General features: G+C 43.6%; 2 protein-coding genes and 1 long non-coding RNA gene across 11 annotated transcripts in view; 2 read left to right on the forward strand and 1 right to left on the reverse strand.

The window, feature by feature from the left end:
- Positions 1-3,548, forward strand: part of LOC141572840 (uncharacterized) — a 10,524-nt gene extending 6,976 nt beyond the window's left edge. The window contains exon 3 of the long non-coding RNA XR_012498333.2: positions 3,467-3,548. This is a non-coding gene — a long non-coding RNA (uncharacterized LOC141572840). The remainder of the gene's footprint in view (positions 1-3,466) is intronic.
- A 156,940-nt stretch (positions 3,549-160,488) lies between these two features.
- On the forward strand, positions 160,489-442,261 carry LOC109460175 (N-heparan sulfate sulfotransferase 4). 6 transcript variants are annotated; one of them, XM_088792633.1, is made up of 16 exons: positions 247,446-248,654; positions 252,747-252,893; positions 271,267-271,384; positions 275,775-276,977; positions 334,794-334,881; positions 341,093-341,247; positions 362,825-363,010; positions 365,165-365,293; positions 399,945-400,127; positions 416,187-416,283; positions 420,364-420,487; positions 422,181-422,355; positions 425,539-425,709; positions 426,627-426,736; positions 431,867-431,969; positions 434,736-442,261. In XM_088792633.1, the coding sequence occupies exons 4-16, from the start codon at positions 276,000-276,002 to the stop codon at positions 434,853-434,855; spliced, it is 2,619 nt and encodes an 872-aa protein (XP_088648759.1). In that variant the 5' UTR covers positions 247,446-248,654; positions 252,747-252,893; positions 271,267-271,384; positions 275,775-275,999; the 3' UTR covers positions 434,856-442,261. The 6 variants fall into 6 exon arrangements, with proteins under 6 accessions (XP_074194672.2, XP_074194674.2, XP_074194675.2 ...); XM_074338571.2 differs by lacking the exons at positions 247,446-248,654; positions 252,747-252,893 and adding an exon at positions 160,489-160,567; XM_074338570.2 differs by lacking the exon at positions 252,747-252,893.
- A 66,374-nt stretch (positions 442,262-508,635) lies between these two features.
- UGT8 (UDP glycosyltransferase 8) lies at positions 508,636-566,707 on the reverse strand. Of its 4 annotated transcripts, none has more exons than XM_088792635.1 (7): positions 566,554-566,707; positions 546,443-546,471; positions 544,655-545,478; positions 517,477-517,619; positions 515,896-515,972; positions 513,356-513,575; positions 508,636-510,897 (listed from the first exon to the last, which is right to left on the reverse strand). In XM_088792635.1, exons 3-7 carry the CDS (start codon positions 545,474-545,476, stop codon positions 510,534-510,536), a joined length of 1,626 nt encoding a protein of 541 aa, XP_088648761.1. In that variant the 5' UTR covers positions 545,477-545,478; positions 546,443-546,471; positions 566,554-566,707; the 3' UTR covers positions 508,636-510,533. The 4 variants fall into 4 exon arrangements, with proteins under 4 accessions (XP_088648761.1, XP_088648760.1, XP_088648762.1 ...); XM_088792634.1 differs by lacking the exon at positions 566,554-566,707 and adding an exon at positions 566,156-566,362; XM_088792636.1 differs by lacking the exon at positions 566,554-566,707 and adding an exon at positions 563,540-563,696.
- Positions 566,708-576,716: the final 10,009 nt, after the last annotated feature.

Here is a 576,716-nt window from a genome sequence, read left to right on the forward strand (position 1 = left end):
ATAAACGAAAACTTCCATTTCACTTTCAAAGGAGATGTGAGGGTGGCGAGTTTATGTTGAGGCTTGGGGAAGCCCCCAGGGAGACTGGCTGAGACAGCGCTGCAGCGTGGACGGCGGCCTCCCTGAAGGGCTGGCCCGCGCCCTGCCCCAGAGCAGGGCCCTGTGTGCCCTGTGTGCCGTCTGGGCTGCTGCTGCCATCTCAGTGAGCCAGCCCACAGCCGCGGTGGTGGGGGGTCCTGACCGGCAGCGGGTGTCGGGGGCTGAGGCCGCTGACAGCAAGTGACACAAGTGGTCAGCAGCTGATGCTCTGCTAATAGGGGTTTTGGTTTGGAAGTGAGTCACAATCTGCTGACATTTCAGTTTTAAAACCCACAAAGTATCTGAAGGAAATAATAAATTATTTCACAGATTTATTTTCATCTGGTGGAGTTACTGCAATGAGAATATCACTTACAAGTCACATTGGGGAAAAAAAAAATCCATATCCAATTTAGTGAAGTTGCCACAGAGCCACTACTAGTTAAGGATATCAAAGAAATTATAAAATATTTAGTCCAATATGGAAAGTTTTGTGGAAGGAATACCACACCTTGTGAAAAACAGAAGAATTTCCAGAAGCTATTTGAATTGTCTACTAAAGTAGATTATTTTAGTTCATCTTTAGCAGCTTTCATATGTTAATTTAATTCTGTGGAAATATCATTTTGACTTAAATGGTCAAATTTTTAGAATGAGAGTCAGCATATGGATTGTATATTTAGCAATAAAGATGTAAAGTTATAACTTGGATATCCCAGAAGCATGAAAAAGAAAGAAAACACTAGATGAAACAGGATATGTTCTTGGATTTACCCAAGAATAAGAGGAAGAAGAAGAAAACAAAACAAACAAAAAACCCTTTGGCCGTTTGAGAGTAGCTAGGAGCCCTCACCAGGAGAGGCACAGGAATGGGGAGTGCTGGTCTCCGTAGGTGATGTTTCCTGTCTCTGAAAGCCAGTGCTCAGGGCGCTGACAGGGTTGCTGAGTACAGACACGTGGCAGAGACGGGCAGCTTGAGACAAGGCTTTGGAGCTGACCGTGAACTTGAAGCGTAAACTGAAAGTGGGAAACTCGTGCTGCAGACACAGGGAAAGGGATCAAGATACAAATTGGTAACAGTTGGGTAGAAACTGCTCTTTCAGAAAAAAATGGTTGTCTTTATGAGAACACCGTTTCAGCCTTTTATTACTGTCAACTGAACAACAAATTGGGACTTTCTTCAACAAGACTTGTAACAGAAGGAATAATCTGAACACAAGATCTGGAAATGTGTCCACATTACATAGGAAGGGCTCTCCTTGGACAGGGCCGCATGGGCAGGGCTGGCGGGAGCCTGGGGGCAGCGGGCGAGGAGATGGAGGTGCGCAGGTGCCCAACCGGGGTGCCAGGCTGTGCCTGGGAGGAGGTGCCTGCGTCTTAGTGACGCTTCAGCTGAGCACTGAGCTCAAGTTCAGGGGCCTGTGAAGAGCCAAAAGCCAGACAAAACTGGATCGTGTCAAGTCACGTAATGGGTCCATGTGAGTGTGTGATCTTTGATGCCGACCGTGTGTGTGCAGGTGGGCAGGGAGGTGTGCAGGGAGGCAGAATTAAGGCACATGCAGAGAAGGACGACTTCTTAACATTTTGTTTCTGAAGAATCAAATGCATGCAAGTTCCATACACAAGAAAGCTTCCAACCATCATCTTGAAGCTTGTGTGATTTTCACTTCCTTCTGTCTTTTGATAAAGTAAACGGTTTCCAGCAAAGGCAGGCCTGCTGCTTCCTGCCCCGCGGCCATGGATTGCGCTGCCACTGCAAACCTCCTTCCAGCCCCTGGGTCATCGTTTCCGGTGTGTTTGATCATCCAGCTATGCACTTAGCTTCCTGCCTGCTTGTCAGAAAGCTCAAAATGCCTCTCAGTGCAGGGGGTGCAGGAGGCCAAGTGTCATCTGCACCCCAAGGAAGGGTTTGGGGTGCCTGGCCCCTCCAATCCCAGGTCAGGCGTTACCCTGTGTGGTGATCTCTCTTAGTTAGGAGGGCCTGAAGGCCACAGCGCAGTGACAGGCTGCTCTACTTTGTACCCTGAGTGCGAGCAGCAGGTAGTCTGCATATTGTGCTTTTAAAGATTTAACGATTAGGACTGAGGTTCAGTCTGAGGGGAGATGGATGGATTTGAGTGTATTGGTGAACTCTCGCTTCAGGCTAGGAATAAAAACCTTACTTCTCAAGTCTGACGTTATTACTTTTCATTTGTTTTTATTGATTAGCTGTCAGCGGTAAGATCTTGCCTCAAAACGAGACAGGTGCTGGTGGCCATTTTTCCTTTTTAAAAAGCTTTTGTAGGAGCAACTTATAGTAAATAGAAACACAGGACATAGAAGTGAAAACAAATACTCATGCCAATTTGGACATAGCAGTTAGATATAAAATATTAAAATATTAGCATTTATTGACTCAGTAAGATAAATTTAAGGGAAAATAACGAAACATGCTTTTCATGGGTAACCCACATATTTTATCTTATTTAAGTGCATAATATATATTAAATGAAAATATATTATGAAATATATATTTTTTAAGAAACCTTTCTACCATCTCCCCTTCATAGCTTGACTTTCTTAGGGAAACAGGAGCAAGGCATGACAGACACTTTTGTTACTAGATCATTTGTAATCAGCCTCTCGACTAATGAGCGTGGAAAAAGACACATAATGACAATGTCCAGAAAGAGGAAAGCAGGGACATTTTCTTTATGTAAATAATCAGGCAAGTAAAAATAAAATGAATATGTAAATTCAAATATATCAGTATCTATATCTATATATATGTAAGTATAATTAAAAGTAAAGAAATGTTACATGAAATGGGAAAACGTAAAGGGTTAATGTTTTTTTTTTTACAATAACGTATTTTTTTAAAGCATTTAAATACAAAATGAAAGTGCCCTGCACAAGGTCCCATGGTGCTGTGCACACCCAAGGTCTCGCTGACAGGCGGAATGGAGCCGGTTCTCCCGCCTGGCCTTCAGTGTGTTGTGCTGTGTTTATCCAGACAACAGTGTGGCACGCAGAGTCCCCCACTGTGCAGGGCTGTGGAAATGCCCTGGACCCCACGGAACTCAGTGATTCTGAACCTGAGGACTACTTCTCCATGGGGACTCACATGGCAAGCCCTGGCATGTCAGGGCTCACCCTGCTACTGAGAGTTCCCCAAACTAATATTCACATGGGATACAACCTTTACTAAAGCATAAGAAGCATAAATGCACCAATCAGAGGCTTACTACTGTATACACAATCAGCGAAACCCAGCAGTTTTCTAGAACACCGACCAAAATAAGATTTTATTCAGGGAAGAATGTTTAATCATTGCCAACACAAAACGATTTTAAAAAATATAGCCGGCTATGTTGAAATCACTTGATTGTTATTTATAAATTTTCTACAGATGATACACGTCCTTCGTTCCTGCACCCTGGAAAAGCCACGCTCACCACCCTGCTGTCAGTCCACCATGGAAGGAAGACTGGTAAGTACTTTGCACAGTGTGCAACATGATATTTACATTTCAAAACACTTTCTGACGTGGAGGTTACACTAAGTAGAACCCTCTACATGGTGTTTGGCAGAAAGACTTACTATAAGAAGAGATTTATTATTAATGGACTATCGTAGCTCATAGAATTGCGATGAAACTCTCAAGACTCAAGATTGTCCCAGGTAACTCAGGCTGTGGAACAAGCAGTTGAGGTATTTCTGCTGCTTTTCTTACTCTCGCACTCTTCCACATGTTGGATGGCAGCACATGGAGGGTCTTACCTGGAACTGACGTTCTCTGTCGTAATTTTGCTGTGTCAACATAACCGCTGCCTTTGGGGTGACGTTTGTAACCTCTGACGGAGAAACGAGGGGGTGCTGTTCCTTACTACTGTTTCTTAGAAGCCCCTAGGAAGGAACTGGGTTGTCCAGCTGACTCTGAGTACACCTTTCATCATGACTATGAGCGGGTTTAGACGATGGAAGTGAAGACTTTTGCTTGACTATGCGTTTTTGTATTATAATGCATTATAGTTTACGTATGTGAGTGTGTTCCCCAGTTGCCATGGAAATCTTGACAGTGCTGCAGTATGACCGTTAGCTTAGGTTCACGAAACTCCAGTAGAACTCGAATATTAAGTGGAATTAGGATCTTCTCAGACAGTAACTAAGAGTAAAATATTAGGGTGGAGAGGAAAGTTGTCAGATGCTATATTATACATCTGTTTAACTGCATTAAACAAATAAAAACTGGTGAAAGGCTATTTAGATACATATATATTTAGGCCTCAGCGCTCAGACCAAGACAGATGTGTTGGTTGTTATTAATATGGGCGATGAGGTGTGCAGATCTCACGAGATACTTCCTGTTGTTGAGGTATTTGGGGAGATAAGGAACATGTTAAATTCCCTAGCAATACAAAGTTGTGGCTGATTGATTTAAAACGAGTATCATCATCAATTGGTATGTCATGTTACGTTATGTCATGTTATGATATGTCATGTTATGATATGTTATGTTATGTTATGTTATGTTATGTTATGTTATGTTATGTTATGTTATGTTATATATAAACCTGTCGAGGAAGAAAATTCCTGGTATACAAAGGTGCTCACCTGCATGAAGGTGAGTTCTCTGAGCAAGGAAACAATCACTGGTCGGTATTTGGAGCTGGGTGCAGAATGAGATAAGGAACACTTCCCTGGACAAAGACGTGGAAACCAGATGAACTTGAGTAGACTGTTGTCACGGGAACAACTTATTTACATTGGGAAATAGCAGGAAGAAATGGAAAATTATGATGCAGCCAAATTGAAGAGATGTGTGTGTGTGTGTGTGTGACAATACAAAGCTAATCAAGTATTTTTACAGAACAATCAAATGGTGAAAGCGGATTGGTTTGACAGTAGAGTGCAGGGCTGTTGGGAGTATAAGAAAATAAGGAACTGGAAGTGAGGAAGGCTGCGCTGGCGGCCATCTGGGCATAGTCCTGAGAGCGTGGACGAGGTGGGAGCTGGGAGAAGAGGAGGCAGAGCCATTGGCAGGACAAGGTCAGTGACAACTGATGATGACGCAAGGGGACAATAAGCATGTATGTCTGAGGCTTTGCTTCTTCCAGTCTCTACCCTCTTTAAGGAGCCTTTTTGAATTTCACCCAGCTATCACAGGTTTCATGTCTGGTGAAGTCTAATTGCAAGGAAGGATGAGAAAATTACTGTAGCTTGACATTGCCAGGCTGGATATAATTGGAATTCCGTTACTAAGGGAGAAAGGAAACATGGATAAACATGGATACAAAAAGGCAATATTACCTCCCTGTAAAGCTATGACCAGCAGTCTCTGTTTTTAAATTGGTAGGGCACAGAATTTTAATTGTTTATCTCCTAAATAAATAACACTGAAAGTAAATTTAGTTTCCAATATGTAGTTAAGGACCCAAGCTATTCTGACTTTACTTGAAATAGCCTGAAAAAAAAAGTTTGAATTTAACCAAGCATGTTTGTTATACTATCTCTACTTCATCATATATTTAGTAAGAAAATAAATGTGTATAAGATTGCCTGATGGTTGGTATTTTGAGCAAATATAGATGGTATAACATTAAAAAGGCATATGCATGCCTGTATCAGGATCCAGTCACGCACTTTGAAATGTTCAGAGAATAAACAAACCTCCTGGGATGGGAGAGTATTCCAGATATATGTATAAATCCATAAATTAGGGAAGGCTACGACAAGAGTTATGCAGAAGGTGGTGAAGGCTTTTCTCTTACGTGAGATATGCTGTATTATTGGTAGACCCCTTTCGCAAACATGAATTAATGCAAATGACTGATTGCATTCTGTACAAGAGCAGGGACATAAAGAGTAATGATGTGCTAGGTGGTCGCTACTGCGGGGCGTGCTTGTGCTGGGACGTGGTCGTCCTCTGAGTAGAGGTCCAGCAGAGACCTTCTCGTTCATTCTCCGAGGGACCCAGCTTTTGTGCTGCTGTGGCGTCTGGCTGCCTGCCCGAGTGTCGTCGGGCCTGCCGACTGCACATGCGCTCCTGGTCACTGCGGCCACGTGCCCAGCTCAGTTTAGAATTGTGACACAGTAATCGGCGCTCGGAGGCAGTAAGGCAGGGGACGGACGCTCCACCACGGCACCAGGTGGCATGATTGGGCATATGCGCTGGGCTTAGGAGAACGGCAGACATCAAGGGAAATGGCCAGAGTCATGTTTTTAGCCTTAACAGCATGTCCAAAAGAAACTAGAGCAAAATTATCTCGAGATATTTGACCTAGACTGGAGGAAAAACATTGGGAAATAAAATAAGTAAAGTTGTACTTAGAGTGTGAAATTAAATGAATGACTTGAACCTCTAGTTCCCTTATCAGAAATCCGATTACACTACGACCCCGGAAAGTGGCAGTCACTGAGTTTAAAAGTGGATCTACTGCCTCAAACAAACAAACAAACAAACAAACAAAAAAACCCACTGTAAAAATAAAGATAGATACTGCATAATGGTATTTATTTTAAGTATACATAGAATAAAGAGAGGCTTTATTCATTAGTCTGTTTGCTTCTATTCTCAAAAAATAACAGCTTTGTTTCGTGGCTTCAATTCCAATCAGGGAAGTTGGGTTTCCATTGTTTCATCCAACTCATTTGCAAGAAAAGAAAGGTGCAAAGTTCTCAAGAGTTCCGTTATGACAGACACACTGAGCTCCTCACCACAGACCCATGGAGCCAGTATTTCTGAGCATGGTTTCCCTGTCGCCTTCCCTGGGGGAGTCTGAGGCATGCTAGTTTTCGAAAGCACTGGGTTACACACTAATACAGACGTTACCCTGGAGACTTCTGGGCTCAGGGCAAGAGGGGGATGGAAGAGAGTGGAGAGGCCAAGAGTCATGCTGATGTACGAGGTGTGTGTTCACGATTGTGTGCTATTAATGTGTACTGTGTTCTAATACATGTTGTATGTGTCTATGTAAAACGCATTCCTGTGTCTGTCAACATGCACAGACAAACTCAATCAAAATATCACATAGAAGGAAATTTGAAATATGCCTTGCAAATGAAATCATTTCTAGTTATTCAAACATATTTATTTGTCCAGTTAATAATACTCCTTAGACTTGGCAGTTGCTCATGCACCGTATTCTGTTTACATTGTGCCTTGTTGTAAGCTAATGAAAGCAGTGTAACTGCCTGATGCATCTTCTGCCATCTTCCCTAACACCCGTGGTTTACATTTAGGATTCCAAGTATGCAGGTTGTAAACACAGTGGCCCGTACCTGTGAGAACACACACTCAGAAGTAAGAAGAGACATAAGGACTACGTCCTGACTTGTATGTTGATGGTCCTTAAATATGAAGTGCCACGTGGTCTTGTGTGAGCACAACTCATCCAGTACTATCTTTTCTTTTCAGTTTGTGACCAAGACAGAACTCTGAGAACTCAAGGCTATTTACAACCACTCTCCGTGGTGCAGCTGAGTTTCTTAGAGTAACAGCAGTTAGGATAACTTGTGTGTCTTGAGGGTAAGGGAGGTGACTCATGAGTAGGTTGACTGACCAGCACGTGAGCGGATATAGAAAGGCGTCTGTGACAATTATGGCAAAACGTAGAAACACATGTCCTCAGTGTAGGCTGCAGACGTGTGGCCAGAATCTGCTTCTCCTGACTCCTTTTGATTCCGCCTGTTCCCCCCCCCCCCCCGCGCTGCCTTCACAGACCCCCTGCCATTCACTCAGCTGCTTGTTCACCAGGCAGATCAGACGCCACCCCCACCCCAAGTGGCTGTCGGTGTGTGTAACGTGGCACCCAACATGGCTCAGGTGGCCAGATGTCATGCATGATGAGTAGTATGGAAAATCCACCAGGTTCTTTAGCAATGGTAATAAAACAGTGAAACGCTGGCGTTACAACGACTTCTGTGTTGAGTAAAGGAACAAGCGTGATGCAGAGAAGGATCAGACGGGAAACCAGGAGTGAATGCAGGCAGCTCTGTGTCAAGTAATAAGACGATAGAGCTGTGCTCACACGGACATGTGGCCCCCTGCATTGGACCCACACACACGTTTTCTAACTTTCGTCGGTATCTGCCCTTATAAGAAGAAAAAACAAGGTCCTTTGAAGTTCTGCTTGCGCTGTGACAAAAGGGGGAGCTTCAGCCGCGCGCTCTCCGGTGAAACTTGTTAAAATGGTTTAAAAACACAAACCGAAACAACCAGTTAAGGTCTGTGGAAATGTCCCACGGGCATAGAAAAGGGAAGAAACATCGTTCAAGAAAAGACACAAAAATTGTTAACAACCGAAAGTCTGTGGCATTCAAAGCACAACCCACTCCTTCGTCTCTGCTCTGAGATCGTCATGACAGAACCTCTAATCTGCAGGCCAGAACTCAGGGCTGTCCCCTCCCCTGGCTCCTGGGAGCAGGGCTGTGACATCTGCCCAGTGGGGACGAATGTCACCTTTCTCCTCATTCCCAGCTGCCTGCAGAAGTAGCTGGTTCTGAGTGAGTGAGACCCATAGGGGTGTGTGTGAGTGTGTGTGTGATGTATGTGTGTGCATGTATGTGAGTGTGTTTGTATGTGACAGCGTGTGTGCGTGTGTGTGTGTGTGTGTGTGTTTGGGCTGTTGTCCGTCCTTCTGCCCAGCCTGCATTCCTAGAATAGAAACTCAGCCTCGGGCTCCACCCACTGAGAACCCTTGGGACTTACTTGGCCCTGTCCTGGCCCTCGGCTGAGGTTCCACACCCACAGGGGCCAGTTCCGAAGACCTGACCACAGCTCCTAGAGCACACAGGCCACTCGGGTGCGGGGGCTGCCCCGCTCCGGGGCCAGGGTCTGAGACTCTGCTGGAGGAGAAGGCTGTGAAGCAGACAGCTCCAAGCTCTGCACAAACTGCAACAGAAGGAAACCTGACTTATTTTCAACAGAGTGTGGGGAAGTTCAAGCCACTTAAAATCTACTGCTGAACTCATCTAATGAATTTTTCATTTCAGTTCTTTAGTAACCATTATAAATATGTTAAAGGAAACCACACAGCAAGAAGTAAAGGAAGAGGTGATAAAAATGTTGCGTCAAATAGAGAACATTGATAAAGATAAGTTATTTTGAGATAAACTAAAATAAACTAAACAATGGAAATGAAAAATTCACTAGATTAGTTCAACAGTGGATTTTAAATGGTGGGGGAAAGGCTGCTGACCTGCAGATAGATCATTTACACTGTGCAAATTGAGGAGCAGAGAAGATGAAGAAAAATGAACACAGCCTGAGAGAAATGCCAGAACCACTGAGCACGACACACACATGTGATGTGAGTGCCAGCGTGAGAGGATAATATGCCAAGAAGTAATGTCTGAAAGTTTCCGAAATGATGAAAACTGTTAATCTACACATCCAATCAACTCACAAGAATCAAAGTGGGATAAACACAAAATGACCCACAAACAGACACGTGACAGTTAAAATGCTGACAGCCAAGACAAGGAGAAATCTGAAAATAGCAAAAGAAAAAGAGAAAGTGAGTCTATAACTAACTCATAAATATTACCTGTACATCAGGAAAGATGGAGTCCAGTGCATTAATGATTTACCGTTATTCTCCAGACCACAAAGCATTTGAAACAGGAAGCATAAGAACTATCATAAAATTAGATTGTTTCAGAGGAAATTTATGGATAAGTGGAGATGAAGTGGGGTTTCAATGCACATGATATGCATGCATATATTTTATATTATATACACACAAATGTAACATATAAGATGCATGAAGTATTGTAAGCAGAAACAATGAAATGAAGTCAAAATTGTCAAATATAATCATTACAAGGCTTCAGTGGAATCAACAATCAAACTTATGAATTAATCTTTCACTCTTTACATTTGCTTCTAGATAACGGAGTGTAATTAGGACTAGAAGATTTTGCAGAAAAGACATCAAGTTCATGATAATCAAATGAAAACAAAATGTAGTGGACTTATGTTAGTGAAATGCTGGCAAAAGCTTAGTTGATGAATCTGGAAAATGATCACATAAGGAGAGAGAGGAGAAAGTCATGCCAGCTGATTTCCAGAACAAATTAAGAGTAGAGGCACACGATAAATCTTAGAACGGTCGGCAAGAGTACAGCAGTTACATAACCTCAGAAGACATGTAAATCCAGTCAGCCTGTACATATTGTCGCTGTCCACTCCTGGAATGACCCGCAATGACAACATACAGAAGGCGGGACAAGGGCACACATCGGCAGTGAGCCGGTGGGAAGGATTTATTCTTCCGTCATTCGTATTAACCGTCATTAGTAATCACTCATTTGGAAACGTCTATGAAAGTATCCCATCACTTACAACGTCTTCACAACTAATGCAATTGACAAGCAAACAAGAACAATGTGTGTCCAATATCACACTTCGTTTTTTCACCAGCGATTCTCCAGTGCTGGCCTTTGAACAGGGGTGCGAAGTGTTGTACCAACTCCTGATCACGGTCTAAGCCACGAGAACCACTGCTTGACTTCTGTGTTCTGCTCCCCTCCACGCTGTCTCGTATTTGGTCTTGAATTTGAAATCAAGTCAAGAGTGATAGTGGGTCTGAGCAATGTAGTCAATGAATCTATATGCTAAATGTTAATTTCTCAATATTTTAGTCTTCAACCTCCACAGAATGCAACAATAGACACCTTTTCAAAAAATGAGTTGACATTTGCACACATTCAAACCTCTAAATATGTTTTTAAAATATGGACATTTATTACACCTCAAATTTTAAAAATAACTTTTTAAAAGTTATATTAAATTGATGCTGTCTTAAAAGTGTGTTTCAGTCCATACACACTGTTGCCAGAAGTTTTTAATGTTAACAATAATTGCTACTATGAGTATTGGCATTTATATCCCAGAACCTCTAAAAAAGGATTTAGATTAATTATTTAATTTAGTTTTTGAGGTATCTATAATGACACTTTTTCAAACATTATTTCCTATGCTGTGGACTTTTCAAAATCTTTGCAAGGACTATGTGTGACTATCCCCATTTTACAGGTGGATCTAGTGAGGCAGAGAGCCTCTTGGATTACATAGGATGTGTGAACTCTGAACTGCTGTACAGTGTGTTTTGAGGTTTTGTTTCTTTTCTTTGAAGACAAACCTAACTTTCATCCAATTTTCTATGGTTTCCACAACCAACGTAAAAGCACTCACTCTAAACTACAACTTTAAAATGTCCAAGTTGTTTCAAAGTTTCTTGTATTTTTTTGTTAGGAGACCAAATAGTAAGTAGCCTGTAGGTGTAGATATGTACTTGTGTGCAAACAAAAGACAGGAGGGGTAATCTGGGAGAACGTGGTTTTGTACAGCCTTGAGGAAACCCTCAGGCCTGAGGGCCGGGAACTCACAGGACGGCTGTGGCTCCGGCAGCTGCTCACTGTGGACAGGCCTGTGCTTATATCAGGTAAAAATTAGATGTTATCTGACCAATGAAAGTATAGTGTTTTAGTGAATTAGACACCATTCTTATGGACATGTTTCTAAAGCACTGATAAAATTGCAGTATCTTCTTCACACAGTTGAGTCATATTGAGATTGAACTAAGTTAAGTATCCTCTACTTTTTCACAAGCAATACTATTAAGGAATCTATTTCTTACTTAGTTCTTGTGCTTTTGGCAGTTTGTGACCCAATGTACATGGCTTTACATTCCTGATATTTCATTTTATCCTAGTATACTCAATACTTACTTTTCACATTTTTTTTGCATTTTATACCTAAAATATTGCTATTTCTTTCTCAGTCAGTGTTTCTTCATCAACATCACAGCAAAATGCCTTTTCAACCTACTGGCAAAAGGGAAAAGGTCAAAGTCTTTGCCCTCCAGAGGTGAATATCTATGTGGCTCCAAGTCTGAGTGTGAGCAGCACAGAGAGATGCCTGAGAAAGCGCCAGGCTCGGGAAGGAGGCGTGTGTGGTGTGTGTGCCCAGCAGAGGTGCCCCCGAGGGCGGGGTGATGGGGAGACAATGTCTGAGCTCTTGCCAAGGATGGGCAGGAATTTGCCCAGAGAAGTGGGAACTCCCACCCAAGAAAGAGCACGTGTGACCACACAGTGGCATGTAATTTCCATCCTGCCCACCCTGCTCAGTGACCAGTAAGAAACGCGCTCTCCGAGGTGGTTCAGTCAGCTGCGGTTTCACACACGAGTTGTGTTAGAGCCAGCGTGTGTCTCCTTGAGTGGCTTCAGCAGAGATCCTCAATTCCACTTGTGGGTCCATCAGAGCACAAGTGACTTCTAGGACTATTTATTGCTGTTGTTTCTATGGATAATCACTTATTTCTTTTTTAAGTTTCAAGAGTCCAGTTACGTTTTTTAAGATGCAAAATTTATCCCTTTAACAATGTGCTTGATAATCTTTCTTGGAATAGATTGTTTTTACACTGAGATTTTTTTACCGTTGTGGAGTCACGAGTTCATTTACTTCATATGAACTCGTGGTACTTCCGGGTTGATAACTTCTGGCACCCTAAGACATCATTCACAGAGATCAAGAGATTTAGAGTCCTTTCGGGCAACTATCTGTTTTCCAAAAATCTCATTTATTTCGAGCCTCAATTTTCTATTTCAAATATTTGTTCTCTGTCTATAAGACATTTCCAAATCAATGTATTATCAACGTGCCTAACTTAGCAAAACCAAAAATAAATTTCTCGTCTTCGTTGCCTCCCCAGCACACAGACATAGAAACTGCTCATTTCCTAGTCTTCAATAATTTGTTTTTGTAATGAAATTATAAAATAATTATGATGTATTTGACTTCATTGTCTCCATATATTTGCAAACAAAACTACATCTATTCTCATCATAATGTCAAGCTGAACAGGCAACTCAAGTCTGGTTTAATAAAACGCTAATTGTATTATATCCCAAGGCTTCTCTGGATCGTGACTCGGGACACAGTCCCCTGGGTGGCTCCATTTGGGGCACACCCATAGGTGCATCTGACAGTGCCCAAGGCTGCAGCGTTGGTGGGGTGCGGGCGCGGGGTCCTCGGGGGGGGTTAGTTCAGCCTCTCTCTCTCTCTGGAAATGCTAGTTTGGTCTTCCTAAGAGCATGGTGACATTATGGCGATTGGACTATTTTCATGACACCTGAAGGTTTGGAAACACGAGTACCCCAGGTTTCTAGCCAAAAGGCGGAAGCTACATTGTCTCACATGACCTCTCCTTGGAAGTTGTCTGACAGATGGTGACAGTTACAAGTGATTTAAAAACCTTTTCAGATTCAAGGGGAGGAGGATTTTATAGTACTCCGTGAAGGGAAGTGGGAAGATTCTGGAAATTCACTTTAAACGAGAGATTATATTGTTGTCATCTTGGGAAAGTACAATCTTTCAAAGTATTATATTTGAAATTCAATAAACCCACATTCTAAGATATGGCAAGCAAAAGCAAAAACAAATAAAAGGGATGCAAAGCAATTGTGGAGAAAATACTGCACTATGAAGTAATTCAAAGCAAACAAATGGTAATATATGACAAAAATAATCAATTTAAAGGCGGGCGTCCCATTTATAGATGCTGTGAAAATCACTGAAGTGTGGCCTGCTGCGTCACCTGTCCTTCTCTGGCTGACTTCTTTCACTCAGCGTCACGTCCTCCAGGTCCATCCGCCTTCTTACCAGGTAGAGGCTCCCTTCTTTGTTGCGGCAGGATAGCACTCTGTGGTCTGCAGATGAAGGTCGCAGGGAGCCGGAGAGGGATAGACACGTGCCACGTGTGCTCCCTCCGTCTGTCTGTTAATGGCCCTTTGGGTCGTTCCCATGTTTTGACCATTGTCAATAATGCCGCAGTGAACACAGGAGTGCAGGGGTCCTTTGAGATCCCAATTCCATTTCTTCAGGGTGCATGTCCAGGAGTGGCATTGCGGGATCACATGGCAGCTCGATGGTGACTGTTCTGAGGACCCGCGCGCTGTTTTCCACTGTGGCTGTGTCATTACATCCCCACCAGGGTTCCAGTTGCCGTCCATCCTCGCCAACACTTGTTATCTTTTGACTAGAAGCCATTCACACAGGTGTGTGGTGTTAGCCAAACCTGTATAAGTGTACAGTAGAATTGCTGTTGCCAGGAGACGGGGACAGGGAGAAATGGGCAGTTTTGCTCGATGGGTAAAAAGTTAAAGTTACACAAGATGAGTAAGGTCTAGCGGGGGGCCCTGCACCTCGCCCACAGTGAGCAGCACGGAGCTGTGTGCTCAGAAGTCCGTCAGGCCTGTAGGTCTCACGTTACGGTAAGTGCTCTCACCACAAAAACAAGGGCCGGGAATTTGGGAGGTGATAGCGATGTATACGTTGATTCTGGGGGTGGAATCACGACTGATGCATACGTCCCAACTCATCAAATTGTGTACATTGCATATATGCAGTTTTTTGGTATATCTACTAACCTCAATAAAACTGAAAAATATCACGGAAGTGTGATATTGCTATTGAATAGATAGAAGGGACTAACAGATGTAGAAATTTGAAAAAGAAGACAAGGGCATGCAATGACAACAAATATTGATGTGAACTGAATATTAATACGATTTGTATAATACATATTATATGCACATATATACATCAGTTGGGGAAGGATAGATTTTTAGTATACCATATTGTCATATTGGTATGACTATCTTACAACTGTGCACAATAATAAAATTAAACCTGACCATGTCCTATATCATCAATAGAAATAAATCAACATGGTTTAATCATAAAACATAAACCATATAATTATGAAAGAACTAAAGCAAAAAAGTAAATTTTTATATAATCTCAAAGAGGGAAAGTCCTAAATTTGTACCAAAGGCAAATATAATGAAATATTTTTGAGATGTATGACTGCCTGGAAAATATAAACTTTATGTCCAAAATATAAATGCAATGAAAACCAAATAACTGATTAAGGATGGTAATTTCATTATATAAAAATTAAAAAGAAACAAAATAACATATTTAAATACAATTCCAAATTAAATAAATAAAAAACACCAGAATCCAAACTAATTTCAGAAATTCTACCAAATATTGTATCTATGCAAGCTCAACTATAGTTATTATTCACCCTGAATATATGTTCTAACCTCCTAACTTTCAATTTTTGGGTATTTTTTAATTTTCAGGTGTGCGATTTAGAACCTATTTTTGTACGTTTTGCTCACCTTTGTAAATGTTGGGTCAAAGTGCTTATTTTCCAGGTCAAAATATTCTTTGCAAATTATAACAATTTACATAATAAACTAGAGCATTTGTACCATTTACATCAATTGTGATAACCGACATGACAAGGTTTATAGCTGTTATCAGTGGCTTTTCTCACTAAACAGATCAGTCATTTCAGGTAGAAGATAGTAAAGTATTACTAAGGGGACAGTAAAGTGTTACTAAGCTCGTATGTGAGATCTAAAATCAGGTACTCAAGAATAATTAAGATGGAACCTATTTACTCTCCAAAAAACAAATTCAAATTGATGAGAATTTTAAATCCCTGCCAATAAGAATCAAGTTTTAAAGATATACATGTGTCTATATGCTCAGTCTTATCGGGATGTCAGCACCATGGATCGCAACAGGAGGCACGTTAACCTTCTAGCACCGCTGACCAGGCTGACGAGGCATCGAGGTGCATAAGGACCATTTCCATTACTACTAAACTGCCTCCACTTCACGTCCTGTCACTTCCGATGATGGACAGAAATGCAATTGCATTGGCGATCAACTAATGAGCAATAAAGTGTAAAGACCATTTAAGAGGAAAAAAAAAAACAACTTAACATTTATAGCTTATGTAACTAGAAGACAGACAGAAAGAGAACCACCCAGCCACATACAAAATTCCAAATATTTAAATGTACCTCACATCTTTTAAAAAGTAGATATTGTGTCTCTGTCATTGGCAGGAGATGATAATGTGGAGGAATAATGTGATGTGGAATTTGTTCTTTCTGCATTCCTACAGTTATCCTAAGTGCTTTGTATGTACTCAGTACTTTTCATCTCCTGCCTCCCTATGAGGATACGTTATTTCCACTTTATGGTGAGGCACAGAAATGTTACATAATTTTCACCGTGTAACACAGTATGTCAGGAGTGGAACTGTGATTCCAGCCCAGGTGGTCTCGTGCCGTGGGCCCCAGCCTTGGGCATCATCACGCTGCCCTGGGAAAGGCAGGCTATGCCGGAGAGAAGGGGGAGGAAACGGAATCTCTGGGAAGACGCCAGGTGCACACGGACCACAACCTCAGACACAGGAAACGGAACGGGAGCCCAAGATTTCATTCCTAATATGTAACATTAGGTCAGGACCAGGCAGGATAAACAGCACACCCCACGTTTTAGTTTTTACATAAAGATTTACATTTGTGTGACTCAAGTGCAGGTATAAATAAGTGTTTGTACGTGATCTAATAGAAAGGAAATACTGAAAATCTTTGCTATCAAGGAATGAAAAAAACATTGTACCATCAGGGTTTTCTTTTTTGCATGTCTAAAAAAAATCATAAGGAAGGAAAGAAGAAAACAATAGAATGAAAGAACTGAAGGAAAAAAGAAAGAGAGTAAGAGAAGAAAGAGTAAGGGAAGGAGGGAGGAAGGAAGGAGAAAGGACAAACCCTCCAAGGATTTGCATCACGTTAGCTCTCATCTGTCAGTCCCAGTGCACATTTCAAGCTGTTTAGCTACAAGCATCATCTCTCAAACAAACAGGTTAGTCTCTTTCTTCTGTGCTTTTTACTTGTGTCTGTTCCTTTTTGCATGATGTTGCTTGAATCAAAAGCTTCTCTCTTCAGCACCAACTCAAACAGTATATATGCTTAAGGCCAAGTCTATTCCACTCTTAGATTAAACCAAACCACATATCAAGAAGGCAGTTAATCCTTCCATCACCCTATTAGGCACCTGTTTTGTCACTTTTGTGGTCTGGGAAGTATGATAGGGTTTACAAACAAATGAAAATCGAGTTCCTAGAGCTCTAATGTGTCCTACAGCACACTTGTGAACCTAACTGTAAAATGATCAAAGAAATCGATTACAGTGCAGAGCTAAGGTGGTTTCGTAGGAGTACCGAATGTGAAAGGAAACACACACCACAGATTTCTCTAATTCATCAAGATGGGCTCAGAGACAGCTTTCTGGAGTAAACCGTGTTTGAACTGAGAAAGATGGAAGGAATAAACACGGCAGTGAGGAACTGCACTGGACAGTTTGTATGCAGCAAGGGAGGATTGCATGAAAGAGTGTTTATAATAAGTAGAAAATTAGTCGAAAGAGAGAAAATGAGGCGGCTTTGTATGCTAAGCTGTTTGAACTTTATACTGAAAGCTTTGGGAAAGCACTAAAGGCTTTTGCTCAGGGAAGTGCCTGATCAAATTTGCTTTTCAGAAAGGTCATTGTAGAATTAGTGTGGAAGAGATTGCACAGGGGCTACCTGAGAAGTGGGAGAAGTAGTTATGAGGCTTTTTCTGATGAGTCCACGTGAGAAGTGGTGAGAGTTTGACTGTAGCTGTGGGTGATACATTGGCTCCAAGATTCTAACTTAAGTATATGAAGGAATGGCTGCTTAGTCACTGAGCTAGAAAACATTGGAGAAGAACGTTTTCTGAAGAAGTGGCAGAGCCTGACTTGGGCATAATGGATTTGAGGTACTCGTCAGTGGGACACCCAAACTTCTTGGGAGCAGGCGCTCATCTCTGTGGTCCCAGAGCCAACACCTGTGCCTGCCACCCCATGTACCTCTGTAAAATGTATTGCCAGGATGAGTATGGAATGAAATAATTTTAATGGATATGAAAGAGAATTGTGTTGCAGCTTGCTAAAGGTGTCTGAATCAGTAGGCGAGGCCAGAAAAATGTGGTTGACCAGAAATTGGTTATCAAGTGGTGGAGATATCAGGCCAAGGATAGAGCTTCAAGAATAATGTTACAAGTTAAGTAGCAGAAAAAACAAGTCTAAGGAAGGGTCCAGAAAGTGGGATAAACTCCAGCACACAGTGGTGTCCCAGACGCTCAGGGAAAACATCCAAGAAGGAGCAAAATTCCAGGAGTAGGAAATGTTTCAAAATAGTTATTTAACTTCAGGACAAAAACACAAAAGAGAACAAAGTAGCTTTTCTATTTGCTAATATGGATGAAATTTAGGAATTCAGCAAGATCAAGTTCAGGGATTTTGATTTTTTTTTTTAGTTTGTATTTACACTCCAATATAATATTTTATAATGTATGGTACTTAAGAAATGTATACTTGGTCTTCAAAATAATGCTGTAACATCCAGTACGGCAGAGGTAGTACTCAGATCTGATTTGGTGTGTGTGTGTGTGTGAACAGAAAGGGCTTTGGAGCTAGAGAAACCTCAATTTACCTTCCATTCCAGCTGTGTAAACTTGAATAGCTCTGAGCAACTGTCCTATTTAATAAAATTGGCAAAATAGTACCTTCCAGAGAAGTTTTAAGCAGGAAATGAAAAAATTATATACACACACACACACACATATATAAAGTACTCAGAATACTTTGGAACTTAGTAGATGCAGAATAAAGGGCAGCTGTTCCTATCTCCAGAGTTTAGAATCTTCTCAGTGAAATACATTCAGTGAGAATTAAATCTGAGTACACATCTATTCTGTCACAGATTCTGATTACCTTATGTACTGTTCTGAGAAAGGGAGGAGAAAGAGGAAAATGAGAAGCACTATTTCCTACTTTGAATTCTTTATGGCACTGGCTGCCATTGCAGTGGAGCCTTACTCACAACATGAACGAAGACCTCGTTAGCAGAGAGAGCATACGACTTCTGTAGGCAAATGGGAACATAGTCAGAGTCCAGGATTCAGCTATAAGGGTAGATGACACTTCCTTCTCCCCTGGTCTTTCTCCTTCTTCCGTGAATGTCTGTTCCTCCCCACCTGAATCTTAGTTCAATCTCCCAGCATTCACTGCCAATCTCATTACTTCCTGTGGTGAGAGTCCAAAAGACCATCCTCTCTCTCTCCCTTTTTCCACAGGTGATGGCAGATCTTGCTATTTGATGTAAATCAGGTTATGTCATCTCCTTTCTTCAGAATGAATTCCCTGTAAGACAAAAGCACAATTATTTGGTTCATATGTGCCTGTTAAAGATTATTATGTTAAAAGACCCTATCACAAAAAAGGTTACTTGAAAATCAGCACCATGGACAGAGACTGACATCCTGTCACACCAAAAAACCTAAAAAGGAAAAAAAAAATCGTATAAAGATCTTTGAAAAGATTACTTTAGAATATCTCAGCCCTTACTACTAAACAAAACTTACTAAATCATATAATACAGGTAAATATAATGATGTACAACAAACTACGATTGTCTTTTGCTAACCCTCATCCGAATATTAAATAGTAAGTTGGAATCTTTATTTCTGTTTGTAAAGCAAATTCTCATTATCTGTTATGTGGTAAATCATAGTTCTTTTTAAATGCCGTCTTTTTCAGTCGCCTTCCTCAGACATTCTGTTTCCTCTAATCCTTTGTGCAGCAGCCCTGCCGCTCACACCCCAGTGGCCGGTAGCCAGGAGCCTGGAGCCACTCTCTCCTCACCTCCCTGAGCAGCTCTGGTTTCTGACTTAAATGCTGTACTTCGTGACCCATATTCTCTGTGGGTTCTTTTCTTTTTTAAGGTCTATCTCCCTCATTAGGCAACGAGCTAAAAATGGACGTGGCATTTGGGCAGTAATATGGGTGCACGGTGTCAGTCGCCTGGCACGGCAGCGTGAGTCCTTACGTTCCCTGTGATGATGTGTCCCCACTGGTCTCCCTTTAACACAGTATTGACGGGCAGAAAACAAGGAATCAATTATTTTTAACACAGGCAAGACCAGAACAATTTTTAATGGATAAAGGGTAGAAAATAACCTAAAATTTAAAAGTTACAGGACATATTTTTGGTATTTTATGTTTGAAAATGTGTGATTTTTCCTGCTGGCTTAAAAAGATGCTTTGAAAAGTGACTTCTGTGTTACCATACGTTACCATACAGTGCAAACCGCATCATTTAACCTTGTAGAAATAACCGCAAATATTTATTTGGTGTCAATGAATCACCAAGACGTGAACATGACGTAGAGCCAGACCATGGCGTCCCTCTCCTGAGTGTTCTGACATCCCAGCAGGGGATTTCACCGCTGAACTTCTAGGATTCTTTATTTTCTACATCCGTCTTCCTGGTCGGGTGGTGGTGTTTATGTCCTCTGTTTCTGTTTGCTGTCCTGGAGATTTTAATTGTGTGCTGGGGTTTTCAGAGTTTGCAAGCTATTTGATTGAAATGAAATCCAACTTCATCTATAATGAAGCTACTAAAAATAGATGTGTTTAGGTGACATAAAATCTGCCTCTGAACAAAGGAACTGTGCTGGCAGTCACGGCAACCTGGCCCCCAAGCATCTCTGCAAGTTGCACATTTAATTAGTATGAAAACTCATTCTAGGAGCTGGGATATTAAGATGAAGCTGTGACTAAATGGCTGTGTGCACCTCAGTGGGCTGAGCCGGCCAGGCGCTGTCTCCGTCGTAGCCACAGACACAGCGTTCAGAAGCAGCCTGTGTGACACTTAATTATTAAGAAAAGCCTCTGTTAAATTACATGTCTTCTACTCAGCCTCATTTAGAACAGCATGTTGTAAGAAGAAACTATATGAAGCAATGCATATTTGTGTTCAGGCAATGCACCTACGGCAGAACAAATAGATTGTATTGATATTAGAAAGTTGCTCGTAAAGGCTCCTCTGTGGAGCCAGTGAAGAAAGCAATCATTGCCAAACTTCAGTGTTTCATAGGGAAATCTCTGTAGGCCAGCTTGGGAGGCCGGGTTATCATCGCAGGGTTATTACGACTTTGGAGTAGACTGAAACAACTCACATATATGAATAAAATCGTGAGTACTTGCAGCTATTTAATGAAGTATTGTTCCTTCTAAACTGACAAAATGAATCAAAATAACTAAACATCCATGTGGAAAGCATAATAAAATTCCATTTTTATTTAAAAATAACTGACCTCTATAGTTCAGGCTGTATTAATAAACTATATACTGCTATTCTGAAATACATGGAGAGAAACAAAAACATCAGACATTTTTCTAGAATATCAGTGTAGTCATTGACACACCAATTTTGTAAAATTTAGAAATATATATTTTTTCTACTATCACACAAATTTGAATTCTAAGAGTCTGAGATTTTAAAGAGAAGGTTGGCACCAAATAAACATGTCCTTAAATATATTAGGTTGGTGCAAAAGTAATTGCGGCTTAAAAGGTTAAAAATTGCAGAAATCGCAATTTTCTTGCACCAACCTAATAATTTTATTTTTTACAACAAAAATTAGAAAACATCTGCTCAATAATATCTCCACTCATCGGAATACATTTCAATGAAAAAAATGTTCAGTATGGAAATGATTGACAATGTCACAAAAATGCTGTGAGGTGATAGGAACACCTGAGCCTTACGCGGCAGCACGTCTTACTGCTGCTGTTCAGCAACTTGCTACACCGCTTCTCCATGAGAGTTGCAAACTGCCTCGCATAAATTACTAACCAACAAGTAGGATGAAGTAGCTTTTCTCATAGCAAGAGAGCACTGAACTAGGAATAGGAAATGGTCTGTATTACATTTTTAATTCCACCACCCATCATGGCTTAGATAAGTCATTCAACTTTTTAACTTCTCATTTTCTCCTCTGTAAAATACAGATAAAGCCAATTTTCAAAAATATTTAACAAAGATTTTGTTAATTCACAGTCAATCCAGAATGAGTACAAGATTCCCAGGTACGTTGTACACTACTGTACAAGCCAGCAGGTCTTCCCTCAGTGCTTGGCTTTAGTTTGTTCTCTGGAATGGCAGTGCCACCATTGGAATAGCAAAGCTGTTACTTATAGTAACTCCCGTTTTACCTGCCAGGAACTTCATACCCAGCATACTCTTTGAGCTTTACATCATTTAAAATCACATTGTGAAGCATATGTTCTGATTCCCATCTTACATGATTAGAAAAAGGTAACGAGCTCAGGAAGGTGCGTGTCCAGCTCTTACAGCTGGAAAGAGCTGGAGTCAGGTACAGACTCACATCCATCTCCTCGAACCCAGCAAAGTTTTCTCTAATACGTTGGAATTAATGCTACATTTACCCAGTAACATCTAGAGTGTCCCTGGGTCTCTGTTGTCAGATGTGTGGTCAGGTGTGTCACTGGTCCTTCCGGGCATGGCCGTGGTGACAGTGGATCGTGTTACTACCGATTGTCCTGCATGCTAGTGTTTGAGCAGTGCCAGCTCTTGACGGAATTTTCTTGTAGGTATCTTGACATGTTCCAAGCTCACTGAAAGAAATGTATTTTTTATGCTATCCCTAGCTCCATACAGAAGTAGACGGAGGGAGAGTTGGCCATAGGATGCGTTTACTTTTGAATTTCAGTGAACTGCCAGCTCACATGGGGGTGACCTGGTATGTGAACACCTGGTGACTGTCAAAGAGCTTAGCAAGATGGACCCAGGGCAAGGTCACCAGCAGAAGTCAGATTCAGGACATTGGCGAGAGCCGTGTGTAAATGCGGGTGAGTGGCTGGTACCTTGAAATGTGAGCCTCACCACGTGGTAAGAAAGGACGGGCAGAGCTTTGCAGCATTGCGCTCTGGACTCCAGCACAGCTGCACAGTGACGCCCTGCGGAAACAGGGTGTGGAAGTGTTCCTGCCGCATCAGAATGATTGTTCCCGCTGATAAAAAACTCACTGTGCAGCACATGTACAGAGTGCCCCTTAGTTCATTTCAAGGTACTCAGTCTGACTTCTCTGTACTTTCTATCTGTCATTTGGCTTAATTTCAATGAGTTTCTATTTTGTTTTTTTAATGAGTCACCTATTTCATAGCACATTACCTAAATTGTAAGCCTTAATATCTTCTACACGAGGAATGTACTCACAACACTATGAAGCTAATAGGAATAAAAGCCTGTTTTCTAGTTATCAGAGCACAATGATTGATGGCATATGGGAATAATTATATCTGTAGATACAAATGTACTATTGCAATGTTACTTTTCGCTAGGAATTTTTATTTCAATTATATCATCGTGGAACACTTGGCATCAAAATATGAAAAATGTACCATTTAAAGAATGAAATGTATGAGGAATTAGGTCTGAGTCCTTTATGACATCAAGGAATGACAGTGGCCCTATGACTTATTATGGCCTCATGAGTTGTCTTTTTTTTTAATGGAAATTTTAACTGAAGCTATTTTCCTGTTTATACGGAGCACAGGATTAATTTGAGAGATTATTATTTAGAAAGGTAGTAATGACGATTGATCACTTTTTTCAAATATTTTAAGTTTTTTTTGAGCAACACTGGCAAAATTAATGCTTCTCCAAATTAAAACCACAACAACAATAAAAAAGCTTTTATAGTGATGAAACTGTTAAATACTTTGTCCCTACTGCTATTAACTTGGCATAAGTGCATAGTATGTGCATATATCTATACCTGTATTATAGTTATATCTGTATCTATATACTTTCTAATTTTAAGTAATAAGCAAATGAATCGTTGTTAGAGGAGGGCTCTAGGCAGGGACGTGCCACTGCAGGGCAACTTGTGCAAATCCCAGTTCCAGCTTGGGGTGGGGGGTGGGGGGTGGGGGGCCCCCCAGCAGTAAGGAGGGCGTGGACACCAGCCATGCGCATCTAAGGAGTCAGCTCAGTCTTGTGCTCTCCACCCAGAGAGAACGTCACACCCCACAGGATAAGGTTTCAGTCCTCCCAGACTCCCCCCCCACCTCAGAGGCCAGTCACAATCCCAGGGTGTCACCTGCATTTCTGACTGCCTATAAATCAGAGGTTCTTGTGACCCCTTAATTTGCCAGAGCGGCTCACAGAACTCAGAGAAACGTTTTACAGACTGGACTGCAGGTTTGCTCTAAAGGGATAAGACTCAGGAATGTCCCGAGGGAAGAGAGGCACAGGGCAAGGGTGGGCGAGGGGATGTCACATCATTGCTCCTTTGTGTGCCATCGGGAAGTGAGGGCATTTAGAAACCTGTACCTTCTGCCTCTCCGTTCTTCTCCTGGAGCAAGACCACAATGCTTGTGAACATCGAACATTGTCACAATGCTGCTACTAATGTACTCGATTGCCATCGTGTCCCCAAATAGCCCTTCCTATGTTTGCATCCATTCAGTTATAGACAGTGAATCTTCAAAACACCCTGGAGTGGGTTATCTTTAAATGTGGTACTTTCAAGCAACCCCATATCTGTGAGGTAAATACAAGAAAAGCTCTGTAAAAACATAATTTGCAGGCTGACTAATTTTACTTCTGAGAATATAACTGTAGCAATAGTCTAATACAGATGTAAAGGTAAAAAACAGTGATATGTGTTCAGTATAATTATGTGCACAAAACTACAAAAAATGTTTAAATCACTTATTGGATTTCCGTGGCATAAAATGATATAAACATTTAAATTGTGTTATTATAATATATCATGATTTCAGGACACACTCAGGAGATAACATCATAAAAAATATATATGAAGCTATGTATGTGATGAAATTTACCTGTGATTGTGTGTTTATATGAGTTAAGTCTACATCAATCGGAGTGGGAATTCTAATGTAGATAAATCATATATATATATATATATCTCCCCATGAAAATATTGATACGTAATTACTTCTTACCCTACAGTTAAATATGAATTATCTTTAAAAATACTATTAGCTTCTTACTGGCTTGCTTTAACTCATGTGGGTGTCCTAACTTTATGCAGAATAAATCCGTACATTTTGTGATTCACCCACACTTGAGTTCCCCGTGGCAGGTGTAGATTGTTCCTATGTCCCCTCGTCACCCCGGGGAACCCTTCTTTCTCTCTGTTCCCTGTGCTCCATTCATAGTTTTCATTTCCTTCTGTCATTGCTGTGCTGTGGTGGTTTTTGTCGCATCCGTAGATAAAATCTCCTGCTGCCTCCTTTGCTCCCATACTAGAGGGCTTAGGGGTGGAGGAAAGCTGAGGACCTGGACCTTCGGGTGTCTTCCCTGGCCCCATGCATGCCTGGACCTCGTGGGTGTGGTCAGCTGTCTGTCGCACATCTGTCTCCGTTACCTTGCACTCAATGCTGTGTCTAAGGACAGTGGGACAGGGTCTGGGGTCTCCTCAGTGGTCCTTGGAATCTGAGAAGACAGCTCATCTTTCATCTTCCATCTGCGATGATTCTTACACTGGTGTTACACTGTCCAAAGGTGCTGAGGACTTGTTGTCCTGTAGCAGCAGCTGCAAAGATGAAAAGACTCAGGAATGACGTGGATGTAGCCGAATCACCCAGGGTCCATGCTCACAGCATTGCAGGGTGTCTGAGGAGCTGCCTTTTGCATTGCTAAGCTGTGGCTATGGTGCCTCTTTCCTGTGACTTCTCTGCAGTCCATGCCTCATGTATAGGCTGGAGCGATCAGCTGACATCCGTTGCAAGTGTAGGTATTTTTACGCTACGTAAATGTGCTTCACTGCAGCAGTACGCTGTGGCAGACAGGCTGGCGATGGCTCCCAGCGTGCCCGCTTCCTGGTGTCAGCTGTCATCCTTGCCCCTTGAGTGGAGGTCCAGCCTGTGACTTACACCAAACTAATAGCACATAGGCAAGTCGATGGGCTGTCATTCCCACACGTGTGTGTCATTGGACAGGCCTCCCTTTTGCTGGCTTGGCGATGTATGTCACCAAGGCAAGGGACCCTGGGTGGCTTCTGGGAGCTCAGTGATGACTCTAGGAACTGAGAGTGAGACCTCTAGCCACCAGCCAGCACGAAGCCAGGATCCTCGGTCCCACAGCTGCTGGGAGGTTGAGGGGGGCCAATCCCAAAGACGTTACCGGCGGTTATGTTTCCTTTTGACCCCACGTTGAAATTAGGATTATTTTTCTGGTCCAGAGTATGTTGTAACAAGCACTAGCCTTGTTCATTTGTTTGTTTTAGTAAATATCTTTCACTAATGGAAACATGCATTAAACATTGGGCATTAAAATGGGAGCCGAATGACTGTCAATGCAGTCAATCTCACCTCTCCACAGTGAAGGCATTAGATGGACTCGTTGGAAATATATCCATCGAGTCACAGTATGGCAAGGCTCTTGTCAGTTTTGAAAAGTTTGGATGAATTCCAGTGATCAATGTAGAAATTAATTACTTACAGCTTCTGGCACAAGGCTTCTCATCAGCACTGATTTTTTGAACAGCCGCTGGAATAGGGCACTGCGTGCTGACAGGTTTGCAATTAGAGCGGCCTGGAGCTGATCCGTGGGTCTGACGAGGAGAGATGCCCGTGTACAAATTACACGTAAAGGCGAATTCCCAGCTTTAAAAAGAATTGTTTAATATTCTATCATTTAGCTTCTCGATCATTCATTTCATTTCTCCCAGAAGGGACAGGCTTGAAAATAATTAGACATAAATATTTGAGCTTAGCAGTTTTGTGTGTGTGTGTTTTCACCATATCGTTCATATAATTTAATCTTTCCAGAAATTATGGAAAATTGATTTTTGAAAATAAGCATCTGGTGGCATAAATAATGTTTGCTGAATTGAGTAATTTCTAACACTTGTAAAACTGCATGTGCTGAACTTTAACTCAAAGTGACAATGGAAGACATGCCCCACCCTCCGCAGGTTTTAGAAAGTGCTCCGTGCTATGAAGGAGCACACGGAGCTGGTTCATGTTATGAACTAGATTTAAATTATTTAGGAAATGTTATCTTTCCCACCTCATTATCCAACGTGAACTTACAATGTATTTATTAGCCACTAATCCTGATTATATAACTAAATGACCTTTGCGAAATATAAATATTTTCAAATAGTTGAATTTACTTAATGTACATTCCCCACCCTCCATCTCTCTCTAGTTTTCAGTCTTCATTCTGATGTGCGTAATTGTTCACATTCTTGTAAAACGCACAGTTCTACAAGAAAATGTGAAGATGCCTGAGGAGATTCAGCAAGGGTGTTTGTAACTGTGGAGGCATGGATGTGTGTGTGTTGGTGGACGTTATCATGTATGTACACGTGTTCATGGATCGACTTGTAGATACAGGCGCACGTGAATTCTTTGTGTGGACGAGGTGGTTTCATGTAAACAGCACTGTGTGTGCTTTGCGTTTCCTCTTCCTTCTCAAATCCAACTCGAGCGGGATGACAGGAAGTGCTTCTGTCCCTCTCAAGCCAGTTGAGGGCTGTAGAGACTTCACTTTTAGGTTTAACATGGTTGTAAGAATGTCACTGGTAACTAACTGTGTGGCTTAAAATATTAAGGTAAATTGTAGTCTGATTGAAAGAAAGCTACTGTGTAGCCCTAAAAATAAGACCTAGCCAGACAATCAGCTCTAATGCGTCTTTTGGAGCAAAAATTAATGTAAGACCCGGTCTTATTTTACTATAATATAAGACCCGATCTTATATCATATGCTATCATATATCATATGATATAAGATCAGGTCTCATATTAATTTTTGCTCCAAAAAACGCATTAGAGCTGATTGTCCGGCTGGGTCTTATTTGGGGGGAGACCCAGTATGTATCCAGGCGTCTCGGTTCTAGACAATATTGGGGCCTAAATAGTTTATATAGTTAGGAAAAATAATAGAATAAAAACAAAAGGGAATCCAAGAAGTCATAAAATAAATGATAAATGCAAATATAATAGTTATGAAACTGAATTAAAAAGGATATGCTTACTTTTAAAGGGAGACATTTAAAAATCCAGCTTCAGTGTAAGAAATGAACCCCATTGTTTGCTTGATACTCATAGTGATCCAAGAAATACTTAAAACTAGATGACATAAAAGTGTATATTAAAAAAAAAAACATGAATAGTGACCATTAAATAAAACAGAAATAAGTAAAACTCAGTAAATAAATAGCATATAAAACAGAATCCTCAGCAATAAATTAAATATTTATTTAAACAAATTACTAATGGAAATGATTTTCACAAAAATGAATTTAATTGTCATTATAATTGTAAAAACTGTACTAAGCGGGTTGGAAGTCGTAGGAAGGTCTTGGTTAACACACACTAGCATCGATGATTTAGGGATCAGAGCAGGACAGAGCTTCCAGGAGAAACCTGGGCTTCACTTGGATTAGTTTGAATAGACTCAGTCTTGGAAACTTCATACCAACAATAATATTTGTATGGTTTGGTGACTTTATTTTTTAATTTTATCTTCTATTAATTTTTATAGATCAGGCTTCACTTTAGAGATTAGTAAAATGTGGCTCAAAAGGTTAGAAGACTGTTGAAGATGGGCGGGGTTAGGACTAAAAGCAGAAATCACGACTTCCTGCCAAACACACCTTTTCCTTTTTTCCTCTTTATATTCATGTTTTACATAACTTTACATGTGTGAATAAGAGAGCATTACATTTATTTTGAATTGTTATAATTATGATACAGGAAGTAAGAATTCATATTAAAAATAGGGCTATAGTTTATTGTGCCAGATTTCCTCAGTAACCATGGGATTGGGTCTCTGACAGATTTTCGCAAAAATATATTTTAGCTAGAACTACATGTCAGTTTGCTGACAGGCTTACATACAGTAACGTTTTTTCTTCAGGAGAAAGTGTAAGGGCTACTCAGAGGAGATAGCTAATAATCTGTTTAAACTAGCGACGTGTTTTCCAATTATTGATCAAGAAATGTTAAATTATAATTACTTAAATGGTAATTAGTTTGAATAAAAATATAAATTGACTTATGACTGATGTCAGGCAAGTGGTGATTAGTCATTTATTATCCAAAAACACTTTTCTGCAAATATTTTACAAAAGGAAGAGTCTTAAATGATATTTGGATTGCATGAAGTCAGCTGAATCAGTGTGACACAAAGGAAGTGATTATGTCAAAATGAAAATAACCTTTAAAGTAGGACAGTGGGGAGCTGTGCGTGTCCCTTACCCATTCGTCTTTGTTCTGTGATGGAACCACGCTAGTTTATCTTTGTAGTTTACGTAGCAATGGCTGTAGTAGAACAGCCGACTCACCTCTCAGTGTGTCTAGTATTTTGTTGCTGTTGTTGTCTTCTCAAATTAACCCAGTCACGTGTTATTAAATGCTGTCGTCTTCTATTTTCCAAGAAAACATTTTGTAAAGTTTAAATATTTCATTAGTGCTTACTGCTATAATAAAGTGGCTTACAATCACAAAGTGATTTTATTTATATCAAACTTTAAGTTGAAAAAAATAACTGGGTTTTTTTTGTTTTGTTTTTTTCGTATCTTTGTAATACTTTAGAGACAAAAATCACAATGCCAGGTAGATTTTGGACAGATTAAGCAAGTCAAAATCTACAATCTAGCAAGCACACTTGAGGTACTTTCTGGCTGACACAATACAGTTGACCCCCCTTATCTGCAGAGCATATAGCGTAAGACCCCCTGTGGAGGTCTGAAACTGTGGGTAGTACTGAGCCCTACGTGTACTGAGTTTCTTACTATTCGCACACACATGGGGTAAAGGCCAGTTCATCAAGTAGGCACTGTGAGAGCTTAACAACACACTGTAATAAAAGTTATATAAATGTGCTCTCCCGCTCTCACAGGGTCATCTTGTCCTGTGCCCACCCTGTTCTCTTCTGTGATGATGAGATGATACAACGCCTTCATGATGAGATGAGGGGAGGTGGATACACAGGGCAAAGGGATGATTGACGTCCGGCACAGGGGAGCTGGACAGCGGGGGATTTCATCACACTACTCAGAACAGCACACAATTTCAATCTGATAAACCATTTATTTCTGGAATTTTCCATTTAATATTTTTGGACCATGGCTGACCAGAGGAACTTATTCCATGGAAAGCAAAACTGCAGATAAAGGGGGGACTCTGTTCTGTGACTGGCAGCTGAGTGCTCGAGGGTTTGGATGCCAGGTTGGGCAGGACATGTTACAGCACTTTCGGCAGTTTTCCCTTCTGTCAACACAGACAGTAAAAGGGAGTTGCTTTTCTTGAAATAAGAATAGCTCGTGCATTTGATCGTAAAGTGGGACCCCAACACGATGACTGGCTCTGGGAATTTTGGTTTTCATCTATTTCAGGAAGAGTTGGATCCTTTCTCGGGAGGGCCGTCAGACACTTAGGCCAACACCAATCAGACTCATTGATTTTTGAGCTCTCTGACTCCTGCAATCTGAGATTTGAAAGTTCACAACAAAGATAGAGCCAAGAATAAGCCTAGATAATATAAAACATGTTCCAAAAATCTGTTCAGTTTATGGTTAAAGTTCCGTTTCAGTGTGATTTTTTTTTTTTTAGATAGAAGTCTTTTTCTAGTTATCAGACACAGTGATTGATGGCATATGTGAATAATTATATCTGTAAATACAAATGTACTATTGCAATGTTACCTTTTGCTAGGAATTTTTATTTGAATTATATCATCATGGAACACTTGCATCAAAATATGAAAAATGTACCATTTGAAAAGTGGAATGTATGAGGAATTGGGTCTGAGTCCTTCATGACATCAAGGAATGACAGTGGGTCATGTGACTTATTATGGCCTCATGATATGAGTGTTCTTTAAAAAGGGAAATACTAGCTGAAGCTATTTTCCTGTTTATATGAATCACAGGATTAATTTAAAACATTATTATTTGGAAAGATAATAATAGTGACAATTGATCAATTTTTTCATATTTTTAAGTTTTTTTAAACTTTTGCCAGCAGTACTGTCAAAACAAATGCTTCTCCAAATTATAAATAAATAAATAAGCGTTTATAGTGATGAAACTGTTAGATACTTGGTCGCTACTGCTATTAACTTGGCAGAAGTATATGTATATATGTCTATATCATATCTACATGTGTATCTTTCTGAGTCTGACTGTGTCTTTCATATCCAGTGTTACTCTGTTAGCAATAAGATTTTTTCTGGAGTGTTATTTTAACAACAAAAAAGTATAAAATAAAAATTGTTTAATTTTTATTATAACAAGGACATATTTTAATACCAAATTGTTATGTATTATAATTATCTGGTCACTCCATTCTTTCTGAAATGAAAAGCGAGCCCGATTCCTTAGTATTGTCTCTGCTTCTATAAGAACTACGGACAGCCGTAGACTTCCCACTTCATGGCCCAGTCCAGTACCCCCAGGGCACAGGTCTCAGCAGAACTGGCCCTGGGCAAGCAGGTTGCTTGCATTGTTTTGGCCCTGCTTTCTTCTTTCATGAAGCAGGGATGACTGGCTCGCTCAGGGCCCCCCTCCACGTCCCACGGGTGGTACTCACGCTGCACTAGCCCAGGGCCCAGGTAACGGAACTTCACAATCAGCTCCGGCTTGACCGGCACCTGAGGAAAGCGCAGGACCGCATCTCTTCCTCTCAAGCCCACTCTCCTCGACCTGGCCCAGGTCCGTTTCTGATTCTCAGGGGAATTTCTGTGACAGTAGCCAGGAATCCCCAGGAGCAGGTGTGCGGTGTCCACACAGGATGTGCTCTGGTAACTTGTAGCCCGTCCCTTCTTCCCCCAAACAACCTACAGGGAGCGCTTCCCTGAGTCAGGTGTGCACCCCTGAACCCGTGGGGCCCTTCACTCTGAACAACACTCTGTATTCCTGGTTCTTTCTGGCCTGACTCAGTGCAGGACCCATTCAGAGCCTCTGCATCTGCTTAGCTGCTCTAGAGCAAGGGGGTGGAGTGAGGAAGTAAACACAACTGGACACCGGAGATCTTCGTGTGCCACAGACACGGGGTGTCCTGACCTATTGTGCTGAATTTAGCAGAGAAGTCTGGGCAGGAGACACACGAGATGGGATCAAAAAATATGGTGAATGTTTAAATAAAACAAAAATAAATCCAGTAAAAGACACATTGCCGTTGATCTCCTTCAAAATACTCCCCCTTGCTTCAAACACACTTACCCCATCGTTCTTCCCACGTTCTGAAGCAGCTCTGGACGTCCTCATTCATCAGTCTCTTTACTTCATCCTCCATCATGACAACTCTCCATGTCACACATTGCTTCTGCTACAGCAAATTCTGTCAAGTAAAAACATTGTGGTGTGTCCTCATCCACCTTATTCACTGGATCTGGCACCGTGTGACTTCTGGTTCTTCCCCAAAGTCACAATGACCGTGAAAGGTAAACGTTTTTCATTGATTCAGGACACTGAGGCAGCCACGTCAGTGCAACGAACAGCAGACCTATTTGAAGGTCAAATAAGATGGTCCCTACTCAGAACCTCAGCACACTCTCTCCAGAAAACAAGTGTTCCACAAATATCTATTCTTATTTTGTTATATTTGTGGTATGTTTTTAATTTTAATAATTTATTGTGTGTTGTTTTGTTTCATTATTGTTTTACTTTGGACTGAAACATGAACCTCTTCAAAATGCAGAGGGTGTGAAAAAATGTACATACATTTTAAGAAGGGAACAAACTGTATTAAAATTGTAATACTCAATATATACCAATAACAAAAGATGAAATGCAAGTCATGTGTGTACATTTTTTGGCACCCCCGGTACAATGTAGTGTGAAAAAGCAAGCTTACAAAGGACGTGAGATGCAGTGGCTGGGGAAGTAGGAGAAATGAGAGGGTGTGTTGCCATGGAGTGTAAGGGACTATGTATAAAGGAAATCACTTATGAAGTGAGCTAATTGCTAATGAGAGGTATTACAGGGTAAAAACTGAAAAGAATGTGCTGTGTTTTGCAATATGTATCAATGGTGAATTTATAATGCAATTTTAGTAGCAGTTGAGGGGGAGAGCACAGTGCAGTAAGTTGAAAAATGAATGGAAGATACGAAATCAGGTCACAATATTTGCATCATTCCTTGCAGTGAGCATGAGCAGGTACCAGTAGCTTTAAGGAGTAGGGGCCAAGAGATGCAGTTCATTTATGTGTGTGTGTGTGTTTAAAGGGAGTACCTACATCATATTTTTATGATTATAAGTATAATTGCATTATAATTGAGCTGATTAGATAAATTAAGTAGTGAAATAGAAACAAGATATCAAATGATAGACTATTGAGAAAAATGGATTTTGATGGTAAGGATTCTGCATGTATGTACTTTCAGTGAAAAGAAAAAGTGAGTTGGAGTCCATTTTCTGTTTTTCAAATGAAACAGATTAGCTGGTCAATAACTGCGGAATGGTGACATGGACTAAGGAAAAGTGACAGATTTGAGAAAGGAGATTTAATTATGAAACCATCAATGGTAAGATCCATGGAGTGTGCTAGGGGGAGTTGCGTTTGGTGATCTGTAAGGGATAGTTACCTCAGTCAGCTTGGACACTGCATTACCTCTAATTAGGCTTAGTCTATTGGCATTGGAATAGTATGCGTAAGGATCAGTAAAGAATGGGATCTTGCCAGGCAGGTGGAACAAAAGAGAAGAAAAGGTGGAGATGAATTGATGGTACCCACAACAGGATAAAAATAATGATGAATGAGGGAAATTAAATAGGGTGCTAGGTTATCACCATCAGCGTGTTGAAAGCTATAATGAGGTTAGAAATCGTTCTGTAAGGAAAGGAGTTTGTTGTTAAGGATGAGATTCTTGCGAGTGCTCAGCACATGGCAGTTTTTCACTCATCCTCACATTTGCAGAGTGTGACCATGGAAATGAATATTTTAGCAAGAGAGGAAGAAAAGTTCACTGGAGATTAGAAAGTCATAAACTGGTATAATTCCGAGTATATCAGAAACTGAACGGTTTAGTCAAGTGCACGGAAGCTTCGTAGAGTGACAGAACAGGCCATCAGAGACGAAGTCCCTCATGACTTCCATGCAGTAATCGATCAGAACAGGAATCTTGTGGACTGATGAGGTAGGTGGTTAGAAGACACCATTATCTGTTTACTCAAAGAACTAACGATGTACTGTAGTCGCGAGACAGTGGTTGACTTTATACAGTTAAGCTTCTCTTATATCAACTGGCTTCCCTAATATGAATGAAATGGTATGCCCCTGTTTTTAAAAATTCCAATAAAATGGGAAAATAATCCGACCAGTACTTCAAATTTGACCCTATTTAATCAGTTGGCCAGGAGGTCTTATCTAATACATCTAAACCAGAAAGCCAGTGCAGGACTTAATTGAATACTTTCTCAGTTAGTTTAGTATTTAAAACTCTCTGACATAAAATTAATTATACTGAGGGGAGAAAACAAAACAAAATATTTTTCAAAAGAAGATAAGAATATTTTACATAATCAAATACATTATTTAAAAACATCCTACAGGAGCATTTAAGGCATTTGGGGAATAAAATGGTGAATGTTGACTGTCACCGTTGCTCTTATACAATGGGAGATACAAAAAGATATTTTTTTAAAATCAGTTAACAGCACAAAATGCTTAATAACCATTTTATCAGAACAGGATCCTGATGAGAAAATGAGTAAGAATGACGTAATGAGTAGGAAAAAGGAGAGCTGCCTGCCTGTGTGTTTGTCAACCCCATAGACTTTAGGATTTAAAAAAAATAAAGAAAAACTTGTATCACATGAGAAGATGTTACCTTCCAGTTAGAAAAAAAATCGTGGGGATTTAATGTACAGCATAGGGAATATAGTGGGTACTATTGTAGAAACTTTGCATGGTGATGGATGATAATTAGACTTGTCTCGGGCCTGATGTCGTAATGTCTGTACATATTGAATCAGTGTTATGTGCACCTGAAACTAATAGGGTTGTATGTCAGTTACACATCAATAAAAACAAACAAACAGACAAATGAATAAAATCCGGGGTGTGTAGGTCTAGCAATAAACTGCTCATCTGTGAAGACAATCAGTAGTGTGTCTACTGAGCAGTGACAGTGTGACAGTCGGAAGGAATGCGAGTGTCTACAGGAGCATTCTGAGCAATGGATGGCCGTGGAATAAGTCAAAATATATACGTAATGTTTGTGTAGAATGCCACAAAGTTGCTAAAAGACATGAAATAGAAGGAAAACCTGTTCAGGCTAGGGAAACTGAATGATACCATCCCTTTGATTCTTCTCTCATGTATGTACCTGTTCAAAACAAATCCTGGCCCCAACTTCAACAGTGTTACTTGGGTAATTTGGAAAGCTGATTCTAAAATGAGCATCGAAGAATAAATGCACAAAATAAAGCAAATCAATACGGAAAAGGAGATTTCCTGAAAGTCAACAGAATCTATTTACAAAGGATTAGCTAAGTATCCCCATTGTATCCGTATCAATTAGAGAAGGATATGCATTGATAGGTTAGATAAGTCTATCCATCGTATAGAGTAGAGAATCTAGGAATTCACGCGGGTGCAATGTCCTGTGATTTTGTCCAATGATAAGAGCTGCTTTTCAGATAAGTGTGGAATGAAGAGATAGTGAAAACAACATTAGACAATTTTTGGAAAATTATATCTCTTTCTTGGAGCATTCACAAAAATAAGCGCCATTAAAATGATCTAAAGCATTACTGTAAAATGTAAGATAATATGTTTATAATTTTAAACAAATCTTTTAAAATCAGACGTGATCATCAAAAGTACAAAGACAAATGTGTGTGGGCAATTTACGCTTCCTAATCACATACTCTGAACACATACAAGTGAGGTCATGCAGTATTTACCTTTCTCCGTCTGACTTATTTCACTTAGCATAATATTCTCTAGGTCCATCCATGTCATTGTAAATGGTAAGATTTCATTCTTCTCTATGGGCAAGTAGCACTCCATTGTATAAATGTACCACAGTTTCTTTATCCAGTCGGCTACAGATGGGCATTTCGGTTGTTTCTATGTCTTGGCTATTGTGAATAGCGCTGCAATAAACATGTTTTTTTCGAATTAGCATTTTGGATTTCTCTGGATAGATACCCTGAACAGCAGAAATACATTGAGATACAGTAGTGAATCAAGTGGACAGTCTTATGGAAATTAAAATGTAGTGAGGGGAGACTTCCAGTAAAGAAAACAAGTTTGTAACATATCCAGTGATGAAAAAGCAATATAAATAGAAAAAATCATCGTATGTGGTGATGGGGGTATGAGGGAGCTTCCGTTGCAGTATCAAGTGGTCAGCAAAGAGCCATGTGTCACAGAGAATCTGTGCCAGTGTGATCTGGAGGTGGACTGAGTCCTGTACCTCCTGAAGGAGCCAAGAAGTGCCACTGTGGCCAGCACCCCGCTCAGTGTGTCTGAGGGTTAGCCAGGAGCCGGTGATGCTTAAGTGGGTGTGGGGGAATTTCCCCACTGTGTTTTCACAGTTCACATCCTTTGTAATCAGTATACACTTACGATGTAAAATTCCGTTGGACGTGTAAAGTATTGGACGTAGGCAGTAGGACCCTTGACCCATTTCTGCTGCTCTCTAGAGGCTGAGACCTAAGACCAGTCGTGTGGGTTTTCTAGGCCCTCTGTTTATCTTCTATTCACGAACAGCACCACATCATTGCCTCAGACCTGTGAGTGTGAGAATAAGCAAAATTCTTGTGTAATGTTTCCCTATGAATCCAAGAACACTCTGTCTCTACATATTAACATTTCAATAGCTCATGTCTTTGTGTCTCTTTGTACATTGTTTGTTAGAACTTCCCATTGCTTTTTAGAGACTTAGTCCAAAAACAGATTTATATAAATTTAATCTTTTCTTCACAATGTAAATTAACATGGCAGCTTAAAAAGCAAATGAAAGTGATAGTAAATTTATGTAAACCGTAATTTATGTGAAATCAATATATTTTATTTAAGCAAGTCCAAATCCTGACTGATAGGAACTTTAGTTTGTATTTTTATACCTATGGTATCATATTCTTACCTATATCATATTCTTCGGTCACTGTGTAAAGACCACCAGTAAATGAAATTTTCTAACAGGATTTTGCAACATTACAAAAAATACGGTTTCTTTTGTGATGTTCTGTGTTTGGTGTACTTTTTTATTAAAAATATTAAATATAAATCAGTGATATCAGAAAAGAATGTCAAACTTCATTAAGCTAGTATATCATGAAAATGATACATTTTTATTAAATTTCAGATTTTCTGTATTTCAGGATAACATGTATATTTAGGCTTATTTTTTTAGTTACCTTTTAAGTTTGTTTATTCTAGAATAGTACGTTTTCAATACAATGTTTATAAATTCTCCTGTGAGACTTCACCTCTGATGAAGCTTTGAATGAAATGTATATAGAACGTGTTTTCTTCACCATAAATATTAAAAAGATTAAGTGGGGAATTCAGACACCGTGAGCTTCTACCCCGTCTTCTAACCTAAGTGGATCTTTTAAAAAGAAGTCCAGAGCAAATAGAGCTATTGGGCCTCTCACAAACTGCTCTGAACTCGCATTTCCCGCTCTGCTGAGCACGGAGATTTGATGCCCAAAGACGTAACTGTGCAGCAGGTTGCACACTGGACAGGCGTGACTGCTTTCTGAGAGGTTGATGCAAAGGCACTCCTGTGTAGTGTTCTTGATGAGTAAAAATAAGCATTCCTCCAGTGCTAAGTGCTGTACTCCATGGTACATTATTGAATATATCAATTGCAGTAAGTAGTGTGGTTTTGATGTATATTTTCTTTCTTTCTTCACACAGTAAGTTCATATATTATAGTGCCTTCTCAGAAGCTAAAATAATTAAGTCTGATTGTTTTAATTATAGAGATTATGGTGCATATACTTGGGGAATTCCTGGGGAATGTTTTTTTTTCATGTATAATCTAAGAAAATAGCTTATTTTGAATGGCAGTATTGTGCGTTAATAATATGCAATTTCTACTAAAATGTACTGTACCATATATGAAAAATTATGAATTTTATAATAACAGCAGAGTCAAAAATAAAGTAAGGCAAAAAACTGTTTTTTGAAATTGAATGTACAAATATGATTGAAGTGAATCCTGAAAGATACATCATTTCCCTGTGCTACTCAGTTTCGATATCTAAATGGATCCCACCATTGATACTTTATAAGAGGTGAAACTGGACAATAAAATTTTAATATTCATGTTACATTAAACCAATCATTTGACAAGTTGAAATGTGCCATTCACTGAGCATTTAAGAAATGTAATGTTTTATGCTTATACAAATTACACAAATACACAATATGTAGCAAGTATTGTCAAATTCAAATTTAAGTGATAAATTGATGTGTGATATTATTCTTTCTTTAGCTGTGGTAGTTTGTTTTTTTTATTTTTCAATTACTGTTGACAATATTATTTTATATTAGTTTTTGGTATACAGCATAGTAGCTAGACATTTATATAATTTACAAAGTGGTCACCCCAATAAATCTAGTCCCCACCTGGCACCATGCATAGTTACTACAGTACTATTGACTATATTCCCTATGCTGTACTTTATATCACATGATGGTTTTGTAACTACCAATGTGTACTTCTTAGTCCCCTCCCCTTCTTCAACCTCCCCTCCCCCGCCGTGTCCCCCCCTGGCAGCCATCACTTTGTTCTCTGTACACATGGTGTTATTCTGGGTAATCGACGTTACCGAGAATGCTTGTGATATTCATCAGCAAAAAATATTAATAATTGATTTTATGTCAGAAAGTAAAGTAATGTTTGTAGATAAGCCATTGATCTCCTTCTGTTAAATTAATTCATTCACCATAAAATTATTGGTATTATTTTTAATCATTTCAAGTTATTGGGGATAACTTGACAAGTTATAAATGGACACTTAAGAAATATATGAGTAATATGGCCAATCCTGGTTTTCATGGAACTTATACTTACTGGGAAGACACCAGTAGGGAATGGAACAATTATTTAATTCCAGTTATAAAAACTTATTGTAGGAAGTAGAATATAATAAAGGGTTTATAATGGGACCAGTCTGTTAGGGATCGCAGGGATACCTCTTCTTAGTTTAGGACATTGAAGATGAAGTAGAAATTGACCTGGAGCAGCGGGAGGGGGAAGGACACAGCTCTAGCTGTCACTTTGTTCCCTCAGTTGGCTTCAGAACTTGGGGCGCTGAGGACGGCTGTGAACTCTGTTGTCTCCACATGTCAGTGAACGCGAGTGAATCACTTTTCCTTCCCATGAGAGAGCGTGTTGGTTAGCCATTCACCAGGTGAGGAACGCCTGGGGAAAACAAACCCTGGTGTGACTGGCCCACGTGGAAAAGACACTGCGTTTACTCCACGATTCTTTCTTCCATTAGCACAGAGCATATGTGCTGAGCAGGCGCTGTGCCCCCTGCACCCCACCCTCAGGTCTCTGTCACCTCATTTTCCAAAGGGAGGGAACGGTTGATAGATGACCAGTGTAATGTGTGAGGTGGTGATACAAGACCAGGCTGTGGGGTATTCACAAGAAGAAGAGGGAGGTTTGTGCCGTTTACACAGGGAGCTCTGTCAACTGAGAGGACGCTGTCTGGGAAAAGGCTTAAACAATCTGAGAATATGGGTCTGCCTATAACTTAGGAAAGAGTGTGCCAGGCAGAGGGACAATCCCGGGCAGAGCTGAGGCCGGCATGTGCCTGGAATGTTCCTGGATTGCCAAAGAGACAGGGCAGCCAGAGGAGGGGAGGGAGGGGTTGGAAACGCAGGCGGATGACAGAGGCAGAGAGTCTGAGGAGCTGGCTGCAACACACACCACGGGCTGAGCTTTCAGGCTGAGGGAAGCGGAAGCCATTTATTTATTTTAAGCAGACACTTAATATAGCCTGGAGTGTGTCTGAGAAACATCTGTCTAGCTGGGGTGTAGGAGACAGATTTTCAGTGCGCAAGGCCGACTCAGGAAAGCCTTTTGGTGGACATTGCTATACTCTGAGTGGGAGAGGATGGCCACTGCAACCTGGGCTGCCGGCCCAGATGCTGAGAAACGGGCAGCTTCTCAGCCTGCTCTGATGGTAGCGGTTGGAAGATTCTTCCTGGGATCGATAGATGTGGCATGGGAAAGAAAGAACATCAACGATAGCGCATACGTTTGGGCCTAGGATTTAGATGAGAGCAGGTGGTAGGGATTTTGAGGAGGGAGGCTGCAAGAAGAGCAGGCTTGGGGTAAATATCAAGAGACCAGTTTTCAACATTCAAAGCTTGAGATGTCTGCAGCTGCTGGGAGAAGTGTATGATTTTGGTGTTTAGAACTATCTGAGCTGAAGAAATAAATGACCTAAATGTGGGTGTTTAGTACTTAAGCTGTGAGACAGGCAGCATCCCAGGGAGAAGACACCGTGCCAAAGAAAGGTACTACAGACTGCGCATCTGGGAGAGGAGAAAACACCAGAAAAAGAGGCCAAGATGCATGATCCAAAAGACATGAGGAAAACCAAGACAGCTGTGATATGAGGGAGGCATGACTGGGCCTGGGTGTGGTCTTAGCAAAGGGTGGTTGAGATTATTGGAGGGGGACCCGGGATGTTGAAGATATCAGCCATTGAATTATGGAAATCTCCAGACATTCACATGTGATCACTGTTGGAGAAAATCATAACGAGCCAGGAGTTAAAGTCAGACCGAAGTTAGACGGACCATGCTCGTGGGTTGTTTGATTAGGCTGCTCATGAGCAGTAGGCGATGATGTAATGTGATGACACGTATTTCAAAACTGACGGGCTTCAAAGGGGCAGAAGGGCTTGAAATTAACAGTGAGGAACATGGATGATGCCTACTAACCTCCATTCCCATGAGCACTCTGGGAGGAAAAACAGTCACTGCGTGAAAGGGCTGTCAGTGAGGCAGTGTCTCAGACAAGCTACCTATAGGTTTCTGTTAGAATGAGGATGGCAGAGACGATTCAGAGAAAAGGCTGATGATATACGTGGTTTTGCTGATGATGGAGCAGAGTTGGGAGGGCATTTGGGCATTTTTACAATAAAAATTATTCGTTGTTGCTCTAAACTTCAGATTTAACTGAATGTACCTGCATTTTACCTGTGTGTACGCCACAGAAATGCATGCCGGGAATGTAAGGGAACATTCCCTGTATCATTAGTAAGCTCAGCCTGAAAACGACGCGACACCCCTCCATAGCAGGATTGGAAAGGCGGTGGGTGGTATTTGTGGCTCTGCTGGGTTTTATGGCGGTTAGATTGTAATAGTACATGCTGGGGCTTTCTCATGGTGAACAACAAAAGCGCAGAAAAGGTAGATTGCAGCTAGTTATCCTAGGTTCAGGACAGGTGGTGGGTGCAGAGGAGAGGTGTCAGCGAGGCCAGGGATTTGGGGAAGCTGTGACCGAGTTCCACAGCGAGAACCCCGCTGGCGTCTGATGGCAGGAAGAACGCCTCGGGGAGGCGAGGCTTAGACCCAGGGTGAATATTGTGGTTCTGTCATTTTCACTAGAGTTAGTGTCTTTACACTGTTCTACTTACTATTACATGAAGGCTACTAGTGAAGTATATACATACTATATGTGGCTACGCCTGAATATGCATACCTCTCCAGTGGCTTATAAAAATCAACAATTAGTCACCTTTGTCAAAATTGTAGCACTCCGTGCTTTCATGGTGGCATCCTGAAAATGTTAGCCGGTTCTCTGCAGTCCGTTTAAACAACAGATGTTTTTTAGTCATTTGTTTAAATGTAAGTAGCATGATCCATATATTCTGGAAGAGTCAGATTTCTCAATGAATGTACATTTTGTTCATTTAACACATTTTTAAAGAGATCAGAAAAGAGCCATCAATGCCAGTGAGGGGTTGAGAGCATTGCTTTTCTTCACTATTTTCAATAACGCATAAATGAGATTTCAAAACACTTATAATTTATTCTAAAGTGATCTACAGTACACGGCATATTTTCAAAGAGTTTGCTTTTTTAAAAAAGCAATCTGTTTACTGCATAATTTGCTTTTATACTGAAGTAGATTTTCTGATACTGAATGTTAGAAGTGCCATACTTCACATCCATAAATAGGTTTTGTTTATATGAGACATTCTTGTTGGTATCTGCAAGATGAAACACCTCGTACCGGATTATACATAAAATATAAACAATAAAGTACAAATATTGAATGATATGCATACATTCAATATATATGTACATTCAGTTTTACTCCCCCAAAATATTGTATTTAATTTAAAACATTTTTACTAAATGTATATATATTTTATATGCATCTTTTCCAGTTTGTTTTACAAGATCTAATTTTGGGAAGTTTTGGTATTATGAAATCTAGGTAAATAAAAATAGTATTTTAGTATATAAATGTTTTGCTGACCCTTGAACAACATGGGTTTAAACTTGGTGGTGGGTCCACTTCTATGCAGACTTTTTCAGTAAATTGTTTTCAGTTGTGATTGGGAGTGCGTGGATGTGACGGCTGACTGTATGCATTGAAATTTGCCGTTTCTGTAATAGTCAGCTCAGGCTGACATAAGAATATACCACGGACCGGGAGGCTTAAACAACAGACACTTATTTTCTCCTAGTTCTGGAGGCTGAACGGCCAAGATGACGGTGCCAGCAGAGTTGGTTTCTGGGGAGGACTCTCTTCCTGGCTTGGAGACGGACACCTTCTCACTGAGCCCTGATATGGTCTTCCCTCTGTGCGTATGTGGAGAGAGGGAGACCTCTGCTGTCTCTTTCTGTTCTTATATGGACACCAGTCATATGGGATTAGGGCCCCCCACCCTTATGATTTGAACTATTATTTCATTAAAAACCCTGTCTCTAAATTCAGCTATCATTGGGATATGAATTTGAATTTACTGGAATATGAATTTACTGGAGGGGAGATACAATCCAGACCATAGCAGTCCTTATGAAAAGTATTTCCCTTTCCTGTGCGAGTGTAATAACAGCACTGGAGACCTGACGCAGTGCACGAGACTTAAGACGGGTTCCCACTTCTGCTGGAGCAGACACTATGGTTGCTGCTGCTGTTACTCTAACTGCCATGGTGATACGCATTTATCGGACCTGTACCAGCCCTGGGCAGGGGACGTGTTTATTTGCCTTGGATTCTCATTAGTAAGCACTTTAACACATGCACACACACACACACACACACACACACGCACACAGACTCACTCTCACTCACCTGCCACGGGTCCTGCAGTTGACGAGGCCCCTGCAAACATGGAACCCACCCCACTCTCACTTCTCATCTGGGGGACTTCTTCATAAACACACAGTATCACTGTGTGTCCCATCCTGCTCCATCTCCCTGACGAATCTCTGTCAGTGGATGGAGTCTCCCATAGGACAGCTTGGAGAAGGATAGTCTTCAGGTGCCATTAGCTTCTCTTTCAGACTCTGAAACATAAAATCCACTGGTATAACGTAGAGGCAAATGAGGACCATACAATACACAAAGGTGTCCATTGCACTTATTAATTTATTTTGAGATTCTTGTCCAGCTGCCAGAATAAAACAAAGGAATGCAGTAAGGTATGCCACTGCAGTCACATTCCTCTGGCTGGCAGAAGCACATGCTCAGAGAATCTCAGAGCTGGAAAGATCGAAAAGGTGATTGGCCCCAAACCCCTTATTTCGCATAAGAAGAAACCAAGTCTTGGAGGAGTTAAAAGACTTCTCAAGCTCACACAGCAGTGAGTTCCTGGAACTTCATCTCAGTGAGATGCCTTTGTTATATTAATTCATGTTTACACCATATTGTCAGGTGAATTATTCAGAACAACTTGCCAGTATTTAAAACAAAAGGAGGGTGAGAGAGCGAGAGAAAGAAAAGAAAAGGGAGGGAAGGGAGATGGGGAGGAAAAGGAAAGTAAGGTAGATTGTCAACAATATCACCTCAGAGGAATTAGATAAAGTAACAAATATTTTGATAAACTCCACTTGCTATCCAAAACTCTATATTTCTCTTTTAGAAATTTTCTGATGAAAGATGGAGTCTCTTTCTGCCATTCTCTTCCACGTTAAAAGAAAATGAGCACCGTGCTAATTTCGCAGTTACACGCGCTGCAGAACCTGCAGTGCACTCCAAAGAGATCTGAAATCTTGTGACGGAAACTTAATGTGATCAGTTAATAATAATAATAAACTGAAAAATTGCCTGTGCACAAAAGTTCCCATTTTGGTTTCTTAGAGAATGGTCAAGTTCACTGTAAAAACTGCATAATGGTAACATCAGCGTGACCCAACGTGCATTTATTGGTTCCACTAATTTTGTTTAAAAAATTCTACTTGTAATAGGAGTAGATTCTAATGGTTTCCTGGAAAAATAGGTCACCATCATTAGACCTTTCTTACTTTCCCTGCTGTCCAGAAATTATATTTCTATTTTTATCAGAAGAATGAATGGTAAAATGAAGTTAGCATAGTATTAAGGTTTGAGCATTAAGTGGCATACTAATGAAGCAGACATCATCTAAGCAGTGTCATGAAGTAGTTTGTAAAAATTAAAGAACTTGGTCAAAAGCAATTAATTTAAGAATAATTAAAGGTATTCAGTCCAGGATTTTTTTGATCAGAAATAATAACATTTAAATTAATTGGCACCATTCAGTTAATAGAAGAACCATGAAGTTGTGGGGGGTTTTTTTGTTGTTGTTTTTTTTTAATGTCACTACTTTTCCTGTTATTTCTCTGTTTTTTTCTATGTACAGCTAGTACACAGTAAGTGTTTTCCTGGAGTTCAAACACTGCCTTTGTATAGTTCAAGGCCGTCTCACCCTATCCTTCTTCATATTGACTTCAGTGCAAGTAAATTCACCTTAAAGTAGAAATGTATATTGAGCAGACATAACCCACCTGATTTAATTTGTTTAACCATGAGAAATTTGTCAGCATTTGATATTTTACACAATAATTCATTTCAGGTGGCACCAGAAGACTCAACTTCAAATGCCTTCATTAATAAATTCCTAAGATTATTCTATATTTGGGTTTCCAGCTACAGAGGAAGAGCAGTGCAGATGTGGATTACAATGACAACGGTGGCTCAGGCACTTTAAGGTTGCTTGTCACATGGGAAAGCAACAGTCAGCTTTTGCCTTCAGATGCGGTGCAGCAGGAATTGAACAGTGTGTGCTCATTCTTGCACATTGATATGTGTTTCTCAGCTCTTTAAACAACAGTTCCTGTAAATCCTGAAGTAATAGTCCAAATGCCGAGGGGAAGAAACACATCTCCTTCTCAGTGAAGTTTCTTTTTGATGTCATGTCATCCGGTTACAAAATTTCAGCCACTTCAGTTAGTTTTATCCCTTTAATTGCAGAGCCAATGCTGCACCTAGTGAGGTTTTCCAAGCTCCGTCAGTGTTGTCCAGAACGTCACCCTTTTCATTAGTTTCATTAGTTTTTCTCTTGGGAGCTAGTTCAGGTCCCTGATCAGGAGCTCAGGCTCGTGTGTCACGTGCGTGGGTGTGAGTTCTTGGTCTGGCCCTTAGTAGTGGTGTGGTCTGAGGGATTTACGGAACCTCGCTCTCTCTCTTGCTCTCTCTCTCATATTTTCTACATGCAAGATCATGTCACGTGTGAATACAGATAGTTTGTTTTACTTCTTTCCTTCTAGTCTGAATGCCGTGTTTTGATTAAATATATATTATAGTCAATTCTATTACAAGCCCTAATATAAGCCCTTCTGACAGTGATGAGCTTTTAATTTATTGACCATTATTCTAAATTTAATTTTAAAATCCTACATAGCACTTTTCCTTCAATTTTTCTTTGTTTTGCTTTAGACATTTTTCTCCATGTTGGTAGTTAAGCCTAGAGAGCTGATGATTGGTTTGTGTTTTGCTAGTTATAAGCCTTTCACTTGTGGTAAAACTTGAGGCAGCCAATAAACCCATCAGTGATGCTGGAGCTTCTAGATATTCATAGTATTTTAAAATAGCCCATGACACTCTGCCAGTTCCTGATGACTCCATTTAAGAACAAAAATACAGCCATTGATTTTTAGCATTAACCTCTTGCATTTACTTTAAAATTATGTTTTAACTGTTTTTCCATCAGAAACCTTTAGCCGTCTTATGGAAACTTTTGTTTTTCTTCTCCTTGTGTCTGATCTTGAGTGCCTCTAGTTGCACAGGAGACAGAGTGGGGTGCAGTGAAACAAGGTGCTGTAAATGGGGAACCACAGGCTAATCAGGCTCCGTAGGATGCTCAGCGAGGCACCAGGCGCACGTCACACGTTTAATAATTAATTATGACCACGCTGTTTTATGCTTGCTCTTGGATTCCTTTGTCATTGAACTCCTGTAATCACTTTTCTGTGAGCATTGTGTTCTCAAATACATGTGTGCAGCATTTCAGGAATCATTTTAAAGCTTGAAAAAATTTACTCTGTAAATTCTTACTGGTAAAAACTAGCCTGTCAAGACTGCTGTTAACTACAGCACAGATACATTTACCAAACTATACTTCGTATAAAGAAAGGGGTTTGGCCAAAGTGGAACAGTAGTTATTTTTCCTGTTTTCCCTTCTAAATAGTGGGTCTTTGAATAATATGACCTTTTCTCATTGTACAGTAGCCTTTGCTAGACCACTGGACTCACACAACACGAGACTACTGGACTCATGCAACACGAGTGCCCAGTTTCAGTGGCCAATCTCAATTCCGATCCACTGCTTTGGTTCTGAGAAGGAATAGATTCAGCGTATTAGCGATCTTTTTTTAATCTACTGATTTGCTAAACATTCTCATAGAAGACAATTATGAGCTAAAAGAGTAGCCTCATTTTTCTCATAAATCATTCCACATTTAAGACTTCCACTGGCTGCTAACTTTATTGAAATTTACTTCGATGTTCCTTATCTTGAGTGTTTCTAGGCCAGTTTATGGCATACAGTTAGCCTGTCCTGGCAGTTATTCTGGTGACAACGCTGGCGTCCTCGTCTCCACACTCCTCTGCAGGTCGGTGAGCTGTGTCATCAGAGACGGTGACTTACGCGGGGTTACACAGTCAATAGCCACAAAATTAGGATTCCATATCAGGCTATCTGATTCCATAGCCAGTTATTTGCTAACGTCAGTGTATAAAAAATGGAAAAAACAAACAACAACAACAACAACAACAAAAAACTACTTCTATCTCTGATTTTCAAACAAGGAAATGAGGTCCAGAGTATGAATCAATTAATTCACCATAAAGCATTCGATTTATCTAAGTGTCTATTTTGCACTTAGCATTTCTTGGTTTCTGAGGGATGTAAGGAAAGAGAATGTATACCCACACATACACAAATAAATAGGGACTTAACAGAAATTAGATAGTAAGAAAAAATGTAAGACGTAAGAAGTAATTAAGTAGCGGTTCCAAATGCTGTGCACTTGAGACAGCGAGCATGTGTGTCCTTGACTGGAAAAGGCTTTGGGGAAAAGGAAGACACTTGGTGGGCAGTCAGAAACACACTGTGAGTAGAACGGATACAGTCCTGGGATGCCAGTGGTGAAAATGTGTCTAACTGAAGCTCGTGTTAGGTGCTTGAGGAATACTGGGGAATATCACTGTTTAAGTATAGCAAAATCGTATTACACTAGATTACAAAGCCAAGTGACAGTATTAGATTTAATAAATTAAATCACAGAGTCCAATTGTGTACATCAGTGAACAATAGGCAGAAGGTAGTGATTTATCAATGTCGCTGTGTGAACAGACTACAGGCTGAAGTGAAACGAGAATCACCCTGGGTTGAGTTAGTGCGTGTTTACAGCCATTCCCACAGGAGAAAACGGTCTCGTGGGGAAGGCAGCACGTGGGCAGGAGAGACTAAGCCGGATCAGGCAGGGGCATGCACACGTGAGCAGCAGCGTCTGGGAAAGGCCAGCCCTCTGCCAGGGGCACCCGGCCTGGCACGGGCCCAGCTGGAGCTCAGCCAGCAAGGGGCAGAGGGGAAGAGGCTGCAGGCACTTGGGACCAGCGCCTAAGGGCACCCCTTGCACTGCAGCAGGAGAAAGTGTAAGAATTCAAGGGGTGGACGCTTCACAGCACACAGTTCTGCATCATGTCAGGATAAGACTTCCCATGTGGCCTGCGGCCCCTGGAGTTACCTACCGGAGGAATCTGACTCCTGGGGCAGGAGCGGGGCTCACCGATGACACCGTGAGATTGAAATGCTCTTATTTCCAGCGCGGAGGGGGTGTGCGGGCACCCACGTGCACCCGGACATGATTGGTCTCCTTGAGGGCTCCTGGCATCAGCCTGCGGCTGGTAGGACTGTGCTCCACACGCACAGCGGTCAGTCAGCTTGGACGAGAGGCCGTCAGCGCTGTTACATGCGCGGGGTGCGGTAGGAATGCCTGATAGAGAAATGTGAAAGTCAGCTTCAGGAGAGTATACAGCCTAAAACATATGACTACATGGGAGTAATCATATAGGTATGTGTGCACATGGTGCATATATGTGTGTATGCATGTATACTGCATACGTACGTATGTGTGTGTGTGGTTAGTTGAGGGATGCACAAGCCTGTAGTGAAACAACAAAGAAATTCATGGAAATTATATAAACCACACGTGTCAGAAGGCTGGGAAACAAACAAAAGTGCTGAGCGGAAACTTCCGATACACTGGTAACTGTATATAATGTAACATGTGCATTAAGTTTGGGGGCATTTTATATGTCACTATTCATACCTCTTTATTTATGAAATAGTTCACAATATTCGAAAGAGATGTTGCTTAATCAGCCATTGCCAATTTAGATAGCTATTCTGTCGGCCGGGTTTTGTTCTGAGTGGTCTAATTTTTATTTCTTTATTATTGAGCCTATTAGTAATGCATTAAATTTAATTAGAACTTACCATCTTTATATTTTCATATGTAAAATCTGGATGGAACCATTGAAGTCACATATACCAGATTTTCAGATCTAAAGAAGCGAGGAATAACAGTAAATTATTTTAATGGAAATATTAGAATCCAAAATGATCCCAGTAGGCTGGAATAGTGAGCTGTAGCAAAAATAATTCAGTACTGGATTTAAAGGTAAAGAACATACCTGCACAAAGAAAGCATCATTATGCAACTAAATATTCCCTGTGGAAATGGAAACTATTTTACAGCAGACTATCTGTTTATCATCTGTATCTATCTATCCATCATCAATCTATGTATCTATCATCTCTGTCTATCATCTATATCTATCATGTATTTATCCATCTATTTACCATCTATTTATCCATCTATCTATGTATCTGTTATATCTACTATATTTATATCATCTACCTATCTATCTATCTATCTGTCATCTATCTATCCATCATCTATCTATCTGTCTGTCTGTCTGTCTATCTATCTACCTATCTATCCATCTATCCATCCATCCATCCATCCATCCTCATGTCTTACAGGACATAATGGCTTGGAGTGAACGATGAATTCCTAGCAGGAGGCCTGTTTGGTAGGGACGGGAGTGGGGAGAGTTATCAGCCCTTCATAAACAGTGAAGTTCCGAACTCCTGTCTCTCTGACACAGATGGGGAAATATGCACCTAGAACTGGCGTTGAATTGAGATGTGTGTGGTGTTTCGTGATGAATAGTGTTGGTTTCTAGGGAGATGGGCCTGAAAGAAAAGTGCCTTAAAATACGGCTGACGTTTCCTGCAGGTGGTCCCGGGCAGCGTGTGTGGTAGTGTCCCGAAGGGACTGGGGTCCTTCCATCTGCCTGATCCCATCTTTAGTATGAAGGTAGTTTTTTCAATAGCTGAATGTATTCCTACCTCTACTGATATACTGATATTGTCACTAACGAAAAACGGAGAGCGTGAGTTTTCAATAAGCAATTGGCAGTCTCTGCCACATTTCCAGCATAAAGAAGTTTTAAATGCCTGTGGTTGGAAATGACTTGAAAACTTTGGGAAGCAAGATTTGAATTCATTAATATATTTGAAAAATTCTTTTCAAAGTTACTCATATTAACATTTTCAATTTTTCTTGAATGCAAAAATTGAGATTTTAATGATGTATCATTACATAATGTATCATTTTATGTATGCCATAATAAGAAATGTTCATTTCAATTCAAATTAGAATAATAGGCCCTTGAATAATGAGCTTGACATATTTGAAATAATCTTTTATAAAAACGATTTTATGTAATCAATAGTAATTTTAGGAAAATAATTGCATTTATGCCTCTTAGAAGGAATTGTTAAATGTAGCCTTTAATATTTGGGTTTAAATGCTGTTACCAAGGAAATAATATGAAAAGAATGTATTTTCTTCTAAAATCACTATAATTGTTTAAATTGCTATAATGGTATTTATTTTTATATTTTTATGTTACATATCTAAGTTTAGTGAACTGGACCAAAGAAACATAACTGAATTGCATACGTTTGGTACAAGGATGCCATCTTAGTTGTGTCAAGCTTTTTATAAAATGTATTTTATTCATGCAAGCTTTCGTTAAGGCTTTATATTGCTGTCCTTTTTAACTCTATCAGAACTTCCTCAGTGTAAATACTAACCTTCCTCTTAAAACATTAGAATAGTGAAGTCAGCACTTTCAGCGTGTCTTAATCCTCCAATTATGAGGGACTCTGCACCCGGACTGCGCAGGCTACCATCGGTGACACTTCCCTGGCCACCCTTTGCCCATCCCCAGGTCCCAGCCTGTCTCCTGTGACCACAGTCACCCCCTGCTGTGAGAAAACAAAGGACTTGGAACGTTTGGGAAAGCAGGAGTTGACAAATGAGTGAGAAGAATAGCAGTCGCGTAAAAGGAAGAAAAGATGAAGAAACAGCGAAAAAGGGAAAAGTTTTGAGTAGAATACATTACTTTGACCACCTTTACGGATCTCATGAATCCATCAAATAATTTCCCAAAGGCTTTAATGCTGTCCTCAAGATTTATTGCTAATGAACATCAACTCAACTTTTCCTGTTGGAAAATGAAACACAACCAAGAAAGACAGCGTGGGAGTCTTTTTTTGTTTTCTTCTCAGAATGATACACAGCCATTATTATTCATAACTCAGCCAAGTAGCTGGTGGGACCACAGCCAGTGGGAGAGAGTGAAACCACAGCCTAAAATGCTGCTGCAAAGGGCTTGCTTGTCACCTAGAGGCGGCAGGAGGAAAGAAACACCCGGATGAGTATCAGGCTCGGGAGACCCATTCCCTGCGCCACCACTCCTCCCAAGGCGGCTGTGAAGTCAGTGCTGGTTCCCAAAGATGGCGGAGCCGCTGCTCTAGGCATTGAGTGCCCAGCACCTGCTGAGTTCATCCCAAAATGTCCCTTTGCTGCCCCTTTGCTGTAGCAGCCGCCTCTCCTGCCCTAAGAACCCCGCACTACACACCCCTTCTTTTCTTCAGCTTCTCGCTTTTCAGCCATGGCTGCTGCCCTTTGATTTCAATTCTTAGCCGGTAATTTCAAGCACATTCTCATTTCTGCTTTTTCAGTCAAGATGTTACATGGAAAAGTGTGCTGCTTAAAGTAAGTAATTTACAGAAAATTAACCAGAAAAGTTCACAGAGAACCCATGCTTTTAAAAGCCCTGAAATTTCTCATGCTGTTTCTCTGCCTCACTTTGGTCTTCGTTTTGAATGAATATTTTTTCATGGCTTTTGATTATGCATTCAGCTGCAATTCCCTTTCAACACAGACCCATTCACTGACATGATGATTGCTCATCTGGAAAATGGAAAGAACACTAATGAGTAGTCTCCATCTAATAGGAAAAGCAAAAATATAAAAATCGAAAAGAACAAGATTTTTTTTTTTTTTTTTCAAATCACAGATTTCAATAGTGTTTGATTCTTGATTTTTACCAGGCTGTAGTAATACAGGAATTACGCTGACTTAGAGCTCTTTGCTATTTTATATAGTAGATAAATACTGACAGATTTAAATATTCAGTGCTCTTCCCTCCTAGGGTCTTTTCTTTATATAGTCTTCAGCCTACTCTACTTGATAAATGTCTTTTTTTTTTTTCTAAGTTGCTTTTTGGCTCATTGCTGGGAAGAGAAAAATTACGTTAGTATAATAATTATTAAAATATAATCACTTTTAAATAAAGTTAGGTTGTATCCTGTCACTGAATGCATCTAGTTTTAGAAGAGAAGGATTATTATTTCAAGAAAGCAGTAGAAAGTGAAAATCGCTTGCAGCCACCTCACTTACAGGACTTTTAGAAGAAGCATTCGCTCTCTGAGAAGTTAAGTGTCACCAGCAGAACGACCTGAGACATTTTACATAATGTCAGCTCTCAGTTATTCAGATTTCCACACCAATATCCCATCTGTGGTTTTAAATGACATTACTGCTTCTATGGGAAACGTGGAAAAACTTCTACCCAGAGAAATCTAAAAGAAGTTTTGTTTCTGAGAATTTTATGCAGATGAAAATTTTGAAATCATACTTTATTTTGAGGGCATGCAGATATCATTTTAGTTACACAAAACCTGTTAAATGTATATTCTTTAATAATGGGAAGATATATATGTATGCATACACATACATATATTTTCATGACTCAACTATTGGATCTTTAAAGACATGTATTATTTATGTTTATTGCACACAGAAATTAGGTTGAAGACAGTTTCTCAAAAAATGTTCTATCTCCAACAAGCCCTGTGTAAGGCAATTCTTACTTTGCTTGTCTAAATGTTTATGTGCCAGATGCAAGCCCTTCATTAAGTAGTCTTGCCCACACATATTGTAAGGCAGAGATTCTCCCCTTGGCTGAGCCTTAGAACCACTTAACGGAACTTCTAAGGGCTCTGATGCCAATTACATCTCTATTTGGGGGGCAGTTACCCACAGGGAGGTAGGTAAGCTCCCAGGTGATTGCAGTGTGCTGCCAGATGGCAGAGCCTCTGAACTGGAAAATGATCTACATGAGTCCTAACTAAGGGCTGTGTTCTGTATCAGAATATTCTGCAAGGCAAGGTCCTCTGCCAGCCCCATGGTCAGGGAACCCTGATGTGAGACATTCTCATGAGGGACTCAAACAAATAATGGAAACAAAATGTATGTATGAAGAAAGTAAGCCAGGATAAGGAAATGCTAGGACAGAGCGTATTCGGTTGAGTAGGTTGCTTTGTGAAGAGCTTTCTGAAAACAGGACATTTCAGCAAATGAAATGAAACAAAGAAGGATTTGATACATGCATCTTAGAGAAGACTTCTTGTTCAAGGGAGGACAAGATGGCATAAAGTCCCTGCCATTTGAATGGAATCCAGAAGGAGTGCACCCGGCTCAGCTGTAGTGAAGGGAGCACAGAGTGACAGGAAGTGAGAGAAAAGGCCACAAAGGGTAGATTACATGAAATTATAATACATTTGTGTGGGAGGCAGCATAACGGTCCCCAAAGATGACCACATCCTAATCCCCAGATTCTGCAAATATTTTGTGTTGCATCGCATGGGGAAATGACTATTTCAGGTTGAATTCAGGTTACTAATCACATGACATTCAAATAAGATTTCCCTGGGTTTTCTGAGTGGGTCCATTGTAATGACAGGATCTCTGAACATGGAAGATGAGGCAGAACAGTCAGTGTCGGAGTGCTACAGTGTGAAAGAGACTGACTGGCCATTGCCGGCTTTGCAGATGGAAGGAGCCCACCGGCAAATGAGTGTGGGCAGCCTCTGGAAGCTGGAAAAGCCAAAGAAACAGATTCTCCCTGTGAACCCCCGCAAGGAGCCTGCCTGCTCACACCTCGATCTAAGCCCGTGAAGCCCATTTCAGACTTAGGAGTTCTACAACTTAGTATCATTAATAGGAGCTGTTTTAAACTGCTACCATGTTTCCCCAACAATCAGACCTCGCTGGACCATCAGCTCTAATGCGTCGTTTGGAGCAAAAATTAATATAAGACCCAGTGTTATATTACATTACATTACATTATACTTATACCCAATCTTATAGTAAAATAAGACCAGGTCTTATGTTAATATTTGCTCCGAAAGGTGCATTAGAACTGATGGTCTGGCCAGGTCTTATTGTCGGGGAAACACGATAAGGAAATCCGTGTTCAGTTGAGAGACAATGGGCGCTTGACCTCCGGTGGCAGAGGGTACGGTGAGAAGGACTCAAATGCAGGACACATTGTGATGACAAACGCCATGGAATTTGCTTACGGATTTGATGCAGGCATGGCAGCACAGGCCGCTGAGGCCAGGCCACAGGCTCTCGTCGGCACAATGAGCTGTGAGGCGGAGCTGACAGGGATTGGGACTCAGACGTCCTGTGGCACCGACGGCACCTGACACCTTCGCAGAACGCTGAGCGTTCAGGACACGGGATGAAAACAAGAGTCTGAGGAAAGTGTGGTGATAAGGGCAATAGTAAGGATGCGAAAGGCTGTGCAGATGACGGAAGAGATGAGGAGAAAAACAGCCTCACAGGCCACTACGGAACATTCCAGACGCGTACATTCCACGCCGCTGTTTAATCTTCCCTGAGATTGTGGTTAGAATTCTAGGGAGTCAGCCGGGTGAGACAACAACAGAATGGACCATGCGCTCCATATAGAGTTTGTTCCACACTGATACGTAGAATTTTTCTCTCAATTTGTCTTTTTTTTATAACTTCATTATCATGTTACCTGTATTCAAGTAACTAAACCTTAATTTCTGTGACCTTCCTTATAAACCTATTATGCCACCCTGTCACATAGAAAAACCCTAGCAAGGCCTGTACATTTAAACCTTGTCAGGATTTAATTATGGGAGGTGTTGTCCGTGAGGGTGGGACGTTGCTTTGCTTACTGCAGTGTCCCTACCACCAAGAACAGCAAGCTGCACGCACAGTTCTCAAGAAAGACTTGGCTGATAAAAGGAACAAGTGGACACGTCTTGTCTAATCTTGTCTTCTTCAGCGTTGCCTGAGTGATGAAGACCCTAGAGTGATTCAGTTCACCAGAACGTCCAGTAAATTAAGTTTGGTTCGCATTCTGCCTGCCTAATCCCAGAAATGCTTATGAGGACAACATAGATCAAATTCACTGCCCACCCCAAGTTCAGGCTTTATTAAAAAGGAAATTGCTTTTGTGTGGGATGATGCGTTTATTGTAGGCACGCCACACAAGAAAATAAAATAAGGCTCAGGGTGAATATAGTGCTTAGTAATACAGCACTAATTGTATCTCTAATCTCATGTAAAAAAACATGTTGTTAAACAATAATTCATTTCTTTCACTGGAAGAATTACAGAGAAAAAAATGACCAGACATTTGGGTATGCAGGATACAGTCTGATCTGTTAGTGAATCTTTAGATGTATAATGCTCATTTGCCTTCCATATTTCCAGTCTCCACATTTATAGTCTGAGGACGAGTCCCAACAAAAACCACCAAATACTTAGAAATATTTTTCAAAACATGGCATTTTGACTATCAAAAAAAAAGGGGGGGTTTCAAGAAAGAAATATACCATATTTAATATAAAAATGGGAAGAACATGTTGAACAAATTGAATAACTGACTAATTTAGAATTTTATTTGAATTTAAATTCCTCATTTTAATTTTTGAGTTACTTATATTTACAACTATCCAGAGGTCACTTATTATAGGCAATATTTATTTTCAATTATTAGTGAAACTTAAAAAATTAATGTGTAATAAATATCAAATTACATATGATTGAAAGGAATTTAAACTGTAACAAACCACCACTTATTTATGTGCCAAGCAAAGCAAGTGAAACTGCTCAGCTTCTAAATATGTTGGCGTTTCTATTACTGAATAGTATTTCCTGCCAAACTTGCATAAAAGTTCAATTTTTAAATTTTTTAAATGCTCAAATAATACTGAATTTAAAATAAAAATAGTATATTAATCTGAAAATCTTACTGAGGTAACATATATAATGCTGCAAATGTTTAGAAATTGAGAATATCAGTTAATACATATGACTGAATTGACTCTTCATGCACACGTGTAAAGATATAAAAATCTATTAATATCACTATTACTGAAGAAATGGTGGGATATAATGTGATTATAATATGTAGCCTATTGAAAGTCCGTATTTGTTTTTGATCGTATAGGATTGGGAGATGTCCACTTAGGCGTTTATGTTTTCCACTGATACATTCATCACAAATTATGGGGTCAAATCTAAGATATAACCAAACAGTATGGAAACGTCAAGACACAGTGTTTAGAAACGTATTACTATCGCTAGTGTACTAGTCAGCTCGGAAGGCCAGACAGAATACCACAGACTATGTGGTTTAAACAACATAAATGTATTTCCCCTGAGTTCTGGAGGTTGGAAAGTCCAAGATGGAGCTTTCAGCAGGGTTCAGTTCCTGGTGAGGACTCACTTCCGGACTTTGGTATAGAATTCTCGGTTGACACTTTTTGTTTGCTTTGTTCTTTCTTTCAGGGATTGAAAGGTGTCACCCTTGTCTTCTTGCTTCCGTGGTTTCTGAGAAGAAGGTTGCTGTTGCGGTTGTCCTCATTCCTTTCTCAATAATGTGTACTTTTCTCTGCCTGCCCTCAAAATTTTCTCTTTGCCCTGCATTTTCATCAATTGGAAAATATGCATTGGTTTAGGTTCTTTTTTTTTGTTTTGTTTGTTTTGTTTTGTTCTGTTATTTACCCTGCTTGATGTTCTGTGAGCTTCTTGGTTTTATAAATGGTGTCTGTAAAATAAGTGCCAGCCATTATTTCTTCAAATATGTTCTTCCCATTTTTGTCTTTCTGCTTTTGAGATTTCAATTATGTGTATGTTGGACCTCTTGCTTGGTCACACAGCTGTTGGACAGTCTATACCTATTTTCCCTCCTCTTTTCTTTTCTCTTAGCATCTCAGTTTGAGTAATTTCCAGTAACCTATTTTTGAGCTTACTGATTCTTTCCCTGGGTGTCTTAAACCTACTAATGAGCTCATCAAAGGTATTCTTAATGTCTGTTACCATGTCTTTGATTTCTAACAGTTTTGTTTGATATTTTCTAATAGTTTCTATCTCTCTGCTGAAATTACCTGTCTGATCTTGCATACTTGTCCATTATATCCTTTACACATCTATTCTATTTATTTTAAATGATCTGCCTGATAATTTAAAAATCTGTGTCATATCTGAGCCTGGGTCTAATTATTATTTTTTCTGACATTATTATTATTATTAATTATTATCATAGTTTTACTTTTCGTATGTCTAGTAAAGTTTGGTTGAAAGCTAGACATATTGTATGAAATAGGAAGAAATTGAGATAAATATTATTTTTATGCATAGAGATGAGTTTGTCCTTCCTTCTGGTTAGCCTTTAGTCTGTTTAGTGTTTATGGAGTCAGAACTTGAGCTGGGTGTGAATGTTGCTTTCTGATTGGCTTTAGATCTTCCCATTTACCTCTAGGTTTTCCCTGTATGGTTCTTACCAGAGAAACTCTCACTTGCAACTATCCCAAATGTATTCTGCTTTTATTTTTACTTGATGTTTGTTAGCATGATTGCAGGTATGAGGTAAGGAGGGCGTTCTCTGATGTCCTGATTCTTGCTCAGTCCTAAGTAGGCAGTGAAAAGAGTTTCGCCTTTATACATGTTCCCACGCATTATCCAGAAGTAATCCTGGGCATGGAAGGTATGTCTGAAACTTCTCCAAGTGTAATGTCTTCCTTCTTCCCTCCCTCCTCCCTCCCCCCCCCTCCCTCCCTTCCTTCCATCCCCCTCTCTCTCCTTCTCTTTGGTTTGTTTGCTGTGCCACTCCATGCAGATGCATGGGGTCCCACAGTCACCCCCAAACCAAGTTACCGTTTTGTTTCCATTCTCCCTGCAGCACAATGCTTCTGTTATGTAGGATGGAAGGGGAGGTGAGCAGACAGATTTTCCGTGGGGGCTGCTGTTCTGCCCCCTCCCGTGTGTGTCCACCAGTGCCCCAGACTACCTGCTTCCCTTGGCCTCTTCCTATAAACAAAGGCCACCATTCCGTGAGACACAGGGAAGATGTTTGTAGTGTTATTTTGGCAGTGGGTGTTAATTCTCTCCCCAGCCCCACAGGGAAAGCTTTTTCAGGATTCTCACTTATATTTCCTGTGAGTCCCTTGGGGTTCTTGAAGAAAAGCTTTCAAGAAGGTGTAAACTTTCCTACTTCTGTGACTCCCAGGGGCTTTATACACTCAGCTAGCCCACACTCAGTCTTCAGCAATTTTTAAAAACATTTCTAGCTGAATCTTGCTTATATCACACCCAATAGAATCTGTCCCAGGCAGGCAAATGCTCAGGCCCGCTTTCTCTCTGCAGGCACCTGTACCCCTGCGGGTTTAATGTCAGTTCTTTATCTTGTGACTTCAGTTCTCTAATGACTTTAGGGGCAGTTTGTGTGTCGTTTTCCTTACTGTGTGGAACAGCCCCTCTTTCTAGCAATTTCCATCTGCAAGCTAAAACTGTGTGTCCCTTCTGAGACTTTTGATTGGGTTTTGTTCAACCAGTACATTAAAAATTAATTTAGTAAATATTCAGAACACCTTCTTCAGGTTAAAAGACAACACTTGTTAACAACATATCGACAAGTTTTATAGAGATTTTAGGCTGAGAATATGGCACTCTCCAGTTGCAAAGACGTGATGTCAGAGTGTTTTCTACAGTTGGAAAATCCTGCAGGGAAAGCTGCTCAGCTGTTTCCAAGCTGCATGACATTTGAGCATGAAAGGACGGCGGTCACGCTGACGTGAGTGTGGACGAAGCTCATGTATGAAGCGCGGGGCGTGAGGCCTGCCATGTACTGTCTCGGAAACATTAGACACGGATCTCATCATGCTCTTCTGCAAAGGTTTCCAGTGCAAACACCCACAAGAACCTTCCTGAATAGTGAGTTCTAAGACTACTGAGGTGGATGGTTGCATTTTATATTGGAGTCAGGCCAATGACTATTCTGAAAAGGCTTATAACAGCAACAGTCTAAAGACAGACATGGAGTGACTATTTAATAAATGTGCCTATTGTGTCCTCACCGCGGTGCTGGCACATACAGTTGACCCCTATTGTTAGTGGACTCCTACTAGATGCAGTTTATTTGTAATAATAATTAATGCTCACGGGGCTTCCACAGCCATTTGCAAATACGCACAGGGCAGCACAAACAGGAGTCGCCCCATGGCCTGTTCCCAGCTGCCGTGGCCCAAGGCGGCGGGCTGCCTTATGTTGCAGCTGCTGCAGGAAGGCGCAGAGGGCAGGGCCGCGGGGCAGCGTGGGGGCGGCCGGCTGTGGGGTGTGCCTGCTGGGGCCCTGCTTAACGGCAGGCTGCAGGCTGTCACTGACATGTACGCACCCCCTTTCTGTTTTGTGTAGCAGCGAGGATGGAATCTACCCGGGAGAGTTAAGACCGTGACCTGTGTGACAAGTGTGTGGGGGGTACACAGGGACAGTTTCCCCTCGGAGGCCTGGCCGGTGTTGGCAGCCCTGGTCCTGGGTGTTGGCAGCCATGCTGCAGGCACAGCTCCTGGAGGCAACGGGAACTCCCTGTGTGTCACTGTGAAGGCACAGATGTGGGGCTTATATCGGCACATGGAAAGATGACCCGGCTCTCGGATGAGACGTCACAGCCGAGAAAGAGCTGTGCGCGTCGAGACAGGGGCATGGGAAGTGAGGGCGGGGAGGCCCAATGACAGGCACAAGTGTCGGACGCCCCGGTGCCCAGTGGGGCCATGTTAACCCCGCGTGCTGGGCATGTCAGGCTCAGCCGTCGTTCTGATGGAGGGGATGGGATGGAGCTGAAAGCCAGGGCTGTAGCCTGTTAACCTGGAAACAGTGTGCCAGTTACCGTCTGACAAGCAGACAGAAGGGACATGGAGAATCTCCTTGGGACAGGTCACGCACATAGAAAGATGATCTTGAGGGTCGTTAGCAAAGAAAAATTGATACCCAACGTGATCAGAGGTGAAGCGGTGATAGGAATCGAAGTGGTGCTGAGAACGAGACCCAGACACATGGAAGGACTAGTAATGATCTTGACAGGACTGTGAGTTTTGGACGCAGAGAGCTGAGGAGACAGATGTGAAGCACGGCATTCGAACAGCTGGTGTTTTTCCTTTTAAATGAAGGCAGAAGCAACACTGTCAGGATGCTCCCACACACGCTGCCATCTCCAGGAGTGGACGCGGGAAACAGGAATGCAGTAGAAAACCACCCAATCCCCCACCACCCCGCGAAGGGGAATGGGGGCTGCTTTCCAGCAACCACTCAGTTAGCAGAGGTTGCTAACCTGCCGAATCACTGCTGCAAAAGCTGAACTGTGCAAAAATAATGCCAGACAGCCAGGAAGCTTGTGAGCAGCATGTGGGTACGCGGGGAATAGTTTTTCTCCTGATAGAGTCACAAGATGACTAGTGTTGATTCATTGTAATGAGGCAGCTGGGTGTCAGCCCCAAAATTTCATCTCGTGTGTTCCGGCTGGTTCTCCTTCTTTCTGGGAAACCACATGACATGGGTCTGATTAGACTGCACAGGCCCCTCTGCTTTCCTCTGAGAAGAATAAGGGTACACCGCCCATGCTCACGAGAAGTGCCCCCTTCCCCACTCTGTTGATTTCCTCCTGTCACTGGATAAGGTTCCCCGCCAGGCCACCACCTCACACAGGGTATGCAAAGGCTTGTGTGGCATCAGTTTCAGATGGGAAGGGGTGTCTTAGAAACCTCTGGCACTGTCACTGGGCAGGTGGCCCACAGATCAAAGCAGGGGGGCTCAGAGGTAGTTTATCTTCAGGGTCCCTTCCTGCAGCTCCAAGACCCTCTGTGGTGGCCTCTGCCTTCTGGTAATTTCTTCTCTCCACCAGTCTATCCAAGCCAGGCTTCTCTCTCTCATCTCCCTTTTCAGGCACCTAAAGGTGAAATACTGCCTCACAAGCCAGAATTGTTGTTACACTAAGATTTGTGTTTCCTTTGAATCATTGCTTTTGATCTACTGTGTCTGGGAAAGACTGTGTCCTGGAAAAAACAAGAGGGAAAAGAAACAAGCAGAGAATGCGCTTTTGGTCATGGTTCTGCTGTCAAGCTTTCCATGCAGTGGCAGGGAATGGCTTTTCACCCGTTCCTTTACAAATCAGTAAACCGTGGATGCTGGGATAATGCAAGGCCGAAAGTCAAAATGACAACCAATAAGAAACTGTTACCAAATTACATAACAAATTTCACATATTTTCTTTGTGGGAAGTAAACGCTTATTTGCTCTGAAATATATTTAGATTTCAAAAGTTCACAGAAGCACTATATGTACAAATAATGAATGGACTGTATGTGTTTTATATAGACAGGTAATGAGGCAACTCATGGGCATTTTTAATGATCCGGCTAACATTTATTGATCACCTATTATGTGCCAGGTACAGCAGAGGAGTCAGGTAAAAATTAGGTACATCTCTTGCCTAGTTGGTCTTGCATTCTGATGAAGCCACTCATTCATTGTATTTCCCTCAGCTTTACTGATGAATAGTCACACGAAATACGTTTCAACTATTTTAAATAAACAGTTTGATACATTTTGGCACTTGTACATTATGTAAGCATCATCACAATCAAAATATAAAACGTTTCCATCAACGTACAAAACACCCCACGCTGTTTGTCAACCTGCACCCCACCCCAGCTGCCCACCTGGTGCCCATGGACTGCGTTTCTCCTCTAATTGTCCTTCTCTGGTACGCATACGTCCCAAGTCACACAGTGCGTTGTTTTCTGTGATGCACATAACATAGCATTTGTGATGTTGATCCCTGTGTGTTCGGCCATCAGCGTCTCCTCTGTTCAGTCGCAGAGCACAGCAGCACAGAGTGATGTGACCCTGGCTTTTCACTCGCCAGTAGGTGGACGGCCGAGTTCTGTCACATTCTGACTAATACAGGCATCACTGCCAGCATTGCTTGTTTACAGATCTTTCTTTGAAAACATGTTTTTACTTCCGTTGAGGGAATTCTAAAGAAGGAGATTTCTGGGTCCTGTGATGCGTGTGTGTTTAATCTCATAAGACACCACCATGGTCTTACCCAAAGGCCATCTTACACTTCACCGGCGACGTGTAAGTTCCGTGAGGTCCAGATCTTGGTCAGCACTCCACATCGTTGCCCTTTTGACGTTGCGCGACGCCAGGGAGATTGTAGTAAAATGTCACTGCGGCTTTAAGTTGCATCCTGAAACCCTAAATAGATGTCTTCCATCAATTTTAGAATGTTTTGCTGATTATCTCTTGAAATAATTTTTGGCTACATTTTTTCTCTTCTTTCACACTGAGACTCTACATCCGTGATTTGCTCATCACTTTCATCTTGTCTAAGAGTTCCCCAATTTGCTGTCCTATTCCCCCCCTCTGTACTTCAAGCTATACGTCTCATTTACTTGTTCTCACCTTCACTTACTCTTTTCCTCTGTTATCCCCATTTGGGTGTTAAGACTGTTCATTGATTTGCTTTAAAAAAGATAAAGAATTATTCCGTTCACAATCTCCACTTCTTTTTTGTCATCCAGTCTTTTTTATCATCCAGTTTGATTGTCTGCTGAGATATATCTTTTCATTTATTACAAACATTCTTTGTTTTATATCACTGAAAATATTTGAAAGGAATCCCTTTAAGATTATCATCTTAAGTTTCAAATATTAGGTCATTTCAGGGTTGGAGTCAGTTAATTTTCTTTTCACAATGAAATCCGTTTTGGGGAGTTTTCATATTTCAGTTAATTTTATATTGAATTGTATTGGATTGTAAGTGATGAAAATTCTAGAGGCTGTTGTTTTTTCTGATAAATGTTTCTTTTGTTTTAATGGGTTAGATTTGGTTAGACCTGGTGGCAAACTGTTTCTTTCCCCCCCTCCAACTTTATTGATGCATAATTGACAAAGAAATATTTAAGGTATAGAAAGTGATGTTTTGACATACATATACATTGTGAAATGATTGCCACAATCAAGCTAAACATATCGAATACCTCACATAATTAACTTTTTTGTGTGAGAAAAATTAAGTTTTACTCTCTTAGTCCATTTCTAGTATATAATACAATATTATTAGCTATAGGAACCTAGCTGTACATTAGATCTCCAAAACTTACTCAGCCCACGTAACTGAAACTATACTCTTTGACCAACATCTCCCATTTCCCCCACACCCAACTTCTGATAACCACCATTCAAGCCTCTGCATCTAAGAGTTTGATTCTTCAGTTTCCACGTACATGTGAGATCATACAATATCTGTCTTTCTGGTCTGGCTTTTTTCACTTAGCATAAAATCCTCTAGGTCCATCCATGTTGTCACAAATGATAAGATTGCCTTCTTTTGCAAGGGTGAATAATGTTCCATGGTATATTTACAATTTCTTTATCAATTCATCTGATGACAGACACTCAGGTTTTCTCTATATCCTGGCTAATGTAAATAGGGCTGCCAAGAATATTATTTATTTGAGGTATTGATTTTATTCCCTTTAGGTATATATCCAGAAGTAGGTTGATGGATTATATTTTTAATTTTTGAGAAACTTCCACACTTTTCCACAATGGCTGTACCAATTTACATTCCCACCAACAGTGTATACAGGAGTCCCCTTTTCTACACATCCTCGCCAACAGTTGTTGTCTTTTTGATAACAGCCATTCCAAAAGATGTGAGGTGACATTTCATTGTGGTTTTAATTTGCATTTTGCTGATGATTAGTAATTGAGCACATTTTTATATACCTGTTCACCATTTGTATGTTTTCTTTTGAGAAGTATCTATGCGGTTCCTTTGGCCATTTTTTAATTGGGTTATTTGTTTTCTTGCTACTGAGTTGTTTAAGTTGCACATATATTTTGGAGGTCTCCCATTTGTCTCTTTGCTTTTGTTGCCTGTGCTTTTGGTGTTATGACCAAACAAATCATCACCAACTTTAATATCAAGAAATTTTTTCTCTATATTTTACAGTTACAGGTCTGATGTTTAAGTCAGTCTGTTTTGAGTTGACTTTTGTATATGCTGTGAGAGAAGGGTCCAATTTCATGCTTTTGCATGTGATATCATTTTCCCAGCCTCATCTTTTGAAGAGACTGTCCTTTCTCTGTTTTCCTTTTCTTGGCATTTTTGTCAAAGTTCAGTTGACCATAAATACATGGATTTATTCCCAGCCTCTGGATTCTGTTCCATCAGCCTATATGTCTGTTTTTATGCCAACCATAGTGTCTTCATGATTATACCTTTGTAGTATATTTTGTAATCAGTCACTGCTATTCCTGGATACTTGTTCCAGTTGTTCAAGAGTAATTGGATATTGGAGTCTTTTGTGGTTCCATATGAATTTTAAAATTGCTTTTTTTTTTTTTTTGCCTTTTTGTTTTTTTTCCTCTGAAAAGTGTCATTGGAATTTTGATAGGGATTGCATTGAATCTGTAAATCACTTTGGGTAATATGGGCATTTTAACAATATTGATTCTTTCTATCCATGAACACAGGATAATTTCTATTTATTCGTGTCTTCTTCAATTTCTTTCATCGATGTATAATTTCAGTGTACAAAAATTTTGCCTCCTTGATTAAATGTATTCCTAAGTATTTTATTATTTTTGATGCTATTATAAATGGTATTGTTTACATTAATTTCTTTTTCAGATAGTTTATTCTTAGTGTATAAAAATGCAGCTGGTTTCTGTATGTTGATTTGGTGTCTTGCAATTTTACTGAATTCATACATTAGTTCTAATTAGTTCTAATTGTTTTTGGGTAGAGTCTTTAGTTTTCTGTACATAGGATCATGCCACCTGCAAACAGACAATTAGACTTCTTCTTTTCTGATTTTGATGCTTTTTATTTGTTTGTCTTGCCTGATTACCCTGGCCAGGACTTCTGGCACTGTGTTAAATAGAAATGGTCAAAGTCGGCATCCTTGTCACTGATCGTCTGGGGAAATCTTTTCGTTTGTTTACTGGTGAGTATTGTGGGTTGGTCATTTGTCCTTTATTATGTGGAGATATAGTCCATCTATAGGTAATTTGTTGTGGTTCTTTATCATGAAAGGATGTTGTATTTTGTCAGGTGTTTCTTCTGCATCTATTGAGATGAGCATAGAGAAACATTTTAATCTTTCATGCTGTTAATGTGGTGTATCACATTTATAATTTGCATATGTGGAACCATCCTTGAATTCCAGGAATACGTCCCACTTGATCACGGTGTTCGATCTTTTTGATGTGCTGTTGAATACACTTTGCTAGAATTGTGTGAAGGTTTTTTGCTTCTGTGTTCATCAGTGATACTGGCTGGTACTTTTCTTGCCGTGTCCTCATCTGGCTTTGGTACAGAGTAATGTAAAATATGTTTAGAAGTGTTTCTTCCTCTTCCATTTTTGGGAAGAGGTGAAGCACTGTTGATAATCCTTTCCTAAATGTGTGGTGACATTCACCAATGAAGCCAAGTGGTCCTGGCTTATTTGTGGGAAGGTTCTCTCTCTGGTTCCTCTTGGCAGTCCCTTCCCAAATCCAGACTTTATATTAATGGTTGTTTTCTGCAGAGGAATCAGTCCTGTAGGAACGTGGACATCAGTAGAGGCTTGTTGTGCTTTCCTATATGGAGATTTTCCTGTTTGTCTCATCCATATAGACGTCAACTTATTGCTTTTTCAGGAAATGTTAATGAACTGTATTTATTCAAGTAAAAAATTAATAATCACAGCAAACTCTTTTCAGAAAAGAGTATATACTACTTAATTTTGCATCCCTAGCGTTTAGTGTAGTGCCTACTAAATTGTATTTCTTGTAGAGCCTTTAATTAATGGACAAACTTTTTAATCAATTATTTTATTAATCAGTCAGTTTAATAATATTGCAGCACTAATTTACTGTGACAATTTATAAGAAATAGATGTTTTCTCTCACAGAGTATAATGCATTAGGGTGACTGATGATGAAATATCTAACGTGTGTCCTATGAGGCGTCAGTTACAAACATTCTTCAGGGCCAGACAGAAAGCATTTGTAATGAAATGCTAATTATTATATATTTTGTCTTTTGGTGATTTACAGTCTAATTAAAATATTTCATAAAATTACTTTATATATAATGGAAACCCATCTCTTCTCACTGTGCCTTTATACTGTTTTAATTTCTATTATAGTATTAATCTCTCAGTGATATGTTGTGTGAGAGTCTCTATGAAATTTGTTTTGTTGTCTTTCTCTTTAAGGATGTAAAAATCCATGGCAGGAAAATTCCATGTGTTCTTGTGCCTGCTCTATCCCAATTCTTAGGAGAGCACTTGGCACAAAGGAGCAGTAAATGAATGGCAGTATCCCTTATAAATTTCTTCAGAAGACGTAATAAATACCAGTTAGATGTGAGGCCTCATTCTAAGCTCTGGGTTTAGAGAAAAGAATAAAACACAGTATCTTCCCTAATGAGTTGATATTTTTGGTAATTTCTGAAGAAATAAAGATAGCAATTATAAGTTATATATATATATATATATATATATATATATATATATATATATATACACATATATGTATGTATGTATGTATGTATATGTGTGTGTGTACACACACACACACACACACACTGAAGAACATAAAATTATTATGAATTAGTGTCATGTATGACTAAATTGAAAACAGAATAGTTTGTCTGGCAGTAATTTAAATATCCTCAGAAAACTAAATGGGAAACACATTTGGCTTCTAAATAAAATGAAGTTTATTTTCCATGTGTCAAGATAGTATACTACTTTCTTTACAATCTATTAATTGTATTAAACATTAAAAGGCAATGCTTTTCTGCAAAATAAACTAAAAGAAAACATTTCACTGTTTTTAAAACATGACTGTTTTCTTACTCATTTTAATAGAAACCTGTGTAGGCGTGATTTCCTGGTGTCATTGCCATAAAGAAAAATGAGAGGGGGTGTGGTCACATAGCATAGGTAGTCCTTTAATGCATGAACTGCCACACGGGATTTGTATTATTTTTATTCATAGACGATATCTTTTTTATGGATTTCATTATCAAATGTCTCTATAATACACATACGTTAACTATAATTACTTTCATAAGAGACACAATAGAGAAAATTTATTGAATTATTTTAAGAATGAAGAGAAAATCTTGAGTCTTCCCATTTGTCGCTAATTTTGCAAAACCCCACCACACATGAGTTTAATTAAGAGGCACCCTTGCCCCATTTACCACTCAATGGGCTGTGACAGGTGGAGGAGTGGCTGTCAGTTTTCTGAGTTCAATCAATATTGAAATTAATGACATTCATGGATAATATATGGAACTTCTAAACTGAGTGGATATGAGAAAATGTTACCTAGTATACAGTTTTGTATTCACACGGAAAGGTATCCCTGCATTTCTCCTTTGAAGAAACGCAGACTGAAATACACACAAAATAATGCAGATTTTATAATCTTACTGATTCACATATCCCTGTTTCTCCTAAATGTCACATACTGATGGCGGTAAGTGTCTTCCTGATCACGTCGTCTGACCATTGTCATCTTCTAATGAAGTTTCTGTAGAACGTGTATCGGAAGTTCTGCTGCTCCGCACACCTGATTCCTGTGCTGTGACTTTAGTGTGTACTTGAGCTCTAGCTACGCCTGCCTCATTCTAAGAAGCTGTGTAACTTCTTTGCATTACTCTTTGACTTGTAAGGTAAAAAGTACACATCTTAGAGTACATGATAATTATATAGCAATACTTGAATCATGTTCCGTGTGTACTTCCATAGTTCCCTACAGTTCAATACAGTATTTTTTTTTTTTTTTTGCCTGCTTGATAATCATCAAATAATTTAAAACATCAGTTAAAATGCAGAATAAATAGTTTTGGCAATCATACTGTAACAATGATACTTTTTATCTAACCAGAATGGAATAAATTGAAAGGGTTTGCCTTGGAAAATTATTTATTGTATTTTTGATGGTATCTGATTTTTATAAATTTTTGAGTGAAATGCCGTATTTTTTCTTAAAAAGAAAACATGTTCAGAGAGTCAATAGTTCTTTTAAGTCAATAAATTTTAAGACATAAATTATTAAAACTTTTATATTTATTAAAATCTATTGTTTAACGTATGAATACAATATTCACTTTCTTCTATATGAGATAACTATATAATGATTACATTTGATTTTAAATATGATGAGTAATAAGGCAATACAGTGCTATTTTTGCCAGCCGAAACCTAATGTCAGTATAGTGCAAACATTCATTAACTATATATTTAATATATCTTAAATTCTGTGATCATTATTTACACAATTGAAAAGTATATAGTATAATTCATGTGAATTACAACGTAAAAGCTATGGCATTTGTCTTTACTAAGCTCCTCAGGTAAAGTAGTAAAACACACTCTTAGTTAGATTGCTGGACACGCCTCAGGATACCTGGATCCTAGCACTCACCATGTATGCGGATCTTGTTAAAGTTTATAATGCTGGATTGTGTAACCTTTGTTAAAATAATAATCAGTGATAATACTGTGTATTCCTTCATTTTAAATAGGTTACTGCCCTGTTTAATAATATAGTCATTCTAAAAGGAAACATGTTTTATTATTTTGGTATGATATATTTTGTAGATTTTAGAAGCAGATCTGTATGTACCCAGAAACTTCATAAGTATGTTATATTATAAAATGTGTCAGAGATAAAATTTCTGGGTCCTGGTGAAAGAAATGGTCTCTGAGGAGGAGACTGACTATACTGCATCAGGAGAAAAAAATGGTCCTAAGACATCATGCTGCAGGTTCTCTGTTTTTCCATACTTCTGGGAAACTAAGCATTACAGTTATGACTTAGGGATATTTTTAATAAAGAAAAATAATTTTAGTAAAAGATGAAAATCACCTAAGATATTTTGAAAGTATAAGACACCTTTAAAAATCTTGGTAAAGGCAAAATTTGAGTTAAATATAATACTGGAATTTTTTATGTTATAATAACAAGATTAATTATGTAAAAATATTAATATGCATATGTATGAGATGAAATGTTTGATGGCTTCCAAAATGTGGTACTTAAAATTGTGATGAGTGTGATCAATTTGCCATCTGTGTGATATAAATCTTCTGTTTCCCAAGAATCTTTAATGATTAAGCAAAGTATTTGGAAGTATGATAGAGATGGTTTTGCAATTTTATGTGTTATAACCTGTGGTAATTGTATTATTTTGATATTAATTTCACACAGATAATACAAGCTTATATTTGTAGTTAAATGTAAATTTCATGAAAAAATGACTCGATTTAGGTTTTTTGCTTTTTTTTAAGTTTTATAACTGTACATTTGCTTCGGTTCTTTTGTCTATTGAATTATTTCTCCAAAACATTTAAACCAAACAAAATTGAATATAAAAAAATCATGATAGTGTAATACATCTCCTCAGCATCTTACTTTTTCTCACCTTAAAATTTGTTAGTAAACACAATCTGAAATAATGATAAATATTGAATGGTACTCACCTTACCATCAATATTAAGAATTGAAAAGAATAAAAAGGAGGTCTATTAATCTTTATATCATCTGCCATTCCTGAATTAACATATTCCTTTTATTACAAATCAGTAAACTATTTGTTTCTGTGTTAAGATATGGAGATCAACTGTGCTAAAACACCATTAGATGTTTATTTTAGAAGTATGTACTCAGCCTATACATTTTTATTTTAGTAAAATATTAACTGTGCCTGACACAATAGTTAATGTTATCCTTCAATTTATCATTTCATATCATTTCAAAATATGAAATGCCGATTTCCATTTGTGTTCTAATAATGTCTTTTCTTTCTAATGGATGCTTTTCAAATATGTTTTTCATGATATACCTAATACATTTTATATTTACCTCCCAATACAAGTACGAGCATAATTTAATATAATTTCTAAATGTATTTTAATAATTACTATAGCAATAGTTATTAATTTAAAAGTCTTCCTTAATTTTGCCACATAGGGTTTTTGTACATTTCAGACCTTTTATTGGCAGAGCCATGGGTTGAAAGGGAAGGGAATTGGGAAAAAATAAATGCTCCTTTTTTAATACCATTTAACTTTCTTCTGTGCTTTAAAATGTTTTTCCTCAAATATTTCAAAATACCAGGTAAAATTATCATCACTTCTTTTAAATACTTGTCACTATTTCTTTAAAATAAGCAAACACATACATCGACAACCTGCATGAATTTCTCCCTGTTCAGGATAAAGCATAAGCAGCGATCCCCAAGAACAAAGCCTGTTATACAAGGCAGCCTGGCAGAGGGAACAGAGGCGTAACCCCTTGGTCTCTGCCAGGGCAGTGCTGGTTTAGGGACCGCTCTTCCTTGCTCACTGCCTGCTTTCTCCTGTCAAAATGCTGCTCCTTCGCTGGCAGGATTACCCTGCCTCCCCACTGTGTGTTGCAGTCCCGCTGTTAGGGAACTCCCACCTAACTAGTTCCGGGAGGTCTCAGTGTCCTTACTTACTGTGGCATGTCATCACCCCACTGACACTTCTCGGGAAGGACACATGGATGAGTTAGAGCTAAAGAAACACGAAGTTCCAAGGAGGCTTAGCATTAAAAACTTGACTCTGCTCATCCATGGGAGATGCAGCTCAGACACTGTGTGTTTCTCTAAGGGGGTGAGATTTCTGCTCTCACAACGATGACTCCGCTGAAGCACACAGCAGAAGTCAAGGTGGCGTTTACTGCCGTGAGACGGAGCAGGAAGGCCGCTGATATCAAGAGTCTTTTGATCACGTGAACTTGAATGTGAAGTGTTCTAGAATTCCTCATCAAAGCAGAAGTCTAGACCGAAACCATTCCTTCAGCCAAGTCATGCCTACATTATTTTTCTTTAACTGATGTGTATCTTTCTAATTGGAAATATCAAATGTAATAAGTGAACAATGATGGCTAGCATTGCACTTCTCATAGGTGACACTAGAACATAGTAAACTGCTGAGTAGTGGATAAGTGGGGTGAGAAGTGAAAAAGAGTGATCGTCAAAGGGCCCTCTGCAGCCAAGACAACCTTCATGGAGCAGGCAGAGAATGAGGTTATCGGAATGTGTGGATTCAGCTGGAAACTGCTCTGAGTTCTGTCTGAGGTCAGCACCTGAAGAAATAGTCTGACACAACTGTTGAACCGGAGAGGTATCTCCGCACAGGAGAATGTACCACACAGATGAGATGAATCTGGATATTTACATAGTTATTAAATAAGTTATTACAGTGTTTCTGGGGATTCTTAAAAACAGAGGCATTAAGTCAGGAACTGTGAAGTGTCTGTTGCCACCTGTCTCGGGCCAGATGGTCACCTGAGTTTTACATATAAGTTAGGACAGAACACGAGACCCTGGGTCAGAGATGGAGACCCAAAATGAGCACCCGAGCAATGCCTGGCGTCACGTCTCCACGCCCCAGTTCCCCAGAGTGACATGACAAGGGCCACGCATACTTGTGCACGCAGTGGGCTGCCAGTCCACCACCCCAGGCGAGGAATACCACTATTCCAAGACTCAGGGCTTCCGGGGATGGCTCCCACATCTGCACGGCCTCCCTTTTGGAGAGACAGCTGACTTTCAAGAAAGGGAGGAGCAAGTGTCCTGTTATGACCACGGAAGGCAAGCAGGTATCTCGGGGAAGAAGAAGACTTCCTGCCAGAATGTCAGGGAGACACTGGCTGGCTGCTAAGCCCTGTTTGCTGTTCATACTTCCCATTGCTTAGAAGGCCCAGAGCATGCAGGAATGCAAGGGTCTATGAAAAATGGTCTTCCAACAGACATTCTATAAGATAAGTAACATAACGATATTGTTTCAATTGCCTCGGCAAAACCCAGAAGTGGAGAGGAGGAAGGAGGATGAGGGAGCAGGAGACAAAAGTGTTCTAGAGGACTTGTCTCGGAGGAGGAGGGAGAGAGAAACAGAAATCCGTTCCGGAGAAATACACCGCTTTGGCTTACTTTGATAATTTCCATATTTAACATATAACTATGTAATAACTGAGAGGCAGTGATACAAGCTAGCGGAGCAACCAGGAACTTGATACACTCAGCAGAGATACAGAAATAGAAAAACAAAACAACAATATTGCGTTGAAAGTGAACTGGTAATGTTCCATTTCCATAAAATAGAGTCAGCCAGCGTGAGTTAAGCAAGAACAAAATCCTGCCAAGTAGTGTTATTTCTATTCCAGAAATATCAAATGTATTCCAGTATAATAAAAAGATATAAAAATTATGTCTGAAAACATTAATATCAAAGTAGAAATTAAGACTGAAAGTATCATGAAGTAAGAAAAAAATAAAATTACAATGATTATGTAAAATAAAAAATAACACTGAAATTCAGAGAGCAAAAACTTATTTAAGAACAAAATATGAAAACAAGTTTAGCGGGGGCATAAATGAAGTAGGAAAATTGGTATATCTTTATCCTTATATTCAAGCAACATGGCATTTTTTCATATCTCTTTGGAATAGCATCTAAATTTTGCACTAATAGTTATAGGCTAAAAGCCAAATTTTATGATTATATATCAATAACATAACATGTTACGTAAATAATAAAAACTTACCCCGTTTCCTTGACAACTTGTCCATTAAGTTTAAGAACATAAAAACTGAAATTATATATTACCTATATACAATAAGAATGCAAACACTTCTTTCTAAAATGTATACTGTTAAATGTATGCTGATATTTAAATGTTCATTGAAAATATAATGCCTGAATGTTAATAAGTTCAACTTACTAAATAATAAATATAAAACAAACTAAATAATAAGCACATAGAAAGAACTTAATTAAAATGATGAAATAAATAGGTGGAAATCTTCTGAATAGTGAGGAGAATCGATATACGTCAAAGCTGTTGCTTTTTCATAGCCTAATAAGGACCAGAGAGGATGCCATTGAGTCCAGCTGTGGCCAACCTTACACCTGGGGGGGGGGGGCGAGGAGAATTCCGTGTTCCACTAATTCTTTGAATTTGTTTTCCGTAATAGAGCGTATTTTGCATTTATTCAACATGACGTTAGTCTTATGTATCTCTGTGCTGGTTTTGTGTGACTCAGCTACAACAATGCGACCATAGTGCAGAGGCTTAATGACAAATAAACATAAATGCTTGTTCTTCTCGCATGTCACAGCCTCCGGGGCAGGTGACTCTGGTCCAAGTGGTCATTTGTAGATGGAGGTCCCACCCACCTTCTTTTGACCATCCCCTAGACTGTCTCACTTGCATGGATGAGACTGTTTCACAGGTATTTCCATGTTCTAGCGTGTGGAAAGGGGAAGGACTGTGAAGAAGCAAACCGGAAACGGTGTTTTAGGCCCAGTGTAGACATATACGTGTCTTGTTCTCGACTTCTGTTGGGAAGAAGTGACTCAGATCTCCACACCTAGCTTTCAGGAGAGCTGGAGAGCCCACAGCCAGGGAGCCGTCTCAGCTGCAGCTCTGTTACCAGGAAACGGGGGACAGGTCTCCATAGGCTGGCCACCATCGCACCAAAACTGGAACAGGAGCACTGCAGGTTCTAAAAGGTTATGATTCTTATAGTAAATAAGATGTATGCAATCTCTTTATTGCTTATTTTAAAATATGAGACATCTACATGCTGTTTTAGGTTCAGAAAATAATACTTTCTACCTATGATATCGTTTAACTTTGGGGAGCTAAGAAAATGCTCAATATGAAAATTAGACAATAATTTACAGAGGCTTTACTTGAGGTTTACACAGTTTAATTTTCAGAAGAATGTGTGTATATATATTAGAAGAATCCTATGCATCCTACCATAAGAACTATTGCAAAACGTGCAAAGCTTTTAGCTTCCTTTCTGTTCAGAAAACTCACATACTTGGGTTTGTCATGGATTTTGGAGGGAATACTAAAACTTTGGAAGATGAAACAACTGGTTTTTCCAAATAAAACAATATCATAGGGAAATTTTGTTAAAGTCCTTCTGGATGCAGTGGTGCTGAGTTTGCACACACAGGCCTTTCCTTGGCATCAGCTACACACAGCAGTGCTAACTGTTCTGGGTTTTCATAAACCTTGCATTCACCCACCAGCCCTTCTCTCCAATCAGTGACAGAGCTCCCCCTGCCAGCCTGACTTTTGCTCTGACTGTAGTTACTGATTTGCATGCGATTTAAGGTCCTTAAGAGGATCATGTGTATAAGTGAAGCAGTGATAGTCCTGATTTACTAACAATAAGTGTTATATGGTTTATATAATTGGTCCTAGTATAGTTAGAAAAACACTATTTTTTAAATGTGTATGCATGTCAAGAGCCATATCCTCCACTCAGTAAAGGCCAGTGTTTGATAATTAAAGGAAAGCTCTTTAAACATGTGAAGCACATGTTCCTCTGGCAGCAGTTCCCAATTCATGCTAATAAACTGAAAGTCCAGCTAACCACTTCCTATTGCCCCCATTTTTAAATGGCATTTGCAGTGGGGAGAAGAGGCGCGCTTCCCAAGCTTCCTGCGCGGCTCATTCTCAGGCTGTTTCCCTTTCTGAGCTCAGATCTCAGGTTCTAGAGCTGCTTCTGTTGCTCAGAGTGGTAAATCCAGGTGTCAGGTTGGCCAATTGGGACAGTAAGCCAGTGTGAAAGTAACAGTCAAACCTTGTTCATTCCTGCAACAGGGTGAGCAAGTGGCAAACAGGAGGGGGCCAGCTGCCCCCACCCCACTGGAATCCCCTGTAGAATGGATGGGAGGCAAACAGGAGGGGGCCAGCTGCCCCCACCCCACTGGAGTCCCCCATAGAATGGATGGCACCAGGGGAGGGTCAGATCGTACAGCACTGACCTGGGGAATCTTCCCAGGAGCCCCCAGCAGAAGGTGATTGCCTCTTTGGGGTGATATATTTCCATGCAAAATTATCAGAATAGTTAGTAAACAGAAGATATGGGCAGTGATGAACCTAAGTTTGTATCATAAGCAACGTAATTAATACTGATCAGATAATTTTAAAACAACTTAATTCAACTTATTTGACTAAAGACCTTTAATTGAAATAGCTCTATACATAGTCATTAATATCTTCTAGTTACCAGAATAAATTTTGGAATAAATTCTATTCTTGTATGAATTTATATGATATAAAAGCAATTTAAATCAGTATATTTGACACTACAGAAAATGACATCAAAATTAAATATAATAATGAAACATCAAGACTTTTTCTTTGTTTTCTTTATTGCTTAAATCTGCATTAAACATAACAAAATTAGAAACGAGTTTGGTAGTCTCATCTTCTGAAAACAGATGTTTTTGTATATATGTTTTGTTTATTGTTGCTAAGGAAATTTATTTCAAGACATCTGTTATGAAAAAAGAAAGGAAATGTACCCTATTAAAAAGGAGATTTTTTTCAACATATAAAGACAAAAATGAATGTTTAAATTCTAATTAATGAAGCAAAAAGGACTATAACTTTCTTTTCAACATTGCTACCTCTTATGAATTAATAATAAAGCTATTCATATATTCCAAAACATTTTGCAGTAAAACAACAATGTACCTATTTTTTTCAGCCAGCAATATTATGCATAAAAAGCTGGTTTACCAACTAGAATTCTTCCCCGTTGGGTATACATTGTTTACAGAGCCAAACAAAACTGAAGTAAAAGCTAAAAAAAAGACTTGGGAGACTGTATTTCTCCCCAGGGCATCATTATGCAAAACTCTCAGGAACAGAAATGTTCCTGGGGACAGAAGCTCAGGGCCTTTCTCTAATCCTCAGGAGTACTAGAGGGAAGTATTGGATGGAAGAGGGAAACCAGAAATCCTCACCCAATTTTCAGTAACTTTTTTCATACAATTTGACTAAAAACTCACTGGGAATTTTTCAAAATATGTTATTCATGTCAAAGGTGTATAATTTTTAGATTATCTTAATTCTATCTTTACTTTCTTTATGTATATATTTTAAAAATATATACATTTATGGTTCATTTACTGAGTATTGTTGGCGCTATTACCCTGTTTCCCTGAAAATAAGACCTAGCTGGACCATTAGCTCTAATGTGTCTTTTGGAACAAAAATTAATATAAGACCAGTATTATATTATATTATATTATATTATATTATATTATATTATATTATATTATATTATATTATATTATATTCCCAGTCTTATTTTATTATAACCTTATTTATTAATATCTTATATTAACATTAATTTTTGTTCCAAAAGACGCGTTAGAGCTGATGGTCCAGCTAGGTCTTATTTTCGGGGAAACACGGTATTAACTTGAAGTAATAAATTGAAAGTGGGACAGGCATGACAGCAGGACAGAGGTACCATTTCCCGTGCACAGCCCTGGTGTTGGCTGTGGGCGCCACAATGAGTGGTGTCCACACCAGACACTCCTGAAAGGGCCCTGCGTGCCGTGGTCACTGACGACGAGATGGGCTCTGCAACAGTAAGACAATTATATATGTCACTTGGTCAGGAAATCTCCTGTAAAAGGTTTATCAAGAAAGAAATTCCCTGCAATATGTTAGCTGAAAAAGCTCTAGCAACCCTGAATGTTTTCCTTCCATCGGCAGTATGATCTTTTCATAAGTAAATTAACTATTTTACAAGTAAAAGACTCTGACCCACTCCAAGTATATTATTATATTGAGCACCTATTTCAAAAAGACTTTCTTTTTTTTATTGTAAAGTTGGAAGATACCCCTTCTCCTCTCCTACCTCTGTGTCCCCCACTCACCCCACGTCCACGTCACAGACCCCACATTCCTGCTGACCACAGGAAATTCTCAGGACTGTGAATGTGCTTTTGAAAGGAAAGGCCTGAGGAAGGAAAGACTTTCCCTGCGTTGAAGGACCAGATAAGTGAACGTGACTGGCCTCCATCTGATACACATTTTCCTCCTTCCTGCAGGAAGTGCTCTTAGAGGGTCAAGTCTCTTAAAATTTCTGGGAGTTTGATGTCCGTGTACTGGAAAAACAAGTGCTCGATGACTTTTCATAATCTATGACTCAGTTTTCACTATTCCCCTACACAATAAATGGCCACTGTTGCCATAAAGCTGTCCCCGACAGCTGAAGACAGAGTTCCAGTCCGTCGCAGGAAATGGACTAGATTTTGCTCCCTGACGTACCTACATGATGCAATGAGTTTCCATGGCAAAGAGTCTACTAGAATAATCTATGTAAGGAAACACCTCCCATTTAAAGGTGCATCATCAGAGTTATTTGTGATGTGTGGTCCAGCCGAGACTGATGAAGATAAGGTCCCAGGAGGGCTTTTAAATGAAATCCAGCTCACCCCAACTCCTTTGAAAGGAACCAGACTGTTCAAGTGAATGAGAGTAACAACCCAACCTCAGCCAGAGCATCTGCTCTGATAACCCTTTGTCTGTTGGTTCAGCCCCTCCTCACTGTACTTTAGGGCAGACTCCAATCCCACAGGACGATGTCCTGATGAAACAGGGAAGTTTGTACACGGAGTGGGCATGCACAGAGGGGACCAGGTGAGGGGACGAGGAGGAGAGCCGTCCACAGACCAAGGACACAGGCCTGCACACACCCTGCCCTCAGCCTGTCCGGGACCAGGCCCGCTGACCCCTGGCTGGCTGGCTGTCAGCTTCACTGGAGACCGTACGTTCCTGTGGCCTGAGCCACCAGTCTGGGGTTCCTTGTCACAGCAGTCCTGGCAGACTAATTACTAACAAGACTGTTATAATGACGAAGGCAGTGCTTACTTTGTAAGCCGTTTTTCTCCATGAAACTGGCATGGTGAAGAACCATAAGAATCTGTAATACGATGTGTACATGTTCAAAGCTGTACTTCTGTGTGTGTAGAAACTGTAAACTTCAGTGTATTTCACTCCCTGCTGCTTGCTTTCCCCGTGTTTTCAGTTTCTTAGGTAGTCCATTGTTTTAACACAAAATTCAAGGCTCTGAGACACTTCTTTGGTGAGATGGCAGTTCCGCCGTGGAAGACATTCCACAGACAGTGTCGTGGTTCATGGAACCCAAATGCACTGCTGACAGATGTGCCTGAGATGGAGCGTGCCCATGAGACCTGCACACTCATTCCAGTCTCGCACGACAAGTCTATACACAGCAGACTGGTATTCAGAAGAGCCAGGTGTAAAGTCTTAGTACATATGGGGGTTTCAAAAGATACTCTCAAGACAAAATACTGGGTATTTTATTAAACCTGTAATCATTCTGCTTAATCATCTAAAGTGAATGGGGTTTTATTGCCTTTCTTATAAGTGAAACTGCCCTAATCGTGAAATCTAAGACTGTAAGTTGGAAATAAACGTAGGAAGGGATTATAGAATGTCAGAGAGTTACAAATTATTTGTTTTGATGCGGTGAGAATAAGAATTTGAGGGCAAAAGCATTGAAAGATACAAATTAGAATTGGGAAGGAAGAATCGGACGCCAAATCAAAAAGAGCACGGACTGGAGGACCGATTGCAGTGTGATTGTAATCCGTGTAACACTTCCTAAAGCAGTCACTCATATTGTAGTTGAATTGCTTCAAGGTTTCTCTTCTAAAATTTTGTTCATAACCCCCCCCCCATCAACCAAACACAAAAGCTCCTATATTTAAATCGTATCTTACTCTTTTCACTTTAGAGTTTTTGATTCTGCTTTACTTATTGTCACACTGCCATGAGCCTGTCTCTGCCATGTTTGTCTCCCACAGCACATGACACCAGCCACTGCCTGTAGTGACACACGCAGGAGAGGGTTCCTAAAGGGTGGCAGGGTTTCCGATGCCAGAATGTATATTTGTGCTGCTCAGGAATAAGTAAGTCTAAGTGTTACTTTTATGGTCGTCAGCATTTTAGAATCTGCACATTGTGACTTGAAGAATAAGAAGACTGAATACATGGTGTTGCTGTGTAGGTTTTCTCCTTAGCAGAGGACTTGATTTCTCTAGCCTCTCCTTCCTGAAATCACCGTCCATCGAGAAGTACAAAGAGAGGCAAGAAAGACAAATATGGGGGGATCGCAATAAGAAGAACAAAAGCTGGTCCAAAGCCAAGGTGAAGTTAAACGTGACAGGAGTCCCCGGAGGGGATCTGGCCCTCTGCAGAAGAGGGGTCCTGGGCGATAGGTACGGCGAGTGAGCAGAAACAGAGAATGGAAGGTTTATTGAAGTTCCTCGGTGATAACCAGTCATGACTGAGTGAAACAAAGGTTTACCATGGTCCGTAAGTTCTAATGAGCAAAGCAGAAAGGACAGAGATGTTAAAGTAGTTATGGCTTGACGCGTCTCGGCTGGCTGGCGGCATTTTGGAGGCATGTGTGTGGGCGCGTGCGTTTGTGCTCAGGTGCAGGAGCAGGGGGTTTGTGCCTGTGAATGGATCTTCTCCTGCCACTCCTGTCAGTTTGCAGTCGCCTGGAGACAGGACATGGAGTTCTGAACCCCCAGCTCCTAGGACGCACCGGGTGGTTGGTTGTCAACCTTGAACATTTGGTCACACTTGCAGTACTGGTTCTCACCTGGGGGAGACATTGTGGGTCCTGGGGTGACATTGGGGCCCCACAGGACATCTGTCACTGTCTAGCGATATTCTGGTTGTCACGATGGGCCGAGGGTCGCCGCTGGCAGGTAGTGACGCAGTGGCAGTGAGCAGAGGCCTGCTGTTGGACATCCTACCGCGGCCAAGCAGGTTTGATAACAGCGTGCCCCCACCCCGTTATCCAGTGCCAAGGCGGGGAGCCCTGACGGAGCCTCGTTGACTTTGACCTGACATTTCAGCTTGTGCACGCCTGCGTTCTACCATTCATAAACTCTCTGACACCTTTGTGGAACCTACTTACATGCTCTGTCTAACATGTTGTGATAATGCGTCTCTTACGGTAGCTACACACTTTATAAAGCCGTCCTCATGTGTATGTGAGCTAGCCTTCCCTTTTGCGAGCATGTTACAAGTAAGGATTGTTTGCGGTCGGGCTGTCACCTGGCTCACTAAGAGTACTGCCCCCTGTGTTGCTGTGTGTGTTTTGTTCTTTGTTAAGGCCCCGTTTTTATCCCTATGAAAACCATGAGGTTTTTATCCCTATGAAGGCCTGTGTGCCATTACATCCTCCAGAGTCCCGAAGACGCATCTGTATTGGGAATGATGGATGGCAGCATCTGGAAGACAGAGGTGTTAGCCAATTCCAGGATCCGAGGTCTGTAAAGCTCACACCCACCTGTTTCCTTCACACATGAGCATGACTGGACTAAGAATTCTATGGCAAAGCTTAAGACTTGGGTAGTAGTTTGAGGTCCTAACAAGATCAAGGATAAATGTCCCTTTTAGGACTTCTTGAAAATGTTGGTAGCCAGAGGTGACAGTACCAGGAGGAAGATGCAATAATTCATAGAGGTAAAGTAAGAATAAGGCTCCTAAAGGTGCTGTAGAAAATAGTCAGGATGACAGGGTGAGCTCATACTTGGGACAAGAATAAACTCAGTTTTCCTCAGTGATTCCTTGAAAAAGAAATAGACGTTTTTCAGAGAAAGTTAAAGGAAGTTTCCTGCATGGTCTTTGTCATCTGTCATATATATATATATAATACAAGGTATTCTGCTGAGCGCTAGTGACGGACGCGAAGTTGGAAACTTTCGTAGCCTGGAAATATCTAGAAAAAATGTGGGGAATGTGACAGAAAATTGAAAATGAACTAGTGGCTAAAGAGAAGTGAGTAGCCGAAGGTAATAATTGCTTTATAACAGAAATAGCAAAAGACGAAGCTGATTCTGATCTCCACACCCAAGTAATGAATGGAGGGTATAAGTCTGTTTAATGCAAGTTTATCCAGACACAAAGGGAAAGCACGGGAATTGTCTCAAGGAAGACATGAATTTAGAGGCCTGGAGACAGGGAACGGGTCCATAATGACGACGTGAAGACAGTCAGTACATGAGGGGATGCGATAGTTGTTGAAGAAAACAGACGTGATCAGCGTGGGTATTTGAAGTGTGCATGCTTTTCTTTTCTCTTTGTCTCTGCCCATGAATGTGTTTACTCAACAAATACGCTGTGACACCATTGTGAAAGATGCACACACTCAAAGGCAGATTTTGCAGAAACAAAACAAAACAACCCAGGATACTCAGCATGGCTTATTGCTTATTATCCCTGACTTTATTTGACTGTGTTAAATAAAATCTTTACTTGACAACAAGCGTTGTATTTAATTGTGAATTTATTGTAAACTGTATTTTATGTAACCAGATTCTATATCTTAGACACGTTGACTCAAAAACTCATAGCTGTTTTTTTCTGAATGCTGCAAAGCTATCACTAGCTGTTTTATTTTGTATTCTCTGACAGTTAGAATTGTTTTTCCCATCTAAACATCCACTTGCAAGTAGTGCTATGAAACTAAACAAGTAATCAATTTTTTAAAACATTTTGTGGTATAATCTAACTAATCGAGCTTCAAAGAGTACGTACCATTAGTGTCTCTTCAAGGGTGGGATAATAAATGCTCACGTGACCCAAGTATTCTGCTCCCAAGTCATCTCAGAGGCACAGGCTGATGGCCAGTGAACAACCGTTTGTTTTCCTCTTGTCCTTATTTTTGAAGAATTCATTTAAGACTTCATTGTAAAGGAGCAAGCTTTTAAAGCACTAAAATTATATGTCCTGACATTTGGTTTTGAAGAAAAGAACTCCATCCCGACACAGCAGATGGACTGGGTAGCTATCCCCTGGAGTGCGCCTTCCAAAACAGCCTTTGTCTCGTGATCTGTAAGGAGTGGCCGGGCCCCCTTCTCATTCCACGTTCAGTGTCATCAGCAAACAGAGATGTGATGGAAAGGTAGGACGGGATGGGCTTCAGGTAACCGTCCAGCCGTGGTGTTTGCAATGTGTACACACAACTGTGGTGTAGGAAAAACATTTCCAGTCAGGTCTTTGTACGTTAGTTAGCACATGTATAATATGAAGTTAATTGCAGTGTTCTCAGAATAACCTTGAGGGTCGCATACGATACTGAAGATTCTCTGTGAACTCTACGAACCTGGTGATACCTGGTCACACCTGTAGAACGTGCATCAGCCTGGATCTGTCTGCGATCCTGTGACCGGGATACCACCCCTCTCACTGCAGGGCCGCCCCTGTGGGCAGTGGTCCCTTTCCCGTCCTGGCAAGGCCTTCTCCAGTGTGTCCTCTCCTTACTAAAGTTGGATCTGATTTTTGTTTCACATCCTAAAGTCAGTCTCACCTTGTTTTTCTGTCTGTCTCTCCCTCTCATTGTTCAAATTGCCACCTCTCTCTTCTAATAATTCTCCTTCACTATGAGTTGCCTGTTGGATATGTTCAGTTTGCCTTTTCCGCTCCGGCTGCTAGAGCCCATTGCTCCGTTGTAAGCATTTTTGATTCCTCCTTGGAGCTTGGCTTCAGGTACTGACTTAAATGGGTCCCCAGAGAGGTGAGCATTAGATCTTCCTGTCTGTGAGCTTCACCAGCTTAGAAGTTGTCGGTCCCTTGGGTCAGGAACTAAGAGGAGCTTTTCCCCTCCCAGTGTGGGTTACAGGCTTCACAGCTTCCCCGGCTTTCAGGTGCGAAAGGCTGTAGTCCACCTGATTCTCTATGTTCAGTCTCGTAGGAGTCAGGGCGAATGCCACCTTTCCTCTCCACACTCACCGAATGCACAAGGCCTGGACCTCCAGAGTTTCCGTCAGGAACGCGTGCCCTGGGCAGGTCCACCGGCGTCTCCCAGATCTCATTTGAGCTAAGGGAAAACTTCTTGTAACTGTCCTTTCCACGGGATCACATGTTTTATCCCAACACTCAGACCCCAAAGAGCGATTCGGTCATGGAGACGTTAGCAGTTGGTATGGCGTCGGCAGTGTAGTTGGTAGCGATGCCTGGTCCTGCTGTGTTCCAGGATTCCAGTTACCTTCTCCTCGCTGGGTTGCTGTCAACACTGTGTGATGTCAGGCTTCCTTCCCTAACACACAGACGTGATCCCAGTGACGTCAGGACAGAGAGGTTGGCTGTGATCTCAGAAACCTCGTAAAAAGCACAGGAGGGGCCACTCTGCTGATGAACAAAGGAAGGGGATCCAAGCCAATAGCTACAGCCAGGGTTACAGCAGGCCATCCCTCAGTGACAGAAGCGGTGACAAATTGATGTCATTGCCTGAAGGCGGCAGGAAGGAAGACCTTTGGCCGTGTCTATAGCATCAAATATGCCATTGCTGATGTGTATGCAGAATGTGCAAAGAAATATCGGTCATTATGTCACTTCTACTGAGAACTTCTGGAAGAATTTGGTATGGGTATTTGTGAATACGCAGGAAAAAAATTTTAAGTGACTATGTCTGATACTTAAAAACTAGCCAAATTATTTGATCCTGTGAAATATCAGGCTATTGAGCACTAACTGAGTTTTGACTTTTGATTCTGTGGCACCGTGAATTTAAAATAAGTAAAAATACAAAACCTACACATTTGTGCAGGACACTTACGCCAAGTGAAAATCACATTGGTCTCAATAGAATTCATAACAAGGAGAGTCGAAAGTTTAGGGAACATCAGTCTATGAAATTCTATTATAATCAAACCTTATCAAAGAGCAAAGGAATAAAAACGACTTTCAGTCAGTATAGAGGAGAATCAGTAAGTCGGCAAAGAAGAAAAAGGAAGGAAAGTACAGCTGCCCTGAAATGGAAACTGACCCTATCGACTGGCCCCAAGGCAGTAAATGACGGCATCAGGAACTTGAGAAAGAAGAGAGTCTAACTCTTTCGAGTGTAAGGTGGATTTTGCTGGAAGTTACCTGGGGGAAATCAACATTTGGTTCCCCAGATAAGATAGTAGGGACCCATATTGATCTGCTTCCTTTGATAGTTAATATTTGCACCCAGGGTGGAGGAGGAAAAATGCAGTGAGGCTCAGGGAAACAGCCAGGGCTCTGACTGGCGCTGACTCCGTCACGTGCTTTCTTGCCTGTGCTGAATTCCATCTAATAGAAAATCATGTCTGCTGCTCAGTTGGGGATGATAAAACTGTTTGGGCTAATTATGTCTATTAATATGCTAAAGTAGAGATGATTCAATGATTGAAACTTGACCCAGCCTCAAGATTGACACTCTCTCTGTCCATATTGATGAGCAGAAACTGTGGCCTCCTTGAGACCCATCAGTCCAGGAGTCAAAGACACATACGTTCTAGAGAAAACAATACGTAAATTGAATTCAGAGGATCACAATAAAAATTCACAGTGCCACAGAATAGACAAAACAGGAAATCAAATGCTTAATTCTGTAATAATTTTGAAATGAAAAATATGTTTACAAAAACTAGAAAATGGATTTAAAGTTAGAGTGAAAATGAGTGGATCAATAATGGTTGTAGAAAACTTTTTAATTGTTGAGGAATATGTTTGAGAAAGTGACTGAATCCGGACATGTCCATTCATTCATTCATTCATTCATTCATTCATACCTATTAATCTCCTGCTCTGTGCTGGGCCCTGAATGGTGAGCAAACCCTGTGTGGTGGTGTCTTCAGAGGAAGGAGGGGGACAGACAACTAAAGATTAAAAGTATTGATAGGAGATGAGACTTAGAAAGAAGAGATACCACTTTGATCTCATTTTGGAAAACCTACTGGAGAAGGTGTCAGAAATGAGAATGGGCAAAGTAGTTAGAATTTTTTTCCAAAGAAAAATGATAAGACAATACAGGTGGATATCTGACCTTAGTTTACAGGTGAAATATCAGATGAACATCTGATCTACAGTCCAACAGCAAAGGAAACAACCATGAAAGAAAAGGCAGTTGGATATTAACCAACGTTTCTTCCTATGGAAGTATGATGAAGGCAACATAAAGACAAATGAGAAAACATAAAATCGAAATACTGAAGAATATATAAGCTGTTACATGACAGTCTACTATTTTAATATGTAAATTAGCCTATAAGCAAGCAAGGAAAGCCAATACTCTTCAAGTAGAAAATGTTCAACATGCGTGCACAGGCCACTCACAAATTATTATTGGGAAACATGGTGTTGCTAGTAAAAAACTGTAAATTCAAATAATAGTGTCTAATTGTCGGCAAATTACTGACAATCAATGCAAAAAGATAATAATAAATGTTTAAAACTAAATAGACATTTAAAAATTGCTGGTGAGACAACATTTTGATTCGATTTTATTTGATTTGACAAAAACCATAGAAACTGTCAGCATATTTGACAAAGTAATTCTACTTTAAGGAATTCCTATTAAAAATACAATACAATAGTTAATTGAGATAGGTATTCAACAAATAATTATTACAATACTTCAGAATTTAAAAAGAAATGTTTCAGTCATCAGGGATGTTAAAAATTTTTCTATTCTTGTTTACTGAGTATGTGGTAATTGTTATGGTTTGAATCATGTTTTCTCAAAAAAAGATATGTTGAAGCCCTAACCCCCAGTACCTCACAATTTGACCTTATTTAGGAAATAGAGTCTTTGGATATCTCTATCTGTCGAGAGAGAGAGAGAGAGAGAGAGAGAGAGAGAGACAGACAGACAGACAGACAGACAGACAGACATATGGATATATAGAGATAGATAATTATCTACCTAGTTACTTTCTTAGCGGTTGCTCTAGGGCATGCATATATTTGCGGTGAGGACTTAGCTACACCATCAACAACTGAAGCCATTTTCCAGCATCATCCACAGACTTGAACTGTGAGTTCCATGCTGTGTCTGGATAGGACTTTTAAATTGTCTTCCTTTAGGAGGTGACTTTGGGTGGAAGGGGGGAGAGTAAACTGACTATTTGAGGACTAGGGGTTGGTTAATACTAGTTTTCAGGGTTGTTCACAAATGTTTCACTTCTCAGCTTCTTACAGAAACAAGTTAGGTTTGTAATTATTGCCTTTTCATTGAGTGCACTTCGTCAGCTACACTTAGCCCTGGCCAAATGTAACTAAGGCACTGCATACGGTTGGCCAAGTCAATGGGGGTAGAAACAGCTTGCATGTGCAACTGCTCAGGGAACACTGTAGGAGCTAGTGCATGGCTCCTCGTGCGCCCCTCCCCTCCGGCAGTGCCACACGAGGCGTGAGAGATCTCAGCTCCTGCATCTGCCTGGATGCCAGATGCTAGGTGAGATGACCAGAGGCCCCAGTTACCCCCTGTTGGACATGCCACAGATGTGCATGATGTATTTCACTACTGGAGCCATTAAGATTCTGGAGCTGCTGGCGTGCACGTTACCTGGTGCACACTGGATCATATAACGGTTATCACTGTCCAACAATTGATATTACGTAAATGGGATGGTTAAAATCATGCTTAAGAGAATCGGCTGACAATAAAAATATATAAAATACCATGTTAAGTAATTAAGTAAAAAATATATAATATGATTAGTAAAAGAATGTGTTTGATATGTTCTATATGTATATGTTTCTATTAACATATGTATGTATGTACTGTCATAAATATACAGATGATATACACCAAAGTATAAATATAATCATGTATGTGAGATGAGATAATTCATTGTAGTTGTTCTTTTCTTTAACTTCTGTATTATCTGAAGTATTTCAAAAAAAGTGACAATCAGAAAAGTAAAACATATATACTTTTTCTATAAACTTATATTGTATTCAATTGTTATGCAAATTAATTTTTTTTATTTTTCTCTAGGTTTATAAATGTTTGGTTTAACTTAACACATAGGAAAATTACAGTCTACTTTTTATGGCTACTTTTCAAAATGAGTTAAAAATGCTATTGATTTTATTAGACAACAATTGCTTTGATAAGGAAATATGTCTCCAAAGACTGAAAGTGTAAATGAGCTGATCCAATTTTTAACAGCGAAAGTCTAGTTCTCAAAAACACTCTTGGCTTGTAGTAGGAATTTATGTTGTCTGTATAATTTCACTGAAGAAAATGTTAAACTTCTTGGCAATCCTATACTCTTATCAAAATTGTCTAGACTGGGGAAAAACTACAGTACAGACGTGAAAGGAATACGTTCTGTGCCTTGTTACATGACTAGTGCGGCTGTGAAGTGCCGCTAAAGGTCGTGATGTGGGGGCGCATGGATGCTGTGAGTGACTGCACGACGCTAAAACGGCTCAGAGGACAGGTGTTTGCTTCTGAAACAGAACACGCGTTTCAGAAGACACGGTGTTGGAAGAACAAGCGTAAGTGTATGCGTCTGTATGAAGGTGGCTTAGCTCTAAATCAGAACCATGGAGTGCTTGCTCTGAGGCGTGCAAAGCGCTGTCCCAGTTCTGGTCAGGAGAGTAAACTAGCCGAGTCTGCCGGTTCCCTGCTCCGCAGCAATTGGGGAAAAGTCAGTGACGAGAGCAGGAAAGATGTATAAGAGGAACTAACAAGACGGTTAGGAGAAACTTGCAGAAACCGAAGGCAGCCTTGGAGTGGAATGTGTGTCGGGTCGTGGCTGCATCTTGAAGCCAGGGGCAGATGGATGCAGTAGTCAAGGTCAGAAGGAGAAGTTTAAATGTCTGCCCATGACCCTTCTTCGCATTGTCTTTGGAACTAGTGACTGTCCCTTAGCCAACAGGTGGGGTAAAAGCAAAGCCCAGAGTGAGAGAGAAGCCCTCTGGTTCTCTCACGTTCCCCCGCCTCCAACCCCCTCCCGCTGACCTGAGGCAGTCATTTCAACGTGAGTTCTTAGGTGAATGACCTTTTGCTCACATAGCATAGCCCACACTTGGTGCTCCATATATGCTAAGACTTCAGCTCAGTTATTCCCTGAGAGGCGATGAAAGCAGGAGGTAACGATGATGAGGAAAACTGTCACAGATGCTTCGATAGGTAAGCCATCGTGGCCTCACCTCAGGCAGTGCAGCCCCTCCCTCCTACAGCAAGAGGCAGGGCGCCAGGCACCAGGTGAGAGGGCTCAGGAGAATCTGGGGTTCAGAGTCGTCAAGTGACTCTATGCAGCCCCCAGGCCTCCTCCACCCAAGGCCTAAGTTTTGCCATGGACAAGCCCTGGGCCTGTGGGTTTATCACCTTTCCATGGTCCTGTGAGGTGGCCCTTACAATCGAACATGGCCTTGGTTTTCCACACAGTTGGAGTGTTGGCAGCTGAGGACATGGGTCTCCGAATTCTCCCAGGAAGGCTTTCTGGCTGCACCGTGTGCCTGGAATTCATAGCCAATGGCCTGAACCTGCCGTCCTCTTTCTTCAATGTTTCTACGTCGGTACCTGCGCCTCCAGTATCCGTATAGACACTGTTGCTCCGGTGTGTTAAATGCTTGAGCTATTGCATAAACGACTGCTTTCCTTTCCCTGTCCCCTCGTCTCCTTCTCCACGAAGGAGGGTCTGCATCGTGGTGAAGCTTCAGCTCAGCACACACTGTCAGCCTGTCACTGTCACCCGCTTGTCACCGGCATTGGGGTACGTTGTGCCCCCCCCCCGAGTAATCTGGTATCTCATCACGTGGGCCACTGCTCTTGCCATCTCGGTCTGGATTCCCTTAAAAGTAAACCTTTGGGATGTAAGCCATTCCGCTGGGAAGTAATCACAGGCAGCACAGGTGAGAAAAGGGGAAGGTGACATGGGAGGCGCGCAGGGTTTCACGGGGCACCGCACAGAGTTTAGGGCACTGCTGGCTCCTTCATGAACTTCTTAGTAACTTCACCTCTTCACTTGCGTTTGGGCAGTGAAGGCTGATGGGACAACAAAGCATCGCTGTAAGCGGGGAGGGGACGTGCCATATGCATGCCCAGCTCTGGCATCTGCCATGTCCCCCGTGTACAAATACTAGTACGTGGGAGTTCAGCTAGCCTCCCAACGTGTCATGAGAGGCCTGAGAGGAAAGCGATACAAACGAACGAATGAAAGGGGCTGCAGTGACTTCTGCCAGCAGCCTGGATTGGCAGCCACCGTGTTGTCCCTGCATCTGCACAAAGGAGCACAACCTACCACTGCCTCAATGTCTCTCCTGTGACACCGTACTGGGCACCTGACCTAGAGAACTGTGAGATAATCAATGTGTGTTGTTTTCAGCCACTTGACTTATAGGGCTTTGTGTCAGTAGCAGCAGGAAACTAGTACTCACGTCACTTAACTTATCTTTGTCTTCCCAACTCTCCATAAACTATTGATTTGCTAAGCAAAATTTGGGTTGTAACTTTGATAATATTTTGTTTCCTGTTTTATTTACCTTGCACTGTGTTGTGACTACCTGTTACAAGAAGCGGTATAGTGGTTGAGAGAACACGGCCACAGTTCAAGTCCGTGACCTGCCTCATTCCTCTGCCCTCTGTTTCTTCCTGTGTAAAATGGGGATAAAAATAGGAAAAAATAGGACTACTCCATCAAGTTGACGTGCAGACATAATGGGCTGATGCGTCTAAACCACGGCAACAGCATTCATGACTCTGAGTGAACAAGAATAATGGTTCTTATGTCACATGATTATAGCCCATCCTCCCGACCATAGATCTCTACAAATGTTGAAGTTGCTGTATAACCTTCTATTTCATGCATGTTGCATAATATAGTTAATCCCTAGCGTACCATATTTGGTTCATGCTTTTGTCTGTGCGTAGCTTTTGCTGTGTAACAAGTCGCCCTCAAATAAGCTGGCTGGAACTGCAGTCATGTCCCAGCTCAGGCTTTGCTGGTCATCTGGACGGTCCTTCTGAGTGGGGCCTAGTGCATCTGTGCTCAGCCAGTCGATATTTGCTGTCCCAGCACGGCCTCGCCCACATGTGTGGTTTGCAGACTGTCCGGTCGGCGGTGTGAGCAGGCTGTGTCTCACCATCTGGAGGCCAGCAGGGCTTCTTCTCTTGGGGGCTGGAGCCCCAAGGGCTGGCAGTGAGGGGAAGCCTCTGTGCAGGTGCGTGTGGGCCTTCCCCCATCACGTCTAACCTGGGGTGTCCCAAACAGGACCCAAGGCCAGCCCAGATTCAGAGTGAGAGGGTCAGGGGGGAAATGCGTGGCCGTGTTTGGAGTATAGTTTGCCTCTACTTTTTTTTCTTTTTTAAGACGATGAATGGAGCCAAACGAATTTACTGTCTTAACTTGTCTGGAAACACTCAGATGTGCTTTGTCTAAGTAAGTATTCTTCTCTGGCTCCTGTTTGTTCAAAAAATATTTTTACTAATCGGTGTCTAATCGTGGTAACTCAGGGATGATGTAGATGCCTGATCACTGCACTGTACACCTGAAGCTGAAGCTGAACAATAACGAATGTCAACTACAATTTTATATATGTATAAATTTCATATATATATATATATATATATATATATATATATATATGTGTGTGTGTGTGTGTGTGTGTATATATATATACTACAATTTCATATATATATATATATGTGTGTATATATATGGTTACAAGAAGCAGAGTACAGCATTAGGAACAGAGACAGTGGAAATGTCATGACTGTGTGCGATGTCAGAGGGGTAGTGGATGGGGGGAGGGGGGTTGTCACTGTGTGAGGGATATAAATGATAAATGTCTATTACATTGTTTTGTGCACCTGAAACTAATAAAAAAAAAAGAGTCTTCGAAACAATAAATAAATAAATAAAATATTATATGATGTTTTACATGCAGTGCACTACTTAGCTAATGTCTTACTAATATGAGAATTTATGTAATAGTAATATTTATTGCAGCATACCAAATAATGTGTATAACATCCAGGTATAATTTTCAAATTATTCTCCTCAGTGATTTTTTGAGACCCACATATATTTTAGAGTCTACTACATTTTTGTAATGGAACAACATTTTGTTATGGCTTTAATTTCCTTAGTCCTCAGTTGCAAGGATAAAATGTCTGAACTTAATGTAAATGCTGTGGACCATCCTGCCCTTAAGAGAATGAAATAGAAACCATATGGGAAGCTGTGTGTGTGTGTGTGTGTGTGTGTGTGTGTGTGTGTGTGTCTGTGTCTCTCTCCGTGTATGTGTGTATGTGTCTGTGTGTCTATGTGTGTGAGTGTGTGTGTGTCTGTGTGTATGCGAGTGTGTGTCTGTGTGTGTGGTGTGTCTGTGTGTATGTCTCTGTGTGTGTGAGTGTGTGTGTGTCTCTGTGTGTTTGTGTGTGAGTCTGTGAGTGAGTGTGTGTGTGTGAGTGTGAGCGTGTATGTGTGTGAGTGTGTGTGTGTGTGTGTGTGGAGTAGCCAGGTCATAGACTGACCATTACACTGTGACTACTGAGAGGATTCTGCACAGGGTTCTGTTATCCTCTGCTGGAACTTCCTGTGTGAAGCCCCTGACCTGTTGCCTAGTTCTTCACAGCTTAATGCAAGGATGGATAAAAAAAGAGATAGTGAGCAGGGGCCAGCTAGCTACACCTGGAGGGCGAAATCCAGACAGACACTTGTTTTGTAAATAAAACGTTACTGGAACACAGTCACACTCGTGGGTCATGTGTTGTCTGTGGCTTGTGCGTGGCTTTTTCTGTGGCGACTTTTGTGCTACAGCTGCAGTGTCAAGAAGTTGAACAGAGACTGTATGATTGCAAAGCTTGAAAGATTTGCTATCTAGTCCTTCATAGAACAGTTTTGCAGAGCCCTAGACTGAGGGGAAAGGTGGGGACAGCCTCAGGCCCTTCCCTTAGCTGCAGCAGGGTTCCGAGCACCAACTCCGTCCTTGCTTTCATTCTGTACAGAGTGTCAAAACTCAACATGTGCACACATCAGACGCGAGTAGACTCACCAGTGATGATGGTAAGCAGCTCAGCAGTGTCCTGAGCGTGTCTGCATACAAAACATTCAGCAAACAACCTTGACTTTCAAGTGTGCAATATCTGTTTGCTTAAAGGATGAGGGATTTTTTTTTTTTTTTGAGTATTTAGTCTTGTCCTTTGCTTCCAACCTTGATATATCTGCTTACATTCAACTCACTCTTGATATATAACCAACCTGAATAATGACATGAAATCTCAAAAATAAACCTTAGTTTTCAGAAGTAATTTACATTCATTCAATTGGTTAATAAAAGCATGATAAAACTGTTTAAGTAACAATCATTAACACAGTCAAGGACAATCCAAAATTAATTGAAATTTGGCAATGAGCCAAAGAAAAATTGGTGATCTGCATAAATAAATTTTATGTTTCCCTGTTTTCTTTTCATTTGTAATAATGGAAACTTAGTTAATGCGTAAATCAAATATTGTGTCACCTAAAACAGTTGTGAGGAAATTTATTAATGGCATTCAAGAATCATTGTAGAATTAATTTATACAAATTAATTTTCACTTTATAGACATTTTCAACATATGTTTGCGTAAAATAATAAGTACATATAATTTGGGCATAACATAAAATTGTAGTATTAATTTAGTGAAAATTTACCATAAGAAAAGCGACAAGAGATTGCTAGGACACAAAGCAGTTAATTCTTGTCATGTGTACAATAATTGTACTCCTAATAGACTAGTAAAAGTTAAAAATTTTAAATTCACTGTTGCCTTTGTATCCAATGAATCTATATTCCATCCTTCTAACCTAGGACCATTTAAAAATTACAGTATAACATAGGTTCAGTGTAGAAATGTAAAATAAATAGTAAAACATATAAAATTATTAGCTACTTCTCTTTGCTTTCATTAAGGCTTAATATTAAATGGCAGTGATTTTTGTTATATAATACAAATTATAACAAAACACAGCATGTGAATATTTTAAACACTTTGAAGAAGTTAACAGCCAACTTAAACCAACTTCAACCTGATAGAGAGAAAGCACTTCTTATGTGGATTAACAGATGTCAAATGATTAATTTTCTCACATACGATAATGTCATTGGGGTTATGTAAAAATATGTCCTAGAATGCGGAGTGAAATGATGAGGTAATAAGGTCTAGGATGTGTTGTAAAATACATCCGTTACAACAAACAGATATTTGTAGCATCTAAGGTAAAATGCGGTGGTTATTATAGATGGGTGATGTAATATGGGGATTTATGGCAATTTGTTTTTGTTCTTGGCTGTATTTGAAAACATTCATTGTAATAGCTAAAATGGGAGGAAAAAAATAGTTTGTGGACATTATATTTTCCATTCTTGAGTCACAAGGAGTATTAGAAACCAAACCCCTATCACGTCAAGTTATGTTTGAAGCTGTTTGTACCACAAATTCCCTAAATTATAAATGAGCTTAGTCCTTCAAGTGTTGCAGTGAGACTTTCGGTTCCCCACCTGCTTTTAGCACCATCTCAGGGATGGCAGCAGGTTTGTTCCAGACTCTGCCCTCACAAGTGTGTGAGGACACAGTGTCCTGGGCCGGTCACCCACGGGGACCAAGGATTGTCTGGCTGGCTCCATGGCACTGCTGGGCCGTGTGCACCATTTCATCCCAAAGCTCCAATGTTTTGGGGGAATGGGGGGGAGGGACCTTTGCGATCTTCTAGCCCCAGCTTCTCAAAATCAACTGCATAGAACCACCTGGGGCTCTGGCTAACATGCAGCGTTTCATTTTGGCCTGGAGTCAGTCCTAGGACCGAATTTCTTAGGCGCTTTCTCACCAAGCTGCCCAGCCCTGCTGCTGCATGGACCAAGGGTCCACCCTCTTTTTTCTCTAAATGCTTTCCAGGATCAACTACCAAAAGGATGCTGCAGAAATGAGTGTTTTCAATCAACCATCCCCCCAAAATACAAATGAAGTTTAGTGCAAATGAATACATGTTTATCAACCATAATATTGGGGACCTTTTCTTGACTAGAGCATTAAAATAAATCAAGGTCTGAATAAAACAAATAAGTGACAAGTACAAGAAAACAATGATTTTATTTCTTAGTTAAATGGGAGGAAAATCCATTTCTAGTTTTAATTACAGATTTTACTCAGCTGGTCCCACTGTATTCTTGATTAAAGTTTGATGAAAGTAAGTCATCAGCGTCTGTTTATGGAGGAGACCTGTTTCACCTGTTTCTGACTCAATGACATCTATTTCAAATAATGTGTAGGGAATTGGTCAAATCAGGTATTTTAAATCCATCTAATTTAAACAGGTTAATTTTATTCTCGGTTGTAGAGTATATTCTAGGATAGTTATTTTTAAGTAGCTGGTGACTGGTATATAAATTAGTTTTGATTGACGGTAGGGTAACATGAATAGGGAGGTGTGCGATTTTCTTAGCGCTGGAATAACAAATTACTACCACCTGGGTGACTTCTAACAACAGCAATTTATTCCCTAAACAGTCTAGAGAGTACAAGTCCAAACTGAAGGGCTTGGTGGGCCTGTCTGATGGCTGTGGTGACATCTGTTGGTTCTGGAGACCCTGGGCTTTTACATTACATGTACGTGGCTTTACCCATGCTTGTGTGTGTGTGTGTGTGTGTGTGTGCGCGTTTGCCTGTATGTGTATGTGCACCCGTGTGTGCACGTGTGTGTGCCTGTGTGTATTTGCACACGTGCGTGACTGTGTGTGTTATGCGTGCATGTGTGGGTGTGTATGTGTGTATGTGTGTGTGGGTGCGTACAGGTGTGTGACTCCTAAGGATTCCCCTCATATTGGATTTAGGGCACACTATTAACTAATTACATCTACAAACATGCTATTTTCAAATAAAGTCACATTTACAGATATTGGGGATCAATACTTCAAGAATCTTTGGGGAGAAGCAATTTAACCCATGACAACAGGTATCATTCCAAATGAGATGAAGAATCCTTGAAACTGAGAAAAAAGGAATCATGACAAATGGAAAATGTGACAGGCTTACTTGCAATTGGAACCTTCAGAAAAATAATTGGTGCAAAACAAACAAAAAAATCATGGAAGATTCTTAATGTTTAAAAATTACATAGCATAGTCAATATGGGCATTTTAACTATATTCTTTTATACATGAGGATGGTAATGTTTCTGTTTATTTCTATCTCCTTTAGTTTCTCTCTTCAATGTCTTATAATCAAATTAAAAAGTTTTTTCACTGCAAACGAAACCATCAATAAAACCAAAAGGCATCCTACTGAAAGGGAGAAGATATTTGCCAGTGATACGTCTGATAAGGGGTTAATATCCAAAATTTATAAAAAAGTTACACAACTCAACACTAAAAAAACAACCCAGTTAAAAAATGGGCAGAGGACACGAAGAGGCATTTCTCTGAAGAGGACATACAGATGACCCACAGACCTATGAAAAGATGCTCAACCTCACTAACCATCAGAGAAATGCAAATAAAAACCACAATGAGATACCACCTCACCCCTGTCAGGATGGCTATCATCAATAAATCAACAAACAACAAGTGCTGGCGAGGATGTGGAGAAAAGGGAACCCTTGTGCACTGTTGGTGGGATTGCAGATTGGTGCAGCCACTATGGAAACAGTATGGAGATCCTCAAAAAATTGAAAATAGAACCATATGACCCAGCAATTCCACTCCTGGATATCTGTCCAAAGAAACCCAAAACACTAATCTGAAAAAAATGCATATGCACCCCTATGTTTATTGTAGTGCTATTCACGATAGCCAAGACTAGGAAACAACCAAAATGCCCATTAATGGATAATTGGATAAAGAAACTGGTACATTTATAAAATGGAGTTATTACTGGGCTGTAAAGAAGAATGAAATCTTACCATTTGTGATGACATGGATGGACCTAAAGAACTTTATGCCAAGTGAAATAAGTGAGATGGAGAAAGACAAACCATATGATTTCACTTATATGTGGAATCTAAAGAACAGAATAAACAAACAAACAAAACAGAAATAGACTCAGAGATATAGGGGAGAAATCTGGTTTCTAGACAGGAAAAGAGGGTCGGGGAGAAGGTGAAGGGATTAGAAGCACAAATTAGTAATCAGACTATTGTCACGGGGATGTGAACTACAGTTTGAGGAATATAATTGTAAAGATTATGTGGGGTGCCAGATGGGCCCTGGACTTATTAGGGAGACCACTTCATAGATTGTGTAGATGCCTGAGCACTACGCTGTACACCTGAAGCTGAAGCCAAAAATTATTGAATGTCAACTATGATTAAATATATATGGAGAGAGTTACTGGGTATGGAGTACAGCATAGGGAATATAGGTAATGGAACTGCAACAGCTAACGTTTATACAATGTTAGATGGGTAGTAGATTGGGGGTTGTTATTTTGTGAGGAGTGTAAATGTCTATTGTTTTGTACACCTGAAACTAATAAAAATTCATATTACATTATCATAAAAAATTATGTATATAGTGAAAAGATAGGAGTTAAAGAGAAATTAATTAAATATGTGTTTTCCATATAATAGGCTCTATTAATTCCGAAATTCTGACAATTCCCTTCGACAATGATACAATATCCTTATGCAATATTTTTCTTTATTTTCAAACTAACACCAGGTATCTAAGGAGTTCCTCACAGCAATACTTTGCTGAGTTCATTTAGATCAGCTAATATACATGACACCCCGGCTCCGTACTGGCTCACAGCGTAAGGGAAGAAGAGGAGGTCATGTTGTTTCCTTTTAAAACTTTATGGCCAGTCTTGAAAACTGTGTTTTCACACTGCTGAATCTTTCAGAATCCAGGAGGGTGTGCTGATAACCCAATGATGGCTTCTGTCTTTTAAAGTGGCGAGATGGAATGTGGTGTGATGGCTGCAGCTTTTCTCCCAAATATTGTGGTGATGAATACAATAGGTTTCTTCCAAAAAGTCTTAAATCATTTTCACAACTAAAATGACAACAGAAAGCAAGAATAGATGATGGACTGTTCTAGAAGGTAAAAAGTGGTAGGAGGCAGGTTATTTCTTATAGGAGAATCTTTTTCGATATTGTTGCTTTCCTACTAAAAGTTGCATATTTAAAATGGACAGTTAATTGAGTGTATAGTCATAAAATTCCCTGGGACCTAAAATAGAACATGTATAAAATTGTATGTTCGTACCACAGCCGAGAATTATCACTGTCCCCTCCTAGACCCCTCTGGTGGCATAACACTTGGCTTCCAGATTCCCCCGGGAATCTCGTACGTACAGTTCACTGGTTCTTGTCTTTGGGGGTTTCCAGTGGTTGTAAACTGTCACCCAACAGGTAGATAAGAGTTGCTTGTTTCTTTAATCACATAGATTTACTTATTATTCGGAGCTTCAAAGAGCGATGTGTGTTTTTACAAACCCACTTTCGATGCCAATTGTGCCGCTGCACTGAGGGGTGTTTAGTTGTATGTATTTCTCTGTTCTTTAGCTCCTTCATCCCTGTGGTAGAAAACTATGTACCTGTTCATTAGCATTTTGTGAGAATTAAAAGATTAAAATAAAGCTTAAAATCGTTTATAAACATAAGGCACTTAAAACGGTTCAAGGCACACAGCAGGTGCTCGGCAACAGCTTGTTATTCCTGATAGTGCGATTCAGGAGGCGGTGACTTCTCCGTAAACATCAGCTGGCTGTGCTCAGAGTTGTATTTGTAATGATGATGGGAGTAGTGGGGGCAGGAGTCAATTCAACATTGTGTTTTAAATGGCAGACATTTTTAATGATTGGCCATGATAACTAATTATAGTTACAAGTCAGATGTGTAAAATGGTGGAATTTACTACAGTGGTTACCCAAGCAGCTCTGAAGTGTCACTCAGGTGTGCTGACACGCCCATCCTGCAGTGACTTAAAGGACAGAGCAAGGCCAACTGTACCACAGGCCCTTCCCGGACTCCAGAACACACAGAACCCTTTTGATAATAGTCGTCTGTTCACACGTCTTTCTTCTGTAAGACTGAGTCCCCTTGAGAGCAGGGGCTTTTCTGATTCAATGTGTGTTATTTGTTTGTTTGATTTTTAGTCAGGTAAAGAAATGGCAGCTGCCCATTGATTGAACTAACTCTTCCTTTAGTGGACTCTTGGGGCCACACTGTTGTCCCCACTCCTGAGGGCGAGAGGCCACTTGCCACTGTTAGTAGTTCCCACTCTGAAGGGGCCCTGGGCTTTGGCCTCCCCGCCCAGCCCCTCCCCTTAGCCAGCCCAGGCCTTTGTTACAGGAATTTACTTCCACTTTAGCTGAGTTTTGTAATCTCACTTAAGATGTCTCACTTGAGCAGAAAAAGATACAAACCATATACCCACAAAACAATAAATTGTCACAAACTGAACTCCACTCAGTCCTAGAAAGAAACTCTCCAGAAACCCAGAAAGCTGCCATGTTGCCCCTTCTCTGGTCCTTAAACATCTGGAAAGCCGAAGCTAGGAAGACGAGCTTTTTTTTTGTTTTTTTTTTATCTGCCCTACGCTTATCCTGAGAAAACTAAATCTGGAGACAGCTAACTTCATAAGAAAACACAGTAACAGAAAACTGGAAAATTTCAGAAACTATAAGAGTAAAAGCCCCAAAGTTACTCATCCTGTCTCAGTCACATCTCCTCCTGTCTGAGAAGAAACACCTGACTGTATTATTTCTGAGTGACACCACACTGTCACCTGAGCCCCCCCCATGCCAGTTGGGGTAGTTGCAGTAGACAGATGTGGTAGCAGAAGAGCTTCCCATGGCCGGGACATCATCAGACCTGGTGCCATGCGGAACTGGGCTCGCCACTTGTACCCAGCCTGTGTTTGACACGACACTGCCCCTCACCCCCGAGAACGTCCAATCAGAGTTGGATTCATAGGCAGAGCAGTAGCCCCTACGATTCTTCATTATGTTGCTGCATTTCAGTTCGAATGGCACAGTGTTTTATTGTCCTTCTTTAGGTAGGTCTGGGGGGGGGGGGCGGGCTGGGGGGGGCAGGAGCGGCATTTCCATGGTTTCTCTGAGGGCTCTGTGCCTGCTTTGCGTGCTGTTTTGATTTTGGAAGTTGGACGCACGCTGCACCATGTCCATCTGCAGTGCTCTGACTGGGTGGGTCCTTAGTCACTGTAATCCTGAACCCGGCAGGAGTGAGGGTCACTCACCAAAACCCAATTAAAATTTAAACTTTGTGTTAATAATGTGTTCCAGAGAAATCCCCACGTTTCCTGCAGTTACTTCCCTCACGTGTGTTCAGATAACTAACAAGCAGGAAATGCAGTTTTCCATTAATGAGACTGTGTCTCCCTCTGTCTCCCAGCCTGTCCCCCTGCCACCTCACCTAATCATGCCCCGTGGCGAACTGGGGAGAAAGTCAATTAAAACCGAGGGGGAAGAAGACAGGGTTTTCATTCTCTCACGAGAAGCTGAACAATTGCTTTTAGAATTTGAATGTATGTACTGGGCCAGTTGGTGTCCTCCCGTGAAGACTGCTACTAGCAGAAGAATGGGACCCACTAATGAGAGTTTGTGAGGCACCATCTAACTCCAGTGCCTCAGGGAAGCAGTGAAAGTACAGAGCACTCATTATCTGAAACCTGTCTGAGACACGCGCGGCTTCTGCAGCACGTGCTGTGGGGAGACACTCCCAGGCATCTGGGAGGTGGGTGAGAAACAGTGTGGCCTGGAGGAGGAGGCACCTGGACACCTTTCTGACAGAAGGAACTTGTGAAAACAGGAAGTGTCTACTAGTGATTTTCAAAGAATAAAGGGCTTTATCCTAGTTCTTGACTAAGAGTGTGGTGCATTTATACAATTTTGAATAAATAATTTCTTCACAGCTCTTTCTACATGTATAGTTACAGTGACAGTTCTGTCCTACCCTAAGTTTCTCAGAAACCATTTCTGCATAACTGCTGATTTTAGCACATTGCTGTCCCAGCTTATTCCTCCAAACACTGACCACCCAGGACAAAAATTCTCATTCATAGTCAGGCAGTTCTAAAGCTCTTCAGTGAGGCAGGCTAGGTCTTTCCGGGAAGTCTGGGCGCCCCGGTGGCCAGACCCAGAGAGCTCGGCAGAAAGCAGCGCCCATGTCACTCAGAACGTGGAGCTCATTGGATTTTCAGCAAGACAATGACAGTGTGTCATTATTAAACCACATTTTCCAAAACTGTCACAATCGGGAGGCAGGCCTTTCAGAGGGTCGCAGCTTCCTCTACAATCTCTACAAAGATTTCCCACCTCTCATGAGTAATCCGGGGAAGTCTCAAAAATCCACGTTTTTCTTCATGTGTCACGTTAATTGTCCACGCAATAATCAGAAGCTGTTGCTACACTTAGTAACCATCCTTTTGTCATTTGGTTTGCATCGCAAATACTATTAACAGGGACTGTTACAAAGTATACATTTATTTTATTTTTAATCTATAATCTGGATATCTCAGTACAGTACACAGTCTGTACCAGCATTGGGCAGGGGAGGTTTTATTTTCCTTGGATTCTCATTAGTAAGCATTTTAACACACACACACACACACACACACACACACACACACGGTGGAACTCTGACGGCAAATAAAGTAATATGCCACAAGTAATGAATGGGAGTGGGAGGGAGTTTACTTTGCTGAAAAATTAGGCTAAATATAACGAAGTTTAATAAAATCCTAGATCTTCACTTTCCATCAACAAATTCAAAATGGAAATACAGTGAATAATTGGCTGTAATGGTCTAAGAGGTACAGTCCATTTTTTAGGTGGAGAAATAAAATGTTAAACCCCAAACACTAAGAATAATTTATGTTGTGGCTTTTTATGTAAGTGATGTTGAACAAAATTTAAGTAATGCCCTCAGGAATAGATTTATAAAATCTACAGAAAGCTTTTTCATGTGAACATTTCTAATATCTATCCTTGATAGGATCTGAGTTTGTAATATCAAAACATAGAGCTATGAAACCACATCTGACTTTGAAATATCCACAAGTCCTGCTAGGAGGACACAGTCAAGAAGTGCAGTCCAGGGTGGAAATGAATTGAAACTGAAACTAAATAGACCAGAATGGAAGAGTGGATTCAAATACCGATTGATTGAATTACTGGTGTTTGATAGGGGTTATTCATCACAACTGGGCTCTCAGTACAATAATATTTTGCTTCTCCATCTAAGCATTATCCATGATTTTTAAAAAAAAGAAAAGAAAAGAAAAAAGAAATGTAGCAAATTCACAGCAGAGAAGCACGTGGCAATAATGATTAATTCTTTAGTATTTTTATGTCGGCAAATCAGCACATTTCTAATGATTATTGTACTTTCTTATTTCCATAAAAATTCATTTTTTGAGAGCTTAAAGTGTTCTCCTGATGCTGTTTCCCTTTGACAAATCTGGATAATGACAATTGCAATGATTAAAATATTTTGCAATGAGAATCAAAATGCCAGAAATGTAAATATTTTCCCCAAGACAAGAAAATGTGCAATGCCATAAGAAAATACTACACTGCCATCTTTTTGTAAATCTCCTATTATTAGTTATTAATGACTAGATTAAAAAATAAACATTTTCTATACACTAGATATTAACATGTTCCTGACATTAGAGTCGTATTAAAAAATGTTGTGTTTAATATATTGATGATGCCAAAATTGTACAACTGTGTCACCTTTGTTGTCACATTTTGATGTTTCCATGTGAAACTGAGAAGGAAAGGAGCCAAGGGAAACTGACGCTGGAATTCAACATCGGCACAGATTTTAGTTATAAAAAATTGTTCCCATTGCAAAGAAAGTGTACGTCAGGAAATTAAAGAACTGAGTCAGAATCCCATTTTAAGAACTAGGTAAGCATTTTCCAAGTCCACACCTGTGCTCTTTCAACAACAGTGCAGATAAGAGTGGGTCTGAAAAATTCTTAGAGAAGCTGTGCCGAGTGCTTAGGTATCCACTATGAGGTCCTAATTTCTGTTGAGCGTTTGGTATCAATTCATCACAGTTGATGTTTCCTTTGCCTAAGAATTGTGGAAACATTAAAATTGAGTATCAATGGCCACCAAAGGTCCTAGAAATAAGAAGCCAGTTGAAGGCATTTAGAGATGGAAAAATTTATCTGATCCAACAAAAAGACAGAGGCTGACAGTGGTAGGGAGGCAGGGGTGAGGTGTGGGGCAGGCGCAGGGTCCTCCATGGGGCAGAAGCATCCGGCATTGCTGGGTGGTGTGGATCCAGAAGTTGGCTCTGAGGAATCCGTTAGCCACCAGAAATCACAGGTGTTTGCACACTTCACAAACCTGTCTACACATGACCACAAATCAGCGCGAATTGTAGAGAAATGACTTCAAAAGCACTAAGCGTTTGTATGTCCTTTTCAGTGAAGTTCATTGTTTCCTTCTCCACTTTTGGAGGCTTGGAGTAACTTAAAAGATAAATAAGAGTATTTTAGGGAAAGAAAAATATCCAACTGTTCTCCATATCTCCATTACCAAGTGAAAGAAGATCTAGAAAGTTGGTAATAACATTACAACCCTGTTGCCTCTTTATTTCTTCTGTGTTTATTAGTCATTGAAGCACCTATATTTTGTCTCTCTCAAAATCTTCAGGTCCTAATGCATGGTTTTCTATATTAACTATCATCAAATTTTCTTATGCAGTAGGCCTAATAAATGCTCAGTCTCTGGAATTAATTTTAGGAAAGGTTTCATCTCAGACGTGGCGTGCTAAAGTACATCATAGACATTACATCACAGATGTGGCTTAGGTATTTTGTATGTCGTAGATGTGGTTTGGGTTCTTTGTAAGTTATAGATGTGGTTTAGATACATTACAGATAGTTCTTAATCTATGCATATAGAGACAATTGGTGTCATTGATCTTTCTGATTTTAAGCCCTGTTTTTGGTAATTTTTCAATATAATGCAATGCTTAAGGCAAGTTCATTTTTTCCTGATGTTGCATTGATGTCTTAGGAAGACCAACCGACATAATATGACTGCAGGAAAAAAACAGAGGCTCCATTTACTGCCCATTTCTCCTGTTGTCTTCCTGGGGTGCCCTCTAACAGCAGAGGGTGACAACCCCTATTTCCACATCAAAATCATTTCTACTTCCTTGTTACAAACCATAAATTCCACCTGCCTTCAGATGTCAGTTATTGAGCTGTTATTTTCTGACACATCACAAGGTTCTGCGCGCTCATGCTCGCACGCGTACACACACACACACACACACACACTCACAATCTGTAGGTTACACACACTGAGATGTGACATAAGCTTCCTCCACAGCCCCTGGGGATTGGGAGGACATCTTGCAGAGAAAGGTGACACCCCCACAGGGGTGAGAATTGCAGTTTCCCCACCCTCTGTGTAAATCTGTGGATGGGAAAATTAGGCTTGTAATGTGCAAAATTAAAAGAACAGTAGGAAGGAAAAGGCATGTTTTAAAGAGCATTTTCGATAGAATGCAAGCTTATTTGATGACACATGTGAGGATTAAAGTTTAATGTTAGTAAAAGGAACAACAGAATGCCTGATTCTAGCATTGTTCAGGTTGTGGGAAAGAACAAAGGAGACACTTTACTTTGTGCTGTATTTTTAAATAGATTTGGTTCCCTGTGAAACTGATGTCTATGACTAATCATCGTGGCAGTTAGGAATCAGAGAAAAAGGAGGTTTAGAATTGTGATTTCCAATTTTAATCTAAAATTGCGGCACAGAAAAAAAACCATTCCTACTTAACCCGCAATTTTCCAAGCTGTAGGTATCAGCATTTTGGGAAAGATACAGATGAAGAAAATTATAATAGACATCCAAACAGCTTTTAGAATCAAAGAACCCTGCCTGTGTGTGTATGTGTGAGTGAATATTTTAAAGAATGAAAAAGAGCAATGACCTTTCCTCATTCAGATCCAATGAATAGAATAATTAGCCATCAGTCTTATTATTGGAATGTAAATCTAGACAAATTGCTTCTTCTAATATTGCCTTTTCCCAGAATTTCCTTCTACTCTTTTACTCTTAAAATTGAGCTAGAATTGCATTTTTGTCGTTCTTTATATTAAGTGTATGTGTATTTGCTTGTGCAGTATGTACAGGTATGGTTAAGTGTAAATATGTTATATACTGTATATATCTTATATGTTATCTGTATGTATGTATGTATGTATGAAATGGAATTATGCTTTTCCTTTTTTAATTTTAATTTATATTCATATAATTATCTATACAGAAGTTTGGTTCATGCTTTGGGAAATATTACCCAGAAAAAGCAAAACCAAAAATTATATTCTAAATTCATTCATTTAAAAATGAAAGATTTTGAAATGGGCTTCTCATTTTTGATATACAGTAATATTAAGCCATCACTATATAATACAGTTGCCATAAAGATATGTGGATAAATTTTATATTTTTTGCATTTGGAATTTTTGACAAGGATGTGCAATTAGTAGTTACATTAATTCATATCCACAAAATGTATTCTTCCAAAATGTAAGCTGCAAGAGCACACAATCTTAAAAATGACCCCACACATGCAGTGAATTACATAATTTATTCTCTCTTAATGTTAATCTAGTAAATTGCCGGTATAGATGTTAAAAATATGAACAATTGAATATCTCACAACTTTCTCATGAAAAGAACTTTTAAAGTCTTACCCAAGTCACATATTTTAAAAATTGGAATGATCAGTAAAGCATTATTGAAAGAATCTACTGAAACAATTACATCCCTTCATAGTATATGAAGTTAATTAATAGTATATGAATTTTGTTTATGCTAACATTTTTTCTCATTTTCTATACATGCATTTGGAAAAAGACTAGCTCCGAATAAGTAGAAAAACACTTCTCTAGCTGACTAATATGTCTGAGAGCCAAACTATTTGTCAAAACTACTTTCAGTAGATAAAATACAGGTTCTTCAAAGAAAGTGGTTGGCGGTAGTTCCATTGAAAGCCAGTTGCTTAAATGTGACGACAAGATCTAATGTCACCATTTCCTCTGGCAGCCACGCCACCTGACCCTGTCTTATTCTGTGTCCTCTGGTCATCCCTACTGATGCAGGCGTGAGGGACAATTTTGAAGGCCCAATTCTAGTTATTTAAAGAAACCCCAATTGTCATAATGGGGAGTTAGAATAACTCGCTAGGTGCAGAAAGAGTACAGCCCTGTGGTTTTCCTAGAATCCAGCCTCTGGCAAGCAAGGCTCCAAATTGAATTTCATAGAATCAGGGATTCCTTCTGCTGTGTCTATGAATGTCAACGGCATGCCAGAGAACAGCTGGCTGAAGGAAGAAATCACTGACTAACTAGTCAAAATATTCAGAGTAATATTTGTCATCTAAGCAGATATGGTTTGACCCAAGTTCTTTACTTTTATAATTTTGTTAGCGTAGCTGGCACATGAAGTCATTAAAATAACATAAGAAAATAATTGAGGAAGTCTAGTTGACTGTGTCAGTTGTATACTGTTCAATCCCCCAACCTTGAGTTCCAAGGAAGCTAAGAAGCCATTAATGTTGAGGCATTAATGGTGATTTTATACCCAGCGATTTTATGCACGTAGGTAAAATATGTGACACAGAATCAATTTCCAACATGTGTAAACTGTGCTGACTATCTAGGTGGCATCTCCTGGATCCTGATTCTGAAACTACTTAGAGCACTCAATATTTTTTCTATGATGTAACTTCATTCATCTCCTAGTTCAGGATCCTTTTTGAATGATATTAGGAACAAATCCGTAAAGTCCTTTTAATCATTACATATGTGCATTCAATTGACACGTTAGTCACAGCTTACATATATTATGATCTGGAAAATTACATGGTTTGATGTGGATGATATAGTTTCTGTGAAAATATTTGTGAAATATTTTGTGTACAGATTATCACGAATTATTATTGTGTCATTTATTTTTTTCCTGGTAACTTTATAATTTTTCCAGGCTTGAACTGAGATAAGACTGGGATCAACAAGTCTTTGTTATAATTTCTTCCTATATATTCATTATTCTAGTCTTTCCATAGTTTCCGGTGAGAATTGGTGTCCTGTTTCTTGCATTTTCTTTCCACAATTTTCTTTGGGCTGTATTCACTGTGGCTTCTCTTATGTTACTTGATTACAACTTAACTAAGTCAACTAGGGTGGACCTTTTATTCAAATCATTACTTATTAGGGTTCAGTTCTCCCCTTTCTCCTTTAATTCACATTTGATAATTTAGCATGTCTTTTTAATCACCCCCCCTTGATTTCTGTGTCAAAGCAGTCTCGTGTTCTCAGTTACATCTCTGAAGATTCCTTATCCACGTCCTTCACAGATTTCTTGGGGGAATATTATTTGTATTTCCCAAATTCTTTCTAACATTTTGACCTATGATATTTTGTATCTCCACTCAATCCCCACGCATGGACAATTTTTGTTGTTGTTTCAACTGTAAGCTCTCCTCTAAGTATTCCTGAGCAGTCTTTGGATAGAAAAGCCGCCGTGTCTCCATTCCAAAATTCTCATTTAAACTACAATCCTGCACCATCACCAGGAAGTGCAGGAAAAAATGTATCTCAGATGGAATATGTTTATAAATAATAGCATTTCCCTCTCTTTACACTTCAATCGTCTGTAAAAACAATAACAGTACTTCCCTAATAAGCTATTTGTTTTAGAGGGAATATCATTCCAGTGTCCATTATTTGTTATCTAGAAGATATTTTTAAATCTTTTATCTTCATACAGCATTAACATTCAGGCTCCAAATCTCTTTGGTTATTTCACTGTCTTTTCCTCTTTATTATTACCATAATCACAATAGCATAACTTGAGAAATAGTTACTGAGGAGTTAGGAATGGTGATGTTAGTGTCAGACAACAGACACTGAACTTTAATTTGAAGTAAAACAAAGTAGAAACTGGACAGTATGTTAGGGTCTTGGGAAATGATTAGCATAAAATATTCATCTGTGAAATTACGCAGATTGGTGTCTCTTCAATACAAACATTTCACAGTGCTTGCAATGGTCTGTTCCTCATTTCAGCTCGGTCTATGTAGTAATTCCTTTTTAAAAACATAAGTGAGGGCTTCAGAATTATATATGGCACAATTTTTTTTTTTTTTCTGAAGATTTCAAATCAGTAGTTTTGGGTACATGTATTTAAAGCCAGAAAAAGTGATCTGAACATTTAGCTTAAATCTTGAATTCATAACAGTCAATAGTAGCTTTGCAATATGGTGTGTCTGCAATATTTCTACAAATATTTCCCAGGGAAAGAACCACGGTCCTGAATTGTTTTATCCCTTTGATAGAATTAAGTCTACAATAGACACAATATTGCAGGTAAAAAAATACTGAAAATGACATGGATATAGAAACATTTTTTGAGCTGCCAGAACAGAGACAATGTCTACACGTATAAGAAACAGACAAAAAGTTACCCAATTAAAGAAAAGCAAGGAAACAGAAGTAGAGCCAGAAATTTTTGTAACACAAATATTGCAAAAGGTAGGAAGTTTGGGGGAAAATATTTAGACCTGACATATCATCGTCACTGTTATCTTTTGTCTGTGAATATATAGAGAGTTTTAAATAATCTGAAAATGTATGTGCAACTCATCTACTTGTTCTTGAAAAAAAATGCTGAACGGTGTACTACGACTGACAGAATGAAACGTAACAAAATGCATAATTAAAAATGAAGAATCGTTTGGCTAAAGTTATTGGTGGTGAGCAGTATACCAGTTACATTTAGAATTTCCTAAATCACTGAAAAGTTGGGTACCAGAGCAATGCAAAGGTCAGAAATTGTGCTGTAAAGAGTAGATCAATAATGCTAGTAACAATATCTTAATTTTAAACTCTTGTACTAAAAACAGATTTCATTCTCAAAGGAAGGTAAGTGCTGATGGAGGGATGAAAATAGGGAATTGATGTGTGTTCATCTCTTCATCATTCATCACAGACAATGATAATAAAATAACATAAATTAACTATTTAGGAGGAATATACTAGTAAAACTATAAGTACATAAAGAAAATATCTAAAATTAAACAGTCGTTATGCTTGAGGTATCGGAATTGATATTCTTGCATTAACATATATATATATATATATATATATATATATATATATATATATATATATTTGAAATAATTCTAAGAAAAACACAGAGAACTTTATAATTAGAAAAAAACGTTTTTGAAACTAAGTGCAAATTTTAATAACTGCTAAGAAACAGTTATATTGGAAATCTACTAATGGAAAAATTGTCTATTTAAAAGTTTATATACTTGTACAGATTAAGTTTAAAGCAAGCTAGCCTGAGCAAAAAGGTGTGAACTACTCCACGTGCTCCCATAGAAATCCACCACCACAGTGTTCAAATGACGAAGCCAAGCTGTCCCGTGGTCAGTGTCAAAGGAAGGCCAATCCTGCAGTGACCGTCCATGCGATTACAGCCTACCTGGCAGGTGCCGAAACCAGCCCTGAAAAGATACATCAGTGGAGAATGGAAAACCACTGTCTGGGCACTGAGTTGGAAGGAGATTTCTTCAGAACAGACTTTCCAGCAGGTGTCACAGTGGAAAGTCTGTTCAGTGATAGTTGACTCATTTCAAACTGAGGGTGAAGACAGTGGCAAGAAAATCAGGAGATGGTTCTACGATGTCCTCAGATTATAACCCTTCTATAAAAAACAAAATGAACCTATAAACCCTAACAACTTACTTTGAGAAGCAGGCAAGAAAGGGGTCATGGAAAATAAAAACACAATTTTCTGGGGGAAAAATCTGTATGTGTACGAGAAAATATAGCCTAGGAAATCTACCAACGTCTGTCTAACATAAGTGTCTGAAGAAGAGAATGCTAGTGGAATGAAGGAAATAACCGAAATAATAATGGGATACATTCTGACCCTGCTAAAGAGGGGCTCTGGGTTTCATTGAAAAGGCTCTGCGAAATGTTGCAATAAGTGACACCCAGCTGTGTGCACACATTCTCCTGAAATGTGGGGATTCAGAGAATAAAGGTAAAATCATAAAATCTTCGAGGGGGGGAACAGGTACCAGCACATGCTGTGTGTAGAGACGTACGATGTAGCCAGCGCGGGGGGACCGTGTGTTGTCACACTCACCACTGCCACACGCAGCCCCAGGCCAGCTTCCCACCACCAGCACCCACTGGCTTTGCCTGGAAACTTCCCTCGCTCATTGGCGCCTGTGCCAGGGAGTTCAGTTTCCCATTCTGTGAGTTCCCCGTCCATCCGTGGCAGCACTCAGGTGTCCTCACCCCTCAGGTGGCATAACCTGGAGGTGGTCAGCCTCCTGAGTCCGGGGATTCTCTGCTTGGTATTCAGACCCTGCCTCCACTGTGGCCTCTGCTGCCACCTGCCCCAGTCTGTTCCCTTCCTCCCTTCTGCCCCTCCAGGGAGTTTGTAGGTTCACCTCCCACATCAGCTGTTTGGAATTAAATCCTTGCCTCAAAGGCCACTTTGAAGAAACCAAAACTAAGAAAAATGTCTACAGATTTTTATCAGGATTTTCATTAGTAATTGTAGAAAAAGAATGCTTGAAAAGTTCTCAGGAAAACCAATTTTCCATCTAAAGTATTATTCCCATCAATTGGTATAAGGAAAAATAAACAACTGACAATATGCAAGCATCCAGATACATTTGTAAAGTGCTGAAATGTAACTGGGGGGGTGGGGGGGAAGGAAGTAAATAGAGGGAAAAAATATCGGAATTAAAGACTAGCCCAGATGTGCAGAGATTGAGAAAAGACCCCGGGGTGGGGGGCCACGTAGCTCATTTCAGTGAAGTCAGCACAGTGGAGACTTACTTGTTTTACTGAAGATGTAATGATTTATCCATTTCCTTTTAAATAACAAGATAATAGGAAATCACTAGGAAAGTCCGGTGAAGGAGGGATTTGGGGGAAGAATATGTTCAAGAAAGTGAGTATTTAAATGAGGTAAATTAAAACATACAGATTGGTGGGAAAGTATAAGAAAAAATACTTCATTGGCTCTTGAAATTTGAAACAGTATACTTAGTGACTTACAGAAATAATTCCTTGTCTGTGATTGAATCGTACTAGTTGGTTTAGAGGGAATGATGTTTCTATTATAGGGAATGAGCTCTGAGACTGTGACGACCTCACCAAGGTCACAAGCTATAGTGTGAAGGGTGAATGCCTGACCCTGGAAACACCACGGAGCAGCGGCCAGAGGCCGGGCCGGGAAAGGCGGAGGGAGAGCCGGAGAGGAGTGGTTGGTTCACTTTATGTAACGGGGGAGCAGAAATAATGCCTGAAGTTGGATGATCAGGAAATAGAGGTCTGAATGCAGTACTCAGAAACAAAGCTCACCGATAAAAATATAAATTGAAAAGCAAGTAATAAGCATTGGAGGTTACGGTTAGATTATTTTACCTGAAATAAGTTCCGCAGCCTTCCCAGGGGGAAGTTAAGTAGAGGTAGTTGAATCTTTATGAATCAAGAAATTGACAAAATGTTGGCATGGGGAGGCCACCTCCCCTGGGGTCACCCTGGCCGTGACCTTGGGAAGAACCTTCCCTCCCCTGGTTCTCTTTCATCTGCATGAAGCACGTGGGCGGCGGGACGGGGAGTAGTAGGTGCACAGTAGGGCCATGTGGAGAGTCAGTGAAATCGCAGGTTTAGAGAACTGGAGTGTCCTGCATGTAATGAGAAATCAGTAAACACCACACATCACACATCGGGCCTTAGTTTGCGAAGCTGCTATAAGGAAGTGCCACCAACTGAGGGGCCCCAGGACAAGCACAGCTGCCTCACAAGCTGGAGCCTGGATGTCCAGGTTCCAGGTATGGGGCGGGGGGGGGGGCCCTCTGAAGGCATTGGGCCCAGGCCCCTGACTCCCACCAGTTCTGGGTTGTGGAAGCCGGACTGCAGGCTTGTCTCTGTGTCGTGGGGACACCATCTGTAACAAAGCACCACGAAGGAACCCACGGCATATTAGTTAGTTACAGGCTTCAGGGTCAGACAACCTGGAGACAGGAAAGGACAGAGTGAGCAGAGTTGTGGGAATGGTAGGGACACCGTAGTAATTGTTACTCCATTCAGATGTTTGCAATTTCAGTTCCATGTATGGGTGCCTTTTAGTTAACACTGAGGAATAAAATGAGAAAGTATTCATTTTCAACAACTAAAGATGAGTGGTAATTATAAGACAATCTTAAACTAACCGCGATCTTAAGATTTTAGCTGTATTTGTTCAGTCAGTGAAGTGGTTTGCTTTGTGATTTGATGTGAAAATCTTGTTATACTAAATCTCATACTGTAATCGGTGGCATTCCCAAGCTCCCAGCATAATTCATATTTTGTTTTAAATTTTGACAAATGGCTTTGGCACAGAAGCACCAGAATACAAGCATCAGCCTTTTCTACTTGGAAATTTGACGGAACCGTTTACTAGATAAGTTCAATTTACCTGTCAGATATGATATATATTTGGAACATAATTTTTGAAATTGCTACATGGTATTTTTATCAGTGATGCCAGTCAAAAGCGTGTGTCAGGAGGCGGCCTCGTTTTTGAACGGTCTCAGCCCACTGGCTTTTCTCCTCCTCACGGGGCTGCCCTGAGCTGAACTGACCCCTCATCTGCGATGCCACCCCTCCATCCGCCGCCGACACTTTCTTCCCATTATCCTTAGTTTATGTCTTATTTTATTTCTTTTCTTACATAGCACTTATCACTATTTTAAATTATGTTAGGTGTTTTCCTTAAGTGTCATTTACTATCTGCACTAAAATTTAAATGCGGAGAGAGAAAGCAACTAGCTCGTGATGTTTCTGTTGATGTCCCCTGATCTCAGAGTGGCAGGTGACGCGTACCAGAAAGGCTATAAAACACAGTACTTAGCTGTTGGAGAGATGAAAGTCATGCCAAAGGACAAACATTGTAAGGAGGGTTTTAACTAGCTTTTCATTTAACATCCCTATTTTCCTTTCAATTTTCAACATGGATAGAAGAGACAAAGAGATATATAAGCAAACATCTTGCTCAGTCTCTAATCATACGTGGATTATTTAGGTTATTTCAATGATAATTCTAAGTAAACCAAAATCTTTCTACATAAGAATACAATTTCTGTTGCTTCAATTGATTAATTTTAAGCTGATCTTTTTTTCAACCTTTTAAACTGTTAAAAACAACCACCCAGAAACTTGACGATGAGGCAGACATCTGAGTGGTGCAGCTTTTCCATATCATGTGGGGCAAAGACCCAGCAAAGCTCACGCTGTGTTTCCCTGCAGGCCCTGATCTAAGTGTGCATCTCCTCGGCAATCTCAAAACTTCCCTTTGTTAAATTGCTTCTCAAACACCCTTTGAATGGGTCTGAACATTTTTCTGTGTCTCTCCTTTATTAGTGAGTTGAATAAAATCTTCGACACATTTTCAGATGTTATAGTTGCATGAAAGTCATGATTTTAGCTTTTTTGAAAATTATACTTCAATATCATATATAAGAATATGTGTAATATTTGCATTAATTTTGACAAAGAAGTAATGAACACCTATTAAGCCATTACCAGTTGAAGCAGGAAGAACAGTACCACGCGTGTGAAAACCTCTCACATGCCTCTAAACAGTGTGCTCTCTCCATTGCAGAAGTGCACCCCAGTCTCAATTTTGATTTATGTATTTTCCCTATAATTTCTATTATTTAAATTTTTGGATGTCATAAAGTTTATGCAGATGAACTCAAAACACTTCTTCATACAATGTTTGTTTTAAATACATTGAACAATGTTGCAAATAAGGCCTTTCTTTCACTGCTGCACAGCTTTCCCAAGCCCCTCAAAAAATGCAAAATACGAAATAGCCTAGATTTGTAAAGGAATTCAGTGCTTTAAGAAAATCTTACTAGTATGGACTTTATTGGGAAGTGAATCATCTGAGATGAGACACCATGACACAGGTGACCTTAGACTGCCTTCACACATCATCAGCGGGGCGGGGTGACGCCCACCTGTGCTGGTGTCTTCAGTGTAACTCGCCAAGTTTTCCCTGGAACAAGGAAAGTAGAGCCCGTCCGGGAGCAGTGGCGATCTCTGTGACTCAGGAAGTGGAACTTGGAACCTTTACAAGGGAACACAATCTCTATAAAAGCAGCAGCTACAGAACTGCAAGGCTAGAGGGCAGTTAGATTTCTCAAGTAAGAACAGAGAACAGAGCTGGGAGAAATGGCAGGTAGATTTGGGGCCAATGTGGAGGGGAACCATCGAGTAGTGAAAAAGTGCCGACAATGGAACTGCTTGCCTGGGGTGTAAAGAATTTCCTCTCTCCAGATGTTTCCTGGCAGAAGGCAGGACTCACATGGCTAAGGTTAATGGTTCCATGGCCGTTCCTCTAGCAGCTCTCAGGGACCATGAGTTGGCCATTTACGATGATGCAATAAAATAAAAGGGATGGGAATCTGAACCGACCACTTCAGGAATTCCAAATCACGAGGGGAAAAAAGTTTATCTTTTCATCCACTGTTATTTTGGCTTAATCTATAAAATGCAGCCAAACCTAATCTTAAATAATATAAAAATATTTTTTTAATACCAGATGCAAGTGATAGTTGAGGATTAGTACTCCGTCACCATGTAGGGTTTGTCCCAGAAGAGATGGAAAGTAGAGCCTAAGACTATCCATCAATCTGTAGCACCTTATTAATAGGGTAGCGATTGCCCCAAACGGCCTTGGTCCGGAGCTTCCTGACATGCTGGGTTTTCAGTGCTGAGGCCGGGCTCGGCCTGTGCACACCAGGTGGTTTGCTTTGTCCGTTTAGTCTGTATGATGCATGAAAGGAGGAATCGGTGACCGATGCAGTGTACTTAGAAATAGCCCCTAAGAGTGTAAAACCCGCCCCTGCCTTCCTCCCCTTCTCTCCTTCCATCCCGCTCCCCTCCTCTCCCTCCCCTCCCCTCCTCTCCCTCCCCTCCCCTCCCCTCCCCTCCCCTCCTCTCCCTCCCCTCCCCTCCCCTCCTTCTCTGTCTCCTTTTTAAGCATGGTGTTAACAGGATGGCTGTCACATTTTGCCATGTATCAGAATCATCTGGAGGGATTATTAAAATACAGAATATTTGGCTTTTTCCCCCGAGTTTCTGATTCAGTTGATCTGGAGTAGGGATGGAGAATTTGCCATTCCAGGAAGTTTCTAGGTGATTCTAATTGTGTTAGACTAGGCACCACACTCAGAGAAGTGCAGTGTAAAGACATTATCATCTGTTAAATTCTATTTTTGGAATTTATTGTCTTTGCTGATTACTTTTATCATCAATTTTTATGAATATTTTGAGTGAAATAATATTTTATTTGATTAAAGCACACATTTAAATATAAATATGTAAATATATATAGCATAAAATCATAGGTACATATTTTATTTGAAAAAATAATTCATTTTGTCACTGAAATATTTCTAAACCTTTAAATATATTTGCTTTTTATTAACTGCCTTTTTCTGAGAGAAAATTTCGTACCAATATTGTGCTTTTATCAATTTCATGTTACATTTTCTGTGGTGTGACTTATTTCAAAATTAATTTCATAGGTTGAGAAAGTCTAATGATATGTTTGCTGAGCAGATTATGCCCTTTCTCAACATAAAATATTTATCTGTCCTTTCTAAGTTTTCACCTTGACTTCCGTGTTATCTGATGTTGATGTTTACACACCTGCCCTGTTTCTTAATATTTGCCTGGTATAGATTTTTCTGGTTCTGTATTCTTAACCTTTCTGGGTCATTTTGTTGGTCGTATATTCCCTACACATAGCACACAGCTGGATGCTGTCTGTTCAGTTATTTTTTATTTTATTCCTAACTTCATCTTATCATCTCATAACATAATGTAAAAGGTAAGCCATTCACACGTATTAAGTTTTTAAAATCATTTTGATATCATTTTTCTTACTTTGTCATGTTAGTCTTCCACCCCTCCCACACATATCCTTAGAATTGTTCAAGATATGCCCCCTTACTTCTCTCTCTCTCTCTCTTGAAATCTGTATGCATTCCTATTCTTTGAGTTATGCATTACAACACATTTACCCCTGTGTTCTCGTTCAGTATGAATAACTGTAAACTCCAGCATCCTTCCATCCCAGGCCCTCTCCCTCAGCCCCGTCTTCCTAAAGCCCAGCATCATAGGGAAGAGGTTAAGCCATCCCAGATGTCAGTGGGGGGCAGCTTCCGGTCACAGGGCAGAGGTGACATATGGGGTTGAGCAGCGTGCTGCCCACCTCTCATAGTGACCGTAAGCTACCTAAGTGCTTGTCTTCAGGTCTGCGTGTCGGTACAAACTCTGAAGAGAGCGGAGTTTTATTCTTCCTGTATGCATGGGCTGTGGGAAGTCACATCCAAGTGTGCGCTTCTGTTTTCTGTGCACACGAATCATACGACAACACTTCGCGGGAAGCCTGACCTGGGTTTCACCCAGGACGGATGTCATTCTGCCTTTGCTCGGTTAACAGAGGAAGAAGAGTAGTTTGAGTGACTGTGTAGCCTGCTTTCCTCCACTTTCTTTAATTGATGACTTGTGGATGCAGACATTTTCAGGGTATCCTTTGGAAACAAATCTGTTATCTTTGTCTTTTATCTTAGGAATGTGGCTACACCCCTTCCCATCCTCATCCTCTTATTGGATATTTAGTTCCGTGTAATCAGCCGTTCTTGACAACACCTTACAAATATAACACACACATGCACACATATTAAAATAGGAATGGATTTCACGAGGAGGGAAAGTAGCCACTTTGATTCGGATCATCATCTTAATGCGTCTTCACTTTTCTTTAACTTGAAACCATAAACCTCTTGTAGCTACAGAATTTCTCTGAATCAACAGTGATGAGTAGACTTTACCCGTAAGAGCCCAGAGATGATGGACGACAGCTGTTTGTATCGTGGAATATTGTAGATTATGTTGGGTTAGTTGGGTTCTCGATAGAAATGAAAGCTTAAATTGAAAAAGTAAACTCAAACTCAAGCAGACATCTGAGAATAAAATAAGCCTGTTTGCAGGTGTATTTTTAACTGCCTAGGGCTTCTAATGCTTTAAACTGGTTTTTATGCAATAAATTTTCAAGACTACATCTCATAAAAGAGCTTGTCTTCTATGACACATGAGACAGAGGCTAGAAATAGCCCAAAAAAAAGTTAACTTTTTTTGTTTTGGTTTGTTTTGTTTTGTTTTCATTGAATAAAAGCCATGATAATTTAGGCCTTTGAGAGCGTGAAGCCAGTGGTTCTCATATTTCCTGCATCCTAACAGCCTGGAGGGCTTGTTGACACACTCATCGCTGGGCACCTCTCCTGGGTTTCCCATTCCATTCTGAGGTCTTGGTGGCACTGAAGGATTGGATTTCTAGAAAGTTCCCTGGCAAGTGCTGGTGCCGCTGTCTAGGTTCTCCACACTGAGACCCATAGCTGTAAACTAATCTTGCAAGATCTACAAGGTCTGACAATTACATTTGTGAACTCATCCTAGAAAAAGTGCCGCATACCTCAGTGCTGAATATCACTATGGTCTCCTTCAAAGTACTCCCTTTGGGAAGCTATATACTGACACCAGCGCCTAGTCCATCCTTCAAAGCAATTTTGGAACTCTTTTTCTGGAATGGCCATCAGAGCTGTCATTGTATTACCCTTGATATCCTGAATGCCATCCAAATGTCTTCCTTTAAATATTTCCTTTATATTTGGGTAAAGAAAGAAGTCATTAGGGGCCAGATCAGGTGAGTAGGGAGGGTGTTCCAATACAGTTATTTGTTGACTGGCTTAAAACTCCCTCACAGACAGTGCTGTGTGAGCTGGTGCATTGTCGTGATGCAAGAGCCATGAATTGTTGGCAAAAAGTTCAGGTCGTCTAACTTTTTCATGCAGCCTTTTCAGCACTTCCAAATAGTAAGCTTGGTTAACTGTTTGTCCAGTTGGTACAAATTCATAATGAATAATCCCTCTGGTATCAAAAAAGGTGAGCAACATCATTGCAACAAGTTCGTGAACTTAATTGTCAGACCTCATATACTGTATCAAATAAAAAGAGAAGCATTACCCAGTTAGCAATAGAATCTATAGTCTAAATTATGTAAGAGGGTTTTGTATATTTTGAAATGTATTAGATATTATATCATCTGTCTTACTATTACCCTCACCTAATGCACAACCATGGGCCTGTTCTCTAATTCTACGAACCTGGCACCTCAGGACGATTTCATGATGGCCATTTACATGTCAACCTGTAGAAAGCATCTAAGGGACACCTAATGACATAGTAAGTATACTGAATAATGAAAAAGACACAATGCATATACTCTAAAAACATGGAAAATATAGTGAATCAAAAAAGATAAAACAAAATTATTTCATTTATATGCAATCGTTTTTCCTTACATGCAAAGTTTGTTCAAAAAATACAGTGAATGTTTAAATTTTAAAAATGTATTACAGTAAAAGACACATTTCCATTAATTCCCCTCAAAATACTCCCCCTTGCTTTAAACACACTTATCGCATCGTGCTTCCCACTTTCTGAAGCAGCTCTGGACGTCCTCTTCCGTGAGTGTCTTTACTTCATCCTCCATCGTGACAATGCTCCGTGTCACCCATCACTTCTGGTATATGAGAATTTCTGTCAAATAAAAACATTACTGTGTGTCCTCATCCACTGTATTCACCAGATCTGGCACCATGTGACTTCTGGCTGTTTCCCAAAGTCAAATTGATTCAGGACATGGAGGCAGCCATGACAGCGCAACTAAAGACCCTCATGAAAGAGGAAGTGCTTGGGAGCTTCTTTTCGGTCCAACCACTGAGCTGGTCATCACAGGTGGTTATGTGGAGTCCACTTTTCATCGCACACCATACTCTGATTGAGAAATTGTTTGTTGTTGTTGGGTAGAATAAGAGCAGACAACACTTCAAAATGACAATTTTTTTTTTATTTGTGGTCAGCTCATGAGGCACCATCTTATCAAGCTTTTTCACATTTCCAACTTGCTTCAAATGCTGAACAACCGTAGAATGGCTGACATTCAGTTCTTCAGCAACTTCTCGTGTAGTTTTAAGAGGATCAGCTTTGATGATCGCTCTCAACTGGTCGCTGTCACCTTCCGATGGCCACTATCCTCCTCATCTTCAAGGCTCTCATCTCCTTTGCAAAACCTCTTGAACCACCACTGCACTGCACATTCGTTAGCAGCCCCGGGGCCAAATGCGTTGCTGATGTTGTGAGTTGCCTCCACTGCTGTATGACACATTTTGAACTCAAATAAGAAAATCGCTTGAATTTGCTTTTTGTCTACCATCATTTCCATAGTCTACAATAAATATAAAATAAACAGCAAGTAATTAATCATTAGCAAAAAAAAAATAAAGCGAGAAATGCACATTAAAATGATGTGTAACATAACCACATTTATTTAAGAATGTATTCCAATATCTAACGGCAAATTTCAGCAATGCAAAAACTGCAATTACATTTGTCATTATTCTTGTGACAAAGAATGTCACCATCACAAACTGTGAAGCTCTTTTTGTGTTCTTGTCAACCTTAGAAAGAGCAGGGAGGAACGAAACCCAGTAAAATAAATGTGGTGTTCTTGGTGTGAGGGCAGTGTTACCAATGGGAGAAATTGGTTTTTCTTAATTTACTAGCCGTTTTTCTGCAGGAGAAAAGGAATGTGTGGTTTTAATCGTTCAACTCATGAAGAGGTTTGGAGGGTCTTGGTTGTCCTTGGTAGGACACTGGGAAATGCCACAGGCGGAAGCATTCTAATCCCAGCCCTGCACCAGAGCATGACACCCCCACCCTCTCCTGTGTCTGTCAGTGTCCCCACACCCGACCTCTCTAACTACCAGTGACACAAGGTGACTGTGATTCGTTTGCGGTGAAGACAACATGACAATGACTGGGACTTTGTTGGGAGACGGAGAGTGGGCTCAGAGGACGAGTAGCTTCCTATAGGACAGGGCGGTTTCCCCGAGGAGGGCAGTGGGCCTGGGCCTCAGAACTGAGACATGGTTCTGTGGTTCTCGGGGAGGCAGGAACTGATGGAGGAGACGCTCTGGGACCTTCTCAGGGTGTCGTGTAGGCTCTCACCTGGGTTCATGTGTAGATGCCGGTGGGAGCCCAACACGCCCTGTGCGAAACTGAGCTTCCTGCCTGAGAGCTGTTCCTTTGCCTTTGGACAGACGTGGGCTGGGCTAGGCCTGGGCAGGCCCCGGGGAGGGGGGTGGCGGAGAAAGGGGGATGCAAGCATCAGTTCTCCCAGCTCCTGGGACCCAGAGGGAGGCCTGTGGCTCTGTGATTGTCACAGACTGTGACACCAAGAGTGGGAGGACCAAGAAAGATCCACTGAGAACAAGCCACAGTCCTGAGGGAAAGCATTCATGGGAAATGGGAAGAGCGAGTCCTGTGATAGCCCAGGGCCCCAAGACAAGAATGTCCTGACGAAATAAATGGGATTTTGGAAGGGGTGTGCATGTGTGTGTGTGTGTGTGTGTGTGTGTGTGTCCTGCATTCTTTCCTGGACCTGGGGTGTTTCTCAAGGATTCGACTCTAATTGGATAAATACAGAAATAGAGGTTAGGGAACTGCCATGCAGAAACATGACAGTTAGCTTTTGGATTAAAAAGAACTTGGAAGCATTTTGTTTCTATTGTTTGAAGCACAGCTGGGTGTACAGAAAAGCAAACCTAACACATTAAGGAAGAAGTTTAGGCCTGAATTGTGAGCAGTGAGCAAAGTGAAACTAGGATGCAGCCAGGGGGAGACCAATGTGGGGCCAGACTGTGGGGCCAGAAGCGGTGTGTCCCAGCCAGCCGAGGACGCCCACATTAAACTGGGACCTATGTCACATGCTCAGATGACCGTGCACTGCTTGTTCAATCCTGTTCATAGCAAATCTAAATTACTCTGGGGAGAACGTTAGCCTCAGCATTGCCGCAAATTGGGTACAATCTAATATATGATACCAGTTAAAGCAAAATAAAACAAAAGCAAACATTTAAAATCAACCTTATAAATGAGCTTTAACAAAAACTGCATATTGAGACCTTCAGAGACTCTTAAGTTTTGTAATTATACAAAGAATATTTTAAAAAGCCGTATCTGGTCATTTCAAAAGAAAGGTAGACTGTATGAAGTGAGCTTAGCAGTGCGATGTGGGTAAACAGCGAGGGGACGTAGGACTGGGGGGGGCATCTGCTGGGCTTCCAGGTCTTACACTGACGGGAGGGCTCGCAAAGGTGCACTTTCATGGCAGTATGTTATCTGAGCCGCAACAGCACAGCACCTGTTTTCTCCTTCTGTCTGTTTATTTTGCTCTCTTTCTCTGGTTGTTGTTGTTTTGTTTTATGTTTGTTTTTGTTTTTCTTATTGTTGAATTGTAAGGGTTCTCTGTAAAGTTTAGATACCAGTTATTTATCAGATGTGTGTTTTGCAAATATATTCTCTCAGATTATGGCTTGTCTTATTCTTACCAGTGTCTTTTGCAGGGTAGAAATTTTCAATTTTAATGAAATCTGAGCTGTCGATTTTTTTTTCTATCATGGTTTGTGTTTTTAGCATTGTAGCTAAGAAATCATCACCAAACCCATCTAGATTTTCCAAATGTACTTTTATTAATGAATCTGTAGATTAAAAATGTAAATAAGTTTTTTTCTGTCTTGAAAACTTTTGAGTTTTTCTGTGCCATTTCTTTTTGGACTTTGCATTATACGTGTTTAGATTGAATTGAGAAGTTTGTGCATAAAAAGCTGCTGGAGATGATTTGAAAATATTTTAACTAAAATTTTGGGAACATTCTTACCAAAATATCAGAGAGAAGTGGTTTATATTGAAGGACTGAGCAAAACACAAAAGATTCAAAAGCACTATGTTAAGATATCATGGTTCTGTTTCTCTAGAGGACTGTTTACCAAGCTACATAAATGAGTGCTTTTCCTGGTATATTATAATCTTGGGTGTGTATTAGGAAGAATATCACATTTCCATACTCTACTGGCTTGGTGTCTATAGCCTATGTTAACTTTAAGTGCGTTTCTTGTTGTTTTTATTTTTTTTTTCAGTTAGAATTGACATTCAACATTATTTTATATTAGTTTCAGGTGTCCAGTATAGTGATTAGACATTTATATAATTTATGCAGTGACCCCCCCCCATCAGTCTAGCCCCCACCTGGCACCATACACAGTCATTACCACGTCACTGACCATATTCCTTCAGCTGTATTTACAGTCTCGTGACTATTTTGTAACTACCAGTTTGTGCTTCTTAATCCCTTCCCCTTTCTCACCCAGCTCCTCAACCCCCAGCCCTCTGGCAACCATCATTTTGTTCCCTGTGTCTATAATTCTGTTTCTATACATGAATTTCAGACAAGCACGTGGCGAGTTGATCCCAGCATATGTTCACTTTTTTGGATGCTCACAGCTGTCTGCGGCACTCCACCATAAAAGGGGAAAAAAAAACTTCGGCCCCCTACTCCATCATGTAAACAGCACAGATATGCCATGAGCATCCCCAAAAGATAAACGACTAAGTTCCAGTCCAAACTATGTTCAAAGGAACAGAAAAAGAGGTGACTACGCATGGAGGCGATTATCCCTAAGGAGAAGCTGAACATTCCTCAGAGTGAGCACACTTTATTCAATTACCAGACTGTTCCTCACAAAACAAAGAAGTACTAGGAGATAATTACATACTTGTGGTTTTGCAATACAGTTTGAAGCATCCTCTAGGTTTTCAAATCATTTTCTCCGTAAGAAGAAACAGTCTTCTCTAGTGTTCAAGTCGAGAGCACTCTTCACATATCACATGCTGTACTGTTTAGAATTTGTGTAACATTTAAGGATCTTACTGAGCTGGAAAATAGAGAGATGCTCTTTTTTTCCAATTTGTTCTTCACTCATTTTCCAGCCTAGTAGCAAAATACAGCTCAGCAAGTAAAAGTCAGAAAAAATACTGTAGGCTGATCATGGTTTCCATTGGGAAGAACTAGTAGAAATACTTGATAAAATTTATAAAGGGCTGAGGTGCGGGCATTTTTGGTGTCAGAAGTAAAATATTCTTTAAGCTGCTTTCACAGAGTTACTGTAAATATGCTCTGTCTAGATTGAAAACATGTCAGACACATTGCACAAATTGATTGAAAAAGCACACTATTATGCAAATTTTTCTACAGTAAGTTCATGGTTCAGTAGTCTAAGCACCCTACCGAAAAATTAAAAGATGTCCTAAAGAATTCTGAATCGAATTATTTATCAGCAGTAACTGCTGGATAAGGCCTTGGACAAGTCCAATAATCTTTCCAGGACCTAGTGTCTTTACGGCTCAATTTCTTTTCAGCTAGTGTTGCTCTGAGTTAATGAACATCTTAGCGACAGTTCTGGGGAGTAGCAGAGGATGCTTCTCAAACAAAGCAGCCTCTCTGGGGGTGCTGTTGCCCACACCCCATGTCCTGTAGCACAGCCTTCTGCTGCAGACCACAAGGCTCTGCTCTCCAACCCAGACGTCTCCACTGCTGGTGTCAGGACCACCGTGCAGAGTGCCCTCTGCGGTCCGGGCTGCTGCATGCTGTGCACTGCAGTCGTTATTTCTCCGAGAGGAGCTATTCTATTTTATAAGGCCGAGTTCAATAGCATCTCATTGATGGAAAGAGTTACAAGAGCTAGGAAAATCACTTAATTTACACTCATGGGGAAGCTTGCATTAAACAAAGACCAACACCTTTAGAAGTCATTAATTTTTACATAGCTTGTACTTATTGCATCTTTCCACCCAGCTCATGTATGCCACTGTATTTTCATAAGTTTAAATAGTTTGATGGGTACTCGTGTTTTGATTCATTTTGATTTCTATTGTTAGGAGGTTTTCTTCTAAGGCATATTTTTATGACATAATTAAACAGAAAGGTTTGAGAATAATAGTGATTCCAGTTTCAGAACCATTTGGTCATCAATCCAGACCTCAAAATTATATCCCTTTATAAACCCTCTTACCCACCCTCACAAAAACAACAACAACAACAAACAAACAAAAAAAAAACAGCAGGAAGAAATCTTGTTGCTCTGCAAACAAACTGCAGTACACTAGCAGTCACTGTAAATGTTCTTCGGCAATTGAAATGACGGGTCCCCACCACCTGTGAGGAGACTGAACACGTCGCTCTCAGTAATCCTGGACGTACGAGCAGTGCCACTCACAGTGCTAAATGTCACTCTGTGAATTAGCTAAGACTTATTAACAAGCACGTTTTCTGCTTACACACAGCAATGACGTATGATACTATTAGCAGCACCAATTAAGACAGATAAAGTGATAGCCTGATGCACGAGGAGACTAATGGCTCTGCCTCCCCTGGTGATGGATTGCACAGTAAGCCAGACCCAGGATCTATAGAGCTTTATGCTCAGAAACACTACAAGCCTGAAGGACACTGATACCAAATTTAGGCCTCATCACACAGATTTTTAACTTCATTACTGAAAAACATGCATAAAATTAAATAGTCATTTCTGAAAACCCAAGTTCATGTCATTTCACCACAAAACACTGGGGCTTTAAAATGTTTTCTTTCTATATATGAACAGTCCACTTCATAGTTCTAATATTCAATTAAATTTCTTTCATCTTTTTCTGTTTTGTGTTTGGCTATTTTTGACACTTTCATGTTACACGAAACGGGCATGGTAGGGCTAGTGCGCCAACACTCCCCCAGTTGAGTAACTCAGTTACCCAGCACAAGGTCTGGGGACGTGCAGACTTACTGGAACTCGCCTGAGCACTGTCAAGGTGAAGGGTAAACTTGTTTGGGGGGAGAGACAAATCTTTACTTTGCAGAGCTTGTGAGAATGTCTGTGTCATACCAACCGCTACCTTTCACTGAGGTGTAAGCAGTCTTAGGAAAGTGTCAGGCACTAGGTATCTCCCAATAATTTCGATGGAAGTGGTTTGGGGAGAACAGGAGGGATGGCAGATAGAATTCCAGTGAGGCTTATGTCCCCTAACCCGCTCAGACAGAGGTAGAGTGTTTTTTAAAAAACTGTAGAGTGAACGAGTTTTGCCCAAATCCACACTTTACCCAAAGCTTTGTAAAACTCGGAACCTTACTTCTTACACTTCCATCTTAATGAATAACAGGAGATACCACAATGGTAGCTATTGCAGCGAAAGGAAGGAGAAGAGGTTTGTCATGAGAACATGTTTCATTAGCAGTCACAGTCCACAGGCGTGTCGAATAAAGACACAGGGCCTGTTGGTCTCCAAGCACAGCACTGGTGCCCTCATTTAGTACCATGTCATTTCAACGTAAATATTCATATTGCCGTAGAAAGGGAGGCAGTGGACATAGTCAGTACAATGAGGTGGGAGTGAAAGTTGTTACAAACTTTCCGTAGAGCAATTTGGGCCGTCTAGTAACATGTACAATGCATGTAACTGCTGACACAGCAGTTCTAGTGCAAGGACGTTACATTATGGGAATGTACTCATAAAAGTTTTCCAACATGTATTGCAATCAGCTTGAACAGCAAAATTAGGATCTATTCAAAATGCTAGCAAATTAATTGATGGTTAAATAATCTGTCATACATACATGTACACAAGGTACTCTGTACTGACATGGGAAATTCTCACGATATATTGTTATACTTAAAAACTGAAATACAGACAAGATATAGCGTAGGATTCTGTTGTACAAATAATAGTTAAGAGGAAAAAATAAAAACAGTAGAGGGTGGAAGGATATGGTTTATCTTTCTGGAGTTAGATGCAGGAATCATTTAAAACATGTCACTTTATTGTTAAGAATTATATTGCTCTTTTTTGGCTAACCTTTTAATCACATCTACATGCAACTTTTATTTTTTAACAGTATTACAAAAATATTCCCAAAGGTTATGGGCTAGTATTTTTAATAAACACATCTTTTTAAATATAATAACTAGTATATATGTATATCATTATTCATAAAGTAACATATAAGATAGACGTTCATTCTCACATAAAATTATGAAATGTGTTTTTATTTATTTAGTGTTTTTGGTGGCAAAACCGTCTTTAATTGTGTAAGCATCTTTGTCAAAATGATTCTTTCCTGGATTAGAGATTTTTCAATCCCGAGACCAATGTGAGTTTTTGAAAATGGTAAAAAAAAAATGTATGTTTATCAAAAATACTATAATATTAAGATTATTTTGTTAATTTAGTAAAAATCAATATATACAATTAAGTTACATTAATCCAATATTTATTTAGATCCCTACTGCTTATAAAATATATAGAGCCATGGAATGGGTTTAAAGGTATATGTGTCAAATGCGTATTAAAATTGCTCTAAAATGATCACTAGTAACTTTGAATGCCCCACCCATAAAAATGCATTAAAGTAAAATAACGATACTGCTACTCAGGAAAAGCGGGGTTAAGCATGTATTGAGCTGGCAGCCAGACACTGAGCGAAGCGCCTTACACGCAGCCCTACCTGGGCTGAGGTCTCACGCATCCTCAGAGCAACCTGCCCAGGGAAGCCGAGGACGAGGAACGCTGGCCCTGAAGCTCGGAGAACAACCTGGGGACTCGCGTTCTCCTGGGGGCGAGCTCCGCGTGGGCAGCGAGCGCTCTTTCCACGCGTGGCGCGTGGCGGAGGCGCCGAGTCGGCCGTGAGGGTCGGCTGTCTGCGCTCGTCACCCCGCGTGACAGGCAGGGTGCGTCACAGGCCGAGGTGCACACAGTGGCGCCCCCACCACCCCACCGTGCGCGGCATTGCGAGGCCCCACGACGGAAACTGGTTCTATGCTGTGTGACGCAGAGATGAAAGCTGACGGCTGGGGTGTCGGGGGCCAAAGCCGCAGCCCCGGGGAGCCCTCTGCCAAGGCCCGGGGTCTCAGTTCCAGGCACTTAACCGGGTCACTGTCTAAGAAGCTAATCAGACAGACTCCGTGGCCACTCAGGGAAAGTAAGACGGCTTCACAGAATTAGTCCAAAAGTCTCTAAATGAACAAGCATCAAGAATTATTAATGCCCACTTTGGTATTTTCCTGAGTGACGATACGTTTACTGTGTCACCAGGCCCAGTGCACTGCTCGGTCTGGCCCGTCACTGCCTCTTAACACCTCCCAGACCCCGCTCTTTAGACTCCTGTTCTTAGCAGTCAGCCCTTCGTTCACCGGAATAAACGGGCTTTTGCCAGCCCTGCTACTCTTGCCTTTTCTTTAAGTAGAAGGATGTATCTTCCAGAATATGTGAACGAGTCTGAGCTTTTCCTCTGCGGTCAAGCAGGGCACTGAAAGGGGCTCTTCCCGAATCAGGCTTCTCCCTCAGCTGCCACTCCAGCAGTGCCTTTGGGTGGCACTTTCCAAGGTGCCCAGTCCTGGAGTCCGGCTGTGCAGCTGTGACCTGGGTAGAGCTGCAGCTCCTGGTTGGATGACAAGAGGATGGCATTTGATAAGGGAAAGAAAGGCGAGGTGAGAAAAGCTCGGGAAATGACACCATCCCAGGGACTCGAGAAAGACTGCTAGATTCGGCACGGTGGCACATTTTGCACTTTTTCCTCACAATCTTCATGTTAAGGCTGGAAAAAAAGGTAGTTGAGGCTGACATTTTATTATATTTGTACTTCCAGTGTAATAATGCTGATATCAGAGAACCGTGTATACATGTCCAACAGGGTTTCACAGTTCAAATCCTTCATCACTGTAACTGAAAGAGAGTTGCTGCCCAATCTTACTATTTTCAGTGGAATTAAGGGTATCTTTGTCTATAGTTGTGTTGTGCTCGAGGGCACTGTGATGAGAAAACAGAACAGTTAAGTCAGGAGCTGCGGTCTGACACTGTCCGCTCAGAACGCGAGGCACATCTCTAAAGGAATAGAAGACATGTGTCAAGATCTTTCATAAAGTGTGTTATGCAGATCAGGTGCATGATTGATTAAGTCATTCCTTTTATATGCAAACAGGAGCCAGATTTCATTTGTCTTTTAAAAGACTCATTTTACTTAATAGCCCATTATTTTGATATGTTTATTGCTCTAGAAAATGTCATCACTGTAGTGGAGTCAGGCAGATAAGCAGAAATTAATTGAAAATCTATCATGTACTGACAAAGCATATTAACACAGGAAAACTTTTAGGAGACATAGAGAAATGGAAGTTTGGATATTCTTCTCCATGATAGTACAATATTGGGCAGTAATTTCACAAGTATCTCAATAGGGAATTGATGTTATCTATTAACAACAAGACAAAGTGGGAGAAAAGAGGCCGGGTGTGAATGAATGCATGAATAACTGTAGAGCGGAAGTCTGACGTGAAACCAAAAATACGTCTGTGCCTATCCCTGTATGTATTCAGTACAACAGACAAAAGCTGTGTCCTGACGCATTGCCGTCTGAGAGCAGTGTGTCAATACTATTATTATTTTATAGTAATGAAAACATGTCAAGTGATTGGGACAGGTGGTCCTGGCACAAATGATGCGAAGGTTTCTAACGTTAGGGCCAGGCATAAGCAGAAAACACCAATGGGCCAGCCCCTTCCAGACTGCTGGGTCACATAGCCTGACATTTTAATGTTATTCATGGAACTCGGCAGATGTAGGTACCTAACTTTGTATATTCCAGTAACTTCAGTGAATTCCTTTTCGATTGTCTTTTAAATAAACTGATTTAGAATGTATGCATTTTGGAAAAATATCTGATAAAATGTTGACATCTGTGTAGGCAGTATGACACTCGGCTGGAGCTGCTGACGGCAGGATACCTCATCACTGTGTAGCATTCAGCTGCTTCAAATGGTGTCAGTGCTCCAAGAACCTGTGCACACACACATATTAATTTCTGCAGGCCGTGAATGATAGATTCTGATGAATGTGTTAGGCATGCAAACTAAAAGAGCAAAACGAGCTGGTAGTTGAAGCCTACTAATTTTATCACATCTAAATAGTGTGTGTTAAGTGTTCCAATTTACAGCTCAGTTACTCAGTATGTCAAAGATAACGAAACGAGAATCTGCTTGTACGGTATGTAAAATCTTAATAAATCTAGTTTTCTTTTACATATTTAGGCAGGTGATAACGTCTCATTCTCCACACTTTTTGTTGCCTGGCTAAGTCATCATAGGAGAATGTTGTAATATCAATATTCTGCATTTTTCTTACCAAATTCTGTCATTGTGACAGAGATTGCTTGCTTTTCACCCAAATCCTTTCTCCACTCTCTTCATTAAAAAGGGGTGGGAAGCAAAGAATGAAACCCTAATAAAATGTTAAACCAAACTCCAACCATATAAGGAAATAAATGAAATAGAAGAGAGTTCTAGTTTCTCACTAAGCATATATTTACAACAGGATATAGAAATGCCATTTCTAAGTATTTCACTGAGAGACATAAAAACTGTGTTCACAAAAACCTTTGTGCAACTGCTATTAGTAGCTTTCTGCATAATTGCCCCAAACTGGAAACAATTCAAATCTATACAAAGCTATTTTTAAAAGTCAGTTAATCCCTACAATGGAATACTACTCAGATAAAAATGAAGGATCAATAAGCGACAACAGAATTTATTATGCTTAGTGAAAGAAGCCACACTCAAAAGACTGTATGTTGTATGAGTGCATGTCTGTGACATCCTGGGAAAGTAAAGCTGTGGGACCAATGGGTGGTCCCCATGGGTTAGGAGTGCAGGGGTGGGGTGACTACAGAGGGATCAAGAGGAATCTTGGAGGGTTTAAAATAATCTGTATCTTCAGTGCGGTGCTCATTACCAGCCTCTGCATTGGTCAAAGCTTAATGAAATATATGCCGAAATAAGTGACTTTTACAGCGTGTGCAGTAAAAATAATTTTTTAAAAAAGTACCCTGCAGAAATGTTGAGTAAACGTCAGCAGTAACAGCTGTTGTTATCCCCATAATAACAGTACACTGAGGACGGACTGACGTGTACGTCCAACCTTGCCAATGCATTTACCTCCATTTCAAATTATGTTCTTCTCTCCTTTGTCTGCTTCCCAAGCCCAGCCCCACATCTCCTTGTGCACATCTTGTGTGTGTAAACGAGAAGTCTCGAAACGCGTTTCTGAGGCTAGCCTTCCTCTTGACCCTGTCACTTCCCCATCGGAGCCCTGAGGTCCCAAGTCCAGTTTCTGTGCAGAAGGCATGAGCAGCGTGGGAAAAGGAAAGGGAGAAAGGGAGAGGTTTCGGAGGGGGTAAAAGTGGCTTTCCCTCACCTGTAATCTGCTTGCGGGAAGTCCTTGCACAAACTGCAGGAAGTGGGGGAGACCACGGCTGAATAGTGAGGACCCAACTCCAAGGGGGGGGCAGCCCCACGGGGATGGGGAGATGCATTACCAGGAGCCCCCATGCTAATTCTTAGTGTCCCTCTGTCTTGTTAAATACCCTCAATTTCATTTTAAAAACCTACTAACACTACAAATTGGCAACGGACCAATTCGGACTTTGCGTGTGGATTTGGGCTGCCTCGGACCTATGGCTACATAAACTGAGAGATTCCAGAAGTCTCTGGGATGTGGTCTGTGCCTTGAGATTAAACTGTGGGTGACTGAGCTTGTCTTTCTCTTCTCATTGTTGATAAATATGACAGGCATCCAATCCACCCCGAACCTTGTATTCTCATCAAACAGTTGTGTTGTGTGATTGTTGTTTTATTGTTTAACCGTTTTAATCAACGGCCATGTGAAGTGTCACAGCCTTTCCTTATTTTGCCCTCAATTCCAGATGGCATACACAATTGTTTCATTAGTTGTTGTACTGCTGCGTGCCGCGTGCTGCCCCATTCTAACTGTATGACTTCCTGGATTTTTAATGCCTCTCAGGGTCTAATGACTAGATCAACAGACTAGAGTCAAATGATCAACATCATATTATCGCCTTTTTTTAATCTTCTGTCTGAGATCAGCGACCATTCCTGGTACCTACGACTCTACGTCTTTTTTGGAAAGTTCAAGAAATGCAATCTGATTCTGATTTGAAGCAGAAAAAAACAATTCAGTGAGTCTCGGGAAAATCTGGAGAAGTGGCTGGGCTGCCCTATTTTTCAGAGCTGAGAAAAAAATTAGAAAATGTGTACTAAATACCCAAGATGTACAAAGTACAGGCAAACTAGAGAAATGAAATATGAAGAAAATAGCAACATGCAAATTTGATCAAAGTCAAGAAAGTATTTCAGTCCTGATTTTGCAACTTCTCTACTAGTAATTCACATAATACAGGGAGAAAAATACATATATGTATAGTTTTGAGACTTTTTACATACTAATGCTTAAGTAGTGCTTAATCTGCTTTCATTTTATATCCCATTTTATTTAAATAGATTTTGTAAAGCTTTTCTATTTAGAAAAATTAATCTAGGTGTAAGTATTAGCGGGTGGAGAAGGTAGGAAGGGTCCCAAGAAAGACTTTCAAATTTGTAAATATTGCTGCTACTTGGTTACGACAGAGGTGAATGACAATGACTAGTTTATTTCACTTACAGAAAAATTACAATAAAAATCTCAATTATTATAAGAGCCAAAATAGGAATTCCAAGGGGGTAAGCAGTGCAGAGAAAGGAAGAGGGTTCTTTGTCCATAAGGAGTCAGGATCTTTCCAGAAAGATCATTCTCACGCTGGGGCTGGCAGTTCGAGACAGGCTGGTGGTTAAGAATACAGGTCCTGGACGCTTGCTGTGCGGGGACACGTCTGTCCCTGGGACGCACCGCATGTGTGTGCATCCCTGCGTTGAGATCCTAACCGCCAGGGTAACGGGACGCGACGGCGGCGCCTGCGGGAGCTGGTTAGGTGGTGAGGGTGGGCCCTGATGATCGGATCAGTGTGCTCGTGAAAGACCCCACGTGGCTCTGTCTGGCCCCTTCTGCCCTGTAAGGACAGCCAGGACGTGGCCACCTGTGAAGCAGGAACTGGGCTCAGCAGACACCAAAGCTGCTGGCACCTTGAACTTGGACTTGGCAGTCTCCAGAAGCGAGGGAAGAAGTGCTGTTTCAGCCACACCCTGTCTGTGGTACTTTTGTTGCAGCAGCGCCGCAGACTAAGACCGCCACTAACCAGCTGGGCGGCCACCAGCTGTCACTTTATTGTGCCTCAGTTTCCTCATCCACGGAATGACGGTGGGGGTAATAACTATTTCATCAGTTTCTTCAGGACTAAATGACCTAAACACAGCAGGTACAGCAGTGCTGGGAACAGAGATAGGGGCAAACAGTTATTGTCAAACTGCAGAGGGACTTGTGTTGCCACATAGACAGTGGGGGACACGCTCAGCCATACGGCACGCTGGAAAGCATGCCAGGTGGAAGGGAGGACTCTGCTGACTTTCTGGGGTCAAGTGCAGGTTAGTAATGGATGAGCCTGGGGATGCAGGCAGCATGGGGACCCACTGCGTACAGTGGGAAGCCGACGAAGGTCCTTACGCCTGCAAATTATGAGGTGTCACTTGTGATTGTCATAAGGTTTTAACCTCTTTCAGAAAATGTAATTATAAACACACAGTTTCCAGTCACACCATTTAAGCATGACATGAAGTGATTCTTCTATATACAAAGGCATCTAAAATGTAGGGTACCTTGCCAATAAACCAGCAGAGTCACAAATAGGAGAAAATAATACACTTTTTATTGATATTAAAATCACCAGCTCAGAAAGAAGTCAGTCAACTTTCTGACAATACAAAATGCAAAGGTACCCAATACACACGCACACACGCCACTAAATGCTTCCAATAGGTAGAACCTAAATTTAAAAGATGGTATCATTTCAAGGGACATGGAAGACCTAGCCTTTTGGAGATTCCAAGTTTATAGGCAAGAAGATAATATGAGTTATTTGAGACAAATACAGAAAACATCTTAGAGAATTATATATTTGTTAACAATAGAGCTCCTAAGATTGACTGAGAAACCTGAAAGACTGTTTATTTCTTGAATGTCATTTTAAAATTAATAATTGAGTGTTTTCCGTGTCCTGAAGGAGGACTGGGTCCCCATTAGCCACAGTCAATAGCAACATCAATTATTTATCAGGCATATTGGATGCTCCAATTACTCGGTAGCCTTCAGGCACATTTCTAATGGAAAGAACGATACTGTAGGCTTTCCAAGCCGCCTCCATTTAGACAGAAATGCAAAGGCTGAGTTGCGTACAAAGACAGCGTTTTTAGTTACATATTCATCTAATACTACTTAAAGTGCAACTTGCAAAAATGCATGTATTTCTGTTATTCCCATCATATGGCCCCATTTCATAGTAATATGAGTCACCAAATTCAAGGACCAATTACATCCTGAATGTCACTCACCTGGGAAAGCTGAACGTTACAGGCCTGCAGGGTGAATGTCAAGTGACTGTGTTTGGAACGTGGCCATATCTGATTAGCAAAGCTGTTTTCAGCATATTCAGTTGCTAGGCATATGAAACATAATGAGAAAATAGGGGCTCTGAAAACCCTGGACAGTTAAGGCAGTGGGGTGGGGACTCAATGCCAATTAATAAACAGTTTTTAGATATCTAAAATTGTCGAATGGGCTAAATGTTGTCAAACCCTTTTATAAAAGGGCCTTTTTAAAATAGCTGCTTCAACTATTTAAATATTTGAATTTTTCACATATACTGGCTATGTTTATGATCAGGTACTTGTCATAGTGACTTACGTTACAAATTGTTAATTGATGTACATCTTCTCTCCTTGACTGGATTTGAAGCATATTTGCCAGGGAGGTCCTGTATGGCTAGGTCATCGCGTTTCCCTGTGCCCTGTGCAGTGTAACCTGTAGAGTAGACACTGAAAGAACTCTTCATTACCTGAAGGAACGGATAAGTCATAGAGCCCTCATTCTCGCTCCTGAGTAGGAAACAGCATGTGCACCCTAGACAACTCCTGAGAACCGCCTGGAGACTTTGCTAGGCTAGAAACGGAGAATAGGGTTGGGGTGTATTGAAGGAATGCATATTATTAGGCTGTTCAAAGGAACCAAGGTGAGACGATGCATAAGACCACTGTGGCCCAAAAGTGACGTCGTTCATTTGGCTGAGCAAGCTTGATGGGCCTCAGTGAGCGGTAGACAGCTGGCTCTCCCAGGAACCACGACAGTGAGGAATGCAAACTCCAAGAGTCAAAGCGGAAGGACTCACGTGTTGTGCTGCACAGTGACCTTTGATGCCGTGTCTTCAGGGACGTCTTAGACTTGTAAAGAGACGGCTGTCACCCCAAGAAATCTACTTATCTATGTGGGATTGGCCTAAATGAATTCCAAACAGTTATGTAATTCCTGACATTAAACACTCTCATGGATACTATGTCATGTTACTCTTTCTCCAAAAGCTAGTGAGTTTGTAATCTGATACTTACAGCTTAAAGAAAGAAAAAAAAAAAGAATGCACCAAATGTATTTTGCATGACCATAACCTGTTTTTATACTGAAACATGTTCATTATTTTTGCATAATGTAATTATTTACAAACGGCATTTGTTAGGGTGTTCCACATACACGCAACACACGCGCGCACACACACGGGCGAGAGGAGGAAGAGGAAAAAGGGAAATGCAATACCAGTGGCATTTCTAGGGCTTCATCTTCAATGCCCACTAAAAGGTTGCCCCTTATCTGGAAGTCAGGGTTGGGCCCATGAATCCATGCTTGTGTTGCAACTAACATTTACCCTAAAATAGAGTGTTACACTGCATCTGTACAGTACTTTGCTCAGAATTTCCCCTGACTTAGAGAAAGTGAATTTAATTTAGGTAGTCTTCTACTTCTCCCAAATAAAAAGTAGTTTTGAAATAAAATATATCCAAAAGTTCCTCTTTTTTCTCTAGAAAATCTATCCTTTCAGTATTTTAAGGAGAAAAGTCCATGTGGCTATATCAGTAGTAACATCAGTAGTGCCCTTTATGATTACAGAAGCCACATCCCAGTGGTGAAAGAGGGTGGCTACCCCTAATTTACAATATAACACACTGACTTGAAATATCTATATAATCAATACAACTTCCTAAAATATATACGGAAACTAGCAAATAGCATTCATGGAAGAAACACCAAGCTAAATATAATGAGTAAGATCTACTGATGAGTCAGGAAAAATCAAATTCAACCTTAGCAATCCCATCTATGACTGGTTTTAGGTCTCAGAGATAATATTTAAAAATTAATCCTGCCCAGATTCTAGCACACGATGAGAAAAAATATACAGCTTTACCTCAGGGAGGCATAGACAGAGGAACATAGATTTAAAAAGTATCATTCAAAAGTCTAAGAAAAAACAAAATAACATTGAATAACAGTATTCTAATCATATATTTTAAATAAAAGAGTTTTAAGAATTAAAAAGGAACCGCAAACATTGTCTTGCCTTTTCTTCTATTAGTAGACCTAGCATTGTCACAAACAAGTCATTTTTTAAGAATAAAAGTGATGTAATTTCTCACTTAAAAAAAAAATTCAGAGAAATCTTATATGTTTATTCAACCTTTTCATGGCTGTCAGGATATGCTTTCATATATCATGAAGTAATATTTACAATTTAATTTAAAAGTAAAATTAAAGAAATGTAAATCTCTTCTTTTTTTCTCTAAGAGGTGGATGCTTTATCTATCATTTTTTGTTGACTAAAGGCAGTTTAATCCCTGCAGGACTAACATATTTTTAGAATGCCCTTGAATTTTCTGTGCTCTGAGTGGTGTGAAAAGGGGATTTCCTAGAGCAATGATCTCTTTATAACTTTACTGGCTGAAAATTAGCTTACATTGAAATATATGTTTAGTTATTTATTTACAAATTTACCTGTATTATGTTAATATATGTTTGTTATGCATATTACATCTAGATAATGATGGATATAATAGTAGAATGAGAGAAAATGAATGTAATAGAAGTTCTAATGTTTTTTGTCATTACAAGATTGAAACCTGTTTTGGGTGCACCTGTTTGCGAGTCAATAGGTCATGAATATTCATCTACTAGGATGCATGAATCACCCTACCATCTTTTCTTGGTGCTTTTTCTGTAATTGATGAACCACCCTATTCAGAAATTAAATGTTCAAATATAGGCATCAGTATTACTCTCCTTCAAATGTGACCAATTTTCTACATGTCTTCCTATGTTGAACAGTCCCAAAACTAGTGGTAATATTTTAAGTAGTATCATGTCAGTGGTCAGAGGAACCTAACAAAATTAAAATGGATCTTAATTTTATTTGGGGAATCAAGGTTCTTGCTTTTTAAACAGACATACATACCTGAAATGTAAGACAAAATCTTTTTAACAGCTAGATTTCTTTTTTAATTCTCACATCTTCATCCATTAACAATCACATTTATGATGGAAATAGTTTTAATGTTCTTTTTCTATTCACAATGAACTGCCTATAGACTTTCATTTCTTGCAACCTGCGTAAATACATTTTTAGTGGCTAAATGTGAGTGGGATATCTAATTCTTAAAAAGGAATAGCTAACTAAAGAAAAAGCAGAGTGACCGGTGTCTCCGAGTGTCTGTTCCCCATCCACTCACTGTATTTACACAATTTGCATCATACGTGTGTTTTTAATTTATATTACCAAAAATAAGACCTAGCTGGACAATCAGCTCTAATGCATCTTTTGGAGCAAAAATTAATATAAGACCTGGTCTTATTTTACTATAATATAAGACCAGGTCTATATAATATAATATAATATAATATAATATAATATAATATAATATAATATAATATAATATAATATAATATAATATAATATAATATAATATAATATAATTATATAAGTATATAATATAATAATATCATATAATATAATACAATATAATATAATGTAATATAGTGTAATATAATAAATGTAATATACCCGGCCTAATATGATATGATATGATATAATACCAGGTCTTATATTAATTTTTGCTCCAAAGGACGCCCTACTGCTGATTATCCGGCTAGGTCTTATTTTGGGGGAAACACAGTATGTCATATTAAGTGTGTGTGATATTTTGAAACAAAGAACTTTAGTGGCCAGATTTCAAGACCATTGGATGGCCAACAGTCACCTGGCACAGGTTTTTGTGGTTTTGTTGCTTTTTGACTTTTTAGTTAAGGATATAGGGAACCAAAATTCTCACATTAAGTTTTAAAACTATATCTATATAACACCTTTAACCTGTGACTCAAAGCATAGTATGCGTGTTAATTAGGAGAGCCTGGGGACGATGAGTGACACACAGGCAGATATCATCCGACACAGTGCAAAGACAGTGAACCAGGCCTGCCTGCAGCTGTAAAGGTCAGGATAGGTCCCCATGCAGAGGAAGCTGTGTCTGGTTTCCAGACCTGCGAATTCAAGAAGAAAAGGGGGACAAATGACGATCACAAGTTCCAAGGAGATTTTACAGATAAATATTCTGAGCTTCACCCAATCATTAAGCTTCTCAGTGTTTGCTCAGGATTTAAGTAATGATGGAAACTCAATCACCTAGTGGCTAAGCCCTCCCCCAGAGGCTCTGTCCTCTGTCCTGCCCCTTCACTGCCTGGCAATAACGAATGAAATACACAGCGTGCATTTAGCTGTTGCCTCCGGCATGCTGGTCTGCAAGCACCCTGGTGGCATTACTGAATATCAGTGTTTGAAGGGTTCTTGGAACCGGAATAAGTGTGCAGAGTTTCTGCTTAAAAGCAAGAAAATGATACAGCAGCAAATGCTGTCACTTTTAATTACAATCCTGAATTTATTAAGAAAATGTCTCTTGAAATGTTCGTGTGTGTATATATGAGTGTGTGAATGTGTGAGTGTGTGTGTGAGTGTGTGTGTGGGTGAAATGTAAAAACAAGTAGGGAGGTGAATGGCTATGAAGCCAGTCAGGGGAAGGAAGGCATAGTTAGGTCTTTTTATGTCATTCCAATTTTATAAAGTATAAATTTGGGGAGTTAATTATAAGGTAGAATTTTACCTACTTGGAGAGTATCTTTAAAGGGCACTTCTGCAGTCTCCTTTGTGTTGTTGCCCTTGACAAAGCAGGTGGAAGAACTGTATTTTGTATTCACATGTCAACCGACAGTGTCCTCCCGGCAGAGTCCTGTGCACCCCTGCTCCCACCCCGCCCTTCCTCGGCCACCGCTGCCCTGACAATGCTGCTGTCCTTTCCATTCCCAGAGCCCCTCTTCCCTGACCTCTGCTTCCTTAAAACCTCTAGGTCTCCTATTTCTATACCAGAAATAACAGCAAAATGCCTGAGAACCTTGTTTTAAGTTTTTAATTTGTTTTTTCCATATGTTTTCCTTTAAGTAAAATTGAAGCTCTTTAAAGGTGAAAATGCTGTCTTATATTTGCTTATGTGTGTGTGTGTGTGTGTGTGTGTGTGTGTATACCAGAGAACACTGACTACGTCTGTAATTTGCTCAATTAAATTTTAATTTTCTTTTATTGGTTATGAGCTTTTGACAAATCATTCCACATCTTGCAGTTCCAGTTTCCCATCTATAATCAGAGTCTGTGTAGCTGCCTGGTTTTCCGGATTGTGAAGGGACAATGAGGACACAGTGTCACCTTAGTATTAGTGCATCCCCACTAATTATTTCTGAAGCCACAATTCACAGCCAGAGTGAGTGCATCTAGAACGTGGCAGGTGATGCCTATGTCAGTGGAAATACATACATCACAGGACATTTACTTCCTGGACATTTGGACTAGCAGTATCACTGTTTCATGTCTGTATCTGACTGACATCAACCTTCATAACAGAGGTGACCACGGCTGTGTTCTCCACGCCACATGGTGCAGCTGTGCGTCCTGTGATGCACTGATTTCCTCACACTCTTGTACAATCTGATCTTGATTCTAAGTCTTCTCATTTGTAACTTCAACTTTGTCTGACTTGGGTCAGACAACTATGAGTTGTTAACCGCGTAGAAATGTCCCATTGCCTCGGTCGAGAAGCCCCATGGATGCAGAGCCCTCTGGCCTCACCAGCGTGTCCCCAGCCCACACTCGGCTCCGTCTCAGTGTTATGGTATCATTACATACTGTCGTGCTGTTAGTTGGTTTAGAAGGAAAAAGTGAAGAGAACTGTTTGTTCTTGTTTTCCTATTTGCACATACTAACAGAACGAAATATATTAGCAAAGTAAAGCCTTGTCTAGATGCCAAACTCTCCTCATAAAAGGCTGCTTTGACCACTCCTGTATCCTTAACTGAAAAAAAAAGAAAACAAAACAATTCAGCTATTTTTCTTGTGAGTTAAACATAATGGATAGTACTTCTGCGTCGTCAGAAGGTGAGCCGTCTGAATGGCACAGCTGGGTGGTGTGTAGGATGTATGATGCGATTTTAAGAAGCCTGGAAGTTTGTTCCCGGGGCCTACTGGTCATTCCCTCACTTGGTCGCAAACGTGGCATGACAGCCTCCTAACGAGAGACAAGGGGAGGGCACCCACGCGCGGCCAGCAGTGCCATAGGAAGGGAGGCTGGGGGGGCCTGGCGGGGGCTGCGGTCCTGAAGATATTAGGTTGGTGCAAAAGTAATCACGGTTTAAAAGCTTAAAAATAATTTCAAAAACCGCGATTACTTTTGCACCAACCTAATAAAAAAGATGTATGAGGTAAAACTATGCCTTATTTTTATAATTTAAGGACAGTATTATGTCTTCAAAAATGTAATAAGACATGGCGGATGTTAAGTTATACGTGGTTAAAGACAATACTTCTGATGCGAACTCGCAAGTCCGTAATGATGGTGCCGCCGTCACGCAGAGTCTGGCTCCCATGAACACGCGTGTACGGTCCAGCCCTGCTCCGTGGAGACGCGCGACGCTGTGCCGCGTGGTGCACAGTGCGGAACACGCCGCTGCTCCTTAGTACTCGCCGTGCCCACCTGGTCGCCCTCACGTCCCTGAGCAGCCGGGGTCCTGCGTTCTGGTCACCGCGCGTTTTCTTCTCTCCGTCCGCGCCCCCGGGTGATGCGCGCAGCACTTACAGTGGGTTCTCTCAAATTAAAGGTGCTGATTGAAATGCGCTATCCCAGCCCCGAGTGCACGGCGACGGCCTCTGACCTTGACCTTGACTTCCGCACCTGCATGTCCAACACTGCGTTGCACGCGCGGTTCTCCACGGTCCGCTGCTCGGGGCCTCGGGTTCACCAACAGCGGCCGGTGCACACAGCTCACTGCCCAGGGCTCATCCTGCTGCGTGTGGACCACGGCAATGGCCGCCTCCAGTGGGAGGCTGATAGCTGATGAATTTGACAGTCACCTCTGCAGAGCAGGGCAGGGGGTGGGCCGTGATCTGTAGTGTAAGCTGGTTGTTCTGGGGCAGCACTCCCACCACAGAGTACTGTCAGCTGCACCGAATGCGGAGCTGGAAATCGATGCCACCGTCAGCTCTCAGGCACTGCTTCAAGCCCTGCGCAGCTGAGCATCTCGCACACAGGCACTGCACTCTGACACACGGGTCCTAGCTCTGGCTGATGAAGCGCAGTGTGAGGTTCCCCTTAACCACCCTGCAGCCTCACTCACCTTCGCAGAAACGTCCAGAGTGAACTGCTCCATGTGCATTTGTCCAGGCCATTGTGAAGATAGATGCACAGGTGTTAGATACATACATGATAGATAGATACTGATAGATGATTGATAGATTAATAACTTGCATTTAAACATGCATTTAAAACGTGCATACTCATAATTGTGTGGGCTTATGCTACAGATCTACTCACTCAACTGAGAGCTATTCCTGTGAACTCGATTTTTTGAAATTCAGAATACAGCTGGAATATTGAAGAGTCTTCCATAACTGGCTAGCCGATATTTTAAAAAATCTTATGTTGAAAACTTGCATGACTTTGAATATCTTCTTTTTATTGCCCATAAATCTTCATTTTTCTTTCTTTTTGTGAAATTGACGGTGCATATTTGTTTTCTATTTGCTAGTGTGTTCTGATTCCTTTAAGTTATAAGCACTATTATTATACAAAGAATATAAGCCCTCTGATATATACAGCAAATATTTTCACCCAGTTTATCTTTTAAAAAGCTACAATGATTAAATGCTACATTTTTTTCTCTTCTTAGATTTCTAGCTTTTATGAAGGTTCTTCCAACAGAAACGTTCTTCCCTCACTAAAATAACAAAAACAGTCACTCCCACATCCTAGGGAGAGAACAGGGAGGCGCCGGGATGGGCTGAGGGCATCGGAAATCGCCTGCGTTTGCACCGCTGTCTTCCATCGTGATTCGTCCTGTGCACCCGACGGGCACCTCGCCTTGAATCCATCTCACTGGCGGTGACCCACGGTTCCTTTCCATGCCAGTGTGTAGTAGCGAGGGGCATTTAGACGCACACCGGGGAGGCTGAGACCTTGGGAGCCAAGCTCGCCTTCTTCAGAGTTTTGGGTAAGCTTCACATTGAATTGTAGTTTGAGACGGACACCCCAATAAAGACTGTTTTCTCCAGGGAAGGTGAGCTCAAGACATCCGTTCTCTGTCCATTTAAAGACGCCGTGGTCGCTGATTCTCCCGCAGTTTCACCGGCAGGTAGAGCTCGCGCGCCAGCCCGAATGGCCGGCTCACCTGGGCTGACGCTGCGGTGCCTCCGCGTCAGACGCCACACGCACGTGGCTGCACGAAGGCACGGTCAGCTGTGGCTGCTGCTGCTCACCCACGAGAAGTCGGTGAGACTGTTCCGGAATGAAACTTCCGCAATGTCCTTTTGCGCGCCATGAAGTTTCTAGATTCATTTTAAGTAAAATCTCTCCAGGACGCCATTCTTGACAGACCCAGTGGATGATGCGATCTCCATATTCTGAGTTCTGGCGACGTTTAGAACCCGCACCGCCGGTGCCCAGAACACAGCAGACCGTTCTGCCTGCCTGCTCCTGTCACACACCTGTCAGCCTGGGTCACAGGTGCAGACAGACGCCGACCACGGGCCCTCACACTGCACCGTGTGCTGTGCTTTTTCACTCGTACAACCTGAAGGTTTTAACTGCTCTCTGTGGGGATATGCACCGTCCCTAAGTGGATCCTACGATGGCCCATTCTTCTTGGATGTTCAGAAAGGCAACTAAAAGACACTGCGAGATGGGGGTCCCCAAGGCAGAGACAGCATCTGCTCTTAGTTCCCGAACACCTAGCACTCTGCTTAGCACCCATGTGCAGGCCAACATTCAGTGAATGTTAGTAAAGTGAAGGAGCATAGATTGGCTGGTGGACTATAAATGCTCCATTCCTCAGCCACATAAAACAACACCAGTTCGTGCAGGGCTTTGTAATGGTGTCCTTGGAGATCTTTTAAATAAAGCTTCAGTGGTTTGTGGCTGGAAAAAGTGATCCAGCCAGTGAACAGATTTATGAGGCTAGAGTGGGAGGGTGTTGTAAAGAGAAAGAGCAAAACAGTAGGGAAGTTAATAGCTGGAGAGATTAAAGCAAAGACTCAAGAGCACAGCATGTCCACGTACAAGGCTCAGCCAGGTGCTGAGGCCCCAGACCCAGGCAGACAGCAGCTGGACTCAGCGGGAGGAGGTGGCCCCGAGGGACCCGGGAGTCTGTGGCACTCCAAACGTCCGCCATGCTTGGCTTACCTGCGTGATCCCACACACCTGTCTCTTCCGCCTCCTCCCAACTTCCTGTCTACTCAGGAGAAAGCTGATGGAACAGGGGAAGCAAATTGGAAGAGAATTAATATATACTGCTTACACTGCAGTTTCCCCCAGAATTCAAGGAAATTTACCTAGGAAGTCAGTCTTTTTTCTCTGGTTCCCTGTTCCATGTCACTGCACAGAGCTGGCTCTGGAAACAAACGTGCGATGACATTGCGAGGCGACGTGGGGAGTAACTCAGGGAGAGCTGAAGGAGGCCAACACGTAAATACTTGCTCTTCCCATCACCGCCAGGGAAAGGGAGCTGGGCTCTCCCTACTGAATCTCCCTTTCAATCTTTCCCTGGCCTGTCACAGAACACACGGTGTTAGCTTACTTATAAATGTATTATTCCCTTCACATGAGAACCAGGTATATCACAGAGATTTAGAACAGTGCTTCAAATGAGAGCCTTGCTGAAATTTTCTCTCTGCCTCCAGCTCTGAAAAGCAATGAATGTTCTTAAAGCCCCAGTTAGGGTCTTCTGGCAGCCAGGGATCGATTTCCAAAGAGGGAGAGAAATGAGGCTGCTAGTGTGTGCACATTAAGCCGTCTGGGAGTGGGGCATCTGGGGAAAACCTTTGTATTAATAATAGTTTTCAAGCCTAATGCCAGAGAAGAATGCATGTGAGCAAATGTGTTACACAGCATACAGCATAGGAATAGTCAACAAAGCAGATACAGGAAGCAGAATTTCTCCCTTTTCTTCTGTTTATGAATAAAGCTTATCATCATCATAGGTAGTGGATAACTTGTTTGTGTCTTTCCCTAAAGGAGCCACTAATAATGACATCTGAGCAAATATTGATAAAATATTTCTTAACATAAAAGTACATAAGCAAAGAATGAAACTAGAGATTGTCAAACTGAACAATTAAAATGTGTCCAGATGCTTTAATTCTAGATTCAAAAACATCAACCAAATATGCCATATATCTACATCAGGGGTGTCCAAACTTTTTTCCACGTTTTTCACCAAGGGCCATATGCGGTAAAATACACAAACAGCCGGGCCACTCACTTGAGGTGAAGTACGGGTTACCTCACCTGGTTTATTTAAGTAAACTAAATATATTTTGGAATTTGCTGCGGGCCAATAAAAAATGGGTTGCGGACCGCAGTTGGCCCATGGGCCGCAGTTTGGACACCCCTGATCTACATGCAGTGGTCCTTATTTAAATTCTGGAAATTCTTACCTAGATGACGTGTTAGGCAAGATACTTAATCACTCTGATCCCACCTTAGTCCACGCATGGAAAAATGAAGTATTTGAGCCAGATTATCTGAGAGACTTCTCCCAGCCCCCCAGTTTTAGGGTTCACCTTGTCTTCCCTCTCTGTGGGTTTCCCAGTGTGTCGGGTGCCCTGGTGCAGGAAAGGTGGTTGTGTGCAGTGGTTAGGAGGGCGAGCAGGCTCAGCCCTGCTGCTTCTAGGTTGTGGAGATGGGCCACCACCTAAACTTTACATGTCTAATTTGAAAAACATGGAAGTAATGGAATACCTATTCCTGATGAGAATGAATTAAAGAATTCACACATTACTGAACAGAATGGCTGCCATTCATTGTGTGTGTGATAGGTGTTAATTATAAAGCTACTGTGAATATTATAGGGAAGCCAAAGTCAGAACAGTGTCAGAAGATATTAAGGTTTTTGAGCCTCAAATTCGCAATAATATAATGCCCTATGCAGGCCAAATTAGAATTGTAAATATTCATATTATGTGAACTATAGAAACAAAAGTTCATCAACTTACAGACTGACAGACTAGACTGAGCAGTACACACGCGCACACACATACACACGCAAACACGCACACATTCACACCATACACAACTCCTATGAAGAGAAAATTAAAAGGAAAAAAAAGTCAAGGCAAGTAAAGTAAACTATAAAAAGAAGGTGTAAAATATGCTGCAGAAAAAAGTTTAATATGTTAGTCATGAATGGAAACAGTATCTCATAGAAAGATCCCTAAACACAAGCAGTCCAAAGGAAAATAAAGTGTTTACCTTAAAATCACATTCACTGTGAAACTGAGGACAACACTGATTTGCTGTTTGTGCAGCAAACTGAGTCAGGTGAACAAGTTGTCGTAATATGTGCTGTTAGCTGGATGTAGAGAAGACCACTGACTACCCGAAGATGACAATACAGTGTGTTGTTTATCAGAGTAGAGACCAAACGAGAACTCCATAAAGAACCTAGAAACTCGATGATGTGCTATGAACATTAGCTTCATAACTTCTGAAATAAATTTTGACACATTGCATGTCAGGTTTGACCCTAAACTCTGGATCTGGAAATAGAACTGATTTTATTATTAGATAGGTGGATAGATGGACAGGTAGGTAGACACATAATCTCTATATGTGTATTCCAGTGCATGAACCTCGGCAGCTGCTTGAGAGGCATCAGAAGTTCTAAAAATTATACACCGTCTTTGACTCAGAACGCCCCCTTCTGGGCAGCACCCCAGCATGATTACCACCTTTACAACAGTTACGATTTATTGAGCAGTTGTGTGTTCCATTCACGGTGCTTCAAAAGTATTAACTCACCCCGCCTTCACAACGACTCCATGAAAAAAACAAATGCTTTCATCTACATGTTCAGTTAGGAAAATGGAGGTACAGTGAGCTTAAGTCACGTGGCCCAGGCCACTCAGCTTGTGAGAGAGGCTGACCCCCTACCCCGCAGCCTGTGCCTCGTCCCCTCTGTCCTGTGGTGACATCTAACAATAAGCTCCTCAGTTTATTATCATGTTTTACATCCCCCTTAGGGGATAGAATAATGCTGTTAAAGCAGTTACACCAGACTATTTCATGACATGGAAGAGACAAGACAGATTGTCGGTGAGGGATCAACTTCATCAGATTCACAGGACTGTGACCCCAGGCCTTGGGGGGGGGGGGGGCAGGGGTTGCGGCATGCCCACCGAACAGTGACGGTCAAGTCTGCGTGGTAGGCTCTAGGTGACGTTTACTTTTGTTCTTTGGCTTGTATATACGATACATAATGCATTCTACAGTGAACCTCTTCATTCTTCTAATATAAAAATTGGTCGGTTGATTGGTTGGTTCTGAAAGCTTTAAGAAGTAAAGCAAATTAGTCTTTATTTACTGTGGCTGGAGCGTTCACACAGTGGGGAGTAGTTATTTGATTGCTCTGGTGGGTGGGTAAAACGAATAGCTTATTATTTTAAGTATGATGCATATGACCAATTATTATTTTCATTAAATTTATTGTGGTGTGGTATTGGTTAGTAAAATTATATCGGTTTCAAGTGTACAATTCTGTAACCCATCACCTATACGTTGCATTGTGCGCTTACCACCCAGAGTCAGTTCTCCTTCCATCACCATATATTTGACCCCCTTTACCCTCTTTTTATTTTCACCTCATTTTTTTGTTGTTGTTTTGTGTCTTTTTGTTTTTAAAGTGTGACTTCCATCTTTAAAAAAGTCACTGACATTGAAGCTACCATAAATTACCCAATATTACTTGGCTTATTCAATAAGCCAAAATTCAGTGATTTGACTGAAGCTGTTTAAAAAGCTGAAACACACCAAATGTTTCTTTCATCCATATTCCAAACACTGAACTTTGAATTCCTGCTTTAATACCTCTCAGATTTTAATTTCTTTTAATTTTAAATAGATCAGTTTTCTGGGTTTGTTTTTAATACCAAATGATGAACAAAACTTCTTTCATTTAAATATCAAATACCTTAAATGAACATATTTGTTTCACCTATTATAACTGCTGAAACCCAGGAAAGGAGGGCTGATATTAAAGGAATTCCAGTTGTGACTGCAAACTCTCCCTGATGTAGTCATTGAAAAAAGGGCACCTGTAAAGCCCCTTAATGCAGACTAAGGGAGCAGCCACCTTAACTGGGGACCCCTTGGACTTCGTCAGCTCATGCTGGGGTTCCTTCTAACATTCCCTCTCGCTCGGAGGGTGGGCAGCTTGTTGAGTAAAGCACAAGTGCCCAAAGGCACATTCCAAGGTCAAGGAGAACTCGTTCCAAACTGGAAAGGCAAGCCCAACAAAAGCTCTGTCAACGGCTTCACCTCTATGTGTCATTGAAAATAGGCCATTTTCTACTCAAACAGGCAGTTTGTCTTCACTCTACTATTGGGCTCTCTGCAGTGAATGACATCCACAATTAGTTATTTACTGATATTTCTTGTGTCCTGCAAGCTACCATCTGTAGAAATGGGATGTCTGGTGCAGACATTCTGAGTCAGTCAGTCTGAAGCCGAGGCTCCAAGACAGCACTTCCCAGAGAAGTTGTTCTGAGAACACGGGTCTGAAGCCACAAAGACCTGACGTGGTCTAACAGCAAATGTGACTTTGACCTACTTACGGAATCTGTTTAAATCTCCAATTTCTCACTGTTAAGTGGTGTACTGACAGTACCTATCTCACCTGGTAGTTATGAAGCTTAGCTGAAGGACCTAAGAGTGGTTTAAAGCACTTGTAGACAGTGAGATCTTTTCCCTTCAGTTCTTAAAGTTTTGACTATATTTTGATTTACATTATTCTAAGCTCAAAGTTCAATTCGGATTCAGGTAACGATGACAAAAGGTCAGATTTTATGTTATTTTACTATGTGTAATTCTCATTTAACTTGGAAAGGCTTGTTTCGAACCCTGTGATAAATTTTATTTTTGTCTCTACGCATAAAAAAAAGTTTCATGCAAGGACAGCTCTGCTCTGAATTTTCTTCTATCTAGAAAATGAGCATTTTAATTTAGTAAAATAAATAAATAAATAAATACATAAACAAATAAAAGCAGGAAAATCTGGATTATCTGAAATATAATCCTAAGGACAAGAAAAAGTATGAGGCCAACATTAATACGAGAATTACAAGAAAGATAATAACGTGCATTTTAAAATAGCAAAGCCTATAAAACAGCACTGTATTGAACGTAGTGGATATTACAAACTTCATTATACATCACAGACTAACTTTGTGACTCTGCCTGGTAAAGATGTGTCTTCTGTGCTGGAGGCACGCAGTCTGTAAAATGAGGGCAGCATCGCAGCAGATCAGAATGGCAAAGAGAAAACTCATCCTGCACCATAATTAGTTATGATTTCTCATTATGCAGACGTTCCTTGAATTTCCCCATTACTGGAGGGTTATTACACCCCATAACTACTGACCTCTGGGTCACAGATTAAAACCAACCAGATCGACAACTCCATATAAATTATAATGTGTCTCGTTTTCTGGAAGAATCTCATCATGAAGGTCACGATTGCAGACGGGCCACCAGGCACATGAGAAGTTCTTAGACTTACGTTAAATTAAAAAGTAGCATCCAGTCCATTCCATCAACAGAACGTGTCTGTAACACATTTAGAAGAACTAAGTTTAGCACTTACCTAATCTTAAAAGAATAGAAGGTACATATTTAAGCGAATAGCATGGAAGCCTTTTTAGTTGACAGTACAGAGAAAACAAGTAGTGTAATAAACACAGCTCTCCTTTCCTTGCTTTCCATGGATTCTTAACTAAAATGTAGTAATCATAATAGATCTCTTTCTATAAAATCTGTCTTTGGCCAAAAGGAAATAAATAAGTCAAAACAAATGTTATGAAAGAAGAAGAACAATAAATGAGGCCTTATCATGCCCTTACTTACTAATGAAAGTCAAGGTGAATAACTTTCTTCAGTAACAGCATTTTAAATCCAAAATAGTTACTTCTCCTAGCTAAGCAAACAAATGGACAAGATTCATAGTAATGTTCTAGAAACATCATTTCCAGGTGGGAAATTAATGTGACTAAGTGACTTTAAGAGATTAGAAGGAGCCATTTATGGTCTCCTGCATCACAGCATTGCATAAGAAACATCCAGTGAGGGCATTTGCTGCCGCTGTCTGAAATACCTTCAACATGGAGACCTTTTATCTGTTGTAATCTTAGTCTGGGCTCATGTCATATTCCACTTGGGATTTCCTAACGCACATCCATGTGTGGGAATGTGATGTATTGGTGTTTACTGTAACCTTGCTGGGAACAGAAATTGGTGATTTTACCAGCTACTCAGCCCAACCTGGCTATTTGCGTGGCTCAGTCTCCTTAGACTATCACTGTGACATGACCATGGTTCCTAATATGTCCACGTTCCTAGTGAATTTAACTTCCATAACTGGTATCAGGGTCACATACACAGCTTGCTAAATGAGGTTAGCGGTTTGTTTTTAATCTAAAGCTCAAGATAAGATAAAGGTAAATCCTAAAAAAATAAATAAATAAAATAAAATAAAAACTTTTAATAAGTGATTTGATGATGTTGGTTATTTTAGATTTAAAGTGTAATATATCATCAATTGCAATAAAACCAACTTGTAGTTTTTCTGTAGTATATTATTTTGTTTAAATAAAGAACTTATAATTTAAAGATCAAGGGAAAAACACTGAATGATAAGATTGCTATGGGATGTCATATATTGTATGTTCTTACAAGTTTTTAAATTCTTCATTTTAAACACTTAGATTCGTTTTCTGGAAAAGATGTCGTTCTTTAATGGGTATTTTGTAATGATGGCCCTGTTGGTTAAAGGTAAAGTGCTGTCATGGTAGGTCCGTCGCAGTCGCTCCTCACTTGTGAGTTACAGAATTAAGAAGTGTTAGCATTTCCAGCGTCATTCACTGCAATTCTCTTTACTACTAAATCTTGCCTGTAGGCATTTAGACATACCTTAGTTGTTCCTATCTTTCAATTAAATGTATATGCAGAGGGTGCCAAAAACATGTACACACATTTTAAGAAAGAAAGAAACTGTATTAAAATTGTAATACAATGAATGACACTGGCATTCATTTGATTAACGCCATCTTTTGAGCGAACGTCATACCGCACATCGCTACCATAATTCAGTTCAACTTTGAAAAGTAATACATAGATAACATCTCTTAAAATGTGTGCATTTTTTTTGGTACCCCCAGTGAATTTAATATATAACCACATAGATGGAAAAAAAAAAAAAAGAAAAGTAATCTTTCTAAGCCCTAACCCACCCTCTGCCCCTGCAACGGTGATTCCATGCATTTAGTCCTCTGCATATTTTGACTTCTTGAAAATGCATGTTGGGATAGAGTTAGCATAAGCCAATCAAGAAAACATATTGGCTTTCTACAAAATCAGCTGTGAGAAAGGGGACCCCACATCCTCAGTGCCATCAGGACTGTCTTTCCTCTTTCTGCCCTCATCTGTCTGCTGGGTTCTCTCCCATCGCCGCCTTGCTCTCTGGACACAGAGCTGAATCTGTCATCATCTGGTCCCAGCTGGTCCCAGCTCAGGAGAGCAGAAAAGAACACCTGTTCACCAGCTCCAGTTTTACTCTGGTCACCCTCGTCGGGCCACCTGCCTTCCCTTAGCACCATGTTTCCCCAAAAATAAGATCTAGCCGGACAATCAGCTCTAATGCGTCTTTGGAGCAAAAATTAATATAAGACCCAGTCTTATTTTACTATAATGTAAGACCGGGTCATTATAAAATATAAATAATATAATATAATATAATATAATATAATATAATATAATATAATATAATATTAGTATAATATAGTATAAATAGTATAATATAATATAATACCAGGTCTTGTATAATATAATATAATATAATATAATATAATATAATATAATACCCTGTTTTATTTTACTACAATATAAGACCGGGTCTTATATAAGATAAGAACCGGGTATAATATAATATATAATATAGTATAATATGATATAATATAATATAATATAATATAATATAATATAATATAATATAATACAATACTGGGTATAGTACAATATAATATAATATAATGTAATGTAATGTAATGTAATGTAATATAATATAATATAATATAAAATAATATAATATACCAGGTCTTATATTAATTTTTGCTCCCAAAGACGCATTCTAGCTGATTGTCCGGCTAGGTCTTATTTTCGGGGAAACAGGGTACCAATAGCTGTGACTGATGGATACTTAGGAGGGACCCAGTTTGGGTCAAGTGCACAGCCTTGGGCTAGAAGAAGGAGGGGACAGAGATGGGAAGACTGAGATGATGGTTTCCACAGTGAGCCATCTTACAAGCCTTTTTCTCTCCTCTGCAATCTTTTGCAACAATTTGTCTGCGTTAAATATCACCCCTACATTAGAGATCACATCCCAAATCTGTACCCCTGGTTCACCTTTCACCACGAAGCTTCAGATCAATAGTTAAGTGACGCGTGTGCATCTAGATGAGGAGGTCCCCAGTATCTCAGGAGGAGGTCCCCTCCTCCACCCCCACTTGCTTCTACATCAGTTTTCTCTAGCTCAGTTGTGACACGGAGTCACCTCTTTCACTGAACTTGAAGCCCACTGATCCTGTTTGGAAGTTGCATTTCCCTACCCCTTCCATTGTTAAGTCCTGTTGAATCAAACTTCTCTAATATTTCTTGTCACTCTATTTATTCATTAAAATTTATCGGAGTGACAATGGTTAGTAGAATTACTTAGATTTCAGGTGTACAATTCTGTAATACATCATCTATATATCACAGTGTGTGTTCACCACCCAGAGTCAGTTCTCCTTCCATCACCATATATTTGACCCCATTTACCCTCATCTACCTCCCCCCTCCCCCCTTACCAGAGTTACCAGTGGTAACTATGGTAACCACTGACTATTGTCTGTGTCTATGAGTTTCCGGTTTTGTCTTGTTCCTTGGCTGCTTTCAGTTTTATGTCCCACAGTGAAGTCGTGTGGCCAGTCTCTTGACTAAATCCCTGTGGTCGGACTCGGACCCCTCTGGGTTAGGCTACTCGAGTGGCCCATTTACTGATTTCACCACCCAGGTTTCATCACCTCTAATTCTTTTCACAAATGGACAATTTGCTAAAGTAATCATTATAAAATGTCTAGCAGACAGCACTTCTTTACTAACACAAGGTAACTTTATAAATAAATACAGATATTTAATAGTCCCCACACGACACCCCACACAGCAAAATGAAAAGCAGCATCTGTGTCTCGGGCATGGTGTAAATTGTTCAGGCTTTGGTCAGCCAGCACGTTCTTTCAAAGGTGGCCCAAAGGGTTTAACTTTTTAAATGGATTTTCCCGTTCACCGTTCATCCTTTTTGCTTATGCATCATTCAGCTAGGAAACTACCTCCCTGCTTCCTGCCATTCCCCGCCCAAATCTATCATTCACATCTGTGGAAAGGGTCAGGCTTCTGTTAGGGAGGTGACACATTCAACATAGTATCTTTTCAAAGCAGATAATTTACATAATTGCCCTTGACTTTGAGTTGTTTTGTCAACTCCAGAAATGCATCAGAATTATTTTCAGTATGAAGATCCTGAGATTTCTGAACAAAAATTCTGAGATGAACAAAATATGCAGGTCTCAGAGAACAAACATTGCTGTTTAGATTATTGATAGTTCAAAGAAAAACATTGGAAAAGTTGATTTACTACCATGCTCTCATGTCTAGTTGGCATAGGTACTAATTGTAATTCATTAGACTGAAATTTTACTTTATCTTAAATAATTAGGTAAATAACTGGTAAGATTACCTTTCACATATATTCTGTGAAATATACAATTTTAACGACAAAGAAGTAAGCACTAATGATCAGTCAATTTTCTTACCTAAATTCACCAATTTTCCTGACATATGACAAAGTAATTACGATATTAAATTTGAAGTATAAATGGGATCAAATATATGGTGATGGAAGGAGAACTGACTCTGGGTGGTGAACACACACTGTGATATATAGATGATGTAATACAGAATTGTACACCTGAAACCTACGTAACTTCACAAACCATTGTCACCCCAATAAATTTTAATTTAAAAAAGATTTGAAGTATAAAGGATATATTAAAAAGATCAGAAATGTATTGTTTTATCTTTTAAAAAGACTTTATGAAAGCAGTATAATTATCAGTTTGCTAATGAGAGTATCACCATTTTTTATCACTTGCTTCTTTCTTAGAAAAAAAGAAGTATGTGAAAATTCTTTCAATAAAGTGCAGTTCGATGAAAGTGATATTTTAACTGATTCTTTTGTAATCCCCAAAGCTAATATGATTCAAATGTATAGTTGTCTTATATTTAGCTTTATCCAAGAGGATGAATGCACTGAGAAGTGAATGGGTGACAAATTTTTCATTCTTCCTTAATATCACTTTCAACCAATTGAGTTTTTTCAAAGTTGAGAAAAAATTAAATAAATGGGCATTAAGAAAAAAATCAGAGTTATTATGCTTGTCCCATCTAGTACTTCTCGTAACCAAGTATAAAGCAGTTATCATCTAACATTTGGAAGAGAAATAGTTAAATATCATTAAATATTTTAAGTTGTCACTCAGTCATATAATTTGTAACCTATTAGATTCAAAATACTTTTTCATATTTTTCATATATGCAAATTATGGATTTATCTATCAATAAAATGGATAGCTTTCTGTCCTAACAGTGTTTATATTATGATAAGTTACTGGAAACAATACTATTCATTATTAAAATGATGATAATGATGGTATATTATTCTATTGTTTAAACTTTTTCTGTATTCAAATTCTCTCCTGATTAACACGAGCTGCAAAACTTTAAATTCTATAGTAAGTGATGGATCATTAAGTGTATACTTAAATTTTGAAACTTGTAATTTGTTTTTGTGTCAAACCTAAAATACAATAGAAAAATAGTGGTTTCAGTGTGTATCAAGCAAATCAAGAAGAGAATCCCAGCGACTAATGAAATAGCTTGGAGATATGCGAGGTGTTTGATTTTGTGTAGAATTTTACTTAGAGATTTAACATATAGTTTCTGTACTATAAAATTAAGAGTATGAAATTAGAGACATCTCTCACTGACAGATACAGAATACTAAGCAGCTGTATTATCTACTTTCGCAAGGGTTTATCTTTTCCTGAGATGAAACTGCAGCACTTATCAGGCATCAAAGCCTTTTGTGTAGCCTTCAGGACTGTGTCACCAGCAGGCCAGGGTTTTGATTAAGGTACATGTGCTGTTGTTTGCTATCTCGGTGCAATTTCCCTCTATGCAGATCGGCAGAAGGCATATAGCCTCATGTCAAAACTGTAGTGTAGTTTGCTCTTTCAAATGCAACCACCACAGGCTGAAGACTTGACAGGGAAATGCATTACACACAGGCTGTTGAGTTGTGTCCTCCACTGAGGTTACAAAGCTCAGAATTGGTTTTTTTTTTTTACTCTTCTCCTAATGCCCTTTGACCTTCACATATCATTTTATTGATCTTTTCTTTAACCATTTAAACTTTTATTTTCTTTTGATAGGGGACGTTCGCATACTAATGTGAATCAAACAGATGAATTATGTATTGGTAATCATAATACTGAATGGATATAATTATTGAAAAATGCATTGTTGGCCCACAGTAATAATTATTATTCATTGACATGCTATGTGCTGGCCACTTTAATAGATGTGCTGTGTCTACTACCGATCGTCCCTTCTAACAGGGATCGCCCCCTCATCTCTTAGATGAGACTAAGAATGAAATTAAAAGATGTCATAAGGTCATTGAGGAAGCTAAGGTTTGACTATTGTGCCTGATATAAAATCTATACGTTGCCGTCTAATCCTTCACTATATTTTTCTTTCTTTTTTAGTAGTCTTAGATTTCACTACTAATCCACACATGCAATTGAAATATACACATACTGACACTGGGGGGTGATGGGCCTGGTATCATTTTATTAAAGGATACAATTAAAAATGAGAAAATTTAGGTTCTCAAACTTTTAGGTAAGCACAGTAACATGAAATTTATTTTGCTAGTTTTAAAAGGTAAAATCAACCTTACATGCCAACCTAATTACCCTCCTAAAACATATTGCTGAAGTATTTTTGACACGTACAAAGAGGGATGATGAAGCAGCATAAATTATAAGATGTGACAGTCCCAGAACCCTAGTGCTGAGAAACTGAGGCTGCACACCAGTCGGGCTGTCACCAGAGTTATGAGTGTAGTCACGTGAAATTCTTGGTAATTGCTTATAATTTTCAGTGTTTGGAAAACTATTTCCTGGGCAGATGTTTTTGCATTGTCCTAAATGTTCCTATCGCTACCAAGTGTTGAACATTTTCTCTGGACGATGCTCCAGTGTGTTAACCATTCTCAGTCTTTCAAGGTGGTTACCTGGTCACGTTAACATACAAATGCATAGCGATCACAGTGCTGTTACAAATTCCTTGCACTCGGCACACTTGGGAAAATCAAATTACTCTTAGTTATTTGATGTGGTGCTTTGTTCACAAAAATTATTTATCATTAAATTGTTGGTCTTAAAAAAAGCATTAATTGAGATTGGGCTATTAGAAAATTATCTCAGAAAAATATCATTTAATATGTGATTCCTTTAAATGTGTGACATTATGAATGAGGTTCCTGGGCCATAAGTCTGTTTATGCCAATGGCATAAGTTACCGTCATTTCTATTTCTAAGAGCAGTGAACGCGTATCAAACCTCCTTTTCTCAAATTTTATTTTAAATTACCTTTCAAACAAATGTTAACTAGTTAGGAGCTAATTATCCAGTTTATGGCTTCTCTATAGCTTTAATTTTGTTCATTTCTAGTATTGTGTGTGTGTGTGTGTGTGTGTGTGTGTGTGTGTGTAACAATCAAAATTCCAAAACCTATTGGGAACAGGAAAAGGAGTAATATTGATTATTCCGTTTTATTAATTCTACCTAATCCTAATGAAAAGTTAGAGATTGTTGATGCTTTCAATAAAATAAGGCTGGAAACTTGTAAATTTAACTCATTCTGGTTATTTATGTGCCAGAATAATGAAGGATTGTGTGGAATAATCTGAACTAAAAAGAAAGGAACCCCTAAAGGAGTAAATACTAGTCAATTCAGAAGGAATAGTAAATAATCTTAAAAACTTAATACCATTCTATGAGTGATTTTCTCTTCACCACTGAATTCAAAACATAACTCAAATCGGTGTAAACAGTAGAAAATGTAGGTTTCCTATGTAAATATTTTTATAAGGTAACTGAATTGCATCAATGATTTAGTCTCCAAAGTAGTTTTAAGTGTTAAATTATAATTTTCAAATGTTAACAGCATGACTCCCATACATTAGTCAAATGAGTGTGTATTATTTTTTCAACTCATTGATTGTGAACTAGTAAAATGGTGGCTCCAAAGAACCAGAATATATAGTCCATTGTAAAAGGCATTTTTAAGAAAAGAATATTATGAAAAGTTTGCTGAGTTTGATACAAACCAAATGTTCATAGTTCTAGGAGATATATTTTCTACCAAAAAGAAATTTCTAAGTTAACATGCAACTTTACGGTGACTGAGCTCTAATCAAATAGAAAGTAACAGGTAAATTCTCATGAAGAAATAAATATTTTTCAGGTGGGCTTCTTAAAACTGCCATTTTATCTTTTTTTCACCCCCATAGGTTTTATAGTTTTTCTTAACAGATTTTCAGTCTTGACCATAAATAATCTTAAACAGTACTAAAGTTACCAAGAAGGCTGGTCTCCTTCTGTTTGGTTGGAATGTTTACAACTGAAGGTATTAAGTGGCTGTAAAGCTCCTTGAGCAGCTGCCAAGGCCATGAAATTGATTTCCATCGTGAACTCTCACCAAAGAACTCCAATCAGACCTTGAAAGCCATCATTGTGCCTGCCTGCTTGTAGATGTTGGAGCATTTCTCTCTACTCAAGGTCCCCAAAATACACTGAGGTTTTTGGTTTGCCGGGAAGAGAGTCCAAGGTCTTTTAGGTGTAAAACAGGGAGCAAGCCAGTTTTGCTGGATTTTTTTTTTCACACGTTCCCTTTACATATAAAATATAACCCTTGTTATTTAATAGAGGGGTTTCAGTTTTGAGTCAAAGAGATTTATTCTCAAATATGACACCCTGTACGTCTTGATAGGATGATGGATGCTGGTTAACTGAGGGCAGTGACAGTCTTACTGAATGTATGCAGACTACTACCTTGACATAAAAATTAAGGAAACAATAAAATATGTGTTTCTGACATCTGAAATCAAACACAATGGTTCATCTGCAAATGAACGATAGACTGAGTAGTTGCAAAACAAATATGCCTGTAATTTTTCTATCAATACTGTTTTTTTCCCTCCTTGTAAGGTCAAGACACTTTTTGGAAGGGAAAAAAAGCTGACGTGTTAAAAGGCAAATTCAATACAATTGACTCAGTTGTACAAGAAAACCAGGAAGTTAACTTAATGAATAACTTCCCATTGTAGTGGAACTTGAATCTTTCTGTGAGCTGCCTGCAGGGACGATACAGCTTGGTAAAACATGGGTTTATAACCAGCTGTGAGTTTTCAAGACAATGTTTTTGGCTACATGACTTAGCAGGACCCTTCATCCAGACAGGCAGATGCACGTGTCTAGGAAGAGCGCAGCATGCTTGGCATTCCTTTTCTCTATGTGCAGACGGTGCCGAAAAATGGATATACATTCTAAGACAGGAAAACACTGTATTAAAATTGTAATACTCAATCTGGACCGATAACAAAAGACCAATGCAAGTCATGTGTATACATTTTTTGGCACTCTTGGTATTTTGCTTGTTTCAGTGCACCTGACTTTTCTGATTGGAAGAAAAAAATGCACTTCTGAATTAGATGCACTTCTAATTAGAATAGTGATATGAGACGAAGATACGCTTTCCAACCCTCCAATGTAAACATGCGATGATCCCCATAATTTTTGTTGAATGATATTCTCTGGGTATTCCGATGCTTTGTTTCAAACTAACTATATATGTTTATGTGATTTTTATGTGACCCTATACAAAGTAGATTTAGTAGCTGAGTGTAGTGAAACATAGCCATCGGTTTCCGAGATTTACCTATTGTCCCAGTTAATGACGTTTTATACCCTCCTCCGAGCCATTTATTTGGTCTGCATAGACTGACAGAATTTTAGAACTAAAAGTACTTTATACATCAGAAAACCCAGCATCTCTCTTGTACATAGGATGGAACAGACCCAAGATTCGGTGGGACTCACTCAGTCCGGGTCCTGTAGCTGGTGTAGGGATTCAGCCGGACCCCCAGTTCCCACCCCAATGTTCTCGCCCCTGCGTCTGTCTGTCTGTCTGCTATGACGGGAAGATTTAATTTGGAAAGTTTGCTCAGGTCCATTCAAGGAGGGTGTCTTGGCATCGCGTAATTTTGCGTTCATAGCCATTTTGTGAGTTTGATGAAGCAGTGGGATGAAAGCGGGCGTTGTTTTTCACTCTGTGCCCTGCGGAGGCCGCTAGCGACCTGCAGGCCCAGAGCAGTGAGGACAAGTCCGGCCCCGGCCGCGACCACGTGCGCAGAGAGTACAGGATGCGGCGCTGGAGGGCTCAGCACAAAGAAGTGACAGGGCCAGTGGTCAGTAGTTCTGTCCCGTGGCGTAACATAAATAACTACATGGTGGGCATGTGGGCTTGCGTTTTCAAAGGAACGAGAATTGCTGTCACCTCTTTCTATGTTTAATGTGCCTACTAGAACTTTCTAAATTGCATATGAAGTTCATGTTATTTATCTGCTGGACAGTGCTGTTCTCAAGTGATATTGAGGCCAAATCGACAAATGTAACTAATTCTGTTGACATATGAAGACTGCGCCTTTATGTTCATGTAAATTAAAGCTCCATTTCAGTAACTTTGTTAGGAGGGATGGTCCATTTGCGTCCGTTTTCAGTCCTTGTCTGGATGAAAGGACTCTACGTGGCCCTAATGCACTGTGACGTAATGGCCCTAATGCACTGTGACGTAATGGCCCTAACGCACTGTGACGTGATGGCCCTAACGCACTGTGACGTGATGACCCTAATGCACTGTGACGTGATGACCCTAATGCACTGTGACGTGATGGCCCTAATGCACTGTGACGTAATGGCCCTAATGCACTGTGACGTGATGGCCCTAATGCACTGTGACGTAATGACCCTGATGCACTGTGACGTAATGGCCCTAATGCACTGTGACGTAATGACCCTGATGCACTGTGACGTAATGGCCCTGATGCACTGTGACGTAATGGCCCTAATGCAGTGTGACGTAATGGCCCTGATGCACTGTGACGTAATGGCCCTGATGCACTGTGACGTAATGGCCCTAATGCACTGTGACGTGATGGCCCTAATGCACTGTGACGTAATGGCCCTAATGCGCGGTGACGTAATGGCCCTAATGCGCTGTGACGTGATGGCCCTAATGCGCTGTGACGTAATGGCCCTAATGCGCTGTGACGTTATGGCCCTAATGCACTGTGACGTAATGGCCCTAATGCGCTGTGATGTAATGGCCCTTGCCTCTGTTCACGTTCCTTTTTCCTCACATTGTACTCTCACGCACACACCTGCCGTCTTACCGTCACAGTTGTGACCTATAACCCTTCATAAAAGGTCCGGGAATCACTGGTTCCGTGGCCACGTGACTCCTGCGATGGAGCAGCTGTGGACCCGTACACAGGCCGCTGTGAGCTGTTGTGAGCAGTGCAGAGAAGCGGCTGGTCCGGGATGCATCACAGCCCAGTGGGGGAAACACACCTCGGCCCTGACTAGAATCTACACATTACTCTTTAGTTAAATAGAGGAGAATAACTCTGCTGTCGTGGTAGCAGGTGGATGGTGACGGAGCTCGCGGGTGTTCAGTTCAGACAGGGCATCGTGGACATGGGGCTACGGGCTGGGGTCAGAGGCAGCTCCCCACTGGTCCCTGGTTCTGCGCATCTCACAAGCCTGGCCTCTGACTACCTTTGTCTGAACTGTCTTCCAACCTTGCGTTTATACTGAATAGCTCGGAAAACACCCGGAGCGCCTCCCCTGGAGGGAAGGGCAGGCACCCCTACCACCAGGTGTACCCACGTGCCCTAAGATCAGGTCCCTCTCGGGGAAGTCGAGGTGCCACCGGGTCCTCTCCGTGTTGCCTCATGAGAACTGGGTCCTGCAGGTTCACACGAGCACATGGCGATGCATCAGCTAATGTCACTGTGACCAGTGACCCCTTTCTTTCTGATCCAGTGCTCCTATTTTCTTCTGGAATCTAGGAAATGTATGCAGATTCACTTGTTAGTTTACAAGTAGAGTGATTTCTCAAACCTTTCGCAGTTATTGTCCGGGAGTTAGGACATACACTCTGCTTTTTGAAAAGATGATATCGGATAACCTAATATGCCAAACAATACATGCACTTCAAATAGATTCTGTACTTCAGCAAAGACTCAACTACTTCTGCAAAAACTATGAAGATCTTTTATAAAAAGACAACGTCCCAGCACAGGTTGGACTAACATGAATATAACACAAGAGGACCTCCCCAAAACCAAAGAATGTAACAAGAATGTAAACAGCACTGGCAAAATGATAGCTCCAAATTTCTCCCACGTGAAATCTTTTAAATTCATATCAAATCTTCAAGTGTAATATTTGTACCCCTAGGTTAATTGAATAGTGAATGTGTAATATATATTTGTATAAATATAATCATATAACAAACTTAAGTAAATATTAAATAAAGCATACTAAACTACATAATAAATATAAGTATACGTGCTTATGGACATCTATGTAATTGCATGTGATAATATGAATTATGTAATTCAGATAAGTATTTCTGTTATATCTGCTATTATTTTTTGGTCCTAAGAGAAAGAATTTTTTGCAATATGCTTAAATAAATATATGAGAATTCTGCGGACCTGCAATCAACACGACAGTCAAAATCCTGCTGTATAGAATCGGCAAAACATTCAAATACTGCTTCCCACAGTTGGGCAGCTTTTCTTGTCGTGCTGCCCAGCATATCTCAGTAGCACTGAAACGACAACTAATAGCAAAGTACGCCTGTGGTGGTCATGCTAAGTGTTATTATTATTAATAATTATTATTAATTATTAACTATTATTATTAAAAGGACATCTCCAGTATCTCCACAACAAATGCAATCAGTTGGCTCACCGTATGCTTCAGTGACATCTGGCCATTAGGGGACTCTGTCCACTTCTCCGAGTTATTCTCAGATCCAGGCTGTTCCCTTATGTGGCTTCTCAAACACCTTGTTATGGTCCACTAGATCATCTGCACCTCACCTTGCCAGCAAAACAAGAAGATGAGAGAATTCAGGAGATGATGTGAGAAGCTTTGCCTTTCTAGGATCAGGCCTGGCTGCTGTCCGCTTCTCCTGCCAGTGCACTGGCCACGGCTCTGTCCTGGGTCTCCAGGTGACAGCAGAAGGCCTGAGCAGTGTCGTCCAGCCGAGTGCCAAGGAGGAAGAGAAGGCAGTTCCTGTCTCACAACTGACCAGATGTGTGGGCAGCACCCTGGAATGCAGGAAGCAGAAAAGCCGCACATGCTGGTAACGCATTTACCAAACGTGAGAAAGAACCTTGTCTCATGCACGTGACGACCACGTGCCCTCACATTTTCTGCACTGATTTGCAAGTGATTCCCCCTACAGTGTTTCCCCTTTCTTTCTTCTGCCACTTCCATGCGACGTAGAGAGATAATCCTAGAACTGAACCTGCTGCTTTCTCAGTCTTCACCCTGCAGAAGCAACCCAGGGGTCGTGTCACTGGGACGGCACTGGGGACCACAGTAGCTGCAGGTCAGGAGCAGACCACCATGGGAGTTAGACAGAGACAGTGCAACGTAGAGGACAGATGATTTCATAAGTCTGTGACTTGGTGGGTCTATAATACCATGTTTATAAAGGATGTGTGGAAACCAGGAAGTGCTGTATAGTTCAGAAACAAAGCCTTTAACATAATTCCACAAAGAAAGCTTATTTTTTTCTTTGTTTTTCTTTAAAAGCTATGACTAGTTCTTACATTAAAGTCCTATGAGAGCCAGAGGATTTCAACTATGTGTATTTATTTGTTCTAAAAATATATGGATATTTGATGAAACTTTAGAAAGTAAATATTTGAAATATTGTAGAATGAGAGGTACTTCAGTAGTCTCAGATATACAAAATGATTTTAAAAGTCAGTAGTTTATAGTTTTATATTATTTGATTTATCAATGAAGAAAAACTATTTTACACTTGAAGTAGTATAGTTCTGTAGAAATCATTGAAACACTGCTTATTTTGCATTTACTTATGATATAAAGTATAAGTATAAAACAAGTTCATACAAAATAAATTGTACTAGGATCTCTGTTTTGATTTCTTATACGCAAAAGTGTGAAATTTGGAAGTCACACCTTGACAGGCAGATGGAGGACAGCGTACTAGGGGGCAGGAAGTCCATGACTAAGAACAAAACAGGAAGTGGTGTTTTCTGTAACAGTATGCAAAACCACCAAGTGTCAGCGGATCTCTGAGCAGGGGGCAATCAACATGCAAAAGGTAATTTTAAGATTTCTTTCCATGTTTTCGTTGCTAATGATAAATGTGCATTGTTTTAATAGTGATGAAATATACTCATTGCACATAAGGCAAATAAGCTGAAATATTTTATTATTATCATTTGACTATAACACTAAATTAGAGTAACTAAGAAATTATCTGTGGTCCAGAGGGAGTCATTGCTTTTGGGTTTCATTTATAGTCAGAAGAAACTAAATTTATCAGGTCTAGCTTATAAAAACTAACCAGTAATTAGACTCATTTCAAGCACATTAGCTACTGAAAGCAGTTGATATTGATTGAATTTTGAAATCTTGAAAAACGTTATCCCTGTGGATTAATGTATATTTATATTGAAATTATAGGGATATGTATTTGGATATTAATATAATATAATAAATCCTTATTTGTTGTTATAACTCTGCCTAAGTAGGAATCAGGGTAAAGGTCAATTTTCATGCTCAAGTCATAACTGAGTATATGGTTATTTTGTTTTTGGCGGGGTGAGGAGGGATTACTGGATTAAAAATACAAAGGTCTTTCTAAACATGACTCTTTGTATGTAAACAAATATTTAAAATTGACCGAGAGGGCCCTAACATCCCCTCACCTTGGCCAAACGTTAGACAGGTTTCTTCCTGACTAGTCCCCTGACTTCCCTTTTCTTAGAGCTTTTAGACAATTTGTCATTGAAAAATCTTCCTCTGCCCATTAGAAAGACACAAAAATATCTTTCTCAAGGACCTGGAGGTCATCCCTTTGAAATGTAATCATCAAGAAAGATGGGGCCCCTCTCTTCCAGTCTCTGGGAGGGGAGGAACCCAACTGTGTTAAGCCAGTTGTCAAACACAGTTGGCCTAATCATGTGGACCAATCTCCATCCCTAAAGTCCTCCGGTATTTTTCCATTAGCTCGAGCCATCCTTTAGAAACCCTCTCACCTTTTGTTTCAGTGGTGTTGAGTTTAATCTCTCTCCCCTATTGCAATAGCCTAGAATAAAATCTCTTGCCTGTTTCACTCTGTGTGGTGAAATTTCTCTTTATAGTCCCTGTAATAATCTCAAGAATAGTTCATTATCAATTCACTATTCTCAAATGTCCTTTCTGCTGTTTTTATTTCCAGAATTAAAATATACCAATTTATCACATCAATCATTGCTTTCTAAAACAAAGGGGAAAAAATGAAATAGATAGCATAAAGCAACTGCTATAGTTTACGTTCTCAACCTAGTCTAAAAAAAAATCATTGAAGATAACTTAAGATAACTTTCCTTGTTATGTGTTTTTGATAATCTGATGCTATAACGCCAGTATTGGGAAGGAAAAAAAAAAACCTCTAAGGAATGTTAAAATTTGTATTAATAGTAGAACAACTAAATTCAAAATACATATTGTGCTTCAGAAGTAGAATTTTGCTTAAGTAATAGCATTTAAGTGAAGAAGGAAAGATACAGATTTGTATAATGTTAGTAACTAAACATCAGGATAAGATAAAGTATGTGACATGGCTGATTGTTTAAAATACAGATATAGCTGACAGCGTCTGAAGCATGAACCATCCAGCATGCAGTGTGCTAGTGAGAAGCCCAGAGTCACCTGATAGGACCAATGTAACTGAATAATTCTTTCCCCAGTTGTACATGAACTTTTATTTTGAACAAGCCTAAGCCAGAGTATTTCCCCATAACTTTCTAAATTGCTAGAAACACATGAGAAGGTAATATACACTGAGATAAAATAGTTATAAAAAGTAAAGATTTTAATAAAGTAGGCAGTGACTTTTCTTAATTATACAGAATGCCAAAAAAAAAAAAAAAAAAAGGAAATAAAATAACCATAAAGCCAATGGCTACTTAATTTTTTTAAAATGCTGAAAGAGTTTTAACTCTTTGTAGAGAGTGTTTCCTCAGGTTTCCACATGATGGAAACAGTTAATATAGGCCAGTAGGCATTCATTGCAGTGTTAAACTGACTGACTACTGGAGCATTTCAGGATGGCAGCAAAGAGACAAAGAATAAGTAGGCTATTAACAGTCATTCTCCGGGGCAAACATCATTCTAGGCAAATTCAACGTAAATCAGGAAAATGTGCAATCGCAGGGAAATAAGCAAGAACGCACACACATCAGAACGTAGTATTTGACGTTACAGGGTAAGGAGGATGAATGAACCTGTGCTGTGGACAGCGACATGGACGGATCACCCAAGCACAACACTGAAAACAAACAACCTCAGAAGGGTACATCTTGTTCTGAACAGATACGCAGCCGTGCTTTCAGCAAAAACACATAGGCGAATGTTCATAGCAGCACAATTGATACAAATCCAACTCCAGAATCACACCGTCCGTCCACATTAAGTTGGTTAAACACATTGTGTTGCACCCATGCAGTGGAATACTACACAACCCTGAGAGTGCACTCACTATTGCTAGGCACAGAATAGCAAATGAAAAAAGGCAGATGCAATGGAGTATGTACTGCATGATTCTATGTATGTGGTGCCATCCGTCAGGGTGGAGTCGTTCTTCATGAAAGAAATCAGGAGAGCGGTACCTTGCTGGGGAGCTTCCACTTTGGGAGGATCGTTCTTCTTTGGTCTGTGTGCTGGTTACATGCGTGGCTTTACCTTGTGAACTTTGATGAACTGAACTCTAATGATACATAGACATTTATGTTTATTTTTCAGTTTTCAGTTTACCTTTTTTAAAAGTACACCTTAAATTTATAAAACCCTTCCTTTTTCTCATGTAATTTTCGTATAATTTTAACTTGCAAAGAGATGTTTTTTCACAAAGTCAAATATGTGTCTTACAAAAAAAATTAAGACTGTAAACTAAGTCAACTTGGACAGCTTTTCTGGTTACAGAAAAATTATTGTTTACTTGGAGTCTGTAATATTTTTAGAAGATGATGACAAAATAGGTATAGAAAAAGCAATAGAATATTTGTTATATAATTCATCAGAAAAAAATGTGTTTTGAGGTTGTGTCTTTAATAACATAATTTCTTTATTTGAATACCATTACTGAATATTATGTTGAAAGATTTTAATCATTGACTGCTTATGTTGTGCCTTACAGTGTAATATTATCTAATTTATCTTCACAACACCACTAGGTCATATATTTAAGCAAGCATTGGGGCAGAGGTTGTAATCAGGTTCCCTGTGACACTGAAATCAGAGCTATTAATAAGTGTGTACTGAACTGCAAATGCCTTCAGGATAGACACGCATTTTGCTCAATATTTTGGCCGTCTCTGATACTTACTCGGTTCACAATAGGTAATGTGTATCTACTAAGAGTCTACTAAAAGAATGAACGTGCTAAATGATGAAAAGCTTCATAAATGTTTAGGAATCCCTTTACATGAGGACATAAAATTCGTTTTTTTTATGAATGGAAGGGTTTCAGTGGTCTTGGGTGAGAGGTGATCATTTATCCTGTCAGAAGTGGCAGTGTCAATAACTGGTAAGTTTAGAAAGGGTGAAAGTTGATAAAGACTCTCCATTTAAAAAGAATATGGAGGACTCTGGGGGTAGACATTCGTGCTGATAAATGTCACTTCTCAGAGTATTTGTTAGTCTTCGCGTCTCACAGAATCTTTATACTGAGCCCATTAGAGATACAGTGCTATTTACTTTCTACAGTGCTACTTGTTAGTTCATTTTCTTGCATATATACATATGCAAGAATATAGAGAGAGTCGAGTCTTCTATCTGTCTGTCTATCTATCTATCTATCTATCTATCTATCTATCTATCTATCTATCTATCTTAGAGAGATATTTGTTTGAATGGAAGTCAATATTTTCATTTCCTTCCTTTAAAACAAAAGGTGCTTTTCTAGTTTTACATGCAAAGACATGGACGCAAACCATAAGACACTGATACACAGTAAACATGTAATTTTACTTGGAAAATAGCAAGAAACGCATTTGTAGTTCCTGAGGTTGATTGTTCTGAAGGTCTGAATAACTGCACTTCCAAGAGCATGAGCATAGTGATACTACCTTTAAAAATAGCTTCGTCTCAACAACTTTTGCAAAACTCTTGTGAAAAAAAATATTAAAACCATATTGGTTTGTATTTGAAAATTTACTAAAACTGCTAAGACAATTTAAGAGTAATAGAAATGCTGCAGTGGCTTGAGACATCCTCTTGCTCAAAGTGGTGCAAGCATCCTACCTGTCTGGTGCCACCTGACCCGTCCAGGTGTTCTCATCTGCACTGAAAGAACCTGGGCTTCATGGTCACAGAGTTTAAACCATATGTCCTCAAGGGGAACTTCCTTTTGTAGAATGTATGTTCTGAATCCTTGAATCTGCAAGTAAAATGTGGACGTGGCCCTCCATGACTGGACATTTCTCTGCTTATATGAAAAGAATAGAAAATGTTCTGAGTCCCTCTGTTTTTTCCCTACAATATTTTGTAAACAGTGTGCAACTGGAATCTACATTTTTAAGTAAAAAGACACCCCATGATGCAATGTTACATGCTACTTTATATTCTTGGGTCAAGTCACTTTTGTTTTAGTCAAGAGATGCCAAAAAGTTTGCATTCCAATTTGCAATAGTATATATCATTAGTGGCGCTTGAGACAATCCTTTTCATCTTTCATGAAAACAACCAAACACAGTGCTTAAAAAATTATGTCAATTAGCTTGTTTGTCAGGAATAATTTTTGGCTTCACTGTGAGAGTATGTTGATTTCAATCACCAAAGAAAAGTATTTTGTGGGACAGAGCCATGAGAGTTCTAGTTAACAAAATTTGGGAGGGCTATGTTTCAGTTAGAGGCAGAAGACAACATACTCTGAAAGTATTTTCTGAAGAAAGAGGTAGCTTATTCCATCTGCTTGGACTACAGGTCCTGCATTTCTTTGTGGTTGCTATGGCACACTCATATCCAGTGGGGCTCTGGAAATATCAATAATATATATCACTGGTTGAGATTGTATATAATCAATGGAGTACTTTCTCTTTTCCTCCCAAGGCTACATGTTTAAACTCCCACAAGCAACTTGAGAAATTACATTTTCCTCCAATTCAGATTGGAAATGCCAAGAGACGATATTAGTTGTCAGCTGAAAGCAGCAGCATTTTTTTATCCGTAGGTCAGTCAGGGTTCATGATCGAAACCTGAAAAACGCAAATCAGTGAAAATGGAGTTCAGAAAAATGTATAAAAAGGGCTGTTTGTCTTTACCCTGTGTGAATATCTCTGTTGGCCTCAGCACCCTTTAGAGGGCAGGCCTGCAGTGGCTGGGACGCAGGGTTTGGAGACAGTGCAGCTGTGTTCACACCTGGAGTCCATCTCCAAGTCACAAGCTATTTGATTTTCTAATTCTCAACTTCGTCATCTTTATAGTGAAAATATTTTCTATTTCTACCATATAAGAAGTGGAATAATCAGTGTGTTTAGATCAATGCACATAGTAAGCCCACAATAACTGTTAGCTATTATTATTAATATCAGTAATAATAGAATCATGACAGAACTGTAATTTATAATATTGAAATTTATTTAGGGTTTGATAGAAATTGTCAGTTGTAATTTTATAATAATTATATCAAATGGCTTTCTTTTCTTCTCTGTTATATTTCTCAATCATTGGACCAAACTCTATAATTTAAAAACATTTCAAGTGTTATCGTACTTAAAAGTTTATTTTTATGTTTGTAGCAAAAAAATATAACATTAATTTTTCACTAAATCAAAAATTTTAAATATGGAAGTTGATTTTTTTTTTAATTTCTCTAGAATTTGGTGGGCAATCATAACTTTTCAGAGGAAGACTAATTCCAAACAAATACAAATTTGTTCTGCTTGAGTCATCTTCCCGGCATCATAAATTCAATATCTTCAAGTTGTTTTGTGCAGAGGACACAGACATTTTCCCTACGATGAGTTATCTTCCACTTCTTAAAAAGAAGCATAAAAATAATCTCTAGGACCTAGATTTATGGCAGCGTGCGCCCTGTAGGTCGCTGTGGGGGGAGACGAAGCCCGTGAAAAGGTTGTTTTCATACCTGTAAGCCTAGGGGGAAAAGGTGTATGCAATTTGTGTTTTGCTCAAAGGATGGAATTATGTCTCACATATTCTTTGAACAATAACACCTGAAGTAAACGTGGTATTTTTCAAGTCCTGATAAAACTGGTTAACCCACAAAGAGCAGAGGATGTCGGCCATGCTTCTCTCATGTCCCAATCCTGTTCTTCTCTTTTCCAGAAGGTGCTCTGCTGTCTTTCGTGTGAATTTCCATTGAGGCATTAAAAAAATATATCAACACAACCTCATAAATCTGCCCTCAAGAAAGCAGCAGAAATGCATGAAAATTTGCTTATTCACTCTCTGTCTTTTTGAAACAACATCTTTTATAAGAAGAATACTAGTTACCTTCCATTCTTCAAATAAATTGTACATGTCGTTATTTCCAAAAACTGGGGTGGGGGGATGGGGGGGTGGAGAGAGAAGAAAGAAAGACCTGGCACAAGGGAAGAAACATTTATCGTTTGTCTTTTTTTCTATTTTTATAAATTTAAGTATATAAGTGTAGTTGGTACATAATCTTATATTGGTCATGTTAGTTTCAGGTTTACAGTATAGTGATTGGACATTTTTATGCCATAGAGTGTAATCACCCCATCAATTCTAGTAATCATCTGTCACCATCCAAACTTCTCATGATATTATTTACCTTTGTAATTAAATATTATTCACTAAATTAAATAATCCTAAAATAGCCGCCGTGCCCTATTTAAGGTGGCAATCATTAATCCTGAAAGGTCGGCCTGCGTTTATAATGAGTGTGCATGGACGAGCGTGGGCTGGCTCTTGGTTCTAGCATTTACTGACTGACAGAGGGGAAGGTATGTAAGCTCTCTCAGCTTCGTTTTTCTCATAGAAAACAGAGTTAATACCTTTTATTTTTGGTAAGAAATTATACAGCAAGTAAAAATTATATTGTATGTGGCCAATAAACTGTAGCCATAATCTAAAGTTCTACAATTACAGGTTTTGATCATAAATAGTTTTAATATCTTCTCAAGCAAACAAAATGTTTTCTTATTGAATTTCTGTGCTGCCCTAAAAGAGCTATTACCAAAACACTGCACCATTACAGTGCATTTGTTACTGAAAAGTGAGAGTTTCTGTTTTATAACTCCCGTCTGTCATTTCAGTATACCTTTAGAAATGGTTCATTATCATTCAGAGACCCAGCGAATTAGTACACTCCTGGTCTTTGATATATTGCTGACATACAACGGCAACAAAAAGATGTGATATTCTGAGAGGAGAGCTTTCTTTTCTTCTGACTAAGTTATTAAGTTATTCCCAGATCTCAAGGTCTATAAGTAACAGGGACTATGGACTTGTTCAACTCACTGAAACTGACTATTGATTAATTTATTTATTAATAGAAACATAGCTTTTGTGTGACCTTGAATGAAAGGGCTCTCAATTTTATGTGATAAAATGTGTAGTTTCTATTTGGTTATAAATAGTCTCTGAAATGCTCTAAAATATTAAATTAGCCTTAACCTTTTGAGGGTAGAAATTAATGTACATGACATTATATATTAAGGCATAATTGCAAATTGTATTTATACTCCACTATACATGCATTTTTGTAAAAATATAAATATAAGTAATATATTAAACTTTATCTGCACTCTATTTAAATATTGAAATTAAATATTAAGAGCAAACCAAATATAAGCATATTAATCCCATTATAGTCTTGAAATGAATGTAGCTACACTTTGATTTGAATTTATTTTTGTGCTGAATCTGTTGAACTCCAATAAAAAAAATGCATTCACCAATGTGACTTATGATTAGTCATAAGATTAGTTATTAGTTATTTCATTAAAAAAACAACACATCTAATCAAGTTGATATATTGGTAAAATAAAAGAAAGTTCCTAAATTTATGGGCTCAGAATGTAGATTGTATAATGTAATATGGCTGTAAAGAAAGAACTAGTATTCTGAAGTGTCCCCTACCCATATATCCACAATGTCTTATGTATGAATTTTCCATAGAACTTTATTCATGAAAATACAAACATACATGAGTATCCACCAGGTAAATATTTAACTTTAAACACTATATATATTAATTGAAACAGCTTTCAAAATGGCAATGTATTAACTCCTTGATTAAAAGAGAATTATAACACTTGGGGCTACACCCTGGAGGGAACCCCAAGCTGCACACACTTTGCAAAACGGGCCTCGCACTGAGGCCTGTGGGAAAGAAGCGAGATCAGCGTTGGGAAGGCAGCGGCCCAGCGAGAGGGGGGCGGTGCGCACCCCGAGGGGCGCTGCGGGCGGCCCGAGGCGGGGCCACAGACCGGAGCCGCGTGGGACCCCACGTCGCGGGAGCAAGCAGAGATCGCCTGTGGGAGAAAGCCATCAGCCTCAGCCTGCGGATCTGCCAGCGTGTGTGATGAATCAGACGTCAAGAATCAGCGGACATACAAGCGAGCAGAATGAGATCATCCCAACACCGGACAGATTTAGGCTACTCAGTGCTTAGATACTGAAAATATGCGAAATGTGTGTACATATATCCCTCGAGAGGATGTTTAAAGAACGGAAAATTAGAATCATAATAATGAATGGTCAGTAGGCATATTTGAGAGAAGGTTTTTAAATGAAAAATGTAACTGTCTAAAAAAAAAACTATGGATTAAACAACACAGTAGATATGACTGAAAGCGAATAACTCAATTTGGAAGAAAATTTTCGGGAGTTACTCAAAGTGAACATAGACAAAGAAAGATATTTATGTTTAAAAAAGGTTTAAAGGTAAAAAAAACAAGTTCTAATATCTAATAAGGAGAAACTTGAGATAAGGTAATTATTTGAGAGATAAAGGATAAAATTATTCAGAACTGATGAAAGAGCTAAACTCACAGCTACAGGGAACACGATATGTATCAAATGGGATGATTAAAAGAATCTCAAATACAGATGAATCAAAAAAAAAAAAAAAGAATGGACACACCAGCCTCTAAAACATCTTAAAGCCAGAGAAGGAGAATTTCTTAAAAAGAGCAATAATTAATCTTTCTGTGAACTTCTTCAGTTAAAAAAATGAAGTTAAAAAAATTGAATCGAGATATTTAAAATATGGAGACATTAAAATATTATAAATCTAGAATTTCTAGGAATTCCTGGAAAAAAACTTTAAGAATGTGAGTAAAATAAAACATTTTCAGATAAAGAAAGTAGACCTAAATTAAAGGCAGCTCTGAAAAGTATATTTTGGGAACAAGGAAAATGATACTAGCAGTGAGAAAAATAATAACTGACGGGAAAGCTAACCACGCCTTGTCTGTATGAATAATCATAACCAATGTCTTTTCTGTTGTTGTGAAAGTTAAAAATGTTTGGACCAAAATGGCATGAAATAGTATAGGTGTTAAAATAACTTAGAGCATTCTTCGTTTTTTTTTTTTTTCCCTATTCTATCCTTACACTTTTCAGAATGGTGTTAAAATATATATGCTATATTTTATTAAGTGTAACTTCCAAATAATAACCTTTATGTGGGAAGAAATATAAAGTTCAGCTTCCAAAGGAATAGAAAGAAATAGAATAAAAGGTACAAATGTACCAAAAATACCTACAATTTTTCATGAGGACTAGAAAGTTAAGAGGGTTAAATTTAGGTTACCACAATGAAAAGAAATTTTTAAAAATAGTGTTTGATTTCATAGGAGGGGCCTGGAAGGAGATAGAAGCAAATACGCTCAACAATCATTATCAACTATCAAACTGGGTAATAAGAACATGCTATGAGTGACTATTTGGAAAGCAATTTGAAAACATAAACGAAATGGATATATTCCTATAAAAATATAACTTAACAAAACTGGTTATGTGATAATTAGGTCAGGCTTTTTACATTTGTTATCATAGTCTGGCTGCAAACATGGGTTTCTTGTTTTGCTGTCCCCTCTGACCAAGTTCCGTTCCATAGGGTGGCTGGTTAGCTCAGTTGGGTAGAGCGTGGTGCTGATAACACCAAGGTTGCCGGTTTGATCCCCACATGGGCCACTGTGAGCTGCGCCCTCCTTAAAAAAAAAAAAAAAAAACGAGATGAAAGTTCTGCTCCATAGACAGTGTGTTTTGTTCTCGCTAACCCACGATTTGGTTCCCTGCTCATCATACATAACACCTGCCCCGAGTGCTGTATCCTAAAGCCCTTTTCTGTGGCTGTTTCCTAAATGCTTATTCTCCCTCACTGTGAGAATAAGAGCAGCAGAAATGTCAAAACAGAACAATTGATAATAAAAGAGCTAACCGATGGAGGCTGAGGACAGCACCGAAGAGCTGGCCGTGCTTGAGGTAGACAAGAGAGAACGGTCTCGGAAGCAAGGGGAAGGGAGGCAGCCCCTCCAGGAATACGTGTACAGAATTCAGGAGCGAGGGCTGGCCCTGCTTGGAACTGTTACATTAAGACAAAAACCAGGAATGTGTTTAAAATGAAATATTCAAGTGTTGATCATTGACAACCTATTTTTGTTGAGATTAATAAAGGAAATATATGACTGGTTAAATGATTAGGTTCATCAGTTGAAATTAAAAACAAAAAAAATTCTAATACAAGGTATAATCAAACAATACAGTGAATGTTTAAATTTAAAAAAATGTATTATAGTAAAAGCCACATTGTCATTAATCCCCCTCAAAATATTTCTCCTCACTTCAAACGCTCTAATCCCATCATTCTTGCCACTTTCTGAAGCAGTTCTGGAAGTCCTCTTTGGTGTCTTTAGCTGCGCTGTCATGGCTGCCTCGATGTCCTGAATCATTTTGACTTTGGGGAAGAGCCAGAAGTTGCATGGAGCCAGATCTGGTGAATAATGTGCATGAGGATGCACGGTAATGTTTTTATTTGACAGAAATTGCCGTGTCCCAGAAGTGATGTGTGACATGGAGCATTGTCATAATGGAGGATGATTTACGGCACACTTTAAAACACACCTTCTCTCAACCATAGCTCACACCCGACTGACTGCACTGAACAAGTTGAAACTTGTCACACATTGTTACTAAGGTGCCATGTGCCGCTTCCATATTGAAGATCCCTGCCTTTCCGTTGGACACCACTCAGCAGCTGCATTCACTGTATTTTCTGATCACAATGAGAAGGCTCCGTGTCACACATCGCTTCTGGTATATGGCAATTTCTGTCAAATGAAAACATTATGGTGTGTCCTCATCCACCTTATTTACTGGATCTGGCACCGTGCTACTTCTGGCTCTTCCCCAAAGTCAAAATGACCATGAAAGGTAAACATTTTGAATTGATTCAAGACATCGAGGCAGCCATGACAGCGCAACTAAAGACACTCACAAAAGAGGACTTCCAGAACTGCTTCAGAAAGTGGCAAGAATGATGGGATAAGTGTGTTCGAAGTGAGGGGAGTATTTTTAGGGGGATTAATGGCAATGTGTCTTTTACTGTAATAATTTGTTTTTATTCAAACATTCACTGATTGTCTGATCACACCTCGGACATGGTTCTATGAAAACCATGTCATTTAAGCTCTATATACTGTTTGTCTATACCTGTTAACTCCTGCCAAAATCAAAGTAACAAACTAGTGATTAGTTGTGAGATCCTGACCGTTGTCGTCCTGACCTGCTCTTACATGTTTGAGAGAAAGGAGTTGGTATATGTACTGCAGATAAAATGCACTCCACACAGAGCTATGACAGCACAAGGGACCGTGCACTGAAATGTGGAGATTCCCCATTCCTGTGGACATGCGTGCAGACATCTGGTCACCTGGGGGTCACAGCACAGGCCTCGGTGGCATGTGTCTGTGCTCTTAGCCCTCCTTTACAGAACTAGAAAATGGGAAATGAGCGTGAACCTCCTCTTCTTTCACCGTACCCAGGATGACCCCCAGGGTCCTTTTGCCTGAGATGAAAATCAGATGCACTTGATTCTGTTGAGTCTTCACATGTCAAAGAGGCCGTCAGTCAGGGAGTCCCGGGTTTCAGAATAAGAGGTGTGTGTGCACTCACGCTTCCTCTGCCTACCAGGAATTGACAGATACTCTAACTAAACTGAGAGTTACTGTTCAAGGGAAGCATATATTTAGACTCACAAAGACAGAGCTGTTAAAGGAGATTCTATCTTCTGGATGGGGCGCTGGCTTGACAGGATGGAGGTTGGGTTACGGGAATTAATTTGGGTAATGAGACTGTCACAAGCTCCCAGGCCCTGCTGGACTCTGCAGAGTGGAAAGTCAGAATACTATTTGTTATCTTTCTCACCTGTGTTTTGTGAACCAACTGAATATCTCGCCTTCATTTAGAGATTGCAGCAGCTTTGATACTTAGCACAGGCTGTTGTCTGGCTTTCTGGCAGCCAAAAAAAAAAAAAAATTCCTCGTTTGTTTCTGTTTCTCCTTTCCTCTCCAAAGAACCAGCACCGACCTGCCACTAATCCACAGTGGAAAAACATTGGTGCAAATATTTCCTTGTCAACACGTGTTATTCTGCCTTGTGCTCTAGTAAGAAATGAAAGTTATCTGCTGGTAGGGACTGTGCCCTTCTATCTGTTATGTTCAGGACTGGAAATAAATGCCAAGTAGGAGCCCTGAAGATATTGGTGGTAATGCCTGGAAAGTTCTTAGACTACTCTAATGAAATGCAGTATTGGATTACAAACGAGTTAATTGAAGGCATCATCATGACAAGAGTTGATTCCTTTGATGTATTGCTCGTGGGCCTGATTAAAGATTTAACAATATTGGTCTTACATCATGAGATGTGAAAAATGCCTAATCATTTGTTCAATAGTATAAGGATTATTTAGAATCAGAAAGCTAGGCAAATGCTGTCTGCATATAAATTAGCCTGACAAATTTATTTTCCAGTCATAAGAGCATTCCTCATTTCTAAGGAGTACATATGTAAAGAAAGAATATGTACATGTATTTAAACAAACAAACAAAAAACGCCTGCCATTTAGAGCTGAGAAGAGCAGAGCAGCCTAAGGAGGAAACAGACGCCAGTCTCAGGAAAGCCCTGCGTTCCAGGCTCAGACCTGCGACTCCCCTGCTGGGTGACTTGCAGGTCGCAGCCTCCAGCTAGGCCCACATCACTTCTCCCGTGAATAATGTCCTCTCAGTTTCCTTCCAACTCTAACCTTCTATTATTCAAGTCATGCACTATAAAAAAAATGCCACTGCACTATTGCGCTAAGCCAATATAACCCAGGGTGTTTGTTTTAAGGGATGTTATAACATTCTCAGGAAAAATTAATTGCAATGTTAGAGTTCTTAGACATTATTCAGAATTTTAGGAAAGTTTTAGAACGCAAATATCAAATCAGGAAAAGTAATCACTGAAAAAAATGAGAGGAAAAAAGATGACAAATCACCAGTGTCTGAACAGTAGGTACATTTGTTCCCTGTGGTAGGACTACCTAATATTTACTGGGCATGTACTTAGGCGTTGTTCATATGGATTCTGTACTATTATCACACCCAGTTTACTGAAGAAAAGCTGAGGTGCACAGTGATTAAGTAAATTTTCCAAGTTCTAATGCCAGTGAGAATCAAGACCCAAGTCCAGGCAGTCAGGATACAGAACCCACACTGTTACCCTCTTAACTACAATATTATTCTTAGGTGTGTCTGCACACGTACTCCCCACACAATCAGAAGCCAGGTAGTGCAAATACTCACTGATCATTCCGTTAGATCAGGTAACAAGAAAAAAGGTGGTTACTTGTTTAAATTTTGCTCCAGGCAGAGTATCAATGGTTCACGTCACTTTCCCAAGGAGCACTACTTAGACAGTTGAGTACTAATCCCCAAAGTTCCACTTATCACTTAGCTTAGTAATGAACATATAGTAGACATTACATAAAATATTGAGATCACTTTCCTTTAAACAAGAATTAACATTACATAGGTCTTTGATACTTGAGCTCCGAGAATTTTCGTTTTAAAGATGTACATTAGCTATAAAGGACTAATAAGATCTGAGAGAATGCAGCTTCATTTAGAATCAGGTTTTCCCCTCATGCCTGGGGCGTCACAGCCATGAACCCGAGACTGTTCTACGAACTTCCTTAATGATTGTGGAAGTTTTAACCTGTTGGCTAGAGGAAGTTTCCCATTCGGAAAGAGTCCTTCCGTTTAAACTTGCCCACATTAGTGTGGCGTTTCCAATTTGTAGAAGGTATTTGTATCCATATACTCATGCCTAAAAATATGTTTACTTGGAAATTATTCAGCATTATTACCATTTTTATCCCTAAAGTCAGAATTTCTAGATTCAAGAATGCTGATAGAAAAATCTTAATGTATCTACATAGATGAATATGTGTGTGTATAAGTGGGATTTTTAAATGATTCTAGGATAATTGATTTTTCAATATTTCATTACAGTTATGACTGTTGAATTCTCTTTTTCTTTTTTCTAATGAAAATAAGGGTTTCTCAAAGGAGTTAGGGCATTTGCAATCTACTTTACTGGAGTGGTCAGTGTTGGAGAAGTAAAAGTGATACCACCTTCTACAAAGTAGTTAGCTTGGAATTATAGTAGACATAAAAATTCGGTGTAAAGGAGGAGTGAAAACTGGTTAATGATTCTATATTTATAGGAAAGATGTATATTTGTGTTTATTTTCCTCTGTTTTGCAAATATATGTGAATGAAACGTGGAAGAAAAAGAAGCTACATCTATTTTCTCATTATGTCCACCATGGTTACAATTCAGGACATTCCATATTAACACAATGTTTATTCAGAATAATTGAAAAAAGGGATTAACACACATCTATATGAAAATGTTTCATCAATAAAACTATACTAAATTTAGTCTACAAATCACCACTGATTTTTTGAGATACTTCAGGATCTTGCAAAAATCTCAGCACCAGTGGACAGAAGAGTAATTGTTAAACACAACTATACATAAAATGATTAACACATTTGCATATGTGTAATTTATTATGCATCTCAAAAACTGTGCTGCTGACCTGCATTTCCATATCTTCACTGTTGAAAGGACAACACTGATATAAATGTAAGTCCTATCCAAAAGTTCCTATACTAAAGAAATCACAGAAACATCTAGAATAGTGTTTGACCAAGTACCTGGGTTGAGGTATCATGGGAAATAAGAGTTGAACTTGGAGACTTATTGAATGTCAAGTGTAATTCGTCTAAAGTGTTAATGGCAGAGAGGAGCAAGTTTCAGGGAAAACAATGTTGAATTTGAAGGGTTTCCAGGACTTGGTGGAGGGCAGTTGAAGCCATTTTTAAGCCCTAGGAGTCCTGAATGACCTGACAGGGGCAGGAGAGCTTTCAGAAGAGGGGAGAAAGCAGAGGCAGAGCAGCCGTGAGGGTCCCGCTGGAGAAGTAGGCACAGCCGAGGGTGGAAGGTGCCACCGGAGCGTGTGAGGTCACCATTGTCACTCAAGACAGAGGCCACAGTATCCAAGTGGGGAGTGCGTCTCGACGCTTAAGTCACGTGGAAGTGACTACGTGAGGGGTGAAGAGTATCTTATTGCTTCAAATTGTGAGTTCAAAATCCTCTTACTACATGTAATTTATTCCTTTTTCTGGCATCTCTTGGAAATTTTTGACCATCTCAGTATTCAAACTCAAATTATTTTTGAACATTTTAAGTAATTGTAAGTATGTAAGTATTAATATCAGTAAAATAACTCTCTTTTGCTCAGATGCTAAACAGTAGTACAGAACCAAGTTCATTGAGCTCAGCATAGAGTTGACACACGCCTTTACTGCGAATCCCTGACTGTCGAGTCTCCCACACACACCATTAGAATCCGCTGTGAAAAGTCCTTTCCTTCAAAGAACAGTCTAGAAACAGCTGTAGATGAGCCCAAACTTTTGTTAACATAATATGATGAATGTTCTGATTGAGGATGCGAAGAGGGAATCAAATGTATTAGATAACAGGAAATTATGTAAGATAGCAATTCACAAACAAATAATTGTGTATCTAAATTTTAAATAAATAATATGTTGAAGCAAAATGCGAATGTATTCCATCTAGAAAAAAGGACTCAGTGGCCATGCGAGTATTAAAATTTAGACCAAAGCCTCAGGCAGGGTTCGAGTTGGATGACACCACATAATGGCTGTGAGATCTAGAGCGAGTTGTCTGAGCTCTGCGAGGCCATATGTATATTCACCTGTTTAAAAAAACCAAAACATAACATGAGACCCACCTCAGAGAGCCTTTGAGGACTAATTCCTGGTATATAATAACCCAATTAAGTAAATGACTTCTCATAGAACCATATGACAGAATTTGTTCTCCACCCTTTTCTGGTTCTCTAGGCCTCTCCTCCTCCAAATGCAAAAGCGTAGTGAAGAAAATCAGGAGGGGTGTGTGTGCACGTGTGTTTATTCAGAAATAGTATCACTAGAGCCCCATGTGTGAAGCCTGCCGGCATTGATAGCCTTACATATTTTACAGTGAATTATCGGAGAGCGTTAGGCATCTTAACAAGTGCGTTGTACAGGTGTATACCCCAATTGCCAGTATATCATTCAGGATCTCATAACTTTTTCATATTCAGTTAAATTCCCTAAGAAGTATGGAAAGCAAATTGATACAAATTGCATTTCTGGCTTTCCAAAATGTAATAAAAGACTAATGAATAGCTGCCACCGAGAGTCCCAATATGATCAGAGTGGTTCCAGTACCAGTGCCCTGTAAGAGATAAGTTGGTTTATGCGTGAGTTAGCAGGTCTCTTCTGTGTCTCACGCACCAAACTTAATGTCATTACAGATGTATTATTCAAAGAGGGAAGCGTGTGAATTCCCTTATCCAATCCCCCATGACTCCTGAACTGCGTTTGTAAGTTCTGGGCCTTTCTGGTTTTTTCCCTAATTCATTTAAGATATAATGAGGTTCTTTAAAATTTCAGAGACTGGGGAGTTTTACAACGAAAGGCAGCGGTGGTTAGGGTGGAACTAGCTCAAAGGAAGAAAGGCACATGGTTTAAAATGTGGAGTGGTAATTGGTAAGTCGGAGTGAACATTACAAGTCTGCCCAACTTGCATATGTGTATGGAGAGTATACATATGTGTGTATATACACACAGCATATGCATGTGAAGATAGTTATGTGAAAAGAATCGTGAGATACTGTGACTCTTATAATGGAAAGAACTAGTTTTATTCACAACTGACCCTGTGGCGTAATTGCTTGACCAAAGTCTCTATGTCTTGTGACCATGTAAATTTAGTATGGTGGACTTGGTCTCAGGGGACGAGTTAGCCTAGGAAGCCCTGAAAACAGCCCAGAATGAAGACTGCGGTGCCGGCAGTTTTGAGGAGTTAATCTCAGTGAGCAGGAGTTTCAGCCTTGGACAGCTGGGAAAGGGGAGAAGCCAGTAAGTGTGAGTAACACACCCTACACACGGACACCCGAGGCTCAAGGTCAGCTGGGGTCTTCAGAGGAGGGTGCAGAATGCCCCCGGGAACGGACCTGCTCCTGTCACCCTCTTGGTTCTGAGTCCTTCTTGGGGCCTTGGTGCTTTGTTTCCAGATCACTGTTGAGAATGTTGTGGTAACGTCCATTCCTATTGGGAGTCTGCAGCTCTGTCTGCAGGAGCCTTGAGACAGACAAGATGCTACTGGCATCTCAAAGCCCACCCAGAAGTGTCCACAAAGCCCCAGCTGGATTACACGTGCGGCAAAGGTGTCGGGTGGGGAAGCTGGGCATCTGATCCTGTCCGCCACGGCACACTTAATGTCTGCCATCGCTGAGTTGTCAGGTTGGAGGCCGACCATCTTCTGTGTGTAGTACGACAGACTGTATACAATGGTCACTAAAACCACTACACTTGCCACCGCTATTGTGTTTATCATTCTCCTCCTATACAGTCTAGATCTTTCTCAGCCTGAATCAGCAAAGCAGCTGGTCTAGACTGCTTTCGTGGTGCGTCGATTTTCCCTGACAGAATCCCATCACTCTCTGAGCTCTTTGTGGCCTCGTCCTTGTTAGGCTCTGGTCACTGCAACCACATGGAGGTACCAGGACACCATCCACGGTGTCTGCTGAATACTGGGCACTGTCATCCTGCTCCCATTACGTATCCACCATCCTGGCAAAACTCCCTGAAAACTTGCATGAACACGGCACGTCTCTGAATCTCTGTAGAGCTCATTGCCCACAGGCAGACATCCATTCTCTTAGCATGATGGACTGTCTACATGCCATTTCCTGCCAGCTGAATCCAATTGTCATGATGTAGTTCAAATAGCGAGCCAGTGTGATGTTCTGCAGAAGATAACCGAGGTTCTGCAGGTTATTTTTCACAAGAGAAAAGGAACATGCGCGTAGCCTGAGGGCAGGATAGTGTGTTCCTCTGCGCTTTTCACAGACACGCAGGGCTTGGGATGCTCTCAGCTGATGGAGAGCAAGAAGGATGGCCTGATCATATTAACACCAGCAAATCGAGCCCAAGGCCGTCCGATATATTTAGGTAAAGATGTTTAGACCTTGTTGGGACTACAGATGTGAGTGGAGCTAACAACTGGATAAAATCATGGTAACCCACCATCATGGTTACATCCGCCTGGTTTCTGCCAAACCAGCACCGCTGAGTTGATCACAGGCCACATCTCCACCATCCGTAGAGTCTAGGAGGGCAGATGAGTTTCGCGCTGAAATGTGTAATCGCTTTATTGTACTATTTTGTCTGGGGTGAGGGAGCTGTCTCTGCCTTTCAGATGGTTTTTCCTACCAAAGGGCTCTGACTCCATCGGTCAGAAACAATGATTTTTGCCAACTGCTAAGTCATCCGGTGTGGCCAGCCACTTGCACCATTTCTGGTAAGGATGATTTTCATGTATAGGCCTGGGGCCAGGATCTCACCTTAAATTCTAGTTTCTGTAATCTGGAACCGACCTTGTCCACCCACATGTGAAAAGCCAGTGGACACACAGATGAGAGATAAAGGTGGAAGACGCTTCTGAAAGTCAAGAGATTCACGTTCTAGTCAGGCTTCACACCAAGCAGAGATGTTTACTTTCAGACGAAGCACTGACTCTTTGTGATTGTAGGATTTTAGCTGCTAGAACAGGAGGTTGGCCCAGATGGTCATTTGATCATTTATTGTAATGGATGCATTACAGCAATGTGATTGATAAGGTTTTGTCAGTTCAATATCTATAACATTCAATTCAGTTGTCAAAAACATTGCTGAAATTGAAAAGAATTGCTGCATATTCAAATCCAATCATTGCCACATAAGGGATTAATACTAATGACTAACCTGTACTAAGTGTTTACTGTGCTAAATGCTTTATATTGATTACCCATTTTATTCTCTTGCCAAACTTTGAGGTTGCTGTTATTATGATTGCCTTATGTGGATGAAAAAATCGAGGATCAGAGGACAGTGTGTACAGGATTAATCAGATAACTAGTAATGATCAGAAACGGGGCTTGAACCAAGCAGTGCATGGCCAAGGCCATTTGCTGAGCCTCTGGGTTGTACAGCTATTTCACATTGTCTGGCCATGAAATAGCCTATTCAGTAAGAATGAAAATACACACATTGGTTTAAGCAGTTTTCATTTGTTCAGTTTTACCAAAGTGACTCTGGCAGCTCTGGTAAAGGCGGGTGGGGGTGGGGTGCTTCTTAATTTGGCATTGATCCAGCTACTGTTCTTCATTGCTGTGACTGTCACTAAATAAAAATATCAGTGAAAAGAGTGCCGTAAAACATGTCTACAGAACTTTCTGGAGCTTTCTGGTAGAGATTTTAACTACTTCTCTTTCTTGAACACTTAGAGGGGAAAGACAGATAAAAAAGGAGGCAGTTAACAGGAAGGTCTCTGCCGCCTCTTCAGAATTTCTTGATTACTTCTCATGTGGTCTAATTTTTCCCTGATGAGAAGCTGTGCCTGAGAGCAGTAAGTAGGGCCCGGAATGAACGCATCTCCCCAACTGTCTGCATAATGGCAGCGGCAGAAAGGAATCAAGTGGATTGAGGTTTCATCAACCTGCACCTATTGATTTTCAAGCTTTCCATGAGCAGTGAGATGGAGTTAGCAAAAACCACTTTTTGCTCTCAAAAGACTGAACAGCCCAAGAATATCCAGCCATGCATGAATATAATGTGTTTCTTTAAACAGCTAGTAACTCGCCCTGGCTGCAGTCCGAACAGCACACCTCAATGGAGCAAATACACGAGGCACACGTGTTCCTCCCATCAGTCCAGACAATTACACCACCAGTCACACATGCACAGCTCCTCAGGCATCAGCACATATTAGCCCGACGTATAGATTTGCAGCTTACAATAGGGTGAGGGATGATTTTTGAAAGAATCATGTTCTGAAGGAGGTGTTTCGGTTTGACTGAATGCTCGTTTGAATATACTTTTAAATTCCTCACTCCCATCCAAAAATAAAATAAATAACGTTAGTTATCTGATACATAGTGCATATTTGCCCCATTATATTATCTTATGAACAATACATTTCCCCATTTTCCGTGATTTTTTAAAAGACACTGTATGCAAACCAACAGCAAAATGGTTGTCTTCCCCATCTTCATCTTGTTTTTTATGGGTTTTGAAAGGGCGAGAGGCATTGGTTTTGTTTTCTACGGGCAGGAAAATTGTATCTAAACCTTATTTAAAATAGGTTTGGTTTTGTGAAATTCCCCTTTGTCATTTCTTAAGCGTTTCTTTTTCGGACATTCTACCCAAGTTATTTCCTCCGCAGAAACAAGCAGAGCCATCCAGGCATCGGTTTCGAGCTCATCACATGAACTCAATCACCAGATGTGCAGCAAGCAGAGCTCATCTCAGCCTGGAAAATGCGAGGCTGACAGGTCCTTGAATCAGTGGAGGTTAAAGCTGTGTGTTGGCAGCACATTGTTTCAACCTGAGCTCGGCTTCTGATTAGAGATTTTGTATGAAGGTGCTACAATTAGAAGTCATGATAATCAAGCAGAAAGTGTCGCTTGAGCACTGAGACCCTAGAATTGCATCATGTAAGTAGAAAAATCTCTGGCAGAAAGTAATACACAGCGCCCTTCCTCAACTTTGTCTTGACTTCAATTACTTTTCAAGGAATCACTTAGTATCAGTAACAATATTAGTATACAGTGCATATAAATTAGGTGGCACGATGCACTCATTAAAGGGATGTGGCAATTGTAAATTGTTTAAATAGGAAAAAAGCTTAAGCCTGACCATCTGTTATATGGCCAAATAAATATATAGAAAAGACGCAAAACATGAAAACTACAGAAGTAAAAGCAAATATTTGTCAATAGTCTTAGATTTGAGGTTGGGTTTGTCCATCTACACACGACACCAAAAGTAGAAATAACCAAGAAACTCTACCTGACTCAGCTAACACATGATAGGCATTCTCATTGTAAAAATGTATGTGGAATAAAACACAAGAAAGGGCATGGACACCTAGCTGTCATCAGTGTGCCATTCCTAAAAGAAATTGGAAGAGAATAAAGGTACCGGATACGTGACAGTACCTCTAGGGAAATTTCAAGCACAATTTCCTAATTTGTATTTGTTTCCTAGTATTAATTGAACTTGCATATCTCTCCTAGTATCTTCTCTGTTTTCCCCAATAGCACCTGAAAGTATTTCTGACCCTCATGTTGAATTTCCTGGGTGGTGGTGGAGGCCAGCGGAGCTCTGATTAGCTCTGCTGCTGTCATCTATGCCTGTCACCAAACCACACTGGGGGCTACTGACCTAACTGCATAGATTTGCACGTGAAAAGATTCTACAACATGAAATAAAGGGGAACTTGATTTCAATACAACATAGGAAGCATATTAAAATTACTAAACTTTTAGAATTCTGAAAATGTGTCGAAAACGATTATGATTAAAAATGAGATAACATAACTAAATGAAAGTGATTAAAATGCATGAAAAGATTATGTGTGTAAAAGAATTGGAAGGTAACTAATACTTCCAAAGCAATATTAAATTCAAATCCAGAGACCATAGAGAACTGAACTAAGACTACAGAAAACAGAATTAGAAAACTGAAAGAACACATGAGAACCACACATAGAATACAAAGGAAAAAAACAAGGAGATAAAAATAAGAGGCGAAAGGTTGCTAGAAATCTTGAAATGGTAATTCGGTTTCCAGGAGAAACCAGAACTAATGAAGCAGAAGCAATTATCAAATAAAACAGATTTTTTAAGTGTTTTTTAAAATGACTAAAACAAATGTTGTAATGACTCATTGAGGTATCTGAAAATAAGTAAAAATAAGTGACCACCTTGAAATAGGTAGGTAGTTTTTTCAAACTAACATAACTGTGATGTATTCAGACAGAAACACTAACCCCCCCCAAAAAAAAGTAGTTGAAAACACAAATTATATTGGCCAAAGATTTTTCAACAACAAAATTTAGTAGTAGATGACCATTCCTACGCTCTAATGTTGAGAAATTTGTCTAGGCCTTCAAAGAAATAAGTAAGAGACACCAAGAATTTGAAAAGCTAGCACGGTGATATTAATACTGTGCAGAATATCAACTACAACTCACAATTGACCAATGATATGTCAAAAGACACAACTACGAATCATCGCATGGGAACTTAAAAATGGTCTCAGTAGTTATATAACTTTATAAAACTTAAAACATTAACACTGAGAATAATTTCTGAAAGAGAACATAGAAAATAAGCCACAGATTTCCTAAGAAAAATAAATCTAATGAAATATATATATATATAATTAGGAAGAGGGTAGATGAGGTAAAGAAGAAAACAATTGCTCATCTCACCGAAGGTAACACTAGCTGCTCCCAGACAAGGGGTCTTCCCTGTGAAACCTCTGACGACGCCTCCTACCTTGACCATGAGTCTTCCATGACAAGAGCCTGAGCAGCCATCTTAAGACCATTTGGGAAAGGATGACATTGGAGACTTTGGTCCCCTGGAACTTGGCTAAAGTAATGCCGGCCATGACCTACCTCCAGATTAATTTTTTTAAGAAAAATAAACTCCAGTTCTCCAAGCAAATGTCATTTGATTTTCAGATACCTACAGTCAAAAACAATATCATCTCTTTTAGGACATCACTGGATTCTTCCTCTTCTTAAAACAACAAACAAAAACAGACCAAAAAACAGAATTAGCACATCACATAGGCATAAAGTGACCACTTATTAAATATGAAACATTATGTATGCTACCCAACTTTTCTAGAGATTATAATATAAAGAAAAAATCCATAAAATAAAAACAAAACAATGAAAGTATCAAGAACAGAATCACAAAACAAATGGTTTATAAAAATATGATATTTTCAACCTTGAAAAAGATGTTAAAAACTTTGTCAAAGTTAATGATTTATATATTCATTATTTATAAAATACATTGACAAATTATAAGTAACAGATTGATCAAAGTTTCATCAAAAAATTCAAACAAAAAGGCAAGATTATTTACAGTAACAAACACTTAAAAAAATGAAGTATATTTCAAGGTGAAAAGCATTAAAGAGAGAAAATAATCCTCACAGAGAAAAGTTTCTTAACTGCCTAACTTTGAATATACATAAGTCAGAAATTGTTATAAATATAAATATAAATTTAAGTAAACACAAGTAAGAGACATTAACAAACCATCCCCAATCTTTCAAAATAAATGTAAAATACATATATACATACTCCCCATGTAAAACTATAGTTTTGATAAAAATCAATAGAAAATATAACCTTTGCTTTTGCCTACTCCCATTACCATAAACACAATGGGGCTATAGGAGAGCTGAATACCCTCTTAATCAAGCTAAATATGTAGGATTGCTCTTATTTCTGAAAATGGTTTCCTGAACAGATTTAAATATTAGACCACACACACAAAAAAAAAATCTCAGTAAAATTTAATGAGGGGAAAATGTGGCAGTCACACCTTCCTTCAAAAAGTAACAAAATTGCAAATTAATGGACAAAAATTTCACTAAAAATATTCATTTGAATAGTAAATAACATTCCTCTAAAAACTTGTCTCTATTAGGATATTCTAACTAGAATTAGAAATTATTTCTGGAAATGGGAATACTTCAAAATGCTTTAGGACCTGGCTACAACTGTTACCTGAGACCAAGTCAAATACTTGCATTGAAAAAAATAAAATTAATTACACATAATTGCACATTGGAGACATTAACATTAAGTATTTGAAAAAAATATGAGAAATTCGAAGAATTAAAAGTGGAGGAAATAGGCAAGTTAAAAGAATTAAAATTAGAAAAAGAAAAAAAGCACAGAATAGATTAATCAATTAAGGGAATGTTTCTTTGGGGGAAATAATAGGAATATAAAATATATGAGGGTTTTGCACATTCAATTAAATCTCCAATCAGTTAGAAATGTTTATGACTGATAATCAAACCACAGATAAATTGTTCGCATACAGACTTTAACGCGGTCTCCTGCTTTCACAGACTTGCACTCAAGCTCCCCATCTGACCCGGGTTCCTTCAGTTCCCAGGGGCTGTGGGAACAGTTTTCCTACCAGCCACGCCCCCTGGACGCGTTCCTCTCTTGTTCTTGGCCGTATGAGTTTTGTATGTTGCGAATTCCTTTTTCCACGACTTTTCATTAAGGAGAGAATAGAAAGGTTACCGATCCTTCAATCCCCCGTGTCTAACCAGATGTTGCAGAGTCAAGTTAATGAATACGAGGGACGTAGTCCTTATGACAAGCGTTGGTTTGGCAATATTTTGAATATGTGTGATCGATACAGTTGGTTTAAGTGGGTCAAAATTATTCTTATGCACTTTATTTTATAATCATGGATTTATCTAGTGTGAATTTATCATGAACCTATGTAAGCCAAACTTTATCTTGTATGAGGTTCTGGAATTTAATTTGTTTTTTGTTAATATCTAGCAGCAAAATGTGGGAAAGAACTATAACATGAGGTTTGAAATGACCCAGTGTTTTGTTTGTTTGTTTGCTTTGCTTTTTTATCATACTGCTCTTATGAGCTATTTGTTTTCTTATTTAATGCTTCCTCCTAAGAGTGGAACAAAGAAAAAAAATTGCAATTGATTGATGCTCAGTTTAGCTGATTCCATTTAACTGAAAATTTGAACTTACATTTTATAACTAACAATCAAATTTTGAAATGAACTTCAGATACATGTTTATGGTAGGGATCTATTTCACAAGTGCATGTTTTTAAATAATTGCTATTGTCTTAAAAATATTTTTTTATTCTAAGTCACTGAAACCATATATTTGCTGAGAGCAAATAAGCTTAGACCTCAAAGGATTTACTTCTGCAGTTAAAAGGTCCACTTAGGAAGTGAAAACCCACAGTGCTCTAATGGAATTTAAACATAGCAAAACCTCTTCTACCCTATAGTGTCATTAACTGGTATCAGGCTTTTTGGATGAAGTTTAAAAGCCTCCTTCAGTAAATTCCCACAAGCAAGCCAAAGTCAGGACAAAGTGGTCATCTAAATTTTAGAGCTTTATTTTCTGTTTGATTTTATGTGATAGTGCTATATTCCTTTTAGCCGGTTTGCTGCCTTCTGTGACTTGACCTTTGAAGTAAAAATAATATTGTTCTTTGTTTTACTATTAAAAGTCAATAAAGAATGAAACAGAAAAGGCAGTGTAATGAGACAAAAATATAACCCCCAAATCCACTGACAAGTAATCTTTTCTCATTATTATATACAGGAGTGTCTGCTCAACCATAAAGATTAGGTTTCTGAAATCACTTGGTAGGAATATTTTCTTAAATTGCCAGACTTCAGAACTTTTTTTAGAAAAATTTTGCTGAAATAGACTCAGGTGCCTAAAATAAAATGACAAAGACAGCACATAAGCACAAAAAGACCAACGATGCATTACATTTGCTGAAAATATTAAGGATCAGTACCAGCTCTGTAATTTTTAATTACTGTTCCTTAGTCACCGTAAACTTGACAAGATAACCTTGCCAGAGAGCATTAATAAAATGCCAGAAGTTTCCTTTTTTCTAAAGACTATGCATATTGAAACTCTTTTAGTCATATTCTATTATGGAATTTTACAGTTCAAAATTCTAGACTTTAGCTCTTCTGGTCCCAGAGCAACAAGGCCTTTTAAAAAAAAAAAAAAAAAAAAAAAAAAAAAAAAATATATATATATATATATATATATATAGAGAGAGAGAGAGAGAGAGAGAGAGAGAGAGAGAGAGAGAGAGATTTCATGAAGGTATGAATTACAGATAATGACGTGGACAACATTCACTCCCAGCCCTTCTAGGAGGGAATAAATACCCGTCACAGCATTGTCTTCATACAGAACTCTTCTATCCTAAGACTCCGGAACAGTTTGAAGATTGAGGGTTTTTTCCTACCCATTTCCAGAATTCTCTTGCTCTACTAGCCTACCTTAGTTTAGTCAAGAAGGTCCAGGGCATGCTGTGGAAGCAAGCACCCTGCGTTTTCGCTGGCGTCACCCAGTACTGACTTTGCTCACACCTCACTGGCGGGGGGCACACTAAGAGCCTCTGACCTCTGTATTTAGTCAGCATCGCAGGCTGCTCTTGACTGCATGACACCTCCCGGTCAGCACATGTTTTCACAGTCACTGAAGCAAGGGGTCAGGCGGCATAAGCCATCACAGACTTCCAACAGAAGTAAGGTGCAGCACCCTCCCCACATTCGGTTGGCTGAAACAAGCCGCACGATCATTCTTCAATTCAAGTGGTGGGCGTGCAGTCTCCCCCACACCCAGAAATACAGAAGGACCATATTTTGATAAACAGTGGTAACACCTACCAAGATTCTTTTTTTAAAATTTTTAACTGCCCATAAATAATGTTAAAATTAACTAATATAAATTAAAATCATAATTTTATGATTGGCTAAGATGTACAGTGAAATAGATACATCGTTTTGGGTCGGGGAAGAGTCCCAATAGCTTTCACTTTATTCATATACTGCACCCTTCGCTCCCTGCCGTGATGGGTTCTTCAGTAGTTCAGTCGACCCACAGCACTTTCATTAAATAAGAAACCCAAAAGAATAACTGTGGAAACTGAAGAAAGTAAAATGGTATCAAATTCTCATCTTTGGTCTCATGATATCACGCTCATTATTTCACTGATGTCTGCATTAAATTTTCCATGTCAACATTCTTCCAGAAATATTCCAGCTTTTTTTTCCCCAGCTAATTTCTACTCTCTCTGAAATACAACAGAGTTGGGAAAAGAACCGAGTGCCATTGCAGCTCAAGGTCACATTGTCAGCGCTTTATGCTTCTTTTACATCAAACTTCAGAGGATTACGAGTTCCCTGTACAGACTTTTAAATAATCGATTGCCTTGCCCTCTGTATCCAGGTTCCACTCTTTCCTGGGTCATTCCTACCAGCCTAGACACATGCTCTATATTCCAACATTAAAAATAGTGCCTTGGCCTTGCTTTCCTCAAACTAGTGTCTGACTTCTTGCCTTTTCTTCATAGCGAAACTTCAAGGGTTACGCATAATCTCCACTTCCTCACCTTTCATCCACTACTTTTTGATATTTGCTAACTTCATTCATTTTATTTTTTTATATTTAGAATTTTTTTTAACGTAAAGAAGAAATTCAGAATATCTCACATTCCCTTCTCCCTAAACCAACCACTGTTAATATTTTGTCACTGGTATTACTCTCACACTGTGCTTTGTTCCCACACCCTCTGCCGTTCCTATTCTCTCTCCAGTCAGGTTTCCACATATGCTTGGGTCCGTTTCTGTGTACACTCAGGGTCCATACCTAGGCTCACCCGGAATGCCCTTATGCCTATGTTTTCAGTCTCTGCTATAGTAAATACTGTAACTTTGTAGCTGCTTTTTCATATGGGGGGGAGGGGCAGTCCCTGCACTTGGTTCTTTTTCTACAATGCATTGGCTATTCCTGGTCATTTGCTCTTTGATATACGTAACTATTAAAATGAGATTATTATATTAAATGTAAAAATAAGTGAAACAAACCATATTGAGAATTTTCCTACCATTGCAATGTCTGTCGATTTAAGTCTACATAACACCATTGAGTCTTCCAATCATTGAAGTTGTTCTACTTCTACCATTTTGTCACGTTTTTAATGTCATAGTGAAATTTTATAATTTGCTTCCTATACAATTTAAAAGACATATTCATTATTAAAAGATATATACATTTAAAAGATATATTCTTATTTTTATTTTGTGTTGCTATTGTAAATGGCCACTTTTTATTTTATCTCATTAAGAGGTGTGTTAACTGCTGTTCAATTTTAGAAATGCAACTGATTTTTAAATATTGAGACTTCCTGAACTTTCTCCTTAATTCTACTACTTTATCCGTAGGTTTGGGGGGCTTTTTCTGTAGGGCATCGTATCTTACATAAATGATCTACACTCCTTCCGTCGACCTAGCTTTTTCCTTTGTCGGCCCTGGGAAGACTTCTCTCTTCTGCTTAATTAGGAGCTGTGATGGCAGGTGTTCTTGAATTGTTCCTGACTTTCACGGGAATGCTTTCATTTTGTCTCCATTGACTGTGATATTTGCTAATTCTTTTCGTATGTGCCCTTTACTAAGTTAAAAAAAAAAAAAAAGACTTTCTATTTCTCTTTTGCTAAAAATTTTATAAAGAATGAACATTGAATTTAATTGCACATTTTCCCATCATTTATCAAGATAATGTGATCGCTTACCTTTTCATGTGTAATATGTTAAACGGTATTAATAACTCGGAGAATTCTGTAACGCATCTTCATAGGTTTTCATTGCACATTTGACCCTTGAGCAACACGGGTTTGAACTGCGCAGGTCCACTTTTGCGTGGATTGTTTTCAATAAATACAGTTGGCCCTTCATGTCCGTAGGTTTCCCTTCTGCAGAGTCAACCAACCTGGGATCAGGATTTGCGTTCCCTTCCCTGCTGCCGTTTCCCATCCTCACATCCCATCCATGGCTTTCCAACCGTAGATTCCCAGCTACGCTTTCCCTGCTGCGGAGGGAAAATACGGTTTTCCATGCTCGGTTGGTTGAATCTGTGACTGTGCAGTGCCCTGCAGAGTCCAGTTACTAAGGCTTTTGGATGGCACGTGGTGGGCGTCCCCACCCCGCGTTTTTCGGGGACCCCTGCAGAGCAGGGGACCGTCTGTGCCCCCACCATCGAGGTCGGGACCATAGCTTTCCCGCCCGTGTGCTGTGCACTGGCTGGGTTTGCTTTTGGCCCTGGGTCCTGCTGGGTGTGGAATCTGGTCCAGCTGGGCACCCAGGTCTGGCGGAAGCTTAGCTCGGTCCTTCGGCCACGGGCCGGCGTTAAAGCACAACCCCAGGCCCGAATATTTGGCAGAGACTCTGCCTGGAAACTAGCTGTGGTGCCTTGAAATAAACTTGTACGCCAAGATGGAGCACATGGCGCCGCTCCCCCGGGTGCCCGGTCAGCACACGGACACCGCGGAGCTGTCCTGTCCCTGCAAAGGCTCAGTGACCAGAAACAGTCTATGCAGGGGCCAGGCCCCAAACCCAGGCCCACGCGGGCCTTCTCACCCAGCGACGTTGGCCGGGTGGCCCTGTCGCTCAGAACCTGTTCCTGATGCTTCATCCTATGAACGCGTCCTGCCTTTCGCCCGGTTCTGCAGCTCTCTCAGCAGACCCTCCGCTTCATGAGGTGTTAAGGAAAGTTTGTTAGAATCCCTAAGTTGTTCTCTTTCATCATTTTTAAGAGTTTTTGGCGGCGAGGAATGGGATTCCAAGCTGATGGCTGAGGGCCTATGGGGAAGGAGGGGCACGCTGGCGCCTGGCCCCCAAACCTATGCAGTCGGAGTTCCTCTGTCACAGCCCAGGGCCTTGGGTAAGTCACTCTCCGATTGGAGAGTCACTGCCCGCGCTCAGCCCTGCGATCCAAACAGGGCTGCGACACACACACACACACACACACACACACACACACACACCGTTCCCACAGAGGTGCTGGGGCCCCAGAAAGATGACTGAGTACTTAGTTACAGTGACTATTCCCCAGCACACAGCAGCCCTTCGGGGACTCACAGAACCGCCCAGTAACTCTGCCGTCTAAATGATGGGGAACTGGGGGAAATAAATTAAGGAAGCAATTAGGAATGTTTGACCATCAAAATAAAAATCTCAGTAGGAGCAAGTCATACTATCAAAACCATCAGAGAGCCCACCACTATAAAGAGGTCTCCTTGTGAAAGGCGCAAGGGGACTCTGAGAAGCCCACACCTGGCGGGCACAGTGGGGCCCTTACAAGCTGTGACAGTGCTCCCACCTGACTCCAGTACTGTGCGAGGGTAGGTTGGTCCTGCATGGATTAGAGGGACACTAGGCCACCTGCCACCCTCAGGAAAATCTCTGGTCAATGAGGTACACTGTAAAACACACACAACCCCAGCCCAGAGGCACACCCCTATTTCGTATTAATTTGGTTCTGGGGGGACCCAACACATAGTTAAAGCAAGGGGATCCTCAGGTTTCCAGGAATGGAGCCTGCCACCTTCCGGCCCCGCTGCTTATTTATGTCTAAGCACTGTGACCCCAGAAGCTGTAGGTATCTACAGAAATGGCACAATCTTACTAAGACAACCTAGAATTACAACGATCGTTATGGGGAATGTTCCAGTTAGACGAGATCGTTCATTGAAGAAGTGCCCTGGAAAGCCAGACTCCCAGATCAACAGACTGGGAAGCTATTTTAATTTGTACCCAGAAGCCATCAAAGGCTCCAAGAGTCCAGAATAGCGTGAATGATTCATTTCCAAAGGTCAATGAAAAATTGAAGACCCACGAGGCACCTCACACAGAAGACTGGGAGACTGACCTGAGTCCTGCTGCCCCCGCTAGCCCCCCACGCTGGACTCCTCAGGCTCCCAGTCCTGTCTCTGAACCGCCTCTCCACTCGGCACAGTCCACGAGACAGGAAACACAAGTCCCACGAGTGGGGCCTTACAGCTGCCCGGGCTCCAAGGCCAGGGCCCCCCGCCTGCTGCACCCTTCAAGGGGTTTGCCATCAGAACATTGGCTTAGAGACCACAGTCTCATTTGCAGTCAGCTGGGACACTGGGAACAAGATTGTCCTCAAAGGATTTGTCATGTCCTTCCACAGGGCTCAAACACCCCACCCCCATGTGGGCCCCTCCCAGACGTCCTCCTGTACCCCCTTCAGTATGTTTCCTTACACACCCAAGGGGAAACGAAGTGAAAATGAAGGGGAAACCTACCACATTCCTGTAGACACCGGGCCGCACGTTCCCTCTGAGCCTGCAGATGGGCCGGAGCAGGTGAAGGGCGAGACTTCTTACTCGGGGCAGCTTTCCCCATCCTGTCGTGTGAGGAAGGGAACACCGAGAAAGGTCAGCATTCACGTTCCTTCCCTCCCAGATCCACTCTTGTGAATTTGGTTTTGATTTTATTGTGTGTGTGTTTCTAATTTCATTCTGTGTTCTTCTTACATGTGGCCTATTGTGTATGAGAATGTGCTTCTGTGGGGAAAGACTTATTTTTATATTAATATGTAACACGTGGTAAAATGGGACAGCGTTAAGTGTTCTTACTGTGATTCATGCAGCACGTATTCAAGCAACAGAGTATTATCAGGATTCCAAAAGCACCATTTGCCCTCTACAAATTACTACCCTACAGTCACAACCACTGTCCTGGCATCTGTCATATAGTAATTCCACCTGTTTGGATCTGTATATACCTGGAATCATATAGTGTACTCCCTTTTAGGTCTGGTTCTTTCACTCAGTATTATGAATTTGATATTCAGCCTTGGTGTTCTATATAGTGGCAATTTGTATTATTATTTGTACTACTAAGAAATACTTCCTTTTACAAATAGGACACAATACATTTGTCCATTCTTCTGTGAATGACCATTAAGGCAGTCGCCAGTTATACACATAATGCTGTTATAAAAAAGCATGTGCGTGTTTTGTTGAACATATGTGTACTCACCTGTTGGGTATACACCAAGGAATTAAGTCACTGGGTCTCCAGATAAGTGGATGGTCTGCATCGGTAGATACAGCCCAACAAGTCTCCAGGTTCCTTTGCTATTTTGCACTCCCACTGGCAAATATGAGAAGTCCAGTTATTTCCGTTCTCACTAAAGCTGCGTGTTGTCTTTCTTTGAGTTCATATTCAGAAGGCTGCCCAGTGACGGCATGGATTTTAGCTTGCGTTTCTCTGTGGTTAATGAAGCAGAGAACCTCTTCATCTGTTCATTGGCCATTTAGATGTACTCTTACAATGCCCATTCCAAGCTTTCCCTTAATATTCTATAGTTTTCCATTTTTTTATTTGTATTCCTTATATGTAATCTATGTAACCCTCTCTCAAATGCTCATGGATTGCAAATATATTACCCTAGTCTCTGCATTTCTGATTCATTTTCTCAATAGTTTCTTTCGATAAACAGAATGTCTTCATGTTAATGTAGCTCTTTTTATTATTTTCTTCCTTTATATTTAATACTTTTGTGACCTAGTTAAAAAAAAATTATCCATCCCAAGATTATGAATATATTCGCCTGTGATTTCTTTTGGAGGGTTTATTTTTCTGCCTTTCCCATTTACATCAGGTCATTAAATATTTTTGAGTCTGTTTCTGATTATTTCATTCTTTTCCATCCATTTCTGTACACCCGTGTCGCACACGCTGTTTTCATTACTGTCGTCATGCATGTTTTGATTGTGATCGCATGAGTCCTCAAGCTTTGTCCTTTACTTCACGATTGAATTTGCTAGTTATTTTTGGGATTTTTCTTATTTAGATATAAGTGGCATGCACTAAAATGCAAAAATCTTAAGTTTCAGTTTGATGAATGTTAACAATTATGCATATCCATTTCAGAATCATGCAAAACAAGATATAGAACATTACTGTCATAGCCCCTCTGTTGTTTTGATGTAAGTGCCAGGTGTCATACTCAAAAATAACTTCATATATAGCGATAAAACAAAACACCTCTTAAACACAAAAGTATAATACCATTTTCACTCCTACAAGTATTAACTGTAATTCCTTAATATCAAAATTTCAAAGACTTAATGTTAAAAAAAAAACTTTTATAGGTCAAAATCTAGAGAGTTATAATGAGAAGGATCCTTTAGGACACACTCAGCTTTTCTCAAGTTCAATTCTAATGGGTTTGATTTGTGGATTTTTAAAATATCTTCCCCGTCTCCGTCATAGCATATTATGGGATAAGGAAGACAAAATATATGAAAATACTGGCAACCATAACATGTTATGAATGTATTTCAGCACGTTCTGAGGGGGTCACTTTGCAACCTTGATCCCCCCTCCTGATGAAGCCCCTCACCTCCCCTGTCAGTGGCATCTCCTTTGGTGATGGAGCCTCCTTCTGACTGACCTCTCAGGAGGGCATATCTCTGCTCTTCTTCCACTGCTTTCTGGTCATTCTCCGTCAAACTCAGCATGGTTCCCTCGTGTTGTCTTCCCATTCAGACATATCTGCTTTATTGGTGATACCGATATCCACTCTTTTACCCAGATACAAAACCCTGAGGGTGGCCCTTTCTCTGTAATTCACCTGCTTAGATTTGCAGCGTTTCTTAAGTGAGTTGAAGGTCCTTTGTCAGACTCAGGGTATTTATTCTTGGCCATCATTAAACACTGCTCTGCTCTGTTTTCTTTCCTCTGTCTTGCTGGAACTCACATGGCAAGTATGTTAGATCTTTTTTTTCTTTCTCCTCATGTGTCGCTTATTCTCTTTTCTCTGTTTTGTATTCTTTCACTCTCCATGTAGTTAGGATATTTTCTGTTGGCCTTCACTTCCAGTCAACTTAGCCTCTTTTTTGCTGTGTCTAATTTGTTGTTAGACTCATCTGCTTGTGTTTTAATTTGTTATTGATTTTGTAAATATAATTTATAATGATTATCTTATTTTTATAAATTCCAAGTCTCTGGTGGAATTCATTATATCATCTGTTTTCTTAAATTTAAATTATAGTTACTTTAAAGTATGTCCTTGGTAAATGCAGTGTCTCAGTCTTCCCTGGGTCACATTTTTGTTGTTGTTTATTTGTCTTGATATGCTGAGTATTTTTTATTGATTGTGGTCATTTCGCATTAATAATTGTAGAGGCTGAATGATTTTATTTTGCTCCACAAGGGATTCATGTTTCTGTTGAAAAGCTAGAGCAGGGCAGAATACCTTACTCCCATCCAGAGCTGATCTACTCATGCCTTGTTTACCAAGATCCCTCTCCTTGCTGTGCCCTCCGTTTTCTTTCTTTCTTTCTTTTTTTTTTAATCTTGTCAACATTTTAAGATTGTGAAAAATTATGTGATGTTTTGAGCAACTTTTTTTTTAGCTTCTTTACTTCTCTCCCTGAGTAGTTTAACGATTCAATAAATGTCCCAAAAGGAAAAGTCACAGGATTTTGCCTTACTTCTTTATGCCTCAATTTTTTTGAGAACTCGGCCTCTCAACTTTTGGCTGCCATTGCGGCTGTAATCTGTGCCTTTTCTCTCTAGACTATTAAACGTGTGGAAGGCTCTGCCAGTGCTCTGTCCTCTTAGTGACAGCTCTGTGGCTGGCCTTTTCCCCTTCCATGAGAACTGGCCAGCACAGCCTGCAGAATTACCAGGGTCCCCTCAAATCCTAGCTAGCAGTTCTAGAAGCAGATTTTCCTTTTGCCTTTTAGCTGGTCTTATTTTGCTGCAAGCTGCTTCCACATATCAAGAACGAGAAATCTCTCCTAAGACCTTTTAAAATGATTGTTTTAGATTTCTTGTGGACTTAAAAAGTGGGATAGAGGTAGAAGACTTGAATTGTTAATTAGAAGTGAGGATATTTGGTGCTCTACTGCCAATAAAATGAATTAAATTCCAAAAAAAATCAATGGCTGTTTATAGTAATGTTTACCTTACTTCTTGTTTCTTGCCTGTGTTCTAAATAGGTGAGGCTGACATATAAGAAAGATACATATTAAGTCAGATTATAAAACTAGTGAATAGGAATTATTAAAAAAAAAAAAAAAAAAAAAAAAAAACTAAGCACATGTGAAATAAATGGTTTAGTTTTCCTTTTTTTTTTTTCATTTGGATATATTAATGCTATTTTCAACTTCATATCAAAGCCATTTGGAATAACTACATATACTTGAATAACATCAGAATTTAACTTTTACTTCCTACAACTATTTTTCTTTAAATTTCTAATTTTTTTCTACCTTCCCCAAGCTCTGTCTTGGTCAGAGCCTCATCTTGTCACATCCTCAAAGTTCTAGAGTATGGCACAGATATTTGGGTGATTTCTGCTGACTACTGTGTTTCCCCAAAAATAAGACCTAACAGGACAATCAACTCTAATGCGTCTTTTGGAGCAAAAATTAACATAAGACCCGGTCTTATTTTACTATAAGGCCCCGTCTATAATACAATATGATCCGATCCGATATGATACGATATGATGCAATGCAATGCAATGCAATACAATACAAATACACCGGATCTTATATTAATTTTTGCTCCAAAAGATGCATTAGAGCTGATTGTCCAGCTGGGTCTTATTTTCGGGAAAACATGGTAATTTCTCTGCATGGCCATTTGTTGAAATGATTTATTCTTCTAAATCAAGCTCAAATTTTACTTAGGACTTTTCTTGACCTTAACATATTAAGTTAGAAGGTCATCATGCTGACATACACTGAATTTGGGGGAGGGTGTGCAAATCCATTACTAACTATGCTTTCCTGCATATTATATTTCATTTGTCTGGGAAGATATTAAGTATTTTTATAAATATTTTATAAATATTACTTAGGGTTATAACAATTCAGCTTTTAAAGAAGGTAGACGCCTCCATTGATTCTAAGGGTTTTCACAAATAAATGTGCATCTTGAAGTTCTAAAGTCATTAGTCATAAGACTTTACAAACAGCAGCATGTTACAGCTGTTTGGAGCGCAGCAAATGTACAATGCTCCATCCGTAGTTTCTTTCAAAGACCTTTTATACAATTCCTTTGTCATACTACCAAATTGTACTACATTTTCTGCTGTCTTTCGTATATGAGGTTCCCTCCACCAGTGCAAAATTGTATGATCATCTCTGCCATGTGTTTTCTCAGTCACTTCCTGATGGGCCTTCCGACATCTGTATGGCTTCCTTTTTAACGTCCTGTATGCTACGCCTTTTATTTCCCTCAGCAGCCTAAGCACCCTCACTGACGTTCCTTCTGTCAGGCATGTGAGCCACCACCATTATCAAAACAAAAATGAAATGGCAGATAGGGAGGGTATAGGGATGTAAACCACACTTCATAACAAACTCAATTACGGGCAGCAAGTTAGAACAAATATTGGCCGAGAGGTAGAACAACACTCAAATGAAATTATATAATGTACTTGAGTAAATTGTCCTATTTTAGTATATGCGAAACTATGAGAAGCATTTCGGAAACAAATAGCACTATAATAAACCAGCAGGGTGGCATAAATGACACATCTGTGTGTTTACTTGACATATCCATCAAAAGGGGCTCAATAAATTTCTGAATGTTGTTTCATTCTCCATTTGGTAGAACTAAATGCTTTCTGAATTTATTTCCATAGCATTTTCATGTTCTTTTTTCTTGACACCAGCCAGGAAGGTCTGTGAATTCCAGAGACCCAGCTGTCTTGTTTTCCCCTGCACACTTTCATATCTGGACAGTGTAGGTAGGTGCTCCTTAAGTATTCACTGAATGAATGAATCAACCTACAGCATTTCTTCACTAAGTTAGGAATTCCCCAAGCCTAGAAAGCGCTAGATAATAACACATTCAACTGATGTTTGTCGAATTCATTATTTCAAATAACAAACATCTAACGAGTGTTTATTGTCCGCCATGGACAGTGCGAACCGAATTAGAATGTCTAGGAGCAAATTGAAAGTGTGTCTGTCCCCTCTGCCTCCAACGGGCCTGTTACCACCTTCCTTCCTAATTCCACCCTTTAGTGTTTTTCTATCAAGAAGGTAAAAAGGCTATGAGACAGTAAACATGCCTCTTGGAAGTCACTTGTGTTTAAAGCTTTTATTATCTCTTATACTAGACATAATCCCTGTGTTTTTGTTGTTTTTGTTTTGTTTTGTTTTGTTTTCAGATTAATCTTCCATTAACAAAAGACAAGGACACATGTAGTTAGAGGGCGACTAGCGAGAAGATTGAGTGGTTCAGGTGCAAGATTCCCTCCTAGGGAATCCCCCCAACAGAGAAGCAGTCACAGACTTTGCTTGAAAGAAGACATCTTTCAGTAATTCCAGGATGAGTGTTTGTCAGTGGGTTTGTGTGGGAATGGCTGGAAGGAGCAAGAAACGTGGGAAGCGACCATAGTTAAAAAGGCAAGAATATTATATTTAAAATTGAATTAGGATTTTAGGCGATACAAAAACTTAAATGCAATAATTTCCTAACAACATCCAGTTAAACCTTTCATTTCTCGCTCTCGAAATGCTTTCTCGCATTCCTTGAGAAAATGTTGAAGACGTACCAAGTACTTGGCATTGCACTAAGGACTGGCTAGCAGAAGGAATAAAATACAATCCATGTAAGATACACTCTGGGAAAGTCCATGCTTTATCAGGGAGCCAAGAAGATTAAAAACCAGCTGGAAAAAGTGCTGGCTGTTACCTAGATTGGCTTTGCTATAGTCCCTTACGCAGGACAGTTGTTCCCTCTCCCCTGAGGTTACACACACCTTCACAGAAGTCAGATTTGAAAGAGTCAGATTCCTAAACAACAGGAATCCATCAGTTAGAAAAGAAAGGGAAGGAAATTTTAGGCAGAAGGAACAATATGTAAAAAAGAGGAAAATCCATGGGGATGCACACATTCCCTGGGCAGCAAGCCATGTGGTGCCGCTGGACAGTGAAGTCAGCAGAGAAGGGACGCAGAGGACATGTGACTCATGAGCCAGGGGAGCGGGCTGGGAGGCAGCAGAGCCTGGGATGCTCGGACAGACGTGAGGCGCCCGTCAAGATAGATTAACGTCTTTAACTGAGCAAGAGATGGGTCTTCAGGATCAAAAAGTCACACATTGGCTACAAGACAATCGGTACCTCTGCCAAAGAGTGTCTTTAAGTGTGTCTGCCCCAAATGTTTCTATTTAGAGTAAAACATGGATGATAATGTAGATTCTTTTTAATCACATATTTTGAGCTCTATGTAATACATTCATGTGGAAACATGCACTTCCACCATGTCTTTTAATTAACAAGGTCTAATTAATCCCCTTGTGCTGGCATTCAGGCTTTTCCTTGAGTCAGGGGGGCTGGGAGCAGGCGACAGCAGAGGACAGCTCTGCAGGTGAGCAGAGCAGGGCTTAGGGAAGTGAAACTGGGAACCACAACACGAGTCTGACAAAAGTCCTGGCCCACTGGGTGCGGTGGGGAGCGTGCGGGGGAGGGGCAGAGCGGTGGGAAACAGTCTGGGGCCCCCGGACGGGTTAAGCAGCGGAGGGTCCGCAGGTGGGGAAGCAGCGGAGGGCACCCTGCCCTGACTGTCATGGAGGCGGAGTCCGCCTGAAAAAATAACCCGAAACACAAAGATATTCTTGTAATTGTATGTAAAACTCGGGGTTGTGCACCACTTTGTAGTGATTTTTTTTAATTGCAATAATAGCCACAGCATTTCTTGAGAACATCATGAATTCGTTTCTCTTTATCGGATTTCTGTTTGTCCATTTAGTGGCCCAGTGACACTCTGATTAGCACCAACAGCGGCGGCGCAGCAGGTGGGGGCCTGGGCCTCCCTTAAGGCGTCCAATTCAGCTGCCACCCAGCCGGGACCCGATTCTGGCACCTTCCTCCACGGGTCGCTCAGACTCGGCTCCAGGTGCCCTGGGGCGTCTCTCAGGAGGACTGGACAGGCCTTTGTGTTTCAGTTCAGTCCCTGGGACCAGGCTGAGCCTGCCACACACCTGCCCTCGTCACCTAATCATGGCCTTACCGCAGTGTGACAAGGCCACGGGGCTGCGCTCTGCCTTGGGGCCCGTATCCGCCCTCTCCTAGGCCCAGGTCTGCAGCATATGACAGTTGTCATGAAACTCATGGTTGGGTCAGGTAATGTTTGCTGCTCCTTCTTTACTTTAACATTTACTTCAAATGGCAAAACCACCAAATTTAAAAGCCATCTCCAGCCTTCAAGATTTTTATAGGTAACATTACATCACCCACAGTGTTGTCAGGTGGACAGCGGACAGGTAGTCGGGGTAAGATCATTGTAACCAAGAAGTGACGGTCAAAGAACATGGGACAGAAACCCAGAGAGAATCCCAGCAGGTTACAACAGATGCAGGGAGACCGAGCAAAGAGGGCGGGTGGAGAGGAGCAGGCTGTGTGCTGAGATGGGGGAGGGGCCCCACACGGTTGTGGTTGGTTTGCTTTTGTTCCAGCTCCAGAGTTTTGCTGGAAAACTGGTGAAAGTGATGCCTAACGTTAAATTTCTGTGGAATATGTTATATGTTACTTTACAGGTATCTACAATAAAGTTCTAGAAAATTCTTTAGGACTTTAAGAGATGTCCGCATAACGATAATTTTTCATTGTGATATCGCAGAGATTAGCCACTCTGGTGACCAGTTATGTCTAGATTAAATGTGGATGTCTGTTTGTCTGTTATCTGTCTATCCATCTATCACCCAGCTATCTATTATCTGTCATCTATCCATCTATTTATCTCAAGAGAGAGACTATTTAGTGTATATGCCAACATATTTTACATGGGGGCAACTCTAATATAAAGTATTTGTAAAATGAACACTTATGAGCTCTACATAAGAAAAGAACCTTTAACAGAAATGTTGTAGGTTGTATTATAAGAAAACGAGCCTGAAATTCAGCATCTGTCTCAAAGGCCAGTGAAGTGATTTCTCAGAAAGGCATTAAAACTCAACAGAAAACTGTCCTCTAGTTTTGACACAAATGGCTGTGCGGTTATGATCAGTGAGCGTCAAGGAGGGTGTGACGGAACCACAAATAGGCCACGACAACAAACCGATGCGGAAGGGAAGGAAGACGGTGTCAGGAGCTAGTAAAATGAGGAACTAATTTAAAATGAAGAATTAAAATGAGGGGGATGGAGAACAGAATTTTGAGTGTCCGGTTGTGAAGCCACGAGTAAGGGGACCTCAGAATCTCTCACCTGTGCCCCAACTGCAGGAAGAAGGGGCCTGTAGCAAAAGGCTGTTGTTTTACTGGCCAGACACCCAGCTGCCCTTGTAGCAGCAGCACCTTCTTTTTCCTTTGAGAGCAGTGTCCCCACCACCCAATCATCAGTTCACTCCATTAGTTTGGGGACCATCGGGGTTGACTCAAGTTTGAGTCTTCCCAGGAAAATTCATCCAACTGAGTTCTGGACCAATGACAGTTAACGATCAGAAGTTGCTAGAACTGTTGGGGAAGTAAATTCACTTTGCTGGGATGGTTATGCTGCTTGAATATCATTTAGTAATTTCTTGGAAGAGCACCTGCGTTAGCTAAAGTCACAAAAGAAGATCTCAGGTTGTGCCCTGGGGAGAGGCGCAGTCAGCTGAGAGCCAGGTCTGCCTTAGGCATTTCTTAGGGATAGGAGCCAATAAGTTCCGTTTGTTTGTGTGCTTACAATATTTATAATTAATTTTCCATTACTTCCAACAAAAGGAATCCTGACTAATAAAGGTGCACTTTGAAATCCAAGTGAGAATAATTGAAAATAGTGAAAGAAAGTATCTTGCAATTGTTTGCATTGAATAGAGCAGGTGTGACGTCTGTAAACATGTCTTAGCAGGCAGTGGCAGCAGGAAATATCAGTAGATTCTATAATTAGATGAATTTAAGGTTAACACAATGACATATAGGTTTCCATTTTGAAAGTCAAGAACGTAGTCTAATACCAAGAACAGCCATACCTGCCATGGAATTTTTGTTACAAATGTAGTTGTTTCTTGATTGACTTCTGGTTTGATTGTATTTTTATCCCTGTGCCATAGGAAAATTAATATTTTTTCTTACATTATAAATAGTTGAGATATTAATCATCTATTCCAACTAGAGCATATGTTCACTAAGTAGGGAGCATTGGAGTGAATATATTATACTGCTGGCTGGATTTTAATAATTTCTTTTTGAAATAAAATGTGTAACAAGTCATGGATTGTACCACGGTAAGATCTGAGAGTTTGGAGGGTTCTTAAAGGTTAATCAGGGCGTTCTCAAACTTCTACAGTTTAATGAAAAAATGAGTATGTAGTTTCTACTTGAAATTTCACGAACTTCCTTCTGCATTAGGTGACTCGCCATGGAAGGATTTTTGGTTGCGTGAAAGCTGTTTCTTGCATTGACATGAAATATATCCCCTTTCAAATTCAAACTATTGTTTTTCACTCTGTTCTGAAACAATACAGACTATTTCAATCAAGCTATTATATTTCCCTTTAAACTTCTCTTCAAATACTTTCAACGATTAAAACATCTTTCACTTCTACGTATTGATGCGTCCTCCGTGCCCAGTGCAGTGCTTGGCGGCACATATGGGAATAAGCTGGGCTGAGGACCTTTCTCCTCCCACCAGTTATTGTCTGGATGGAGAACATGCAGGTACATAAACATAAAATAATGTGTAGTGCTGTAACCATAAATAAACAAGATGGTGGGAGAGACACAGACACAGCAAATGGTCACAGCATCCATCGTTCAGGAGGTGGTATTTGAGCTGAGACTTGAATAATAAGAAAGGGCCATCATGGGAGATGTGGCGAAAAGCATGCCAGGCAAAGCCAGGCCAAGTGTCCAGACACATAACCACCAAGAGAAAACTGCTTTGCTTATTATATGACTTCTAGCTCCTGTTTTTTCAGACAGGCTAGTTTTTCTTTCTTTCTTTCCATTTCTTTTACTGGAAGTGTAAGTCTTAGAGGTACATGTATTTGAAACTAATTTTTAATAAACTCAAGTACAATAGAAGTATTATTTCCTGTGATTTGATGCTCTGGTTCAATTAACGCAGCCTGGGATTACATTCGCCTTTTTAGCAGTCAAATCACATGGATTCATATTAATGAAACATCGTTTGCAGTAGTTTTTAAAAGTAATATTTACCAGGTAATTAGTTTCATCAACATGGCTCCTTTGCCTTGGACTCTTGGGAGTAACTGAAATAAGGAAATGGGACTTTTGCAACATAGTTATATTAATAACAGTAGTTAACAACAAAAAACTTAATTAAGTTGCTGTGATATGAGTCCAGCAAGTCTTTCCATTCCCACCCAGCAAACAAACCTTGAATTAGATGGTTGCTGCCTGCAGGGTGGTCTTTCCATGTCGAGTCTGTGGACACTGTTCCTTCCTGGGGTGACTAATTCCCTGCAGCCGCACACTTGTCCTCCCTCGTCGCTCACCATCTAGCTGCTGTAACACTCACCAGTTTTATAAAAGTGAAAAGCAATGGTTTTATTAAATTTGGTCATCATCTCTTTACCTCTCTGCAATCCTTACCTCATGCCTCCAGTTTCACCAGTTTACCATCCTGAGTCGGTGGTTTCTGGTCGTTAGTGGTCTCATTTCCTCTCTCACCAATCACAGACATCATTCCCGCTAGCACTTGCCATGCCCCGTGTTTTTTCTCTGAATAATTTCCTATGAATAATCAACAGTGGAATTGCACATGAAGACTGACAGTAACAAACACTCCTCTAGAGATATTTCTACAGAAGGTAATTGATCTTCCGATATGTTCATCGTCACTGCTTCCCAGGGCTCACTTCTAACCCTGCAAATGAACCTAGCACCCCACTTCCCTTTGTAACTGCTCACTCACTCAGCCATGTGCTCCTGCCTGGCAATGGACGAGTCCAGTCGGAAATTTCCTCCAGGACTCCTGGGACTGTCCAATGGCCTAAACTCGTTTCAAGATTTCTACTCGGGTATGGCTCAAACACCTGGAAGCTAACCCGGAGATTATAATAAGTATGTTCGATAACCTACCAACTAACAGATGTTCTTATTTATCTATTTGTTGCACGTCACAAATTCTGACACAGAATTCACTAGGGACCAGGCTCTGGGTGTCCCACCCCCCACCCACTTCAGGCTTCTGCCTACTTACCTCCACTTCACCCTCCACGTCCTCGGAGATGAACTGTTTTGAAAAGGGAGTGAAGGGAAAGGAAGAAAAGCACAAAGAGCTCACGACATTCTTAAAATTCTCCTTTTATAGAAGCAGCATCTCTGTCTGTTTTTGTTTCCCTTTTCTTGCACACTCCTATTTTTTTTTCCTTCCAATAATGCCTTTCATTGTGCAGTGTAGGTTGCCTATCTCTCATACTAAAATGTTAAAACCAAAGTAATAGTTATAATCACAACTGTAAAAAGTGATCTGGCATTTATTTTTATTTGATTCCAAGTGAAACAAAAACCTTGGGTTAGGACAAAAGTGAAATGTGACCATGAACCGTAATGCTAAACGTTCCTTAGTCTACACTGTATGTCTTAATATAGGTTATGATAACGATTCTTGAGTTCATTTACATAACCCTGCACTTCTGTTTGTTTGGGGTTAAATGCACAACTTTGTAACAGAAATTGCCATTTTAGAATTGGGTCATCATGTAAGCCAATGAGATTTAGAACACTAGTAAGTCAGTTCCCACTTCTTTTAAAATATGAATTCAGTGTTTTCCTTTGTTTACCATATTGCCATCTACCGAGTATAAATACATAGGCTCGGTGCTGGAAACCACCCGTGTCAGTGCTTCCCACTTAATTATGACCATCTAGAAGCAAACCGCATAGACTTTCTGACACACTGGAGGTTACATTCAGCACATTGTGCTTAATACATTTCAAATTTAAATGTTACTTGGTGACGAAAGGCATTATATTACAATTTAAAATGATTTTAAATACCACAAATACACAACAATAGTGGAAATAGCTTTTTTTCTTAAACAATTTTGGTGACTTGAGGTTGGTCAAACAGTTTATTTTATTGAGATATAATTGATATGTAACATTGTATTAGCTTTGCTGTACCACCCTTTGTCTGTAATAGAGGTGACATCTCTGTGAGGGTAGTACCTCCAACCTTTTTAGTGTGTTTAGCTAAAAACTGTGATTTTCTTTTTTGTAAGACTGGTTTATGATATGAGATTGAAACCAAATGGCATTTATACTAAGGAGGTTATAGCCTCTATCTTAATGTTACTTTCATATTTTTAGTATTGTTTTTGTATAATATGTAGTTTATTTAGATGATAACATGGCTTTTCTCAATCCAGTAAACCAGTTGTCTTAAAAATGACTCAGTAGTGTAGGCAGAGGCTACATGTTTTTTCCTATGATAAGTCCTGACTTTTGTGTCACTACCTACTGGAATCTAGGGTAAAGCAAAAGTATAAGAAGTGACGATTATATTAGCATAATGGACAAAGAAGGCGTGACCAAATATCAGAGAACTGGAATAAATTTCCTAATACAAAAAAGCCAAAGTGAATTAGATTAATAAAAGAGATGAACCACTCTTACTTTATAAGAAAAAAATAAAATATTTAGTGAGTGAAAAAATAAGTAAAATAATGAGTGGAATTATCATAAATTAAGAATTGACAATTTGGAAGGGCATTTAAATGTTCCATATTTCTACTACCTACATAATGACTAAACTCTTTAAGTAACATCCCCGTTATCGATATTTCAGCCTATTCTAGAGGATTTATTCAAATTGTGATGCTTTATTAAAAAGCTCTTAAAAAAAAAAAGCTCTTGCACATATTAATCGTCTCCTATCTCCTGATCTTTCTTCCATTGGTCTAAATTCTATCCTTGGAGTTCCTACATGACTCTCACTCTTCCTGCACAGAACAGTTCAAGAACTGTTTAACAGAAATCATGGTCTATTCAGTCAAAGCACATTCATCTCATGCTAATGTTTCATGTGTTTGTCTGGGGTTCTTTTAAGTCCCTTTACTATAGTAATGACAAGACTTCTCAACTCACACTCTACCTTTCTCATCTTAAAATTGCAAACAGTGATACACACACAATCTGAAGAGTGTAGAGTAAAAACCTTACTGTCACCTCTTTCACTCTAAACACCACATTCCTTTCATGAATCTGAAGAATTCACTGTTTTGGTTGTCATATATCATGGATTGTCTCAAAATGTTCATAACGTCAATAATCATGACAGGTTTATCATTTTTAACATTATTTTAACTTGTCATAATTTCACCCTCAACCAATTATATCAACTGTACCGTTCCAGTTGGGTGGTTTATTTTGTAATCCAATATGCACTATATTCTATTTGTTCAATAATGAAATCGTATATCCCCATTTCATGGGATAAAAAGTGGATTGCGATAAAAGCTTGTTGGATGACCCGATCTTGAGGATAAAAATTACAGTTATGCTGATGAATTGCATATTGATGCATTTTCTTCATAGGCATGGCTCAAAGTGAAAAAGGGGGGTGAAAGGGAGAAATTTCCGTGACATGTACAGGGTGTGATCTCGAACGTGCTGCTGCATCGCCTGCAGCCGTAGCCTGCTATGTGGGCTTCCCTTTGTGGACGGCACCCAGGACCACCCTCTAGAGCCATCAGAAGGTAACTTCTAGCCAACCACACCTTCCTGGGCTACAACACAATCCTAAATCTAGTAATAATATGAGTAATAAGTACTATCTTCAATTGGTTTTGGAGATGTCTGACTCGATTTTCTACTGTATTGTGTTCTTTTATCTTCAATGTCTGACTTTCTGTGAAATAAGAAAAAATCTTATGTACTTATTTTCTATATAGACCTATTATTGCCTAAAAACTGATAATTTTTTACTCTTTAAGCCTCATAGTCTTCCTAAATATTATAGGCTTCCCTGTCGTTCGTTTCAGAACCCAGCTCCTCGTTCCCTGTGTCACAGCCACGTTAACACTTAGCACTGGGTTTTTGTAATGCTAGTGAAGGGAGGAGGGTAAAGAGTGCCTGCCGGCTGTTTCAGGGAGGCCATGGGATCCTCGAAGTCTCCTAATCCGGAATGTGTCCTCAAGGATTAAGGAGTGAGCTATGATTCTCTTGGCTGACCCAGAGGAAATCTTTCGAATGTTAACTCCCACTAACCGATCCCACACGAGGCTCATAGATAAGACATAATGAACACATTTATTAATTTATATTAAAATATAAATACCAAGGAATTGTGAAATAAATAAAAAAAACATTGAGACAAATTCTTAGCTATGCGTTGCTAGAATATAGCTGATACAGATTCTGTAACTTGCTCGGTGTTATCATTACATATTTGAGGCAAGATTTGGGCCATAACTCAAATATGTGTGTACACATACCAACTCAGGATGTGAGGAAGTGAAGTAATTCCTATTTGTTAAACACAGGGAATATTCAAGGATTCATGCTCAATTCGAAAGAAGTTGTTGTGTGTCTGTATCTAATCCCTAGTTTGTTTCGGAAAAACATGGAAATTTGCCCCGTCATGTTCGAAAGCCTGTACGTCAGCCTGGTTGTGTGCGTTTCCCTCATCACCTGTGCAGACCATCTTTGTGATGCCCTGAAATCAGGTTCCCGATTGGAGATGTGGGGTCATAAGGGTAACAGCCTGATGGCCTAGGATGTTGGCTCAGAATGTGGTGTCACGACAGCAATGTGTGAGCGCGCCATGGTCCCTGCACTGTGTGTGTGTGTGTGTGTGTGTGTGTGTGTGTGTGTGTGTGTGTGAAGACATGCACTGGTTTTGGTAAATCATCCACACATGATTCTGACTCTCTTTTTTCTCCTCTGTTGACCACCGGTAACTGACTGAATTACAGATGCCCTAATGTTCACAAACCACCTCATTTGTTCACATCAGGAACAGAGGAGTAGAAAGGGAAGAGAGGATGGAAGGAGGGATGGAGGAAGGAGAAGGGAGGAGAGAGGAAAGGAGAGGCCAGGGGGGTTAGAAGGAGGAGGAAAGAAGGAATGAAAGGGGGGGGGGAGGGAGGGGGGGGAGGGGGGAGAGGGAGGGAGGGGGGAGGGAGGGGGAGGGGAGGGAGGAAGGAAGGAAGGAAGGAAAAACGGAAGGACGGGGTACAATAAAGCAAGCAACCCATTCTCACAACTTGAACATACATCAGCCATCATTAAAAATAAATGTGACAGAGGTTATTGTAAAAGGGAAGAACTAAAAATATTTACATATGCTGTGTCTCATCTTTAAGTATATCTGAATGTTTCAGTAACCATTGGGCAATTCATATTTGTGATGGAACTTTCTTCCTGTGTATCACAGCACATATACTAACATGGCAGCTCTGGGTAAAAAAGAAAAGGGACATTTTTGTTTGCTGGAAATTGGCACATACTTATTATGATAAAACAGCTAAAAATGTCTTGAACAATCTGAGTGAGATACATACCTTCTGAGAGCTGAGAACAATAGAAACAGCTCTGAATCTTTATTTTGCCTATTTCGATTCTCTTTGTGATTTAATGTCCCTAAAATGTAAACATTTTGTGTGAAGACTATGTTAGCGTGCAGTCTCAGAGCCCCGTCATGTGAATGTGTCTGCCAGTACCTCTGCTAACAGTGTTCCTGCTTTTTTACGGCATCAAAGTATATTTAAAAGAATTCTGCACATCCAAATATGTATCCCAAATAGCTTCCAGCTAGAAATTCAGATACCACCTGTATAAGTTCAGGATTTACATTGTTAATATTTAATTTGGCATTTGCAGTGGAAATGTGCTGAGCTTGTTAGTATATTTTTAGGTAAAGGAGTCAGCAAACCCCAGACAGACACCTATCTCTTGGCTGTATTTCTATCTTATTTCAGATAAGCTTCTCTCATAGCAAATTAAAACCAAAAATAGATACTGCATTTTAAAAATCAGGTTGTATTTTTATTTACTTATTACAATGCTTATTTAATGTTTCTTTTGTTATATTAAATGGCGATAATATTTCAACCATCAATATTCAGAAGTTAATTTACTTAGGAACACAAAGCTATAAGTTGTTCATTTTCTCCAAGCAGTAACTTAAGTGATAATCCCCACAAGCAACATGAAGAACCAAAAGGAAGCACTACTTTTGTAAATTCACAATTAGATCAAGCTTGACAATGAATTTTTTATTTATATTACGTTTTTATTATTTGGAATCTAAACTATTCATCTGAGCTCGTGCAGACTCGGCTGAGAGTACGTGTTAGTTAGATCATCTCTGGTGAAGTCGAAGCTCAGATAAACACAACAAAGAATTTGCATGTTCTTCATTAAAAAGAAAGGAATGAAAGGAAATATAATGACAATTAAGACTTAAAAGAGAATGGACAGTAATACACACATAGAATGTACGGAATGATGAAATGTACAAAATGATTTAATATAATTTAATATAAAATTTACCTGAAATATGTGGCCCAATATATAATTGTATGTCCCACAAATGTCTATACTATTTTAGTGAGTTTTCAGTCATTTATTCCTACCGGAGTATGTTATGACATAGCCCCATGTCACATAATAAAAACATATTCAAGTAAAATGAGTGATATATTTGCAAAAAATTAGACTGGACCTAGAAATGTTTCTATAAAGTAGAAGAATGTATTGAAATTTACGTGTAAGAAATGAAAGCGTGTATTTCTAGCCCACCATTGAACGGGCTATGAAAACTGAGTTGCTACCTCTTCTATGAAACTAATGGTTTTCTTTTCTTTCTTTTTATTTTCTTCTTTCTTTCTTTCGTTTTCTTTTTTCCTTTTTCTTTTCCTTGAGTCCAGGGAGGTGATTGTGAAGGAGAGGGAAAGCATGCAAGGAATTAGGAAATAATGCACGTTTCAATTTTGATACTGAAAAGCAACTTCTGTCACTCTGTTTAATGCATGATGTGGCCATTTGGTTGATTTAAACAGATGGCTCCTATTAACCAGCTTTAAATACAAGAGCTATACTGATCTTCAGCAAGACCTCGTGGGGGGGAGTATGTTGTAGTAAAAGGCGGACACGTGGAATTTTCCACGTATTTTGTCAAGGGGTGTCGTGGTTGGGAGCCGGGCCTCTGAAGGCAGCCTGTCTGGGTTCGAGTCCCCACAAGACACCGTGCCAGGGGCCGCCTGGGGAAGGTCACTTAGCCTCCCAGATTGTTTCAGTCTGTGAAGCTCATGTGGGGATTGAAAACAGTTCCTACGTGAAGTGTGTCTGGCATGTAACATGCACTAGCTGAGTGCTCATCCCTGGCAATAGCAAGGGTGCCTGCATGTGTGTCTGCGTGTGTGTGTGTACCTGCACATGTGTGTGCCTGCACGTGTGTGTGCATGGGTGTGTGTCTGCACGTATGTGCCTGTGTGCACGTGTGTCCCTGCAGATGTATGTGCCTGCATGTGTGTGTGTGCGTGTGTGTACCTGCACATGTGTGTGCCTGCACGTGTGTGTGCATGGGTGTGTGCCTGCACGTATGTGTCTGTGTGTGCGCACGTGTGTCCCTGCAGATGTATGTGCCTGCACGTGTGTGTATCTGCACATGTGTGCACGTGTGTGCCTGCATGTCTGTGTGTCTGTACATTCATGTGTCTCTGTATGTGCACATGTGTGTACGTGTGTGTGCATGTGTCTGTGTGTTTGTGTGTGTGTGTGTGTGTCTGTACAAGCCCAGTAAGAACAGAGAGTGAAGAGGACGTACTCATAACTCCCTTTGCCACTCTCCTAATGTTTGAGCAGATAATAGGCAGGTAATCATGAGAACTGGGCGGGGTGATTCCGTCAGTTCTACACGCCAGGAGCTGTGATGCAATCTCTGACACTACACTCTATACCCATTACAAATGTGTGAGTGCCCTGACATTCTTTTCCCAGAAGGATGTTATTTCAAATAATGGAAAACATGTTTCAGGAACTTTAAGATCCTATAATAAAATAGTCTGTGTGTTTTTAAATCCTATTAGACAAAAGGAAACAAATTTTTCCAAGTATTTGTCTTTTGTTGAGATGAATAAGGGCAAACAAAATTTTTGTTTGCTTTAACTGTACCAATTTTTTTGTTAAAATAATATGGAGAATACCATTAAAATTTCAATAGTGAAATTGTGTACATTATAGAAGTATTTTTCATATTACATTGTAAAACATAAAAATATTGCCCTTTTATTCAAAATTAACTACCTAAATAGTACCTTTTTTAGAACTATTTATTGGAAACTACATAATAAGATTTCAATGGTAAGTTTAAATAGAATTTGATTATCTTTACCTACATAGGAATAACAAAATAATGAGTTGCATGCGGATGTTTTGTATTAAGCATACATATTTCATTGAAGATAACATCATAATATGCAAGTTAGCTGCCTCCAACATTGAGGATTGGCACCTTTTAAAAAATTTAAATCCTTTGGGAGGAAAGACCTTACAATACTTAACCCATATTAAATATTTATATGTTTTATAGAGTCTTCTTTTACAAAGAAATTTAAATAACAGAGTGAGTATATTGTGAAATGTATGGATACTGTCTTACTTTACAATTGCGTGTATCTGCAATGATCCCTTAGCTGATAAAATTTATAAAACAACAGCTCAGTAGCTTAACTGTAGCAAGTTATTTATACTCCAAAAGCCAAATGACAGTGACTGCAACCACATAATTGATGAGTTTAAATGAGTTTTATGTTCCCAAAAACAATTTTAAAGCTGAGTAACCCAAATTTATTAGCCATATCCAGATGGAATATAAAGTCAATATATTGCTGTTTGTGTATCAAGTCAGAGAAAATTATTAAGGATGATTTCAGCCATGGATGGTTAGGGTGGAGGACCTTGGTTAAATTTTGAGGCTATAATTCAAGGAAATTTGGGGAGCTACAGACCTAGTGTAACAAATAAGATAACTGTGCTGTAATAGGCTTTAGCTGAATTATTTTCTTGACTTAAAAAAAATGTACAACTGGAGTTGAAGTAGCAACTCCATAAAACATTTCAAAATATACTGTTCAAAGAAGTATTTTATTCAGGCTTAGTAGCAAATAAGACTTCATATTCATGGAATGTGTAAAAAGCATATATAAACGATATTTTAATACAACTAAAATAGAAATGAGCTATTGGCAAGTACGTAAAAATGGTTCTATTTGAGCACCATTTTATCGTAGGAAATTGGGATGATTTTTGTTTTCAGAATGAAAGTACTAAGTGGCTTCAGCTGAAAAGAATAGCATGCATCTGTCATTAACAATTGCCATATAAACATGAACATGATCATGGAACATCAAAAGACACTAAAAGGATACATACAAAGGGAAGATTAAAAACACAACTTTTCATAGACACTGGGGTTTTTCATTTTAGCATTAAATGATATCAGATTGCTCAGCCCCTAAACCTCAGGTTATTCACTGTGTAATTTTGGACAAGATGCTTACATCCTCAAGACAGTATATTCCAGCATACTTTACCTCAACTCATACCTGCATAGCCAATTCGTGTGTAATTGTCAGGAAATGTAAGGATTTGCCATCTTACCCTGCAGCAAGCTAACGAGTTTCACAAATGCTTGGAAAACACATGAGGCTCCTGGGCCAGAGAAAGGATGGTGTCATGTGCAGCACGGAGGGCAACATTACAGCTGGCATGCTCGCATCAGATTCCCTTGCTCCCCAACCCCCCAAGGACACGTGGACAGGCCCAGGTGATGCCTGCACACATAATGCGTTGTGTTTCAGGAAAGAAATCCTGAGCACAAGAATACCTACCCTATGCTCTGGAGAGAGAAATTGTTACATTAGACAATAAGCATGCCCCCCCCACCCCTTGCTCCAGTGGGAGATATCACATCTGTCTTCAACGGCTGCTCACTATACAAACTGCCTTGAAAAGATACCCAGAACAGAATGGCGGCCGATGTCTCAAGGCCAGGTCTGCAGAAATGTGGGAGAGCTGTGGAAACGTGTCTCCCACAGAGCCAAGCAGCATTCCCTTATTCACAAATACTGTGGAATACTAGGAGTAGATACTATTCTTGGAATTCAGGATATGGTGACGAATAAGACCAAGTCCCTGGTGTCATGCAGCTTAAATCCTAATAAAAGTAAACAAGCAAAGAATGTCAGGAAGTGACTAGGTTAATGATACCAAAAGAAACTCAGTGTAAAAAAAGTTACATAGCTGAATCATAGAAGGGGAACCTTCTTTGAGATTCCTTTTGAGTTTAAACCTAAATTGTAAGATCCAGGGAAATAAGAATTGTGATAGATGGAAAGTGAGTAGAAATACCCTGAGAGTTGAATAAAAATAAAGATGGTTATGCTAATAAATTTGAAAAGAGACATATAGACAAAGCCTTACAAAAATATACATTTATCTTTTTCAATAACTGTAAAGCACGGATGCCCTTATAACCTTTGAAAAACAATTGTTCAGTATTTTTTAAATTTTCTCACAGAGAAAATGTGTTTGACAGGCAAGTTTTAAAATACATATAATCAACAAATATATCTGAGAATGCTAATATATAAACGTCTCAAAATAAAAAGGAAGAAGGAGACATCCCCCGACACACTGTGTAAAGCCTGGTGTAAATTAAATACCTAAATCGGAGGAAGAATGTATGAAAGGGTAGTAATGTCCAATCCAACTCAGGAGCAGAGAGTCAAAAGCTATAAATAAAATATTAGTGAAAAGAGACTTTCAAAACGGAAAAGGCGGTCAACTCGCTTTGCATACTGCTGAGAGCTCCTGAGTCGGAACTGAAATTCTCAGCAATTCACTCTTTGTGACCTTAACCGAGAACACTTTCCATGAAAGGGCTGAGAAAAAAGCCCAATTAGTGTGGCTTGAGGAGGAACCTGGCATCAAGTGACAGCGTGCATGGGAAGCCAGTTATTTTATTATCAAGTGTTAACATGCCGCTCAGCTAGCATCATCTCCTTTCTGAAGCCTTTCTGACGACTTCAGACTGAATAGCGTCCGCACTGAGTTGAGCACATTTCTGGTTAAGAAGGCGTCACTCCACGGGTGCTGGGCATCCCGAGCAGGTTACTTCTTAGTCATCTTTCCAGGAAAACAGTGTCTTTGTATGTCACCGTGATTAACAGCATTTCTCTAATTGGATCGAGCTGAAATGGGAGGTTCTATTCAAATTCATTGACGTTAATAACTGTGCATGTGTTAAATAAAGGGTCCACGTGATTCTTAACTCATTTGTAACCGGTGATATTGTGACAGTATCAGCCTCCAAATATTTGAGGGAAAATATAGCACCACACTCAGACACGTGCTGAAATGCAAGTACATTAAATTAGTTAAGCTCACTGTTATGATGTTTATTTAAAGATCACGTACTATGTAACTGTCAAAGCAGAAGATGGGAGACTGTGTTTTCACACTACTTCAAACCACTGAAAACACAGTGCACGTCGGGGTGAGCGTGTGAGCGACTTTAGGTAAACACACTTTCCTTGGACGTTATTCAAGCTTGTATTGAAAGAAGCAGAACTGAAGGTAGGACTGAAAGGGACTTTCTCTGCCCCCAAACGCGTGCTTTTCCTGAAACTTTTCATTTTTCAGTTTGGCTTCCTGAGGTCAACGGTTGGTGAGAATATTAGCTCTCACTTCCTCTAGTGAATGATGAAACATAAACCCATGACGACATGTGGTTTTGCTTATATTTTATTTTGATCTCAATAATATTCTTATGGCAAAACCAAGGGAAGGTTGTGAAATTAAAAGGAATGTCATTTTTGTTTGACTGACATCTCTTCTTCCCATGCCTGAACAAAGCCCTGTAGAAGCGTGGCATGTCATACATAAGAAACTCCATTAGCCAAAAACAGACCCTTGATTGAAGTAAACCCATCTCACCAGCTCTACTTTTTATATGCTTTTTACTTCACTATATTTATATTAAGTATAAAACTTTGAAGATGGTTTACTTGCAAAGCAGATTGCAAAGAAAGGAAAAACATGTATTTCAGCAAACCAGGGAAATACTGTAACAGGTATGTGCACATTTGATGTGGTTTCTTCTGTAAAATACCTGAGAGAAATTGAATCGTTGCTACATGACCTGTGCTTTCATGTCATGGTGGGTGAGGCCTAGGTTACTAGTCTAGTCTGAAGTCATAGATTCAAGGAAGAATGCTGAAACGATTAGATATGCTTCAAAATGTCTCAGTTGTTAAAGGTGAGGTTCTTGTTAATAGAGATAACTATACCAATCAATCAAGTAGTAGCTTGCAAATGCTAATTAACTCCAGATACACAGGTACTCTAAGGTTTGGGGACCAAGTCACTGGAGTGACATGCTGACATTCACAATAATTGGAGTCATTTTCACCTCGCTATCCCTTCCCCTCCTATTTTTCTCTCCTTACCTCTCCTTCCCTTTTCAGCCAACACCGTGACCTATTTCCAGTGTATCTTGTTGAACTCACTTGCATATGGTTTTTACCCCACCGCTTCCTGAAAGGGTAATTAATTCCTTCCACCCAGCTAAATCCAACTGCGTCCCTCAATCCTCTCCTCCGTGATTTCTAGCAACATCCGACAGTCTTTTGCCTTTGAAACAGTATCTCAGCTCATCTTCAAGTTCATGTTTTCTTGGTTTCCTTTCTCTCCTTACCTGGTTGCCCTTCTCACCCTTTTAATGGTTCTCCCTGAGCTCCATGTTGTAATAGCCCAGCTGAGACCTTAAGTGTCTGCTCCTCCGTCTTCCCTCAGTTCCTTGGTGACATCATCCGATTGTGTCACTTTAAATAGCCCTTTAGAGCTGTGACTCCGTGTTCATCTCTCCACTCTGCATTTCCCTCTTGAACTCTAGGTTCATATTTACCTGCCTAGTCATTGTTGCTGCTTTGAATCTTACAAGTGTTTTAAACTTAAAATTCCTAAAATGGAACTTTCAGTCACTAACCACCTGCCCCATCACTACCTTTCAAACTCTCTCTTCCCATAACCTTGTCATTTCCTTAATGGCAGCCTCATCTTTTCAGCTACTCAAGCCAAAAGTTCGGGTGGCCCTTGATGTTTCTTTTTCTTTCTACCTTATTTCCAATTCTAGCATTTTCAGAGTATACCAGAATCCTACCACTTGTCACCACTCACTGCTCTTTCTGGCCCAAGCCACCAGAATCTATGCCGTGATTATTGACATTTCCATGAGACTAGTCTCTCTGTCCCTTGCCTGGCCACACTTCAGTCTGTCCTTCCACACAGCAGCTAGATAATCCTGTGAAAATATGAGTCATAAGACAGATCCGTCAGTGCACCTGTTTCACTCAGGGCGAATGTCAGTGACATTAGAGAAGTGAATCAGTGGACATAAAGTTCCCTTCCATTAGCAGCACTAGTAGCCCCAGCACCACCAGCAACCCCAGCACCCCTGGTGCCACCAGCACCCCCAGCACCCCCAGCACCCTAGCACCATCAGAACCACCAGTACCCCTGGCACCACCAGCACGCCCAGCACCACCAGCAACCCCAGCACCACTAGCAACCCCAGCACCCCCAGTACTCCCAGCACCACCAGCACCCCTGGTGCCACCAGCACCCCCAGCACCCTCAGCACTATCAGAACCACCAGCACCCCCAGCACCGCCAGCAGCCCCAGCACCGCCAGCACCACCAGCACCACCAGCACCCCCAGTACCCTCAGCACCGCCAGCACCACCAGCACCACCAGCACCACCAGTACCCTCAGCACCATCAGAACCACCAGCACCCCCGGCACCCCCAGCACCCCAAGCACCACCAGCACCACCTCTCTGACTTCATCACCTGCTAACACATTTCAGCCCAACTCACTCCCTGCCATGCTGGGCTCACACCAGGTATGCTTCTGACCCATTCTTCCTCCATCCGAGTCCTGCCCTGCGAGCATGCATGGCTTGACACCCACTTCCTTGGGCTTTCCTCGGATCCACTGGACTTAGTGAAGCCCTTCTCGGCCACCCTACTTACAGTGTCAATGTTCTTCTTTCCTTGTTTTATTTTCTTCAAAGCACTTAATCGCCATCTAATACAATATTTATTTGACTTATGTTTTATTTTCCATTTTACCCCCTAAAATGTAAACTTACACAATGACATTTATTTCTATAAAGTTGTGATTTTGAATATTTCAAAGGCATCATTTTTGTTGTTCTGATATTATCTGATTTCAGTGAATAACAAAGCAGGCTACTTCACCTAATACTTGTTATTGATTAATGTTTCTTTCTGCATAATTTCATGCTTCTTGAAATTAAGAACAATTGATGCTTTAATGTGGGAAATAAATATATTATATTTAAAATTTGAAACAAATGTGCTTCTTAATTTATTTTAAAAAACAGAAAAGATATTTTGGAGATGAAAATTCTTCTCTCTGGCAAGGACTTCAGTTCCATCATCTACCTTTTTTTCCTGTGATGATATAGCCGTCCTTGTTGCATGAGAACCCTTATAACACTTATCTCTTCTGCTAAAAACTCAGTCCTCAGACAGTGTCAGGAAAAGAAAATAACTTCTAAGTCAGCCTTGATATATTTTAGAAGACACACGTTCCAGATTTAAATTACTTATTCTAAGTTAGTTACCTGCTCTAAATTGTTTTAGTTAATGATTTAAGATATAAGGCAATTATGACAAAATAGAAGCACAAGAGCAAGTAATGGCATAATTCATTTTATAAGCCCCGTGGGGGTAATGTCACCTAACTGGCCTCTGGTCTCACTGTCCTTCTGTGCCTCGAGTCACCAACATCTCACATTTTTCCTCATTGCGAAAGGTTAGACACAACAATAGTTTAGTGGTTACCAGAGGGTAAGGGGGTTGGGGGGTTGGAGATGAGGGTAAAGGGGATCAAATATATGGTGATGGAAGGAGAACTGACTCTGGGTGGTGAACACACAATGGGATTTATAGATGATGTAATACAGAATTGTACACCTGAAACCTATGTAACTTTACTAACAATTGTCACCCCAATAAATTTAAAAAAAAAAGAAAAGAAAAGAAAGGTTAGCTAGTTGGGTTTCACCCCGTAGGGCACAAACTCTTTAATTCTGGAAGATGTACCCCTTTTGCACAGATGACACGATGACTGGTGCTGAACATGACACAGCGCTTGAAATTAGTAAGGAAGACATACAGAATCATGGAGCAAAGCAAGCAGGTCCCGAAGGTTCAATAGTTTTTGGTGTTTTGGTTATTGAAAGGCAAAATAGTATGTTATTCAAGTGAAATGCAAAAAAAGAGGAAAAGAACATTGATATCAAGATTAGGATAAAATCTACTGAAGTTAACACAAGAAATTAACCCAAGATCTCTTCCTCCACCTATGAAGACCTAACATTTCAGCAACTGGGATGTAAGTGGAGAGGGTGTGAGACCTACCTACCACTATGGAATTCTGTATTCATTTACATGCATCATGGGTACAGAATACAATATCTTTGAATATTATAGAATCAAATCAATTATGAGGAGGAGGTCTCATTAGTGTTTAGAGACCTAAGTAATGAATGTTGTTTTCTTGGACTTTTTTGTCCCCGTAAAGGAGCTTACAGGCTGACATTAATATTTATTTCTCTCTATTCTTGGGTCTAATTAAACACGATCAGCTTGCTTGATTGATTGTCTTTGATTAACAAAGTCTCGATTTTGTTAATTATAAATACTTAACCTTCTGCCCTCGAGGAATGGTGTGCTCTTTACCAAGAACCAAAAAAATCCCAGGAAAGTGGATTTATGAGGGTAGAAGCTCAAATATTAGGTGGGACTATGCATTGAATAATTTTATGGGGATGTTGCTGTTTCCCTGCAATTATCATTATGTTTCAATTTTATTCTATGCTGAGACAACATCTTAGAATTATATTGTAACCATTGTATTCTATTTCTTTTACTAGTAAACATTGTATTCTATTTCTTTTACTTAGACTACAGTTTTATTTAGTATAAGTAGTAATATAAATAGTACGATGTTTCCAAAAGCAGACATTGGAGGTAACACATGCATTTAATAATTAATGCAGCTCATCAGCCAAGGAAAACATGGCGGCTCCGACCCCAATCGCCCTGTCCCCTCACCGAAGTCCTGCTTATGTGCCTGTTCTGATGGCGCCGAGTCTGGTGAGAAATTCCACATGGAACCTCAGCACACACCCCAAGCTCCACACTGCCCATTCTTACCAGGGGTCAGCGGCAAGAAAGGGGTAAAGTCAGGGGACAAGGTGGAAATGGGTGAGGTGATCGGAGGAATGAAGGAAGTGGTGGGGACAGACCACGAGTGACAGAGAAAGACCTAATCGAGAGTGATGGCAGTGCTTTGCTCAGTGTAATTTTATGACTAAAATAGGAAACAATGAGTAGACCAACACAATTAAAATCAAAATTGAATGCAGTCTCTCAGGCTAAAGAAAGAACCAATTAGAGAAAAAGATTTATGGTACAAAAAGATGGTAAAAATATACAAACAGTTATTATGTGAAATTTCATATGAAATTTTCAAAATATAGGAACGATAACCAAAGAAAATTATTTTAAAATTGTTTGATAAGGATTTTGTCACATACATGAATGAAGGGATCTCAGTGTTTGCCCAATGGGAAAAGGGTTAATTGACTTTAAAAAGTTAGAGAACCAGTTCTGGGTCTGTGTCTCTGGCAATAGTTTGCTTTGGAGTAAAGAGTAGCAAATGATATATTAGTGGCATAATGTGGTATGTCACTTAAGTGCTCAGTTTTTTGTCTGTGATTTAGGTGTAGGTAGTTTTTTGCTATTTTAATTGAGATTCCAGTGATTTTTAATGAATTGAACATACATTTTATTTATTGATTATCCATTTGCTTTACCTGTTTTTGAGTCACCTATTGACGTGCTTTATCCAATTTTAATCACTTATTTTTCTGACTTTTTCCTCATTGTAGACATTTCTTACACATTCTAGACACTAGTCTCATGTGAAATTCGCATGTTGCAAATAACCTCTGCACAACATACCTTCTCTCTGGTAATTTCGTTAATAATTTCGTTAATAATAATTCCAAATCAGTTTTTACCTCGTGGTTGGAGCTAGTTGAATACTGCTCAATCCATCATCTCCCTAACATCCTACTTTTCTCCTACTCTTCATTGTATTACCTGCGTTCTCTCTCATATTTTGGTCTTTAGTTCCACATCAGTCTACTAATACACAGTTTTATTTTTGTCCTTAAATTAACAAGGTTTCAAAACACTGTTTTCTACACAAGTCACCCTTTCTCTATTAGTGATGGTACTATGTCTGTGAAATATAAATTTCCCGAACATACAAATGTCCGTCTTTGACCTCTGTGTCTCATCCTGTTGGTCTTGTCTCTTCTCGTGACATCACCGTGGTCGCCCCACAATACCTGACCAGGCACGTTCTCCCCACACCCTCTACTGTCCACTTCTCTCTCAAAGTGAGTTAACTATCTGAGGACTTCGTTCTTCCCCCATTTGTCTTAGAATACATTTCAGAATAATTTTAGAATTAACTCTACATAATCTACCCACAGAATTGGATTGAAATTGCAATGCATTTAAGTAATACTTCTGGAATGTGGACATTTTCAAAATGCCAGATCGTTTTATCTGGGAGTAGGAAGTCCGTTCATTGGTGTCCTTTACTAGAATTTAATCACCTTGGCAATTGGAGGTCTTGTGTATTCTTTTCAGGGTGGTGTTGACTTGACAAACTACACTGTAGTTACTGGGATTCAGTGTGTTATATCTCACTTCCCTTTGCAGTTTCCTTTACAATGTATTATTGCTAGTAGAAATAAAGGGTACTATTAATTTGTGTAACCTACCTATTAGAATCGTCTGGTGAGGTATTAAAAAATACTGGGCTCCTAATACTTCGTGGTAGTGAGGGCGCTGACGGTTATGAGATTTAGCAAATACAGACAGTGATTTAGTATAAGGATGTCTTATGCAAACATTGGGACATGCTGGACGTTATTCATTGTTTATGTAAAATCCAAAGTTAACGGACACCCTGGATCGTATCCGGCTTTATCCCCAGGTGGTTCTGTTTCATAGGCGATGCTAAGAAGGACGCGTAGAGCTGGTCGTGTTGCCTGCCAGTCACTCCAATGCTCACCTTCCAACCATCACGCTTCATGTTTAAAGTTGCTAATAAGTAATTAATACATGTCCTTATGATTCATTACATGGGATTCAACAGTGGAAGATGCTTGTTGGAAATGTTTCCTTGGTCTGTTCCTTTAGTTCTTGTTCATGCTGATTCGGTAAGGTGCCCTCTGTCAGGGAGACCATAGCTCCTGTGTCCTGCGACTTCCCCTGAGACATCACCGGACCTCAGCGTGAGCTTCTCCTGTGCAGATTCGGGGGCCTGTTCTGGGATGTGCTAATGGTATCCTAGCCTCACTCTTTCTACAATGCTCTTCACAGTCACTGTACGTTGTGAATGAGCATAATTAGTCCATATGTGTTTGCTGGCATTATTTGTTTTCAATTTCAGAAAAAAAATTACAAGTTTATGTAAAACTAAGCAGAGAAGTCAACAAATTACAGCATAAAAGAAAAACTAAATTAAAATGTACTGCAAATATCATTCCACTCATTGATGGAAACAGGTGGTTCTAGTTAAGGATGTGTCACATTCTCAACAGTGAGAGCAGGATTGCAGGGCGTCATTTGGTGAAACGGAGTGGAGCCCTCATTCTCCCAGAGGTTTCAGTCTGGGGATGGGGCGGAGACCTTCTTCTTTCTCCTCTTTTACATTGGGGGTGGGGTGGTGGAAAGAGAGAGAGATAAGTACACGTCATAGCCTTGTCTGCCTGAGACTCTCCTGCGTGACTTGGTCTTGTTGCATCCTTCCTTGCCCTCTCTTGCCCCTTCACTCCATCTCCATCATGGTTGTCTTTGTAAGTCATGCCCAGCTGTCCTGTGTTTCGCACGCTCAGCTGAGCTGCGTACAAGTTTCGCCAGGCATCACTCATCACACATCCTGGGTCCCGCCTGTACCCCGTCCTCCACACTGCGTTGAGCTCTGCAGAGAAGCTCATCGATTTTTACTAATTCACTGCCATAAACCTTGAGCAAAGGCCGTTGCATGGTGACTGTGCAAGACACAGAACACGAACCAGCTTGAGCTTGTCAGGTCAGTCGCGTCGTTGAAATCCTGGTTCTGGAGTAAGAGGGACCTGAATCGGATCTCAGTCCCCCCACATCTGGCTACGACTTTGGGTAAGTGACACAATTCTGTGAGACTCTGACATGGCTGCGAAAGGGCCCCTGGGAATGACACCTACTTTGTTCGTTTGTGGTGACGCTGAGCTAGGTTGTGCACGTAGAGTGCTTAACACTGGTTGCTACTTAATAACAACACAATGGATTTTAGCTGCGTTTTGGGGGAGGTGCTTTTTTGTTTTGCCATCGAACTGTTGTTATATGCTGAGTTCTGAAGTGTGAAATGCGAGGCCAATTACTGCCAGCACATCCATTCCCTTCACGGGTCAGCTTCTGCCCCCAGGTGCAGTTCTGTTCCCACCTGTATTACTGTGCTACCTGCCAGGGCTCAGCCCCTCATTGCGTCACCACTGTCCCCCTCCTCATTCCCTTCATTGAGTCCTGCGGACAGCCAACTCGCCAGACCCACGGGACTGGCTCTCCTTGTCGACTTCAGTGCAAACGTCACTTTTCCTACATGATAATTCCTTGCTGCTCCATGCAAAGAAAGTAGTTCGTTTTCTTATTTCCAGGCAGAAAAAATGGAGAGCCTTCACTCTCCCCCCTCAGGTGGCTTAAAACCACGAATGTTCCATTGTCATAGACAAACAGCCCCTTGGGCACCTGACAAACGGCTGCACGCTCCTCCGCCCGTCTTTGGAGCAGTCCTCACCCTACATTCCCCAGGGACGCTGGCACCCCAAGGTCATGTAGTTCTACCCACAACTGCATATGCCAGCATCCTGGCGTTCCATCATTCATCTCCGGAGTTTGAAAATTTTGTGGGCGTTGTCTGTGATCCACTTGCCCTGATTTCACAATATCTTGGCCTCCCAATTTCTAATATTTTATTTCTATACTTTAAACTGTTCCTATGGCCAAGCTCTGATTTTTTTCATTACCTGAATATTTCCTTTTTAAACATTTTTGAATGTCAGTATTTTTTCTCTGAATACAGTAACAGATCCTTTCAACCTTCAAAAGTTCTGCTTCTCCTTCTCCCTGATTTCAGCAAAACTGTTCTTTTCCCCCCTGGAACATCCACCTCGGTATAATGGACCTACCACACCTCACTATTCCAGAGATCTGCCTTCTAAGCTCTTACCCTGGCAGCCTCGTCATGCGGAGAACACGGGCCATCCTTGTAAACCCGTGCCAGTGCAGACGCCCTCCCAGCATTGTCACAAAGTCACGCCAGGCCTGCTTCAGACCGTAGTCTGTCCCTGGCATCAGTCCTCCCCTAGACCCCAGAACCCACGTGGACTCGTCCAGGCCTCTCCATGCCCACCCACCCCTCCGTCGTTAACCCCTGCATGCTGGGCAGGGGACCTCACCGCCCACGTCCCGGGAATCAATGGGTCCATTCTGTCCCTGGGAAGTTACCTTCCTTTCCTACCAGCTGGCTGTGTTTCCAGCTTCCAGTGGAGAAACGTGCCCTCATCCTGGTTGAGGGCCACCCTTTTTATGGTCTGAATTCATGCCCACCTGTCCCTTCAGCGACCTGGGCCACAGGCATCTGCTTCTCCCCTGGTCTTTGAATCCTCACTGCATCTTTACTCCTAGAACACAAACATGCTCAGTGTGTCTGTGTTGACGAGCAAAGGCCGGAGCGTGTGCAGACCCACATTTGCATCCCACCGCCTTCCTCTGGACACGACGTTCTGAAGACATCAGAGCCTGGTCCCACGTATCCTTCCAGGAGCCAGCACTGGGCGTCCGGGTCCCCGCTGCACCAGCACCGCTCTGGCCGCTTCCACGCAGACTGAGCGGAGCGGCTTCCTTTCCTGGCTGCTGTGAGCTTTCGGGGCTGGGGCATCACCCCCAGCTGACCAGCCCTTCTCCTTCGGCCTCTGGCCCTCTGTTTTTCTTTTGTTTGTTTTCTCCTTCTCAGCCACCATTTTGGATGATCCATTTCTTTGCCCTAAAACGCAGTATCACCTAACGACTTCTTCACCTTTAGCTTTTTTCTCTTTACACATTTTCTTTCAATAACTTCCATCCAACCGATGGATTTTATGAGACAAAAATGAATTCATTTATTCAACAACTAATTATTAGGGCACTATTACATGGGAAACACTCATTTATGCAATGGGAACGTAAGTGAGAACATTGAATATAATTTCCTCATAGAGCTTACATTTTAGTGGAGGGAATACATGTGGATAACAAACATAAAAATATTTATTCTCTGCTACAGAAAAAAATGAAGCAAGATAAAAGTGAAAGTGGGTGTCAGTGACAGAAATAGAGCCTTGTATGGAAACATTTAGTAAATCACATTTACTTGCCAGTGGTCCAGTCAGTCAGTGAAGAAGGCTGACACACACATGCACATGCGTGCGCGCACACACACACACACACACACACACACGGGTGCCAAAAAAATGTATACATTTTAAGAAAGGATAAAAAAAACTTGTATTAAAATTACTCTGATGGTAACCACTTTGAGCACCTCTTGTAATTGCAGAAGTCAGAAGTGACTTGTCATTTTTTTGTTACCGGTATATATTGAGTATTACAATTTTAGTACAGTTTTTTCCTTTCTTAAAATGTGTACTCATTTTTTCGGCACCCTCTGTATGTGTATACATACTGATTCATCTGAAATAGGGTGTTGGAGGCGGAGCTCTATGGAGACCCTGGACCCCCAGGAAGACCAACCCGTGGGGCCTGGAGCAAACTGAGCCTGACACACGGCTGGAGGCAAAATGACAGCTCCAAAGCTGTCCTCCCTTGGGCACATGGTGACAAGACAGGGCTCCCTGGAAAGGACAGTAGAGCTGGGGAAATACAAGGCAGCAGCAGGAAAGAGGGAGACCAGACATGAGATGGACGGACTCCATTAAAGGGGCCACAGGCTGAGTCACCAGGAGCCGAGCAGGGCTGTGAGGACAGGACACGGGACATCACTCATTCGTGGGGCCTCCAGGAGTCGGACAACCCGATCGTGCTCCCTAGCTCCCTTGTTACCTCCTGTGCCCTGGTTTTTGTCTTTGTTTCTAACTCAGCCTGCCTTCTGGGGTGCCAGATGTCAGTATAGAGAAAAACTCGGTGATCAATGAAACCACACACTGTTAAAAGTAGGGTAAGCAATATGATATGCTGAATTTACACGATCAATGCGAACTCATAACCAGAAAGGAAATTTTTTCCAAGACCTGTCAGTCATTAAAATTGCCTCAGTAGCAGCTTTGGGAACAGAGCACTCTTGCCCTGGCTCACTTGTGAGCTCCAGGCTCTCTAATGTCTGCCAGTGAAGGAGACCAGTATCCTTGGAAGGGACGGAGTCCCGTGACCAGGCCTGGGATCAAATGCGGAAGGCCTGGGACTGTCCCGTTGCCAAAAATGTTACAAGAATAAGAAGACAATTAAAGTGGGCTCCTGCTGACTCAAATTTGTACAAATCATGCACTTTGAAATAATATAACTTGTTATTTTACTGTCACTATTGATAATGTATTTGAAACACATTGAGCAGAGGAAGGCCACGCGGTGACAAGCACATCCAGAAGAGTTTTAAGTGCGGTAAAAGGCAGCTGTCTGAAACTAAAGGCAGAGCTCCACAGACTTTTTCCTGTGTGTTTTTGTAAATACGGAATCTAATAGAGATGAGTATTTTAATTCTAATTTATTCGTATATGTTTATGGAGTACAGATACACACTGGTGTTTATTTGAGCCAACAGAACTCCCCCGACCAGGTGGACTTTGCCGAATGTGGGTGGCTAAGCTCTCAGATGTTAGCCTGGGGGATGGAGCTGAAAGCGGGCTCTTCGGTGTCTAGTCAGTCATCCCATCCATTTTCTGCCGCGCAGACCTCTTATTTTTCAGTTGTCAGGAGAAAACACACACGAAATTAAACTCCATGAATCAACAGCAATACATATAGTTGAGAAGCATAGATGAGGTTGGTGCAAAAGTAATTACTGTTTCTGCAATTGTTTTTAACGTTTTAAACCGCAGTTACTTCTGTACCAACCTAATGAAATAGTAGCTACTGGTCCCAAGTATTTTGAAGTCAGTGGTGAGTGTAAGCTTAGCAGTTGTGTCCAGAAAACAGCTCTTCCTTGCTGTTACACCGACATAAACCCCCGCCGTGGCCGCATCCCCCAGTTTTGCAAACGCTCTCCTTTCCCTTACAGACAACTTCAAACTCTGTGCCCGACTGCACTGATGTTGCCCCTGAAATGAGTCCTCTGCTTCTTGGGTCACCCCAGCTTCCTGCGGTTTCCACCTGTCTGTGGTCCAGGGAGCAATGACCAGTGCAGGGTGGGGGCTTCGATGAACTGCACTGGGGACGTCATTACTGGAAGAAACTGTGACTTACATGTGACTTATGGACACTTGGCTATATCCTCCACACTGCTTTTTTTGTTTCCAGTTCTGAACTAATTTCTGCTAAAATATTAACTATCATTCCAGACCTTTTATTCAGAAACCTGTGTCCCTTTCCCAACCATGAAAGGTTGGCCGACACTGGTTTAATCCATCTTCGACTCAGGTATTAGAACAGCCTTCACTTAATGTCATTTTATCAGGCCAGTCTCCGTTAGAGGACAGATAATGGTTCTTCATTTTTACCACATATAGAACTAGTTCGCCCTCCCAACTGTTCGCCCTGCCACGTTCCTCCCTCACTGCTCCTATTTCAGCAGGACCTCCGCCCCGAGTCGGCTCCCCATTTTCTGCAATGCGATGCAGTGGTGCTCCCTGTGGAAGAAATGCAGGGCCCTAATCTTTACAGATGACGTTGGCCAGCCCCCCTTTGGTGTCTGCCTCGCCGTCGTGCTGTGTCTTGCTTCTTTCCCTCTGGGGCGTCTTCTGTCTGGATGTCCTTCTGTCCTTCTGTCTCTGCACGTCCTTTTCCTCCTCAGACTCTGTTTCCTTTGGCTCTTCATTGAGATACCGAAACGCACGCGTGTTCTTATCACTGAGCAGCTGTGCATGTTTTATCTACACTGCTCTTCACTAACGTGGCTGAAAAGGAGCTTCTTGGAGCAGAGCTGAGTCACCACGGTCAGCAACACCTGGGTAGGAATCCCGCGTGGAACCACTGATGTGGGCTCTGAGCTCCACCCGCGTCCTCGTGTCGTGAGCATGAGACGTGGGGAAGACACTGGAGGTTAAAATGAATGCGTACTATTTCTATACAATAGACTTTTTTTAAGAAGTTCCTGTACAGGAAAGGCACCGATAAGCACTCTCTAAGTAGACACAATATACAATATACATGGCAGCTCGACTAACGACCCTAGTTACACCCCCCACCCGTGGGGCGGGAATACCAAGTTCCTGCACACGTGTCATCGTGGCCCCTGCAGCAGCTCTGGCAGATGTTCAGACTGGACCATGGCTCTGTCCCTCTCTGATGTCGCCTGGGCCTCTTCTCCCCATCGCCTCGTGGCAGGTACTCGGGGCCTCGTAGCCGTAATAAACTTGGACACGTGATTTCTGTGTGTGGGAGAACCTGGCAGGTAATCAGTACCATTCCTCAGTCCGCACGCCTCTTCTCTTCCACCTGCAGTGACAATGTTTCTGTGACTTAACCTCTGTTAGTTTAAACCCCAGTCCTAAATACCGGAATAGAATGACGGCCAGGGTACCTTATATCTTAGGGTAACAGATAACATTCAGGACCCAAGAGGTGACTTGTATGACACTCAAGGAGTCATTTCTTAACACATGATTCTTTAGGAAAGGTGTTTGGGGATTGTTTTTTCCAGCCCCTTGGAGGACACTTCAGAGCAGTGTTGTGTGATTGGCTGGCCAGTGTCACAATGCAATCACCCAGAAGTTCTCAACTCTTTTATAAAGAAATAAAGCCCTGTTTATGAAATCACTCTAATGGCTTTAGGAATAAAATGTCTATGTACCCTTTAAAATACGTTCTAATGCATAGCAGCCCCGTTAATGATCACTGAATAAAAGCAGAGGCACCCGAATTGCTGCCCTTTTCAGTCTAACAGGTTTTGCCCTGGGTGTGACTGTGTTAGAAAACGGACACAGTGCTCTGGCAGGAAGTGGGCATCTGATTGAAATGTATCACAGTCATTCAACAAAGCTCTGGTGTTTCTCCAAGGACGACTCTTACACCTTTTGTGAAAGTGAAAATAGCTTCTTCAAATGTGTTGTCAGTTCCTGTAGGATAGAAAGTGTCTGCAGAACCTCACAACCAATCTCGTTAGTGCACCGTTCAGTTCCTGAAATATAATACTACGCTTAGGGTTTCCAGTATTCATTTTAAAGGCTAGAGGTCAAAGTTAGAGAACCCTGTGTAATTTGCATGCACGTATATGCAAGAGCAGAACACTCTATGATCATATAAATACATGTTTTTGTGTTGTGTTTATTTTTAAAGCTATATATGAGAGGCAATTGAAATTTGAAGTGTTAAGAAAATGCTATTGATAGTCTCATTTTTAAAGTTGTTCAGTGCCTGTGGCTTAACATTTTTGGTCAATGGGTGTCTGTCACTGTTTTCTCTGACCTACATCTATCCAACTCCCTTCTAAGTCTGCTGTATTAACAAAAAATAGTACGAAAGAGCAAGAAAGAAACAAAGGGAGAAACAGTGAGGGTGAGGGAGGAATGGGGAAAGGGGGGAATCTGCAAACGCTGAGCTAGAGGCAGCGGATGTGGCTTGGGACGAGGGACGCTGACTGTCATGTCACCAGCCAGTTCCAGGTCACCCTGAAGCCCGTCGATGGACACTCATCTGTGAGGTGCTTTGCTCGTTGTCCCACCTGGCACTTACATCTTTCTTTGCAACCATCTGGGGCAATTGCTTTCGGTAACTTCACAAAGGAACAAGCAGCAGCCTACCTGCATCATGGTGCTTCTGTGATGCTTTGTCTCTGCAGTAAATCATGGGCCACGTAACCATGTTCTTTGTCTCCCAGTTAAGGAGACAACCCCCCTCAAAGCAGATTTTCTGAACTGACCTAAAATAGGAGATGGGATTGTACTTTTACACTTAGCAGTAGTTCTGTTTTACCCATATCTCATCCTATTTTTGCAGCTTCCTTTTGAAACCCTGGACATACACTAATGAGAAAGCTTAGTAGTGGTCCTGTGAGCAGCTGCAATGAAGAGGGAAGGGAAGGGGGGGGACGGCTTTCGTGCAGCGAGAGCACACACACACCTGACTTCATTAACCACGTAACCTAACCCGCGTGGTTATCAGCCCCAGACAGCACAGAGGCTTAAAAGTCAGCATGAAATAAACTCCGATCTCTGGGCCTGCACACACAGATGTGCCTGAATGCGAGGACTTGCAGTGGTGCCTCTCGTGAAGGAAACAAGATTTAACAAGGACCTAACGTCCTGCCTGGGTGGATCTAGACGCTGGTGTGGAAGAAGCAAACAAACAAAGTGAATGCTTTCAGCTCCCGTGAGGACAGCAGGTAGAGCATCAGGGGCCAGTGCGTTCAGGTGCAGGGGTCCAGGGGACACGTGTCATTGTGTGTGTCCGCACCAGAGCAGACAGACACCAGAGCAGACAGTCGGCACACAGCGCTCAGGGCCTCAGAGGCCGTCATGCAGCACGCGGTTTGGCGTCACTGCAGCTCCAGCCACCATCCACACAGGGTTTTGTGTGAGACGTCCACATACCCCTGGACGCAGCTTGGGGCTCAATGTGGAGGCTTTGTACAGCTTCGGATGCCAGAATTTATGGGGTCTTTGGAGTCCGATGTCCATACACGCCTGTGTTCTCTTGTGGATGCATTTCATATGCGTGAGAAATTCACACCAAAAGTTTTCCACTTGGAGAAGTGGAGCCAAGAATGGAATTTCATAAGCATCAGGCATGCGGTGTATTATCAGTCTTTTTGAAAAGGTCCTCTTTAATAATCCCCATTCAAATGTCACACTACCTGCAGACTGAGTGCATAATGCACTTCAGGCATGGTTTCATACATTTCAGAATGTTCTTCAATAATTCATGAGCTTCCAAAAATAAAACAACACAACAATTACAATCTAGCAGGCCATGAGTACTGCGATGTTTTAAATGACTGCCTTAACTCACAGTTCTAATTTTTTAAAAATTTGATACTTTGGTCCACGCCCGTAAAGGATATCTACTCAATACTCAGCGAAACCAGCTTAACACATGATGTACAAGAAAATGGGTATAAAGGCCATTGAGGAACAGATGCTGCTGTTGTTATAGGACCTGTTGAGACCCGGATCTGTCAGTGTATCAGGCAGAGAACAGGTAGGACACAGGCCATGTAGTCTCTACCTGAGAGGACAAAATTGATCGTATTATATATTGAAGACCTGTTGTTCAGACACATAGAAAGATACACCCCACACATGTGTGTAAATACATTTAGCAGTGCCATACAGAAGCACGTACCCTCCTGTAACGTCTGTCTGATATCTGCTGCATACCCAGTGCTCTCAGATCGCACAAGCAGTAGGTAACCTGTTGGACTGGTTTCCTACAGCTGCCTTAAAAGGATGGCTTCACACAACAGGAACTCATGGCCTCCAGTTCTGAAGGCCAGACGTCCAGAGTCAAGGTGCTGTCAGGCCGTGCTCCCTCTGAGACCAGGAGAGGAAGTCTCCCGTGAGTCCTCCTGGGTCTGGTGGTTTGCCGGTGATCCTCAGCACGCCTTGTCTTGCAGCCACCAAACTCCACCCTCTGTCCTTTGTCACATGAGGCTCTTCCTGTGGCTATCTGCCTTTCTTCTCATGGTCATCTTCTTATAAGGACACCAATCATATTGGATGGGAGCCCACCCTAGTCCAGCATGACCTCGTCTTAACTAATTGTATCTGAAATGACCCTATTTCCAAGTAACATCACATTCAGAGGTTCTGGGGTTAGGATGTCATCATATCTTTCTTAGGGAGACACAAGGACCCATTAACACATGTGTTCTTTAACTTTGTTCCACTTGGTTCTATTATTTAGTTTTGATGATCAGTAACTTACAGATATACAAAGCTCTAAGTTAAAGAAATGTAATAGATTTCCAACCAGCAATTACAAGAGTTGACATTTGACCCTTTTCTTCCTAATCGCAAAGCCGTTGAGAACATTGTCATGAAAAACGGTGAACTAAAACACAAGATAGAGTTAAACCAATGCCACTCACTACAGTGGAAGCCAAAGTGGTGACTAATTACTCCCAACTGGAGAGAACATGAAACGCTTAACATAGGTTATTACAATTGAATTCAACCTTAGTAGGTGGGTTGGGATTTATTACACAGAGAAGAAATGTGTAAAGGCTGGGCGCGCTTAGAGGAAAGCATGGAAAGATCACAGAGTTTAAACCAATTGTCTTTCAGCTAGGAGTTGCAAGTCTCCGAAACCCCCAATCAATCTCACTAAAACAAAAAAGAAATTTATTGGTTCATGTAATTCAGAAATGGTGCGGGATTCGGTTACCATCATTCCGTGGCCCAGGTCTATGGAATTCACTAGAATTTTCCTTAGCCGTGCCCTCCTCCTGCAGGCTTTCTTCCCAGGCCATCAGTCCCATGGCAGAGTAGCGATCGGCAATTCTGTGTGTGCCAAGACTTACAAAGAAAAACAACCTTCTCTCCTGGCATCACAGGAGAGAGCTCTGCAGCGCTGACTATGCACTGGTGCCCACCCCTGGTGTGTAACTCGACACCACACGTGGGAGCACGAAGGGAAAGACGTTGGAACGTTGGAATGGAGCACGGACCACCATTCCTGCTCGAGGGGTGTCAGCTGTTGTTACAAGGTGCGCACTCAGTGACCCAGAGAACAATGCGTGTGCATCTGACATTTTACCTAACATATTATACAGAGGTGTTATTATTCCAGTGGTTCTCCCTCCCTCTGATTTCCTTGCCAGTGGCTCATCATATTTTACCCCTCTTATATCCCCATGACTAGCACGCTGGTATACAGCATGCATTGCTTGTTAAAGGAACATTTGCTACTTGAAAGTAAAAATGTATTGAACATATAACATAAGACAAGATCGTTTGTGTAAGAACTAGGAAACAATACATCCATCACATAGTCACCCTTCTAATTATGTAAATGTAGGCTCTTTTCTTGTTCAATTGAAAGAGAGAGAATTGTACTGAGACTTGCTTTCAATAAGTCCTTAACTCCACGGACCTCCAGAAACCCCCGGTGATCTTGCGAAGTTGTCACTCTCTTCCTAAAGGGACACAGTATTAATTAGGAAGTGCTAGAGATTTGCCTCAATTGAACAAATGCCTATCGGTCATCAATTACATGGTACCAGCTATGTTACATACAGGGGGAAGCATCAACGCAGCCATGACCCTAAAGATATTTATTGGTAAGAAATATCACAATTAAGTAAACATGCCTCACTCACAATTTCTCAAGTTTTTTCTGAAGGTTCTCGCGCAGCACAAGTGTCCTGGCAGCCATTGCGGATGTTTCACTTGTATGGTCGGTTCTGCAGGCAACACATCCATCCATCCTGGCTGTGCTAATGTCAGGCTTCCTCAAACCGATTCCATTTTATGTGTTGTCTTACAACCCACCACTATCCGATTCCTCTTCTCCTTCTAAAGCAGGTTTGTGATCAAGTACGATTTTTCTGGTGCTGTGGGTTGTTCCGCTCTCACAGGAAACTCTCAGTCTGGTTCTTATAACAAATAAACATTAACGTAAATATGACCATATTTTGAACAGACAAGATATGTAGTCAGATCTTTGCTAACCACCATTCCTCCAAGCCGTCCTCCTTATCATCAGACGCCACTTGTGCGATTACCTTATGATTTTGTTGTACTTCGTTATGGAAATGGCTAACATGAAATTTTCACTGATTGATTACCTTCTTCATTAATCCAAGTAACGGATCTTCTTTGTAATGTGGATTTTAGCACTGATTTTCTGAATATTTATGAACATCCGCACTATTCACCAGAAATATCTTCCCTCAGACTGCAATGTTTAAGGAAAGCCTTCTTGTTGAAAGTGTCAGTGTAGGGCTGACAGTTCTCTTAGGAAATAGAAGCAAGAATGAGTTTGGGGCACTCATTATTGTCACCTTCACACCAAATGGGCGCTGGGATATTTATTGGGTGTCTTGTTTTAGGTTTTGCTTTTGCTTCTATAAAATGCACATCCATCAAGATTTTAGTAGGAAATATTTAGCAGTAGGGAACCAGTAGGTCTGGCAACTTTTCTTTTTGGCGTTCATTCCCATTGAATATCTTTTTATCCAGCCCCTTTAAAGGTCAAGGTCAAATGGAGACAAAATGGCCTTTCCTTAGTTTTCTCTAAAAATGAATTTTCATAATGATCTTTTTTAAAATCTTATTTTAAAAAATGAATTTAAAAAAAAGGTTTCCAAAGACAGAATTTTATGTCACAGTTGTCTTAGTTCATCCATATCTTTTCTCCACAATGTCAGCTATATTTTCGCATCAGTGAGTGGGTGTCATTTCAGTGATACGGCACCTGGCTTCCTCCTATTGGAATGCTGAGTCCCATCTTACTTTTCATAAAGGAAGAATCTTTTCTTCACCAAGTTGAATCTTTTAAAATCAAATGCAGAGCATCTCGTTCCAACTGCCAGTGGTACTTTGGAACCTCTGGGACTCCTTCAAAATGTTAGTTTATGATTTAACACTGTTCTTTTTGAGAAATTAATTGAAAAGTAACTTGGCAATGCTACATGTCCTACTGGGGAATATTTAGACACTGAGAAAGGGCACAGTAACGCCAAGTTCCATTACCAGTGGCAGGGAGACTCTCAGGTGTATTGGAAGTGTTAGCCGTGATGGTCGGGGAGAGCCTTACCACGACAGCAATAGTCCTGTGTCAGAGGATGGGGCAGGTTGGGACACTCGTGGCATTTGGTGATGTTTCAGTGTGGAGCTGGGGGGGGGGGGGGGCGCTGATTAGCATCGGGTGGGCATCGTGACATAATCGTTTAGGACATTGGAAACATCCTGGTGAGGACTTGAGACCCTGATTTCAGGAATCTTGGAGAGGACACTGGTGTTTGATGTTAGTTGTGCACAATTCTAACACTTTGATGTTTATTTAATTGGGTTTTTGGAAGTCCCTGAAACAAATAAGTCATTTGCACCTTCCATCTCCCCAGGCAGAGGTTTCCCGGAGCAGTAGAGGAATACCTAATACCGCTGTATTGGAGGCAGTCAGGTGTCTGGGTGTAGGTCTCACGTCCCCAGGAAACATGCTAAGATCCAAGGGCAAGTTTCTTAAGAACCAGACCTAGGAACCCATGTTTTTTGAGTCATTACTCTGGCATTCTACTCCACTCTAGTGCAGTCCTAATTTCATTTTTCATACCCGCAAGGATTGGATGATGTATTATCACAAGTTTAATTGACTAAAAATGCCTTTTGAATATGGAGATGGATTAATTCCAGTGGAAAACAATTCCTTTGTGCTTTAGAACGCTACATCGTAGTTTTATCCCATTTCAATATAGAATATAAATGTATCCAACGAAATAGAAAAGCCATAAAGTTCTTCCCACAAATGAAGATACTGCAAAGTACAATTATATAATTCAAAAATTCAATTTTATGACACCCTGTGAGCTCACATCATTTGATTTATTCAGTAGCACTCTCGCCTGTATAGTGCTTAATGCCAATGCTTTTTTTTTCTATTTTGTACATTTTGTAGTTAATAATTATAAGTCAGTAAACTTTGAAAAATGAGGAATTTTTTTGTACTTCATTCTTGAAATACTTTGTTCAAGTTTTCTAATTGCATTAGAAAAGGATTGAAACAAAATAAAGCGAACTGACATATTGAAGTTAAATACCATTACAGGGAATTTAGGTTGATTTGCAGAATAATTCTTCAAAGGCCAGAACTTCTCTAAAATCTGATTGATGACATGCAGCCAAGAGAGAAGGCACTCGTTGCAACGCTGCCATTTCCACATGTGTGTGTCTCCCAGCTGTGGGCTCCCTTACAAGTGCTGTAGTTGGTTCTGTTATGACACACACACACACACACAGACAGACACGTGCAAGTTACAACAACTACAGCTGCTCTTTACATTTGGAAAACACTGAAAGTTGTTTGGATTCAGTCATGAATTAGGTACACACCACAACTGAATGGAAGTACATTTCACTGCCATTCTCTTTTTTAGCTTACGTTAGTAAAAATATTGTTTTACCATAATGCTTTGCTCCACCAAAATTTTCACTTTTCATTGTAAAATAAACTACTTTTATCTTTAACATTGAGTTTAATTGAGTGTACAGTAACATTCACAATTACAAAAGTCACACGGACTTTCAGCAGCTTTACTCTGGAAAAAAAAGAAATTGAACCATCATTAGATTTCACTGTCCTGATTTATACTTTAAATCTGACTTTGTCTTCTGCAAATGACATCATTTTAATGTTTTGTGATATTTTGCTTCTAAAGTGCCAATACTAACATCTCATTTCATACAGAAGAAAACTTATAATTGAAATATAAGTTACTTTAGGAGAAGTCAAATGATCTAATGAAAACTCATACTTTACAGAATGATACGTGAGTTCCTTTCTGGAGCTCTGCATGATAAATCACCGTCATAGGAGCACATTCTAAGTAAACTATGTTTTAAAGAAATCCTAGAGCTCATGTGGCAGATTTGCAGTAGTTGTCTTGATAGGAAATGATATCACAGTAGTCTTACTAGATGATAAATGTTGACATTTTATCAGCGCTTTTTAAAAAATTAAATAAAATAAGTTTCTCATGGACTTTTTATTTCATTGCTGTAGAAAAACACTATTAAAAAAGCAAAATAAAAAAAGCCTTTTCAAGTAGTAATATAAACTGTTGCAAATTATGTCATACACTATATTGCAAAGCGACTGTGACAATATTTCACTACTCTCTGTAATCCCTAAACTCTGTGGTAGGGCTGCCCATATTTTATTACTCACACATATTCCACACTCACGAAGATGTAAAGTTTACTAACCACTCATCCCATTGGTCAGCATTCCAGTGGCTTCATGCACCCTCAGTGTCACCCCAGCGACATGCGTGAGCTTCTTGGCTCCTAGTATGCAAGCACCTTTACTTTATCAGCAGATGTCCTGAATGCAGAGCTTGACAGAGATACAGGAGCTAGGCTGCGACTGGAGTAGTCCAAGAAGAGGAAGAAAGATACAGTAACTGGGGTCTTTCTCATTTAACCACATGTGAAAGTGAGAACTGTGCTTTGCTCGTGTCCAGAAAAAGATGGCAGTTGCTGGCATATCCAGTGGGAGTCCACCGACCTCATGCTGGTTTGTGCAACTGTTAATATTATCTTTTGTTTAAAGAAAATAAAAAATTCAGGAAAGTGTTAAGCCAGGTGACAGGCTGCCTGAACAACAGGAATTAGACAGAACTGTTCATGTGAAAGCAGGTAGTACAGACACCATTACTTACAGGTTTCTCACACACTTAGATCCGTTCTTCAGTCTTATTCTGGCATTCCTCTGAATCTGCTACTGATTCATTCAGTGTAGTGATTGTCATCTCACAGGGGTATTCCTTCTTTTTAAAGGGATCACTTCTAATGTTACCTTAGTAATGATTGGATGTTTTGCTTTGAATCTCCCTGGGACATTGTTCTGTGTTTGACTGTTCAGACAGTTTGAAATACAAGTCATTGGAAGACTTACTAGTGCTTTGGAAAGTGTGAGGCGGGAGAGCCAAGCAGTTGCCATTTCAGTGCTTCTCTTCCATTTGGACAGCATTGCAGTTAAAATTGTGAACTTAGGTGTTAGACAAACCAAGTCAGAGGCCAGTGTGACCAACTTGGGCAGCGAAAGGGCTTCGCCCTTTGTGCTCCGATGTCTCATCTGTATCTTAGGAGGTAGGTGTCCCCGTAGGGGAGAGTTAATAAGAGGACCACTGACCCTGAGCAGCACCGGGTTGAACTGCACGGGTCCCCTTATACATGATTTTTTTTCCAGTGACTACACGGGAAAATGTTCTGGAGATGCCCTTACCCCCTTGGCTGCCATCAAGCCATCACATGGCTGCTGCTCCCTTATCGATGCGTGAATCACTGACCTGGAAAGAAATACGGATTTCTTCTTCACACAGTCTTTGCGCTTTCTATGTCTACTCTTAGTAATGCCTATAGCGTCTGTGGTGTTTTCTATCCCACGAGACACTATTGAGGAAGATACTGACACGATTCATCTTAGAAACAGATGATGTAAACCTGCGGTATCATAAATACAGGACTGTAACCATATTTTCTCTTCCTCGTGATTTTCTTAACGTGTTCTTTCCTCTAGCTTACTTATTGTAAGAATACAGTATGTAATACACAGAACATGCAGAACAAGTGTTAATCGAATGGGTATGTTATCGATAAGGCTTCCCGTCAGCAGAAGGCTCAGTAGGTAAGGTTGTGGTTGGTCAAGTTTTACAGGGATTTTCCACTGCATGGGGTTCATCGTCCCTGACCCCCACGTTGTTCAAGAGTCAACTATCAATTGCTTAGAAGTCGCCTGGCTTGCTCAGTGTTCGTTACATGCTATCAGGAGGTGGCGGCTTTATTTCTGTGCTGTTCTTACTTTGCTCCTCCCCTCTCTTTGCTCTCACTATTTTTCGTATTTCTCAACTCATTGTGGGCTGCAAATGCCTACACTTCCATAGTGTATGCAGTCTGAAAAGGTTCTCCCAGGACCTATCGCAACTTGGCTGGATTTTGTTTAAAAATGTGAATGTATTCTCAGGCCGGGAGCACAAGCCATTTAGCTCGCTGCCGGGCCCCAGTGGATTCAGGAAGTAGTGGGTGCTATTAACTGCTGTGACCACTGCTGCTTGGCGAGGTCACTGGTGGCGCTGGGACTACTGCCTGTTATTATCTGGGAGTTACTATTATTCCCATTTCTTGGAATCCAAAAGATGAGGGATGTGATGTGTGCCAGCCATTTGTCAATATATTTCTTACATAGAAGTCTTATGTCTTCAGTTAATTTTACATGTCTTCAGTTAATTTAAACGGAAAGAGGAAACAGCATACGAACAGGTAGCTACCTGTTCAAGTTACAAATCAAATTATGATATTATTGTTTGTTTCATAGTTTTGACTGGGCAAAGGATAACATTTCTGTAAGTATAAATCAATGAAATATTAATTTATCCTCACTTCGAACTGACATGAAAATTTATGTTGAATGTCTTTAGTTATAAATGCATTTTATTATAGCTCAATCTACTTTCTTCATAATAGCTCCTTTTCAGTAAAATCGATGGTTCTCTAACCTTAAAAGGTGTCAGTAAAAAAAAAAGAAAAATGTCTGCCTTCATAAATTTAGGACCATTTGGTACCAAAGCAGCAAATAAGTTTTTTGTTTGTTTGTTTATTGTATTTGTTTGTTTTAATATAGATTGTGTTCCATATCTTGACTGGGGGGAAAATCCTGTGGCGTCTATGAGTGACATTTCTGCTTTGAACTACATCTTTACCTTTGCAACATAAAAAGAAATCTGTTAAGAAATATAGAATGTGTTTCTTTCACAGAAGTTGGCAGAACTAAACAGAATGAAAACAAATCTTGAAATTTACTCACATTTTAAAAAGTGTGTTTTGTAAAACACCTTACTATAGATAAAAATATGGTTTCAAAATTATATATGAAATTCTAGTGAGAATAAAACGTGATCATTATTTGTCCTTGCTTCATTTCACATAATTTATATATTAAGTGGAATAAGACCATTTGAAAATGGCTTTAGACACAGAGGAGAGCCAGTCAATGTGTCATTAAATAATTCTGTGAACCAAAGTACCCAAAATTCAGCAGCTTTAATGCACATTTATTTTATCCCTTAAAATTGTGAGAACTCGGATTGTTCGTCTCAAACTCGCTGTGGTACTAACGTGCATTACTGTGCCAGCCGTCCCGCCACGATTTCCGCAGTGAGCGCAGGACTGATGCGTAACTCGCAGCTGCATTTCTGTTCCGGGCGTTGCGTTAGTGCAGTCGCCTCCTGAGTCCTCCGGAACGTCAGGCCAGCAGGGCAGCTGCTCGCGAGCGTGACGAGGCCTGCGCGTGGTCCCGAGGGCAGCGAGGGCCCTGCTCCAGGCCGGGCTCGGCGGGACGGCCCCCGGCGCTGGGCAGGCGTCTGGGCAGCTGGGCAGGCGTCCTCCTTGCAGTGATAACGGAACAACAACAGGACCGGTGCGGACACAGTGCCCCTCAGGCCTCAGACTGGAACCAGCGTGATGTCGCTTTGTCTGCACGCAACTGACCACAGCGCAGAACCTGTCCTGCAGCCCATCCAGAAGCGAGGGGGCGGGGCAACAGGACATGGGCGGAGCTGCGAGGTCACGTGGCAACGGGCTTGCAGCGGCGGGAGGAAGCAAGCAACGCAGACGGCAACGCATCCCGGGAGCTGCATGCTCGTTTCCTGCTTTAGTTTGAATCCCTGACTTTTCCCCTCGAATCAGAGCTGCGCGTTAAGAAATGTGCACTTTAAGAAATTTCCACAAGAGAAATCTTTTTTCCTTTTTTTTAATTCAGCGTTAGGTTGTAACTACTCTCATTACACATAGTCCAGAACTGAAACGAGCTCGGTAGTGGCGCTGAGAATCAGCCCAGCCTCGTGAGGCGGTACCAAGAGTCCTGTGATGCAATAAACTATGACCTCCCGGTTCCTCACAAGAAGCATGAACAAATTCTGAGTGCGTCCTTTCATGGCTTTATGGCAACTCATTTCTCCCTTTAATTGGAAGGCGGGATTTCTAAGTGTTCGTCTATAAATGTATAATTGCAAACAAGTGAAGTCCTAGGGGGAAGTGATGCATTAGCTGTTCTGTTGTCTATGCCTCACGGGGTCGGTGTCACCGTCATCGTCTAATTGAAAGGTCCGTTTGTTCCCACGTCCGTGTTTAACCTGCTCGCCTCTGTGGCTCTGGAGTCTCCAAAGAAGAGCATCGTCCGTGGGTGACAATTACTTATTTGTGAAATCAAAATGATGTTCTGTGAAGATTGTAAAGATAGTCAGCTAAGTAGAATAAAAACACAGGAAACAGTTCCAATTATAACACCGTGGAAATGATCTTTTTATGTTCAGTATTGTATAGACACATAGCAAATCCAGATTTGTAGTTTTCAAAATGCAGGCCATGGTTCATTATGTGCATTTACATTAATAAATGAAGGTCAGCATTTTGAAATGTTTATGGAAAGGGAAGGGAAGCAGTGGAATAAAAACGAAGTATCAGGTGCACTGCACAGAGCTACAGTGAGAACAGTTTTATGAAAGTCTGTGTGTGGTGTGTGTGTGGTGTGTGGTGTGTGTGTGTGTGTGTGTGTGTGTGTGTGTGGTGGGTCACAAAACTTTGACAACCTCTATTCTAAATGATGACACAGCGTGGGTCTCAGATATTCTCTGGTTCATCCCTCCTATTCAAACCAGAAAAATAAATTGTACAACTTAAATAGAAGTATACAGAAAATAAAATCTCACAAAGTTTCCTCATCTGATGTCCCCCCTGAACATATTTCAGTGACTGTCATTCCCCATGCTGCTTAGTATTTTTAAGGTCTAACTTAAACCGTTCTTGCTGTGCCGGCCTTTAGGCCTGTTCTGATTGAGATAAGGTTTTGTTACAAGATATTCATGGAGCACATACTGAAATCTGCAGGCTGCCACATCACACATAACCCACCAGAAAGAAAGGGTGGAAGTATGACTGCTGTGCCGTCAAGTGTATTCTAGGGTGTAGGGTTTTAGATGGCTGTCCTAAGGACCCCCGCACCCTGAGTCCTGTGATGGAGCATTGTCTGGACAGCAGCCCTCAGAGTAGTGCTCTGGTGGGACAGGAAGGGGACGGGGGACCTCCTACGCTGTCCAGACCCCTGCTAGGGTCAGGCCTGGAGGACGAGGGCGGCTCTGCACTTACTGTAGGGTCATCGGGAGATGCCATGCATCTAGGAGAATAGCGTTTGTGAGCTCAAAAACATTTTTTAAAATAATTTGAAGATAATGTAACTTTGGTGTTGGATGGATTAAGAAAGCAAGCATCTTGAATCAAACTTCTGCCAACGGTTGTGACTGGAAATGTAAAGTTCAACAGATTTCTTTTCTCCCTGCATCTCGCTAACAGTCGACATGGAAGGGCCAGGCCAAATAGTGGTTCATGCTGGACGATAAATTCTTATGAGGTAATCTGGAAATCTGAGATAAGAAAGATAAACCAGATTGTTCCAAATGTAACTCTTGCTTATTGCAAACACACACACGCACGCACACATACCCCCTTGGTTACTTGGCACTGGAAAATATTATTGAGACTTGAGAAGTTGTACTTGTAAATACTGAGCTTTATTTTAAAGATTCACATGACTTAGTGTGATCTCGACAATTTATTTTACTTTGATTTGACCTTTGTGTTCAAAGATTACCTTAAATAAAAGTCTGCTTTTCTATTTCTTATGACTAAGCGACTGAAAATGGGACTTACAGTTTTACTTGTTTGTTTTAGTATGTGAACCTGTATGATATGATCACGATAATCTTGGAAAGGACACCCCATGACAAGGGGACCTTCGAAAGCCTCGTCTCTGAGACTTGCGTCCGAGGCGCAGTGGACACATCCTGAGAGCATGTCCCATGTTTCCATGAGTCCACAACGCCATGTGTACTGACCTCTACAGTTAACTGGCTATTTCAAGTCACGAGATTTAGCGGAACTCATGCACAGTGTCCCGTCCTTCCTGCTGTCTTTGTAAGCTCGGTGCAAATTAGCAGTTACTCTAAAAGGCCCTTGATGGTAAATGCTTCAAGTTGTAATTATATTTAGCATCTCTCAGAGGCGATGACTTGTGGCCAAGCAACCAGTTTTCCAGTCGTGAGAGATAGGAAGGTAAATGAGCACAAGCGTGTTTAGTGATGGAAGCAACTGAGATCTGTAGCTTCGTGTAACCACGCCCCCTCCACGTCGCGCCCCACCCCCTCCCCAGGACAGAGCCCTGGTTACCCACCACCCCTCGCCTGTAGTCTCCTCCTGGGCCACGGCGGACATTTTGGGGCCCAAGGATGCTGGACTCGAAATGTAGGCGTGGCTTCCTCGTATCTGTAGTTGCCTTTCTTTTCCAGGCGTGTGAAGCCACTGTTTCCTCAGTATTTGTACTGGACTGCACGACTATATAGATGTATGTAGATATGTGACAGTATGCAGCCTACTACCTGAGAGTCTGACTGCGTCCAGTTATAGGTGAACCTGGAGGCCAGTCGCTCAACGAACCTACCTGTAAGGCGGAACCGAGTTCACTCTCTTTGCTTTTGATGAGTTTCTGCTCATGTGCGCGGGCACGTGTGTGCGTGTGCGTGTGTGCGTGTGCACTGTTTTATGTATTAGAGTATGAGGGGAAGTACAGCATCAAATATATGGTAAGAGCAGTTTTCTTTAAAGCATATCAACAGAGATGAATTGGCAGATTCTGGCTTCACCATCTTTTATACAATATTGCCCTCTATGGGAGCCTCCAATATTGAAGATTTTAGCAGGGTGACAGGCATCGCCTTTGAAACCCTTCTGTGGCCATCACACGCTTCTTTCCCTCTAACTGTAATTACTGCTCTCTTCCTCACCCTCTAACAGACAGCTGATCTGGCTAACAAATTTATCATGCCTTTATTACATAGTGTGTTTACAGTCTCATTTTACTTTATTCAATACAGAATTCATTTTATTTTATTTATTTATTTTATATTACATTCAATTATGTGTTTTGTCTTCTTTTGGTAAATTGTTTCTGTCTGCAGAGTACTTCATTTATTTCCAATTAATTTATTACCATTTCATGTATGATAATTTCTATTCAGAAAGGGGAAACATCAATTAAAGTCCTAAAATAGAATGGTGCTTATTACAATGTAGAAGACAAACAAATTATATTATAGGATGGAGCACTTAGAACTTACAACGTCATTCTTTTGATACTATAAATACAAATCAAATTACATATATATATATATATATATATATATATATATATATGAAGAAAAGACAGCTTTGTTCTCACTAAAATATTTTTCTTCATGTCTAACATGAAGGGGATTAAAATGATGTGGGTTCTAAAGAGGAAAACTCGCCTGGGTTTTCTGCTCCATGGTGAAAACAACCTTATAAGGCATCTCTGTGTCATTCTGAAGTGAGCTGTGCTTGCATGTGTGGGCTTCAGGCACAGTGGCTGCGTGCAAATGTGTTATATGCAGAATGTCAGTGTATCCTCGCCCATTTCCCAGCTCGGAGTTGCCACCATCCATTCATTTATTCATAAGGTAACATTTTTACTCTATGGCATGGCACTGCTTCTAGCACTGATACAACTTCCAAAACAAACGGTCCTGGTCCTCCAAAAGCAAAACCGTCATGGCTGCAATTACGACTGGGACTCAGAATTATTGCATGTCCCACAGGCCAGTGACAGGAGGCCCCCGAGCCTGTGGACCATGGACCTTGGATGCCGCCTGGCCTGGTCCTTGCGCCCATATGTTGCCTTGTCTCAACGCTCCAGCGTGAAGGAGAATTTCGACCACCGTGGCTAGCATTGCCCTTGTGGCATGAGTCGCCACTCACCCTCTCAACACCCCCCCACACGTCACTGTGCAGAAGTCCCATAGGGCCAGGAGGGAGCGTCCAGCAAGTTGTCACTGTGGAGGGGAAGTGGAGTGAGGCGTGGGGGCTGACGGACAGAAGAGGATTCCCAAAGACTCGTGGAGACGAGGTCTCCCGCTGATCAGAGCAGAAGCACAGGTCACTCACGACCGAGAGGCCTTTCCCGCAGGACTGGGCCAGAAGAAAACCAATGATATCGGGACACCTGAGATCAAAGGAATTTGCTACCATATGAGACAGAATACCCTGTGCAACAGAAAGGGTTTCTGCCAATTTACCACCATGATGCCGGCACTCTGTTCTGCACGCAGATGTCTCACGTTAAGTTAGAGGATATAAAGTGACTCAACTCGTAGGGCCTGAGTCAAAAAGAAATTGCCTTTAAACCGTAGTGACATGTTGGCAAACACAACACCACAAATACACAAAGAACAGAAAGAGTAACAAGAAGCCACATGAAGCCCCCTAGTGGTACCCGGTTCACACTGCAGCCCTTTCCTGGACTCCCCAGTGATGAGACACCGCCTCTCTCCCCCCCACCCCGCCGGGAGTTGGGGCCTAATTAGCAATTAACGTACGTTATAAACTCCAAGCCTTCTCTAGCCTCCAAAAGAGAAATGCACTGAAAATTCTCATCGCAGGGATCGGGCCATGGAATAACTGAATTTAATTTCCAACGCCAGCCCCGCCCCGCCTCGCCCCCAGGGCTCTTGCTACCACACGGATTTTTGCCATTCCGTGATGCTTTGGCCCACATCTGCTGTCTATTAAAAGTCACGTTCTTTTAGGCAGTTGTCCGCGGGCCTGGAACTGGGTTGCCTGTTCCCTTCCGGCCCTTTCAAGCCCCGCACCTCCAAAGGGTGTGTCTGAAGCAGGGGCCTGCTGATTTCCCGGTTGCTAGAACACTGCACTTCCAGTGATACTGGCAAGAGGGCTCTTCCCTCCAGCATGCGGTTCTGGCCTTCTTCGTGCCTCCAGAACATTCCAGAAGTGTAACGGGTAACACTGGAGTCCGGACCGCTGGCCGCTGTATAAACAATTCACACAGCACCTTCCTCACCATGCATGAGTCCAATGGAGCACATCTGACTTCATGCTCCCTTTCCCTCCTGGGTTCTTATCCGTGTAATTACTACCTACCTTGTTTTCAGGAAAATAAAGACCTCACTGGAAAATAAGCCCTAGCATGATTTTTCAGGATGGCATCCCTGAGCATAAACCCTAATGTGTCTTTTGGAGCAAAAATTAATATAAGACCTGGTCTTATTTTTGGGAAAACACAGTAGCAGATTTTTTTCCTTTAAAAAATGTCATTGTATTAGCCACTCACAGCCCAATTAGAGGCTGTTCTCCCTGAAGGCATAAACTTTGAACGTGGAAATTTCTTCTGTTCATGCTTTTCCTTTTAAAAAGAGTTAGTGAGAGCCTTTTGGAAAGTTGTTCATCATTAAAAAAAAAAATCATTACAAGAAAAGGAGACAGAAAGTGGCACTATGATACCAGAGCACTGCAAGCACCAGCTTTAGTAGCTCACATTGTAAAGTAAATTACTTGTGTTCATTCAAAATCATCACTTTTTCAGTAGAATTAAGAGTAATGAAAAATCAAAATGTATATTTAAAGCTATAATGTCTTCTTCTATAAGCTGTACGTGCATGAGAACAGTTTTTTAAAAAGAGAAATTACAAGGTACTTGCAAATATATTTTTGGCATTTTCTTTGCAAATTTCTATTTATTTTAGAATGATGGATTTAAAACTGGCTTTAGCAACAGTTAAAAAAGAAATTGATGAGAAAGCAAATAGCAAACAGAAATTTTTTTAAAGAATTTTTATAAAGTCGTTCAATATTTTCTTTAGTAGATATAGTTACCCCTGACTTTCACTGTAAATCATGAATTGCCCTAAACCAAAAAATGAGTTTCCTTTTTTAATAAATGTGTGTGGTTTTCTATTTTGTTTCTTGTATTGAGTAATATTGATATATACTCTATATGTTTTATTTACATTTTAAGTGTGTATTATAGACTATTTTCAAAGTTTTTCATTTTTACATTTTGAAAACCATCCACATAATACATTTTTTGAACTTGAATGGAACGTTCAAGGAAGCAATTGAATAAAATTATGTGAATCTCCAAAAATGTATTAGTTCAACAAATTCAATTCAATTTCATAAAGATCCATTGAGGACGGGACCTGTGTCTTAATAGATAAAGGGAAATTATGTTGCACTTCCTGGAGTATCGAAAGAAAAGGAATAGAATTCAACTAGGAGCAGTTGGACAGATGGTTTGCGTAATGGGGATTATTATGACAAGCCCTCTGGAGAGATGCTGCATCTGACTTAAGTGCCAGGAGCACAGGTTACGTGATTTAGTGATCGAAACACACTTGGAGAAAAGAAAGTAGCCCTCCCCACCCTCTCTAGCATCACATTCCCTCCACACAACACCCAAGGTCACTGACTTCATTTCCCCAGCACTGCAGAGTAGAAAATGATAAAAGTGAATGCTTTCTCAAGTAAGTTTTTTTAAGTGTTGATAAATACAATATAAAAAGGAAATTTTAAGAAAACCATTCAAGGTACTTTCAGGATTATTTTATTTTTATTGTTTAGTATGGGCACTGTGAATTTCTCCAACTTTCCCCAGGAATGGGAAAGAAAGCACTTTTTGGTTGGTTCCATCATTTACATGCATGCACATCCGGTGGGTCCCTCTGTCCTCAAGATTTAGTTTATTTCTGAGTGAATAGTGAGAAAAGGACAGTAAGGTGTTTTGTTTTGTCTTCTACCAGGAATTTGAACTCATAGTCTCAGATTTATTTTTTAATTAGTGTTTCACAGATATTTTTAAGTATTTTATATTAGAAAGACTATCTTCCCTTAAAATTACATATAACACTTTTGCATTGTCAAAGTGATTTCACTGTATTATTCATTTTACTCCAAATATAATAATGTTATGTTTCTTTACCTACAAACAGTGTTTATAGGCTAATACTGGAGAAAAAAACTGATCAGCCATTTTCATTTGTAGTCAGTTCACACCAAGTCTGACTACCAGCAGTGCTGCGACCTGAGTCCTGCCCCAGGTATTAGTGCCATGGTTTTGTCGTCAAAGTCACTGTCTTGTCATTTAGTCTCAGTCACTGAAATTACCCTGATAAAGTAGCATTCTTTATTGAGCTATAAAGAAAAATACGTCGATAGGATAAAGAACTTGAGTATTTTTCTTTTAATGTTTCTTTTCATTTTTGTGTAGGTAGGACAAGAATGATGAGGAAACGTGATAAGTAAAAAGGCGTTATTAGTGTGATATCATGGAAAATCTGCGATCATCTTTTTATTTATTTTCTTTTGTTTCTCAGTAGTTATGTTTGACATGGTGCTGTTCTAACAATGATTATTATCTAAGGCATCACTGAGCTATTTAACTGCAGTTCATTTATCCCTTTGAATTTCATGTGTACCACTGGAAATTCTGACTTGACCTCAAAATGCAGCTTTGCCTCCCAAAGTCTCCTAAAAGCTAGTTAGGTCCTGCGCTCTTCGTTGAGGAGTCGCAAAGTGTAAATTTTTTCTTTAACATACATTTAGCCTGTGCACCTGAAAAAAATAACTGCCACGTGACCCATGATCTACTAATGATAGTGTTTGTGAGTTACGAAGTGACTGGTAGATACTCCTTTTAATTTACTAGATTCGTTTCACTGCCCTCTGTCTAGCATTTGTCTACAACTTGCTGCCCTCAGAACCGTGGGCAGTGTAACGACGCTAGTAACACTGGGTGTTAGAATTATTCACCCCAAAGACCACACCATCGGTTACCACAGTGATTTGAGGGACACGCCCCACCTGCAGTACAGGGAGATCCCTGGGGCGGTCCAGGAATTCAGGCAGAACTCAGGAACCAGAGGTGCACACACCAGGAACACGCTGTGGGTGAATAACGGTTTGCAGCTCTGTTCTCCAGCCTGTGAGGGGTCTGGGGCCCCATTCTCACTAGCCCATCGTACTCCACTGAGTCAGGAGGTGGACATTTAAGGCACCACAGCAGGAAGAGCCCAGGGACTCAGAGCCGGGAATGAAGAAACGCAGGAGAGCATCTTTTATCCTCTATGTCTTTGGATGAAGAGGTTCAAAGCACGAGACGTAGTGTCATTTACATCTTTCTGAGTTAACAGGAGTTTGTAGAGAACAAAGAGCAGGTAATCTTCATCTTACGTCACCAAGTAGAAAAATGACACACGGAGACAATTAATGTTGCCCATGCTGGGACTAGAAGGGAACGTTTCCATAATGATTTACCTCTGTCACCATGAAACTGTTTACAACAAACACACACATACACTGCTACTCATGCCTTCCTCCGACCACGTATGATGGTCCGACTCGTTGTTAGTGTCAGGAGTGGGTACATACCCCACTGGTACTTGTCCAGCTTTCCCACCGCTCACAGCTGACTCTTGCTGATTTCATCACCCATTTGTTTGACTGGCACACACCTACCCCAGAAAATCCTGTCTTGAACTTTTCTTTTTTTTACCCAATGGGCTCTTTTGGCGTCATCGCTGCAAAGTGGAATTGTAGTCTCCACTTGCATACAGGCAACAGCCCAGCTGTAGGATGAAGGGATGAAGGATTATGCAAATCCTGCAGAAGCACCTCATCCATCAGGAGGTGAGCGAGGGATGCAGCTGATGGCTGAATCCGCTTCTGTTGGAATGTATGGGCGTGTGACATCCCCCTGACTGGATGACATCACAACAGCTCCCGGCCTTTGAACGTCTGGAGGATGATTAGCTGAAGGAATTGGCTGTGTCTGCCAATCACCTCGGGCACAGCTGCCTTCATAGTCCCGGTGTGAGAGGAGGGGGCCGGCGGCCAGGACAGCAGCTGCAGCTGGTCCCCTGATTAAAGACTTCTCGCAGCCTTTTCGCTGTGCTGGGTCTGCTCCCTGGTGTAATTCTCATGTCCGAGAGGGAAGCTGCATTGAACGGCGTGCTGCACAGAGGTTTGAATCATTCCAGCTGGCTGCTTGTTTTGAAAAGGACAGCGTGTGTATAAATAAAAGGCGACTGCTGGAAGAGTTCAGACGCCAGGGCTGGGCTGCAGTGGCTCCGGGTGCCAGGGGCAGACCCTGTGAGCCGGCCACTCCTGCTAAGTAACCTGCAGCCCCGCCGTCTCCACACTGGACGGCTCGTGTTGTGTTCTGACTCGGGACCAGCTCCACGGAGGAAAGAAGGCAATGAGCATGCTTCTCCAGGTAAGTTACTGCTTAATTTGCTGGAACCGAGGCACGTACAGTAGATGGATATATGTTGCTCCTAGATAAACGAGTGGAACGCAGTAAAGTTTTATTTGTGAAAGATTTATGTAGAAGCAGATAATTGCTTCACGCCCGATTCAGTCTGCCTTCCCAGAGTGTGTGCGTTTACCTGCGCTTAGGCTTTGCAGAAGTTGGATTTGCACTATAAATGGAACATACAGTCCTGCCTATAAAAAAAGACAGCTAGCACTTGAGATATTTTAAACTGTTGCCAGAACATTTGCATAATAAGCACCTCACTTGATAACAATTTTAGCCTTTTCGTATTGAAAATGCCAATTTTTCAAACTCAGCATCCAAACTATAGGGTTATAAATGGTTCCCTGAGAAGGGTTACCGAGAACGCGGCAGATCATGGAAACTCCTCTCCGTGGGACCCGAGGTTCAGAGGCTGACTCTGTTCTGATGGTCTGCTTTAGAGAAACAGCTGTCACCGGCGTTTGAAATTATATGATACCACCCTGAATTGCTTTTAAAGAGACAGGGGCTTTCCTGTTAGGAAAGAAAAGGCAATTCTTAGAACAATACATGTAATATACCACAAGCATAAATCCATGAGGACAGAAACAGCTTTATGCTACACCTGTAAAACCGCCCAATTCCTCATGCACAGAATAAGTGGGAAATACAAAATGTCATTTAAATATGGTTTTATCCATCCCTTCTAATGTCTGTCAGAGAGAAGTAAATAAAAGGGACCCTTACCCCTGTTTTATTTTCTTGTAATCCGTCCTGATGAATAAGATTGTATTGTTTAGAGGTACTATAACAGTATTTTCAAGCGATGACCTATTTTGTTTATTATGCCAGCTTATACGATGAGCTCTGACAAAGTTTCTATAGTATATACTTTATTACATCTTTTTCAAACTCACCTTTTCTTGCTTTCTTGGTACCTTCTATCAGAATATTTTTCATCAACTCAATATTGTAGGGCTCTTAAAGTAAAGGGCATAAGAAGATACTGAAGCGTTTTCCTAATGATTTTTGTTTGCCCTTCCTCACCAACTTCATGGTTTAAATCCTGGGAGTTTCTTGCCACGAAAGGAAATTGAGGAAGACAAAAGTTACTGTAATTGGTTGAATTTCTCCAAAACTGGGAGGCAATTATCTTTCTCCACAAAGATTTAAAAGCATATATTTTAATATCAAAAGCATCCATTTTAAGTTCTTCTATTACAAAGATGCCAGTTAGCCATATCCAGATGCTGAGGGGGTGCTGTGTTGGCCACGGTTTTTCATGAAGCAAATGGATGCAGAGAATAGAGTCAACTGACTACAACTGTCTACAGCTGCACCTGGATTCCTAAGAAATCAGTCATTTTTAGCAAAGTGGGTTGGCCACTTCCATTCACCTCACTGCAAAAAGGGGACTGGCCACCATCTAACACCTGCTACGACTGATGACGTTTCTGTAACAAGGAATCCTTTGAAGGTTTACCTTCTGATGGTTAATATCAGGCAGCTCTTGTATTGCTAGCAGTCTTGTGATAAGCTGATGCGGGGGGTTGGGGGAAATTAAACACTAAGCAGAACAGTCGTTTTTTGGTTTTTTTTCCTCTGTCCTAATGGCAATTGGTCAGCATGAGACTGACATTTAGAAAATCCCTTGAAAAGATTATAATGTGTATGGCTTATTAAGCATAAAACGAAAATAACTCTTGGAAGGAAAATAGAGATGTAATTTAGAAACTCAGGCATCATTGTCAAGTAAAAAAGGGAAAAATTCATAAATGTTTTAATATTTGATCTCCTTTCCATAAATTGAAAATGTATATAAATTTTGTTTGGTTTTCTGCCAGTTGAAGTTATTATCTAAGAAATGTGTCAATTTGAATGTCCTCAAATACCAAAATGAAGTAAATGGAGGCTATTTTATATATAACTATATAAAATCACAATTTGAAAATTATATATTTAATAACCAAAATAGAGAGAAAAACATATATATGTGTGTATATATATATAAAACTTCAAAAAGGACAATATTTTGTAGTTTACCTGAATATTAAAACAGTAATACCTAGTCTTCCTTACCTCCCCCCAAAAATTCTGCAATTAGATTTAAAATAAACTTGTCTCTGAATTCAAATCTCAATGCTAACCTTACTTCTTGTGTGTTTCTCACCCAGTGAAACTTGGTCCCCAGTAGGTCTGCTGTTCCTATGGTCCCCATGCATATTCGATTTGAGCAGGGAAGGTGCCACTGAGAATAAAACCCAAAGATCAAACTCTGTGCTTGTGTAGTAGCAGCTACTCCGAGGAGAACAGAGAAGCGTTTAGTGTGCTTTGTTCAAACTAGAAGATTCTAGCTGGGGCTGCCTCCCCAGATCTGGGAAGCACTGGAGAAACTCAGAGAACAGAGCTAGGTAGCAGAGTGTATGGAAGCCGATACAGAAACTGGGACCCCACAAGGCGAGTTCTTTCTGGGCTGAAGTTTGTTAATAAGCATATGTTTAAATCCTAACCTGAGGCCTGACTTCTTCCTCTAGTATGAACTGTGGGATATGTAAAGAACAAACATATTTTCGAGTAGAGTAAAACATTAAAGTAACAAAGTTTTCTTCTTTACTAAGAGTTGCTCTAATGAGAACTGTCAATCTGCCAGCAGAAGCACCTGTGCAATGTAGTGTATAGTCAAGAGCAGGAAGAGACGCGAAGGTGAGCTGCGCGTCTGAACACATCTTGGGGATGGCAGAGGGATGCTAGATGCCACGTATGTACCATGTGTGAGAGCAGGAAGTGGGACGGTTCTGAGAGTCGCTGGCCTGGTCCGAGCTGTAGAAGTGGACAGGCCAGAACTGTTGGCGGGAAGGCCTGTGTGCTGGACACCAGAAGGGAACGGCAGCGCACCCCCTGTGCTCTCCAATAACTAGGGAAAGGGCCATGTTGATTTATTTTCGGTTTATGAAGTGAGAGGAGTGGGCCAGGTGTGAGACAGTGCCGTGCCTACAGCTCTCGTGGCATGACGTTCCTCCAACCTCGTCTTTAACACATCAGGACACACTGAGCGAAGCTGTTACAGCGTGTGAAATGTACCCTCTTTAGAATATTTTCAGCAACCTCGGAAGTCAGACGTGTCAATTGCAGTGTGGAACTTTCATGAATACTGTCCTGTTTCCAAGCGTTCTTTATCTCGGTTTCCTAAGGCATGCTAGCACATTCTAGAGTTGACAAATCTCTAACTCCTGTTACAACAATACTGAATTGATAACAGACTTTACCCAAACATGAAATAGACTGATAATAAAATCCAAACATCAATGGCTTTGGGTAGTAGATTTTTAAAATGTGAATATTTACTTATTCTCCATTCCTACTGGTGAAAATGTTTGCCTGTGTAACTTGATGTATGCATTTCCTTTGCCTTCTTATAATACGAGAAGAAGATGAAAGGTTAGAAAAGAACATGTTTGAATGCTCGAGAACTTAATTTGATGATGTAGTGAGGGTATTTGATAAAAAAAAGTGGTAACTCTAAGTAGTACCTTTGAGATTTATGTACCAAACTCAGTTTTTACACTTCTTGAAAAGTATCCTTTTAAATATTTCAAGAGTTCTATGGAGAAGGCAACTTTTAGCAGGTGACACACATGCTCACACACGCACGCACTTTTTTGCCAAAATTTTTTTTTTACAAAAGTTCAGTTTGGACATTCCAAGGTCAGATGAACTTGCATAGCGCTTTATGTAAAACATTCAACCTACTCATTAAAAGTCTTTCATGCAATTTATCTTTGATAATAACCTTGTAGAAGTTGAAGGTCACCTGGCCAGGTTCAGTACTTCCAAGCAAAAGTAAATGTAGAAATGCTTCCTTAATCTCTCCTGATGCACTATTTTCTTTCTTCTTTTTCTTTTCCCCCTTTTCCTCCTTCTCCCTCTTCCCTTTCCTCCTTTCTTCTCTCTCTCCATTGTCTCCTTCTTCCCTCCCTTCTGCTTTTCTTCTTTCCTCATTAATTTCTGCCTTCCCTTCCTCCTTCCCTCCCTGCCGCCTTCTCTTTTCTCTCTCCATTTGTGGCACCTCAGCTGGAAAGCTCTCTTGCAAAGACCTGGAGGACACCACTCGTGTGTACTATGGCAGCGGTTACTTACTTGATGGCCAGGTCTGCACGTGGACATGGGTGGGAAACACACAGAGAAAACAGGGACGCTACATTCGACAAAGAAATAAAGGTGAGGTAGGCTGGGGAGTCTGCGTCAGAGAAGTAGTGATGGCCGCCTTAGAGTGCCGGCGGTTCTCCCCACTGTGAATTCCCACCCAACTTACTCACCCCCTTTCCTTGTACTTGCCTTTCATTGTCGGTGGAATCTTCTGCAGCAAATGCAATTCAGTGGCAAAAATAAAATACTAATAAATGTAAATAATTCTTATACTGGTATTTTAAACTCCTGTAAATCATTTTTATACTTTAACATAAAAGCATCCATATGAGCCCAAAGGCCGACTGCCATGCTAATGGAGGAAGAAGAGCGAAGGGAAAGCATTTTGCACATTAAGAAGCTTTGGCCTGACTCCATTTCTGAATCATGAATTCAATTGTAGATTGCTGAGCCACAGAACTTGTCATATTTCATCAGACATCTCAAAAGAGTTCTTCTTGATGTACTGAATAGTCTTCCACGCCTACATAAAAATCATATAAACCCCAGAAATAAATACAGCGACACTAAAGATTAATACAAGGAAAGGAAACAGATGCAGAGATGCATATGCTCCTGTGAACACATATAAAAGTCCTAATTCTATTCATTCCTCTAAAGTACAAGTGAATAATTAGAATTTAAATTCCATTTGTTTCCCAACCAATCTTTCACTAATAGTTACATCAATGCAATTGAGATTCCATACGCTATAAGTAAAATAAGCAAGGCCATCATTGAAAAATTACCCTTATTAATTCATTTAAAGTATTACGGCTCCCGACATTTTAGTTTGTGAAACCACTTTCCTTGGAATGGGGCATTTTCTTAAAAAACACAAAAATGATGCTCAAATTGGTCAATTGAAATTGAACTCAATTTAGTACTTAAGTTATTCTGTTTCTCCATCTGGACATATTGTTCTCTTTAAACAGAAAATAGCTTTTCATTTTTGTTCAATAATGTTCATACTGATAATGATAACAAATATTATTATCCATAATTTTAATATGTACCCGACCCACTCATGATACTAGGGTGAACACAACAGCTCTCGGGAGCCCCAAGTGCTGGTGGGAGAAAGCAGGGAGCAAACAAAGGAAGCCCCATGGTGGTGCATAAATCACAGTGGGGCTGAAGGGCGTGAGCCGAAGCCCTAGAGCTGGCCAGGAAACACCTTCCTGAGAAATCGACACTCAGAAAACATCTAAAAGGTACCTGCCAAACTGGGACCAGTGCTTTTCTTGTACAAAAAGGTGATGAGCAACTTCCTGTAATATGCAGGGTGACGAGTTGCATTTGGACTCTGCCTATTAGTTATTCTCCTCGGTTCTGTGAAATTGTTTGGTAGAGTTTCGGGAATGACATACTGGTTAGTGTTACTTTCTCCAGAAAGGAGAAAGTTCAGTCTGTTTTAGAAAATAATTTTCAACTTTACCTCTACCCTTTAAAGTTCTAAGGTAATTAAAAGGTAGTATGTGAGCAAATTATCGTGATTTCCCTATAGTCTGAAAATTAATACTATTATTGAAACTCTAACCACAGCAGTGCAGTCTCATTCTCAATAATTGGTGGGTATAAGAACCAATATTCTAAAAAAAAATCACTCAGTTGGCTGGAACAAGGGGCTTAACACAATGAAATTACAGAGCAATAAATGTAATTATTGAATTTTTTTTTTAAAAATTCACCATTACAAAAGTACTTCAAACTCAACAACAATAAACTGTGATGAGACTAGCACCATGCTAATTCATACAAAGCAAATTAACAGGCTCATGGGACCAGCAGCGAGGAAACAGTGATCAGTGAGCCCAGGAGCACGGCGCTGACATCACCTGGCCTGCTCAGTGTCTCAGGCCCTGCTCGTGCTGGAGCAGGATCTTCTGACCTTCCTCCTCCCCCAGGTCTCACCTGTTCCCTTCAGGTGCAATTACCGTGTACGTGTCAGTGTCCCCAGTTTAACTGAAGGATGTCATTGACAAGCCAGCTGAGAGAGAGAATGCTTGACCGGTGGCACATGGCAAGGGTTTGCCAAATGTAAACTGTGAAGAGACACCTGGGAAGCAGGTCCTATGAGCAACAGCTGAAGAAACAATAATACGTAAAGAAAAAGCGTCTCTGGAGGAAACTCGATAGTGCATAGTGACCTTTATATGCTTTGAGCTTTTATTTATTTATTTTTCTATTTTTATGAAAACGCATTTGTTTTATGTTATGGGACACCAGTGGACTAACATATGAAAGATAGTGGGAGGGTGTTTCTATGCAATTTCAGGAAAAACAATCCATTTTAAAGGTCAATGAGACTCCAGTTAATCAAAGCAACCAACACAGGTTAGGTGATACTTTTCCAGACTTGTGTGGAAGGCATTTCTGCCCGGAGTAAGAGATCAATGGTGGTTACCAAGGTTTTCCATGTTTTTCGTAGTGTAACTGGAAGGCGTAGGGATAAAAAACCTTAGAGTGGTCACTTTAGCCACTTAAAACCAGCTCTCCCAGTTGGTAGAAAATTGGTCAGCATTCAAGTAAATAATGGTTGGGTAAAATCAAATAACAGGAATGGATTAATCAGGGTGTGCTCTAGAGTGTAAAAGCAACTTTTCATTAAAAAAAAATAAAAAATCATTTACAAGGTGTATAATCCCTTAAAGATAATGAATTGATAAATGTCTTAATTAAGGAGATTGATTTTTTTTTTTAAACTTTGCTTTTGCTTCTCTTTTGAGCCACTCCAAGTAAGAGCATATCTGAAGATTAGATGTGTGAATAAGAAAGATACTTCTGGCTTCTATGAACTTCTAAATGATAAGGAATATTGAGATTGCTTGTCAAGTGTGGGCCCTTCTGGAGAAGAGTTACAATCTCCCAGTATTTTCTACCAAATAAGTTTGCAGAGTCATGTGCTAAGTCACACATGAAGTGATTTAAAGATGAGATAGTGACAGTCTAGGCAGGAGGTAATGTTGAATTTCCCCGAAGCTGGATTCTAATTCTCCTTTGCCCTTGAAACATAACCTTGAAAAAGCTAATTAAACTTCGGTGGTTCCTATTCATGATCCGCGAGTGCAGGTGATAACACCCACTTCACAGACTTGCTGGGAAAGCTGAATGCGACAACAAAGTTCCCAGTGCAGAGTAGGATGCACTTAATGGAGTTAAGGATGAATTACAAACATCTGTACTCTGACCGTGACCTCGGTGTAACAGTTGTACTGGTTTGAAGCCATCCTGAATGATGAGTTTCACCATTACCAGTCCCTTCACCTGGAGCTGTTACCTAAAGCTCCCTTCTCACTGCCTACACTGTACTTACAATCACATATTTGAATAATACAACATTAAATCTAATGTAAAGGATCCAACTTCATTGATTAACATTTTAATATGACTCACACAGTTTTGAAAATTAACTTACAATCAAATATCTTAAGGAAAACAGACCATGAACCAAGGGGAAAAGCTGTCAGGGAAAAAAAAAAAAAAAGGTAAACAGTTTATCTCGATTTCCTGGCGTGCTGGAATAAGAAAAAACGTGGGATTGGGAGAAGACAAGAAGGCAATGAAACTGGATAGAACTAAAAAACTACAAATGTTCCTTAGCTTGCAGTTTTCTCTAGTAAAATACTTTTAAAAAGTTCCTATTGACATGTTTTCTAGAATTATTACAAAAGTCATATGAATGTTTTAAAAGGATGCTAGGTACTGCATCAAAATAATTTACTCAGCAAGCCGATTTGGTAGAAAATACTGGGAGATTATGAAACGTAAAATATTTGGTTTACCTTTAAAATGTCTTTGGGGAAAAATGAGGAAAATGGAAAAATGGTTTTGTTTTACATGTGGAAATCATGGAAACGTGGAATTATGCGGCTACGTAATTCCCCCCATTTGCTTACTTGAAATCTGTTGAGCAGTTTTCTACGGAACTGCTGGGCAGGTGTTTAGGTGGGAAGCCTGTGCATCCTGAAGTTGTTACCCTGCTCTGTGGTCACACATGAAAAACACGAGAGAGCTCGCTCACCAACATCTCAATCCTGCTGATGGCAGGAGTTCCCTCCACAGAAACCTCTGGACAGTAGATTGAACTTCTCTGAATGGCCCATGTTGACCTACACCCAGAGTAAAAAGGTACGAACATATTTTAAGGTGAGCCACAGAAGTGTCAGTGTGTGTGCATTGGCCCTGGGGTCCTGAGATGTGAGACAAGATCATTTTCACTCCTTCTAGCCTTTCTCCCAAAGATATTTTGACAATCAACCAAATAATTACATTTCATCATCTCCCAGTATTTTCTACCAAACAGGTTTGCTAAGTGAATAATTTTGGTAGTTTTATGCATCCTTTTAAAGCATCCACAAATAACATTTGTAATAATTTTCAATTCTAGTCATCAGGTATTGAAATAGGAGCGTCTCCAGAATGTGTTCATGGAGCAGAATGCTTGAAATGGCTCCATCTCTCTTCCCAGGGCTTCTTGTCATGCTTTTTCCACACTTGGAGGACGGGGTATCCCGGGTTAGCTTGTGTGCAAGGATGACGTTCTCTGTGAGATACACTCACATGTGACCAGCCACTTCTGGTTGGTCGCCAAGCGGGGGTTTCATTTTGCAGTGGCTGAAAGTCAAAATAGCACAATACGTGAAGCAATTAAGTTTAAAAAATATAGCAGGCCCGGATTACCAGTAAAATTGAATGGAGCATGTCTGCCATTGGTAAAGATTATGCAACTTGATTGTGCTGTGTAAAATGAAGAATGCTCTGAAACGAGAAGTAAGTAGGTGGGGATAGTAATTATAGGTGATACAGATTCTACAATTAGAAAACAAGCATGAACACAAAACCTCAGCATTGCCATTCCAGTAAAGTTCTTTGTAAGGCTTGTGCATGGCAGTAAAATGTCCCTTCTTGGAATGTGGGGCACATACTTGGTGTGCAGGCCCCTCGCAGTGGACCCTGATCCAGTTATTTCCATGTTGCTGACTAAGCTCTTCATGCTTTAGTTTACATTCCTTAACCGTTTTCTAACTACCAATTTCTATTTCCTAGTCCCTCCCCTTTTTCACCCTATTCCCAACCCCACTCCCATCTGGTAACCATCTGTTCTCTATGAATCTTTTTCTGTTTGGTTTGGTTTGGTTTAGTTTTTTTTGTTTTTTTTAGATTCCACAGATAAACGAGATCATATGGCATTTGTGTTTCTCTGTCTGACTTATTTCACTGAGCATAACGCCCTCTAGGTCCATCCATATTGTCACAGATAATAAGATTTCACTCTTTTTTATGGCAGAGTAATACTCCATTGTATAAATGTACCACTTCTTCTTTATCCAGTCGTATATTGATGGGCACTTAGGTTGTTTCCATATCTTGGCTGTTGTGAATAATGCTGCAATGAACATAGGGGTGCATATATATTTTTGAATTAGTGTTTTGGATTTCTTAGATAAATACCCAGAAGTGAGATTTCTGGGTAGTTCTATAAGGTAGTTCTATTTTCAATTTTTTGAGGAATCTCCATACTAATTTCCACAGCAGCTGCACCAATCTGCAATCCCACCAACAGTGTATAAAGGTTCCCTTTCCCCCACGTTCTCACCAACTCTTGTTGTTTGTTGATTTATCGGTGGTGGCCATTTTGACAGGTGTGAGATGATATCTCATTGTGGTCTCCTTGATTTCCTTGAAAAAATGATTTCAATGATTGGAATTTATAACTGTTTATATACAATATAGAGTGTCTATTTGAAAAAAGTTTATTTTCCATTACAAACAGATAAAGGCCAGTGGTACGTAATGTTACAGAGTATCCTGATAGTGAGATAATATAATGAAAAACCTCACTAGAACTTCCTGTAAACTAGATAATAGACTTCAGTTTTATTGCCCGAAAACAATCTAAATTTCCCCTAGGCATTTGTATTGAGTACTTCAGGAGTCTCTAGGTAAGAAAGTCAGTGGTAGAGAAGTGATTGTTGAAACGGATTTTCAGAGAGAGTCATCTGTTACTTCCGATGCAGGCAAATCCTATGGATAAAGGTGAAGTGATGGTTTACCTCAATTGAAAGCGAGAACAATTAAAATATTAAAAGCATAGCTTCTGAATGCATATGCAATCCTATTAATAACACATTAAATTCACAAATAAAAGGCCAGTTGATGTAAATTTTAAAATAATTTATAGTTTAATAAAGTCCTTTGTGATTTCTTGAAATTAAACCTCAGTGTTCACTTTTGAGTCCTTTTTCTCTCGCCTTTATTCACTCATAGATCAAGAAGTAGGTTGCTCCACCATGACGTCATTCACCCCTCTCTCCGTCTTATAGTTTCCTTGCCTGTAAGAATCCGAGGCTAAGTGAGCATCTTACGTTCCAAGCATAACTGCTTCCACGATTGTCTGCTGAGCCAATTAGCAAGGATGCAGATCAATACCAAATATAATAATGGTTTTTAAAAGAATGATTATTGAGCTACACCAAAGCAATTCTCAGTTAATGGCAGTCATTTTATGGCCGCTGGCTGGCTGTAAGTTGATTTAACCAGTGTGTACAGAGCAAAGCCCAGGAAATGAATACCGCATCGGCATTCTGAGGGCAGACGTGGGCACGCCATCCCAGCCTGGTCCTGGGGCTTGGTTTCTCCTCTGTTTCCCATCTGTCTCCTCTCTCCTCCTCCAGCTCCAAATCCTTCCATTCGCCAATGACTAGAACAATGTCCCTCCCTCTGTGAGGCCCCTCCTGGTGACTCCAGCCTGTCTCTGAAACCTCAGCACAGGGAGCAGAGTTCTCACTGGCTGTGAGCGTGTCCTCCTTGTGAAGGCAAGTTTCCTATCCCTTTCCAGGTGTACGCTTTCTTTTCCTTGCAGCTGCTCTCTGCTTGCTCACCACGTCCCGCCTGCTGAACTCACTGTAATCTCCCCACTTGACTTCACTACACTCCTGGACGTTTTGCTAAGGTCACCAGAGTCAAGGTTAATTGCATTTCTTGACTCATATATCACATTCTGTTCTTGATCAGAAACACTTGCGCCCCTTTGCTTGCAGCTTCCATGGCGGTCTCCCACTGACCTTATCGATGCGACGCTGAAGGTCTTCCTGGCGTGCCTCTGTCACTTTATGTGCACACTGTTCCCCAGCTTTCTCCCTCAGGACCATGGCTTTTCCTCCCCTCAACTTGCAGTCCCAGCACAGACCCGAAATTCCACTGTGGTGTATTCAGCAGCCTAGTGGACATTCCCTGTGAATATGTGAATATGTCACAGAGTTTTCAAATAATGAAATAATGTGTCGTAATCTACTCATTTTCTCTTTGCACATCTCTGCCTCCATGTAACTGCTTTTCCTGTGACTGCACGCCCATGTTCTGTCATAATCGCCTGTGTACTCAGATGTGTCACAGAATAGACTTGCGCTGCTTGTGTAGAGGTCGTGTTTGTCGGGTGAGTAGAGCAGCTGCCACCTGGAGGTGCTCAGTACGTGCGGAGTGGATGAGTGAAGCCTGCGGTCTCAAGCCACTCATTCCCCACTCACTGCATTTATTCAGTCATGGCACTTCTCTTTCTATGTGACAGGATGAAAAGAATTCCCACAAGCATATCCACAGCCTTGCCCCTTCAACAAACAGTGGACACATTCTCCTTGCCTATCTCTGCCCCAAAGAGAAGGCCTCTTGCTTTCTGAGCATGAGGTTGGTTGTTGAGTGGAATGGTTTCTTAGGCCAGGGAATAGCAGAGGGAAAAGAAACAGTGCAGCAGATGGCAGAACGGCAGTGTCCCGGGAGGATTCCCAGCGTAGCTTTGGGTCCAGGGAAACAGATAGGAGAGAAATCAACCTTTTAGAAGCGTCATTGTGTTTTATAATGTGGAACACTTCACGCTGCTTAGAGCGTGGGAGTGAAGAAGAGAATCTCCATCTAAATAAGTTACTGTGGCTCTCGTACTGCGCGTCTGAAATGCATTTGGCATTGCTACCCACACGGGGCTACAAATTTATAACAGCTCGAAAGTTGTGTACGGTTCTGGGAAAGTGCTTACACTTAAAAACTGGACTTTACCTGTTAGAGCAGGTTCAGGTTCACAGAAAAATTGAGAAACCAGTGCGTAGGGCTCCCATACGCTCCCAACATGGTCTCCCCAACACTGATGTTCCTTACAACTCATGAGCCTGACGCAGCGTGTCACCCAGAGTCCACAGTTTACAGTAGGACCCCGCAGGGGTTTGACAAGCATATAATGAACGTATTCTCTGTTACAGTGTTATGTGGGACAGTGTCATTGCCCCAAAGACCCCCTGTGCCCCCTCCCCAACACCCCCAACAACTACTGGTCTTTTCACGGTCACCATAGTTTCACCTTCTCAAGAATGTCGTATAGTTGGAATCACACAGTGTGATGTGGCCCCTTCAGATTGGTTTCCTTTACTTAGTAGCTTGCATTTTAGACTCCACCACATACTTGTGTGTCTGGATGGCTCATTTCTTTTCAGTGCTGGGTAATATTCCATTTTACAGAAGTACCAGGGTTTATTCATCTGTCGCCTACTGAAGGGCACCTCCGTTGCGTCCAAGTATGACAATCATGAATAAAACTGCTGTAAACGTGTGTGCAGTTTTCATGTGGATGTATGTTTTCTACTCTTGTGTTCTCAGTTGAGGAGCTTAGTTGCTGGGTCATACAAGGCTGTATTTAGCTTTGTAAGAAACGTTCAAATTATCTTCCCCAGTGGCTGCACCATTTTGCTTCCCACCAGTGAGGCGTCAGTCCCTGTTGTGAGTGTTTGGGATTGCAGCCGCTCCAATAGGTGTGTGGTGGTGTCTTGTCATTTTAATATGCGATTCCATAATGACATATGACGTGCGGCCTCCTTTCATGTGCTTGTTTTCCATCTGTATATCTCCTTTGCTGAGGTGTTTGTTAAGGTCTGTGACCCATTTTTTAATTGGTTATTCATTTTCTTACTGTTGAGTTTTAAGAGTTCTTTGTAGATTTTAGTTAACAGCCCTTTATAAGATGTGTCTTTTGCAAGTATTTTCCCCTGGTCTGTAGTTTGCATGTTTAGTCCCTTGACAGTGTCTTTTGCAGAGAAGATTTTTTTTTTTTTTTTTTTTTTTTTTGTACTCTAATGAAATCCAACTTACCAATTATTTCTTTCATGGATCATGCCTTTGGTGTTTTATCTAAAAAGTCATCACTAAACCCAAGGTCTTCTAGATTTTCTCCTATGTAACCTTGTAAGAGTTTTATATTTACACTTAGATTTCTGATTTGTTTTGAGTTAATTTTTGAGAAGAATGTAAGGTCTGTATATAAATGATGATTCTATTTCCTCTCCTTCTCCTCCTTCCTCTTCTTCCACTTCTTTTTTTCTTCTTCTTTATAACGTGTGGATATCTAACTGGATGAAGAACTGGTGCAGCGCTGTTTGTTAAAAACAAAAAACAAACAAACAAAAACTATCCTTTCTCCCTGGAATTGCTTTTGCTCCTTTGTCAGAGATCAGTTGCTGTGTGTGTGGGTCTGTATCTGGGCTCTGGGTTCTGCTCCGTTCGTCCAAGTGTTCTTTCCTCGATACCACACTATTTTCAGTAGTTAGAGTGAGTCTTATAGTGAGTCTGGGGTCCTCTGACGTTGTCCCATTCAGTATTGTGTCGACCATTCTGAGTCTTACTCTTTGCATAAACTTCTTGTGTTTTGCTTTGTTTTGTTTTGTTTTTAAATCCTTATTTCCATTTTTGTAAGTCTTCATCTGGGCTATTGAGATCAATTCTTAACTGGTCTCCAGTCTGTTTGCTTAAAAAATAAAAATAGGGCCAGCCCGGTGGCTCAGGCAGTTGGAGCTCCATGCTCCTAACTCCGAAGGCTGCCGGTTCGATTCCCACATGGGCCAGTGGGCTCTCAACCACAAGGTTGCCAGTTCAACTCCTCGAGTCCCGCAAGGGATGGTGAGCAGCGCCCCTTGCAACTAAAAATTGAACACGGCACCTTGAGCTGAGCTGCCTCCCGGATGGCTCAGTTGGTTGGAGCGCATCCTCTCAACCACAAGGTTGCCGATTCAATTCCTTGAGTCCCGCAAGGGATGGTGGGCTGCGCCCCCTGCAACTAGCAATGGCAACTGGACCTGGAGCTGAGCTGCACTCTCCACAACTAAGATAGAAAGGACAACAACTTGACTTGGAAAAAGTCCTGGAAGTACACACTGTTCCCCAATAAAGTCCTGTTTCCCTTCCCCAATAAAAAATCTAAAAAAAAAGAACTGGTATACTTTTAAAAAAATTTTTAAAAATAAAAATAAAAATTGCGTGTCAGTCTTGAAATTGAAGTATTTCAATATCTGTACAATACTTAAGGCAAATTGAAATTCTTAGCATTTTGAATAGGACCTTTTAGTCTTCTGGTACCCACCTGTCTTTTCAATTCAGTTTCCTACTTTTCCCTTGTAAAGTAGGATATAGACATTGAGAATAGAAGGGAACGAGACAGAATAAAATCCCTGACTCAAATGCTCGATTCTAATGGAAGTGACAGAAAAGAGAGAAGTGATACTATTTATGGCCTATTATACTGTTAAAATCACACACAGAGGAAAAAACAAACAAGAAAGGTCAGAAAGTGTTGGGAGGACCTTGCAGTTTTGCACTGGGAGGCCAGAGCAGATATGCTGAGAATATCCCATTTAAGTGGGATTAAAAGACATGAGAGCATATGCCATGTTTATATGTGGGGACAAGTATTCTAGGCAGAAGGAACAGTGCGTGCTGAAGCCCAGATGTACGTACCTGAAGAACACAGCTTGTTCTGAAAACATTGAGCAGGACACGGGGTTGGACAAAGAGAAGTGTAGATTAGGCAGAGCTGTGCAGACCACTCTATGAACTTGACTGTTAATCTGAGTAAAATGGGGGTGGGGGGTCCCTATATGGGTAGGAAGTCAATCAGAGTCGTGACCAAACCTGATGTACATCATAAAGTAATTCCTCTGGCCAATGTATTGAAACACAAACTGATGTGGGAAAGGGCGGAGGCAGAGATCACTCGGGAAGATATTTCAATAATCTGGAGGGGATATAATGCTAATCTGGAGGAGAGTGAGAGGTGAGAAGATGTTCAAATGTGTTCAGATTCTAAATGTATTTGACAGTAGAGCCAATGGATTGAACATCTAGGGGGTCTAGTGGGAAAGAAAGAGAGGCGTCATCTAACCCCAAGATGTGTGTGTGTGTGTGTGTGTGTGTGTGTGTGTGTGTGTGTGTCCCTAAGCAAGTGACATAGCGGAGCTATCATTTATTTACCTGGGGAAACTGTGAGAGGCATCAGTTTGGGATTAAGGAAAATACCAGGCATTCAGACTTGGTCTGGAGATGTCCATTAGATTCTCAAGTGAAAATACCAAATAGGTGGTTGTGCAAATAGGATTAAGTAAAAGATTTAGCTGGAGACGTCAGTTTTGAAGTCAGTTTATAGACAGTGTTAAAACCATGAGAGAGGGTGAGATCATCAAAGAAGTGACGGCAAATAGAAATGAGAAGAGGTCCCAGGACTGAGCCCACATTTGGAGGACAGGGAGGTGGGAAGGAGCCAGAGGGTGTGATGCAGAAGTTACACAAAAGCAGACACTACGCTGTCCTGGAGGTTGGCTAAGCATAGAGTCTGTGTGGATGGGGTAGTAAGCGATGTGGAAACTGCTGACAGGTACGGGAAGGTGACGAATGAGGATTGACAACTGGATTTCACAACATGAAATTTATTGAGCAGTTTTGATGAAATAATGAGGGTGCGCCCGATTGGCGCAGGTCCCAGAGACAATTGGACGCAGCATTTCAAAGAGTTTTGCTGTAAAGAGGAAATGAATGTAGGAGTAGCTTGTAGGGTCAGTGAATAATGAGAAAAATAATGGAGTGTTTGTATCCAGCGTGACTATTCCCAGAGCAGGTAAACAGTGGGGCCCCTGGGACTGAGGGGAGCATTAGGGAACCAGTGTCTTCAGTGAGTAGGGGTGGGGCCTAGAACGGGTGCCCACGTGGAGGGTTGTCCTCAGCCAGCACCGATGGCGACCCTGATAAAGCACATACTCACGTGAACGGGAACGTGAGGTGGTAGGTTCTCACGGAAACTGCCTTAGGCTTGCTCCTGTGTTCTCTGTGAGTTAGGAAACACCACCATCAGCTGAGACTGCGGGAAAGGAAAGCACAGTAGAAGTTTGAGGAGAGGAGAGGGTCTCATCGTTGGGAGAGGAGGAGATGAATGGACTGGAAGCTACAGCCTGGTCACCATCAGGTTAAATGTCCCCCTGAAGCTGTAGATGTGAACGCAGGGGCAGTCAGTGTGGAGCTGCGCATTCCTCTGCAGAGTCACAGGCGTGTGGGGTGCATTGCGGGGTTCAGCCCACGTTGTCTAGACACATGCATGAGGATAAATGGTTTGAGGATATATAAAAAGGAATGGATACAATTGGGTGTGGAATTTAAACTGGGTGAGAAGGGCTGTGAGGCCATGAGATAGAAAGTGACAAGTGAAAGGATCATGCCTTAAAGATGCTGGGGGGTGAAATATTGCTGAAGTTGAGGTGATCGGTGGAGTGAGCTAAAAACGTAGGAGACTGAGATCAGATAGCAGAGTGTGTAGAGTCTCTTATGAATGGGGTGCAGCTCTGCAGTTATTATGTATGTATGGAAGGAAAAGATCGAGCATGTGACTGTGGAACCAGGTGGCGATGGTAGGGAGAAATACCAGGACGTTAGCCAGGGGACTTAAAAACTGAGAGTATAGTGTTAGAAGGATGACCTATCTGGATATCTAGTCGTTTTTAAAATAGTGAGTTATCTGGAAACTAGGATCTTTCTGCGGTTGAAGGAGTCTAACCTTTTGCATTAGTTGATGCTGTAAGGAGAAGGGGTGGGTGGTATGGTCTGGTAGATGGAAAGTTAGTTTTGTAGGGAGCAGGAATGGAAAATATCTAGACGTGACAATGAGGAAGCAACCTCATGACCCAATGGTGGGAGCACCAGAAGCAAAACCATAAGCAAGACCAGAGGACTCCGAGGTCCTCCAGGGAGGGGCGGGTTTCAGGAACTAGAAGGTGAAGAAAATGTCACAGAAAAATCACCACAGGGAGAAAGCACTTTGCTAACCACTGCCCGTGTATCCTGATGAGCACAGTGCAGGTTTCAAGAGATGGAGATGTCACCTGTGTGACTGTGTCTTAACTAAGGACGCCTGTCGTGACCTTGTTTCCCACCAAGGTCACGTGCTGAGGTAACAAGGGGCCAGGACGTAAGCACACACTTTCCTGGGGGCACCGGGTAACCTATAGCAGCTACTCTCAACTTGTTCATGCTATTTCATTCTTCTTTATAGGTAGCTGGTTTCCTTTGCAAATACATTGTTTAGAATTTTTACATTTTATATTTCTGAATTATGTAGTTTCCCTTTTTATATTATCCCATCATCAGCTGTTACTATCAAGATCACGGTAGCCTCATACACTGAGCTTGACAGGTATCACTCTTGTGTTCATTGCTCTGATATGAATTGTGTGAGATTGGAACTTTTTATTCCTCAAAGCTTTGATAGGATCTTCTCGTGAAGGAATCAGTGACTGGAGTCTGCTTTGTGGAAATATTTTTGACTCTTTGTTTGAATTCTTGCATTTTGCTTTATTCTTTTTTTTTATTATTAAATTTATTGGGGTGACAATTGTTAGTAAAATTACATAAATTTCAGGTGTACAATTCTGTAATACATCATCTATAAATCCCATTGTGTGTTCACCACCCAGAGTCAGTTCTCCTTCCATCACCATATATTTGATCCCCGTTACCTTCATCTCCCACCCCCCACCCCCCGCTTTATTCTTTTTGAGTCTTTTAATTCCATTTCATAAAGCTACATTTTCTTGAAACTTCATTCACTTAAATTTATTTAAAATTAAACTATTGTCTCATGAATCCATTGATAATTTAATCTTTTTAATGTCAGAAGCAAATGTAGTGTTCTTTTATTTCTTGTCCTTATCAGTTATGTGTGATTTATCTGTTTTTATCTTACTGTCAGCAGAGGTTTGTCAAATTTATTAGACATTTAAAAAGAACTGGGTTTGGGCTTATTTTTTCTCTCTTTTTTTTTTGTCTGATTATTTTCTGCTCATGTTTCTTATGCCTTTCCTTCTATCATTTTTGTTATTGTTATGTTCTAGCTTCTTAAGAGGTATGCTTACCTTATTCGTTTATTAATTTTCACACCTTTCAAATACATGCATCTAAGGCTTTAAATTTCTCTAACTATTATGATAGCTGAATCCACAAATTTGGATATGTTATTCAATCACCTTGATATTTGCATTCCAGTTATAGTTTATAACTTGTAGTATCATCTTCTTTAGAACTTGTTTATATGTTCTGTGATAGAGAGTGTGATGGCTTACTCCCTAAAAACACTTTTGTTTAGCAAACTTTTAATGACTAGGGAAATCTACTCTGGAGAAAAACTCAAAACATGAATAGAAATCAATTTTATTACACATTTGTACATATTACTCAGGATGACTAATTTGAATGTGTTTCCTCACACGTTCAGCCTCCTAATGATCCATTACCTTTCAAATCATCTGCAAAGCAGCCACCGTATGAGCAGGGACTTGCACACATTCTCAGGTAGATGATAAATTATCGTGGAAGCACATCACTTTACAATTCTAAGATAGAACTGTGAGCAGTAGTAGTTAGTATCTAGAAATCTCCATTTAACAATAAATCATATTGACATTCGAAACAGAACTTGTAACCCTAGTTTTAAATTATCTTTCATCTAGTTCTTATGTTCTGTATTTCCACATAAGAGCTGAGAAGTAAATTAGGAGATGGCTTAAATCATGGTGTACACCTTTCTCTTTTGCGTATAAGTTTTGCTTCTTATTCCTCTTATGGTGTTTCTTTACTCTTAAGACATTAAAAAGGTAATCATTGAAACAGACTCAAATCCTTAGAAATCACGTTTTTTGGGGGCAAAGGAAATTATTTCACAAATGTATAATTTGCATAATAGAGAAATGTAAAACTGGTAACTCTCACAAAAAGAGTATATTGTTTTTACTTCAGAAATAAATGTATCCTCTTTGAAGTACAGATATACTTCTGTTCCCGTAAAGATTTAGATCTTAAAATTTCACAGAAATAGCAAGGTATTATTTATGCACAGGTGATATTTCATTTACCCTTTCCAGGGCACAGAAGCAGGAAGTAAAATAAGAAAGTTAAATTTTAAAATTTTGAATTCAGAAACGGGGGACCCCCACAAGAATATCAGTGATTGTTTATTAGAAATGTGAGGAAGACGGTTGTGTAAGTGTGTTGGGTGGGGGTTGTGGCGTGACTGGTGTTTGGACATTAGGAATCCCTGACGTTTCTCTGATGTCAACAGCAGGGCGTCTGTCCTGAAAGCAGTAACCCATGACCACACTTAGTTTTGTTCTAGAAGCTGTCTGTGGAAAGCAGGTGCCGTGGTCTATTTTCACAGTAAAAGCAAGAACATATCGCCCTCTAGTGTTGAAAAAGCTGAGCACTCCGAAGATTGTTCAGAAATACAGAAATAATTCACTTTAAAAAGAGAATTATTTTATTGTCTCTTTTCAAATAAATGTGATGTACTAATATACAGGTTAGCATTGTGAATCCTAGGGAAACAAATGTCAAACACAGCCTATTTTTGTGGCTATATAATAAAAATATGTTAACTGGCTTGAAAATAAATTATTCCTTTTTAAATATTTTATGCAATTTTAATTATATTATCTTCACTATAATTTAGGGTGAGTGTTTTAAAACTTTAGGAAAGATAAATTAGTTATAATATTTTATCTCCTAATATTTACAATGACTTATTTGTATTATAAGAATTAGCTGTAAACATTCTTTTGATTGTTGAGATTAAAGAGCACAATTCTGTAGCATAGCTCACTCAGGTGGCAGAGGTGACACTGAATCCTCTGTAGCAAATTCTGTGCCTCATGAAAAATCTTTTCCCTTCTCTGAAATGCAAGGTCAAGAATTGAGTGAAAGTTTCAGTAACGTTGAAACCTACTGTCAAGAGGGAGGGAAAGAGGGCGGAGGAAGAAAGGCTCCTGGAGAGGAACAGGAAATAGTAAAGGAAGAGAAGAAAGAAGAGCATGAGGATTCCTACATCTGTGCTCACAATGAATGCCTTGGCTTCTCACCTAAGGGAGAAAATAGGAGTATTTCCAAAATGGAACCGAACTTTAGACAGCCTGTTTGGTCCTAGCTTGATTTTGAGCATCCCACTGTAAATATTACTCCCAAATCAAGACGAAAACGAGACACGTCACAGATCTACCCAAAGTCACCCCGTGTCCTAAAGCAATTGTCTGGATTTTCGAAATGCTTAGGACAGATCCAGGAATTCCAAAGCTGTTTAATGCTATTTAATTCTGGGCCATACATTCTGGAGATATCATCACTTTAGTAGTGTTGAGGGTAACACTGGGTGATGAAATCTTGAGAATGGAAATAAATAGAGTTCTCTGCACTGGTTACTAGCCCTCGCCACATGGTCACAAATAACACTCTGTGACTGATTCTAGAATCTCCCGTGATCAGGCAGGACACGTGCCCAGTCAGCCTTTTCCTTCCCAGAGCCCCCATGGTTTTCTAATAAGATAAATATAGGTACTCACACTTTGATTTTAATAATAACAGACTCCTCCTTTTGATAAATTCTGTTGTTGTTCCGCTTTAGAAAACAAGACTTACGAAAGTGTAAGCAGGCAGTCAGTGCGTGTCCCTGGGAAACGGAGATAAAACAAATCACCTGTCGTTTCCTCTCCCACGTCCTGAGTGCCCTCTTCAGAGTGTCCTGAAGTGTGAGTGCCCCCAGTGCTCAGCTGCATACCTGCTGGCGTGTTATGTGACAGTGTGACATGGGGGCAGGATTGTTGCTCTTTTGTGTGAAATGAGACTTTTAGGAGGTTGTACTGATAAAAACACACACTTTGGGGACCATGATATATTTATAGCATGTCACTGAAATCAAGAAAATACGAAGTGTATAAAAGGTAAGAATAAACCAGTTACTTTAAAGAGTAGAAAAGATCATATTTCAGACTATCGTAAAGCATACCACTTGGATTTTGATAAAATATAACAAATACTCATGACTTTGTACCTTCATGTTAAGAAAAGTTATATATGTAGGTATGGTTGTCGCCAAAAGTAAAATCACAATATTTTGTGCCCTGGAACGGGAAAGGAGCTTCTAGGGACGAAACCATATGATATGATATCAACCAATTCCTAGTCTCACCTGCTGTTGAATCAATAATAGATTCTTCCAGAAACCACTCAGCATCAGAAGAGATTGCACTCGTTTTAGATGAAGCCTACGTGATGCTTACAATTCCCTTGAAACCGGGTTAAACCATTGTAACAAGCTGTGCCCTTGTGAGGAGTGTCCCTCTGACCGTGATCCACAGTAGGAAATCATCTTACCCTGGACCCAGAAACACAAAGGAATGCGCACACACACACACACACACACACACACACACATACATACATACACACACACACACACACACACACACACCCCAAACACAAGTTTCCCCACACTCCAGGCCCTTACACGACATGAAGCACATCAGAATTTCTATTCTGATCTCTTTCATTTTCATTTATGTGTTAGCAACCTATACTTTGAGGAAAAAGCACATCTCTCTCGAAAGATGTTTATAAATTTTGGAATTTTCCCCAAAAGATCCCAAGTGCCATTACTGCACAGGAATAAGTGGTTAAATGTTGACATAACACAACATTTGATTAAAAAAACTCTGCTCTGTTAGTATAAATAAGAGCTAACTCTTTGTAACATCCTTAAAGGCAAAGAAAAAACTTGATGAAATATGCCCCTACCCCCACCCCCGTGCCCACCATGTATCATGAAAAGACAGAGCTGGTGGAAATATTTCAAGTAGTTAGGTCATCCCAATGCACAATACAGATTCTTTCCAGCCAATCCATTTCACCTCTAGGATTGTTTCTGCATTTTTGGTAGCTGTTTCTAACTTTGAATATCTGAATTTTTTTAACTGAAATCGAACTTGCTGATAATGTGAGTTACATTGTTTAATCACGCTCACTGCTGAACACGGGGTTCACCCAACTCAATCCTTGGTGTTTCTCAGCAGCGCAGAGGTGGACCACGGAACCCTCACATCGCAAGTCACTAGTCGTGGAATCACAGGCTTTCTCAAACCCTCTCAAACTCAATGGCCTCATTTTAAAAATAGCCTGATATCGACTCAGCAGGATGACGGAGGCCACGGCCGTCACACAGTGACTGGCAAGCAGCGTACACTCATACGTGCTGGGGAAATATTACCGTTATTCTTCTTTTCAATTTCAGCTGAACTTCAGCAGCGTCTGGTGATCTGAACAGGTCAAGACAGAGACAACCACGCAAGCGTTCCCTGTGACTCTAGCCCCAGCTTACTTCTGAATTTCCTCCTTTCCAGAAAAATCCAGTAAGTACACTAGTGCCTGTGGTACTGACTTCTCCGCTGTTTCCAGAGATCGCTGCCCATCCACGGGGACTGAGAACACATGCTGAATGAGCTCTGCAGGCTGTGTTTTAGAGACGCTATAAAAACATTTTGGAAATAAGTCAAAGAATGATTTTAAAGCAGGCTTGCAAAACCATAATGACCTTGCATTATCCAGTCTTAGAGAGACTGAATGATTCTGGACGACAGGTATCCCACTGCTGGTGAGGGTTTGAGCCACACTTGGACGGAAAAGAAAAGGATACTGAGGACGAGGGAGGCAGCACCTAGGGAAGAAGCCAGTGTCTGCACAGAGGTCACGCAGCCGCATTTGGGACAGGCTGTCACACTGAGTAGTGGCTCTGTCCTCCCAAATGCTCACGGCAGACTTTCAGGACGCTTGGTAGGCAGGCTGGCCGGATCAGGTCAAAGCCTCATTGCCTTGCTCGGGACGGGCTCAGGAAGTGCCCGTTCACCCAGATGCCTTCCTCCGGGCCTCCCTTCTCCCCGATTCCCTAAAGAAGGGCCATCACAGTGGACAGGAGCTCAGGGAGGTTTGCTGAGCGGCTTAGGCCCGCCCTGCCCGGCACACTGGATGGGGTTCAAGTGGAAGTGTTAGCCCCGGAGCTACATTCCTTAAAAACACACGGCACATATACCTGAAACTAAAAGAAAGAAAAAGAACACACAGAGCGTATTTTTAGACTTTGGGGGCAGCATTTTAATGTCTTCACTGCCATCCTTAATTGTATGTGGTTCCTTTAACATATGTGTCTGTTTACAGATATCTCAGTTTCCTTATTTGACCTTTCCAAGCTTCTTAAGTCGGTGTCCTACCCTCTGCCTTGTTGTTGTTCTTATTTTTTGGAAGGGACACAGTCTGGATTTTTGATAGAAAACCCACTTTCCATCCTGTTTCTCCACTACCTTCTGTCCTGTTTCTCGCACTACTCTCACACTCTACACCTTTGACCCCAGATGTGGGGGTTCTTTTCAAATGCCAGGCAATGCTCTGACACAGCTGTGCGTCCCACAGTTCAATCCAATTCTGACCTCAGAGGTCCAGGGCACAGTCCCAGGACAGTGGCCCCTCTGCAGATGGCAATTCCAAGCATAGGTCCCCAGCTCCCGTAACTCTGTCCGGCTTTGCTTCCACTTGGAGGTTCCCTGTGACCTCACCTTGGGTTCCATGCTTTCCTAGAACAGCCCACAGAACTCAGGGAAACTCTACCTTATGTTTAGCAGTTTGTTGTATGATAAAGGATGCAGCTCAACAGCCGGATGAAGTACAGGGCGGGGTCTGGGAGGGTCCTGAGTGAGGGGGCTTCTGTCCCTGTGGAGTGGAGGTGTGTGACCCTGCTGGGATGTGGATCACCGACCTGGAAGCTCTCCAAACCCCGTACTTTGGGGCTTTTTATGGAGGCTTCCTCATGTAGACAGGACACGCAGGAACTCAGTTTCCACTCCCTCTCTCCTTCCCGTAGGATGGGGGTGGGGCTGACACCTCCCAGCTTCTAAGCCTGACATCGCCTTTCTGATGAGTAGCCCCACCTGGGAGCACAGCAAGCGTAGCCTCATTGGAACAGAAACACTGCTGTGACCCAGGAAATCACCAGGGATTGACGACCTGTATCAGGGATGCGGTCATAGACCAGCTATTGGCACAGAAGACGCTCCCAGTGCTCTGATCACTGAGGAAATCACAGGGTTTAGAGCGTTGTGCCAGGAAGCGGGGCAGATATAGTTACAGTCAGAGAGTCAGACAAATCGCAGGCAATGCCAGACCATCTCTTCTCTCAGACACAAAACACAAGTAAACACCCTTGGCCGAATATGTTTTATTTTCCAGACTTCCTCACCCTCACTGGCTAAATTTTGTTAGGGAAGGAGAAGTTGGAGGATTGAATGGGAAGTCTACCTCCTTGCATTACACACACACACGCAGACACACACGCAGACACACACACAAACACACACACTTACACACTTTTACACACTTACACACTTACACACACACTCCAGCCCACATATCGACAAGGGTAATAATATGTGTCTATCATTCTTCTAACTGAACATATTAATGTTAAGTAAATGTCACATTTAAATTTTAGTTATTCTTTTGGTTGACAGATTCCAGTCCCACATGCTTTTTTTAAAATTTCTTCTTCACTGTGGCATATTAGGATAAGCTGTTCTAATATGCAAAACTGACAAGTAAGTCACATTTTTTTATGTCAGACTAGCTAAGGATTTAATAAAGTATTAGCTTGTAATACACTTAGTTTCTTTTCAAATTCCTGATTAAATTTATTTTTGAAGTAATAAACAAACCTCCAAAATATGTGGAGTAAATATGTTTCTGTTCTTGTGGTGCACTGCAGGGTGGGTTGGGATGGGGCTGGTTCCACGTTTGCTTAAATGGCTGTTTAAATCAAATACGTGAGCGAGGAAAAGGCTAGCAATGGTTAGAATACAGGACTGGATAATCTCCCTTGACACATTTCAAATCTCTTTCAATATCTATTACATTTGTGAGTTTCTCATTTAATTTAATTTGCATTTTAAAATTTTACTTCATAAATATTGTCAGACATACACACAAGTAGAGAGTACAGCATAATTGATTTTTATATTTTATACAAACCAAAGCCTTTTATTGCTGTATTTCATTACTTTTTAGTAAAAGACAATTCAATCTGTTTAAAGGGAAATGGATCTTGTTGGAACACTTAAAAGGTTTTTGAGAGCAAATAATTATCTTAAAGAATTATAATTGATAAAAGAATATTAATAAAAGTCCTTCACATGGGAGTTATTTTTCCTTTAAAGTGAGTGTGAAACCACTGGGGAGATTTTTCAAATTGGTTCGTTTGTTAAAGGAAAAATTCAGGTCTATTTATGTGTATGTATTTGGAATCTGAAGAATTGAAATGTTTTGTAAATATTTGAAATTTTCAAATTGAGGACTTCTGAGGTTGTTTTAAAGACATCTTTTCAAAACCCTAAGACATAAACAAACATTTCAACTTATTGTTGAATTTTATTTAAATTACTAACTAAGAAAAATGTATCTCGGAACATGAAAAAATATAAAATGTAAGCAGTGACATATTATAATGTTTAATCATTTAATCTAATACTCTGTTAATTAATAGCCATTAATTACTCAGATTCCTCAAAATGAACAAGGTAAATACAGAAACAAAATGTTTACAGTGTGCTAGAATGCACAGCTCTTGTATTATAAGACGTGAAAATTTGATTCTCTAATACAGTATGTGTGTGTGTATCCCAGGTTGAAAGTGAACTTTTTTGGTTACTTCCCTAGGGACACGAGCGTGGCAGACTGGGGTATGGAAAATTCCATCCACAGTCTAGCACAGTCTTGGGGGGAATGAAGAAAATGTGTACAGGAAGAATTCACTAAACATCACTCTCATCCGTACACAGAAAAGCATCTAATAATAATGGAAAGCCATGTGTGTTGGTGCTGGAGCAGCTTGGCAAAGATTGCTGTTTAGGGCTCTCTACCTTCTGTTTCTTTTAAACTAAAAAGAGTGACAGGGAACTGGAACATTTGATTGTTGCCTAAGAATTAATGCGGAAACTCAGCTGCAACCGGGACTCCAGGCGCAGGCCGCGTTAGGGACGCGCTGTGAGAAAAGCACGAGGCTTCCGTTGCGTCAGGCTTCCCGGCCCCTTCCCACAAGGGGGGTCCGAGGACAGTCGGTCCACTTTGTCCTTCCTCCCTCGGCGTCTCCCTCCCTGTACTTCTCAGAATGGAGAGGAAACATCCTGTCTGCTCGGGCTGTTGTGCGGGAGAGGGCCAAGTGTCCCCCAGGACTTCAGAAAGGGTGTTACTGAGAGGAAAACCTCTGCCCACTGTGCACTTCAGGTAGAAACGCCCCCCAGCGGGGCTGTCCGGCCTCCACGCAAGCACCTGGCTCTCTAATGCTGCACGTAGAACACGTTTCCAGGCAGGGACAAGCAATCTCCATGCCAACTAACATTTTACACAAAAGCTTTCGTTCTTACCTCTTTTTCTTAGGTGATTTGTCTGAAAAATTATACATATATGTAACATGTTATACATGTTATATAGGGATATATATTTTATATACACAGGTATGCATGTATTTTTTATATATAAATATATGTATGTGTGTTTTCACAATATCGATAGGATTCTGTGTTCTTGAGGACAAGAAAACAATCTATTAATACTGTACCCTAAGCAGTAAACACTAGGCGGTTAAGATTTCAGCACCAGCTACACTCAAACGTCTTCGATACGACGTCCCGCACACATCAGCACACACACACGCAGACATGCCCGTTTCTGTGTTAGTCATCGCTTCTCTCCCCGTTTCAGATGATGCCTGCGGGGCTCGGCAGCCGTGCTGCGCTCGGACACATTCGGGGTCCCCCCGGCTTCTGCCGCCCGGGCCGGTGGCCCCGCCGCTCGCGCGCGCTGTGAGCCCGTCGCACGCCGTACATGGTCTGCGATGGTTACATGAACACCTGGCAAGTGGTGTTTGCAGCAGCTCCTACTGCCTTCCCGATGGCACTTTAGGGACTTTCCAAGGGCCTGCGCACCATGCATCTCGTGGGGCGGCTCCGCAGAAGTTTCCGGACGCTGGTCGTGCTGCTGGCGACCTTCTGCCTGGCGAGCATCGTCGTGTCCGCCTACTTCCTCTACTCGGGCGACAAGCAGGAGGTGACGCTCGCGGAAAGCACGGCGCGAGCGGAGTGTGCGGACCTCAAACTGCTGCCGCCCGGGCCCGGGGGGCCGAGGAGCGTCCGGCCCGTGGACCCGTCCACGACGGACCCCACCGTGCTGCTGTTCGTGGAGAGCCAGTACTCCCAGCTCGGCCAGGACATCGCCGCCACGCTGGAGTCCAGCCGCTTCCGGTACCACATGGTCATCGCCCCCGGCAAGGGCGACGTGCCCCCGCTCACGGACGGCGGGCGCGGGAAGTACGTCCTTGTCGTCTACGAGAACATCCTCAGGTACGCCGGCCTGGACGCGCGGCACCGCGAGCTGCTGGACGCGTACTGCGCGGAGCACCGCGCGGGCCTCATCGGCTTCCACCGCGCCACGGAGAACAGCGCCCCGCGCGCGCAGCTGGCCGGCCTCCCGCTCACGCTGCTCAGCCGCCTGGCGCTGGCCGACTGCCGCGTGAACCCGCGCTCGCCGCTGCTGCGCGTCACCCGCGCGCCCCGCCTGCAGCCCGGCCCGCTGCCCGGCGCCGCCTGGACCGTGTTCCAGCCCAACCACTCCACCTACCAGCCGGTGCTGCTGGCGGCGCTGCAGGCCGGGGACGCGCCGCCCGCCCGGGCCCGCCCGCCGCTCCACGCCACGGTCATCCACGACCGCGGGCTGCGCGACGGCGTCCAGCGCGTGCTGTTCGGCAGCGACCTGAGCTTCTGGCTGCACAAGCTCGTCTTCCTGGACGCCGTGTCCTTCCTGTCCGGGGACAGGCTGACCTTGTCCTTGGACAGGTACGTCCTCGTGGACATCGACGACATCTTCGTGGGGAAGGAGGGGACGCGGATGAACGTCAAGGACGTGAAGGTAAGGACGCGTGAAGTAGCACACACTGTGTATGTCACGAACGGGGTGGGGCTGAGAAAGTGCAGTTTTGAATATTTTAGAATCCTCGTTAGGCGAATGTTAAGAGGCGATAGGTTGGAACTAAAATAGGCAGTAAAACAGCCTCTTGCACTAGGGTTTCACCATTCCTCACACCGAGGCCTCCGGGTAGAACTAAACCGCCCCTCAGGCTGCTTGAGCGTCCCCTCCCCCCCCTCAGGCCTGGCGGGTCCCACCAGCACCCATCGCAGGTGGCCCTCTGCTGGCACGTGGCTGGGGGCTGGTAGCGGGGGGCTAATACCGCCCCAGAACTGGGCCCCTCGACTGGCGCCCCTGCCCTGTTGGGTCTGACAGTGGCGACTGCAAGTCACGATGGCCAGCGGGACACCGTCCTGTGACCTCAGGTAGTAGAGTGTTTGCTGATAGGAAATGCTCATGCACTGTGAACACACAAACGGGAAAACGGTTTTGTGGGGAACGGTGTGGGACTCGACCTCAGACAGCATCCCTCATGATCTCAGCGCTCGGTGCGTCATGTTGTTTCGGGTAATGCAGCAGTGGTTCTGGTACAGCCTCTCGGCTACGATGAGATTGACTGTGTGACAGATTCACCCCATGTCTGCGGTTACATAAAGACAAAGCCAAATGCATTACACCAGTGTGGGTAGGTAACAATTCTGAGAATAAGTCCCCCTGCTTTTCATCTTGATTTAACATTCTCACTTGTGCCTGTCTTGTCCTATATGTAACTGAATTCATTCTGTGGATAAATAATTTTAGCAAAGATCTATATGTAAAAATAATAGGACACTACTTGGAATTACAAAGGAACTAAACTGGTAGGATCATGTCATCTTTTCTTGCTAGTAAGCTTTTTATCCTCCAAAGATGAAACCTTGGTACTACTTCAAAATAACAGCTTTTCTAAGACCTATCACACTATCATAAAACGTGATTAAAACCAATAAAATAAGTTCACTTTTAGAAAAGCTTCAAGGTTCATGTGAACCAGAGAACTGTTTGTACTGAGCCCCGAGTGGAGTGTCACTTGACTGGGACCCAAGCATTTCACTTCAGACACTGCTGTGAAGGGATTCAGGAACCCTCTTGAGATCTAGCTAGATTTTTCTGTGTTTTTTTTTTTCTCCTTATATTTTATATGTACTATTCCTTTTAATTAATACAAATTTTAGTTTGTTTTCATCTCAAAATCATTAACCTAAAAAGAGATCACGTGCTTCACCAGATTGTCTTAATGATTCTACCCTGAAGCCTAAAGGAAGGGGTTTCCTCATGTTCACCTAACAGGTTATATGACCAAAGAGTTCTTTCTAACTAGCAAAACTGCCCTGCTCAAATCCAGCTATTTCACTTACTCTGAGCAGAGAAACAAATACCGATTCACCACTAATCATACAGTATTCAGAGGTCACTGATGACTTCCTAAGTGACATAACCCCACACAGAATAATAGGATACTGAAATTAACAAAGGCTGGAGCAGTGTCAGGGAGAGAAAGAATGTACATGTGTGCGTGTGCGGATATTATATACTTTACACACACGCACACAGTCACTTTGAGGAAAATACTCTTGTCACCCCTTTGGATGGTGTTCCTGGCTCTCCCTCAAAAATATTAACCAAAGAATATCAGGAACTTGACTGGAACTGGGGCTTGACCCTCTTGGGTTACTTACAGGTTCATAGGAAATACCGTTTTTCAACTTTAAAAATTCTAGTTGCCATCTTTGGCATTTGGTTTCTGCTTTGACTTTCTTTTTGGATAAATATGATTTTGTGGAAAAGAATCTGAAATTGTGCATAGAAAGTTCTGGATACTGTTCTTCACCCTCACGTTCCTTTTCTGGCCGTGTGACATGTCGTCCTACACTAGTAGATGAGGAGGAAGCCAGTACTGTCCCCTACGGATCGTCATTTAACAGAAAACGTTTCCTTCTTATATATTGATATACTTTCATTCGATGGCCCCATCATTTGTTGCTCAACGGTGGCCTCCGTATGTCATCCATCATCATAGTTTGCACAGATGGGCAAAGTACTCAGTTTTTTATTTCAGTGGGATGGGCAGGATAGAGTCATCTTTGCGTTAGGAGGCTGCGTGCTCGTGTGCTATGACAGAATCACTGTGGACAGTGGGGACGAAGAACGGGTGACAGCACTGCTTCCTCTAGGCCCTGGGGAGGTTTCCTGGAGCAGGGAGCATGTGAGTGCCCTGTGCGGCTGGGCAGGACACGAGCTCGTCAACACGGGGAGGTGTGTTCTCGGCCAGGGCGCCGGCCCAGCTGGGATGTTTCGGGGGTATGAGGGCATCTGGGGGACGGTATGTTGCCTGGATGGTAAAGGAAATGAGAAATAGCAGTGGGACTAAATCCTGAAGACAGTGATTGTGGACATAAGAACGACTGCTGTTCTAGGAATTGGAATGATCAGAGCTGGGGTTGAAGAAAAATACATTGTTTGGACCAGGGAGGCCTGTTAAAGAACCTGCATCCACAATGCAGGCGTAGTAATTATGCTGTGGCTTTAAAGTGTCTTTATTTAGCATATTAACATGCTTAATACACTAAGCACCGTGCCGATTGTCCACAGGCAGTATGTCTCTTAATACCCACAACAACACCAAGAGGAGATTTGTACATTTTCTGAACAAGTAAAATGAGGTTGAACAAAAGCAAGATACTCATCCAGCTGATGAGCGACAGAGCAAAGACCAGACCTAGACTCTGTCGTCAATGGCTCAGCTGCTTCGGGAAACAACGGCTTGCGTGTGGGTTGGAGCCTCGGCGCCAGCCCTCACTGGTTAACCTTGGCCTGTTTGTTAACCTCGCGAATCCTCGGCTCACAGGTGTGTAACACCACCTGAGTCCAACCAGTCTTCACATTGGGGGGGCCCTGGATGAGGGAGAGCGTGGGGATTGCTAGCACAGAGCCTGGCCCGTTGGGTTCCCTCAGCCCAGCTCGGTGACAGCCAGGCTGCAGAGGGGGCGTGGGGGGAGCCTGTGCAGAAGGGGGAGTGACGGGAGGCGGGCACACACTCAGTGGACAGGCAGAGAGAAGGATGGGGACGTGGTGGCATCGCGGGTCCCCGCCGGTGTAGAATCTGCTGGAGGACAAGGTGCTGAGAAGATGAGGAGTTTGGCTTCGGGTCTGATGAGCTCACATGGGACATCGGGATGCAGGCATCTGGAAAAGCAGACCTAGATTTTCAGATACTGTTCAGAGGTGGCAGTGCAGACTTAGAAATCATCCAGCTTAATATTTGCCACCTTAGTGATGATCACTAAAAGGAAATTAACCAAAAAAGAGGGAAAACAGATCATTGAATGCACCATTTTGGATATCGTGTAATAAAGCCAAGGTCACAACAAGCTAGTTTCACCAGAGGAATTGTTTCATGTACCAGGATTGTAGCCATGCCCACAGCCCTTCATGGCTTACAAGGAGGAAGGCCTGAAGCTCAGTGAGCACTGACCATCCTGGAGAAACGAAAGTCGGGAAGCCCGCTGGGAACAGCACTGTTCAGGCAGGACCGGCCGGCCTCCGTCTGGGATGCGGCGTTGAATCTCCTTTACTTCGTATTCATGACCCACTGGTTCACAAAAGCCACCGTGTGACCCTTGCTAACATGTGTGACCCTTGCTAACATGACCGTGAGACGCACCAAATGGCTCTGCCACAAATATTCCTGGAATGTGGAGTGATGTGTGGGGTTAAAAGTATCAAGAGAACGAGGAAGCTGACGCCTTGTCTTTAGTCACTGTGCCCAGAAATTGTATTCTACTGAGAGAATTTCATGTAGCTTTTATGTGTTCATTTTCTTGATGAGGTTCATTGAGAACATTTCTACTTTTTGTCAGAAAGAAGGGTTTTGGGGTGTGTTTTTATTTAAACCTGTTTTCTGGGTATCGGTCAATTATTATTACTTCTTTCTAAAACCATATTTTAAAGCAAGGCCTATGATCAACTGAGGATTTTCTGCTCAGAATAGTTGTAAAGCTTTTTGTATCCAAATTAGATTTTAAGATTAGATACTCCCTGAATTCACTTCCACGCCAAACGGGCTGAATAGTAATGGATCCAACGCTAGCAAGAGTGCTGGCTCTGGCTAGGTTCCAGCAGAGGATAATTCTGAGCCGACAGCAACACCTTCTTCCAGCAGGAAAGCACACAGTTCCAGTCCATGAGCTCCGTTCTGCCCCTTGACGTGTAGCGAGGGGCTCCCTGGGAGCGTGGACACTGTTCTGGAAGAAGCAAGCAGGCTGGCCTGGCCTCGTGGAGGTGGGGTACCACTCCCGTTAAGGCCTCATCTCTGGGCCCAGGCCTGACACCCCCGGGATGATTTCTGATTGCTCTTGTATAGTGTTTCATTCTCTCTGATGACATAAACAGTGATTAATTAATTGGCCAGTTAACTGGCTCAGATTATAATGAGCCTCTTCAACAAGGGCCACTGACTTCTTGTTACGATAATCACCAAAAGATACCTCATCAGGGATTCACATCTAGAGACTCACTAAAGAGAAAAGGAAAACGAAACCAAAACCAGCTCCTTTTGTTCTGAAATAAATGATCATGAGAATTCCTATATCTTCCTGATAAAACGTTTATCATTGTGAAGTGACACATCACACCTGAAATGCTTTTTTCTTTTTTTTTAACTAGGATTTGCTTTAGTTTAATATTATCCTTAGCAGTGTTACCTGCTAAATCCTTTTGCATGGTTTTACTCCCAACCTCTCTGTGTCCCCGGGACTTGGCTTTGTCTCTGGGACCAGAACGTAATTCCATGTTGCGGCGTGGTATTTCCATATAATCTGGAAATCCTAATTTTCACTGGTGAATCTAATCAAACCTCCAGAAGAAGATAATAGAGACACCATATTCAAAGAATAATAGCTGTGACATTTTCAAAATCAATGCATGACAACAGTACTCCAATTCCGAGCACCTCCTTGAGAAATCTCTGGCAGAATAAACCAAAAATGAATCCCTACCTCGATACATGATAATGACACAAAATAACACAAGACCAATTATCCTCCTGGGGGGGAAAATGTCTGACTGGCAGCTGATTTTTCAAACGCAGCAACAGAAGCAAGAAAGATCTGAAATCCTCTTTTTCAGGGCTCGTTAGTCTTTCTTTGCAAAACAGAAGCACAGGCCTTTCCTTGGCACAGAACCCAGGTGATGAAAGAAGTTCCCCCACCTCTCATCCCCCCTCCCCGCTTAGAACCCCGCCTCAGACAGACCTGACCTGCTGCACACAAGTTGCTTGTTTCCTGGGCCTGAGCCTGTGTTTTGTTGAAGGAAACTTGATTTGGGTGGAAAAAATACTGTTTTCTTTGGTAGGTGAAAATCATACTTGAAAATGTGAGTTTTGAGGAAAGGACTGAGTCTCGGCTCTCCTCATTAACTTTAATCTTGGACAAGTTACTTAGTTAAGTGTCACACTTCCCTCATTGGTGGCATGAGACCTGACAATAGTACATACTCAGCAGGTCGCTGTGGAGATGAAATGATCTAACCCATAAATAACGTAGGAACGTGCCGGCACGGGAAAATCTAGCTCATTTACTTGATAACAGAGAGTTGAAGAAAAAAAATTCCTTTGATTTTTTTTCAATAATTTGATTCCCATATTCTGAGTCTAAGAGTCACAAATATGTTAACATCTCAAACATTAGAGTTTGTCTTTTAATTGATAGCATCTTACGCTTTACGAAGTGCAGTAATTTAAACTGATTTAGTTTAAACTGAGATCGCAGTTCCTAACGTATCTACCTAGTAGCTAATGTGAGTTCACCTGGTGAACGCAGAGTGGTCATCGTAAGTTTGCTGTTGGAAACTAAACCCACAGAAATCATCGCACTCATCACAGGTACTACGAAGCACATAAAACAAAAGCACTTCTTCCAGTTCTTTATCACCAAGCTGTGGGAGGTATAGTTAATGTAACGTTATGGTCCACTCAGTGTGACTGCAAACGCGTGTTATGAGTTCGTAATGCATCAAGTTATATAGCACATACTTTTAGATGAAACAAAGTGCTATCCCTTTAAACGTTAGAGCACAAAAATAGTTTCTGAAATCTGTATTCCATAATTAAAACTTTCAGTTATTTAACATTTAATAATGGCAAGCCATCAATGATATTTAATTTTTGAGGCACTTTGTGAAGGTGATTGACATGTCAAAAGCTGTATGTATTTAATGTACAGGATTCGATGAGGTTGAAACATCACCACCAAAAAGGACATGAGCACGTCCATCCCCTGCCAGCTTCCTCCTACTTCCTTTATTACTAGTATTAGCATTAGAATTAGTATTAGATTAGTACCAGTATTATCGTTGGTGGTAAGAACACTTATGATAACATAAGATCTGCTCTCTTGGCAAATCTTAACCATGCAGAGCAGGATTGTTAGCTGTACGTACTCCACCAGGTAGGGATGTCCAGAACTGACTAACTTGCATAGTTAAACTTCTGTCCACTCTGACCATCACTCCCCCAGTCCCACCACCCCCCAACCCCGGGCAACCACCATTCTAGCTCTGCTTCTGTGAGTTTGACTATTTTAGGTTCTACATGTGACACCATGTACTGTTTGTCTTTCAGCGTGTCCTCCAGGTCCATCCATGGTCGCAGGTGGCACGATCTCCTTTTTAGGGCAGAATAATAGTCCGTTATACGTATACGCCACATTTTCTTCCTCCATTCAATGGACACTTAGGTTGTTTCCATGTCTTGGCTCCAATGAACGAGGGGTGCAGGCATCTCTTAGAGATCTTGATCACAGTTCCTTTGGATAAATACCCAAAAGTGGGGTTGCTGCATCATCTAGGAATTCTGTTTGTAATTTTTTTTAGGAACGTCCATACTGTTTTCTATAATGGCTGTAACTGCAGTACTTGTAGTCATCATTTCCTTTTGTGTAGACCCTCTCTCTTTTCACCCAATTTTTCTAATCTAGCAGTGCCTCGTGTTTCACCCAAGTTTCTTCCTTAAACAGGGGTAATTTGTACAATTATTCCACTCCCCACCAACCCTAGAAATTAGTCACAGCCATTTCAGTTTTCTAAGATTTTTAACTAGCAGTAAGTAAGGAAAACAAGTTCCACAGCAATGTCTTTAGGAGATGTTTACAAGGAAGAATCATTGAATTCCAGAGATTGATGTTGTCCAGAGCTTTGACATTTCGCAGGGGCTGCCCTTGGTCTGGGCGTGTCTGTGTGTATTCTCAGCCCGTTGGGAAGCCAGTGTATCTCTTTGTAATTCTTGTTGTGAAACAGTGCAGCCAAGTATGGCCCCATGTGTCATGTGCAAGTCCTTCTTTAATGGAGGCATCGGGTGATGGGAATGAGATACGCAGCATGTCGGTGGTGTGAGGTCGGGGTTCTTTGAGCAGGGAGGCTATGTGCAAAGTTTCATTCCCTAGGAGGATGTTACTCATCCCGTACCAGCCCAGTGTGCCCTCCAGTCCGGTCTGACCGTGCTTCGCCTTGGTTATGGCCAGTTCTCACTTTACGTATCGTTACAGCCAGGCGTCGGTTGGTTGGCTTATCTTGCTGTGGTTGTTTGGGATGAAGTTGTTAGATTTTGACAGTAACTCTTCATCACACTAACATAGGTTTGAATAATTTTCTCCTCAGTGCTTTGTGCTAATAGGAGGGAATGTACCTTCTTGGTTCTTTGCCTCAAAAAATGTAACTTGAGTTTGTATGTTTGTGTGTGTGTGTGAGTGTGTGACTATGTGTTCGCAGCTTAAGAACTCTTTCCACAGTGTCAGCTACTCATCTGCTCTGTCTATGAAACCGTTTTTTAAAAATAAAAAGGCACAATTAAGTTTTGCTGCCTACTAGGTTTATATAATTTAATTCTAAATTTCTTTCAGTTCTACTTAAAAACAAAAATCCTGTGGGATAAAATTTCACTTTGTATCCTTACTGCTGAAAAAAAAGGGGGGAATTGAAAGAGATCTTGAAATTGAAACAAGTTCTGAAAATACTACAATCAAACATTGTTGCATTTACCTCAAATTGGGAGAAATCAAGTCAAAGCTTTGTGTTCTGCTATAGAGAACGCATCCTGATTTCAATGTCTTAAAATGTAAACGAGAGAGAGAGAGAAAGAGAGAGAAGAAAAAACTGGTGGGGGGTTAAAGTTAAACTATGTTTGAAAGTCTCCAAACAAAGTAATAAAATTTAACAGGAAACAAAAATAGTTGTTTTCCGTAATGGAACACAGGACGTAGGAAGATCAGGTATCTCGCTAGCATATCTAGCTCATCCGAACTTAAAAAGCAGCCATGTCACGATGAGCTTGAAAACCCCTCTTGCAGCCCAAACCCATCACAAGAAGTTGCCAAATCAACTGACCGCCTTTCCATTTTCAGTGGTGTCAGCGGAGTTGATTTGCTGTTCAAATGTAAGTACAAGAAGCACTCAGGGCAGTAATACAGCTTAGGATCATTATTATGACACAGGTGCTTAAAAAAATCTTGGTCTTCAGGGCAGTAATGGCTCCGACGCGTGGACAGGTGTGAAAAATAAATCCATCATTTCCTGTGCTTAGTAAGGAGGAAAGAAAGTTGGGAAGGGACCACTGTGCACGAGTGCATATGTGTGTGTGTGCACGTGTGTATGTGCACGTGTGTATAGGTCCACACGTGAATGAACAGTGCCCATTTCTGCCGCGTGTGCGTGTGTGCGTATATGGGGCTAATTCCTAGCCACAATGTAGAAAATGTCCAGCCACAAATAACAAGGCTGTGTCTGTGTATCCACGTCATTCATTGAGGCATTGTGGCTGAACTGATATGTTGGATAAGTCGGCCAAAATAACACCCTTCAGAACTAAATGAGACATTTAAACACTTTATGCTAAATGTAAGTTGTATACCTACATGCAGTTGTTTTCAGGAACAAAAAATGATTGGATTTTAAATTTTTGAAATGTTTGCCAGATGTTTTATAATTTAAACGTAGCTTTGGTGTATTTACTGCTGTTGGATAATTTGAAAGGGAAATGAAATAATAAGGATGGCATAGAAATGATTGGAACTGAAGCGTTAGGTGAACATTTTAACCACAAAACAATAGGTAAAAAAGCAGTAACAATAAAAAAATACCTTTCTTACTACCTTCTCTTCATTATTTGTGGTGCTCTGCAGATGTTAACTCAAGTCGTCAGTTTAATCCAGGTCACGCGTGCTGCTGGTACTCCATGTGGTGGAGGAAGGAGCGTGCTACCTACCCTGAGTCCCAGTGGCCTGTCCCACGTCACACACCCCACAGGGAGCACAGTGGCTGTTGGGTTCTGGAAGGCTGGCTCCAGTCTTACCCCTGTGTCAGCACTGACTGCGTCCTGGATTTTTCCATTGATCATTGGATATGCAGACAGTTATTTTTTCTCTCTGTGCTTTCACTTGGTGACTTAAGTGTCCTCATGAACAATGTGACCCAAATAAATGGAAATTTAAGATGGAAGTCATAATTTGTAACTCGTTCTATTGCCAAGCTTGTCTACTGACCTTTTATTTTTTAACGTAGTACAATGAAGCTTAAATATAAAACACACATTTTTAATCTATTAAATTCATTCATGATGGGCATTAGGCTTCGGATACGTCCTACAAACACGCATATTACATATGCATGTTTGTATTTAATCAGAATCATAAAAGTGATTTTTTTTCAAAGGCCTGTAATTGCGTCCTAGTACAGCTAGTCTGTGCAGTAATTGCCATGCGACGCCGGAAAGAAAGCTTATAATGGATTATTTTTAAATACCAGTATACTTTCATTTTTATATTGTATTTGGTTGAACAAAAACCACAATGTCCAATGTTTTTAACGGAAACTAGAGTATATTTTTCAGCCTTTTGCCAAAACTGCTTTCCTCCTTTATGTGCATTTATAGTTTTCACATAGAGATTTGAATTTTCATTAAAAACAAAATGTGAAACTATTTGACTCATTAAGAATATGTAAGGGGTGTGTGTGTGTGTGTGTGCCCTCTGTGTTATGGCAGCTGTAAACCATTTAACTTCTTTTAGGACAAAGGACACGACAAACGAAAGTTTAACTTCATAAAGCAAGTTTCTGATAGTCTTTTTAAAAATATTAATCAGCAAATCATACTTCTTTATGCTTATTTTTAAGTTTCGATCTAATTGCAGTGAATATCAACGTATAAATGACTACAGCTAATGTTCAGTTATACATGTTAGTAATAATACAGAAACATAACAGAAGTATCTGATGTCTACCGATAATTGGCAGTCGCAGAGTTCCACAATATTGAGGAGATAATTCTCTATATAGAATCCAATTAACCACGGCCAAGCTCCAAGAGAAGTGGGATTCAACCAGAAAAACGTGATAAGGAACTTCCTTCTGCAATCAAAGTACAATTTTATATGATGAGGGTGAGAACACAGGAATAGCTTCTGGAAACTGTGACTAAGATCTGTAGTCTACCAGAGGTAACACAGGCACGCAAATAACTTCAGTGTGTTATAAAGTCTGACAAAACACACCAGTGACAGAGGAATTGGCTGCTGGAATGCCAGCTGGAGCACCTCTGTGGTCAGGGGGATTGGAAAAACTTGGTGGGGGGGTGGGGGTGGTGTTTGAAGTACGTCTTCAAGGACTCAGTGACGGCCACCCTCAGAACCGCCCGGGGAAAACGAAGTGCTCAGCAAAAGTCCGAGGTGGCAAGGTACAGTGTTTGTCAGGTGTGGCTGGAGGGTAGAAATGGGAAAGGGACACTGAAAAGTGATCTTGGAATTGTTTCTGAAGCATCTCAAAGGACATACTGTGGAGGTCAGGCTTTATTCTGCAGTAAACGTACTGTTGTGTTTTTTAAGAGTGCGTGTACCCAAAGTTCTGTCTGTGGGAAATAACACTGTAGGCTGAAGGGGAGGGGCTGAGGCCGGGACTAACCCTGTGCCCCTGGGACTGCGCAGGGCACAGTGGACACGGGGGACATCCCACAGTTAAGTCAGCGGGGCCTGCTCACTGCTTTCGATGCAGGGGGCAGTGGTGGGCATCTAGAGGGAAGAGAGGAAAAGAGCCGTTTGTCCATTATCAGAACCCTTCAGCGAGGGCCATGTAAATACTGGTAATGCCGTCAAGAGGGAGGGGACACCCAGCATGCGTGTTGGGAGCCACTGGGGAGAGAGTGGGAGTATTTAGCCAAAGGTCCAACCACAAAATAATGACTGTACTATTGTTTAACGAATTAAAAGGCAGTTAAATGATGCTGAAAAAGTTAGGTCAGTTTTATGAAGATGCCAAGTACGGATTTGACTGTTCTAGAAAACTTAAGGGCTCACAGTGGAAAGTGCATAAGGGAGGAGGGGGCATTGACTGCTCAAAGTCCCTGTGGGAAGCACGAAAAGTGACGAGCAAGGTCAGCTGAGATCAGCCGTGTCCTGAGTGTACCTGGTTTGGCTGTCACCGACCCAGGAAGGAAGGCCTGCAGGTTAGCCAGGAGAGACTCCCAGGGGCAGGTGTGGTACATGGAAGCAGGACTTACATCCCACATGACGTCACATCCTGAGATGGATGGAGCAGGAAGCTGGGGCTTCCATCAGACGGGCCACATCAAGACCTGGGAGGAAGAGAGACCTCTGAGACATTTGAAGGACGAGGCCTCTGGACTTGGAGAATTGAATACACGGAACAAGAGGGCTAAACCCGAGTGTAGTTCAAGTTTACGTAATGGAACTAGGAAGGGAGGCGGAGGAAGTAGGAAGTGACTCCATTGACACAGACAGGGCTCCACAAACAGATTCCATTTGAGAAGACCTCGATTTTCAGCAAGGGGACTCGATGCAAAACAGAGCATTTTCAAGAAAATGTGTGTCTGAGTTTGGAAACACATATGTGTAAGCTAACAAAAATGAAAAAAAAAATGAGAACGGTTTAGAAAACGTGTCACAGTTTCTTCCTATTATTATTAATAATGTGAAAATTATATTTGAATATATATTTTAAGTGCATACATTGTGATTGGCATTTTATACAATGCATCTCTAATCCTGAGAATTTTAAAACGGTTGTAACTATACCCATGTTAAAGATAAGAAAAATGGGATTGTAGGTGTTGAGTGGTTAATTTAAAGCCACACAGCAAGGGAGGGACAAAGAAACACAACCAGGCCATCTGTCTCTGCGTCCTTGTTCCACTGCCACATTTGTCTTGATTTTCCCAAAACATCACCTCGGCAGAGCGCTTATTTGATGGAGGCTTGTAGTTACAAAGCAGGCTGTACCACAGTTCTACACAACAATTAAATTAAATACTGTACATCCAACGTTTAACCCCTTAGCTACCTCCACACCTGAAGTTACTTCCTGGCCCATTCTCTGCACGTCTCTCACAGATCGCTGTATTGCTGAGACCCCCTCTTCCTCCTCTGCCTTCCTCTCTTCCCCCCTCTTTCAGTCCCCTGCCTTCTCCCCCCGCCTCTTCCTCCCTCTGCTTCTCCCTCTCTCCTCCTTTCCAGGGCTCACTGTTCACCTGGCACCGCCATCTGAGATACTCTATTAGAAGAACAGGTCGGGACATCCATGCCCAGCTGTCCTCTCCCCTGCCCACCCCTTCCCTTCCACAGGCTGGGGAAGTGGACAGCACCCCTCCCCTAGTGTCTGCTACCCCGGGACCACATGCCGCAGAGGGAATCAGCCTCCTTCTTACAAGCAGAGCCTCAGCCTCTGGGGCTCTGTCCTCGTGTCTAGTCACCTGGTGTAAGTCACTACCATGTGACACACCGATCCTTTCCCAGCTGGCAGTGCATTAATACAAAATGTCCCCTGCATGGACAGCTCCCTGGCAGGCAGCACTGAGGGTGCGGATGCCTTCCTAGGGGACAACGTGTCACCTGCCACAGGGCACTGCCTGTTGGGTGCCTTCAAGTGCATTTTCTCAGGTGCAGATGACCAGCAGGCTGTGACATATTGTTCACACACCAATGACGTGAGCATGTCACGTGGCCTGGTCATTACCAGTGACAGCCACCACGTGTGAATCTAGATGTGAAGTCTAAGCTAACACTTGACATGGTCATATTTGTGATCTATTTGGTCCCCGGTTTTTTGTAAGGGTACTTCTTTATGAACAAGTGTGAGAAGAGGTGTAGGGGGAGGGGCAGAGAAAAAGACGAAATTCAAATTGTCAACCTGGGGTATTAAGTTGAAACAATTTAAAGGATATGTACATACACATACACTAATATGGAAATTCAAGGCAACTCTATTGCGATTTCTGTCAGAGTCCTCAGGGAAATAAAGGCTGCCTGAAACATGTGATGTATGAGGTGGACCAATTTCAGTTACATTAAAATTTTAATCTCTACAGGTAAGTTAAAAATATCTGTGTGTATGTGTATGTGTGTGTGTGTGTATACATGGGACAGAGAAAAAAGGAAGAATGCTCGTACAAAAAGAATGTGGAAAAATGACCCACATGGCCCTGCTTTTTCTTACTGCTTTTCCTTACCAGACTCTGCATAGCTTTCGGAATGGAAATCTTACCATAAGCATCCAGACACATGAAAGGTTTCCTTTTCTATAATTTAAATTTCTTAAAAGAAGAGCAATTAGTCTTTGGAAATGAAGAAATCATACTCATGTGAAACTCCACGGTTTTGAAGGTCTAAACTATGCTTCCATCATAGAATAAATATCTAGTCACTGAGCATGAGCAGACTAGAGTGAGAGTTTGGTTTTGTGATGACACAACCATTTGTCACAGCAGCTGACAGCCCGCGGCTGAGAGCGGCAGGCCTTGTCCTCGATGGGCTGCAGGGACTCCGGTGCCTCGTTCATTCCCTCTGGCCAGTGAAACGGCCTTTCAGCTGCTTTATGAAACCACAAATCATTTCAGCTGCTCTCTGGTTGAGAAGCTTAAATGAAATTGGAAAGAACCTCTGAGACAAATCAGGAGTCTTTGAAAGGCAGCTCTCTCTGTCACCCTCACCGTCACCCTATATGACAGCCACTAACGGAGAGGCCAGCTGGGGTTGTGCAGGCTGGTACTGTGATTTTCATGCAGTTTGCTATTAGTTTTATCACTAGCCATGTCCCAAATTTTAATGTCTTACAGGTCCCTTTTAAGGAAACTGATAATTTAAATCATTTTTACAAAAAACATGTGTTGAGGAAAACTACCTTGTGGCATATCTGTTTAGATCTGTATAAAATCAAAAGGGTTGGTGATGGTCATGTTTGCATTTGATCAGAAATGTGCATCTACTTTTTAAAGAGTATACATGGAATAAAGCACAGAATCACGTATTGTACGTGAGTGTGCAACAGAGGACGTGTGTGCTCACTAGAAGAAATCTCAGGACTCGAGGGTAGAAAACACCTCCCTGGGTACATCGTCTGATGGCAGAGAAAGTGGCTCGGCTGCCTTTGTCCGCCGCTCCTGTTTACTTGGTACCACCCGTGTGCAAGCGGGGGGCTCCTTAGACGTGGTGCCACACGCGGCAGACAGTGCCCTGGCCAGGGCTCCTGTGAGTCTCATGCTGAAAATAAACCTGCCAGGGCTTACCTTTTCACACCATGTTATATTCTTTTAGCTAGATCGTGCTTTCAATATGTACATATTTATTATTAATCGTAATTTTTAAACTTTAATAATTTGGGGTGCTTTTTTTTCCTTTTAAGGAATACGTAGTGACTTTCCGGCATTTAGAGAAATTCAGTGGATAACGAGTATAGAGAGTCAGCAGATACAAGAGTCTTTACTAAGAGCCAGTATGATTTAGATCCATTGTTTCTGTATCTGAGAAAACCAAACACATAAACTCTACGAGTAGATGTTCAGATGGGCGTCCCTCAATGTGCGAAGGGGTGTGGTCCTAACTGCAGCTGTGGGAAGCTAGAGGCCACATGGTGGTGACCCTGTGAGGGGTGCAGAGGCGGTTCTGGGGGGCCCCGTAGTCCAGGCCCGTGTCCGTCGCGCTGTTCATCAGACTGCTTCACTCCCCCTCACGGTGTCCGTGCATGCTGGGGCAGCGGACACTGCGGCACTGTTTTGATAAATAATACACCTGAGTTTTGCATCGCCAGGAAAATCTTTATGTCCTCGAGCATCATGTCTTGTGCGACTGTGTGGTCCTTCAGGTGTCAGGGCTCCAAGCACGTGTAGAGGGTCGATGGTCTAATAGTCAGTGACAGTTTCCCAAGAGGGTGTGACAGAGACGAGCAGACAGTACTGGGGCTCAGGGAATGACAGAGCACGCAGTATGCATCCTCCCTCCAGCTTCGTGAGGTGTAACTGACGTATAACACTGTGTGAGTTTGCACAGTGTGTAACTTTGTAACACACTGATTTGATAAACTTACCTGCTGCAAAAGGATCCCCGCCATTCTCACAGTGAGTCGGTCCGTTCCACGTCAGTACACGGAGTGCGTTTGCCTTAAATTCCACTACTGTTCTTACTAATGGTGAGAATGTCCTTAAACATTTACTGTCCAGATTTCTTTGTACCTCACACAACAAAATGTGTTTAAATTGCCTATTTCCGCTACACGTGCTGCTCCCAGGCCCTGAGAGAAACGGGTTTTGCATTCAGTTTCATTCCGCTCGACAGGGGACTCCCGTCACAGACACGGAGGCCCCCCCGCACCCCCACCCCCTGGCGTGACGGTCGGGCCTGTGTGCACACCCTGGTTTTTCCGCTGGGCTCTAGTGTGGAACATACGGCCTTACTTCCTTATAAACTACTGTCTTTCCTTCAAGTAGTATGGTGGCCTTTTGTTGTAAAATGATCTTGTTTTTCCTTTTACCATGGTTTTGATCGTATTTAACATCAACATTTATTGTGTGGCTTTTCCACACAAGGAATCACAGAAAGACTACCATTCCTTTTAAAACACCTTTCTTTGGACAGGTGCTTATATCATGCTAATTGGGTGAGAACAAAGCTGCTGACGCTGTAGAATGTTTAGAGGATTCATGGAGTATTTGAGTGAGTGAGTGAGTGAGTGAGTGAGTGAGTGAGTGAGTGAGTGAGTGAATGAAGAAAGAAATTCCTAGGAAGAAAATGTCTGTCTCTAGCTTTTGCTGTGTGTCTGGGGAGTGGGGTGCAGGCTTAGGGGGGTGAGATGCCGTACCACCTGATGGCCCGTTGGCAGTGCTGACTGGTGAAGAACCAGGGAAATGGCTGCTTTTAATGGAAAGGCTGCAGATGAAAAAGTGTGCAGGTTTGGCGTCCTGTGCGTTTCCCGCCGTTCCTCAGGGCTGGAGAAGCTAGAGGCCAGTTTCCACATACAATTTACAGGAATGGATGTTTTTTATTAACTCAGATAAACAGTATGCAGATGCTCTGCAATTCACATTGCTGTTGGGAATACATTTAAAACTAAACTGAATCATAAAGCCAAGTAAGAATTTAATAAAACTAGAAAATTATGCTCTAACCTGTTGTCGTGGGGGAGAAGTGTGCACAGGAAGCCAGTGAACCCCTCCCCGTTCAGTAAAATCTTGCCATTTTAAACCGATTTTAACTATAAAAGTCGTTCCACCTGAAATTACATTCTTATTTCAATAAGTTCAGAGGTACTTAGAACAATTTGCTAAAATGCATACCATTTAAATAAAATGTGGTATGTCACTCTAAGAAACCATTTTCTATTGATTAATTTGGGAATTTGCTTCTGGAACAGGATTTTCTGCATTACAAACCCATAATATTTTCCTGTTTGAAGGAGATTTTATGTTACCAAGGCATGTATAACCTCCTTATTTCTACAGTCATAAGAATTTAATGTAGTATAACATCTCCCTTCTCACATTTCAGAATGGTGACTAATCACAGTCCTTTGGGAGAGAAACATGCAAACACAGGTTCTGAATTCTTTGTGACCCCACAGACGGTGTGTGTCTCCTCCCAGGAATACCTGCTAAGATTCATGGGCACAATAACCAAACGTGGTTAGGAGATTATGTTACTGAGGATGAGCACGAGGTTTCCCATAAAAAGACATCATTGTTATTTGGAAACTTGAAGTGCATTTCCAAGGCCTGGATGTGGGCGTTGGTACCTTAAGTATCTCAGGGCCGTGTCTGGACTATCGCGTTCCATTGCCTTGTGTTCTGAGCAGTGGGGTGTGTGTGTGAGTGTGTGTGTGTGTGTGTGAGTGTGTGTGTGTGTGTGAGTGTGTGTGTTCATTTTCAAAGCAATATATGCCGAGTAAGCAGGTATCACTTAGGATTGATCAAGTAGGCTCTTAGCTGTTTACATGCTTCTGAGAAGAAGGTCAGTTTGCAATATTTGTAATTGATGTTTTCAGACAAGTGTTAATGGTGGTGAAACACATTGACATGTTTCAAGACTATGAATCCCTGGGCATTGACATGGGAAAGGCCCTAAATACTATGATTAGGTAGGGTCTTTCCTGGAAAAAATAAGAAATAGCTTCATGTGTGTTCTCATAGGAGGAGACACCTGAAGTCCACACGAGTTGGTAGGAATATATAACACAAATGAAGATATTGAAAGAAGTCACTATGGGAGGAATGGGAAAAAAAAAAAAAAAAAAAAAGCGATGACCTGAATAACCATCAAAGCCAGGTTTTGGTCCTAGCTGACAGAATTTTAGCCAAAACCTCATTTACAGTCACTGGGTCCGTGAAGAGCACAGGCTTTGCCGCACATGCTGAGGCCAGCCCAGCGTTGTCAGAATAATCACCGGAAAGCGATTGGTGAGAACAAACGCCTCTGTCGTTCTTCTTGCTCTGAAATGTGCAGAGCAGTCACTGTGCTTCAAGGACCCATCGGACGCCGCCCTACTGGGTGGCTACGCCTCTAACTGGAGACCCATTTAGCTGCACTTCTTTCACTTTATTTGTAATATTTATGGATTGCTTTTTTAAAATATGTTTGTTTTTTTAAAAAAATATGTGAGATTGTTACATACTTCCAAAGTACAAATCACCCACCACGGTCTACTCCGGCAGGCCAGCCTTTGTCTCTGTGCGCACACTACCTCGGCCTTCCCACTAGGTTAACTTTCCAAAACCCAGGTCATTTATCCTTCCAGTTTTAGAAATGGAAGTAGATACACATACACCACTCACATGCTCCTCTGTTTTAGATGAACGCTCCACACACACTCTTTTGTCCACCTTGGGGTTTTTTTCCTTGATAGAAGAAGCTGGAGGTCAGCCAGCAGCCGTATAGAGAGGTGTTCAGCACGGCATTTGCTTCAGCTTTGTGGGAACAGTTGTATGTTTTCATCTCATAGATGAGCTAGGCCTTTATGTTTATTTCTATCCTCAATACGGATAGCTTGAGGTTTGGCGTATCAGGCACACATGTGTGTGTGCGCGTGCCCCCCACACACACACACATTTTATAGCAATGCGTTTGCCCTGTTTCTCTTTCTTGCTCTATTTGGATTGCACTGTTGACAGGCTTTTCCTCAGGATACAACGTGTCTACTGGAGGCTTCTGTTGGTTACTCCTGAGGTTCCTATGCCCGCATCTCTCCACCAACTCTACGCCTGACAGTGACAGTGACTCATCTGTGAAAGGAGACACATAGAAGCCGCCAGCTTTCGCAGCTCTTCTAAATTTGGCGGCCGGTGCTTCCTAGGGCCGGTCGGGGCTCAGTGGTCTGTTCCCAGGTGTTTCACACTCCGGCGCTTCCCTTTGCTTCCGGCTCTGCAGACGTGGAGCTGCCTGCGTGGGTCCCTGTAGGTGGTTTGCTCCTGCACACTCGCTGTGGGGGTTTCATGGGAATACCTATTCACGTACTTTGGTTTTAGATGTAGTTCATGGTTCTAGTTTCTCTACACTTTCATGTTTATGGGAAATTCAGAGACATGTGCTGCTGCTGCTCTTGTCTTCCCAGAATATGTCTTATAATCTAATTTTAAAGGGGAAAATCACGTCAGAAAGCTTCGCTAATGCTGTGAAAATAAATGATCCTAAGGCTTCATTTGGATGCACAATTAGAGATGGGGTGCCTCATGGTCTTCCAGTTTGTGGAATGTTAAATTTCACTAGTGGGTGCGCAGCCGCTGGCCGTTTCTCAGCCCTGGCTTGGCTTCCTTGGCTTTCGTTTTCTGTGGAAGGTCCGCGTAATGTACTCTTCTTTGGTGGCACCCATCACCCCTTCTTTTGACTTTGAAGTTAAGAGCAAATCTAATTGTAATGGTTTTCCTAAACAATAACTACATTAAAAAAAGACTGAGGATAGTAAAGAAACAAACGTGGGAAAGTTAGAAAGGTTATTGGACTTTTAAAAATGTATTGCAGTAGTTCCTGCTGATAGGTTCTCACTTTCGTGTGAAATGGTACCAAAAACCCCACTTGAGTGCACTCATTTACTGAACGAATGTTAATTGAACAGGTATTAAGTGGAAGGCACTGAGCTTAAGTCCAGTCACAAAACACACGATCTAGTTTAGATCGATGAGGTTTGACTTCTGTTTTTAGCTCACCTTCTGATGCTGGCTTCAGATGGAAAATCAAAACATCTATCTCACTGAAGAAGTCACTTGTGAATTTACCTGATTTCCATCTTTGATGTTCCACTGGGACATTCTCATTCTCGAGTTGTTCTCTTCAGATGTGTCCTCATGGATTTCTTTCTTCTCATTTAAGTGTGGCTACTGAAGCAGGCATAATACTGGTGGCTTGTGCTGTTCAATACCTGAATCAGTGATGACCCAGAGCTGACACCAACTAGAATTCCTAGGGTTCTAACGTTGGCCTTCAGCATTAGTTAATGCATGGGAGTTATTCCAACCAATTACGTATTCATTAATTCCAACAATATTTGTTGAACACAGAGTTCCAGGTACTTACATTTATGCCCTGGAGATATACAAAAAGTTATCGATCACAAAGAACATTCTAGAAAGGCACATACATCATATATACATATACACACGCATATGCATTTATATGCATAACAATATAGTATGAACAGCCAAAAAGTCCCACTGCTGGGGACTCGCATTATGTGTAAACAGATGCCTCAAAAGAAATTTGTGTCTTTCTTAGTGCGCTATGGATTTATAGACCGAAGCACAAGTTAGCGATCGTATGTACCATTCGAAATTCCGGGGGACGGGGGGGTATGTTAGGTCCCCTCACTTACCTGGATGCCTTGCTGTGACTGTTGCCCAGGTCCCTAGTCCCTGCAGTGCTCCCTGTGCCCCAGGGGGTCTCTCCTCTCCACCTTGTGTTCTCTCTGGAAGGATCATTCATGGCCACTCTCCTTCCAAAGGAGAACCAGTCTTTGGATCACAGCCTTATTGATCTTAATCGAGTCATCCCGTTCCTCTTTTCAGGCAGCTCTTCTAGCGTAAACAAGCTCTGTCTCCTCCCCCATCTTTCTGACTCGATGTACAATATAATTTACCAAGTGAAACAGTATGTAAAAAGTTGTTTCCTGTCTTATATATTTTAAAGGTTTTATTGTTATATTTTAAGTAGCATTTGCTTTAACTAACTAACTGCACCTCTTCTATTTGCTGATACAAAAATTATCAGTGTGAAAATAAACAAATATGGAGGATATTATAGAACCCTGTTAACTACTTGATACCAATGTCATGTTTGGGGCCGTTTGTTACAGCCGAATGATTGTTTTGCATCAATGACTTTGCAGTGAGACCGTCCTTAGGTGTCAGGCACCCAGGAGGTTCATGAGTCATGCCCCATTAGGGTGCATGCTGTGGTGATTCTCTGAATTTAGAAAAGATGCACACATTCGCAGTAGAAATCCTGGGGAAAAATTTGAGTTCTGACATGTACCGGTTACATAACCTTGACAATTGTATTAACCTCTCTTGCAGAATCTGCACTTACAAAGGGAGAACACATGAGGATTTTATTCTGCTCTCTCTGAAATGACTGGATGAAATAATTTTATAAATTACACATATTTACCATTATTCATTTTCCTTGTTCGAAAATTTAGACTTTGATTATGATACATACCTACACATGCATAACTTCTATACTTAAAATTATAGAAATACATAGTTTATATTAAATTTATATTAAAATTAATACTTTACAGCTCTAAACTATTGCAACCAGGGATGTTTTATAAGAAATAATAAGAAGGTAAACAGAAAAATTTAGTTTACTTTTAAATGTTGCAAATATCTGTTAACAAAAAAGCTCTACTAAGATAGATTATACATATAATAGTCATCTTAGAAAAAATTTTCTAGCCAGGTGAAATATCTTTCTCCTTTGAGAAGTTAAGATATTTTTGTAATAAAAAAATCAGAATTAACATTCACTTTTTTATTAATTCTGTGTTTCCCCCATTACCTGTTGAATAACCAATCAAAGAAAGCTTTGTTTCCGTTTATTTGAATGTCAGAAACGTAGAGTGTCAATTATACTGGCTACATACTTTGGCATAGTGTAAATCCTAATTATGCTCTCACTATCTTTCTGTATCCTTACTGGTAATGACATTTCGCATTGTAAGCAGATTCTGTAGTCAACTTTCATAGAATGGATTAGATTCTTTGCTCCATCCTTGGTATGCAGCTGACAAAGGAGGAACTGAGCAGACAGTCAGAAATTTACATGATCCTTCTGTGCCCACATGTGACTTGTAGATTCATTGTGTTTACAAATTCACGCCTGTACATGGGATATTCTGACTCCTTAACTACGTAGTTCAAGTAGATACACACACAGAATAAAGTGAACTGAGTAAGCATTTCAGTGGGGTCTCTAACAACAAAAAGAACATACCACTATAGTTTAAATCACATAACATGTACTTTAATCTCCAAATTTAATGGGAACTGCAAATTATATTTCCACAATTAGTTATTGATCCCTCTTCAAGCATGTCACACATTCCTTTTGCTTACCTCTTCTAGAGTTTCTGTGTCCCCATCCACACATGTCTGCCATTGAGTTTCTGTGTCGTGTCTTACCTCGAAGAGCCAGCTCCAAGCTTCTGACCATGCAGTCATTCACTCGCCACTTCAGCTGTGACGTTGTCTTTCCACAGTTCTGTCCTTCTGCATCGCGTAAGGAAATACCACCTAGTGAAATTCCTTTTGTTCCATTTTGTACTCTTACTGTTTAAGTTACCCACAGTCTCGTTTCTACCATAAAATGGCAGGTCTTGTCATGGAGCGGCCCCAATCACTTGACAGGATGATATTAAATGCATGCTGAACAAATAAAAGTTGCAAGCAGATGAAATAACACAATAATACATTAACAATTTTACTAGTATTTTCTGTAACTGGATACAATAGTTTTTGGTAAAAATAAGAGAAAAATCAAATTTACCACTAATCTTGTCACCCAGAGATTATCGTGTCCATTTCATTACTTTGAGAAGAAGTTGTCAAGTCGGGATTAGACGTGCCAGAGTCATGGGAGCGGAGGGAGGTGGATGAAGTCAGAGGAGCCCGCAACCTGCGATGCTGAGCTAAGTCCTGTGAAAGAGGGAGGAGGAAGGAGGCTAGAAAGGAAGAGTTTTGGTTGCAAAGCGGTTCTGGGAGAGTTTAGACTAACTGGCTTGGCTCAGACACCACTGAAGGAGTCAAGGGTCTCGCGGGAAGTGTCCTGAATTAGCACCTGCCACGCTCAGTGACCGGGGCAGCCTGGCGTGAGGCACTGGGTGTGACGGGCAGCGGTGGGTCCTGGGACCACAGCGGGGCCATCCATCCGTGATGCACCTCGTGGATTGAACAACACAGGCCTGTGGCTCTCAGTGTCACCACGATGATATTCTAGTATGTTTTCTCCCAATCACTTTACGGCATAAATGTTGAGGAGAAGAAGAAAGTAATCAAATTTTGAATCCTACATAGTTCCATTTACTATTATAATCTGAGCATTTTGAATGTGATTTAAATTGTTATAATACCTTTTTAGGCATTGTGTAGATTTCATTATGTTTGAATCGCGGAGTCTTCACCTTGTTGGAGGGGAGGGGTGTTCAGCTTCAGTCAGATGTCTGAAGAATAAATGTGACTGAAAATATGTCATCTGCCCGAGATGATTTCATTAAACATCCTAATCAAAAACTCTATCACTGTATCATTTAATCATACAGCATAACATAAATTTAACTCTAATTCTTGAGGCAGACAGTACACAGAAGAGAAAATGATACGTTTTGTTAAATCTGAGACCAGCTCTCCTGTCCCTTCTTATGTGCTTTCTTAGCACGTCTTCACATGAGTGAAGCACCTCATTCTAGCGTCCAGCTGAGTTTTTCAACGTGAACCACACACGGCATCTTGACAAAAGGAAGGTCAGTGAAGATGACACTGACCTGTGGGCTGCTGCCCTTTGGCTGAGCATCTTGACCAGACACTCACCTTTCTCAGGTGTGTCCTCTCCACAGAACTCTCTTTCTCTCTGCTCTCGTAACCACTCCCCCTCCAGACCGGAGGTTTGGAAGAGGTGATGGAAGCCAGCTTCTAGGTCTACGCAATCGTATCATCCTGTGTAGTTTTTCTACCCCCATCCTCTTGTTTACAAATTGCCCTTTCATGAAAATCTCTAGTTATCCAAATTTGAGTGAGGCATGCTGTCTGCAAGGATCGTAACTAACACATACTGTATTCAGTTTCCACACAGTGCGTCTGGCTTCCACCGCGTTTCTGTCCTAGGCGGTCCTGCTAAGCATTCTCAGAACCTCCCAATTCCTATCCATCAGTGTTCTGAGGCTTCCTTGATTGACATCGCCCCCCCCCCCCCGGAGTGGTACCCTCCTGCCGCCCACTGCATTCGCAGATCCAGACACACGACACTGCTGTGCTTTCCTTGTAGCGCCCTCTCTCTTCTCTCCTGACCCTTTTCCTGTTTCCTATCTACTAGCTCCTTTTGGAAGGTCGTTGCTGCTTTGGTTCCAGCTCAGCCCATTGCTGTTTTTGTTCTGTCCCTTCAGATTTGTGAGGTTGATCAATAGACAGTCTAGGTAAGCACAGGGAGACTAATGCGTTCCTGGTCTGTATCTGCGCCCACACCCTTCCCTGACCTGCCTGTCGGGAAGGCTCTGTCCAAAGTGCTCCCACCTCTACCCTGTATGAAGGATTTCCATCCTGCATGGGTACATTCTTAGCCTTCCACAGCAAGTTCATCCAAGTAGACGTTCAAGCTCAGAATCCTGAGAGCCATATCTGACCCCCTCCACCAGCTCTGGCATCAGCTCTTCCTGCTGATACCCACCCCTGCGACGGTGCCCCACCTCGCCCCCCTACCGTGACTCATGTGCATCACTGAGGTAAGAATTTCTTCCACTCAGGACTGTTGTGAGGATCAAGATATGTGAAGCTCATGTAACAGTGCCTGCCACACAGTTACGTGCTCAAAAATGGTACTTTAACATGATGCTAAAATTTAAATTTCCAATAAGATACCCAGATAAAACAGATATGAAATCACAAAATCAGGTCAAGATATGACAGGTTGACAAAGGAAATAGCCAAACACTGAATCCCTGGTCCTTGAAACTTCTCACTCACTGTGTCACTATGGAAAAGATCAGGGGTACAATTGGAGAAAAATCCTTCAGAAAGATCTTGGGAGGCACCGTCCTGGTCCCCAGGGAGAAGGTGGATGGAGGCTGCTCGCCTTTCCTTCCAAACACACAGAGATGGCACTCGAAGGAGACAGCTCAGGCAGCTGACAGCCTGACCTGCCGCTGGACTTTCTGCTCTCACCCAGAAACCTAGAACTCAAGCTGCGACCTGGTCTGCTGCGAGTTAAGTGACAGCAGGTTTCCTTTCCATCCCAGATGGCAAAGGACGCCCTTGAGTTTCAAAGGGAATGCATGTGTGACTCACAGACAGAAATGGGAGTCAGTTGTTTTAAACCCTGTCCAAGAGGGACTTCTGGGAACGTATGTGGACAGAGCTGCACACTGTGACACCCACAGAAAAGAGTGGCTGACCGGGACATAAGACACCTCTCCTGCACAGCACACAGAAACACAGTCTGAGAATATCCTGGGATTCACGGGATCGGGAACATTCAGAGAACCTGTGAAAACACCCCAACGGAGTGGGATCAGCCAGGTTCCTGCCTCTCCCCACCATGCTTCCTGTGCTCCCTGTGGGGATGTGTGGGAGTCAGCAGAGAAAGCAGAGGCATCCAGACCTCCATCTCAGAGGCAGGTCGTAGGCTGAGTCAGGGAGAGAAGGGACAAAAGGCCTTGCCTTCAATAGGGATTGGTTTGAGATTAATGCTTTGTCTGGGTCCCTTTAACTGAGTGGACAGACCTGTGAGGAAGCAGGGATGCCGGCCATCTAGGCCTGAGCGGAAGGAAGCCTGCTCAAGTCTTCGGGCAGGAAAGCGCCCCTCCCGCTGCACATGTCCTAGAAGGAGGGAGACGAGGTAGGGCAGCTGTTGGTGCTGGCACAGCCGGCGCACTCCAGCCACCTCAGTGCGTGCGCCGTTAGTCTTCTGTCACTAGTGCTGCCCAGGTGGTGACGGTTGCCTAAGGCTCCCAGCCTGTCTTCTGCACAAGTGCAACAGCCTTACCTCGTTTCCTGACCCCATGTTGGTGCCTTTTCCATTCGTCGTCCACAGAATTACAAGAAAAATCCATCTAAACACCAATCAGTTGAGCCCTGTGTAAAGCCTGACAAAATACCTTTTCTACAACCTTCTGAGCCTTACAGTAAATACCGTCCACAGTGTGTGCTGCCATCTCCCTGGGGGCACAGAAGCAGTGGAGACGGAATCTGAGCCAAGGCAAAAGGAAAAGACAACCATGGTGAACAAGGAGCAAGTCCACATCTGGACGTGAACGCGACTGCCTGGGGACTCGAGAGCAACTCAAAGAGGGGACGACAGCCAATTGCACTGCCTCCTCCTTTAAACTGGGGCTTATGTGAAAGCCAAACTCTGTGCGTGCGTGTGTGTGTGTGTGTGTGTGTGTGTGTGTGTGTGTGTGTAAAACATGTTTTTATTTAAGAAATGACACTGTGAGAAAACGTGTGTCTGACTGTGGGCATATGCATATGACTGCATATATGTGTGTGAGGTTGTGTATGTATGTTAGTGTTTTAGGGAACAAACATGCAGAAACTGTAGCTCAGATACATTTCACTGGAAAGTCAAGGGCCATCATATTCTCTAGACAGCAGCAATTCCTGCTTGTAGCACATCCTTCTCTGGGAGCCCGGTATTGACCCAAACCAATGTGTTTCAATAAATAATAAACTGCAGTGAATGAAGTCAGGGACACAACGTGTTTGTCATATTATAAGAAACTCACGTCCGGCTCACCTCATGTAATCAAATGGAAGAGTGGCTCCCCCCAAAAGTGGGAAGGTAAATGGAGCTTTATTACTCTCAGATGAGAACCAGGGATTTGGGGAGGAAAAGCATTCTCTGTGACGGTGAATACCATGGATGGAAAATCATACATATTAATTGTTAAGACTACAAAACCATCTCAAGGGCAATATGAGTATTAGTTCACTCATCTAAGTGACACTTGAGTAGGAAGGAACAAGCCTGACAGATATTTAAGAAACTGGTTCTGTCTGTAGGAGATTTTTATAGAATTTGCAGAGTTCTCATCAATAAAGTCATATTGTATAGGTGCATACCTTGGGTAACATGTTTTTAGAAATGTGTGTCTGACTAGTAAGTTTGAAAGTGCATACACTTAACCTCAGGCATCTCTTTCTGTCTCTGTAGACTGAAGCCTATTTTATCTACAGTGATCGATACCATATGGGGCGCAGAGTATGTGAGCTCGGGAAATGGAACTCATGCCGTTCCCAAGGAAACTCAATAGGGCTGCTACAGAGTCACTGTCCTTGGATTGTGGCCAGTAGGGAGAACAAGGAACGGAGATGGACCCTTACTGATAAGTTTAAGTTCTCTCTGAAGGTTAAATTGTGCCAGGGACTCTCGAGTACATCCTTTGGTTTTAAATTTGCATCGAGTGTGCATTTCGTTTCCCCCTGTTCACAAGGTCTTATCAGGAAGTGACATCTCCGCTTTGTCAAAGTCATTCATTCTCCAGGTCAGGTACAGGCAGGATCAGATTGTCAATCTGACTGGCGTGAGTTAGGTGTCTTACTCAGTGTCACCTTTACTGGGCAGTCTCAAGGATGCAGGAAACCAGGGACCTCGGATGAAGCAAAGAATGTTCTAGAACATCAGGGCTGTCTTCCACATCCCATCTTCCCACGTCTGGCCCAACGGAGTGAGGTCCCTAAGGAAAGTTTCCAGGGTCCCTAACTCAGTGGGGAGAACGTTATGAAATGCGCCCATTTTATAACCTAAGTGTTTCCTACCTTAGATGACTTTCCCCAGCGGGCCAGGCCTGTAGATGCTGAGTTCTGTTGACACTAAGCTACCTTCAGCTAGGGAACCAGGTCTCTTCCTTCTAGTGAGACTAATCCGTTTATTTCCCCAAGGCTTCAGAGGGCAAGGAGGTTAGACTGGGTCACCTGCCTTCTTCTCTGTTTTCTGGGGACGTCTCAGTGAAGGGGGGGGAGGACTCTGATTCCTCCTTTCCAGGTTACGTACTCGGTAAATCTTCACATAAACGCGTAGTCCTTGTTTAAAGGAATTCATGTTTATGGTCGTTTTAAAAAATGTTTCCCTCGTGGTATAATTGGTTTGGAGGGGAAACCTAAGAAGCCCTTTGGACAAGGTTTACCCTCAATTCTATATTTGGCATAACACGTCTGAAAACGTGTTCCAAGCCGCAGTGAAACGAAAGCTAGGTATTAACATGGGTGAGGAGTCTGTCCTTAGCTCACGCTGTTTGACAGCTCGCTCTTGATCAAACAGGAGAAATGGGGAGAACAAAAATCAGGCTGCCTAAGGGACTGTTTAGACCAAAACAAAAGAAGGGAGGAAATGGCTTTGAAGAGAGCTACAAGGAAGAATACGAGGAGTGTTCCCTCAGAAGTGGGTATTATTACCTTTAACAAGTAGCAATTGTGTCCTCCCGGGAAAGAAGCCTTCCCGTGTGTCTGCTCCGTCTGGATTTCTCTTTAATTTTGGCTTTCAGCAGCTTGGCCACAGTGGGCCAAAGTGAGGTTTTCTGTTTTGTTTAGTTTTTGGTGTTTATTCCTCGTTGTTGTTATTTTTGCCTGCTTTCCTAAATATGAAATTAGTATTTTCCAGCAATTTTGGAATCTTCTCAGCCGTTATAACTTAAAGTATTTATCTTCCCCTTTTGCTCTTTCTCTGTCACTCCAGTTCACGTCTTATAGGTGGCGTGATATTTGAACTTGATTTTGTTAGGTGGCTCCTTGTGACTTGAGATCTTGAACAGCTGACTGACGATAGACTTGGAATCTCAGATGATATGAAAGATGGTTACTACGTAAACTTCATTCTTTCAAACGTAATTTTTTTTTCTAAATTATTTCTAAAAGTGAAGCTGCTAGGCACTCTGCTCACATACAAATAAGAAATGAATTGTTACTTAAGAAAATGTTCAACATTCTGCAGCCGTTTTATAAATACAGTGATGGAGTTTATCGCTCATTCAGAATTGAACGAAGCAGAAAATGACCATCAAGGAAGCCTCTGTTGTAGGTTTTCTCACACTGGTGATAGTTTAATTTTCTTATGCAGTGTAATTGCGATGTGTGTCCTTCCCCACAAGCAGCACAATGCCAGACAACTGGAAACTGATAAAAAAATAAATAAAAGGAGGAGCGGATGATAGAATCATCCGTACTCTTTCCATTCAGTTTGCATTCAGATGTTTGGTAGCGAGACATAATGTGCTCCCCTCGTCCCACCATATGACTTGCTTGTCTGTTGAATGGTTTCTATTCATCTCTACGTCACATGCCCGCTGGTGCACCAAACGGTTCCTTTCACCTCCCTTCACAGCTGCGGAGCCTTTGTGGTTCTTCTCTGTGTCTCTGGACTCTGTGGAAGTCTTATCACTGCTCTCTGCAGACACTCCGTTCAAGCCTATTCCTAACCTTCCATTATGCTTCCTGCACCACCACTTTCCATTTTAACAGCAGCAACATGAAGGCATCACTTTTTTTTTTTTTCCCCCATGCTGTAAAGTCTGTGTATACTTGCTTTTCTGAAATGTTTGATAGCGTTAGGAACTGACATCTCTCGTAAGAACCTACTGCTGTCAACTTAGATACCCACTTTTTTAAGTGGAGAATTTAATGTGTTAGAAATAGCAATGTCGGGTAATAATAAACAATAAATATCTACTTCTTTAAGGTCTACCCATCTTGGAATCATAAGTAATAGTGGCTATAAAAATAGTAAAACTATTTTCTCTCTCTGAAGAACTGTGGAATTATTTTGTTTATATTCCAATGTATCTTCTTAAGGCAAAAGAACACTATCACACTAAGAACAGAAATAAGAAATAATGTATTTAACTTATAATATAATTACATGGTCCCACATGAACGGTGTTGCAGATACATAGACCAGAATTTACAAATAAGATGCCTGAATAGCAAAATGAGAGCAATAGGAAAAGTGTGTGTGTGTGTGTGTGTGTGGTGAAGCGGATCAGGGATTTAATGACCACATAGAATGAACACTAGAGTCTTAGAACTGATCTAATATTTCAGAAACAAAATAAAACAAAAAGTGCAAACCAATAAACAAGCAACAATTGATTCAAACCATCAATGATATCATCATAAAACAAATAATGTATCAATTTTACAACCTAGATATTATGCCTATTAAAGCCAGGTAGTCCTGAGACTATTTTTTACAACCAGCAAAACTTACTGTTTTCATACCGATTGCTGATATATGGCTGGGTTATCTGATGGGAAATTGAACCGGCGTCTTAAATTTTCACTACCTGATGTTATCGTCAGTGTCACTCTAAATCAGCGGTGTTATTACTTGATGATAACAAAATTAAACTATCATCCCAACACCACAGTGTAAGTACCTCACTTGTCCTCTTTTCTTATTGGAATTTTTTCACCCAAATTAAGTAAAATAAACATTTTACATTGCAGTATGTGCTTGCCCTATATGAGTTTTAATGTGAAGGTTGACTTAAACATATTTTCAATAGCATAATTCATTTTTCTCACTGTATTAGCTTTGCTAAGTGGCTTTCAGAGCCAGAACTGGAAATCATAGCATGAAACGTGTTATAGGTCATCAGTATATCTTAAAGGGCACTGGATTTTAAATACATACTATAACTCCTCATATTCTAACTATCTCACAGCCTTTTCTCTTACTGCTTCAGTGAATCATGTACTTCTTTTATATAATGTATTAATATTTAAAGTTATTTTCCCTTTATATCTGGTCATTTCTTGACAGATTCCTAATATGTGTGCCTTGCTTGTTGATTTCTATACGTTTTAAGAAGCTAGGACCTCATTTCTTACATTCACTTTAGGTGAAAAACAAATCCCCTATGCCCTCCCTCTAGGGTTGAATTCATTAATTAAAAAGTCACCAAATAATATCACTGTGTCCTGCTGGGGTGCGGCCCGGAAGAGAAGCTGTCGTCGTGCAGGGTGGGCGGGGGAGACGGACCACATTTGGGGGGTTCGTGTTAGTTTGACTCCTCACAGAGACTCTCGTCATCGATGCTGGAGATGACAGTCCAGCTGCAAGTCTTCCCCTAATTCAGTTCTCTCTCCTGTTTAATGATCTGTTTTCAGTGAAATGATTCTCCAAATGTGAAGGACAGCACAGCATACTAACCGCACTGTCCTATGTGTCAGTGACTCTTTTGTCCAGAATAGATGTTCTAGTAGGGAGCAAGTAGATGGTTAACTCGGTGAGTTTTATGAGATTTTCCTCCTAGGAAGACTTACTGCAAGGCTACTCTAGTAATTATTTAGTAAAGCACTGAAAGATCAAGGAAATTGCTGTGACCTCATCTCAAAACATTTGAAGCTCTGAGTTTTATGGGAGTGCTGATAGGCAAATGGCATCAGCCTCAGAAAACGCAGCATAGCATCCACCATGCATATGTACGAGTGCGTGTGTGATCGCTGCAGGGGAGAGGAAGCTATTGTGTTAGCTGTGTGCTGTGGGTATTTTTGTGGGTCTAATATTATAAAGCAAGCTGTTTGTAGATTTTACAAAGCAGCACCCCATATCTTTCAAAGACAATCACATAATGTAAATATCACTTACTTTTGTCAAATAAATACAGAAGGTAAATTAAGTAGGAAGCAAATACAACAGTTTCTAATCGAGGTCACCGTCTGAAATTTTTATTGAAATCTGGAAGAATTCTTGAGTAAAGTATGAGTCTAGGTAAAAGGAAAATCTTCTAAAATGTTAAATTTATACACTTAGTGAATTTCCTCATTGAAGAACTGTAAAATCATCTCATCATAACAGGCTCTGTGTGCAATTCTTCAGTAACTACATGGAAATAAGGGAAAGATAAACAGCATATTATGATATAATCATTTTATTATGTCCTTGCTCTTGAAATATATTGCATTTGATGTGTGTATGATGAAAATCTATGGGGGAGGGAAATGCCTAGGAAGACAGAATTTTACTTCCCCCAATCTTGTCCATCCAGAAAGATCTATCAGAGCTTATCACATCTCTGAGGTGATTCTGGAGGCCAACTCAGAGATTCTCCTTCTAAGAAACCTTAGAAAGACATCCTAACCTCTAGGTCATTTCCTAAGGTCTGAATTTAGTTGAAAAGAAAATGAAGGAATGTAACGCCCATCTTAGAGGGGAGGGCGTTAAAAGGCAATTCTTTGTACCATCCCCTAAACCAGTTGAATCCAAAGGTTAACCCCAAAACACAGCCAGCTTTTCCTCAGTCCCAACTCCTTGTAAAAGTGATGCAAAACAGAGGCCAGATAGGCCAGATGGCCTTTGTCGTGATCACATTTACCTCCAGAGAAATGAGAGAAAATGCTTGGCCATCCTGGGTGGGTCCTGGACGGTTCTCCCATTGTCTTGACCATCTGAGCAGATGTCAACCATTGAAGTTTTTATGTGGTTCTGTTTTGTTTCTCTCTTTCTGTGTGACAAATGATTACCTGTGCTTTACACCCCATCTCTTCAACCTTCCCTGGTACCTTTTTCCATCAGTCTTTCCACCTCTCTCTTATGTCATCATTCCCATTTTCTGCTGAAATTTTTAATTCTCCTTGCTTTCTTCTTAAACAAAAAAACAAACAAAATAATCCTCTTCTCAATCCACATATATCTGTAGCCCCGAGTCGTCATTTTCTTCTCTCCACGGTCAAACTTCACAAACGTGCTGTCCACAAAATTTTCTCCCAGTTAATTCTTCAATATAGTTCAGTCTGTGTTCATGCCACTATCACACCATTGAAATTTTTCTCACTATTCCCCAGTTGTATTAATACTGTGAACGTAAAAGCATGTTTCTGTCACTGTTACACAAAAACAGCAATATAGGGGTTAAGCATTTGGAATGTGGACCCAAAACGCCTGCACATTTCCTAATTCTGTAATCTTGAGCAAGTTTTTCTAAAGTTGCTGTTATTCAATTACCATATAAGTAAAATGGGTTGATAATAAGAGTATTTCCACATGTAGCTGTAAAAATTAAATTATTTAGTCTGTATTTGGGGCTGACAGGTGTCTGGCTCAACAAGTTTTACTATCAGTACTTTCATTTCCTGAGATGTAAAATGTGTAACAGTTCATTCCATACAGAGTAACTGTGACTAAATGCCTTACGAGTATAAACTGCTTTAGTAAAGTTTTAACATAACCTATTCTAAAGCTCTCTAAATTGTAAGTCTTGATCAAGCCCTTCCCATCACCATCATCATTATCGTCATCACCATCACCATCACCATCGTCATCACCATCATCACCATCACCATCATCACCATCATCATCACCATCATCATCATCATCACCATCATCACCATCATCATCACCATCGTCATCACCATCATCACCATCATCATCACCATCATCACCATCATCATCACCATCATCTTCACCATCACCATCATCATCACCACCATTATTACCATCGTCACCATCCTCATTCTCATCGTCCTTGTCTCGTGTTTTTCTAGCTATTTCTTGGCAGTCTCCTTTGCTGCCTCTCTCTGTCCATTCACTCCCCATGACCACAAGTATTGTTAACGTGCTCTAGTTGACCTTCCGCCCTGCTAATCATCCACTATTCTCTCTGTAAACTCTATTCAAATCCATGGTTTCAAGTTCACCTGACATGACAATGCCAGACTTTGAGCTTATATATTCTCTTATATAAACCACTTCTGGGGACCTCAGCCTGAATGTCACTCAAGCACTTCAAATTCAGCATGTGTCATACTAATACCATACTTTTCCCACAAACTTGTTCTTTGTCTGCCCACAAATGTCATTCCTATCCCTTCACATGCTCAAATCCAAACCATGGGAGTAAAACCTGCAGTCTCCTCTCACTCCCCCGGTTATCCAACCTGGAGCTGATAGCTGTGCAGTCTGGTACCTTGATACTCTTGCATTTGTTCCTCCTCCTTCCTTCCCAGTTCAGGTTTCCCCAGATTGCAGTGTGGGCTTCTACTGCCTGAGGACTGGCTTAGCCTCAGTTCTTCTGCAACGCAAGTCACCAGGATGGTCTCTATCTCCCTTGGTTAAGAACTTGGTGGTGCTCCCTCACATTGAGGATAAAAATGCAAATCATTTAGTCTGTAACATAAAACTTAATGTTTCTAGCCAACTGTTCCTCAGTCATATAGAACCTCTTACAGTTTCCTGAATATGTTTCTGCGCTCCTGCCAAGCCTTCCCTACTCTCTTGCCCGTCTCCTGTCCGGATTCCCCGCCCTCTCATCTATTTAACGTGTGCTCAGCCTTAGATCTCACCGATCCCTCGATCGCCCCCCTGGGAAGCTCCTATCTCATGCAGAAGCTCATTCACACCGAAGTTTACTTTGAGTTCAACAAATCTGTGCTGGGCCTTCAATATCGACATTTTGTCTTTTGTCCACTGAGCTGTGACATCAGTCAGGACAAGGACTGATGTCCTACTTCCTCCTGGCTGTTCCTGCACCATGGATTCTTTCTTTTTACATTAAAGTTTATTGGGGTGACAGTGTTCAACGAAACTACATAGGTTTCCAGTGTACAAGTCTGTATATACGTCATCCATATACCGTATTATGTGCTCACCACCCAGAGTCAGTTCTGCCGTCACCATATGTTTGACCCCCTTTGCCCTGGTTCCTCTTCAGATCGCATCATCTTTCACCTTTTACCACGGACTCTTTTCTACACAATTCTAGTGCTTCTCATTTATTCCGCCAGATATCTCATGGCCACTACCTTACCTCCTCAGAGGGTGCTCAGATCTCACTTGCTTAATGAGGCCTTGCTAAGTGCCCGAGGTATTGGGACTCTGTCCCCGCAGGCAGCCAGCTTCTCGTGTCAGCGCCGGCGATGGCCTGTGATTCATTCGTTAGGTTGATAGTTGCCTCGTCTGGTATTGTGAACATGCAAGAACATCTGTCTGCAGTGTTCTCGCCTGAGCCCTGTGTCCAGGACAAAGAACACACTCAACAGGTATTTAATAAACACACAAATGGAAGGAGTAATGTATAAACTGTTCTTCTGTTTAGGCAGCATAGGACTAAGCACACACGGGGTATCCAGTTAATATTCAGAGAGTTAATGGTAAATTAAAAGCTGGAAACTATTCAGTTTTAACAAGGAAATTAAACATAAGCCACTTAAGACTAGGGAATCAAGTCTTTGTTAAAATTAGAGGGAAAATTCCCCCATTGTGGGAAGATTGAAAAATCCTCAGCCTGTAAATGCAACTATGTTCCAGTTTGGTCGCCTGATAATTCAGTTGGTAACAGCTTAATTTTCCTGTGAAAGATCTTAAGCTATTTTCCACTTTTTGTCTGATCACCAATTTAGAAATAGTCCTAGTAACTCTTTGCCCACTGAGCCCTGAAAAGGAAGAACTATTAGGAATTGAGGACATACCACACACGCCTGTGGGTACAGCTCCCACAAACATGTTCTTTGCCCACAAATGCCCTCTAGGGGGTCTTCTTACTAGGTTCATGTGGGGCTGTGATGTGGGGCTGACCCCGAGGGAGTGGGCAGTGTAACAGCAGCAAATGAAGAGACAGTGTGCCAACCCCACACCTGAGGCCAGCTGGACTTAACGACAGGTGCCCTGTGTGTTGTCTGCCACAGCTCAGAAAGCAGCTCCTGCATCCACTACACAGGGGACACCAGGGCCTGGGCTTAGGGGGAAGGTACCGGCACGCGCCCGCGACACAGGCCACTCACCGGTGCAGGAGGCTGAGCTGTACCCCCCCAGGCCCCCACTGGGGGTTCTTGCACACTTGTTGTTGTGATCATTAGTAAGCAGATAAAATCTGAAGCCAAAGCATGTGTTAAATTGAAGTGTGATCATGATAAAAAAAAAAAAAAAAAAAAAACTTTTTAAAGCCTCTAGTTAATTTTTTATTTTGGTTTTAATGGGCTATGGCATTGTGTTAGTACAAATTATTGATTTTCAATGGTTCTCAATTTTAGCTACTCAATGAAAATAAATACAGCCAGGAGATGAGTTCCATCGAGGTGGGCAAACGGAAGGACACTTAACTCCTGTGAGGTTGGCGCAAAGTAACTGCAGTTTTTGCAATTGTTTTTAACTTTTTAAACCACAATTACTTTTGCACCCGCCTAATAGAAGGAGAGGTGGCCACATGTGGCCGAGTGGGAGAGAACAGAGCTGCTGCCCCGGAGTCCAGACACAGACCCACGGCCCCAGGTCTCCTCGCCACCAGCCATCTACTGATCTTGCGAACAGGCAGCATCAATTTACACGTTTCGTATCTCGTTTTCTTTACTTGTAAAATGATGAGAAAATAATTAACATTTATTAAACTTAGTACCAAGTGTGTGTTACTCCCTTGATGTCACAAATACTAGCCTCACAACTTGGAGGTGGACGTGTGGGCTGACACGCCCCAGCTGGCAGAGCTCCCAAAGGGGCGGCCGGCCCACGTGTGCCCTTCCCTGTCCCACTGGCAGAGCTGCCTTCGGGCACGACAGAATGTGAAATGTGTTCGTTTTATAAAGTAAACTGAAAACTGTAAATCCTCATGGAACACTGAGCACCGTTTTAACAAGTATGTATTAAGCAGCTATGTGGAAGGGCTCTTTAAAAATACTCTGCTTGGCTCCATCCCCACAGGAGTTAGCAATATTATTGTACACACCGTCTCATGCATTAAGGGGAAGACAGCTGCTGAGAGCACTTGTAAATATGTAACTAGATTCTAAATATGGGTCTTCGGTAGTGACCTGATTCGCGGAGTGGTTGTCCTTAGGCAGTCACACAGCATCAGACTCCAGGTAGTCTGAGCCAGATCCATGGGTTGGAAGGTGGATGGCAGCCCACATCTTTCTATCTAGAAGCTGGAGGGGAATAAAATAGTCTAGGTGGGGAAGTGATGGCCAAGCCCTCTACTCATCACTCCGCTCGGTCACTCAGCTCTGACCATGCTGTCTGGGCTCACTCCTCTGAATCACTAACTCCCGGGAGCCAGCCTGCTCAGCCTCAGCCCCTGAAAGGACCGGGCGGCATGATGAGGAACAAAGACTCCACACACTGGGAGACGCAGGTGCTGTCACCAGCACGAGGGAGAGGAATGGCCACTCCGAGGAGAAATCACAGATCAGACGAGGGAGGGCTGCAGGATTTCCGTGAAGGCTTCAGGAGAGAGAATGCAGCTTTGAAAAACAAGGGTTTGAAGAGTTGGGTACAGAAAACTCTTGCAGAATGGAAAGAATTTCTGCATACAAATGAGTGCCCTGCTGAAACTGGATAATGAAGACAGCTTTAAGTTTCTGCCCCAGGGGATTGGGGTTTGTCTCATTTCCTTACTTTCCTTGTAAAGTGATTGGCGATCCACTTGGATCTGTGTTTAATCAAAGTCCTCGCTGCAGAATCGGAAAGGGACTAAAAGCATCTTAAAACCCTCTATATCTCTGTGATTTATCGTCATGAATTGATTACTGGAGATACTTGATTTCCTAGCAGACTTCTAAGAAGCAGATATTCTCGTGAGGCAATATAGAAGAGAAGCAAATGATTAAATTACTGGGAAAGCAGTTAAAATGTCAAAATGCAGATACTAGACTTTCCCACATTGTCTGTAATTTAGCTTTACCCTCATTTTATCATTCGTTTGAGTTGGCGTGATAGTCAGATCAGCTCCCATTTAAACTCAGATGATCTAGCTGCCATGTATTTAGATGTGCACTGGATTGATATAGCTTTTAAATATTACACATTTTAATATTTTCAAACATACTTTATAGTCTATGTTGTTGCATTGTAACGTAGAATTACAGGTACTCAGGAATGTTGATAAAAAATCAGAAGTGTATACTGAATTACAGATTTTGAGTATATGCTAGTGAAATGGTCACATTGCCACTTAATCTAAGATTGAAAAAATGAGAACTGATAAGTATAGTTCCTTCAAATGACCACCTCTGTGAGGGCCTTCCAAGCACGGCATCTGCAGCCTCACCAACTATCTCCTCAGGCTGTGAGGGCCTCTCCCCACTGCAGCCCGGATTTCAGAGGAACCTTCCTGGGAAACCTCCATGATTCCTGTTACCTGAAAAATAACTCCCAACTTCTGGTTCAGAAGAGAAAGGACACTCAGAATGTGCTACAATCCTTGAACGTGCTATGACCTTTGATAAGTGTACTTCGTATACGTTTATTATGCTTTAAATATTCTCCACTTGGCAAAATCAGGTGTCCGGTGAGGTTCATTCAGTGAACGCTCATCCAGATGACAAATTGTGGTACATGCTTTAATCCATCATGATAATATTAATCGCGCCCCTGTACTGAGCACTTTCTGTGTGCCAGGAGCAATTCTCGTACTTTTATGGATCATCTAAGTGATTCCTCAAGAAACTATGGGGTGGATAGAAATATTAGTCCCATTTTACAGACGATGGAACTGAGAGGTGACTAATTGATTCAAGTTCAGAGATTGAGCCAAGGCTTTGAGGCGGGACCACCTGGGGTGAAATCCCGGCTCTGCCCCAACCCGCTGGTCCATTTTGGGGGTGCTCCTTCACTCCCCTGAGCCTCTGTTTCATCCCTGTAAAATGAAGTGAGACTGGCATGGATCCAACTGACGCAGAGTCAATGAGCTAGTACATCTGCAGTGCTTAGAACTGCACTGCTGCTGTGTAATCCGTGCTGAGTGCAGGTCAGTTCTTATCACCTGTGCATTTCTATGAAGTACAACCTATACGCACGTTTGCACAATGAGCAGGTGAGTAAATGTCCTGATGAAACACAAAGACCCTGCCGTCACTCCCCCATTCACTTACACGTGCGTGTGATATTGTCACACAAACCAGAGACGTGCTCCCCGAGAGGAGCGAGCAGGACACATCACCTGCTGACCCTCCTCCTGCAGCTGCTTTCCGTCTTGTGGTCATGATACACCAGCAAGGTGCTTTCCCAGCTTGACCTGCCATCCAGGCCGACAGTGCAGGGACAGCAACACGCACCTGATTACAGGGCCTGGTGCTGAAGGCAGCTCGTCAGACAAGGCCAAGCGATATGGAAATCCAAGACATAAAAGGGACCTTTCTTTGCCAGCAAGAGGCCCTCCACCCCTGGGCAAAATATAAGCCAGGAGGCAGTTTCCTGGGCAACCAGAGGCAAGACCCCCAAATACTCCCCTGATGAACTCTGGGGTAAGTGGAAAAAAAGAAGAGAAAAAAACGCTGTGGTTGCCAAACTGCGGCCACACTGCCCCATCAGCAGTGTCACTGATGACGACCTGAGCGCACAGGCTTCAGATCCTGCGCTGCAGCACTGACGTAATCAGCCTGCTTTTGGGTCTCGCCCAGAGCCTGCCTGCTTTCAGAAACCACACTCCCCTGCGGCCTTCATCCAGGGGTGAGGATTCTGCTTCTCCACAGCACCCGCTCGCTACCCAGGGACCATTAATGGGGTCGCTGAATCTGAGCCGTGACCTCGGGTCTCTACACACTGGGGAACCCATTTTCCACTTGGATTCTATACTGGAACTGAGTGTTTCCATTAAAACAGGTTTGCAAAAGCCTCCTCATCCCCACTGCTTGCGAGAAAAAGGCTGATCTCCAGGAGAGGCTGTCGGTCTGGGGTGCCCACTTTGGGGACAGCCGGGGAAAGTTGCCAGGGGAAGCAGCCATTCTTGCATTTAGCAAAGCAAGCATTCGGTTTTGTGGACAGTCACAAGAATTCCAAGACTGGCGGCCATGAGGGAAGAGCCGGAGAGGGTGACAGGCGTTGGGGGAGACGGCTCATCCCCAGGACCTCTGAGCACAGACACGCACGGCTCCACCAGCCTCACCACCTAGGCCGTGACCAGCCGAGGAGAAGCAGAGATGACTGTCACACCATATCGCATAAATCTGTGCATCGCGGGCCACATGTAATTTCCAGTATGGACTGTCATTGCCAACAAATCCTTTAATCCTCTTCAAAAGGATGCAAGGTTAAAACCCCTAGGACCAGAGCAATTTCAGTCCTCTATTATCATCAGAAGTTTGATGGTTGGAGCGGCCGAAAGGACCTTCACTTACTTCATTCTTTCAGGAGCCATGTTTCTCTCTGGGCAGCTAAGAAAGCCAGGGGTATTCAGTTCAGCTGACTGCAGCACCCCACCCGCAGGGCCGTGCTGTGGGTGCAGCCCTGTGCCTGTTTGTTTATGTAAGAAACGCGAAGGAAACTAAGAAGCAGTTCCCTCTCCTGAGGGAATCATGGAGGAAGTCAAGAAAGCTCCCAAGGAAACTACGACACAAGGTTAAATTCACTGCCACAGCTCTCCTGGGATGTAACGTGATGCGTGCACAGATTACCGGTGATGGAGGTGGACGCTGTTTTCTGCCTGACTGAAGTCATCTGTCCCCAACACTTAGAACAGTGATTACGTTTGCCACCTCTCAGAGCTGATGTTATGAGCTGCTGATACTATTATCACCTATCTGACAATATTTTCTCTCTTGGAGCTTGGAGATCATATCTCCTTTTTCCTCCCATTTCATCTCCTTGACCTATACTGATGACTAAATATGCTAGGAGAAACCGAAAGAAAATTATATTGAAAAAGAACTTTTCTGCTGAGGAAGACTCAGGAAGGGAATCCTGGAAGGTTCGGATTTACCAGTGGATTTGGAAGGAGGGTACTTTTGTCTTAGAGCCTTGCCAGAAGGGAAGTACCACCACCATCAAAGCCCAGACGGTGGAAAGTGCACCCTAAGCCACGTCACCAGCCCGGATAAGGGGGAGCGTATAAGGGGAAATGAAAGGGGCACAGACCCCCGGAGTCCCTGCATCCAGCCGCCAAGCGCAGCCTGCCCAGGTCAGGCCGTCCTCCAAACACGTCAAGTGTGTCTACACAACCAGTGGCATAGTCCTCGGATTCTAAGAATGTGTTGACGTAAAAACCAGTAGTTATTTCTTCTAACTGTGACTTTGTTTTTTCCATTTTGGTCTCTGAGGCCCCTGTGAACACAGGAAAGCATTCTCCAGAGTCTCTTTCTACTTTAACCCGAATGAAGAGACATGTGCTGGCAAGTAATTGCAGTTCTCAGTTTACAGTGGCAGGATGCCTTCTGGTGAGAATTGGGTTGTTTGTTAGTATTGGCCTTGTTTAAATGCCCTGAGGACTTTCCCACAATAAGTGTGAAAGGTGTTTATTTGACTCTAGGCTGATCACCTTTCTGACAGGTACAGGGAGGGACTAGCTGCCTGCAGGACGCAGGTGCCCCCAGGTCTGAGATGGGAAGGAGATTCCGCCCTTAGAAAGCCTCCTGCCTCCCACTGTTATTTAAATGTGTCCTCTTCATGAAGACCTGGTCTCCGACACAAAGCTTTGAAGTTAGACATAAAAATAACAGAACAGTTTAGTAGAGAGATGAGGGATCAGAAAACCTGGGCCCAGATCTCTAAGATGAGCTTCCGGTGAGAAGTTAAGCCGTCTTCTGCTCATTCTTGTTTTCAAATTCTTAATACACACAAATAAATGACACACACGAGGCAGGTCTCAATGATTACCTGATTTGTATCTCCCATTAATTCCTCAAGCAAGGTCTTATTAGCCCCATTTTAAGGATGGGGAACCCAGGGTTACCAAAACGCACTCTGTCAATAGACAACCCAAGATAAATCTTCACTGCATTATCATTTTAACACATAAAAAAAAAAATTTTTGCACAGTAAAAAAAAGATTGTAAAAGACATTACTGAGAAAATTTTAAAGATATGTGTAAAAATCAAATACTCAATATAGGAAATAAATAAAATAAAATAAAAAAAGCATTCTAATTACAATGAAGACTTGGAAGATGACTTTGGAGAATTCAAATAAAATTCGCATAGAAATGTCAGGACCATTTAATATCATTGAGTCTCTGGTCATATTTGGTGGCCGGGAAAGAATACACTGGGCAAAGCAAGGTGCACACATGTGTCTAATTTAGATACTTGTTCAAATTAACACTGTGCTGCAATGTCCGAATTTCAGCATTGTGATGACAATGGTCATTCTATACAAAAGAGATATCAAAATATTTTTCACCTCTCACTACTTCTGAGTGAAAATAGCAGAAGTATCAGTTTAATGAAAATGAATCAGTAGTTTAGATTATCATGATTTGAATCTCTTCTTCATTTGAATTAAATGATGTGTCAACATGTCATTGTAAATGCTCCATGTACACGCTCCATGTGCACTTTCCCCCTAACAGTGACGAGATCGCTCTGGTGCTGTCACCAAACAGACAATTCTTTTTTATTATTTATTACAATTATTGGGGTAACATCGGTTAGTAAAATTACATAGGTTTCAAGTGTGCATTTCTATAATACATCTTCTATATATCACATTGTGTGTTCACCACCCAGAGTCAGTTCTCTTTCCATCACCATATATTTGACCCACTTTTTCCTCTTGTACCATCCCTCCTTTACCCTCTGGTAACCAATAAACTGTTATCTGTGTCTGAATTTTTGTTTCTTTGTTTGATTGTCTTGTTTGTTTGTTCCTTTCAGTTTTATATCCCACATATCAGTGAAATCATGTGGTTCTTGACATTTTTCCATCTGACTGATTTCACTTAGCATAATAATCTCAAGATCCTTTCATGTTGTCAGAAATGACAGTATTTTATCTTTACTTATGTCAGAGTAATATTCCATTGTGTATAGATACCACAGCTTCTTTATCCATTCATCTATCGAAGGACATTTTGGTTGTTTCCATGTCTTGGCCACCATAAATAAAGCTGCAATGAACATTGGAGCACACGTGTCTTTATGTATAAATGTTTTCAGATTTTTGGGGTAGATACCCAGGAGAGGGATTGCTGGGTCATATGGCAATTCTATTCGTAATTTTTTGAGGAATCTCCACACTGCCTTCCATAACGGCTGCACCAGTCTGCATTCCCACCAACAGTGTATGAGGGTTCCTTTTTCTCCACAGCCTCTCCAACACTTGTTACTATTTGTCTTGTTGATGATCGCCATTCTGACTGGGGTGAGGTGATATCTCATTGTGGTTTTGATTTGCATTCCCTAGTAATTAGTGAAGTTGAACATCTTTTCTTACATCTATTGGCCGTTTGTATATCTTCTTGGGAGAAGTGCAAACAGACAATTCGTAACTGTATAACTTCCAGCCTAGTTTCGGTGAAATTAGAAAAAATGAGAAACAGTAACTTAAATGCCTCTTTATGATTCTAGGAGAAGAACTGGGGGAATGAGAGCAGCCAGCAGCACATATTACTATCCCTAAGTTTATGCCTCTGGCGCCACTTCAATGACCTCTAATCGTTACAAACCAGACAGCATTTCAGACACTTCTTGAAGTGACCTGTTCCAAGGAAAGCACATAATGTGTTCAGAGATTTTTCTGCTGCTGCTCAAGAAATCTATGGAGATTCTTATGGCTTTCCCCATTCAGCCTGGCATTTTCTGTTAGTTATACTTTGTTACTTCTAGCTTGCTGATCAATTAATGGGAAAAATGAAAGCCATTACCTTTTCTTTTTAACTCTAGGGGTTTATTTTCCACAAGATCAAAGTGTTCTTCCATTTGCAATCTTATTCTTGTTGGTCCCTTCTGATTATCTAACCCAACAGGCTCAAGTCCCTTAATTGTCAGACCTCGATGACCTCAGGTGTATTCCTGTCACATCACAACAATTCACTTCATTGAAGGCTGACCATGTACCACACATTGTCCCATAGAGGAGTATGATTTGTTAGTTCAGCAAGTCCTCCCAACAAATAAGTCTACGAAGTAGATGGCACCCCATCTTACAGATGAGGGACTTAAGAGAAGGCACGCAAGTGGGGTGACTGGTCGACCTCGTGTTTGACTCCAGGGCCTGCGTTCTCCCCCACAAGCTGGAGGTGGTTTGTGTAGGAAGCTGTGACAAGCACTGCTCCAGTGTGGGGTGAATGTGAGGCAGTCAATCAATTGGGATGCGGAGGGGGGGGCAGGGGGAGTGTTAGGGCATTGACTGATATTCATCTAAAAGTAAGGAAGATGTGGACCTAAAATATTCAGTACGTAACCTTGATGCCCCACGTGGTTGAATCTCGGGCAGCCTCTGGTCTCAGGCCGTATGCACAGCAGCCGTGGGGGAGTGTCAGGGGGTCAGGTTCACAGTAGCAGCCTCACTGCCCTCTTCAGTGCCGGTCTGCTGCTGCGTATTATGCTCTGTAAAACAACCTACAGATCGTATGCTCTAGTTTGACGAAACCCTCGTAGATGGGACGACTAGTTTGAAAACTCTCCCTATGAAGAGATTGCCAATTAAACACAATACCAGTAGCTCAAGCACAAGTGCACAGCAAGAAAGTGGCACAGTTGCCAGGGCTTCCACCTCCTTAGTGCTTTGTCAGTCAGGCCACATTACAGGTTGTAAACAAGGGTCTCTAATCAGAGGCGACCTATCCAGTCACATTCCTTACAGTTAAGACATTACAATTTTGTTAGTACCAAAACGGTGCCATGCTATTAATAAATAGAACAAAGTATTTAAAATAGTGTTCGTATCATTGGATCATTTCTATTTTGCATATTTTATAAAGTACATAAATAGGAATACAAGTACATAGTTTATAAGAATAAATATTCATGTATTAAGGATGCATTCTCAAAATATTTGCTGGTAGTTGTGAGCTCACATATCTGGACATAAAAACAATTAACATTATAAATAGCAGGGGATTTGTATTTTAAAATTAACATCAATGTATCGACACAATAGGAATTAAACATCCATATTTATAACTTTTAAGTAATGTGTCCAAAAGTCTGAGTAAATCTCATTGTGTCCAGCTTAGTTATAACTGATCCTGTGTTTCTGTTTGGAACCTATGCGTGCACTTATGCAAGAACCTCACGTGCATAGTTCACTTGCAGCTCATCTTCATGAAAACGTTTAATGTTAACTCTCCATGATGTTGCCATCCATACCAGTTCCTTCCTTTGACACGAACATCCATCTGCTAGTGGGCGCCTGATATTCTCACTTCGGCTCAGAGCGTCCTGTATTTCCTATTTCTTGGCACATAAGTGAGTTGACATGTCCTGTGTTCTCCTCCTCTGCGGGGTACTAGGTGTGTCTCTTCCCTTCCGTTCACTGCTACCACCGCCTGAGCTCTGCAACTCAGAGTAGATACGATTTGAATAACCTCCTTGTACCTGCTTTCCCCGGTCATGCCCCAGCCCTGCCTTACAGCTGTGATTGGTCTCGCCACACTTATCAGATTATTCTAATTTTAAATATAAAAGTTTTTGGGGTTTTTTTTTTGTTTTTGTTTTTGTTTTTTGAAGAGGACTTATTTCCAGCCCTCTTCAAAAAACCATCATGAAATACAGAAGTTCTCCCACCTGACTCACAAACTCTTGGCCCCACCTGTCTTGTCTTGTCTTATCCCATCTTATTTATCTTGTCCTATCTCACTTTTTCTGTTGGATCCATTCAGCAAATAAATTTCATTCTACACACGATCCATGAAAGAAAAATTGATAAGCGGAACTTAATTAAAATTCAAAACTTCTTCTAAACAAAAAACATCATTAAGAGGTGAAAAGACAATCCAGAGAAAATGTTTGTAAAACATATATGTGATAAAGGACTTGTATCCAAATATGTAAAGAACTATAAAAACTCAACAATAAGAAAACATACAAATCAATTGAAAAGCACGCAAAAGATGTAAAGAGAAACCTTATCAAAGAAGATAAATAGAAGGTGAATAAAATATGAAAGAACACCCCACACCAGGTCACCAGGGAAACGCAAATTAAACCAACCATGAGACACCACCGCACACTCGTCAGAGCCTCCCAAGTCCAGAGCACGAGACACCACGTGCTGGGAGGACGTGGGGCAGCGGGAACCTTGGTCACTGCGGGGCTGGGGGGGGGCAGATGGTGCACCCACTGTGGAAGGCACCAGCGGTTCCTACAAAACTGACATGCTCTCCCCAGATGGCCCAGCGATCACACTCCCTGGCACTCACCCAAAGGAGCACACAAAACCTGCACATGGATGTTTTTAGAAGCTTTGTTCATAAAACAGATGAATAATCTCTTTATTCCTACTTGAAAGTAACCAAAATGTCCTTGAAAAGCGCATGGATAAACAAAATGTGGTCCATCCAGACAATGGAATGTTGTTCAGCAATGTTAGAAAAGTGCTGTGAGGCCACAGAAGGGCCTGGAGGAGTCTTGGGTGCATATGGCTCAGTGAGAAGAGCCCACCTGAGGAGGCTGCATGTTGTGTAACTGCGACTAAAGGGCATCCTAGACAGGGAAAGGCTGTGGGAACGGGAGAGAGGCAGCGTGGCCAGGGGAAGGAGGGATGAGCGGGGATTTCGGGCAGTGTCACGACCCCTCAGGAGCCTGTCGTGTGGACACATGCCCGTCTACGTCTCTCCACACTGTAGAATGCACGTGAGGCAGGAACCCAGGCGCGTGTGGACATTAGTCAACGCTGCGTTGATGCTCCCTCGTCGGTTGTAACAAACGGGGGGTTGTAACAAGTGTGTGGCTATGGGATGGGGGGGGGGGGTGTGCGAACTGTACTTCCTGCTTCATTTTTCTTTAAACCTGAAACTGCTCAAAAACAAACAAACAAACAAAAAAGAGTGTGACTCTCCCAGCCAAAAGGAACCTAAGGAGACAGTTAAATGAATGTGGTATCCTGAAGGGATCCCAGGAAAAAAAGGAGAAAAAGTGAGAAAAATATAAGTACAGACGTTAGTGAGCAGTAATGTATCAGTTTTGCTTCATGAACTGTGACAAAGTTACCACACTAACATAAGATGCAGCGAGCACTTGGGGTAGTGGAACGTGATACTATCTTTGCAGTTTTTCTGTGAATCTAAAAATATTCTTAAATAAAAAGTGTATTGAAGGAAAATATTTATTGATCCCATGCACTAAGCCAGGACCAATGCTCGGAACATAAAAAGGTCCACAGCATAAAGATAAAGTTATTGAAGGCGTAGGTGTAAGTAAAACTAATAGAGGGTTAGAATTGTAAATCTTCATTGGTGAGCAGCGTGCAGTTACGGTGATCTGTGTGGGACGTGTCTGTCCTCAGAGCAAAAGGAAAACGTTGTGGTTGTTAACCTCACCTCACTATTTAAGTGCAAGGGCCGCATTTAATTGTTATGCTCAAATCTCTTGGTTTTGTTTTAAAATTAGTAAGTAGCAAGTTGTTAACTTCAAAATTAACTTTAAAGTTGATGAGTAGCAAGTTGTTCATTCTGTCAGTTACAACTGAACAGGCCGCTGTATCGCTGAAATCCACCTGCCCTGTGGGTGGAGGTGCTTCTCACCTGCACAAGCCAATAGCTGAGGTTCCAGGAACGCACAGCCTGGCGGCGGGTTCCTGTGAATCTGTATAGTCTTATATCTCAGGCTAGGGCTGCATGTCCTTTACATTATTCAAAACAGTCCCCCCAGATGCTGACTCACCTTTGTATGCATCACACTGTGACAGAACCCTTGAGAAGGGATTTTCTGGTCTGTTCTCTCACCCGCCTAACTCAGTCCTCATGCAAAGGCCCACGCTGGCTCCCACAGCCTATACCGTCCCCCCACCCCCGCGTCCCTTTTGGTTAGGAGAAAATCCTCTTTAATTACTTTGGCTGACTTTCATTTCCTGCACGGTCAGGCCCGTTAGCTGTCATGCTTTAATGTTCCCATTTGTCTTCAATTCGGATGCACCTTCATCTCCTGGAATTGACAGACTGACTGTGTTCTTAAGAAACCCCCCCTCCCCAGCCTACACTAAAGGTGCTTCACAAGGAATTCTGCAAGAGCCATCTCTCAGCTTCTCCTAGGGTTGGGTAACCTCTTCCTCCTTCACCAGAGGTGTTTTGACCTTTAATTAAAAGGAAAATTTGTTGTCTTCCTTTTAGAAGACAGCAAATAATGAACTCATTAAAATGAGGTTAGTGTTGAGACCTTAGAGCAGTAAGAGTTGAAGTCTCATTAGCAGCTAACGGTGTAGAACACAGCACATAAATAAACCTAATCTGGCAGCGCAAGAAGCCTGTGTGCAGTAAGTGCCAGCAGGACCCAATGTTTACAGTCAGCGACGGCGAGGGCGTGACGTTTTAATGCACTTAATAAAGGAAAGCAAATTGCTTCCTATGAGCCGTCAAATGTTACCACAGAAATTGCCCCAGAAGTGTATTATGTAAATGTGGGATATGCTGGTAATTAACAAGGATATGTAGAAAAACATCTCTCCTGCTTAATAGATGCAGCAATTAGGAAGAATAATAAAAACGATTCAATATCCATAAAGGTAATGATGGAGATTCATATAAAATCATGCAACGTATGAGAGTAGGATTTTTTAAGAGACTTTATCTCATTCGTGGTCCAAGGTGAGAGGTATTTCAATGTCCGAGTAAACAGTCAGTTAATAAAATGAAACATCCCTGTAGCTGATTAAATATCTTGTGTGCAAGAGATCCCGTAAGAACTTACTTTGAAATGAGTTGGTACACATCATTTACAGAAGTATGAAGACTTTTGTTTCAGCAAATTCATACTGTGTAAGGTGTGTTTTTTTATATATAACATTAAACAATCTGCAGTTAGTAAAATACTAAATAGGGGTTTAAATTCAACAGTTCAGTGAATGGAATGAAAGTATAAATTATTTTAATAGCTAATATCTATACCACAATATTTACATAGAAAGATTGGTTATGCTATGCTTTTCATTCTCCATTGTTTCAGATTCCTTAAACTAGGTTAGACCTTTGTTTCAATATTATATTTGCTCTTCATTTAAACATGTGTCCAATTTACTTCCTAAATTAAAAAACATTAGAGCAGTATTTTTACCTGATAACCCCTTCCATCATTTTTTCTCTAAAATATTTGAAACACTTTGCTTTCATTCTATGCTCCTTGAGCTCTCATGAAAATACAGAAAGAATAAAAATATATTGTTTGGGTCAAATTTTTAATAGATTCAGAACACCTGCTTTCTGTAGATGATGCCAGCTCACTAAATGCTCTGCAGGTTCTGAGAGACACTCAGTCCTGGAGAAGAGAGGCAGCTGGTGATTCCCACACATCGGTCATCTGATGTCCCAGGTGTGTGAACAAACCCGGAGGCATCACCCGGATTCTCCCACAACCTGCATTCAACGTGTCATTTGATAACTAGTGTCTTAGAACTGTGTCTCCAAACTCTGATCTGACTGCTTTCCACCCACTTCGCCACTCAGTCCAACACACTCATTCTTCACTTGGCCCGTCGTTTCTGCCTTCTAATCGTTCCCTCTTCTTACTTGGCCTCCCCTACCTGGCCAGCTCCTCACACACCCAGCAAACATGTAAGGTGTGACGAGCAGATCTCTGCCCCACGTTATCCAGTGGCTTCCCACTACGCCCATCTCACTGCACCATAGCGTCCCTTTCCTGTGTGCTGTCTGTCTCAGACACTGGAATAGAAACTCCTACGGAACGGACTTGGTTCTGTTCAAAGCTAGATCTTTACTGCCTAGAGCGGCTGAAATATATTCACCACTCGAGTATTTTTGAACAAGTACAGTAACATACTTCACGTGTTTGAGAATCTTTCCTAAAATTACAGCACATTCCTTGACGAGAAGTGTAATGTGAGAGCCAGTCACAGAGCTCTGCAGAATCCGCCCGCGGAGAAAACACTTTGAGCAGAGTCTTCTCCGATTGGGCGCTGAGAACTGCACTGGCAAATGGCACCATTAACACGCTTTTGTTTTTGCTGTTCTCCTCATGAGTATCTCACTCATTTTCCTTCATCTTCGGGGAGCAGAGTTGGTAGACAAGTAGGTGTTTATCAGATGATGTCACGGCCGTTTGTCACGAATGTGGAGGAGAATCAGGCGCTAAATAGGATTGAGTTTGAGGAGGTGACAAGTTCTCAAAGGAGCTTTTTCTTTTAGAAACTCAAGTTTTTGTCATAGGGAGAGGCTCACTGGAAGACGGTCTGTTTACTACGTACAGGAAAAATCTACCTTAAAATAGTATCTATTCCATGAATTATGATGTGTTCAGGTTGTGGTTTCTATAACCAAGTCATGGTTCTATGTAGATAATGACATGTGTGTCCGCATTTGTAGCAAAACCTAAACATAGATGTAGCTCCACCACGCCGACAGTGTAATGAGAAGATGCTCTCACATCCGAGCTTAAACAATAAATAAGTGTTAATGCCTTAATTGTATATAGACTGACACATAATTTGGTATTTAGCCTTTGGAAATGACTTTTGTGATTTGCATTTAAAGGTATATGTTTCTGAATGTGTACTTGCAACGTGTTCAACTATGTATCATGAAAAATTTCCAAAGGTTTATGAAGTTGATCATGAAAATTTTAACTAATCCAGATTTATTCAGATGTGGTAAAATAGCACGCAAATGAAACAGAACTGTTTTCACATGCATACCGTGTGTGTGTGTGTGTGTGTGTGTGTGTGTGTGAGATTATACAATTAATATTACACATATATATATAATTTTTCAAGGGGCACAGTATGTTAGCAGGACCACAGGACACTCCTTGGAAGACAGAAGTTATTACTAACTGTTTGCTGAGCACACATTCCTAGTGGAGATAAAGCTTTTGGTGTTCACTTAAAGTGCATTTGGTCACTACAAGTAGGTGTGTTCATTTGCAAATACATTTTTTTAATTTCACCTGTTACATAAACTCATATTTGCTAAATACTGAATCTATGCTATTACGATGACTAAATGAAAAACTCTAATCATTATATGTTCAATTCTATTATCAGTAATAGTTCTTTTGTTTGTTTTCTAAGTCATCAAGGGGAGGTTTTTTATTTTATTTATTTATTTTTTTGGCACTCCTATCCTTTATCCAGGTGATGTCAATATTCTAGTAGAATGGTACTTTTTAAAAGTCTAAACAATTATCATGTACTATGCTGATGGACTAGACCCTGATAATAAGTAATAAATTTGTTATTAGATGTACTTTATTCATTTATTAGCCCAAAGATGTATAAAAATAGATCTCCTTCCCATTCAGAAAGAAGACAGATATATTCACTGCAGGGCGTGAGCCAGTTGTTAACTCACCACTTACGCTCGCCTCCCCACCAAACAGAAGGGCCGACTTGCCTGGGTCACGCGCAGCAGAGTATCAACCAATGGGCTCATGACTGCACACAACCATTCCCGCCGTTACCACTGGTCTTATTTACTATCTCTCGCTCTGCCCTGACTGTAACTTGACAGGTTCACTCCGTTAATGTAGCAAATACAAGCAAAGCGGAGCTGTGTTCCTTTTTATTAACAGCAAGTTAAGGAGTAAAGTTAAAGTGTATGGTCTGTAATCTTCAAGCCCAGTCTAAATGAATCATCTGGAGTAGGGAAACATTGGCCACTGGAAATGTTCTGCAGACTTTAACCTGAAATTCATTTATATTTGGAGTAAGAGAAATTGGGAATGAAATCACACGGAAGGGAAGAAGCAGCTGTACACAGAAAAGGCAGCTAAAACCCTGCAGACATCCCCAGGTAGTTTCAGCGGTGCAGCCATCACTGTTGTGACACAGGGATGGTGGAAGGTGACAAGAAAGCAATCTTTTTTTCTTTTTAATCTTGAATGAAATGGCTGTGGAGACGGAACTTGAAATTAAAATCCCAAATACCCGCCATCTCCAGAATTCCCCTCTGAGGCTCCAGGACATTTTAGGAGAGCTGTGATGGCACCCGCCTGGCTGCCTCACTGTGCCAGTGTCTCTGAAGCCCCTGGACCCTAAACATCTGACAGCTGGGATGTGCTGAGGCCATTGGAGGTGTATAAAAAGGAACACAAAGTATACTTCCTGTGCTCAAGGAACATTTTGGAATTGCTACAACACAATGTTGAATGAAATAATGATACAATATCGCTGATGAGTGAGGACCTACCTCTTCCCTGGAGAGACTGCAAACTAGTACAGCACAGCCAGTGTTTGTAGAGGCGAAATGAGAGACGTCAGCTGCCGCACCAGCCAACAGCTACTGTGCGTCGGTGCTGTGCCAGGTACGTCAGCTCACCGGACGCGCACGGAGTGCGGAGAGGGCGACACTGGGAACCGGAGGTGACAAGCCACAAGGAAAGCAGGGTGTCGTCCACAGGAAAAAGGCCGATCTCTGACCTTGATGAAGGACTTAGTGGCCTTGGAGGCTTCCATGTTTTTAAGGCCTGAAAAATGAGAATTATACTTAGGGATAGTTCTTGTCTGTAAGGAACAAGTAATGTTTTAATGAGAAGGGCTTAATAGTTGTGTCTGATAATTTCTCAACAGGAAAAAAATGTTCCAAGAGGCAATGTCTTATTTACAAAAGTTTAATTGTTGCTTTGAAATGCATCCCCACCGCCTCATCCTATTAGGGAAGCAGAAGCTCTGTAGGGACAGTAGCCCTGCAGCAATGGAAGACACTCCATTGTATAGGTCGCTCGCAGGAGCCAATGCCGTCCCCTGGCTGGGCTGGGCTGCAGAGTCACGTTTCATAGGAAATGACAAGGATTGAAACTTGATTGGATGCCAACTAGGAAACTGTATCTAGTCAATGATGCCTGACCCCAGAAAACACCTCTGCCTCCCAGGGTTTAGCCGTCCACTTAATGTTTTCTCCCACAACAGTGCGTCTCAGATTCGGGCCAGTGGGAGCGTGTGGTACTGGCGAATAGTTTTGGGGGAAATCTAAAATAAATACATTTTTTCCTACTAAAGAGTTCAGTATCTTACTATGAATCAAGAAGCATCCAAGAGGAGAAGAATATAGAGCATTCCCTAAACATTTGAGCGTGGAATTACTTTTTCACAGAATTATTAAAGTTCACAGACCTCGTGACCCATGGATTGCGGTGTAGAAAACACTCTTCCATGGTCACAATCCCTGTTCCACTGCTTAACCCCTCTTCTATGGCTAAACCACCTGTGAGGACTCAGGAGTGAGGGCAGCCCAGCTCCCTGCCTCCAGGGACCCCAGGGCAGCCCGGAGGCGGGGGTGTCACGGCCGTCACAGCATTTCTGTCAAGCATTTCTGTGAAGTGGCCCCAACACACCGGTCGGCTCATGCAGAGTGGGGCAGGCTGCATTTTAAAGTTCTAACCGGACGCAAAGAGAATTTGGGCCAGGTCAGCGCAGGTCCTGGCTGAGAAATCCTGGAATAGTCTCAATTACAAACTATCCCCCTCCCTCCCCTGATAAAGGTTTGACTGTTTTGTGTGGTGTGTGCATGTGTGTTTCTCTCAGCTACCAGATCCGTGGTCACTGCTGGAGCCACCTCTCAGTCACTGGGCTGACAATGACGACTTGCTTTCCACATCCTCCGGCAAGTCCCACGTAAGGTATTCCTATGAGTCTGTCATTACTTACACACTGTGGCCCAGGGAAAATAAGACGGTCATTTTTGTCATAACTTTACAAAAAGCTTTTAAGGAAATAACCGTGCTACACAAAGAATGAAGTCTGAAGTCACAATCTCTCTTTTCACTACTCAGAAAGTCTTCTAGGTCCTGATGGAGACTTCGGAGCAAAGCTTACAGGAAAAGTGAATTAAATGGTATAACTGAAGACTATGTGTGGAGGAGCGTCTTGTGAAGGAGCACGCCAGCCGTTTGAGCACTACTATCTGAAGGGTCAGATGAGTTCATATTTGATTCCGATTTATTTATCTGATTCAAACTTCCAATCCATTAGGTTGAACATGGACAAGATGGAAACAGGTACAGCGAGCAGGACTCACTCACGGTCTGAGGCGACCTACATGGATGGAAACTGAGAAAGTGGGGACTTGAAGAGAGATTGGGGCTGATAAGAACAGCAGGGCTTGTCCACGCCCAGGAAACTGAGCCCAGGAAGAGCGTCGAGCACTAACAAGGAAACACGCTGATTTCACACACTTTCAGAGCGGACTGCTCAGCGGCGTACAATTCTGTGGAGACAGAGCCGCCCAGGACGCTCCAGAAACCAAGTCTAGAGCAGAAGACAGTTCCACTCACAGCCACCGGGAAGGGACTGGAAGCCACCTGGATGTTGGGCTGACACTATCCAGTAAAAATTAGGACACTATAAATGCGCTTCTGATTTATTGGTTTATATTACCTCCATTGTGTTCGCTCATAGTAGAGCAGAAGATGTAAACGCTTCACTTACGTGACATGAGTTAATACTATTTTACAAGGTCAAACTGATTTTCAGTGTTTCTCTTGTCTGTGCCGGTTTCTTACCATCGGTGCTTAACCTTCCCATTGTCACAGCGGTTGTGCTTAGAGGCCACTGCCCTGGCCTGTCCCTGCTCCCCTCTGTAGCTGGCTCCTGAAACGTACCCTCCAATATGAGGAGAAAAGCTGGGAAAGTAGGGGAGCTGCCGGACTGAGAGTGCTGTCTTTCCTGTTCTGAGCGACAGTGTGTTCAGCACCAGCCTTCCTGTGGGGGTGTTGATTATCCCCCAGCTCAGGAAGCCCAGGAACCGGAATCAATGGTGAAATCCCACTCTGCTTCCTCCCCACGTCCGTCCACCACACTGCACTGCTCACGTCCTTCCGTCCCCAGTGCCACCAGGCGCAGCCGTGTCTTTACTGGAAATCTGCAGAAGCCTCCTGCATGGCTTCCCTGTTTTCACTCCAAAGTTTCTGCAGTTCCTTGTCAGCACTGGGCAGAAGAATCATATCCCTTATGAGAGGAAGTAGAGAAGACACCCGGGTCCCTCCTGACACCTGCCTCGTGTCACTGGCCCCTTCGCCTGGGGCGCTCACTCCGAGAGCCCAGTACCAGGCATGACTGGCCTCTCGTTTTTCAGACCTCAGCTAAATTGCCACTTTTTCAGAGAGAAGTCCATAGGCCTCATTGTCTATCCTGTGGAAACGTAGGTTCTCTCTGGTGGTTCTGATAGTAGCTGTGGGGACAGAGCCCCAGAAAGTAGTTTACAGGCTCTCGGCCTCACGTGGAGGGGTGCTGGCTCGGGTAGTAGATGGCCGTCGGCTGTGGCTGATTGGCCGTCAGCTGTAGCCAGTTAGCCAATTAGCCACTAATATAACTGCTGTGGCTACAGAGGAGGAGAGCCGAGGAGAGTGGAGGAGAGTCATCGGTCTGTTGGCAGAAAAATGGACAGCAGGTCGCACGTCCGGTGAACCCAGCCTCCAGTGAGACCATAGTGGTATGACTCCCCTACCTATGGCTCCGTGGGTGTTCCTTTTTGGCCTCACCACGTCCTGCGTTTTTATGTGGGGAGCGGGAGCAGAGACCCCGCAGGCCGCCCCGCACAACAGTAGCATGTACCATAATTATTGTTTGCACCCTAGTAACCATTTGCTATTAAATAGTCATTTGCTTGATTCGCCATGTGTATCATTTGTGTGCTCAAGAAAAATGTAAGCTACCTGAGAGCAAGAAACGTATCAGTTTTGCTTGTCAGACACTTTTAATTCCAGAACCTGACTGGAGCTTTCCATGTCTCTGTGTCTTGTTTTCCCCATTTGTAAACCAGGGTTAATGCAGGGATCCCGGGGAGGTTTAAAGGGCTAACTCAAGTCATTCTGTGTGTATTCATTACTGCTTGTGCCTTTCTTACTGTACCATTGAAAGACATGGACACTTCCCTTCCTGGAATTTTGAAAACGAAAGTAACAGTTATTTACACTGAAGGAGGAAGGCTTGGAACCTTTTAGGATTTTCTTTTTTTCTTTTTGTCCATTTGTTTTATTTTCACTTATTGAAATTGTCATGTTTACTCCCACATTAGTCAGCATTACATGCTGACAGGCTGTGGCTAGAAAAGCTCTGAGGCCTCAGGGAGGCTCCATCAGAATGGGTCACGTTGGGGTGCAGCTTTACGGTTGGCTGTCTTGGGATGGGATTGGGGGCAGCTGGAGGCTCTCGGGGCAAAGGGAACAGACTGAGACAGGTGTGGGAAAGTGGACACAGTGTGGGGGTTCAGATGACAGGACTTGGGGAGCTGGCAGTGCCTGTTGTTAAGGGGAAACGTGGAGGCCCCACGCACCTGGTTGCTGGGAAGACGACATTTGGAGCGCTCATGCGCAGTGCTTATTGAGCTCTCACTCTGTCCGGGCACTGAGCTAAGCAGCTGCATGCCTGGTACATTGTAGCGACAGTAGTGAGAGACTGTTAGTTAGTTTGCAGGTTAGTAGTTTGCAGGTAAGCGGAAGGGTTTGAGGGGAGCCGTGACCACAGGGTGACATCAGGTGCTGTCTTGGGGACCTTCACCCAACTGCAGGGTCTACAAGGTACAGCAGAGGAGACGAAATGGAAGGGCAACAGGGTTAGCAGATGATAGTGTTTTAAGAGCCCAAGAAAAAGACAGTGAGGCCTGCTAGAGTGGAGGCAAGTTGGGGGAAAATAGACTGTGTGATCTTTATGAGATTGCCCCTAAGAAAGCGTCCAATGTGTGAGCTCCCCCCCGCCCCGGTATAATTCAGTCCCTTCTGTGGCATTTATCAGGCGCTGTATGTCACACTGGTGTCACACCTTGTCCCTCTCAGGTAGTCAGGCCTGCGTGCTAATCCCAGGGCCGCGTGCACCTGCAGGAAGTATTTGCTGCATTTAAGGGTGCGTGGCGGGTACGTAAATGCAGACCAAGAGCTCAGAGGTGGGAAATTGAGTGGATGGGGTTGCAGTGCGGAGGAGAGGGGAGGGGGGATTTTAAAAAACCTATTTCAAGACATGGAGACTCAGGGACTGGGCATTAATAAAACACAAAAGTCAGGAAAAAGAACTTGCTAGGAAAACAGGGTGCATGATGTTTTATTTTAAGGCTTTATTCCATAGCATTTACCAATAAGCTGACCTCGTTCACTTCACTCTTTTTTTTAAATATTTAGTTCTTTTTGAGAAGTTTTATATATGTGTATTTATATTTCATGTAACAATGAAACTAAGAGGTCTATTTTTTAATGCTTTTTCTATTTAATTGATAATATTTTAACAAGTTTGGCCAGGATGACACCAGTATAATGTGATCGTAGACAACTACTGACTATATTATAGCTTGGCTACCTGTTAGTTTTTTGGTCATTTCTTTTCCTCTTTGTTTTTTTTTTCCTTTAAGTAAACTAATTTGAGAAGAGCCCTCTTGATTCTGGGGAATAAGTAATTAGGGCCACAAGCTTTGAAGCAATGGCGGGCTCCCTGACGAGGTCCGCACAGACGTCATCTAACCCTCTGGCGCTGCCGTTACCTCCTGGAAGGCAGCGGCCAAGGACCCGGCTGGGCAGCAGCTCCAGCTGAAATGGGTTTCTCATTTCCATCAGAACAAAATGAGACCTCTTTAAAAATTCATTAAAAATTTTAAAAAGCATCTGAACCAATAAGCAAACTGAAAAGCCCGAGGAGCTGCAAGCTCTGCCACGCTGCACGTGGGGACATGGGGACAGCAGTGGGTTCCAGGGCACGTGGGGACATGGGGACAGCAGTGGGTTCCAGGGCACGTGGGGACATGGGGACAGCAGTGGGTTCCAGGGCACGTGAGGACATGGGGACAGCAGTGGGTTCCAGGGCACGTGGGGACATGGGGACAGCAGTGGGTTCCAGGGCCGCCCTTCCCATCAGGGCGTTCTTACCATGTCTGCGGACAAGCAGTCCATCGGCAGTAATTACAGACCCAGAAACGAGGGGCAGTTTGCCACATTTAGAGATTCTTCTTTAAGAAAATGGCTGTTTCCTACCTGTCCTTCCCATTCACTCCCCAACGTTTGCTCTCAACGTCCTATAAAATGCACATTGCTCTTCAGTGTGTAAAATAAAACCCAAGCTTTCAACTCAATAATTATGCCTCAAAAAGGGGTGGGGGAGGCAGCTCAGTCAGGTAAAATGCTAAACTGCAACTCAAACAAAGTCCTCCTTCCCAGCAAGTCCAGGACGTGTCCACCTCCAATAATTCTGAAAACGTTTCCCAAGAAAATGAGTATAACAATCCGGAATTCAAGAAACCTCTCACACAGAAATGAAAAGTGGTTTCGGCCCCGAGTTAGAGAACTGCATCTTAGTAATGGAGAATGTGCTTGGGACTAAACTGTTTCTTACCTGGGTAACCGTCAATCAAACTAAGAACAACAGTGCCTATAACACCTGAAGTAAGAATAGCACATAACAGCACCCATCCAAAACCCCGAAAGCAGCAAAGCTCAGATTATTTTGTTTTACTCTTGCATACACATTTGAAAAAGAGGCATCCCAAAGCTTCATATTTATTTTTCTAAAATCATGTTAATTTCTTATTTATTTCAGGCATTACTAGAGACTCAAAATTTACTGCGCACTCAGGTTGCAAATTTTACCTTCAACCTTGGATTTTCAGGGAAGTTTTACCACACAGGTAAGAAGGGGCTTCATGATCGCAGGCAGCTACGCATAAATAGGAGAGCGGATTTTAAATGCATCACAAGTAGGCGAATGGAATGTGCAGGTTGTTACGGGGAAAACGTGGGCGCATATGTGAGTAGCCGAGCCCAACAGCAGTGAGCCTGTCGACTTTGGCAAACACTGTTTGAATCAAGGTCAAAGGAGGAAGAGAAGGGCCTTTTGGGTAGAAGAATCCAGAAGCATTGTGCTAAATGTGACCCTGTCTCCTGTCTCAGTGTAGAGTAGGAAGCACAGCGACAATGACGGTGACAGTCACAGTATGTGAATCAAAATCATGACGCTGGTTTTCAATTGTCAGATAGTCAAGGTGACAGGCAGTTTTGTACCTATTATTTTTCTTTGGAAATCATCCATCGATGAGAGAGATTTTATAGCCTCAATGAAAGGTAGTAGACTTTAAGGGCCATCCTTCTTAATTTACCTCCCCTTGCAGGATTTCCCCCTACAGTTACTATCGGTGATTTGGCCCAACACACCCCGAGACCATCACAGTCAGGCTGTCCATCTTGATTCTGCCCGTCTATCCAGCCACAGGCGCAGCCACTGCACAGATTCTCAGAATGTGGCTGGTGTCCAGGCACAGCTCTGTGTTCAGACATTTCTCACCTCATCAGCCATCTTCACCTCCAGTATTTTCAGAATATCAGCATCGGATGCCTGGCACTAGTGCAGAGAAAACCATATGCACAGAAGGACTATCTTGTGCATAATAGATAATCACGAGCCCACAGCCCACCTCCCACCCTGATTCTGCGTCCTGCTGTCAGCCACATGCTCTGCTCAGGACTGCGGTTGTCACTGCACAGTGAGGACATTCCACCGTGTCATCTTGCAGGCGGGCACTTTGTGGAGTCCTTCAAACCACCCCACGCAAAGCACTTCAATTATGGCAAGTGCAGCTCATTTCCCCAGAGGGCTCAGTGTGACCTCATAGAATATTGCAGCAGCGGCTCTCCTGAGTCCCTTTTCCCTCCTGCTTGGAAACGTGCAAATCTGTTTAAAGTAATAGAAAGGAAAGTAGTATTTAAACAAGTTGATATGTCAAATGATTGCATGTTTCAGAAGGGCATTTTGCAGAGAGAGATTTGGGTCATTGTGTCTGCACAGGCAAAGCTATTCCAGCTTACAAACTGAAGGGATGTGGTTTTGTACATCTTCTTCAAAGCCCCGGGAAGATATGAGTTCAGGCCGAGAAGCACTGACAATGAAGTCAAGAAGCAGAAATGCCACGCCTGGATCTACTCACACAGGGAACAGCATGGCATTATTTGGAGTTCACACACAAACACACTCTTTTGCCTTAAAGAGCCATGGAGTGTGAGGAAAGCCCTTCTCTGGGCTGAGGTACGTCTGGGTAGGTGCCCCACTCTGGTTCACTCCTCACATCTGGGCCTGTGAAGCCTGCCAGGCTTTCCCAAGTTCCTGTTGAGGAAGGTTATCGCACTCCCACTTCCTCTTTAGAATCCTGGTCACGTACACAGCACACACACACTAGGTGATGAAGGACACGCTGGTTATTATCACAGCGGTGGTTATCCAGGTGGGCACAAAGCTTACACTGAATGATACCCCTCAAAAGGACCTTATGGACACTTACACTGATAGTGACCTAACAAAAGTGATGGGAGAGATGCCCCCCGTCCTGCTGCAATGGCAGCACCCTTTAGAGCCTAAGTGACACATTAGCATGTACGTCCCAGGGGGTTAACTTCTGTCACATAAACAGCAACGTCAGTTGATTGGCTCTTGATGAAATGCACCTACAGCGTATTCTCAGGATGCCATTGTGCCACGCAAGTGTATTTTCATTCACTGAGTGTTGTTAGACGCGGGGGCCACCCTCTATCGAGGGCACACCTGCTCCCTGTATAGTCACGTCCCCACCTGGACCTTTGACTGTAGAGGAAAGTGCTGGCCCTACACGTGTACCTGTGTAACCGTGAGGAGGTGGTCTTGTCACAGGCACCGCCTGCATCCTCCCGCAGGATGTCCTGACTGCCCGCAGCAGGAGGAAGCTGGGTGATAAGCCTCCTTGTCCTGAAGACATTGAATCACACACACCCCATGTAATAACAGCAGACCCTCACCCCTCAGACTTACTCACTTGTCTGTATTTCCCATGCATTCTTTCCTGTTCAGCTTCTCAGTCCTTCACAAGCTAAAATCAGCCTCCCCACAAAAGCACATGTCACTAAGCCTTCCCTAGAAGTCAGTCACTCATGGGTGCCAAAGTGAAGGAGGAAAGACATTATCACTGATTAAAAGGAAACAAGAAAAGTGTGCAGTTTGGAGAGCCATGTTATATGTAGTCTGGAAATGCTGAAAGCTTGATTGAAATTGTGGCTACAGCTCAGTTGCAAAATGGAGACATTACAGCATGAAGATGCCTTCTAGGGTGGAAGGGCTGCAAATGTTATTTTTTGTAGGACATGATTCTGGGACAATCATTGTCATTTTTTGTAATTAAAAATACATTGAATATGGCTCAGCTACTTCATGAATAATAATTGAAAATTGGATTAATATTGGCCTTTTCATGAGAGTTCATCTTACAAAAAATGACCCTTTATATATAATGATTTACTTTCAAACATGAGAGTAAACAAAAAGTATTACATTTCTTCTTTGTTTTCTTTTGCTTTTCTGGGTAAAGTATTGTTTCATAGACAAGCTATTGGAAACAGGCTGTTGCTGTTCAGATCCAGGCTCTGACATTTCACTTGCTGTGCGAACGTAAGCAGGGTGTTAACCTTTCTGTGCCTCAGTTTCTGCATCTCCAAAGTAGGAATGATAATACTGTGTAAGTGTTTATCACCACTACTTTTAAAAGGAATTTTGTATATGAATCAAATATTATCAAAAATTAAATGATGAATAATCATAGGGTTCTAATTTTCTAATTTTGGAACTATAGGTAGTTTTTAATTAATTTTCATCTCAATACAGTTTTGTTTTTTTTATTTAGTAATGAGACCATGCCACATTCAGTGTACAAAGAAAGTTGGAAACATCACTTAGGAATTACAATATTCATACGTAATGAGCAAATATAAGGTAGATGTTTGTATGAAAGTGATGATGAAGACACTGGAATTTTATATCTTACTTTAAAGTTGCAATGTGCCTTGTGGGGATAATCCTGTAGGCCACATCTTGCTAAAATTACTCTCATTGGCAAAACTGAAGGAAATTCAGAAACATAGCATTATCTCAGCACACATCCTCCAAAAGTGGTAACGAAAAAGTGAATTCTTCAGTGTTTTACTTCTGAATTAAAACCGTTTTTATTTTCTGGGAATTCAAAACCTAAAAGGAATTAACTTCCAAATGGAGCCAAAATACTGTATTTTTAATGACGAATGATGTGTGTCTGAGTCTAGATCAGGGTTGGAGTGAAAGGCTCATTCCGAACACAGACACTTGAATGGCTTGTCCATGTTACATACAGACGTGTGAGAACTGTACGTTATATTCTCACAGGTGATTTAAGGATAAGTTAGGTACAGAACAATATTTACAGGGAGTCAAACTTTCATATTGTCATTGGTTGGTCTTGAAAACCTTTGAAATTCTGCTTTGCAGGTAAAGTCCCTCAGCGTAACTTGGATCATGTTTTCCATTAAGCTATTTCTAGTGTCATGAAAAAGCTTGCTTCATGTGGCTTTGAATTATCTAACCTGTAAAACACAAGAGAAAGGCTGGCAAGAAATTAACCTATGAAGGGAAAGAGAAAGAGCTTCTTCCTGTCACCCTCAACCTTGCAGGGAGTATTTCTAAATTAACACAAACTCTACTGTAAAAATTACTAAGATTTTAGATGGTAATGCATCTGTTTTTATCAATATTCTGCAAAATTTTATTTAAATTCAATATTTGACCTCCTTCCTGGCCCAGTATACATTATGTGCTTCCCGATACTTCCCGATACTTCCAGTAACATTCAGCAGAGTTTAAAGGGAGTGGAAGCTTTCTCAGACATTCTAGATGCAAAGCACAAGAGAAGGGTGCGGAAAGTATCCATTCACTAATCTCATGTGACAAAGGAATTCTTTCTAATCTGCACCACAGTCAGCTACATTATAGCCACGAGAAACAGTCTGTCTATAGCAAAAACACCTCATGTTTAAAATACACCTGAGGAAGTGATAAACTTCTCTTCATTTGCATTCCAGTATTTGATATCCTTAATATATTCATAAAAGTCAATGAATTATAAGTCTGTAGCACAAGTTAACAGATGGTAAGAATTCTGCCTGCTCATCTTGTCCATAGGACTGCATCACTTCCAAAACGTCTTTTCTTTTTGTATAGTAGCAATTGTTACTGCAATAATAGTGCCCCAATTCTGACCCCGGTGGTCCTTACACCTTTTGAGAACTGTGGATTATGGACCGTGCCCCAGAAATGGTGCATGAATATAAACACACACAGAGTCGGCAAGCACTGAGCAGACAGGACACTCTAAAGTTCACCGACTTACAGACTGAATTACACTATTCACTTATTCACTGCTCAGAGGCGGCAAGATACAACGCAAGCTCAAGGGATCCAGTCCCCGGTTTTAAGAAATTAATAATCTAGGCAGGTGATGTCTTAAGAATGTGAGAAAATATAGAAATTTAGCACATCACAGGGATAAACCAGTAGATATTATTTTTAAGAAGAAAGAGATCCTAATATTTATGAAGTCCTGACTGACTGCAGGTCACAATGTGAAGTGCTTTTGTCAGCCAATCTCATTGGCTCTTCACGGAGCCGTTGAGATAGGCATTTAGGTCCCGTTTTCAAACCAGGAAACTGAGACTCGGAGAAGTTGCTTGTCCGAGATCCAGTGAAGCAGATGGGGGGGCGGGGGCTCTAACCCAGGTGCTGACGGACTCCAAATACATGCGTTAACCATTGCACAGTGCTTCTATTCATCGGTGACCTCTTGACTACAGGACACCTAATGGGACATTTGTCGAAGATTCCTTCAACAATACTTTTAATATTTATTTGCTTAACTTAAGTAAAGAATATGAAATCAGGTAACCACCTGTACATTACACCCCGTGTTGAAAAACTAAACCAAAGAAATAGACCTCACACTGTAAGCCAGGGTTTCTTTCACTTCACCTGTTTGTTTGCATGTTTAGAGACTAAATAGGAATAATTGCTTATGTTACTGATTCAGAACATTTTTAAATTGGACTGAATATTGTAAAATCGTACAAGAACTGTACAATTGTCAAAACAGTGCAACTACTCTTGAATGGCTACAACACAGTGAATTCCCTTAGCACCAAGTCGTTCTTTTTCTTTCCTTCTTTTTTCACCTTGGCATGAGAAAAGCTCTTTCTATGCGCTGAGCACTGTTAACAGATGTTCATATTAGACGATGAGAAATTAATACTAGTTTAAATGCTCAAGTGGGGTTTCTATTGGGTTAATAGATTCAGTTTTTACATTTTATGAAATATTTACATCAAAATGGGAAATGTTTATGTTCATGATGTTAACTCAAAAACATTAAAGACATAAAAGTATTTATATAGTATGAGCTCAGCTTTAGAAAAAAAATAAGTAGAAAAAGATTTAAAAGGAAGATACCAATATGTGTCCACTAGTTCAATCTGGAAGATGGTCTCTGTTGTTGTTTTGTTTTTGATTTTTATATGTCACTAGTGTGTGCTTCCTACATTTCCTCAATGCGCATATATTATTTTTGTAACCAGAAAAGAAAATTAACAAACTTCACCAGTTAAATTTTCAGCTCAGTTTCAGACTTACAGCAGGAATGTTTTTGAGAGAAAAAAGAATAAAATCATCTCTGATTAGGTTTCCCCTATGCAACGCAGTAAGAGAGAATTATGGGTAGATAATTTTAGAACAAAAACAAACTATTAAAACTAAGTCTGTGTTTCATTCCCACCTTAAGCAGGCAGATCCCAGCAAGGCAGTGATAAAAGGCCCTGCAGTCAGGTTCCAGGCTGTCTGTGCAGGACCACCCCCCTCCTGCCCCTCCCACACCCCAGGCCCCTGATGTCACCAGGCCAGGGTCACTGTATCAGAACACCACAAACCCGGATGTAAGTGTCAGTGGTAAGAAGAGTGACAGACGTGACAGACTGAACCCGTGAGCTGCCAGGGTCCCCGGCTGACGGGCTCTGCCCTGTGTTTGCCAGGCACCGAGGAGGAGGACGCGGGCGACGACCTCCTGCTGCGCTCGGCCGCCCAGTTCTGGTGGTTCCCGCACATGTGGAGCCACATGCAGCCCCACCTGTTCCACAACGAGTCGGCGCTGATGGAGCAGATGGCTCTCAACAAGGACTTCGCCGTGGTGAGTGCTGTTCCGGCGTCACCCGCCGGCGGCGCGGTCCTGCGGGGGGTGGGTGTGGGCTTGCAGGGCTGGGTCGTGGGGACGCGAACGGGGATGTGAGAGCGCGTCCGTCGCGCGTGTGTATGTGTGTGCGCGTGAGTGTGAGTGTGGGTGCGCGTGAGTGTGAGTGTGGGTGCGCGTGTTACCCAATGTGTTTCAATAAGGAAGTCGCCCCGCCCTGTTTTCTGCAGGAGGCTGACCTTGCGCGTGTGAGGACCAGAGCGGGTCCCTTCACTGTATTCCCCGCGTTGTAACTCGCCTCCTAAAGCATTTGATGCAACGATGGGGTAGGGACCAAGTGGACCATGAGAGCGGAGGCTCTAGACCAATGGTCCCCAGGCCTTAGTGTCCCCTGGTCACCTGGGACCCTAAAACCCCGCGGCTGGGCCACGCCTCGTAGTTCTTGTTCTGTAGGTTGTCCGAGAGCTTGAGACTGCTTTTCCAACGGGGTGTCCCATGAGGGGTGTCATCCTAAAGAGAGGCCAAAGTGACACGCAGCAAGCATTGGTTTGCGATCCAAAGAGCATGCACGGGTTCAGGCAGAAGGCAAAAGGGGGCTCCGCTGGGGAGACCGAGGTGCTGGCGTTTGTGAGAAAGGGAAGGGGGACAGTGACATCAGCGGAAGGAGGGGATTGCTCGGCCCAGTGCAGATAAGCCGACACTGTGACGCTGCCTCTAGTCTGCAGTGGTTTTCAGTGCAAACTCAGCGGTCGTGCCGGAATCACACCAGCGTTCTCTTCTCCTGAGCGTCGCAGACAGCTCTGTGCACACGTGGTGGCCTGGGCCCAGCACGCAGGTTATTCTGCCGTGTGTGAGCCTCCCACCGGCCTGAGGAGGATGACGTGTGAGGCACTGCCTCTGGGGGGGCCACTCCTGCTCCATTTTATGGGGCTCCGTGTGTGAGGCCCTTTCCCCTGCACGTGCAGCTGGGACAGCAGATACCGCTGGCCTTCTGCTGGCTGTTGATTGCTCTTGAGCTAAAACAGTTTTGTTCTTTGCATATGTTTTCTTACATTTTGAAACGACTGAGAAATAATCAAAGACACGATAATATTCTGTGACATAAAATTAAATAAAATGCAAATTGCAGTGTCCATAAGTAGCGGGTTATTGGCACACAGCCACATCCTCCCTCTGTATCACAGTTGGGTCATTCCAGAAGACGCCATCTGGCCACAAACCCTGAACACTTACTGTCTGGACCTTGACGGAGACAGTTCACCCACCCTTGCTCTGGAAATTAAGTGAACCACGCCTCCCTTTAACCATCTACTGGAAGAAGAATTTCCCCCAGAAAAGAGCTCAGACACACTTTCTCAAGCCTTCGGCCAGTGAGGCAGATGGTCATCGTCTGTGAGTCAGCACAGACCCTGGCCCCAGGGAAAACCGCAGTCTCAACAGCTGTCATTTACAGTGAGCCGTCTCTGCACGCGTGCATGTGACGTGTCTGGTTGTGTAAACGCCATGTCAGGAGGCGCAGACCCAAGCCCGTGAGTCCTGCATAGTGGATGATGGTAGTGGCTCAGCACTGTCTCCGCCTCTGAGGCCCCGACCTGGGTCACCTCTGCATGGAGGACCCTTGCTGTACATGTGGGCAGCACAACCAGCAGTTAGGATGACGGACGTGAGCACCGCCAAGCCTGTGTTTGTGTGCTGACTGCCATCCACGACTGCTGCTTAAAACTTACTCAGCCGCTCCAGGCCTCAGTTTTCGCGTCTGTAAAAACGAGGATCATCATAACAATTGCCTGCTAGGATTGTTTTGGGGATACACGTAACATGCTCAGAGCACTTCCCGGCTTACGAGAGCATTCAGTACGTATCGATTAACCACTTACAATCTTCCTAAATACAGATGACTATACAGTTATGTCGTTTTAAAAAAGCCAAATATTTTTCAAAATGTGGATTTATAGGAGGTCGACCTTCTCTTACTCTTAGGGAATGTCTAACAAATTTGGTACTGCTTCAGAACCTTGTAAAATTAAGTAAATATTTGCTTTGCAAAACATAAACTTACCCTGAGGAAACGTGCTGTATTCTGTCAGTGCGGTTACCTTGAAAATAAACTGTCCTTGGGCGGAAATCTCCCCAGCTCTCTCCCACTCTAAAGTCTTCCCTTTAGGCACGTAGGTTGTGTTTCATAATGGTTGCTTTCACCTGTTTATGTAATTTATTTTTTAAAAGCCATGCGGAGAGCACTGGGAATGACTCAGACAAACCTGCTTTCTAACAAAACGTTGAAAGTTATTTCAAGTCCATTCACTTACATTTGTTAAGTCAGTGTGGCTAAAAAGCTAGAGTGAAACTGATCAACACATTTTGTAAAAATAAAAAGTCTGACGATATGTTGCATAGTCAAAATATTACAACTAAAACGAAGTCCATTAAACACACATTTGAAATGACGTTGCCTTCCTCCTGGAGCTCAGCTCCTTCCAGCAGTGACATTCAGAACCTGACCTGTCACTATAAACACAGGATGACAGCATGAGTGTAATCACAGAGCCAGGAAATGTATTTCTTCCCTGTGAAATTATCATCTTTACATACCCAGATGACACTCCAAAGCCACCAACAGCATAAAGATGGGACGGGTAGGAGGCAGCCAAGGAGACATGGCCGTTTAAGCTGCAGGCCTGGCCGCTGGTGACTCATTCAGTGTCTTCGTGCCTCAGTTTTCTTCCCAAAATGGTAATGAGTCCCTTTTTCATCCTCTAAACCACAGAGATTATAGGTAATTAATTTGCATCAGCTCATCTGCTAGACAAACGCCCTGGACCAGGTAATCCGCTGATCAACTCCAGTGCTGCAGCTCTGTGACCACCGACAGCAGGGACCACAGACTTGGGTGACCATCTGGAAATACTCATTGAGCTGCAGCTGAAGCAATGTCGGGAAGAGATTTCCAAGCTAAGTGACAATTTATACCAAAAAGCCCAAAACACTGAAATCGCTTCTTTATTCCATCCTGACGTCCCTCACTCCCTCAGCATGACCTTGGCTGACAGATGGACTGTCAGTGAAAAGCACAGTTATTCTGAAAACATTGACAAAAATGATCCAAATGACATAATAGCATCACACTGATATTTCAAAAGTAGTTAAACAATCAATCGAGATGGTTTATTTGTAGAATTTCTCTGAATTCTGTGTGGATAGAGTTCATTTTCTGTTCTCATGTATCTAAAAGTCATGAGAGAAATACCTTGCAAGACTGTTTCCTCCCTGTTTTCTCATGTGAGAAGAGCTACATCGTCCTTCTTCACCCAGACACATGTACGGACTAGCGTGAACGTAGGTGTTCATGTATGTGCTCTACCTGACCCAAGAGCACGTGTGTGCAGTGTGAGTGTGTGTATACATGTGCACATTCCTGCTTCATCCATGAACACGTATGCCCTGTGGGGGTGTGCACATGTGTGTGTTCATACGGAGTGTCACTGTATTGACGAACACAGCAGCCGAGATTATGGCCATTACCAGACGCTCCACCTGTGCTGCCAGAGGGTAAGGCAACACTTCTTTCATTCTCTTCCTTTTAATGAATCATACCTTTGTGCTGCCATTCAGTTGCTTGGACGCGTCACTAGATAGAAGCAAGACTTCAAAGATGACAACAGACAAAGTCTACGAGGACGAGAAGCATGGCTCACATTCAAGTGCTTGTTGAGCAAGTTTCCAAAAATCGTTCCTGCTCACCCACATCTGCTTCTCAAACAAAGACAAGGGTGCCTGTAGCAGAAACCTGAATTATTTATTCTTACTCCACAATAAACTGGTGAAAAGAAGGAATAACTGCTGTCTGGTTGTTTCAGGTTACGCATTCAAATTTCCAGGTGAAAATTTAGGACCTTTCGCCCACTCTTGATATCACCAAAAGAATATCCCGAAGGAAAAACTATCCTTTTTATCTATAATGCTAGTTTTTCAAGAATGATGTGAGTTTTTCTTGACATTTTATTGAACAGTCAGAAATCTTACTCATGAGTAATAAGTGAAGGGCTCTTAAAATAAAAGTATAGGTTCTGAATCCTCCTTTTGAAATGTTGCATGTTATTTATGAACTCTTTATAACTTTTTCCATAATTAGACACAATATTCTTAATATGAAAAATGCTGGCATTTAAATTGTTCTCATAAAAACCCAAACTCATCAAAGAGCAACTGTGGAACATCTTTAAGTGTCATGTGGCCTGCACAGTAAATCAGCTGTGGAAGTTTAATTTAAAAGTGAAAAGAAATGCTGGTGAAATTACGACGCATGGAACAAACCAAGAGACGGCTCAGCCTTGGTCCTCACTCGGTTATGGAGTTGCGCTCTGTGCTGACAGGTACACACAACTCTGTCCCCTTGTGACCTGCCTCCTCCGGGGCAATCTCTGCACCTGCGCTGCAGAGCTGAGGTTGGGGACAGTGGCCTCATCTGCCCAAGTAAGCAGGGTCCTGCGTGGGGGTGGCAGCTCTGATGGTCTCAGCTCGCCTGTCCTGCCCTAGGACCACCACCTTACAGCAGAGCTGGAGCCAGGACAAATCCTGGGCCAGGGGTCGCAGTCCCCTGCATCTGGGACGAAGCTTCTGTCTGTGAGCACAGGGGGCCTTTGGGGAGGACAGCTCCGAGTTGCTCAGCTGTTCCTGCCTGGAACAGCTCTTCTGCACACAGAGCAGGAGGGATGCGCAAAGGCGGGCGGCCTGCCACTCCCAGGGAGAATCATAGCTCTGGCCTGGACGCCAGGAAGAGAGGAACCCCAGTGTTCTTGGATGTACAACTGGGGCAGAAATGTCCCTACAAAGTGAGGCACGTGGGGAAGGGAGTGCGCCATGGCTCGAATGCTGTCCACTTTCACTGTTCTTACACCTTAGTATAACAGATTTTCTTCAGTAGGTGTTGCTTCATTTGCTGTACGTCTTTAGTTGACTTCCTACAGATTTTAGATTTTCTTTAATAGTTTCCACGAGATATGGTTGTGTTTGCTGGGGGAGGCTCCTCAGAGCTCCTCCCGGCATCATTCCAGAAGCCTGAATTCTACCATCAAATCTTGACAGTGTGGCTACAGCCTCCTCACTGGTCTCCAGTGGGCCCTCGTGTCAACTCGCATCAAGGCAGCGACAGTGATGCTGTTAACATGCAATTCAGACCCTGTCACTTTTTGTCACTAAGCCCCCACCTGCCTGAGAAGGCCCAGGGCCTGAGCACCTGGTTCCGGGCCCCCTGCACTGCAGGCCCCTATCTGCTTTGTCGATGGAAGTCTGCAGTGTGTCTCCTTCACGCACTCCTCGGTGGCGACTCGGCTTCACTGTCGCCTGCTCTGCTCCTTCTCCCAGCTTGGTGACTCTGGGTTTTGACCCCAAGGTTCCCCCCTCTTCCTACAAATCACTGCTGACCTACATCCATCCAGGCTTGGGGGTCCTTGAGTTTGTAAGCACCTGTCCCTATCTGCCGTTCTCCTCACTATATACACACCCATGAGAACAAATTACGAAGGTGTGGCTTAAATAATATTTTAGTGACATCATCTTGTGTTAAATCTAAAGTTATCTTCACCAGAACCTAAAAGGAGTAAGGAGTGGAGGGAAAGCATTCCCTTTGAATCTTCTTCCTAAGAGTAAATTACGTGTGTTCTGTCTTACCTGCCATTTCCCGTTTCTACTCCCTAAGGATCGGTCAATCCTTGTTACCCGTTTTCCTCATTCTTCATACCAAAGTTGCCACTCTGCTTTTGGATTTAAGCCTATGAAAGAAATGCAGCTCCAGTTGCTGGTCATCTCCCCTGATACACCAGAATTTCTGGGCTGGGTCCTCAGATTAAAATCCACTGTTTTGTGTTGTGTTTTGTTTTGTTTGGAAACAATTTCCTTGTTAAGTCTGTTGTATCTAATTTTGTATCAATATTTTAAATCCTAAAGCAGTGTAGGCAAAAAACGTTTTTTAAGTCTGAAAGTGCATTAAATAGTGAAATCAAATATGAAGGACATTTCCTTGGGAGACGGAGCAGTGAAAATTTGCTAAATGTTTAGGAAATGGAATATTCATATGATCTTGAATATATTTAATTCTACTTATTGGAAACCTATCGTGAGGAAGATGGTCTTAGGAAGGAAGAAATGATCAAATCTCAGTGGGAAGATTACAGAACACCAGCCAGCACAACTGAGGCTCATTTATTTACAGAAGCACTTAAATGACTTTGTCACTGAATACAGAATTTATTTACACAGGCATCTTCTAGTCGTTTAAACGTGTCTCCATGTGCGATGTGGTCAGTAGAGACCACGCTTCGTCATTACTCTGCTAGTTTTTTTGCTCTCTGTGTTACACGCACATGCCTTTCTTAGGTACTGTTGGAGACTGTGTTCACAGATGCCATTCATCCATCACCATGTTCCTTTTCTCCAACAATATTGTTTGTCATAGTCCTTCGTGTTTGATTCAGGATAGTCAGGCTCACATGCCTCCAGATGCCGCCTTAAGCACGCCGTGTCCACATGGCATGTTGTATGACGAGAGGTGAGTTATCCATTTGTCACAGAAGAGTTTCAGAATTTGAGTGACTTAAAGTTTTAACCATTTCAAAGCGTAACTTTCTCAAACGCATGACTTGCTGCTTTGAAATTAATAAATGCACCCTGAGCATCATGTCACACTTTTCACAAGGACTGAAGGTTTTCATTCTTAATACAGATGATGGCTGGCGTGGAGCCGGGCAATTGCTGTGTTCAGTCTGCTGAGGTGATGCCCACTGTTGGCGCCTAAACTAGTTTCCCAGAATGTCTGCACTCTTGTGTCACCTCTTCTAGTCTGTGGCTTGTAAGGTTGAGAGCTTCCTCTTGTGGGCATTGTCCTGTTATCTGAGTCTCGCCGCCTGTTCCCATCTCGGTCACATGAAGGGGTCAGGCCAGAGGACGCTGAGGTCCCTGATACCTCCCAGGTCTCTGAGTTGGGGTTGCGCTAAGCTCAGAAATCAGACAGAACCAGCTTCTCAGGCTCATTTCTAAAGTGACCGTGAGCGCTCTGAGCTCACCTGCAGGCATCTTGTGCTCGGCCACACCAAACACCCACCCTCCGCCTTGGGGTTCCCAGGCCAGTGTTCCCTCAGTGGCCCCATAAGCTCCCCAAGCAAGGGCTGGGAGAGCCAGACAGCGTCTCCCCGAGGTGAAGCGCAGCGACTCGTGTGGCCTGTTTTCCTAATGACCTTCTGTTAACCACAATCCAGGTACTAAGGTAAAGTGGTACCTCAGTTTTCAAATGTAATCCATTCCGGAAGGCTGTTCGAGTTCTGAAACTTTTGAAAACAGCCGACAGCTAGGCCTCTAGATCTTGCACTCAGCGGAAGCCATGTGACATGTTCGATTTCTGAGGTGTGTTCGAAAACCGAACAATTTACTTCTGGGTTTATGGTGTTCGTAAACCAAAATGTTCGTCAACAGAGACATTCGAAAACCGAGGTACTACTGTAATATACAAGTGACATCTGCAAAGATGAATGCTGTTGCAGAACACAGGACTTTCCTTCTACAAATCATCCCTGACCTATGCAATTGCATAAAACTTAAGGATTAATATGGACAATTGACGTGTGTCAATGGCATAGTGGTCAGTGCTGCTAACAGGTGGAAATATTGTGACTTCTCTTTTAGCTACCCACTGGCAGCAGACAGGAGTTTACAAGTAGGATGATATTGTTCAGTCAAGTTCCTAGCTAGTTTATTCAAGCTCTCGCTAAGGCTCGAACTCCTGTTCTCACCAAACCTACAATACGAAGAGTAGCAGGAACTTTTTTTCTGCAAATTACAATGGGTATTTCATTAGCTATTAATATTCATACTGTATGCAAAGGATTTAGAGGGGAAAAATGGCTTTTCTTGTCATGTGTGGTATCGTGATAAGTCCTGGACTTGCTGGTCTGTTATTGGCAGGTAGATGAAAAAATGTCCCTTAGACGGGAAGTCTCTATGATACTTACTATCTGTTTGACTTTTCTAGCAGAAGGCAGCATCAGATAGATGCACCTACCTCCATAATTTCTATCTTAGCTGCAGCATCTTTTTTTCTGTCCAGTCGCTGTTTTATTTCTGAACATGTTTAACCTCAAAGGAATAAATAATACCTACAAAATGCACTGTAATATTGGGCATGGTAATTGAAGGAAATGAACTATTTATGTCACTCAACCTGCATTAACATGAATCCATCTAGACTTGCATCTGTTTGTCCTGGGTACCTGTTACCATTACTTTTGGTAAGCCTTGGAAGTCATTCTTTATAGTTTTTATTCATTTCAGTCATCTTTTAATATTAGCTAGAGGATCTCCAGTTCTTCTCAACTGCTGATACATGACAGACACAATTGCAACAGAGATTTCCCCCAGGAGATAAGCTAATAATGGCTTAAAGGAGTTGTTAATACTTAATTTACTTGGCTTTAAGGCACATAAATATTTCCTCTAAATATTAGTATTGTTTATATTATACAGAACAATGAACTGTGCTCAAAATACAGAAGAAAAATCATGATCCTCTGAAAAATACAAAACTATAGCTATTTTTACATATAAAAATATTTTGTGACACGAGTTTAGCTTCTCCATGCCGTAACCTAATTGTCAGTCTATTAGTTAAGCTTCTGTGTTTGACTTCAGACCAGTCTTGGTTCAGATTTCATGTTTGCCAATTACTATGGGTGGACTTAGCAAATGACTTAAAATTCCTGTGCTTTAACTTTCCAATATGTGAAATAGGGGTGATAGTATTTCCTACCACATAGGTTTTTGTGAGGATTAGATAAGGTTTGTACATGTCCATGTATGTTTAATGCTTAGCAATGTGCTTGGCACATAGTGTTCCAAAAAGCATTCGTCATCATTATCTCCATCACCATCACCACCATCACCATCTCCATCATCATCACCACCATCACCACCATCACCACCATCATCACCATCATCATCAGTATCACTACCATCACCGTCACCACCATCACCATTTCCATCACCATCACTACCATCACCATCATCATCATCACCATCACCATCATCATCACCACCATCACCACCATCACCATCATCACCACCATCACCATCACCACCACCACCACCATCATCACCATCATCATCAGTATCACTACCATCACTGTCACCACCATCACCATTTCCATCACCATCACCACCATCACCATCATCACCATCACCATCACCATCATCACCACCATCACCATCACCACCACCACCACCATCATCACCATCATCATCAGTATCACTACCATCACCATCATCACCACCATCACCATCACCACCATCACCATCACCACCATCACTATCACCACCACCACCACCACCATCACCATCATCATCAGTATCACTACCATCACCATCACTACCATCACCATCACCACCATCACCATCACCACCATCATCACCACCATTACCATCACCACCACCACCACCATCATCACCATCATCATCAGTATCACCACCATCACCGTCACCACCATCTCCATCACCATCACCACCACCACCACCATCATCACCATCATCATCAGTATCACCACCATCACCGTCACCACCACCATCACCATCACCACTATCACCATCACCATCATCACCATCACCACTATCACCATATCATCACCACCATCACCATGGCTGCCATCATTTTCACCAGATTTCTTTAAGAAGTATATGGCAATTCCTTTTGAAATAAGAGTTTGATGATGATGATAAAGCCATCATATGACTTTTTCAAGGTTATGTGACATGCAAGTTGGGGCCAGATGCAAGACACTCTAATCTTCTTTGCAGTCTTCCATCTATCTGTAATTCAATACTGATGTGTTCACTAATAGTACATATAAGATTTGGTACAATCTGAGGTTTCAAGCATCCACTGGGGGTCTTGGCACATATCCCCTGTGGGAAAAGGGGGACCACTGTACCCATTTTCACATTCTTCCTTCTGAATGAATCCAAAGTTTGCTTGTGGAGCCAAAACATGTAAAGACTGGTTTATCAGCTTTGATTTCAGGTAGGGGACATTTAACATAGTTCTGGCCAATTGAATGGAAGGATGAGTTGTGGCGTGGGACTTTCAGGAAAGGGGGTCACACGCCACTGAGCCTACCCCCTGCCTTTGGCCCTCGTTCCTATCTCTTGCTAGTTTGTGGTTGTATTGGCTACAACTAAGGGATTCCTCTTAAAACTCTGAAGGAAAGGCCAAGGGAACCAGAGAACCCACTTGTGGCACTCAAACTTCTAAACCACCGCTTAACTGCGGATCTACCGTTACTCGAGAAAAGTAAGCTCTTCTTTCTGTAATCCACTATGTTTTCATTTTTGTTTTTCTGTACATAGTGTGAACCCATCCCTACTCAGTGTTTTCCCATTGCATTTTTTTTTTCTCTTAAGCTGTTTTGAGATTTGCCTACATTCAAATTTCCTCAGTGTCTAAAATGTGCAGACCCATCAAGGGAATATTTATATAGAATGCCCCGAATATAATAGCCCAACACTCTTTAACAGGTGTTCATAGTGAGATTTTTTTATTAAATTTATTGGGGTGACATTGGTTAATAAAATTGCATAGGTTTCAAGTGTATAATTCTGTAATAGAGCATCTGTATATCACAGTGTGTGCTCACCACCCAGAGTCAGTTCTCCTTCCATCACCATATATTTGACCTCATTTACCCTCATCTACCATCTCCCTCCCCCCTCACCCTCTGGTAACCACTAAACTGTTGTCTGTGTCTATGAGTTTTTGTTTGTGTGTTTGTCTTGTTCCTCTGTTCTGTTGCCTTCAGTTTTATATCCCACATATGAGTGAAGTCATATGGTTCTCGACTTTTTCTGTCTGACTTATTTTGCATAGCATGATAATCTCAAGGTCCATCCATGTTGTTGCAAATGGCAGTATTTCATCTTTTCTTACAGCCAAATAGTACTGCTTTGTGTATATATACCACATCTTCTTTATCTAGTCATCTATCGAATGACACTTTGGTTGTTTCCGTGTTTTGGCCACCGTGAATAATGCTGCAATGAACATCGGGATACATATATCTTTACAGATAAATGTTTTTTGAATTTTTCCAGTTGATACCCAGAAGAGAAATTGCTGGGCCATATAGTAATTCTATTCTTAAGTTTTTGAGGAACCTCCACACTGCCTTCCATAACGGCTGCACCAGTCTGCAGTCCCACCAACAGTGTATGAGGGTTCCTTTTTCTCCACAGCCTCTCCTACACTTGTTTTTATTTGTTTTGTTGATAATAGCCATTCTAACAGGTGTGAGGTGATAATTCACTGTGGTTTTGATTTGCATTTCCCTGATAACAAGTGAATTGTAGTGAGATTTTATGCCTATTTATCAATCATTAGTTTGTGAATGGATTCTTGGAATGGTCAATAATAACATAACTAGCTTTCACTGACAGGTTTTAATTTTATTGCTTCAATGACCAAACTTGTTTTTAATTATTAAATAAGTGAAATAATCAAGAGCCAAGGGTATACTGAGCATACCCTATTCAAATTAGATAATTCATCAAACAGGTTAGTTACCATGTTTTCCTTTTTCTTTTCTTTTTTTTCTCTTTTGCATTTTTCAGCTTGAAACATTCTCTCAGTTTGATAGTTTCCTTTATGTCTTCTCTGTCTGTCGCTGGTGGACATTTTCACCATGCCGCGGCTGCCTCTTCAGTTGCCTGTAGCCATTTCTGCAGTAACTTGAGTAACATGGAAATGTGAGCAACTGTCTCCTAGCCTGTCAACAGTGGAGAGAGGTAGCTGGTGAATAATGCAGAAGGTTGGGCGGTGCTGGAAGTGAAGTAGTTTTGAGAAGAGATCTGTGTTGATGCTTTGATTTCCAAATACGATGCTACTTCAACAAGGTAAAACAGAAATATAATATTGTGGTGTGGTTATTGGAAACATGGCATCATGTCCGTAGAAAAGTATAGTACTTTAATCCCCTTACAGACAGTTACTTAAGGGAGCATAATTTGTATTTTTTAATATATACATTTATTAACATAAAGTTACTTTTTGATGAAATGTAACCTATTTCACATGGTAGTAGAGGTTCTAAAAAATTGAAAACAATCAGAGATATGACTCAGTTTAACTTATAGAGAAGCACAGGGTGTCCCAAAAGAACAGATGGTAAGAACACCTTGTATTTGGGGTGTGTGTGGGAGAAACTGGCAACCAGAGGGGTGGCTCGTGTCTGCACCAAATGTTTAAAGCATTTCCCATAAATGCATTAAGCTGACATTAAGGGGGGGTGGGGGAGAATGACTCCTAAGGGAAATCTCAGTGTGACTCAAAAATAATATTGCAAACATATTCGTTGCTCAGAGAAAGTAATAGTTTGTGCGAATCTGTGTCTGCAAGGTGATACGTTTAAATTAGTGGTTCCAAAGCATCGTCTGTATAATCGTGGAAGATCCAACAAGTTTGGAAATATGTTCATATTAGAAAATGAAGAACAGTCTAGCCAGTGACAAAAAGGACAAGTCACTGTCTTTAACATGTATACGTCACACACACACGTGCACTTACACGTACACACACCCCTTGCTACTCCACCTTTATTCCATGAACATAGGCAATCAGGCAGAAGATTTAAAAAACAAACTATTTAATGTGTGCTGTGTATACATAATCCAGGTACTAAGAATGGAGATCTGACAAGATAAATTAGGTGCAACATGTGCTTGAGACAAAATGACACATGAACGTGTGAAATGGAGTGATGTGAATTAAGCACACTTGTTTCGAGCCCCTTTCTTTTCTTTATTTATTTTTAATTAAAGTTTATTGGGGTGACAATGGTTAGTAAAATTACATAGATTTCAGGTATACAATTCTGTGTTACATCATCTATAAATCCCATTGTGTGTTCACCACCCAGAGACAGTTCTTCCATCACCATATATTTGATTCCCCTTACCCTCATCTACCACCCCTCTCCCCCCTTAGCCTCTAGTAACCAATAAACTATTGTCTGTGTCTATGAGTTTTCGTTCCTTCATTTGTTTGTCTTATTCTTCTGTTGTTTTCAGTTTTATATACCACATATCAGTGAAGTCACATGGTTCTCAACTTTCTCTGTCTGACTTATTTCGCTTAGCATTATACTCTCAACATCCATCCATGCTGTCACAAATGTTCCTATATCATCTTTTCTTACCGCCGAATAGTATTCCATTGTGTATATATACCACATCTTCTTTATCTATTCATCTATGGAAAGATGTTTTGGTTGTTTCCATGTCTTGGCCACCGTAAATAAAGCTGCAATGAACATTGGAGCACACGTGTCTTTATGGATAAATGTTTTCAGATTTTTGGGGGTAAATACCCAGGAAAGGGATTGCTGGGTCATAGGATAATTCTGTTCTTAATTTTTGGGGGAACCTCCACACTGCCTTCCATAATGGCTGCACCAATCTGCATTCCTACCAACAATGTATGAGGGTGCATAAGACCTGAAACAATAAACTGCATAGAAGAAACCATAGGTACTAAACTTATGGGCCTTGGGTTCAAAGAGCATTTTATGAATTTGACTCCAAAGGCAAGGGAAGTAAAAGCTAAAATAAATTAATGGAACTATATCAAACTTAAAAGCTTCTGCACAGCAAAAGAAACCATCAACAAAATAAAGAGGCAACCAACCGAATGGGAGAAGGTTTTTGCAAACAGTGTCTCTGATAAGGGGCTAATATCCAGAATATGCAAGGAACTCATGCAACTCAACAACAAAACCCAAACAACCCAATTGAAAAATGGGCAGAGGACCTGAGGAGACATTTATCCAAAGAGGACATACAAATGGCAAACAGACATATGAAAAAATGCTCAACATCACTAATCATCACGGAAATGCAAATCAAAACCACAATGAGGCGTCACCCTTCCTTTTCTTGTCTCCACTGATAGTGAGCCAGGGATGATGTCCTCACAGGATGCACAGCACCGCTGTCTGACTGACACACTAAGGAATCACGAATGTTAGTGTTTCTTCCAGGTCCCGGGCATTGCTAGAAGCTCTAAATACTTACTATTTGGTGCCGTTCCTCTCGCTACTGAACTAAACTAGAACTCGACCTTCGCAGGCAGCAGCGGCCGCAGTGGAGCGGAGCTGCTGACATGCGGTCTTGGCATTGCCCCCACGCCTCCTGAGGCCACACCTGTGCCCCCTCACGTCCCCGGGTCCCCGCATTCCTCCTCACTCAGCTCATTTCCAGAAGCGGTCGTCCCAAACGAGCCCCTGCGTATGCCCTGACCTCCTCCATGCTTCTGCTTCATCGCACTCCCCTGCAGAGCCTCAGCCCATTTGATCCAGACGTCTGCCCAGTCCGTGCCTGTGCCCTGACACTGGACGTGGCTGGACCTGCACCCAGCTGTCCCCACGTTAAAGCCACGGCCACAGACCTCCCTCCCCTGGACCCTCAGTGCTGCCCGGAAGTTACACTGCTCACTGTCCTGCTGTCCCCAGCCAGTTCAGTACCTTCTCTCTCCAGAAACTTACCATCCTTACTCTCCACCGACAACCTTCATATCTTACTGAAAATAAGAGCCAGTCAATTAGAAGAGAACTCCCGCGTGCTCCCATTACCACAGCCTCAACTTCACCCTGATGCCAAAATGCAATATAGGTTTGATTTTCATTAGAAACACGGGAAGGTGTATACAGAAAAACACAGTTAGAATTATCTTCATAGGCAGTTACTCAAAATGTCATCATTACTTAATATCTTTCTGAATATATAGGTACCACTTAGTAACATAGACTGTGTTCGCAGTGACAAAAACCTACCTGTGGCCGGACATCCCAAGGGCACACAAGGCCGGTTTCTCCACCCTTGTAGTCAGTGCCACCCTTACCAGCTGGTCAAGAATGTCTCCCAGAAGCCGCTGCCCCGAGTCCCCCGCGTCTCCGCAGATGCTCTGCTCTTTCCCCGTCTTTGGACAGACATGCTTACGCTCCGTCGCTGTCCAGCCTCAGCACCATTCCTAGACTCTCCTTCTAGCAAAACTCCCTGCAGTAGGTGTCACCCTCACTGTCTCATGCCAGGTCCTCCTTTCTCCCTCAAACCCACTCGGATGTGTTTGCCCTACACCACCCACCAGAACTTCTCTTGTCTGGGTCACCAGTGACACCCTGTGTTAAACCAGGTGGGTGGTTCCTGCTTCTCATTGGACGCCACTGGTTACCAGCATCTGACATGCTGAGCTCAGATGCTCTGCCACCACTTCCCCGAGTTGTCCCCACTTCATCGCAGGGTCCCAGCATCCCTCCCATGTCATGTGCGGTACTCTTCTTCCTCAGCCTGTCACTGGCTTGCTTCCCTTCTCTCTGCCCCAAAGGTCTACCCTTTTCCCTCTCCTCTGTGTACATCCCCACCCCGTCGGTGATCATCATGAGTCTTAGGACTAAATAAAACCCATGTGTCCGTAACACACCAGTTGAGGTCTCCAGCTGAACTCTCGCCTCCGGATGCTAAACTTGTTTATTTCACTTCCACCTGACATCTCCAGTTTGAAGTCTAACCCCAAATGTGTGTCCTGTCTTTCTCCCCAAACCTGTGTGATTGGTCAACTCCCCAGTCTCATTTGGCAGGAAGTCTGTCCTAGTTCTTTGTTCTGTGTGCAACCTGCCATCACTGAAGGTGCTGTGTCTCCACCTTCACCCCCCCCCCGTTTAGAGTAAGACCACTTCTCACCAGCGGCGCTGGCCCCACCCTTTCCAAGCTGCCGTTAGCTCTCACGAGACTGTGTCAGTAACCTGCCAACTGGCTCCTAGCTGCCTCCTACCTTCTTTCAGCCAGCTCTCCAGAGTTGCCAGAATTTTCTTCTATAATGCTAGCTCCGCATCTCAATCAGGGTAAATACCAGTGTCATTACAGGGACATATGGGGACCTAAACAGCCTGCACTGTGCCTCTCCTCAGGGATGCTGCTGGCTCAGCCTCTGTAGAAGCCTACTGGGTGTGAGTGGCGCCCCCTTCGGTTGTCATTAGGTAACTGGTGAGACCGTTTGCGGCATCCCTGCCTCCTGACATTGTCTATTGATGTTCCCACCCCTGTTGGCTGCTTTGTCCACAAGCAACTGATTTCTTATTCCTCAAACATGTCTGAGGTACTTTCAACTGAGGACAGTGTATGCACTGCCCTCTCTGCCTGGAATGGTCTTCCCCAGTCTGTCCATGTGGCTTAATCCCTCACATCGTCACACCTGGACTCAAAACACCCCCTTCTCCATGACCCCTCAGTGAATGACCTGTGTAACATTGCAACCCAGTCCCCTCCGTTCTTCTCCCTGTCTCGCTCTGTTTTTCTCCATAGCTCCACAGCACCTTCTAATATATTCCACAGGTTACCTACTAATTTCATATCACCTTGGTCCCACTCCACTAACACATATACTCCCACCTCTCTGTTGTGTTCAGTGCTCTTTCCTCGGCACCTAGAATGGCCCCTGGCACATTTGGATTGTCAATAAAGTAAGAACTCTGGCCAAAAAAAAAAAAAAAAATAGTGATACACGTGCCTACGCCACCACATCTTGTACAGTGGGAATGAGACTTACTTAGTTTTCTGTTAGTTCCCTTCAGGCAGAAAGTAGACGTTCGGCAGGTCAAGAATATTAAAGGAACATCTCAGCTGCTGAAATTTCATGCTCTAGAAGCAGTGCCATTGCTTTGCTATTTCTTTTTCAAAAGAAAATTCCATTTGTAACACAGGGCTCTCCGGGATTTGTCACCACTTACTGGGCTTCAGTCTGAGCAGTGCACGGACTGACCCAGCCAATTTCCAGGTCACATAGTCATTGCTTTTTTCACTTATGAGAACAGAAGACAATTTCAGTTCCCAAAACACAGTGAAAAATCGCTGATCCTAGGATCATTCTCAGAGTTCACAATACGATCCCGAGTCCTTATTAAAAGGAAAAATAGATAATGAGAGCAGTGCCGTCACTCGAGTCGCTCCCTGGGAGTTATGTATTTAGGACAAACCAAGACTTTCAGTTCAAATGCGTACTGTTTCCTGGGTTAGCTTTTGGCTACAAGGCATTCATTTATGCAACGAGCATTTCAGTACTCCTTTTTTATATTCATGTATTACGCATCGACAGTGGATTTATTAATGACATTCTTATGTATTATTTCCTTTAGAAAATACATATTATACCCCAGCAATGCCCCAGTCACACTGCTAAGCACTGGAAAGAGAGAGAAAACATCCCACATGTGTGACGGGCTGCTTCCACAGCCGTGTCTCCTGAGTGCAGACACAGGCTCCTAACAACGGGCAATGCCTCTTGTCTGCACTTCCCCCTCTCCTCTCAAGACGTCCATCGCCCTTAGGTTTCTGTGCAGCTGCTTGCAGGAGACCCAGGGAATGTCCCCTGGCCATAAGCCCAGCCCTCCCAGCTCCCATCTTCTCCTTGTTTCTCTGGCTGCCTGTGGCGTGCCAGGACTTCTAAAAAGGACTACACCATGCAGCATCAGAGCGCTGCTCACGCTCACCTGTGGTGCTTTTCACCTGTGCAGGTGACGCCTGCAGATCACTGACGATTTGTTAGGACGTGGTTATCCTCACGAAGGGCTGTTGCGATGCATGTTGGTCCAGAGGTGCTTGTGCCACCAACCGTGATCCATTGGAGCAAAGTTATTTTAATGCAGTTCACCCCCTTCCTTCTTTATGTTGCCTGTTTTATGTGGTTTCGCCACAGTGTTACCTGTGCCAGATACCTGCAGCATTTATTATTTAAATAAACGAGTCTCCTATTTATTTCCTCTGTACACTAGGCGTTGGGTGACCAGTACATACGATCTAACAGTCATTTGGGTAACATGCCTGTGTGCAGCTAGATGGGTGGGTGTTTCCATCTGTCAATGAGTTTTCTTGTTCACATGCTGGGCAGTGCTTCAGCAAAGTCTTCCTCTGTTCTCCTGGAATTCAAACCACTGACATCTCACCTGGACCCATTGAGCCCTTTAAATTTATCAGGAAGGGGCCAAGACCACCTGCACCAGCCAGGTTTCCATGCTAGGAACCAAAGCCACTTGGAATTGCTTTCAACAGAGAGAGTATGTCCTCAGTGGTGTAAGTGCTTCCAAAATCCTTGGAAGGGCTGATGGAGCAGGTTCCAGGCTGTACTCCTCTGGGGACGCAGAGCCAGATGGAACGGGTCCCCTGGGGAGCGACCACTCCTGCAGCTGCCACCTGAACCCTGGCAAAAGCAGTAAGTTCCCACTGCTGCCACTGCTGGGCCACCGGGCACTGAGTGCTGCTTCTGACAGGTGCCTGATGTCAAGGTCATGCGTGTCGGCAACAGGAGCCAGGAGCTGCTGAGACCAGCGTCTGCCCAGCAACCACTTTCTGAGATCTGTCTGAAGCCTTCTCATTGGCCGAACCTTGTTTGCGTCAAAATGACAGCTGCAGAGGAGTTTGGGAAATGGAGAATTTTGCTTTATAACCTCTCCAAGTAAAACTAGAGAGTACATGAGGACTGGTTCAGAAATGTGCATTACAATCGATTCCCTTTTGTCATGAACTCAGGTCCCACTGGTAGCAAGTTGTTGGAAAAGCAAAGCCACCATCTGTGATTCTGAAGGAGAACTTTGGGTAGAATTCCAGCTCAACACCTGTGAGCACGAGCAAGTCATGTCCCCTCCCTGAGCCTCAGTTTCCACATGGGTAGTGACATCCAGGCCTCCCACGGTAATCAAGGTCTCCCCAAGAAGACCTTGTAAAAACCTATGAATGTAAAAACACATCTCGGAGACCAGGCACTAACTACGCAGTTACACAGACAGGATCAGTGGGAATGTGCAGAGAAAGATTAGATGCACCACGTCAGCTGCAGTTAGGGGTTTAGTGCTCAGTATATTCTATTCTACTTTTTGAGGAATGGTGACCCTACTTTTATGTAGTCTGTACATTACCACTTCGGCTCATTTTCCAATCAACGGGGAATTTAATGTGCCTGGGAAAATTGGATCAAGTTAAACTCCCCTGTAAATATTTGTGGTGTTATATCATACTATATCATAGAATTTCCTAGATCCTGTGAGAAACACTGTTCTAATAAATAACAAAAAGCCATATCTGAATTAGTTCATCCTGTCATTGTTTATGTCTATCTGTATGATTTCAAATGCTTCCTATATTCGCATTAGAAAGCCTTTCAGAGCTTATCATTTCGTGATGCTGTGTGGGTAGGATGCCCAGTTCACTTTTCAGTGGGCCAGTCTGTGTGAAGTGGGTCTTAAGCTCTGCACAGTAACAGATGAAGGTTTCTAGTACAGCAAGCCCCTGATGACAGGAAAGGAGTTACCGGGGAATTACTTTTCATTCTGTGTTATCGTTTCAATTGGAAAAGCATAAACCCATAATTATCTAGCGTGATTTACTGTTTTGATTGAGCTGCAGTTGTCAGTGTGATAAGATGACCTTATGAGCAGTATAACACTGAGTCCCAGAAATCAATAAATATAATAAAATCCTTTTACTGCCCTTTCCTTCGTACTCACCAAATCAATTGCTTTTTACCTTCTGGTTTTTCATGAAAGTTCTACAATTCACTTTATTACCTGTCAAACATGAAATGCCTTTTTTTTTTCCTGAAAAGACACAGTTGTCTGATATTTCAATTCTCTGCCTGATTTTCTTTTCATCCCCTTGTTTCTAGGACACTCACATGCGTATTGAGTGTCCTCGGCCCCAGAGGGGGACACAACATTGCACGGTGATGGGAAGTGAGGGCTGCAGTGGGTGAGTGGAGACCGTTAGGATCGGGCACCTTCTAATCCTGGGAGAAGACTCTTCCAAACCCCGCTGTGGGTCACTGAGAGCGCGAGGAGGGCTAACAAGCTGTTTCCCATCTGGCAGCGGTCACACGCCTCCGTCCACACCCCGGGGCTGGCACACTTTTGCCCCCAGGTGTCTCTCATGAGGAAGTTCATCTGTGTCTCCCTCGTGGCTCACATCTCAGGTCCCGATGACACTCGTCCTCAGAACACTCTGTGACAATTCACTGGGCCGCATGGAACTCACCTGAGAGCCCTGGCACTTTTCCAGTCCATGCCTGAGTGATGTGTCAGGGACAGCAGTGGCCGGCCCCTCTGGCAGCCTCCAAAGACTTTCCGACCTTGCCTTGTGCAGAAAGCACACACTCCTGGAAGAAGGAGGTTCCTTTGGCACGCGCCAGGAAATGAGCTTGCCCAGCACCTCGCAGAAGACTCCGGCCCATTCCACAGCATGGCCTTCGAAGCTCAGTCTCTACAGAGTCGCTCGTTGTCGTAAGTGTGAGAAGATCCAGAGTCTTGCTGAAGAGAGGAATTGTGCTACACGTGAGGGTCATCCCATGAAAGAAGGGCATTTAGGGCCCATCTTCTGCACCGAATGTGGCCATTACTCAGGCAGAGTGGCTCTGTGGTCTCGCATATCCCGCCAGAATGAGCTGTTCTGCGGTGCGTGCCGTGTAATAGACGACATCAACGGCAGCGGTCAGCAGTCCCTGCTCTGTGTGCTGATTCAGTCAGCTCCCTTTGTCATTCATAACCACAGTGGATGAGAGTCAGTCCTACAGCAAGTCTTTCTAAAGCTGATTAGCATTTAAAGGGAGAAATGCAAAGACACAGAAATTAGAAAATGGTAGCCCTATAGCATGAACCTTGCAATATAACACTGTTCTTTGACACTTTTTTCATATTCTTGCTTTGAATTTATACCTGTTTCCTTTAAAATAGACTGTTTACCCAAAGCAAATATCTCATGTAAAGTGTATGCTTTGTAAAAATAAATGGAGCTGCTCAATGCTTGCTGTTCCCACACTTGCTGTGTAAAGCATCACTGGGCCTCGGGTGGCACTTGTCCCTGGCTGTCTGGCCACCTCGTCAACTCGGTGCTGTGCTCCTGTCACCGCACCACTGCAGTAGCTTCCCAGTACACAGCCCCCCGTCCCATGCATCCTAGCATGTCACTGGGTTACAGAGCACGTGTGCCCTTCCACACTCAGAGAGCACCCTCGTCTACACTGTTCACAGAATTAATTGCAACCCCTCAGATGAACAATAACAGCTCATCGCTTTACAGTTCATACTTGCCTTTCTGGTTGTCTTCAACATCATAGACACACACACATCCACACTCTCATGCACATGTGCTCACACACGTGCGCTCACACATATACACACACACTCACTGCTCTTCCACCTCATATTTGGGCACTTGCTCAAGTAACACTTTTTCTTCCTAATCTGTCTGAGGAAGGGCCATGTCCCTTCCTATCTCCCCCCCAGTTTTCTGTATTCAGAATTCAGAATTAACCCCACCCACACACCACATGCCCAAAGCATTTACCATCAGAGCTGTGTGAGCTTATGAGCTGCTGGAAGACACACCTCTGTCAGTTTTTGTATTTCTCACACGAGACACAGAATTCAGTGAGTCCTAAGTAGAGGCTGTGACGACAACTGTAACTGAATCCCACTGACCCCGTCCCTGTGATGTGCTGCCTTCCTCGCAGGAGCACGGCATCCCCACCCACCTGGGCTACGCGGTGGCCCCGCACCACTCCGGCGTGTACCCGGTCCACGGCCAGCTGTACGAGGCCTGGAAGAAGGTGTGGGGCATCCAGGTCACCAGCACGGAGGAGTACCCCCACCTGAAACCCGCGAGGCACCGGAAGGGCTTCATTTACAACAGCGTCATGGTGAGCTCACACCGCTGTGTGGACGGGGCGTGACACACACGTCACTTCAGCTCCCTTCACACGAGCACCATCAGCTCCTAGCGCCTAGTGGTGACTGGCCACACAGTAACACTTTGTGTGGCTCCAGGCTTGCTTCTTAAGCTGGGGGGTGGGGGGTTGTCAAATCCCAGACAAGTTGGAAATGTTGGGAATGAGTTTCGCGTATTGCCCCCTGCAGTTCCGGATCTAAGCCTGGTCTGGGGATCTTAGGCTTCTGGGGAGCGTTCCTGTGTCTGTCTGTCGGGTGGTTTTAGTGAGAGTTTTCTAGGCAAAGCGTGGGTTTGTAAATTAAGAAAACACCTCACAAATCTCTACACTATCAACAAAATCTATCAAATAGCATCTTGAGAACTAAATTCCTCCACTCACTTTATTTTGACTTCCAGATGCTCAAGAATACCTTAGGATTCTATTCTTTTTCATTTTTCTTTTCCTTGCCTTCTACAAAAAGGAGGCATATATTTTTCACACACACACACACACACAAACACATACATACACACACACTCGTATATATTAATTGAAAAAATAATAATCAGATGTAAGAACAATGTATCAGTTCCTTTATATGAGAGTAAAACCAAATGAATTTTAAATGAAAACTTAGAATTATTCCTTAAAGAGAAAAAAATAGTATTCTTTACTTTGAAATAAAATAACCCATCTTAAAATGTCCATCCCACTTCCATTACCTTAGATCATATTTTCATCATCAGTTGCCTAGATTGTAGCAAAGGTTTACGAACTGTTCTCCCACCTTAAATATTTACATTTTCCCAATCCGTTATTAAGGTTGATGTTAGAAATATCTACCTGTCAGTCTGCCTGTCTGTCCATTCACTGTCTAAAACCAAAGGGAAAACAATAGCACTCAATATTCATTAATCATAAAACTTTAATATTTTATTGTAAATTGGAAGACTTAAAGAAGCCTCAGATATAAATGGAGCAGTTACTAATGCAAATGGTGGTATTGATATTCATAGAAAGGCAGGCGGTAGGAAACGTATCACATAATTCCAAATCAGAGTAAAAGTACCCATTCCCATGGGTTGCATGGCCACTTGACGTATTATGAAATAAAAGCATTCCTTTTAACCGATATTACATGCATTCATTTACCTTGCATTTCGTACAAGCTATTATGAAAATTAAGCAAAGAATAAATAAAATTATAGCCACCTGTGCAATTGGATGAATTTTTCCATTAGACGATAAGTAGTGTATTATTCAAAATAAGTTCTTGGAATAAAATTACTTGTTTTCTCTGTTGAACATTCAGATTTACAACAGAATTAACCACAGAATATGCCAGAAGCAGTCATTAGATGATTTAACTACTACTGTGATTAAAATTTCAATTCAGAGTGTAATAAAAACAAAGCAAGGTGAAGGGGGTGGGGTGGAAACCGATTGAGTCTCAGAACCTGAGAACCAAGCCAGACTGAACTTCAGAGGCAAGGGGCGTGATGGCGTAAGGATGGGGTGTACCCTTGGAGACTCTCCATATTTGACTTAAATTAACCCTAAGAAGGCTTTTGTTTTGTGCCTGTCCTGTAGCATAACTCAGCTGGTGGGTGAGATTTATAGAGCTGAGTGAGATGCTTTAACCCATGTATAACAGGAAGGCCAACCCGTGGGTCCTGGAGCAAACTGAGCCTGACACACAGCTGGAGGCAAAATGACAGCTCGGAAGCTGTCCTCCCTCGGGCACATGGTGACAAGGTGGGGCTCCCTGGAAAGGACAGTAGAGCTGGGGAAATACAAGGCAGCAGCAGGAAAGAGGGAGACCAGACATGAGGTGGACGGACTCCATTAAAGGGGCCACAGGCTGAGTCCCCAGGAGCCGAGCAGGGCTGTGAAGACAGGACACGGGATGTCACTCATTTGTGGGGCCGCCAGGATTCACAGCTGACTCAATGGCATGTAACAAACAACTATAGTTTCGATGTGGCAACTCCTGTAATATTTACATAATTGCACACTGTCGTCAACTCTTGATCACAGTAAGAGTTTGGCTTCAGCAACCAAGGAGACGTGACATGCAGACTGGAGGTCAGAGGGAGTGGGAGCAGGGTAAGGGAGTTATGTCAGCCGCCGCTCTCCGTCCCACAGGTCCTGCCGCGCCAGACCTGCGGGCTGTTCACCCACACCATTTTCTACAAGGAGTACCCTGGCGGACCCCAAGAGCTGGACAAGAGCATCAGAGGAGGCGAACTTTTCCTCACAGTCCTTCTAAACCCAGTATGTATTCTACTTATGCTTTTTACAGTAACATCAGAATTTTCAAACATGTGTTTCATTTTGTTTCTATTCTCAGCTCTTTCACAAGAATAGTCGGTAAATGCTAGCCCTCCGTGAGAGAAATTAGACTGTGTCTCCGAATTATTCAATTCCCTGATGATCTTAAGTCAAGGAGAACACAGATCTGTTAGAAAACCTGTGCTGAAAAAAACAACTAAATGTAACAGTGCGTCTCCATTGGCTTCTGCTCTTGAATCGTAGTAAGACGTTACTATGTAGTAAGACGTGCTGTTGTCCGGCCCGAAATTAGCCTTCAGTGACATCGCTGGTATGTGCTTTGTCCTCAAGCTGAGTTTGCTGCTGGCCCCAGACTCAGCGGGCCCACTTGCTTCATTCATTCTCTAGACGTGATCTCTTTGCAAGACTGCATTCCACACATGTAGCTGAGTATCGTCAGCTTTGTAAACGAGCGGCATCCAAGGCCTATTCTAAAATCCTCCACTCATTTTATTTGGAATGAAAGATAGAGAATTGGCCCCCTTTTTTTTCATGAGTCGTTTCCTTTCAGCTTTGAATGCTTGCGGTTTTATTTCCTGTTCTATGTGGGACAGTGTAGCCGTGCGAGGGGGGGGTGTCATCCCTGGACGGTGTTGGGGTCATTTCAGCCTTCTGACTTTTCTCCCATGACAACTCCACCCGTGATGTTGTAGAGAAGCACATCTTGTCTACACCCAGTGCCCACAAAAATAGAGAAGAGCGGGTCCCGTGCTCTGCCCCCTTGTTTACAGTGAGAAATGTTCATACTCAGAGAAAATCACTCGTGCTTTAACCAGAACTGCAGCTCAGTTGTCTGTGGGGAAGCTCCAGCTGTGTGTAAAACAAATTATGTACAGTATTTTAATTCCTGAGGAAATCAAAGAAAAACCTACATTGTGTAAAGATGACAACTTGGGACTTAGATCGGAGGGGTAGGGAGTGGGGTAAAGATGCCGTATCTAAGTTCGAGTAATCAAAAACCTTCCTCTCAACCTGCCCAGCTATTGCAAACAAAACAAAGTCTGCTGTGTTGTGGGGCCCAGGACGGGGGAGCTGGGATGCTCAGTGACCTTTAGCAAGAAACCATTTACCAGGACTTGCGTGCTCTCCTGTAAAAGAAGCTTGTGGAACTAGGCAGCTTTCCGCGTGCCTCCAAGTAGTCTCTGTGCTCGTAAACCTGACACGTTCCAATTTGTTGTATATAATTCAAGCTTATTGACAATTAGAAGACGTCAAGAACATTCTAAAAATAAATTTCGGAAATTGAAGTATGCGTGTGACTGTAAATGATAGCAAATGTGGGAAATGTCCTCTTCTCCCCTCCCCTCACTCACTGAGGATCTGATCTCCACAGAGGCCAGGGCCCATCCTCACACCATGTCCATTCTGGGGCCACACTCCGGGCCCTGGACCTGCCCTCGTCCCCCCTCAGGGACACTGAACGCTCCTCCCTGAACCCCTGTCCTTCAGGCCTCGTGGCCACTGCTGTTGGCTACTGGATGCCAGTGTGATCTGCTCTGACTGCTTGTCCCTGGGTTCAGTACCCCTCACAAAGCATCTTTCCGATGGGTCCTTTCTATAAGGTAGAAGACTATTTGGCATTTCTGTCTTCAGCGCTTATTGTGAACTAATAAAACCAAGTGCTGTTAACCTCACTGAAAAAGCTTGTCATGGCCACAGATTAATCTGAAATGCAGGTGGAACGGAGCAGTGGGGGGAGGGAGGTGTTCAGGAGGCTTCTTTTATCCAATCATGAACTGTACTTTATCACTGGAGATTGATGGTGAAGTCGGGCATTGGTGCTTGAGTCCAGGAGAGATGCCCCGACAGATACAGCAGTGCCAGAGCCTGTCACTAGTGTGGGTGACATGAGACACCCCAAGTCTGGTAATAAGTCTGGATCGGGCAGATGGCGGTCCACAAAGCAATGGGACAGGAGCCAGGATTGCTCAAAGCAGACATGTACCACCATCAGCCATGTAGGTGGGTGCCACGCAGCTCTCTGAGGAGGCAGTTGCAGGCAGCATCAGGGGGCCCAGGTCAAAACGGGCTTAGCCTAGAGCTGTGTAGGTGTATCGGTCAGGGTTCTCAGGAAACAGAAGCAGTAGGACGGGGAGAGGGAGGGATTTCTTAGAAGGAATTTGCTCGTGTGGTTATGGAGGTTGGCAAGCTGGAGCCTCAAGAAGACCAATAGTGTAATTCCAGTACAAGTCCGAGGCCCGAGACCCAGGAGAGCTGAAGGTATGATCCCAGTCCAAAGCTGGCAGGCTGGAGACCCAGGAAGAACCCCTGTTTCAGTTCAAGTTCAAAGGCAGGAAGAAACCAATACCCCAGCTCCAAAGCAACCAGGAGGGTCAGCATTGTGTTCTGTGAGGACCATCCATATGGGGCAGGGCGGCCTGCTTACTCAGTTGGCCAATTCAGTTGTTGGTGCTCAAACAGCCTCATGGACATGCTCAGAATAATGTTTGAGCAAATATCTGGGCACCCTGGGACCCAGTCAAGCAGACGCATGAAATTAACCCTCACACCTGAGGACGAACTTAATGTGGGAGACAGTGGAAGTGAATGCAATACAACGGGAACACAGAAAGAGGGAGGAAGTGGTGAACGAAGAAAAGATAGTGTGAACTTGAATATTTTGGTACATGTGTCCCGTTACGTACGGCGGTACCACAGGTGATGGGCTGTGAGCAGAACCCAGGGCCCCAATGTGGGGAAGAGGAGTGTCCAGGCTGCCTGATTAATTATTCTTCCTAGTTAGATGGTCTGGCAAGTCTGGCAAGGAATGAGCCTGCAGGACATGAGTGAGGAAAGGAGAAAACAGGAAAATCTACTGTGACCTCAGCTTTCTCCTCTGCTCTGGGCTTTTCTCCAACCCTCGCTTAAATCTTTGTCAGAGTAGTTTCTTCTCCTCACTCTGTCGATAAGCCATGCTGAAGGAAAAAGCTGTACATTCGTTGACAGGAAGGTTGATATTGCTATGACTTAATTAATATGCAAACTCTAAAGAATACTTTCTAACAGACCCAGTCCCCAAGGGGCAGGTCTGTGATCACATCATTTCAGGTACTAAGGCTGCTTGGGGTCGTACGTTTTCAGTGGGAAGCATTCAGCATCCATGCAGCCATGCAGAGAGGACGCCTTCCTCTATCTACTGTTCCAGCTCGGAAGGTGGAAAGCGATGTTTGTGTGGACTTGTGAGTAGGATACGTGATCCTTAGTGTTGGCGTAAACTCTGAAGGTAAAAGGCCAATCAAACTTCCTTTTTTTCATGAGTGATCTACATTTTCATATCATGGATACACTGCAGATGTCACATGTGCTGGCACTTTTGTGTGGAGATTTTCTCTGTGGGCTTCTAATGATCTGTAGGTTTCTGTCCTTGGTTCTGGGTTTTGTATGTTGGCAGAGGGATGAGTAAGGGTGCAGACAACCTGACACAGAGCTGCTGGTGACAGGAGGCATCCCACACGATCATGTTAATGCCCAGTTTCTCTTATCACCACATCTAGCAAGACGAAATTTAACAGGGAATAATGAAAACTCCACAGTTTTCACAGAAAATAGTGGCGTAATTGCAGCATTAAACAAGGATACATATTATGCAAGAGTAGATTAGATCTGCCAGGAAATCGTATAGGCTGCATCATGGCGTACGTTCCTTCTCATTGAAGTTGTCCCAACAAATTCTGTGGGAACGTGGAATCGATTACTTTTAATATCTGACGCTGAGTCTGTGATTGTCTTCTGATCCACTTAGACCTGGGTGTACCTCTTTTACTGTGAAACAGAAAACTATGAAGTAGGTTTAATTTAAAATATTACAAGCCAACATTATAGGTGGTTCCCCTCTGTGAATGTAAGGTCAGAGGAGAGGAGGAAAGGCTGGCCTGACAAGTATAAAAATGAAAGGACAAGATAAAATGGGAAGCGACTCAGGGGCAGATGTGTTGAGGGAAGCAGAGGAGAAAAAAGGGCCACCGTCAGTCTACTGAAAGAAATATTATTGGCTGATTTCGCAGCACCATTTTGAATTGTTGGTTTTCTGGATTCATTTGTATGTAAGTGTCCTCTGAGGCTGATAAAGGCTGAAAAGTGTCTGGGCGGGGGCGTCCTGGAGTGTCTCTCTGGAGCACTTTAAACAGAATCCATAAGCGCTCAGTCCCTCCTTAGCCCCGGGGGAGCCCATCTGTGTGAAGGGAGGGGACTGGATGGGTTAACCTTGAGCGCCAGTCTGCAGCCCCCACCGCCCCGCCCGCACCCAGGCATGTGCCCCCCCAGAAAAGGCCATGTTTCCATCCTGGTCCAGCTGCCAGTGTCAGGACCCACATACATTGTTTTGTGTCGCCCCCTCTAGAATAGACCTGTATTCTTTGTGCTCAAAAGTCTCTGCGATGTTTTCTTTACACATTTTCAGTGTTGTTTTTTACTTTAATTTGACTCTAGCTGGTACCCTGTATTCATAGTTTTACACGTTTTAAGGTGACATTATTTTCTAATCTGCCGTACAACAGAGAATGCAAATTGGAATATATTTTCACATCTTGACACACATATGAACTGTTTCCGTCTGTATTTGATCTTTGATTTAGCAAACTGCAGGCAACGGCGTTTCTTGATTTCCTTGGATACCAAATTATTCTGCCCAAATGAATCACACAATTGAAAATGAAATGACAGGAGGGCCATTTGAATGGCATTTCAAAAGGGTAGCTAGGCGTGTGCCCACTTAACATTCAGGTGACTCCGTCTGCATTTTCATCGGTTCCATCATGACCTCATCACACACTGATATTTTCCTGTGCCGTCCCACACTGCCAGGTACTAGCGTGTATTTCCCTGGTGCCAAATCCTTCCTGTATTCTCAATATAATCTTTGTTCAGACAGGAAGAAATATAATTTAATCATGTATGAGGTGAAGCAGCTTATACCAGGTAAGCCACCATCATTCAAGTCCAGACTCTGCCCTGTAAAATCTGCAGCCGCTGACAGCAGTGAGGTGTCTGGAGGCTTATCGGGTGGTGTCCCCAGTGGCTAACAGCTCAGAATGAATGAGCCCTACTGGATGGAAGTTTTTCCCTAACTCATTTTAATTTTCTGCTACACAAAGAACAATATGAAAACAGAACTTTCTAAGTTGCCTTTTTTAAAGATGCTTAGATTCTAGAATGCTTTAAAAGGGCCGTCCCAGAGCCAGGAAATCTGCTACGAGTCCCACAGTTCAGAGCAGCACCTGTACCTGCCAACCCCATCCTGTGGGCCCACCGCAAATTCAGGTGAACAAGAAATATGTGCCTGGCAGAGCAGCGTACTGGAAGTTGACAGAAGGGTATAATGGAATGGTAAGGATGCATACGTCTCCGCGTGCTGGCAGCTCAACTGCATCCATCCAGGCTGCCTAATGAGCTTCCCTGCTCCGTGGATATCAATCTCTGAACTCCAGCTCATGGAGTCGAACGGCAGGTGTTAGACTTACAGATTAGTGCCGGCTCTGCAGACAGATTGGAGAAAAGGCCGTGTGGGGCGTAGGGGAGCATCAGCGTCAAATAAGCTGGACCAAACTTTCTGTTCTTTCCAGTGATGAACTAATGCAGAGCCAGCCATGTCAGATAATTCCCAGAAATGTGTCTTACGTGCCACACAGCACAGTAAAATGCAAGGGCCCCCTTCCCCTCAGTCTGTTTAGAGCACATTATAAAGAATCATTACTGACTGATCAAGGCACCCAGATATTCTCTGATGGTTTTCATTTTGATTTCCTATAAACGCTGTGCATCCTAGAAAATGGAAACAATCGGGTAATATTCCATGTGGAACAGAGCATTTATATATTCCACCAAAATGTACTTCTTTATAAATTAATATATTACTATTTCTAACTTAGGATCACAGGAGATTTGTAGATATGTCCCAGCAGCATTTATTTTTAAAAAATTAACTTCTAACTGGTCTCCTCGAGGGAAATCTGCCTCTTCCCTGATCAGGGACTGGCAAGCAGTTAGTTTTGCAGGCGCTGGGGTCTCAGCGCCTGGGAGAAAGCCCCCTTGCCCCCAGGAGCCCGGACCCCCACAGGGTGCAGGGGTTCTGGAAAGGTCTGTGCACTCTCACTGAAAGGCCGCAGTCACCTCTGCCTTCTTTCCTTTGTCTACTTGTTTTAACTTGAAGATTTGCAGGCCTGACGGTTAGGAAAGCCCCGAGTCACCAGTTGCAGGGTTGCAGTGAGTGGCAGGGACGGCAGGAGCTGGGAAATCTGGAGTCCTCTAAGATCCATGGGTCCTCCGTGTGGGAAATCAGTCTCTCTGTTCACTCTGAAAGGCGGGCTCAGTTATCTCAGGGATCTAGAGAGTGTGGAGACACCGGGCTTTTTCCTAAATTTGGGGTGGTGTAGGTTTCCTTTAATTTTCCATGGTGGGATCACCTAGGAGTTAGAAGTCCGAATGCGCTGTGCCACCGCCACACAACAGGATGCTTTGGTCTCCAAACCCAACTGTCTCCTGGGCAGACAGGAGGAAGAAGCAGTTGCTGTGTGGACGCGACTTCCCACTGCACTGGCTGCTCCAGACCAGATGGGAGACGATGCACGTTCCTGTGTATTTCTACACCACGAACAACTCATAAAATGCATTGTTTTTTCTATTTTCTTTCCCTAGAAAAATAATGAAAGCAGCAATATTTTATCAGGGAAGTCTATTTCATCTAGTGTAACTAGATACTTTAGTTCTCCCAAAGCGTGCTGTGGAAGGTGATGGAAGAGCTCTTTAGCATGAATAAATTTCAGCAGCAGAAAATGTACCCGCCTATTTTTGTGGATGTTAGTCAACACATAAACCTTTTTTTCTCTCTATTTTGAGGCTTGTAATATATAAATGTCAGGTACATGATCCTCTTGATATGTAGGGGTAGTTTGGAACCCAAATCAGTGAATGCACAGTAATAAGGAAAAAGCTCTGTGAATCAGTGTTTATGACTCAGAGGGCTGGTGGGTAGGAAAGCGGGGCTGAGGGTGGGAGGGGTGAGGGTCCACAAGATTAAAATGGAAAACGTGTGCTTTTTTTCATTTGTGTGTTTTTACCCCACCGTAGAGTTCAAAATTTTTGATTTTGTTATCTTTTCCACAGATTATATAGCATGTAAATATCTCAGTATATCTTATTTCTTTCCTCAATGCTCATGCTTCTTTTAATTTTAAGATCCAGAGAAGCAGAAAACCCATCTTGGCTCATTTTACTTTATTTCACTTTGTTTATTCCTACTTCATTTTCTCTTGGTCACTCCTCAGAGTCAGATATTTAAAAATAAAAATATGAACTCTGTTCTAAAACGTGTTGCTATATTTGTATTTCAGGAAGCTAGATTATTTTGTCTCAGTTTTTCCTTTAGTGGCTTATAGAGGTCTGACAATTAAGTTCGCGAACTTGTTGCCACAATGTTGCTCACCTTTTTTGATATCAGAGGGATTGTTCATTATGAATTTGTACCAACTGGACAGTTAACCAAGTTTACTGTCCAGAAGTGCTGAAAAGGCTGTGTGAAAAAGTTACACGACATGAACTTTTCACCAACAATTCATGGCTCTTGCATCACGACAATGCACCAGCTCACACGGCACTGTCTGTGAGGGAGTTTTTAGCCAGGAAACAAATAACTATTGGAACACCCTCCCTACTCACCTGATCTGGCCCCCAATGACTTCTTTCTTTACCAGAAGATAAAGGAAATATTGAAAGGAAGACAATTTGATGACATTCAGGATATCAAGGGTAATATGATGACAGCTCTGATGGCCATTCCAGAAAAAGAGTTCCAAAATTGCTTTGAAGGGTGGACTAGGCGCTGGCGTCGGTGCACAGCTTCCCAAGGGGAGTACTTCAGAGGTGACTCTGGTGATATTTAGCATTGAGGTGTGTGGCACTTTTTCTAGGATGAGTTTGCGAACTTAATTGTCTGACTTTATATGCTGATATAAGGAGTACGTATGTAAATACCTAATTTGCTGGTATTCAGTGAGGATTTTTTTTTGAAAAGTCTTATAATTCCCATCCATAGTCTTATCAGTAGATAAGGGTTCTGTCCAAAAGGGTTCTACCACTAAAGTTAGCTTGCGCTGATATTTATTTGTTGAATTTCTCTTTGAGCTTTATCTAGTGTGAAATGTAAAAAGTATTGATAAAATATTGGAGGTCCTGTGCTTAGTTCCTGAGGGCTGATGAGGTGCCATTTCCCGCTGGTGTGCAAGCCCCCTGTGGTCTGCATGTGAACCGTCCTACTTCTTCACGTGCTTGGGTCCTTTTCAAGGAGAGGAGTTCACTCTCAGGCAGTCGTGCTCCGTGCATGACCTTTGTGTACTCCTCAGTCCCAGGACGCACAGGAGGCTGTCAGAGCTGACCTTTGAACCGAGCTGAGCGACTGTGGGGCTCAGAGATGAGAGAGGCGGTGCCCGGTGGGGCGGGTGCGAGGTAGGGTCTTCCCGTCAGAGGCCAGAGAGACCGAAGCTGTGGAGCGGGGCCCATCATCACAGAGAGTCGGGAGCTGTGCGTGTGTGCGTTTCACCGAAGAGCAAGATGGAGATGAAGTGGTCAGTGCGGTGAGGTTGGCGCCATGAACGTCCTGACGGCAGGTGGGCAGGTGGGGTGCCCTTGCCCTGCTGTGGAGGCAGGACTCAGAGCCAGGGAGGGAGCAGAGCCCACGGCCCTGCCTGCCTTCGTGGCTCTCGCTGACCCTCGGGCGGGTCCTGCTGTGCACCTGCTTCCCCTCAGCACTTGCATCCCTGCCGGGCACACGTCACCCCCGGTGATCCCTCGTCCCCCGTCCACCTGCCCTTCCCACCCGGCCTCCCAGGTGTAGCTCGGTTCTGTCTGCAGTGCGTGCACGAGGAGCGGGGTGCCCCTGCTCATGGGGTGCCTGTGTTTAGGGTACAGACCCCCAGCCCGTGCTGCATGCGTGCCCAGGCGTGTGCTGGTGGCTCCGCAGGGCTTTGTTCACTAAAGGAAAGTCTGACCGACCGCTTGTGTGTCCCCTGTGCTGCTTCACAGGGGTTGGGAAACTGTGGCAGAAGAGGAGGGAGGGGGAGGCAGTGAGGGGATATGGAAAGAAAAGCAAGGAAAGGAAGAGGGGTGGGAGGGGAGGACTGGAGAGCGGGAAGAAGGAAGGAGAGCAGGGCACAGGGTTCCTTCCTCTGTGCAGTCAGCTGGGCCTCAGGCATGTTCCGTATCATCTAGTAACCAAAGCTCAGAAAGCTTCTTTCGTTTGATTTTTCCTGGCTTCCTAAATGCTAAAGAAAAAGTCATACAATTCCCCTAGGCTTCAGAATTTCTGTCTATAAAATGGGGTGGGGGGTGTTAGTTCCCTTATTGTGTTACACAGATACTATGAGATGTGACAAAAAGCAAGTGTGTGGATTTTTCAGAGAAAATGTAAATAGTGTGGACATACTTCTTATTTGAAAGAGTAGAATTATACGTGTATATGTCATTTTTATCATCAAATGACATTTGAGGTGTGTTAGCAGCCCGTAATCTCTGGGTTTGTTTACAGTTTGGATTTTGGTTGATTGTTTCTCCCTCTGGGAACACAGAAATCAGGGCAGAAAGATGTTCTCTTTACAAGGGTTTTTCATTCATTGTATATCTTGCTTCTGAAAATGCTCTTGGTTGTGTCACTTTATTGTGTGTTCTGAGGTATGTTTAAGTGACAAAATTTCCATCATCATTCTTTACTCCAGTAGAAGAAATTGAGTGGTCGAGTGCAACGCTTGCTGGGTCAGACAGGAGTGCTTTTTAAATGGGGTTTTGCTGTGTAACGAAGGACCTCAGATGCTTTCATCAAAGGTCTTTGTTCTGGTTGTTAGCGTTGCTGGCTTTAGGGCTTTTCACTTTTCATTAATAGAGGTTTGCTGGAAACAGAAGGTCCATACTTTGATAAGACCTTATAGTCAACACTGACTGTCATGGGAGTTTTGCTCCAATGATGAATAAGGAGAAATAGAGAAATCTCTGGGTTTAGCACATAAAAATGGGTGATATGAACAATGGAAGACCTTTCCAGCTGTTACATCGTTACAGATAATTGGGATGAATGAGTTGAACTTAATAGAAATTTTAGAAACCCAACCCTGCACACTAAATGGAAAACTCGAGGCTGGGTTTCCTTCGCCATCACAGGGGAAGGGCCTCCTGGCACCTTCCACCACTGACCCTACGTCAGCGCCCACTGACCTGCACACATCACTGCACAGTAGGTGCTGTCAGCTGTCTGTGGGGACGTTAGCAAAGCCAGAGGGGAGACGTGAACCAAGGTCACGCACCTGTACACGGAGGGTTCCCGTGGCTGCCAGCCTCTGTCGGCACTGTGTGAAAATACTGGCTTAGACAATGTAGAGATAAGCCTCCAAGCGTGAAGTGTTTCCCTGATGTGTGGTTGCCACTTTTAACACAATTTAAGGCATCCAGTGATGCCATTCAAAGTATAGAGTGTAAGTGGCGAAATGCAGCTCCTTCCTGAAGCTGTTATTACATGCACTTCACTTGTCTTCCACACACAGGTACACAGTCAAATCAAATGTGCATAAAAGATGTGACTTGAAAATTGCCATCCTCCTGCGATTTCTTTTCAGAAGTCCATCTGTAGTTCACCTAATGACCTGCTCGAGCAACAAACATACATAGGTAGAACGTTCTACAGGCTCAGATGTTGTGCTCGTAAACTCAGAGAGTTTAGGCATCATGGTTCCTTAGAGAGATAAAAAAGAAACTTAAACACATCCCACTGCCCCAAACTGGAAGCAGCGTGTACCCCTTCTTTTGCATATATATACAGTTTCTAAGGACTCTTGAGTCATTAGTGATTTCCCCACTCAGAACGGCCTCCTGCCCTCCCCCGGGCTGCCTGGCTTCTCTCTGTCTCATGCCTCACGGCGCTCACCGCTCTGTTGCTGTCCTGTTCAGCACTGTGTCCCTCCCCAGTGCTGGCCCCACCCTCTCGCACGATGGCCACACTGGTGTCAGGAGGACACAGGGATGTGAGACTCAAAGCCACTTCATTACTGATCACCTGGTGCCCCTGGGTGGGTAGCGTTCGCGTTGCCTGTGAGCCTTAGCCAGACACTCAATGTCAATGTGCAAAGCGCACACTTGTGTACAACTACCATGGCTTTCTTATGTGTGCGCACACACAGGTAACTATGCATGTGTTATGGGACACAACATATACCTGAATGTGGGTTAAGTTTTATGAGCTCAGTCATTTATTATGCTCATAAAGAATTTGTACTATAATATTACTGAGAAAGTCCCAATCAGCAGTCATGTTCTCTTGATAAAACATTGTAAATTTCCATTTGAGTAAGGAATAGGTATGTGACATCCACCTTTCTTTTGGATCTTGATTCATAAACACCTGCTTGAGGGTTTGGGCAGATGAAACAAGGGCTATGGTCCCAGCTGCTCACACCTCCAGCAAGGCCTCTCGCTGCTTCCCTCCTTGGAACGGCTATTTTTTGAGACCACATTGTGTGAATGTGTTACCTTAGCTTTTCTCAGAAGCAACTCTGTTGATCTCATCACTTACAGCATTGATGAGCCATGTCTTTGAGGGTCTTGGAAGAGAGTCTTGAAAAAACTTAGTATCAGGAATAGTTATTCCTTTCCTGGACACTTGGCCTCTTTTATTCTTAAAAATGGTAATTTGCGTAACTGACTAGTTTCCCCTTTTCACTTTGGCTGTTAGAAAGCTTAGAGCCAAATTCATGATCCACTGGTAGCAGGTTATTTTTATAAACATATTTTATTAGACAATTCCCGCTACATCTAATACCTATAAACTGTTTCCTCCTTCTCACCCACCTTTAGTTTATGCTGTATATTCTTCTAAACTCTCTTTATAGCCTTCCTGAAAATAGATAAATGATAGTGCTAGAGCGATAGTCAAAATCATGATAAGGAACGGAGGTCATAAACATAATTTTAATGTAATTTTTAAATTACTGTAATAATTCCAGACTTATTGTAATGAATTTGATGATAAAAATATGTCAGCAGACCATGGAAAGATGTTTTAAAATATTCATTAACTAGCACTTTAGGGGAAACAATTTTGAGGTTGCAAAGGAAAAAGATGCCCAATACCCACAATATTTTATGTATTTTTTTTCTATTTTTCTGTAGAGGAGGCACAGATACTTACCGTGTTTCCCCGAAAATAAGACCGGGTCTTATATTAAGTTTTGCTCCAAAAGACGCATTAGTGCTTATGTTCAGGGGATGTCCTCCTGAAAACTCATGGTAGGGCTTATTTTGCAGTTGGGTCTTATTTTCAGGGAAACACAGTAAGAAGACTGAAATATTTGATTATTCACTTTTTTCTGCAGTATTGTCCATTCATTCCACACATTTTTATTGAGTGGCTACTCTCTGCCAAGCAGTATTCCAGGCCCTGAGAGAGAGGTGTGAAGGAAAAAAACCAAAGTCACAGCTTCTATGAGAATATATTCTGGTGGAGACAGACAGGAAACAAGCAAGCGCATGAGAAAATAAGGAGCGAGTGTGACGTGTGGATGGATGCGATGGCGGTGGCGAGGGCAGAGCGGCGTCGGCGCGAGTGTGGGCCGAGGGAAGGGCGCTCCTCAGCGAGGCCCTGGCCAGAAGCTCCCAGGGTCTGGGTGCCTGGGCTCAGTGAGCAGAAGTGGCTGGAGGTCAAACCAGCAGAGTCTCTGGGCCAGAGCATTCAATGCCTTGTAGACTGTGGAAGGACTTTGTGTTTTACTCTGTATTTTTAGAAGCGTATTTTTATGTTTTTATAAGGACTCTGTATATATGTACATGTGATGTGAGCCATTGGAAGGTTTTGAATAGGGATCTGAGGCAGATTATGTTTTGAAAGAAGCAGCGTGACTGCAGAATGAGAAGAGTCAGTGGTCAGCAAGGGTGGAACAAAGACACCGAGCGAGAGGGCACTGCCAGGCGGGGTCAGGCTGGTACCAGGTGGTGCTAGCAGATACAGTGACAGATAGCCAACTGTGAAACGCATTTTAATTGGTGATGGGTTGGATGTAAGTGTGGAATAAAGAGAGGTCCATGATGGCCCAAATGGTTCAGCTCGAAGAAACAGGTGGATAAAAACATTGGCTAAAAGATGCGGAATATTGGGAGAGGACAAGGTTGGGAAAAGCGCTATCAAGAGTACACTTATTGATAAGTTGATTTTGAGATACACTTTACACATCCGAAACATTAGTCAATAGGCTGCATGAGTCCGCAGTTCAGCTCTAGCAATGAGACACAGGGGCATCGCGATGGCAAATAAAGGACTGAATGACCTATCTACAGAGCAAAAGAATAGATTCAATAACATCCAGAAGTCATTTCTCATATTTAGACAGATTTTCCAGATGCCGCTGTTTCTTCTTAGCAATTGCAAGGAAAATCTTCTCATTTTTTCTCAGACAAAGAACAAGGCCCGATACATGCACACACGATGCCTGCTCCTTTGAATGACTGCCATAGTGTTGAAATAGGTGGTGTTTTAGGGCCTCTCTTTTTTTCTCTAATAGAAATTTTCATTTGCTACCATGATGATTCTCAGAAATTAAGGACGTGAGTGATGAAAACGAGGGGCCCATATTTGCTCCCTTACCACAGCTCATGCCGTACTGGCTGCCTTTCACTGTCCCCTGTCCCTCCCCAAGCTGCTGAGCAGGTGAGAAAGGCCATGTGTGACACATTCAAGCATCCTGAGCCCGAGTCTGCCCCGTAGAGCGTATCTCCTCAGTGTCCACAAGGTCTTGTAGCATCTTTCTCACTCCCTTGCCATTTTAGAAGATAAAGAACCAGCTCATAAGTGTCTAACAGACAAGACAAGCTAATCAACACAGCTCTAAATAGCCCCTTACAATAGTCACAGGGTGATTGTCCTGGAATAGTTCCTAGCTTTCTCCAAAGCCAAACTGTTTAAGTCAGAATTTCAAATAAAATCTGCATTTCAAATGAGCTATCAGCAACTCTTCCCGGGTTGTAAGGATACATCTTGCTATTCATCTCAATAAGCTCTTAACTTCATACTAATGCCTAAAATTGTCTTACTAATGAGTAGGGATTTGCCCAAGGAAATGGGTGATATCTTAATGTATAAATTCTTGAGTGGCCATTGAATTCATCTAAATTAGAAATTTAGATTCTAACAATCCCCAGTAGCTGAGATGTTTTAAGCCCTAACCCTGAGGCTCTGTCAGCCTACATGGAATGAATTACCTAACCACCTCTCCATCCTCAGTACCTTTCTTCATAATTGTCATGATTAAGGGCAAATATTATGATTTTTATTATCACAGCTGTAATTTACTTGTCATTGGAGGATATCCAGGAATGGGGGAAGGGTAATTTTTTGATAAGTGAATTTTGAAAATAATACTAAATACATAAATATTCTTCAGTTATAGGGTTTGGTTCAAATTGATATACTATTTTGATTAGGTTATTGGTGGAGGGAATGATACTGTGGCGAAAGAAAAATAATTGGTCCTTTCCAAGCATTATATTTTGTAATATATTTTCATAACATTTTTTATTAAACCTAATAATATCAGAACATATTTTATGTTAGGTAATTAAACAACTTATTAAAACAAATTATTTCTATCTATGGTTTACTTTCTTTATTATAACTGTAAAAATAGAAAACAAGGTTAAGTCAAAATTGCCTCGGAATAGTAAAAATACAGGCTTATAAGCTTTCATTTATTGTAAGAAAAATGATTTTAAATATTACTGTTCATGTATGTGAGTATGTTAACATGTTTCCTGATTTTGCTCTATTTTTCTGAGTCTAGTTAGAGTGGAGAGAAAATCTAACCTGGGATAATAAAAAGAAAATCATTGTCTACATACACACATAATTCATAACTGAAACTGCACAGGTCTTGCAGCTGCTGGCCAGTGAAATGATTCTGCAGATTTTCTCATGCCCAGTGGGAGCACCGAGCATTTTGTGTTTAACGAACTCCACATAATTAAAAAGTAGGTCAGTACTTTCCCAGAAAGGGAGAAAAGCTCATCAGAATGTAATCCAACTGAGCTGATTTAAAGGTACATATTTTTTTTCTGATAACAAAGGTAATAGATCCCTGCTTAATGAGGACAATGTGAAAACTAAAGAAAAGTAAAACAAGGCAAAATTTACCTACATCCTGTCACAATGAGCATTTTAACATGAACTTAAAACGTTAACATTTAAAAAGTTTTTAAAATATGTCTCACCACAGAATATGTAGTTTATATGCTGTCTTTTTTACCTATTATTAGAGCATGAGGCGTCTCCTGGCCTCTGGATTATTTAGGTACACTATGAATGTTTGTGTTGGCGACTAAAATAGGCCTTGGGAGTTTTTCCTTGGTCACCCTCCTGCGGCTGTGTGTTTCTCACCAGCATTTCTCCTTCAGTTCACCTTCTGTAATAGTCCCCTGCCAGGGACAGCTCTTATGTGAGGACAATGTCTTCTCAAGTCGCTCCTTGCAAACTCCTTTAATGCTTCTCCTTCAAGTCCAAGGCTCCAGGCCCAGGTGTGCGTCTCCCTGGGTCTGAGTCTGGTCCACGTGGACCTCAGGCTACCGCAGGAATGGCCCCATCTAGCAGTGCTGAGCTGGGCTTCCCAGAGCCATTGTCCCCAAGCCTCTGAGACAGGGCCCATGCGCCTGCCAACCACCCCGCTGTTATCTCTGCCCGAGTTTTCCTCTCCCTACTCATTTCCGAGCAAGGTCCTCTGGAAACTGAGACACAGATGCAAAGAAAATAGGCTCATGAGTCACCAAGGAACATAAAGAGTTACCACTTTTATTTATTAAAAACCAAAATTTTATAAAGTATACAAGAACTCCAGTCTTGAGAAACAGGGTTAATTGTGAAAAAGAAATGCACCACAGTCCCTTCAGAAGATACACACACACATATAAATCGCTCCTCCACATTTAAAGTCATAAGGCCTAAAATAAGATAGATAAAGAAATGATTTTACTGCACTTCAATACCTATGAGAAAACGTCATTATTTCCCGTGTCCTGACTGTGTGTGCATGTGAAACGGACTGTTAGGGGACAGAATGGGTGAGTCGCATCCATGCGTTACAGTACGGAAGTTCACAGATGGCGTTCTTGGTGAAAGCTATGTCACGTACTAAAGAAAGCTCATCTGTAGAATAACCCCCCCCCCAAACATTTCCTTTCACAACAAGAAACGCTGCTAGAGGTGATAACATGATAGGAAAATTACCGTGCAAACATAAAAGTCGAAGGGACTTTATCATCCAAATCCAGATGTATGATCCAATCTGTTTCTTCCTAACTCAGGCTTTTCTGCACCATTCGTCTTCCTAGATATGATTGTGTAAGTCTGCCTTTCGTTTCCGTCCTCCCTCGTTTTCCATCTTAATCCAGAGTTCCCAATGAAGCAGAATATCAGGGTCTGCTGCGAATAATGCGCTTCAGCTTCATGCTTCACAGTTAATTATGTTAGGACTCACAGAAAAATTGACCCAGGGTTCCTAATTTTTCTTTCTCTAATTTCTCCTGTTGGAAAGCTGCCTTTCCAGCATTTCCTCGTTAATGTAAACCAATAGCGGCCCTTGTTTGAAAGCAGTTCATCACAGTTAGCCTCAAGTGAGTCGGCTGACGAAAGAAATAGTAATAAATGAACACATGTCAACAAGACGGCTACTGAGCAAAAAATTCGGTTACCTTCCAGCACAGACTACAGCATCATTTATTAAAATGTCAGAAGCAAAGCTTTAGTTCTAAGGTAAAAATAGCTGATACGCAATTCTCTGATTACCCAAAATAAATCTTTAATGTAAGTAAATGGAAAAGAACAGAATTGCAGCTCTATTGTCCACCATTCAAAATGAATTGGGAAACGATTGATTGGAACATATAATATCCTCTCATGAACTGACCAAATAGTGAATAAAATTAATTCAAGTTTGTTTCACATAGTAGGACTCCAGGATGAGTGTTAATTATCATTTCCAAGTACTTGGAATCACAAATTACCTTAAAAAAAAAAAGCTGCAGGAAATCAGCTAGACAAAGGAAAACAAAGAGAAAGTCATGAAAACAAATAACTTATCTTTTTATATCTCAATTTCACTAGTTCTTTGCAGTATTTTATAACTTTTATACAAAGCATACTTAATCTAAGGCAAAGTCCAATAAAACCCGTTACCTGCATTTATACAGACATTCTGATTAAAAAGTCAGATTAAATCTTCTCTGAGAGTGGCTGATAAGTTGATAAGAAGTCCATATTAACACATCATAGAGAGATCCCATTTGTGTGAGCTACACACTGGCTTTCAGAAGGTAAAAACTAGCTGTATAATGTTGGTCAGCATGAGTAGCCCACTTAACAAGCTTTGTTCTCACCATCAGCAGTGAAGTGGTCCAGCCTGCGTGATGCAGGAATCCCACAGGATGGCATATTGACTAGGTCACAGCTACACGTATGCCACAGGCAGGATTGTAGAGGGAAAAAAGAAGGGAAGAATTTCCACCACGCAACTCTATTTTGGGCAGGGCAGGTGAAGAAAGAAACTGATCTCAAAGAAATTATTACAGCCTGTGTATTTTGTTGGTTTGTTCATTTGTTTTCCGTCTTCAGCCTGGTGTGATGATATAGGTGAAGTAGCTTTCAGAGTATGTGGAAATTTTTAACTCTACAGTTCATTACCAAGGAGGGAAAATGTTCCAGTTCAGGTCGGTTCTAGTCTTTAATTAACTGTTAATTATAATATATGGATAGGCCAGGACAAAGTCTCCTAGTTGTCTGATTATGTAAAAATTTCTGTAATGCATGTGTGGCCCATAGTAATTTGTAAAGGAGTATCAAATGTAATACCTACCAGTCTAGTTGGAATTGTCCATATTTAATATTATTGCTATTCATATTTTATATTTGGTTCCTTAAAAAATCACTATAAATTACCAAAATGGCACACATCCTTTTTGTCACAAATCCCAGAATTATCAACATTGTTATTCTAAAAACCTTTTTTAAACATTCATCTATTTCTAGCATCTATACAACAAAGCAGTTGAATACATATTGTCAATGTTTACATACATACGCATTTCTATTTTCTTTATATTTTTATGATCTTTACGCTATCTGGCATCACGCACGTACAGTAAACATGTATCATTGAAAGTAAAATTTTCTTGTTAGATGAGATTAGTCACCGTAAGAGCAATCACCATTACTAATAATAACGTGTGCAGTTATAGAGTGAAAAAAATAAGAAAATTCTGTAAAGCTTTCTGTTTCTACACCTTATCATCCTAATGTTTCAGATTCCTTCATATTTTAGATAATTATTAACGTGTTTGCTGTGAGAGAAGAAGTAGAGGAGACATATGGGACATGCATGACAGTGAAAACGTCTCCCTTGAGTGGGAAACTGGTGGCTCCATAGTCCGATGTACTGTTACTCAGATATTACTACGGAGATGAAGTGTTTCCATGTTGTTCAATTATTCTTTTTTATCAGAATCACATTTATTTATTGCTTTATTAGATTACATACAAGATTCTGGATTCTTAATGGATATTTATTACTCAGATTTGACCCTTTTAGAAACGAAGGAGGAGATACAGACCTGATTTCAGCATTACAGGCCCTTTTCAGGCCCCTCTTATCTCTCTTGCATGCCCCTTTCTATCTATTCCAACCTTTGGAGAATTTGTATGAGTTTATCTGAGTTTGAGCCAAATGGACAAGATGCCAGGAAGCAAGATCTCGGTTGCCCTGGAGAATGACAGTTTTGCGGTTCCTTTCATACACTTGGAATTAGGGAGTGGATGGAAGGAAGGTGGCAGGGAGGTGGGAGCAAGCAGGCTGGGGGATCTCCGAGGTGGGCCTGCAGGACAGCTAACGAGACTGCATGCCCCCCTGAGGGTAGCGCGCCTCCCAGGGGCCTGCAAAAGAAGTCTCTTGGAATTTCAAAGGTGTGTGACCTCGGTGCAGAAGAAGGATGGACAGGCTGGCTTAAGCTTTCCGTAGAGAAGTTAGCGTCCCAAACCTGTGGAAAGGGTGGGTTGGTTTGTAGAGAAAACCGAGTTGAGGAGAGTGTGGAATGATCTACAAGCCTTCGTGTGGCAGGGTCTACGTCTCAGATTGGAAATGGGACACAAAACTTTTCAGCCCTGAAGGTGTTTCCGATGACCTTACTTAAGACAATAATCACAGAGGAGGCCTTTTATAATGGAAGGGGTTTTGCAAAGAAAGGGGATACGCAGAACTCGGAACTTTTTTTTTTTTCAAATAGGCTGTAACTTTTATTTATTTATTGTTTTTATTAGTGCTAGGTGTGCAAAACAATGCACTAGCTAGACATCCTATGTGCCTGACCACTGCAGTGCGCACCGGAGGCTGAACTCAGGGCTTTTTGAGTGAAGGCAAGAAGGCGCAATAGAAGAGAGAATAGTGTGAGACCTAGACTTGTCATCACTGGGGACGATGAGCAAGGTCAAAGGGAAGGGAACAAGGTCGGGTCGGGCTGACCTGTCCAGGGGCGCGGGGACCTCCAGACGTACAACGAGCATGTTATTAGTGACTTTCAAAAGGGAGTTTTGGTATAAAGGTCAAAACCAAGGCCAAGTATAAAGGAACTAATGAATCAGTGCCTGGCGGAAAATGAAGGAACTTGAGGAACTCAGTGTGGGGGAGGTGGTAGGTTTGCATGGCAGCTCCCGGACGTAAGGAATGGAAGGTACTTCAGGATGAAGGGACTGGATGCTGGTAGGAAAGCCATCCTGGAGACCAGGGAGAGCAAATGTGCAAGAGTGTGTCCTCACGTAGCAGAGGGAGAGGGTGGTTTACAGGAGAGAAGCCCAGACGACCATGAGTCCCCATCACAGCAAGGAGCGACCCTGGGTGGGGGCAGGTCAGTGAAAGGAGAGGATCAAGTTACACTTGTTTGGAGAAACTGGGAAAGAAGTTGCAGGAATCCTCACCTGTGTCAGCACTGCTTCTCAGCCTGAGATCGGGCCGCAGCCGTTCTTCTTGTTGAGGAAAGTCTCTGTGTTGTGTCAGCCCGACAGCTTCCGTGCAGACGGGTGCTGGTGAGTCTGGACGATGGGGGTCCCAGGCTGGCCTGACCATCCCCACCACCAGCTCCTGCTCTCGGCACTCCTGCCCCCGTGCAGGCTCCACTCATCAGTGCGCTGTCACCAAAATGCCCCACCTTCCTGCTGTCGCTTCTTTAACGTCATTCCAACATGTTATCTGTGTGCTCATCTGACTATAGCTGTCTCAGTAAACCGTGTCAGGCTTGGAAATAGTCTTACCCCAAACTGTGTCTTGGAATGTGGAACAAGTGTGGAATCTATACCTATAGACGAGAAGAGACCGTTAGAAACAAGAAAGTCCCGTTTCTAACCATTCCAAGTTTGTATACACCTCCACAGCGATTGAAAGGACCATCAGTGGACAGAGCAGCTATAGGTTTGTGACCCAAGCACCGGAGTGTCTGAGGAATGGCTTGAGAAAGGTCCCAGGGTTCTTAGCTCCGGCCGCCGTTCTGTGCCTCCGTGTGACAGCCCATAACTCAGTCTCCGTCCTCCCCATGAGCCCGAGACCTCCTTCACCCCACAACCTTGTGACATGGGTGTCACTCTCCCCAGTTTGCAGGTGGAGTCACTGAGGCTGAGTGGGTGAACGCCCCCAGGTGTCAGCTGGGAAACGGTGCAGCAGAAGTTACACACAGGTGCATGTGACACCAAGTTTGGAGCTTTGTTCCCTTCGGGATGACCTCCCAGGAGGTGCGTCTGTTCTGTTTGGAGATGGCACACAGTGTTGTGAGAGACGTGTATGACCAAAGTTTGCTTGGAGATTTTCTAAAGTTCCCTGTAAACCTGGGCGGGGATTATCGGTGTGGCTGCCTCACTCCTGAGTGGCGTGTGCTGTGCTCCATGTGGCCTCACTGCAACCCTTTACTAGCTAATGTGAATACATTTGCGGGACAGCCCTCGGCCCGCACAGACGCCAGGGTCATGGCTTCCTTTTACTGGACTCAATGGACGCTTCAAGGTCACCTCCGTCTACTCGTTCTTTGCCCAGCTTCTCAGTATTTGATGAGCAGTAACCAGTCGCGTAATTTGTATACTGTGCTCACCACCAGTTTAAAGCGAGTGGGACCAACTTCCACTTGGTATAAGATGTACTCAAATGAGCAATTCCCCAGTGTCTGGGGAGGGCAGTCTGAGAGAATACCCATTTTCCAAAGAAAGGTTACAAATTCAAGTATTCAATTTGGTAGCAGAGTGAGTAGCTGTCCTTTTGCTCAAACACCTGTGCATTTGTGAGATATAAAATCAATGAACGTTTGTTTGAAACATGGATGTGCATGAAGGAAGATATTTAAGAAGGTACGTAATATCCAGTATGCCTCAGTGTAGGTGTGAAGACCTGCCAGCTCAGCAGAGATGTGTGGATGACAACCTGGCAATGGAAAGGACATTAAAAAAAAGAAAGAGAAAGGAAATAAAGGAAAGCAATGCTGAAATATAAATACAGTGGTACCTCGGTTTTCTAATGTAATCCATGAGTTCTGAAACGTTCAAAAACAGCCGACAGCTAGGCCTCAGGACCTTGCACTCAGCGGAAGCCATGTGACATGTTTGACTTCTGAGTCGTGTTCGAAAACCGAAGCATTTACTTCTGGGTTTATGGCATTTATAAGTCAAAATGTTCATCAATGGAGACGTTCGAAAACCGAGGTCCACTGTAAATTGGTATTTCTGATCCCGAAGGATCAAAACTGTAGGATTAGAAAAAAGTCAGTGTCAGGATGGACGGTGAGATCCAGCCAGTGTCTCAGACTCTCAAGGTCACCACAGAGGAAGTGGTGACAGACGGTAGCACTTGAGGTCAGAGCTAAGGGCTCCTCCTGAGCCCTTCAGGAAAGCAGGATCAAGCCAACAAAACTGAGGGCATTAAAGTAGGAAGTGTGTGTTCAATGTAAGAAAAATGTGTGGGCTGACCAATAAGTGAGCCATTGTCCATAAAATGCTGCCTAAGAGCCTGGGTTAGGGATGACAGAACCTGCGTTTGGGCCCAGCTGTGCTACTCCGAGTTTCAGCTTCTCCGGCTGTTAGGTGAGCGCCCTCAGCAGCAAACACTAGAACATGGGCGCTGCTCCTGAGTGCTGGTGACGAGGCGTTTCTGAACCTGAAGTGTCTTCTGAACCGGCGACTGGGCCAATAAATGCTGATAAGCTTGCTCCACGGTGAAGGAGCAGCCTGGAGCTGAACTGGTTCCTCTTCTCAGGTGTTTACTTGTCCCTGAATTCCCACCACATAGTAAGGCATCTTTATTCCTGAGATGAGTGCTGGCCACAGCAATAGGGGAGAAGGCAGAGGTGCCCATAAGCACACCCCAAAAGCAGGCGGCTTCCTGGGACCCAGGCAGCAAGTTAGATGGGGGTTGGGGGAGCTGTCCCGCCCTTTTGACCACTGTGATGGTGATTAAGACCCTGAGTCTCCCTAGTGACAGCACATGGGAAGTCCCTAGCCGCAGCGTCTTGCTCACCTGGAGCCCAGAAAGTGAAACGCTAAGTTGCAGGGGCAAGACAGGCTCTTTGTTTTAATAAAAGAATCGAGTGCGCTCAAGGTGAGCAGATGCACTCGCTAGCATTTGGAGGATTTCAAATGCCACGTTACTCGAAGCTAGATGGATGGATCTCACAGAAGCATGACTGAGCAGGTCCACACGTGGATGCCCGTTTGTTTTCATGCGAACAGCAGACCAGCCGGCAATGCTTGTAAGTTTCCATCACGGGGTATCTGCCCTGCAGCAGCAAATGCCAGCGTATCCTGGTGAACGGGAAGCTCAGCTCTCAGGCTCACGGTGCGTGCAGCCCGACACCTCACAGCCACTGAGCTCGCCCAGCTGGCCATCTTCTCCTGCGTGATGCGTAAAGCAATCTTGATTTAATTGTCGCCGTATTTGCGGATTTCTATTTGTCTAGTTTCTTTCTGTATGTTAAAAGTCACATTAATTTGTGAAGTGAATTAATTTTTACAGCACACAAACAAAAAGGTTGCCGCTGCTTCCTGGAGGACCCCTAGTTAGACCCATGGAGTTTCCTCTTAAATCAGCCGGCTTCTCTAAGGAGCCTGACTGTGAATTCAGATCCTTTGAGAACAAAACTTAACCCCTGTAGGAATACTTGGGTTCACGTCCAGCTGTCTTCTGGCCATGCAGACACTTTCTAAGTGTCGTTCACAGTGGGCCCTCGCTGTTCTGTGCCTCCTAAAAGGAAGTGGCACTGGCCTGTGACAGATAAGCCCACACACTTACGGAGGGCACACCTGGTTCTTGTCTCTGCTTTCCTCAGCCCTCCTGTGAGTTCCTTTGTTTGCAAGGGGTTCATGAATCTAAGGCCTCAATACTCACGTAAAAATACGCAGAGTCTCAGCTCATCACTCAGCAACAAGCAGGCTGGGAGCTGAGGAAGGAGGGAACCCAGTGTCACCGGCTGCCAGATTCCGTTCTCTGTACCCCTCCATCCCAGGTCCTCGTTTTATCACTGAGCGAAGCAGCAGATGGTGCGTAAGAGTAGGCGAAATTCATTTTCTCATCAGAAGTGGTTAGTTCTACCAACATCGACATGGTCACAAGTGAGGCCAGCAAGCAGACACGCTGCTACTGAAGAGGGTCCAGCGCTTCACAGGCCAGGCAGCTGTGTGGCCGCAGCCCGTCCCGCCTCAGGGTCACCCTGGCTGCTGGCGTCACCAGCAGTGGGGGCGACTGCACGGAGACAGCAGACAGCTGCCACCAAGTGTCCTCCGCCTCCATCGAAGGTGTTCCCGGGGGTCCAGGGCTCGTCTCCACGCACCGGAGAACTGGGTGGATGCTGGTTCCTGTTCAGTTCCAGGAATGAAGCCTAGAGCTGCATGTGCAGCCCTCCTGCAGGACCTCCGACAGTGAGACAAGCGCCCAGCATGATGGGCCACCCATCCCACCACGTGCCAGCCTGTGGCTCCCTGTCTCAGCGCAGAGTGGGCCCACGGTCCTTCCCTCTGGCCTGAGCTTTCCTGAGCCACAGCCCACTGCTCCTCTACCCAACCCGCTGCTCCTGCAAAAGGGCAGGCTCACGGCTCAGCAGAGACGCCCCAGAGACAACTCCACAGTCTGGAGGCATCAAACGAGTGTCTTTCCCCCAGGCTGGAGGCGGGTCCTCCGAGATCCCCCTGTGTGCAGGGCTGGCTGCCTTAGGCCTCTCTCCTCGCTGCAGATGGCCACCTCCTCACCATGTCCCCACAGGGCCCCTGCTCTGCTCCTCATGCTTGCTGTCACTTTCCTCTTCTCATCATGACACCTCTTAGAGCGCGGCTCAGGGCCCACCCTAAGGGACCCATTTTAAATATTAATAGTCTCCTCTTTAAAGGTCTATCTCCAAATACAGTCACAATCTAAATTTACAGTATGTATGTTTAAGGAAAAATACTGGCGGCTGACTTCTCAGAAAGCTGAGTGATTTTATTTTATTTATTTATTCTTTTAAGGAGGGTGCAGCTCACTGGCCCATGTGGGGATCAAACCAGTAACCTTGGTGTTATTAGCACCACACTCTAACCAACTGAGCTAACCGGCCACCCCGAAAGCTGAGTGATTTTATTTTAATTGTAATAATACAGACGGTGCCAAAAAAATGTATACATATTTTAAGAAAGGAAAAAACTGTGTTAAGATTGTAATACTCAATATGTACCAATAACAAAAGATGAATCCAAGTCACATGTATGCATTTTTCACACCCCCAGGATTCTACATGGGGATCCCATTAGTGAAATGGAGAAATTCATGACGAGATAAGTGAAAGGCCATTTAGTCAATAAGTGGGGGCTTAAAGTATTTCACTGAAACCAAAAGCAACTTTTCAAATTCACAAGCCCTTATTCAATGAAATCTATCCCTTTATGCTCTCGATTTATAAATTTGTATGGCTAAAAAAAGAAATCGTACTGCATTTTATCTTTTCAAAGTAATTTTACAACTTTAATCTCATTATCAATAGAATCATTATTAGTTTTCTTAATTAATGTAAGTATATGTGAATTGATAAATGGTAAATTTTAAAGTAAAAACAATTATTACTGAAACCATGCTTCAACATGAGTGGGCTATGATAATACGTATATATTTGATGCCCTGTTCTTAACCACTTACATATTTATTAAGGATCTTTCTCAGCGTTTGAAAAACGGTTAGCCAGTGACCTGAATTATTTAACTCACAGACATGTTGTGTTTGGGAGATAGATTGTTCACCACTATTTTAAAAATATAAATGTGTTAGCAAAATGCATATGAAGTCTCCTGAAAAACAGCACAGCCGTTATTGGAGCGAAGAGGGAGGCGTGAGCTCACCCGAGATACTAATGCCACTCCCGGGGGTCCTGGACCTGAGTCTGAGCTTTCTACCATGTGTCTTGTTTTGTTTGTGTTTTATTATAACGTCATTGCTGGCCTCTGCATACACCTGAGTCTGTAGTGCCTCCTCTGTCTCATGCCGGGAACTACGCAGTCTCATAAAGAAATGCAGTCGCTGGTCCCGATGAGTGCCGTCTGGTGGGAGAAGCAGTTAGTTAACTAGAACACAGTAGCAATAGTGTAAAGTGCGACAGGAATGCAGCGGAGAGAAAGCTCAGTTCACATGCTGCCCTTTGACCTCGCTCTCTGAAGAAATATGACTAAAAAAACATTCAGCTCTTATGTCGGATGTGCTGACTAAAAACACATGGAATCTAGAAGATGCCACATCCAGGCACATCAATTACTTTGTTTCAGGAGCAGAAGCATCATGAATATGAAAAGTTTTGCATTCAGAGACAATTTGTCATTTTTAAAGTCAGTGTTCTGGCAACGCCAAATCTCCATTTGAACAATCCTTTTGTGTCACTGCAGCTGTTTGCTGAATTACCAGATCCACATTCTCCACCAGACCTCACAGTAGTGAGTGGACCACACTCTTTAATCTGCAACCTCAGGCTTTGATCTGTAATGGTACATGGGCAGGGAGTGGGCCATCTGGGCATCTGGTCCATCTGGACATCTGGGCATCTGGACATCTGGGCATCTGGACGTCTGGACATCTGGGCATCTGGACATCTGGGCATCTGGACGTCTGGACATCTGGGCATCTGGACGTCTGGGCATCTGGACATCTGGACATCTGGGCATCTGGACGTCTGGGCATCTGGACATCTGGGCATCTGGGCATCTGGACATCTGGGCATCTGGTCCATCTGGACATCTGGGCATCTGGGCAGGCATGCCAGAGACTCCTGGGCAGGCTCCTTGATGGAGTCAGAGAAGCAGGTAGTTGGATACACATCCCTGTACTGCCCTAGTGAGTCCTATCTGCCTCTGTCCCAACCTCTTTCACCTCCCAGTGTAGGCACTGAGGGCTCAGTGCTCTGGGTGGGGCAGAGACACCCCTTGGGCAGCGTCCGTGCAGCTCAGGAACCGGGTGATCCCTCACAGGCCCCGCCCCCTCAGGAGAAAGCACAGGCTGAGAAACTCTCCTGGCCCTGAACTGTCTGGGGGGACATTCAGAGTCCTTCCCATCATCCTCAGGATTGAAGTCCAAACCCTTCAAGAATGTGGACGCACTGGCCTTTCCCAGCCTCGCAGGGGCCACGTGGCTCTTCTGTCCCTCGGAGTCTTGCTCGTACCAGCTGCCGTGCATGTGGGCTTCTGTGTCCCACACATGGTCTCACCCATGTCACTCACCCATCTCTCCCTGGAGCTGTCCCCAATCTGTTCCCCTGCAGATCTCAGCTCCAAGGTCCCTTTTTCAGGAAGACTTCCACAGGTTGGGTCAGTGCCCGGCCTGCCCACATTCCCACTGCGCACTGTGGTGTAACCTGGATTTCCGATAGCCCCACATGACCTCAGCATCTTTAGGGAAAATGAATTTTCACTCCAATGACTTGTATGTGGCACCATGACAACGCCAACACGGTGGGAAAGGAGATTTGATCTCTTGCAAAGAGCGATGCTAAGAGGCTCTGATGGCAGCAGCTCTGGCTGTTTGTCTCTCTTTGTGTCAAAATGGAGGATCTTTGTTCAAGATCAGAGTATTCTAGAAGACAGTCACTGCGACGTCTCAGACCTGGGTTCTGCCTGGACGATGAACAGAAGACAGAACACAAGGTGTCCAACACGGTCTGGATGGGAGACCAGCTGCCTGTGATGCCCGGGCTCTGTGAGTGTGCAGCAGGGACGAGCGGCTCTGCTCCCCAAGTGCGGCTGGAGCCCCCACCACTGGGGCTATCACGGCTGCTCCCACCTGCTCACTGAGGAAGAGCAGTGTTTACACGCAGCCGTCCTGAATCCAAACAGTAGGATTTGTTAGTAATTCACTCACCAAATATTATGGCTGGAAAACTGGGACACATAAATAATCAGCGGCAGAATGAGTCTTCTGGTGGCTTTAGTCTGATCACGCAAACGGAAAACACCAGGAGAAATGTGATTCAGCCATTCGTCCTCTCCTTTTAAATGCCAGCTGCTTTCAGGGTTTGAGGATAAGAGGGTGTTGTTTTTCCCTGCACGTCTTCAGAAATGGGGAGTAATTAGAAAGCAATTAAGCTACTCCATGTTTTCCACTAGCAGAGTGATATTACTAAGCATTGGTCTGTGTATTTCATAAATGTGCACACCTACTATGTGTCGGGCGTCGTAGGAAGCCCCAGGATACAGCAGCAGGAGGATGTCTAACCTGGTGGTGGGGACTAGTCAGCAAACAAGGAGCAGAAACAGGACTAGGAGTGGGGCAGGGTGCCTGAGGGGAAGAGGACAGGGAAGGGGTGTGTGGGCGGGGAGCGCCCTTCGGCCCCCCACACAAGTGACACAGCTTACACGCTGCACCCATGAGTCGCACGTTTCTTATATCTACTCAAGGTGCTTTCTGAAATGAAACAAAAGATTCCATTTAACAGTCTCCTCCTGTGTTGATTTTTAACTACAGCCGTCAAGGGTGATTCTGGTGGATAAAGCTTGCATTTATTAAGAAATAACATGAAGACTGCAACAGAGTTTCGTGTATTAGGTACCAAAATGAGTGACTGTTACTCTGTATATATCTCCAGCTTTTTTCTGGCTTAACTAGCAGTCACATTGAGCATAGTAAGCATGGTATGTGCACGCTGACTTCAGCAGAACAAAGAAATGCTGCTTTTGATTGGAAAAAGGAATGATTATCTCTGAGATATAAATCAAGTAATTTAAAATGATATTTGGTATGTGAACTATTCTATAGTTACTTTAACTGAATTGCATTAGGATGATAAACATTCCATAGACTGTATTGTCTTCCTGCAACTCAGGTCAGCGTCAAGTAGACCTGGTAACTGTGTCACTGTTGTCATTTACAGCAGAAAAGTCTGAGGCTCAGGCAAGTCAACTGATGCATCAGGCAGAGGCAGCCCTGAGTCCTGGGTCTTCTAGTTTCCAGTCGCCTATATGTGCTGCCCCACTGTGTGCAAACCGAACCAATGTGAACTAGAACAGCAACCCAGAGTCAGCTTTCTGTATTTTCTGACTTGTGCAATAAATAAAGACTCCCAACGTAATCTTTTATTCGTTACCTCTCTTGATTTTTAAACTGTCTGATTAGTAGTACTTTCTCCATTACCTCTGCTCCAAATTAAAAGCAAAGGTTCAGGTTTTTTTCACACACCCAAGAAAAGTTTTGTTTTGCATAAGTAGCCGAGGGTATGGGATGTTAAAGCATCGACTAGGAACAGTAATTCGTCATAACTGCCTGTGGGGTGCTTGTCTGCCATGACACCACAGCGAGGGTCACATGGGATGAAAGAGGCCGTGTGCAGCCCCAGAAAGACCACTGAACCCCCTGATTCTCATTTCCTTTTCTCCAAAGTAGGATGGCTTCTGGGACCTAATCAAGCTATGCAACAAGAGTGAACATAAACCCAGTTGCAAAGTTATAAATACATCAACATTACTATTCATCAACTAATGTGTTGAGATCAACCATTAACCACCATTCAGTCTGTGACGTTTTTGGAAAAGACAGTGCCATCCCTCGGCAGTGACCTCCGAGCTGCTGATAGTGTTTTGTTTCCACGGAGTGGCAGCCTAGCACCATTCTGTTAGGTCTGTACAAATGCCCCTTACTTTGGTCCCTTACTTAGGGCACAGATACAAGCGCGCATCAAGTTATTGGAGGCCCAGGACTGAACAAGTGACCCTGGGTGCCCCTCATCACTGTGCGACACTTACGTCGCATGTGCTTAAATCCAGAAGTGCACCGGCATTCAAGCTGTAGCGTTAAGCAGTCTGACTCGTAGTAGCTCTCATGCTCAGAATATGCAGAATGAGATCAAGATGCAAAATTACCTTTGATAGAAAAAACATGTGTAGCAGCCAAAGCCCATCCGATGGGCCGTCGGGAATACCTCCCCATGTGTTCTGTCTAGCTTCAGATCTGACAAGAGCTAAAAGGCTAATCAATAATGTAACAAGCTAATGGACATGATTTTAAGCACAGTGGACTTATTCTGAAGGGGGGAACCCTGGCAGGGCCGCAGAGGCAAAAATGGAAACTACTAACATTTAATGCTCATCTTGAAAAGTACTGCGTTACAGCAGGGCCAGATGCCTTAGAGTGGGTGCATCCCTTCTCACTCCGCAAAGCAATCATTTCTATTCGTAGTGTTATGATAATGTGTTTTTCCTTATGAACCATGTGTCTGACTACTCAAGATTTCATTTCTAAAGGCACTATTTCCAAAATCTAATGTGTACTTTAAGTAAAAATGTACAACTCTGCTCCAGAAGTAATGGTAAGTTCCAGTTTAAGGCACTGTGTTTGATGCCAGCTATGGATGCCGACATCCGCACAGCTTAAGTGACGTTCTGTTTGTCATACGAGTAGGAAATGCAAGGAGACTGTGCTGGCTTGGTAGTCTGAGAAGGTTTTAATGCAATTTGGATGGCCGATGCTTCATTTTCTGGATAAAATGAGGCCTTTGTTTTTATTTCATTTTTCCCCTTTTCCTTGCTCCTATATTTTGCATGTTAGCAACTTCACAAGAGAGGCAAAGTAAAACGCTCTACAAAACGATTAACTATAATTTACAAGTAAGCCACTCACTCACATTTATATCATCCTGTCTTGTTTGTCACTATGACGGTGTTTTACCCACATGCAAGGATTACCCACAGAGTTCAGTAATCATGATTTACTTCCCTAATATCAAGATGCATACGTCGCTACAGTGAAGCCCCTTTTCTGTTGAGTGGGTTTATTCCACAGGTGGGTAGTGATTGTCCAAATTCAGCACATGCGTTTTGACCTGGCATTCCGAATAATATCTTGTGTTTTAACAAATCATGAGACTCTAGTGTGCTTTTAATCCTCATTTTGTATTTTCGCAGCAGGCAGGAGGCAGAGCTCAGACGTGGTTCGTGTTTGGTCACACGGAGCTGAGAGCACTGAATATTGAGGGAGGGACGTAGGCAGAGGCTCAAAGGTGAGCTGGTGGCAGAGGCCAGGCACCCAGGCCTGGGGACCCTCTGCACAGCGGCTGTCCTGCTGAGGAGCACCTGATGTCTTGTTCCTAAACTCCTGCATTGGACGCGGTGACCTGGCCTGTCTTGTCACATGGGAGGAAAAGCTCTGCTGTGGGAATGTCACCAGCCTCTGAGCTGCCAGAACTCAAGGTCCGGGACTTGCATCCACAGTGCACAATTCTGCCTTTCCTAGACGGCACTTTGGGAGCATTGAGCAAGAGTATTCCTACACAGATTAGGAAACTACAGTCCAAATAAATAAGTAAAGGGGCGGGATATGCGAGAAATATACCCCAGCATGTGAAAAATAGTGACGTGAAAAATTAATGATTTGCTACGATTTCGTGCTGCGTATCCTCTGACTTCCCTTGTGATGCTCCAGGCCACACCCACTCTTAATGCGGCTTCTTCCCCCGACACTCTCTGAATGGGTTCTGCTGTTTTGAACAAGCCATTTGTCCAGAAATACTGAAAGTAAGGGGCTCGGTCTGCACAGTAGGTGCTCTCGGCATGCCAGACCTCACCGTCGGGCTGTGCATGCAGAATTCTTCTGAACATGCCGCTCATCACGTGCCAGCACTGATGTGTTTGTGACCAGCATGTGTACACACTGCCTGGACAGCCGTGACCCAGCTGCTGCGGCCAGGGTGCAGGCTGTGTTCTTAGCCTGGGACCTTCGAATGGGACGCGCTCAGCTTAGAACCACCAACTTCTCTAGATGCCACTGGCTCCCAGAGGCTGATTTTCCACTTGCCCTGCATTGAGTTTATCCTTCTTACAGAAAAGCAGGCTTGTACTCCTAAGGAAACTCTGCATAAGTGACTTAGACCTAGTCAGCCACAAGGTCTTTTAAAAGCGTTATGTTAATGCCCTCATGAAAGGTGGATACCCATCTGCCCACGATATAAAAATAACCTTTACAGTACTTTCCAAGTAGTATTTTTCCTTATAATTTTGGCAGATTTTAGACACTCGCAGGTGCCTTAAATTTCCATCACACACTGACAACACCAGAGGGCGGGTGGTGGAGTTCTAGGTCATTATTTTACTTCTTCAGGCGTTTAGCCTGCAGCTGGTTTTTCATAAGAATTTCAGTCCCAAGAAGCTATAGTTTCCCTGAAGCTCAGGACTTACTGTCTTATTTCTTAATTACAGTAGTGACATGAGATAAATGCAGACTTTTGGGGACCAAATGCATGTTATTCTGTGGTAATTATAAAGTTCTCGCGACAACTGCAATTCTGGTCATCAACTATTATGTTATATTCTAGAAACTCTGTAATTAAGTCCTTCCAAGAGGACACTTCTTATCTGAAAAAGAGAGAGAGATGGGCCAGTGTGAAAATCAGCGACACAGGTGCGCTGCGCCTGTACGGTGATTGCACATGAATCTCAAGTCAGAACATTGATTGTGTCAGTTAACATTTGGGCGACTTAATTTAAATTTCCATCTAAACAAGCTGTGTAAAAAATATGTTTTTTAAAAAATAGCCTTCCTCTTTTATGACCTTCACAATAAAAAGCTTTGAGTGTGCCGCAGTGGGACACATAGCCTGGACGTATGATAGCAGTGGTGCCGCTTTCAGAGATAAATGTGCAGTCTATCGGTAATATTCTTTTCAAATACTCTGATTCATTGTATAGAACTTTTCATCTAAGGGTCCATAAATTACCTCTGTCATGCTAATTTAAAAGAAAAAATACATAGACTTCCCTCTTTCTTCTAGAGACAGACATTCTTTGTCTTTTAATTTCAAGAAGGTGAAAGGAAAACAAGTGATGGCTGTCAGACTCTCTGTAAACTGCTTGGGTGAAGGTGTCAGGTGTATCACATGTCAGATTAGGGAACCAAACGGCCAGGTTTTAAGTTCTGCTGCCGTAGACTAGATGTGGGACCTGAACATGCTCCTCAGTGTGCCTCAGTTTCCTCACCTGTAAGCGGACTGTGACTTCCTGTCAAGATTGCTGTGAGGGTTTCATCATTTCACCATGTGAAGGGTGTGGATTCACGCCCAGCTGTCAATGCTGTCTACTGTTTAGGCGTTATTTTAAGTAACCCGGGGATATTAGGACAACGGGCCAAGCTCTCCCACACTCCCCCACCTTCAACCGGGGTGAGGACGTCTCAATCATGTTAATAGGCTTTCCTCAGAGAATTCTTCTCAGCGATCTCATGTGACACAGAGTAAGAGTTGTGTCTTCCACATTAAAAAGGCATTCAGTGAAGCTGCTCTCTTCAGCTTGCACCTCTCATGGCCTCGCCAGAGCACTGGTCTCCAATGCTGATACGAGCTAGCGCTCTATTTTTTTTTTATTTTTTTTTTAAGGCAGAAGGTGTCCTCTTTGGGCAGGGACAGTTGCCCAATGGCGTGCGACGTCTTGGGAACACAAGTTCTGTGCACGTACCCTTCAGCGCATGGCTGACCATCTAACCAGTGGTCATGGCATCATCTGGAGCGGTTACTGCAAACCCATTTTGTGTTCAAAATAGCACAAATAAGCACACCAAGAACATAAACCCTTGAAAAAGAGTCATTGAGCATAAAGACGAAAACTAGCCTGCAGTGCTTGACTTTCCTTCTACATACTGACCTGCGGATATTGTTTTTCTGGTTAAGGTCACATTATACTTGCTTTAATATTATTATTTAAAACATCATATTACTTTTACCTTCCTAATGAAGTCAGTTAAGTACTTAATTATAACATGTTAGTTGCTCTGAAATACGTATAGATCTAAGTAATAAATAATAAAATGAATTTTTAAAGTACTTGTATGTAAACATATTATGGATTGAGGAGCAAGTACAAACATTGTTTATGGGAGAAAATGATGAATTCTCTTTCGTGAGTTGGGTTAGTGACCTCCGCCGTTTCTATCCAGATCACGGCAGTTCTCTTGTCTTTAGTATCCTTAATCCCACACCTCTCCCTGATGGGTTGGTACTGGATTATATCTGTATCACATTCACATTCTCCATTGCTCTTTGAAGAGCAGTCAGTCGACGCTTCACTTTTCCCTAGTCTCTGATCCACAAAGAAGAAGATACAGAAATACCATATTAGAATGACTAGTATTGAGGTAGACCAGTTGTAAGAGGATTGATGCTCACGGAAGACTTTCTAACGAAATGCAGTCAGTTTCAGGGCAAACACTCAGTTTCCTTCTTGCAGTAAAAATTCCTCATTGGACCACAAAGAAGTAAGTTTTCTTGAGCCTGGTTCCATTTCAACATTCCACTCCATAAAACACCTCTATAGCAGAAAATATCTGGAACAATTGTTTAATTTTAGAACTGTTAATTCTGCTTCTTCAGTAGCCTGGCAGTTATTAGATTATTGGGTTTGATGGTGTTGATTCTACAATGAGGAAATTAATACTATAATTTTAAGGAACAGTGAGGGGATGCCAAACCCAATTTCAATTTTAATTTCAAGAGTGTAAGAGCGATTTTCGAAGTAGAAATAAAACTCAAAGGTACGGTTTTCCACCTGCATCAGTGTATATAAGCTGCCATAACAAGATAGCACAGATGGGAGCTTAAACCACAGACATTTATTTTCTCACAGTTTTGCAGGACGAACTGAGGTGCCGGAAATTCAGTTTCTGATGAGACCTCTCTTCCTGCTTGCAGACAGCTGCCTTCTGGCTGTGTTCTCACTTAGCCTCTTCTCTGTGTGCTGTTGGAAGGAGGGGGAGGGAGGGAGAGACAGAAAGGGAGGGAGGGAGGAAAGGACAGAGAGTGCTCACTCACCTTCTTATAAGGGTACCAGACCTCTGGGGCTAGGGCCCTACCCTTATGAGCTCATTTAAGGACCTCCCTGGAGGCCCTATCTCTGAGTACAGTCACATCGGGGCTACAGTTTCAATAGGAATTTAGGAGGGGACACAGTCAGCCCATAACACCACCTAATGATGATTGTACTTCTCGTGAAATGCTGAGGTTAGGTGACAGACCGCCCAGAACTTCTCTGCTGCTTTGAGCTTTTGCACATGCCCTCTTATGGTCATTTTTATTTACGTTGCAGATCAGCATTTTCATGACCCACCTGTCCAACTACGGGAATGACCGCCTGGGCTCGTACACCTTTGTGAACCTGGCCAACTTCGTGCAGAGCTGGACCAACTTGCGACTGCAGACTCTGCCCCCAGTGCAGCTGGCCCACAAGTACTTCGAGCTGTTCCCTGAGCAAAGGGACCCTCTCTGGCAGGTGACACTGAACCTTCTGTCCTTGGGGGGAGGGAGGGGAGTCACAGTTCATGAGTGCCGAATGTGTGCAAGGAACCCTGCTGGAGGTGTGGAAACTGGCGTTTTCCACAAATGTCTCTCATCCAATTGTTTTATTCTCTTCAGTGATGTGCTTGTGTGTTTTATGGATTCAGTGTATTTTCTCTTTGCTTTTTGGAGCTTTCACTTGTTGGTTCAGGAGGTTGGGACACCGCAGTGAGGATGTCTCGTGGTTGGTGCCTTCTCAGAGCTGGTCATCCTGACTGGGAAGTAGTGTGACCAGGGCTGGCAGCAAAACGGCCAGGCTCTGGATGCCAAGGGAGATAGGACCGAGAACCACTGAGATCCAAGAAGCTGTGAGCAGGCCCTGACATGTATGGGTGGACACAGCACACAGTGCAAATAGAAGGGGAGCTGTTTATACCAGGTGCTCGTACAAATTCTGTCTTTCATATGTCCTCACAGTCCTTTAAATCTGACCAATCTTTCACTAGGATCAGGTCTACTGGTCAAGAAAGAATTGTCAGTGTTAACATTGCTTTCACAAATAGTTCAACTTCTCAGGGGAGCCACACCACCCTGGTGCAGGAAAATGTGGTCTCTCTTTTCAGCGGTACCCCCTGCCCGGTTCTTTGCATTGGATCTCGCTGACCATGCAGTCAGTAGGCTGGCTGCAGGGAGTTCCCTGCTGGCCTGATAGTCCCCTGCTGGGCGGTAGGCCAGGAGTGGCCTCAGCGCTCAGGAGAAATCACAGTGACACACTCCCCACCGTCCTCTCTGCCTCTCCTCCAGACTGTGCGTCTCTCTTCATCCCATAATTCCTGTGCTATCGGAACTGAGTGTCCCTGTGTGTCAGTGTGTCAGGCGAGGCGTGTGCTCAAGGGAAGGAACAAAGAAGGAAATACAGTGGAAGGTTTCCTTGTCAATCTTGCTCATTGTTATATATTCCAAAGTGTGTTTTTAAAATGCTACAGTAAGTTCCACTGTGTTCTGTGACTTACTCAGCAGCTCGCCACTGTTTGTGCTCGGGCAGCACTACGTCTTCTGATCATTCTCCCTCCCGTATGTTGTGGGACCGTCTGTATGTGGGGTGTGTGCATTAGAGAGATAAACAGATGGAGACACAGTTGTCACAGTGACGTAGTCACCCCAAGTAGGAGTTGGCTTTCATAAAGGGAAGCATGGGGTCCCATAAAGGGCAGTTACCCAGAAGTGCTCACACACTTATGAAACCTGTCACGTTGAGAGTAAACCAGTTCTTTTCTCTCACATGTTCATTTATGACATAGCAATGATTCATGGTGCAATAACAAGAAAAAGTAGCCAAGGTTGCAGATGGCTGACGTAAAAAATGAGTGAATGGCCCGGCCCCAAGTTCTACTCTTTCTTTACCCTAAAAAAAAAAATTAATGAAGAATTTTTATTTCTTAATATTGTGTGAGTTTTTTAAAGTAACTTTTGTTGACATTGTTTCAATATCCGTTACACTGTTTATTTTTTAAGGAATGAATATAATCAAAGATATGCCAGCTCCAGTATTATTTGGTCAGCATGATGATTCTAAATATTGATTAAATGTTCATATGAAATACTGTGCTAGTTGATTGAGGGTATAAATGAAAATTAGACACAGAAAATAGAACTATTTCTTAAGGACCGATGTCACTTTGAAAGACATCAAAACATATACAGACACAGATAAACTTTTGCCAAATGCTGACAATTTTAATTTTGAATACCATCACAGAGGTAACTTCCTGAGAATTTCTTAATAAATGATAGAATTAATCAAAAAATTCAGATTTCACAAGTTTTTGTTATTGTTGCTATCATTTAAATAAGTTTAGAAATTTTCATATACCAGGGGTGCCAAAAAAATGCATACAAGTGGACACTTTGGTCAACGTTGCTCAAGCAGTAGTTTGCCATCATCAAAAGTGTCTGGACGCTGATGGTAACCACTTTGAGCACCTCTTGTCATTGCAGAAGTCAAACGTGACTTGTATTTATCTTTTGTTATCAGTATATATTGAATATTACAATTTTAATACAGTTTTCCTTTCTTAAAATGTGTATACATTTTTGGCTCCCTTTGCATATTTTAAAAAAAAATAGCTTATTATAAGAATATTTAAATAACTCTCAAGAGAAAATGATTACTAAAAGACTCCCATTTTATCATGCGAATTATATCATTCATATGGTTTCTTTTAACTGCAGAATAAACTGGCAAATATTTCCCATTAACTAAAGTGCCATTATTCTCAAATGTATTTAAGAAGGAAAACAAGGAATAGAGCCGTTAAGTTCAAGAGGGAATTACTCAGGTACATGAGACGTTGACAACAACTCGCTTATTGAAGCAAATCAATACGCTCTGTCAATCATAGATGATGCACATGGTTGGGTACAGTACACAACACCTCCCACATCCCTTTCCCCCGTGGTTCTCTTCTTTTCATAGTGATAGTCATAATAGCCGACAAATACAGCCGTAAGCATTACCTGGTGTCCTTTATACAATATGAATTGAATTTCATAACAACATACCAGGTGTGATCAGAAAATACAGTGAATATTCAAATAAAATAAATTATTACAGTAAAAGACACATTGCCATTAACCACCCTCAAAATACTCCCCCTCACTTCTAATACACTCATCCCATCATTCTTGCCACTTTCTGAAGCAGTTCTGGAAGTCCTCTTTCGTGAGTGTCTTTAGTTGTGCTGTCGTGGCTGCCTCCATGTCCTGAATCAATTCAAAACGTATACCTTTCATGGTCATTTTGACTTTGGGGAAGAGCCAGAAGTCGCACGGCGCCAGATCCAGTGAATAAGTGGATGAGGACACACCGTAATGTTTTTATTTGACAGAAATTGCCATATGCCATAAGCTATGTGAGACACGGAGCCTTCTCATTGTGATCAGAAAATACAGTGAATGCTGCTGCCAAGTGCCATCCAACGGAAAGGCAGGGATCTTCAATACAGGAAGTGGCACGTTGAACCTTAGTAACAACAGTATGTGACAAGTTTCAACTTGTTCAGTGCAATCAGTTGGGTATGAGCTACTGCTGAGAGCAGATGTGTATCAAAGTGTGCTATAAATCATCCTTCATCATGACAATGCTCCGTGTCCCACATCGCTTCTGGTATATGGCAATTTTTGTCAAATAAAAACATTACAGTGTGTCCTCATCCACCTTATTCACTGGATCTGGCGCCGTGTGACTCCTGACTCTTCCCCAAAGTCAAATTGATTCAGGACATCGAGGAAGCCATGACAGCACAACTAAAGACACTCACGAAAGAGGACGTCCAGAACTGCTTCAGAAAGTGGCAGGAACGATGGGATAAGTGTGTTCAAAGTGAGGGGGAGTATTTGGGGAGGATTAATGGCAATGTGTCTTTTACTATAGTAATTTTTTTACTTAAACATTCACCGTACTGTTTGATCACCCCTTGTAGAAGCAGAACCAGCACTAATCCAATCTTTTACAACCCCCCATCATCACCCTACAGTCAGGAGAGGTTCCTCGGTGTATGTCTGTCTTCCTCATGTGGTCTCAGCATTAACTGTCCAGGTACTTTTCTTATTTAGAAGCATGACTTCTATTTAGTGCAGTTCACGTTTAAAAACTAGGTCAGGTGTCCTTTTTCTTCAGCTTTTCAATTCACACTTTTTTATTACCACAAATAAAAGGAAAACATGCAAAATGATGATCTTGACATCTATTTAATTTCCTTTGGTTCCCTATGTAAATTTTCATTAGCACCAACTACTGTACATGAAATCACTGTGTCACCTAATGAAAAGTGCAGTATGAGTTTCAGTCAAGGGACAGCTTGGCCGGTGCCCCATAGAGTGTGTGTGCTCCCTTCCCTGGATGTTGGTTCTTTCACAGGAGGACAAGTGCTGATGACACACACAGCGCTATTCCTAACTATACCCTCCGCAATGTGGCCCCAGGTGTACAGGATTCTTGAAATGATATCCACAGGTTCCTGTGAATTCAAGTCCCTTTTGTTTTGGTGGAATCATCACTATGAAGGTGGAAAAAATAAAGTTTCCGCTTCTGTTTTCTTTTTCTTTTTAAATTCTCATTATGGAAACCAAACCACACCATGGAGGCAGCAGGGAGGTCAGATTCCTGCACATTCACTGATTGATGCTTGGAAGCTCTACGCTGTCAGGCAGCTCAGTCCATCTGCAGCCAGGCCTTCCGGTCTCCATCTCAGCACACATGCCAGGTGTGATGGGACACCTGCTGGCCGGGCGACCAGGGGGATGCGCAAAGAGCCCAGCTCTGAGCCGTCCCTCCCATTTCCAGGGTTGAAGTCAGAATGGAGGCGGCAGTGTGCTGACCTTCGGGGGTTCACAACTGTGTTCATTCTAGCTGTGAGATCATCCAGCGCCAACTCAGAAATGCTGCGATTGGAATATCTGTGACACAAACGAATCACAGGGCTGGTGACGCACACTGTAGTGAACATTTCTGTGTGTGTGTTAACGGAAGAGAAAACGTTAGATTGCAAGAGCAGTGGGAGTTAGGGCCTTCCAGCCCAACCTGCTCACTTTGGAGAAGAAAGGGACGATGGCACCTAGTGCACTGAAATGTCTTGTTCTAAGTCCCTTGGCTTCATAGGGACGGTCAGGACTAAAGCTCCCATGTTTTCTTCCTCCTCCAGTGTGGGCCTGACCACACCAAGGTGGATGCTTTACATGCAGAAACCCCTGCTTCTATCACCGACTCTCTGTGGGATGAAATGTCTGGGCTCCTTCAGAAGAATCTGATGGTGTGTGGTGTGGATGTCTTCCTTTGAGGTCCCTGCATAATAAAAGGATGGGCTTTGCCCCCCTGGAACTTACAAACCATCACAGTACCTGGCGATGTGACCCAAATGACATCATAGACCTGCCTCCACATGTGTCCTCTTTTGCACTCTTCCTTATTTGTGATTATGATTGCACTGACCATGCGGTGTCACTGACACTTGGCCTGCCCTACCAGCTCATCCAAACCTTGATGCACCAGGCAGGTTCACTCGTGTTGGGAACCTGGAACGAGCACAGCTGCCGTCAATAGAGTACCGTGAGTGAGCAGGCAGGAGCAGAGCAGTGTGTGTGCATGAAGAACAATAAACGGGCACACTGGTTTCTTCTGGTAGAGCAGCACATAGGAGACACAGCCTCAGGGAGCAGCCCATGGAGTCGGGAAAGCTCGAAAGCTGCCAAGGCCACGTGTATGAGACACGCGGCAGGAGCCACTGTCTGTAGGCTCTAAAGATGAGAGTGAAGTCATTACAAAAATGTGTCGGCCCGTAGAGATGATACCAGAGGCCTTTTGCAGGAGACATAAGGTCAGGGGAAGATGAAGGGAGGACAATGACGTAGCTGTGAGGGACGGAAGCCCTGAATAAGCTTCCTGGCTGTGGAAAAGCTGGGCCTTCAGAGGAAAGTGGTGGGCTTGGTTGTGGATGGGACACTTGGGTTGGAAGACAACTCACCTGTAAGTAATCGCCCTGCAGCGTGGGTAATAGACCTCCGTAATTTCATGCTTTACTCCCATGTTTTCATCTTTAGCCTTCCCAGTGCCAAGCGAGAGGTTGTGTGTCACTTTATAGATGGAAGAGTGGACTTCATTACTGTTTCCATGTGTTTTCCTAATCACAATCTGAGTTTATGTATTACCTGGTTACGTTGGTCTTCCTAACTCAGAGCAGTACTTAGACCTTTCAGCAATGCTTCCTGAATGTGTAGGCAATTCCTTTCAATTCTTTAACCTACAGTGAAGCACCTCACTGCGCAGATTATGCAGAGCTGTGGGACATCCTGACACCCAGAATCCGTGACAGCAGTCCTGCATTATCCTTTTCCTGTCTGTCAGTCAACTGCAAATACGATCTAGTCAAGTGTCAGATTCCTGCACAAGTAACTTACTGAGGCTTAGTCAGGGGAAGGCTGCCAGCAGATCGTAAAAAATAAAATATTGATGTTATAATATTTTCATACTCTCTGAACCAAAAGCATCCTAAAATAAATATGTTTAGAGCACCTAATCCAAGTATAACAAAAAAGAAACTGAAATGTTTCTGTGTGCCCTACAGGAATGTCTGATTTTAACGTCGTACTATGACTAATACACTGTATTAGACCAACCTGTTAGTAAGAATTTTTAACATGCAGTTTCTTTACTGAGTTGGCTATCTAGATTCCCGGGAAGGTCCATTGAGCCATAAGTAGTATATTAGGTCCTACATGCGGGCCTGTGCGGTCACCTGTGTGAAGAAACTCAGAGCTGCAAAGTGAACTTGCCACCTTCTTGCAGAGTCAATGTCACTATGAGAATATTCCATGGGAAAATTCCAACAGCGTCAACTGATTTAAACAAACATGCGTGTATGCAGTAAAGAATGTGCAGATGTTTAGGGTAAATCAGAGATCCTTTGTGCTCAGAGCAGCACTCCTGCAGCTGTCACCCTGGACCCCTCCCACACAAGGTGGGCATGCATGCTCCTCTGTAATTCAGGGTGTCACATGCCATTGAGTCAGCTCCAGCTCCTGGCGGTCCCATGAATGAGTGACGTCCCGTGTCATGTCCTCACAGCCCTGCTCAGCTCCTGGGAACTCAGCCTCCGGACTCTTTTATGGAGTCCGTTCATCTCACGTCTGGTCTCCCTCTTTCCCGGCTGCCTTCTATTCAGAGGACTTTGGTAGTCAGGTCTGAGTAAGAATCAGACTGTCCTGTGCCTCTGGAGTTCTGCGGAAGGCATTCACTGGAGAGCAGGGTGCCCATGGAGGCGGGCAGTGCCAGGGCTGCAGGGTCTCTGCATAGATGCTGTATCTCAGGGTTTCTCCATAAAGATTTGCCGATTCCAGCATTGAGAATGAACATCCCCAGCCTATTAAAATGCCTCCTCAGTGCACATGGATTGTTCTAGGCTTAAATGGCATTGGGAGACAAAAAATTGTATGTTGCCAGCCTGCATAATGCAGACTTGGAAAAGGATTTTGTTTAAACACATGTACAGGGCAAAAGTTAATAAGCAGAAGAAAATTTAAAATGACACAGCCAGATAGGGAGGAAGAAAGATTTAAAAACAAAAGCAAAGAACACCTTCCATAACATTCTCCTTAAAACAGTGCGATCCAGGCAGCAAAAGGCAGGCAGGGCAAGTGGGGAAGAAACAATAGTCTAGAAACACCTGTAATTACAGACTCATCTTCTGCCGGGAGCACTGGGCGTTGTTAAAGTTTAAGCTGTTAAGGCCTCGTGGTGTCCTAGTTACCTGGAGCAGGCACGTGATCTGGGTGGGGGTGATCAGGCTGTAACTGATGGCCCTGCAGGGCCCTTGCCAGGGAAGAGGTGCAGAAGCGACGCAGAAGCAGCTTTTAGGAGAAAAGCCTAGGCAGATTGGAGTAACTGGATCTAATGAGAAAGGAAGTTATTTTCACATGTGTATTCTATAAAAACACGGACTTCAGGATAAGTAGTGTGATTTAAAAATGTATACTGTTAGCTTGATTGTGAATTTGAGATTTTTATTTAATTAGGAGGATCAGGGTGCTCAGAACCCTCTAAGGACCACGATTCCATCAGAATTCGCTGCGCTTTCTAAGTCCGGTGTCAAGCCTGAGGGAATTTTCTGGTCACCTTGCTTGTCTACTTAAATGTCCACCTGCGCAGAACCACCTGTATCCTCTTACCTGTGTGAAAGCCGAGTTCCATGCGTTGTCACTAGGCTGGCATTGGAACCAGAGCTCTGAAAACAGCTTTAACTCCTTTTTTTTTTTCAACGTTTCAGTATATCTATAGTACCAGATTCTTCAAATAGTAAATTACTGTTTACAGCAGCTTCAGATATGTAGGGAACAATCAGATTAGATAATGGAACATAATCGCTTTGTAATTTTCTGACTTCTAAAATTAAAACAATAGCAATGGAGCAAAGTACAAGGAAATGCTCTGCCTTTTTCTTGGGAATCCCCTAGGACTTTCATAGTCATTGCCAGAAATCCTCTCTCTCTCTCTCTCTCTTTCTCTCTCTCTCTCTCTCTCTCTCTCTCTCTCTCTCTCTCTCTCTCTCTCTCACACACACACACACACACACACACACACACACACACACTTTACCTGCAGAGACAACCTCAGCTTTGGATTCCAGATCTGAAACTAACTAGCCGTGTGCCTTCAGCGAGACCTACATAGAACCCCTTGGTCTCCGCTTCCTCGGCTGTAAGAAGGGATAATTATATCTGCTGCCAGACTGCTTTCAGGATTAGAAATAATCTATGTCAAGCAAGTGCCCAGAATATAGAACGTGATCAATAAAGTTAGAAACTCCATTGGCTGTTAGTCAAATATTCAGACAATAGAAGGAAAGTCAAAATATTTTGGGCTGCATCTGTGCAGCCCAAAAGCAGCACAACTGAAGGAATGCGTTACAAAGAGACAATCTGCCTAGACTGAGGGTTACAAGGTGCCACCAAGTGGATGACAGGGACAGGAGAACTGAGGGAACGCAGAATGAATTGTTAGTAGTAACACAGGAATGCCATATTACACTTCTTAGCATCCTGGTCATTTTATTTGATGGTTCGGTCCTGTCAGGGTAACTTTGTGGGAAAGTACAGCTAGAATGACTCATGTCTTTCCCTAAGAAAACAGGGCACGTCCATCCGTGTCCCATGTGTTACGGTGAAAGCCAGGTCTTTGCTGGTCTTCTGTAAAACGCCTGTCTCTGGGGCGCCTTGTTTCCCAGGGTTGCATGCAGAGGTGTGGCCGGCAGAGACATGCCGTCCGGGGGAGGCCAGTGCCTGCCGCCCATGCACAACAGACAACCTCACAAACGACAGACTTTCCACAGCAGACTGTCCAACCCTCACTCTGCTCATCAGCCTTTGTGAAGATGAAGAAACCATCTGAGCAAACAAATGGAACACCTGCTCTGGGATTGGTTCTTTGTTGAGAAAGAACAAATACATGTGGAGAAACTGAGTACGTGTAGGTCATTGCCTTGCTCCAACTTAATATCTGAAATACAACTGAGGAATAAAGTTCGTTACAAAGGAAGCAGTTGAATACATTTTAAGTTTTGAAGTGAGGGTGTGAGTAAACAGCAGGAACGAGTTTCGGGGCCTCCATGAAAGTCAGCAGTGGAGACGGTCAATGATTTGCTGTGGGAGTTTGGAAGTAAAATGTCTACACAGTTCATATTATCTTAGTTTTCAAGCATATTTCAAAATCTGTCTGTGCCTTTTAGTAATTGTCCCCTGTGCCTGTCCCAGGTCACTGTCAGTCATTCAGTCCCTACTTATCAACACCTCTTATGTGTTACATTATAGCAAAAAGAGGTCTCCCCTCAGAGAACATAACCTTACAGCTGAAATAATGTTACTACCAATATCCTATACTATTCATATGCATAGTAAAGTTACTGTAAGCATATACTTGAATAAAATAATTCCAGGTGTTGAAATGCAGTGAAGGACATAGGACGAGAACTGTCACAGAGAGACAAGGCGGGGGAAGCGCTGTGTCCCCGGTCCTCAGGGATGGCCCCTCTCACTGGGTGACATTCGAGTTGAGACCTGAATGATGACAAGTCCTAAATCAATTAGTTCGATGAGTCGCAGGAGCCAGACAGCAAGCGTATCCGGCAATAAATTGAATCAGCAATGTGCAAGGGTATCTGGGTCCTCTGATAGGACAGCCTGTGACCTCGGGCTGCCTGAAGAAACTCCAAGCTCTTTCCCTGTCAAGAAACTCAGATATCCCAGAAGTCTAGTCATCGGACTGTGATGGAACATTCCTCCTGTGGGGGGGCAGCCACCTCAGGTGCCCTTGTGTTCTGACCAGGACGTCTGCTCTCAGATGGATGTTCACAGCAAGAGTAAGGTTTCTCTGTCACCCCAATGGCCTAACTGATCTGGACGAAGAAAAACCAGTGTGTGGGGATGGGTAGCGTGGATCACATAATAAGCACTCTCTGTTACAGAGCACAATGTAATGATTTTAAATGTATTAACTCATTTAATGCTCTCAATAGCCCTGTGAGATAGGTACTACCAACCATTATTTTCTGGATAAGGAAACTGAGGCCCAGAGAATTTAGGAAAATTGCTGAAGACACAGGCAGTCTCCCTCCTGAGCTCACACACTTGACAACTGAAATAAGTGGGGAAGGGTAGATATTCTCTTCAGGTAGAAGAATTGGCAAATTTGACTGAGTTGGAAAAGTACTGAGAACATTGCCCAGAAAATTAAACTAGTCAAAGATTCAGGTCCTGGCACGAATGTGTCTACAGCCACGAACATGGTGTGAGTGAAGCACTGGGTTGGTTTGACTCAGAGCGCTCCTTGAAGTGTGGTCTGTGAACAGGCTTGTGTCTGCTCCACTGGAGCTCAAGCCCCTGCACCAACGTGTAAAGCAGCTGTAGCACTAGGCACGCCAGTTGCTCCAGCTGAAACGTTTGTTCTTATATCAGAAAGCAGTGCCCTCCGTCATGTTCTAACACAAGGGCCGTATGTTCTCCCAGACAAGTGCTTTGAAACACACTGAGTTAGAGTACAGGCTATGTTGTTAGAATGAAGACACTCCAAAAATTGTGGTTAAATAAAATACAAATGTATTTCTCACTCATACAAATGTTTACAAATGGCAGGAGCATTAGCTCGGTTCCACATAGTCATCCAGGGCCCCAGGGTGGCAGGGGCTCAGCATACAGGTGGCCATGATGGACTTTCTCATCCAGGGCCCAGGAGCGCTCCAGGAGCTCCTGTTGAACAGTCTGCTACAGATGGCACACCTATGTGATTCTCCCCTGAGGTTTAACCAAAACCCTGCTAGGCATCCTTTTAGAAGCTAGCGGCCATAGTGCCATGGGTCTGCCATGATGTGTGGCCCACAGGGGAGGGCTGTCTGCATTTCAGTCTTGCCTCCAGCAGGGCGGTTTCTTGGTCTGGATTCCACTCAAAACTAGCAGTTCTCTGCATCACCTGGTCAGTGATGCAGAGCAGCATCCCCTAGAACAAGAAAATTCTGCTTCCAAAACCCACAGAGACCTAGAAAGTCCTGTGCTTTTTTCAGCAGTAGGAAATGCAAGTACAGTGAGACACCTTGTACTTCAGGGAGGATGTGCCAGCGCGCTCCACACATGGCCTTGGAAATCCACCGCGGTGCTGGGCCCTGGCACTTGGCCGGTATATCTCCACCCTGTCTGTCAAGGCAGCCAGAGTGCTCGCCACTCTTACCTGCTGGATCTAGGGAGCCTCATGTCACCAATATGGCAGGCCAGTGTTGCAGTCTCTCGAATGTGAAGATGACACTATTATGACACTGAGAATTGGTTTTGAGAATTATTTATGAGAAAAATATTATTTTGAGGAAAATAATTTTATTTTTCAATTACAGTTGACATTCAATATTATTTATATTAGTTTCAGGTATACAGCACAGTGATTAGACTGTTACATAATTTACGAAGTAATCCCCCGGATAAGTCTAGTAGCCACCTGGCACTATACATAGCTATTACAACATTATTGACTATATTCCCCATATTGTACTCTATATCCCCGTGAATCTTTTGTAACTATCAATTTGTGCTTTCTAATCCCTTCACTCAGCCCCACAACTCCTTCCCATCTGGCAACCATCAGTTTGTTCTCTGTATGAGTCTATTTCTGTTTTGTTTTTTGTTGTTTATTTTGTTCTTTAGATTCTGTATATAAGTGAGAATACCATTCATATGGTATTTGTCTCTCTGTGTCTGACTTGTTTCACTTAGCATAATACTCTCTAGGTCCATCCATGTTTTCACAAATGGTAAGGTTTCACTTATTTTATGGCTGAGTAATATTCCATTGTATAAATATACCACAAATCCTTTATCCAATCATCTATTGATGGGCATTTTGGTTGCTTCCATATCTAGGCTATTGTGAATAGTGCTGCAGTGAACATAGGGTGCATATATCTTTTCAAATTAGTGTTTTGGATTTCTTCAGACAAATACCCAGAAGTAGAATTGTTGGGTCACATGGTACTTCAATTTTTAGTTTTTTGAGGAATCTCCAAACTGTTTCCGTAGTGGCTGCACCAGGTTGCAATCCCACCAACAGTGCACGAGGGTTCCCTTTTCTCCACGTCCTCGCCAACATTTGTTGTTTGTTGAGTTATTAATGATGGCCATTCTGACAGGTGTGAGGTGGTATTTTATTGTGGTTTTCATTCACATTTCCTTGATGATTGGTGATTTTAAGCATCGTTTCATATGTCTATTGGCCATCAGTATGTCCTCTTTGGAGAAATGACTGTTCAGATCCTTTGCTCATTTTTTGATTGATTATTGAGTTGTATGAGTGCTTTATAAATTTTGGATATTAACCCCTTATCAGATGTATCGTTGACAAATATCTTCTCACATTCAATAGGATTTATTTTCATTTTGTTGATGGTTCCCTTTGCTATGCAAAAAACTTTTAGGTTGATGTAGTCCCATTTGTTTATTTTTTCTTATTTCCTTTGTCTAAGGAGATGCACCAGAAAAAAATATTACTAAGGGTAATGTCTGTGAGTTTACTGCCTATGTTTTCTTCTAGGAGTTTTATGGTTTCAGGTCTTACATTTAAGTCTTCAATCCATTTTGAGTTTATTCTTGTATATGGAGTAAGAAGGTGGTCCAGTTTCATTTTTTATTTTACATGGATCTGTCCAGTTTTCCCAGCACCATTTATTGAATAGGCTGTTTTTACCCCATTATATATTTTTATCTCCTTTGTCATAGATTAAATGACCATATAGGAGTGGGTTTATTTCTGGGCTCTCTATGGATACATTTCTAGAAGCCTACAATCTTTCAAGGCTAATTCAAGAAGAAACAGAAAATCTGAACTAACCAATTACTACTAATGAAATCAAATCAGCAATCAAAAAACTCCCAACAAACAAAAGTCCTGAACCAGATGGCTTCATAGGTGAATTTTACCAAACATTCAAAGAAGAATTAACACCTATTCTCCTCAAACTATTCCAAAAAGATTCAAGACGCGGGAAAGCTCCCAAGGTAATTTTATGAGGCCACCATTGCCCTAATCCCAAAGCCAGACAAAGACATTACCCAAACAAGAAAATATAGGCTGATGTCCCTGATGAACATAGATGCAAAAATCCTCAACAAAATACAACAAAAAACTGAATTCAGCAACACATTAAAAAGATCATACATTATAATAAAGTAGGATTTATTCCTGGGATGCAAGGTTGATTCAATATCTATAAATCAATTGATGTGATATACCACATAAACAAAATGAAGGATAAAAATTAAATGATCATATCAATAGATGCAGAAAAAGCATTTGACAAAACCCAGCATCCATTTATGATAAAAACACTCAGCAATGTGAGAATAGAGGGAATGTATCTTAACGTAATGAAGGCCATGTATGACAAGCCCACAGCTAACATACTCATCGGGGAAAAGCTAAAAGCATTCTCCTTAAAATCAGGAACAAGACAAGGATGTCCACTTGCACCACTTTTATTCAACATAGTATTGGAATAAAAGTCAGATAAGAAAAATAAAGCCATCCAAATTGGAAAGGAAGGAGTAAAACATCACTGTTTGCAGATGACAGGATACTATATATAGAGAACCCCAAAGATTCCACCAAAAAACTATTAGAACTGATCAATGAATTCAGTAAGGTACCAGGATACAAAATTAATATTCAGAAAGCATTGCATTTTTATACACCAATAACAAACTTTCAGAAAGAGAAATTAAGAAAACAATCCCATTTACAATTGCATCAAAAATAAATCAATAAATAAAATACTTAGGAATAAATTTAACCAAGGAGGTAAAAGACCTGTACTTTGAAAATTGTAAGACATTGAAGGAAGAAATTGAAGAAGATGCAAATACATGGAAACATATACCATGCTCGTGGATAGGAAGAATTGCTATGGTTAAAATGTCCGTACTGCCCAAAGCAATCTATAGAGTCAATGCAATCCCCGTCAAAATACTAATGGCATTTTTCACAGAACCAGAACAATAAACCCTAAAATTTATATGGAACCATTAAAAGACCCCAAATAGTCATAGCAGTTCTGAAAAAGAAGAACAAAGCTGGAGGTATTATGCTACCTGATAAAAAACTATACTACAAGGCTATAGTAATCAAAACAGCATGGTGTTGGCATAAAAACAGACACATAGATCAATGGAACAGAATAGAAGAAAAAATATATTTAAGTAATATTTTCTTCCTGTAGTGTTTTTTGCCATCTAAAAACAAAACAAGACAAAACAAAACTTCAAAACAAGAAGGGAGGCGACTAAACAAATTAAGTAATGTGAATTCAAAAGACATAGAGGGTATAATTTGGCATTCTTTAACTGAACTTTGGAAGTTTAACTGTGGTAAGCATTTCTTTAACAGATCTATTTTTAATTAGATAAAGTTATATTCTGAACTAGAATGAAATGCTATTGAGAAGTCTATGATTTTGCAGAGTCTGTATTTGACAAAATAATTATAATTACAGAACTTATTGGACAAGTTTTATCTTGAAAAATATTTGTCAAAAAAATAGTCGGTAACCACAAGATGGTCATGGGGGTTTGAAAATTAATTTGGGGAACGTACAGAGGGATAGTGGATGGGGGGAGGGGGGTTCACACAGTGTGAGGGATATAAATGATAAACGTCTAAGTTTTGCTTGGTCTTGTGCACCTGAAACTAATTAAAAAATAATAATAAATTAAAATGAAAAAAAAAAAAAAAGACACTCTGAAAAGTAAGTGTGAAAGCATTTGGTCTCTAATATGTAGACATTTCAGTATGGGAAAAATTAGAATTGAAAATATGTTCTTCAACAGGATTTATTGTGAGTTACTCCCACCCACTAGACAAAATATTCCCCAGTTAAAAAAGTGCTGGCCTGTAGGGAAGAGTTGATTGAAAGTGTCAACATTTCCAATTTATTGACCACAGAGTAACTCTGAAAAGGATTGCTGGCAATGTTATGGAAAAGTAAAACATAGCAAGATCTTACTGAAAACAATCACTCTTCAGAGGAGCTCTGGAGAATTGGTATTAGAGAAAGATGAGCCTAAAAATCTGATTAATGTCTATAACTATGAACCATAAGTGATTCGCCATCTTACATCATCTTAAATATTGGGATAAAAATTGCCATTGTTGTCATGCCCAACATAGTTTTTCTTTAAATAATTTTATTTGTGAAAATGAGTTTTGAATATAATTTTTTGCATTACCAGTACAATAAAACCAATGAGTCAATAGATATTTTAAAAACTGCATCATTTTTGTTTAAGGGCCCTTTTAATTCTCCAAAGTGTCATGATTTGGATGATAAATGTGGGTCACTGATAGGGAACAGAATGGGCTGGAACAGGAGAAGGATGAGACGGGGATAAAGCTGGACCGATGGATGGATATGTTGGGTCTGGCATTTCCTCGTCACCGCAGTCCAGCAGTGACACACACGCAATTTAAAATACGGGTCAAGAGTGCAGGCGGGAGGGAGGGGCTCCCAACACGGACCCCCTGCTGCCAGCTTACGGGGCGGCAGGAGCAGCGCACGGCCACGCAGCGTGTGAGGGGACAGCTGCTGAGCCCGGAGTGGGTTCCAGGACGGCCTTGCAGCCTCTCGGGACCAAAAGCAGGAGAGGCGACAGAGCAGACTCCCAGGAGCTCACACACGTGAAGTCTCAGGTGGACCCGCCCACGGGAAGCACGTGCGGGGAGGGGGCGGGGCCTCGGCCGCTGGACCCGACCAGAGCGTGGGAAGAGGTGGCAGGGCAGGTGCCATCGTGTGAGGAAACCGCTCCGAGTCCGAGAGGCCGCCGGCCGGGGTCTGAGTCCGCGTTCTGGGTGCGGGGCCGGCGTGGGCGTGACCGCGTTCTGGGTGCGGGGCCGGCGTGGGCGTGACCCTGCTTAGGAGCCGCCTGCTGAGCAGCGCGCATCGCTGCACAGCGGGTCCCCTTGTGCTTCCTCCTGCAGAACCCGTGCGACGACAAACGGCACAAGGACATCTGGTCCAGGGAGAAAACGTGCGACCACCTACCGAAGTTCCTTGTCATCGGGCCACAAAAAACAGGTACGAACGGTCAGCGCTGCTGCTTCAACACTTTGTTTCTGGTCGTGAAACACGTTGCCACGTGGTGGCGTTGCACTGGGATTGGCTGGGTGGGATGTCAGACCTGGGACACCTGGCGAGGGCAGTGTCTGCATGTCTTCCTCCCTGTCAGTCATGCCTCTGCCCTGAGCCTCAGAGGGACGCGCGTGGCCCGTGGATTAGACAGAAGGACCGAACTTTTAACTATAGGTTTTAAAATTGTTGGACACACGTCAGATTTCTGACAACTTTCAGTTTTTGTGTCATGGTTCTGGCATCTGATTTTTAATTTCTACTTTCTATGGGTTTGCCTAATTAACTCCTGAATTCAGTTATTTTTAAAAAGGGTTAATGCTTGACTCAAACTATTTCACGCTGCATATCAGCCTTGAAGTGACTTTTTCCCAGGGCCACTGCCATTACTACTTTCAAACATGATGTGCTTTTTAATAATTACTGGGTGTAAATATGGTTTGCACTTATTTTCTGATACACCTGAGACTCTTCACATGTTTTCCCCCTGGCGTTTCGTCATGTGCCAAGAACAAGTGCGTAAGAAGGTAGTAAAAGAGAAGAAAAGTACTTCACCAATGAGATGACACTTTTCATTAGAATACCTTGTACTGTCCTCAGTGTGTGACAATTTTATACACTTTGCTCAAGAATCAAAGTTTCTACTGAGTTGCTGTATTTTGAAATCACTCTTTGACCAGAAGCATTTTCATCAGTGAGTGACAAGCATGACATGAAGCAACAGTAATGATACCTAAGCCCGGCCCCCACGACAGTGCCTGTAATACAAGCAAGCAGGTCACTGTAAGGGTTTGGGGCACAATTTCCAGCCTATGAGACATGGGCTGTTGGAATCTCTTCTTCCCCAAAGTATAAACTGTATGACAGCAGGAAAGTGCAGGGAGCAGGGGAGGGGAAAGCAGCAGAGTCTCAGATTCATGGCTCATGCCTTGCCGTTCTTGCTTAAAATGGGCGTTAATTCCCTGTCGATGCTGCTGTAGCAGCGCCATCTCTGGGATGACAACTGAAGAAATAAACAGTCCTCCGTTGTAAACTTGGGTTAAAAATTGAATTGAAAGACCTATCTCCTACCGTTTGTCCCTAGTTATCACTTCCTCTTTGCTCAGCTAGAAAACTAAGGTCAGTAAGGATAAATCTAGTTTCCCTCGTGCTGTTTGTATTTCTAAAGACAGTAACTTCTACCATTAGATTTTAATATTTGACCTGCCAGTTTGGAAATGATAAAGGTTTTAGCTGTGTTGTGACTTTCCCAAGACAAGCAAAGTTAAAATAAAGAAACTAGATGATGCTATTGTACATGCTATGAAAATGCTTTCTTATGTGGAAATGGTTGTGAGGCTTCTAAAAATCCACTCAGTCATAGCAGTGGGGTCTTTCTCTGCTCTCCTCGTGGCTTCTGCTGGCAGAACTGCTCTGTCAGAGGCTGTCAGCCCCCTGGAGGGTGGGTGCAGGGGAGTGGGAAGGACCGGCCTTCTTCGCAGAGCTGTCTTTAAACAGCTTAACCGTGGCCTTGGGATCCCTTCTGATAAGCAGGAGATATAGTGGCCCTCCCTGTATCTGCTGCGTCCTGAGGTGAGGCTGGACGACACGACCGCCCCTCTCTGCCCGTCACCCTGTCCTGCAGGGACTCTGGCCGCTGAAAGCAGGGTGGGCGTGGGGGCAGGAGCAGAGCAGGGCTCAGGGCTCGCATGCTGCTGGAGTCCTGGGGACGGCGAGGCCGCCTTTACAATTCCGGGTCACATGTTGGTGCTGCCAGGATAGGAAAGGATTTCCAAAAGGGTTACATTAGCACAGTAAGTCATGGGCCTTCACTCTTCCAGGAGATGTGTCCCCTTTACCAAGATCAGTGTCCCAGGATGTGACAGGCTTACCCAGTCTGCTAAAACTAAAGGAAGGGAATTGCCTGTAAAGTGAAATAAAGTTCCTCTTAGAGCGTTCCAAGGTCTGATGCCTTTTCCGCCTCCTCCACGAAGCACTTGCGTCAGATACTGGGTAACAGTGACTGTCCAGGGTAGAAAGAAACAGGCGGTGACAGAATCACACTGCCTGTGGAGGAAGTGGGCCGGCTTCACAGGGCTCATGTGTGTATCGCCACCGGCCTGTGTCCCTGGCTGAAGGGTTTCTCCTCACAGTCAGAGGCCGCCAATGTCCTCCCCTTTCTCCGGCCTAGGACGTATGGTTCTGCCTTTCTGTGGCCCAGGGACGACCAGTGTGCAATTCTGTGACCACCGTTGATTAAACATTAGCACAGGCTGCAGAGTGAGGTGATGAAAGTAAATAATTCAAAAACATTTCTCTTTGCCATGGACCTGTCTGTTCTCAACATCTCAGGGATATTAAACTACCAGGGTCCTCAGCTCTCATGTCCCCAAATTCTCTCTCTCTCTCTCTCTCTCTCTCTCTCTCTCTCTCTCACACACACACACACACACACACACACACACACGAGCTCCATTAAGTACCTAGAAAGACCCTGGGGCTGGACTCCGTTCTCTTCCAGCTGCTACTGGTCTCTCACTGATCTCTCTGGAACATTCTCGTTCTTCCTCTCACCTTGCCGCCTTTTTGCATTCTGCTATTTTCAGGAGCAAATTAGGTGCATTCTTCAAAACTGCTGTCACCCCTGCGACTTCCATGTCTGCATTTTTCGGCTTGTCTGAGATGGGTCTTCGCCAGGTTGTCTGGGCCTCTAACCCAGCTCTTAACCAGTTCTGGCTCCTCCAGTTCTTTGTATCAAGTTTATACGACATGATTCTGTATTTGTTCATTTTTAAAGGTCATTTAGGGTTCGTGATTCAGTGTCCTTAGGACGTTTATTAATTTGCGCCCTCACATTTCACTGGGAGCCACCATTCCCTACCTGCTAGAGTGTCTTCCATGCCAGACAACGAGCGGCCCCTTCCATCGGCCCTTAGGTTTGGTGAGCCGCAGAGCTGGGAGGACTGAAACGGGCAATGCCCCAGTACTTAAGGCCCAGCAGCTGAGATGTATTCGAACAAAATGCAGTTCTCTTGTGACCCTCTCTACTCCCAGGTCCCCAGCTGCCCTCACTATTGTCCAGCTAGCCCAGCTGTGTAGCTCATCTCCAGCTCACATAGGGCCGGCAACCCAACAAACTTTCCTGGTCCCACATGTACAAAGGGATGAACTTTTCCAGAGGGCGGCTGTGCTTTGTGAGAGCCGTGCTTTGTGAGAGCCGTGCAGACACAGTCACTCCCTGATCCTTTCTCGGTGGCTCCCATCTGTCAGAGGGGGCCTGTCTGCTACTCTGCTCAGCCTCCGCTGTCAGATGGGACTCCCCCCTTGCCAGGGCAGCATGATCAAGTGGCCCTCTTTCCAGAATCCGGCCCTCCTCTTTGACGCTTTCTGGGAGCACTGATGCTTTTGGGTACAACCTTAGAACCATGTCCCCCTGGAAGCCCTCACTGACTTCCCAAGTCTAAATCACCACTTTCTCGGTACCAGAAAGCACTCTGGTCTCCTTTCATCGTGGAACCTGTCTCCTCATGTTGCAAGCGCCGTTTCCTTGACCTGAGTCTCCACATACACTCAGCAAATGTGTTTCCTCATCAGAAAGTCTCAACAGTCTGCAAGGGTGAACAGAGAGTAGTAGCAGCCGACAGCCGCCGAATAGTTCACTCTTGTTTAATTGATTCGAGTGTAATGTTAAGTGGGGCTCAGGTGTAGTGTGCAGTGAGGTGTAGTGAGGCTCCGGCACTCACCTGACTGCAGGAGGGAGGCCAAACCCCGATTTCCAAAGTTCTGCCCTAGCCTGTCATCAGGCCACTGTCCTTCAGCCAGTACCGATGTCACACCAGGTGTGGACGTAAATAGACTCATGAACACGGACAACAAAGAGACACATAGGCTGTTGCCACATGAAATATACTCACTGATTTTAAGGAAATCATCCTGACCCTGGAAAGAACTGGTCTTTTGAATGTTACTTTTTGAGCAAAAATTCTGCTAAAATAATATGTGTCTCTTCTTTTACTGCCATTTGGATGCCCGCCGCCTCCTCTGTGCCAGGCACAACGGCTCTCTATCTGTTCCTTCTCATGCACCCGTCCGTCATCAGCAACTTGCCCAGCCCCAGGACGTTCGAGGAAATTCAGTTCTTCAACGGCAACAACTACCACAAGGGCGTTGACTGGTAGGAAAATGAAAGTCACGTGCATCCCCAGCACAGGCCCCATCAGAGCAGGGCGCCTCCAGATGTGTGCGTGGCACCTGCGGAATTGCAGGAGAAATTTGTTATGCTCAATTCTACCAGAGTGAATTAGAAATTAATTTATGACGACAGACGATATGTTTAATCAGTGTTGCCTATAATTTGATTTGGACAGTGCAATAATGATAACATTTTTCTGGTAAATTAATACGATAGAATAAAGCAGATTATGGAATAGTTTTCATCAGAATTATTCATAAGGATATTTAAAATTCTCCTTAAGCATATTATTATTTCACTGCACCTAGAATTTTTCTAACTAAATACATAATTTGTTTTCACAATGATGCTTGAGGAAACAAATAAATCAGGCTGTTTTTTTTCTCCTTTGTGACATGTATCTTCATTATCCACGTAGATGGCAAATGCTGTGTTGTAATGAAAGCTGATAGTTGTCATGCAAATAGTAACAAAGCATTTCTAAAACCATACTAATGCTCATCACACAAGTGAATAAAAGGAATATTACTTGCAGTAGATGAATTGTGAATAACTTTTAAATCACAATATTTTCCTAAAACCAAGAGGGAATACACCTGACTCGGGAGCTGATCTTCCCTCTGGGGCTTCTTTCTGACTCTGTGCCAGTTTTGTAAAACAATGTGCCCTGAGGTCCAGTTCCTGGGTGTGCAGGCACCTGTCCCCTTTCAGACGCGTGGGGACCAGGGCAGGACAGGGCCTTGCCAGGAGCTACTGGCCTTCCAGTCGTGGTGGATACGCGTCCTTCCCCTCCGCTGCTGGGACCTCTGTTCTAGCACACCGTAAAATGACTACATGAATTTTGGAATCACAGGCAAGGAGCTAAAAAGCACAGCCACCATTTTCTCTGTGAATTCCAGTGGAACACAAGGTGTTAAGTGGGAATATACATGAGACTCCACTACTCACTCGGGAAACATGGTAACAAATGTCAAAGACAAGACTAAGTGTCTTCTGTGCATTCTTAATCACTCTTGTTTTTTATTTCTAGTGTGTTTGAGGGTTAGAGAATTGATGGGCTGTAAGGAGGGCTGCACACATAATTAAAGCCTTGCACTGGATTAACCTCTGAACATATTGATTCCGTAATCTCCGCACAGAGGAGCGAGCCCACTGAGGCACCATGGTGCCCACTGGCAGCGACCAGCCCTTAATGACTCGAGAGGGCTCTGGTGTGCCCGCATTGCACATTAGCACAAATTGCGGAGCAGTCGGAGGAGGGAACTACACCACGATCTTCTCTTCTGACTCACACTTTAATCTCAATGTAAGAATGTTGCCTGCAAGTGTGCAAACATCGATTTACTATGGTACAGCACTTACCAGGCAATGTGGGGTCATTTGCTGTTTGCCAAGGGCAAACTTTCTCTGGATTCGAGCCCACTCTAGAGGAGGTCCCCGCTGTTCCCTAACAGCCACCTGCTTCCACTCGCCCTTACCCTGCCCTAATTGATCATTAGAACCACAGGGCTCGGGCTGTTCTCACATTCCTAGAGAGGATAGCCACTGTCTCGACTGTTGTAGCACCAGTCATCAGACTGACAGAAATGAGTGTGGAAATATTTGAATGGGCACATGTCCACAGTATGGCAGGAAAAAAACAGACCTCAGGTTAGTTATCTTTCTCTGCCTTCAGGTACATGGACTTTTTCCCAACACCATCCAACGTTACCAGTGACTTTCTGTTTGAAAAGAGTGCTAATTATTTCCATTCGGAAGACGCCCCCAAGCGAGCTGCCTCTCTGGTCCCCAAAGCCAAGATCATCACCATCCTCATCGACCCCTCAGACAGGGCGTACTCGTGGTACCAGGTACGGGGCAGGGGGGATGCTGGTGGAAGCATGTGGTGACCGTGTGGGTGCAAGTGGCACAGACCACAGTGGTGAATACATGCTGAGGGGAGACGCTCAGCAGCTGAACTCAACAGGACCTGCACACATGAGTCAAATGTCCCGTCTGGGCAACCGGGTGGTGACCCTGTGCAGTACGTCCTGGATTGGCGTCGTCTCTTTGTAACACGGATGAGACGCCTGGGAGCCTAACTCTCAGTTCCGTCAATCAGCTGTGGTAAAGCTGGTTTCTCAGAGGTCCTGTCGCTGCATTTCCAACGACCTATCAACAATGTCAAGGGAGAACTGGCTACTGGCCATATTCACATGACAAAACAGTCACTGAAGAAGGAAATAGGCGTGTGGGGGTGGGAAGGGCTGAAGAGTGACCAGATGGTGACTGCGATTGGGAGTCTCTGTCACACTGAACGGAACCCGTGAGCTGGCACTCGGGGGAGAGGTCTGAGCTGGAGACAGGTTCGTGAAGCAGAGGCAAAGCCGCAAAATGTGAAGGTCTGCGGTAGAGAAATGGAAGTGACTGTGATGGTCTCTCCTGCCTTTGGGCACTTGAGAACGAGTTCCCCTGATGAGAAGAAGGTGGGTAATGTGGGGGCAGCTGTGTGGAGCAAAGGGGCTGTGACATCTCTGTGCAGGGGTGCGGTAAAGTTGATCAGAGAAGTGAAACCTCTGCAGCCCTGAGGCCCAGCTGACATTAGTGATTTTGAACTCACGGTGGCAATGACGTACATGGACTGAAATCCCAGTGACACCGGTGCGTGGGTGTAGCGTGTCCTCAGTGCATGTAGAATTAATGCCAAAAGAATGAAGACTAAAGGGGAATTTTTAAAGAGCATAGGAAGACAATAGTGAATTTAATTTTATTTCTTCATCCTTTTTCTTGACTTTTCAAAATTTCTTCAATAAACACAAATTACCCAGCAAAACAGTGATGGACAGAAAAGTAGGACCCTGAAAATCGAGACTGCCAGTGGTTGGAGCTCTAAGTGGCACACTGGGATTGGCAGTAAGATTCCGAAATTATTAGAACCCATGAGTCAGTGTCTCCTTTAACATACAAAAGTGTGCTTTATTCGTTTGATGAAAATTCACATTGCAAAGCATGATAAACTTATTTTTTAACAAATTGTGCCAAAAGCACTGAAATGTTAAGCCTTCATTAAAAATTCTGAATGTTAATACTTTGGGCAAAATGCTGTACATCTTCTTAGCAGAAACCACAGTTACCACTTAGAGGAGACTTATGTGACTTTTTTTTCACATAGATTAAACCATTTAAATAGCAGAGAACCTACTCACACTTCTTCAAGTAAATGTCTTAAACATACACATTTCCAAGGAATTATTTTTTTTCATAATACTTTCTATTGTCATATTGCTAAGAGGAAGGTGTCCAAACTCCCTACATTTCAAAATAATGCCGCTGATTACTTAGCTGGTCCTGTCTCTTCAGTAAACACCGTAAATCTGCCTCAGCTTGTGTAATACAGAAGCGCCTGCAAATCTCACCTGACCCTGTGATTTCTACCCCACGTTTTTATGACAGGCCTCACAGAGGATCAGTCGTGCTATTTTTTCCATAAAATACGTCCATTTTTGACTTCTGGTGATATTTTTATGCTAATTTTCATAATTGCAAAAATGTAAAGTAAAATTTGTGCTAAACTCATATAAATCAGTGTAGAATCGATTAAGTACAATTCCAGACTATGGCTGCTTAACACAGAAAATGTAGCTTTACTGTATTAATGTCCACACAATATGTTAATATTTCTTTGTTCAAGTTATGTAGCTTCTATACATTATGTTAAGTGTATTGTGCAATCTCAATGTACGCAGCGTAACATATATGCAAATACGAATGTCAGTAAATCACGAGAGGACTTCACAGGCTCACTAGTCCCAGCAATCTACAAGTCACTGCTCACTCTTTCACCACTGACCACTTCTTAAGCATTTTTACTCTTTAGTGATTTTTATTTCTAACACACATACAAGGCCTGCTCTTACACGATTGTATCGTGTCCTGACATACTTCCATCCTTTTCCTGCAGTGTCTTCTTTATGTTAAACTTTTAGATATCTTGTAAAATCGACTCATCCGTTCCCTTACCTCACCCACCTCCACTCACACTTACTTTACAGAACTAATTCTCCTAGTTCCCACGTTTAGTTTTTTTCTGCTTATCAAAAGCTCCAACCATTGACACAGATCCCTTCGCCTTCTATTCACAACTAATCTCCTGGTCTCCCTATCACGTCAAGTAATATCTACCTCTAGCAAACACATGACTTTATTACAACATGCAAAGGTTGTTTTCTTTCAAGGTCGTGATTATGTCACATCTTTTTATCTCCAGACTCGACTGTAGTTCCTTGGTCTGGTAAGGAACTTATTGAATGCTTATGAAATTGTACTGATTATTCAATTCATATCTCATTGTGTTGGGCTCTTGTGCTTGACCAACAATGGTGGCAGGAGGGACCCAGAGGATCTCGTACTGAAAAGTAGCAATGAGGCAGTATTTGGGAATTAGCAGGTGTAGGCAATCAGGAGAGTGGAAGCAAAGGGCCATGGGCAGTGTCAGCATGAGTGCGACACCTGAGAAGCATCAGGGATAGACACGTGCCCCTCTGTCCCCATGGTGCCTACAGGGTTTTTGGAGGAAGGTCAGAAGCCACAGGAACAGCTGTGAAGAAGCCGTGAGCTGAGTAACCTGTGAGCCTGCTCCTGCCAGGTGCCTCTCTCCTTGTCACGGTGATCCACCTGGTCTGTGACACCTTTCCCTTCTGATCAGACCCATGAGAAAATGCCTGTGTTCGGCCTCTTGTCTTGCACACAGACGGCTGAGACATGAAGATGACGGCAAGCGTCCGTACACACTACTGCTTGTGCAAGGCTTGTGCTCAGCGATAGGCCAGGACCTGGCTTCAGTGCATGAACTTTACGCCAGAGTTTTTATTCTAGAATCAATAAATCATTTTTATTACTTTTGTGAAATAAAGGAGGCACGTGCGTGCGCGCGCGCGCACACACACACACACACACACACACACCTATACACACATGAAACATACATGAAACACACATGAACCTGTGCAGGCATAGAAAAAATTTCATTTTATAATTGACTTCTTTTATTAAAGCACCAACGGTCCCATGAAGACCCAGCTGCCCTGAGGTTTAATTTCTATGAAGTCATTACAACTGGACATTGGGCCCCGTCCGACCTCAAAACGTTGCAGAGGAAGTGCCTAGTACCCGGATGGTATGCAGTCCACATAGAAAGATGGCTGACTTACTTTGCCGCTTCTCAGGTAAGGTCCTGACATTTGTTGCCTCTGTGTATTATATCATGATTGTGTTGCACTGACAAACATAAAGTATGAACTGACTTTGCCACAGACAGTGATCACTAGTCAGAGGGCATCGTCCCGAAGGCGGTAATGTGGATCTTTACCTTTTCAATGTCAATAATAGTATTAACGTGCGGTTAGGAGCCTGTGACACATCCTCGGGGGCTCCTTTTGCACACTAGCCAGTCGCAGAGTGGTGAGTCCTCACACAGGACACACCCGTGAGTCATAGGCAACATCTCGTAACTGCTAGCAGAGCAGCCAGCTCCACAGGGTGTTACAGAATGTGTGCAGATGTGCATGTGTCATGGGGCGTCTCACAATGAAACAAGGAGCTCATGCACTAGACCGTGCAAATGGGAAGTGCTGTCACAGCTATAGAACGTGGGCTAGAACAAGAAATGAGGGTTAGAGCAAAGCATCTGTGTCATTTAGTCTTCATTCCAGATCAGGCCCCAAGTAGAACCTGAGCTCTCCGCCACAGTTTGTAAGAATGGATGAGTCATTTCCATCCAGACGCCCACTGTTTCTAAGCCCTGAGCTCCAAGCTTACATCATGGGATTTCATAGGTCGGATAATTACCTGATTACACGACAGATGGGAAATGGTGTTCCCACTGCACTATTAAATCAAGAGAGTTTTTATGTTTATTTCTGGCATACAGTCACGTTCCATAAGGATCCTAAGTCCTGCCGGTGGCAAGTTTTAATTGTTCATTTGGAGACCTGGGAATAGCAAACACTACAAAGTGTCCTAGGTCCCGCGCGACCGTCCTGCTCACGTGGCCTCGCTGCCCACAGCATGCCGGGGCGAGGGAGGCAGCGCGGCCTGTTTAACTCAGTTTTGTTCTTCACACAGTGACTCTTTGACTTTTCAGTTGCTAATTATTGATGGACAGCAACTGAGATCGGACCCAGCTACTGTGATGGACGAAGTCCAGAAGTTTCTGGGAGTGACACCTCATTATAATTACTCCGAAGCGCTCACGTGAGTCCATTCTTGTGCTTGCTTCTGTTCCCATCATTTGCTGTCCTAGGCTGTCCCTGGTCGGCATGTGTACACCACCATTCACACTAGCTGTGAGTTTATACGTCGTTTTGCTGGTTACACAGTCACAGCAGCTCCTCACCAGCTGTATGCGATTCCCTTCTGAACACCAGGGACAATGCATCTTCGAATATTATCTTACAGGCATTTTATTGTGTCATATTTACCTTTTTGTGAGCTTCTGTCACATAGAAGTTTTGCTAAGCGAACTCTTTACATGCCCAGGTTGTACAGAAAGTGTCCTAGGAGTGGAGCTTACAGAGGTGAAAAGGTCTGGTTGGGAAGAAAGCGAGTGGTATTTCAGGCAGAAGGGGAACGGGGTATATACATGCTTGGTCCTGTATGGATTAAATTAGGTAACAAATATAATCTCCTGTAATGTCCCAGTGACTCACTGCTGTGTGACAGCCCACCCCAAACCTACCAGTGTACACCACAGCCTCGTCATCGCCTCATGGGTTCTGTGGGCTGGGGACTGAGAGAGGGCACAGGGCTATAAATGGGGACGACATCAGTGTCTGGGTATGACGTGGACAGCAAGGGGCTGGAATCTTCTGCAGCCTTCTCTTTCCAAGTACAGGTCTTTTACTTCCTTGGTTAAACGTATCCCTAGGTATTTTATTCTTTTTGATGCAATTGTAAATGGGGTTGTTTTCTCAGTCTCTTTCCAATAATTCATTATTTGTGTGTAGAAACATCAGATTTATGAATATTAATTTTGTATCCTGCAACTTTAGTGAATCCATTTGTTTGTTCTAACAGTTTTGTGGTGGAGTCATGTGGATGGATTTGTTGAACCATCCTTGCATCCCTTTAATAAATCCCATTTGATCATGGTGCATGGTCCTTTTAATGTATTGTTGAGTTTGTTGAGGGTTTTTGCATCTATGTTCATCAAGGATATTGGCCTGTAATTTTCTTTTTTTGTGGAGTCCTTGTCTGGCTTTGGTATCAGGGTAATGTTGGTCTCGTAAAATGTGTTTGGAAGTTTTTCCTCTTCTAATTTTTAGAAGAGTTTGAGAACGATAGGTATTAAATCTTCTTTGAATGTTTGCTTCAATTCACCAGTGAAGCTGTACAGTCCTGTGACCCGACCCATATATCGTGAATGTCCTTACACTTGATGTTGTCCCAAAGGTTTCTTAAGGAATCTTCACTTTTTAAAATTCTTTTTTTTATTTTGCTGCTCTCTCATGAGTCCCGTCGCTTTGTCTTCCAGCTCATAGATTTGTTCTCCTTGGCCCAGGCTGCTGGTCAGCCCTCCCGTGTGTTTCTCAGTGGTGTTATAATCTGTGATGGATACTTTGTTATGTTTCCTTTCTCCCTGTTGAAATCCTCATTGTGCTCAGCCATTCCTCTCCCTGTTCGGCGAACAGCTTTATGACATTACTTTGAACTCTCTATCAGGTAGACGGCTTATCTCTGTTTCATTTAGTTCTATTTCTGAGGTTTTGTCTTATTCTTTTGTTTGGAACCTATTCCGTTCTCTCCGCATTTCACCTAACTCTATGTGTTTGTTTCTGTGTATTAGCTAACTCAGCTAACTGCCCCAGTCTCAAAGGAGTGACATTATGTAGGAGATGCCCTGTGGCCCAGAAGTGCCATCTACCTATCCAGAGCCAGGTACTCAGGGCTGTCCCCTATGCGTGCTGCGTGTCCCCTCCTGCTGTGCCTGGGCCATGACTGTGGTGTGAGGATGGGCAGAGCTCTCCCCAGCCCAGCTGTGCCATGTGGCCATGGGGCCATGGAAGGGGGAGCAGAATTGGGGGACAGGTATTAGCAAAATGGAGTGATGGTCCTACCAGTGTCTCAGGCCACACAGAGGGACCCAGCCAGGCCCTGCCTCTTCGGCAAACCCTCCCAGGCTGCAGGTGGGTCTCCTTCCTCTGTGTTCTGTGCTGGTATCAGGTTGCGGGTCTGCACAGGAGCCCTTCAGGAGTGGGTTTTCTGTTCCTACAGTGCTGTTGTTTTCCTGGACATAATCCTAGTAGGTTTACAAAGCCAGTGTTTTGGGGCTCATGTCTCCTGTGCAGGACCTAAGGGTGGGGTGCCTGCTATGGAGCAGAACCCCACACTCCCCGGGATGGGTGCCTTGCCTATGAGGTCCCTCCTGATGGTACATCTCCAGGTGGGGTGCAGGCTCTCCCTGGCAAGACCATGACTCTGCCCGTCCTTCCCATCTGGGCACGGCCCTTCTTGCCTGTGCAGGGGAGACTCTGTCCCTCCAGCTTTCAGGCCCCGTTCAGAGGGTCTCATTCCACATGTGGATTCGCTGTGTCCCTGGGAGGAGTGAGTGTTGTCAGCATCTCCCTGCTCCAGCACCTTGGACCTGAGTCTCTTCACGGCCTCACCCACATATCTGGCTCAGCGCCAAGCTCACCAGAGGAGACCTTCCCATAGGCTTTCTCACCATGTGATGGCTCTGTTCTGTGACATGTCGGGAGCACTGGGCCAGGAGAGCCAGGCCCTTCTCTGACCCAGCCTTGCCAGACACAGCGTCACTTAAGCCACATTTCATTGATCACAGCCAAGTCACTACAGCCAGCCCAAACCCAAGGGGAAGAGGGGAGGGTCCCCCACTGGAAGGGAGGGTGAGGGCACCCTGCAGAAGAGGCTGTGGGAGGGGGTGAGAGCTGCAGTCATCTTGGGAAAACAAAGCCATGTGCCTGGGCAATTGAAAGTGGAAAAAAGGTAAAGAAACGAATAACAAGCAAAAACAAAACCTCCAAGCAGCCACAGCACATTTTAAAAGGGCGTGTATTCGACGCCCTCCAGAGGCCTGATATAAAGCCTATTAAGTTTCAGACAAAAGTCTAAGAAGCCTGATTGTATAACTTCCCAGTTCCCAGCAGATGATCATCGGCAATTAGACGATTAGAGAGGGGGCTGGAGAAACAGGGAAAGCAGGAATGCGACTGGGTTCTCCCTCCTGCACCGGAAGCAGCCCTAATGCAGGGTTAGCTGCCCACGGCGGCGTTAGCACGGCAGGCAGGCCGCTGGTGCTACAGGCAGGGGGCTCCCGGACACGCCCACGGGACACGCCCACGGGACACGCCCACGGGACACGCCCCACAAGACACGCCCCACAAGACACGCCCCCACGGGGCACGCCCACGGGACACGCCCACGGGACACACCCGCGGGACACGCCCCATGGAATGCTGCAGATGAGGGTGGGCATTCATTCAGGGAAACAGTTCCATCCTGTTTACTGCAAATATTGCTTACGGTTCAATAAACCTGTAAAATCCTACTTTGAAAAAAGAGATTACAAACAAGTACAAAATATATGGTTTTTAATATGCCTCCCACTTCACAAAATGAATCACTACCGTGCTGCTCGGTGTCATAGAGGAGGTGGCATGGCAGCCAGTGGCTGTCCTGCAGGTTGTGTCACAGGTGTTGGAGGGAGGCTTTGCATCTTAATGTCACAGTGTCATGTCCACCAATACGAAGCCATGAAACCACGGACTGCTGTCACTTAGAAAGAAGAAATGTCCTTTGTGGAACTTCAGGGGCGTGGTCAATGCAATAAAGGAAAGCAGGACGCCCAAATCACGTGGACGTCAGGTTAGAACAACCGATGCAGAGAACGACCTTCAGTTTTCTGGGAGGTTCTCCTTCCGCAGGGCGTGTGAGCAGGGCCTCAGCCGCCACTGTGGCGAGCGCGAGGTGGTGGCAGCCCAGCCTGAGGGCCCCACCCCAGCAGCAGCGGCTGTGTTGCTAGAGCTGTGTGTTCCCTTGATGCAGTTAAACGTTCTCATGCTGAGGCAGGAAATGCTGTCGGGGCGCTTCCACACCTCGTTTAGCGCAGCAGACCGAGTGTCCTCTTGGGGACTGAATGAAGACTTGAAGAAGGAACAACAGGCAAAGAGCAGATTGGAAAGTCCAGGTCGGCGAGGACTCCGTGCTCACGCTGTGCATGTACCCAGTAGGGGTGTAATCTTAATTGGTGACGTGGACAAGGCCGAGCTGGGCTGCAGGAGCGTGTCCCTGATGGTAGGCTGGGCAGAGACCTGAAGGACGTTCCGTCCCGTGTGTGCAGCTCACGCGTGTGCAGAGGCACTGGGCACCAGCCAACAAAATATCCTGCAACTAATTAACTTCACATCCCAGGCAATTATGCCTCATCCTTTGGAAACATCTGCTGAATAACAAAAATGCAAACGTTTCACTGTTTTATGCAAACAGCAAACCCCCTAGAATAAATTTACCATGTCCCGTCTTGCTTGGCTCCTTCTTTCCTCTTCCTGTCTTATTGCCGCAAAATGGAAATGCTCACAGGCTTGAATATAAACAAAATAATTAGGCCACTCCTCCTTTCTTCTGTAACTTTGGGCAGCCTGGGAAGCAAAATGGTATTCGAATGTTAAGAGTACAGGGACCTGAATTGTCCACGAGGGTCAGCTGCCTTCAACGAAACAATGAAGAGGCATCCACTGTGCCAGCCCCGCCTTTGCACAGCCTGTGCCTCATGTCGTCCAAAACACATAGAATGCCTTGTATTTTTACACTTTCAATTTTCTCCTTCAAAGGTATAAACATTTTGAACTGTAAAAACACAGAATTTTCCAAATTTAATTCATGTTTATATTCACAGAATTATATTTACATTACACTCAGTCACTTTAATATATACCATTGAATGCTTTCAAAGAAATCTAGTAATATATTTTGACAGGGAAATCATATTAGTAAGTTAATATTCTAAAGGTCCTGTATAGATGGATTGTAGTTTTGATGATTGGACCTTGATCTTTTATGGATGCATAAATAAAATATGGAACTTAGGTTAATAACTTCAACATAAGATTGCACTAAAGATGTTATGTGTTTTTTTTATCACAGTAGAAATATTAAAAAATATATAACATATAGTTTATTTAATCTCAGTTAGACTCTCTCAAGTCAATTTGATAAATATCTATAGAAGTGAATTAAGCTGAACCAATGGACAGACACAAGTTCATTTTCCTCAACGCATTGGTGAGGCTATCTCACTTAAACATTGGTATACACTTTGTAATCATTTTACTCTTTATAATCACTTGTATGTTCTGTCATTTGCAGGTTTGATCCCCAAAAGGGCTTTTGGTGCCAACTACTGGAAGGAGGAAAGACCAAATGCCTTGGGAAAAGCAAAGGCCGGAAATACCCGCCCATGGGCCCGGAGGTAACACTGCCTGATTTGGAAAACCCTGTTTCAGAGCCAGTGAGAGCACTTTGCTTCCTCTTCTGCTTCCTCTGCTGTCAATAGTTTTATGTTTAGAAGACCGACCGACTGATGGTGATTGGTAGATACTGCAGAAACCATTTGCCTTTCGGATGCCATAGAAACGTCAATGCTCTCTTGAGAGTGACTCCTGCCCAAATGTGTGAAGCACTTACAATGCTTACGGAACAAAAATTTTAGATACAATATGTAAGCATCATATCGTGTTTCCCCGAAAATAAGACCTAGCCGGACAATCAGCTCTAATACGTCTTTTGGAGCAAAATTAGTATAAGACCTGGTATCATATCATATCATATCATATATCATATCATATCATATCATATAAGACCCAGTCTTATAGTATAGTAAAATAAGACCCGATCTTATATTAATTTTTGCTCCAAAAGACACATTAGAGCTGATGGTCTGGCTAGGTCTTATTTTCGGGGAAACACGGTAACAAAATGCTAACTAAACACACGCACCCAGGGCCTATACCATGTGGTCCTGACTCAGCAATGGGAGCAAAGCCTTCTGCTCACAGCTTACAGCACACAATGTGAGGTTTATCCTGCCACCAAGCAGCGCTCAGACAGCAGCTAGCTGTCTGGCAGTTCAGCTCACTTCTGACGCTACACACCTGCAGATGGCATCCGATCCCACAGGGTACGGGCTCAGCCCCACCAGCTGTCCCCGCCCTTTCAGATGCCAGTTACAAACCCAGGGTGTCACCTGCACATCTGACCCACTGGCTCTAAATCAGAGCTTCCCACCACCCCACCGTGGGTTCCATTAACTTGCTAGAGTGGCTCGCAGCACACAGACAACCACGTCACTTACTAGATCTCCAGTTTATTGTAAAAGGATATAACTCAGGAACAGCAGATGGGAGAGACACACAGGGACAGGCACGTAGAAAGGGCGAGGGGCTTCCAGGCCGTCTCCGGGCACCTCTGGCCCAGCACCTCCACATGTTCCCCAACCCGGAAGTTCTCCCAAGCCTTCCTGTTGGGTTTTAGGTTGGCTTCATCACACAGGCTCGGTCGATTCACTGACCATTGGTGATTGATTGAAACTCCAGCCCTCCTCTCCCAGAGGCTGTGGGGTGGGACTGAAAGTTCCCACCTTCCAGCCACGTGGGCGGCCCTTCCAGCAACCAGCCCTCTTCCTCAGGTGCTTTCCAAAAGCCACCTCATAGCATGAGACACGTTTGTCACCCTCTCACTTAGGAAATTCCAAGGGTTTCAGGCTCTGTGCTAGGAAGGGGACAAAGACCAAATATATATTTCCTTCATAAGTCACAGTCTCACAGGGAAGGTTCAGGATGAAATATTATGAACCCAGATTTCCTACAGGAGGGTAAATACTTATGGTCACTGGTCTGTAAGAAGATGAAACAGCGGGACTACAACAAGGCAGGGAGAGTCTTGATGCTGTGAGGGGTGCCCTGGGGTGGGGACCGGTTGGCAGTCAGCTGAACCTCCCACTGTGTGTCCCTCTCCTAAAGCAAGAGGGGCAAAGGGAGGACGGGGTGACCCGAGTGTTGCTATGGAAACAGAAGGACCGGGAGGTCCTTCAACTAGAAATCTGAGCTCAATGATTTCCAAGGGGTTTCAGGAATCACTTTAATCTGCCAAGAAATCCATGCAATGTTCCCACTACTTCTACAAGGGTCTTATCAAGAAGTTGAAGTGTTTACAAACTGCTTTCAGGAAAGAAACATAATGAAATAACTGGTGATGGATGGTGCAAGGAGAGATGAAGTTGCCTGAAGTCCATTTCCACGGTCTGCAAAAAGTTGCTAAGGAGTTTTAGGAAGAAAGAGACCATTTGTGCTAAAATATTGGGAAGGGCTTCAGAGACGGTGTAACTTTGACCAGGTGGAAACAACGGTGGGCCACTGCCCCCTGAACTTGGGAAAATGTTCACCACTGACCTATCAAGGGCACAGAGCTGTGGCAGTGGGGTTGTAATATGAAGTAAGTGATGCCCAGAGGGAAAAGCCAACTGTAAACGTCCGGTTTTCTAGAAATAAAAGAAAAACATAAATGGTGATATATCTTTGTTTTAATCATTCATCTAATAAGAAGAGCCTGTCACTCCAGCTTTCCTAGAATATAACAATCTCAAGAAAAGATCGTTATAGCAATCTTTATAATAAGACTTTATAATATTTTTGAAGTAGAAAGCTCTTGGTGATTTTTTTTCAGACCTATTTTGGTCCTGATAAATATAGAAAATGTTGTTGTCATGTTGCAAGTTATTTCTTTAATTGTGAATTTCAGCTTTTATGGTTCACTCTTAGGTCTTAGGCAATGGCCAGATTTTACAGGAAGTGACCACATGTAAAGGATAGTCTGTGTTTTCTAGCTGAGGCTGTAGGTTTGGCAGCACATCGGTTCTTTTCCTCATTCCGCTTTAGTCCTAGGCCTGTCTCGCTGGCTTTTTGTCACTCCATGATCTTTCCCACTCCCCCAGTAACTAAGGACCCCAGTGGGGTGGGAGCCACGTCTGACGTACCGGGACCTGCTCTAATTTTAAGCCTCACTTCTGCCAAATCTTTTCAAAATGTAAATACAAGTGAAATTCGAGGAGACTTATAAAGAAATACACATTTCATAGGCACCTGCATTGTAAGTTTCTTAATTTCTCCTAATAGTTCACACACCCTCGCTGAGTGGACCATTGACTCATTTCAGTCTTCTTTCTGCCTTTGCTTTCCAGGCCCGAGCTTTCCTGTCTACCTACTACCGACAGCACAACGTGGAGCTCTCCAAGCTGCTGCACAGGCTGGGGCAGCCCTTGCCGGCCTGGCTGAGGCACGAGCTGCAGAAAGTGAGGTAGCGCTGGGCTGCGACACTCCTGCTGACCACAGGCAGGAAAGCTGACCCACCACGTCCATCCCGAACACACGGGGGATTGTCAGCATGGGACTGCACATAATTTCCTCCTGCCTTCTTCATAAAAGGAAAACTTACATATGCACACATTGCAATGACTAGCATCAGTCCTGTGTGTGCTTTGGGGAAATACTGTGGGGTTCTGTGGCATCGTCTGGTGTCCAGGGTGGGGATCTGAACAGCCCAGTCCCTCTGTGAGCCATAAGGTTTCCGAAACCCAATGTGTGACTGGGAACCCCAACTGTATGCGAGTGACAGGAGCTGGAGGAAAGACAGGGACTGAGATACCGGCAGTGACCCCGCATCCGAATTAAGGGCTTCCACTTTCCCTTTGCTTTTGTTTTGAAAAGAGTTTCTGCAATCCCAGTCCTGTTCTGAGCAGATAGTACTGATTACATGCCCACATTTTCCTATTACTCTTCTTCGTGAATCTCCTGGACTTGCTGAGGTAACGCTGTGACTTCCCATGTTTCCGTCTGTTCTCCTCTGTAGGAGGGGACCCTCTGAAAGGTCCCCTATTCACTGATATTTTACCTGGCAGGGCGTGCCATCCTGAGAGAATTCTGCATTATGGTTCCAGCAAAACTTGCCAGAGACTTTTGTGTACCCTGCGTAATCGTAGCTCATATGTGTAAGGCTGTCTTTACATGGATCCAGATCTTGTCATTCTATTAATCTACATATTTTCACCTGACAGTGATGTAGTATTGATATATTTTGTCACTGTCCACAGAAGAGAAAAACTTTACTGGTAAACTATGGATTGGAAGCACCAATGTATGTTTACAGGTGGAACGAGGGACCTGTGCCTTCTGGGTGGCAGGTGGCAGTCAGAGCGCGGGCTTCTGTGTGCGCCAGTGCACGTGCTACTGCACAAGGTTATGTCTGTAATTCCTGCTTAAAATATATAATCCAACACTTACCTCTTTCAACTTCACCAATTCTCTAAGCTATGCCTGTCTCCCAGCCATGCCACCCAAATACCAATTTCTAGAGAAGAAGGGATACTCTCTCTGTCTTAGGGTTATAGCTACTGCCCGAGTCTGGAGGCTGTTATCCTGCTGGCTGGATTTCTGTCCTGTTTGGTCAGTGAAGATGTATTAAAGCTCTGTGCGTCTTCTCAGTGGTACATAAAGGTAAAATGTCAACAGAACAGAAAGTCTAACTGGTTTGCTAACACCACCTCTCAATCCATCCTCCCTCCAGAGAACTTCTTCTATAGGCTCTAAATAATGTGACTTTTTCCTATAATTTAAGAAATTGTGCTTAGCATAATTCAGTGTCTTCACAGGAAACTAAAGATCTTTATTTTTGTTTATTTGTTAGTTTTTGTTCTTGTTTTAAGCAAGCAAATCAAACCTAAAAGAGAATCAAGAATTTCTACCTATTTTATTTCAGAATTCACCTTTGGATTTATACTTATTAAGAGTTTTGGTCATTTTCCTATTGTTTTCCAACTAGAGGCTCTTGATATTTTTCAGAAAATGTAAGATTTATCTTGGCCATGAGTTAACAGACCTCCCAAACTCATCCTTTTCTTGTTCCTTGTTAACTGGAGACTCGGATTCTCAACTTTATTGTTACTTAGGTGATAGCATTCCATTAAGCCCACGAAAACCACAATAATTGTGTATTTAGAGCTCTAACATTGAATGTCTGTGTACACGAATTTTCTCCAGTTTATAGTCTAACTTTTCTCCTTCCTGAACTAGAAATTACTTTTCTTTCCCAAGTGGGATAACAGAGATATTTATAGAAGAGAGGGGAGAGATTTTTCATATTAATATTCACATAACTCATGGTCCAACTCATCACCAGATTTTTTAAATGTAACTCATTTGTTGTACTTTCCCATTTTTTTCTAATTAGTGTTCATAGTATCATTCACGTACCTACAAATATCTGAGGCCAAAATTGCCCCAAATTCAACCAGTCTCTTCCCTCCAGTTCATTTTAATCAGTGTGTACATCTTTCTTACTAAGATTGATAAAGGAGACAACAGAATGAATTTAATTATATCATTCATCTTCATCCTGCAGTAAAACTACTTAGAGGGACTCTGGGCTATGAGAAAATTATGATAAATCAAGAGAATATTCAGTTTTCAGAATATCTTGATTTTCCCAATTTTTACCCATTGGCTAATTCAGAATGATTGACTTAAGATTTAATATATGTAATTCTTTAAAATTTTAAATAAATTCTCTCTCATGGTCTTCAGTGACGTACTTTTTTAAATTTTAAGGAACTTACAAAAACCTTAAGCAAGCCCGTCTTCTCCTCTTTCCTTCCCGTCTCTGTTCCAATTGTCTAACTCACGAGTAAGTGTAGTCATTGGTTACTTCACATTAATACAGGCAGGGGGAATATTTGATTACAAGCCTGCATCAAAATATAACATACGCTTTTCAAATATCGGTCCCTAAAAGCTATATTACAAATCTCCTCAAAACCAGAGTTTGTTTGTATTTAGCAGTGGCCCAAAAAGATGGAAATCCGCAACAAGAAAGGATGCTAGTGAAAAAAACGTATATGCCTTCTATCATTGTATGTTTTCTTTAAAAAAAAAATAGCTCTCCATCCAGTAAGAGTTGATTTTCCTCAGTTTCAGCCAGCCCACTCAGGTCTCCCTCATGTTGCTTCCGTTCTTCTGTCTCACGACTTCACCAGGGTATAGAGTGACCTGTTCACCATGACTGCTGACTACTTAATGACACAGTGTGTAGTGGAATGGTCTCCAAGGCCGATGTCGGTGGTTAGATAACAGGCTGGCCATTTGCTCAGTGGAGGAGCCTCAGAAACGGTGCTGGCCGATGGTTTCGGAAAGGAAGGAGTGAGGTGGGCGGCACGTTGCAGTTTGTCTCAGCCCCAGGCACGAGTGTACAGTCAGTATGTGTAATTCCAGAGGAGCATCTTCTGTGTGGGCAGCGGGGGGCAAAGCAGGAGAGAGCTGGGCTCACGAGCTCACGCGTGAGGCTGGGGCACGTGCACAGCGTCACTCGTCCTCATGTCTTCAGAATAAACGCTCCTACTGGCATGGCTGCTGCACTCATGTGGCTTGTCCTCCCGAGCCTGAGGCTATAATTGGTGCGTGAACTATGTCCTCCCTTTGTCTTTGTTCCCTGCACCCCAAACACATAGCGAGTGTGCCCAGGACATCACGGGGGGCCTCGAGGGTCCCACCTCACCCTCTTCTGCCTCCCCCAGAGGTGTGGCCAGGCTGAGCCAGTGTCCTTGCTGTAAGTGCAGACCACAAAGTAGGACCCCCTGGCTGCTCGTAAGCATACGGTGAGAACAGAGTGAAGAACTTCGCACACGCCTGCCGCACTTACACTGGACCACGCGTGTCACAGCAAGTGTATGACAGTCAGACCACTGCCTCTTCTTCCTTCAAACAAGACTGTTTCTCTACTCCCTTTAATAATAAAACCTACGTATCTTGAACATACAGTTAATTGGATTTGGTCAAGATGGGAAACTGTGTTCCTCACCACCATCCGAATGCCATTTCGTGCGCCCCCTGCCCTTGTTCTGTCAGCACTCAGAGCGAGGTGTGTCCCTCTCGGTCCACTCGTCCATCTCCCCAGGTCCCTTTCCTCCTCGGCTATTCAGTACACTGTCTCCCATGCACCTTCTCTCTCTCCACCTTTGCAACCTCACTGATACTCTGTCAGGACTGTCAGACCTACAGGTACAACTTCTTCAAACCGAAGGGAAACCAGAACAGGTAATGAATGCAAATACATAATAACGGATTACTGCTTAAAGATTCTAGATACTCAAAAACTACGGGAGAATTTCTCTGAATTCTATACATCTGTATCTCTAACATCATCCGCTTCTACTAAGAACTCCTTTCCACAAATGAACCATTTTATTATATCTCAATTTTTTTTTCTGTTTTATTAATATCAAACATTATTTCTCTTGCATTTATTATTGCAAATGCACTGCATTTCAGGCCTGAAATAACACTGTTATGTAAATAATTTCCATTCAGAAATTCTTACTGTTTCCCATACTTCTAAAGCCTTATGTAATACCTGGCGCACAGTAGGTACTCAGTAGAAGTGTGCCTCATGTACTGAAATGTGCTGGGCAATACCGATTCACTTAACTGTTTGCCCAGCTGTAATATACGTCACAACCTTCTCCTCCGCTCGCTCTACCTTCCAGCTCTAAAAATTGTATTCAGTGCTTAGGCCGTGGGGACCGTGACGCCAATGCCACCCCCAGCTGCTGCGCCCCACACCTCCCACGCGCCCCCGTCAGCCCCGTCTGACGCCTGCGTCACACCTGCACTGAGCACATCCCACACGGAGCTCTTCAACTTTCCATCGCCCCTTTTCTTTCTAAAAACTATCCCAGCCAGAAGCAGCTGTTAGTGGCTGGGACCTTTCCCTTCCGCTGTCTGAGTTCCCCTGAGTCTTATCCTGAATGTCTTTCCCTAAACACAGTTGTTTGATAGAAAGAAAACGTAAGTCACAAATGCGGTTTTACGTTTTCTAGTAGCCACTTCCGAAAACTGTAGAAGGTAGAATTAATTGTAGTATTATACGTAATACAGTATATCCAAACTACTGTGTTAACGTGCAGTCACAGCAGAAGCATGAATGGGACCTCATGTTCCTGCTCGTGCTGACCCCTCTGAGCGAGGCTGCGTCACCCTCACTGCGCAGCGTGATTTGAGCAGCTCGGCCTCTGCTCTCCTCGTCCGCTTGTCTATGACCTGCCCCGACTGTCCCTGTGGGGACAGAGGGAGTCCTGCCCTAAGGTGCCGAGGGGCAGCCAGACACACAGCACCCGGCCCTGGACAGGTGAGAGCAGCCACAGCTCATTTGTCAGGGGGCCGAGGACCCTGCTTACCAGGCCAGGCCACCCGGTCGCACTGAGCGGTGGGGGGAGGGGGGGTGATAAGCGGCACCAGGATGGGAGGTGCCCTGGCTGCCACTGAACATGTGACATGTGACCAGCTTGTGGGAACTGGAACCCACTGCTCAGGGAGAAGCAGGGGCTTCCCGTTGTCCACGTGACAGGGACGGCAGTTGGCTGGGGGGCTTTTCCCACAGGAGCCGCGTGGGAGGGGAACTGGAGGCCAGGCCATTGGAGATGCTCCTGATTTCACAAGATGTCACAGCTGCACAAGAGGCTGCATCTTACCCATGTCCCGGCCTCACCCACAGCCCTCCCCGCCTGCCTGTGGGATTGTCGCAGCCGCTGAACCGGAGTACCCTGCCCTCAGAGCCACGTGCCACACCCCTCACCTGACGGGTGGTCTCTGTAGCTGAACAGGACCGTGCCGTTCTTTTCCTTAAAATCCTTCCCAGTTCCCCAGGCTTGAGGGACAGCAAGCAAACCCGGGAAGGTTCCGTGATGTTCTGCCCACAGACGCCGGAGCTGCTCAGTGCTCATGAGAACAGCACGCCACGTGTAAGAGCGAACGGCAGTCCTGGATGGGAGAGCTCACTGCTTTGCGCAATTCCGTGTTCAGCTGATCGCACCCAGGACACAGGGCGTCCCAAGTGAATCTCACACGTGGGTGAGCGATGTGGGAGGAACGTGTAGCCAAGTGGACAATTTCTCCTTTCTAAGAGGAAGTTACCCGTTTACAGAAAGGTCAGCTCATCTGTTCAGCCCGAAGACAGCAGGGTCATGCAGGACCCATTCTCTCTGCACACAGACCTTTATCTATGAACACATCCTGTCGGCTTTCCCTTCACCAGTGTTCAGACTCCAGGAACGTCCATCACATCCAAGCTTGGACCCTAGTTCCAGCCCCACTGTCATTTCCAAAGGGGACCGAGAGTGTCTCCTCCTTACAGATTGGAGCCTCTATGTCCCGGCTTCCAGGTCAGCTGGAGCCATTCTTTGACCAGCTTGCCGCCCCCAGCTCAGCCAGCTCAGCGCACACCTGCCCTCACCTGCCCCTGAATGCACCAAGCAGGCCCCACCCCATTAATCTCCATCACTCTCCCTTCTGGACTGTCCTTCAGCACTTGTCACCCATGGACAGAGGAAAATGTGCTCCTAGTCTGTGTATTACACACACATATGCTATACATAGTACGTATGTATGTATACAGAAACCACATGCACAGCTGTTTATGAATGCACGTGTGTGTGTACACCTGCACGTTAGAACAACACAGAAACAGTGCTCAGTCTCCAACACAGCGAGCGCGCGACTGCACCAAGCCCTCACTGAGTCCACAACACTGAAATTTACCATCACTGGGTCTGCACGACCGGTGTTTTTTTCAAGCTGTGTCACTTCCGAATGCAGTGAGTAAATACCTTTATCTTGTCTGTAGCATTTTATCCTTCACGTTACAACACATCACTCATTACCAAGTCCTTTCTTTCTGGCTGACTTTACGATTCAGCTTCTCCTGTAAAAGTTTAATAGCCAGGGCCTAATGAATGAGACCCTCCAGAAAAGCAAGTAAATTGGTCCATTGCAAAGTCCCAAGTTACAGCAGCAGGTCCTGTGGCCTTAGTGCAGACCTGGCCCCGGGCCGGAGAGGGCCTCACGGCTTCGTTCCCCAGCCTCCTGTACACTCCTTAAAGGCAGACACTGCTCAGATCTATTCCCCCCAAGTCACAGAGAAGCCAAACCAGAGACGCCATATCGGCGTCAACAAGAATGCCCTGGAAAACGATGGTTGTGTGGGGCGTGGAAAGACGGCGTTTAGGAACTGGTCTCAGGAAGCCTGATGATGGCCAGGCCACAGTAATGAGCTCCTCCCTGGGCAGGGAAGCCTGGCCAGGCCGGGGCAGAGGGTCCGAGCCCCAGGGAGGCTGCGGAGTGCAGCACCCAGGACGTCGGGGTGACGCCCGTCTCAGAGTCCAAGGCAGAGGGCTGTGAAAGAGGAAAGAGGGCGGTGAAAGAAGACACTTCACTTCTCCAGGTGCTAAATTCTAGAAGGGGCTTGCTGTTGTTGTTGTTGTTGTTGTTTATCTTGCCAGGAGGAAATCAGAGAGAGCTGGAAGCGTGGCCCTGACTTCCATCGGACACTCGGGCACTGATTTTCCCAAAGCTCGACCTCAGATGCATGTGTCTGCGAGTCAGAGCTAGAGAAGGAAGGAAAAGTCACTCAAATTGTAGAAGTCATTGGTAAAACAAAAATAGAAAAAAAAATTCAAACATAGCATTTACCTGATTAAGCAAATGACATTCATTTCAGTTGGGATAGGTGATACTTACTTCCCATGCATAATTTAGCAAGTCATAATTTAGCAACTGGTAATTTAATTTAAAAGGATTTTGAATGTAAATGAAAGAAGTGGAAAATACAAATGAAAAGTTGCTAAAGATTCACTGTTTTCCTTTTTAATATGCTTAAATCTTTTTTTTAAAAAAGTAAAATTAGTTTGCTAATTGGCAAAGTATTTTTTATTGAATTGATGATTGTAGAGCTCCACAAATGAGCAAGAAATATGGGGACAGAAAGTAACAGGCAAACTTTAACACGTTATATCGGTCATGTTGTGCAAAGTATTGTTTTTCGTACTATGTACAAAGCTGAAATATGTAACCAAATGTTATTGTTCATGACACCCAAGCACATAATAAAAAGATTTCGTTTTGTCCGTGTGTTAAATATTACTGGCTGGTCTACATGTGGCTAGAAACACTTTTTTAATTGAGGATACATTTATGCGTATTCCCATTATTCTGCAACTGATGTGATTGCAGCAAATAGCAATTTCATGGAAGAACTTCATTTCCATTCCTGTCATTAAAATTGCTGCGGGTGCATTATACTCTATGGATAAGAATGGCGTTGCTTCAGGAAGAGGCGGCATGGGATGCTGACATGCTTCTCACCACGTGTCTCTGCTGGAGGAACGGGGATGCCTCCTGGGCCCACAATAAAACAGTGCCCACACGTCAGGTGATGCCAATATCTAAACTTCTCTCCGTACCCCCTGCAGGTTCCTAGTGCCACTTTTTTGAAATTAGGTTATGTAACCAAGGCTGTCTGTTCACTTCTGTTGAAATATTACTATGCCAATATCAAACTTTGTTGATCACTATAGCTTTTAGTTTATATTACTAGAATCATTCTTTATTTGCAAAAGTGCTAAGTCTCTTCAGGCTTGTTTATTCCCCAACACAATTTTAATATCATCTTGTCAAGTATATAAACATGATTTTATATCTTCCTCGTATAGAGCCGTATATCATTTTATTGTATCATTAAGAACTTCTAAAAGGTTTAACATAGTCTTTTAAATTAATAAAACATATTCAATGTGAGTAATTTAGGTCTGTATGGGTTCGTTTCTTTATATCCATGGGAAGACTTTGAGTCTAATGTGAACCTCCGAAGGGAGGCTCATTTAGTTATTTACAGTTTTCCGTGTGATGTAGTTCGGATTTGTTAAATGTCTCACTGAGTTATAAGCAGGACCCTTTATCGAGGCTTAGTGATTAGGGAACAAACCTAGAGTCTTCAAAACGTAGGTGTGACTAAAACAGAGTCATCTGGAAGCTTTGCGGTGTGCGTGAGTGTCTAGGGCCGCTCCCGGAGGGACCAGGTAGAGCAATCCCAGCAATACCTGCAAAGCCCTGGGAGACAATTACATCGTCTCACTACAAACACCAAAGTTATACGTCTGTAAAGAAGCACTTACTTTAGCTACAGGAATGAAAACGTTGTCAGAACATTGTAGGCAGACCTTCCAGTGACAGGAAGAGAATTTAGAAATGCTTCTGGGCCGTCAGCCTGGACAGAGAGCCACTCGCAGAGAGTGGGCACAGAATGATGTGAACTGGTCTGCACACATCACCAAACTAAATTATTAAAATCAAGCTTGATCGAGGTGCATTTGTTAGAGCGTGCAAGTGGTATTTTAAAATTTTCTTTCTATAGTATGTTTTTCTCTAACGAAGAGACATGGTTATTCAGGAGCTTAAATGGTGTCAGATGAAAGTGTCGCTACACCTGAGGCAGAGAGGTGACGCGCCCACCTCACTTCATGACCATGGCTTTGAACAACACCAGGACAGGCAGTGAAAATGTATGTGGCTGTGGTGCTTTATTGGTGAGTGTTATCTCATTGCTTAATGACCATCACCGTATCAACCTATAATTTATTCTGTAAATCTATTTTTATATCGATTGCTTGTTTATTCATCAGAATATAACATAATTATACCATCAAAATAATATGCCACCAAAATAATATACCATCAGAATATAACAATGAACAAAAAAATTAACCGCATCTGCTCTGAAAATATATCATTATGCTTGATTAAGCAGAGAAATAAATAAATGTAAGTGATAAACCTATACTTATAAACTCCTTTCAAAGCACTTCTTGAACTTGGGCCAAAATCATAGGAATTGAAATTCTTTTTAATGTTTCCCAACCAAAGCCCAGGAGTACCCACAGCCATCTGATTGTTCCCAGAGCACCAATTTAAATATGTAACGTGATGCCACATCTTCTAAATTACCCCCTCTTTTTAATCAGTTGCAACCGTTCCTGTGTATTAGACCCTCCCAGAGTCTAAGACAGAGAAGTGCTTGAAATTGGCTCAGCGCTGTCCGATCGACGCGTCCGCTGTAACGTCACATCCCCCAGCTTCGTTCATTCGTGTAACAGGTTTATAGAGCCCTTAGTTTATTTCAGGACTGCTAGGTGTTAATGAAAAAGATACAGCTTCTGTCTCCAAGTTGTTCAGAGTCACGCGGGGAAAGCGACAAAGGACCGAATGCTGATTCTCTGAGAAAACGACACACAGGTTTCCACGGGAGAACTAAGAAGGGACGGGACCCAAACAGGCAGGTTTGAGAACAACTCTGGCAGGAAGACGCGTCTGAACAGAATTCTGATCTGTGAGTGTGAGTGAACTGAGGATGGAGGACCAGGGACATGTGAATGAGAGGGCGGGAGTGGAGAACGCTCCGAGAGGCGAGTCACTGTGACGACAGGGATAGTTATTGTACAAGTTCAGCGGGTCGGCTTCCGCCTGGAGCATTCTGTCCCCACACGTAACGTACGCAGGAGATTTCACGGTCTGGCAACACCGTTTTGGGTCCAAAAATTTCTCTAACCTGGTATAGCAGGTGGTCAGTTCAAAAACAATTTTTTTTTTCAGATTAGAGTGATACAGAAAACGTGTTTCAACATTACAGTACCTTCTAAGAGCTTTACAGCTTCTGCACAGACTGGGGCCAGTGACATTCTGGCCTAGACACGTCACCACCCTCGTGTCTAACATACATGAGCCAACTCACAGGGCACAGCCGTGACAGTATGCAGTCTGGTTTTGCACAATTTGGTGGGAAATTGGCTATTCTATGTAGTCTTTTTCTATGTAACTATCAAATGTGTGTGACTGTGAAACCACCGTTTCATATTTTAAGCAATCAGACTTAAGTAGACACAGTGTTTGCTTACTAATGTAAACTATAGTACAGACAGGAAGTACATTTTAGGTGGATAACTTTGTAATAAGTCTAGACAGTAAGAGTCGGCCGCAATTTTGACGAACTCAGTTGCCTTCCAGATGCCTGTATGCTCAGGGGTGACTTTCTATTTTTAAGACATCTCTGTTCATCTAAAGAATGAAGCACATCTCCAAAGAGGAGATTAAAACAGCTCATATTTACTGAGGTCCAAGTGTACACTTTAAAGGATTATACTAAAATGACTAAAACTGTGGCTTCCAGATGAAAAATGCTAAACAATAAAAGTTTGACATATTGCAGAGTATTCATAAACAAAGCCTGCATCATTTTAAATGTGTCAATCACTGTCAGTATATGGTAGGCACTGCTACATTTATTGAGAATTCGATTCCCAAGTCTGAACACTGCGTTGGGTAAATTAGTGATAGCACTATGTTCTCTATTTAGCTGATTTGATGAAAAAATAAAACTATGGTTTAGAATACTAGATTTTGCATTTTAAAAATTCAAAATGTTACTGAACCTTTAAATGTTTCCTAAATATGAATAAAAGTCTTACTTTTGTGTGGTAAAAGACTAGATTTAAGTAAATATCGAAAATGTATATGATATTTGGCAAGGGTTTAAGGTTAAAATTTTCAGCTCTTTCCTTATTACCAAAATTTTATATATATATATTTTTTTTTATAGACCTCACGTATTATTTTCATATACTTAATTCGAAGTAGCTCAGTAGAGCAGTAGCCAAACTTAATGGGGTGTGTGTGCACAGTAATAAATATTAGCCTGCTATTTTAAGTACTTACTATCCTCAGTCTCTGCATATGAATACATTAGAGCAGGGACGTGAAACAGCCCCTCACGTCAGTGCTGAAGGTGAGCAGAATGACAGAAGCACAGCGAATGACGCAACGCTGCTTTACGAGGCTCCCTCTTCCGCGGGGGTGTGACGGAAAGCCACCGAATGGAAACAAAGTGATTCTGCAATTGCCTGCGTTGCGCAGTTGGAAACCACACTCATTTGACGTTGCGTTAATTTCCTGTTTTAAAGAAACTGACAGGACTTCAGCCCTGCTCACTACATTGCACACTCATGCAGATGGATGTCTGTGTAATAACATTGTACAGACTGTGACACGACACGTGATCCCGGACGGTGCGCTCGGCCGCGTTAGAGCCGGTCCTGCTTCCAGCCTCTGCCTCCCACGGGGCCCGGAGGTCTCCCCGCACAGCTGAGAACCCCAGAGCCTTCCCCCTCTTTGATGAAAAATGACGGCAATTGTTCTGTGTAGTACGTATGTGCATAAACAGATAGAAATGGCTGTAGATAAAGAGACACATGAACAGAGATACACGTAAACATAGCGCTCGGGACAGAGCGGGACGCTCGCCACGGGAGTCTGAGTCCAGGGGCCTCTGTCGTTGCCGTGTGTCCATCGGTACCAGCGGCCCGACCCCTCAGTCGGGTCACACCTGGAGGACAGAGGTAAGCGCGCAAACGACTTCGCGACAGAATTGAACCAGGACCGTGGACACTGACTTGACTGCGCGATCAGAAACCGGGCAGAAGACGAGTCCACGGTCCCAGGAGAGAAAACCCACGGGCGCGTGAATCCCGGGACAGGTGCTCAGACGCGTGTGCGGGCCACCGACCCTCCTGCGCCCCCGGGAGCGCGGAAAGACGCGGCCAGAGACGCGCGTGTTTTCGTCACCAAGGCCACCGCGGTCTGAGTTTCAGAACCAAGATTGAAATCCCGGCGCTACACCGACGGAAACTCGGCTCAGTTAAGACAATGAAGTAAAAAAGCAGAATGTGGGGCACACAGCAATTGCTTTTCGCTGAACAGAAGCAGGAGGCGAGGGCCGTGGGCAGCGTGAGCACGGAGGGTCCCCGCAAAGGCCGCGCCCGGCTGAGCCGGGCTGTGGGTGTCCGGGAGGTTCCTGGCTTCCTAGGCCCCACTGTTTCCGCAGGAATGACAATCCCGCCAAAAGCACGAGGTTCCCAACTCTGAGGAAGCGCGAAAGTCTGGTCTCCTTCCGAGACGCCCACCGGCCACACGAACACGAAGGGCCCCCGCGGAGAGCCAGCTGCAGGCGCGCCTTCTAGGGGGACAGGGAACAGACTCACTCAGCCTGAATTCCAGGCAGCCCCGAACCAAGGCCACTGTGCTGTGAGGGCCCACCCTGGGGGATGCTTCCCTTGTACTGTTTGCAAGGGGACCCTCCACCCCACCCCTTCATCAATTACAGAAGGAATTCTCTCGCCAGCCTAAGGTAGCAGCTCCATGGCGGTTTCCTCCCAACCCCAAAGTCAATGACCAGCTTTATTTCACTGCAGGAGTCAGTATTTATCCCGTTTTACTTATCTTCTCCTTCTGCACATTGTCTGTGGTTTCAGCTTTGAGAAAGCAAGATTACCAAGTCACCGTGGAGGAAAAGAACGCCAGCGAGGCTGAGCAGAGACTTCAAATACCCAACTCTGCCCCCAGTAACGAGGGTTCGCCTTCCAATGAGGCTTTTTTCTCCCGGCTGGTTTCTACCCCTAAGTGCCTGGGTGTTGTTGGCTCTAGTTTACTCTCCAGGTATGGTGTCTCAGCCCATAAGTTCACGGTGGGGTATGAATACAGGAATTGGGGCAGACATATTTCCTCACTAATCATATCAAGATGGATACCTCAAGAAATAGTCGCTGAACAGCAGGCCCTGCTGTTACCCAGGCAGCATCCATGGAAATGGCCACAGGGGGTACATCTCTCAACTTGCCAGTCATGTGGAAATACCACAGGCATTTCTGTCCCCGAATTCCACACATCGTGTGTGATTGCCTGGAGCACATTCAGTACATTTCTTTAATGCCAGAAACAGGTTCCATGCCTTTCACTGGTGTCCACGTCCTACTTACTGAGGGTTTCCCGTGTGCTTGGCCTGGCACGCCCTGGGTGCCCACTGTCCCGGTGGAGTGCTTTGCACAGGCACGTGAGAAACATGACAGAATGATTTTCCTAATCCTGTTTCTCTGCGTTCTCTCCAAACCGTCGCTCACTTTTGCCCAGGCGCCCTTTCTTTGTATATTAATGTCAACCTTTGTTCTTCTTTCTTCTTGTCTCTCCTCTCGCAGGACGAAGGGGATCTAAGGTCAGGGGAAATGAGAGAATGAAAGCGTGTAGAAATGTGAAGAAGCACAAGTTAAGGCGCAGTAATCTAATCACCCAACGTCACTCGTGAAATAATGAATGCAGACACAGCAGCAGGCCACAAACACAGAGAAAATTCAACAAACGTGTTTATGTTACCAGCAAAATGTCTTGTGAACTTGTAATTCAGGGAAGGCCTAGTTTCTAAAAAATCACCATTCTAGAATGCGTTTTGCCTGATAAATATAATAGTTGTATCGTACTTGCCTTTTTCAAAATAATCTTGCCTTCAAGAACCGAGATAGCAGCTGAGTGCCGACCTCCATGTCTGCTCCTTGCCCAGGAGCCGCATGAATGGCCAGGACCCTTCATCTACACTCCGGCCATGGCCCTGTCCTATGGCCTGGCTCCTCTGTCATTGTTTGTCTTGAAGAACTACCTTTCTAGTCTCTCAGAAAAACACCTCTGCAGGCCTGCCTGTGACTGACGTCATTTTTCTTGGTGTCCTAGTCCTGCTGTGTCCCGTTTTGCAATTTCAGCTTCTAATCAGTAAGCTGGCCACTCAATTGGAATATTGGTCACAGAGTCCCCCTAAATCTACCCATATCTACAAATGACCCTTTCGTTAGGGAACCCTTCGTACACTTGGCTTTGAGGTGAACACTGTGACAAGCCCCCCAGGTCGCCCTTCAGTGAGGACTTACTGCCTCCACCACTTTGAGTGCCATCAGCTGTCAGCCCCTCAGGGGGACGGTCTCAGCTCCAGAGAACCGCAGGGTATACCCCTTTCTTGCGTGACTCGCAGTCAGTGACTGATGTGGCAGCATGCAGGCAGGGCCGCATCAGCTCGACCAGCATGACACTGGGTGTCCTCCCACTGCACCACTCCCTGTGGGATGGGCCACGCACATGGTGATGGGATTGACTCACAGCTCAGCTTCTCTGTCTGCCCGCAGCTGCCTCATCCTCACCCTTCCATGTGTGTTGAACTTGAGGACACTGAAAACGTTTCATACACCAAATTACACCTTAAAGTCTCCTTTCTGGGGGACCCAAGGTCACATTGATCCTTCAAACCTGCCTCGCTCACTCATGGCTGTTGCAGTTTAGTGGGAAGAAGTGTAGCCCAGGGTCAGTCTCAGTGACATCTGTGACCCACTCACATAGTTTACTACCTGCCAAAACTGCTCACATACTCTGAACCTCAGCTTTTTCATCCATAAAATGGGAATACTATCAACGCACAGATTCTTTCTGTGAGGGTGAAATTGGTGACCTAGATGAAAGGGCAGCACATGTCAATAAAAACCAAGCCCCCCGTGGATGTTGTTTCTCTTAGTCACCCTTCTCCCCACTATTCATTACTTGATTGATTTCTGTATGTGTGCCAATAATGACACCAGTAGATCTTCCTTTTCTTTCTGCAGGGCTTTGCATTGAGTCATGAAAAATGGTTTAGGCACAAACACCTCAGCCCAGTTAGACCTTCAGGGTTCTCGTTAATTACAGTGCCCTCAGCTTTTTCAGATGACACGTTATTCTCGTTAATTGCAATGCTGCTCAGCTTTTTCAGATGACAGGTTATGTGGCTGTGATCCATTTTACCATAATGCTTAGGGGCATTACTTCCTTGTTTCTCTGTTAGAAAGTCGATGCTACTTCATAGCTTACAAAACACACGCGCCCCGGAGACGAGGCCCTGAACCTTCCCCCTCCCAGCTCAGGACGGGGTAGATGGGCTTTGGTACCAGCTGTCTGCTACCACGGGGCCTTGGCACAGTGTGAGGTATTCTCCTCTGGGCATTCGTTCTCCCACGTAAGCAAGGAATGTAAATATTGGTAACGTTTGGTAAAGTGTCTGAATACGGTCGGGTTTGTAGGGACTCACACCTCCCTGCCCAGGCGTGTGAGTAACTGGAAAAATCAGAGGTAGATGCTGTCTGGAGAGGCCCAATAGTGGCCCCAGGGCTCAGGCTGAGCAAGAATTAGTAAAGGGGGACCTTTATTGCCCCATATGCAGTAAAACATAAACACAAAAACATAAGCATGAGAAATATGCACACAGCCTCATTACCTTGGGCTTCAGATACGGTTGTAATATTTTATTTGTTAAAACATCTCAATCACTATAACAAATAGTCATTTTAATCTTGATGGTTATGGTTTTCTGCAGGTTTGAATATAGACCAGAAGTGGGGAATTGAAACTCTTTGCATAATTATTTTAAATGTTGCATGCTCTGTGAGCTGGGAAGAGTCTTGACATATTATGGTGCCATCTGGAAATAGTTATTTTCTTTAATATGAATGTAGATTCTGTCTCTGAGAAATCTTGTGCGTTGTTAATGTTTATATTTCTGTATCTTGCTGGGACAGAGTCCCAGAGAGCAGTTTCCAGGCTCTTGGCATCATGTGGAAAGGTGCTGGCTGGGGTAGTAGATGGCCATCAGCTGTGACTGGTTGGCCATCAGCTGTAACCAGTGAGCCGTTAGCCACTGATATAACTGCTGTGACTGCGTTGGTTGGTTGGTTGGCTGGCTGGTTGGCAGGTAGGCAGGCAGAGAAGTGGACGGCGGATTGCGGATTGTGTGGATCCTACGGCTGCCAGCGAGACTAGAGTATAGGAAGACCCCCTGTTGGGTACTGGCAGATGTTTGCTCCCTTTGTCCACAATCCAGCCGCCAGCGAGACTATAGTGGTCTGAACCCCCATCCATAGCTCCGCTGTTGTTCCTTTTGGCCTCACCGTGTCCTGCGTCCTCATGCGGGAGCGGGAGCGGGAGCTGAGACCGCGCATGATAATCTTCACCCTCCAAGAGTTAACAATGAGAGAAAACTGTAGGGAAAATGGGGAATTTAAAGGGGCCAGGACTTGAAATGATGAGGGTCATTCCTGTTTGTTCTGCTGGAGCCTGTCCACCTCATGGTGTTGGTCTGGCCAGAATCATTCTAACTTTTCTGAAATTAGCCGATGGATTATTTTAACCATTGGTTCCCCTGGTGAGAGGATGGAGGAGAGTAGAGCTAATTAGCGGGTGACAAATTCCCTTGTCACTGTGCAATGCAGGGTCTCTGCTCCCACTCCCCACATAAGAACACAGGATATGGTGAGGCCAAAAAGGAACACCCACGGAGCCATAGATAGGGGAATCATACCACTATATTCTTGCTGGAGGCTGGGTTGGAGACACAGGAAGCAGGAACTACAATCTGCCGTCTGCTTCTCCTCCAACCGACCCACCTGCCAGCGTAGCCACAGCAGTTATATTAGTGGCTAATGGCTAACTGGTAACAGCTGATGGCCACCCAGCCACAGTGGACGGCCATCTACTACCCAAGCCAGCACCCCTCCACGTGAGGCCGAGATGCTGGAAACTGCTCTCTGGGACTCTGTCCCCACACACTGTAAAATGAAGCGTTCCAAAAGGTGTGTGGGTCACTGTAAAGCGATAGGTAAGTGGCTCACTCTGAGAGAGGGGGATACAGATGCAGGACAGCAAGACTGGGGACAGGAATGTGACAGGGGAGGGGACCTCATAAAGGACAGAAGTGCTGTTTGTTGCTGACTATCGTCGTCTCCCGAGTCAGGTCCATGTGACATCTGGGAGGACGTGGGTCTGGGACCCTTGGCAGGTGGAGGCCAAGTCTGCTAGGGATGTAGGACCGACTGGTGCTGGGACAGGCGCAGGCCCCGGGGCCCCTGGTTGCAGAGAAAACAGTGGGCGTTCAGGGACCTGCTGAGGAGCAGACAGAGGTGGGGCTAGGGCAGAAAATGATTCCAGGGGAGGCTGGCCAAGTCCTGGCCGGGGTGCCCGCCCCCATTCCACACAGAACCGGGAGATGGAGCTTAAGGGGAACGGAGGAATGGGCGGATGGCAGGCTCATCTGTGTCTACAGTCTCCCCACGTGTTTGCATGGAGTCCGAAGGCCGCTTCGTCCTGAGGGAGCCGGTGCCTCCACAACGCGGGTGACCCCTTAGGAAGGTGGCTGAGAAGGGCCAGGTGCAACTCCTCTGGCCTCTGACCGCAGCTCTGGGTATGGACTCCAGCTGAGAATCCTTACAGAGCCCCAGACGCAGAAACGGAGTGAATAACACATCCCTTTTGAAGTGAGAGTATTTTATTTCTGTGATATACACGGGAAGTAAAGAAAGTGTGTTTTTGTGCAGCGGTGAGATAAGAAAGGAAAGTAGGCAAGGGACACTGACATTTTAGAGATTCCTACACCGTGGAAGACGTTAGGTTTTTACTTAAAATTTTCTGTCTCCATAGGATTAACATAATTGGTTCCTTAATGCTTATAAGCAGAGGTTTTCAAAGGAAGAAGGGAGTTTTGTGTTTTGTGTTGTGTGGAACTTGAATGTCTCCGAACATAATCCCACACTGAAGAACCCCCTAAGGGAGCCGCCCCTCTGTCCTCTCCTCCTGCTCACTAATAGTCACAGGTCACCTGCTCGTCTAGCAAGCGGAGAGCTGAGCCCCTGCACCCCCACCTCTGGTGCATGCCTCAGCTTTCCGCTCGCCATTCTGAAGTTTAACGTGTCTTCCTTCCCCCGTGACTGTTCAGACATCCCAGAGCCCCTTTGAGAGTCTTTCAGATTCTGTAATTCACTGGGTCCTCTAATTACAAATATGTGAGTATTTATGTCACCTGTATCCCTGTTCCCGAGATATGTGTGTGATGTGGAGCGAGAGAAATGAACGCAGAGCGTGGCCTTATCTGTACTCCTAATGCCAACACTCTCATCATCAAGAAGCCTCGCTGAAATTGTTTCCTCACTTGTAACATGAAACAGTTTATTCTAGCGAATACTATTTTCTTCAGATGTTAATGAGCTTTAAGAAAAATGTGAAGGGAAATAGAGTCGTGCTATTGAGGGCACGACTTGTCAGGACCTTCAGTGTCAGTCAGAGAGGGACCCTGGGGCCCAGCACTCCCCAGCTCTGTTTGATCATGGGACCCTGTGCTATTAGAGAACATCTCACACAAGTACTATTACGGCCACAGACTCAGCGACCATGGGTCTCGACAGCTCTGTTCCAAGATTCTACCTCCCATCTCCCTGAATGCAACAGCAGTAAAGGTGTAACGTTCGTTAGTGCCAAGGCAGCGTGAATGGGTTTCTCAGACATACGTCGAGTATCTAGGTAAGGGGGTTAGGAATCTGAACAGGCTCACAGGTGAGCGAATGTAACAACACACTCTCATGATAGCCCTGTCACTGGAGGGGGGGCCTTCTCGGAAAGAAGTCGGGCTTGGCTCTCACACCGGGGGTCGAACCCCAGCCTCGGGGAGAACTGAGACGCTTAGCCACTGCGTCACTGGAGAATGGGCCACTTTGACACGGTGTCCTGGTTCTTGGTGTCTCCAGCAAAGAATCAAACGGGACACAGAGGTAAAGTGGTGAAACGTTTATTAGAAGAGATAGTACACTCCAAATAGTCAGGAGCGGGCCGAGCACCAAGAAAAGCGGCTCCAGGCCCTTTGTTGGCGGGGGTCTGGCAGTTTTACTATTTTTCTCTGGGATGGGCTGTTCCCCCTGGGGGTGGGACCCGTTGAATGACATCTGTGATAGATAAAGGGCTATTACCTCACCCTCTTAGACTGCGCATGCCCTTTCCCAGAGTTCAGTCTGTTATAATGATATTAATGAACTTCTGAGCATATGTATGATATTATAATGATGGTACCATGTTTCACCGAAAATAAGACCTAACCAGACAATCAGCTCTAATGCTCCTTTTGGAGCAAAAATTAATATACAACTGGGTCTTATTTTACTATAAGACCAGGTCTTATATAATATAATATGATATATAAGACCTGGTATTTATAATATATAGTATAATATAATACTGGGTCTTTAATATATAAAATATAATACCGGGTCTTGTATTAATTTTTGCTCCAAAAGACACATTAGAGCCAACTGTCCAGCTAGGTCTCATTTCTGGGAAACAGGGTCTAATGAGGCTGGGGTGAGATGGAGGTCGTGATGGCCTTCTACTGGGCAGGTATGAGGGACCCGTTTAATTCAGTTAAGTCCTCACAGCGGTTAATATTAGGGCAGATAAGGGAAGAATTGGGGAGGTCTCCAGGCGGTGCTCCTGTAGATTGTGTTGGCCGTGCAGGGATGCAGAGCCCCCATTACTGGTCTCTGACTGTCTGCCTTGTTTCTCCTGAGAGACGTGATCCCGCATTGAGGGGCAGGAGGTCTCAGCTTCAAGCTGAGAAGGGGGCGGAGCTGTCCCTACTTACTGGGGATTCACGAAACTCTTGCCCTATCTGTTCTTAAATAAAGAAAAGGGGGTCTTATATTTACCTTCGTCGGGGTGCACTGGAAGCCTTGCTGGGACATAAGTCGTATCCTGACGGCCCCTAGATGAGGAGAGACAGATGTTAGTTCATAAATTAAAAGCACTGGTTCCAGGAGTAGGACTTGAAGCCCAATTATCTGGATTTCACCCAGGGGTTCGGTATGGGCTGGGCTGGGCTGGAGCCGTGTTAAAGCCCATTTGGTCTCTGGGATGGCGTTTGTTTATCCAAGAGTGAGGTCTGGAATGGTTTGGGGGAATGGTGGGCTACAAAGGTTATAGCTGACAGGTTTTTAAGTAGTTATTAGGCAGGGATGAGAGACAGTCTGTGATTCAGGCTGGGAGCAGTCTTTAGTTTAGGACTAAGAAACTGTTAGAAGAGTGGTTAGAACCCAGGGATAGGGAGCTGAGAAACTAGGGAAAGGAGACTTACAACTCCTGTAGTGAGGGGGCGCTCCCGTATCAGCTGGACTTACGTGGAAGTACAGGGAGTTTTTCTAAAATAATGCCTAATTGTGACTCCAGTAATGGAGTCAGCCTTTGTCCTGGAATCTTTGCCGAGGTTAAGAAGCCACAGAATATAAATATTTGAAGTAAGCAGAGGAAGAAGCAGGGTGACGCCCTTGGCGAGGGACCCTGAGCAAACCTACCCAGAGAGGGAAATGTGGAGATATCGATGTTCACCTTTCTGATGCTTAACCACAAGTCCACACAGGTTTGGTGCCAGAATTCGCACTACTCCGAAGGCCCCCGAAATCCCAAGAAAGAATCGAATCTCAGTTGGCCTTAGTCCTGACGGCCTCGTGTTCCTGCAGCTCGAACAAACCTTCTCTGACAGAAGACCCGTTGCACCCCCAGGGGCCAGACTGGTGGGTGCTGGCTCCCGGGACGGTCGTCTCCAGTGGCCCAGTCCACTCAGCAGATGGAGGGAGGCAGACACATACACCAGGTTTGCACTATGTGTTACTCTTGCATTTTAATGTGAGGACAGTTGCCATTAGAAAATCAGTTAATGGAATCCACCATGTTAGCAGATTAAAGAACAACAGATATGTGATCATATTAGTAGAAGCAGGAGGAACGTGATGAAAGCCCACATCCGTTCGTGACAGAAGTCCTTACACCAGGCATAACAAGTCCTTAACCTGATAACACATGCGTGTAACATATGTGCTCCTCTGAATTCAGATATGAAATATTTCCTCATAAAAACGTTTAAGCATTAGAATCCTGTGTGATTGTTATTCGTAGTCCCATCTGGTAATTGTTCTAAGTGCCTCATTCTATCAGGAGTAAACACTGAGAGGAAAAAAATCTAACAGTGACTTTTCTGTATAAATTCTAGGATATAAAAATGGGCTTACCTTAAAGCATGCCATGTCTGTCAGTTCCAGCAAATCTCAGAACGTAATATCAGTAACACACGCAGGAGTGAGTTCTTGTTTTCACCTGAGGTGTTTTCTGCTCATATTTTAATAAAAGCTTTATTGGGATCAGTCCACAAAATCGACCTTTTAAAAGTACACAGCTCAGTGTCCTTTGCTGTATTTACAGATATGTGCCACCATCACCATTATCCAGTTCCAGAACATTCCCATCACTCCAGAAATAAACTGCAGTCCAATAACATTCAGTCCTCATTTCCCCTCCCCCCAGCCCTGGGCAACCGCCCCTCTGCTTTCTCTCTTGATGGATTTGCCTCTTCCAGGTGTATCAGATACAAGTAATCATTCCATGTATAACCTTTGTGTCTAGACCCCTTCACTGAGCACCTTTTCAAGAGTCATCATATTGTAACAAGTATCTATTCAACCACTGACCCAGCCTGAGCATCAAGTGAGCCGAGTGAGGACGCCTGACTCGCTGGTGAGTAAGGAGCCGGGCTCCGCCCTGACCATTCTGACCAGCACTTCCCCCAAAACAACGTGCTGTGTGACTTTCTCTCTAAGATGATTCTTTGTTTCATTTCTTTATTCACGTATTCGTTAAAACTAAGTGTCTACTGTGTGCAGGCACACGCTAAGGAAGAATAACACAACAGTATGTAAAAACAGCCACTGTCCTAGTCTCCTGACAGAGATCCATACTAATCAAATAAACTGGACAACAAATCCACAACTGTACCTGTGACAGCTGCCCCCAAAGCGAGAGTCATCATGTCATGAAAGTCTGTAACCCAGAGAGGATTTGACCTCGTCCACGATCATTAGCATGCACTGAGGAGAAGGATGTGGGTTTTCCAGACAGCAACGCACTTCCGGAAGTTATGTGCGTTTGTTCACTTTTAAGTAAGTGAAAGCGGTTGATGCTTCTGCCTGGATTTGGGGAGCGACGCTCAGGTCTTCTGTTTTGTTCCCCTCGTTGCTATGAGCCTTGATAGACTTCTGGCTGTTGTCTCCCCTGGACACGTTCATGTCCTTTCCCTGGCAGCCTATCATTTATAGTCAGTTTAACTGCTAGGCAGGCTGTGACATCCGAGAGTGTCTGCCTACCCCGTCGAGCCATGCTCCCTCAGAAGCTGGTCCAGGCCCTCAGCGGTCGCCCCGGTGACAGTCACTGCCAGAGCCAGGACTTCTGTCTCCCAACTCTGACAAACAAGTTTTAGGGCCTTGACTAAGTGCCTTCACCTCACTTGACCTCAGTTTTCTCATTAGGTGGCTTTCCGTGCCCCTTGTAGCAATGAAGTTAGAAGATTCTGTTTGCAGCTGCTTTCTGCCTTTCCTCTGCATTTGAATCTGGCCACCCTTCCTGCCATTCCCAAAGGACTGCATGTGACCCTGACAGACTCTTTGCCCCAGAGGAGCCAGGCAGAGCCCAGGCCCTCCGTCCCTGCAGTGGGACCCGGCACTGTCATTTAGAGTATGGTTCCCAGTCCGGCCCTTGGAGAAACTTCGGGAATGCCCCAGCCTGAGAAGGCATTCCAGAAGAACGCTCAGATGAGTCAGGCACAGGAGCTGACTGCTGGCCCAGCGGGAATTGTTACTCGCCTCCTGTCAGTGCCCATTTACAAAGCTGCAGCTACAGGGTGCTGGTGTGCACTTCACCTTGGAGTTCTGTCCTTAACCCGTCATGTGGGGCGCAGCTCGCTGACCTCCCTGCACAATGGACGAGGCAGTGGAGTCCACAGCAAGGTGACTCCGCACAGGTCTCGCTGTCAGGAAAGAGCGTGTCGGTGGGCATCAAAGAGCGGCATTCATCACCAGGTGTTGGCTGCAGCCTTTCCTGCACAGAAACCCAGAGAAACGACATCGTTACACATGCAGAAAAATGACACGTCGATGGGCTTCCCTCCTCCAGGGACAGGGGAGAGACTGTCTTCTAGAGCCTACAGATCAGGACTTAAATTGCCAGCCCAACTCCTACCATCCTGTTATTTAAACATGTAACCCTGGGGCCGGGAGAAGCAGGATGGATAACAGCTCTGCCCGGGGTGTCAGTCCAGGCTGATGGACTCGCTGTCAGGGACACACACACACTTAGCTCTCATGACTTGTTATGTGGGCAGATAGGCCCTTGTGCTTCTCTGGTACAAAGACTGCTGAGCTTATCCAGCTAGAATTTCAAATCCATAAAGTAATAATGTTTCTTTTTTAATACAATGCAAATAAACTGCTTTACAATGGGTTTCTGTTGCCCATATTGTGCAATTCTTGCTACTTATATCAGTCGATCAGACTGACAAAATGCTATTATTGGTGACCTACCCCATTCACTGCAGTTGCTGCAATGAAAGTAGAATAAAAACTACAAAACAGTGTCACTAATGGTTACAGGGAGCAGGCTCTGACTGACAGTCTAAAGACGGAAGGGATGCATAATGACTAAGGCCGTGGAAGAAATAAAGACTGAATTGAACCTAATATCTTGACAGGTGAATATAAGAGTGACCATCCAGACAAAGGAAACACCACACACAAATAGAAAGGGAGGAAGATGTGTGTTGTATCATCAGGTCAGTGAAAAATTTATCCCAAAGAGCTCATTTGGAGAAGCAGTGAAGAAACGTGGAATCAATTGCATAGAGTTTCAAAGGTAAGAAGAGCAGAATACATTGATGTGGGATTACAGTAACGAGTGTGGCTCGGGACATATCTGCCCAGCATCCCACACCCGCCTCTATGGTCACTGTCACCATGTCACTTAGTAGATGAGGGAAGAGCCTCGTTAGGACCAGTCGTGCCGTCCCCAGCTTGTGGAGGTGGCCTGAGCACTGAGGCAGGGACCTGCTCCTCTGGGGACTGCAGAGGGCAGTGACAAGATGGGTGTGTCCGCCGAGGACAGTCTGTCCTACTGCACATCACAGATGGTCATGGAGGTGAGAAGCCCCAGGGAAGGCAGCTGGGACCAGGCATCACCTCAGGTGTCCCTGGACTCTCATGGTGGCAATGGCCCTGGAACAGCCTAAGGACAAGTGTGGTGAGCCAAAGAGGACAAGTTCAGAATGAGGAAAATGATGGAACTGGTGAAGGGTCAGCTTTTGGTCAAGAAGACAGATTTCTGTGGGGCTGGAGTTCCTTCTCAGATTCAGATAGCTGAGTCTAATGAGACAGTCTGTGTGAGAGCGTGAGCTGAAGACGAGGCAGCACACCGGTTACTGTTAAAGTGAGGAAAGGAGCACGGCGCGGGGGCCGACCCACTCCACAGACCCCTCATCCTCAGTCCCCAAAGGAGAAGGGTCCTGGCCATGTGTCTGCTCAGAGCTCGGTTGTGTTAGTGTCCCAGCCCAGCGCCACCTGAGCCAGAGCAGTGGTCAGTCAGGAGGTCCTTCCCGCTTCCCGGGCTTGGACCTGACACTGCATCCAGCGCATGGGTCAGAGCAGGCCCACGGGACACATGAACGGAGAGGGACAAAGACGGCTGCAGCTACCGGGAAATCCCCCTCCCTCCCCCCACCTAACAGGATCCACCTCGAGTCTGATTTCCAGGGACGTGAGGGCAGATTGGTGTGTGGAGGGATGGAGACCATGTTTGATCAAGTTACCGTGGAGAGCGGGAAGCAGGGCTGAGGGGAAAACAAGGCCGCTGGGTCAGCTTATGTCAAATGACCAGCTGATGCTGCGACTGTCCACTGAGAGTGTTAGTGAGACTTGCAGACACTCAGTGGGATGGAGCTAACCCTGGATTTGAGGAATAAAGGTGCATCCCCAGCTAAAAGAGGCCTGGACACAGGAAGGTACATGCAGGAAGACAGTTGCCTGTGTGAGAACCGTGTATCCTTTGGTCCTGTGCGAGCTGACCTGTAAGCATACGGCTGAGGAGAAACGGCAAGAGAAATGAAGATACTGCTATTGTGGAATATTCTAGACCATCTGATCCACTCTTGGCACAAAGATAAGAAGCCATTGGCAACTCCTAAATACCAGGAAATCCTAAGGGTTTATTTAGCTAATAAAGCATAGTCTCACAAATTCTTTCCTTGCTGAAAAGTTCGTCTTGGAGAAAATAAAACTGCCACGCCAGGCCAACGGGATTGGTTTGTGCTGTAGTGAAATTTTCAGGGATCAGGGAGGAAGGCAGCACAGAGAGTCTGAGCATAGGAAAACGAGGTTATTTTTGGAGAGTGAAACTACTAACACATGGCGCTTACAGCAGAAATAGGCAAACACCCTGAGGAGCAGGGGCTGAGGGGCACGTCAGGTTCCCACACACTCTGCACTTTCTGAGCAGATGTCACTGAAACTTGGGACTTAAACACCCACCAGCCTCTGCAGGTGATTCAGGACTGACTGGCTAGTGAAAGATCAGAGATTTCATCTTAATAAGGAGATGATGCTTTATAGACAAGACTATAGCCTGACTCAGTAAACTAAGACAGCTCATGGAAACAGTAGTGTGTGTGACTAGATTTGGAAGACACCGTACTTCCAAATGCCAGGAGTCGCTGCTATTACCAGGGCCAAGGACCTCACCAGCTGCAGTAGACTTTCTCCCCCCAAAGGAGGCGGGAGAGCTGGTCAGAAGGGCAGAGACTTGGGAACCTTGAAAATGTGTCTTCAAACCTCCAGGAGTGTGATGAGATCTATTTTGGAACGTTTATTTGAGAATGAAAAGTTCTTTTCAACTGTAAATAATTCCTAAAAAATTAAGTTTGGCTTTTGTAACTCATTTTTTTGTAATTCTATATATGAAAATAAAAGTAAAATATAACCATAGCAGTAATCCCCAAACATGTGAAAGCTTTAGAAATTCCTGAATAGCTATGTGAAAAACAGGTCCTATTACAAAGTCCCCTCTTACCAAGACTGATGGCATCAGGCTGCCACACTAATGATTAAAACCATCCACATCATTTTAATTTATCTGATTTCATGACTTTAGATTGCAATTGTTGTGTCTATTTGAGGACAGAGGCAGAATAAGCTCACCATTTAATGTGACTGCCTCCGTGTCCCAGCTGAAATAAGTGTGTTAGCGTAAATCCGTAAGTGGCCTCCTGGTTTACCTTTTACTTTGCTGTGTTCCGGGCTGTTTCTGCAGCTCGGTGAGGGACTCCGCATACATGAACAATTACGTTTCCAAGGCAGCCAATTTGAGAGCAAAATCCGAAAATGTGATCATCCATCACTTCTCTTGAAGGTGTCTAGCCTTCCTCAGCAGGCACTGCTCCTTCTCATTGCAAAAATGAAACAAGGACAGAAACGCTGTCACTTTAGAGCTTATCATAACTCAGAAGATGAAGACATGTATCCTTGAAGGCAGAAAGCCAAATATTTAGGAAACAGAGAGTATTGATCTCACCATACGAGATTCTGTCATAGACGGTGCTTAGGATTCTCAGAAATATAGTCTCTGTTTCGTCAATCGTAAATGGCCCCATTGAGAAAAATAGAAGAAGATACCTAAAGAAGGCCAGAAAATGGACATGGAGTGCGCTCTGAGGAGCTCCCACTTTAAAATGCAGATAGAAATTGTGGGGGAGATGCCCTTAAAGATCAGTAAGAAGATGACACACCTGTCAGATCAATGTCCTTGCAGGCAAAGCCCCTAATGAATCTAGGTTTCAAAAATGGCTCTGAACAATGAACTTGATGGAGGACGATGAGTGAGGGGCGGGTGGGGGGAGGCCTTGCACCGTCGGAGAACAATACCAACCCACACCACAAAGGGCTGCACTTATAAAGCCATTTAGGTACAACATCAGAATTAATACATGTGTTTCCTTTATTTTCTTACCAGTTGACATGATGGCAACATGAGGAAGTTTCTGGAATAGCATAAGTGAAACCCATTCTTCCACAACCAGAATGGAAAGCAATCCACAAAGCAGGTAACCTCCATTTAGACTAAAAGAACTGCCAAAAAAAAAAAAAAAAAGAATATATTTGGGGGATGGGGATTACAGCAACTAATACTGCTGGATACAGTTAGTAACAGGACCATTACAACTGCAAAATAATTTGTCAGATTTTTGTAATGTTCCTTCTTTTAGCAATATCCAGATTTGGCTAAGAACTTTCAACATATGCCACCTCTTAATAATCCTTAGACTAATAGAAAAATAGCAACACATAATTTCTGGTTCACGTTCTTCACACTTAGCATTTTGGAAGGTGAAATAGAATAAAGAAATGTTGCAATGTAACCAGTGCACACTGATCTGTAATTGGGTTGCAAATCTCATTTTTAAGATGTATTAAAAAATCAGTTCTGAGTTTTCAGAAATTACAAAAAAAAAATAGCTCTGAACAACAGCGTCCACTCTTTTGGTTAAATTCAAATGAAGAAGGCTGGTGAACTACAAAGGCTCATTTCCGGCAGCGTCCGCTGCCCTGGACGGGCAACACGAGGCCGTTTCCCATTATCACGTTTCTCACTTCCTTGTCAAGGATAATAGCCTTCAGTGCGGTAAGAAGGAAATAAAACCAAATAGGAGTAGGGAGATGGAAGAGAACACCCAGACTGTTGTAAATGAACTAAATTCTCATGGTGGGAGGATAATTAGATCTCAGGATATAGAGAAATGTGAAAATGAGATCAGTGAACTACTGTTGGAACCTTTGACGAGTTTGAAGAATATAAATGATGCCAAAGCCTGTGGAGAAATAAATACCACTGCTAATTTCAAAACAGGATAGAAATAGAGCCTTCATCTATTTATTATCTACACATTTATTTATTTTTGTCCTACTAATTTCATATCGGCTTGCAGGGGATTTCCCAAAAGCACGGTGGAACTAAGAACAGCAATAATTTTACAATAAGAGAAGAAAAAGCAGTGGTTGGGTGGGAGAGCCCTGGCTGCTGGCGGGTGAAGTGCCCCAGGAGACTTTCGTCTTCTCCAGCTGGACGCTTGTCCTCTGGCCACAGCCAACTGACAGAGTCAGGATTGGGCAGCTGATCAACTCCAGAACATTCCAATTACGATTTGCAGTACATAGACACTCAGAATAAGGTAAGATGCAGGCGGTGCTGATTGGAGCGCATTGCAGGTAGCAGACCTCTAGATATAAGATGAGTGGCGTGCCTGTCGGCATGCACACCTGGCCTGGGTCCTGACCTTCCTGAGACCTGATTATGGAATTCATTTTCCGGAACTTTCCTCTCCAGGCTAACTGTTGTCAATAAGAATCCCCCAAATGTCAGTGGCTTATTGTACTAAAAATGTGTCTGCTGCTCACACAGTAGCCAGTGGAGGTGGTTTTAGTAAGATGGCTCTCCTGGGAGGCGTCTTACATTTGATAATTTCCAGACTGAAGCGTCTTCCATCTTGTGACTTGACCTCCTCTAAGTCCTCGGAGTTGAGGAAGCGAATAAAGAAAGTGCTTTTATGAGTCAGACCTAGGAGTGTCACAATCACTTCTCTACCTTCCATTGGCTGGGACTCAGTGGTCCTGTAGCCACACTATGTGCATGTCCCCCAGCAGTGTGCCCAGGAGAGACAGACAGTGTGGTGACAGCTCGTCAGCCTGCCATAGTCAGCCCTCTGGTCCCCAAAGCCTCTCACTCCCCCTTGAAACAGAGCACACACCCACCCCAGGCTCAAGGGACACCAGTCACAAATCTCATAGTCACTATATCCAGCTCACATTCCCAAAAAGGGACAAAGCCTGGTGCGAGGCTTCTGTCACACCCCAAATCCTTTTTTTCAGCTGATAAGAGCAGGTTTAGGATGCTCACAACCAAAACATTACCTACTAAGCAACAACTGAAAACAGACTTTTAGGGCAGTATTTTTCAATACGCTAGATTTTTTAATTACTTGAGAGTTTTTGTTTTGTTGTTTTAGTACAAGTAGTCTCTACCTTTAAAGATTCTGATGTAGTTTCTCTGGATTGGGGCCCTGGCTTGGCATTTTTTCAAACAGTCCCCAGATGAGTGGAATGTGCCTTCAGGATGGACGAGGCTTCCCTGAGATGAAGGTGGAAAGGTAGAGACTGCTGTATGCGTCATCACCTTCCCAAAAGCAACAGAACCAACAGATTCCGAGGTAGATTGTCCCCACAGGAGAGACATGGACTGGTTTGCTGACCTGCTGATAATCTGACTCGTGAGTTTACTTATTTCCAACGTGTGTAACAATCTTTATCGCCATGGTTACAATCAGAAGAAAGATTTTTTTTTTAATTTATTGGGGTTACAATTATTAGTGAAATTACATAGGTTTCAGGTGTATGATTCTGTATTACATCATCTATAAATCCCATTGTGTGTTCACCACCCAGAGTCAGTTCTCCTTCCATAACCATATATTTGATCCCCTTTTACCCTCATCTCTCACCCCCACCCCCCGTGCCCTCTGGTAACCACTAAACTATTGTCTGTGTCTATGAGTTTCTGTTTCTCATTTGTTTGTCTTGTTCTTTTGTTGTTTTTGGTTTATATACCACATATTAGTGAAATCACATGGTTCTCTGCTTTTTCTGTCTGACTTATTTCGCTCAGCATTATACTCTCAAGATCCATCCATGTTGTCACAAATGTTCCTATATCATCTTTTCTTACTGCCGAATAGTATTTCCTTGTGTATATATACCACAACTTCTTTATCCATTCATCTATCAAAGGACATTTTGGTTGTTTCCATGTCTTGGCCACCGTAAACAAAGCTGCAATGAACATTGGAGCACACGTGTCTTTATGGATAAATGTTTTCAGATTTTTTGGGTTGATACCCAGGAGAGGGATTGCTGGGTCATATGGCAATTCTATTCGTAATTTTTTGAGGAACCTCCACACTGCCTTCCATAACAGCTGCACCAGTCTGCATTCCCACCAACAGTGTATGAGGGTTCCTTTTTCTCCACAGCCTCTCCAACACTTGTTACTATTTGTCTGGTTGATGATAGCCATTCTGACTGGGGTGAGGTGATATCTCATTGTGGTTTTGATTTTCATTTCTCTGATGATTATTGAGGTTGAGCATTTTTTCATATGTCTATTTGCCATTTGCATGTCCTCTTTGGAGAAATGTCTCTCCAGGTCCTCTGCCCATTTTTCAATTGGGTTGTTTGTTTTTTTGTTGTTGAGTTGCATGAGTTCCTTGTACATTTTGGATATTAGCCCCTTATCGGAGGCACTGTTTGCAAAAATCTTCTCCCATTCAGTTGGTGGCCTCTTTATTTTGTCGGTGGTTTCTTTTGCTGTGCAGAAGCTTTTAAGTTTCATATAGTCCCATTCGTTTATTTTAGCTTTTACTTTCATTGCCTTTGGAGTCAAATTCATAAAATGCTCTTTGAACCCAAGGTCCATAAGTTTAGTACCTATGTTTTCTTCTATGCAGTTTATTGTGTCAGGTCTTATGCTTAAGTCTTTGATCCATTTTGAATTAATTTTGGTACATGGTGACAGATAGCAGTCCAGTTTCATTCTTTTGCACGTGGTTATCCAATTCTCCCAGCACCATTTATTGAAGAGGCTATCTTTCCTCCATTGAATGTTTTTAGCTTCTTTGTCAAAAATTATCTGTCCATATTTATGTGGTTTTATTTCTGGGTTCTCAATTCTATTCCATTGGTCTATGCTGTTTTGATTATTGTAGCCCTGTAGTACAAGCCAAAGTCAGGAAGTGTGATACCTCCAGTATTGTTCTTTTTTCTTAAGGTTGCTTTGGCTCTTTGGGGTCTTTTGTGGTTCCAAACAAATCTGATGATTTTTTGTTCTATTTCTTTAAAATATGCCATTGGGATTTTGATGGGGATTGCATTGAATCTGTATATTGCTTTGGGTAATATGGCCATTTTAACTATGTTGATTCTTCCAATCCATGAGCACGGAATGTCTTTCCATTTCTTTGTGTCTTCTTCAATTTCTTTCAAAAATGTCTTATAGTTTTCAGCATATAGGTCTTTCACATCCTTGGTTAAGTTTATTCCTAGGTATTTTATTCTTTTTGCTGCAATTGCAAGAGGAATTGTTTTTTGTATTTCTTTTTCTGAGATTTCATTGTTAGTATATAGGAAGGCAATGGACTTTTGTGCGTTGATTTTGTAGCCAGCAACTTTACTGTATTCGTTGATTGTTTCTAATAGCTTTTTGGTGGAGTCTTTAGGGTTTTCTATATATAGCATCATGTCATCTGCAAAGAGTGATAATTTAACTTCTTCATTCCCAATTTGGATGCCGTTTATTTCTTTCTCTTGGCTGATTGCTCTGGCGAGGACTTCCAACACTATGTTGAAAAGCAGAGGTGATAGGGGACAGCCCTGTCGTGTTCCTGAACGTAGAGCAAAGGGCTTCAGGTTTTCTCCATTAATTATGAGATTAGCAGAGGGCTTGTCATATATGGCCTTTATTAGGTTAATGTATTTTCCTTCTATACCTATTTTATTAAGTGTTTTAATCATAAATGGATGTTGTATCTTGTCAAATGCTTTTTCTGCATCAATTGATATAATCATATGATTTTTGTCCTTTATTTTGTTTATGTGATGTATCACATTGATGGATTTGCGGATGTTGAACCATCCTTGTGCCCCAGGGATGAACCCCACTTGGTCTTGATGAATAATCTTTTTAATGCATTGTTGTATTCGATTTGCTAGAATTTTATTTAGGATTTTTGCATCGGTATTCATCAGAGATATTGGTCTGTAGTTTTCTTTTTTTGTGCTGTCCTTACCAGGTTTTGGTATCAGGGTGATATTGACCTCATAAAATGAGTTAGGGAGTACTGTCTCTTCTTCAATTTTTTGGAAGAGTTTGAGCAGGATTGGTATTAGGTCCTCTTTGAAGGTTTGGTAGAATTCACTAGTGAAGCCATCTGGTCCCGGACTTTTGCTTTTGGGAAGGTTTTGGATGACTGATTCAGTTTCACTACTGGTGATCGGTCTGTTTAGATTTTCCAGTTCTTCATGGTTCAGCCTTGGAAGGCTATATGTTTCTAAGAAATTGTCCATTTCTTCTAGGTTATTGAATTTGATGGCTTATAGTCCTTCACAGTATTCTTGGATGATCCTTTGTATTTCTGTGGTGTCCGTGATAACTTCCCCTTTTTCGTTTCTGATTTTGTTAATTAGTGTCTTCTCTCTTTTTATCTTAGTAAGTCTAGCCAAGGGTTTGTCAATTTTGTTAATCTTTTCAAAGAACCAGCTCTTTGTCACATTAATTTTTTCTATTGTCTTTTTGTTCTCTATTTCATTTAGTTTTGCTCTAATTTTTGTTATTTCCTTTCTTCTGCTGACCTTGGGTTTTACTTGTTCTTCTTTTTCTAGTTCTTTAAGGTGTAACATGAGGTTATTTATTTGGGAGTTTTCTTGTTTCTTGATATAGGCCTGTAATGAGATAAATTTCCCTCTTAAAACTGCTTTCGCTGCATCCCCAAAATTTTGGTAGGATGTATTTTCATTGTCATTTGTTTCTACGTATCTTTTGATCTCTAATTTCTTCTTTGACCCGGTCGTTCTTTAAAAGTATGTTGTTTAGTCTCCATGTATTTGTGTTTTTTCCTGCTATCTTTGTGCAGTTGATATCCAATTTCAAAGCCTTATGATCAGAGAATATGCTTGGTATGATTTCAATCTTCTTAAATTTGCTGAGGCTGATTTTATGTCCCAATATATGGTCTATCCTTGAAAATGTTCCATGTACCCTAGAAAAGAATGTATAGTCTGGTGTTTTAGGATGAAGTGCTCTATAAATGTCAATTATGTCCATTTCATCTAATGTGTCATTTAGGGCTGCTATTTTGTTATTTATTTTCTGTTTGGATGATCTATCCATAGCTGTCAACAATATATTTAAGTCCCCTAGTATAATTGTGTTTTGGTCAATTTCTCCCTTTAGTTCTTGCTTGGTATATTTCGGTGCTCTCTGATTGGGGACATAAATATTGATGACTGTTATGTCTTCTTGTTGTATAGTCTCCTTCACCATTATGAAATGTCCATCTTTGTCTCTTGTTATCTTTTTCACCCTGAAGTCTGTTTCATCTGATATCATTATGGCTACACCTGATTTTCTCTGGGTACCATTTGCTTGGAGTGTCAATTTCCACCCTTTCACTTTGAGTCTATGCTTGTCCTTGTAGCTGAGATGTGTCTCTTGGAGACAGCATATGGTTGGGTTTAGTTTTTTGATCCAATCTGCTACTCTGTGCCTTTTTCTTGGTGAGTTCAGTCCGTTTTCATTTAGCGTGATTATTGATATGTGAGGATTTCCTGTCATTCTAGCATTAGTTTTCTGGTAAGGCTCTGTCTCCATTGTTTCTTTGCCTTTTTGTTGTTGTCTATTGTTTCTGTGTGGTGGTATTCTATGATGTTTCTCTCTGTTTCTTCTTTTATTACAGTATATATTTCAGTTCTGGATTTTGTTTTGGTTTTTTTTTGAGTGGTTACCCTTAAGTTTATGTAAAAGAAAGTTTGATATTTAGAGTATTCCATTTTCTTCAGCACGCTTACTTTCTCCATTCCCATATCCCGGTTCAGGCCTTTACTCTCCCCCTTTTTGAGTTTTGGTTGCCACAAATTGTCCCTGTTGATGGTGGTCGAATAGCCTCCTTTAGTATTTCTTGTAGTGCAGGTCGTGTATTAGAAAATTCCCTCAGCTTCCTTATGTCTGGAAAGGTCTTTATTCCTCCTTCATATCTAAAGGATATCTTTGCTGGATATATTATTCTTGGCTCATGATTTCTCTCTTTCAATAGTTTGAATATTTGGTTACACTCCCTCCTGGCTTGTAGAGTTTCTGCTGAAAAATCTGATGATAATCTAATGGGCTTTCCTTTGTAAGTTACCATTTTCTTTTCCCTGGCTGCCTTGAGGATTCTTTCTTTGTCGTTGATTTTAGACAGCTTCAATACAATGTGCCTTGGAGAAGGCCTGTTAGGATTGAGGTAATTAGGTGTTCTATTTGCTTCTTGGATTCGAGGGTCCAGTTCTGTCCACAAGTTTGGGAAGTTCTCATTGATGATTTGTTTGAATATATTCTCTGTTCCCTTCTCTCTTTCTTCTCCTTCTGGTATGCCCGTTATTCTTATATTGCTCTTTCTGATGGAGTCAGAAAGTTCTTGTAGAGTTCTTTCATTTCTTTTAAGTCTCAAGTCTCTTTCTTCTTCCATCAGTGTAATTTCCAGGTTTCTATCTTCGATGTCACTGATTCTTTCCTCCATCTGGCCAACTCTACTACTTAAACTGGTTATTTCATTCTTAATTTCTTCTATTGAGTTCTTAATCTCCAGAAATTCTATTTGGTTCTTTTTTAAAATTTCAATCTCTTTCATAAAATGCTCATGCTGTTCTTTGATTGTGTTTCTGAGTTCATTTAACTGCCTATCTGTGTTTTCTTGCATCTCGTTGAGTTTTTTCAGAACTGCGATCTTGAATTCTCTGTCATTTAACTTACATATTTCCGTATCTTTAAGTTCCTTTTCTGGAGACTTTTCACTTTCTTTCTGAGCTGTCTTGTTGCCTTGGTTATTCATGGTAATTACTGATTTACTATTTCTCTTCCTAGACATGTACAGGAGTGGCTTCTGCAACAGGTTGATAGGAAGAGGTCTTTCTTTTGTTTTCCAGTACTTGTTGGTAGAATGTTTTATTTTTCCTCCGACTGCAGCCTTTTTTTTCTATCTCACACGGTGGTGCTATGTTTTCTCTGCACTATTCCAGCTTCTCACACAATGGGGGGATTCCCTGGGAGACAGGCTTCTCCTCTGTTAACAGTTTGCCTTGGTCACAGGGAGCAGTATCCGTGTGGGTATGCAGAGAGCTTTTGAAGTTCCAAAGCTCTTCCTGCACCAGATTCAGAGCCCGTGTTTCAGCAGTTCTATTTACTCCTGCAGGGATCTGCCCAGATAGGTGGAGACAGGGGCGGGGTGAGTTGTGAGAGGTGGCCCAGAGCAATGTTGGCGCCCACCACCACAGCCGGTCCTGCTTCCACAGCTCCCTCCCCTTTGGCAGAACCTGTTGGGTTGTGAATCTGTGTCTGAGGACCACAGTTATCTGTTCTTTTGATCTGACACCACTACTGTTCCGCTTCTAGCACTGGGCAGGTGGGGGCAGGGTGAGCTCTGGGAGGGTAAGGAGAGGCGCCTAGTCTCAGTGCCTAAGGCTTCTGTTCTCTGCAGCAGTGAGGGCTTAAACCACCATTTTCAGCCTTCTTCCCTCAGTCTTTGCTCTGAGGTCTCTGCCATGAGTGTTGGGTTCAGCCATGTTATATGCTGCCCCCTCAGCCCTGTGGGCCATAAACGGAGCCGTAGCTGTCCGAGTTCTTCCCTCTCCTGAAGCTGCAGGAGTTCCGGGATGCAGCGAGCTCGGAGCACTGAGCTAGGTCTGCATCCTGTGCCCGCGGGGCTCTATCTCCGCACTTCTCCCTTCCCTACTCCCCCGCTCACGCGATTTGCCCGCCTTTAGGTGAATTCAGTAGTGGGTCTCTTCGTCTTGCCTGTCTGCTGTGCATGGAGTCCTTTGTGGAGTTATAGTTGTTCAATTTGTTGTAAATTCCAGGGGAGATTTACAGAGGCTCACCTCACGCTGCCATTTTGATGACGCCACTCCGTTAGAAAATCTGAGTGTGCGTCTTCTCCAGATTTATGAAAGAATATTGCAATGGCCATCAGCCTGGGGTTTGGAACTATCTTAACTGAAAATGCTGAGATTTAGCCAAAGTAGGTAATATCTCCTTCCACTATTTTATGGGTCTATTGTTTAATGACATTAGAGGTGCAACCTAAATATAGTCAAGAAGCGCTCAAATGAACACTTATGTGTGTTTGATAAGGAGGGACAAATACTGAGATAGACCATACCTTTGTATTTTCTCTCAACTCTCCTATGTGAAATATGTGTATGTTTCCTGCCAGGATCCTGGGCCATCAAAGCGTCCATTTTTCTGATGTGCAGATGGCTAAGTAATTTCTCCCAGTGGGAATGGTGTTCATGAGGGAAATTTCATACATGCAGTTGCTGCTTACTTAAAATAAGTTCTGGGAAACATACCTGGACCTCATAGGTATCAGACATGCCTGAAAATGTGATCCCAAAGCTGACTTGTTGATTTAGAAATTTTGGAAATAAAAGTGATTGGGATTTTGGAAAACTCCCACTTCATATGATGTCAGTAGGTTAACTATGTGCTGTTAACAGCTGAGAATCAGCATTTTATTACTGGTGGAGCTGTATGAATTGCCCCCTAGGAGATTGTATAGGAAATGCAGTGCACAAACCTAACATGCACCAACATTTATTTTTCCCTGAGCTCTATAAAGATGATCCATCACTAAATAAAGACAGTAATTTTACTGGCTTACACAAATGTCTTAAATTCATGTGTATGTGTGTATCTGTGTTTGAGTGTGTGTCTAAAACTTAGAGAAGTCTAGACCAAGACATTCAATTAGAAAATAAAAAGAGGGAAAGAGGAAGGCTTAGGTTCTCCCAGTAAAATAGTTATTTGTAATGTCTCCATGCAATAAGTAGGGAAAGAGGATGTGGATGGAATGAAGAAAGTATAGGCACTTGTATCTAAATACCTCCATATGTTTTGAGAGAAGGTTAAAAAAGATAAGGTAGATGATGATGTATTTAGGGTGTAGGAAGGTGAAAGTTGATGGAGTTTATGTCATGGGTCCTTTTTTGGTGTCCTGGGAGATACGGTCATCTTTGAGAGTCATGCAAGTCCAATGAAGAAGCAAATTTGAGAACTCTGATATCACTGATATATGGAAAGTAAGAAAGATGGAGAATAAAAAGATTGATGAGCTGTAATGAAGGCCCAAGTGAAGGTAGAAATGACAAATCACCAGTGGCTAATTGTTAAAACTTTATTTTCTTCAACTGAGCTCAGCAGGTCAGGTACAGAGAAAATGGGTGTGATGGGGTTAAGTGAGTATTAAGACTTATTGGACCCAACACTCAAAGATCATGGAGGTGAGGGACTCAAAGATGTTGGCAAGGATATAGTTGGAAGTACTAACTATGGGGTCCAAGCTGGATGAGAAAATCAAAGCCATGAGAAGTTTGGGAGGGTAGGGAGGCATGATGGGACTGGAAATTCTGTAGAACAGACATAACTAGTGTGAGATGTGGAAGCATTGGAGATAGAAATTAGAGAGTGGAATTTTATTGACACAAGTTCCTGGTAGTGGCAATATCTAGACTGTGGTCCAGAGAGTGGACTGATGTGTAGACTGGAAGATAAGGTCAAGGAACCACAAGGCTGGGAATATAGCTGAGTCAACACGTGTATCATCTCATGTAGGATGATGTTAAGACTCTGGCTGAAGAAAAAAATCTACATACTATATGAGCAACTTAGCTCTTGAAAAGTTGTTGCCCTCTGATTTTCTGTGAAAGTGTAGCTAAAATGTTGGTTGATAGAAGTAGAGGCCCTGCCCCCTGGGACCGCCACTCAAAAGGCTGAGTTAATAGCCCTCACTAGGCCATAGAATTGGGAAAAGGAAAGACCCTGAACATCCCGGTATGCTTTTCTCCATTCCACATGCCCATGGGACCATCTGGAAGGAGAAAGGCATGTTAACTGCAGGGGGTGGGGACAGGTTAGACGTGGCCTTATCATACTCAAACTCTTACAAGCTGTTCAGCTTCCCCAACAGGGCATTGTTAGCCACTACAAGGGACACCAAAAGAGAAATGCTAAAGTAATAAAAGGAAATAATAAGGCGGTCAAAAGAGCTGCTCAAAACCAAGTTATTCAGTAATTGCCCCTTTTAGCTGGAAAGCCTAACCCATCAAATTATTCCCCAATACATACAGAGGTGGAATTCAATCAGGTAGAAAGATGGGGCTTCAAATGGGACCCTATCAGTTGTGGGTGGCTAACCAGCCAATGTGGGCAATACTTCTTTGCTAAAACTACAGCTCTATACACAATCAGGGAGGCCCATCAAGACCCCATTAGGGGAAGGAAGCTTTATACAATTGGCTAATGCACACCATGGCAATCGCAGGTTTATGAGCTCTAATTGACCAGGTTATAAAAGCTTGACCAATCTGTAATGCCAACAGCCCAACACTTGGCCCCCACAATTTCAGGGATGAGGCACAATCAAATGAGGGGAACATAACCTGGGGAGGACTGGCAAGTGAACTTCACTGTCATGCCTAGAGCACCAGGTAACTTCGGATACCTCCTAGCACTAGTTGACACCTCTCTGGTTGTGTAGAAGCCTTCCTCACCAGGAATGAGACTCCAATAGAAGTGACAAAGGCCCTATTGAAGGAAATGATTCCTAGGTTTGGGCTCCCAAAATCTTTACAGAGTGACAGTAGCCCAGCATTTCTCTCTCAGATTACAAAAGCTATTACCAAAGCCTCAAGAGTCAAATGGGTATTGCACTCAGCTTGGAGATTTCAACCATCAGGGAAGGTGGAAAGGGCTAATCAGACCCTTCAGAGAACTTTATCCAATTAATGCCAGGAAACACAAAAGTGTTGGGTAAGGCTCCTTCCAGTAGCCTTGCTGTGTATATGCCTAGTTCCAAAAGAAAAGTTCAAATTGAGTGCATTCAAGTTAATGTATGGATTGCCAATTTCCTGGACCCTGGAACAGGGACCACTCAACCTCCATGAGCTAGAGCAAGTTAAATATGTCCTCCAAATAAAGGCCATGAAGGCCTTCATGGCCTATGGAAATCAGGTACCACCAGCTCCCACAGATGTAACCCTTCATCCCTTCCAACCTGGAGAAATGAAAGAGACCCTCTGTGGGGACAGAGCCAGAAGTGCAGTTTCCAGGCTCTCGGCCTCACGTGGAAAGGTGCTGGCTCAGATAGTAAATGGCTATCAATTGTGATTAGATGGCCATCAGCTGTGGCTAGTTTATCGTTAACTGTAAGGAGTGAGCCATTGGCCACTAATATAACTGCTGTGTGCCTATGCTAACAGAAAATGGGGGCTAGCAAGAAGATGGTGGCTGGCAAGTGCCAACTGCAGTTAGCAGGGCGGAGTGCGGGTTGCGGATTACAGAGAGGTGGACAGCAGGTTGTGGATAGTGTGGCTCCTGCGTCCTGTGCCTCCAACCCAGCCGCCAACGAGAATATAGTGGTGTGACTCCCCTACCTATGGCTCCGTGGGTGTTCCTTTTTGGCCTCACCATATCCTGCGTTCTTGTGCGGGAGGCGGGACTAGAGAACCCGCATGACACCCCGGCGTGACACATGGTGTAGTGAGCAGAGTATAGTGCCGGCCAAAGCTCTCCGAAGGGCAGTGGAGCAGTTTGTGCGTATGAACACTCAGTCTCAGGAAGACCAGGAGGAGCAGCTGCTGGAGAGCTGGACCCCCGTGGAGGGGTGGAAAGACGTGGACGGTTCCCCAATCAGCATACGCCGGAGAAAGCGAAGGTCGTTGCGACCCTGTGGGCCGGGAAGTTCCTGCTCAGGCAGCCCGGATGCGGGATTTGTCCCAGGAGGAAATGCTTGCTGAGTCCTCCATGGGAGATGGGGTGAGGTCAAGGTCGTTCCTCACCCCCAGGACAGCCCTGGCGAATGACCGTGGACTATGGGGAATTGCCTTCCATCCCTAATTTGATGGATCACTTGACTCTTTGCTTGGAAACGTACCAAGTGATCATTTCTCAGTGATCCTATTTTATCATTAGATTCATAACAGTAAAGGATATAAAGACAACAAAGGTCGCACATTTAAATATGCACCCTATGTACTCATTTTCTACTTGTTCTTGCCTGATAAAAGGTAAAAAAAGAAAGAGCCCAACTATCCGGGCCGGCCGGTGGCTCAGCTGGTTGGAGCCTTGTGTTCCTAATGTTGAGGTTGCCGGTTCGATTCCCACAGGGGCCACTAAGCTATGAGAGTTTGCACCAATTCATTATTGTTGCTCTCAGTAAACATTATTTCCATAATTTACCATTTACAGAATGCTTTCGCAATCAGTTCTCAGTGACCCTATTTTATCATTAGATTCACAACAGTGGAGGATATAAAGACAACAGAGGTCGCACATTTAAATATGCGCCCTATGTACTCATTTTCCACTTGTTCTTTCATGATAAAAGTTAAAAAAAAAAGGGCCCAAGTATCCGGGCGGGCCTGTGGCTCAGTGGTCGGAGCTCCGGCTCCTAATGCCGAGGCCGCCGGTTCGATTCCCACAGGGCCAGTGAGCTGCGTGAGCTGCCGGGGAGCCGTGAGCTACCGTGTGCTGCCACGAGTGGCCCAGCAGCCAGTGTGTCGCAGCGTATGCAGCTGAGCGGCTGCTGAGCGCTACCGTGCGCCAGCCATGAGTGGCCGGCAACCCGTGCGGCCGCAGCCATCATTGTGCTACTGTGTGTTTCCGGGGCTGCCGTGTGCTGCCCTGAGTGGCCGGCAGCCTGCCTGGCAGCCATCTTGTGCGGTGCTGGGCGGCGGCTGCACTACCCTGGGCGGCCACTGGGCGGCAGCAGCGTGGGCAGCTCTGTGAGAGCAAATGGCCGACTGGGCCCATTGGGCCAGGGAGCTTGTCCTACAACAACTAGACTGAAACAACGGCCCTGAACGGGAGGGAGGCAGGAAAAGGGGATAGAACAAATTGAAAGAAGATTTGGAATTGGCTAGGAATTACTTTCCCATTTTGGGAGCAAGTTCGAAATTGGGACTACCTTATATGAGACTTAGAAATTTTTCTGTTTTTGAGAACAATTACAAAAGTGGATTAGAACATGATGGCATTGTTTAAATAGGGACATATGCTTACTTTGGGGAAGTAAATGCAACTTGTTCCATTAAGTGAAGGGTTATTTAAGTACCTTCAAGCAAATTAAACATCCTTGGGCAGTGAAAATAAAAAAATAACTTCAGCAGACCTGGATTTCCTAGTTCCTTTAAATAAAAAGTGTCTTGAGAGGGAATTTTAATACTTTTAAGTACATTTATTTTTCAGAGGCTTTTTGCATAATGATGTATTTGATCATGTAATCTTTTACATAAAGCCAACTGTTCTGGTCAAATGTTATGACGATAATTTAAAAAATGATTAAAAAAAAAAGTCAGGTCCACATTACAGCTACATCAGAAAACATTGATTAGGATGAAAAACCATTAACTTTTATTTAAAACAAGAACAGATGTGCCAGACATTAATCTTCCGAAACAAATGTTACTAAATGCAAAACTCCTTGCTTTTCCACTTTTTAATGTATTGGGGGAAAAGTACTGGATATAAAGAAACATAACATTGAATATAACATTGAAATGCTTAAAACTCAAAGAAAAGTGAAAATAAGGAAAAAACATAGGAGAAAATTTCAGACTTCTAAAAACACTTTGAAGTCAAGTTCAATTTATATTAACAAAACTCAACATTTATTGAATGTTTCCTAAGGGCCAGAAAACGTGTACAGGACAGAGAAAGGATGTATTTCTCATCATCAATATAATTCTGTCTTCCAGCAGCTTACTATTGGGAAAGAGGTTCAGTGAGAGTATACTAACAACAACAAAAATAGATTAGAGAATGAAGAGATAAAATCCCAGAGGGTTTAAAGATCACACCTGGAAGGATCTGGAAAGCATCCTGAAGGTAGGTATTAAATCAAAAACTGAAGGGTCTGAGATTTTGGCTTACTTGCAAGTTAACATGTGAGCCTGTCTGAATGATATATATGTATACAATTGACTCTCGACCAATGTGGGGAGTGGGGGTGCCGATCCCCTGTGCAGCCAAAAATCCATGTATAACTGTTGACTCCCCTAGAAGTTTACCACTTATAGCCTCCTGTTAACTAGTAGCTTTACTGATAGCATAAACAGTCAATTAACACATATTTTATTTGTTACATGTATTATACACTGTATTACAATAAAGTAAGCTGCAGAAAATAAAATGCTGGGCGGCTGGTTCGCTCAGTGGTTAGAGTGCGGTGCTCCTAACACCAAGTTCTCCAGTTTGATTCCCACGTGGGCCAGTGAGCTGTGCCCTCCACAACTAGATTGAAAAACAAAACAGAACACAAAACAATGACTTGACATCCTGGAAAAACACCCCGTTCCCCAACATGACCCCTCCAAAAAAGAAAATGTTAAGAAAATCATCAGGAAGAGAAAATACATTCATGTACAGTATATATTTATTGATACTACAGGTTTATATCACCTGTTTAGAGGAGGAATTGTCTGCCAATACCTACATCAATATTGTCTTATATGACACAAAACACTATATATGTTATAACTATTACAAACACTAGACATGAAAAGTAAAAACAATTGTGAAAAAGAAATTCATATTTATTTACAAGTATAGCAATTCATGAACCGATAACGAAAAAGCAGCAATATGATTGCTTAATGATTGCCTAGTGTAATTGATGCGATTGCTTATTGGTAGTAAGGAAATCTCTAAAAAAGTTTCCAATATATTTACTGAAAAAAAATCTGCATATAGGTGGACATGCACAGTTCAAACCTGTGTTGTTTAAGGGTCAACTGTACTGACAAAATATGGGAACCCTGTGTCAGAGACAAAGACCAGTTATAACTCTGATAAAAGCAGTAGCCAGAGCAATAGCTGACATTGTTTTTTAAAGCCTGGCTCTCCGGAGGCACAGAGACACGGTGAGAGACTGATGGTACCTGCACATGAAGTGGGGTGCATCACAGAAGAACTCAGGAATTAGGCAATGCTGGTCTTACCTAGACCTGCTGGTGACTCATCTGTTCTCCCCGCAAATGAGAAAAAGAGGCCTTATATTTATGCTGGAAGGAAAACAAATCTTCCTTAGGGAGGAGAAGGGGACATTACTTTCCTGGAAAAAAATAAATAAATAAAATAAACAAAGCTCTCTACTATTTAATATAGTGGTCAGTAAAAGAAATGTCCCCCCACTTTTCATAAAGGTTTGCCATGATGGGTGAGAACAGTATTTAAGAGGAAGTTAGAGAAGACAATCACACTCTCTGTGACAAATTTAGTCCATTGGGTGACATTTATGGATATGAGGCTCAAAATGTGCCCGGTAAAATTTTATGATTTTTCCTGAGAGCCTCTGCCTCCATGTTACTACTATGTCCTAAAGAGTTAGTTTGTTAGAGATACGGAGTCATAAAGCAGCATGAAATTGTCAGAAAACTGCATGGTGACCTCGAACAATTACGTTTAGTGGAAAAAACATTCAAGGTGAGAAGAGTAAGGATACAAGACGGAAGTGTCAAGGGTGTGGAGATTTCCTTACTAAAGAATAGAATTTTAAACCTGGTGATTTCTCTGGTTTCTTACAATTCTAACCATCCATGCTTACCTTTCCCAGGTAAATTAATTGTATTTGCCTACATTGAAAATTGTGACAACTTAGTTCACTTAGGTGTGGCTTGTCAGATCTTAATCAACAATCTCACACTTATCAATGTTTTGACATTATCAAAAATATATAAAGTCATTAGTGACTTTGCACTTAGGAAGTTTGTCACAATATTTTTGGCAATGGAAGACCAAGTGAAGGTTGAACATAATCATTTTCTCTCATTAAAATACTGTCCCAAAGAATCCTGCATGTTAGAAGTTTATCAACAAGTTGCAGCTCAAAAGTTATCTTCTCCTCTGTAACATATTTTCAGCGATTTCAGTCATATTTGAACTCAGTTTTCTGTGTTATCAGTACAATTATAGTGGATGCTGTAGACCAGCATCATACTCAACATAAATATATTTTATTCCGTGTGCTGTGTTTCCATATCTATTTTTGCTACTGTGGAAGCTCCTTGAGCACATGTCTAATTTAGTTGGAGATTCCCTCTCTCTCATACAGCTTCTCATACAGGTAAATTTATATAGAAGTAAAATAATTACATAACTTATACAGTATAGAATAATATCGTGTTTCCCCGAAAATAAGACCTCACCGGAAAAAAAGCCCTAGCATGATTTTTCAGGATGACATCCCCTGAACATAAGAACTAATGCGTCTTTTGGAGCAAAAATTAGTATAAGACTCGGTCTTATTTTCGGGGAAACATGGTATGTATTCTCATCTAAAATAATATTGATATGCATCATCTCATGAAAGATAAAACTGAGAAAATAAATAACAATCATAATTATAAAAATAATTAATGTGTCCATAAATTAACAGATTAAAAACAAATGTATGGAGAGTTCCAGCTGAAAAAAAAATAGAGACTTTACAATTGGAAGAAATCTTCATGCCGATATTCTATTTCACTGAGTCCAGTAATTGTCACTGTTACCGACAAATGAGGCTCAGCAAATAAGAACGTTCACAACCAAATCAGCCAACATGGCGAGCACTTGGCCCTGTCTTTTGATTCTGTATTGATTTCTTAAATTTTTATTATACAGATTCAAGTTTGAGAGAAGACCTGTAGAAACTATCAGTTTATAGCTTAAATAGCAAATAATGATGGATACACCAAAGAATATGCATGTTTGTAACATTGGTAAGAGAAACATTATTAGGAAAATGTCCAATAGTAATTTATGAATTTATTATAGGGCTATTTGAACATTATTCTAACTTCTGAGTTTAGCATCATCACAGGATATCAAGCTATCTCAAAAATGCAAAATGTATAGTTACGACACAAAAACTGACGCACTATTGTTCTACATTTAATATAGTCATTTAAAAACTTTATGGTATATTTCAGTTTGGATCACACAAAGATGGAAAGAACTGGAAACAAATTTAGTAGTTTAAAATAATAATGAAACAATATCGATGACTGTAGCTTTGAAAATAATACATTTCAGTTAATGTACCTAAAAGTGAAATCAGATATAAACAAAGTACAGAGTCTGACGTACAGCTTTCTAACTTTTATTTTTAATTTAAAACTCTTTAAGTATTTATAATTTTCATATTTCATACTTGTTTCTAAATCTCCAGCAAAACCTTCAGGAAATTCAGCGAACTCTTCTCCTCCTGTCGTTAATGGGAAAGAACACGTCCAGTATCACGTTACAGGTACATACTAATAGCAGTGATGATAGCACACACGCCGGACACAGCCTGTGGCGACGCAGACCTTACTCTTCTGACTGTTTCACACACCTTGACTCCATTCTCACAACAGTGTACAAGGAGGTCCTATGATGGCCGCAACCTAACAGGTGACGATCGAGGACACAGCCCGGCCAGAGGTCAAACTCAGCATCTGGAACCAGAAACCACAATTTGTTTAAGTAAAATCACTTACTGTCTCCAGATCTACACATCATAAAGCTTAAGACCTACAGTATGGAGAATTTCCTACTTATGGAAAACAGTGCTAGCGAGAGTATTACCTACCATGGCGTCATGCTAAGTGCTGCAATTTTGTCTTCACACTTTTATACATAAAGGAGGAAGGAGAAAGGTGACAGGGCGGCCGGCAGCCTCTGGAGCTCTTGGCACGCGTTGCAGGGGTCCTGCCCCCTGCCCCCTGACGCCATCTGTGTGGGGGACCAAGGCCAGGCAGCCTCGGTCCATGATCAGAGTTTTCAGATGTGTCAGTGTGTCACGCGTGCCACTGTATATTCACAATATGGATGTGGATAAAGTCATCCTATTTATTTTTTCCCCAAAGAGAGAAATAAATAATGGTTCTTTTTACAACTGTCTTATAACCAGCATTGCCAGAAAACATTGCTTGCATCTGATTGGGTATGCTCACGTTCATACTTGTAAACCCAGAATTCTCAGTCTGATTCTGAATACCCTGTTTATACCACAGCTTTCACCTGTTTCTGTGATGGGTCTGTTAATTAAAGCATACATTTCACATACTCCAGTGAAGAAAACTCATCGTGTTCTGAAAAATATTTCAGTAATGATTTCTCTGTCCACATTATTCTCCTAACAGCATCTTCTGACATTGCCAGTGAGCAGACGGATGTAACAACGAGAAAAGAACAGACGGAATCTGAACCCGAAGACTTAAACCAGCGGGTGAGGAGACTCACGTGTCACAAAGCCGGGCCGGGCTTTGGAGCGGCCGGTCACGAGAAGACACGATTCAGGAGAGGCATCTTGATTTTAAAGGCCTGATCAATTGAACATGGCAATGTATTTGAACTCATAAAGCACACACACCAAACTGACATAGGTAGCAAAACTGGCTGAAACAGTTCCAGTTCCTACTTTGAGTCTCTTCTCCTCCTCTTAGGAGCCTGAAAATCCAATCCTTTGTCACCCTGCTGGTTTTTTGACATTTTCCATTTGGCAAAAAAGGAATTTCTCTCCATCTGTGGTGTTCTAATGGACCTGAGACCCGTGTGGTTACCATGCTTCCTTCTCCACTCCAGGCTTACTTGGCGGCAATAATGCTCTCAGCAAACCGTACGGATCTCTGAGGTCAAGAGCTAAGTTCCACAAGTTCTGGTGCAAAAGCTGTTACACATGGCCTCCATATTTGGCATGAGATCTAAGAGGACAAGAAAATACTTTTGGTGCTTGGGGTTTTTTTCCTTTAAATTATTCATAAAGAATAAAACCATGTTATTAGAATATGAAAGTCAATTTATGAACTTATTCTCTTTGGGGGACACAACTCTCCCTGACTTAGCACAGATGGGCGCTGTTTCAGGGTCTCTAACCTTGCTGCATGCTAGAATTACCAGGGAACATTTCAGCTAAAAATACTAGCACCCAGACTCCACCCACAGAGTCCCAGCCGACTGTTCTGGGGTGTCATCAGGCATCTGATTGCTCCTTAAAGTTCTCCAGGTGATTCAACTAGTGTACAGCCAGGACTGAAATCGTAGGCTTACTCTGCCTAACCTGTGTCACTGCTGAAATGTTCAGGAAAAGAAGGGGCATTGGAAACATTGATGACTGGAATTAAGTCATGTGAAATATTTCCATTTAAATAAAAACCTTTGCCAGGGAGGCTGTCGCTGGTTCAACATGTCATGCTGACTTACCAAGACTCGACCTCACATGGCCGAGCCAGCATCAATTCTGGAGAAGTGACCTCTTTTAACTCCCACACCAGTTTATCAGTAAATCCAGATACGCCAGGAGCCTGGCCAGGTCTCAGCAAGTCCAGGACAGGTCGCCTACCCCGCTTATCTGGAGAAGTCCCCTTTCCACGAGGGCTGCCCCACAGATTGACCCCTTACATGTCATCATCTGTGCAAGGCCTGCAATTGTCCCGTCTACTCCCACTAAGAGCCTAAGTACCGAGGTGTCACAGGCGCTTCGTGGTCGCGACCCCACCCTCTCAAAGCCACCCGTACACATTGCGTCCTCGTGTCACACACATTCCAAAGAAGCTCAGCCTCATGGTCCGTGCCTGGTCTGTCCCCACTGCCTAGAATGTTCTTCCAGATGTGTGCAGGGCTCACTCCCTCACTGCCTTCCTCTTTCTTGAGTGTCATCTTCTCGGTGAGCTGGTCCTCATCCCCATGTGAACTGTAACCACGCCTCTTGCCCTTTATGCCTTGGCCCACCATCTTTTGTCTTTGTTGTCTTTTTTCTTGTTTTCCTTGTTTATTTATTCCCTTTTAAAATTAAGTTTATTGGGGTGACAACTGCGAGTAAAGTTACAAAGGTTTCAGGTGTACAATTCTGTATTACATCATCTATAAATCCCATTGTGTGTTCACCACCCAGAGTCAGTTCTCCTTCCATCACCACATATTTGATCCCCTTTACCCTCATCTACCTTTTTCTTTGTCTACAACACTTACAGTTTGAATTCTATGTGATTTGCTCATTTATTTTCCTGTATATTGTCTCCCCCTTTAGAATGTGAATTCCATAAGGGCAGGGTCCTTTGTCTATTTGGTTAGTGATCTATTTCTGGGGCCTGAATCAGTGTGTGGCACACAGTAGGTCCCACTTATTTATTAAATATTTCTTGAATGAAGAAGTGACTGAATAACTGCCAGCAGCTGTCCTGTGGTGTCATGCTTTGTAAGGTAACAGGTCGTTTCTTTTAAAACGTGGTGCTCACTTGTTTTTGTGGGATTATTGTTACATTTCTAATTAACATTCCACCTAAATGTACTGTTCTAGCCTCCTGGCGCTTCGATTTTTTAATGCAGAGAAAGCGGTCTACAAAATAATTATTTCAGTACTAATTCCCCTAAAACTATGTCTTTATCCCTAAATTACTGTCATTTCATCCAGGTAGACACGGTTTCCCACTTCATTTTCAGAGTTAACTTACGAGGTAAACCTTCTCCACCACACGCGTCGGGCAACTTCCCTTCTTCCCCTCACTCTCCGTCAGGACACCCGCGAGCCAGAATCCTTCATCAGGGCTTTAAATACTTTCTAAATTGGCAATTGCACCAGTGAAAATGGTCTGACAATACACCTCACTGGATTCCAGAGAATCGGAGAAAAGTTAGCAGCTTCGACCCCATAAGCACTGCCCCTTTCTCCTCCCAGCGATGAGTGTGATTGTTTTGTTTCTGTCCTTTTATTCATTTAACAAATAACGTCGGGCACCAGGCAATGTTCCCGCACGGGGCTCAACAGTGAGTAAATCAATGATTTGTTTTGTTAGGCTCATTCTCATCTTTAATTCAGTGACCAACTAAGCACTGGTTTCAGTGAGCAAGCACCTCAAAATCTCTACTCCACTGAACCTTGCTTCGGTGTACAATGAAGGACGTGCGGACAGAGTGAGGGCTTGTCAGAGTGAGGGATACGGGACTGGGCACACAGCTCAAGCCATCACTCCCTGAGCGGGTGATGTCACAGTGTTACATAAGTTCTGTGCCTCAGTTTCTGTGTCTACCAGATGGGAATGACACTTCACAGAACTGCATTAAAATCAGTAAATCCCCACCAAAGTACTGGACAGTAATACCAAGTAATCATCAATCACTGTCATTAAGTCACGTACAGCAAAGAAAAGGGAGCCCAAGACTTGCCATCCACACAGTGGATAAACTGAAGAAAGCAATTCTTGATGGGCGAGACCCAGCAGAAATACTAATTAGTAAGGAAAGCTCCTTGTCTCTGCCACGAAGGCTCTGTGCTGGGGCCAAAATCGTGTTCTCTCCTGGGAAGTTCTGGCCATAGGCTCACAGAGCATGCCCTCACTCTGCTCCCTGGGCCCTGGCCTTCCCCTCCCCCACACTGCCACTCAGTCACAGGCTCACGGCCACCCATTTGGCTGTGAGCTGCGGGAGAGGAAGGCCAGTCCTCTAACTCCTGATGGGCCAGCACACAGCACAGGCCTGGTACTCAGCACGTACTGACAGACTTCTGCTTAATTGTAACACAGTCAGTCAGACATTTCTAGTGTCCTCGGGGAAGGCCTGTTTCTATTTTTCAGCAGAGATACCCTAAGTCCTCGTAAGGAAATTTAGGGGCAAACAAAGCAGAACCCCTGTAACAGCTTTTTTGTTCATATATGTGTTTTATCTGCTGTGATTTTTGTTGTTTTTGTACTTTCACTTAGGTTTCAGAGGACTGTCTCCATAAAAACTATTGTTTCCAGGAACATGAAGCCGCCCACAGCCACTAAGAAGAACGGAGCCGTTGTGGCCAGGAGCTGCCACCACTGCTGTGGGGTCCCAGGCCAAGTCCCTCCACGCATGACACAGACCTGCAACCCGCCTTTGAGGGCCCCCTCCCTCTGTCACGGCACCAGGTGCCCTATTACGGGCACGCTCTGGCTTGAAGGCCAGCTGGGCGGCAGTCCAGGCCTCCCTGACCCCAGGTGCCCTTCGTGGCCACGTGCTCTCATGAATGCCCTCCATGACCCCCATCCTGACAGAGCTAGAACTGGTTTATCTCTGTGAGGATGGAAAGTAGACTCATGACATTATCCGAATCCAAGCAACGGGAGTACATTCTCCAGCTGGTTCATCTGCAAAGGTGCCGTGAAGAACTGGGTCATAATTACAGTGCAGTTTTAAAGAGTAATTTCTTTCTCCAAAGTAGTGAGGCTGGGGTCCTTGCTGTCTTTACGGTTGGAAGGTGAAAATACCCGGTAACATTAGAAAGTAACATTCAGTAGGAGCTTGGGACTTCCTGACAAATACAAGAAAATAAAACGGCTTCTGGCATAAGTACCTGGGAAGCTGCCGTATTGTTTGCGATAAACTTCTATCACCCTCACAAGGCACTGCATATAGAAACCAAAACAAGAAAATTCACACATTCAGTGTTGTAGCCGACACACTGATAAAAATGCTAATTAAGTTTAAAGCACTGAAAAGGTTCTAGGTATGTTAATTATTGGGTGGCGTGAAAAGTATTGAAAAAGTAAGCTATTTAATTGTGTAAGGTTTCTAATTGTGTGTGTGCATGAGATTACATGTGAGTGGGTGTGTGGGTATGTGAGTGTGAGTGTATGTGTCTAAGTGTGTATATATGAAAGTGTGTGTACATGTGTGTGTCAGAGAATGCGTGTCTGAGTGTGTGTCTGAGAACGTGTGTGTGAGATTGTATGTGAGTGTGGGTGTAAGAGAGTGTGTGGGGGTATGTGAGTGTGTATAACAACAGTGAGAGTGTGTAGGGGGAGTGTGTGGCAGTGTGAGAGTGTGTGGGTGCGTGAGAGTGAGAGTGAGCATGTGTGCTTCCCGGAGCGGCCCACTGCTAATGTTGGTGTCCGGATGCCCCTTCATTCGGACATACTTGGGGTTGAAGCAATTGCAGAGCACGACATGACCCGCCAGCCCAGGTGACCTGCCTCATACTACCTCACAGCCTGTTTCTATGCAAATGAAGGCTAGCTGGGAGCACTGCTGTCCTTAACCTTCTTGGTAAAAGCACCAGATGCTTCGCTTGCTCCCCGCTGTGCACACATGGCATTTCATGAGGCGTGTGCACGTTGATGCAAAGGGCCTTGTGCCGCCCTGCTTGACGTTTCCATTGGGGAAAATGAAGGACCGAGCACACAGCCAGTCATGCTGTCCAGGGGCAGAAGGCCATTCAACAGGACCAAATGTCCGCTGTGGCCAGTCCTTACAACCAGGTGGTAACAGGCGGAGCTTTCTCAGAGACAAGCAGGGTGGCTGCCACCTGGAACTGCCTCCCAGCTCCTCCAGCTGCACCGCTAGCTTCCTGCCAGCCTCCTGGGTGCCCTGCTGTGCAGGACAGCCCCGCCTGCTACCCCGGGGCCTCTGCCAGCTCCCCATGTCACCCTGCTGCCACGTGCAGAAAACCATCCAGCAGGCTTGCCTAAAACGGACTTTTCCAGCATCTCCCCGAGCTCAGTGTCTGCATGAGGTGCTTTCCGCGGCTTCTCGAGTCTGCCTACTTTATGCAAAGCGCTTCTGCTGCTGCTAAGCCAGCTGAGGTGCTCTCACAAGCAGGAGTTTGCTTCTTACACTTTTGACCACAATTTCCCGAATTTAAAGATCACAGAACAAAAACGAATGATTTTTAAGTTTGGAATCCAGATTCTAACTAAGTACAGGAACTTTAAATGCCTTCTTCCAAGTATACAAAAGGCACACATTAGCAAGACAAATATCAGAATTCATAGCTTCCACACTTTTCAAATCCATAGCATGTGTTGGTTTGGGCAGAGTTCTCAAAGTCTTGAACAAACAACCGCCACCCAAGTCTATAAATTGTTCAAAACCGTCACCAAACACCTCCCGGGCTCTAAGAGTCTAGGACAGATGGCTGGACACAGACACTGCTCACAGCAGTTCCCAGCTGACGCAGGGCCTGCACCACCCTTTACAGAGGTGCAGAGCCAAGGGCAGCTCACATTTGCTCACACGTCGCAGATCACATCCTCGTGCGAGGGGTGAGGGTGCAGGAAGGACCGTCCTGCGTGGCGTGAGCCTTCCGAGGAGGTGAGGTCTCGGCTGTGCCACTGCGACTGAAGACGGAGCTCATGGCAGGAAGCCCTGTGTGCGGAATGAGTCCCCTCGGGCATTCTGGCTCTGGAGCCCAGGTGTCACACTGTCCTCACTGGAGTCCTGGGCAGAGCAGTGGTGTGATGGTCTTGGGAGCAGTTCAGAGCAGAGGAATCCGTCTTTTTTGTAAGTCCGAAGCATTTAGCAGTGGCCCTTTCATAAGGTTAAACCCAATATAAACAAGACGCTGAGGAAAACCATCTTGTCTTTCTTCACTAACCTCCTGCTCTATTGACTAATTTGCCAGATCGTTCCTCTACTGGCCCAACTTTCTTAAACACAGAGATGAAAAGAAGAAAAGGAAAAGAGGAAAAGACAGAGGAAAAGGAGAAGGGAACAAAAAGACAGGAAATCAGGAGGACTCTGGAGCACCTGAAAAACCCTCCAAAGACAAGTGTGTCTTCCTGCGAAGCTCGCAAGGAAACCTGCCCTGACATCTTAGGTCCCAGGATCAGAGCAATTCTGAGAAACTCACACGGGGGCCAGTTTTGAGTGTGTAACAAATACAGCTTGACTCGTGTTTTTCCTTTCCTCCCCAAATAGTTGGTATGTACATGTCTAAAAGGAAATGAATTCTCGTTTCCAGACTGAACACATTCTGGTAACCCGTGGCTTCCTCCACTGCTTGAAACTACACTTGAGAGCCAGCAGAGGACGCTGTTTCCTTGTATTACTTTGCAGGGAACCATAGTATTTGCTGTGAACTCAGACGACGCGATTGAAATGCCAAACATTGGGGTTCACAAAACACACGTGCCATGTCCTGTTGCTGAATAACCCTCGCAGCTGAGGTCACTTGACGCATGAGGCCCACACCCTGGGGCCTCCCTGCCTCCGTGGGAGGGACTACACAGGGCCCAGGTGAGGAAAAGGGGGTCTTCTGGCGGACTTTGTAAGTGCTGTGCAGACCTCCCACGAGGCTAGGAGAACCTGTGTTCACGTGTGACAGCCCCATTCGGCCACCGCCTTTCCTCTCCTCGCCGGATACCTCTCCAGTCCTGTTCCAGAAAGGAGAGCTAGTCCCTTGTCCCTTCTTCTTTCTCTGAAATAGCCACAAGCAACTACAGAGGGGACCGTGGAATAGACAACGGTAAAGTGACAAAGGCAATACTGGTTGTGAGAACTACCATCCTCATCAAATGAAATTGGGGTTCAACAAAGCACCTCTCTTCCCTTCCTGGGAAACTAGTGAGTTTCCTGTTCTTGGCCCAGACCCAGTCTGGGTCTCTGTAATTCCCTGAGACAGAAAATAAAATTAAGGACCAATCCAATTTTAACTGCTATAATATACAAAAAGTTTCCTTTACATGTGTCAACACCTCTGCCAACAGCCTGTATTTTCATCTTTGAACTTCTAGTGATTGTGTGTACCTTAGAAAGACACTCTGCACCCTACATTCACAGTGCAAGGGACAAAACTCCAGTTCCTAGAGAACGCAGAGAGGTAATGCAGACGGGTGACAGGGCTGAGCCGACCTGGAGAGCTTGTGCCCCGTCTGAAGGGGCCACAGCAAGTAAGCACTAGTTAATAACTGCTTTGTCAAAATCTGGGCGAGCATTTCCAGGCCATTTCACCATTTTTTCCAATAGTTTTGAGAAAATAATCAAAACGATTCTAAATTATTCAAATGACAAATCTTTACAATGTAAAAACGTTCACTCAAATGATAAGAAACTTCGTGCGCGCCCTCAGTCATCCATAGCACGACTGGGACAATCTCTCTAAAGAGCCACACAGCAAATCTTCTCTACTGCCCCGGTCACACGGCCCCAGGGCTCCCCCACTCTACCCAGAAGGCAGCCAATGCACACATCCGATCCGTGGTCGTATTCCAGTAAAATTTTACTCACCAGCAGCAGTTAGGGGCCAGAATTGGCCCGTGGACAGTTGGCAGGCTCCGGTCTGTACGCACGTCTCGAGGCCCTCCGTGGAGTTTCGCTGAGTGCACGCCTGACCGTCAGCCACACGGTCCTCCTGTGTCAGCATCAGCGCGCCTGCTTCCCGGCTCTGAAGCCCCCCGGCCCCGCCTTCTCTCTGCACTGCACCTGAGCCCATCCTACCACAGGGCCCCAAACACGCCGTCATCTGCTGCCTGCCACCGGCTCTGTTTTGCGGAGACTGTGATCTGGGACAGCCGTGGTTCTGTCATGTTGCTTGGCATCCATGGTGCCCATGACAATCGTACAAGAAATATCGTAAGTGGATTTTCTGGTCCTCTTTCCTAATTAATCTAAATTGTAAATGTTTTCCTATTTTATTTACAGAAGGAGAAGGCAGGAAGCCTTAAGATATGAAATGTTGCTAGTGCCTTCATCTGAACTGGAGGTACCATCTTCAAAGTCATTCCCATGAAACGGAGCCAGATTTCACGTCTATCTGCAAGTGTTTCTGTCAAGATTATTTTTGTGATATTCTGTGGTTCTAAGTAACGTCGCATTTCTAGAAATAGCAGCCCCTCCCCTCAAGGAGAGTCTAAGTGGATTCCGGGGGCATGTGGGGCGCGTGAAGACCAAACCAGTGGTTTGGAGATGGTACGTGACTCACGAGGCCGCTTAGTTAAAGCCTTGAGGACAGAGGTCTACGAGTCCTGCACAGTCTCGAAACCGGAGCCAAGGGGTGGGACTTGGAAAAGCCAGAAAAGAAAAGGAAAAAGGAGAGCAGCGCAGGCCCTAGTGCAGCCGGCCTGTCCTGCACAGCCGTTCCGAGTGTCTGGACAGTCACGCATCGCGCCTGGGCCCCCGCCCAGTGTCGGCCAGCAGAAACCCTGCTCACAGCTTGTGTGATCTCAGTACCTGTAAAGTGCTGTCCCCACAGCGTGTGCAGGAGGCCGGCCATAATAATAACAACAGAGTTCCGGTCCAATTGTGAAAATGGTCCTGTTAGCAGATAAGTCACGTCCCTTGTGCTCTGTTTCCCTGTTGAAGTGCAGACCACTGACCGAGCTGAGCAAACAGGGGACACAGTCTTTGCGTCACCTTTCCTGGAAAAGGTGTGAAAGGCGGAAGGAACCAGACATCCAGCAGAAAAGAGGGCTGTCTTTCGGAACTGCCCTGGTGGTGGTGACAGCTTTTCAACACTGTGCCCACAGGATTTTCACACCCGTCATTTCACACCTTTCAAAGATTGCTCGGTAACACCGCTAACTTAGTAAGTGTCTTCTCAGCTTCATGCAAATATTCCAGAAAATCCTGAAATTTCTCTCACGTCTCAATAGCCCGACACGGACTACTGGCCACTGGGCATACTGTGAGTCACACACGAGAGACTCTGGCCTTACCACACTGGAAACTTATGCAAACTACTCTTCTCATCAATATTAAATTTTCAGTGAGTCAGTCTCTGATAATTACCATTTTGATGGCTTTTGTTTACATATGTCACATATGTCACAAATCCTAGCAAAGTTAAATTTAGCTTTATCCAAAGGACAGTGACTGACTGGGGTGGATTTTTATGTTAAATAATGTATTATTTGATGTTTATATGACACTGATATATTTGATGGCATTTAATTGTCTGCACGACAAGCCTTGGCCTGTCACTCAGGGTAAACCCCCCTGAACTGGCCGGGCTCTTCCAGGGGCTGTCCCTGGTCTCAGCATAAGTGATAGTGACGTCCCTTCATCCTGAAGTGCCTGGATAAGTAGGCGTGTGCCCCTCCAACCCACACAGCTACTTCGCAATGCTGTGGCTGCCCCAACACCTCGTCACTCGTCTGCTGAAATGGTTTTCAGCATAACCACCCCCACTGGAATATTAGAACATTCTTTTATAGCCAAACCTCGTCATTTGCCCAAATCAGTATCACACATGATCACTCATTTTAAAAGCACGTTGGTCCACATTTTAAGGATGTGTCCATAGAAAGAGCTGCGAACAGTAACGTGAGGGCCGGGACGTTTAGCTCATGGCACTTGGGCCCACGTGGCTGCCTGCTGGTCATCAAGCCTTACAACACTATCCGGAAATACGTGTTTATGTATAAACGGAACTGACCTGAGGACAGTCTGTCCCCAGAGCCGTGAGCTGTTTCTTCTCAGGCCACGTCCCGACCTCACGCTGCGCTACAGTAAGACGCCACCGCTGTGGGCGTCCAGTCCCTGCGAGCACGTCCGACTCACACACCTGGCACTCGAGCTCATTAGCTGTAAGGTACACATTAAAGGAGAAGACTCTTCCGTGGACCAATCACCTGGAAGCTGAGCTTTTGTGTGGAGTTGTCTTCTTGTGTTTCCACTGGACGTTAAATAAATACTATTGCATTTCTCCCAAGTGATTCTTCCTCATGCTTGCGCTTTGCTTGATGAAGCAAAGCCTTCTGTTATGTCAGACGACCTTAAAGAAAGTGGTGAGAAGCCGCAGCAGAAGCCTGAACCCTCCACATTTGAACAACCGTGCACAGCACTTGCACAAGGACACCTGAACCTACTGTGGAGGGGCGGTGGGTGGGCACATCGCCAGGTGGGTGAGTGACTGACAGGTCAGGGGAGGGGGGACCTGGGGAAATACCACAGGAGGACTGTGCACTGGAGTGTGTGCTCGAGGGGGACGTAGGACAGGGAAAGACACGACTCACACACTTAGCCCGACCTTCAAAGATCAGAAAGTGTGGAGAGTTCACTACGATTGATGGACTAGCATGTGCGTCAGGAAAACCTCAGGTGAAACCAAATTAGAACAAATGCTCAGCTGCATTGTTTATCGTTCCTCTGATTGCTGCAAGTCTCACACCAAGTACACAACCATGAGAGGAAATGCACATCAACAGCTCAAAAACCAAAGCAACTGGCACACATGCTCGGAAAGCAACAACTAACCACTGCCGTCTGTCACACTGTCCAACAGGAGATGGGAACGTCAAACTGTGCTGACTTTCCTGCAGACGTCACCCCTTTGCATCAATGTCCCTTCCTGAGGCTTAATCCTCCCAGTTCGGTTGCGATTTAGTCGGTTCCACAGAAAATATTACTAAGCAGCTTTTTAGAAAGTAAGTTCCTCGCTGTCTGTACTCCTCCATCTCTCCTCTCTTAGGAGGTGCCCTGTCCACTCGGATGTGGTGACACACCAGACACGTCCGCTGCAGCGGCGCTGTGTGAAATGAGAGGCCGTCACCCTGCTGCGCAGCTTACTACATGCACGACTTCTCAGGCCAGTTTCCTCTGTGACACTGTCAGCTCCCGGGTTTGTTCTGGTGGCCGTTGCTGTACTGCCTGTTGGAGTGAATTCTAAACCGTGTCCCATCATGTGACAGTGGAGTCTACCTGCCAAAGCAGCAGCAGGTGCCACGTGCAGCCTGCACACAGCCGTCCACTCAGAGGGCAGACGGCACCAGCCTGTGTAGTTCCCACCCTTCTCTTTGCCTGACTCGGCTGTCCTGCTGGCCCACGGGTATAAAATCAATCGTTAGACATGGCCACACGATGCTTCATTATGTAGAAAGCTGCCTGGGAAGTGTTTTCCTATTTAAAATTGTCCATTGGAGAAACACGCCGTAAACACCTCTGGGAGACAAATGGCAAGATGTGACAGTGGGCTGAATATTGAATAACACTAAGCAATTTCTGTTTTCAGATGTGGGGGTGACGTTTTAAGGGTGTGTGTGAGTTCTTCTCTTGGTAAAGATGCACACTGACAGTACTTAGAGAGGAAATGTAACGACGTATATAATTATTTCACAATAGCTCAGCAAATAAAAAATGGTGTTATGTGGGGGGTGGGAGATGAGGGTAAGGGGGATCAAATATGTGGTGATGGAAGGAGAACTGACTCTGGGTGGTGAACACACAATGGGATTTATAGATGATGTAATACAGAATTGTACACCTGAAATCTATGTAATTTCACTAACAATTGTCACCCCAATAAATTTAAAAAATAAATTTTAAAAAAATGGTGTTATAGAGCAAAAAATAAAGCTATCCATTCCCAATACATAATTGATGATTTTCATGAGCTCTGACATTGGCGAACAGTCTCCCAGTTATAAAATAAGGCTGACCCAACGGTCCCTGAGAACCCACTATGTACCAGGCGGGCAGGTCACGTTTCATACACAGTATCCTTTACTACCCAACAAACTTATTTGTGAGGTAACACTGTTCCCATTTAACAAACGGGAGCAGTAGCTCAGAGAGATTAAATAATGGCTGAGAATATTACAGTTTTGCCTGTTACCCTCCAACACGCGCGCACAGACTCACCTCCCCAGCGGCATTCACTCCCCTCAGGTTAGTGCCTCCTGCAGGCACCCTTCACTACTTGCCAAGTGTCTCAGGCACAGACTCACTCACCATTATCTCTAAAGACATCTGGGCTCATGATCCCAGATGAGAATGACGCTTCTCGAGTTGTCCACGCAGAGCTGAGGGCGCCATGGAAGACACAGGGCTCCCATCTTGGTCACAGCAGCCTCCATGGGGCAGATGTGTCTTTCAACCATTTTATTTATTGGGCTGCGTGGAAATGCCTTTTGATGCAAATCTTCTGCTTGTAGCTGAATGGATGGGTAACAGCCGTCACGCAGTCCTTGACAACAGTTCCGCATCCCCGGCAAGCGTCGGAAAGCTATTTGAAGAGAGCAGGTGGATTTCGGCCCCGGAAAGGCCCCCGAGCACAGCACGTCCCCTGGGAATTCCGGGACGGCCCTTCCTTCTGCCAGGCGTACACAGCCGGACCAAGTTCCCGTCAGGACTGCTGTTGGCTCCTGGTGGGTGGGCCACTTCTCCTTCAGTTGTCTGTAGCGGGGGCACATGCATCGCCTTACAGGGTGAGTTTTACAAAATGGGGGATGGTGACGGAAATGCCCTCTTGAAGGCCTCACGTGATCACCAGTAAGGGATGCCCGCCGACCTGCGTCCACGAGCATCGCCACGTTAACCCCGCCGCGTTAACCCCACCGCGGCAGCCCCACCACGGCAGCCCCGCCGTCTCAATCCTTCTGCTGTTCACTGCCCAATGCTCATCAGGGCCGCGTGCTCCTCAGGAATCTGTCCAGAAATTACAACAGAAAACATCGGTGAAAGCCAGTCTCAGGTGACTGTGGCGATGTTCGGTGACAAAATGGGACAAAGAGTAAGCAGTTAGTCCCATAATAGCGGTGCCTACAGGATACTGGCCGGAGAGGTTCCTACTTGTCTGAAGCAAGAAAATGGCACACGCTTTAGACTGAAATCTTAGTGGATTCATAATGTGGGTGGAATACAGAACTGCCATTTAAAACATGGTGGATGACGTGCAGAGTTATACCGAAAAGGAAAATAGTGATAAAAGTCCAAAACTACAAGACATCATTCTACACCTTCCCCTCCCGACTACCATGGGGCTCACCCTTGTTATTTCAGCCCAGTTACTGTGCAGCCCATGGGAGCAGCTCAGAGGCTGGCATGGGAGGGCTTTCTGGTGAGAAAACTATGTCTCTCCTGTGTGACATGCATCTGTGTCAGCAGCTTGCTCACCAAGTCCAGCTGCGGACGACATGTCCCCTCATCTGTTTTTCCTCCTTCCTGGAGATACCCAGTGGCTGGGTTCCCACCAGAGTCATCTGTAACTGTCGTAGGCATACGCGTTTTTATGTGTCACCAGACTCTGAGTGACCCTCCCAATTTTCATCTTTCTCATTAGCTCACTCACCTGGTTATAAGTTGTTCTGCTGCCTAATCTTTGTCAAGAGCACATACTAGAAACCAGAAATTTCAATTTTCCTGGGACAATGAGCAGACACAATATGTGTAAGTCACTGACGCTCTGTGGTGGGGACATGGGATGTCCCTTCCTGGACAGCGAGAGACCTCTGTGTCTTCAAGCAGCAGCAAATCCCAGACACAGCCCGGAAGCCTCTGGTTCCTCTGGGCAATTCCTGTGCTCTCCCCACATCTTGCTCAATTCAACTTCATCCACAGAGAGACCCAATGTTGCACAAAATGTGCTAATTAAATTATGTGTAAGGCCACCCAAGCCCCTTCATCCTTTCCTGTCTCGACCCAGCATCAGCACCTGTATTTTTCAAAGTAACAGAAAAATACTCTTGCAAACTTCCTGGCACACAGTAGGCATTCAATAAGTATGTGCTGAATTAAATGATTGATACATGGATGAAAAATGCTCATCATCTGATTACACACATTCTGGTGTAAACAAACTTCTCTTACCCCTCTTTTACTTTTCATTAAACCTCTCACAAAAGAATTAGGAGGAAAAGAGACAAATTCACATCCCTAAACTTTACAACACCCAAAACATTTTAAGAAAGCAGGAGCTTGAATTACAAAATCAACAACAACAACAACAACAACAAAAAAACGAACTCTTAGGTTGAGATGTTTATATAACAAGAAAACCCAAATTTAAAAAAGATTACTCAGGGTATTAGACTCTCATACATCTATTTTGTGTTAGATTTTGCATTTGTTAGTGTTTTTTGTGTGTTCTGCTTTTGTTTTTTTCTGATCGGGTTTGTGCAGGAGACTGAGATGTCAGTGGGTATGTGCTCTGCGCCAGCCAGGCAAAGTCTCCAGTATGAGCTAGGTTTACACTATGGAGGGCAGCTCCTTCGTGAACACAGAAGCAAAGCAGAAACACGAGAAGTGATTCGTTTAAGGTGACTGGATTGCACAGTACAAAAATTATTAGCAGATATCACCCAGATGTCCTCACAGCTAATTTAGTGCTTTTTGACCTTTTATTAATACGGTATTTCTTCCTGCATGGACAATAGAGAGCAAGTGTCATTTTATCTTCAAAGGGAACTCTGGGAAATGATGAGGATATGTCCTGCTGCGTAAATCCAAGGAAGTGATTATGATTCCTTCCAAGCTTGAGTCCAGTCATCAAAATGTGTTTCACCACCCTATTCAGGTTTCTTTCTGTCATAACCAAAAATAGGATAAGACAGAACAAGCCTAGATGAAACTAATTAGGTTGTATGAGTGACTGGATTATCTCACGCAACTAATAAATGCGATATGGCTTCAGGTGCAGCTGGATCCAGCAGCCAGAGCCTCTGAGCCTAAAGCTCTGTCTCCTAGGGGCAGTGAGGCTGGCAGTCTGCAGAGCATCTGCTGGGCCCTATGCTGGCCCTACCCCAGTCACTGCTGGCAAGAGATGGCCACTCACCTGCCCAGGCCTGGGGCACGGACACATCCCTGTCACTGGGGGAGGACCTTCCCACCAAAATACATGGAGCCCCCCAAAGAGAGGGGTTCCATTACCAAGAGAAGGTATGTTGCTTAGGAAACACACTCGCGCACACACATACACACACACACACATACACACACACACACCCATCAGGGCTCCCTCTCCAAATCTTCCGTGGCTATTGAACAAACGATAAAACATGTCTGACTTTCGTAGAGAATCCATGTCCTGTGGAGCAGCATGCACAGCGCTTTCTGCCGACAGGAAAGGGCAGGCCCGAGGCTCCGACCTCAGCGGGCATTGGCAGGTTTTAGAAACATTCACTGACTCGGGCTGCGACTCAGTGCACCAGTGTCAATGGCTGTTTCCTGGCTTTTAATTGTTAAAACACATGTATTTATGCAACGTGAGAAAACGACACAACATCAACTCAGCCCAGCTCTACCGAAACCTGGGGGAAAGTTCATACTAACCGGTTCTCTGTAGGGTGAACATGTCGTGTAGGTTCCCTGATGTAGTGGAAGCAAATGTGCTCACGTGGTGACGCCAGCCTGCTGAACCAGGAGACCCGGACTTGTCTGCAGTGTTTCCAATTATCAATCACAACAGAGTTCAGCAGCAGGCCTGGGACACACACGGAAAGTATGCTGCTGTGCTACAGCTCTGAAAGCACGCTGCCGAGGTATGACTTCATGTGAGTTAAAATCGAATGAACTCATTAACGTGGACAATTTCTTAGTAACACCAACGAACCTCTCTTTTCTGTCTCTTCAAGGGACATGAACACGTTTGTCTCTTCACGGGGTGTCGGGATTGGGCCACAAGGACGTCACTGACGCCTTTACCTTGCTGGAAAAGAACTTGAAACTGAAAAATCAAACTGCTCCAAGGAATTTTACCTGCAGTCCAACCTGCGAGCGCATTTTGGGTCTTTCTTGCTGCTTCTCTCGGCACCTCCCGATTCCTGCTGGTTCAAAACCGAATGTATTTGAAAAACGACTTGCAAATGTCACCACCCTCTGAATAACCTCCCACATTGCTTACAGGAGGTCAGGACTCCGTCTAGGTTGGTGCACAGTGAGGATAATTAATTATTGAAAAGGATCATAATGCAATTTTACAGGGTGCACAGTTACTCACCTTGAATGCAATGGCCTACGTGCTCGTTTCACAGGTGGCTGCAGGAAACTCTAACCGCGATTTCTGAAAATGCACGTGGAGGCGCGCAGCCTGTCGTATGTATTCAGACGGCCAATGCAGACACACCGAGTCCAGGGAGGCCATGTTCTCTGCAGGGCGCAGAGTTAACTGAGCATGAACTGCTCTGGTGACACTGATTAGCAGGGAGGAAGAGAGACTTCCAAACCCACTACCCCAACAGTAAGCCACTCTCCGGGAGAGCTCTGAATTGGCAGTGTTTAACGATACGAGTGCTCGTAGTAATACAGTCCATTTTTATCCATGTCTTTTCTCCTTTACTTTCAAATGTACACTTCAGACTAGAACTACTGATTCCAAATTTATGCTTGAGATGCAAGGCTAGGGTGTCAGGTCAGGCTCGTCTCACTGTGCTGCTGTGTGTGACACGGCGACATTGCTACCTTGTGAACGGCTGGCTTGTGTTCGGCTCCGAGCACAGCTCCATGCCCCAGCCTAGGGCACCTCTGAAGTCATTCCTACTCCATTCTAGAAAACCAGGTCAGTGGGCTGAATAGAGAAAAGAAGGCTTTCTTTCCCAGATTTGTCTTTATTCGTGCCATTTTGAGGAAAACCTCTTTGTTTCTGAGTCAGTGTCTTCTTGCCAATCAATCAAATGTGAAGTGACTCAAAGATGCAGCCATGTAGCTTTTCTTAGAAAAGGGCTGCGTTGAAATAGGTAGGTTTTCATAAGTCCCTGCATGATATGTCTGAGCTCAAACATATGTCGGAGACATTAGAATATAACTGAGTTAAATGAGCAAAGGAACAAAATATAACAGACAGATCTTGGACTCGATGTCAGAAGACCCCAGTGCCAATCAGCTTACCAGGGGACCAAAACATGGTAAAAATCACAGCCATTTCTTCAGCAAATATTCATCAATGTCAGTGATGTCAAAGCATGAAACAGGAAACCTGAGCATGAAGCAATGCAGCCCCTTAAACAAGACACACACAGACATGGGTCCTGATCCACATAAAGACGTCCGTATGACAAAGGAGGCAGGACCCAGTGAGAAAGAAAAAAGCAGGCAGGAGATGCTGCAATCTGTCTGTCGGTGGGGAGAAGATGAGATCAGGAGAACATCTCACATGAAACACTAGGACGAACTTACACTGATTAAAAACAAAACTGTCCAAAATGAAAGCGCACACAACTAGAAGTTAGAGTTGAACTCTGCAGGCCCAGAGAGGGCTGCAGGTCTGAAAACAAGGAGAGCTCACAAAGGGAAGACAGAGCAGAGCAAATGAAACTGTTACGCTCACACACTAAAGACAAATATACAGTAGGAGATATAGTGGCCAAAAATATGAAAGTTATGGAAATCCTGAAAAAATGTAAAAACTGATAGACAAGAAAACACGCACGAATGTCTTTTTCAGTGAAGAAGCGAAAATTAAAATGAAATGGAAGCACAATTTTCACTTAGCGAACTAGCAAAAAAAGAAGAAACAAGTTTAATTCCTAACAATGACGCATGGTAGGAAAAAAGGCACTAGTGATATTGTAAAGCGCTGTTGTCCTTTGGAAAGCAGTTTTAAAATGCCTATTGATAACTCTAAGGTATTTCTACCCATTGATCAGTAGGATTTCAGTCCCACGACTCTGTCGTACTAAAATAATGTAAATATCGCAGACACAGCAAACACAAAGATACTCCTGAAAGCGTTTGTCATCATAGTAAGAAACGGGAAAGGAATACACAGAAAACAAATGCATGTTTTTAGGTAACATGTACATGTAACACGTACAGTGATTATGTAAGCTATGACACGTGTACTCTGGACTCCTTCACAAGACAGAGCTGATGAAAACAAGCCGGACAGCACGGGAAACGTGCCCTTTCCATGCCAAGTGACAGCAGCGCAAACAGTGACCTACACGCACGGCGTGGCCACACTGATGACAGAGGCGTCAAACGTTCCCAAGGACAGCAGTTCTGAGACACGGGCACTTGTGGCTGTGGAGTGGGCGCTGCTTTGTTTTCTGTTGTCTTCATGTCCTCAGCTGGGCTGCTGCTGCGTCAGCGTCCATGTCTTTCCATTTCCGACGGTGCTGTGGGGACCGTGTGACGAGGGGCATGGTATTAGACTTGTGGGGTCCCAGCCCCATAACTGAAGATGCCAGCAGCAGCTTTGAAAGCTGTGTTTTGGGGTAAGAAGACATCAAGCTTGCCAAGGACCACCTGTGCCACCAAATCAGAGCAAGATGAAGCACTACAGAAGGTCCTCGGAAGCCAGGCAGGAGCTGCCGCCTCTGTCCCCCAGCACCCAGGACAGGCGGCGCTGACAATCTCCCGTCACAGCCGGCAGACCTGAGGTGCTGGCGGTGGACACCGCACACCCACAGCCACAGGCCCACGGGCATGGACACGGCAACTCTGAGTGTGCTCTGCTCTGAAATCCAAGCCATGTCCCGTGAGGCTCAGGGAACGAACGGCCCCAGGCCTTCATTCTGGATCCGGCAAAGCACACACTCTTCATCCCCAAGAAGACAACTGAGAGCTTGGGAACCGTTGTGAGACGCACTCAGAAACAGTGGCAAAAACGCACCTCTTAATACGCATCTAGACCCCCTGACACGTCGGGGTCCCCTTCCGTCCATCCTCAAAGATCTTCTTGTCCCCCTGGGCTCTGACTCCACGTATTTCAAGTATCTTATTGTTCATTTGCAGTGTGATCGGTGCCATGCAGCTAAGTGTGAAGGGGACACACGTTTCCCTGAGACCACAGCCTGACAGGGTCATGAGCCCAGGACCCCACCAGCCCCAGGGAGGGAGCAGCAAAGCTGGCGCAGATGCCACTTCTGGCTTAGGCAGTGTGGGCACGTCACACGGGGAGCGAGGCTGCAAATACTGAGGCCTGATTTAAACGCCCACAGGTGTTAACTGGACGTTAACACAATTCCCACTCCACTTGGAATACGTGGACCCAGCCTCCGGAAGTAGGGTTCTGACCTTTTCCCTACGCTCTGGTGGGGTCTTCTTCCAAAGATCAAATAAAGCACATGGATAGCCCTAAAAAAATCCAAGACAGGTTCGGAGGGGCCTTACAGTTTATCACTGGGGTTCAGAGGAGTCTTGCAGTCTATCACTGGGGTTCAGAGGAGTCTTGCAGTCTATCACTGGGGTTCAGAGGAGTCTTGCAGTTTATCACTGGGGTTCAGAGGAGTCTTGCAGTTTATCTAGTCCGACTGTCCTCTTCTAAAAATAAGGCTGAGGCTAAAAGCTATTGAATAATCTACCCCGATTTCTGTTAGTAGATTTACATCCAAATACAGGCTCTGAGTGTCTCTAGCACGTGTTTCTTCTACAGAAACACACAGGCTGAAGCTCCAAGGGGGCTCATTTGCTAAAATGTAGGTCACGTCGTCCCTTACAGCCTGGTGAAAACACTTCACGTCTGACAAGTGATTGTGCTTAAATAGCATACACAGTGGAAACCTAGATCACCAAAACTTGCTGCCACTAATTATAAGTGCATCTGCTCTCCGTCACCCCCCAAATATAAGGGTAAGAAAATATGATGAATAACGGTACACAGTCCGCTGTGGGCTGTGTCCTAAACTCCCTCGGCGCCCACGTTACTGGCACTCACCACGCAGGGCAGGCAGCAGGCCGTCCGCTCGGAACGGCGGCCACAGCAGCGGAACACAAGTGCAGAAACGCGTGTCTGTAGGCTGGCAAACAAACTGTGCTCCACTGTATTCTCTGCACAACTTTCTCACAAGAAAACATCAAACCTTTCAGTAAAGGTGCGTCTCGTTTCTGCTTTCCCCTTTGCTCTCCACTGCTTTGTTTTTTTCTGAAGAAAGTAGTTGACTAAATTTCTCCATTTTGTTCCAATCTCCAATTTATTTCAGCATCTCTCCAGGTTATACGCAATATTGGCATCTTCACACTGCAAAGACTGGATAAATAAATGTGTACTCTACCACTAGATGTCACCCAAGACCCGCTCATAACATCAGCCACACAGAAGTCAGCCAAGAACCCTCTGGCTCCGGCCAGAAAAAAGATTTGTTCTAACTCTCAGCACAAACCAGGAAGCCTAGCCTTAAGTGAAGGGCTCTTCCCAATATCTAATCCATTAATGCTTAAATAATGCGTTACCACATGCAACAGCAGCTTTAAAATATCTGAAAGAAACTAAAGGGCATATCCACAGAGAAGCCACACCATTTTGAAGTTCCTCGCAGACCCAGCTTGACAGCTGTTGTCAATTTGGGAGTTAGCTCAGAAAGAACGCACATATATTAATATATTGGTGACCAACACATATGAGTACGATTCCTCTTCAGTTTTCATTTGAAAACTCGGTCGCCTGTGAGATGCCTGGCAACTGTGGGAAATCACACTACTAGCAATGACACGTGTCTGTGTCATATGGACATTATATGAGCCCAACACTGTGACTCACACAATTAATTTAATGGCCTCAAATAGTTTCATACAGTATGTACTTTTCATTCATTGGATTAATTTCCCCAATAAATAATTATGGAGTTATTTGCTTTTAAGCGTTCATGCTAGAATTCCTTTAAAGAGTAAACTTCATGCCACGTGAGTCATTTTGTTTGAAAAATCCAGTCTAATCACCTCTTGGCTGTTTAGGGTGAGTGTGGCCAGGTTCACTTGATGGACAGACTTTTCAACCTAAGATCAGGAAGGAAAAACTGATAATAAAATAACTTAAATAATGAATAACTTCTCTTCAATACAGCCTTTTGTTATAATGTGCTATCAGCAACCGCTTTGCGTACAATGTTTTGTCTGGATGTTCATTATTGTAGCATCTCTTTTTTTCAAGACATCATGGGATATGTTTGAAACTATATTGTTTTCTTTTTTTTAATTTTCCCTTAAACATTAATTGTAACTTGCTTTGTAGGACCTAGACAGTATTTTTTTGCAGCTTTCCCAACTTAAAGATAATCCCTCTGTTTTGGAGAATGCATTGAATATCACCAGGATAATGCATTTAAATTCATATACATCACCAAATCAATCTTTTCAAGAATAGGAAAATAAATTTCAATACTACAGGGCTGTCATATGTAATGCCTGGTCAAAATTACCTTCTATCAGGCACACTGACCATTGGTCACACTGATAATGTCCTTTCCTATGAAATTTAGAAAGGGGTGGGCCTAGTACACGTTTAATTCATTGCCTATTTCCGGGCACATATCAGGTCCCCTGTGTGTATTTGTTGAAGGAATGACTGAATGCATGAACGATACATGGCAGTAATCATAAGCAGAGACTCAGGACTTGTGCACACCCACCGCAAGGGCCACACGTAATGCCAGGGACCGTAACACGCTGGAAACGCAGTTTAACATGGGAAATAGCTTATTTCTACAATTGACACCTGCAAGTGGGCAGAAGTACTGTCACCAGTCATGAATGGAGAAGATGAGGACATCGTCCACCCCATCTCAGCAGCCTGACATGAGTTAATTGACAAATTGAGTCACGTGCTTAACGGATCTCTCAGGTGGAGGCAGCATGTCCCTGCCCGCTGGCCCAGGTGGAGGTGGGGGTGCTGTGCTTCCGGGGCTTTACACCTATGAGGTCCCATGCAGCCAACAGCAAAGGCACACGGAGTGGCCTCGGCGCTTCTCACGCGTGATGGGAAATGTGCGCCTTAAACCTTCACTTGGTCAACACCTATTCAGACGTCCCACATGCCAGGCATTGCTGGGGTCGTGGAGGGGTCGTGGAGGCTCCGAGGAGGCTGCCTGGGTGGAGGGAAGACCCGCAGGGACGGCACAGCTGGGGCTCAGTGAGCAAACTGAACAGCGTGGCAGAGCTTGTGGAAAGCACAGGTCACGTGACAACGTGCAGGACCGGCCCAGGGAGGCGTCTGGGAGGCCAGAGGGTTTGGACAGGCGTGAGCGACAGGATGCATGTTGTGTAAGGGGGTCTGGGTGTGGAGCAGGAAGCCAGCAATGGAGGCGAGATGCCCTGTTCTTCCCCCTGCTGCCTGACGTTGGCCAATGTCTCAGAGCTCTCGAACAGGCAGCTGTTGCATATGTCTTGAGCTACTAGGAGTCATTCCTTTCATGTTTGTCACTGTCACCATGGCTGTTTTATTAGAGTTGGTTGAAGCTACACTTGAGAACATTGGTTGTACTAGAAACTTCAGTCTGATCACCTCCCGCTGTCAAACTTACTGCCAAACAGTGAAGTCTTTGTGCCAATGACGTCCACACACAGCCTGGGCCCAGCACACAGTGGGCGCTCAGTAAATGTGTCTCTGATGGAGCAGAGAAGTGAAACACCTGCTGAGGGTCCGGGTGACATGCGGGTGTCACCATGTCATGAGAGACAGGGAACGAACGCCACACTGCCTGAGAGGACAGCGGGCCTTTCATTGTGTTCACATTTAAAAGGGACATGGGATTCAGTGTCCTGCTCAGGGTCCCTGGCTGAAGAGTTACTGGCTGAGCATTCAGACCCATGGACATGACACCGAGTATGTGACCGTTCGTTTTCACATCTTACACCAGGGTCGCTGTTTTGTTCTCCTCTGAAAATCTGTTCCAGAATTGGCATCGCAAGATCCTAAAGATGTCGAGATTCTGAAACATCAGAAGAGAAACCCAAGGCGATCATTTCATTCATAAAGAACCTTCTAGGGAAGTCGCACCGATCAGCTGGAAAAGACTCAACGAGTACGTCACCTGTGTCCATAGTGCATCTGCCTTAACTTTGCTAATACCCCTCGGTGCACAGGAAACGTCTACTTTAATTGTATGCCTGTATACTCTTTCTTTGGCCAAAGCACTCAATCAATCCATTTTTATGTATTTAACTCTAAAAACTCTGGGGTGGGGGTGACTGGAAGTCGTGTCTCCGTTCCTCGCTGCGTTGCGACGCTGTGCACTTCATTCTAGAAAAGGAAAAGACGACTTGCACGACCTTCGCTGAGTAGTACGCAGGTTGAGAGGCACATTCTACGCCACTGAGGCTGGAGCGTCCTGTCCACTTGTACCAACTTCTGAGGGCTCCCAGATCATCTGATTCTCACGAGGAACAGGCAGTATTAACTCTGGAGTGATGACGGGACTTAGGAATGGGGAGAGGCTGACTTCAGAGAACTCGGACAGTGACCGCCTGTTCCTCACCTTTGACTCGGCGAAAAGTTGTCCTTGCTTTATTTTGCGCTTTCCACCCGGGTTAAAATAACATTTTTGCATGTGTTTACATTTGGGGATTTAAAAACATAACTTCTTTATGGAGGTGTAATTCACACATCATATACTATAGCACGTTATACAGTGTCCGAAATCATGGTGAACACAGTATATTGAATTCCCAATATACTTAATTTGCCAGTGAATTTCCTGGGAAACCAGTGTGCTCAGGCCTAAATCTGTAACATCTGTGACCTAATCAAGGCAGGAAAAGAGGTGACCACCACACACAGACTAGGACTCTGGTACAAGGGTCATCTTTGGTAGGACTTTACAGGTCACCAATCCAACCTCCTTAAATAGAAACTCATATTAAGGTACGTGTGTTACATGCCATTGAGTCAGCTCCAGCTCCTGGGTGCCCCACGAATGAGTGACATCACAGGTAAGGCTTCAGAGCATTCCACCTGGGTCTTTCCTACCATCCTGCTCGATCGAAGGGCCTGGGGTACCAGCTAGACACCACATGCTGACCACTGTGCCTGAGGCCCGACCGGAGTTGAGCACCTGGGGACAGCACAGGTGCCGGGGGGCCCTGAGCAGCAGCACCATGCAGCTGGCTGACAGTGGTGACAAGCTTGAAGGGCTGGCAGCTGTTAGAGCTGTCCTCAGCGTGGCGGTCCCCTTCTCTACCCCTTGCTCCCACCAGAGACGCAGGTCACAGTTTCCTGATGTGTGAACTCAATGCCTGCGGCCACAGGACCATTCCCTCCAAGAATCACCTCTGCCTGGGGACCTCCTACCCTTTCCTAAAATTCAACTAAAGCAACCCCAGCTGGAACCCCTCCTCCCCCACGCGCTGTCTACACAGACATCAGAATCTGGGTTCTACTGCTCACTGAGACCGTTTCCCATGGTTTCTGTCCCTGAGCTCAGGGCCTATGGCTCCTTCGCATTCTGAGTCCTAAGTCAAACGTCCCATGTGTCCAGAGGGCAGATGCAGGATGGAAGCAGAGTACATCACTTCCACGTCCCAGCTTGGGCTTTTCTAGATGTCTGGTTTTTGCCACGACCTTTGATTTGTGAAGAAAATGCCAAGTCATCTCCCAGAAATTTATCACAGTGTCATTAACTTGAAACTTACTCGACACACAATTTACCTGATTATACCCAAGACCCCATTTTCCACTAAAAGTAGGGCGCAGTCCTGGACATCAGCCAAAGCCCCGTGAGGGTGACTAGAGCAGAACTAGCATAAACGCATGAACTTCCTCCTGTCACAGTAGTCAGGTGGCAGTCACCGCAGTGCAGCGCTACGGATCTCTCCTCCCGCGCTGTCGTCATCGGACCTCGGTAACTCGCCTGCGTGCGTCGTCTCACACTTACTTCCGACCTAAATGGAAAACTAACCCTGGGATTTGGACGAAGGACCGAGGGCTCAGGGGAAACCACCTTTTAGAAGTGTGGGCACCATCCTGAATTCAAGCCAGTGGTGCTGTCCTCGTAGGAATGGCCACTTCCTGCACAAAACTCCCCAAGTTAAAGCTCTTGCAGACAGGAACGTGGGAACAACACATCGTCAGGGTACGACAGTCAGTGAGGACACCTGCTTTGCAAAGCTGAGTAGGCGATGTTGGTGTCAGACTGCGTGGACGGCACCGTGATGGCCGCTGGATTTGAACAGCTGTGGAATGTCATACGTAGCTCACTTTTCAGTCTGAACTGGGGTTATAGGTCGCTCTGTTGAAAAGTCCCTGGATTTATTGTGCTAATTAGACATTAATCGGTAGCCTTGTGGATTGTGTGAATGATTTCCTTCTTAAACCAGGTCTTATTTTCCCCCAAGTAAAGGGTGGGGATTACAAGACTAGTGAGGGCCTTGGTTTCTACAGGTGGAAACCAGGGCGTCTACGTCACCCCTCCCCCCAGCCCAGCTCAGCACCCAAACCCCAGAGCACTCAGGCATCTGTAACATTGGCAAAAAAATGACAATATGGATATTTTAATTCTATGCATTTCTAACTAAAGCTGTTGGAGAAATGGGTTTACTGTCTGCCAAAAATTTCACCAGCATTTCTGCCTGAAATCAATGTCTACAAAAGGCGGCTCCAGATCTTACCGTCTCAGAAGCATGAAGGATAGAGGCTCTTTAGTGCATATTATGGAGAATTTTCACTAATCGAGTTCATATAATTCTCAAACTTGGTCGCATAACAGTTTTCAGTTCCAGCTGTTTTCTAGCATACCGATTACAAATAAGCATTCCTCTGTGATTTTATATTTACAAACCAGCTGAAGTAGAATGAATTACTTGTATACGTCAGTAATAAAACAGATCACTGAACTGTCCTGACATTGTTTCCTCACCTTGTTCCGGTTCTCCATCTTCAAACCTTTTCTTTTCAAAGTCAAGTCACCCCATTTTAGCAGCGTTGTGGGATCTCATGAGCAGCGCAGCTTTGAGGAGAGAAGACAAGTCACGAGGCCGTCCTCGTGCTCCACTGGCACCTCAGATGCCAGCAGGTGATCAGAAGACTCCATATGTGACTGGAGAATGAATGAATGAAACACTTTTTGAAACAACTTTCAAAAACCCGAAAGCACAGTAATGTAAAAGAGGCTGGCTATTTGGTACTTCCAGGACTAACACCACGTATGGAATCCTAAACGGTGTTCCCACCATTTCGGATCGCGGCCAGCAGTGTGTGTGTGCGCGTGTGTACACACGGTGAGCTGGAGGTAATCGTCACCACACAAGGAAGGAACCGAATTGTAACGATGACTAAATACTGGCGTTGGCTCTAGATCAGGACATTCAGACAACGGGGGGTGGGCTCAGTCTGACTCTCAGGAAACCTCAGGCCCATGAGGATGGGACAGTCCCCATGAAATAGTTAATGACGTGGGGCCATGAACCCCCCCGCCCAGGGGGCCCTGCACATGTGTAGCCCCTGTGTAGCTGACGGCACAGTCATGCACGCCGTGCCCCCCAGACCACAGGCACCCTCCAGGACATGGCCCCTGGCATCTCACATGTGGTCCGACAGGTGACAGGCAGCCCTGCATAGGAGTGCCACCGCTCGGCGGGCCCACATCCTGGGGACATGTTCTTCACGCCAGAGAAGGCACTTACCGGATGTCTGCAGCCACAGTCCCCAACGGTCTCACAGCTAGCGGACTTCCCACGTGTCAACTTCAGCGCATGTGACATGCCCCACGATTCCTAGTGACAATGTCCGTTTGGCCTCATGACAAGCACGCTGGCATCCGGGCACTGAGGCACATCACTCAGGTCCATCAGGATCTGAGCACAAATCTCCCTATAGTCTCAGTGGAAGCAGGAAATGAAGAAAGAAACAGGTCACCGTGCCTGGTCCCCGGGGTCCTCCCACGATGGGCCAGGCCAGGTGTCCATGCTGCAATCTTGAACCAGAGTTCTCCAGGCACCCAGGGCGGTGAGTCCCAGCCTGAAGCACAGGATGTCCCTTGTCACGATCCAGGCGCAGGCTGAGAACACCAGTGTGCAGTGCACAGCCAACTAACTCAAGAACAAAGCCCGGGCTTGAGCTGGCAAACCCCAGAGACCTTACCAGAAAAAGATCACTTCAGTTCCTGGGCAGGTGAGAACTGCCCCAGGCTGTCACACACTTCTCTATTCTCAACACAGAATTTCTTGCTTTCAACTTCCGCCTTCAGCCACCACGCCAGCCCACACGCCAGCTCCCTCCAACCCTGCCACCCAGCTGTGCCCCGGCTCTGCAGCAGAGGGGTCCCTGCTCAGAGGAAAAACAGACCCCGTCTTTACTCAGATCTGCAGGTGACCTGACCGTGACCAGCCACAGACACGTTTCCAGGGGCTCTTAAAAAAATTTTTTTTTTTAAATGAGTGAATAAAAACCTTCTTGAAAACTTTATTAGAGAATCTAGCCCAAGTATGGAAAATTGAAAATCACTCTATTTGCCCAAATTGGCTAACAAAAAGCTTACTAGGAAAAAACAAGAATGATCAGCCCATACCTACACTTAACATTCTTAATTCTGGGACAATTTTAAGATCCAGGCTAATGTACTGTAAGGAAAATTTCTGTTTAGAAATAATAATAATAAAATTCTCACCTGTAACAGTTTCCACACACATTACACTTACAAGTTTGGAAGGTCTGCCTTAGAAACATGTTTAGAATGGATATAACAGTGAAATAAAATCTGAATAAAAATCGTATTCCAACAACAGTCCTTTATTTTTAAATCGTGTTTATTGTTTACGTTTTTATCACAGTGGAGATTAACTTATGCTTAATCACCCAGTGAGTGTTTACTGTCAACTTCATCCAACTCCGAAAACAGTAAAATCAACTCACTCGTACACTCCAAGCCTGTCACCTCCCCACCCTTCACTGCCTGTCTCTCCCTTTGAACGGCAACGTTATGATACGATTGTGAAAAGGCATGACTCATAGGCTTGTATGTAAAATACCATTTCTTCAAGTATTCAGAGAGCAGCACACGTCTGCAGTGTACGTTAGAAAACTACCCGTGACGTTATTCTACGTGTAGGACAGTGGCTCCTGGTGGAGAGCAATGGAGTCGGATGTCATAGTGTACGCCGAGATGGACAGCTTCCCGAATTGTCACACTCTCCCACGTTAGTGAATAGCGTTACGTAAATGGCGGTGCTTCCCTACTCTCAGCTATCAGACCTGGGATGTCAAACAGTGAATAAATAAAGCTCAACACGTGTAGTGCAAATGCCAAGTAAACAGAATGACGTGAAAGAAATTCAGAGTTGCCCAAGAGGGTGGTGCTGCTGGGAGGTCCTGACTTTGCAATATTGATGTGCATCTGTCCTCCAGTGAGAACTGTGAGTGTCCTGTGGCCCCGATGGCTGCAAACAGCTGCTGAGCCGGGGGCGGAGACTGTGGGGGGAATAGGACCTCATGCTCAAAACTCAGTGTCAAAAAGGGTACAATGTCTCTATCAGTTCTGCATATTGTGTAAGGTGTGGAGTAATAAGATCTCAAACCCCTCGGTACCAGGACGAGCTGCAAAGGTTCCCTGGAAAAGAAGTGAACGTTGGCACCTTTGTGACATAGATTGTGTGGCCCAGACAACAAAAGGGATGAAGAGGACGGTTTGTTAAAGTTAGAGCTTTGGAAATATAACCTGGACACTCAAAAACGAGATTATAGAAAAACCGTCAAACAGATACACAAACATTCAAACAACGGCCCTGTTTGAAGACACCTCATAAGCGATAATCTTTAACTGCTCAGGTACTTTAACAAAAGTTGGAGCTTTGCTGCTTTGTCTATTAGACGTTGAACATAATGTTATGCATGAAAATGAAACAGAAAAAACTATAAAATTCTTCCAGACGCAAATTCTTGGTTGGTGCAAAACAAAGTAAAATGTGACAACCAATTTATACACATACTTAATTGTAAATTCCCCCCCAGAAGTGTCCACAGTCCATAAGAAAAGGAAAACAAAAACAAACAAAAAACTGAAACAAACAAAAAACCCAAGAGTACAAAAACCAGTGTCATTCTCCTCATTTTGTTCCTCTGGTTGTTTGGAGGGAAATGTGTTCCTTCGTGGTAGTGTCCTGAGTTCACACGCATGAAATTCTGGAAGAGGGACACTTGGCTCCTAACTCCCTTGCTTTTTCATTCTTGTACCTTCAATAACGTACCAAGCAGCGGATGAAAATCCCCCCGTTAGGAAACACGCGCACACGCACATGCACACGCACGCACATCTTTGCAAGAGGAAAGAAAACATTCCTCCCCACGTGGGACATGCACGTGTCAAAACTTAAACTGAGGCCGGACACGGTCACTTGGTGGATTTAACGGTTAAGGCTTCTCGCAGGTTCGGCGCCGAGTCCGCGTGAGCGTCGGAGTGAAACACGCTCGTGCCCAGTGCGCGCCGGCGCCGCAGCTCCGCAGGTGGCACCGCGGCTCCGCAGGTGGCACCGCAGCTCCGCAGGTGGCACCGCGGCTCCGCAGGTGGCGCCGCGGCCCCGGTTCCGTTAGTGGGTCAGCTGAGCGCGTTAGGGCCGCGCCGGCTCCGCGCGGCGGTTAGAAAGCGGGGCGGGCGCAGGGACGCGCGGCGGGCCGCTCACTTCACCTTCTTCTCCTGCGCCGCGCGGCCGTTCCTCCCGCACTTGCCGTTGACGACGCCGTTCACGCAGCGCCCGTTCAGCGCGCGGGGCCGCCGCCCGGCCCAGCAGCCGCCGAGCGCCCGGGCGAGCAGCGCGGCCGCGCGGGGCAGCAGCAGGCGCAGCGCGGCGGCCCCGAGCAGCAGCGCGGCGGCCACGTCCAGCAGGAAGTACTGGCAGAGGGACAGCTGGTGCACGGCCGCGCGCAGGTGCGGGGCCCCGCCGTGGCGCAGCACGTACTCGATCCAGTACACGGCGCGCTGCACCGGGTGCCCGCGCTGGTCGCGGTGGATCTCCGACAGCTTCCGGGCCCGCTGGCGGTAGCTGCGGGGAGGCGACAGGGCGCGGGTGGCGAGCGTGCGCACGCCACCCCTCATGCGGGGGGGGCCCCCACAACGCCCCCCACCCCCACCCGCACCCGCACCTGCTGCGTGCCCGGCAGCGTCACGCGCTGCACACACCAGCACGTGTGGACACGAGCAAACACACCTTACGCAGGTGGGGAACGTAAAACCAGAGGCCGAGGCCCTGTGACTGACTCCAAAGCCCGTGCTGTCTACACCGCCACAGGCTTTCAAACACCACTTACTAATCACCGAGCCTCAACCAGGAACAGGGCGAATTCATCAGACGCTGAGAGAGGAAGGCATGAGAGGAAAACGCAGAACTTGCCCCGACCCCTGTTTGTAGCAGTAACATTGAATTGTGTCCTCACATAAAATCACCTAAGTGACGATGCGAGGTCACACCGTTTATTAACCGAGGACGAGGAGCTGAGAGCAGCCCTGGAGCCATGCGTGGCACTGTGTGCTCCGTAATATGCAATGTCTACATGTGGGTATCATGGCCGGGTAAAGACGACAGCCTCCTAAACGGTTAATAAAAACCACTGACTCGCAGGAAGTGAAAATACTGTGTGAACGTTCTAACACGCGCAGCGGCACATCTGTGGGCCAGCCCTGCCCCCGTGAGCACGGACCCTGGAAGGAGCTGGCACTGCTCAGACATCAAAAATAACTTCCTCCTGATGACAAAAGATACCACGGAGGATGTGGCCCTGGAGCTGTGCCTCACAGGGGACAAGTCAGGACTCGTGGAAGAGTGCGACCTGAGTGAGGAGGGCGGGAGAGCAGCAGTGTGCCTGGGACAAACACCTTGGGGACAAACGTGAGGTATGGGGCTGTCTGAGTGGAGGTGACACTGGAGGAAGATAAGTGTCACTTATAGGTGTCACAAGGACACACACACAGCCTGGTCCTCAGAACTGAAGAGCCATTAGGTCAGAGCTTTGGGGACAGGCTTACAGACAGGAAGAGAATGACGGTGCAATGACCATTCAAAAGATGTGCAACGAGGGATTTCCTTCAAATTCTGGGTAAAAAAGTAACAGTATTTTCTGAGCCATACTGGTTACGTGATTTGAACTGGAGCAGACAGTACCAGTGAAGCGAGTCAGCCTTTACAGTGTCACTGCGTTTTAACTGCGGAACGCTGTCACATACGGGACTGGCAGTAAAGACCATGGACCCAAATCATCTGAATAAGAGACCCTCAAACCCTGGCTGTACACAGTGTCTTTTGTTAAATACTATTGACCTCACTTTCATACTTTGTGGAAGATATACATTTACTTGCCGCACAAAATGAAAGTCTGAAATCAAGTGGGCTGCACCCTTGAAGGCTGCCCTGCTGGGCTGAATAGCAGTGACCTAAGGGTGGCCGCGTCCCCGACGTGGCCATGCTCTGCCACAGCGGGCATGGCAGACTGGTGACCTGGCCTCTGCCCCTCTCTGCACAAGCACTGCTATGCGCAGCTCTGTGAGTCTCCCCAGACACTATTTCAGGGCTGCGTTTTCCACATCTTCCTTGCGCCTCCAGGACATGCACCATTTTCCTTAAGGACAGACATTTGTAAAACACTGGGCTCACAAAGGGGCACCGTGGGACATGGAGACCCCATCGTGGGCGCTCGGATCAAAGGACAGCTTCAACCGCCAGAGCCGTGGCCAACATGTAGGCTCCTGGTGTGGTCAGCGCGTGGAAGCAGCCTGAGCCCAAAGGCAGCGTGACAATCCTCGGAGCCCTGGAACACAGCCTTTCTTTCACTTTAACCCAAAGACTCTGCCCTGCCCTCGGCGTTCTGACTATCGCAGTGGCTCTCACATGTAGGCTAAGCCATGTCCCCCAGGTAAGAACAGGGAACGCTTCCCCTCTCCCAAACTGGTGTCACCTGACACATGGGATCACTGAAACGCCACACAGAAATGGGAAACTGCAGCTCTGTCTAAGGCCACTTGCCACCCTCTGAGACTCAGCTGGGAACTGGGTCAACTCCAGACAACGTCACAAATTTTTAAAAGATTCTCACTAGCCATTGACCTGCGTGAACTGTGGGGTTTCCATGACACCCAGGGCTGGGCTCCAGTGTTCAAGTCAATCCTGGCTCAGTTTCCGCTCTGAGATCCATAGTGGTCTCAGCAGTCATTACATGGCTCATGCGGTCATTACGAGTGTCACACTGAGAGGAGGACACAGGTCTGACACACCGCAGGGACCACAACTGTTCCCACTAGAGCCTGACTAATCCAGGCAGAATATGATTCAAGGTCAAACACGCTGGGCAGAGACAGCTACTTCCATTTCCCGAATTCCAGGGCAGGCCCCGCAGGGCTCTGAGGACGGCTCCACGGCTGCTCCACTGTCAGCTGCCGGCACCACTGGCTACGGGCGACACACCGAGGCCGGTGCGTCCTGCCTGCTGTCACCCTGATGGGACACTCACCTGGAGTTGTTGATGACCTTCACCAGGGCTTCGTACAGCTCTCCTTCAGTGACCGTCTTCCACTCCAGCAGGATCCCCATGCCCTTGGCCTGCACCCGGGTCATCGTGTCGTAATGGTCCCCAAACAGCGGGACGCCCACCACAGGCACGCCGTGGTACATGGCTTCAAAGATGCTGTTCAGGCCGCCGTGGCTGAGGAAAGCTTTAATGTGTGAATGGCCTAGAACAGGACAAAAAGCAAACGCTGACAATGCTGTGCCACTCCAGGCAGCTATGTTCCAGAAAGCTCTTAAATGTCAGTCAGCACTGTGATAAACGTACAGAGTTACCTGCTTTGTACGTCAGGCCAAAGCCACTTTTAAGTAGCTAAGACTTACAGCTTTAAGAAAAATGTTGCAGCTTTCTCTCAAACACAAATACCAACTGACGCCCACATCTATTGAAATGGCCAGTAATTGATGGGAAGTCAGTGACGGCAGGAATGACAAAACGCCCCGCCACACCGCAGGGCCTCAGACCCAACTCCCGCTGCCGGAGCACTCCTCTGAGCTGAGGCCACACACACTGTGTAAAGCCGTCGGTGTGATCGTGGCAGGTTCCGGAAGTCCACGAGCAGTGTGCCTGCTTGTGCGTCCTGCCTCACAGTGTTAGGTCCACCTACCTAACCTGGAGGGACGCAAACAGTGGGGACATGCTGGCAAGACCTGTGGTAGGACGTGGGACATCACGTGACACCTGGGGTTGAAAGAGGGATTTCAAACCGACATCTCCCCGTGAATGGCTCACATGTCCCAAAAGGGCAGACAGACCTGCGGGGCACACAGGACGAGGGAGCACTGCCCACAGGAGCACGGCAGGATGGACACCTGCAGCCAAAATGCAAGTCCTTTGAGTACACACGTGCCAGGTAGGACATGGGCTCAGCCCCCACTCAACATCCAGCAGATGGTCACCATTCTGCTCTCACCCACAAGTGGCTTCTCCACTCAGCCCGACTCTGGGACCTGCCCTCGCAGTGGGTCCCTGACCTCCTCACTGTACAGGACCTCAGCGCCAGGCCAGGCAAGAGAGTAGGGAGGAGCGAGAGGGGTCAAGACACCGAAAGCCCAACCTGGAGGAGTCTCCTGACAACATGGCAAAGGAACAAAGGACCCACAAGGGCACACTGGGGTTTCAGGAGGCTCTTGACTTAGGGTGGAACTCTAAGGAGACGGGCCTGCTGGGGGCCTGGGTGTGGACCTGTGAGGACACGGGCCTGCTGGGGGCCTGGGTGTGGACCTGTGAGGACACGGGCCTGCTGGGGGCCTGGGTGTGGACCTGTGAGGACACGGGCCTGCTGGGGGCCTGGGTGTGGACCTGTGAGGACGCGGGCCTGCTGGGGGCCTGGGTGTGGACCTCTGAGTAGTGGCACCACTTGGAGCCTTCAAGCTAACCTGTCATAAAACTTCACATGTCCCCAGATGCTGCAAGAACACTGGTGACCATCCAGAATCCCAGTAAGTTTCCTGCTCTCGCCTACCGTCTATGAACCCTTAAGTCATAATGGTAAAGACACATGAAAGAAAAGAAAAGACTGCCAGCATCAAGGAAGGTAAACGTCCCCATGTTTGCCCCGTTTTATGTTTTATAGAATACACTGAACTATAATGATCTGGAATTTTATATAGAGAGAGAAAATTTCTTGCTGTTTTTTAGTTACAAAATTGAATGTACTAATTATTAGGAGTCTTTTTAGCTTCTAAAAAGATCTTTTAAATGCCCATTTTTAAGGTTGTAATTTAAAATGTAAAGGCACTTTACATAATTTGTTAGACTTTAGTATTAGTGAACAAATGATGGTCAATATTACCAAAATCAATAAGATTTTTATAATTTCCATAATAAATAATATTTTAAAGGGTAACATGGCATTATTTTTTCCTAGAAATATAATGAATAAAACAATTTACAATTTTACTGTCTGTGCTTACTGAACGTAGAATTAAATTACTTAAATATCTCAAAAGAAATGCATATAATTGTTATTTTAATTCTGAGCTGTGTATCAGAATCCCAATAAATAAATAAATCGAAAGAAATAAAGTGTTTCAAAAATGTCTGGTGATTTAGGGGAAACTTTGGCAGACGATGCAAACCAAGTTAAAATACACCGTCTCCTTGACCTCAAACAAACAGGCACCTTTGCACTTGTGGGTCCTCAGGTGTGCCTGTAATGAAAGCCTGAGGCTTCCACGTTTGCGCTGTTTCCATGACTGCTTTCAGCCAATCAGCCTAACTAGGGTTAAGTTTACTCACTGCTAATTTACATCGTTCCTCAAGGGCATTTCCAGGAAATCAAAATGGGTGACTGGCCTAAAACTTTGCATTTATGGACCCAAAGGATCATGCTTCTCCAAGTGTTTTCCAATAAATAAGGCTGGTGCGTAGGCATGCCGTCTAAGGCTGGAGGGCCCGGGAAGCCTGAGGCATGCACACGGCATGCCCGAGCATGACGTCACGCCACCTCACAGCGCAGGCCCTGGCCCGCGGAGCACACTCACCTAGCAGGTCATTCTGTGGGAGCCAATCCATGAGTTTCGTGTTGTTCCCCAGATTCTTCGGTTTGGGCCCAGAAAACCTAAAATGCACAGCAGACAATGGGTCTCTCAAAACACACTTTACTGTTACTGAAATTATTACACTGAAAATAAACGTCATGCGGTCTTTTGTCTGCACTCTTAATAAAAAAATTTTGCGGGAAACGAGTAAACTCATCATATCGCCTCTATTTGGAACCGGCAAAAATTTTGCAAAGTAAATAAATAGAGACCTCTTTTTAAACTAAAACACTGAAAGTTTCATAGAAAAATATCAAATAGATCGAAAGATATGAATATTTTACGGAAAGTCTAATTTTGGCGAGAAAATGTCAAAAAAGCCCCGCGTTACGACGCGATTTGGCGGGAAAATGCCTGCTTACAAAGTGTTAAGAAGGAAACCATGCTTTCCCGGCAAGCGAGGGGTGGTGAGTTTCTTTTTCCTTCTCCGTGACTGAAGGACAAACAAGAGACTCTGCTGCTACGAGGCCTGTTTCCCTCACTCTTCTTACCTGCACAGAGCTGTGGAAGCAACTGAGTCAGCCTGTGCTAGAGAGCCATCCCCACAGGGCCCAGGAGGTGAGCTCTAAAGGAGTGAGCAGCTGCAGGTGGACGGAGCCACGGGGAGGAGGGCTGCGCACGGACAGCAAGTGAGCAAGGCCCCTGCAGCTCGGCCCAGACCAGACTTCCCAGGGCGCAGCCCGCGATCAGGCCGTGTCCTGCCTTGATGTGTGAAGGAGAGACCTTGAAGGTCTAGGGGACACAAACTATCCCCAGGAAAGCAAAGGGCGCTTTCTGGGTGAGCCTGAAACGGGAATCCAACTGCACTGCAGTCTGACGGGGGCGTCCTGAGCGGCTGGGGTGGAACCCGGCCAGGAGAAGCTGTCCTTACCTACACAGTGCCCAGAGGACAGCCTGCTGCCCAGTCTGCTTAGGGCTTCAGACTGTGGGCCACAGCTGCTCACGGCTCTGCCCCTGGGGCCCGGCACTGGTGGCCTGTCCTCACACACGACACCAAGGCCAGGGCTGATGTGATGTGACAGACTGGGCTGGACGCCCCAGCGGCAGGCGCACGTAGGCAGCCCTCCCAGAGGAAGCTGAGGTCCCCTGGTCTGTTTTACCAGTGCTCACTGGCAGGCTGTTGTGTTTTAAAGGCCTGTTTCTTGGATTAAAAAAGAAGACGAAAGCATTTATAAAGGACACAGCTGGGACCCAAAAGGCCCCCGAGCGTCTGACTAGTTACTCATTCCCCCACACTCCACCTCATCCTGACAGTGACTGAAGGCACGTGGGGACGTGTAGTCACAAGGGTTGAAATGATACCATGTAAGTGAAGGTAAGTGAGACGGGCACAGGGCCCCTCACTGCACCTCGGTCAGGTCTCCTTCCTACGCTGCAGGCTGAGGTCGTTCGGCTCGGTCCTGTACTGTCACCTCCAGACCCCAGTCCTCAGAAACAGCATGAAGACTCGGAGGCGTCCCCATGCTGCAGGCCAAGAGGGACCCCTGGGGCCACCATGAGGAAGCCGTCTGAGCCATCGCTTACCTCCAAACCACTTTCTGGGGCAGCCTGGCCAGAGCTCCAGCCAGCTTGCTGGCAATGTCCTCTGACAGGTACTTGACCCCCGCTCCGAAGGACACGAGGACGAAGCCACGTTCACCAGCACTGCTCACCCAGCTTTGCAGGTCCTGTCGCAAATGGCGCCAGTCAGGGGTAGGAAAGACCAAGAGAGTGCATGTCAGTGTCGTCAGCAGCCCAGGTGTAAAGCCCTCCAGGCAGTTTTCTTCAGCAATTGGAAAGTAGGGAAGAGGCTATCACTTCCCTTTAAATATCTGCTTTTGTTTACATCTCATCTGACAACGCTAATGGAAATAGGAGGCCAGTTAATTTTGTAAGATCAACAAGTAACAGCCACTACTCCCCACAATGGCCAGTCCTCAGCCAAAACTCACAAAATTCTGGGGTGACTGTGTTTTATGGGGACACAGAGGGCTGGGTTAGGGGGCTGACGAGGGTAGAACTCAGGCAGCGTGAACAGACGCAGGAGCCAGGGCTGAGGAGACCGTGATTTTGCTGAGCTCGGTGAAGGCTTTGGACCTGAGACTTTGCGGAAGGTCTGCAGGGGGCTAGGAGGGCTGGGGCATCTTGCCTGTATACACACATGCAGGATTTCCTGGGACTGAAGACACCATCAATTATAAAGTGCAAGACTGTTAAAAAAAAAAGAACTTTCATACTAAATGTGTTCAATGAAAAAAAACAACAAAAAAACAACAACACTCCCAGGCCCAGAAATGTCACAAAGCTAAAGACAAAGAAGCTCTGGGTGCCACCACCACCCCAAGCCAAATGCTGAAAAAACTGAACTGCAAGTAAAACCTCATTTACAGTATCAACAAAACCCCCACGTTTAAGGAGAGTAAACCTGACAAGATATACAAGACCTACTTGAAGAAAACTCGACCCTTTACTGAAGGACAAACAGAAAAGCTGAGGAAATGGAGGGTGTGACATGTGCCAGGAAGGGGTATCGGGTCTGAAGATGCTAATTTTCATAAAGTCAAGTTCAGTGACTGCCCAGCGTACGTTCCAAGAGGATGGTTACGAAACTTGAAAACTGAGCCTAAAATTCACTAGAAAAGAAAATACACACAAAAGGCCAAGAAAATTCTGAAAAAGGAAGGGAAAGAGGGTTTCCCCTTATAGATATAACAATGTACTCCAGCATCTGGAACCGTCTCAATGAAAGTCTCCGGTTTGGAAGAAGAGACAGCAGGAAGGTGGGGGACCCAGCAGCTCAGTGAAGGGAGGGAGCCTCCACCAACCACACAGGAAACGAGGTCACACCCTCCCCAACACCAATGACAGAGGATCGAAAAGTCAAATTGAGTTAGAAACTATGACATACCTGAAGAAAGGTCATTTACCATTAGAATTGTTGTTCTATAATTTTCTGTTCGTTTTGCTAGAAGGATAAAATGTCTGTTCCTAAATGGTCTCTGCATGTATTGTCTCATTTAGCAAACTGTTCCTGCTTTAAATACGCACACTTCCTTTCAGTAATTCTAGTTTTATTTCTCTCACTTTTAACTATTCTTCATCCAGACTTTTTAGGGGGAAGAAAGAATGAACATGGGATCCGCCTTCCTTTTTAACCAAACGGCTGACCATCCTGCTCCACACTGTCTGGTCCCCGCATGGTCCCTGGTGTCACCCGTCGTCACAGGGCCAAAGCCAGAGCCCATCTTGGGCTTTTCCTGCTCACTGTCCAGCGGGAGAACTCACGGTTTCAAAATGCAAACAAAAGCAAATTCTCACAACAGTCACAGCTTCCCGCACGCACTGTGGTTCCTGTACAATGAATCCTTTACCCGCTTGCCCACACCTTGTCATAAAGCTATTTCTTATAGACAGCTTTGGAAAAGACACACTCACAATAAAAATAATCTTTTTATGCCCCTTAGGGGTAAGCGGGTAAGCTGTTGTAAGTCGTTGGTGGAGAACGGAGATATAGATAACATGTTTACCATAAGCCAACACTATGTGTTCGCGTATTTGCTTTTTCACCCATGTGACCACGACCTAGGTACACGATGACTTGTTCTCTCCTACCACTGGATTTCTTTTCCTGGAGCAATTAAACACCAAATGCCTAGACCGGGTCACGGGAAGGGTGAGGAGAGGAGAAGCAAGCACAGCGCCCCCCCTCGCCCTCCAGGGACGCATCCAGGACAAGACGATCCAGAAGGAGTGGCCTGGCCCTGGGAGCAGCCGTCCCACCGTGTACGTTCTCCCATCATCTCAGCGCTGTCTGGCATCGTGGACACTGAGAAATAAAGGCTGGTGAACAAGACTGAAAGGGCATGGAAGCAAGACACTGAGAACTCAGAACAGACGACCCTTGGGTGGCTCCATTCTGTATGCTCAGCCCCCTCCGAACACAAGCAGAAACGTCCTACACATCGTGGCCATGCAAACACAGCCCAAGGCCAGAAATGTGCAAGCAGATTTGAAATGGTGACCACTCCAGGACCGAGGGAAGGGTAACTGAAGTCAGATGGGGCGGCCCCCATCCTGCCCAGGCTTGGTTCCAACACATCGTACTCTGCAGGGACCCCTGGGCAGACCTGTCACTGCTCTGTGGCCTGGTGACACACCGGCTGCTCAGGCCAGCAGCACAACTGTTCCAATGGTGACCTGGGACGCCCAGCTCCTCTTCTCTGGCCCCACATGCAGGAGCCAACAAATCACCCTGCAGCCTTTGGTGGCCCGCCTGGTCCCAGGCAGGCTGTCTGGACCATGAGTGAGTCCCCACAGGCAGGAAGGGGACCTGGGTGGGCATGCGGCTCGTTCTGCTCCCAACAGTGACATCAACGGGCCTCTTTTCCCATTCAAGGGTCAGCGAGAAGGACGCTCCGCTTTGGTCAGCTGAGCTGCAAAATCAGCAGGTAAGATAATGGACACTTTGACACAAAGTGTTTTGAAAACGCGCTGGGACACCTGCTAGGAGAATCAACAACCCACTAAAACAGACAGCACAGCACTGAACACACAAACGCTACCGCTCAGAATGAACGTGGAGGAGCCCCTGTGCTCACTGGTTTGACTGACGGAGGCCTTGGCTCAAACCCCAACACCACCGTTTGCTGTGTGACCTCCGAGTCACCTGTCCCCTCGGACGCCCAGCTTTCTGTTCCCCAGAAGTGACGAAACACCTCCGAGGGCCTTTGTGAAGAAATGAGGGCAAGTGCACAGAGTTCTTCGTCACATAAAAGCCACCCTGTTATTTCCCCTGGACGGGGCGCCTGATAACAGCACACAGACTATGCATTGAGATGCAGCCGCACTGTGGCAAGGGAAACAGCGATTCTGCAAACTCCGCACCACAGGATCTCCCCTGCGTCACACTCTTCCTGCAGAACAGGGCTGGTGAACAAATGCACAAATGAGAAGCAGAACAACACAGGGTTACAGGCAGCAAACAAACCCAGCTGTCAGTTTTTCAGAACATTCAAGTGACTCCCAAGATTCTCCAAAGAGGTAAAGCCACAGCCGATCTGCAGCAGTACAGCGGCCAAGGGTGAGGGGGCGGCTATTTCGACGACCTCAGAAGGTGTCCTGCCAACACACGAACTTCCGGGAGGATGAAGTCAGTACCCACGAGGGTGTATTCATTCCACTGAGATTCTGCAGGATCTTTTTTCTTCCTCATAAGGCTTTTTATTTTGGCTGTTAGAGGTACAATTAAAAGACATAAGCAACATCTGAAACCTTCCTTCGAAGAGACGTTGAGTTTCCCAGGTTCTTAAGACCTTCAAGAAACTGCACACAGTGAGGACATCCCAAGGGTGTAACCACTCAAGGGGAAAGCAGGATGCAAAGTAACCACTGGGCAGAAAAGATAAAAATCTCAGCAGGAAAAAAAATCAGCCCCCCAATGACATCTAAACCTTTCTGATGTTACAAAAGGAACGTAAGAGCCAGGATCGGGGAGAGTGGACGAGATCTGAGTGGGGTGCGCAGGGGGGGACGAGGGGCAGAGAGACGCAGCACACACTTCTGTGCACATCTGAATGTCCTGGGACGCTCTTCCCTCAGCCCTCGGCTAACTGTCCAGGGTGCTGCCGAAGAGAAGGCCAACGGCAGCTCCCCACGCCATGTCCCGCAGTCAGTGGGTGTCACGGTCCACTCACTGACTCAGCGAACACAGAGCACCTGCCATCTGTCCCACACCCAGCAGTGGTCCAGGCACGTGGGACAAATCAAAGAACAAATGCACAGAAGTCGCTCACGTTCCGCCTGACCCTGTCGGGTCTGACACCAACCGACTCCTTAGTCCTCCAAACGTGGCCGCCCGTGCTGCCTGCTTTCCTCCCACATCACCTTCCCACCAAACCCGCAGCCAGGACTCGGTGGGACGGGCGCTGTCGCAGGACACGCACGGCGTCATCTGGCGTGAGTTCACGCACAGGCCCTCAGTCCTCCTGGCTTGTGTGTGAGAGAGCAGGTGCTCGCTCCTTGTTTCATTTAATGAGTTGAGGAGGCTGATAGCAATCTACACCCTTAAGAAGATAAACAATGCACACGCTGCTTCCCTGTTTCATTCGGCTAATTAGATAAACACGACTGTCTTTCCCCAAGAATCTGCGCTAACAAAGAGAATGCTGGGCATTTTAAAGAAATGCTGCATTTTAAATTTCAGGTTTAGCTACTAAATTTGGGGACCTGCCTGGAGAAAATGAAGGCAGGCCCGCTGGCCGGGGCACCTGTCTGCCTCCTCCTTCCAGGAAAAACAAAACAAAACAAAACGCTCTTTGTCACCATCTCAGAGTCACGCCAGAGACAACAGGCAGGACAAAGCCACATGGGGTCCGGAAGCAGACGATGCAGTGGCAGTGGCAGAGTGGTACCTGTGTGCCCAGATGGGGACAGGCGGGGTCTGAATCCGCTGTGCTGGCGGGAGGGGCAGGACAGGGAGTCCTGCCTGCCAATCAGAGCTGCGGGCGGGCAGGCGGGGGGTGGGCGTGGGGGGGGTGGGGGGGGCGGGTCTGGCTTGGAGCTGTCATGTCCTTAGCCAAGAGCAGGATACATAGAGAGGCAGGTCTGAGGGGAGGAGGAAATTATACTTGTGCACAGTGGACCTGAGATCTCTGTAACATCCATGTGGAAGCATCTAGAGAGCAGTGGGACACACGAAACTTGGGAGGGAGAATGCGCTACAGATGCAGCCCCGGGCAGTCCCGGGCACTCGGAGGGGAAACACGAGGTCTGCAGACAGGGCAACCTGTGGCCTCGCGTCATACCACCGAGCACGTGGTGAGGACAGGCCTGCCACACGTAAGGCCAGCGGGAAGGGAGTCGGGCTTCCGTTCCCCGCACTCAGTCCCATGGCCCTGATCATGAAGGTGGACAGTCAGTGGGACCCAGGGCAGCCAGGCCAGGGGCCCCACAAAAGGCCTGTGGGTCATGCTCAGCCCGGCCCCATCAGCAAGGCCCCCAAACCACATCGAGGTCTCCGAGCGACCGTCACTCTTGCCTCAGAACCAGCTCCACGTGGTCTAATGGTGTCAGTTCTAGAGGGTCCCCTGAGGGCCCCAGGCCACCTCCCAGCTGAGCAGGGGACAGTGAGCTCACCGGGCCCACCAGCGCACAGTCAGAGCCAACGGTCACTTCCTGACAAGCCCCACGGTGCCCACTCAGGAGGACACAGCACGGAGCCAGGAAGCAAGCTGAGCGAGGGAGCCATGTCCACTTTGCTGGTTCTCAGAACTCACTGCTGTCCACCGAGAAGCCCTCCCCTGCCTGAAACACGTCCACAACACCGTCCTGTCACGCAAGCCAGCCTACTGTGAAGACACGGACAGTGGGCGTTCACTGCCAAGTACATCACTGCTCTGCGTCTGGACGAAGAAACTCTCTGGCTGACGCCAAAGGCCAGAGCAAGTCGTAGCACACAGCAGGACGGGCAGACGTTGCCGAGAAGCCGTGTGCTGGCCACGTACCGGCCCGACGAGGACAGTCACTGTGTTATGAAGCCTAGCCGTGTGCATGCCAGAATATGAAATCTGTGCAATCCTCACTGGGAAAAGCAAATCTAACATCTTAGATAATCTATTAATTTTTGTTTCTAAATTTAAACTGCCCTCTCTCAATATCAGCATCTGAGTAACACATTAAATGCAAATTACTTTTTATTCACTTTTAATGGTGTCCATGGCCAGGACGAAGCAGGACAGTGATTCACACCTGTGGTCTGCTTGGGTGACTGACCATGGACCCCAGAAAAAGAGGAGCTGACTACACCGGCCCCTCTCTCCCCTCAGATAACCGATTTCTGCAACCATCTAGGAAGTATGAGTGCTGTGCTAGGACACAATGACTCGGGGGGCCAGGCAGGTGCGTTGACCAAGTGCACAGGTGACAAGCCAGTCACCTGGGAAAACACTGGTCCCTGGGGCAGGAACACACAGGGTCTCGGCAGAGCTGGCTGGACTGTGGGATTCCCGCACTTCTCACAGAAAGATACCACACGGACAGAGCTCACACCTGCCTGAATGGGGACACGGAGGTCACACTGAGAAAACACCTCGGCTGCGCCCAGCGAAGGTGGCACAAAAGGAGAACACAGCAGGAAGCGTTTGGGGCTGTCAGGCCCCTGCCACCAGCACTGTCACTCTAGAGTCAATTCTGGGGGCGACAGTTGGGGGTTTTTTTGTTTGTTTTTTTAATTTATTTTTTAAATTTATTGGGGTGACAATTGTTAGTAAAATTACATGGATTTCAGGTGTACAATTCTGTATTACATCATCTATAAATCCCGTTGTGTGTTCACCACCCAGAGTCAGTTCTCCTTCCATCACCATATATTCGATCCCCCTTACCCTCATCTCCCACCCCCCACCCCCCTTACCCTCTGGTAACCACTAAACTATTGTCTGTGTCTATGAGTTTTTGTTTCTCATTTGTTTGTCTTGTTCTTTTGTTGCTTTTGGTTTATATACCACATATCAGTGAAATCACATGGTTCTCTGCTTTTTCTGTCTGACTTATTTCGCTTAGCATTACTCTCTCAAGATCCATCCATGTTGTCACAAATGTTCCTATATCATCTTTTCTTACTGCCGAATAGTATTCCATTGTGTATATATACCACAACTTCATTATCCATTCATCTATCAAAGGACATTTTGGTTATTTCCATATCTTGGCCACCGTAAACAAAGCTGCAATGAGCATTGGAGCACACGTGTCTTTATGGATAAATGTTTTCAGATTTTTGGGTGGATACACAGGAGAGGGATTGCTGGGTCATATGGTAAAAAAAAAAAAAAATACGAATAGAACAGTTGGGGTTTATCTTCTCTTCTGAGTCACCAATGTCGTCACTTCCTCCTAAACAACCCCTGGCTCCTAGAGCAGTCTTAAGTGGAAATATGCCTTTGAATAATAAGTCCCCGATTTGCGTTCCCACCAGTTTCTTTTTAACCTAAGTCCTGCGCCTCTCTAACAGTTCACTGAACCAGCAGATTGAAAAAGTCTTACTCAAGTACTCTCCACTCAATGTAACTTTTTAACTTCATCCGTGAGAAAAACCTTAAAATTGTCATTGGTCCGACCACCTACTGACACACAGGCCCATCAACTTGTCACTTCCTACCTGAACCACAGGTGGCCCTAGCCTAGCCCAGCCCCGCCCACACTGGTGACCTGGTGGCTCTGACTCCTGCGTCATGGCACTTCCATGCATCCAGATTCAAGGTCCTTCAAGGGCAGATCAAACACCACCATCTACATCAGTGCTTGATCTGGGCAAGTTTAAGAATTTATTCTTTATCTCTCTTCTTTGGTCGTGCTTCTCATGCTGCTCCCATTTGAACATTATGAAATCACTTGTATCACATGTCATCTCCTCAGGAGAGCTGAGCTCCTGAGTCCCCAACCACCCACGAGAGTGCTGCCCAGAATTCATGGGGCGCGTGCCCACCTGAGGGCTTGCAGTAAGTTTGCATCCCCGTTTTGCTAAACTGAACCCCGGTGAACATCCATCACTTACAAACGGGTGTATCCCAGAGGCTCACATGTAAACCTTCTTTTTCTGAAATCTATGTGCATTTTCACACGGTGCTCATTTAGGACACCTGAGGCCGTGCTCCAGCACTCCAGGTGTATCATGAGGCAACTGTCCATTTCAAGGACGTTTTGGAGATGCCTTAAGAGCATGGCTTTGACACCTCACATTGTTCTAATGGGAACTCTGGGACAAGTCCCATTCCTGAGCATCAGCGACGATGGACCTGCCTCTTGTGTCCAAAAAAGTCACGTCTACACAGGCTCAACGGTCGGCACCATGAAAAAGCAGCAAGACAGACGCTGCAGACGGAACGCAAACTGGCACGTCTTCAGAAGCAAAGGCTTCTCTACAAGAAGAGACAAACATGGTCTGGGAACAAGGAGGCGCCAGAGCTCAAGAGTGAAAAAAGGAAAAAGGAAAAACCTTAAGTTACTATGAGTTTGTCCCAGATTCCTGCTACCCGACAATTGATTCTGACAAACCAAATAAGCCTCAAAATAGATTAAAAACCAACAACCAAAAGTCAAAAGCAACACCCAGAATTATTTTAATGGAACTGGAAATGGTCACAATATTGGAGGATTTCATGAACAGATGTCAGAAGGCACACAGAACATTTAAAGCAAAATGGACAAATTACCTGTGATATATCTGTACGCTTCAAAGCGTGTGAGCCTCAGAGAACAGCTGACATGGGAGGGCATGAAGGTGGTGCAGCCACTTGTAACAATCCCTAACGGTGTCACATGTTCCGGGAGGAGACCATGCAGACCAAGGGTACAAACAAAGCTCTGAGACCAACCAGCGGCCAGTCATTCTGAAGTCATGCAGCCCCACAAACTTGACGAGTGACAGGACACAGCTGGGGTCATGGCAAGGGCCTCAGCGGCTGAGCAGAGGGGACCCGTGGCCTGCACGTCAGGTCCTGGGGCACAATGGAATCTCCCAGGGCTCAGCGTGGGGGAAATGTCGCATACCAATCCAGTGTGGTGACACCCAGTGGCCCGGAATGTGGCCGCTCCTTAGTAATCAACCACCACTGTAATCACAGGTCAACGAGCTCGGCCCCGCCTGTGAGTTTGCGCCTCTGGGAGCGGGAGCCAGGCTGTGCCAGGGAAGGCCATCCAGCAATGGGGAAACATGGTACCCGGATGTTCACTTAGCCCCTAAGTGATGCCTGAGTCCTCTTTATAACCAAACAAGCAACGGTGTGTCTTCGTAGGAGAGAACGCCAGCCACCCAGTTCTGTGTGGGCCAGTTGTGGCCCCAGCAAGGGTTCCCGTGACGAGCCTGTGCCCTGGACAAGGACACGTGGGCCTCCCCAGCTGGACCATGAGGCCCAGAGCCATGCAGAGTGCATGCTGGGTGCGGGGCACGCCTCCGTCACCACACCTCCCTGACCGCCGGCCTTAGACCCTATTTATGTGACACAAAGATGGACTGCCACTGAGTCCAGCTACGTCTTTGTTTTCCGTTATCCCCATTAAAACATGACCCTGAGTGATGCCACATGCAGGAGAACGCAAAGCAGGGCAGTCAGATGAAAGGTCCACAGCTGCCCAGTATCGCCCAGCAAGCGGGCTCTTTGCTCCATGGCATGTGGGTCTGAGCAGGGCTGCCACTCCAGCGCCTGACACAATACGCATTTCGGGCTCACTGGGGCTGCTTCGCAGCTAGAAAACTCCATCGTGCTGCATCACCAATCGCAAGCCCCCTGAAAATCCACCCTCGTCCCAGCATCACAGACTTCCAAGAGCTGAAGGTCACCTTGCCCCGCTAGTTTACGTTCCAGCCGACAAGACTGAAGCGAGACCCCAACCGGCAGGAGGCAGCGGGAAGCAGGGCTGGGCCTGAGTCCAGTTCTGCGCTGGGACCCTCCGTTGTAAGCATGGCCACAGGTTGTACGGGTAACGCACAGGACACACGTGTAAGCTGAAGGCTGGAATCTGAGCAGCTCGCATTGCTTTTCTTGCTGACGGGAAAGACACTGCGGGGCATTAAGTCCTCCAGACACCCGTCTGCCTTCCCCTCGGCAGCGCACGGAGGTGGAGGAAAACCACAACGTGACGGAGGAAACCCTAACCGATTTCATCTCTGGCAAACATTTTGATCCTTGTTTTCTTTTGTTTCCTTTCCTTTAAAATTATTTTTGTTTTCTTGCTTCAGTGCGTAAGTATTAATCCACCTGAACCACTGCCAGTGACATTTTAAAAATGTGCCAATGGCTTCTTCCTCATAAATATATTCTACTTAATTACAACTTGTGACAAAATTGGAGTAACAGTGCATAGACCTCAAATGTCATTCTTGGGTCATGATGGCACGATTAAATACAATAATGCCTTTCCTCAAATTGGTACTGACAGCCTAAATATCAGTACTCAGTACCCCGGATTCGATCTGACTAAAACAGTAGAAAGGATGAGAAAAGTCTTCTCTGTGTGTCACGTACAAGTGACACTACTGCACACACATGTTCGTGACGGTGACAACAGCACGGGCTTCATGTCCTGAAGGCTGAGTGGTGGTGAGGCTCCCGGACGTTGTGGCACGTGCCTGTGATCTGCTCACACAGGCTCAGATGCTGCCTGACGTTCCATCCCGGACAAGGCAGACGGACCAACGCGTCCAACAAGGGATCTCCCACCATCTACACCCGGGGACCGAGCAGGCAAAGGACGCTGTCAAAGCCGCTGAGCTTATTAACCTTTAGTTTCTTTGGGGTAGAAAAGCTCCCCAATGGGCAACAAACGACACTAGGGGCCATAAACTACACCGTGATCTAGAACAGAGCGTCTGCACACGCCGGGTGTCTGCCACACTCGTCACTCAAGAGGCATGAGGACAAAAGGAAATGTGTCTGGGGCGCTCGGCACCACGTCTCATGGCAGCTGCGCCAAACCACACCACTGCCACTGCTTTCACGGCCCTCAGCCCGTGAGGTTCTTGGCGCTCAGTCCCATGCAAGAAATGCTACAGTGGCTTTCCCAAGTCTGACCACTTCTCAGAGTTGTCAATTCATCTGCGCATTAGATTTTCTCCTCGGTAAGTACAGTCTCCCTTTCTCCCACCAAGTTTCCTCATTTACTTGCAACCCTTGAAGGTGGTCAGGAAGCCTGTATCTCTGTGCCATGTACCTACTATGGATCTTAGAAACATTTAATATAGTAGAAACTGAACGTGACTTCACTGGCCAGGTTAGGGACAGTGACACATAAAGGGCGGGAGGTAACGAGGGATGCGATGACAGCGGCAGGGGCCTGCCCACCCCAGACACCAGGCACCCAGGGCGAGTCCTGCAGGCGCTTGGCACTCGGTCAGCTTTGCCTGAACAAGGGGAGGGGACAAGCACTTTCATGGGCACAGAGCAAGGACGGGACGTCTTAGGCAGGGAGAAATTTAAGATGCACGGAACACAAATCATCAGCTGCATTACCTCCTCTGCTCAGTGCACGGCTATGGCCCAAAGCATTCCAGCTCTGGGGACACAAAATGATGACACAAGGTACCTACATCAAGAGGCTCCCAGTCCAGTGAGGGACCAATAAGTACACAGGGAGATGAGCTAGATTATGGAATTCAAGTAGCAATGCAAATGGTCCAGGAAGCTTCCCAAAGGAGGTGACAGTAAAAACGGGGGGGGGGGGGGGCAATACCAGTGAGCAGGCAGGCCTGACTGGAGTCTGTGGTTCTGACTTGGTCGTGATGTAAGGGAGCCCCAGAGAATCTGACGAGAGAAGGAACGGTGCTGAGCCCTTGACGGTTAGCTGGTGCCTGTGCAGGGTCACTGGGCTCGGGGAGGAGGCGCTGTGAGGGAGGGGATGCCGGGGACACTGGTCAGTGGCTCTGCAGCTCATCAGTTTGCAGGAAACGGGGCTGCAGAAAGGCAGAGCAGGAAGCGGCAAATGACATTCCCCGGGAAGAAGCCCTGTGTTTGTGGAAGCAGACAGAGAGGTGCACAGGGGGTTAGAAACGCGTATTTCACTTCTGATGCACCGTGGCTGTCGGGCTTTTCACTGGAGCATAGAAAGGAATGCCCCACGTAGCCACCTGAGTCCCTTTCTGCCACTCGGCCACGTCCTGTGCTGCAAGTCAGAGCTTCCGAATGTGGAGCCAAGGTAAAGGTCACAGGCGCACTGGCAGCTGTCAGAGGTCACTGAGTGCCACCATGTACACGCCACCACAGAGCCGGCACCGTCACAGGAAAACCCGTGTGGGTGACCTGTTTGCTTGTGGAGCACAACCTCACTCTAAAATGATGCCACGAGAAAGCTAAGCAAAGGCCAAGCGCTATTAACCTTGCTTGGGAAATCGTGATCCAACAGCTTCTCTACGCCCCACAAAAGCCCCTTTTTATCAGACCCGACGGAACCTCACGTCCGGACGCACGGACCGCTGAACACACCCCTGCTGGCGTACCGCTCAGCACTACTTCATTTTTCAAGGGCTTTCCTATCTCACTGTCCCAACTGCAGTCCCAGTGCAGACCCAGGGGCTCTCTCACTCACCAACACTGTAACTATGAAAATGGAAACCCACATTTACAGTTTCTTTCCATCCTGAACACGAGCCGAATCCCCTAGAAGCTGCACTGGACACCCACTGGGGTCCTGCGCAGACTGTTGTTACGACTTCACGTAGATAAATAAAGTCAGAGAGAACGTGACCGCATCTTACGTGCTGCACCCTTTCAGTCTTTGCCCTGGACCTAAAACCAAGTTAGACAAACTAAAACATTAAAATAACAAGATTAAAAAGGGTGGGGGTTTTTTGGTTTATTTTTCTGTCAAAGTCCCCCAAAATGATGTCCCATTTTGGAGAAAAACAATCCTTTAAGTGGGCAGCGTTTCTGATTGCAATGCGACACTTACCAGAGATCATATCTTACCTCAGAGGTCCACAGATAACAATTCACAAAAGAAAAACACCATTTTTTCATTTAAAAAATTTCTCTAAACACAAAAAGAAAATTGTGTCTTTAAACGAGTAATTCCACCCTATTTACTTTTCTATCACTCATCCTTTCATGGGCTCTAAAAAACATGTTTTTTTGAAGTAAATACCAACAGGAAGTCAAACAGCAAACTGAAACCCTGTTGCTTGCAGACTCAGACACCTAGGAGGGAGAAAGGTGAAGTAAGTGCAGTTTATTCACTGAGTGCTGAGAGTGAGGTCACCTGGCTGTCCCTTTGGTGATTCATGGTATAGCTGCTCATTCCAGAGAAAACACAGGCGTGGAATTCAGGAAGCAAGACAGCCACAGCCTGACAAGGGTACCAAGAACAGGCGTAGTCAAGAATCTCATATTGAAAAGAACAGACCCATAAAACACTAACTGGAAGAATCCTAACAGAGCGTCCACCTTGCGGTAAGCTACCAGCTGCGGGTAACTGCGTGCCAGGCTGTGCTGGGCACGGCACTGACTAATCCTGTCACTACAAAGCACCACCACAGGCAAAGACCTTCCCATTATACAGATGACAAGAGGCTCAGAGTCCCAACATCTCAAGACATAAACAGCTAAAAACATTCCACTGAGATGGATGATGCTGAAAAGCTCCTGGTCTTTCTTCCAGCTAACGGTGCCGCTGACATTACAGTGCATCCAATACACAGGGCCATGTTGATGATTTTAGCGACAGGGGACGATGGCTTAGCAGCAGGTAGAACTATTTCCATACCCACCACCTTCATCTCTTCCTTTTATTGATGTTTATTTCTTTCCCTTCCATAGAATTTCCATACACTTAAAAACTATTAAATTGCACCTTGTAACATTCCAAATTCACTTTTAAAATGATCAGTCATGTTGTAATAATAGCATTCAGTGCCCAGGTGGATGGAAAAAATAATGACCATAAATTTTTGTTTTTCTGTCAATTTGCAAACGAAGATGAGACTAATTCAGGCAACAGAGAAATTTAGACCCAATAATTCCTTCAAGTTTAATTGCATCCATTTTATGTTCTAAAAACGTAATAAAACCCCAAGCACGCAGAGCTGGCTCAACATTAAAAAATAAATTAATGCAGTCTATCACATCAACAGGCTAAAATAGAAAAGGTGCACAATCGTTATCAAGAGGCGCAAAAAAAGCATGTGATAAAATCCAACACCCACTCATAACACAAACTCTTCATAAACTAGGAATACAGAGGCATTCCCTCAACTTTATAAACAACGTCTACAAAAACCCTCAGCCAATATCATGCTTAACGGTGAGAGACTCGAAATGTCACCGCTCGGATCAGGCACAAGGCAGGGTGTCCTTTCTCACCACTGCTTTCCAACACCACATAGGAAGTCCCAGCTGACGCAATACGTCAAGAAAAGGAGATAAAAATATATAGATTGGGAAGGAGGAAATGAAACTGTCTTTGTTCACAGATGACGTGATCAACTGCATAGAAAATCCAAAAGAAGCAACAAAAACAATCCTGAAACTCGTAAGTGACCATAGCAAGGCTGCAGGATACAAGGTTAACACACACAAGTCAATCACTTTCGTATACACCACAGTGAATAGGCGGGGTTTGAAATTACACACACAAACCATGTACATTAGCAGCTCCGAAAATGAACGGCTTAGTACAGACCTAACAAAACGCATCTAAGGCCTGTATGAGGAAAACGGCACAGCCCTGATGAAACATCTCAAGGAAATAAGTAAATGGAGAGATGCCCCACGAGCAGGAAGACTCAACATGGTCAAGATGCCACTTCCTCCCAACTTGATCTGTGGATTCTGCACAATCTCAACCCAAATCTCAGTGGGTCCTTTTGTGGATGGACAAACTGACCCTACAGTTCCTACGGAGGGAAAGGCCCAGAGCAGCCAGCACAGAAATGAAGGGGAACGAAGTCAGAGGACTGAGGCTGACGACCTCCAAGACTCACTAAAAGGCTACAGTATCGATGGAAGAACAGTCAGACCAACAGAGCAGAACCCAGAGCCCAGACACAGACCCTCACACACAGGAGTTCTCTGACAAAGGAGCAAAGGCACCAACACGGAGCAGAGATGGTCTTCCCCACAAATGGCGCTGGGACAACGGGACACGACATGTAACAAATATGATCCAGACACGGACCTTACACCCTCCACAGAAATTAACTCAAAATGGACCACAGACCTAAACAAGAAATGCAAAACTATAAACCTCCTAGAAGATAATACAGGAGAACATCTAGATGACCTTGGGGATGGCAATGACCTTTTAGGTACAAGACCAAAGGCACAGTCCATGAAAGAAATAACTGTAAGCTGTGTTTCATTAAAAACTTCTGCTCTGCAAAAGGCCATGTCAAGAGAATCAGAAGACAGGACACAGAATCGGAAGAAATATTTGCAAAGACACGTCTGATAAACGACTATTATCCTAAATACACAAAGAACTCTTTAAGCTCAATAAGAAAACAACCTGATTTTAAAATGGGCCAAAGACCTGACACCTCACCGAAGAAGACACACAGATGGCAAATAAGCACGTGAAAGAACACCCCACACCAGGTCACCAGGGAAACGCAAATTAAACCAACCATGAGACACCACCACACACTCGTCAGAGGTCAGAGCCTCCCAAGTCCAGAGCACGAGACACCACGTGCTGGGAGGACGTGGGGCAGCGGGAACCTCGGTCACTGGGGGGCTGGGGGGGGGCGCAGATGGTGCACCCACTGTGGAAGGCACCGGCGGTTCCTACAACACTGACATGCTCTCCCCAGATGGCCCAGCGATCACACTCCCTGGCACTCACCCAAAGGAGTGGAGAACTTATGTCCACACAAAACCTGCACACGGACGTTGGCAGCCGCTTTGTTCGTAAGTGCCAAACGTGGAAGCCCCCAAGATGTCCCTCAGGAGGTGATGGATAAAACAGCGGTCCATCCAGATGGTGGAATATTATCCTGTCCTAAAAAGAGTGAGCTGCCAGCCATGAAAAGACGTGGAGAGGCCTTATGTGCTTGTCACTAAGTGAAGGAGCCCATCCGAAAAGGCCACATGTGTGTGATCCCAACTGTGTGCCGTTCTGGAAAACTATGGGACAGCAACGATCCGTGGGTGCCACGGTTTAGGGGGACGGAGGGGTAAACGGGGGAGCACAGAGGGTCCTAGGGCAGTGAAAACACTCCGTGTGACCCCAGGATGGTGGATACGTCATCAGACATTTGTCCAAACCCACAGAATGCACAGCACCAAGGGGGAGCCTGATGTCAACTGTGGACTCTGGGTGACGACGACGTGTCATGTAGGTTCATCAGTTGTAACGAAGGTCCCATCTGTGGGGACGTTGGCAGTGGGTGGCCGTGCGTGTGGGGAGTGAGGAGTGTATGGAAACTGTCTATTTTCTTCTCAATTTTGTTGGAAAAATCAAGTGTTTTTCAAAATTTAATAAAAATACTTTTCTCCACCCTTCACTCTCATTTTTCTATGAATTTACTTCTATGGTTAACCTCCCATTTTATGAATCAGGAAATATCTCAGTATCCTTAGAGTTTTAATGCCATTGTAACTAGTCACGAAATGTATTTGAATCCATCTGTGCCTAACATGCAGTGAAGACTATGGACACCAAACTTTTTTTTTTCTTTTCTTTTGTAACTACCATCATGAAAAAAATTCTGGATCTAATATTTTAGATAATGACATAACTTTCTCACCATTTGCATGAGCTTTTGTTGTCAGAATAGGACTCATGGGAGACTTGAAGTGTGAGTGTGGAATCGGGGCCTATTGGGACAGTCACCGGAGCAAAACCTACCAGAATCAGATCCAAGTGCTGCTTTGTTGATAGAAACAGATACGAAGTGAGGTAGCGTGGTGAGGGTCACACCTCTGACACGGAAGGAGTGACGATACTGTATTTCAGGTGACACTTATCTGTGAAGGCAGCAGTGCCACCAACAGTGAGGCACCTGTGGCTCCTTTACAACAACTGACTAGCAGTTGGCAAAGATTAATTACAAATTATTAACGCGAACTTCATCCTTAGCCTTTCTAGAAGCTACTGATTTTAAGTATTAAATTTGGATTTTGCCTGTCAGGTTTATGAACACAGTGACATTCAAAAGTTTAGCAGAATTTCTCCACAGAAATGACTCTAAGATTGACAACAACAATTAAAGTGACACAAAAGTCAGGGTGTCACGCTCAGGGTGAGACTATCCCATCCTCCTGGTGATACTTTCTAGGACGGGTCCTTGAGTTAAACAAAATCCAGGACCCAGTCACGTAGGACCCGAGCGCACAGTATCCACATTTTTGAATTTAATACTATTTATTTGGATGGCAGCTTGTGTTTCCTGGATCCAACAGCTATAAACTCATCCCACCTGAAGAATATTACACAAGTGGGACCCGCAGGGGTATCTGTCTTCTGGGAAAATTCCCGAGGAACTTTCTTACACCTCTTCACAGGTAAACTGCCGACCTATGGCCTCGTCACCATGAGACATGAACACCAGGCAAGCGCTCGAGCTCCGAGCACCGTCATGGCCACCACGGCTCAGCGCCCGCCGGAGGTCCCCTCTCCTCCCCACCAGCCGTCAGAAAGGCCCAGGGTCAGGCCTGGGACACAGGCCCTTCCGGGGAGGGCACGGCACTGAGAAGGCCTGACCCAAACCAGCATTTGCTGACATAACTGGTGGGTGGACGATGGTGGGTGGAGTCTGACTAAGAGGGTGCAGGGGCCACGGACAGCGTCCGATGTCTGCACGCGGGCTGGGACCTCCGAGGGCTGTGAGACCTACAGGTTGCAGGGAGGTCCTGCAGAGCTTCAGGAACTGCATCCCCAGCACCGACGGGGACCGGGCACATAGTAGGCCTGCTCCCACACTGCCCAATGAGCAAAGGAATGAGGGAGCCTGGCCCGTCTGATGGAGAAGCTTTGATGCCCGCACGGGGCACAAAAAAGGCTGCTGCAGTCGGCAGCAAACTGTGTCACCCTGGGCACTTCCTTGTACGACACCCAGGCCCACGGTGGATGGAGCTGCTGGCGAGGGCTGCGCACTTCTTCCTGGTCACGCAGACAACGAGCTACACGGGCACTTAAGTGTGTTTGTGTCAGCGCAACAGTGAGGCACTCGGTGGCCGAGTTGTTCTGAAGGTCTCCTCTTGTCAGGCCATTGCACGGTCACTCTGCACCGGTTCAGCATGCCTGCCTGGGAAGCGCATCTGCAGATTCAGTGCTCCACGGGCCTGACAACGACAGCCCGCGCTGTGGGACACACAGGCAGACTGGACTGACCTGTAGGGGTGGCCTTGGCGGTGCCGGCACGTTCCGTCTCCTCTTCCAGCTTCCCCGAGGCCTCTTCCACTGGCTTCTCGGCTCTCGGCCGTCCTCCAGACAAGCGCGGCTGCCAGAGAAGGCTGTTTGTTGTTGGAATGAGTGGGACAAATGTCACCACAACCCAGATCCCATTAAATGCAGTCCTAAAACACAGCTCATCTTAGATTGATTGCGTGGTAGAAATTGAAACTTCAATTGAATGCTTAGTGATCTAACTGCATGCGCGGCTCTTACAGGATGTAAACGTTCTGTGCACAGCCTCGTTTCTGGACGCGGCACCTGTCAGTCTACTTACCCTCCGACCAGAGGGGCTGAGACTTAGGAGATTGCACCATAGCACCACGACGGTCCCACTCAGAGGCCGTCCGCTGCTGTGTAACCACGCAGACACAGCCTGGACCTTCAGAGTGACAATGTGACAGGGCGATGGGACCCTGTGTGTCTGGAGCCGTGCCCTTGCCACTATGGACTCCCGGCCTTGCGTCTTGCTGCCCCAGGCCTCCAATTTCAGGGTCAAATGGTCACCACTCCTGGAAACGCCATCGTGCTCACACTGTCAGCCACACGTGGGCACCTACGGGCTCCCAAGTCTGCAGCTCAGCCCGTTCAGGGCACCGGGAGCTTCTGCACAGGTGCAGCCTGGGGCACAGGCCCGGGGTCCAGCAAGGCAGTGTGTGTGGGTCCAGCTGGGGTGTGGGAGGGGGCGGGGCGGGAGGACAGCAGGCGAATGGAAAGGTCGCGTGCGAACTGGCCAGTCCTGACTGCAGCCGGCCAGGTGTCAGAGGGCGCACGCATCCTGTGAGAGGCTGGGCTGGGAAGGGCTGGGACGTGGTCCCCAACGGTCCAGGCATTCTGTCAGAGATGGTCTGCCTCACCTACTGGCACACATGCTCATTAACGAAACCTCTAATGTGAAGAGATTAGTTATTTATGTTCCACAGACAAACATGGCATTGTGTGCCCTGCACTGGGCAGGCTTTGTGCTGTGTGACCTGCTAATTAGCAATTCCCAGCTCGATGAAATGCAGACGCACAGCTGTGACAGCCTTCAGCTGGCAGGAGCCGGCAGTGCCTGATACCGGCTCTTTAGAGAGAAAAACAAAAGGCCCTAAAGCTGCATAGAAAGCTCCTGAGGCCCCGCTCAGCTGAAAGCAGCAAAGCTAGCAATGTACACAGGACGGTACCCACGCAGGTCAGCTAGCAGCTACGGTGCATCCGTCCCCGCTGGGATGGAGAGAAAGCAGCCCCATCTTGGTCAGTTTAGCTGAACTCACATGACACAACGTTTTACAAACAATTCCCATCAAATCATCAAAATTTATAAAAACTTTATTACTGAGTCCAGAGAGGTCAACTAAACTATCCATATTAGACACAACTCAGGAAGCCTGTGTACTTTTTGAAAAATGGAACTTTTCTGCATCCAGGTTGCACATATAACCTAGCACACCAATCACCCCCTGCTGTCCTTCCCTAACTTTCTCCCTGGTAACACCAAACAGGTAACACCAACGGCTGAAGTCAATGGGAGTTTTCTAGCTTCACAATAGAAAAGTGGCCACATTCCGCCATCAGAATAAATGTCTACCCTTTAAATCATAAAGTCAGTAAATGAGTCTCATACAAAGTTTTATTTATGAAGCAAGTTACTTAAGACTTAACTGAAATAACTGTAAGTTGCAAAAAAAGAAATAAAAAGGAAATCAAGTATGTTGTTTGGTGGGCACGGTGGGTGGAGGACAGGTGAGTGAGAGGGTCCCGAGGACTGACTACCCTCTTAGGGGTTTATTTCTTTCTGTAACTGAGCCAAGCATTCGTGAGTCTAAGCTTCGCAGCAGCGTGGGGACATTTCCTACTTTTTCGTTACTCTATAAAGTTTTCAACTAAGCATGAACTTTACCTAAACGAAATCAAATTTGCAAAGGCTTTTAAGCATTTTCCTGTAATTTCAATTTTTGCCTTTTGGAAGAATTACATTTTACAAAATCTATTCAAAAATTCTCTACCACCAAATGCTGAAAGATACAATTTTTAAATTGAGAAGAAAGCAAATTCTGCATATGGCTTGGTGTGTTTTAAGATTGTTTTAAGATTACAGTTCAAGGAAAAAAGTCCTTCAATAAAATGGCAATTCAATAACATTCTCTGAAAAAAGATGCATTTTCTGTATTGCGCAAAATACAACCAAATGACGGTTTGAATTTTTAACTATGTTTTTTATAAATCAAACACTATTTCAACAGTATTTCTAATTATTATTGATGACTTACTAGAAAGTTGAGCTCCCTATCTATAAACTGTAAATCGATCCTTCCCCACACCCACCCGTTCCTGCCCTCCCCAAGCTCCTGGCTTTATGAAAACATCGTGCAAACGCACCCACAGACACACCTGCCTGAGCTGGTTCTGTGGCCACAACCAGACCAGAATCACTGTTTGCACAGAAGAACATGAGTCTGTATTTTAATGTATGTGTGGCGCTCAGAATGCTCTAGTTCACACCATCACTGAAGTGGGAGAAACCTTAAAAACCAGTCCAATCCCACCCACTGAACCCACAATTTAGGGACAAGGAAAACGAGACTTGCCCCCCGCCCCAATCCGCTGCACCCGTGACTGACACAGCCCATGGGAAAGACTGTCAAAGGGGCAGTGTGAATTGTCTTGTTGCAACAATTACAATCATCCAGTGACACAGGGCCCCATGTATGTGTCCCCAGCTAACAGTCCAGAGATCAGCCGCGATGACAGCTGCACTGTCCCCTCTTCACCTCCGTTCTTGGACTGCATCCCTAGCTGTCCCCTCCTCTTAGGTGCTCACTTCTCAGCTCTTGGGCCCCCCGTTCTGCCTGCAAGAGGGTGCTGTAGGCTCTGAGCCAAGCTCTCCCCTACTCCCAGCTTTAGCTCAGTCCCTGGGCAGCCGACCCCTCGTCTGAACACCCGGCCCCTTTCCTGTCAACTCCACGCTCACACACTCACAGGTCAACGTGACATCAGTACGCATGAACCCACAGGTTTCTCAAATCTAACATGGCCCCAACCAAACTATGCATCTGCCCTCCAACACCTGGTCATCCCTCCGTATTTCCCATGAAGGAAATGCCAGGGTGGGGACACAGAGGGAGACAGGGTGACAGGGCGGAGGGCACAGAGAGAGACGGGTGGAGGTTGGTTCGCTCTGGTTGCTTTGTGGGGCAAAGAGAGCATAGGACAGTGGGATGCATGCTGCTGGGACAGAAGGAGGTGGCTGCTGGGAGAAGGTGGGGGAGGGGCTCCCTGAGGGACCTTGGGATCTTTCTAGAACAGATGCTCTGTTCATGGTCGACAGTGTTTACAGCGATACATCAGAATTCTCAAACCTCCTACCAGAAGAGGTTCTCCCAGCAGCACGTGCTACTTCCCGAGGATGTGCCTGGACAGACGACAAAGGCGATGGTGGTGGGTCCCCTCAGGGCCCAGCTGGTGCACCGTGGGTGGTCCTGACGCTGCAAAGGTCTCTGGGCTCCTGGAGCAGCCCCCATGCACAGGCAGCAGGCCCGTGGCCGGCACTGCCTGGTCATTCTGGTGCCCGGTCCGTGCCCCTCTCTGGGCTGGGGCCTGGGGGAACTTTTCTGTGTCTCTCTGATTTCAGATGGAATTAGGACTCATTCTGGATTAATGTCTTCCTCCAATGTCTGCTTCTCTGGCTGTGTGTTCTGTTTTCCCGCCACAGAAACCCTGTCATAAAGCAGCTCTCTGCCCCAGGTGACATGGGGCAGACCAGGGACCAGGCCTGTGCGTCCAGGGTTTGCAAATATACGAGGGAGATGCCTTCAGCACAGAAAGACGCAGTGGTTCTCACAGCACAAAAAGATTTCCTGAGTTAGCCAGTCAATGCAAGAATGGGACACTAAAAATAAACCCTTTCTCATTCTTTTGTACGTATCGTATGTCGCCAGGCAGTGAGCATTTCCAGACAGCTGTGCAGTCTAGGTCACTGCACTTGCGACTAGATTGTGGTATCAGACTGTATGTGAGAACAAATAATCTCACCATGTAACTTAGAACTTCAGAAAGGAGGCATTGATGTAATAAGACTTTAAAATCACGGCCTGCTTTGATCCAATGCTGTTTAACAACCAGAGATAAAACATTTTTAGAACGTTGTGGGGGAAAAAAAAACAAAAACGTGGAGTCGGAGGAGAGCTGGGGAGAGCAATGGAGGGTCCTGGCCCACAGCCCTGGCCTGCCGAGCGAGGCCGCACGTGGACGCTCCTCTCAGCGCCGGGCCTGAGGGTGTCGCCTCCATGCAGAGCAGGACTGTCAGGGGCTGGCTCTCCAGCTGTGCAGCGGGGCCCAGCTCTTCTCACTCTAGAAATCCACATCCCCACACACACTAACGCTGGTGCAACGTACACTGCGGATAATGAGTCTCACCCGAAACACATCACAGGACATCAGCAATTACGGATCACACAGTGTCTGAGGTTGGTCCCGGGAACTTGTCACAGACCAGTGGCCGTCCCAGGACCACAACCTGCCCTCTAGTCCCTGCTTCAGGGAGCACGTCCTGGGGCTCTGGTGGCAAGGACTCCCGGGACGGTGTAGGATTCGCGAAGGGCAGGACTGGGCTGTGACAAAGACGCAGGCTTGGGCAGGGCCAACACTGGGGCTGACCGCCCGACCTGCCCTCCAAGCCCAAAGAGGAGGAAAGCCTAACGTCCTCTGAGAGCTCCGGGTTACCGAGCCTAACGATCCAGGGCAGCAGGTCTGAGTGTGGACGAGTCTGGCTGGACGAGCCCGACACTTGTTTGCCTGGAGTGTCCCCACAGGCCCCTCAGGGAGGGGAAGCAGGGAGCGATAAGGGACAAGGGTGGAGGCCTGAGAACCCACGGGTGTCGCCAGCTGCAGGGGAGCATCCCAGGTACCGGGCGCTAAGCCCCCTCAGTGCCAACCCCTCAAGCTTCTGCTTGGCTCCTGAGACACACAGGCGGCCCAACGCCCACACAGCTCACGGGCTCATCACTGTCCTCCACTTTGCGAGAAAGAGAAATAAACGTCCCCGAGGCGGCCGTGGGAGCGCCAAGCGCCCGTCCCTAAGATGCGGGCGGCAAAGCCACACACACTTCTGCATCCCGCCTACGCCTCCAACTGTCTGCTCACTGGGGAGCAGCCAGTGACCTGCTTCAGCAAATGCAGCTCATCGCCAATGACAAGCGTTACTAGTCATGAGAATAAGGCCTGGCCCCAAGCATCCTGCCCAACCCTCTGAGGGGACGTGGGCCCCCATGCTGAGTCCCAGAGCCTGAGGCTCAAGGCCAGCACCACTGGCAGGGACAGCCATGTCCCCTTCTGGTGACACAATGAGTGAGTGTGGTGGACGCGACCCTCAGTCGCCCCCAACACCACAGCACAGGGTCTCCCGGTCCCCACAGCCGCCCACAGACGGGAAGCAGCAGGCACAGAGAAGAGTTCTGAGACGTGACGTGCGAGTCATGGGGTCCCCAAAAAGGAAGCCCTGGGAGGGGTACATGTTTTGACCAAATGAGACCCATTTAAAAGCGGGTGTTTTAATCAACATGGTTCAAGGGTTATAGCCCCACGTCTAGCCTTGCACTTGCTGAGATGACGTGCCTTCTGTGTAGCGTGTTATTAAAACGACCTTGGTTTTCCACATCTGGGTGAGTGTTATTTCCCCCAGACCTCAGCCCAGACCTGCGGTCCCTCTGCGTGACTGGGAGGACCAGTGTCTGGGGGTCAGTGAGACCTGCCGGGAAGCCGATAGGCACTGCCGGGTTTTGTCCTCATGACCTCATCTGCTCGCACAGGTCAGTGAACCTGCTGCTCCGTGGCTTGCGTCCCAAGGCCTCTGTGGGGCAGGTCGGGAGATGCACAGAATGACAGGCCTGCCCAACACGTTTCTGGCCTCCTCTGTGACCTGTATCGCCTCTCCCCATGACTAAAGTGGCCTGAATAAAAAATGTCCCTACAACTGGTGACATGAAGACACACCTGACCCTCTGGACCTCCCAAGGCACCTATCACCTCATAGGACAGCAGCAGCTTCTGTCCCCGCTCAGACAAACCCGTGGGATACAGGGGCACCTGTTAGCTCCTCTGCTGGGAAACGGACGGTCACCTCCTTTTCTCCACATCAGCGACACTAGGTAGCTATTCTGTTCACTGAAACAACAGCCTGGATGCCAGGTTGCTTAATGGCTGGAATGGAATGCGACATAAACCGGGAATAAACAGGTACGGCTGTAATATTAACAGCACGGCTATACTGGCCCAATCACCTGTTTCTGGGCAGCTGTTTGTGTTTGATGCAGTTGATTTAATACTGAATATCTGAGGTGAGGACCTGCCATCCCCAGGGCCTTGGGGTGTGGATGACAGCCATGCTGTGAGGTGACGCACCCACCCACATTCTGCTGGGCAGGGCGGTGGGGGGGGGGGTGCAGACTGAAACACCCCAGATCAGGGCTGCAGGGCGCAAACATGACCAAGGTCATGGCCTGGCAGGGCCAGACTGCGTCAGCTGACAGGCAACCACATAAAAGCCATCACTGAAACATGTCAATTCTAGTAACTGACAGGTACCCAGCACACATGAGGGACACTTGGGGGCCTTACTGTCCTCACCCTCAGAAAAGCTGCCATCGCGTCCTACTAGATGTCATCACCGCATCCACAGTAAAGGACCGAGTTCAACAGGGGCCTGCCTTTACGCCTCCCTGGCCCAAGCGAACCTGCTTTTAAGGTGTCTCCATGTCCCCAACTGTCCTGCTCTGACAGGACACAAGCCACTGCATGGAGGTGGCCTGGCCCTGTGTCTGCCCTTTAGCTACACCTGCACGGACGCCCAGGCAGGCAGCCCTGTGGCAGGCACGCTGCTGACATGCGTACAAAACGACTCACTCTACACCAGCTTACATTTGGTCACCAAAAGCAGGGGTTCAAGCTGATTTCTATGACCCCAGCTCTAACGCATACGTAAGGGTCCACCTCGCTGAATGTGACTGTCGTGTTAAGCCCTCACGATCTCTGAGACCTCAAGCAACGATCAGAGGAAGTGCACGCTACCAAAAGGCAAACTGTCCACCTGGCTCTGCCCCAACGACATGTGGGCCCTGGAGGAGCCTGCTCAGACTCTGGAACCTCCGACATGACAAGTGGACCATTCTGTCTATTTTGAGGGAAAAACAGATAAAAGGAACAGAGCCGAACTGGAGATTCTTCAGAGTTTCTTCAGGCTCAGACAGTAGAAAGTTTTGAAAACGAGTCTTTTAGGAAGTTTCCGGACCCTTTCATCCCAGGATGTGAAATCCAATCCAGTGTCATGACCAGACCTGGAAAACCCACCCACCCTTGCAAGGTGCCGAGGCAACTGACATGGGGCTGCTCTTGGAGAAGCATGAGTTCCACGGCCACTTGCCAGGCCCTAGGATGTCAGTGTCACAACGAGACCACAAACAACCCAGGTGTTTGAGAAACTCCCAGGGCCCTCACATGGGACAGATGTGCTAGAGAAACCCCACCAGGAATGCATGTGTCCCTAAGCGTACAAACCTCACTGGAATGAGACATACTGAGTGAGATGGGCATTCTTCAGAACAGCCCCTGTTGGAGGATGTAAACGGCACATGGAGGAGAAAGTGGCCCTTCACACACACGGGACACGAGCAGGCTGGCCAGTCCACATGGCACATCTGTGAGCACTGCTGTGTCCACCTGGGGACAACTGGCACGGCCAACAGTCAGCAAATGAAAGGCACATGTTCCAATGAGTCGCTATGAAAATCCCAGCGGGAAGAAAGCAGGGAAGCCCACAGAGGGGGTGAAGCCGGAAAGGACATCGGAACAGAAACACTGCACTACCCTCCACGAGGCTCCGAAAGCCACCAGAAGGCGCGTTAAAGGACCACTGGGTGAAAGTGGTGGGGAAGCAGCCTGGATCTCAGGGAGAGGCTGGCCCCACGTGTCCGCACCACACAGACGCACGCAGGCACATTTCTGAAATGCCGTTCCCGTTCCGTGGCCGTGTCAGGAAAGTCCGAGCAACGAGCGAACCACACTAAACTCTGCCCAGAGCCTGTGTTGACCTGAGGCCTAGGGGAGAGAATGTGGCACCAGACAGTGAAAGCCGGAAACGACAAGTGAAGGGACACACCGCATGCTGAGGGGACAGTAGAGGCCCGGCCTGTGCCCCCGTGAGTGCCGTCAGAGGCCAACCCCAGACCCAGAGAGCTACCTGCTGGCGGACAGCTGAGCACAAACGGGGACTCGCCTGCAGCCCCACTGGCAGGAAGGATGAGCTGTGCCCCAACGGGGAGACCAGTTTCACCCGGGCCTACAAATGAAGCTGCCATGGGGCGGGCATCCCCAAAGCGTCACTTCAAGTCAGATGACCCCTAGTTTGGGAGTCACCACCCCACTTCACTGGTGGGCATCAACATTCCAGAGTTACGGTGCTAAGGGAACCCATTCAGGTGGGCTCTGTCTGCTGAGTTCACCTCAGCAGAGCTGGGCAGAGGCCTGTGACTGCACTTCCGGGTGGGATGGAGGGGCTGGGGTTCACTGAGGCACCATCCCTCACACTCGCCGAGGTGACCCTCGAGCTACATCTGTTCACCTGCCACAGCTACGACTTGACCACAAACCGACTTCCCGGCCATCCCCGGACCCCACGCAGTAGCCCCCGGCACTACGGACATGCTCAGAGTCCGGTCCTGGGAGTGGCCCTCCCACCAGCACAGGGACAGTGGCAGCTCTGCGCTCCCACCGCCGGCCTTTCCTGGTAGTTATCAAACAACCCAGCCAGGTCCGCTGCCAACCGCAGGCGCGGGCCCCACCCGGACAGGTCCCGCCCCTGGGTCCTTACCGGAGGCAGCGGGTGCGCGGGCCTGGTCAGGATGCCGCCCACGTACACCACGTTGGGCAGGCTGGGCCGCGGGAACTCCAGCGCCACGTCGGTGCAGAGCATCCAGAGGCTGGGGCCGCGCACCAGCTCGTGCATGGACGTGGCGGGCCGCAGGCCGTGCTTGCGCAGCAGCCGGTCGTACTTGGGCAGCACGAGCAGGCTGACGCCCAGCCGCGACACCAGGTACACGCCCGCGTTCTTCATGCGCTGCAGCAGCCCCATGCGATCCGTGAGCAGCGAGTTGAACTCGGGCACGTAGGCCAGCGGCGCGGGCGCGCCCACCTCGGCGGGGTACCACAGGCCGGTGGAGAACACGGCGTACTGCACGCGCAGCAGGTGCGCCAGCACGAAGCCGCACATGTCGTTGGGGTCCACGAGCAGCAGGTCGAAGCGCTGCCTGCGCAGGGCGCGCACCAGGCCGCGGTTGCCCAGCACCAGGTCGCAGTTGCGCACGTAGTGGTCCAGGATGTCGAACAGCTCGATGGCCGTCAGCGTCCCCGAGAAGATGCTGCGCATCTTGGCCTGCAGGAAGGCGTCCGCCGCCGAGCCGTTGAAGACGCCGGGGTAGCGCTGCAGCCCGTAGTGCGGCGACGGCGCCAGCTCGCGGCCCTCCGACAGCAGCAGCACCGGCCGGTGGCCCCTCTCGTGCAGGGCGGCCGCCAGCGTCTGGAAGATGTACATGTGGCTCTCAAACATGATGGGCGGCACGATGACGATGTGGGCGGCCCTGGCCACGCCCAGGGCGCTGCACAGCAGCACGAGGTACGGCGCGCAGGAAGTCATAGCTGCAGCGACAGACGACACCTTTACAGCACCCCACGCTGCTCCTACCCCTCCACCCCCGGAAGGCCTCAGGCGGGGCGGCCGGGCCGGCACAGGCTGAACACATGTACAGTGTGTCAGCTTTGCAGCACAGCGGCATCTAACCTGCAGTGTCACTGCACTCAAGGACCTAGGACAGCTCCCCTCTGAAGGACAGCTGTGATATCTATGACTCATCTGCCCATCTTTTCTCTGCACCTGAAAGTTAGTCCCAGGAAGCAGAGCGAGTTGCTCGGTTTCCAGGCACACAGCATGTGTGTCTCTCATTTAAATCTTTTTATCTCAGCTGCAGCATTCCCAGTTAGGACCAAAGAAAGACCGTTTTAGAGAATAATCCTGCTGTAGGACTTGTACAGCAGAGACATTTTCCACAGGAAAACCCATCTTTAATGTGTATTTGCCCTTTATCCAAGTGCCACTAAGTCCCCTGGTGGCCTCTTGTAATTTATACCAATCTGCTGGCTCATTTCAAGGCATTATCTAAGAGAGACTTTTAACTGACACCTTCAGAAGGGTAACTGATCTCAGCCAATGCTTGTGGAAGAAGCGACTGATGAGTACGTCCCAGACCCACCTCCCGGTTTTACCCACAGCTCAGGTGCAGGGGGCAAGTCCGGGGACAGCTGCACACCTGACGGGTAACTCTCTCCAAACCCCCATGTTAACAGGTGATGTACCCCAACCTGTGGGGGCCGCACAGGCGCAAACTGCCCCCACCTAAGATCATGTAAGCTAATTTCACATAACAGAGAGGAGACCTAAATAACAACTGCCCTTGCGACTGGACACCTTCACCTCAAGGAGCAACTCAGAACAGGTGTATAAGCACATCACCCAGTCGACAGCTGCTTTTACTCACTGTCCCACATTCACCATCCTATTCGTACAAATTCCCACCGTGTAAAAATGCAGTTTTAATGACTGTACCTTCTCAACATTCAAACACTGCAAGCAACCTAAAAGAAAAAAGAAAAACAAGGAATCAACAGCAGGTAAATGAGACATGAAACTAAAAAGCACATTATATTTCCAGGTGCTTCTTCCCTCTCTCACTCCAAGGAAATTTTCAAACTATTTCTAGATGAGTTGACACTGTACCATTACGAGCAAACAGAAGTAACGCACATTATAAACATATTTTTAAAAAGCTTGTGTTAAATGTCGCTTGAATTAATATGAGGGCTTTAAAAACTAAACTTGGAGAAAACCCTGTTCCTACAGCAATGAAGTGAGTTTCTGCTTGGAGTCCAAGGCCAGGGGCAGGCAGCAGCAGGCCAGTCTCAGAGGGGACTTTACAGGCTGTCACCCCACACGGCACAGCTGCCCCCACAGCTCTGAGATCGCCTTTGTCCGATGCCAAGGGAGAAAAATTGGGGATTTTAAATAGACAGGTACGGATTCCAGGAGGGAGGTTCGTGCAGAAACAGTTCTTCCAGCAGTCCTGTCCCCTGTGTGACCGACACTGCCTGTCACTGTCTGCATGTCCCAGAAGACACACTGGCTAAGCGCCGAGGTCGTCAGTGGCCGTCTTCACTGGGTGTGCGAGGAGCTGAGCAGACGGGGGCGTTGAGTTCATTCAGCTACAGCTAAACGGTTACTCTATGTCACAAGCAACTAAGAACCAAAACCGAAAGCAATAGCAGGGAAGCAAATCCTTTCTGTGATTCTTATTTTATTGTTCCTTTTTTTATTTCATGTTGTATTTCATTGATTACTACAAGATAAAAAGAAATCACTCAAAATGTTTCGTGTTTTGTTTTTAATGAAGCCCCTTCCATTCTGGAAGAGCACCATCCAACAGAACTTTCTGTGACGACGAAGTGGCCGCACCCTGGGTATCCAGCAAGGGAGCCTCCCCTACGTATGGCTCCTGAGCAGCTAACACACCTGATGTAACTGAGGAAGTGACATGGACATCTTACTTATCAGCCACATACTGTGGTGGCTACTGTATTAGAATAAGGTACAAAAGGAGGGGCATAGATTCTGTGCATAGATTCTGACAGTAACTATGTACAAACACCAATATTCAGGTGGCAAAATTTCCTCTAAAAATGTCTACCAGATCTTCATTTGTGCTCAGGAAAAAGTACTGACCACCCACAAGCACCATGTACGATCCGGTCCCCACAGGAAACCAGTCCTGAAAGATGACGACGTCACGGTGCCAGATCGGAGAGCAGCAACACGGCCCACAACCCCAATGCCCAGGTGCGGCCGGTCCAGGCCTGGGCGCGTGTGTCTCCTGATAGCTGCACTTCACTACTTCACTAAACTAAAACCTGCTCTGAGAAAGCTCAGGTCAAGAGAATGAGACGGGGGCCGGCACGGTGACTCAGGCAGTTAGAGCTCCGTGCTCCTAACTCCGAAGGTTGCTGGTTCGATTCCCACATGGGCCAGTGGGCTCTCAACCACAAGGTTGCCAGTTCAACTCCTCGAGTCCCGCAAGGGATGGTGGGCTGCGCCCCCTGCAACTAGCAACGGCAACTGGACCTGGAGCTGAACTGCGCCCTCCACAACTAAGACTGAAAGGACAACTTGACTTGGGAAAAAAAAAAGTCCTGGAAGTACATACTGTTCCCCAATAAAGCCCTGCTCCCCTTCCCCAATAAAATCTTTAAAAAAAAAAAAAAAAAAAAAAGAATGAGACAGCACCCCACAGACGGGGAGAAAATATTTACAAAAGACACATCTGATCAAGGCCTATTTTCTATGATGTATAACAAACTCTTAAAACTCAACAACAAAAAAACAGCCTGATTTTAAAATGAGCCAAAGAACTGACCTGACACCTCACCAAAGAAGACACACAGATGGCAAATAAGCACGTGAAAGAACACCCCACACCAGGTCACCAGGGAAACGCAAATTAAACCAACCATGAGACACCACCGCACACTCGTCAGAGGTCAGAGCCTCCCAAGTCCAGAGCACAAGACACCACGTGCTGGGAGGACGTGGGGCAGCGGGAACCTCGGTCACTGGGGGGCTGGGGGGGGGCGCAGATGGTGCACCCACTGTGGAAGGCACCAGCGGTTCCTACAAAACTGACATGCTCTCCCCAGATGGCCCAGCGATCACACTCCCTGGCACTCACCCAAAGGAGTGGAGAACTTATGTCCACACAAAACCTGCACACGGACGTTGCAGCAGCTTTGTTCGTAAGTGCCAAACGTGAAAGCCCCCAAGATGTCCCTCAGGAGGTGATGGATAAAACAGCGGTCCATCCAGATGGTGGAATATTATCCTGTCCTAAAAAGAGTGAGCTGCCAGCCATGAAAAGATGTGGAGAGGCCTTACGTGCTTGTCACTAAGTGAAGGAGCCCATCCGAAAAGGCCGCATGTGTGTGATCCCAACTGTGTGCCATTCTGGAAAACTATGGGACAGCGACGGTCCATGGGTGCCATGGTTTAGGGGGACGGAGGGGTGAACGGGGGAGCACAGAGGGTCCTAGGGCAGTGAAAACACTCCGTGTGACCCCAGGATGGTGGACACATCATCAGACATTTGTCCAAACCCACAGAATGCACAGCACCAAGGGGGAGCCTGATGTCAACTGTGGACTCTGGGTGATGACGACGTGTCATGTAGGTTCATCAGTTGTAACGAAGGTCCCATCTGTGGGGACGTTGGCAGTGGGGGTGGCCGTGCGTGGGGGGGTGAGGGGTGTATGGGAAATTTCTGTACCTGTCTCTCAATTTTGTGACCCTAAAACTGTTCTAAAAAATAAAATTTATTAATTTAAGAAAAAAAACTGTAAGCGACCTGAAAATAGATGCATGAATGGAATAAACTAGACTGTAAAGAAGAATGTGGATACATGGACTGCACTATAAACAGAAGGAAACGAAAAACGATATCCTGGATAAACAACATGCAAAACGACACTTAACTCCCACAAGCAGTTTCTTGAAGTCACTGTTAGGACAGCAGCTGGTTGTCCCCAACTGCAGAACTTGGGACTCCGTCAGGTCCCACATTTGTCAAACAGACTCATCCATCCTTGTAACGCAGGCACTGAAATCATCTCATGAGAGAAGACCTGGTGGCTTGGAAAGACAGTAAGTATTTCCGAGTAACTGGCCTGGGGCTGCCGGCTGTTTGACCCGCATGCGTCACCTGCACACACAGAACTACCATGTCCCAAGAGAGCAGTGGTTCCTCCTGGGCCGTGTGGTCACAGGACGCTCATCTAACTGCTTTTCACGGTGGACACGTGTTACTCTTCTCACAATGAAAATGATAAACCATTCTGAAACACTATGTGATGAAAAAGCTCTCACTCACAGTAACAGGGAAGTACATAAAACACCTCTGAAATGAACTCGAGGTATATTTGTTGATAATCTAAGTGTAGCAAGCCTGTCCCTGACGACACACGCCTGTGAACAGCACTAAATGTACAGAAACACAGCAGCATTCTAATGGGAGCCAGTGTCCCCAGTGGCCATCCTTCCCGAGTTACGGGCACACTGGACAGTCCAGTCCCGCTCGCTCAGATTGCTCTGGAAGCTTAGTTCTGCTTTGTTTGGAATGTGGCCCATGTCCGTGTGACCGAATGCAGGAAGAAGAAGTAGCATATTTCTGAAAAAGCAGCAGTAATGACTCAGGACAGTAAGGAAATAGTAGAACGTATTTTAAAAGTAATTAAAACACCAAGGAACTGGTCCAAGAATCCTAGTTAAAACGAACGGATCCGACTCGGTGGCCTGCAGGAAGCCCTCGCACAAGCACGGATAGCATACGGGATGGGGAAGGGACAGCTTCTTCCGGTGTTAAAAGCTGGCTCTGTATTTACAAAACAAAAATCATGAAATTTTTTACCTCAGACTTTCCCCAAATAAATCAGATTTTATAAAAACGTAAAGCCATTAACAGTGACATGCTTTAAATGATCTCGGAAGAGAACTCTCAACAAAGCAAAGATCACTATTACGAATATTATTAGATTTGACCAATAATTGTGAAATATTACTGGGAGTGCAATGTCCGGAGTGGGTTCTGGGCAGGATGGCCCACCCAGCACCAGTGTCCCCCTCCTTTGTTCCCAACGCTCCTTCAGGGTTACAGCGAGAGCAGAGAAGGGAAGAAACACGGGAAGATGGGCACGAGGAGCGCAGCGGGGCAGTGCTCTGGTCACCACAGAAGGCATTTCTGAGATGTTTCTAGAAAACAAGTGCAGAGAAGGGCTTTTTGAGGGGACCGTGAAGGCAGCAGTCATGGACTGGACACAGGCGCCCACAGCCGAGGGGTTACGGGGCACTGGGCTGGGACAGAGCAGCGCACTCTGGGGGCTCGCCATCCCCCCTTTACCCAGTGGGGCGGCTGCGTTTACCCTGGAAGTGACAACACAGGTCAGTTCTCCCGAGGGGATGACCCGCCTGCGGAGCGACCAGAGCTGATGACCGGAGCAGAGCCACCGACGTGGGTATGGGGGCAGCACAGTGGCCGCTGGAGAATATCTGGTTGTTGCACAGGCCACACCCACAAACCTCCCCGTCAGTCCCAAGTAAGAGGTAAGGAAGGATGTAAGAAGAGTTTAGCAAGTTCAAATCCGTGTCCTTGGGAAGATTTTGTATCCATGAAACTAAAAAAACAAAAGTCAACAAAAAACTCTTCTGAAAAAGCAAAACTAAGTAATTGAAAAATCTAAATGATTGCAAAAAAGGGGGGAGGAAATCTCTACAAAAAGAAAATATGAGAGAAAAGTTAGCAGACATGAGTGATCAGTGCACCAATGTTCCACAGGAAAAGAGAAAATAAAATGGAGAAAACAAATTATTTTTAGAAACCAGCTACCAGTCAGTTTTTGCAGGGCTGACGAAGACACGTCTGAAGGACCGGACGTGGGGAGGGCACTGAAACGAGGAGGGAAGGGGCGGCTTCCAGTAGCCACGGCTGCACCACAGCAAGAGGACGCGGGACATTTGCAGGCGGGTGCGGCACCTCCTCTCCCCCCGGGATCTGCGCCTCACACGCAAACCACCACCAGGAACGCGGGCGTCACCACAGGCCTCGCTCTGGAGTCTGGACGGCTTGGGCAACGTCGACAGCTGAGGTCCCCTCGCTGAAAACCCCACCACGGCTCCCTGCGTCGGGCTCACTGCACTCGCGTCCTGCGCGCTCCCCATGTGTCGCCCAGGGCCTGGCTCCCGCGCTCTCCCCGTTGCCCGCCGCGCGTGCCCTTGTCCCCGCGCCCACACAGCTGCTGCCAGGCAGGACGCTGTGGCGCTCACAGCTCCTCTGTGGCCTGCAACGTGCTTTAGGTCTCTGCTTCCCTCTGTGGTTCACAACTGGCTCTGTGTCCCCAGGTGCCACGTGGGCAGATTCATTTCCACCCCTTCACACCACCGAGCCTGAGGGACCAGCGTGTCCCTCCACCAGGACAGAGCCTGACAAGGCACAGCGAATGGTCGAACAAGGAGACAAACAAGGCACAAACGGGACTAGCAGGCGGGCACCTTCACGGTAACCCTCAAGCCCAGGTGCGGCACGGGCTTCGCAGGCGGCGAAGTGTCGACCGGTGCAGGCGTTCTGGAAATTTCTGAGAGCGTAACTCGGCAGTGCCCACAGGTCCGCACAAAGGCGGGCGCAGGAAACACCAGCCGGCCGCAGCGGGCTGAGGAACCCACAGTCTCCCACAGACGCTGCAGGGCCACGGAAACCGCGCCGTGAGAACAAGCTGCGAAAACAAGAGGCAAACTGTGTGCACAACGCACGGGCATCGGTGACCAGGGGACACAGGCCACGGTCGGCGGTACAGCTGTGCACCGTCAACGCGAGTGATTTGTTTTCTTTGCCTTTCTTCGTACGCTTTCCAGATGTTCGACATTTTCTTGCAGAAGCTGTGACATCACTCACTCCGGGCCCACAGCCCTGAAGCCCTCACAATGTGACTGTCTGTTTGCCCGGCCTCACTCACTCCCCAGGGGACAGCAGCGTGTCCCTGAGGCCACCACAGCTGCCCCAACAGTCACCGGCAGGGCCTAAGTGCCCGCACACGCCCTCTTCCCCGAACTCGTGTGACCGGGCCTCTAACAGCGGACACCGCTGACCACCGCCCCCCTTCCATGCCCCCCAAGGGCCCCTGCGTCCTGGCGCCACCCCTCGGCCAGGGAGCTGCACAAACCCAAGCGTCACGGACCAGCGGTCGCGCCCTGCACCAGGCCACCCGTCCTCTCCCTTACAGGTGACGCCTGTGCCTGCGCTGGGGTCAGCCCCGTGGTGCCGGCCGTGGGTCGGCGTCACACCTGCACGGGGACGCGGCAGGACCTGGGACTCGCCGGATGGCACACGCGGGCACGGCATGTACTCCTTCCGGGCGACGGCACCGTCACTGAGCTCGTTCACAGCCAAAGCGACCAGCCTCCGTCCCCCAGCCTCCGGCCACACACGTGCGCCCCGCACGGGACCGGATGGGCGGCGCCGAGGCCGCGTGCGCACGCGCGTCTGCGCCGAGGCCCCGCCCCTCAGCCTCCTTCCCGGGGCAGCGCCCGGACGTGCAGGTGATGCCGTCACCCGACGTGGCTCGAGCCCGAAAGGCGCCCCGGCCCCGCGGCCGTCTGCGTCTCGCCCACCGTTGGGCTTGCCCAGAACTCAGGGCGGCGGGACGGGGACGTCAGCGGGAAAGTGGGGGAGCCTGGGCACCGCGGGTGAGCTGGTCCTCCCGTGGCTCCGACCGGTGTGCTGACACTGGCCCCTGCGGGCACACGCCACACGTCCCTGCACACGAGTCACACAAAGGACAGCTGCTCCCACCTGTGGAAGGGACACAGGGCTGGGGTGGGGGTGGCTGAGGACACGGCAGCTTCAGCCCACCCTCGGTCCAGCTGCGTGCACCAGGTGACACGTGCGGCCTGGGCAGACTGAGGGAGCTCGGCCTGACTGCTAGACACGGTGCACAGCCCGGTTCTGCGCGTTTCGAGTGCAGGCACCAGCTCCGTGTCTGCAGCGAATCACCAGTCTATCTGCAAGGCAAGTACTGAAAGCCAGGGGAACCTTGATTTCACACTGAACTGGGAACCCCAACTTGGAGACAGAACATTAGGAGAGTAAGGCCACCTAGCAGTCAGTGCTCCCTCCACCTGGAAAAAGTGTGGGTCTGGCAGTAGTCTGGCCCCTTCAACTAATTAGGGGCACGGGCCTGCTGAAAACCCTTCCCGGGCTGCTGGCAGTGAGAAAACAAAGACAGTAACTCCGGTTTTCCAAGTCTGTCACCTCAGCACGCGGACAGTTTCGAATCAGTTAAGAAGCGCAAGAGGCTGGTGAGCACGTGCCCAGCTCCCTGCAGAAACAACTGTAATGTGCTGGGCACCAGGAAGGAAGCCAGTTACTGCACAAATCTCAGAATAAATTACGCAAAGCCACCTGTCCGCTGTTACTCAAAACGTCTAACAGTCACTTTTGCTTTTTCAATATTGTGGGTTTTTTGTCGAATAACAAAATGGTTTGAAAGGGCCGATGGAAAATGTTAGTAGTATTACACTGCTTACAGTGACATGCCACCATCAGGGACACCAGGGTGACAGGAGCTTCTAAAAGCTCTGCACAAACAGAACTGTGCTTACACAGTACCCTGACAGGAGTAAGCCATCAGCAGTGTCACTGCAAACTGCACTCAGCACGGGGACGCTAACGGCACCAGGGTCACAGACCCTCCCCCCCCCCCAGGACAGGAGAGCGGCACCCAGCATGTCCCCACACGACTGGTGTCTGTGCAGGGGTCCAGGTGCAGGTGATGAGGCCATGTGAGAGGTCAACACTTGTCACCAAGAGCTGGCCCAGGAAGCCATCAGGTGGGGGACGGGACAGAAACAGGAAAAGGGGTACGGGGATCCCAGCAGATGCCGCATGCAGTACCATGTGCATGACACACGCCCAAGTGATGCTCGATGACAGTGACTAACGCCAACACCATAAAACACAGCTGGTGGAGCCTGAAACCCCTGTGCTGCACGCAGGCAGCCTCCAGAGTCAAGCAGCTGGACTTCTGATGCAATTTCACCCAGGCTGAGGGGCCGGGTCTGCACCGAACCCTTCCAAGTGTGGGTCTGAAGCTCAGGGGTCCTGGGGACTCAGAGGAGCGGGGTACCTGCGCCCGCCGGGGACAGGGCACCCACAGTGAACAGTCCCAAAGGCTGCATGAAGGCCCTGCTACAAGAACCCTGCACGCCTCAGGGACACGTGTGGTGTGCAAGGACATGGCAGCATCTTCCCGTTTCTGTCCAGGTTAATGTTACACACCCAACGCTCCCATCGTCACTTAACTTAATTACATAAATTATACACCAATTTGGAAATGAGTGTATTTGTAATGTATGATCAGCATCACTTTAGAGAGATAATTAAAGTAAGTGTCAATGTATTTAAAATTGTGGAGTTTGGATATGTGTCATATTTGGGTAACCCGACACTGTTCAGGTAGCTCCCATTTCAAGCTGTTTAAATTATGAAAACAGTACCATCTTAAGTGGCCCTAGAATGAAGTCCCTGTAATGAAAGGAAAAATAAAAATGTGTGTGGCTTGCAGCCCCTGTGGGTCCCCAAATCAGTAGCCTCCCCAATCTGGGCGACGTCAATTAATTCCTCTGACCTAATCTCCTTTCACCAGCCAGGGGAGGACATTAAATTAGGGGGTCTTGAAGATCCCTTCCATTTCTACAACTCACTGAAACTGGGTGTAAGAGTAACTTCAAGGTAGTTAAGACTCAAAATATGGATGCTAAAAAAAAACAAACTTAAGAAAAAGAAATTCACCTCAATTTTAAACTGTACGTTATAGACTCTTTCCTGTGAAGACAAAATTCATAGGGACACTGTGGAAATGCAAATTCCGACTCAGTGTGCCTGGGGTGGGGCCCCAGTTATTCCCTCTGGCGATGTGGTGTGGTAAGGAGGATTCAGAAGGAAACCATGAAATCCAGAGGTGGGGTGGGGAGGCATAAAATGATCTGTAACCTGACAACCAGCCAACAGAACCCATAACCGACCGCAAAACCAAGTGTTTTTAACCACACACAGGACAATTTGCTTCAAATAAGGATAGGACTTCACATAGGATTTGTAGGGCCCGAAATCTGGCAGGTGTACCCATCCTCCAGCACAGGCTCCAACCCCAGCTCTGGGTGCCAGCTGCACATGCCAATCACCGGGAGCCTGTCACCATCAGAGGGGCCCAAACACCTGCCACCAACGGGACGAGACTCATGAAGTTGGGACGACCAGAGGTGAGGCCCATGTTCTCGCCAGGTGGCGATAACATGGCACACTCACAGCAATCCAACTTTTTGTTTTTGGTTTCTGTACATTGAGGACCTTGGGCGTGTGTGTGTTTTTAACTAAGCTGAGAATGCCTGAAGTCTCCTAAACAACCAGTTAGCAAATAAAATGCACTATTGTAAGTTTAGGTTATAAAAACTAACCAGGAGAGTGTTAACCAGGAAAGCATTTTGAAATCTAAACTGAGTCTTCTTTGGTCCCTAAGACGAGGGACACTTGTTCATCACATGGGAGAACTGAACTGTCTGGATTGAGTGTGACAGGTCAGTGGCTCTCAAACCCTAGCGTCAGAACCACCTGCAGAGCTCATTAAAATTAAAGCACACACGGTTGGGCCTGACCGAGCTCCTGTCTGGACCTGGATGGGCCTGCGAATCTGCATTTCTAACAAATCCCACGTCGCACCAATGCAGCTGGTCGGGGGCCATTCGGAGCCTCACTGGTAGGGATGAGAGCGCGCAGTTTTCAGACTCGCCGTTTTCCTTGTTGACAAAGAAAACTGGCATTAAACACTTTCAACCTTTACTACATACGTAGCTTTAGAATATATATGCATTTCAGATCTAGACAGATATTAGACCGATGGAGACAGAATGGATGAGAAGCATGTGGAGCCACCTTTGTTGCCCCCCCCCCCCCCCGGGCCACCTGGGTACCACTTGTGTCCAGGCAGCCACATCCTGCAACTGGCACGCAGCAAACAAGAAGGAAACTCTTTGTTTGGACTCCAACCTCCTCCTTAAACAAATGAGAAGTGTCATAAATCACACAGCTGGGGCTGCATGAGGCTTTAAGTTCTGATAGCTGTATGCTTTCTTTAAATCAACACCACCACAAAAACCAACGCTTCACCAATGTTTTAAAATGACTTATTAGGACTTCTCCTAACTCTCTGTTATTGGGGTTCTAACTGCAGACTGAGTCCTCCCTCCTCCCACAGCGAGACGAGTTCAGGGACGCACCACGACGCAGGACCCGGGGCTTCAGAACCATGCCAGGTCACAGGGGACCAGGACCGTGATGCGTCGTCACCAGTAATATCCTTTCCTTACTCTCCATTTAAGTGAATTTCCAATATCATCTACATTAATGTTATTGAGTCACAAAATAAATTTCCTGTGATGTCTCCAACACGTGTTCAGACCAAAACTGTCCAGCCAAATGTAACCAAGAAACAGAATCAAACTTGTGGCTACTTCCATATTCAATGCTCCCGAGTGAACGGACTTCCCGCTGCTGTCTCACGGTCACCCAGGGATGAAGGAGGTCACGTTACCCCAGAGGAAGGCCATCCTTCAGGGACACTGCACCTGTCCCAGCTCCCTGGCTGGCAGGCACCACAGTGCCGTGTGGCGACGTCCGGGCACCAGGCTCGCACACCGTGGGGCAAGTCCCGAGTAATGTCGGGTGGCACTGCCATCTCCTTATCTTGCAAAGATTGTAAATGTACTTCAGCATTGCTAGGTCATATACTTGTTACAAAATGATCCCTGATATATTTTGTTAATGTGTATTTCCATTTGGATGATAAATCAGAGCCCCAACTTAAAACCTCAAGGTACTGAGCTCAAACCCGCTGGTTTGCAGCAAGGGACCGGTCTCTAGGGCGGCTGCCTGGTGTCACACAGCTACTCCGAGTCACTCAGGGGTCCTCTCTGGTAGGACATCCTGCTGGGACCACAAGAAGCCCTCCACCCCGCCCCCGCAGAGCTGTCCCTGCAGAAGGGACACATGGGCTTTTGAACCCAGGACTCAGGAGCCACAACAGCCATCTTAGAAACGCCTGAGTGACGCTCTCAGACCTCTGTGCAGGTTTCAGGCTGTGAGCTGGGCTCTCGGGCAGAGTCCAACCACGTCAGGGCTGCTTGCTGACTGCCTGGCTGGCGTGATTCTTACACGTTGCAGACGCCGCCGTGCAGACCTCCAGGACACCCACATACTGCTCCCCAACGTCCCTTCCTGCGACCCTTCTGGACAGAGCAGTTCCTGCAGCGTCCAGAGCCCACGCTCCCGGTGGCCAGTTTGGAGTCACCAGGAGGCGTCTTCTGAGGTCCCTCCCTATTTATCTCCAGAAGGCAGACCAGGAAAGGCAGGCTAGGCTGCAGAGGGGGACGCAAGGCGGGCAGAGCACCTTGTTTCTGGGTATTGTGCGTATAAAACACAGAGCCCATTTGAAGCTTAGGCTCAGATACAGTCTCGCTAATGAAAATAACACAGCTAGCTCTCAGTGCCCTCAAGAATTATTTAAAACTGGCAAAAAACAGTCAGACGTCGCTTCTTAACAGTCTCACCTAATCTGTTTCCTTCCTTTTCGTTTCTGAAGTGATTTCTTAAAATGTGTTTAACCCTACACCCACTGCCGAGAGGTAGAGGAGATGTGTGAGCCCCACACGTGGTCAGCGCCCACGGGAGGGGAAGGGGCCCCGCGCGGGCTGGGGCTGCCAGTGCACCTGCAGAAGGTCTGGGCGACGCCCAGGCCAGGGCCTCAAACGCATGCAGACACCCTCTTCTCCAACCAGTGTCTCCTGGCAGTGGGCACTGTAGAGTCAAGTACACACACAGAAGAAAGGCTGAACACACTTAGTTCTGTCACCATCTCCTTCCGTCAGCCTTACCCAGAATCGCCTGGACTCTGTCCGTTAGGAGCCCAGGAACAGTTCAGAAGAAAGTTTACTCAGTCTTTGTAATTTTGTAGTAAGAGCTCAGAGCACTTACAATATGACCTTTGTCGGATTAAACTTGTTCTCTGTGTGGCTAAGTGACGCAGCAGTCTCTGCTAGACGTCCTGCTCCAACAAGGGACGTTTCCTTTAAAACAAAATGAGGAAACCTTTCCAGTTTGAATGATCCGTTCTGGAACAAACGTAGGGCCGAATCACCACGCACATACAGAACATTCCGGAGCCTAGCTGCCTGCTGCCTCGGGGGACTGGGCGCATCATGCCTGTTGGGCGCTGTGAGGACACAAGCCTGAGACCCAGCTGACACTCTCTCCAGCCTTAATGTTCAACAAACATTAAAGCTTCAGCAATGAGCACAGAAGTGAAAGTCAGAGAAAAATGAGGCACTGGGAGCAGCAGTCTGCGGTGGGAGTGGAGTGACGAAAGCACGAAGGGCGAGGACGTGAGGGACAGCAGGCCAGCGGCACTGGGGGTCCTCGCAGCCCTGTAAGGGACGGGCGGAGCTGCGGCGGCAGCGGGACACGGGCAGCCCCGAACGCAGGCTGAGCATCCTGGATTCCCCAGGTGGAGGCGAGGCAGCCGGCAGGGCAGGAAGGACAGCAGAGGGACCAAAGGACAGGGGTGTGAGGAAGGGCACTGGTGTGGCTGTGAAGTGACAGGGCCGCCCACACACAGCAGTGAGAGGACAGCATGTTCCAGCGTGTGAGCGGTGCTCAGGAGGACCGTAATGGGCCCAGGACCAGACTCCATCTAAGAGGTCAGGGGCAGGCTGGACTCCCAACAGCAAAGTCGTCCGGAGGCGGGTGCCAACGAGGGGTCAGACCCCATCTGGAGGGTCTCGAGGCAGCACTGAGGCCTCGGCCAGAGTCATCCGTTTATAAATAAAATTTAGCCCACAAGCATGAGTCAGGAGACTAAGAACAAAGGCAGGAGAGCAGAGGTTTGGGGACAAGAACGCCAGGAAAGCTGCCGCCAGGGCCCACAGCAGCGGAAGGAGAGCGTGGTGGGGCCAGAGCAACTGTCAACACGGCCACGGTCAGGCTTCCAGCGGCGGACAGCAGCTGGTCGCCGCACAGCGCTCGGTGGGAACCTGGCTCTGTGGAGAACCCCCAGACTGTCCTGGGGACCTGTGGAGGGGACCGAAGGGCTCTGAACCCCCAGGCATGTGGGGATGCGTGAGCACACAGACGACACTCAGGGCAGGACGAGGACCAAAGGGCAGACTGTCTGAGCAAGAGCCCTGCAAACTGCTGAAGCTGGGTGTGCTGCTTCCTGTTCTTTTGGGGAAACTGAGTATTTAAAGTTAGGAACCACCGCATTTTCCCACCGCCATTCCCAGGGAGGCTCAGCCCTGCTGGAGAGTGGCCTGCAGTTTGGAGGGTGACGTCCACAGGAGTCTGTGTTTTAATTAAGCGCATTTTCAGCCAACACAATGGTTTCCTGCTGGAGTGCGCCCAGCTCCCGGGAAGCCCACTGGGCCACGGAACGGAACGCGGTCCTTCATCTTGTTTTTTCTCCCCACTGTGGTTTCCGGTCCTTCTCTTCACTTTCCCATCCCCATTTCTTACTTCTCCAGTCAGTTTCCTTCACTCTCACTCTAACCCATTAACATATATTCTCACAAGTGCCAGGAGAAAAACAGAGTCCATGATTAGCATCAGTATTCCCTAAAATAGTTCCACCCTTGACCTTATCCACAAGTTCCTTTTAAAGGGACAGGCAAACCCGTCTGACTAGTTCTCCAAGCCATGCGCCTCCTGGCTGTGTGCACAGCTGGGCCCAGCAGGGACACGATGCAAACCTATGGAAAGCACCAGCTCCCCAGGCAGGGCCCAGGAAGGGCTGGGGCTAGAGGGTAGGCAGCCCGCAGCCACAGAGCCGCTCACCACACTGGAGTGGCGCCCTGCCCAGGCCTTGTCTGCTCAACAAGGGACAAGAGGAGGGGATGGCATCAGACATCAGAGGAAGCCTTCATGGCAAAGGCGGAGGTTGGGCAAATTCTGGTGGGTGCCACTGCATTCCAAACGAGCCCAAGTCTGGAGGTGGTGAGCTGTGTGTCTGTTAAACAGACTAGGAAAATTTGAATTTGCAAACCAGATTCATCAAAACAGGATTCTTTTCACAGCAAGATCTCCTCTGACACTGCTTTAAGTAGCTAACTCTGTGGGTACATTTAAAATATGATATGCTATACAATAATTATCCACCTTTTTTAACCATAAAATATATCAAATACACACAAAAGTATAAATATTAATATAATAGGCATCTGTATCACCACGATCTATATTTATAAAGTGTTAACATTTTGCCCCTTTTCTCTTTTGAAAATTTAAATATGATTCTAAAACATGATTCGATTTACAAAAACTGAATTTTTATACAATTTTTCAGGAACATATTATAGTACACTTAATTCAAGTTTCTTTTTTTTTTACTTTTTAAATTTAAACTAAAACCTGGAGGAAGACCAGCCCCAAGGTTCTTAAAGCAAGTCACAGCCAATGTAACACCTGAAAAATTGGGACTTGGTGTCTTTAAAATATTTCAAGTATTAAATGTCTTCTGAATGAAATTGAAAAGTACAAAATAATTCATTTTACACATATTTTGTATAATACTTCCAAATCAAGCAAAACTTTATCAGATCAGTGATAATGTAACTTTATTCAGTGACCAGGATGCCTGCAGGCACATTGCTGTAGCTAAGTCAGGGCCAGGAAAGCTGATTTTACCTCCAAGTAAACCAACACAGGGATTACTTCAGGTAGCAATGCAGTTAAACAGCAGAAAGCTACGGGCGAAACACTCTGAAGCCTGCGGCCCACGCGTGCTTTCTGCCTGGTCTGTATGTCGAACTCCTGACACGTTTGTGGCCACAGGCAGGCGCTGGCCCAGCCATACTGGGTGCCCTCAGCACAGAAGCCCCCAGGGCCCGTTTGGGTTGGGGTCTGCATTCCTGAACATTCACCTAAGGAAGGCACTCACATCTAGTAGAGTCTGCTTGGCATCTGTCACCTCTGTAGGGGGTGACAAGCAGGGCAGCATGCAGTCTGAAATTGCGGTGGTGGACATAGAGCCCAGGCCCATGGGAAGTTACTCTGAAATGTCCCGCACAGCCCAGAGCTCTGGGGGAAAGGCCAGGGCCCACCCTCCGGAGGGAGTCGGCACAGGGGGCAAAAGCGCAAGACAACTCCCCCCCAGAGAAGTCCAGACTTCAGGAGCCAGGTTACAGAACTGCCCGTGAAGAACACCATCGAAGGTTGAAAACTACATACATAATGTCTTCAGTTTACATTAAAAATACAGGACATCTCATCCCATTTTACTCAGAAAATATTACTGGGTGTCCTAAAAACGATGCAGTACTCTAAATGCTACGCAAACAATGGTCAGTATGACTGAAACAGACAAACCAATTTGCACTAAAGGAATCCCAGCTGCTATCATCACCCATTCGTCACCAACGTTCCTCACAACCACTCAGTAAGCAGCACGCAGTGTGCAGTTGCTGACTGCCTTCCAAACTGTGTATACGTAAACATTTTCTCAAATGCCCACTAATGAGACAAAAATCATATGCATATTAAAATGGACAGCTAATTTTAGATGTTTATCTCTAACCCAAAGCACGGCTTCATTCAGATAGAAAAAATCCTAAGGAAGAAAGGAGTGTTTTTAAATGTTACTATGGTAGGTTCAGCAGAGAGAAAAAATGTACCAATCACTCTTCCCTTTTACAGGATAATAACTGCTTTCCATGGTGTTGATTTCTGAGGCCCCATAAGACAAGGAAGTACCTCCTCAATCACCAAATGGTAAATTCTATTTTGTTCAGTTTTAATATCATCTGTCTTGTTTTGCTTTTTTCAGATTCTTTTAAAGTGAATAATCTTTGTCCTCATTAGACTATCCGAGAAACTACTCGGAGAACTCACGACACCAAGAATATTTTCAGCAAGATGTTGAAAATGTCTATGATTTGATTACCAGATGCTGTAAATAAACGATGTAGGTGCGAATAGCCCTTGGGGCTGGCGGAAGGCGGCCTGTCCTGAGGAACGGACAGCTCCCCCGAGCCCCCAGGTGCCGCCCACCCTCTCCTCCAGGAGTGTGTTCCTGAAGCTGCCTGTGCCCCCTGCAAAACCTTCCGCTGCCCTATTCTACTGGCTTCTTCCCCAGAGGCCACGGGTAAGATCATCTTTTCACCTTAAATGCATCTTTTAATCACTGTCCCCAGACCCTGAGATCGAGCCCTGCTAAAGCGATCTTCTCTTCCAATGTCCCAATGCCAAGTCCAAGCGCCGATTGTCACGAAGCAGCTGGCACATACTGGCCACAGACTAGTGGCCTTCCAGCACGGAGCCGGACAGTATGTGGTCCTCCCAGCAGCCCCTAGATGAGGAAAGGGAACCAAGTGCCGAGTTCCAGGTCACAGACTCATCAGCGGCAGAACCCGGGCAGCCTGCTGTGCTCCCCTGCGTGCTCACCTGTCACTCCCTATGAAGCTCCCTTCCAAGGGCTGGACAGCTGCTCTCCCGACTCCCCTCCTGCCCTTGGCCGGGCCCTTCTCCTCCTTTCCTGGCCTCAGGCTCACTGTCTGGGGTCCCCAGGCCGCTGGCCCTCTCACCCTTCGTGCCTGCCCTGGAAGACCTACCGACTGCCTTCCTTTACAACCACCTATATGCTGAAAACTGCTAACTTCTGTCCACCTGTCCATCTGTCCACCTGCCTAGCCCGACCTCTCTGCTCAGAACCTCTGTGCAGTGATCCATCGGGCACTCGTCTCCCGATGACTTACTGTAACACTTCATACTCCCAAGTCCAGAACTGAAGTGTCATCGTGTAGTCCCTGTCCCATGCTCCTGTGCCACCCACCACACATGGTCATTTGGTCCTAGTCTGTGACCAAACCCGTGGCCACTCCCTGCCAGCACCCTTGGGGGGGGGGGGTCTCACCCTGTCTGGACCAGCCTGCCTTCCAGACTGCTGGGCCCGTGTCACCCGCCTCAGATCCAGCCTGGACCTAGGCTGCCGGGAGGGGCGTCCGCCCACTGCATCGCACCTTAAAACGACCTGAACAGAAGACGAGGCACAGGCCCTGGGATGGCAAAGCACTGGTACAGAACCGTCTTCCGCGTCACCCTCTCCAGGAAGCCTGCGGGTCTGCGCAGCTCCGTCAGCACTCAGCTGGTCTGCCCAGAGCCCTTCCGGGTCTGTGTCTGCACACCCCCAGCACAGCACAGCAGCCCAGCACCCGACACACAGTGTGCTTTCAATCAGTATTCGGTGAAGGAAAGAATGAATGTTTGTCAAATGCTCCAGATTAGGAAGATAAGGCTGCCAGTGCCCAAGACTAAATTAAACTGCTTTATTCAAACTGCTGTGGTTGTGCAGCTCCTCCGTAGGCAGAATGCAAAGCAGCACTGACAGGAGTGACCTCACCTCCAGTAAGGTCAGCAGGACTATCAAATCACACTGAGTCCTAGCTTGCAGAGTGGGAAACGCCACCGGCTTTACAAACGGCTAATGGCTGCCAGGGGCCGAGAGGGCTGTAAAAGACCACAGTACACACATTCCCAGAGTCCCGGCCTGCCAGGGGAAAAGGAACACTTCTCAGGGTTGCCTCAATTTCTCAGAAGGACAAAGATTTCCCAGAAGACTGAACTGCCTGAAAATAAAACATCTTTCTAGAGAGCTCTCACACAAAGTTTTCTATTAAAAACAAAAACAAGCAAACAAACAAAACCAGCTTAAAACCATTTATATAGAGACCACTCTTCTGGAACCTCGGCCCTTCGGCTCACTATCCAGCCCAGAAACAAAGCATGAGAACAGCAGCATCTCTCACACAATCCCCAGTTCTTTCTGCAGGCAATAGCGCACAGCATTTCATAGAAAAAAGTCAACAGATAATATAGCAGCAGAGCCGCTCGCAACCTGACAGCAGCAGAAAGCGATAGCTGATCACAGAAAGAGGGCCCAGAAAAACCATAAAAAGGAGAATAGTACTTCTGTCTCCATTCTAGTGTTTCACTCAGCGGGCTCGGACCATTTACTACAGACAAAGCAGCTCTATACACCTCAGCGAATAGCACGATTCAATTATCTATGAATTCATGTTCGTAAGGACGACCCAACAAAAAACTCACTTATTATCCAGGTTACAAGTAAGAGTGTGAGATTTAGAAACGCCTTATCTGTTTTAACAGCTAATTTGTTTTAAGTTTCAGTAATTACTGGTGTGAGGAGTCAGCTACTTGGAAAACATGCTTATGTGAATAAGCGACAACCCAGATGGTGTCAAATAAAACAGATATTTTGCATATTGAAAACCAATCAAAAGCCCATACTCTCCTGGTGTACTCTGGAAATCTCATGTGAATTAAACAATGACAAATCAGTATTATTTGATTAATGGGCACATAAAAACTTTGAAAAGGAGTTTCGGGTTTGAGAGCAGTTCTTTCTTCCTTTATCAGCAACGTTTAAGTGGTAATAAAGCTGATGGCTATTGACAAGGTACCAAGAAATGTTGTAAGTAATTGAAATTCAGTGTGAACTGTCAAACACAAAACAATAGGTTTTTACCAAAAAAAAGCTTGTTATAAAATATCTTTCCTCTCATTAGTTTACTTATTCTGACATGTGCATTAACACAACAAGCATGGAGCTCTGGAAACTTGAGATTTAAACCCAGAAAAAGTCAGAAGTACGGTTTCTACTCAGGCGCGCCTGAGCTACTCACACACAAGCCAGCTTTTCCTGACCGTCAGGGACCCGAGTTGCACTACAAGATGAAGTCACACAACAGTGCATGTCAACCCCCTTCTGGGTGGCAGGCAACTCGAACAATACTCGAGTACTTCCCCCTGGAATTATCTGGAACAGTTGCTGCACAGAGACACAGCCTGAAAACCAAAGTGCAGCCTGCACGAGGCGGTTTCCCGGGAGGGGAGCGAGCCCGCAGTGCCCGCAGGCGGACAACGGCTGAGGACGGTTCCCTTGGTTAACACCGTCCTGGGCCGGGGTCAGGGGCCTGACTCGCCAGTTAACTGCAATCCCCCGGGACAAAGTGTGACGCTGCGGAGGTACCGGGGAAGAAGCACGTTCTCGGTGTCCTTCCAGGGGCAGGGAAGCCGCCGGGCCCTCGTGCAGACTGCCAGACACGACACGACAAACAGAAAGCAGCACGCGCGACGCGGGGCGCGGCGCACCTGGGCGGCAGAACCGGGGAAGGCACCGCGGGCGGCGCGTTTTCACCGTGTGCAGGTGGAACCCTGGCGCGCAAGGCTGTTACACTGAGCACGAGGGAGGCGACGCTCGCTCACCACTGGGGAACGTCTTCCGCCGCTGTCCCCTCACGGTCCCATCCTCGCCACATCGCTGGGGGCCCTGAGGTGCGGGCCGGCGGCGGCACGGCCCCCGCACTAAGTTCACAGCGCCCCTCACGCCAGTACCCGCGTGCCCGGCCCGCACACGCACGGTCTCCGCACGCCCAGGGTATCTGGCCGGGTCCGCGGTGCCGTCCCCGCAGGCTGCGGGCGGGGTCCCGCTCCCCGCGCCGCACACTCGCGGCCCGTGCGGGGTACGGGGAAGGGGCACGGCCTGGGTGCGTGCACGGCCCCGCCCGGACAGGCCCCGCAGCCCCCCTGCCCCGCTAGACCTCCCGCCGGCTCACCTGGCCCTCGCTCGCCCGCGGTCCGGTCCGATCCGCGGAGCAGGTGTCGCCGCCGGCGGCCGGGCGGGGCGAGGAGGCCGCACGGTCAGCGTGTCAGCGCCGGACGAATCCGGGCTCGCGGTCGACGGCGCGGCCCCACGGTGCCCCGGCCGCGCGCCCCGCGAGCCCGAGCGACTGTGCTCCGCGCCGCCGGGATCAGCGGGCACGACGCACCGGCCCGGAGCGCACGTGGCCCCGCCCCGTCCCCGCCGTCCCCGCGGGAAAGCTGATCTCGGGCCGGTGGGGGAGGGGTGCGGGGGCGGCGGCGGCAGGCGAGTGGGGGTCCGGGAAAGTAACTGGGGAGCGGTCCGGCCCCAGCCCCGCGGCCCGCGCAGAGGCGCCCGCGCTGCCCGACTCACCTGAGCGCGCGGCAGACCCTCCCTGCGAGCCGCCGGCATGGCCCTCGGCACCCGGCGCTGGGACGGCGCTGGCCCCTGCGCCGCCACCTCCGGAGAAGCGCGTCGGGCGGCACGCGCTCCGCGGCGGACAGGCCCCACTGCGCCCACGTCACGCGTCTGACCCTGCGGTCAGCACCTCCGGGCCCGCCCTGCTGCCCGGCTCCGGCCGGCTCAGGAATAGGGTGGGACTTTGTGCCCTTAGATGAGAAAATGGAAAGTATGTTTTACTGTGCGTGTTCATACGTGATGCTAAGTGGGAAACGCCAATGTACACCTTTTGTCCTCATTTTACTATGTGGCCATTTTAAGTGCAGGGCTCATGAAGGGGGATGCTTTAGATAAGAATGTGCCCTCTGTAGATTAGGAATTTGAAATGTTATTAAAAAAAAAAAAGTGGAATATTCCCAGCCTTTGTACCTGACCTAAGCAGGGTACTGTCGCCCATATTTATCTCATTTAATTGCATTAGAAAACCCTAAAGATCATAAACATTACACATATCAATAACAGTCCTACATGAGAACTCACTCACTTTAGAAGCTGCTGCCCAGTTCTCAGGCTTCAAGCCATTGCTCAAGCTACTGTTTTGACGATGGGTATGTAAATTCTTTAAAAAATCTCTAGAAATTAAGCAAAACCTTAACTCTTATTTTACGAAAATATCTTAAACTGTCACATCCTTTTGCTTAATAAAAGTAACGTACGCTTTTAACAGCTTTGATTACATGACGGTAGACCGCATCAGCTTATTCTGTGTCCTTGTGAAGCCATATTTACCTTCAGGATTAGAAACGTCATCAATGAAACTGTGCTCCCTAACCTCGTACCCAATAAGTTGTCTTTTAAAATAATGTCCAAAGCGTGCTGATGGACCTGCTCAGAGGTAAGTGCAGAAAACCTGGGCACAGCCCGTCTGACTCAGGGTCTTGGGCCTTTCCCAGATGAAGTCTGCTGCAGTAGGTTCTCATAGCTGTGTTGACTCTCCTCAGTGACACCAGCCCAGCCGAGGTGTTAAAGGAGAGTCAGGGGGAATTCAAAGCAAGGGACCTGTCTGTCCCCAGCAGCAGCTTCCTCCCCTCCATTTGCAGGTGTCATGTATCACAGCCCCCCCGTCCCCCAGCTATATCTGGCCTGCTGTGCTCCTGGGAAGCACACAGAGCTTCATCATGTGTTACAATTATGGCTCCGTAACTTACCTGAATACACTGCAAGCTCCAGGCAAGACCAACCTAGTTGCAATGGGCTAGCAAAACGAGGTCCCTCTCACCACGTTCATGTTATACTTCTAATGACACTCATCTTCACCCATATCCTTATATTACTCACCTTTCTCCAACAGCTCGGGGTCCTCTGCACATTCTCTAAAATAGCAGACTTCCTGATGTGTATTACATCCCGGGTGCCATGGGCTCTGTGCTTCTCAAAGTAACCATTAACTTACCTGTGTTTATCAGGAAGGCTAAAGAAGATCCTGGACCCACGGTTCTTGTTTAGGATGATACCCTCTGTCTTTCAACACAACCAACTCAAACCATGCCCTGGCAGATTGTCATGAGCAGTATTTGGTGACCGTAATTTCATGCGGTCATCTAAAATCTGGTCCTTAAGTAGTCACTGTATCAGGTCAGGCTCTGGCTCCCAGATGAAACTGTTAAACACACGTTTGTTCATAATTGTCAGCCTGATGCCCAACCCTTCCTGGTCTGCGAAGAAAGTCGATTTCTGTGCAAATGAAACACAATAAGCACCAAGGACTTTACCCCCTGTCAGACTTAGCATTGTGTTCCCTGTGCGTGTTTTCCTTGTGGCTGCAATCCTGTTGTGTCTCTACTGTCGCCTTGTTTTTCATTCATCGCCTCCGGTACTTTTAATAAAGAGCTATGGTACAGTACCATGTTTCCCCAAAAATAAGACCTAGCCGGACCATCCGCTCTAATGCATCTTTGGAGCAAAAATTAATATAAGACCCGGTCTTACATTATATTATATTATATTATATTATATTATATTATATTATATTATATATTATATTATATTATATTATATTATATTATATTATATTATATTATATGAGGTCCTATAATAAAATAAGACTGGGTCTTATATTAATTTTTGCTCCAAAAGACACATGAGAGCTAATGGTCTGGCTAGGTCTTATTTTCGGGGAAACATGGTATATAAACTGTCTGAAAGAATCCTATGGAAAGGGTATACCAGGTAGAAACACAGCAAGGTAGCAACAGCATATTTCTTTAATGTGGTGACATCAAGATTGTGTGGGTCTTTCTGGGGCAGAATTAGAAGGTGAGGCCCTTACCTAAAGCAGATAGACTACTTTTAAAATTGTGTCTAAAATTACAACGGCTAATGAAAAGATGCCCCTAGTTACACTCACCATTCCCGTCCTTTCTTACCAAAGCTAACCCTCTCTGCCAGACCATCTCAGCTAAACACACCCAGGGATTCAGGAGCCTGTGCTAGCCGTGATCAAGTAGAAATTCTTGAAAAACACAGGTGGAGTAAATGGTGTCATGAGGCTATCCTTTTATATCACCTCTGTTTTGAACAAAAATGAATGATAAAATATAAAAGGGGAAAAGCACACCAATCAGATGGAAAGGAATCAGGAAACAAGACAAGCATCTTCCTGAACTAGAAAAGGAACAGAAGTGCCGAGCAGGGAGCCAGGCTGGAGCCAAGGGCTGTGACTTCAGGACACAGCAGTCTTGGGACAAACGGCTCTCATAGCAGACACTAGGTAACCCATGACTGTCACCTCCTGGCATTGTGGCTCTGTGATGCCCGCCCTTTGTGTGCAGGCACTGGCTGCTTCAGCCTCTAGAATACAGCAGCAGTAAGGGGGTTTCCTATGTTGTTAGCGCCCTAGGTCTGCTGACCTTGTCCATCACAGGGACAGTACCCTGGATGGGTCTGGCTCCTAGGTCTCAGCAGGAAGCCCTGAGAAGAGGGCTGTCTGTGCAGGCCTGCTGAAACACGCACCAGGTCGGGTATGCCCTCAGAACTGGGGCCTGAGGGGGGCCCCCACCACAGCCGTGGGAAGGTGGGGTCCTCAGTCACACAGCTGCAGGAAGACCGTTCTGCCAATAACTGAATGAGCTCAGAGCACACTCTTCCTCAGTCAGAAGGCTGCCTGGCCGACACCTTGCTGGCAGCCTGGAGAAAAGCCTGGTGACAGGACGCAGGCAGCCCAGGTTCAGACTCTGGCCTCACCAACCGTGAGAATGTAAATGTGGGTTATTCCAGTCTGCTGAGCTTGTGACACGGAGTCACACAGCATCAGATAACTAAGTCAGCCCTGCACGCAGGACAAGGAAAGGCCAGGCTCGCTGTCTGCCACAGGGGCCCGGCCAGGACTCCCACACGTGGGATGGAGTCTGAAAAGGTTGGAGACACGGTGGCTTCAGGGAGATGTGAGGACCTACCACTGGGAATCAGAACAGGTGCTGGCTGACCAGGGGCTGGGCCTTGGCTAGCCCACACCGCCCAGAGCTGGAGCCTCAAGATGCCATGATCAAACTTGGTTCTGGATTGGTGCCAGGGAAGGCAACTACAGGCACCTAAATACAATGAGACAGGAAAGAGGAGACCAGAAGCATCCTCCCCCAGCCCAAATAAAATGTGCACTGATGTCAAAGACACATGGGGAACACAACGGTAGGAAGGCAGAGCCGCAGAAGCACAGCGTTCCACGCAAGCGCTCTCTGTCCATGAAGCGAATTTCATGGGGCCACCTGACTATAAAACACCCTTAACGAAGGAACAGCATCCATTAGAAGTCAGAATAACAAATTCCCTTTGAATCTGTAAAGTAAAAACATATCCCAAGAAAAGTTTGAACATGAAAAAGGAAATCTAAATCTTAAAAATTTATTGTATAGAATAAATTCATCATGTTTGTGAAGAGAACTTATTAAATCTGAATATTGTTCTGAGAAATTCAGGATGGAGGAGAAAGAAAAAAAGAGAGAGAGAGAGAGAAGCAATTCAATGATTCATGTAACTGGAGTTTCAGAAGTAAAGAAAGGAGGGAACATCTTAACAAGTAAGAAATAAAAGCTAAGGACATCCCAGAATCAGAGCTTAGATCCTCTGATCTGAACCCTTAGTCGTGTCTGGTTGTTCCCAGACAGAAGAGATGGTGTAATCAACAATCATACCCTGGGGAGATTTTGAAAAATTTAAATCCTGAGGCCCCACCCCAGATTCGCCACATTAGAAACAGACGCAGAAATGTGTATTTCACGAAAAGTCTACTCTTCCTCCCCAAAAGTCACAACCCCAGTCTAATCGGGGAAAAAGCATCAGCTAACCTCCCGTAGAGACATTTTACAACTCCCGGCCAGTGTTGCTCAAAACTGTGAAGGTCATCAAAAATAAGCACAGTGTAAGAAAAACTATGACCGCAGAGGGAGGCCTGAGGAAACCCGACACTGAATGTGTCCTGGACAGAAGACGTTCGATAAAAAATAAGACAATGTGAATAAGGTAAGGACGTTAGTTAATAGTCACATGTCAGTGCTGCTTCATTGTCACAAATGTACCATGCTAATTTGAGATGTTGATAAGGGGAAATGGATGTTGGACGTATGGGACCTCTCTACTATTTTAGCAAGTTTTCTGTAAGTCTAAAACTATACCAACATTTTAAGATTAGTAAATATGAAAGCTCCCAATTTCGTATTTAATCATCAGCCAGAGTTCATAATTACTTTACTCCCTCGTGTTACAGATGAGAGAACTGAAGCACTTTGATTGTAAGCACTTGTCTAGTTCTAATAATTTTTAGTGATAAAAGAAGTTATTAAATTATGATTGCAGAGGCTACCTGGAAATATGTTCTCCATGGAATGAAAATAGCTTCTGGAAAACTATTTTTACATTGTTTTGTTTGTCTGCTCCTGGTAAATAAATTTAATCCTCTAAACATTAACAAAAACTAGCAATTTAAACCATTATGGTGTCCAAGACATGGAAACAACCAAAGTGTCCTTCGATAGATGATTGGATAAAGAAGTTGTGAGACATATATATATATATATATATATATATATATATATATATATATATTACTCTTCCATAAGTAAAGTTGAAATACTGCCATTGCTGATGACTTAGATCTTCAGATCATTATACTAAGTGAAATAAATCAGACAGAAAAAGTCAAGAACTATTTGACTTCACTCATGTGGGATGAAAAACTGAAGACAACGAAGGAACAAGACAAAGCAAATAAACAAAAACTCAAAGACATGGTGAGCACATAATACATCTACACGCAATGTATAGATGTATTACAGAAACGTACACTTGAAACCTATGTAGTTATGTTGACCATTGTCACTGCAATAAATTTTAATAAAAAATAAATTCTCTATAATAAAGGAACATAAGTTTTTAAGAAGTTATAAACCCTTTGTTATATAAACCAGACATTTTTAGGAAGAAATCATGTATGTATTTTATGTTTGTATGAATTATCAGATTTAAAATCGAAAAATGAATATAAGGAATGCAAGGATAAACATCTATATGTAATAGTTGATTATAATGATGTAACACACTTTTTGTTTCCCAATGCTGAATTCAGTAAAAATAAAGCTAATGTCATAGAGATTTTTTTTAAAAATTATGATTGCAGTAAGTTGTGATTACAAGTTTCTTTGAAATATTTTAGAATTAACCCTGATTAGGATTCTGTAGCTATATCTGGACAACAGCAATATAATGATTGTAATTACAACAGACGCTGGTTTTGAAAACCCTTAAAACCGTGTTGAGAAATGGGGTGGATTGCAAAGCAGCCCCACTCCCATTAAATCATTAGTTTGCTGACATGCTTTTGTGCACACCAGCCCCATGCGTGCGTGTAAAGCTGAAGGGAACACTCTTGAAAGCACAGGAAGGGCTTCCTGCCCCTCTCCCCCCCTTTAGGGATGAGAGCGTTTTCTCCTTCCTCACACCTGCTTTCTGGCAGTTTCACAGAAGACAGTCACCTGCAGTCACAGTCCCACGCAGCCCTGTCAGCGTCGTGCTGTCAGAACTGACTCGCTATTTGCTCATCCTCTGAGATGCCTCCGTCGTGTCCCCGTCCTCACGGAGGCTGCTATGTCTTGATTTGACCCGGGCGCGCCTCGTAGGTGTGTGAGAACCGACATACACCTCAGCTCAGCAAAGGCGCGTTCCCCAACGTGCAGAATGGCAGCATGCTGCTACAGGACGGCGTTGTTGCAAGATTCCATGTGGCAACACAGAAGGAATTTCAGAGTCTCCGGCATTTGATAAATAGAAGTCACCAAACGCCACTTCCAGGACATCTTTGAAGTAAGATGCTCAGTTATTAAAGCTAGTTAGACTAAGTGTTTAGGACCTGAGGAGCGCCTGATAAGTGGCGTTGGGTGCCCTAGTGGTTCCGTCCATCGCAGCAACAGACTGAAGCGCACTTGCTGGGAAATGATAACTTGTAAGCTATGTTTATTAAATGGTACATGTATTTGGGAACTCAGCTTATTTCAAAGGAGTCGCCCACCTGTGTGTATAATAGAACTCAAATTTTCCACTCAACCTGCTGTTGTCACATTCAGAGACATATGGTGGCCTGATGACAAATATCACATGTATTTTATAAGGAAGTAATCGTCGAGGCCAATTAGCTCAGAGAGTAAGAGCTCATGAAAGGCAGATCCGCAGTCCAGCTGAGGGATCCAGGTTTCCCGGCCAAGGATGTTACACAATAAATAACACCGTGTGTGAGAACAAGTACAAACACTTATCCTTCACAGTTAAGTCACTGCAATTGTGAAAGGACACTGGGGATGTGTACAGTCCTTTCACACGGAAGCGACAGCTCTGCCGAGGTACCTGATCTGTAGCGCAGAGATGTGCGTCAAGACCCAAGGGCCCAGGGGGAAAAAAGCGAGGCTCCCGCCTTGGCGCACATCCCGTGACCTGTAACGGCTGTGTGTAGGAGCACAGAGCTGTCCACGCGTGTCACAGGACCCTGCACAGACGTCTCACACACACGCACGCGCACTGGTGCACACACGCACCCACATGCATGCACACACGTGTGCACACACACACACAAGCTGGACTACTGTGAAGTGGATTCATAACACAGTCTGCTTCCTTTCCCACTCTGCAGTCTCTGCTCCCACAGGGCGGGTGTTCAGCTGACACCCCAGACCTGGACGTATGACAGATGCTCATGTCCCAGACGTAGGCAAAGCCATCACAGTGTAGAGCTACAAACGTCCTTTTCCACAGTGTGCATTGGACTTGACTGTCCTCACTGCCTTCAGTTCCTCATCCGTTCAGATGGCAGGACTGCACATGCTCAGTGCACTCCTGAAGATCTTTATAGGGACAGTCCTTGGATGCTAGCTTTCCCATCGTCACCGAAACTTCTGTATGTAAACTACTTGGCATTCTGTAAGGTGCCTGGAGTGCCTGTGGGCTCTGCAAACAGGCCTGGCTGACCTTCTCAGGTTTACAGTTTCGCTTCCTGGGAAAACCCCCCTGAGGCCTCGCCAGGTTGGCCAACTCCCCTCCCCCCCACCTGTCTGGCCTTTTGATGACTTCACTGTAATTATTCAGTGGGCTCTGCCTCCTGCTGAGCTGTAGGCTCCACGGTGGCTGGCACATGGGACACAAGGGGAAACTGATGCCTTAATGAGGGACAACAGCTCTGCTTTCAGAGTCCTGTTGCTTGAAATGTGCATATTAACTTCCAGGTTCATTACTGTAACTCCAAAGCCCCTCTAGGGCACGGAGACGCATAGTCGAAAACTACTAAGCGGCAACACAGCCTGAAGTTTTTACATAAAGAAAGCCCGGTGCCAGCTTGCAGTAGAATGCAGCTGCGAATCCTAACAGCTGCCATCTGGCACACTATCGGTGCCTGTATGCCAAACGGTCCCCCCACCACTCAGTTTACTTCTCACAACACCTTCAAGACGTGAGCATGTCCCCAAGCTAGGGCAAACCCAGTCACCAAGCATCAGTCACTGAGATCACACAGCTACTAAGGGACACGGCAGGAACCAAGCTGGGGAGGCCCACCAGCCCCCCTCTTACCAGCCCGCAGCACGGAGCTTCTGTGCCAGTCGCTAGCTCGCCTGTCTGCCCAAACCGCTGTCTGCCCAGTGCTTTGTGGTCAGAGGCTGCGGAGCTACATTTTGGCGTCGGCCACGAGGTGGGAGGCAGAGAGACTTGCCCTCTTGCAGCTGCTGCCTGGGGCTCCCGGTTTCTGGTCCCTGCGCGTCCCATGACATCAGCCCTGCCTGTCCCTCCTCGAGCTGCAGGAGAGACCAATGTGCCTGGCGACACTGGGACACCCAGCTTCACTGAGACCCTCTCCTGGGAGTCAGGACCCCATATCCACGGCCTAAGGGTCAACAACTCCATCTGTCGCCCCAGCAGCGGACACGTGTGAGAGGATGGAGACATCTAGCCTTCTGCCTCAGTTACCTAAATCTGTTCACACCGAGGTAAGTTGTGGGCCTCCAGGGCGCCTTCTCCTTACTGCACCTCAACTCACACGAGGCCGGACAAACAACCACTGAGGGGCAGGCAGGACACGGTGTGGCCCAGTCCTGTGGCCACTGCTGGTGTCTGTGGGGAAATGCTCTTCTCACCATGCCAGCCAACAGGAATTGTCATTAACGTGTCAACATTTCCTAAAGCATAATAAAACAACAGCCAAGGAATTAATGGACAAAAGCAAATTAAGTTTAAAGCTTAGAAATTGTCAAATTTATATCTACTATTGGGCATGTGATCACATGGAACTCTAAATAATTTTGTCACTTTTAATATAACCATGAAACCTTGCACAGGGCTATATACGGTCATCTATGTAGATACAGGTGATTATTTAGCTGCAAAAGCTACGTCTCTATATGTATCATCTATCTATCTGTCTACCTGTCTGTCATCTATCTATCATCTACCTATCTATCCGTCCATCTATCTATCATCTATCATCTATCATCTGTCTATCTTATCTCTCTCTCTCATCCATCCATCCACCCATCGCATCCTAGACATACAGACACAGACACAGACACGCACACAGCTACGTATCATCGCTAGAATTAATCAGGTACAGGCAACATGAATAGAAAACCCCACTAGTCCAGCTCCTAATTCCAATCTGGGCTTTGAGGGGTTGCATGAGAGGGTGCAGAATTGTCACTTTTCACATGGAAAGTGCATAATTAGGAAGTGTGTACTTCTTCCCGTGCAGACTCAGGGCCATAAGGACACCTGAGTCTGCAGGACCATAAGCGCTGCTGCTGCTGCCGTTGTTGCCACAGCGGTGAGCAGTAAATCTAGGCGGAAATGTTTTCATGGCTTCACATCGGGAGGATTTCAACAAGTGCTCTCTATGGGCTGCTCCGCTCCTGGCAGGCTGGTCCAGGGCCAACGGTCTGTCACACAAACACCACGGAACAGACGGCTCCTGCGTGGCCCGGTCCACAGGGCAGCCAGACGCTCAACCAACAGGGATTTCACAAAGAGCATTTAATTGTAGGTCACTGCTTTCTGAGTTTCGGGGGTCTTTGTGAAAATAAGAAACCACCTCTTAGTAAACAACTGGACGATAGTGATCAAATCTTCTGTTATTTTAGAGAATGAATGCATTCTCTCCCTCAGGTCTGTGAGCTACAGACTGAGGAGCTGCGGAGCAATGGTGTGTTGACAGCCCTGCCTCCCCCCGTTCTAGGCCATGTCCCAAACTCCTAAGTCTACACAGAGTCCACCATAGTTGTGGGTAACAGGAGCGATTCAGTGACAAGGTCAGTGTCACATCCACACACGGGACAGGACGTCCAGCGCTTTCTCAGTGTTAGCACACAGGGGCTTGGCCCACTCTGGGAGGGGAGGGGGGCCGGCGCTGCCAGCTGCCTCCGGGCTCCCACCCTTCACTGTCTGCCTCCTGGCCTGCCAGGTTGTCAAGCTGCGGTTTCCAACTTCTGCTGTTCCCAGGAGTCACCCAGGAGGTTGGTTAGAAATGCAAATTTCTCAGCTCCACCCTCTGAATTCCCACTGCAGGTTGGGGCTGAGGCTCAAAGATCTACAAGTGCTGGTGGTTTTTTATCAGC

Source organism: Rhinolophus sinicus, chromosome 15, assembly GCF_057876585.1.
Source record: "Rhinolophus sinicus isolate RSI-liver-muscle chromosome 15, RSI-T2T, whole genome shotgun sequence".
In the NCBI taxonomy this organism is placed as follows: Eukaryota; Metazoa; Chordata; class Mammalia; order Chiroptera; family Rhinolophidae; genus Rhinolophus; species Rhinolophus sinicus.

Bases quoted from the DNA above. Each gene is read 5' to 3' on its own strand.
- LOC109460175 (XM_074338571.2), top strand. From the start codon at position 276,000: ATGCATCTCGTGGGGCGGCTCCGCAGAAGTTTCCGGACGCTGGTCGTG. The intron at 365,294-399,944 runs GTATGTATTCTA...TTTACGTTGCAG, and splicing joins TCACAGTCCTTCTAAACCCA to ATCAGCATTTTCATGACCCA. The intron at 426,737-431,866 runs GTGAGTCCATTC...TGTCATTTGCAG, and splicing joins AATTACTCCGAAGCGCTCAC to GTTTGATCCCCAAAAGGGCT.
- UGT8 (XM_088792635.1), bottom strand. From the start codon at position 545,476: ATGACTTCCTGCGCGCCGTACCTCGTGCTGCTGTGCAGCGCCCTGGGC. The intron at 517,620-544,654 runs GTAAGGACCCAG...CATTTGCGACAG, and splicing joins CCGCGCACCCGCTGCCTCCG to GACCTGCAAAGCTGGGTGAG. The intron at 510,898-513,355 runs GTGAGTGTCCCA...GCCTCCCCGCAG, and splicing joins AAGGTCATCAACAACTCCAG to CTACCGCCAGCGGGCCCGGA.